Source organism: Epinephelus lanceolatus, chromosome 7 (genome assembly GCF_041903045.1).
Source record: "Epinephelus lanceolatus isolate andai-2023 chromosome 7, ASM4190304v1, whole genome shotgun sequence".
Taxonomy (NCBI): Eukaryota; Metazoa; Chordata; class Actinopteri; order Perciformes; family Serranidae; genus Epinephelus; species Epinephelus lanceolatus.
The window spans coordinates 32,994,003-33,480,246 of NC_135740.1; the positions used below are offsets into that span (position 1 = coordinate 32,994,003).

The 486,244-nt window shown below is 40.9% G+C and overlaps 4 protein-coding genes across 4 annotated transcripts; 1 reads left to right on the top strand and 3 right to left on the bottom strand.

Moving 5' to 3' along the window:
- The first annotated feature begins 16,678 nt into the window (after positions 1 to 16,678).
- On the top strand, positions 16,679 to 292,944 carry LOC117261436 (ecto-NOX disulfide-thiol exchanger 2-like). Its single transcript, XM_033633837.2, has 14 exons — positions 16,679 to 16,900; positions 90,911 to 91,057; positions 167,895 to 168,026; positions 202,785 to 202,940; positions 218,209 to 218,415; positions 226,382 to 226,615; positions 234,821 to 235,033; positions 246,483 to 246,589; positions 251,754 to 251,874; positions 259,023 to 259,210; positions 270,926 to 271,066; positions 281,225 to 281,330; positions 286,157 to 286,242; positions 292,290 to 292,944. Exons 1-14 carry the CDS (start codon positions 16,879 to 16,881, stop codon positions 292,419 to 292,421), a joined length of 1,992 nt encoding a protein of 663 aa, XP_033489728.2. The 5' UTR covers positions 16,679 to 16,878; the 3' UTR covers positions 292,422 to 292,944.
- On the bottom strand, positions 102,147 to 106,316 carry LOC117261437 (E3 ubiquitin-protein ligase TRIM21-like). The gene is made up of 2 exons (XM_033633839.2): positions 106,235 to 106,316; positions 102,147 to 106,109 (listed from the first exon to the last, which is right to left on the bottom strand). The coding sequence occupies exon 2, from the start codon at positions 106,105 to 106,107 to the stop codon at positions 104,467 to 104,469; it is 1,641 nt and encodes a 546-aa protein (XP_033489730.1). The 5' UTR covers positions 106,108 to 106,109; positions 106,235 to 106,316; the 3' UTR covers positions 102,147 to 104,466.
- A 2,914-nt stretch (positions 292,945 to 295,858) lies between the features above and the next one.
- Positions 295,859 to 333,442, bottom strand: LOC117261309 (solute carrier family 4 member 11-like). Its single transcript, XM_033633681.2, has 20 exons — positions 333,271 to 333,442; positions 317,211 to 317,261; positions 316,365 to 316,451; positions 315,228 to 315,271; positions 314,011 to 314,230; positions 313,821 to 313,902; positions 313,442 to 313,565; positions 312,848 to 313,057; positions 310,030 to 310,114; positions 309,490 to 309,615; positions 309,282 to 309,395; positions 307,372 to 307,504; positions 306,998 to 307,071; positions 304,213 to 304,492; positions 301,879 to 301,985; positions 301,404 to 301,569; positions 301,059 to 301,232; positions 298,808 to 299,003; positions 296,944 to 297,113; positions 295,859 to 296,620 (listed from the first exon to the last, which is right to left on the bottom strand). The coding sequence occupies exons 1-20, from the start codon at positions 333,329 to 333,331 to the stop codon at positions 296,554 to 296,556; spliced, it is 2,571 nt and encodes an 856-aa protein (XP_033489572.2). The 5' UTR covers positions 333,332 to 333,442; the 3' UTR covers positions 295,859 to 296,553.
- Positions 333,443 to 372,509: 39,067 nt separating this feature from the next.
- Positions 372,510 to 450,012, bottom strand: gfra4b (GDNF family receptor alpha 4b). The gene is made up of 8 exons (XM_033632631.2): positions 449,590 to 450,012; positions 391,510 to 391,785; positions 391,225 to 391,305; positions 387,125 to 387,470; positions 386,246 to 386,355; positions 385,275 to 385,409; positions 377,487 to 377,653; positions 372,510 to 373,776 (listed from the first exon to the last, which is right to left on the bottom strand). Exons 1-8 carry the CDS (start codon positions 449,630 to 449,632, stop codon positions 373,633 to 373,635), a joined length of 1,302 nt encoding a protein of 433 aa, XP_033488522.1. The 5' UTR covers positions 449,633 to 450,012; the 3' UTR covers positions 372,510 to 373,632.
- Between the last annotated feature and the right edge of the window lie 36,232 nt (positions 450,013 to 486,244).

The following is a 486,244-nucleotide window of genomic DNA, read 5'->3' on the forward strand; positions in this document are numbered from 1 at the left end:
AAAGTGCCAGAAATCATTTGAAAAACTCAAGAGCAATGTCTCTTTCCAGAAATAATGACCTGGTACTCAAGATAATCCACAGACCTTGTTGGGAGCCTTTCCATGTAGGAACTATTTTCTTTCTACAAAACTACACCCACCAACTGTATCACCGCACAGAAGGAAGCGTGCAAGTACTCAAAGACAAGAGGGACTTTCGTGCTGGATGTAAACATTGATGCTGTTCAGTTTAGTTGTGCTAGGCGAGCTAGCAGTAGATGCACGCTTTCCTCTGTGCTATGATACGAGAGGGGTGTAGTAAACAGGAAGGCCATGGGTCATGATTCCTGGAAAGAGACATTGCTGTTGAGTTTTTCAAATGTATTTTTTGGAGCTTTGAGCACCACAAGCTGAGTGTCATCTAGTTCCATTATATTCGAGAGATTGCAGAGATGTCTATTTGTTATCTTGAAAGCCCAGTTCAGACAAATGATTAGCGACGAGATGAAACCATTTAGAATATTGCAAACAAAAGTTGCAGTGGTGTGAACTGGCCGGTCTGAGCTTGACTCAAGCTGGCTGATGGTGTCACCTGCAACTCAGCTGGTCAAACTGCTGGCGACTGATTTTAGAACGTAAAGCATGTCACCTGTTTCCGTCCTCACTTTGTGCCTGTGTCAGATGGTGAGTTGCTGCTGCTGTATATGCTTTTGCCCCCTCCCCTACACACATTGTCAATGACCGATCAATGGTGCAGCTTTCTTATATTATTGTGGCGTATTTATTATGAATACAGTCCAACTGATGCTTGCTTTGTTTATGTTCTTCACCGTTTCATCCTTGCTACAAATGCAACTGTAGCCAGTATCTCACTATCACTATCCTCATTCATATTTTAGAAGCTACAAATTATATTCAGCCACAAAATAAGCCTGAAAAGCTGCAAACAGAGCGGAGGCACAGATAGTTGTTGCATAGAGATGATACACCATCTCATCTAGTTGCATTGGTGTGAACCAGCAGGTTTTTAGAATGTTGCAGAACTGCCCATTGCAGCTAGTTGCATGTTTCAACTTGTCTCGTCGCAACTCTTTGGTCTGAGCTGAGCTTCATGCTCTGCAACTCACACCACAACAATCTAGATTAATAAATAAAGCTTCCGGTAAGAGGAAAAATATGTATTTTTGATTTTGGGGTCAACTATCCCTTTAAATCTGATCAAACCACACCACTCTGCTGCTAAAGTTTTTGAGTGTTAAAGTCCTTTTGAATCATAACTAATGATGTTTTTCCTTCAAATTTAAAGCCGCCCTACAATCAGACAGGTTGTAAGCAAGATGGCTGATTAGCCAGATGGCTAAAACCACTTTATTTGGAGAATGAAACTAAAGAAAGAGCACCTGAAGTGTCGCTTATAACCTTTCATTGCAATGGAAACAAAAGAAGTAAATGTTCAAAGATAGTTCAGAGAGTCAAGTTAAGTTAATTTAACTTGTACAGCCCCAAATCCTTCAAATCCCAAATTAGCCTCAGAGGGCTTTCCAATCTGTACAACACCCACATGGAGTGCTCACGTCGCTGCAAGATAGATTCATTGCTGCATTTCTTTCTCCCTTTTTCGGGGGAGGGATATTTTCGTTACTGCAGATAATGACGGTGGGGAGATGAAAGACACCGAGGGGAAAAAAGAGAGAAATGGGGAATGGCATGCTACAAAAGGTCCCCGGCCAGGCAGGAGACGGAGATGCTGTGTCTCACGGTCAGTACCTCGACCCTTAAGCCACCTGGACGACCTGCAATGATGCCTCTTCATTAAGGTGGTGCGCTTTAGCCGTCAGTACTCCATTCGCCTTTGTTGCATGCACTACTACACCTGAAAGCTGTGCCGTCACTTGCTGCGACTGCTGCTGCTGCTGCTGCTGCTGCTGTTCATTTCAAAAGCCTCTTCTCCACCCCAGCATCCACCTCTAGCCTCTGGTGCTACAAGTCGTCTCGTCACTTCCAACTCCCCACTGTGCTGAACTCCTGTGTTTCCTAGTGGGGGGTGATGAAGTCAGTCTAGATGCCAAATATCAACGTTTACATAACCTACATTTATATAACAACACCATCAAAGTTACACCAAACAATAGAAAGTTCAGAATGCTGTGGTTAACTTGTGTTTATGTTTCGGAAAAGATCATGTTGTAGCTTTAAATACTCAGTTTTGGTGCCACAATGGCATGATATCCTCATGCAACAGTTTGTACAAATTAGCGCCCTACAAATGGCATCTTCACATTACATTCTTAATGTAAAGTTACATTCTTAAAGGGAAACTACACCCATTTTCAAAATTCAAGCATGTTATTCCTATGGTCTAAGGCTGTCCAATAATAATAGTAATAAACATAAACAACTCTCTCCCAAATCCAGTAGCTAGGCTGCTAAAATTGAAATTTGTGATGTCATCTGGTATAAACTCTGGAGCTGCTTCATAAACAATGAATGTTAGAAAGATGCTAGATGACACTAAGAGTACTCAGGGGACTGTTCTGAGTATATGGGTACATTTTCTCTTTCATAACTGAGAAAACTACAATAGAATTTGGGTATAAAAAATAAAACAAACATCCTGTGCATCCACAAAATCAGGCTCCCATTCACTGACTTAAATACTTGATGACATCACAAGTTTGAAACTTACTTCTCTGGTTTCTGGTTTTGAGAAAGAGCAGCTCGTGTTCACAAATATTGATTAAACTTTCCTAGGCCGTGGAAATAACATAGTGTGTTTCCCTTTAACGTAAAGTTACATAGGTTTCTGAAAAGAAACATGATGACAAGTAACACGGAACACGAAAACCACTCTCCTAGGGGAGAGTCATGCTTGTTTGACCAAACCTGCCTCCTTATGCAGACTTTTGCTCTTTATACTTCTTCCTATTTCACTCCCATCAGTGCACTGTTGATGTAATTGCAGCCTTCGCGATTACATGGGTTATAAACATACTACTGGCTCATGATTATGTGTGTTTAATACACAAAATTGTGGTGCGTTACTTTTCCGTAGGTATTTCGATCAGGAGTGACCCTTTTTTTTATATTAAAACAGATATTTATTAGAATGTGCACGTAAGAATGAAAAATGTGAAAAGTCTTTGGCGATTAGACCCTATCGAGATGGTATGATTTAAGGAGGGTGATGAATCCAAAGTCGAATAGGGAACCCCCTCGGGGTCTAGACTCTGGTGGTAGTGGAGGTGGTGAACATGCGATGAGAAGAAGATGACGATGATCTGGATGAGTAGAGGAATGAGCCTTTGTTGAGCTTGTCCAAGACTCTGGATACAATGGCTGGAGCTGAAGGGGGTGGAGGAGGGTGCGAAGATTCTGCCTAAAATGACGGCTGACAGCAGCAGAGCAGAGAACAGATTTTAATTTTGCAGTGGCATCCTGACTGGCTGAAAGAGATCGTGGCAAATTTCATTGGACAAAACAATGAACACCCACAGTCGGTATACAAACAGTGCTGTGCATGAGAACAGAATGCCACTGGAAATGCAGCAATGTATGTACTGCAACAGTGGTCTGCAGCTCAGCAGCCGTTCCACCTAGGATGCCATCTACCATCCCCTCCTCCAGCTGATGACAAAGTCAGCCCATATACATGTAATCAGAACTACGTGTCATTAAAAACATTTGATATGTATGAAATGTTTGCAGAAACATACGATGCCAACATTAAAGCCACAGTGTGTAGGAATTTCTCCCATCTAACGTTGAAATCATATATTGCATTCAAACAGATGGCGCACTCTAGCGCCTCACTGTTTCAAACACGTATTGCAACAACTGTAGCCGCTGTGTACCAAAAAGCTATGATAACACTGATGAAACCATGTCATCCGATACTACATGGAGTATTCATTCAGGCTCCTACACAGACACGCGACATGAGTTGACAAACCCCCTCCTCACCATGCTGGCTGTGTTTACAACGTAGGACTGTTGGGGCGGATGTAAATTGAAACAAACCAATCACGTCTTGTCCTTTGACAACTGACAAGTGGCTCAACCTCACACACCTCATCCCTCTCCTCGCATTACTGCGCTGCTAACAGCTGTTAGTGGCCAGCGGCACTACTGCCGCATAACAAAGTCCCACTCTTTGAGCATAATGCAGGATCATGTATTATGCAGCATCACGGGAGACAGAATCCTCGTCGCCAAGAAAGTGCAAAAGGGAATCAAAAAGGCAGCGTGACCGGCGAATTAAAAAAACAAGGGTCAGCATTGGAATTGCCTTTCCCAGGTGGAGAGAGCTGCTGAAGGAGAAAGGTAATACAATCACAGGCCAGCGCTAACAGCGGCTAACAGCTAACAGCGGCGCAGTGATGCGAGGAGAGGGATGAGGCTGTTAGCGACTGGCCGCTAACAGCGGCTAATAGCCAACAGTGGCGCTGGCCTGTGATTGCATTACCATTCTCCCTCAGCAGCTCTCTCTACCTGGGAAAGGCTACCCTGATGTGGGCCTTCGTTTTTTTAATTCGCCGGTCACGCTGCCTTTTCTATTCCCTTTTGCGCTTTCTTGGCGACAAGGATTCCGTCTCCCGTGATGCTGCATATGCATGATCCTGCATTATGCTCAAAGAGTGGGACTTTGTTTCAAATTTGCCAGGGTAGTAGCGAAGCGCCTCTTGCTCCTCTCCCTCAGCTCCTCAGTCACGCAGCGCTGGCCTGGCTCTCAAAAAAAAACGCAGAAGGCAGCGCTGTATGTCCCTTGCTGGTGGGTGTATTCTCAAGATGGCGAAACGTAATGGAACCCCACAGACGACTTACCCGCACAATGTACAAACAAATCCGAAATTCTCCTTTTGCAAGAATAAGTCAGATTATTGGTGGAGATAATAGTACACCAGTGATGACATATTTATGAATGCAGACATCAATTTTTGCCAATAAACAACTGAAAATGTTACACAATGTCCCTTTAACTTAACTGCGACTGGGCTGTGTTCCTTGTGTTCTCGTCAAAATAAGTTCAGCTAACCTTGCTGTTTCGTTTCAAACCTGTCTGATCTTCCCACAGTTATTGTTTCTTCCCCTCTCTGACTTCTTTTTAGTGTAGGTGCAGATCTCAGCAATAGAAGTGGAGAGCGTAATGTCACTGCCAAATTGGCAAAAGTAAGACCCTAAGTTGTAATGAACAGGAATTACCCTTTAAACATAAGTACCCTCGCCTGATCTCTTTAGCTAACACGGCCTTTTGTTTTTTTCCCAGCCTTATCCTTAGCACAGTAAACACTGGATCTGTCAGCCTTGTGTTAATGTTGTCTAAGGGCCAATGTATGTGATGCTTATCTGCACAGATGGTGCATTCAGTGCCAGATATCATGACCAGCTAGCTGCACAACACAGCTGCCAAAATGCATTAGAGTGCCCATTCACTGTCACGGACCTGTTGTGTTGTGGAACAGGATCCTTGTGGCATTTTAATGGGAATTTGGGCACCCTTGTGATGAAAACAAATAATTGAGCCTGCCCTCGTTGCTATATTGATGATGTTTTACGTCCAAGTGACCTCCACACTCTGAGTGATCGTTTGAGGCCCTTGCCGCTGACAGGGATTTGACGATAGAGAGAGGTTAAGAGCTGTTATTATGTGCCCTGCATGAAATCCTTGCATCAATATTCATGCTGTGGGGAAACCCTCTAGAGAGCGGCTGGCCTCCGTGTGGATTTAATCCAATTTACCGAATGCTGCCACTGACAAAACGCCAATCTCCTTCTTCCCCCTGCAAGAAAATAAGTGACCTTAAGACAAGGTTCCTGGAACATAAAACACCTCAGCCATACTTTCTCTTTCTTGTTATCACTTCTTTCACTACTCCTCCAGTACATTGCATCCCTCAAACTGGTAAATTGGCCGACCCGTTCACTGGGACAATGTGGTGCTCGGTTAATGAGGTGTGGCTCTGACGGGCTGGAGAATCGCCTCAACCTTCCCCGTCCAAATGATCACTCGCTAATCACTAATGAACAGGAAGGTACGGAGAGGAGTCAGAGAACAGATGATGGGAAATAATGAGAATTAATGATGATATGGCATGAAGGGCAGACAGCACAAAGAGACAAAAAACACAGACAGTGGGCGATAAAAAGGGAAAGGGTGAACAAGAGGACCACACAGGAACCCTATAAATATAAAAAACCTTCAGTGGGCCAGATTCTTTAAAACCTCTCATGTGATCAGAAAGAGCATAACAGTACATCACAGTACATTATTTACTTTGCAAGGCGCTATGTGTGCCATCATACATTTCCTGCTAAAAGCAGAAGCACAGAACGTACAACAGAAGACAAATCCCGAGTGTATTTTCCACTCAAAAAAGGATGTGAAGAGGATGTGAAGACCCTGCGAAGAGAGTGGAACCCAACTGTGATTTAAGGCTCACACTGTCTGTGGAAGTACAATAAATGTCTTTATTTGATTGACACAGCATTGAAAGAGAATATCCACACATACAAGATCTTTAACTATTTTATTATATATTTCCATTTTCAAAATCAGGGCATTCTTTATGATGAAATGGTTGGCACAATGGCGAGAGCACACCAGGAGTGCCTGATAAAGAAAGCTGTTTAAAGGAACAGTGTGTAGGATTTAGTGGCATCTAGTGGTGAGGACTGCACATTGCAACCAGCTGAAATTTCTCCCCATAGGATTCCTTCAGTGCTCATTGTTCAGGAGGTTTTTACCAGGAGCTGAATCATCTGCAGAGATCTCTTCCGCTGAAGTGAAATGTCCGCATTTTACCGCACTTCCAGACTCTCAGACTTTGCATGCGTGTTCCCAGGAAGTCTGGAAGTGCTGTCCAAATCCACAATTCATCCAGTCCAACAAGGGACCTCAAGCAGACTTTCTGCAGACTTCCGCTTGGAGTGCAGACTTCACTGATCTAATAACCAACAATTCATTGCAATACAGATGTGACGTTGTGTTTTTTTCAATCGCCAAAAAAAAAAACACGTATGAACTTGTAAAACATTATAAATAGTTAGGGCTATTGAAATGCTTCTTGAATTGGGCAGGCCAGAAATAATATTCAACCACATCATGATATAGAAAAATGTGTGAGTTTAGGCTGTAGAGGGACTGAAAATGCATTTAATTATTGTGTGGCCTTTCAGGCTGTGCAGTGGAACAGGCTAAAATTTGGCCGAAAAACACAAAAGAATGTCTTTTAATGTCAGTAATACCCAATTTATTGGGTTATAGTCCTGTCCTATTTACAAACATTTCTGTTTTTGAACATGTGTAGCCTATTGTATAGAGATGTATTAATACATTTTTGTTTAGTCACAAAAAAGGCTATACAAGGGATTTAGATCTTGTTATCTGCAGGAACAGATGAGTCGGCACTATTCATCATCTCATATGACATATATATGAATATGACAGCGGTGATAGTTGAATGTTTCCATGGCAACAAGTAACTAGAGCTGTCTATAAGCTGCTTGCAGTCTTTACCCTCGCAGACTTTTGTCACACTATATACAACTGAAATCCACAATGACTCAGTCTGCAGGTCCAGAGGGTGGACATTTGGATTCAGCCTTCCTCTCCAAAACAAACTGACCAGGGTATTTAAACTGGTTAAAACACTGAATAAATAAGTTTCACGTTACAAATCAGTGTTTCTCCAATGTTGCTGGGCTCGTCACAGATGGACCGCCAGCCCAGCACCTGCTAATGTGTGCTCACCTTTTTTCTCTAATAACTTAACTAACATCAACTAACCCATGGCGACAACCCAATCCACAGCACAACCAGCCATAATAGATCAAGCTGGAGAAAAAAAAGAGATTATGATGGGGAAAAACAGAAAAAAATAAAAGAAGAAAAAATAGTAATTGTAATAAAAATAACAATAAAAATGATAATAAAATAAAATAATAAACATAAAGGGTCTATGACCCAGTGGGTGTGCACATAAGATCTTTCACTTTGGCAGTAAAGAAAACTCAGGCACAGATGGTTCATTGTTTGGCATTATGCGTTCTTGCGACTGAAATCTCCATATACAGTATATTATATCCAATAAGGACTGTAGCCAGTGATTCTGGGAAAGAGAATGAGGAGGCTGCCAGTGGAGTGCTAACACTGTTTTTGCTGCTGTCAGGCCAACAACAAGTGCAAGCTCCTGATAAAATAAAGGATCTAAAGAGGAGGTATCATTTAGTGGGAGCAGCTTTGGACAACATGGTTAATATTAAGTAAATCGGTTAAGGTTGCAGATAGCATTTTCAAAAAATATATTACCCCCTGGGCAATTCCAGTACATGTGCAGAAAAGACCTTGGATCATAATTAGGACAGAGCTTGCAAATAGGGGAGGATATGAGCTTCATTAGAGCTGTGTTTTCTGACCCTGCTCATCACGGAGGGGCTGCTTACCACTGTGGCCAAAGTGAAAATGCCAAAATGTGAAAACACGAATGGCCCTATCTACAGCCAGTGTTTTGTTAGTCTGTTCTAAGGTCTAACATCGACGGCTCCACTGTGCTCTTGTCCCCCCATGTCCATAACCTTGGTGGCATCTTCAATCAAACTCTCTCTTTCTTTCACCTCAGGAACATCGCCCACCTTCGTCCATCCCTCTCCTCTCTCATTCATGCATTCATCACTTCCACACTGGACTACTGCAACAGTCTGCTGTACGGTTTGTCAGCCAAAACACATTTAATAAAACTACAGTATATCCAGAGCTCAGCTGCTCGTGTTCTCTCACACTCCCGCACCCATGACCACATCACCCCTGTCCTTCATAACCTCCACTGGCTCCCATCCCCAGCGCATTTACTTCAAACTCCTCATCAGCACTTACAAAGCTCTCCACAACCTTTTTTTTTTGATTGCTGTTGTTATTCTCTGTAAAGCATCTTTGAGTATCCTGAAAAGCACTATATAAATCCTATGTATTATTAGTATTATTATATTTCTGCCACTATATCCTCCTAAATCCTACACACTGGACCGTTAACAGTGTAGCTATGGGTTAGATGTCTGTGGATTGCTCCTGCGTAACATAATAAGTAACCTTTAATAATCAATGTTCCCTTAATTAAAAATTTAGATTTGATTTCAGGAATCTGTAAATTGTGCCCTCAGGTTGGAGAGCGGGGTCAAACTTATGCCTCTCAGATTGAAGAAATGGCCACTGTGACGTTTTCTGTGATGGTAAAGATTTTTCCTCATTTCTGAGGGAAGTGGAAATGTTCTGGCGGGAATTACTTTGATTTATTACTCCCCCCACTTTAAAGCCAACCGCTTCACTTTGCCGTGAAGGACCGTGGTGTTGTTAACGCACAGTGCTATCTATAAAAGCCACATAGGGTCTCCTGCATCTGTTAGGTATTATGTCAAATTAGCATTTGATTAAATGAATTTTCTGACTAAGCAAGCCATGGAGAGCAAACCATAGTCTGGAAATTGAAGAAATGCAAACATCATCCCCCAAGGAGATGCAAATAGAATAAGAAAGCACACACTGGCTTTTATTCATTTCTATTGGGTGACAGAGGTAATTGAATTCAGTCTAGAACCCATTAAGATTATTTATGACTGCCTTTCTTCAGAGAAAACACGAGCGGTGAAAGAGAGCCCTGTTTGGCTGTACATTTCTGCATGACCACTAAAGGCCAAAGCAGCCAACGCATGAAGCACATCTTGCTCACCCAGTGGAGGATTTTAAATCTTTTCCTTCTTGTTTAGTATAAAAATAGATTGTCTTCAAAGCACCATACAGAAAAAAACAAGGCTCTGATCTGCTTTGAGCCTGCATTCAACTATGCGTTCCTGTCAAGCCAGCCAAATCCCACCTGGCCTTGCTCAGTGACATCAGCATCGAATGATCAATACCGCTGTTTAAATTTGGCACATTTAACACTTTTGCAGCACACTGGGACCTAATTGAGCTCTTGCTAACATCACAGCACAGAGTATTCTTAGCTTCATTTGAATATTCCACAAAGTCATGCAAACAATAAAACTGACAGTGGTGAAAAAGTAGTATGTATTTGTTACCGAAATGCTGAAGTTAACCACAAATTTGAGGTTCCTTTTCATGTGACTTTATATTCAACTCATCTATAGTTCAGAGGTAAATGTCATAGTCTTTCCTCTAATACATCTATATAACAGTTACATTTACAACCTACATTAAAAATTAAAATTAATCTAACATACAATATTTATGATGTACTTAAAATATATGATGCACCATTATATACTTAACTACCCAAAAGTGTATAAAATACTCAAATGTAGCTTCACCTCTGCAAATTAAATCAGTAAAATGACATATCACATGATTTCATTAGTAATATAATAATCCAATATAATGCATAACAGGTTGTGCACTGTTTGTACGTACAGTATACCTTAGAGAAGTAAAGCACCACGTTTGTGTAAATCTGACTGAAGTGCTGATAGGACTAAAGAAGGAAGTGGACTATATGTATATATATGGACTATAATGACCAAAAGTCTGTGTAAGAGGGAGGGTTGAGGTGGTGGATGTGTCACAGGACTTTCCCCCAGGAGACTTTAAGTTATTTTAAGGCACAGCGTCACCATGTTGCTTTTCCTGAACCACAACTACTTAACTTTTCGTGAAGCAGATAGCAATAAATATGTAATGTAATTTGAGGGACACAAATGTGTTAGAGATAATTAACTTGTGTGCACAAAGTAACTTGTTCCCACAAGACAATAATTTGTTTCCACAGGACAATAATTTGTTCCCACAAGATAAATAACTTGTGTGCACAGGGTAACTTGTTCCCTCAAGACAAAAATGTGTTCCTACAGGTTAACTAACTTGTGTGCACAAAATTAACTTATTCCCACATGATAACAATTTGTTCCCACAAGTAAATTAACTTGTGTGCATAAGATAACTTGTTCCCACAAGACAATAATTTGTTTCCACAGGACAAAAATTTGTTCCCTCAAGACAATAATTTGTTCCCACAAGATAATTAATTTGTTCCCACAAGACAAAAATGTGTTCCTACAGGTTAATTAACTTTTGTGCATAAAATGTACTTGTTCCCACATGATAACAATTTGTTCCCATAAGTAAATTAACTTGTGTGCATAAGATAACCTATTCCCACAAGACAATAATTTGTTTCCACAGCAAAAAGTTGTTCCCTCAAGACAATAATTTGTTCCCACAGGACAATAATTTGTTCCCACAAGACAATAATTTGTTCCCACAGGACAATAATTTGTTCCCACAAGATAATTAACTTGTGTACACAGGATAACTTGTTCCCACAAGACAAAAATTTGTTCTCACAAGTTGATTAACATGTGCACACAAGATAACTTGTTCCCACAAAATAAAAATCTTTTCCCACAAGTTCATTAATGTGTGCGCACAAGATTACTTGTTCACACAAGACAATGATTTGTTTCCACAGTACAATAATTTGTTTCCGCAACAAACTTAACTTAACAGTAAATGTTCCCACATTACAATAATTTGTTCTCATAAGTTAATTACCTTGTGTGCAAGATAACTAGTTCCCACAAGATAATAATCTGTTCCCACAAGTTAAAGCCGCTACAAGGAACTTTTAACTGGATATGCAAAAGTCTCTTGTTTCTTCTGATGTCTGTGTGTGACCTACAACAGCAAGTGAGACCATCGGTGTGAAGATAAGCTATTTCTATATAGTGTATATCCATACCTTTAGGAAACTGCGTCCGGGTCCGTCCCAGGTCGCTTCCAGGATGAAACGATTTACGGCACTCAGACGGCACACGTCATCTTACCTAGCTGCTTACATTTATAGTGACTCACATAAATAGTAGCTATTCCTCCTCCTCGACCCGACGTCTGCGGGGAGTTAAAATAGCAGCAGTCATCAGGTAAAAGATTTGTGAAAGCACTGGACTCACCAACAGTCAGCCACGTCTCAGTCACACAGAGAAAATCCAATCCTCGGGAAGTCAGAAAATCCTTCAGGATAAACGTTTTGTTCGCTAGCAATCTAGCATTTACCAGCCCAATCCTGGCAGGAGCCGGCGGGTCCACGGCTTTAGCTGTCCGGGGAGCCACACACAGAGGCCGCAGGTTACGCAGATTCACCACGCGCCAGGGGGACGAGGAGAGCAGGGGCCACGGGGCTGGAACACCTCATCCGGGCCTACGACAGGTACCAGCCAGGTGTCGACAGGGTCCAGTGAGTGCCGAGAAATAAAGAGGCAAGGCACCGCTCCATACTCAGTCCAAGAAGCCGTGGAAGTGCTCGCCAAACAGGCCTTCAGCCTTACCAGCCGACCGCTGCGTTTACCCCGGCGGCGGTGGAGCTTACGCCGGAGAGGTGGAGCTGGGGCACGGCAGAGGTGAGCTGGGATCCCCGATAGGAGCAGGGGCAAAGTTTTCCTGTCTTGTTGTTTCATTCATCCCCAAAACAAACACATGCGTGAGCCAGATAAGCGTCTTTACGACAATACGCGCTAGAGCTCATGGGAAATGTAGGCTTCATTCTGGCAAAACACTATCGCTTTTGTCCACAGGGTCGCCAAAATCAACTCAAAATTAAAGTTCCTTGTAGGGGCTTTAATTAACTTGTGCTCACAAAATAATAATTAGTTCCCACATAATAATAAGTTGTTTCCAGTTGTTTGGATGACTAGTTGTGCACACAAAATAAAAATATCACTTTTCAGGACTTTAGGGCCCCCAAAGGTTTTAAATCTTTAATATTTTCTCCATACATTAAAAATTCAGGAATAAATAAGAAGAAAACATTTTTAGTTATTTAACAGTCATAAACTCAGCTATTCTGCTTCATCCCATTACTCACAGTGAGAAAATTTATAAAACATAAACTAAATTACCTCTGCCTTGGGGTTTCCTTGGAAGAGCTGACGGAAGTGGCTGGGGAGAGGTCTATCTGGGTTTCTTTGCTGAGGCTGCTGCCCCCGCGACCCTGACCCGGATAAGCGGAGGAAGGCGAACGAATCGAATCGAACCTCTGTGTAGATTTCTAAATAAATGCCCTTACCTTTAATATGCATATGTAATTTCTTGCTAATTTCAAGTGCTCTTAAAGCTACAGGAGATTCTGAGCCAACAAGGTCTGCTAGCTGATGTACACATTACAAATTTATAAGTATGAAAGGTCAAACAAGTTATAACACCATGTAGAAAAATACCAGTTGAGCTCAAAACCACTATTCTTATTTTATTTTCCCCTTTGTGCACTACATATGGCAAAAAAAACTATTTTAAGCTACACTGTCCCCAGGCATATGATAAATTACTTGTTGTTTACATAATATACTAAGTTAGAGCACTCTTCGACTTTTAATGTATTCATACAGCAGTGTTTTTACTTTAATATATTTCATTTGCAGCATTGCTGTGACATATAATCAGACTAGCTCTAAACATGTCATTTCCATATCCAGAAAATGGAAGTGCAGATTGAGAAATCAGTATTAATGCTCTGTGAACAGCCTATGCCTCATTTATTTCTGCAATTATGTCAAAGTTGTTTTAAAATCAATGCTGAGAACACTTTGCCGGGCATGATGAATGCACCGTGTGCCTAATCCTTCTACACTTTAGGATATGTCTGGTGTTATGTTTATCTCTAACCTTTTTTTCTAGTTCCAGGGTGAAGGGACAGTAATTCAAAATCGTTTTTCAAGGAGACAATGATGTCAGCTGCTAAATGCAGAATATCACCTTGGAACAAAACACCATTTCAGACAGGGTAAAAAGAAAACAGTGGGTCATCTGTTGCCCAAGCATTTATCTAACTTTCCACTTTGAAAGGCTTTCAAATGATTTCACCCACCCTGCAGGGCTGTAAATGGTGTGTAATTTGGCACAGTATCAACCAATGCAACCACTCCACTGCCGTCAGACATACAACAATCACCCCCGCCAAAAGATCTTTGATAGGAGAATAGTTGTCAAACTAAATTGCTGTTCCTTTCTTGCTGCTGTTTTGGTGATGGAAGAATCCACAAAAGCTCCTCCTGTGACAAAACTGAAGGCGCAGAATGGCCACAAGCAAACATACAGTACACGAAATGGGCCGCTGAGGGCAGATGATGTTAAGCCGACTTGGAAGGAGATAACACACTTGGTTAACATGTGTTGCTCAGGTGCTTGGAGAACAGTTTCCCAGTGCAGCAAACGGCTCAGTGATATTAGGCAAAGAGCCAACCAGACGTTGGTGGTAGAGCACAGGGACAGTTTGGGTGCAGGAGGAGCACTTCCACCAGCCAGAATCTGACTTCAGTGGGGGATGTAACCACCTTCACAGTGCACATGTTAATCGTGTAAAAGGAAAATGTGGTTCGCTCGTGTTCTGCTCTGTTCCTGCATGAATTTCTCCTCAACTAAGCTAAGAATCTAAAAAATAAGATGCCGAAATACCACATGGACACAAGAAGGGAGCATGTATGAATAAACACAATTCACCTGAGGACTGCTGTTATTATGACCCCCATTCTACATGCACAGTCACAAAAATAGATGCCTGCATCTCCTCCAATTTTGGTCTGAACTAGGTTAAGGAGTGCTAATGAGGACACAGAAAAACAACTGTGACACATTCCATAATGTCCTCAGACACATATAACAAATAATTTGATTTTTCATAAAACTAAGCAACTGATGTATTTTGTCCTATATTTATATCAGATTTTTAAGGCATTCTGTGATGTCATTTTATTCTATCTTTATTTTTTGATGACTTAGGTAGATGTGAAGTAGGCCCTCTTCTTAAGTTTTAGGGAGTATGATTTATTTATTGGTTGGGATATATTCATAACTATGTTCTTGTTAGTGTATAAAGACATGAAACTAAGGATCATTGTGTTTTCATTACCTTACAGTGAGACATTTATACCTAAATATGGAGCAGGATCACTTCCATGGAGACCGCCATGCCACCATAGTTCACCTACACACTTGGCACTCAGGCAAAGTTTCAGCTGGTTGCAATCTGCAGCCTCACCACTAGATGTCACTAAATCTCACACAATGGACCTTTAAAGATACAGTGTGTGAGATTTATGGGGATTTAGTGATATCTAGCAGTGAAGATTGCAGTTTACAACCAACTAAAACATGTCCTAGTTAGATTTCCTTCAGTGTTCATTGTTCAGGAGGATTTTTTCAGAGGCCATATTATCCTCAGAGGTCTCCTCCTCTTCAGAACAAATGGACCCAGTAATTTAAACAGGTAAACACACTAAATAAAGCAGGTTCACATTACAAATCATTTTTTCAACTCATCAGTTTTGACTGCTATCCCAGCACCAGATAATGTGTGCTAACCTTTTTTCTATGATAACTTAATGTGTATTCACCCTATTTCTGATCCAGACATTCAGCAGGTTTTTACCAGGAGCCAAATTAAACGCAGAGGTTTCCTCCTCTCAAAAACAAAAAGATTTAGTGATTTAAAATGGTCAAAACACTAGTGAAGCAGTTTCATCTTAAAAAAATCAGTGTTTTTCCGACAGTGCTCATTGTGGAGGGACAGTTAAATCTGGTGTCTGATGCATAAATGTTTGGTTTGTCCCTTTGGGGCTACGAAACATGACAATGCGACGTGGTAATCTCAAAGAACAAGGATTGTAGGTATAAACGGTTCATTTTAAGGCAACCAAAACACAGCTCTTCTTATTTTCAGGCTACTACACACAAGAGAAAACATACTTATTATATTATATTCCATTTCTGCCAATGTATCTCCTTCTATCCTACACACTGTATCTTTAAGGGATACTCTATTGTAAATAGCCATGGTGTCAAAATTGTAACGCAAATCCTCTTATAAGCTTTTTCAGAAGCTTTCAAGCACATTCTCTGTGACAACCGAGCATGCTCAATCATGAGGGAGACTGTTAAGTGTGTCTGAAAGCTCTGGAAAAATCCATTAAGTGGTCCTTGAGCTGAAACTTATATTGTCAAACTACCTTGTCCAAGATCACGAATGAACTATGCTCATACACACTGATACCTGCTGAAGATGCTGTGTGAACAATAATGAAGAATTTGGATTTGTATATTGTTTTCATAAGTGTGATTTTAGCCTTAAGCACAGCCAGGTCCATGTCCCATATGTAAGGGACATTTAAAATTTTGGCCTTACAATATCAGTGTCAAATTCTGTTAATTATGTGTTTTTTTCACTGCTGCTGTGACCAGTTTTGGTCTGGTGTTCACAGGCAGGTGATGCTGCCCGTTTTCCGGCGGTTCCATCAATCCCTCTCTTCAACTTTAGTCACTGTATTCATAAAAGCCTATCATGTGTGAAGAACTGCACTCTGCAAGTCACTTCACTCCATGGTACATTGCACCCATGGGGGTATGACATTTACACCTACTACAGTGTGTAACACGGGTAAGTGAAGTGCACGTGCCTTCAAATTAAAAGCACAGTCTCTTAAAGAGGAAGAAAAGTCAGCAAATATTCGAGCAAACTTCACATGCAAGCACCTTTTCAAGAATAATGTTTATTGTAATTATCAGCAGATATTTTCTGTCATTTGACGCGTAAAAATCAAATTTAATGTGTCGCAGTCTGAAAAAACAGAGCACACAGGCGTCGCCGTTGGATTTATTTTGAAAATCACAACCGGAAATACTACTAACGGTTCTGCTAGCTTGATTAGCATAGCGCGTGCTGGCTGTGAGGCAGGTGGTAATCGTTCACCGTTGGCTGGCAGACAAACGGTACCGACTAGGAGCACCGTCTTTTCTCTTCTACCGCAGCGTAACGGCCGAGAAACTCCACGACTTCACGGATTAATACCGGACTGAGAGACTTTGTCCTCGGTGGGACTGTTACATCTCCCTATCTGCGACAGAGGACAATGTTTCTCCTGCAGTACACCGGTAGGCTGCTCTAACTAACCTCACAGCATCACACACTAATTATATTAACGGAAGGTGTGTTAAAAGTGTGTCAGCACCCGGTAAATACACACTTTATACAGACTAAGTCATATTTAATGGTATTATTCTAACGTATTGATGTTTATTTGTTCATGGGGAACCCAACAGTTTATTTTGGAAAGGTTGTATTTCAGCTAACGTCTATATTTTGTATTTCTTGACATTTATTGTTGTCAAAATGGGCATTATCAGTTGGTGCACTGTTTGCTCAAGTTAGCTCAGTTTTGGTACTTTGCCTTATGTTTCTTTCGGTAAAAGATATCTTATTCTTGCCTTATTTACAATATATGTGGGTTTTTCTCCAGTGAAGGCTATGTTTAAACATTCTCAATGAATTGTAAAAGTTTCCTTCCTTCTAAAACTTTATTACAGGATTAGTTTACTCTCACCGCAACATAATTCATCTTGCTCATTTGACTTTATAATGTGCTTTATCCCTTTTCACATCCTGAGAACGATGGAGCAACTTTGGGGAAAGTGTGAACTAAGTGTTGAGAAGTCATTTGATTTGGTTTGGATAGGGATAAACTTTATCACACTCTCCAGCCACAAATCTGATAGGCGTGCATATAGCTGAGGGAGCCCAGACTTTCCCCTGTTTTCTGTTTTGGACAGTACCAAACTGATTTTCTGTAACTTGGTAATAATGGGTGCTGAGAAAATGTTTCTGTCTGGGGAGGAAAACTGTTGTTCCCCAGAGCAGGCTTTGGAAACCACTGGGCCCCGTTCTTCATGCATGGATAATAGAGTTATCCGGATGAGAGTGTTGGTGATTTGATACGAGTCAGGATTTTTTGATCCTTCAAAGATGTCTTAATTTATGTTTCTCAACTGTCGTCATAGCAACAATTCATTCAGACCAAACCTGCAAAAGCTTCTTGACAGTTAGCTGGGTCATGACCCAGACGGTTTGCTGTTAACCACATACATGAAGGTAACTTTGAAATGCTTATGGCTCGCTTTCTGAGAATCATAATGAATAGTGTTGATTATCACAATTGACTTTTCACTAGGCCCCGCCCTTTTGTGATGGTCCAACAAGCTGTCGGAGTAAGAATGGAGCCCACACTGTTACTAACTGCACTCGCTGAAGAAATATTATCATATTATTTTAAAGATGAAACAGTGATTCCAGAGAAAAGCAGACAGAGGGGTGTACAGTCTGTGTTTGAAGGATATCCAGGATGTCAAACTGACTCAGCAGCAACAACAGGTTAAAAAGACAAAGATAGTTAGAAGCTAAAGCCGAACTATAGGCTACAGATCACAGTGTAAAAGTGAACCACCACATCATTGACCAGTCTGCGTCCAGGGGTGGGACTTAGCGAAGGGCCAGTTACATTATCATAATGAAAACTTCACCATATAATAGAATAAAATAATAATTAATAAAAAACAAATTAGCTCAAAGTTTGTAAACAAAAAAAGAACCAAACCAAACCAAATTTAGTTTGAGGAACTGCAAGCAAAAAGCCATGAACTAAACTAAAAGATTCCAACTTAAAAAAAAGGCCAAAGGAACTAGAATGTATGGCATTTAACTGGACATTAAAATAGGGATTTTGCATATGTACACCAGGATTTTTTTCACTTGCTGAGTTGGCCAAGTGGGTCACTGCTCGCCCTCAGTCAGTTTTTACTTGCCCCTGTACAAAAAGTTTTATTTAGCAGCAGTTGCTCTCAAACTTGCGGCAAACTGTGAATTACATAGTTGGGTTTCACCCGTATCCTCTAATGCCACCCAACTGAACTTCTGCTTCCAGGATAATTAAATATATTAAATAATTGTGCTTTAGCCTATAAACTTTGCCTATAGCTGCCTCCATTTTCGGGCAGCAGTATCTCAGTCCATAGGGACTTGGCCTGGGAACTGGAGGGCTGCTGGTTCAAGTCTCCATACGGACCAAGTATGGAGCATGGACTGGTAGCTTGAGAGGTGCTAGTTTGCCTTCTAGGCACAGCTGAGGTGCCATTGATCAAGGCACTGAACCCTCAATTGCTCAGGGTGCTCTGTCTAAGGCAGCCCCTTGCTCTGACAACTCTAGTTAATGCAAGTATAGGTCCTGTTTATTTGTGATCTGTGTGTATATGACAACAGGGTGAAAAACATAGAATTTCCCCTCAGGGATTTATATAGTATATCTTCTTCATCTGCTTCTGCTTCTTCTTCTTCACGAATGCTGATCGGTACTGTGCATGTGCCACTCTCAACAGACATGAGAGTAAAGCAAGACTGCTTACCCATTCTCTAATTCCATCATCAGCTCCAGGAAAACAATGTGTTTAATTTACCAACCCAACATGGCATTTTACCTGCCCCGGGCAATTGGGCAATCCTTATTGTTTTGCCCTGAACACTAAAATATTTTAAATGGTTAATTGCAAAAGTCACTTTCTTGGAAACTGTTTATGCAATTAGAGCTGCTTTTGTGATGTTAGTAAGGTTTCATTGTCATAACAGGCTTATGATTTCTACTTAAAAGTGCTTTGCTAGTCCATGGGAAGAACCTCACCAATCATTTACCAAAATCACTCATAGACTAAAACAGTAGAAACATTATGGAGCACAATGACACCAGGAAGCGTGTATGAACATACATAAAATGAGATTATGAATTAATCGAATGCCTCAGTGCATGCTGGGATGGTTCTGAGCACACATACCTCATGTAATGGCATGCACTCATGATTTTGCCTTCACTGTATTTCAAAATAAGAGCGCACTGTTACCAAAGATGACAGCATTTACAATTGATTTACAAAATCAATGCTAAAACTGCTTTCAAAGAACCAATTTAGTTGCATGAGAATAAACAGGATTAGTTTAGCTAACAGCACAAGCACATTAGCCTGATTTAGTTAAGCTACATTTAAAGAACAGGACCCTCAACTCAGCCTTTATATGCCTGCTGGATTAAAGCCATTTAGGGTTTTACTGCCGCTGACTTTATATTTTCCCTGCATTTATTTCCTAATTTCATTGAATTAAGGGAAGTAAAACAGTTTACTGAGTCACTGAGCAATTGGGGATCATACAATCCAAAAACCTCCCACCAACAGGCTTACAGTGCTCAGCTTTATTCAAACACTTTGTTCACCATTTTAGCTGCCGCCAGTTTATATTGCTGTGATTTATTTACTCCGGGACTCTTACAGCCAGTCTAATGATGGATAAGTGCTCATAATTTGATGATTATTTCCCCCAGTAACTAGCCACCCAAGTGTTGAGAATATGAAAGCAAACCCAAACCTTTTTTGAGGGAGAAGCTATGTACACACAGCTGTGCAGTTTAGTCACTCATAGTGCTGACCTGTTGTAAACACTTAACGTCCGTGGGCTCAATACTGTATTTAGCAGACAAATGTTTCATTATGACTAGGAGTTCTGCTCAGTCTGTGAAAGCATAGTGTCTGTTGTGGCTACAGGGAAGCTTTGTCAAGTCAGGGATGTCTCACCTTTGCCTTGGAGACGTCAAGTTTTATTAGAAAGGAGCGTGTAACAAAAATATGGTAATGTATGATCCACTGTCAGTACTAGGGACTAAAAGTCAGGATGTCTCTGCTTCTGCTGCATTGATTTGGAGCATTATTTTTTTATGTGTCACTCACAAGTCATCCGACTTTTTAGAGGCGCAACACTACATTGGTGCAATACCTGTTCAGTTGTTTAGAAAAAGGAAAGATGCCCAACACAAGTTCAAAAAGCCCAAGTTAACACCCTGTGTTGTCCCACAAGATATTCACTATAATATCAAATAAAAGGAACAAGTGTACAGGTCTGAGAAGCAGTGATTTACTTGGGCATCTTTCAAAACTTGTTGTCTATTAATTTTCTGTAGATTGACTACAAAATTAAATTAGCTTAATTTAAAATTTTACATAAATGCAGAATACATCAACGCTATGTTGCTATTAATTTCCACCCAGGCATCAGGTCACATCAGGAAAAAGCAGTTATGTGATAACTGATGTATTATGTTAATGTTTCCTGACTCCTCTAGCGATATAACAAAGTCTTCCCCATTCTCAAGAATGTGATGGGCGACATCCTTGCATCCATCACTATAAGTGGAGGCTGAGTGGCCTCAGGAGCAACCATGGTTGAGTTAAGGTCTATCATTCCCTGTGACAGCCATTTACCTCCACCCTGCACCGATCCTCTCACTGATCAATGAGCAGGACATTGTTGGATTGCCTTCAGGAGGGAGGGGCTGTCAGAAGAGGGTTGACAGAAATACACAGAAATAGAAGAGCGAGAGATTGAAAGAGAGGGAGAAACTAGTGGATATCTGCTTTGTTTTGCTTTTGTAGTGGCCCCGGGATAATGGTGCTAGTATAGCTAAATTAAAGCAAAACTGAATGTGGAGTGAGATATTGTAGAGTGTGAAGAGATTTGTCAGCTTTGGAAAAATCTCCCTTTTAAATGAGGAAACGTAAGCTCAGTTTTGCTAACAATTCAGCAGTAAGTGTGCGTCTAGTAAAAAATGGCTATGGGGAAAAGAGGCAGCATAATGAAATGTGAAAATATGAGTCAGAGATAAAGGAAGCTCCCGTTCTGTGAGTACCGCTGGCAATATCACTGTTTGGGAATGGAGGATTCAGGAGGGTATGTTGCTGAAAGGCAGAGATGCTCAGCTCTAGTAAACTGGTTATGGATCATTCAGCAGCGCCTGGAAGGCCCAGAAAGACAAACGCTGCGCTCTGAATCGCATACTTTTTCTTTTACTTTCAGTATGTACAGCAGCTGCTCTTACAGAGTATGTATTGTTGCATTGAGTATGCATACAATGTGGACATACTACTTTGTGATAACATTGCACCTTGTACTGTGACCCGCTTGCAGTCTGTAGCGCGAGCTGCACCTATGTGGGACTCAGTCAGTGTGACATGTCTTCTACTGCAAAGAGCATTGTGGGTTGGAATGGCCAGAAAAGCATGCAGGCTTGCATTAAGCAAAATGCAACTGGATGCAGTAGGATGTTCTAGTATTTTTGGCATACTACATTTGAGATGATATGTACTGGGACATACTATCTTCTTCTGGCATACTAAATAGTGTTGTAGTATGGGTTTTGGAACGCACCTATGGAGTCTCCTGGCTGTTTAAAGGGGACCTGTTATGCTCATTCTCAGGTTTATTCTTGTATTTTTGATTTCTGCTAAAACACGTTATTTTAATATTTAAAAACGTAACACTTTATTTTTCTTATGCTTTAAGAGCTGGTACAGCTTTATCTCTGTCTGAAATGCTAATTGTAGTGGAGTATAGCAGCACTTTCTATTGTGAAAAATGACATGTTCAAGCAGGAATATGATCCAAAATCGGGGAGAAATGAAAAACATTAGCAACCAACATTGAAGGTTTCCCTAATGTTAGCATGTAGCTACATGTAGCAATGTACTTGCAGCCAGGGAATAACTGTTATGGAGTATCGATAGGGGCTTTTTCTACTGTGATAAAAGCTTTTGAATCCAAATCTTCACAGCCAGACATGTTCCAGCAAGAAAATGATATGAAATCAGGGAGAAATGAACAATGGCCACCAGGTTTACATGTTTCCCAGATGTTAGATTGTAGCAGTGTATGTAAGCACTAGCAGTTGCGTGCCTGGAGTAGATGACCATATTAAGAAATCCATCACAAGCTGATGTCATCTGGTCTCAAAAGTAGAAAAAAGTCCCCAAAGACGTTGGAAACAGAGGATTCAGAATAGTCTGAAGCCTGAGGTTTTGCTCACAGTGATTATTTTTTGCATACATTTACCTCATTATTTGAAATTTTAGCCACGTTTAATACGAACATCTGACATTGTAACATTATAAATATGACAGGACGTAAGGAAAAGCATAATAGGGCGGCTTTAACTCCTCAGCTGGGTTTCTCTAGCTTTGGTCTTGATGTCTTTCTCTGGTCCAGTCTTTGAGGAGTTTGCCAGCGCTGTTATCAAGAGCCAGAGGGTGAAGCTAAATAAATTATGCTTTCAAATTGTGTGCTTTGGACCGTATGACTTTCTCGTCTCCAATGAGTTTCTTTAACACACAGATAAGCCACGCCTTGGTATAGCTGTCGCTATCTGTATATGAATATTGCAGCAGAACTGTGCTCTGAGCCATTTTTTTAGCTTCAACATAGCAGAGCTGGCATAAAGATGTGTACCCAAGAGAAACTTAGTGGTAGTCATTTTTTTGAATGGCTAAAAGTGCTGGTGACTGAAGATTCCTCAGTGTAAACAGAGGTCAAAGAAACGCTCACGCTCTCAGTCCTCACACAATCTGAGTCAACTGAATTTCAGCTGACCAAAAGAACTGAAATCAGGCAGAAAGCTGTCAGTTCTGTAGGCCGTTACTCAAGATATCTGCATGTTCTCTGTCTAATATCACAGTTCTCTCCTTTCATAGTCACGGTCATGGTGAAATAGAATGAGAAAATGACTGCTTTTATTGAGTCCTCACACCTTACTTCACACATGATGGGACTGTTCAAATCTCTGCCCTGATTTTCCGTGAAATGAATTATTTGAATGTCTGCTATATGGTCAGTATACGGCTATTGCTTTTCTGTTCATTTCCAGCACTTTAAGTGTGATAGAAAGTAACTCACTTCAACTTTCTTTTACTGTGTTGGCGTGAACTCTTAGTGGGTTTCGCCCTCAAGGCAGAGGGTAATTATTTAAAGCAGAATCCGAGGAATATCTCAGAACTAAAAAGACTTATGAAGAGGGCAGAGCCTTCATCAAATTATGTTCTCGGGGATACATTTTCATAATGCATTTCATACATGTGAAGGCAGCATTGATAAATGCAGTTTGAACCCTTTTTGTACCTAATTAAAGACATCTCTTTTGAGCAGGCAACCTGACAAGGAGCTTAAGTGAATCCCTAAACAGCTCCTCTTGTCTTGTTAAATCTTAGTTTCGGAAAAGGCAACGACAGAAACCTTATTGTGACATTGTCCTCATTTAAATGTGCCTTCCTGCAAAAGCAGGTGAAAGAAAAACATGTTTATTATCGTTGAGGCAGCAAGGCATGTTCATGGCTTGTTTGGCACTAAATGAGTTTGTAATTTTCACTCTGCCACTCTTGTATTTGAGCACTTCATGCACATCTGATGCACTGTTGTGTTACACCCACAAAAGCAATTGTTTGGAAAATTGTTTTTCTTTTTCCTGCTCTTTTTTTTAAAAAAAAAAAAAAAAAAAAAAATTATCAGGGCGGTGTAAAAAATGTCCTTGTTACAGTGAGAGAGACACTTTTACATCAGAATTTTGGTGTATAATGGTGCTTTTCCACAATTACTGCCACTGCAGTGGACAGCTGTGCTATTGAGCACTGTCATTGTGCATTCACACTGCTGGCAACTTTGTTGATGGGTTGCTCTTTCCTGGCTGACTGTGGGCGGTTTGAGAGGCTTTGATTGCATCTATGTAGTGGTCTCATGTTGCTACAAAGTTTCTAACAAGTACTGTACATCATATAGTTTCCTTCAGTTTCATTTTACCCTCCTTGGTACATTGGGGGTGATATAGATAATTGTGCTAATTAGATTGGAAACAAACTGAAATGCTCAATTATTGATGGAGGCAAGTTGGCAACTGTTCCCTAGTCATTGTTTTTAACACCTGTATTCTTGCAGTCTAGAAATAACAGGCTAGCAGAAAGCTTTGAAGGGCTGTAATCAACTTCATAAAAAAAATCACCACAGAAGGGAAGCAAGGAAGCACAGACATCTGCTGATTGCAGCTATGTGCAAAAAGGTTAGCTGTGGATAAGATTTCTGGGCTAACATGCTGAGTTTGGCCAGCTTTCTGAGCTCAGTCTACCCATAGAAAGGAAATGCAACTACCACCATTACAAAGTCTCGATGTTGAGCTAATTATAATCAATGAATGGAGCTTTTCTACTTTGTTTGTAACTAGTTCAGCAGGTGGAAGCCTTGTTTTCTTTCCTTTCTGAAGCCTTTTTAAGGATGGCAATGAAAAAGAATAACACTTTTATACTTCACCAATTGTCACACTCTCCCAGCGAAAATTAGATGCAAATATGGAGACACTAAAGTTAATGGAGGTAATATATTATGCTGCGGCAATTGCTGTTGTGAAGTGTGATTTGACAGTCCTTTGGAGCATCAGTAAATGGTAGAATAGTCTCTGTTTGTACAAGCTGGGAATTCTTCAGCTCCCAAGAATTTTGAAACGCCCTATTTTATAGACTGGTTAAGTTATTCATCAAACGACTGAATAAGTAAGGGTAAATAATGAAAGCAATAATGAAAAGTGAAATATTCAGATGAATTGCTCTGAGGGGCAACAAAATATAACAACAGTTGTTGCTATCCCAGTTCATTATATCTTATATAATTAGAGAAACACTACATGGATGGAATTGTAAATCTTAAATTTAATTCCCTCTGTTGATTTTAATGCTTTCCTGTACTTTCTGATTACATTAAGCAGCCAGTAAAATACAACCCCCTCTACAGTACATTGTAATGCAAGTAACAACAGCCTTGTAATAAATCCTAATAAATGCTTCCTTTGTAAAACATAGTCATTTTTAATTGATGTCCACCGTGTTTCTCAGAGATGTTGGGTCTTATATCTCTATGTACAGGCATTTTAATGCCGTACCACACTGCATCATGCTAAAAGGTGCATACAGTATTTCATACACTTCTTTTACATATACGGCAGAGAATATATATTATAAAGCTATTATATGATGCAGTTTAGCACAGTATTTTATCATCAAGAACTTTTCAGCTCTTCTTAATCCATAAACACAGAGCCGATACAGAGAATTTGATGAAATTACAAAGTTTCAAGGAAAAATTGCAAATCTCCATCTGTTAACTTGATTTTTTTGATGGTTACAACATCCTTCCGAGATCCAAACTTTTGCAGTATGCATTTTTAATTTATCTTGCTATTTGGGATCAGTAGGATAATAAGTTGATAAGTATAAAAAATTAAACATTGTCAATGATAATAAAGTCCCAGTGTCTTCAAAGGAGACGACAATAAAGTCCCAATGTCCTCACGTAAGATTTCCTTGTTGTTTCACCATTCTTCTTGCCTAGTTTCATAATACCTAGTCACTGTCCACATCTTTCCTTCAAATAATTTAAAATTGGGACATCATCTTCCTCTATAAAACAAAACAAAAAAAACTACATCTATGAAAATGGCAGAAGAAATATTTGCACAAAAACAACAATGAAGGCTGGATTAGATTGACACAGCTGCATAGGTTGTAAAGTTACATTATGGAAAGCAAATGACAAATGTGAACTGCTTTTTGTAACTGCCACTGCGGCTTCTGTGTCGACTCAAAGTGATATTGTCAGGGAGTCACTCATGACTGATTGGTTAAGGCAAAACAAAACAACACCCTCTTCCCAAACAGAAATTGCCAAACATGAGCACCATATCAGTCAGAGTAATGGAGTGAAACAAAATGGCAATTCGGCCTGAAGCCCCGTTTCACCAAATCTGCAACATGCGAGCTGTGATTTGCAACATGAGATCATTTTGTTCCCTCTCACTTTGACACATCTCACTCGTCAAAACAAACACCATACTTGCAACACATGCATTACCATGCGAGATCTCTGTAGGACTCACAAATGTAGCTGCAACTTGTGAGTAACAATCGCTTGTGGAACGTGTCACTTCCACCATTTGGGATCTGTGAGCAGGCTGTGCTCGTAAATTGCTTTTGTGATACCAGCTCCTGGTTATTATGCTGCAAGTCTCGCTTAATTTTTCAGTGAATGAATGTTGTGGTTGCTTTATTTTTCTCCCATGTCTGTGTTTGAATATCCTTTTGTGTCTGTCAGATTGTTCCTGTTGGCTGGCCTTGTCTTCCAGGTGAGACATTCAGCACATAAGTGGGATTTTTAGCAGTACCAGAATCGGTTCAGTTGAAGAGCAGTGTGAAAGGATTGTGTGGTTGTAAGTGTCAGCAGAATCAGCAAAAACTTGGCAGCCTAGAGGTGTTTTTGGATCAGCTCTGGTGCTCTACGGGGCTCCACCACCTGATTGATGGAGCTGTTTGTTCCTAATCACTTCAGAGATAGAGTACCATGCAAGGAACGTTGAAATTGGAACTAAGGACTCTGCAGCAGCAGGTGCAGGAGCTACACCAGAGTTTGGGCAATAACTTCACATTGTCTCATTGCTTCCCCACTCATGCTGTTTCTCCCCGTGGCTTGCTTTTATTAGGTAATGGCTGTTGTTTTAGCCTGCCAGTAATGTTCAGATGTCTGTGTTTGCCAGAAACTTCATGTGGGACCGTCTGATTGTTCAGCTTTGTGATCTTTTGGAGGTTCCCAAAGCTGAACAATCAGTATTATGTGGGGACTTATCTAATTCAGCAGACAAGTCAGTTTTAGTGAGGCTGGTATCAGTGCAGTTGCAGAGTTTGTGTGGTGACTCAACATATGGAAGCTTTGCCCATCCAGAATCGTTGTGTATGCAAACAGTCCCTATTAAGTTTGAAAGGGTCAGACTCAAAACAGTGAGAGAAGACAGAATACAAAGGGCTAATTTATGATAAGAAAAAAGAAAGGAAATGATCATGAGATAAGGGAAAGGTGGAAATAGAAAAATGAGAAGCAGGGACAGGAGTAGGTGGAAGAAGCTGGATTACACTGTTCACCAGGGAGCAGCGTGATTACACCTCTGTAGATTTTTCATCCCTGTTCTCACATATCACCCTGAGAGAGAAGTTCCTACTCTGCTACATCAATATCAGGATTCACCACAGCCTGTCAGTATAAGCCTCTGTGTGGTAGAAGGACAGACCGAGCCAGAGATGGACCGATAGAACTAAACGCCAGGCCTCCTGTTGACTCTGCTGTTTTTAAAAATGCAAGAAGCTGAACTGAAAGAGAGTTTTAGATGCAGGACATCCCCTCACTCCCCCGGTTTCTCCATCTTGTTAAATTGAGGAGGTGCGGTGAAAACTGTTGCGGTCACAGTGGAGCACCAAGACTATAAGAAATATTACCGTGACCATCGCCTTCACTGCACAGTGGCCTCTTTCAAGGGACAAAGTGATGCTGAGATTTTGCTGTGATTCTGGCATTTTTCTCCTTCCAGCAATGCCAGGATAAACAATTGGAAATAACACAACACAGGCTATGATGGATTACTGTAAGGATGAAGCACACTGTGTCAGATAGTGCCTGTGTCCACTGCTGCTGTACAGTGGATGGAGTCCACTGTGTATGTGGGGCCATATGGGAAATAGCAGTTCTTTAAACTGTGAATTCAAGTTGCTCAAATTTTCTTGGCACTATTGTTGAGTATAGCTGAACAAATACTGGATTTTTGAGGTTGATACTGACTTAGATATTCAAGACAACAATATTTTGGACTTTTTTTTTTTTAAATATATGCATAGAATAACAAACACTTTGACAAAGATCCTTGTCAGTACTCTACAAACCAAAGAATGACAACACTATTTCTAAAGTACCTCAAACATATCTTCTGTATTTCTGTTCTGCAATTTCAACACATAATAATATTTCTGTGTTAAGCTAATATTGAGCTGATTTATGCATCGTACTTTGGTGTTAATTTATTTTTTCAAACCCAAAAGACACTTTAGTTTGGTAAGGTCGGTTTGTTCGTAGAGATGGGCGCTCTGGCCCTAAAACAATATCACGATATCTCAGGGTATTTTTGCGACAACGATATTCTTGACAATATGACAAATGAGTAAACAACCTGCCTTTGCCTTCAAATATTCAGTAAAAACTAAACAAATATTATGTCTCATTTCTTAAGTTTGTGAACAACAACAGTAACTCAGAGTGAGATTCAGATTCTGAATACAATATTAACAGTACAGCAAAATATAATCTACCACAAATTACACATTTGAACAGCTTCCAAAAACAAAGAAATGTACCCTGGGATCTACATAAATCAACAGGTGATTTCCTTCTTTTAGCAAAATCCTAAATGATTGAGTTGTTTTTTTCCCCACCTGGACCTTTATGCGCTGCCATTTCTCCTCTAATCATCACGCTGTAACCTGTAACAGGCTGTTATGATACAATAACTATCGCACATTCACATATGTGTAGCATTTTGTTGATCCACGAGCGTCACGTAGGTTTACATTAACAAAGGTTTATGACAAAATCACTTGACGACACGCACAGCAAGAGAGGAGAGGGAGAGATGCTGTGCTGCTGCCAGAGGAGCCGCTGAATGAGTTCCCTCTGAGCGGTTAGTCGCTAAAAGAGTCTGAGAAGTCCGGGGCTGTTTATAAAACATTCAGGACGCCACAGTTTATTCCACACTACTGAAGCTGCTTCTCTTTTTGGAACCACCGTAGAGTCGGTAATAATTTTGCTTTCAGCCATGCTTGTTGCCGTGGGTAACAGTCAGGACGTTGACATGCAGCTTGAGAGAATCGAATTATTGGCTTAGTCTGACAGAAACCGGACTTTTAAATGCATGTAAACAGCTCAGTCCGACTGAAATTGGACTATCCGTAGCTCGAATAACACACCTAGATAATTGTTGCTGCATGTATCCACTTAGTCCGACTGGAATTCGGTGTTCTGCGCATGCACTACTTTTTCTTTCGCGGGAAGAAGGAGATGATATAGCGATGCAGTGACAAACATTAAAACAAACAAACAAACAAACAAACACCATGGCGACCGAGAAACAGAAGACGCACTTCTGGGCGGACGAAGAAACTACATCCATCTCCGCCATCTCATCTTCATTCGTCGTTAGCTTCCTCTTTGGGTCAGCCATAACTAGTCCAATATGCACTATATTAAAAGGGACACAGTGCTGCCTATTGAGGCGGAGTCAGCCGTACTTGGTCAGAAATTCAATTTTCTCTTCTGCGTGTATACTCAGACAAGACGAGAAGTCCGACTTGACTGATTAGCAGAGCTATGAGCTTTGCTCGACTACTGCGTGCATGTAAACGTACTGAGTGTGACATCAATATGTCCGCTAGTCAAAATCACGAGTATTAGGATATGAAATTTTCATATCATATTAAAAATTATACTGGTATTATCATGAACAAGGTGATATGGCACACCCCTATTTTTTGGCATCCTGTTCTCTCAGCACCTTGTCTGGAACAGAGGTTGGATTTGGTGAAAATCAACGTGGGCTTCATTTCTGTTAGTGTGCATTGCTGTCTTCCACAGTGTTGTTTTGGTGCTACTACTGGGGGTTACTAGGGTTGGGTACCGAAACTCGGTACTCTTTGTATTTGGTACCGATTCACGTAGGTACTACCGAGTACCGATTCACTTAAAATGAATCGGTGCCAAATTTCGGTACCTGAGGTGGAGGCGGAGTGAGAGCGCATGACTCGCACCTCAGACTCAGCAACAATGGCGACAAAAAAAAATATGCAGACAAAAGTTAACGTGCAGCACTGTTCCTAAATGTTCTCAATAAAATGTTGAAACTGAGAAGTTTAGACTTTAAAAAAAGTACCAAAATAAGATACCGTTTGGTACCGGTACCGAATTCCAGATACAGGTACCAGTACCGTATCGGTTCAATTATGAACAGTACCCAACCCTAGGGGATACCAGTCAGAAATTTTCAGTTCTTATTCATAAGGCCCCTCATCTTTTGTATTCATTCTTTTAATCTGAAAATACTTTTTTAGTAGATTTTTCTATTATGTTACTTACATATTACACAAGATGTTTGTTTTAGACTAATGAAGGTTTATGGAACAGAATGTAGTGATGCAATATTTCCAAATACCCATATGTGTATGAAAAAATATTGTTTACCAGTAAGTTGACTAAAAATCAATCCGCTCCTCTGTCATTCTGTTTGATAGATTTACAGATGATGTTGTTTGTACAACATGTCTTTTTCTGAAGACATTGATGTGTTGAAGATGTTCCCTGTAGAGACAATGGTGGAACACTGAGGCTGTGGTTCAGTGGTTTGGCCCAGGAAAAAGCAGCTTCCACTGAGATTGCTTGTCTGAAAAGCAGCCATGTCTCCAACATAATAGACATAGGATGCCTTGAGGGGTGTTGATGGCAGCTTGAGGATGAACAGGGATATGAACACTTGCATAACACAAAAAATAGCTCGAACATTGAAAAACAAACCGTAATGCCGAAGGAGAGCACAGACTTTTGAACCAAACATGTTATCAATGGTGTGGCTAAAGCCCTCTGGGTGCTGGGTGATTCTTGTCCTTGGAGGCAGTCTGGCATTGATTGAAGAACATCCTTGTACGCTTCGCAGAATGAGAGTGGAATTCTTATTTTCCTCCTGGAAGTCAAATAACCATGGAAGGCTTGTTTGTGAAATCAAAGCTACGCCAGATTGATTTATTCTAAAATGACTGAAAGATGAAGGAACCTCACGGCGGTTTGGTAATTTTCCATTTACCTGTGGGGACTTTTCTGGGAATCATTTATTGGAATTTTCGCTCTGTTTGCTGTAAACATCCTCGCTCAAACAGACCCCAACTATGCAGACCCTTTCATAAACACAGGAGAAGCATTATCTAATATGTCATATAGAGCCGGGATGAAGGATACACTGTGTGAGCTCAAAAGAAGCCCTGTACCTGAGTGTTTACCGCACTGAGTTTGGCCGGAGTCAGTCTCCTGCTGTTTGGATAACTTTGTGGATTACTGTGCGTTTCAGCACATCTTACTGACCAAAATTTGTTCTGTTACTTTTTTTAAAGTTGTCTTGTGGAATGGATTGTGGTCAGCATTTACAAGGAAGTGATACATCACTGGTGTAACATTTCAAGAGTAAAGCAAAACAGCTTTCATTGGAGTTGTTAATGCATTGCTCTGTCTATTTCTGACCAGTTAAATGCACCTGTAAGTCAGCAGTATACATCAGTCACTCGGGTGTTTTCTTTCATGACAATATTCCTCTTCTCCGTGTGACTATTTTCACTTTTTGTTATTTCTAATGTGCTTGCTCTCCTGGTAAATCATCACAGAATTAGTTGTTTTTCAACTGTTTGCTCATGTGGCGGCGTTTATTTGTACTTAAGTATTTGCTCCCGTCTGTATCTCTGTTTATGATCATTCTTTCGCACAGATTTTGTTGTATCAAGGATATCACAAAGTACACACAAAACCTATTATTTCTAAGTGCGGTTTGGTACGCATGTTGCAGTCTGTTACCCTCAAGTCTCTACTACTCAGACAGGGTTTCCCCCAGGAAATTGGTTGCGGCTGTTAGTGGTGACAGCCACTGATGATACATCATCCCTTAAACTGTCTTCCACTCCATGCAGACTCAGTTGGAGAAAACACATATCTGATCTGTGATTATAAAACTAAGGTCAGTGTTGTGTCTGACCTGCAGTGCAGTGGTGAGCTTTTTTCCTCATGTATCAGCACCTTGAGACTTTTTGAAACATATTTTGCTACTCTTTCGATTTATTTTTTTAAATTTTTTTATTTGTTCCACATACCTAAATGAAGGAACGTGTACAGGCTTTAGGGTTGTCAAAAGTATCAATACTCTGAAAAGTATCGAACAATACTAATTTACAAAAGTATCGATACTAACAGTGCACGCCACCTCAGCGCCTGTTGGGTGCGCGCGACGGGTCCGATGCACACGCGCTGTGCAGGCAGTGTCTGGCAGGCACAGAGCCCTTGCTGCAACCCGGCTTGTTGTCGTCGCTGTGCATGCATGCACACATTTCTGTTGCTGTAATATGGCCAGCGCAGCTGTAGGAGGATCAGAGCAGCCAGTTTTGGTCAAAAATGATAAAGGAAAAAGTGCTCTTTGGAAATATTTAGTGAAGTGAACACAGCACGCTGCAGACGGCAGGTACAGCCCCTCCCCTCACTAGCAGCTGAGCAGCTGGTGTCGCCAGCATCAAACTACAATATAACTTCTAACGTTAATGTGGGAGCTAAGCAGAAAACTTTATCAGTCATGCCCGTCTGTAACATTAATAGACACTGTTAGTTTAACAGGACAACACAATTATGTGTGTCTGAAAAGTTATGTTAACTGTAAAGTTTCAAGTTTCAAGTTAGTCACAGATTGAAGCTGAAAAAATGTTTGGTTTCTCCCATAACCCCTGGTTCTCTGATCACATAGTGAGGTAGAAACAGGAGCATCCTGAGTCTAAACTATCAAGTCTATTTGATCAGCAACGAAAATATGGTGCCAATTCACCAGAAGCACAGAAAATAAACAGGGCTGTAGATAAATACATTTGTATGGACAGATCTTGTTTCTGGTTGTTATTTATTTATTTATTTATCATTGATGTTACTGTTCTGATCTTTATTTAAAAAATGACATGCCTCTTAATTTTTTGCTGCTGTATCAAAAACGGTATCGAGTATTGAATATTTTCCTGGGTATCGATATCGAGTTTGAAATTTTAGTATCATGACAACCCTAACAGGCTTACATGAAAACCATATCCAGAAGGCACAGAAGTGGTAACAGTCAAATTTGTCAATACATTTTAAATACTAGAATTAAGAAAAATTTCACCATGTAAGTATACAGTTAAAATGTAAAGATAAGGTAATTGTTTATACTGAGAGCATGAACAACAGTTCCTTATAGTGATCACTGTTTTTGCAAATCAACTTATTTTGACAGCAGAGCATTTCACAGTCTTTTTTCTGGTTCAGACACATTGACACAGGAGAATTCAATAAATAAACATTTTTATCCCATAAAAACTCCAGAAAATGACCATATACACCTATACAATTTCTTTAGTTTACTGCACTGCACACCACCCCCACTCTGGTGAGAGCTCACTAGCCTTAGCGGCGCCATTGCCACTTGTAATGCAGTCGTGACTCACAGCGTTGCTGTGGAAACATTGCGCCCACCCTTCGGTATTCCCCCCCCAGCCCGCCCTGGTGAGTAAGCTGCTCAATTTAGAGACGTAATGTTGATAATGTTATCACGGTAAGCTCTGTTACCACCGTTAGTAGTGTCAGCAGGGCTAGTGGTGCCAACATTGTAAATAATACTGAAGGTGTTCTGCAGCTCAAAACAAAGCGGTTTACTCATCAGGGCAACTTGGGGGGAGACTGGAAGGTGGGTACAGTGTTTCTGCAGCAATGTGTTTCGCCACAGGAACTGCATTAACTGCTGTAATGGCAGAATAAGCAGCACCACTAGCAGAGCGGCCAAGAAACTAGCGGAGATGGAGTTTTGGCAGTGGGCATATTTCCACATGTTAATACAGCTGGCTAGCTGTCAGCAAAGCCAACAGATAATAAAATGAAAGGCAAGACAGTTATAGTCTAATTGGGTAATGCTTTGATATGCAGCGCTAAACCATGTTGTGTCAAAGGGGTGCCACACTAAATGGAAAGGCCTTTTATATTTTAGGTCGTTTTTGTTTCTTCTTAAAAACTGACATAAAAATTGAAATTACCAGCACTAACATCCCTAATTATAATGTAAATTTATTTAGTACATCTTTTGCAGTTTATTTGTCTTTATTCTTTAATGTAATTATTAGGTGGATGGAGAAATATTTGCTGTTTTGAGTTTTTAGCTGGCAATTATTTTCTGGGAGCTTATTTTGGAGTATCATCAAAAATTGTAACGTCAAACATTTCCTTCCCTGTACCTCCAAAAGTGTTTCTCTTTGATACTATTTTTAAAAGTCTGCCAAATGAAATAATAACATAAAGGTTGAAGCAACAACAATCCAGTGAAAGACATCAGCTCCTATGGTTCCTGTCAGGGCTCATTTATTTACCTCTCATGCTTATGTGAGTCCTTGCAGCCTTCTCGCCATGTGAATTCTCATCTACATTCACATCCCTCCTCTGCCTGTGGCTCTGCATCCAAACACCTTCCCGGTGGGGTTTGCTGTCTGCGTTTCACTGCACCCCTCATTGATTTAGCCTCGTCTGTGAGCTGAGGAGACCTCCACCTGGGTCAGCCCAATCTGAAACCCTCTTTAGGCTGCAGGCTGCAGGTCTCAAACAGTTCAGATGCCCCCTCTGATTATTTTCTGAGCCTGAGGAAATAAAAACAGTGTGATAAAATAAAATTACTCTTCTACTGTATGTGGAGAAACTGTCAATATTTTCCTCAGTGCACTTGGCCTTTTGGCAAGACCTTCACAAGCACAGCTGGAAGTAAGATGGAGAAAACAGCAACATTGAAGCCCTGACGTCATTTGGCCTTGTTACTAAAAAGACACACTGCTCCTTATATGAGACCAGGATTTAATTAGATGAATGATAACTGATTGAAATAGAGCTAAAAATAAGCTATTCAACATTTTCCAGAGGCAGGAAAAGAGCTAACAGACAATGACACACACACACACACAGTAGGATCCTGTCCTTTCCTTCCTTCTGTCCCACCTCCCCTCCCTCCTACACTCAGTCCCCTTTTTCTGTTTATTTCACCACACTGAGCATTTTACATCAAACTGGCCTGACCATGGCCTCCTGCAGGTGACAGATGCCCATGGGATCTGAGTCATCATCGCTGCATTCCTGCATATTATTTCACCAGCCCCTTTGATGGGTGTGCTCTCCACCTCTCAGTGTCTTTTAGTGAGACAATGTGTGCTAAGTTACTAGAATACCAGAATACACTTTGCTCCTTAATTTTCACTGTATCTGTGAAAGTCTCTCCAAACAGACCTTGGAGTCCTTGCTCCCTAAGGAGCATCACAGCTGTGGTGGACAGCTCCCACTGTGCTGCAGCTCCGGTGGAGATAATCTCCCTGTCAGCAGCCTGTCTCTTTCCCAGATGTCAACTGATGCCAACTGTTGTGTACCTTCGGTTTGCACTCCCACAGTGCTGTCAGCAAATGCTCATCTAACCATTTTCTGTGCCACTGATTTTAGTAAACTATCACATACCAAACTCCTCTGCATACATTTCTGCACCTCAGTGTTAGAGCCATGAATGCATGAAGCTGTGAAAGTGTTTAATGACCTCATAATATAGGTCCCATGTGCTGCAGTTTTAACATGTATAAATTCCCACATTCATTTTTAAAAAAATGTATAATTAAAGAGAAGAGTCCATAAATGAAAAGATGAGCACCTCTGCACTTTCTACAGCCATGCTTGAGGCTCTGCGAGGCTGTCCTGAGGCACAGTGGTGTTTGGGGCTAAACGTCGGCATGCTAACATACTCACAATGATAATGCTAACATGCTGATGCAGAGACTGATAAGTACCAAGCACAAACTACAGCTAATATTTGGCTGATGGGAATGTTTTTAGTTTAGCAGGTATGTAGTCACAAACCTAATGATGGTGCCGAGTGGAAAGTCCGAGGATCTCCATAGTATGTTAGCGTCATGGTGGCACAAGAAGAAAGGACAAGGGATCTCCAATGTCATTAGCCTCCATTAGGGCTGGGGTGACTCACTGACGTCATCAACTATGGAAAAATGTTGATTTGCAAAACGTGCATTGGCACATGGCAGTGTAGTAAGTTGTACCTGATCAAAGCATGAATTCATCCTGAGAGCAAGTTGTCGCCACAGGCTTCTGCACCACCACTATCGTTACACTGTATTAGGGATGCGCTGAAATTAAAATTTGTGGCCAAAGCCGAAGCTGAATAATATTAAACGCTTGGCCGAATACCGAGTACTGAATACCGAATATTGTTGTTTAGTTTTTCATTAGTTTTTGCAGATGAACCCCCTCCAGATTAGTGTTGTCACGGTACCAAAATTGGATTCCACTGTACGATACCAATGAAAATATCATGGTTCTGAGTAGTATCACGATACCACAGCGAAAATGAGGCAGATGTGCCTTTTGTCATTTATGAAAAGTTAAATCACTTTTCTATTATAGGCTACATCAGTGATATTTCAATGGAATTAAATTACTTATTGACTTATTCATACTTCAAAAACAGCATCAATGAGTGATGAACATAGGGGGGATCAAAATAAAATGAATAAATAAAATAAGAATCAACCAGCCACCCTCCTCCCCTTCATAAGTAAAGAACAGTCCCTAAAGTGCGGTGAGGTTTGTGGGCCGTGAACGGCTCGTTTCTCCTCTGACACGTCACATACCTGTGTTCGGCTGGCTCGGCTGTTCAGGTACTTCTGGGCAGTCCACACACCAAGAAGAGGATATTATTGGAGCCGACTTATCCGTCACCGGTAAGCTGATGGCCGCCGTATTTGACAGAAATACATTAGCCTACTGTCTGTGTCTGTGACCCCCGTTCAACCCACAATCGGTGGGATTCGCCTTTCGTTTCTGCTGCTGGTTGAAATCTGTAGGCTGCTCGCACAGCGTGCTGAATGATTTGCTAAACCTTAATTTCTGGCTGTTTAATATTTTCTGTTTACTTTAGCAGCCATGCACAAGTAAGAAAATGGTTTAATTGAACATTATGGATGTTCTCTGAATCATTTCATTTATTTTCCTTGCGCCACACTGATACAAAAATACATTTGCCAGTGATTATCTTAACTGCATATTACTCTAGTGGTGACATTAATCCATGTCATGACCATTTTAACCTTTAAGTCAAGCACTTCAGAGAAGATAGCCCACTGATTATTCAGTTCAGGGAAAGGGCTGCTATTATATACGGTGTTTAAATTAATTTAGATGTCACAGCAGTCCTTTTGAGTTTGAGGGCCAGTATTTTTCTGATCAGGCATCTGATATTAATGTATATTAATTATATATTAATATCATAACACAGCAGTGATGTGAAAATTAAACTATTTTTAAAATATGCCCCTATTATGATTGTTTTAGGAGATGATTCAATGACATTATTTCAGTGTTAATGAGACAGAATTTTAGTATTTATTTGTGGGTAAATTAATCATTAGATTAATCAAGGAAAAAAGCTGATAGGTGCAGCCCTAGGAGCCATCCTCTGGGGACCATGAGTGTGTCTGCAAATTTTGTGCCAATCCATCAAGTCACTGTTGAGCTATTTCACAGGATAACTAAGCTTTCACCTGCTGGTGGCGCTGCAGTAAAATTCAGGAGATCACCAAAGCCAGTGGGGTTCAGCCTCTGGGCACCTTGAATGTCTTTACAAAATTTCATAGCATTCAGTTTCACAGCATTCATTATGTCTGGATAACTGTACTGCTAACATGGCAAGTAATGGGTACAAAGTGGTTTGTTCTAATCGAATGCCGTTAAATGTTACTGAACAATAGCTTCTATATTTCCTGGTTGTCATATCAGAATGGCAATTGATGGAGTAATGGGCTTTACCTTAAAGGTGATGATGCTTTTAAGTCATTTACTTTGACTGTTCCGGATGCTGTGAATGCTGCATCTTTGTTGACAGATGCCAGCAGCAACTGACTTACATCATGGCACTGAACACACCCATTACAGGGAAGAAGCTAATTGGGTTCACAAATCATCTGACAGCTCCAGGTTTATAGTGGCATTGGGCTTTATGGGTAATATTTCAGGGACTGTTGGGCAGTTTATCAGAGGTAGTTTTGCAGGTAGTGAGGAACTGGCACAGGAGAGAGCACCAGGGGAGCATCGGCATTTCTTTCTTTCTTTTGTGTAGCTTTCACTGAGCAAAAACCACTGGTGAGCAATGAGTCACTGTGATACCACTCAGCCCTGCATCATTGACTGGAGTGATACATGCTTTTGAAGGCAATTAAACCTTTGACTTATTGTCTGAAATGAAGACCAGGCTAAGTAAGTTCTGATGAGTTTTTACCAAATCCTCTTGAAGTAAAGTACATTCAAAAACTGCATTAATTCATTTATTTGTTTAGATCAAATTACAAATATGCCACACAGTCTCATAGGTCATTTTCCCTCTTCTCGTTGTACTGCAACAGCAAGCTCTAGCCACTGACAAGGACTGAGCTGGGAGGATGAAAGACCTCAAGAGGAATGTCATCCACAGAGTTTTTGTACTTCATAAAAGCTGAGGCCATCTGAAGTGAATGGAGAGGTCAGAGCAAATGGCCTGGCACAGTATGAGATGACCCCTTTCTCACTCCATCTTTGTCTTGTGCTCCTTATAATGGCAGAGTGAGCGGGCTTCTCTTGCTGCCAGAGAGACACTGGTATTGCATCTCCTGGTTCACAGAAGAAGAAAATGTGAGAAGTAGCCAGAGTCCAGCTGCCTCTTTTCAGATTTTGCCCCTTTTGCTTATGTCTTCCTGTGCTGCTGACATCGCTGCAAACAAGATCTACCAAGGTGGGGATGAATGAGGATTAATTGTTTTCTGTAGGTACAGAGGGTAATACCAGCAGTATGCTTTATCTGGCTCTGAATTAGATTCCATATGCTGGGAGAAATCTGAGCCTTTTCTCCTGTTGAGTTGGCTGTTCATCTGCGCTCTGGACTGAAAAGAGCATCTTAACCCAGATCTCACGCCATCCAATTTGCTCAATAAAATCTGCAAACATCCAAATGAAGTATCAGATAGATGGTGCCTCAGTCTGCCAAGGTGTCAGTCTGACCTATCGTTCAAGAACATCTTTTGCTATCTAAAGAGTCTTGTTATGCAGCTAGGTTAAATGAAAACGTATAGCAGTTTCAGCTCAAGATATCTGTGTGCTTGAATGTGGCGAGGCCTTGAGGACACTGCTTTGCTTACTTGGTCAACTTTTCTACTGTGTTTTCCCTTTTTCAATTTCTGCTTGTCCTTGCGGTGAAGATTGGTTTGTGACAGTTCCAAGATAAATGGCTTATGCCCCCTGGAACATATTTTATTTTGCTATGTCCAGTATATCATGCCAATAAATCAACAGTATGTGTGTAACCTCCCCGACGGTTGCCAGCACAGCTTGAGGTGTGCCAGATTTGGTCAACAGCTGAATGATGAATTCCCTTTCTGAAGGCCAGAGGAATATGTGGGTGTTGCCGGGCTGATTTATTAAAGGCAAAACAGATTGTGAGTGGAGGAGTTTCGATACTGATGGGGACGAGAATGATATCTGCTGTTGCCACTGGCAGATATGGAGGGGGTGATGTCACTGTAGGTGTGCATGGGATTGTCTGATTGGGTGAACTGTCGAAGCCGATGCAAATACAGCAGGATCCAAACGGCAACCAAATCGCTCCCCGCAGAGGGATTTACACTGCCAGCAAAAGCATTTCGCCTCCATAAACAGAGTCAAACAATCTCCTCATCCATACTAATCTCCACATACTTAGTTCTCTTTATCAGTTTTATAACAGCATTGAACACAAGCTTAAATCCCATTTCCCAGTGATGACTATTTATGTATCCTTGCCAACAGTAATTCAGTTCCTCATGTTAAAATCAGAGCAGAGGATTCATATACTTAATTGCATATAAACTTAATATATAGTACAAACATAATTGGATGATTTGGACGCTCTGCTGTGGCCCTGACACATTTTTGCTCGGTCAATAAAATATTTAAAGCTGCAGATTGTTTCAGTTCAGCTTGATCATGTAGCGCTGTCCCTTGCATTCACATCAAAGCACTCATTAGTGAAACTCTACTTTTATCTCTGCACGACATCTGCTACATGGGAATATCTTTAGGGCTCCCACATATACAAGGTACAGCAAAGACATCCATCTGCACTCATAGTTCTATAGTATGGCTGTGACTAGAGAACCCACAACAGATTGTTGCAATGCTTGGCAGCACCGACGCTTGAATGTGTATGGTTTTATTCTATAAATGTGAAAAAAACAAAACAATGTTGCGCAAGCTCTGCAAAGTTTGTTTTTCTGAGATAAATGGACCTAAATGAAATTTGTTTGCAAATTTTCACAAAGTGTTGGATGATAATGTGAAAACAAAGAGCCCCTTTTTCTGTGTGTGACAGAGAAAGAAAGAGGGAGGGAAAGACGGAGAATGTGAACGATCAAGCCTAATTGTCAGTGGGAGAAGACGCAGCCCTGCTCACCAATTCACACACATTTTCACTCTCAACTTAATATCGCAGCTTTGGATTGAAGCCTCACATCTGTTACTCCCTATGGTACATCAGTATTCATACAGCTACTTACATTCAATAAGCTTAGTGTTCACATACACAGACACAGACACACGTCCACCGTCCTGCAGATGACCTTCAGCTTGCCATATGCTTGTGTGTACACTGTAATGGCTGTATTGGAAAGCATACTGCTGAGATTGTGACAGCTTCACATCAATCAACTACAGTAGGAATTCATGTTTGTGTTTTCTTGTTTTGATAACTTGAATGTAGTGGACCCTCTCTTCATCTTTTGGCCTGCTTAATGCAGTGAGGAGGAAGAGGAAGAAAGAGGAGGTGGAGGATGAGTAAAGGATGTAGCATATTTGGTAGGAGTGGGGGTAATAATCGATTTTTAGATGCGTCACAATACGGATGTGGGCGATTCGGCATCGATTCACAAATGTCAATTATTGATTATCTACATTTTTATTAATAATGTGATGTTGAAGGAATGAGAGAGGCGGAACTCAACTGTGAGGGCAGTGCAGCACCCAGACAGTCTACAGTTTTATCATTGAATGGTAGTGCACTGAATTGTAATCAAATCAAATTGTTAGGTGCCTGGAGATTCCCACTCGTAGTACTTGGTTGTGAACTCCACCGTATGCTCACACACTGACTGTAAACTCCCACATAGCAATCTGGCCAATTGCTGGCAGTGTCAGAGAGCTTCTGGTTGTCCTTGCTTGTCCTGTGGGTGCTTTTTTGTTTTTATTGTCAAGAGTTAGGTGAGAAGACAGACAGACAGATAGAGGCTAGCTGTTTACACCTAGTTATAGTCTTTGTGCTAAGATAAGCTAACTTACTTACTTACTGATGGTGGTAGCTTTATATTGTACAGAGAGAAGACTGATGTCATCCAACTCAAAGAAAGTGAAGAAGTGTATTTTCCAAAATGTCAAACAGCAGATTGTACCAAGTGGCAACCTCGAGACTAAGAAAATTAATCCAGTGCAGAAGTGCCAAAAACTGCAGTTCTTTGAACAGACGATTGTATCGGCCCCAAAACAATAAATCTCCATAGACCTGCATGTTAAAATGCCCAACTTTACAGCAGAAGTAAACATGTGTACACCCTGGTACAAAAAAGGTTTTGGTCTATCTACCGTATTTTAGCATTCATGACAACTTTATGGGGGGTGATTTTTTTTTTATCACCCACCTGTTTACATTTTATTAAGGTTCAAAGTTACGCATATTTAAGAATGGGGTCGCTGGAGTGACAGGCTGTCTGCTGATAGTGCCCTCGGCTTCTCGGTCAGATCCACCCCTCACTCCTCCACAGCTCCACCCTCTGGCCCAAATATAGTCACTTCTGGCTCCAAAAAAAACAAGATAGCGATGGCCAAAATGCTGAAGTCCAGTCTTCAAAACAGCAGTCCACAAACCAATGGGTAACGTCACTGAAGCTAAGTCCATTATTGTTGCAGTCTATGGATTCTACACATGCCATTAGATTTCAGGAGCTTTTTTCCATGACCAAGTCATTAGTGGTTTTTTTTGTAACTTTTAATGAATAAGAAACACAGGTGAGTTTTCAGAAGCTAGAAAATGGGATTTATGAGTTAAAACTCAGGTCATTTGAACCTAATACATGTTACTTTTAAGCCACCCAATCTAAGCATGTAACATCTTGTCCACTTTGTTCATTTATCAACCCCATCCATTCATCTGTCCATCCGTCCGTCCGTCCATCCATCCGTCCATTTTCATCCCACTATCTGGAATCAAGTCATGGGGGCAGCAGGCTGAGCATAGTATTCTACACGCCCCTCTCCCCAGCGACTTTTTCCAGCTCCCCTCCAGGTGTCCTGAGGCATTCCTAGTCCAGATGAGACATAAAATCCCTCCAGCGTGTCTTGGTCTACCCTGGGGCTTCCTACCAGTTGGACATGCCCTTAAAACCTCTAAAGGGAGGCACCTAAAGGCATCCTGATCACATCCCCAAACCACCTCAACTTTCAGTGCAAAGGGGCAGTGGCTCTACTCTGAGCTCCCTCCAGATGTCTGAGCCCAGCCACTCTACGAAGGAAACTGATTGCAGCCACTTGTATTTGTGATCTGTTGACCATAGGTGAGAGTCATAGCATAAATGGACCTGTAAATCAAAAGCTTTGCCTTTAACCTTTATGGCAAAAGAATATTTATAGTATATAAACCTGATCTATACATAACTTTGCATGGAAAAAATGAAACCAGAAAGGTACAGAGCTCTAAAAGGTGGGAACTATTGAACCAGTACATAATAAGGAGGACTGCCTCCAGAGAAGCAGTGTTTAGAGACCAGCAGAACCACAGTGATTTATTACATCACTGATTTAAAAAAAATGCTTGCTGTGTTTCCAGGTCATTTGCCCACTTCGGCTGTAAAAGAGGTGCCTTTAACAAATAGCACGTTGCTTACATTGATTGTAGGTATCAATAATGGAGAATATTTACCGTTTCTTTTTAAATGCGCTGGAATTATTTCATAGAATTTCTGACAGAGATTGATGCAATACACTGTTTTGCACCCGCATTACCTTTCTCGCTGCCCCGAGGAGTGACGAGATGACTTTGAAGATCTTTTCACAGCCTCAATGTGATGACACACCATCATATCAATAGAAAGGAGCCTACTGTGCCTTAATGCTGTGGCAATGTGCCTTAAAGGCAGCAATAACCCTTTTCATTTACACTTGTGTACACTATCTAGAGACTTCTCTCTGCAGTCCGGTTTAGCATGGCTGCATACTTACTGTGTTTTATTAATATGTATTAATAACTATGTGCTTTTTCTCGACAGAGGAACGTGAATGTGAGTCATTGACTAAGGCTGCATAGTTTTGCCAAATTGGAAACCAGCCATCATATTTTGGATGCCAGAGTTGAGTGAATTGTTTACAGCTATATCAGTTGTAAATATCTGAAATTGTGGTATTTCAATAATTCAAGTGATTAAGAATGGTTTATGCAGGCATAACACAGATTTTTTTTCTCCCAACCATGTCCACACACATAAACAATTCATACAACATCACATTGAGTATAAACAGATGGCTCTACTTTGCTAGCTTTGCAAATGTCAGCAGGTAAAGCACTAAGAGTAATCCTAAATTTGCTGATTTTTAAGACTTTAAATTTACCTTTGGATTATAAAGTCACTGATGGTTTCTTTGGCTCTGGGTGATCCACCAGGTTTATTGTTTGCAGCAGTCTCCAGAGCAGTCACACCTCTCAGGTTATGTGGTTTTCAAGTTAGCTCTTGCTTTACAGCAGGCACACCCACTGTCTAGACTTCAGATCCGTTCAGACAGCTTCTCTGGGGGGAATCCTTTTTTTCGTTTCGGCACTTTGGTCAACAAAGTGTTGGCTTAACTTGTCAGAATAATATTTAAAAAAAAGGCTGTGCTCAGTTGTATTAACTGCAGTTAACTCCTCAAACTGGTAGATTTTGGACATGTTTCGACAACAACAATAATTAAATATAGGAATAAACGACTGAAGAAGTTTGGCCATGTTGGAGCTTCTTGAGGAATGCCTATCTAATTAAAAAGTCAGACCTCCAGGCGGTAGATTCTGGCACATGGCTTGTTGTTTTCTCTCATCTTATCTCTCTGTAAGACCAGATAATTAATGGTGGTGTGGCAGGGGAGCCCACAGCCATTAATAGAATGGATTCAGCTTGTTTACCCAACTTACTCCTTGTCCTGTACTTTCTTAATGAGGATGTGGGCAAGGGCAAGCCATCACTGTAGTCATCAGACATTTGGGGCTGTGGCACCCGTCAGGAGCTCCTTGTAGACAATCACAGCTCTCTAGGGAGGAGTAATGATCATGAACTAAATATGATGGCATGCAAGAAGTATCTCTGTGGGCCAGAAGCTTTGGAATAATGACAGAAATATTCTCCATTAGGATTAGCTTTGATACGGTACTATAATTACATTCTTTTTATTGTTTTGTTTCAGCCACAGTTAAATGAAAAATAATGCATCAAGGAAAAATAGTATCATTTAAAAATATTTGTATCATTGTAGAGAAGCACACAAAGATTTGACAGTGTTTTCCATCAAATTAAAACATCAGGGTGTCATCGGTTTACTCAGTCAGATTGATGTATCTATTCATTCAGTGCTCATTTGTTGACAAGTGGCGAGTTTGTTTCCAGACTGCCATCGACTCCTCCAGTCGGACATGTAGCCTGAAGGTAAACAGACCAGTGCTGAAGCAAGAGATGTGCCCAGGGCAGACTTGCTCCTGTGGGGAGTTAGCTGTTCAAATCCCTCCGCAGAGCAACTAGCTGACAAAAGCCTTTGTAGAGATGAGCTGTCAGACGCTTAGACTGTCTTACATTAACCCTACACACCTATGAAAGACAGGAGACTGCACAGACCTTTGAAACTAAACAGTATGAGGAAGAGAATGGGGGCATTGTTTTACTTTTAGATGTGGTGTATAAACCACTGTTTGCTCATTACAAGTGAATTACAGCTATATCAGAGCATAATAAGTGGGTGGTTATAGCCTCAATGTTGGGGAGGTGGGCTTTCTGTCTGAATCTGTGACCAACTGGGAAAATATATGTGGAGAAAAAATCATCCCTCCTTCCCACCTCAGTGGTCACCACTAAGATAGCCTAGGGGAAGGTGATTTTGCCTGTTTCTCTGGTGGAGTTGCTCATTTTGCAGCAATAGCAGAGAGTAATTGCTCTGGGCAAATCCCAGGTGTGAATGCCTATTATTACACTTTAGAGCTATAACTAACCTCAGGTGCGAACCAACGAGTTTGTGAAAAAGTAGCTTTAAAACATTAAAAATGTAAAAACACAAGCTGCTTTTTGCATTTAGGGCTTAATTATCTCCTAATGATTCTTCCATTCACATACTCATAAATACAGCTCCATGATAAGTAATGTCCTCAATGCATTTCCAAAGAATGGCTTTTGAAGGTCAACCCCATTAAGAATTTAATTATTTTAAATGTTCCATCGTTGTAAAAAAAAAATATATATATATATATATGTGTATATATATATATATATATATATATATATATATATATATATATATGCCCTTCAATTTTTACAACAGTGGTTTAATTAGTTCACAAGGTTTTCAGTTTTGAGATGTGGCAAACCACAGCATTTAAACTCTCAACACCTTTGGCTCATTGATCCAACGCACTATGAAATGTGTTGACATGGACAAGAGTATCCTGATTTTGTGTATGAGCATGTAAACATTATATTCTGAATTAGGGTTGGCACAGTATCGAATGTTGTATGCGAATTAGGGATAGACCGATATGGATTTTTTTAGGGCCGATGCCGATACCGATTTTTTTCCATCACCCTTAGCCGATGACCGATTATGGACTGCCGATTTTCTTGAGCCGATATTTGGGGCCGATACTGCTTTTGCTCCCTCAATTTACATCAAAAAAATGACACAATGATAACAAATATTACAGGTCTCAAGTTTAAAATAAGAAACATTTATTGAACAGTAAAAAATACTAAAACAAGATGGAAAGTTGAGGTAGAACAGGTAGAATATTATTATTATTATTATACATTCAAATAAAAAAGTTCAGTTCAGTGCTCTTAAATCTTCCAGTAATGTCTTTATAAAATAAACAAATATTTAAGCTGAAGCATAAATAAAACAACAACTACTGTACACAGTAGGATTCGCTGCATGTGCGCTGCAGGGTCTTCCGGCAACACAGAGCTGCCCGTGGATGCCTGTCTGCAAATCATGCCAGGGAAAAATAAATCTGCGAACCCACACGCGTATTGGCCGATGCCGATACAAGTAAAAAACTCAAATATCGGCCCGATATATCGGCCGGCCGATGTATCGGTCTATCCTTAATGCGAATCATCAGACAGAGACCCCTCAGTCTACTGAGATTCTTTTTTTTCCAAATGTTGTCAGTCAGTATGCAAAGCACTTCTGGAGACATTTCGGCCTCTTCACTTTGACTCTGCTCTCTGGCACAGGCAGCTGCAGACCCAGGGTGAGTCTGAGTGAGACTGAGGTAGCTGCCCAGAGGAAGGGAGGCTTTGACCAGTCAGGCTCTGTGATAACATTATCTTCTGCCCTCTGTTTAGAAGTGTTGAATTTACAGCTCACAGCAACAGTCTCGGGCTTTTGTTTGATATCTAGTGTTGGCAGAAAGTTTTGTAGTACAATTCCGATCAGCTGTTAGCGCGCAGTAGCTCAGGGTAGGGTTGGGCAATGAATCGGAAATTAATCGAAACCGACATTCAGAACCTCTAACCGACGTAATCTTGCCCATTTCTGTGATTTTGTTTTTTTTTACATTCTGTTAATACCTTCCCCAATGTGTGTGTTCATGTACTGTCCCCTTAACAACGTAATGCTGCATGTGTAGTCACGTGACTCCGCCCCGTCCAGTCTACGACCTGGAAGCAGCATGGAGAATTCAAACACAGAGTCAACTGAGCAACTTGAGCAGCTGGTACAAAGAGAAATTCTGTGTCCGACGTCTAGACAAACTTGGCTCGTGTGAAGATGATACCGAACAAAAAGAAATCAAATGTGAACACTGTGGAAAAATTGTTTCAGCGACCAGTCTATTTCAGCACTCGGAGCACAATCACGTTACTGAATATGAACAGTGCACGGCTTAAGAAAAGGAAGAGACTGACAAGCAAAAAAATATTCAATAGTTGAGCATAACTACAGTACAAACCTTGTCAGTAAACTATGAGGGCAACAAACAAAACAACGGTTCAGGAATTATAATAGAGGTAAAATGTTCAAATTGATTTTGATGTTGATTTGAGGTCATATCCCCAAGCCCTAGCTCAGGGGGCTAAATTGACTTGTTTACTACAGTCTATTACGTGAATGTCACTGTCACCCTGAATGTCCCGCTGAGCCCCGTTCAAATTCTAAAAGGAACAAAAGTCAAATATCCATAGTGAATAGTCAAATTTTATTCACCTTACATTTAAGTCTTAGTTGGGAACAGCCCTAAACAATGTTAACTTGAAAATTCAAATTCATCTTTTAACTTCGTTTTGCATTTTGTCTCTGTCTTTGGCAAATGAACTACACTCAAAATACGAGTGTAGGGAGGTGGAGACACAGTCTGTAACCATAACTGTACAGTAGTGTACAAAAAGAGCAATCACACTTAATGGATAGGGAAAAGGAAACCAGATGGTGTTGGGAGATGGAGACAAAGAGAAAACAGAAAGAAACAGGAATTATTTCAGAGGGGCTGGATTATTTTTTACAGTATAATCACATGTATTAATAACATGATATCAGTGTTTTATTTTTGAGTCTAATCTTTATATTCAGTATTGGTATATAGAGACACCCCATGAATGTGACCGCAGCTGGAATAGCATGTCCATGTACCTTTCTATCAGGCTCAGCTAGAAGCAAATACTGAGCTTCCAGGATGTAGACAGTTTTCTGGCTTAGCAGGCTAAATCAGATGGTGACTGTAGAAGAGATTGTTGAAGAAAAACCTAATTTTGTCAATTAGTACTTTGTGTATTTGGCAGCTTAGCCTCTGTAAACATTAAACCATACAAAATTGACCTAACATCCAGAATATTTCATAACTTTTCTGCTGTTTCATCTGATTTTCTGTGTCTTGGGGACATAAAGAGCCAGCAATGCAGCCTAAACTGCTCCTTCTGAATCTGAATATTTTTGAAGGAAAATCTGTAACAACCAAAAATGAGAGGAACCTTTAAGTAATGGACACCCTGGGTCTCAGCAGCAGGATATTCTGAGCTGTGCATAGTCAGGTGGTGTTCAGATCTTAAGCTAACTGGCACAAATATAGAGTCAGACTCTTTATCCCTGCTTTGTTGTAGCCTGTGCCTAGCAGCAGATTCTTATTAGTCCTGTCTTTAATTGGCTGAGACATTTGCCTCTTTTTCACCCATTCTAAATGTGTTATGTTGGCGCTGGTCAGAGGACCTCGTACTAAGCTGCCTCTGGCGTTGGCTTGATTTGACTGGCTCATCAAGGGAGGAGCGGGGTTGGAGAGAAGAAGAGTCTGTAAGGCAAGTGGGCTCAAACCTGACAAGCCTTCATGCAATCTCCTTATTTAGATGGCTTTTTGTCACTGTTAATTATCTTGCTTTCTTGCTGCAGTGCTACTGCAAAATAAAGAAGCAGGGGTTTGATGCCAACTGCTGCTCTATTCTTTGCTCACGACAGCCTGAAGGGCCCAGAGCACTTTTTTCCCCAACTGTAGTCACTCAAATGAACAGTTTCAGAGAAAACCAGGTCAATGTACTATGACTGCCTCTAAGGAGCTGAAACAACAAGATGCTATTTTTCCTCTCAGCCCAGTGTTAAGAAAACACATCTAAGGATTTTACAAATTTAGACATATGAAACATTTTGCTTTTGCTTTATGCAGTAACAGTACAATAAACTTCACAACCCTTGCTGTGTCACTATGGGGAGCGTTGCATATGGGCTCCTTTGCTTCTGTGTTCAGTGTTTCCTTTCACGTTGACGATATTAACTAGATGAAAATGAATAGTCAAGCTGGTGAAAACCACTGGTTCATTAGCCCATGCCATGAATCATTTAGCTCCCAGTGTCTTCATTTCATTTGTTTTAAATTGTTTTTTTCTCCTACTGTTAACAAATTTGTTATGCCACCCACGTCACATTATGGTGGTGGAGTACTAGCATTGCACCAGAACAAGAAAAACACATTGTAACACCATTCAGTTGAACAATCCTGACACGAGATAAGACTATAAATACACTATATCACAGAGGACATGTTGTTGTCCTCCACATAGGAGTGTGAAAAGTGGGGATCAGGTGGCAGGTGTCACAGGAACAGTGAATACTTTTGAATTTAAGATTGGAAGATGAATCTCAGACTGTTTGGATTGTCCCCTCTGCTGTTTTTTTACCGCCTCAATTTTTTGTTCTCTTTGGTGTTTCTTGAGTCCACATCTGGTTCTGTCTCATGAGGCATGCAGCTCTAAGGTGGATGGAGGCTGTGGTTTATAACAGCCATAAAATGGCACAGAGGGCACCAGTGGAGGGCTTTCCCATGAATCACTGCTACATTAATTTGCATTGACCATCATAACTCTTACAGAGCCATTTCGGAGCTTTGCTACAGGGAATGAGCTGGAAGGTACTTTATATTACAGTTCAGAAGATCAATTCCCCGTTGATGTTCTCCAAAGAACTCTCCACAAATACAAATCTGTGACTCTGGCTTTTCCCTGGAATTCACATATATATATATTTTCTTTTCAAGGGTGTTGTCATTTTTTTTTCTTTTATCAATATATTCATACAGTTATTTCAGTCCTTTTCAAATAATCATCTTGCATGATTCACGTGTCCCTGGGTGATCTTTTCTGACTGAAAAGAGGTTAAGCTGCTTAAGCTCTCTTTTTATATCAACACTCTTCTATTATTATAGTTTGGATAAGATGAGAAATAGGCCTCAAGTAATCTCGGGAATAATTAAAACTCTACAGCTCAGATTTCCTGGATTGAAGCAGTGTGACTTTCAAGATGCCAAGTGAAGGATATATTCATTAACATATTACTGTAAATTATGTCTTAATGGCACATTTTATTGTTGGGAAGAAATGCCTCTGTCTCTGTTGTGATGATTGGATCCAAAGACTGGTGGTTTTCATTTAGTTCAGTGTAAAAGTTCCTCCCCTTGCTCAGGACAATGTCACTGAAAATCCCCTCTTGTAAATCAGAAGGGTTTTATCCAGAAAACAATTGTTATGTGTTGTAGAAGTTAGGATTAATCATGAGACAAATAGAAATGCGGTGATCCGATTTGCTGGATTGATACAGGTGCCGATACTGACCTGGTTAAAGGAAACTGCACTAGTTTTTACAGATCTGTTTACAGGGAGCTGCATGTGAGAAGAAAAAGTTGTACAAAGCCTTCTGTGGCTTGTTGGTTGAGAGGGAAGTCTGAAAATGAATATATCTTGGGTTGTGGAGTGATAAAGTAATCTTACAAGACTTCTGTACCCTGCTCCTCATCTCTGCTTGAGGCTAAAGGCTACATTAGCCACTACGAGCATATCACACCTAAATCTCTGACTGAACTGTTGCCAGATTAATTGTATTGTGGGTCATTGTGTGTTTCCACTGCATCAATTTTGATCCCTTTAAAAAAAAAAAAAAAAAAGTCCATTACAAGTCTGATAATATGATAGTAGTGCACACCACACTAGATGCAGTTTGTTTTTGGTCATTTTCATAATCTTCCATATTTTCAGTATCACTTGCATTAATTAAGGATGGCTGCATTCATCGTCTGTTTTCAGAGCTTGCAGTAGGGCAAGCATATCTTGGTATTTTCAGGCTGAATGGCAATACACGATATATATCTCAGTATTTTCTATGAAATGGGCCACATGTTCAGCTGCAAGTCAAAGCCACATTTGAGACGTCACAAGCAGTTTTATAAAAATAGTCTGTAATCAAAATAATATTCAAAGACAGGGATTTTTTCCCCTGCTGCACAACATGTAAATAAAAAATGATATAAAATAAATAGCATGGCTGTACATAACTTTTTCACACAGCACTGGAGCTACAGAGGTTTAAAGGGGCAATAAGCGAAATTGATCATTTCTAGATTGAAGGAATTAAAAAATTGCTATGTGAAGAACTAGAGGTGTAATTTCATCTGGAGTATAGCACGACCCCACACACCCTCTCTCTGTGTTGATCTCCAGCCCATTGTTTACAAGCCAGTCCGGCTGCGCGTTCATGTATGCTCACGGTGAAGAGTTGGAACGTTAGCATAGCAGCCGACTAGTGCTAAGGCTAACGTCCCCACGCCAGAGCTCGCCGGAGCCGAGAAGCAGGTTCCCGGAACGTTAGTATAGCAGCCGACTAGTGCAGGCTAACGTCCCCACGCCAGAGCTCGCCGGAGCCGAGAAGCAGGCTCCCGGAACATTAGCATAGCAGCCGGCTAACGATAACGTCCCCACGCTTCTCGGCTCCGATTCACTGAGCCTGGCGGAGAGCGTGAGCCCGGCACCCGGCTCAGTTGGAGCATTAGCGTGGCAGCTGAGTAAGTGCTAATGCTAACAGGAAAGCAGGGAAATAGCTAAACACAGCAGAGACCGAGAGTGAGTGAAAGACATCGCTAACTGCTCAACTAAGTCGGCTGTTTAGGTTTTATTTCCTCGCCCCTGTGGTGAGTGAATCTGCCTACAGTGAAAGCGGGGGCTAACCGGTCCTTCCTCCTCGGGTGGGGGGGGGGGGTTGTTGGAGAGCAGAGGCAGAGGGAGAAGTGGCTCATGACACACTTTGTTTTGCTCTACAGGCAGTGCACAACAGCGAACCTAGCGGTGAAACGATTTCGCTTATTGCCCCTTTAAAGGTTTGCAGTATAGGACACAAAACTATTACATGAGTATAAAAGTACTAAGACAGCCTAAATCCATTGTAGTTTGAAACAAGAAAATGTTTTGTGAGGGCGGCTAAAAAGTTATTTCCCATGGCCTTTCAAATGAATTTATTACTGGAAAATGATGATTTATCTTATTTATGCATTTACAGCATCAACAGAGAGGCCGAGAGAAGGAAGGAGCCAGAGACACTTTGTCTGTGTTATATACGTCTTGTATATGAAGTGTCTGCGTTGTTGCTCCTTTTTTTTAACATATCTGTGGCCTGCATCTAAGGGTTGTCTCACTGTCACACAATAGACTACAGCTACCAAGAAGAACGGCGACATGCTATGATCCACCTCAAACACAGACTAGCTAACAAATGCTTACCTGACACAGTCAAGCAGCTCTATCTCCCACACATACAGCGCAGCGCTGTCATTCATCTCACAGACTGATTTAGCGTAGCATGTGCAACATATAGACCAATGATGCACTGAAGACTAATTAACAGACAGATTAAACAGAGTAAAAGCTTTGAGCCTCTCTTAGTGTTGCCAGAGAACTTGTGAGTAAGTGAGCGGGGTGGAGCTGTGTGGAGAGAGATACACACTGCCATGGCTTTTTGGAACAGCAACATTATTTAACGCATCTTGACCCTATATCAATATAAACAGTATTGTCTAAATCTATATCTTGCTTGAAAATATATTGATACATCGTACATTGATGTTATATCGCTAGTTGAAAATCATTGAAAAAGGTGCTGATGACATCACTATCGCTCCTTTACTGTTTATCCCAATCAGTGTCTCAGTCAGAAACAAAGACAGAAAAGGCCATTTGTGGGAGCAGATTGGCTGGATAAGCCGATGTGTTGTGCTGTGTTTGTTAGCTGTGTCGTCAACTTAGCTACCTAGCAAACGTTAATGTAAAAAAAGGTTGTCATAGAAACAAAACCCACACTCAGCCTTCTTCAAAAAAGCACTCAGTGCAGGGATGAAGCGCTCCCCAGTGCACTGCTAGCACTGTCCTGCCAGAGAGAAATACTACATGAACACACATACCCTCATCCAGTCATGGCTGCTAACTCCCTGAGCCCCTTGCCTCATGTTATCTTACATTAAAATAATTGGCTGATGTCAGAACCAATATCAGAAGAGAAAAAGAGGAATGGGTGCATCTCTATTTATGAATAACTTAGTTATGATGTGAAACAGATATACAAATGTTTTTCCTCATGAACACCTCAATAGTTTTCAGTCTAATTTGAATCTATCTAGATGTGTTCATCCCTTGCTTAATATACAGACTAAATATAATGTGTACCTCATGAAGCCTTTAAAAATCCTGCTTAAATGTTTGTTTACATTAATTTGTCACTGCAAGTCTGCAAACACCATCACATTCACTCATTATATACAATCTCTCTTATTTTAGATAAAAGTAGAGTCAAATTTAATTTTTCCATACAGTGCAGTACTTGTGTTTGAGTTGCTATCATGTTTTTTTTGTAGTTTGTAAAGTTGCCAAATGTTTCATATTTAGTATTTGAGGCCTGAATGTCACTGCATGTCTCTGGGGAAACACATACATCTGTTGTCTGTGATTTTTCCATTACCCTCTGCAGTTTTAGTGTCAAGAGGTCAAATCAACTATATAGGAGGTGTGCCAGTATTGTAGACAGCATGAAGGGTCTTCTTTGGGTCAGCACACAAAAATAGCCCGTTATTTTCCAGCTGCTGTCGGACAGGTGGGTTTCAAAGACGGCTGTGAGGTATTTAGAAGGCTGAACATGTCTGCATGTCAGCGGGGTCAGCCCCTCCATAATAAAAAGTCCTTGCTAATCTCTTTGCAATGTCTCCGCAAATCAGTAGTGTTGCACTGATGTACATTATCCCAGTTCCACAGCATGTAAGCCTTTGAAACCTTGTTTAATGTGGACCTGTTGGGCTGCTTTCTGCATTATTGAATAGAATCTAATAGATTTCTGCAAGGTTTTTTGCCACTGTCTACAATTTATACAAACTATATCCTTGAGCTAAAATATTAAACTGAATATCACTTGAGTGAAATAACCCAGTTCAGCCTGTTTGAAGCACTCTGTTGTGTCTAAAGAATCGAATTATGCAGGTGTGAAATGTCAGACTAGCCTTGATGACAGCTATTATCATTTCAGTCACTTCAATCACAGGGTGTGAACCCCATAGTGGAGTTTGGAGATACGGAAGGTGCAAAATATTGGTGTTGCGAGGTCCTTTGTAATGTTAGCTAAATTAGCTCTGACTGGCTTGGTTGCCTTTTCCTCAGCCGTTAAATTGTAATCTATGGACAGGCTGATTATCCCTCTCCTTTACTGCAGTAATGGTGTCTCTGACCGGGTCATTTCCTGTCTTGAAAGGTTGATTCTTTTCTTGCCATCCTGCGAATGTGGCCATCAATTCAAATGCCATTTGTCTGGCTTGTGCTGAAATTGTAATAGATTTCCACGGTGAGGTCTCTTTTAAGCTTTTGCCCTTGTTATCCATCTTTATCCTCTTTCCTAAAAGCAAGAAGTAGTGCAAACAGCCAAGAATTCAAGCTTTAGTGAGCTACCATACTGCATCCGAGCCATACATTTCTGTTGGCGGGTCAAAATGACAACAGGGGGAAATGGGGGATAGCGGAGAAAGCACCCACTTCACTGTGGAGTAGAAGATTGGGAACTGGTGAAGCCAAAAGGTGTTGAGAATCCAAATTCATCATCTGTTTGTTTGCGAGAAGTGTTCAGTGGAGCGACACAGGCAGCCTGTGTTGGTTTTTGGACCCCATTTAAGGCCAAAAAGTAGACTGAGGATTACTTCTGCCTGTTGTCAGAGCAAGCACTCTGAGACTGATTGATGCAGTGTGTCGTCTGTCCCCATAACTGTGGCCTCCACTGCCCAACTGACATACTGTAGGTCCTTTGTGATAAGTGTTTGCAGTGTTAAGAATCGATCCTAGAAAATCTGAGTACAAAGTGGACGACTTATTCAGCAAGGAGGCAATGTGTTTGTCCTGCAGCAGTTCTGATTCACTGTCCAGCACGCCACTTGGTTTACTTCTCTTTGTTACAAAGCTACTTTAAAAATGATTCAGCGCACCTTCTGTTCTTGCTGTCATGAAGTGACTCACTGCTTTGCTTCAGCATGTATTCTTGAAAACTCAGGACATCTGAATAAATCAAATAAATGATTGTTCTTAGTCTGTCCGCACGTGACAAGTGGACCAAGCTGCACTCACAGCATGTTTGGTTACATCATCATATAACTTCTAAACAACTTCAGACATCTAAATTTGTCCCATCAACAGTTCAACAATCCAAGATATTTAATTAACAATCATATAAAAGGGAGAAAAGCAGAAAATCCTTACACTTGAGAAACTGTAACTGTAAATGTGTTTTAATCAATTATTTTTTCTGATTTAAATAACGATTTTCTTGCTCCAAATGTAATTCACAATTGATTTGTTTTCTTTTATTGTACTTTTTTTCTAAGTCATAAAACAATAAGTTGTTATCAGAATGTAATGTCAAGTGGTGGTGTAAAATAATAACACCCCTGAATTTGAAATGTCATAGCGTCCCTGTTTGCCGAACGGAAAGCTCATGGACTCATAGAGAATGACAAGCAGCCATCTGGCTATCCTTCTCCCCAAGCTTATTCACTAACTGCATACTGGAATAGCTTTAAAGGAGAAAGGCTCTCCTTTTGAAAGAAGGCTTTTGGCACTAAAACTCTCCCTTGTGTAATCGCTCAGAGGTTATAATTCATTTGGATTCAGATTTCATCATACGTAATCATCACACTCGTATGGAAAAAAAAAAAAAAGAAGTTAAGCTTATTGTGCTTCCTGACTGATTGAAGAGAAATGCCATAAAGGGTCCAGAGAGGGAGAGATGCTAAAGAGGGGGATTAGGACTCAGTTAAAGGAAAACTCAGACAACAACAGCAAATGTGCTGGTGGCATGCTACAGGGTGGGCCAGTCAAGCTCACAGGAATGGTGCTGGACTGTGACAGTGTTGGCAAAGCAGCTGCTGTCCAAATTTAAAGTCATGTTATGCGTTCTGGCCCAGGAAGACTTTTTGTCATACAAAAGCATTCTGAAAAAAAGGCTGCTGTAAAACAAACAACAGCATCACACATTATTACAGACACAATGGTGTATTAGGGCCATTGTAGGTAGAGAAACTGTGGAGCCGGGGAAGGGGGAAGAAAAAGCTCTATTTATAAGAAAAAAAAAACTTGAATATTCTGTAAGATTAAAGGGTTAAATTTACAAGAAAAAACTCACATATTTTCTACCAGAAAGTCAGGTGACATAGTATGAAGAGTGACACAGTCCCAGACCTGGGTGAAGCCCAGGTGAGTCAATGTTGGCTTAATGTTTTTGGATGTACTATTTGTCATTTTTAGGATGTTTAAAGCTGCTGAATGTGCACGGTGTACATAAACTTTAGCATGATAGCTGAATATCATAGGCTCATATGTGTTAACACCATATTTCAACGTTCCAACATCCAGTCAATGGCCAGGTGACGTCATGAACGGCAGCACAACTTTCATTCTGGGACTATTTTCGAACCACACAGGATGTCCTGATTGGACATTTAAACAGAAGTCCTGTGTTTTACCCAGTTTATGCACACATTGTACATTCAGTCCCTTTACATGGTAGAAAAACTGAAAATAAGTCAACTAAGTCTATAAATAATAATCAAACATTGACTCACACGGGACATAAACACTGGTCTCTCTGGTGAAAGTCCTATGCTTGACGCATTCATCCACCACAACCTCCCTCGTTTCGACTTGGTCACTCTTTATACTATGTCACCTGACTTTCTGACAGCAAATCTGTGAGTTTTTCCCTTTTGTATCAATACTTTATGATTTTAATCTCAGAAATTCTTAGGGATGCACCGAAATGAAAATTTGTGGCCGAAGCCGAAGCTGAATAATATTAAACGCTTGGCCGAATACTGAGTACCGAATACCGAATATCATTGTTTAGTTTTTCATTAGTTTTTGCGGATGAACCCGCTCCAGATTAGTGTTGTCACGGTACCAAAATTGGGACCCAATGTACGATACCAGTGAAAATATCATGGTTCTGAGTAGTATCACGATACCACAGCGAAAATGAGGAAGATGTGCCTTTTGTCATTTATAAAAAGATAAATCACTTTTCTATAATACATCAATGATATTTCAATGGAATAAATTACTTATTGACTTATTCATACTTCAAAAACAGCATCAATAATTGATTAACATGGGGGATCAAAATAAAATGAATAAATAAAATAAGAATCAACCAGCCACCCTTCTCCCCTGACGGTCCCTTCATAAATAAAGAACAGTCCCTAAAGTGCGGTGAGGTTTGTGGGCCGTGAACGGCTCATTTCTCCTCTGACACATCACATACCTGTGTTCGGCTGGCTCGGCTGTTCAGGTACTTCTGGGCAGTCACGACGCCAAGAAGAGGATATTATTGGAGCCGACTTCTCCGTCGCCGGTAAGCCAATGGCTGCCGTATTTGACAGGAATATATTACTGTCTGTGTCTGTGACCCCCGTTCAACCCACAATCGGTGAGATTCGCTGCTCGCACAGCGTGCTGAATGTTTTAAGCCTATTTTGCTCGCTCAAAACTATTTTTAGTCACAAATGCGAGTGCTGTGACGGACGGATCGCCACACTGCTGACATTTTACTTCGCGCGTCATGGCACGCTGTTTGATTGCATTATCAAAACACGCAGCTATTATTCGGCCTTGCTTTAAACTTATTCCACCATATACTGAATGTGTGTTTTTTTGCAATATTCGGCCGAATATATTCAGTTACCGAATATTCAGTGCATCCCTAGAAATTCTGATTGTTTTCTCAGAATCTTACCACCTTACCCTGGTTTCATATTTCTTTCTTTTTTTTTTTCTTATCTATAATGGCCCTAATATTTCTTTTGTTGAGTTATTCCAAACTGACTCATTAGGTCTAATACCAATAATAAATAGTCAGTAATAGGGCTGATTTAACATATACAATGGCTTATCACAGATATATCAGTAATGGTGTGTATGTCAGACATTTCAGGACACACATGCCAAAGATAAACTGCAGTTACATGACTTGTTCACCAGAGAGTTCTTACAGATTTATTTTTCAATTGTAAAATGTCCCAGTTATTGCATATCTTGGTCACAAATCGTTGTTTATCAATCACTTGTTGTGAGAGACACATTACATTAAATTTGTGACGAATTGTTTGTTTTTCATGCATGTCCCCACAAATGTGAATGAGGAATTTAAAAACCAGAGAAAATTCTTGATGAATTGGAATCAATGGGCACCACATTAAACAGCCAAACTATATCAAACCTTCCATTTACAAATTCTCACACAACTCATGCAGTGTAAACCAAGTCTCAATTATCCAGTTGTATGCTCAGTACTTCCTGAACTTCCTGAATTCACTCTGAAACCCTAGTATTTAAAACCTCTGCAAAATAGTCTCAAGCATGGACGAATAGCCGCCCAGGCAACCACTCACCACTACTTATATTCAGAAGTTTTTATAAGTAAGGTCTTAGTAATAATGCTTGTGTTATGAAAGTACTGATCATATGACTGCATAAATTAGACATGGAGTTGTGTTAGACTTTGTAAATGGATGTTTTGTTAACATTTTACTGTTGGTAAACGCTTCCCCCCTTTAACTTGCAACTTATCAGAAATCTTTGTTGTTTTTGGATTCTCCGTTCACTGTGGAGCATGTGTGAAAAACAAAGTTCTCTTCTTGCATTCAACTTAACATGGGCTGAGTAATTAATATGCAAATCATTTTGTGGGTGTAGTATTCTTTAAATAACTAAATAAGGGGACATTTAGCTAAAGTGTTTTTTATATATTAAAGGTTTATTAGAGCTGAAACAATTGAACGAGTAATCAGCCCATTGACAGAAAATTAATCTGAGCAATTCTGATAATGAATTCATTATGTAAGTAGTTTTGTTACTAAAAATGTTTAAGTTTAATTCTTCTTAACTGGATATTTTTGGGTTTTGACAAAACAAGAAATTCAATGTTAGCTTGAGCTAATCAGCAGATGAATCTAATGAAATTGAGCTTAAGTTGCAGCCCTAGTGTTCATGTTAAAAAAATATACAGTATCTGCCAATTTATAGTAATTACATAGTTTAAAATCTCAAATGTCAGTATCTGTATTGGCCTCAAAAATTTAGCCCCACTCAAGCTGTAGTGCTCAGAGTGCTTTCTAAAATGATTGCTCTATTCCAGTATTAAGATATTGGACCTTGATTGACGTGAAAGTCTTATGAGGCGAACAGAAAAATACGAATGATGTCAATCAAGTAAGATTTAAACATCAGCCCAGTCAGCCCTGAGAAGAGACTTAATCAGTCCAAACACCTGTGTCAGTGTGTTGTAGGTGTGGAGAGACTCTACAGTAATATAAAGGGATTTCTTTGGTTCTATTGCTAGTGTATTTAAAATGATGGATATCTTAGTGGCACTGAATGGAAATACTTTTCCACTGCTGAAGTGACTGAGAAATTGTCAGCCCAGGAATTTGTATTACATTGATATTGATGTCTTTTAGATGTTGGAAATGGCATAGATGCTAAGTGGCTGATGTGACAGAAATGGATGCAGCAGAAAACAGTGGACACAGCAAAAGAGGAAGGAAAAAAGGAAAACGCAGAGCTTGTGTTACATGTATGGTGGGTAATATGACACGCATGGTAATTCTAGCATTTTGTGCTAGCTAAGTGGATATTTGACATCTTTGGTTGACATTTTTTGCTTTGCTGAATGCTGAATTAGAGACTATTTTGAGTGAGGCCAGCATTTTAAAAAGCTTGGAGCATATTTTGAAAGCACTGGCTTTTAAAAAGAAGAGACAGACTGCGTGCTTCACTCAGAAATAGACTTTCCACTCTAATGTGTTTTTCTATGCTAAACTGCCAGGACACCTGTTGTTCAATTAAGCCTGAGTCAATAGGAGTCTGGCAGCTTTCCATCATAAAGTCCATCATGACTTCTGTCTCTGTCTGTTCTCTGCTGGCACTGTTGTTATTTGTTGGATAGAGACTGAAAAGATTGAGTGTCCCAAAGCAAACAGTGAAGAAGCATTATTCCAGCAGCAGTGTTTTCCCCCAGAGAGCATCCAATGAAGATAAATCTGATTAGAAATTTGAATATTCACACATTAACTTCTTGATTAGGAATCCTATTAAAATGAATATCTTAGAATTACAAATTAACCCCATTACTGTCAATTATCACACTCATGTATTACTCATTTGAAGTAGAAAAAAGTCCATTCAAATCATTCACCAGGCAGTGCTTTAATACATTTCTATTAATTTTCTGAATTTGACAGTGGTATTAAAAGAGACTGGACATCTCTCCTTTGAGAAGAAGAGTAAAAATTATTTAATACTCTGTATGAATAAGTCAAAGGACAAGAAACCACTTTGAAGAAGAAAACTGAAGGGTTACAGAACAGGGATCTAGCAGAGTAAATTTAAAATGAATGAAGAAAATTTAAGTCACATTTGAGTAAAACTTGGATACAAATATTTAAAAATGGCAACAAATTTGGAAAGATTGTGTCAGTGTCCCAGCAGTCCTTTAAATGTCTTAAAGGACTACTATAAATAGAGACCTTTTTAAAATTTCTACATTTACTAATATTCAATAGAACACTACATTAAGGGCTAATTGTTAATTATTGTGTATGGGAAATTTCATGACCATACCTCATGACTTTATCTAAATCATTCTGTAAGTCCTCTTCAACAAGCCACCTTACTTAGGGTGGTTTCACGCCTGCCCTGTTTGGTTCAGTTCAATCAAACTCAAATTTGTTTGCCCCCTAAGTGCGTTTTTTTTTTTTTTTTTTTGGGCAGGTGTGAACACAGCAATCGCACTCGGGTGCGCACCAAAACAACCGGACCGGTTGCAAACGAACTCTGGTGCGGTTCATTTGTGGTGAGAATGTATTCTGACCTTGATCCGAACCAACTGCAGTCGCATTCGGCGCATCCAATGCATCAAAACATTGTTTTCTAGTTGGAGCCGTGCCTCGTTTTCAAACTGTATGGTTTGACTAAAATGAACAATGACAGCAATATAGTCCACGATGAGCAGCGCTAAAATCAACCTGCGTAGTTGTCCCTCCATTGTGACATTAGAAAGTGTCACATTTATCTTGCAAGTATACTCTTCTTCAACATTTTCTTTACTTCTTGGATTTTTTTCTGCATGGAAATTCTGACCAATCAAGAGCAGCTTTATCACACAAGGCATTTTATCTTGTCCGCTTGTAAATACTGCCGTGAGAACATGAACCACCTCTAGGCAATTATGCAACTTTGTAACAAAATTAGTCCCTGATTCAGACCAAAGCAAGACAACTCTAAGTCTGAAAGCATCCTTACTTATTAGAGGTCGACCGATATGGCCTTTAGGCCGATTATGCCGACATTGAGAGAGAGCAGGGCGGCCGATGGCCGATATCACTTTTTTCTCCCCCATCTGATAAAATACAATATTTTGTCGTTATGGGGCTCCTGTCCCTCGCCTCAAGCCCAGGCTTCACCTGCTCTCTGCCTCCTGAATTGTACTTTTGGATCTAGGACTGAATATGATAACACATGACACAATACTGTTTAACCTAAATGTTAACATTTATTGAATGTTATTGTAATTGACTAAATGAAAGAAACAGTGTTTTAGTGCACTTATTAACAGCAGCATCACTGAGAAAACAGTTACAGAAATTACTGTATAAACTTGGTTAAAAAAAAAAACTCACCCTCTTTCTCTCTCCTCTCTCTCTCCCACCCTCTCTCTCTCCCCATCTCCCTCCCACCCTCTCTCTCTCCCTCTCTCTCTCCCCCTCTCCCTCCCACCTTCTCTCTCTCCCCCTCTCTCCCTCCTACCCTCTTTCTCTCCCCCTCTCCCTCCCACTCTCTTTCTCTCCCCCTCTCTCCCTCCCACCCTCTCTCTCTCCCCCTCTCTCCCTCCCACCCTCTTTCTCTCCCCCTCTCCCTCCCACCCTCTCTCTCCCCCTCTCTCCCTCCCACCCTCTTTCTCTCCCCCTCTCCCTCCCACCCTCTCTCTCCCCTCTCCCTCTCACCCTCTCTCCCCCTCTCCCTCTCACCCTCTCTCTCCCCCTCTCTCCCCCACCCTCTCTCTCTCCCCCTCTCCCTCTCACCCTCTCTCCCCCTCTCTCTCCCACCCTCTCTCTCTCCCCCATCTCCCTCCCACTCTATTTCTCTCCCCCCCCTCCCTCCCACTCTCTTTCTCTCCCCCTCTCTCCCTCCCACTCTCTTTCTCTCCCCCTCTCTCCCTCCCACCCTCTCTCTCTCTCCCCCTCTCTCCCTCCCACCCTCTTTCTCTCCCCCTCTCTCCCTCTCTCTCTCCCCCTCTCTCCCTCCCACCCTCTCTCTCTCCCCTTCTCTCCCTTCCACCCTTTCTCTCCCCCTCCTATGACGTCAGTGTTAAGGGCACGTTCAAGAACACCAACACTGTGCAACAGTTTTAGACTGTTTTAAGGTTTCTCTTCTGGTCATCGGCCTCGTGAGCCCAGGGATCGGCCTTAGCCGATTACCTCAAAATGGCGTTAGATCGGCCTGATTAATCGGTCGACCTCTATTACTTTTACTAGGATCGGACTGCATGACCCCATTTACACTTACACTAAGTAAATTCATGTATCCTTGGAGAATCAGGTATCATAAAGCCTAAATGTAAATGCATTCAAGCTTGCCAGATGTTGTAATTCAGGGTGTAATCTAGCCAGATGTTGAAAATGTGAAGATACACCCATCTTTCATTTTTACCCCTCCCAAGTGTCATTAAGCTGTATATGAAAATAGTCCCTCACAGGGTCTGTTTGGTTATAATGGCAGCTGAAGTTACACTTAATTGAGTCGTACTGAGCTCACATGTAGCACTCAACTTTGTCTTTGTCAGAAGCGTTCTCACCCATTGGAAATACTCTGTTTGGTTTAGGCAGGGTGGTGTCTGGGTAAGGCATGCAGGAGGTGGGACATGATGGGGATTACTCGCAGTCATGTGGCTGTTTCATAATTTATAACAACAAAGTCTCTTGCCGTTACTTGACTTTGTGTGATAATTTTGACTTCTACCCTTACTGAAGGAAGTTCCCAAATCTCGTCATCTCTCCAGCTGGACATTTCCATTGCTGTCTTTGTGTAAAAGACCCTTCTTTTTCAACCTTGGATGTTTGTTTTCTTCAGCTGTCGTGCGTCCCCTATGTTAGAAATGTCATCAACATGCCCAATCACTTGCTGTGAATGCTCCAGATAATTACCTGCTCTATTCACACATGGGCTTAATCGCACATTGCATTGGCTTTGCACCGGGGAGCTGGCAGGGTAAAGTCCACTTAATGTCCAGTCCAAATGATTCAGACATTTGCATTCTCACATACAGCTCCTCTGGGTAATGTCAGTGTTGCAGTCAGTTTTGGGATCTAGCTAACATGATATATGTATATGTACTGAGCTAACTGTAAACAAAAGTGACTTAAATTGCACCTGGAATTTATCTTTACAGTCCATGTCTGCTAGGTCAGGACATTACTGGGCTGAATATAGTCTGAATTTTGTGTTACATGTGCACATTCACATGCCTCAGACTGACCCCCCTGTCCTTTGGAGCCAGTCTTCTGGTCATAACTCCTCTGTTCCTCCAATCCTCTCATTAACAAACCCTCTTGAACACAAAAACCACATTGACTTCAATGAGACGTCCCCTCCAACAGACTGCAAACGGCTTCACCCGCTATTAAACCAACAGCTGAGCTTTTTAACGGCCATTATCATAACAGCATCTGTGTAACGCTGACATGACATGCTGTAATAATGATACAGTGCTTGTCCATATAGCCAAGGTCCCCTTGTACCTCAGACTAATCGACACTATCATGGCCAGAGAGGTATGACCATATTCTTTATTATAGGATAAAAACAGGAGAGAGGGAAGGGGGTGAAATTCTGTTTCAGACCACAGGCTTAGACTTTACGGGACCTTTGGGACACTCAGAGCTGCACATGGCTCTGAGAGGGTTCAGCCTTTGATTTTATTACCCCCTACCACAAGCTGCACTTACATTAATTAAACCAGGCTTTTTGGCCACATTCAAAGGGCAGATGTCTGCGCACAGTTCCACACATCTACAGCCTCACACACATTTCATGACATCTACTGATTTTAACATGACCTTATCTGCTGCCGTGTTATCTTTGAGGACACATCCACAAGCATGCGTGCAAAATGCAGCTGAGTGTTGGGCGTTTGACAGTAGGAAACAGATTACATGGCAAACCAAAGATTTATTAGTATAGTTTAATGGAAAAGAGATGAGTGGATGGCGGATTTAAATAAATTAACCTTCAGTGGATTCCCAGAGGCCCAGGGGAATGACAGAAGGGGCTGAGAAGGAATTTTCTCCTTGTCACTGATGTAATGAATACTGATGACATGATTCGGGCCTGAATGCACTCTGTTCCTGTTCAACCTTAAAGTAAACATGAGCTTGTGTGAATGGACAGACTACAAATAAAATGAACTTTGATATTTTCAGGATGGTATCAGGCACGTTGAACCGCATCATCCACATTTGTGTCATTTGTGTGTGTGAGTCTGTGTATACATACATCATTTTCTGTGATAAAAGCAGAGCATGGGGCAAAGTTGTTCACAGTGAGGTGTTATCGGAGTGGACTCATTGTGAATTCACAACAAAAGCTGGTTAAAATAGGCACAGCGTGTCCGGAGCATAAGAATGAAGTAAGACATTTGAAAACCTGCATGCGGTAATGTAAAATATCAAACAGAAAGTGACCTTATAAATGTAAAATGTCAGTGGGGATGTGGTGCCCCTCGTGTGAGTAGCCAGAAATATTTTTTTATCCGGGTAACACTGAAAGTTGAAATTATACACTTTGAATAGGACACACAGTGATGTGTTGTAAAAGAGGCCTCATTTTTTAATATTGTTCTCTCAGCTGGGATTACATCGAGCCAAGTTCTAAAACTTTTCATTAGCAGTCCTCAACTTTTCATTAGCAGTCCTCATTTTTATTTAAGGTATACTATGTAGGAATTGTTGGTTACTGTATGTCCTCTCCTCCCCCCACTGCTTATAAGCTACTACTGTATAAATGTTACATTTGTTGTACTGAAAAAGCCAATGCTTATCAAGTTAACTAAGCAAACTGACAGCACCTACCTGTCCAGCAGAAAACAGTCTCTACACTCTACATCGCCTTCCATCATCCAGCAAAAGTGAAAGTGGAAGCAAACCCCAGAGTCACTCTTGTTTGGAAACAACCTTTGCCTGCTTGATGTTTTGGCTCACCACATTTTTGTTTTTTCAGTGCTGTGCTTGCAGTTTTTGTAGCTTCCTTTTGGATGTGTACAGTTTACAGGCACCTGGTTGTTACCTTTTTATAAGATCCCGTCCTCACCTGCACAATGTAATTGGCTTGGGCAGCAAACTAACAACATAAGGGTGCTTATAGTTCGCTTCCTTTAGTCCAGACCAAGGTAAAAAATTATGCATTTTTGCATTTAGTTCTGGTTTGGATTTTTTTAAAAATGGACCAAGAAAGGCAAACATTAAGTTATACAGACTGACAGGAAACTCAATGATTGGACATTTTGGTGATTGCCATCCTGCATCATCAGGACCAATGTGAGGAAATCAAATTCTGGTGACTAACAGAAGTTTATGCAGCTCCTTTATGCCTCTTTTATTCTGGTGTCAGAAATCTCATGAACAAATAACTGATAATAAGCATTTCAGTCAGTAGAGACTCATTTTTATGGTTAAAAGAATATTTATTAGTTATGGTATGCTTTAAGGAGGGTGATGAATCCGTCGTCGAATAGGGAATCCCCCAGGGGTCTAGACGCTGGTGGTGGTAGAGGTGGTGAAGACGAGATGAAAAGAAGATTTGGAGAAGACTGATGATAAGTGCTGATGATCTGGATGAGGTTGGAGGTGGTGGAGGAGGGCGCGATGATTCTGCCTAAAATGCCGGCTGACAGCAGCAGAGGAGCGATCAGATTTAAAATTTTGCGATAGCATCCTGATTGGCTGATAGAGATTGTGTCATAGTTGGATTGGATAACTAGAAGAGTGAACACCCATAGTCAGCTGATTAGAGGAAGCAGTGGGAGTGGGAGGCAGAGAATTGTAAATGGATGAGCACAAAGAAAGTCTTCCTGATTGAACTTACGCTGAGCTTCATTATTGGTAATATTAGACTGCAAATAAACCGAATGTTATTAAGGCTCATTACTATGGGATTCCTGCCATACACGTACAGATGGATTCAATAGTGGTTTAGCTTTTGAAATCTTGCTCAAATGACAATCATAAAATCCTGTGGTTGGTTCTTTGCTTTCATGCCACAAAAAAACCCAAACAGAGTGCGCTTTTAAGTGGTTTGTTAGTCCCCAAGATTTGATTGATAGCTTTTATGCCATCCCAGATGAACCAGACACTTGACTAAACTCTCCAGGGTTCAGTTAAAATGGATCACACAGCTCAGGTGTGAAATCACCCAAGAAAAAATAGGCAGAGGGCAGGGTCTCTGCAGATAAACCGTCACACACTTCTAGTGGGTCATTAGTGATGCTTGAGAAGGAGTACTGTTGTATGGGTCAATACATTTTTTAAAAAAAAATCCTCCATACTCAACCTTTAACCTTCCATAGTTGTTTATGAAAGATTTATTAGAATTTGCTTGCAGTGCTAGATTGAACCATAAGGCATCTATCTCCAGTATTTACATCTTTTGGTTGGAAAGATAATGCCTCCTTCCTGTCCGTTTTGTGTTCAATATCTCCACAGCACAGAACATTGAGTAGGCTCTGTGTTATATTATCAATAAAAACAGTAGCCTTTCGGCATTTTCTAGATCTCCCTCCCCTCTTTACTTCTGCTAAAGCTGTACAAATGAGGCAGTTTCACACCAGCAATCTCATTCACACAGCATCCGGCCTCTTTGTACAAGAATGTTAACAAACAGTCTGCACAAAGTGCAGTTTATAGAAGAGCTGGCCGAGTGGTTTCACTGTTTCCTTTAAGCCTATTTTCACAGAAAGGTGTCGATTTGATAAGTCGTCACTACTGGCACAGAAGATGTGCGGCTGTTTCACTGTTGCATGCAGAAGTAAATGTGGCTGAGTGTGATACAGACGCCACAAAGAGAGCGTGTAGGCGTGTGTTTGTGTTTATGTATGCCCGTGTGCACATGTGTGGCTGAGTTTGCTTGGTTGCATTCTCAAGTGTGTGTATGTCCTTGTGCACGAGAGTGAATGTGTGTGTAATGTCTCCCGCAGCCTCACTGTGTGTGTGTGTGTGTGTGTGTGTGTGTGTGTGTGTGTATAACATAGAGCTGACAGCTGGCGCAGCTGAGATCTTCAGTTTTTCTGCATTCAGATCTCTGTGGAAAGAGTCACACTGAACAACAGCAGCTGGTACAATTGCCAACAGATACCTGTCACCACGGGTTACGGTGTCACCATGGATACCCTGTTCTGCATAGTTGATTCTTCAAGCTTTAATGCACCGTGCACACTTTTCAGCATGGTATTGTATTCAGCAAACCGTAATGATTATTGGAAAAATTTGTCAATAGAAATTTTCCTATAAAACGGATTAAATCATGCTTCAGCTGAAAACCTTTAAGGGCCAGTTGAGTCATGATGGTGTCCTGGGGTTTAGCATGCTGGCCATGCGGTGGCAACATCCCAGTTTGGGTTTGGCCAGGGACCTTTGTCGCCTGACAACCCTCTATTTTACTTTACATTTGATTTTCACCTCTATAATGTCCTCAGTTTTTTTTTTTTTTTTTTAAAGATATTTTTTGGGGCATTTTTTAGCCTTTAATTGATAGGACAGACAAGTGTGAGAGGGGGAGAGAGAGAGAGGGAGTGACATGCAGCAAAGGGCCACAAGCTGGAGTCAAACCCGGGCTGCTGCGGCAACAGCCTTGTACACGGGGCGCCTGCTCTACCACTAAGCCACCGAGGCCCCCGTGTCCTCAGTTTAATAAAGGTGTGCGAGTGTAAATAACTGACACTGAAAATGCTTCTTTCAGCTCTCACTTGATAACTTTTGACAAAAAGTTTGCAAATAGGTGCCGTGGAAATTTAAAGCTGCATGAATTTAATTTTTGGGGGGTGTTGGTGGCTTAGTGGATAGAGCAGGCGCCCCATGTACAAGGCTGTTGCCGCAATGACCTGGGTTCGACACCAGCCTGTGGCCCTTTGCTGCATGTCACTCCCCCTCTCTCTCCCCCCTTCACACTTGACTGTCCTATCAATTAAAGGCAAAAATGCCCTAAAAATTATCTTTAAAATAAATAAAAAAAAAAATTAATTTTTGGGCCACTTGGGGGCAGCATAAATAAGCTTTAAACATAATACTGATATACTATCACCTTTCGAAGTCCCCCTGAAATGTGTAATATATATTTTCCCAGGTTTAAGTCTGTGTCTCTGTCTTAAATGATCATTTATCTCTTGATATACACCAAATTTATGTCAAATATTAGTATCAGAGAATATTTAATCTAAATCCCTGTCTTTTCTCTTTGTGCAAAATCAGATAAAACAACCTCAAATGTTTGATGACTCGTTCTGCACCCAGTGACGTTTACAAAAGTTCATCCAAACAAATGAGATTGGGCAACTAGCTAGCCAACCTGGTCATGTAGAGCCTTTTAGGGCCGATGTCACAATGACATCATTTGTATAGCTGGAGGCAAAACACGACTCTCCACCACAGTGCTGTAGGTAACATAGAAGTCTTAAAATGTTGTCTTGTTGTGTGATTGGGAGCCAGAATAGAAGGAGTCATGGCTCAAAACTTTTATCAATGGGTAAAACCTTGTTTCCATTTTGTTTCATCTCCAAAATGATGGGAAATTCCTCCTGAATAACAGGAATGGAGGTGTGTGTGGAGCCCACAGTGCACACACACAGACTAAAGATGCTCTAACTTCCATATCACTGGGACTTTAGGAAGTTATGGGTAACATATTAGCAGCTGCTTATTGACAACATTGCCATTTATTTGGAGTTTCAAGTTTCTGTCAATTTGATGGATATTAAGAATACAATACATACACCACAATACAGTATTCACTCTGCTATAAGCTCTGACTCCTGTGGGGAATATCTGGTTCTTTGGTTGCTAAATGCTCCACTGTGTTCGCCAGATAGTCCCTTACTTTATCTGCCAGCTGCTTGGTGGTGGGCAGGGAGTGTACAGTGGGTTTTATCAGACTTTTTTGCTGTAGCTGTCTGTTACTGCTGGAATCGCTGCTGATGAGCATAGTGACAGTAAGATAGTAGACCATAAACCTGACAGAAGAGTTTGATTATTGATGATAGTGTGTCGGTTTGTCACTACATCAACCCTTTCACATTAAACATAGGCACTGAGTCCAATTCTAATGTAAAATTATTGATTGTAGCAGCTTTAAGTTTTAAAACAAGTTTCACTTTGACTGCTGTGGCCTGAGTAGGTTTCAGAAGAACTCTTTTTGCCTTTTCCCTGACTAACAGGGAGCAGTATGTTTAAATTAGTTGAGTATGTCGAGCCAATGGGTTATTGGCACAGTCTATATAAGCAGCAGTGTTGAAGGTCAGAAATTGCCTGAAAAGCTAAAAAGTACTAATCAAGTCAGCTCATTCCACCAGATCATAAATGCTACTTTCTTTTCCATAGTTCTGGGTATAAATCTCTCCTTCAAGTAAGGAAAAGAAAAACATTAGGCAGATTTATCATAAGTACTTTTTAACTTTTACACTTTTCACTGTACTTAGCTGTAACTCAAGTTTCCTTCCTGTTTATTTGTGGGTATTTATGTCTATGTTTGGTAAACATACATGACTTCATATCTTCACCAGAGGCAGATGTTGTGTGGGACGAGTGAGAAACTACTGATAAATATTCTTTCACATGTCCTCATTGTTCGTGGCAAGCAGTAAGTAGCTGGCTGTGCTGCGATCGAACGGATGAAGGCTGTCCATCTGCTTGTGATCTTACATCTGGAGCTGAAACGTCTGATAGATTCATCCGAGGTGTTTTTTTTAGACGTCGCACCTTGGCTGTCTGAGGGTCTGTGAGAACATAAACTCATGAGGCAATAAAGAAACTCTTTTCTTTTCTCCAAGAGCTGCCACATCATTGCAAATGTGCAGTTCCTTTTGTGTCAGGTGGTTTCTGTGTTTTTAAAGGTGAGGGACAATCTCTAGGAAGAGGTGAGAGGTAATAACAAGGTGTTTGTTTTTGTTTACTCCTTGCCACTGTATAAATTTGCTACCTTATTGTTTCTGCTGCTAAAAATACTTAGGCACCAAGTGAAAAGCCAGGCTAATATCCTTGTGGGGATGTTCCACATGCTCAGTATGCCAAACCTGCTTTTGCTAAGCCGAATCAGTCAGGCACCTTGTTTATTCATCTGTTGGGGTCATCTGTCACTCAGCAGAGGCAGCCAGGCATCTGCGACCTTCTCGTCGAGCTGGACAGCCCAGGCTATGAATAGAGCTGTGACACGTTCCAGTGTTTGACTTATCTATCGTTGCTCTTCTCACCTACAGACTCTCAGAGGTCTTGTGACTGAGATTCATGGACAAACTCCCAGATATGGGAACATGGCTGCTGCTGGCGGCAGGAAGCTAATCTTAGAGCTATCACAACTGGTGATGCAACCAGAAATGTGTCACTTGAACATGACCAATAGCAGCCAACCTGGAAATGGGTTATCAACCAGTAGATTAATGTAAGTGGTTGCATTGCACCACGGACGCTCCGCTGTGACCGAGTGTGACTTACGGCCTCTGTGACAGATATAATTTTTGTAAAAAGCTTGACTGTCATTGGCTCTGTCACACTCCGCAGTGAATGTCTTTCTTCAGTGGGCAGGAAGCAGCTAATTCAAGTGATGACAGAAAGGTCATGGATGGTTGAGTTTCCTCTCTGCCCCTCCATAAAAAGGTTATGACCCCTCAAAGGAACTTATTGCAAATAGTAGCCTTTGGATAATTTAGCGATTAAAGGTGACCTGAAAGGTGTTAATTTATTGCCCTTTTTCTAATACAGGGCAGCACTCAAATATTATGTCCCAGTGGTTAAGAGGGTCTAAAGGGTATATTCTATTATATCACTTTGTGAAATGCAAATTTGCACCTCTATCTCTAAAGATGTGTAAAGAAAAAAAATCCCCAGTGCGATTTTTAAATGATATCATTATTTAAAGGAACAGTGTATAAGATTTAGGAGGATTTAGTTTCATCTAGCACTGTATATACCAGATTTCAACCAGCTAAAACTTCACAGGTTAGAATTCTTTCAGCGTTCATTTTTCAGAAGGTTTTTATTGGGAGGCGAATTATCCAAGGAAGTTTCCACTCTGAAATGGAATGGACCAGGTGATTAAAACCGCTAAAAACACTGTATGCAGCAGCTTAATGATACAAATTAGTGTTTTCTCTACACTGTTTGGCACATCACAGATGGGCCGCTAAACCAGCACCTGCTAATGTTTGCTCAGCTTTATTCTCTGATAACTTGAGATCCAGACAAGTGGGAGGTTTTTACCGGAATTACCCTCAAAGGTCTCTTCCTCTCCAAAACAATCTGCCCCATTGATTTAAACTGATACAACTATTGAATAAAACAGTTAAAAAGTGAAAAAATGTTGTGTTTTCACGACACTCTTGTCTCAAAGGGGCTGCGAACTATGGTGGCTGACATGAAAACGGGAATGGCCCTATCTAGAGCTGTTTGGTTTGTGCGTTCTGGGTTGCTGTAGAAGCATGGAACTCTATAGGTAACGACCCGCTTCGTTTGTAGTTAAATGGCTCATTTTAAGGTAATGAAAAAAAAATTCTTATTTTAAGTCAATTATACACCAAAGAAAAAACACTTAATATTGTATTCCACTGCTGCCAATGTACCTCCTAAACAGTGGACCTTTTAGTGTTGAAAATATGTTGTATCTGCACCGGCAACTCTATTGTTTCCATCAAAGCACTTGAGAAGAAGAAGCACTAAGAGTCCTCCTTGTGTAGCATGAAGAGACTACAACTGCAACCCTGTGTTACGGAATGACAGAAGATGAACCTTGAACCTTGAACCACTACTTCAATGTCAGCAAGTTGACTGGAGTCAGTAATGGGTTCTGTTTCAAAGTACTTTTCATAATAGTGAAACATAAGTACAGGCTGGTGGATAATAGGCAAGGACATGGTGCCTGCATTCAGTTTGGCAACAATAGAAATCACTTACTGGAATATAAAGGCCAAATACAAGCCATAACCTTATAAACACAAATTACCCTGTTGAGAATAAAAGTATTTGAAGAAAGCTCACTTGATTTAGCCACTGACAGAATGTGCCTACTACTGAGCATTATTCAATATTTTCTTCACATAAATGGCGTAAAGTGAAGGTTTGAAGCTTTGAAGCAAATATGTATTGACAGCTCTTTTCCTTTCCCTGCACCCCCCCTGATATGTGCTTGTATGGGTAAACATATAATTATCTTTGGGCCTATATTACCATCAGAATGTATGTAGTGATTGAATGGGGTTCGAGTGGCTTCATGATGTATATTTATGAGGATTGGGGCTGCATAAAGCATGTTCGCTCTCATATTTTCTAACACCAGTGCAGAGTTCATGCATTCATTTAAATTCTTCCACTGTCCTTGATATTTTTCATTGTCACAGCAGTCAAATCCTTTGAGCTGCATGGGCAAATAAGCACAGAGTTTCTATGTGAAGTTATGTAGAAAAACAAATCAAATTCACTCAATGACGTAAATATTTTATGTCTTTGAATGGACCTTTATCTGCCTCAGATGAATGAACACACGGTAATCTACGTGTGTTTTTTCATGGCTGGCTGGTCTTCATCTCACCACCATCCCTCTCTCCCCTTCTCTCTTGGACACAGTCTTCCAGATGCACGAGTTCACCTGCTAATGTGTGCCAATTTTCTGCTGTTAAACTCGCTCATATGTTCATAACAAGATTCAACAATCTATGTACTTAAACAGATAATTTACTTCAAAAGAAAACAGACAAATGATGCAGCAGAGAACATGTCGCAGTGTAGAATTATAAATCATTTTAACAAGAAGAGAAGACAGAAAACCTGGTGTAGTAGTGTAATGAACTGACATGGCTTTCTTCAACATGTTCCAGAAATGACTTGATTTGTTGTTTCCTCAACAAACAACATTCAGTTGCCAGTTTGGGGAAAACTACAGAGTGGAACAAACCACTCCAAACATGCTCACAGAGAATGGACCCTGAAATGATTGTTGAGTCCCAAATTAGTCATTAAAGTGATAAAATATTCATGTTTTGGTTTGTTGATTTTTCTGTGATGTGATCACAATCCTTCAATTCTAAAGGTTTTGTGGTGGAAATGTAGTCCATACGTGATTAATTTCATAATTTTGTTTATTAAGTGTTGAAAAATAGTGAAATATAGGGCTCTAGTGGATTTTGCAAATTTGGCCCACCGTGCACCTGGCACAGCTACACCTCTTTCCCACCTCCGTCCCTCCTACCTGCGCAAGTCAGAAAGAGGGAGGAGAGAAGGCGTGGAGTGGGTTTTACACACATCACACCAATCAAATGAGCCCCTCTCCTTGCCCTTAAATGTGCGCGCGAAGGTGTAATGAGAGTTTACTCAATTCACCATGGCAGAAGAGAGCAGCAGCGTCAGACGGCCAAACTTCTCCCAGGAGGAAACTGATGTTTTGGTCCGTGAGGTGTCTCTCGTGCGCGCGCGCTCTCTCTCTCTCTTTCTCTCTCGCAGTCTCACTCTGTTTCTTTTCTTTTGACTTTTCTAAGATGACAGATGCTGAATATATACTCCCTATCTGATGCTGTGGCTGTTTGTGGTTGGCTGAGAGGGATGTGAACTCATTAGTTTGCAGCTGTGTTAATCAAATCATGTTGGGTTTCCATTACGCGTGCCAAATGCCAAACATGCAAAACGGTCCCAAATGGTGCCAATCCCCTTTGATCTGACATCAGATGTGACGGGACATATATACAGTACAGGCCAAAAGTTTGGACACACCTTCTCATTCAATGCATTTTCTTTATTTTCATGACTATTTACATTGTAGATTCTCACTGAAGGCATCAAAACTATGAATGAACACATGTGGAGTTATGTACTTAACAAAAAAAGGTGAAATAACTGAAAACATGTTTTATATTCTAGTTTCTTCAAAATAGCCACCCTTTGCTCTGATTACTGCTTTGCACACTCTTGGCATTCTCTCCATGAGCTTCAAGAGGTAGTCACCTGAAATGGTTTCCACTTCACAGGTGTGCCTTATCAGGGTTAATTAGTGGAATTTCTTGCTTTATCAATGGGGTTGGGACCATCAGTTGTGTTGTGCAGAAGTCAGGTTAATACACAGCCGACAGCCCTATTGGACAACTGTTAAAATTCATATTATGGCAAGAACCAATCAGCTAACTAAAGAAAAACGAGTGGCCATCATTACTTTAAGAAATGAAGGTCAGTCAGTCCGGAAAATTGCAAAAACTTTAAATGTGTCCCCAAGTGGAGTCGCAAAAACCATCAAGCGCTACAACGAAACTGGCACACATGAGGACCGACCCAGGAAAGGAAGACCAAGAGTCACCTCTGCTTCTGAGGATAAGTTCATCCGAGTCACCAGCCTCAGAAATCGCAGGTTAACAGCAGCTCAGATCAGAGACCAGATGAATGCCACACAGAGTTCTAGCAGCAGACCCATCTCTAGAACAACTGTTAAGAGGAGACTGCGCAAATCAGGCCTTCATGGTCAAATAGCTGCTAGGAAACCACTGCTAAGGAGAGGCAACAAGCAGAAGAGATTTGTTTGGGCCAAGAAACACAAGGAATGGACATTAGACCAGTGGAAATCTGTGCTTTGGTCTGATGAGTCCAAATTTGAGATCTTTGGTTCCAACCGCCGTGTCTTTGTGAGACGCGGAAAAGGTGAACGGATGGATTCCACATGCCTGGTTCCCACTGTGAAGCATGGAGGAGGAGGTGTGATGGTGTGGGGGTGTTTTGCTGGTGACACTGTTGGGGATTTATTCAAAATTGAAGGCACACTGAACCAGCATGGCTACCACAGCATCCTGCAGCGACATGCCATCCCATCCGGTTTGCGTTTAGTTGGATGATCATTTATTTTTCAACAGGACAATGACCCCAAACACACCTCCAGGCTGTGTAAGGGCTATTTGACCAAGAAGGAGAGTGATGGAGTGCTGCGGCAGATGACCTGGCCTCCACAGTCAGTGTTTTTTTTGGGGTATTTATTTTATTGTTAATGTGCCTGCCATTCTGGAAACCTGCCTGTGAGGTTTTGGTGACGTGTGCGCGCTGTCCGCCGGTCAGCCAAACTTCAGCTTACACCGGCTGCGCTCCCCCTGCGCTGACAGTAGACATGGTTTCAGCTGGCGAGCTTTTAGTGCACCTTCGGCGAAGCCTTTTGGCACGAAACTGTCACTGCGCCAAGCTGGATCTGTCGACACCTCCCCCTGCTGCGCCGCCACACCCATCTCAACACACCTCGGTCTGCCAAACTACCAAACTGAGCGCGCCTCGGGTTGCGCTGCTCAAAACTAGCTCTGCGCGGGGTTCGCCACCCTGCGCTGTGCCGGGAAACTAGAGCCCATAGCCTTGATAATTCCCCATAGCTTGAAGGGACATATTCAAATTGTTTATTTTGCCAGCAGTGCAAAGGCGACCCACATTTTTTCAATTGTAAATTGAGAACAGCAGTTTATACTCACAGTTAAGAACCTGGTAGGAGTAAATGTTTTGCATGTTGTGTGTAGCAGTGAGAGGCGGTTGGCATTAGAGGCAGCACCTCCAAGCTGGTAGCCATGGTACTCTGCCACGAAATACTCTGCCACGAAACCCTGGACTGGTTGCTTCAGGTCTGGAGTGAGTTGCTGCCCTGCATGAAGGAGTTTCTTGGAGTCTTGTTCATGAGTGAGAGTAAGATGTGCAAGATGAACAAGACTATTCAGGACTGACATGGTCTAAAGATCCAGATGTACAGGTCTATCTACGTTCCAACTTCCTCTAATTGTCAACTGATTGAAGTTCTTGCCGGTAGAACTACCCCATCCTTTATCTCATCACATTGTTTTCCTCCCACCCCACCTCCGTGCATCCCTGAACACACTCATTCAATTGTTCAATTACTGTGTGGTGTAGAAACAAAATTAGACACACTCAACATCTTGCAAATGATTCATATAAAATGGTGAAAGTCTCACAGAATGTTGTCAAAACTGTCAAAATCAAAACCATAATATTTTGTCTTGTTGTTTAAATTAGAATTAAATTTTAACTGAGTTCATGGACAACAGTTTAACAGCGTACAAGTCTCTGTGTTTGAATTGTCAAAACATTGGGCACATAAAAAAACAAAAACAATTTTCTAAGAGTGAAGTTGTTGAGTATTTGGGCACGCTACACTGTGTAAGAGTGAATTTATTGGATGTGTTTTCCAGTGGAAATTGCCCTAAATTATGCAAAAGCACATTTTTCCAAATTAAAGACTGTAGTATAACCAACAGGACACCATGATGTGTGAAGTGATTTTGGGAACACTGTACTGTCTAAGAGTGTGAGAGATATTTTTGTAGTATCTCTTTTTGGTGTTGCACTTTGCAGATGGTTTCCGCACACTCATCTCACAGCTGGCTGTTGTGTAGTGCTGTACAGAACAATGTTATTGTCCAGCTTGGAGGACGCGTCATACCGATGAACATCAGGTTGTAGCTAGTTGTCTGCCCTATCATGGCTGGAAAGGGGCATTGCTTGTGTTTTAGTAATGTTTTGCTTATCAGTTGTTGATCCAGGAAGTTCAACTTCATGAATATCTTTCCAACGATACCGAACTGATTTAGGCAGGTAGCTGCTGTCTCTTCCTTCTGGTACATCTATGTGCATTCAGTCTTTAGTGGTATGGAGTATCAGACCATACCATCCTACTTTGACCCCTGGTAGTGACCCAAGAAACAATATTGTGGATACAGATGACCAAAATGAGTTTCCCTGGAGGGGTGGCTTGGCTTTCCCTTTCACCATGTCATCACAGCAAGCAAGCGTCTGACTTTCGTGCCACATAGCATAACATCACAGACTCTCTTAAACCATTAAAAATGGAACTCTGTCACATCATGTAAACAAACTATCTAGCAGCTGTTGTCTTAGAGTGACAACTGAAAAGATGGGTGAGTAAGTATTTCGTTACTATTCATATTCACAACAGTACTATCAGGGGTAACTTACAGATATCATTGTTGTAGCTGCAGTACTCCCTGTCAATCTTCATCCAGCCAGATAGGGCCTTATTTAGAATTTTGTAGTGAAGGAGGTATCATATATATCATATATCAGACAACTCCTCATAACCTCTTGAAACATCCATTCCTTGTCCATTGCAGCGCTTTTAACACAAGCAATAGGAATAAATAGAAACCGGACATCTGACAATAGTTTTACTCAAAATGATGTTCTACACCATGCTCCGTCGCACTGTGCCAGTTAGGACAGTCCAATAGAAAACAATACACTCAAACTGACTTAGCTGCTGATGCTCCCTTGCATCACACCCAGTTAAGACATGGTGTTAGAGATTTTGCTTTAAAGCTCAGACATTGGACAGAAGTTTATTTCGATGCTTCCTCACATTGACAAAAGTTGGGGTGGATTGGGCATCTGATAAGGATTCCTCCTGGATACCTCCCTTTAGAGGTTTTCCAGACACGTCCAACTGGGCAGAGGCCCCAGGCCAGACCCAGAGCATGCTGGAGGGATAACATATCCCATCTGGTCTTGGAATGCCTTGGGGTCCCCCAGGAGAGGCTGGGTAGAGAGAAAGATGTCTGGGCTACCCTTCTGATCTCACCATGACCCTGACCTCTATGAGTTCTCAAAATTAAATGGATGCTAACTCAAATGGTTATCAAAATAGTTGCTGAATAATGTTCCATAGATAAACGAATTGATAAATCAACTACATGTTTCAGTTTTAGTCCTAATGGTTATATCATATTCCATTAGAAACATTCTAGGTGTATATAAATTCACAGCCTTTACTAAAATCCACAGAGAGGTAGTCAAAGGGGACGTAGGGATTTTACCATGCATTTTACTCTGCCAGTGTTATTAACATTTATTTGGTTTATTTAACTATTTACAAAGATCAGAGCCACTGAAAGGTAAACACATTGCCAAATGTATTTAAGCTCTATCTCCTCAAACATGTTTTACCTCCCCTGCTGTTTTTTCGCCACATTAGCATAGTAGCTCTACAGATGGAAGTGTCGTTTGGTCTGCCGCTTTGGTTCAGATTGAAATATCTTAGACTCACAAGTCAGTCTTTAGATGCTTTGCTTAACTAAAGACTGATGACTTTCTCCCTGATTTTGTGTTTAGATGGGCGGATACAATTTCAGAGTTTAAAAAAACTCCCTACGTTGCAGAACCAATAGTAAATCCACAGGGCGGTCCTTTGGTGGCTCGCTGAACTCTTGTGCTCATAAACATACTCTGACTAGAAACACGTGTAGCAGTACAAAATGGCTCAAGTCGCTGTAAGTCCTTCATTTCCACAATCTTGTGGACTGAGCACACGTTTGATAAAACGGAGTTAAATCTCTCGGCATCCATTTTCAAGCTCTCTGTGTGTTTGTGTCCTTGCGGACAAGAAAAGGGGGAGCGCACATTTCCAGGAGGGCGTGTCCTTTTCAAAAATGCAAGAGGTGTTGCTTTGTTGCCGGCCGTTTTCGCCGGTGTGTTAAACACACTTTAGAAAGGTGTGTCCCCAGACTATCAGAAGCTGGAGATCTCTGATTGTCTGGTGGCGAGACTAAGAAATATCTTAACAACTTTGAGATGGATTGCAATTTGTGCAATATACATTCGTGGTCCCTAGAAGATGAACCCTAATGACTTTTGATGATCCCCTTTAGCACCACCTTGAGGTTCGCACTTGTGCTTTTGAGTGAAATGCCTCAACAACTATTGGATGGGTTGCCATTAAATATGAGACATGATTGATCCATGTCCCAATCAGGATGAACTGTAACAACTTTGGCGATTCACAGATGTTCTATCTAGGGGCATCATCAGGTCAAATTCATAATTTAATTTGACAAAGACAAGGTACAGCTGCTGATGTACTCCATATGTTTTAAATTGATTTTTTAAATTGCATACTGTTGTTTGTAGTCTGGCATTGACACATCTTGCTGATAAAAGGGGGGGTATCATATTCAGCAGACATTATCCTGTGTTGTCCATGGATCTCCTCCCATTAGCCAGTTTAGATCTGTTACTGTTATGAGGCGATTTTTTTAATGATTGGTGGTTCAAGTGGTTTTCTTTCCTGGTCCTCTCTCTCTCTCTCTCTCTCTCTCTCTCTCTCTCTCTCTCTCTGTATTGAGTTCTGTGTGCCTCCCTCCTGTAAATGCTTGTCTGCTGCTGCTGCTTGCATGCAGAAATATAGTGCAGATAGAGTTGGAGCAAGGATTTCAGTGTCAAGATGTACAAAGCTGATATGGACTCATGGATGTAATTTCTTGCTGAATATATTCCATTCAGTCTTGTCAGAGTCGTGTTTCATATTTTCAGGTTTTATTCAGTATGCTGAAATGTTCATTACATATTCTCAGACTTTCATTTAATATTGATTTTTTTCCTGTATATTATAATTTTTCTCTCAAATTTCCATAATGCACTACAACCACCACTCCACCCAGCTAAGTTTTGGCAAGGTGCTGGAAACATCAGTAAGTCCAAACTGGTAGAAAAAAATTCCACACTCTTGCAGAGCTGAAAATGAGCCAGTTTCTACTGTTTTCCTACAATTTTACATTAAACATTCCATTTTATTAAAAAAAATCATTATGAGCATCCTAGTATGCTACTGGTCTAAGGTACATACTATATTGTCACTAGTTTTTAATCCTGTCCACAGGAACCTTTGATACACGTAATTTTGCTCTCAGCCTTGGTTTTTTGCCACTCTAGAAAAGTTGGTAATTATATTAGATTTCTATTTTTATTTGAATTTAGTAACTTTAGAGTAAAGTGGTTTATCTAATCTGCATTAACAGTGAGTGGCAGTGAACCAAAATAGTAAAATTGCAGGCTGGAAAGTTGATTCTTAAGTCGATTTACAATTCTCTGTGGGTTTGGAACTGTCAGCATCCTCCTTCAAATGATATTACATTTCAGATTTCATCTTTTGTTATTACAAAAGTATTAATTAGAGCAGCTCTAAAGCTGGAGTGGGCAGAAATCTAGGAAAGGCAGAGCCCCTCCCAGCAGACAATACAGGCATACACACACACGTTTCATACAGTTGCCCAGTGTTTCACATACATTGATTTATTTAATCTTATTTTATTGTAGAGATGAGCGCTGCACATTTGCTCAGCCCCTACTTACCATGCTCCATGCTCTCATTTCCTGGTTGTTAGACCACAAATGAGACAAGAAGTAGCTAGCAAGCCACCCCACAGTTTCTCTGCCTTGCTCCTTGCCACTGTGGACTGCCTCATAGGGAGGATAGCAGACAGCAGCAGCTCCGAGACGGACCTTTCGTCTGTGGCTCTAGCAGCTCAGATTCAGCCATCTCAAACTCCCTAATGCAAGGTGTCATGGCAAGCTGGTGGACTGCGGAGCATGTGTAATGGCAGCAACAAAAAGTTTGTTAATCTGGCAAGAAGTCTGAGCTGTTCTGGTCCCTAGAGCTGGGTTGGCGCTGGCTAGATTATTGCTGCTGCGGCCACTGGCTGGAGGTCCTTCTCCAGGGCTGCTGCCTGCTCTTTGCTAGGTGAAGTGGTCTTTAGCAGCAGGCATTGAGGTGAAACACAAGCTTTGATTCGAGCCTCTAGCTAACGTTAGCTACATGAAAGTGAACTTGAAGCTGCAACTGTATGCCTTCGTGCCCGTTTGCAGAAGGCTAAACTATTAGCAATATGTTCTCTCCACCTCTGAAAAGCTTTATTGATATGGATAAATGTTTTTATGCCTTTATGCTGTGATAGCCATGGCCGGAGCATTATGTTTTCAGGTTGTCCATCCATCCGAGCGTATGTATGTACATTCGTCTCATTGTCATGAATGTGATATCTCAAGAACACCACCAGGCAAGTTTTTTTTAAAAATGGCACAAACGTTCATCTGGACTTGATAATGAACTGATTAGATTTTGTTGGTCAAAGGTCACTGTGACCTTGCATCCGTCTCATTCTTGTAAACGCAGTATCTTAAGAACACCGAGAGGGAATTTCTACAAATATGTTGCAAATGTCCACATGGATTCAAAAATTAACTCATTAAAATTTGGTGGTTGAACGTCAAGGTCACTGTGACCTATCGAAACATGTTTTTGGCCATAACGTAGCTTAACTTAGCAACTTAGAATGAAATAATAAAGTAATGACATTTTATATCCAGAAAGTTAAAAGTCAGTACCACAGTGACATCATAATATTCTGCAAAAACACTTTTCTGGCCATCACTCATCATGACTCAGGAGCAGAAGGGGACATTTGGTCACATACTGATTTAGTGACACTAATATTGGGTGCCAACTTTGAGAGTATTGAGAGTACTCTGAAAATAGAGCTTCTGTGTTGGTGGGGAGAGGATGTGTGTGAAGCGTCCATGTTTAGCTTGACAGGTTTGTGGAGGCATACGAAGGCAAGGCGGTAATTCAGCTTTTGTGTTTATTGTCAGACTCTCTTGTAGACTTTCTTTTTGGTAAATCTGTCATAATTTCTCAGGTTGCTATGCATTGTGGGCAGTTTTTTCACAACTTTCTCTGCAGGAGTCTCCAACATTAGAACAGCTTTTTGCCGAAATGACCTGTGATTTCTCTTGTCACAGGCTAGATTTTCTAAAGCCCAAGAACAGAGCCAAGAGGAGGTGCAGAAGTCTAGTAATCTCTCTGTCCTCTTGGATTACAATATACTCAAGGTTTATTATGGGATTTTATTTTTTTTAATGCATTGACACCAAAATAAAACTGCCCTCCCCAGCTTCACAGGCACATCTCACATGCGAAAAATAAAATGTGCATGAGGTATGTTTCCATTATCGGAGGTGGAGGCTTTCTGAATGTAAAATGTGTGAGAGCTATATCAGAGGGTACATTAAAGAAAATGGAATGAGTCTTTACACTGCTGCATAAATTATTCATCAAATGTGCTATTTCACAATTTTCAACACAGAATCAGGAACTCCATACTGTTTATGGGGCAGTGAGGAATTTCACTCAGGACTTGTAGTCGGCAGTATGATTTCATGCATCGCACTGTATGTGGTATAAAAATAAATAGTGGACAGAACCACTACTACTGAAAATTGCTAATAGCTGGAGATACTTATGCATAAATGCATCCGTCGGGTCTGGCTATACACCACCTTAACCTCATCTTGCCCCCTTTTAGAGTGTTTGTGCTTCCTTCCAGAATATGTCTGCCCACCTCCAGTGATAGTGGCACTGCCTTGCAGTGTAGGCAATTCAGGTTAAGGCCTTTGGAGGAAAAAATGCACATATCCATCTGCCTGGACACAGATGGAGAGAGGAGATACAGATTATAGCTCAATAAAAACACATCCACACAATGCACCAAAATCTGCACAAACATGGACTACATCTAAAAAACAACACATTTCCAGAGGTTGTTTAGAGTGGCGAGGGGTTGCTTTTTGATGTAAGACACGTCAGGGTGGGGCTACATGTTTCCAGGCCCAGAAATTTTAGCAGCACCCCCATGTGCATACCTACTCTCTCTTCCTCTGTCTGAATCATAAACTCGGATCTTTTGGCCCTCATGTTCCTTTATTTATGCCTTTGAATGTCTGGGATAAAATGCTGACAAAGATCAGTTTGTAGACTGACAGCGGTAATATCAAATCAGCAACAGAAGATTAACTGACACTTTGCTCGGTCTGTCATGTGGCACCAGAGAGAAAGAGAGAAGTCCCAGACAGATGGATGTTGATGGGCTGCAGACATCTCAGGAAAGAGAGACTGATGCAGTCAGTGAAAGGGTGTGCGTAGGTGTGTTTGATGTAACCCCAGACAGTTGCGTTACACAGACAGCAGAGAGGTGGAGGACTTTTTGGGGAGAAATACCGGCGCAGGCTCAACCAGGCGTGAATACCTGCATTAGTATTCACATGTACTGTCAGAGGAAGGTTTTGATAAGGATTCTGTTTTCCAAAAAGGAAAGCAACAGAGTTAATTTGAGGAACTGTGTTTACAAAGGGGACTGAGGGTAAACAGACTCCAGATACAGCACCGCTGCTCTCAGGTGATGGTTGCAACAGAAATACCTGCAAAGATGATTTCATTGTACTTTGATTTGTTCATTTTCTAATGATCACTGTCATCATACGCTAAATGTGAAGTCAAGTGACGCAGCTGTGATGATGTTTATGCGAATCAGGTGGCACGCTGCAATTTTGGTAATCATATTGGCATGAAATTGCGCCTGTGTTTCTGTCTGCTGAGATTACGTCTTATCTCAAAGGCAAAAAAGTGTTTTTTTTTGTTTTTTTCATGGCTGTAATTAGAGGAGGCGCAAACATGGATGTGTTCAATTCACTCAGATCCCTTTTCTTGATTATTTTTCTTATCTTACCTTGATAGAAGTCACTTAAAGTCTATCAACAGAAAAATAATCAGCAGCAACATAGAATATCAATTACAGGGGAACCACCAATTTTACACAAGTCAGTTTACAGGTGTTGAGGAGTGCTACTGCATATGTAAAAAAGATGTCTAAAGGCTTTCCAGAGTGAGCTGCATGAAATCTGATTGATTGATTGGTTGATTGATTGATCGGGTCTGGAGACTACAAGTTTGAAAATGAGAAAACCCTGGGTCTGTTGACAAAGAGAAAAAGTAGTGAGGTTATCAGAAGTCTGTAACCCGCTCCTTATCTCTGCTTGAGGCTCAAGGCTACATTATCGTCGACTTGCACATCATACCTAAATCTCTAATTGAACTGTCAGTGATTGAGTTGTATTGTCGGTAATGTAGGCATCCAGTTTTGACATTGAAGAAAAATGCATGGAATAAAAAACATGATATCTCTGGTTGGATAATTCTGGATAATTCTATGGGTATTAATATAAAACCAACATGCATGTAAATACACCCAACATGGGTAACTGAATGTAACCCTTTTAATCACTTTAGTATAGAAAAAGAACAACGACTACAAACATGAAACAGTAAAACCACATTTTCATAAAGCTACGAAGTTGTTGCCCATACGCAACTACATTATGGTCTTCTAAAATAACAGAATTTTTACATAAACTTTACCATTATATGCAGAAAACTTGGGGACCCTACTCCCAGACACAGACGTGAACACTTTCTCTTAGGAGAAGCCGGGCTGGACTCAGCATTTAGCCCATTAAGAAACTGTCTGTTGCTTTTAAAAGTGGACGAGCAGAGCTGAGTGGCCAGTATTGAACCTTGCTCCCACTCCACCTGGAATACTAAACTATTCATCTCACTAAAAGTGTATACATTTCCAGACTTCTTTCTTGATAACCCTGCACTATAACAACAATGTGTTCGTGCCTTTTAATCGCCTACATTGCAAAATAAATGTGTAGCTGTTGTCTTTTTGCTCCCCCGCTGAAAAATATGACTTCACTGTAACTATTAGCTCTAACAGGCAAACATATTGTTGTTGACTAATGCTTCTAATATCAGAGTTTGAACTCTTGGTCCTTTAAGTTGCTGTAATTCCAATACATTTGAGGTATTCCCCGTTTGTTAATGCCTTTGTGCTATACAGGTATAAAGAAAAGTTTTATGACTGTTTCTGAAACCATTAAATAGATAGATAGATAGATAGATATGGACTTGCATAAAAACGTACCATATATGCACAGAGACGGAGGAAAAGCCCACAGAAACGCAGCGAAACACAGAGACAAACAGTCCTTGTCTTACAGTGAATGGGGAAGAGGCTCAGCTGAATGAAGGCAGCTATTAAAATCCCTTGTAAACACATTATGGGCCTGGTCTTGTCAATATACAGAATGAGACATAACAGTGATATAGAGGGTGAGGCGCATCCATAAATGCATGAAGCCAATCTCATGTCAGCATCTGCTGGCATCTTTCCGTGAATTCTGATGTGCAGTAGTTACACTGAAGAAAACGGGAAGGAGAGGACTGAACAAAGCACAAGTAAACTTATTAAATACAAAGAAAAAAAGATGCCTCAGGCTAATTGTCAGAACAAAAGAAATATCAAAGTTTGAACAGTGTACATTAGCAGAGCATTTTTGTTCATAATTGGACGAATACAAACGCATACAATATGAGTTGATGATGAACTGTAATCTAAATTACAGGGAAAATGTTGCCACATTTGCAGCAAATGTGGCTCATCACTATTCTTACCAGGGACTACAAAAGAGGAAGTATTTAAACTTCTGCACAGGAAACGAAGAGGAAACTCAAAGATTTACTAATTAAATACAATGAAATGAAGGTACATGTAGTCTATGGTCTTAAAGTGTGGGAAGGAAAAAAAAAATCAAATTTCACCATGTATGTTAGAGACATAGATAAAACTGAGCTGTATCAATTCTAGTTAGTATCCCAATATATTTTCACAATTTCTACCAAAATAAAACATTTTTTAAAACAATTTTCAATTGGATTTTGTGTCCAGATGCCTTCAAGTGTTTTGTTTTCTGCTGCAAGATGATACGGGCACTGGATACCAGATGAAGCTCTCAATATGCCTTTGTATAAAATTACCCTCCAGACCCGTTTTGAAGCTTTTAAAAATACTGTGCTATGATAAACATTTTGTTTTACATGGTTCTCCCAAATGAAAAGTAAAAAATAAACCTAAACACAGCTACTGTTTTCCCACTGAGAAATTCTAAATCTGACCTCTGCCCGGCACACCACTGCTGCCCTTTTGCTTTCTGTTTGTGCAACACTGGCACAGTGCTAAAATGAAGTGTGGACAAAGGTTTGGTTATGGGAGATAAGTGCTAGTATCAGTGAAAGAGCAGTGTGACTGTGCATCAAGATGGTTAGTGTTAGCATTAGACGAAACATTGGAGAGATTGAGCCATCCATGTTTGTGCCTCAGTCAGACCCAGACTCAGATGAGGAGTCTGTTGTGCACCAAAAACGATGACTAGCAAAGGTATCAGAATGGTAAGTGTAGTTAGCATCTTTAATTTTTCATGCTTTTTTCAGATTTTTATATTACCTCTACTCAGAGGTAGAGCTGGTCGTCCACCAATCGGAAGATCGGCAGTATCCTTGGGCAAGATACTGAACCCCAAATTGCTCCCGATGGCTGTTCCAACGGTGTGTGAACGGCTACTGAGAAGCAGGTGGCACCATGTATGGTAGCCTCAACCACCAGTCAGATTGTTTGTGGGTGAATGTGACGTAGTAGAAAAATGCTTTTAGTGTTCGGAAGACTAGAAAGGTGCTATGCAAGTAGAGTCCATTTACCACTTTACCATATAAGTCCACTCTGTGCTGGAGATTTCAGGTTTCTTTGTGTGGTGTCCAAGTCTGCCGCCCTGTCTGTGTGTTTCCTTCTTTTCAATGTTTATTAGACAGTGATTGGCTTTTGAATTTGTGACGTACCCTCTCCAGCTTGCCTGGTGTATGTTTACATCTCTTCAAACCTTGCACAGACACAAGTCAGTGTAGTGAAATTTAGACATTTTAGGGAACATAAACATAACAAAACAAATTTTGAAACAAAGGGATCTTTAAAGAAAGTGAAGAGAAAATCGGTAAGGAAACAGTCTTCTGATCATTTGATAGAGTCGCTCTAATCACGTAACTTAAAAAATAAAAGGTCAATGAAACATTAACGCTCCCCATATGTACTTTTCAAACAAGATTTTCCCATGGGATTGATGTCAGCGTCAAAAGGAAGCTCAGAGATCAAATTTGAATGTGTAATTTTGACCCTACACTGCAGCTCCACCATCACATCAGTTATGCTAATTACTTGATGAAAAATGCAAATAAACATCATCCGTCAAATAATTTGTCATATCATTATGTCTGTGATCTGTGAGGGACAAAAATGATATCAGTCTCTCTCTAACACAAGCACAAAGTTAACTGCAAAGGACAACAAACTCACAAACAACAAAAAAGTATGTTTGGAGGTAAACAGGACAGTGTCTGTGTTTGATACCTTAAATTGCACCTCATTCCCTTTGTGAGCGATCAATAAAGCTGACAGAGAGATGAGGATTCACTCGCCATCATCCAGGGCTGTTTTATTCCATTTAAAAACAGAGACATGCACAAACAGGTGTCATTTAGGAGCTGATATGTATTTCACATTAGTATGGACCTGGTGTCTTCCAGCCCTCCTCAGAATAACCGTATAAACAGGCATACATGCACGTATAATTTTCTTATTAGAGGAACAATAGCTGATGTTTTAGACTGCGTTGCTTGTCATTCCACGGCGTTTGGAAATAACTTCTCCATTGTTGTTGTAACCATTACTCAAGGATGACTTATTTCTCTATCCTGTGTCAGACTATTGAGTCTGTTAAAGGAACAGAATAATAAGAAAATGAGCAGGTGAAAATTAAAGTATTTATAGAAGAGAATATGGGCTCAAAACCATTAGGCAGATTTGGTTGATTTGCATTAAAGCCCAGGCTCTTTTATATTTTGATGAGTCATATTATGTGCCTGTCTGTGTGTGTGTGTGTGTGTGTGTGTGTCTGTGTGTGTGTCTGTGTGTGTCTGTGTCTGCCCACATTAATAACACATTTGAGGTAAGATCTAGAAAGTCAGGCCAGCATCTCAGCATAGATATTTTATTAGGATTCACAGCCACTTCTTTTTTTCTCATTATATTCTGTCTGTCTGTCATGTTTTTAAGAACTTTTGTTTTTGACATTACTGCTAGAGAAATGTCAATGCTGTCTAATAACTTGGGCTTTTAATCAGATATCTTCACACAGTATTTCAGACGTTAACTGTCCTCATTTTTAATTTTGTAACATCATTTTAAAAGATAATGGGGAGCAAAGGTCGCCATGAAAAATGTGTTTTGTAATGTGTGTTGCGTAGACATCCAGCATACCATTGCAAAAATACTTCAGAGTTCTGTGGTTCAGCTAAGAGTCTTGAAAAGTGTGTCATGGTAGTTTTTTCATGAGACAGTCAATGGTATCTTGCATGGGTGGGACAAAGTTGTTGTTTTGCAAATTACAAGTATGTCATAAGTTGCTGTGGAGACCCACATCAAGAATGACAAGTTCCAAGTCAAGTCTCAAGTCTTAAATTTGAGTTTTGAGTCCTAAACAAGTCATAATGCACTCTTCACCAAATCTAATGATATTTTAACAACAGAGTAAAAATATATCAATTTTTTTAAACAAGTGTGTTCATTGGCTTTTTAATATACTACAAATTTTACATCAAAAACAACAACAGAAAACAAATAGGGTATAAAATAGAACATTACCCGTAAGGCATCAACTGCTATGACAGGGCAACACAGTGAGTACTTTTGCAAGGTTCAAAATAGATAATCAAAAATGCTGCCTATACAAGTATTGACAGTCTAAAGGAAAGAAAGGGGAAAAATAAATGCACATAACTATGGTGCATTCAAGAGATTAAGACAGGTAGACTTCTGAAACCTTCTCCCCCTCTAGAAACGTCATAAAACGTCCCTGTATCTTATCAAATGTAGAATATTTACCATTAATTGTAAAAGTAAGTTTTTCTAGGGCAACAGAGTGTGACTTTCCAGTAAGCCAGGTTTGTAAACTTGGTCTCATAGTGGATTTCCAGAATCTGGCTATGGCGTGTTTGGCTTGTAGAATAATATGTTAACACGGATGCTTTTTAAAATATGCACTTACTTGTTGAAACAAGTTTGTTGGAAATCGTTGCGTCTCTGTCTGTGATTTTCGACCTGCAAGTTTTCCATACTGCGTTTTATTTTTTACTATATATAAAGATGAACGACGCATCTCCGCATACCCCACTGCAGAGAAGTGAATCTAAAATATCCCCAACAAGGCCGCTACCATTTTGCTCTGGTGACTTCATTTGGAGCTAGAGTCTGCTCAGTAGTGATCTCCACGGTATCATCTTTCCTGCCCATACACCTATCCAAACAGTCACAAGCAGCACCACTAAATGCTAACCCACTGATTGGCTCACACAGTTGTCAGTCATGTTGTAAAATCCATTTTTTACAGCATTAAATTACTAAATAAGACTAAACTTATTTTAAAAACGAACAGTTGAACATACAGCAGCATGATCTTTGGAGACAATTTATTTGATGTGTACTTTGAGTTTTTGTTTGGTCCACGACCCATCCATTAACATAAAGAGGGTGGCTTTATGACCTATACACTCAACATCTATTGCACGTCTTTCCATACTGGAAGAGGGATCCCTCCTTAGTTGCTCTTCCTGAGGTCTCTCCCACCCCCCAGTTCGGGGTTCAGTATCTTGCCCAAGGATACTTCAATATGCGGATTGGAGGAGCCGGTCAAACCGCCGATCTCCCGACTGGTGGATGACCCGCTCTACCTCCTGAGACACAGCCGCCCGCAAGCTATTGGGCTTTATAAATAAAACTGAACTGACTACTACAACCAGCCACCAGCGGCTGATCAAGATGTTTCGGCTTCAGTTTTGGGGAGCTGTCATGATGTTCATTTTTATTTACAGTGTATGATTTTTTTGTAGACCACCGCATAGTTTTTGCACACGGATGAAATTATCTTTGCTAACATTTTTCCAACTGGCGCTTCGTAACCTCATATTCCCTCATAGTTCTCTCCTGTAGCTTGACTATATGCTGTTGGATTGGTTTCAAACAAAGCTGATTTGGGGAAATAAGTGTCGAATTGCTGGGAATAAATTGCGTTAATGTAGGTGATTCAGGAAATAAAGGTAAATTAATTGATTTGTGGCACATATATTAAATAACATACTTTTTAATCTTTGGGCTTGGGGTAAGGTATCAAGCCAAGTCATTGGTTTTAAAGTCCAAGTTGAGTTGAAAGTCTCATTTGATTTTGTCAAGAACAGTCTAAAGTCATCAAATCTGTGACAGTCCAAGTCATGTGACTTGAGTCTAAACCTCCATTACATTCAATCTAGTAACATGGTTTCATAGCCTGTTTCAGTAAAACGAACAATCAGCATGTCAGAAGGTCAGATGTTGAAAGGCAAAAATTGCAGCATACGGAACATTTCATGACTCAGTGACATTGATTAGAAAGCTCTGTCAGATCCCTGCAGATATGCTCAAATAATGGTTATTTTCTACTACTAGGAAGCAAAATCTTTTCACCTTTAACATGCCTTTAAGATACAGATCACTGTGTTTGACAACAGCTGATTGTACACTGCTGTGTCATCTCATCTAATGTGTTTTCTGTTGTCATGTTTTAGGGCTCAACGCTCTGCCCTTTGACCCAACATCCAACAACGACCCTCTCCACTTCAACAGCTCCAATGGGCCGCTCATGTCAGAGTGTCCTTCTCTGGAAAACACTGCTGAAAACAGCAAGAAAAGGAAAAGGACCAGCCTGCCTCCAGGTACTGACAGTGCTACCTCTCTATAGTAACATCATGACACAAAAGAATAAAGAAACCTGTCCTTTCTGGCTTTTCAGTAATGCCCCAATAGTATTATGTGTTGTGCTACACAGACCCTACCTGGAATTACACTGTCCCACTTTGTCTGGTTGTGTGTTTCCTGATGGAATGTAATTTAAATGCTACCAGCATCAAATAACTGCTGGTGAGAGATAAACTTTAATCCTGTTATTTTGAGACAGTCTGAAAGAGGTAGCCTTGTTTGGTCTTTGCTGTTTTTGATTAGTTCGTTGTAGCCTGCGGTGCTGCTTGTCTGGACCGTTTGGAGGTCACCCGGCTAAAACCAGGAAGCTGCACTTCGGAGATTTCACGTCCGCCTGCCTCTCACCATGCCAACAGACCCGCCAATCAAAACCTCACATGCCCCCAGCTCTCACACATATACTGACCTGCTATGCCCAAAATACTGTGGCAATGTCTTTATGTGTGCATGCATGCACTGTAATCTCTGCCTGTGTGTGTGTGCAAAAGCTCACCCAATGAGCCTAATTTTAATCAGGGCTAGTGTGTTGTCTAATTAAAGGAGGGCTTTCTAATTAATTGCATTATGAGCAGTAGAAAGAAGAGGGCCCTTAAGACAGAGAGGTGTTGCTCCATGTTTTCATCTGTCGGGGTGACACTAATTGGTCTGGATTTACAATCTGGCAGAGATACACAGGGGCTCCAAATTAACTAATATCAGCACTTGCAGGGCACAGCTTACTCACTGGTGGTGCTCATCGTCAAACATGGCCCGTGGAACCTCGCACTAGCCGGCTAAATGGCTCATTTTTCTCCTGCCAAATACAGTCGCCAACAATTCCATCAAAGATCTGTGTGTGCTTTGTGCTGTTATAGATTTAATTCCCAGAGGTAGTGATAAGGTAGTCCACCTGGAAAGAATCTGCACACGACCCATCTTTCTTTAAGTCTCCCCGCTGGCTAGTGTTACCAATTATATAAGGTAAATAATATTTCTCCCCTGTCAACAACGGGACTGACCCTCCGAGGGCCATTCCTTTAAAGCTTGAACAAACAAAGGTTTAGGCAGCTGAGATTGCCTTTCAGTGCAAAATTATACCTTGTCTCTCCATAATGATGGAGATAGAAAAGAGCTGATGAATATATCTATTATATTGCTGAACATGTCCAGGGTGTGTCCAGGGTGTACCGTGCCTCTCACCAAGTGCATGCTGGGATTTGCCTTCTTGCACACACAAGCAGTAAGCAACTTTAAAACAAAGATGATGGATAAACATTAAAGACAGTTTTCACATTACTTAAGATTGGTTAATATGGATAAATCCTGTATAATATCATAATATTGATTTATATATGTGTGGTGTGGATACATTGTTAATGGATATAATAACCAAAGGGAAATATCTGTTTCTGGCTAATCCAGAAATTTAGTTACTTAACATGCTAAGTCAAGTACATTGTACTTATATAGTGTAGCCCAATATCACAGGTTGCAAAATTAACCCTGCTGGCTTCATAGTCTGTATAGCATACAACACCCTCTTCAGTGTTCTTCAGGCCAAGGACTCCTTAGCTCAAAGAGAGACGGAGCAGGGACCCCCTTCTACATATATTGTATAAAACTGAGGTGCACTTGAGATAATTCTCTGAATATTTTCCAGTCTTCTTTTGATTGCAGTTTGCCTTAGTTGCTAAGCAGATGTAGCGAGGCTAGGTGTGTTAGCTTTACGCTGTCCACTCTGGCAGGGGGTTTCTGAGGCGGACGGTGTGTCAAGAGTCTCTTGCTTGAAAAGTTACAAAATTATCCATAGTGGCTCACAAAAATGTCCGTACATTTGGAATAATAATGCAGTTAATTGACCAGTATATTTCAACCAAACTAGTTCCTTCCCATTATGAATAGGTGCCACGGAGTGAAGAAAAAAAAAGTGAAGCATGGTGATTTAGCATTAGCTAGCCGATTGCATTAGGTGGGTAACAGATAGCTTGTTATTAATGTTGTATACTGTAAATTAAATAGGTTTTATGAATAGGTCAGTTTTTCGTCATTAATAATATGTTGGATTAATGTCAATGTGTATTTTCAGACACCTTTTAATGAAATTTGGTGACCCCCTGCAGTAATTCAGAGGCACCATTAGGGGCCCACCCTTTAAGAAACAGGCCTCAGGCCCTTGCTTTAGGGCTGTCATATTCTACAGGTTAGAAAGAGAGGATGGAGAAGGCAACAATGGAGAAGTTGTGAGAAACTGGAGGGAAAACAAAAGTGCAGTAGTCTTATAAATTATTAGGTGGTCTATACTTAATTAATAAAAAATTTAAAAAGTATCTGTAAAAACAGAACACAAGCTTGCAGGTAGTCGATGTAATATGTGATTTTGCTACGTTTTTCTTCCATTATGTGTTGTGCAACATCCTTTGTCGATGACACATCCTTGATTACGGTGGTTCTGTGCAAAACTGGTGGAAATTCAAGCTGGTTTTCTGAAAAGCCCTGAGGTTCCAGGAATCCTGAATGGAATTCAAGAATTGAGGTTAAATGGAAATATGTCAGTGTTTGTGTCTTTTTGTTGCAAGCTAATTTAGTCATTGGGTTGAATCAGCTGAATCTATAAGAGTCTGAGGAGGGCTCATCTAAAGCAGAAGAGTTGTGTTATTGTGCTGCTGCAGTGGAAAGTCAAACATGGTAAAATGCAGAGGATTTTGCAAACAACAGACAGGTTTTCACACAGATATGTGAACAGTGTTACAGAGGGCAGATTTGGAGTCATGGGTTCCATCTAGGGCTGCGTGACATGAGAAGTGTCCTCAGCTCTGCCTTTCTGCTGCTTTCAGTATCGTGTGAAAATACAACAACGTGCTTGATGAATATTAAGAGTAAAGGAAATTATTTCCAACATTCTTCTATTGAACAAAGTGAACATTAAACTGAACACAAAAGGCATTTTTTTAAGGTATTTTAAAGTGCAGTGTTCATAAAAAAAAAGGATATACTGTGCAGCCCTAGTTCCATCAATATGATTGGAATCATCAGTGGGGTTTTGGCAGGTTCCCAGGAAGGGCAGGGCATGTCTGGGAGAACCTGGCAGTGCATTCTGGAGTTGTGTTTTTAGAACAAAGCAGTGAACATATGCGCAAAGCACAAAGCAAACATGACAATCACATGTACTTGAATGACATTTCCCTCCACGCCTGGATAAGTTGCACCAGGTAGTTTGAATAACTCCTATCAACTAGTCTCTTTTTAATCTAATTTTGTGACCTGTAAATCTACACCTGCTGCAGAGGTGTACAAACTTTGGCATCCCTCAGTCAAACGTGGCCGTTCTGCAGCTCCTGTTTGTCTTTTACCACTTTTTGTGTAGGACTCAAAATCATGTTTTTCAGATGCGAGGCTACTATCTTCCATCCAGGTGCTGCTGTTGTCATTTTGTCACACTCTGATAATACAACCAATGGTGCCTTAACATGAGTAAACTCAGCTTCTTCTCAGTTTTTATCATTTTTGTCTTCTTGTTTCAATGTCCTCTCCTTTCCACATCCTGTCCCTGCTTTGTTCAGGAAACTGAATTTGGAGGAGACGTACACCTGCCGCAACGAACCCAGTGAAAATAAATAAAAGAAAAGGTGCAGCAGGCATGTTCAGAAAAGCGACCTTTGTGACAACAGCCTCAATGGGCATAAAAAGCAGAGTCCCAGAGTTACAGTACGGCATGACTCATCAAAATTTGTGTATAGAGGAAAACAGATGAGCTTAGCATGGTTTTCACATTTATTTATTTTTTCCTTTTTTATAGACACCATCTTGTTATTCATCAACTACAGTGTCCTCTGGAAGACTTCACTAAAGCACTGTCACTGTACTGACTTTCCTCAAAACCACAAACAGACAGCTGGATATAAATGAAGTCCATTTTGTATATAGTGTGGCTTCAATGAAAAGATGTGTGTGTGTGTGTGTGTGTGTGTGTGTGTGTGTGTGTGTGTGTGTGTGTGTGTGTGTGTGTGTGTGGTCTGCTCAGATTAAAGCCTGTCAGAAAGCCTTAAGATCAAAGCCTTTGTGGAGCTCAAATCTGATCTGTCACTGGAAAAGCCACCCAGCTTTTTTCCCCTTCCATCTTAGAGATAGAGAGCAAAGTCACTTATCCATTATTTTTCTCTCTGTCAGTTCGTCAAGTTATGAACAATGTTATAATACACTATTATAATGAAGGTGCCATTAAAGCAGGATAAGTGCACAACTATCATGATCACTCCTCTCGCTGCAGTTCCTCGCAGCTTCTAGGAAAACCAACAGGAAACCTTACAGGGAAATGGATTTCATGTCCATTTAATGTAAAGCACTTACAGTTGACCTATATTAGAGTGTGCTATATATATTCAAGACTGTCTTGCCTCCAAAAATGGAAAATAAGGATGATTACCAAACAAAACAACCCTCCTACCACACACATTGATTTTCAGTAATTGTGCAATCATGCTTTACTCTTCAAGCCTGCGTTCATAGCAAAGCTGCTGGTTGACTTGGATGCACAATTGTACATTTCTTAAACATCTAATGTTAATTTTTTATACAGTATGTCAAAATCTAGATTTTAAATGTGTGAGGGTAGACTCGAGCGTGAGATGGGTCAGCGGTTTGGTGCAGCATCTGCAGTGATGAGGGCTTTGAGCCAGAAGGCAAAGCTTTCGATTTACTGGTCCATCTACGTCCCAACCCTCACCTATGGTCATGAGCTCTGGGTAGTGACCGAAAGAATGAGGTTGTGGATACAAGCGGCCGAAATGAATTTCCTCTGTGGGGTGGCTGGGCTCAGCCTTAGAGATAGGGTAAGGAGCTCAGACATCTGGAGAGAGCTCGGAGTAGAGCTGCTGCTCCTTTGCGTCAGAAGGGGTCAGTTGAGGTGGTTTGGGCATCTGATCAGGATGCCTCCTGGGCGCTTCCAGTTAGAGGTGTTACGGGCACATCCAATTGGTGGAAGGCATGGGGGAAGACCCAGAACACACTGGCCTGGGAGCACCTTGAGGTCCCCCAGGAGGAGCTGGAAAGCGTTGCTGGGGAGAGGGACGTCTGGGGTGCTTGACTCGGCCTGTTGCCCCAACGATTTGGCTTTGGATAAACAGTTGAAAATGGATGGATGTTACAAATCTGCAACTATCACTATATTTACTTCAATAACACTGATGACTCTAAGGATGGCAGCTAGATCTGGTTGGTTGGATCCACCACTTGACTGACATTACTTATATTGTACAGACATAAATGGTTCCCAGAGGATGCGTCCTAATGACTTTTGCAATCCTTTGACTTTTCCTAGAGCGCCACGTTAGTGACACATCTAAATTTATGACTGAATACCTTCATAACAAATGACAATCCTAGCAGCCTTAACTGTGCTAAACTATGTGTAGTGCTTATTAGCAAATGTTAGCATGTTAACACACTAGACTAAGATGGTGAACATGGATATACCTGGTAAACATCAACCTGTATTGTCATTGTGAGCATGTTAGCAAACTGAGTTTACTGTGCCTAATGATAGCCTCACAGAACTGCTAGCATGGTTGTAGACTCTTGTTTAGAAAGCCAGAATGAATATGAGAATATCAAGTCAGCCAGATCTCAGTTGGCATATTTATAACTGCATATTAATAAAAGTGATAAAAACAGAATCTACAAGGATGTGGCATGAGCTATGTTAATGTGGTGACACCTATGAGTGTTGTTTCAGTGGCATATAAATCTGTTTGGATGCCACTGCAGTTCTTCTTCTTATCCACTGCATGACACCCCTACTGCTCTTACAAATACCACCAAGCACTGGCAGGTGTCTCTTAAAACTGGTATAGCACTGGTGGATGCCGGTCCTTGTAGGCAAACTAGCCATATGTTGCTGCACTAGCCCTTAGCTAGTGCTGCCATGCAGCTGCAGGGTCACTACAGCAGCTTTCAAATTGAAATGCTCCCAGAAGTTTAATGGTTTCTGGTGTTTTTACTGGCAAATTCTGCCTTTCTAGCTTCTTCCTTTTTCTTTGCTCCATTTTCTACTTGGAAGGTCAATACACAGCATCAGGTCTTAGTGTGACAGTGATGAATGTACATGGCCTTGTTTGCTATATAATACTTCCATGAGTGAAATAAGGCTCTGAAGCAAAGAATTTAAATTAAGGATTTTTATTATTTGAATAACTTCACTTTCTTGAGTATTTCAGACCTGAACTGTTACCATGACCACATGCTGTTGCACAGCATGTAGTGCCTGTGTAGAAAACATGTGTTTAAAGCTAATGATAGCCCAGTAACAAGTAAATTCTATAGAGCAATGTTGCATCAGGCTAATGACTATGGCCCAGTCATGGCAGATCAATGATTACAGATGATTAGTGTTTCCCTGCGCCGGCTATGAGTCCACTCTCTATCTGTTGTAGCTGCTCGCTAACTTGAAGTCACTCCCTGAAGGACTGGCAGCTAAATGATGGAGGTCTGCAACAGCTGGAGCCGTGGATTTACTGGCTTAGAGGGTGTGATTCTGTCTGGCTCCGGGTCGTCTCCAGCTTCAGTCAGGTCCTCTAGCCCCCTGAGGACGACTGATGGAGCACCGACTCATTAGCAGCCATGTGGATTTAGTCTCGTTAAGGGACTCTAATGGATAGATTTATCTCGTTACATTTGGCACTTCATTAGATACACATAGTGAAGGACAAAGGCATGTGGTCCTGTCGAAACACACACACACACACACACACACACACACCACATGATATTCTTGTATTTTTCTCATACTGTTATTCATTAAGGCGGTGTAATTACCCAGACCGGTGTACTCAGAGACTGTATTTATGATCTAACACATTGACAAAAAACAAACATCCTGTTGAAAAATAATACAGCTCTGCAGTTTATCCATATTCTCCATCCTGAGATGTTCCAGAATTCTCCGCTCCTCCACACCACTGGGTGTTAAGTTGTCATTTGATATAAATGCTGTTTTGCAGGTATTGTTTCTACCATGATCACCATATTTCTTATCATTTTAGCACCAATGTTTGCTAATTAGCACCAACAACAAAGCATATTGTCATTAGTTTTGTAGGTATTTCGTCATAAACCAGGACAAATGGAAACTTCTGAGGGGACCATTAATGTCTGTCTCCAATTTTATGCCCTTTCCAGTCGATAGCTGTAAAGACATCGAACTCAAAAGCCCAAATGTTAACCTCGTGGTCACACAAGATAAAAGGTCAGATGATCACCAAAGTCACCATGATATACCCTCTGGGAACCAAAGATATCTGCACCAAACTTCATGACAGTCCATCTGAAAGTTGTTTCAGTGTTTTAGTTTTGACCAAGTGGTGGATTGATCAACTGTCACTGATATTCATAGAGCCAGCTATTATTGAGTTATTATTATTGAGTTAACCTGTCTGCATATGTAAGGGATTAATTTTAAGGCTGAAAAAATCAAACCTATTGGTGGTGATTAACAGACTGTTGTAAAGACCACCGTAATGAGATCACGAGTCCCACCCTCCTTAGTTCCCAAGTTGGACAAGCTTGACAAAAAGAAAGCTGCTGTTATCAGGTAGTTTCTTGGCATCAGGCAGTATAGCTTCAAGAGGCAAACCCAAGGACTATGTGATGGAAGGATGTTATGAACAAGGTAAAAAGACACATATTGAATCTTCCGACCGACCGAGGATGATAAGACTCTCAGTCAACATTGCTCAGATCATGAAAGTAGTTTGTATTTATTCTGACTCCAGACCATGGTGCTGACCTAACGTTGGTCCCTTTTTATGCAGCCTTATAGAGGTAATATAAACAGAGAAACGTTAGCCTGGATCTGGCTCATAATAAGTCATGTCATGTCAAAAATATAACAGCAACCTATCTGTCCTTCTCCAGATAACGTTACCACAGAACTAAGGAGGAAGCAAACCTGGCTGACTTTGGTGATCTCGCTTCAGGCGAACTTCTCTTGATGCAGCTATCTGTTAGCTACCTAGTTTGCTAGCATTTTGCTAACACTAGCTAACTTGTGACTATATACAATATAATGTGTACAGAAAGTTTGTGACAGTACCCGGCCACATCTTTTAACCATCTTCAAATTTTGGTTTTCTTTTACAACACAGACAAGCTTGGCTCATAGCATATCTATGTTTAACTGGAAAAGGGACAGTTGACCAAAGTCCTGCTCTGTTCCAACCTTGTGCAACTCTTATTGGAGTACAGAGCGAAAAGGTGCAGGACTTAGGAAGGGTCAGTAGGTTGATATCCCAACCATGTAACACCAATTGTTATTAAATTTATAGTACTGAGTAAGAAAATATTTTTCAAATGTGTAATGAAGGTAGTGTAACACATTATCATCTTTTCAGTCTCAAATTCCATAGATGGTTCATCTATAGAGAAGTTAGATACAACACTTTCCATTATTCACTCTTGCACTTTTCCCTCTTTTCACAGTGCATAACAAAGACTGCCTCAGGGTCCCTGTACAAACTGCTTGAATTATCCATTTTTTCATTGGTATCAGCATTTCACAGCAGTCCACGATGGTCTTCTCTTTGCAGTTCTGTTGTGATTTAACAAAAGAAAGTGAGCGGTTACACAGCTGCTGGTGTGTTGGAGGAGCATGAGTTCACCCATTGACTGGATCAATAGCAGTTACATGCGATGTGCTCTTGGTTAGCTTCGCAAATCAACACCTGTCTTATTGCACCAGAAGCAATACAGTGCACTCTCCAGGACTGTGCTTTTAATTTGAAACTCTTGCTTGACAGAAGCCTCAGACTGCTGTCTTTGTTGAGAAGCCTCTTTTATAATGAGCCTGTTTCTATGACAGTGTTCGACTGGAGCACATTTGAAATACAGTAGAGCTACTATGTTGAAACCACAACTGAGGCTGTTACTGCAGATAATTCAGCCTGGGATGATTAAGCAGCAAAATTATACTTTCAGACATGTGTTCTAAAGAAGAAAAAATGTTAAAAAAAGTGTGTTTCTAGCATTAGCCTTTCTAAGAGCCACCATAATAACGATTTTGAGGAAGGCTGAGTGAACTGTAAATAAAGGTAGGTGTCTTTATAGCTGCTTGGTCACTGGTCAACAATATTAAGGTAAAGTAAACATGGATTATTGCTGGAAGAACAACTTCTGGTCTGACTGATTTATTAGTGGTGAAAGTTAACTCCTGTAAGTATTTACTCAAGAAGTGTTGCAGTTACAATTGTCCAGTTTTATGGTACTTATACTTGAGTTTTTCAATCTAATGCTACTTGATACTTTAACACCACACCACCACAGTGTTCCTATGAAATATGGAAAAGTTTAGCATTTGATTTTAATAGCTTCCAGGTCTGGTTAAATATGAAAAAAGTAAATATGAAATAGTATTTGTGTCTCCAGACTATTACCCCTACTTTTCTAAAAAATAAATTGATCATACAAGCAGCCTATTTTTCATACTGTAGCATTTGGAACAGACAGCCAGCACAGCTAAAATGTTTACCACTGTGTGAGACTGTGTAACAGATAAGCTTGATGTTGTTGAATATAAGGCAAGAAGTATGGTGTGTGACTGAACCAAGCAGCATCCTCCGAGCCTGAAAAATGGAGCTAACACGGAAGTGATGCATCACTAAGGGCGAGCCACTTTGAGTGTCAGGCTGTCTGCCGATAGTGTCTTTGGCTTCTCAGTCAGATCCACCCCTCACTCCTCTACAGCGCCAGCCTCTCGCCCAAATACGGTCACTTCTGGCTCCAAAAACCAAGATGGTAATGGCCAATATGGCAAACTCAAGAGTCCAAAACGGGAGTACACAAACCAATGGGTGATATCACGGTAGCCACATTAATTATTTATCCAGTTTATGGACTAGACGCAAACTCCTACTGAACATTTGTAGGCCTAAGCTATGCGGTGATGTAGTTATTAGAAAAGTACTGACTAATTTCTCTAGATTAAGAAACCTTTTATGGCTGCGTTCATCATTGTTTCCATGGACACAGTGAATAGACAAGGCTGTGCAGATGCTGTGAAAGTTAAATTAACTTTTTGAAATTGATTTTTTGGTTATCATTTATAAAACAGACTAAAAAATATGGAGAGAACAACAATAATAGTATACTATTTATGCAATATATGATTATGTAAAATAATATGAGTACAGGTAGCATCAGTTCGTCGTCGGTTTGAGATATTTGACAGTGGAACGTTTCTGCGTAGAAGTGGGGACTGAGCCGCCACAGTGGGTAAATGCAAGTTTTCCGAGCCTGGCTATTTGTAATCAGATATCAAATATGGTCAAAAAAAATATACTGACAAGTCTGAAAATTTGAGTCTGGAAAAGTTTGGAAATTTGAAATGGAAACAGTGTAGGACCCCTACAGATGGATTATTGTGTGAACAGCCTTTTTAGGGTGTAGCTGGTGGAGATGAAATTACTATCAACTACACTGTACTTTATACTCTGAGATGATCCATTTCTGCCTGAGTTCGTTTAGTACTGTAAATATACTTCTGTAAATTGTGGATGCTCTTTTTTTTTACATTTTCACATGGTAGTATTTCTACTTTTAATAAAGTAAAAGGTCAAAACAACTTTTCCATCACTGACCATTAACAGCAACACAAAGCTGCCGTACATGACGTAAACACAAACCGTCTATTCATAAACACCCGCCATATTCTATTCCCATTCTGCAGATAGCCTGTTTTTACCTGAGATATGTTTTGCACTTATAAGCTTCAAATCATTAAAAGCTCATTCCCCTGTTTGTGAAAAGGCAGAATTAACATTATTTTTCAAACCACGCTGGGGAGGAAACATAATGGACTATTTTGTGAGTGGTGGCTACAAAATTGCTAAGTGTATGTTATGGGAATCTCAGGCTGTCAAGAGAGTCTGTAATTTGTGTTTATGTTCCTCAAAGTGACAGATGCACTTTAATTGCATATTGAAGTAATTCAGCATTCAGTGTCTTTTTCTATTGGCAGGATTTGTTAGATTGTTGTGGATGTTTATCAAGTGTGCGGTCCAGATGAATAAATCAAGGAGATTACTGTTTGTCACTTCCTAAATAAGCTTTATTATTTTTACTGTCACTGCATTTCAGTCAAAAATCACATAGTAAACACCAGATATTTTCAAGTAAATCCAACACAGTTACCATACAGGATACAGACCAGGGCTGCATTTTCAAATCAAATAATGTGGTGAATGATTTGTACGTATTCAAAAGACCAGACAATCAAAGTGACATCTTCACAAATCACTTGTTCAACCAACAGTCCAAAAGTCAAATATATAGAACTCCCATTGATATATGAAAGAGAACAGCAGCAAAACGTTAGTGCGGAGATGGAACCCCTACTTTTGGCCGTTTTCCTTACATGACGTCAACAACCTTAAACTCTATTTTTTGTGAACCCCCAACCAGATTACATGGTCCGCTTTGATTTGACATTGTTATTTACCTCCCTTACTTATTACTAAATGCACAATCATTGAAGGGAAACTGGTGTTTGTTGTTTTTAGACATTATTGAGATGCAATACCAGGTTTTTATCCAAGAACTCCACACACTCATTTTCCCAGTGTGGGGTCTCTCAGCTCTGGCATCCTAATAGTGCAACATTCAGCGGGCCAATCTGACCGCCTCTAATCTGCCCCCGAAAGCTCTTCAGCTACTTTATGTGTAGATGAGATTATAACAACCTCATTTAAGAGACACATGCTCAAGAGACTAGCATCATGACAAAAATAAAAGCAAAACAAAACAGAAAAACAAGACTTGCACATAAAATGACATTGTGTCCTCTATCGGGACATCGTAATTCGTCTGTGAAAATCAAAACCGTGGTGACTTCACACATACGACAAATCATACACACACAAGTGACTCTGAAACTATTACAGATCAGTGTTAAATTAAGGTTTAGTAAGGTTTAGGCCCAAAATAACTTGGCAAAGCTTGGTTAGGAGACCTTAGTTGTCTTGGTTATAGTAATAAACACATGATTAAAGAGTAACTTAACCCCCAAATCACTTTTTCAGCTGAAAACCAATGTATAAGGGTAACAATACAAGGGTGTAACAATACACACATTTGTATCGAACCATTGGGTACGAGGCTTTGGTTCGGTACACATTACAAACCGAACAACTCCCTAAACTATCCTATTACATTTGGAAAATAAAATAAACATCTTAAATTGTGTGAAACATATTCTCAGTGTAGCTGCGCTCACTGCAGGAAGTTGTGACTGGTTGTGTCTTAGCCCCCACGGTTTAGAGACATTTATACAATTTCCAGGGTAGAGGCATTTCAACCAAAACTGAACCAAAACCTGAGTTTTAGTTACTCTTTAAGGTGTATGAACAATCATAGTTAAATTGCTTTGGCACTGCGGAGGCACTTGCTGACACAACTGGTGCTGTCGTTCTCATACACACAACTCTAAAAACAGAAACAGAATTAAATGCTACCCACTGACAAACAAACAGACTTTAACTGGCTTTGCTCAATAAACAGTTGGTTAAAGCTCTCATAATCACACTGATTTGCTGCATTTGAACTTGGAAAGCAGGTCTGGCTGATTTTAATTAGAGGACATGGCATTATGTACCAGTCAGGCTCCAGTGTTGTGACGGATCCATTCAATAACTACACATTTAACTCAATAACATTAATTGGCGCAGAAAAGTAATTGTCATCTAGAGCCACATTAAAAGAACGGATTAATAGGAGTCCTTGATTTCTTTTAATATTTTCTGAATGGTTTTAATAGGAAAGAGAAAGTGCTGATTTATTTTCCATTGCTGGTGTTGTAGTGGGGGTCACCTTGGGATATGCTGTCTGTATCCCATAAAGGTCTATTTTTTTTAAACACAATGATAATTCAACCAGTTAAAGGTACCATTCATCATATCATAAGTAAACAGTCTTTATGTGTGGCACTCCAAGCAGCGCTAAACAAGTGCAATAAAATATTTGTAAATGTCACCCATCTTTGGTATGTTGGCAGGCAGGAGCAGCTTTGGAGTATCAAAATTAATGGCCAAGTCATAAAGATTTCTTTTTGTAACCCAGGGAGATGTATGACTGTGTCACTCTGTGCATGTGTGTGTGAGTGTGTGTGTGGTGAATGTCCTGATGGCTGTACGTGGATTCAGTTGGAGATCTACAGCCGTCTGTGTGACAGGCGACACAGAGTGACACACGGCGCTGACACTGATGGATGGGAGTAACAGAATGACACGCTGGAGTTTCACAGATAAACACCTTTCAGTGCTCCACCATTGTGATCTCTCTCCAAGTCCCTCGCCCTCGCCCTGTCTCCTTTTCTTTGAGAGACACAGAAAAACAAAACAGGAACTCAGCTGTTGTGTTTGACAGGAGTGACGATCAAGGGGGCTGAATTTTTGCCGCCGTCGTTGGCACAGGGGCTGAAGAACGGAAAGACCTTCTCGGTGAAGGTGCATCCAGTGAAGGAGAAGATGCAAGCCCTGGTGTCCACGTCATAGAAGGACACTTGACCTGCCTCATAATCAACAAACACCCCGATCTTTTGAGGCATCTCCCGCACATAGAGGTTAATGGCAGGGCCGGCATTGGCTGTAAGCTCATTTCCTTTTCTCAGCCAAATAGTCCAGTATCCATTCTTGGGGCTCAGTCTTATATCGCCCTTTCTGTTGATGGACTGGTTTGCGACTCCCAAATCCCAGCTTGTTTTGTCTTTAACCTGGACCTCATAGTAGAACTTTCCACAGGAGAAACCCTCCTTCGCGAGGACGTTAAGGACATTTTCAAACCTCTCAGGCGTGTTTGGGGGATTCCTCTTCCTGTCCTCGTGCGTGACTTGTTTCCCATCCGGAGAAACACTGAGCTGAGGGTTTGCTGTGTCAGGATCCAGAGTCACATCCACTGCATGTTGCTGCATTTCTTTCAAGTCAGGATCACACAGCGACCTTATTTCTTTCCGCACTGTTGTCTCCAATGTGGCCAAAGCTTCCTGCACAGTGAACTCGTCACTGTTAAAGGTCACATTAGACCAGTCCTTAACCTGGGGCGGAGTGATTGTCAGAGCCAGGAAACTCTCGAGGAACGTGAAGGCATCGTTGCTGAGTGACACCTGATTAAGCTGCGCTCTTTTCTGTTTTATTTGCACAATTTCTCCCTCCAGTTCTTCAACAAAGCCTTTTGTGTCTCTCTCAATTTTTTTTTGCTTCATCTCAATCACCTCTGTGAGCTCAGCTTGGCTTCTCCTGATGTAGTCCACCACAGCAGTCATCACATGCGCGTTGTACAACTGCACCGTTGCTGCATTCTTTCTGCTGGCCTCCACTGAGAGTTGAATGTCATGAATTTTCTGCTGACGCACCTGGATCATCTCATCTGTGCGTTTCTTCTCCATTCCCAGCTGGGTCTTCCTCAATTGAGCCTCCTCATCCAAACTCACCGTTTTATGGCTTTTATGTTCACGTCTTTCACAGGACTCGCATAGAAGCATTTGATCCACCCTGCAAAATGACTCAAAAGACTCGTGATGCTTCTCGCACATCCTGCTCTCCAGGTTGTCAGCCGGGTGGATGAGCTTGTGTTTCGTCATGGCTGGAATTCTCCGATGACGCTCCAGGTGTGCATCACAATAAGAGGAGAAACACACTAAGCAGGACTTGACGGCTGGGAGTTTGGCCCCTGTGCACATGTCACAGAGCACCTCTCCATTTCCTTCTTCCTCGGGGGTACCGCAAGATTTGTCTTGAACAGCTGCCTTGAACTTTGCAGCAATCTCAGCAATGAAAGTGTTAACCCGAAGCATAGGCCTACTGAGGAAATTCTCGTTACATATTGGACACCGAAATACAGTGGCGTTATTGCCCCAGTGTTCTGTGATGCAGTCCAGACAGAAGTTGTGCCCACAGGGAATTGAAGCCGGTTTATTGAACACATCCAGACAGATGGAACACAGAAAATTCTCCTCAGCCATTAGACTACAAGCAGCAGCAGCAGCCATGTCTGGAAAATATCATGTGAAATAATGACAGAATTAAAGCATTTAAGTTACTGCTGTCTGCTTTTTATATCACTGAAATAAACTAGTTAACAATAGAAACTGCAATCATGAGAAATGACAACTTTACCTGGTGTGTGCAGGTTTTTCTAACTCTTTCAGATCTGTAACGGGAGTAAAAGCATGCGTCTCTTGCTCCTTTTAGTTTCTCTTTCAGCAGTGACATCACAGTGCCCTCCCATTTCCTCATCTAACTGGAGAGGAAGTTAACCCATTACAGGCTGCAGCTCACTCATGACCCAGTGTTTTTTTTTGTCTTCCTGACCCACTAAAGCTTGGTAAGAGATATGAAATGTGTCCCCAAACTTGACTTCAAAGGCTCTCATACGTCCATATGTACAGTGATATCTTCCTTTCTTTCAGGTGTGCATTATTTATATATTTCTTTGCACTCAGTTACTTGCTTGTTGATGTATTCACAATGTTGGTGCTTCAGAAATCCCTTTGATGTGCAGTATTACGCACAAATGAAATGAAAGCTCCAAGACAGCACAACATGCTAAATTCTAAATGGGTTTGCGAGCACGCATGTGTGTGTGCATTTGCATTACATGAGAGTGCTTAGCGATGGCATCTGCATAATAAACTGTAAATACCCTCGTCCTGTGCACTCTCCTCCGAGGAAACAAGGCTTTGAGCACAATAGCTTCCCTGCACCCTTGAAGGGCTTTGTCGCTGTATAATCCATGTAGGTTTGCGGAGAGGTTTCCGTGCATTAGCAACATTCACGTATGATTGAATGTATCTCCATCGCTGCATATGGGTTTATCCACACACTGCGCTTTGCAAGGATGTAGGCGTGAGCATATGAAAATGACGGTTATGGTTGATAAAATTAAAAAAAGATGTGAGTGATACATTACACTTAACCTTTCAGTGACACAAATTAATTAGCCCCCATGCAGTTTGGTTTGTCAGTTACACTGGATATGTGTCTGTTCAAATATGTGTACGGGGGCGTATGCTGTATGCATCATATCTCAGCTCCATTATTCAACAGTCTTGTATTTGCTGGAGTCTTTACTGTGTAAATGTGTAGAGCTGCTGCAGCCTCACCAGCTGCTAATGAATTCACTGACTGACAATATCAAGACATAATGTAAAGGGAAAGGGACTTTGAAAATCCAATCTTTCCACACTAAGATATATATTTGCTCAGTATTTTGAATTATATATGTATACAATTCATGCACTCAGGAAAAAAAGAACGAAGCTCCTCAGTGTAACGTTCTCGTCTGAAAATGACAGGCCACCTCTGATCAGAGCTCTCTTGAGCCATATCTTATCCGCGCCTCACCTCAATGTCTTGGCTACCATAAAACATTCAAACGACATTTGGATCAGATGGGGATTCCCTTTGATCCTGGTCTGTGTGGAGCTCCAGGACCAGAGCCTTTCTTCTCCTCCGCAGGATCCACTGATAGGTTCATGGAGGGATGAGAGGGATGTCGGGGCTTTTCCCCTCCCATCTCGTTTTTTCTTCTCTCCTCTCCCGTCTTTCAACCAGAGCTTTCTCCCCCCTCTTCATCTCTGTTCTGTGACCCATTCGGCTCTCACTTGTAGCCGCTCCTCTCTCCTCTCACCTTGAATACATGAATAAGAGATTAAAGGAGCTCAAAGTGCTAGAGGACACAGACCTCCCTCTATTAGAATTGAATGCCTCCTGCTAGGTGTCTGCTCGGTTTTAAACTGAGTGTAATGCTGCAGTAAAGCCTGGTGTTTATAGCACATCCTGTAGCCCATGAGACACACTGTGGTGGTACTTTGTCACAAAATAACATCGTCCACAAAACAAAATCATTGTTATTAATATCATTATTATAAACTACATTGCCAAAAGTATGTGGACACCTTGTCTTTATACTGAAGTTCTCCTTGACTAATGGTGCCCTGTGCAGTTTTATAGTAAACAAACAAAAGTTGTGTTCACATTAAGTGTGAATCACTAAAAATCACTGAGGTCTATCAAACATGTGGAGTGCTTTTTCTTCCTCATTAAATATTTGTAGTTTGATTTTTAATGTATTTTAAAGGGACAGTTGGGGTCTTTCGAAGTCTGGTTCTATGAGGTACTTATCCAGAGATAGTGTATTACTGTACAGTACAGTACAGTAATACACTATCTCTGGTTCTATGAGGTACTTATCCGGAGATAGTGTATTACTGTACTGTACTGTACAGTACAGTAATACACTATCTCTGGTTCTATGAGGTACTTATCCAGAGATAGTGTATTACTGTACTGTACCCAATCTCCCACCATTTGGAGAAGCAGACAGGGGCACAGCCACGGAAGCTGACCGATGTACCGCTGCGGAGGGGTCAGCAACAAAACAGTTTCTGGCGAACTTCCACTCAGCAACATTTCCAGACTCCACCCATCACCGTCCCAGTCCAGCAGTGAGGTATTGTTCCACACATGCAGTACTCTCCGGCCTCCCACCAAAACTCATTAACAGACTCTGCTGCCCAGATCATCACCCGCACCAGATCATCTCACCACATCACCCCCATTCTCATCCAACTATACTGGCTCCCTGTTCAGTACCAGATTGATTACAGAGCCCTCCACAACCTAGCCCCCACCTATCTCTCTGACCTCCTCCAGGAGTACACCCCCTCCTGCTCCCTCCACTCTTCCTCTGCTGGTCTCTTAACCATTCACATCTCACATCTCAGCATGATGGGTGCCAGGGCTTTCAGCTGCACTGCCCCCAGGCTCCGGAAATCCCTACATCCACACATTGGACAGTCCAACAGCATAACATCCTTCAAATCCCGTCTCAAAACCCACCTCTGCAACCCCCCTCAAAACCACCAAACTCCATTGACAAAAGCCGTAATTTCTGGTCTACTGCTGCCTTGATCGGTTAGTCTGATTGTGTTATTGTGTGACTTTGGTGAATCTGAACTAACCCTTTCAAACGCCAAAGTTACACAATAACACAAACTAACTAACTGATGGAAGCAGCAGTAGACCAGCAGCTCCTGTGTTCAGTGAGCTAAAATTACTGTTTTTTCAATGTAGTCTGGTTTTGAAGAGAACAATGTAACAGCTTTGGTTCGCTGTTGGAAATCGCTGTCTGACAGTAAGAAAAAACAGTGGATATATTTTAGGTGGCTAAAATACATTTTGCTGCTGCCCCACCTCCACAGCAGTACATTGCTTAGCTTATTTGGCGATACCCCTGTCTTCATCTTCAAACTGGAAGCCTGCTGACCAACATCTACAGTATGTAATACACCGACTATGGGTAAGTACCTCATAGCCTACATCCACACTTCAAAGGATCTGAGCTGTCCCTGAAAATCCACTATTGTTTACATTCATGTTTACTTGCCAGTTGATTTCTTTTTCTTTACCTTTGCTGGCACATTGCTACATATCTTTGCGTGTTACTACAAACTGTTAATCTGTGGAATGGAATGAAACCAGCGATAGGACCGTGCATTGCGTCATCTGTGTGCATGCATGAGCACCCTCATGCATGAGCATCCTCATGTATGTGCATGAGATAAACAAAGCAAGGACCCACTCATAAAAAACAGCTGCGCAGGTTTTAATACTCCACAGGGAACCTTTAAGGAAAATTGACCTCAAGTATATTTTGATACAAGACTCACATGCCGTATGTTCATTCAAAAGATTAATTGATTCCTTTCCATTCTGCTTTTGAAAGCGATAATTTTGAAGAGGGTCTCTGCTGTATTAGGTCCTTATCCTATGCAAAATTGCAATCAGAAATTTTGTTGAAGCTGGTACTCAGCAGTCAGCAAAGTTGTGTAGGTATCTCTACATACAGGAAATCATGTGTCCGATAATTGTCAGTGTTTTCTTGCATTCAACTGCCAGGCATATCCTTCCACCATAGATCAGCAAGGAAACGCTGTTGGTGGAAACACAAGGTGGGGACTTTGCACTTAATGTCTTTAACTTTAGAAAATGTCTAAATTCACAGTGGCGTTTTGCATGACAGAAGAAAGACTGTAGATTTTTGTCTTCCATCTCTTACAGTGCAGTTGGGCATCAAAAGTATAGCCACACAGCCAGTAGGACAGCAGGAATGATTAAAGCAATCAATAACTCTTTCAAAGCACATGCAGCTAGTCTTGTATCATGACATTCAGCCTAAAACATTCCAAAAACCAAAGGTATTCAGTTTACTGCTGTGTAAGTTAAGGAGAAACAGAAAATTCTCACATTTAAGAAGCAGGAACCAGAGAGTTTGACAGTTTGCTTGAAAAATGACTTCAACCGTATATTAATAATTAAAATGGTTCCAGATTATTTTTTGTCTATCGACTGGTGGATTTATAGTTAAAGCTGGGGTACAGGACTTTTACATATAAATGAACATTGATTATATCAAAGACCTTTCCAGATGAGTTCACACAGTGCTGAATAAGCCTATCACCCCCAGGTAAAGCTCTCTGTATTTTACAGTATACCAGAATTGTGGTGTCTGTGCCAACTTTTTCTGTGCTGGTGCACCAGGAGTGATGAGTTTTACTTCAACAAGCCAGAGCTGAGGGCAGCAGGAAGTGGGGAGAGGCCACGTGTCAGAGCAGCAGCAAAGAGTATACGTAGTTGAAGCAACTCTTCAAATACCGATGCTTGCCCCGATCACACAGAAAGCGTTTTAGCAGCTGGAGGTGGCTTTTTATAATTGTTTTTTTATGAGAATGAAGCTTTTTGCTTGCATTTTTTGTGTTGTGATGCACCTCGCGTTTCTGCAGTCGAAGTGCCTGCCGTTTTTGCCGGAGTGCTCTGAACTCGAGTTGAAAAAACTTAAACTAAGAGCGGAAAAGTACGCCGCATCATCTAAGCTTTTTTCCCCATTGTTCAATTGGATGATTTGAGAGGTGGGCCTTCAGTGGTGGTCATGACAACAAGTTTACAGTTGATATACAATGGAAGACAATGATAGACAGCAGGTTGTCAAACTGCTCCCGGGTCATCCTAAAGTATGCCTAGAAATGACCATAATGGAGGCAAAGCTCCTGGACCAACTGGTGGTACTCCCTGTAATCCACCCTCTTTTTTTAGGGTCTCATGTACCCACACAGATCTCCGTTTCCCTGTGCCCAGTAAACTATTTTCTGACAGTCTGAGTGGATCAAACATACTCTGGACTTTCACTCAGAGACTGCTGTTCATTGTACCGTGTAAAATCAAAAGTCAGTGGAATTGATTTAATACAGTGCAGTGTGCTGGTAGCCTGTGTACGCTTATGACTTATGACACGTGACCTAAGTGACTTATGTCACGTGGCATCACAATATGTTTGTAAGAAACGCACTTGTTTAACCTAACCACATACTTTTTTTGCCTAAACCGAAGGAAGTTTTTACCCCACGTTCTCAGTTTATTTTGAAAAGAGACTGCAAGCATTTAACGAGTGAAAACTGTACATTTCCTGTGAAAACAGAGGTTTATTTTGAAAAGACATGATGCATGTAATGAGTGTGAATTGTGTCCAAAAATGACGCTGGAAGGGTACCTGAAGCATCATAGTTTGACATGTAGATCAATTGACCAAGCCGCAGTATTTGTATTGAATTACTCTCACTGCCAGAGGGAGGAAATGATTCCAGTTTTAAGACTTGACGTGCTTTCAACCTTATGGCAACAGTTTTCAGCAGACCCTTTACTGTTTCAACATAACAACACCCTCTGTCCACAAGGTGACGTGCATTAAGAACTGGTTTTCCCAGTTTGTTCTGAAAGAACTTGACTACCCTCCACAGAAATTACGTTTTATAATTTGTTGTGGTTATACTTCAGTTTTTTACCAGCTGCTCATAAAAAGTATCAGTTAATATTTAACTATTAGCAATACAGCTGTCATGTGTGGAAGCATTTCATCAGCAGAGATGGAAAAATCGTGCATTTCAACGGATTATGTGTTAGTTCTTAAATTTTTGAGTGACAGACCTAATTAGCAACAGTGATGCCCAATCCAAGAGCAGTAGATCTCACACATTAAAATTCATCATCAGAATAACATCACTCTTCATCTGACAGAAGTTATTTAAAAATGCACACAACCAGGAGGGTAGAAATATAACCTGCCAGATTTTGTCTGTGGGCTGTATGTATGGCAGCCATGCTCTACAGCGTTGTGAGGGAGAAAGAGGAGACTCACTCACCTCCATCATTCTAGTTTGTTTACTACTTGGTCAGAGCAGAGGGTTGTGTTATTGCCAACCCCCAGACACAACAGTTCTGGAGGGAAGATAAATAATTAGTCATGAGATGAGTTTCTCTCTTCATCCATCAGCCTGAGGAACATGGCTGCCATAGGAGAACTGAAGCCAAATGAGAGTCCTCTCCCTCCAGTGTTTTTGTTCCCCAGACACACAGCTTTAGATTTCCCTCCTTGATAGGGCGACTTTGAAACGCTCAAAAGCTTGCGAGGACGACTCCATCTTTGTCAGGGTTTTTGCGGATTAAAAGCAGTCTCTTTTTGTGCGGCTCTTGTTAAAAGCAGAGCTTTTAGCATCGGCAAGAGGGAGCAGAGACACTACTTCACCTTTTTATTGGAAATTGCCTCGCAAAGTAGAAACACTGAACCTGAGTTGCAAGTCAATTCAAAGTACATCTTGTTTGAGGCAATTCATACCATTAAAATTTCCAACTGTAACACTACATCTTTTCTCCACCCAGATCGTTTCTCATCTTCTTCTCCAGTAATTTGGCAGAGTGGGAAGGATTTTTAGGCTTTATAAAGTCTTATGAGGAGGAATGGATTAATGTGGGACACCAGCAGTTGAGAAGTTATTTGAAGTTCATTAAGTGACACATTGAAACCAAAATAGAAAATGAATACTGAATTCCTGAGTGACACCTCAGGAAAAAAGTCGGTAGAGGAATATATTTGGAGTCTGGGGAATGTTTTTAATATGTCAAAGTGTGAGGAAACGCTTTGAGAGCTGAATGTTTTGTGAATTGTATCAGTGCTGCTCTCCTGCATAGAAATCAAACCGGACATTTTCTTGAACCTTGAGTGGTGCCTGGAGATTTAAAGAATCAGAAAGCTTATTTCCGAATGTAAAGGCTGTTGAGCTATTTTATCTACGTTCTTATTCATTAAGCGTGTGGCGACTGTTGGATTTATACCACTATCTGAGATGGCCTCCAAACACCAGAGGAGTTAGTTTCTCTGATAGGCTGCTTCAACTCTTGAATTATTCATTTGTGCTATTTGCCAGACTCAGTGTCCGTGACTGAAAATTCGACGAGGATTGAATGATTGAAGACTCAATGAGGTAAAATATTTTTTGATGTTTCAGAGGTCAACAACTCCTGTGAGTTTGCTGGTTCTGGAGCATTAAAAGGTACAAAAAGAAAAGATTTTTGCTTCCATCATTTTAGTTAAATGGCTGAACATTTTAGCACAAGCATAAACTCTGAAATCTTTTCTATACAATGCATGTAATGTGAATGTTGCTTTCTGTGATGGGAGCACCTGTTTGACTCCTCCAGAGGACATTGCGGTATAAGAAACTATAAACTATTCATGAAACCAAACCCAGTTTTTGATACTTTCAATCCTCACAGGCTTGACAAGCAGCATCAGTTTTCTTATATGCCTCTGTGCTGGCCAAATCCTTGGCCGGAGGCATTATGTTTTCAGGTTGTTTGTCCGTCCTCCCATCCTGGTGAACACGATATCTAAAGAATGCCTCAAGGGAATTTCTTCAAATCCATATTTGAAGAAATTCCCTTGAGGCATTCTTTAGGTATGTCCACTTCGACTCAACGCTCAACTGATTACTTTGGTGGTGATAGGTCAAAGGTCAGGGTCACTGAGACCTTGTCTGTCTCATTCTCATTAACGCAATATCTCAAGAATGCCTTGAAGAGTTTGGCACAAAGATCGACTTGGACTCAAGGATGTACTGTTCAAATTTTGGTGGTCAAGGGCCAAAGGTCAAGGTCAGTGTGTCCATGTCAGTTTTATTTTTTTGAATGCAATATCTCAGAAATACCTTAAGGGAATGTCTTCAAATTTGACCTGATTACTTGGTCAAAGGTCAGGGTCACTGTGACCTTGTTGGTCTTTTTCTTGTGAACATGATAGCTCAAGAACACCTTTAGGGAATTTTGAGTTTGGCACAGAGATTAGATTGGACTTGGGGATGTACTGTTCAGATTTTGGTGGTCAAAGGTCAAGGTCACTGTGACATCGTCTGTCTCATTCTTGTGAACGTGATATCTCAAGAACGCCTTCAAGGAATTTATTTGAATTTGGCACAAAGATTGACTTGGACTCCAGGATGTACTAATCAGAGTTTGGTGGTCAAAGGTCAAGGTCACTGTGACCTTGTCTGTCTCATTTTCTGAATACAAAATCTCAAAAACATCTTGAGGAATGTTTCAGATTTGGTACAAATGTTCACTTGGACTCAATGACTCAATTTTGGTGGTCATAGGCCAAGGGTCAGGGCCACTGTGACCTTGCTTGTCTTATTCTTGTGAATGCGATATCTAAAGAGTGCCTTGAGGGAATTTTTTTTTAGTTTGGCACAAAGATTGAATTGGACTCAGGAGTGTACTGTTCAGATTCAATAACAGACTGATTGGATTTCAGTGGTAAGGGGTCAAGGTCAGTGTGACCTTGCAGCTCTCTCATTCTCTTTAATGCAGTATTTCAATAACACCTTAAAAGAATTTCTTTAAATTTGACACCATCGTCCATTTGGACTGAAGAATAAACTGATTCAGATTTGGTGGTTAAGGGTCAAAGGTCAAGGTCAGTGTGACGTCACACACAAACACACCTGTTTTTCGCCATAACTCAAAAATTCATATACTAATTATGACAAAACTTCACACAAATATCTAGTAGGATAAAAAGGTCAAGATCATTGTGACATCATAATATTCTGCAAAAACACACTTCTGGTCATTATTTAAGGTCATATCTCAGGAACAGAAAGGAAAATATGGTCAGATTGGATTTTTCCCTTTAAAAATGATGGTTGAAATAGAAAGTACTAGTTTTTGCTTTTCTGTCTCATTCTCGTCATTTCTCATGTTTTTACCTTAGCTGGCTTCTACTTCATTTCCCATTTCAAACCATTGCTCCTCTCCTCATTTTGTCGCACTCACCTCTGAAACCCTCTCGTCCTCTCCTTTTTTGAGTCACTCACCCCAACCTCAGCCACATTTAATGACTCGGAGCTGCAGCCTTTCCTTGGCTGTCACTGAGGGGCTTTTAACAAGGTCCTGCACTCCTTTGCTCTTTCCTCCTCATTCTACCATGCTGACACCACTTTCCCCTCTTTCCCCCTGTAATTTTGCCGTTCTCTGAGGGTAAAGAGTGCAGGTGCTGGACTAAAGTAGGAGTAGAAATGGGAAGTGGTTAGTGCCTTTTTGCCTGTTATTAAATAGGAGCCTGCATGTTTCTCAGCCACCATAAGGCCTTGGTTAAAGCAGATTTTTCTGGATTGTATTTGTCTTAAGAAACAGACATGTATTGAATGAGAGTGTAATACATTAGTTAATGCCTTAGTCTCTCAAATACCATGTGCGTGATTCACAACTAGTTGATTAACAATTAAGTTCTTTGGCAGAAAATTCATCTGCATCAATATTAATAACCAATTAATTGTTTGAGTCATTCTTTAAGCAAAGGTAACAAAAATTAAAAGGTCCCAGCATCTTAAATGTTTTCTTTTGTAGATTTTTTTTAATTACATTTCTTCTTTATTTTCATAGTGAGCGATAGAAAGCACGGGTAGGAAAGATATGGGGGATGGCATGTGGCAAAAGGCCTGGGCCCGACTCAGTTCGGGGGCTGCTGCAGTAAGAACTGGACCTCAATGGTACACATTTTACATGGTCATCTACCGTGGCACCCCGAAAATATTTGTTGATTTTCCTTGATAGTGCCTTAAATGTCTTTGGGTTTTCAACCATTTCAAATGTTTCTGTACATTTGAACATGTTGCCTTACATTCTCAAAAACTAAAACAGGTATTTTTAGCTGCGCCCGGCTGCTCTGTAGGCCCAGACACACCAACATCACAGACACAGACATCAAAGAACAAGGGGAGACCAAGGCCGACTGTTGCATCGCGTCACGTTGAGTCTGTCTCTGCCAAGAAGTTGCACATGAACACACCACAAAGACTACAGCGGACAGCCAATGAGCATATATGTTCTGCGCCTGCAGGAGAGGAAATAACCCTCCACACCAGCAGGTGGTGGCACCCTGTATTTGTCTTTTATTCATCTCTCTGACCGACAGGCAAGGAGGGTAAAAAGAAGGAAAGTCATGGCATCATATTGCATCATATCAGTGGGGTGCAACACATGCACGGTGAACTCTGGTCTGCAGTTGCCAAAAAGCTCAGTAGTTGGATGATTGATTCATTTCACTGAGGTGTCCACAGTTGGGCATGGGTTTAAGTATTTTTTCATGAAAAATAAATATATGGGTGGTTAATACGATTCTGCAATTATTGAAAAAAAAGTCCGTTTTTTGGTCAACAAGATTGGGTTTTTGGTTGGTCAATCGACAAAGATTTCCTCACCCTTTGGAGGCCACATTTTTAGCCCTAGGAGGCTGAAATTTAATACGACAGTTGCAGCTATTGTGACTTTTTAAGAAATATTTTGTTACATTTTATAAATTAAACAATTAATCTAGTAATTGAGATAATGAGCAGCAGATTTATCGTGAGTGAAAATAATCAGTTGCAGCAGTAGTGTGCTTTATGGGTTGAATGTATATGACTGAGGTATTTCGCAGTTAACACAGGCAGGAATGAGTGCATGTGTTTGTGTGTGTTTATAGATGAAGGGAGATCTGATGTCCTTGGGCTTATATTTGTATTCATAATGAACAAGGAAATTAAAGCCAACTAAATCACCTCAGGCTCCGTGCATTTCAATTATAGACAGTATAAAAGAGTTATTGATCCATAGCAGAGGAGACACACAGAGAGGCAGAGAGATTTTTAAATACTCATCAGTCGTCACACTCCTATAAGGTTTGGTAAATCTGTTCTTTAATAGATTTTTTTAGGAGGAGGCAAAGCCAGCGAGCGTCTGCAGACAAGTTAAACAGTTCAAAGTATTGGTGTGTTAGTCTGAAATACATTCCTCTGTGCATTCCTCTGTGCAGTTGCTCTAGTAATCTATATCGTCCTACAGTGTTCTCCTGGAAAGCCCCAGTGGTTTCTGGCTTTCCATCATTTTTAAGCTGCAGTAAAGAGCAGGGGGGTGGCTGCTCAGATTCATTCAATGTTCCGCCTGATCATGATTAATGTGAAAAAGGCCCAGTTCACACCCTAAACCACAGAGCTTCCCCATATCACTCCTTCCCACCACCTTTAGCTGTACTCTCAAATGGTTTAGCAGTGGGATCTGATGTGTTCAGCCAGCCATGTGGCGCAGAAGCTCCAGAGGTCAACCAGCCATCTCCCAGATGTCCTATATGACCCTCTAGTTTCATGGATATATCACCCAACGGGCCTACCAAGCACAGGCTCAGGGGCCAAAAGGGTCAGGGGCTAGGTCCTCAGTTTGAAATGACTGTGAAAACAATATTTCTTGTTCACAATTAACAACTACGAAGAGACACCAAAGAACTAGAGACACAACTACAAAGAGATGCAACACGTCTACAAAGAAATGCGAAATGACTAGAGAGACTCTAAAGCTCCGTTTCCACCGAGCAGTACAATACGGTTCAGTTTGGTACGCTTTTTTCCGTTTCCACTGTGAAAAGTTGTAGATGGTACCAATGTAACCGTCTTTACAGTCCCCATTTTTGATCCCCCTTCTGTCAGGGTACCTAGCACACAGATCTGGTACTAAAAGGTGGAGCTGTGAACATTGCAGTCCGTTGATTGGTCAATGGAGGACGGTCACTCTGCTCAGAGCTGAGTTGTGGCTGGTTTTGAAGCTCATGTAACTACTGTTCATACTGTGGAGAATTTATTAGTAAACTGTAACTATAAAATGAAAGGATGTTTTGCTGCCTCTTGCAGCAGCTGAAGTCAGAGAATAAAATCTAACTCAGTGGGCCAACTGCTGGCAACTTTTAAGGTCAACACACTTTAAATTTCACTGCGACAACTTTGACCATTCCATTAGCTTTTATATGACTTACACTTTTTGTAAAGAGTGGATCTTCAAGTGGTTATATATGACCAGATTATGTAAACTGCATGTATCCCAATCCTCATTCAGAGGGAAAAAAGCATCATGGAGCATAGTTCCTGTGGGCTGCAGCAACACTAAACCCCCGAGCTTGCCTGAGAAGGACTGAATGCACAAACTCGCTATTTTTAAATATCCCATGGAGAGAGACTCTCACTGCAGCCTGTTTTATTTTGTTCTGAAAATATCGGCGTGCAGCAAACGAGGTGCAGACTGATAAAGGAGGAAATACAGTGAGTGCCGCACACAACAGTGAGTGATGACAACCCCGCTCCAAGTACTGTTTGCGGTGGAAACACTAGGGTCTAGGTGCCATGTCTAAAGGGCTACTTTTGGTTCAAAAGATACCATACCGAAAGTGTTTGATGGAAACAGGGCTTAAATGACCACAAAATGATGCAGAATGGCTACAGAGACTCAACACGCCTACAATGAATTGCAGAACAACCAAACATATGCAACACAACTACAAAGACAAACAAAAGAACTACAAAAAGACACTAAATAACCACAGACACAAAATGGCTGCGGAGAGACTGAAAACAACCAGATGCTACGGAACTCTATCGAGCAAAAAGCAATTCCTGTCACTACAGAGCCATTTATGAAGCCATGGCCAAGCAGATGGTGGAGAACGCCTTCAACTGTTCTTTTTTTAAGATGGACAGAGATAAGATAGATATTAATACCAGACATACATGTAATGAGGTTAAATCATATCTAAATTCTGGATATGAGACCCACTTGAAAGCAAGGTGTAAAAGAGGTCAAAGAGGCAAAAATAACCAGGAAGACTCAAACCAATGACAGTGAGGCACAAAACAACCACAAAGAGACACAGAATGACTGAAATGAGAAACAGAAAACACAGCTGCAGCTGTTTGTAGTCATTTTGTGTCTCTTTCAATCTGGATGTCTTGCTCTTATACAGAAGGGGTGGGGGGGTCTTTTACATGTCTGTGCCCAAGGGCCCATTGTCTCATAATCCATCCATGTCTAGTTCCTTCTTTTATTGTTTCTTTCTCAGTTTCTTTGTGTCCCTCTCTTTTTTCTTTCTATATACTATCTTGCCTCTGTGCCATCTGTCTCCCCGCTGTGTCTCCTGTAACGCCACAGACAGTCTTTGTGAAAAATGGGGGAGATCACAGAGGATTTCTATCTATCTGACCCCAGCGTGCCCTTCATCTTCCTCTCACAGCTTGATCTATCACACACAAGTGCTTTTTATTGTTGTTTGGCAGCCAGCTCTTGGCCCATGGCTGCACTTGTCTCTCTCCGCCCCTCTCATTATTACTGTGAGCCTTACTCTGTTGGGGAAAAGCCAACATATTTGCATTTCCTCTACGCTGTTTTTTGTCGTCTGTGAAATCACGCTCTACCTCAAAGCCTGTATTCTTTCTGACATTGTGATAAGGCAGCTCTGTGATCAGGTAAAGGTTATTCATAAAGAAAATGTCATGAAAGATACTGTTCAAGACACTGCACTCTTCTACCTACTCTCTTAAAATATTTATTGTCAGCTTTTAAATGGCCTCCACCAAACAAAATTGCAATACCTTACAGAGGCAACATTTCAATGCTGGTGGATTTAATTTAAAGACACTCCGCCTATTCGTTGATGCTTATTTTGTCTCTTTCCATCACCATCTCTCCTTGACCCCTGACAACAACAGATATCCACTGTGCTGAGAAAATGTAATCATCTGCTTGACAAACTTCTCAATGTGACAGGATTAAATTCCTGCAAAACAAAAAGTGCAGCACCTCCTTCCTTTCACTCTGTGATGCTCTCTGATATTTTGCCAAACAAAACACAACTTTAATGTTTCTTTTTGACTGCTCCGTCATCCATACTGAACATAGCCCTGTCTATACCTTGTATCAACATGCTTGTTGGGTGATCCAATAGCAAATGCTAATAAATACAAGTGTAAACAACCACCAAGGTGAATTGTGATCTGATCCCTCAAACTACTTGAGGAGGTGGTCTGGGACGCATTTGACCACACATCTTTTGGAGTGTAAACACTAATGCTTTCTGACAAGGACTAATACTGGTTCACACAGGCTACAAGTCAATTTCAATAGAAGCCAGTGACATGAAGCTACAAACTGACACCTGAGACTTATTGCTGCGGATGGGCATGACGAGCTACAAATCAAAGTTCAGCTGGTTCAACCTTTTTCAGCACTCCAGTTATGTGGTGAAGCGTCAAGCAATCTTATGTGTTTTTTTTGTAGTTATAGTATTGAGTTATTTAGGATACTTAGCTGATGCTATGCTGGCTTTCTGCACAGTGTGGTGCACATGAGGATGACATGAGGCGGCAAAATGTGATGTTAAAATGGGGCACAGACATGATCAAAAGCACAGATATTTGCCCACATTAAATGACAACTTTAGATGACGTTCGGTCGAGTTGTTTTGCGGCAAGTACTGTAGCAGACACATTTAGCCTATGATGATGTAACTACATTTACTAACGCTTAACCCTCGTAAACCCCAAATATATAAAGAAGTGAGCACGTTTTTTTGTCAACTTTCAGGGGTTGTTGTAGGTTTCTGATGCAGAAATAAAAGTTGTTTTTTTTTTGTTTTTTTTTACGTTTTACCCCAGTTTTTCCAAGTTTTTAGGAACATGTTGTAAAAATGCAATGTTGGGCCTAGTTAAGAGCAAAATTTCTGTATTTGTATTCACATTGTCTGAACAATATACAGAACAACTAAAGTTTAATTTGCAGTGTTGAGCGCTTTTTTAGCACCGTAACACCATATATCATAATGGATATGGTTGGAATATGGATATCGCATATCATTTCCTCTTTGTCCCAGTGTTAATTTTCAGTGTCCCAAAGACAGTGTTTTCTTCTTTGAAAAGCAAAGATGAACATTACACTTGTTGAAATCCTCCAGTGATGTTTGGGGAAATGGCATCAGTGGTGATATCCGGACGTGGAAAGTCTGTATTGGACCAATAGAATTCTTTTCAGCAAGCAATACCTGTCATGGGGTACAGTGTGTGTGTGTTTAGTTGGAGCTAAATATCCACATAATCACAAGCTGTCAGTGGGTTGGATGTTTTCTTTGTCCATTTTACTGCCATCTTCATCTGCCTCTTCACCAGTGTCATCTGACTCCATCTCAAAATCACTCTCTCCATTTTGGATGGCATCATTAACATCCTGCACACTGTGTAGAAGACTTTGCAGGTGGAATGGAAACGTAAAAATAATAATAACAATATATAATACAAATGAGTATTATATTGTAGTAGATAACCTGAAGAAATAGATAGGGTGGTAGGCCAAGTGGTAAGGGTGGAGAGCTAAGTATTTTCCAGGCTAAATAATTTTAATGCAAATTAATCCTAATCCTATTTACACATATCACTGAATGCACACAGTACTGTCTGACTAGCCCATGATGCTTTCTACTTATCATACAAGGAGGAACACATGCATCCCCCCACAACACTTCCCGCCTCACATTCAGGAACACTTCTCACCTTTCCCTGAACAATGCAACAAGCATCCCCCAAATCATTCAGAATCTGTTTGTACCTAATGCAAGACGCTCTTTGGGCAAACAAACAAAGCCGAGGAAAAACCCAGGATCAGTTAGATATATTTGTTTAAGTGATGAGAATCAGATACAGTTTCTAATGCTATTACTGATAAAGGTTCAACAAGTACAATCAGAAATCATGTATTAATGTATTAATGTCTGATCTACACTTAAAATTTTAACAGAGAAATACATGTAGAACTCAGAGTGAATCATTTTTCCATATGTGAACATGTGAGAAGTGCAATAAACACATGTAATGTGTAAAGTGCACATGCAATTTTGACTACCACCCTGACCCAGTGTTTAAAATTGCAACACAGACATAACAAGCTGGAAATCAAATTTGATAAATATTTTCACAGTAACTTAATATCAACATGATCTAGACATTGGAATAATTACACACACAAATTTTTTTAAATATTTTACTTACTTGAATCTCGACAAATCCAGCCCAATAAAACAAAAAGACGAGCTTTAACAAAAGTTGGCAGATTGTCTGAGTCCATGGCCACGTGATCGGACCTATAAACGCATTTACTATCCAACTGCACTGCCGGGATAAACAGTAGTTCCTTCTGACTATGTAAATGTGTTTTTCATTTTGAAACCTTCATAGATTTTTTTAGGGTAATTAAAAGTGATGTTGTTATTTTGCAACAGTGGGCCTTACAGGGTTGAGCAACACCTCAACAGCAAATCGGTGATAATGTGGTTTGTCACGCTTAGTATTGTAGCTTGTAGTTTGAATACAGCATAAGTTATCAATGCAGGAGGTCGCAGTTGATAATGCTCTAAATCTTGTGCAGTTTATGGCGAGTTGGATAAAGTGTTGCTTGACCATCCATCGTTTTGCCTTTTGGAAGGACATGTTGAATTCGGCTGACAAGGTTATCTCCAACTGCTAATGTGACAAGCAAGAATGCTAGCAAGCAGCTAGCACGAGTATAGTTGTAATAGCCCTGCACAGGGCCGTTTGACCCTCTAGTGTCAGTGACATGGGCAGTAACGAAATCTGAACACAAGTGTGTGTGTGTGTTCAGCTCTCCACTTGTGTTCGAATCACTTAAGTACATAATACCAGGTCTTAACAGGTCCATAATGTAACAAAACTGTTCTCTCATAAGTATATTTGCACCTTTAAATAACTACATGTCACTTTTTTTTCAGGACTTTGTTTGTTTTGGAGACAAACCAAAATAATCTTAATTGCAGTAGATCACACGGATAAAAGCCAGTGATGTTATCTCAGTTAGCACCTAAAGTATCTGCTAAATCTGACTTCATTCACTTAGTAAAATTTAATCTTAGAGGAGAACAACGAGAGATTTTTAATTTGGCCTTGAAACCCTCAGTAGTGAGCATACTAATTACAGTCAGCTGCTGCACATTGTCCTGCATACAGCAGACAGAAAATGGTCAAAGTGTACAGTAGCTAATATCTCGGGCAACTTGGCAATGACAACGAGTCTTGTCTCTTTGAAGTGTCAGTTCATATATATTATGAGGGCCGCAGGGTATTGTAGCGTCGCGATGTTTGTATCAACACAGCAGTCACTTTGTTAACAGCCTTTTAACATTCCCTTGCTACAGCTTATGGGTTTCCTTTCCCCTCAGGTCTTTGTATAATAAGGAAGGGTTGTTCATTTAATTTGAACTCACTACAGCAAATGATTAGACAGTTAACTCTTGAAGGCAGGTGCGCTGGTTCAGTATTGATTGGGGCTGAACAGGCTATCATCAGAAAGGCAGACGACTTTCTATTTTAAGTATATCACATGGAGAGCTGAGGTGAACATGTTGTGGCTTGATGACCAACCCTATCATTTAGAAATCAAAGATGTATACTAGTAATTTGACACAGAAAGTACAATATTAACATAATGAGAAAACATAAATTTACCTACTCCTTGTTGACATTTCATTTGCTTTCCTATGGTGTCCAATAAACAGGGTGTCTGCAGGTCTTTAAAAGTCTTAAAATGTCCTAAAAGTCTATAAATAGAGGGCCTTAAAAGTAATTAAATCCTCTTAATTTTGAACTTGTGAGGTCTTAATTGCCACAAATATTTTATATAATTTCAGTAATCCATCTATTAATGTCTTTTCGTCAAAATGAGTCGAGCTTTTCTGCATAAAAGTCCACATTTCTGATGTTATCAATCTTTAAACCTACCACTGAACATACTGTCTTTTACTCAGGATGTTCTCATACACTGTTCATATGTATACCTACGAAAAGAAATGCATCAGAATTCGTATAACCCACGTTATCAGGAGCCAGTTCATTTGTTCAGAACCCACATAATCAGGAAGGTTGCGATCATGTGACAAATGGGCTGACAGGAAAAAATGAAAGGTGTATTATAAGGAGCAAAAGTCTGTGTAAGGACGTGGGTTGGGGAGGTGGATGGGTCAAACAACACATGACTTTTCCTAGGAGACCGGTGTTGGTCCTCAAGAGACCAGCGTTCATGTCCCATGTAAAACCAAGTGAACTCTGAGCTATTTAAGCTGTGCTATGACCATGTTTCTTTTCCTAAACCTAACCTACATAACTTTACTTGCCTGAACCAAACATACGTTACTTTATTTGCCTAAATGTAACCTACATAACTTTATGTTAAGTTGTTAAGTACAAAATGTGACACTGTGATTGTTGTTGTGGGGGGTGCTTTACTGTTGTTTTCACTGCCCAAAGTTCTAAAGCCCCCTAAGTCAGAAAAATGTCCCCTTGGTCCAAAAGGCCATTTCTCTGACAGCCCTTTATCCCCAAAACAAATGCCCATTCCTCCAAAGTCCCGTTTTTCTGAGGAAAATACACACTCCCTGCAGTTAGCTACAGTCTCTTGGCGACATTTGATCCTGTGTGTTTTTACCAACCCTTCACAGTATTTCCCAGTGCCGATTAAGCAACCAAACCCAGTTGTTTTTACCGACCTTTTGCGGCATTTGAGCCACAAAATCTGGGTGTTTTTCACAGGCTCATCCCTGCTTTTCCTCCGACTTTTGTGCTACCAAACATGTTTCAAGCCAAAACCAAGTGGTTCTTGTGCCTAAAGCTAACAGCACCTTCCCCACAGTGTTGTTGACACATGTAACAAATCTATATTTTACAGAAACATGAAAACAGTTTGTTCTTTCGATCAGGTTGTCTAACTGCAGGTAGTGTGTATTTTTCAAGAAACAGGACTTTTGGGCAGTAGGTGTTTGTTTTCAGAATAAGGGACTATTGCAGAAGTTAATTAGATATCATACAAACTGTTGTATGAGAATTAGTTGTTTTACTTCATACTTGCACTTACCTGTTGGCAAAATGGAGATTAATCTTTCTCACCCTAGTAACCATATTCCTGCATAAAGCCTACCTCTGCACAGGCTCAACATGTAAAATACTTACCTTTATACAATGCTTGAATAAAAAAAAAAGTTTTTTCCAAACATCAGTGTTGAATCTGCTCAAAACAGCATCTTAACAAGATCTTAAAAAGCATTAACTTTTTATGGATATGTGTGGTTACCCTCAGCACTCGATCAATTGAACAGTGACATGAGGAACAAAACAGTACACTTGTAGTTTTTTAACAGTCAACCAAAACCATGATCTTTCTCTTTTGTTCTCTAAAGCCACCCACACAGGAGTCAGGATGTGAACCCCAGCTGTAATGAGGCACTCTCAAAGTGTAGCAGGCAAAACAAATTAGTGGTGTGTAAACATAATTTCTAGGAGACTGGTTGAGAGTACAGTGATGCAGAAAATGTACAGATTAAGCCCAAAATTTCCTCCAGATTGGCTGTTCACTCAGTTTTAGGGGGCGTCACAACGCCTGATTAATTACCCAGACAATCAACAATCTGGCTGTTGGATGATAAGACGGATCCCTGGCATGTTAGAAACAGTGGCTGGTTGTTTTACAGTTTGGGCAGGTTCATGGTCCAGTTTGCCACATGGCTGCTTGTTTTAATATTAGAGTAGATTTTTACATGTTGCAGCTGCTGCAGTCTTGACTGAGACTGTGATACAGAGAAACTGACAGATCTCAGCTGTCTGTGGCTCCATGCTTGCTGTTTCTTTCTTTCTTTACACTGTAGAATTGCACAAAATAATACAGCCTCTCTCTTTTTGTCAACATGTTAGGACACAGTCATCTTGTATTGAATTGGTCAACGGACAAATCTGCTGTGTTTTTAATTTGCAGAAAGGATTATTGAAATGTGCAGCTTTGATTTGACTTGACTGATTGTAATTTTGAGTATGTACAACAAAACAACAATAAATGAATCAAGAAACGAATTTAATGAATACATTCTTATACACAAGAAAAATTATGAGAGCAATAAAGATTAATAAAGATGTACGGTAGTGACACATGGGTGGACCCACCGCCCGTTCGTCCAATGGGTCAGGCAGGTAAGCTTGTTAGGAAATATCACGGACATCAGTATGTCCATTGTGAGACCTTGTCCTGGCATAGGTGGAGTGTTATTACATTCATAATGTCACTCCCCCCGGTTGCTTTTCCTCGAGCAAATGCAGCTTCAAGTAATGTCTGACCCTTTGATTTCACCATTCTACTGGCACTACTGCTGGCCTTGAATTCGACCATCATAATCGTGTATTTCAACATATGTTTTCTGCTGAGCTGATGTGTTACCATCACTGGCAATAACAGCCAGTGATGACCTGACAAACCAACGTTATGTCGGATTTTTTAAAAGCCAAAAAAACTTAGAAACAGCAGACACAGCTCTCTCGTTCACAGGTTCTTTCGGTGCATCTACATGCTCTCCGTCCTTATCACTTTTCTGTTCTTGTTTTTGCCCCCTCTTAAACTGTGGTTGTTAGCTGTTAACAGACTGTTGTGCTAACTGGCTAGCTGGCAAGCTAAGGGCTACGCAGCATGCCTTCGCAATTTAATTCTTTAAATGTACAGTTAGGCCTGTTGAAGAGAGTTAGTGTGGGTTATTGTTCATTTTCCTCTTAAGTTATAACTATAAGTAATCAGGGTTATGCAGCTGATAGGGCTCCCCTCTCCCATTCGACACAGTGTCTTACTGCCGCAGCGCTTTTCACTACTTACTATAGCAACTGTTTCAACTAAGCGGCGGTATGACTGTATATGAAAGATTCATATCACATGGAAAATGAATACAGGTGTACTGGATGAGCTGGTATAGCGCCCAGCACCACAAAGCAGCATTCTGAGTACATTATTAATAACGCACAGAAACATTGTGCAATAGTCCACCTTCCACCTTCGCTTCCCATCTCTCCGTCTCTCTCTCAAACACACACAGCAAGCAGCTTTATCATCAGCACTGCTGCCCTCAGGGTTCCCTCATTCAGTTTTTGACCATGACAATCTGTGTGAATCTGACATATTTATATCTCTCTAGTCATAATGTCTGCTAAAAATATTTCCCTCTGAGAATATTAGGCCTAATATATCCTTACAGAAAGCAAGCGTCTCTCTGTCCATATTGAATCCATTAAATATGCACTTCTGTTACACCATGTAAACAAACCACTGTACCTATCACCTGTGTGCCCATTTAAATAAATAGGATATCTGCTGTGCACTCAAGCTCATACTTAAGATGTAACCACTTGAAAGATGGATGAGTGCTTGCTTTCTTCCTACCCTTGTACTCTTTTTAAAGTCTAAAAAACTGTGACCTGCGCTTCACTAACGTACAGTATCTGTCCATCTTAATGGAAACTTAGGGATATTTTTTCTGTCTCGTTTTACTCACTGTTCCTGTAAGTCAGGGTTCAGCAGTTAGGTTGAACCATGAGATAGTTTTTTCAATATGTTTTCAATCTATTTTGCTAATTCCTTCATATTCACTTTGATAACATTTATCTATAAAAATGTAAAAATGGCAAAAAATAACTCATAAACATTGTAAAGGAGTGTTTGATCATCGAGAAATGTTTGACTCTGTGTCTCAGAAGAAGGTTTAATTTGTGCGTTGACATGTAGTCGACCTGAGAGGCATCAGTGCCCTTCACACACAGTATGTTTTATGATGAGAGGCTCCTGCCTGTCTGGAAGATAAGAGGTCGACCTTGTTGATGCTCCTGAGTAACACACACACTTTGTCTAACTTGTCGGGACGTGATGATACAAGGAGTTGAATGACGGGGGACAGACATGCTGAAATGATTGTTAAGTAATTTAAGTTTTTGGTGTGTTTCTGTCCATGTTTTTCGTCATCAGACATGAACATACTGTATGTTCTGTTTCCTATGGTGAGACTATGAGACTGCTTCACATATGGAATGAAAAAACAGGCAATGTAAACCTCTAAAGGCAAGACTTCAGCTTTCCTCAGGGGTCCTAATGGTTTGGTCAGAGGGCCAGATTTGGCCCACGGGCCGCTGTTTACCTCTCACTGCTTTGAGTCTGACTGTGATATTCTTGTCTTTAATCTTCTGACATCTTTCCATCAACGTCTTCCCTCTCTTGTCTCTGCCACACTGCTTTCAGAGCTCCAGTCAATGCACCAGAAGAAGAAAGGTCAGCCATCAAAACAATAACAATGACCTTGATTCTGATGGGTTTAATGGATAAAGCATCTGACCATAGCTACACACCTCATGACTCTTACTTCTGCTCGTCCATGGTATACCGCGCTGTGTTGACTGATGATAATTGACTGGAAAGATGGATGGACTGGTATTCTCTGATGGGCCAGCTTAAGGTTAAGCTCACGTTGTATTTAATGTTTTTTTCATCTCGTAGAAGCTTCTGTGTGCAGGTCAGGTTGTCGAGTTTCTCCATCATGTTTGATGACACATGACAGTCCGTGACATGCCTGTCTCTGCTGATGAACACTTATGTGTGACCATGTGTGCTACTGTTGCCTTCGGGGACCATAAAGTGCCACTCACTTTTTCTGTCCAACCTTGGTTTGGCAATGTAGCGTGCAAGAGAAATTGGCACCTTGGACAGCTGCTTTAAAATGATCTTAGAGTTTTAAAGTGAAGACAGAAATTAGCAATCCTCTGCCTTTTAAAAAGTAAAATTAGAGCAACCCAGAAGTAATCACTCACAATGCTGGGCATAGCTGCAATGGGAGTTTGAGTTCAAATGGCAGCACCACAGGGATTTAAAGGGTGTTGGTCTTGTGCTTGAAAGGGGGTAATCCAGGGGACAGCACTGCTTGGAATTCTTTTTTAGGAAATCTTGTCAGCAACCAGAAAAACACTAAGTCCAGCTGAAATCACATTTAGTTTTCCCTTTTTGCGGTCAAAAATAATGTCATGTCTTTTTAAAATGTGTTGGTAATATTTTTTATGATTTAAAAGAAGTTCAAAAGGTCTTTGGGAAATTGCTACTTTTTGTCTCAACCTGCCAAAAGGGTGTGTTGGTGTCTGTGGTTGATTGACAGGAGCTGGCAGGCTGAGCTGCGGCACTGGCGGCAGCAAAGTGAGAGACAAAATAAACAAAGTTGCTCTGTTGCTACGAGCCATTGCATTGGTTATTACCAGTGGTTTTGAAGAGTAAGGACCACACCGGAATTTAAAAGGACTGACAGGATGAGCACAACGTTCGAGAAGTGCTTGACCTTTGAGGGGTAGAAAATCAAGTAGCAGAATACCTTAGAAAATAGTCCCTTAAAAAGACCATGAAATTCCACTGAACCAAATAACTGTCTTATATTTTGACCAAGGTTTTCTTCATCAAGTCATTATAATGTAATTGCTCAGAATCAGATATTGCTTAGCTTTTTCTTTCGTCTTGTCATGTGTCACTGTCACCATTATGGAGAAACTTGTTCGCTTCTTCGTCCACATTGGATATAGAATGTAGATCAAAACAGGAATTTTTAGAGTTTGAGACCATCAACATCTCTATGGCTGTTACACAAGATGTGTAACAGCGCCCCCTATCTTATGATAGTAAAAACATAGATTGACGGAATATCTTGTCAATGGCAGGGTAGCGTTGTGTCATAAATGACGGCATATGTATGCATGGCTTAACATAACTTCACTTAACTTAACGGCTGTGGCTCAGAGGCGGTTCGATTCCCGGCTCCTCCAGCCTACATGTCGATGTGAGCTAGATACTGAACCCCATATTGCACCTGATGGCTGTTCCATCGGTGTGTGAGTGTGAAATCTGAGCAGCAGGTGTAACCTTGTATGGTAACCTTGGCCACCAATGTATGAATGTGTGTGAGAACGGGTGAATGTGACTCGTAGTGCAAACATGCTTTGAGTGGTCGGATGTCTAGAAAGGTGCTATACAAGTACAGGTCCATTTACCATTTACCATTTCAGTTGGGCAGCGTTTCACCGTGATTGGTTTTGGTCTCTCTCACTGGCATCGTTTCCTTGAGCTACTTTCAGATGGTTGTGGGTGAAGGTAGAGTGGGTCATCCACCAATTGTAAGATCGGCGGTCCGATCTCTGGCTCCTCCATTCCGCATGTCTAAGTATCTTTGGTCAAGATACTGAACCCCCCAAAAAAACTTAGTAGCAGGTGTTACCTTGTATAGTAGTGTGTGAACAGGTGAATGTGACTCTGTAGTTTAAAAGCACTATAAGTGGCTGGAGACTAGCAAGGCTTAACAAGTGCAATTTAATTCACCATTTTTTGTTTTAAAGATAATTTTTATAATGTGTACCACCATAGCTCTGATTACTTTCAAATGTTCTGTTGAGGATTTTACACAGTAATGCCTAAAAAGAGTGTGATGTAATTGATGAACACAGTTCAGTACAGTAAACCTTTAATCACATCATTTGTTTACGCTTAATAAATATGTATTCGAAAATGGATTATTTACTTCGAGTAAAGTCCTTGAAAATGAAAAGCAAAAATAGAGTGTCAAAACAAACTGCACATACATCACTCTGCAGAGTGAAGCTCAAACATCCAGTTAATTAACAATGAGAAAAACACATTTTTGACTGCAGATAAACAAGAACATTCAGTCAAGATAAGCTGTCAAAATAAAAATAAATCGATAAAGTAAGTTTAAAGGTTCATTCATTTAATTCTACATCAAAAGTAAGCTCATTCCTTTGTTAGCTCGGCTTTAGATGAGTGCGTCAGAACCAACAGCAGCATCAGGAGAGGGGAGAGGGAGATGGATGATTGGTTCTTGTCAGATAACATCTTTTGTGGCCTGGTAGACCACACTTTGTGGACTGTTGACCATTGCTGTAGCAGACAACAACAAATGATACTTAATTTCAGTTGGACTTCAAACCAAATCTTTTTTGAAGGAGCACATCATATTATTTTGTAAGTTTTCTTCACACACACTCTCACACACAAAACAACAGCTATAATTGAACATTGTTAAAATGTGAGGTTTTATGCTGATTCTCCAGTCTCTTTATCTCTGTTTATATTTCTCTTTCGCACATATAATTATAGACACAGCTGCTAACTATCAAACTTGGATAATGAGTAAATCTTGTGCTTCCTTTAATTATCAAGTCTCATGAAGGTTCAGTAATATTCACAGCTTTTTTTCTAGGTTTATTTAAACAGATTTTCACTTTTGAAGGCGTCTCCATCTCCAATCTCTCGAGTCACAACATCACATCATCTGCCATTACTGTGACAATAGATTTAGAGTTGTTTGGATGGAGGGGCGTGGCTATCTAAGAGCTCTGGGTGTTTCAGTTTCAGCTGTTGACATTTTCTCGCAGTAATTGGGTGCTGATTGCTGAAGCAATGATCACACCAAACTGAAACAGACAAAATTAGAGCCTCTAAATGTTTTTATTTTTTAATTTTTATTTATTTAATGCCTCCGTGCCAGTGACAGGCTGGAGGCATTATGTTATTTGGGCTTTTGTCCAATTGTCCCATTCTTGTAAACGCGATATCTAAAGAACTCCACAAGGTAATTTTTTCGTCCACTTGGACTCAACATTGAACTGATTTGATTTGGTGGTCAAAGATCAAGGTCACTGTGACCATGAGTCTGTCTCATTCTCATGAACACAGTATCTCAAGAAGACCTTGAGGGAGTTTACTCAAATTTGGCACAAACGTCCACTTGAACTCAAGAATGACCTGATTAAACTAGTGGTGATCAAAGGTCATTATGACCTCACAAAACATATTTTTGGTCATAACTCAAGAGTACATATGTAATTGTGACAAAATGTTACACAAATGTCTGACAGTATATAACAATGAAGTGATGACATTTTATATTCAAAAGGTCAAAGGTCAACTTCACTGTGGTATCATTATGTTCTGCAAAGCACTTTTCTGGCCATTACTCAGTGTCATATTTTAGGAAGAGGAGGAGAGACATTTGATGAGATACTGAGCCTATACTTTAGACTGCGCACATGGCCTACGCCGTTGTGAGCATTTATATTTGTGCGATAGTGTGTCTGCTGCAGTTACATCTCTAAAACACTAGTTGGCTATGGGGTTTCTGTGAAGTGCTGTAAAGTTTACCTGATTCAAAACACATATAAAACACACATTAAACATGGCTTAATAGTGACAGTTTCAAACCCAAGTACACAAATCAGCTTCACTATAACTCACAGCATTCACAGACATATTTTCCCCACACATACAACATGCTAATGTTTCTAGCACAAGCCTATGGCATTTTACATTGTATAAATTAGCCTAGTGGCTAGCGGAATTTTCCTCTAGTCATTTGAAGCCAGGGACAACAGCAACATTTAACAAAGGTAATGTTACAAAATTCGGCTCTATTACAACTCACAAGGTTCACAGACAAAACAGCTGTCTTATACTAAACACATTTTCCAAACAAATATAACATGCTAACATTATTAGCACAAGCCTGTGGCATTTTACATTCTATAAATTAGCCTTGCAGCAAGTGGAGATTTCCTCTGCTCCTATGCATCGAGAATAAATCACACACTTAGACTTAAAATGCTATTTTGTGGAGGCTTTATTGTCTTCACAATTTATTGTTTCTTATCTGTGAAATTAAAGTAAATAAAAGCTTCGTTGTCACTGAGGGAAATGGTTTCAGTTTACAAGAGTAGACAAGAGGTCAGCATTGCCGTGACGTGTAGTTACATTTCTGGAGAACTGCATGTCAGGCTGTGGTGTAGGGTACGTTGACGCAGAGCCTACGCAGTAGGTACAGCATTGATTCGACGCAGAAGTATAAATCCAGCATTAGGTGTCCACTTTGAAACTGTGCTGATTGTGTAGACATACTGTGCTGCCGGGGGGGAGATGTGTGTGAAGCATCTACAGTATGTTTTAATGTAACTGCCACTTAACTGGTGTGCGGGGGTATGTTTCTTTTTTGTTTGTTTTTTTCCAAAGCATTTGGGGTATAAATTATGAAAAAGTCTCATAATAGAAAGAGACTGTATCTGTCTCTGTTTCATTATGTTATGATATATTTTGGCCCTTGGTGCACTGGGCTGTTTCCCAGGGAATCACCCCTTCACCATGAGCTATTTGGGTTCCCTCCGTCTTGCTGCTTACTGTGTTTCAGTGATGAATTTAAAGATTTGAAAGATATTTTCACTGACAAAACAGCTCTAAATTTCATGTGTTTTGTCTAAAACCTCTGCAAAGGTTTTTGTTTCTTTCATAATAACACAGTTTCTGTCTCTATTATCTGTCTCGCTGTAATCTCCTCTGCTACACAAAGGAACTTTGCACTGAGGCAGACTTTGTGAAATCTCATTGGTTGCGGGAGGTGACCCGATAATGAGTTAATTGGTCCTGTGAAAGGGCTACAATTTCTTTTATTGGTAAATGGATCGCAGCAGAGCCATTAGGTGGGAGACAGATCCATTACATGGCTACACCCTCTGCAGTCCACGGTGCCAAACTGATGGAGGTGTCAGTAAAATGCATAGATCTTTGTTTTTCATGCTTCATGTGACCGGTGGGAGATGAAGTTCTATGACTACTGATTTTACTCCCCACCCACTGCGTATTAACACATATGTAGGAGCCCCTGGAACGCCAGCTCCTCTATGGGGCTCCAGTGGACTCTAATGTTGTGGTGAATCAATATCTCAGGCAGGATCCCATTTCTCTTCTCTGTTTTTTGTCTCTCCCTGCGAACTCCTGGGAACTGGAAAACCCGGAGATAGACACCACATCTGTGGTGAATGGATCAAATAGACATTCAGGCTGTAGCGTTGCCATGTTTCCTTGTAAAGTTGCACAGTGAAACATGATGAACACCAAAGTCAAAGTAACTTCTCCCAAGGTCTTGCACATGCTTTCGACATCAATCAGCATTGTTACCTTCAAGTCTGACATTAAAAGATGGGGAATACTCCAGCTGATTTCACTTCTCCAAGGTATCTTACCTCCACTGACAACTGATAAAAGATGATTTATATTGCTCTCACCTTTGATGAAGCAATATCACACCAAATTGATTGAGGCTTTTCACAAGGCGTTTTTTGACTTTGACTATGCAGAGTGTGACATTGTGGCTATCCCAGCTCTAATGAGAAGGATCTCTTTGGGGGGGTTCATGTGTTGTGCTTACAGTTAAAGTGTTATGATGTCCAAACTGAAAAAATGTTCGAGCCAGTCAGTAATATAGTCCTGTCCTCACCTTGATCATGTTATACATTGTGAGCCCAATGATAAAACTTACTGAGTTCACTTTCCTAACTTTATAGAGGTGGTAGATTCATTGTATTTCCTCATGAACACTGAGGCAGAATTGCTGTTTGCTGACACCGTGTCTTGAACCTTGTTCTTCCATCTGTAGGACAGTGTTTCTACTCGCTAAGCCACCCTGCTGACAAAGGGTTAGAGTTACAAGAATAGAAGAGTGAATCACCGCACAAAAACAAAAATTGCTGGTTCTACAGAAGTTTAATTGAACATGTCTGAACTTTTGTTTTCTAGCCTGCCTTAACTTGTCAGCTCGGTCCGCTCTTTCAGTTTGTCTGCAGGAGAACTAAGAGACACAAGGTCTTCCTCGCCACATTTAGACTCGCGCAAGAGCATATCAGCAACCACTGAACCATAAATGTGCATGCTCATTCATATCAGGTTTCTCACCCTTGAAGGGAAAGTTTCTGGCCTTTCTGCACCGTGGTGTCTAAGCTTTGTAGCATCTGTGTGTTTCTTGTCGGCTGATATTAGCTGTGTGCTGTCATCTGTGTTTATTTTTATGTTCATACTTTATTGCCATACATCACTCAGCAAACACTGCAGGCCAGATGCCCTAATGTCAAGCATATGTGCAAAGGAAGAAGTGATGGATAACTGCTTGAAAATCAGACAATTAGTGTTTTGACATTCGCTCATAAAAAAACTTTATGGGTGTGTGTGCAGTGGAGGATTGAGAGGCCACAACTGTGAGTGTGAATTTAAACATTCTGTGGTGTCATTAAGTGAAATGATTTTATTAGTTTTTCTACATGAGCTGCTGTAAAGTGTCATTTAGATTTGGTAATACACATACTGTAGGTTTTTAACATACAATTATTATGTATATAAAATAATGGCAAGTGACTCTAAATATTTGCATCTACTGTACATTAAAAAACCTGTATTAGACACCCTGCCAGATATTACCTATCTGTGCGGTTTTTGTTCTGTTTATGTTGTTTGACTTTCACATTTAGTCTTAAAGGCAACATTTCTGTGTTTAAGGACTCTAAGTGTTTGTCCGTGTTGCACCCAATTACAAATTGCATATACTATACTCAAGCACTTTGGATTCTAAGTGAAACAGCGACTGAGGTTAAAGTGCCAACTCTCAGCTTTAATTCAATCAGGAGAGACTCATTCTGACTTAAATATTTATTAGCATGTACATAGAAGTATGAGAAATTTGAGTAGTCTTCGGCCATTAGAGCCCAGCATGATGCCATACAATTTAAGGGGGTTGATGAAGCCGTTGTAGAACAGCAAACCCCCCTATAGATCTGAGACCAGTGGTTTCCAAGTGGTGGGTTGCGGTCCAGAAGTGGATTCGGGTCCATTCTAAATGGACCTCAAGTGACTCACAAACATGTCAAGTTTGTGAAAAACACACTTATTTTTAAGTACAGTGAATTTACGGTACATAGTTTATATTTTAAAGTGCCATTGCCTGCTATAGATAGAATGAATAAGGAACAGCTACTTGACAGAGAAAGTAAAGTAGCTTGACGACATGGCCGACTTCTACTGACCAGCTGGGTACCAGTGATATAGACAATGGTGGTGGTCAGAGTGTGGATACCCGGTCCGAGCTGTCGGGTTCCAACGGTCAGACCAGTTTTGGATAACAAATCAGAAATTTTGCTCGGGTTTGGTTGGGGTTCGGCCCACTTGACATGCTGCTGTGTTGTGCTATGGCCTATTCAAGTACTGGAATTTGTTGTTTACGTGACAAGGCCTGAATGCAACACGATCTTCTTGCAAGTCTTGCTCGTTACATGCATCGTCTCTTTTCAAAATACATTCTGCTTTCAGAGGAAATGCAGTTTCTGTTCGTTAAATGCATGCAGTCTTTTTCAAAATAAGTGTACAATATTGGCAAATAACTTAGTAAAGGATAAGGGAATAGAAGGGGTTAAAGAAGTCCTTTGTCTAGACTCTGTTTTTTTTTAAGTTTAAGGTTTTTTTTAAGTTTAAGTTTAATTTCCCCTTATTTACTTTACTTTATAATTTGGTTCAATAAAAAACACTTAAAAAAAAAAACAACTTAATTTTTAGGTCTGCTTCCTAGGGTTTAAGTAACAAAAGGACATAGCTAGGTTTAAAGAAAAACATCATGGTTTGGCTTAAAATAAGGACACGTGTTATTAACGTAATGTAACGTAGGTGACATATGTCATGAAACACATATCACTAGCATAGTATGCTACACATACTAGCACACTATGTCGTTAATAAAACAACTCAATTGACTTTTGGTTAGCCCTGTGATAGTCTGGTGACCTGTCCAGGGTGTACCCTGCCTCTCGTCCAGTGTCAGTTGGGATAGGCTCCAGCCCCCCGCAACCCCCAAGAGGATAAGCAGTTATGGAAAAAGAATGAATGAATGACTTTTGGTGTCACAGTGGACACAAACAGCTGGATCCTGGGTGAAAGTCCGAAGGTTGTTTGACCTGTCAACCTCCATACCCACCCACCAAGTGTGGACTTTCTTGCTGTTTATACTATGCTAGTTGCCCAGAGTGTCAACAAATGTTGCGCTAAAGTCCGCCAAAGTGTGCCTCTGTGTCTAACGCTGCAAGCCACTGACAAAGCGTTGGTGATTGACAAGTTAGGAGTGAGAACAGGTTGTGGAGGAGGGCGCAATGATACAGCTAAATTGTCAGCTGACAGCTGCAGAAAGGGGAAAAAGGTTTCAAGTTTTACAGCAGCAACATCATTGGCTGATAGAGACTGAAGAGCTAACACCCATAATCAGCTGATTGTAAGAAGCGGGGGGAGTGAGATAGGAAGAGTGAATTGTGAATGAATGAAGCATAAAGATCTTCCTGATTGAATGTACGTTGAGCTTCTTTAAAAGATAGTTGTCATGCACATCCTCTCCAACTTAAGGGTGCCAGTGGTAACTGCATGATTGGAATGTTCAACTATTCCTTGGGCTGAGAGTATTTGCTTTTTGCTTTGTGCAAAAGAAAATAGCAGAAGAGTTGAATTGGGTGTGACATTTGCTTTTCTTGGCTCTAAACATGAATAAAGGAACGTTAAAGCAAGATAATCTTACTTGGCTAACACACTAGGTGTCTAAAAGTCAACTCTTTTATAAAATAGGATAGTAAAGAAAACCCCCTTTACAAATGTCTAGAAGATCATCCTCTCAATGATGTCAAAGACTACCATCAGGAGAGGAATAGTCCAGCATAACCTTAGAGTTTCCCCCACTGGTTTACAAAACAAGTACTGCATGAAGTGTGGAGGACTGGAACAAAGTTTTACAGACAGATGAGACACATATCAACCTGTACCAGAGTGATGCAAACACAAAAGTGCAGAAACAAAAGGAAGTGATCCACGAAAAAACAAGGCAGGCACCTGCACCTGTTAGGAGGAGGTGGTGATTTGGTATGGCTGTGTGTGACTTGTTTTCAGTTGCTGAAGACCAGACTAAAAAGCAAGAAGCCCCCACCACCAGCAAAATCTGTTGTGTAGACATTTACATACACTTCTCTAGGTTAAAACTGCACTGTTTTTACCCAATATGGGTGCAAACATCCTGAAATTGAAACTAAAAATAGGCACTAAACCATCAGCAACACAACCAAAACAATTACCACTGTCCTAATATATTCCGACTGCGCTGTATTTTATATTATGTTGACCATTTTCCAAGCCGCCTTTTTTTACATTGATGGATGAAGTTTTTATGCAGCCATTGGTTTCAGTTCAAAGTTAAACTGCAGAGACTTGAAACTACTTCAGATATGTAATTCATCACAGTCAAAGTTCTATTATTGGGTGGTGGTAATGCATTTCACAACATTTATAGTATTATCTCAGTTGTTGTGTGGGAGGCTCCATGGATCCATGATTCGAATCAGCTGCTAAAGGCCACGTGACTTATGTTGAAAAATATTACCTGGAAGATGAAAATGAAAAAGCAGCAATGTCAAAGTCAAACTTGGTCACTTCTTAACTTCTCACATTCAAAAGATTGATGTTTTGCAGCCAACTCTCACATTTTAAATGTCAGAGCTTCCCAGCTGCACCTGAACACACCAACCCCAAAGACAAATCATGATTAACTTCAACTCCATCCAGCAATAAAGCAGTTTTAACCAGTGGTAGAAAGGAACAAAGTGTATTCACATGAGTTCTGTAATTAAGATTTGTCAGCTTCACAGCCATGATGAGAATCTCCCGTTCCACCACATCCCAAAGGTGCTCTATTGGACTGAGATCTGGTGACTGTGGAGGCCATTGGAGTACAGTGAACTCATTGTCATGTTCAAGAAACCAGTTTGAGATGATCTGAGCTTTGTGACATGGTGTGTTATCCTGCTGGAAGTAGCCATCAGAAGATGGGGACACTGTGGCCATAAAGGGATGGACGCGGTCAGCAACAATACTCAGTTTGGCTGTGGTGTTTAAACCATGCTCAGTTGGTACTAAGGGGCCCAAAGTGTGCCAAGAAAATATCCCCCACACCATTACACCACCAGCAGCAGCCTGAACCGTTGATACAAGGCAGGATGGATCCATGCTTTCATGTTGTTTCCACCACATTCTGACCCTACCATCTGAATGTGGCAGCAGAAATCCAGACTCATCAGACCAGGCAATGTTTTTCCGTTTCTTTACACAAATCTATCCTTTATATCACATGTCAAATCATTTATTTAATTTAGTGCACCCCTTTTGAGTGTTACCACTTGACTGAATGACCATTATCAGTGGTGGTCAGCCTCATAGGCACAGGTTAGAGGGGGAGTGTTCCACCTATTAACTGATTCCGAAGGGTGTTGTGAGCCAATGCTGTAAAACCGTTGCAGTTTCGTTAGAACTACATGGTTAGATTTAGGAAAGCATCATGGTTTAAGAAATGTGACACAACCTGATTTCACCTGATGTAATGTAACCTAACTTCATCTGACTTCCTCCTTTGCTCCACTAAAGGTCACCGCCAACCAAGAAAAGGGCCATACTACCTCAAATCTATGACCCCGATTACAACTGATAACAACCAGTTAATAGGCTGATAATGGCCTTCTGAACCTACTAGTAGCAGGCCCCTTTTAACCTTTATCTATGAGGCTGATGATCACACAATCACAGCCGGCCACTTAAACTACAAGACAATGGAAGGTCTTGGTCTCTGTGCATATCTGCACAGCGCTTTAACAGAAATGATAATATATATCTTGAGAATTGATTCTACATTTCTGATGACTGTTAACACAGTGAATTCAGCCACACTGTGTACAGAAATTACTTTTTATTTGCTCAGTCTTGTGTGTGATTAAACTGTTGAATGCTTTTTTTTTTTTTTTTTTTTTTTAAAAAAGTATGTTTTATTAAGGAAGAATTACAAATCGTTGAATGGATTTAATGAAACTGGCTCCCTTTCTTTTGCAAGGCAAATGTTCTTAAAAGGCATCCACATGGAAATCATTCAGTGAAAACATCAGTGATGAAGAAATTAACGTATGTTCATAGGTCTAACAGATTCTAAGGATATCCTTAATCATGCAGCCTATATGTGACATGAGTCACTGATGAGCTGCATGTCATTTTGACACGTCATTTGTGACATGTGTCAAAGATGTTTCCAAATGATAACTTTGCTTATGTGTGATCTATATGTGTGTATGAAGATATTTGGGTGCTTTTTTCTTCTCTCACTTTCTCTCTCTGTGGTCATAGGTCCTGTATTGCCCAATTAAAATCTGTGATATTTAGAGAATTACATTTGGGGCAGTTTCAAAGCTGTCAGAAGTTAAGAGGCTGTCGAAATTATCTGCCCATTTACGTTCTTCAGACATTTATCCAGTAATTGCTTTGGGGGAAAAAAAAAAATCCTGATGCAGTATCTAAAATACCAACAAGTTTTCAAATAGTTTTCACAGATGCCTAATAAGCCTTGAGAGTCTTGCACCTAAACTGCACCACTTCGGCTAGTTAAGCTTGGCATGATTATAAGGCTGCAGATGTCTGGAAAGATATGAGAAGTTATTTCAAAAGGACGTGTCAATAAAGGCCTCTCCTTAGTTTGCCTTGGAAAATCTCCTCAATCTCCAACTGGTCCAGAGCTCTGTAATCAGTATTTTAACAAAAACTTAAAGTAGATCACACATTACACCAGACTGATTTTACAGTTTCACTCCTGTTATACAAGGCATTACATCATCAGGCACCTCTCTGTTTAAATGAACTGTGTCGTCAAGGCTGAGTCGGTGTAAACATTTTCTAACTGGTTTGATATGAAGCCAAACATCGGACGTGACCGGTAAACTGAATTTCACCAGTTGTCACACTTGAGTGTGACTCAGAGTGGAACACAGTGATACCATGTCCAAACAGCAAAACAAGCATCTGACTATCACACCACGTTGTGTAAACATCAGAACTCTCTGTCCACATTGAAATGATTAAACGCACACTTCTGTTACATCATGTTAACGAAGCACGTAAATGTCAACTTGAGATCAGACTGGAGACGTAACCACTTTAGAGATGGAAGAGTACTTGCTGTCTACTTACATTTGTACTGTTTAAACAGAAAACACAGGCAGGTTATTAGTGATGGTCTCTCTGGTGGTCTCCCTACACCCAGCTGCCACCTTTTTTAGCATGTAAATCAGTGGTTCCAAACTGATGGGTCATGGTCCAGCATTGGGTTGCGGTTCCATTCTGAATGGACCTTAAGTAACTTGCAAATGTGTCTTTATTTTGAAGTACAGTGAATTTCCGCAACAGAGCTTTTATTTAGTGCCATTTCTTGCTGTAGAGTGAGTGACTAAAGGACAGCTACTTGACAGAGACAGTGAACTAGCTTGACAACATAGCAAAACTCAAGAATGACTAAGGAGAAATCTGGACCCCCTGGCTGGACCAGTTGGGAACCAGTGATATAGATAACTCATTTTTTGTGAATCAGTCATTTCTCATCTGTTGCTGTGCTGTCAAAGGGAGCAACGGGAATAAATAGAAAATAGAAACAGGGCATCTGACAAAAGTTCAGCCCAAAATGGAGCACCAAGTCGCTCACAGCCAGTTTGGACACCTCTTTCCTCAGCTTCAAATACAAAATGTTGTCATATTGGTGAAGTTTTGGTTTTCTTAAAAGACTAACTTTGCCATGTCTCCTCTTCTCACCCCAAAAAACACATAAACTGTCTAGCAGCTGTCTAGTAAACACATCGTGCGCCACTTGTACCGCCTCCCACCTCTACTGAAGTTTTATTTCCTGTTGCTGGCTTCAGCTGGCAGTAAACTGAGCACAGGCATAATCATGTTGTCATGTTGCTTACTACTACTGCTCTTCCTGAGTTTTCTACCATTTTTTCCCTGTTAAAAGAGTTTTTGGTGGAGTTTTTCCTTATCTGTGTGAGGGTCTAATGACACAGGGATGTCATGTGCTGTAACACCCTCTGAGGCAAATTGTGATTTGTGATATTGGGCTTTATAACTAATAGAAATTGGATTCAGTGTGGTGATGCTGTCAGAACAGGTTGCAGGCTACTTTTTAATTTGGCAAAACGTGTGGCCAGGTTCACACTACATGATATCAGCCTGCTTATTAGTGTTGTATGGTGTCGGCTCGGATCATGAACGACAATGAGTGTTGTATGCGATAATCCATCATTTTATTTTGTGTAGTGTGTCATAGTAGACAACAACTGACACCACGTCTAGGATGCCTCATGACACTCTAACTTAAAGTCTAACATGTTTGATTTTCTTTTTGTTGTTCACGACTTCTCACCACAGTTACTTTGATCAATAGAAACACAGTGATTTGCTGCCATGGACGACTGTATGTCAACAAACCCCAGCCTTTTTGATATTTCCTCTAGGGATTACCACACAGAGTAAAAAGGGAAAAATTATGGTGTGAAACAGCAGAGGCACTTAAGCAATCCGGTGAGTACTGCCGTTAGCATCAAGCTAGCAAAGAATGTTATTTCTTCATAATGGAGGATATAAAGGAATAAAATTTAAAAATAGTGGCTTTTACTCACCACAACTGCAGAGGCTACCAGCTTCATTTGAAACAGACTACATTTAAAACGGGCAGCTATTTATTATTCCCTCTGTATTTTTATATTTCTACTTTTGATCTGCTCTTGTTTGCTTTCTTAAAGTTGATACATTGCGCCGTCATGCAAACTCAACACTTCCTGTGCCCGTTTCAAATTAAAAGCCCCTTATAATTTCGGCTGAGAAAATCCCTTCATTTTCTAAAAAGGCTTTTATTGTGAAACATTTGCAGGCACTAGTTGTGGAGAATTCAGTGACTTGCATGTTTGCGTAAGGTACTTCAAATGTAGCTGCTGCCACCTGGTGGCACTATTTATGTTACTACAATAACATTTCGGCTGGGGCATGAACAGACACAGTGAAGTAATAGTAAAAGTAATAAAAATAGAACAAGAATAACCACATGACATCACACACGTCATAAAAGATGACCAGGGATGATTGGTGTGGACCATCGTGTGACTCCACAATCGCCTAATCTGACATAGTGGCTGTCGGAATGGACAAAAATGTTGTGTAGTGTGAACCCGGCATTATGAATGAATCACTGGTTTGCATACGAGTAAACTGGTTCAATCTCATACACCAGACTGGACCAGTAAAACCAGAAATCAACCCAGCTGTAGTCCTCACTGTAATTTTGCTGCTGTTGCTCCTCAACTTTAAAACAGCCTCATATAAAGCAAACCAAATCAGTGCACAGATTTAAATTGCATTTGATTTTGTAACTTTATGGGTTGTACACTTATTCCTCCTTGTTTTTAACATGGTTTTCTCTGGCTCATCAATTTCCCATTTCACCTCCTCTCATTTCTGTAAAGCTGTTTTTGTGTTTTGAAAAGTGCTCAACAAATGAAGTTTGCTTGCTCAGTTCAGTGATTAAAGTATTCTAGTAAAGCTGTGTTGTTTAATTAAAGGTAATTTTGAGGAGGGAGTGCGGAGAGAGAGAGTAAATGCTGCTCAGTCCCTGTATCACCATTTGTTCTGGAATGAACTATTAACAGTCATTCATCTTAATGACAGCTGGGAGTTGGTATTTAGTGATGAAGTAGTCTCACCGATAGACAGATGGATGGAGGGAAGAGCATTAATGTTAAATCTGGCCCTGATCTTATGGCACATTTGGCTCTCCCTGCAGCGGCGTGCTGTAGGTTTACAGCTGAAGACGGTGCATCAATTATCCATGGACCTAACGGGGTAAAAAATCATCTTGCAAGCAATAATAACATGCACTTCAGAAAGCACTAATGATGCAGAACTTGGAGGTGCACTGCCAAATCAACGCCACTGCGTGTGCGTAGCGTGTGCGTAGCGTGTGCGTAGCGTGTGATTTTGCTACATGCCGAACATGTATGTAACGCACCGTGTACTCACACACATATTTATTTTCTCCTCAGAGACTTCCTGCTGTTTATTTTCAGACACGAGAGTGAGGGTGCCGTAATTGCTAGTCCTTAAAAGCACTGGCCTTTTCTGAATCAAAATAACATATGACTTTGAAGAGAAGTCTTCAAAGGGAAGCTGGGGAGTGTGTGAGAGTGTGAGACAGTGAGGGGGGGGAAACAAAGACAGAGGGTATAGATAAATATCTCTGCCCATATGCCTACATCTCAGCCACTGCTGCTCTCCCCAGACACCCACTTAGAAAGAGGAGAGGGCCTTTACCAGTCAATGTGGAGCCTTTTGATTAATTTAAGGCCATTGTGTGGCACATCAAAGTTCAGACATATTTTAAAATGAGGTGTAAGCAGCTGGAGTATCCCAATTGACTCTTCCATTAAATAGCTCTAAACTAGGCTGAAGAGACATTTGAAATAATGTCTGCCTCCTTCTTTGGAACATGGAAATCAATGTGAATCCATTGATCTGACGGAGGTAATGAGGTAATGCTTCTCTGCTCATATCTCACACATACAGTTTTCCCGCGTCGCATTAAATCCTTTTGAGTCTCGGAAGACACATCACTGGAGCCTTAAAAAGTTTGGGAATACTCTCCTTTCAGTTCTTATTTCTTAAGGATTGTTTGAAACACGAAAGCGCTGAAACATAAGTGAGACTCGTCCTCGGAGGAAAATGTGTTCACGTTTTAACTTCTTTTCATTGTAAAATCCAGAATGTGTCACAAAAGGGGCTTTGACCATTCTTCCTACCTGTTCTGCTGTTATGTTATGTCTCCCACGTAACCCAGAATCAACAGCCTATTCAGTCTTTTTGCCTTTTTGTTTTCCCCTCTGAAGAATTGTATTTGTCTAAGCGACAAGGCGGCGGCGCAGTATTTTCCTCTGTTGCTCGTCTCTGGGGCATTGTTTTGACTGACAGCCCTCTATGGCAGATTTTTTTGACAGCTGTTGTTCTTTTGACTTTATCTTTATTGTGCCTGTTAGAAGTTTGTTTTGCCCCTTTCGCGCTTTTTTTTCCTGCCATAAGGGGTTTTCTTTGTCTGCTCGCATCCATTTGGTCTTCATGACTGACTGGCTGTTGAGCAAGGAGGGCTGAATGTCATCGTCCGGCGCGCATCACACCGCTCTGATGAATCCTCAAGTCATATTCTGACTCACTGTATTATAGATGAGCCTGATGAATCGCATTAGGGGAAACTTTAAGCTGCCGTCTTTAATTAACTTATAACTTCTCCGCACAGTTTGAGATTTGGGGCGCACGTGGTTAAACTTACATGATTTAATGTGTATTTTGTTTTATTAATCTCAAATATGAGCCACGCTTCCTGCTGCCATTTGGCTTCTGAATATTTCAGCCTGATTATGAAAGCACAACAGGAACTTTTTCCAATTACTTTTTCTAGAGGAGGCCTTTCTAGTCAATGCTATAGTAATTACCTGTGTGCCTATCATTGTTCATCCAATATCCTCTCATACTGAGCTGTGACATATTTAATAGGTATAGTAAAACCAATTTTTATTGCTCTCTTGCAGGATTAGATTAGTATTTGATGTACCGTATGCTTGGAGTCCGTTCTCGAGAGATGAAGGAGTCTTTTATTGACTGTAAATAAATCCATTTTCTCTTGTCCATCATCTTTACATTGGGAAAATGAAAGGAAAACAAAGGGAGAGCCCACCCAGGGGGTTCGAGTCAAGTCAGACAAACTAAGTCAGGTATAAAATAAGGATGTGTGTGTGTGTTGGCGTGCCTATGGATGCCTGATTTAATGATAGAGTCTATGGAGAAAAGACGGTGTACTACTGTATATTGAGGTGATTTGTAACCAGTAACACCAGTTTGTTGCTCACAGAAACACACACAATCAGTGCTAGAGACTGACCGAGCCACCAAGGCTAGTCAGCAGGAACAGCTCATAATCCAAGTTGGTCTAAGGGGAGCAGGAGGACACGAGGGGAAATGAGGGCTTGAGCGACAGGAGCAGGAAGCGGTTTCCTTGGCTAACCAGCTTCCTCCTCCTGTTCCTGCGGCTGCTGTTGCTGCTGGGTGTCGTGCTTCTGTCAGGATGGATGCTGACCAGCTCCGGGACCTCAGAGCTCCTCCACTTAATTACCAAACACCTCTGTGACCCGATAATCACGTACAAGCTTGTGAATACACCGCTGTGTGCAGACGTGTACTTGACTGCCTCTGCTGCACTCAGCGGCGATAATGAGAGTATTTAAAGCGTTTACTGGTCAGCTGTGATTCAGCCAATGAAGACACCCCTGGAAGGCAGCCGAGGTACAAACCTGATGGACAGGTGTGCGGAGTAAATTGCTCTGCGTTATCAGTGCATGCATAATATAAAAAATGAAATAAATTATAAGCACTCCATCTGCTATTAACTTCTCCCCACTGTGTAATTGCACCCTGTTGTGCTCAACCCATGTCTTGATTGTGAAGAGGGCTAAGCACCTCTCTTAACACCCTCACCTCAGTCTCCCCTCCATGATTCAAATAGATTTAATTCGTGGAATTATGAAGGGTTTACAGCCGCACACCTGCATTCACCTGCTCAGCTGGTTTCAAATAAGAACTTAAATGTTCGTCCGCTCAGCTGTGAAATCTATTGAAATATAAGTGTAGTCTTGCCACTGCAACCACAGCTGACAGTTTCACAATAGTTTAAAGCCCAGTTCAGACCAAAGATTGACGCAGAGACAAAACTGTCTCGCAACGTTGGCCGTCTGAGCTTGACTCAAGCTGGCTGATGGTGTCAACTGCAACTCAGCTGGTCAAGTCTGTTTCTACAGCCAGTCAGCTTGAAGTGAAGTCCGCTGGTCAAGTCAAAATGACCACAGATGGTGCAGTCGCCTGCTGCGGCAGGTGCTCTGTCCCCAGTCGAGCCCTCTGTTTCCATCCTCACAGTGTGCCGTTGTCAGACTGCTGCTGTTGCTGTATGTGCGTATGCTCCGCCCACGCACACACACATTCCTCATTGACTAACTAATTGGCAGTGCTAACTTGTATTATTAAGGCGTATTTAGTAAGAATACAGTCCATCTGATGCTCGTTTTGTTTCTGTTCTTTACCGTTGCATCGCTCCTACAAGTGCACCTGTAGCTAGTATCTCACTATCACTATCCTCATTCATATGTTAAGAAGCTACAAATAATATTCAGCCACAAAATACGCCTGAAAAGCTAAAAATCAGAACAGAAGTACAGAGAGTTGTTGCATAGAGATGATACAACGTCTCATCGAGTTGCATTGGTGTGAACCGACAAGGTTGTAGAACCTTGCAGAACGCTGCATTGCAAGTAGTTGCCTGTTTTAGGTTTTTTTGTTGCAAACCATCTTCTGGTTGTAGATGATTACGATAAAATTCTGGTTTACAGGCTGAGCGTCCTCTCTGACTGACAGATGATAAAGAGTTGCTCACTGGCAGAATACATGGTCAGTAATGTGTCAGCTTTGGAGGTTGTTCGGATCAGCGGACCCATCTGTCTCGTCGCCAATCTTTGGTCTGAACTGGGCTTTACGGACCATGTTAATGTCTTCTATTCTGTCAGATTGGTGATCAAGCAAAACACAACATTCTAAGTAACTGTTGGGCTAACTGTTGTGGAGCTCAGACCAAAGATTAATGACGTGACAAAACAGTTTTAGAACGTTGCAGAGAAACGTTGCAGGAGTGTGAACCGACCAGTGTCAGCTTGACGCAAGCTGGCTGACGGTCTTGCCTGCAACTCAGCTTGTCAAGTCGCCAGCGGCTAGTTTTACAATATAGGCAGATTATCTGTTTCAACTGCCAATCAGCTTGTATAAAAGTCATCTGGAAAAGTCAGTTACATACAGTAGATGGCGTGTTCGCCTGCTGTGGCATTCTCATTTACATTCCTGCTGCTGTTGACATGTACAGTATGTTGTCCTCACAGTGTGACGATGGTGGATGGTGGGTCACTACTATGTGTGCATCACACACACATACACAGGAAAAAGACGTACTCATACAGTTGTTACTCACTCCCATTAAAGCTGTGAGTTAGAACAGAAGTACAGACACCGTCTTGTGTAGTAGCATTAGTGTTAACTGGCAAGTTTTTAGAATGTTGCTAACCAGCACATTGCAAGTAGCAGCAAGTTTCAGCTTGTCTCGTCGCAAGCCCTCGGTCTCAACTTTTACTTATGTGGACTTTAATCTTAACTTTAATTGTAAATCTTTTACTGTGTGTAATAGAGTAATCATCATGCCGTTCTTCCTGTGAGGATTTGATGTTGATCTTTCACCACTGATAATTTCTTCCCGACATGAAGCACAATGTAACTAATCTGACAGCTAACTAATCTATACTATACTGTACAAATTCATTTTTTCAATACCTTTTGATCAAACTCTTGTTCATCTCATCTCTCTCTTATTTGTCATCACTATGATTGAGTTTGTTTTTCATTACTGTTTTCACAAAGTCAGAGTTGCTTGTATGCAGTGGTGGAATGTAACCAAGAACATTTACCAAAGCATTGTACTTAATTACATCTTGCAGTACTTGAAATTTACTTGAGTATTTCCATTTTATACTGCTTTACTTCTGCTCCACTATATCTCAAAGCTAAATACTGTACTTTTTATTGTGCTACATCTATCTGACACCTTTAGTTGCTATAAATTTGTAGATCTAAATTAATAATTTTTAAAAACATTTTAAATCAACTAATATAGTGTGGTTTTTATGAGAGGTTAATAATAATAATAATAATAATAGTAAGCTAGCACTATATTTAAAAATTTTCAATAAAAGAAAACATCAAATTTCTCAACAAATTCTGGATATTGACATGAAACGCACAATTGCAGACTCCAGATTTTCATAAGGAATTGTCAAACTCCATTGCAAAGATTCAGTCAGATGAAGGAGATATGATGTTGATAGATTTATTTGAGTAATTAATACAATTATTTGATTCTGGTTCTGGTAGCTTCCCTCCTCTACCTTATTGTGTCTTGTAACCAGTAATCCTATAGATGGGTGGGCAGGGTGGTCGGGATGGAATCAGGGTTTCTGATTTCAAGTTGTCAATATATGTGATGAATGATATATGTGGTGTTTTTTATAGACAGGGGTGGTGGTTTAATGAAAATTAAATATACATGTTTTGCATCTTTGTTGTGGGATAAAGACATTAAAAAAATCAATAAAGCTTTTTTAAAAAAAAAAAAAAAAAAAAGGCTCCACCATTGGTAGCTGTAACATTAAGGTGAAGATCACATTAATGCATCACTAATTATAATCCTTATATATAATTAAAAAACTGGCCAGTCTGCACAGTGAGTACAGATTGATGCTACTACAGCATCCGTCTAGAGAAGCACAAGATAACAGTGGTTTGTTTTTACTTACTTTAATTATTTAATTCAACCAGGAAAGTTTGCCTGGACGTACCCACACTTTATTACTTCACGTTCCTGCTGCACACTTTCACACTGAGCAGCCAAGTCTTACACTTCTGGTCCCAAAGCAGCTCCACTGCAGCAGCTGCTGATAAAGTTCCTTCACTAAAGCCTAATCGATGGTATTTGAGGGAGGTGAGAGTGCTCGTCGTTTGGTCTGTCCTCCCACACTTTTCTCCATCGACTTGAAAATTCAAAGAAGTGGCTTTCAGTCACAAGTCCACTTCTCTAATCTTTCGGCTCCTGCTGCTTCAGACATGCTTTATGTCAGCCGTAACAAATTCTCCATGTAGCATGTTATCCCCCTCGCTGCAGCACTGTCCACACGCAGCCCTGTGTGTTCCTGCGAGTCACAGAGCAGGCTGTGTTGTCTGAGTGGACACTGACTCAAGCTGGCGTCCTGGAACACAACAAATTACTTCTGACAGTGAAAAATATGGAAAACGAAACACTAAATAACCTGAAAATATTCCCAGAACACATCTGCTTACAGGTTCCTGAATTACTCTTTTATAAGTTTTCTTCTTATTTACTTTGTTTGTTAAAACAAAAGACATCTATGTCTGCGGCGTATTCACAATTTAAGGCAGTCGTAGGTGGTGTCTCCAGACTCTTCGTTTCTCTTGCTTAATTCCTGGCGGTATTAAAAAACTTAGTGAGATGCTACTGTACTTGCCTGAGTGGTATAACTCATCAAAGACAAAACAGAGATGGAATATAGCAGACTTACCTGTTCCCCAGTGTTCATGTTGCCTGAAGTTGTGTTTTGCCTTATCTAAGCTGGTGAGGAAGTAAAGTGAAAATAAACCCCGTAAGCCATGGCAATTGTATTCTCACAAGGCGGTGTCTGTTATCATCCTCTTCTCTGTTTTTAATAATAGTGTGTTGATTCTGCAGGAAATTCAGAGGTGGAAAGTGAGTCACCGCTGCCGTTTAGCTACATGTGATATATCTGTATGTGTGTACTGTATGTTGGGAGATCCAGTGTGGTATTTCTGCTGCTTATGAGTACTTTTGCAAACCATCCTCTGGTTGTAGATGATTAAGATAAAATTCTGGTTTACAGGCTGAGCGTCCACCTTGACTGACAGGAAGCTGATAAGGAGTTGCTCACTGGCAGAATACATGGTCAGTAATGTGTCAGCTGTGGAGGTTGTTCAGATCAGCGGACCCATCTGTATTTCCCTGCTTTTGATTATTCATCAGTAAACATTCTGCCCCTGCCTGTCGATGCCACTGCCTCGGTAATGGATGCTTTTATTAAGGTTGATTAGATTAATTGTAGAGGATGAAGACACATTTGCTGGCAGCAGACCCTCAAGGGTAGAAGGAGAAATGATCAATCAATCGTGTCCATCTCAAACCTCATAATGCACTGCTGATTGTTTGAAGTGCAGAGCTGGAGGAGATTTATATTGATGTAAGAGAGCTCAGGCTTTTCTCTCCCTGGCTCTATTATCTATCTCTCTCTCTCTCACACACACAGGCACTCACACACACACAAACATCCAGGGAATCTAAGTATCTGCGCCCTCTCTGCCTCCTCAGGCCAATGAAAAAGTCCTGCTTCAGTGTCTGAACGAATGCTGCTCCCTGACAACACAAAACAAGAAGAGATTTGTGTTCCGCTCATCTAAAAATGACCTCTGATATAAAAAAAGGTTGTTTACAACCACAAAAGTGTACGCCTTAGGAAGTTTTTAACAATACACTGCAAAAACAGAATACTCTCCCTTTGTATGTCTGACTTTAATAACCCTCATTCAGATAGACATACATTGTAATAAAGTGGAACAAGAACCAGGACTTGCATAAGACAGCAGACAGCAGTGTTTTAGTTTAAATATTTTTCTCTTCTTTCGACATTTTGAATTTGTAAGACATCACGCAACTGTTGTGATACCAGATGCAATCCCTGTTTCATATATGTGCAAGTCCGGTGATACCTGCACTCCACATTGCAACGACACCACTAGTTATCCATCTTCATTTACAGGTAGAAAATAGTTGGGCTGAGTGGGTTTTTTGGCTCCAAGATCCTGAGATAGCTTCTATGAAAATCGCTGTCTTCATGCTCTTTGGCTGCTTCTTTTGCTCGTGTTTATTTTCTCGTGCTTATGCAGAGCCAAGCTCTTTATATAAAGATAAATAACACAAGCAACACTAATCATTTGACCCCCGCTGGTTTCATTGTGCTGTAAGTAACAGATCAAAGCAGAGGAGGAGGGAAGTTATAAAATATTAACAATGTTGTGTCTGTGTTTGTGCAGTTGTGCACCGGGGAAAAGGCTGAGTGTTTGATTGACAAGCACATGGAATGATGTGTAAAAGCAGCTGTGCGTGAAAGTGTGTGTGTCTTTGTTCATTAAATGTTCTATGCATCTGTTTAATCATAGTGGACTACGTTTGAGGAAAATTTAAAGGGACAGTTCACCACAAAATCAAAATTCATATTCTCACTCCGACCTCGTCACACATCGCTGCCTGGTCATTGACTTTCCACGTCAATATGTGACATGCAAGGTAGCCTGGGTGCATCGGTTGTTGATGTCCTTTGGACGTTATGTCAGCTTCATCCTGTTCCAGTAATGAGTAGTGTAACTAATTACTAATGAAATTTCAGTAATAATATCAGAGTTACTCCAAAACCAAACATCTTGTTACAACGTTACTTTTGTTATCACAACATTACTGACTTGAAATACAATAAACACATCAGCGGACTCATTTGAGTCATCGTCCACTGCACAGGCACGTCATAAAGCAGCAGGCTAGTTGGAAACACTTACCTTAGTGGCTGGAAATATTCCGATAACTTTGGTTTTGTCGTGAGGAAAGATGGCAAGAACACTGCTGCTGCAGGTAGTCTTACTAAAACTCTTTCCACTGTGAAAAACACGTCTTCAAACCTCCAGTCTGAGACACCTTGACTACTATGACCAACAGCACAACAACATGAAGCTCCAGGAAATACACCTCACCAAAGATGAGCCCTCCTCAACCACAGAGATCGGCTGTAGCTCTGCACCTGCTAAAGAACCAAAACTGGATTTTAACAAATAACTGTTGGCAGGGAGTAATAAGTAAAGTAATATTACTTTTGAGAAGACTAACGAGTAATGAGTAATATATTACATTTTGAGTGTAAGGAGCCCAACACCATGCCTGTTACATGCCTTGTGTCTTTTCAAAATACGCTTCTGTTTCACAGGAAATGTGCAGTTTGCATACAGTCTCTTTCAAAATACAGGTACTACGTTGGTACAACACCATGAGTCCTTCCTTTAACACCAAACCCACATGGTTACGTTTAGCCAAAAAAAAAGCACGTGGTTAGGTTTAGAGACGAAGTACAGGGTTTGGCTTCACATTCATACAGAGAGTGAACACTGGCCTCCCAGGTGAAAGTCGGTGGTTGTTGAACCCATCCACCACATACTCAGACTTTTTGCCCCCTTAACTTACGTTGTTGTCTGGGCCGCATTTCCCCTTGACACTGTCAGGCACTGTTACACACTGAAGCACTGGTATGCAATGACTTTGGATTGAGACCGAGTAGAATATACATATGTTTCCTCTCACCTATAGTGCTATTTATCAGTCTAGATTGTTGTGTGAGTTGTCGAGTGTTGGAGATATCTGCTGTAGAGATGTCTGCCTTCTCTCCAATATAATTGAACTAGATGACACTCGGCTTGTGGTGCTCAAAGCGCCCCCAAAAAAAATACATTTGAAAAGACTGAACAGCAATGTTTCCCCGAGGATTTTTTCCAGCAGTGGTGCTGAAGTGCATGACTTTTATTTTGCACTGCCTGAGGATATCTAGCGCGTCCACTGACACAAGAAGGGCTTTAGACACATATTTGTACACAGCTGTGGATGATGACTTACATTTAATAAAATGCTTCCCATGCTGTTACAATCCACCCTGTGTGTGGGGGCAGATGTAACATTTGAAATCTGGTGTTTCAATCAATATTCTGACTCTAATATTGCTTGTAAAAACAATTCACGACTGTAAATAAGTAGAGCACAGATACAAGTTATTTATATGAAAATTTTGTCCAGATAGTTCAAGAGGTTTGTAAGTAATAAAATCAAAACAAAAAATTGTTATGACTACACCCTCCCCCACTAATCAGCCCTGTCACAGAGACAAATCAACTCAAGTCCAGAGAGATGCAGATGAGAAAGAGCTGGTAAACATGAAGACATTGCAGGTGAGCTGAACAACAGGTTATCAGTAAATCAGGGATGTTACAGTGAATGTTCAGTGTGAACTACAGTTCGTCACAACTACCAGACCAGTGAAGCTATTTCAAGGCCCAGTCACATCAAGCCGACGTCAGAGAACTAGCAGTGACTAAGGCCCCCTGCTGTGTCAAGTGACGTCACTCTGTGTCTCAGCCAAATATGTTGCACATGAGCAAACTACAGAGGCACGTACGTTCTGGGCCTGCTTGAGAGGAAAGAACTCTCCACATAGGCAGACGGCGGTAGTTTCTAATCCTCATTCAAAAAGGGGAACTAGAAGACCGTCTTGACGCTAGTTAGCACATTAACAACACAATCCAATGTTGAAAGAACAGAGCATACTGTTACCTCTCTCGGTGCTAGGTACTGGCTCCCAACCATAGTTGGGAACATGCAACTTATCATGAAATTAGCTTGGCTCATTATTAGTGGGTAACTGGCTTCTAGCAGTCCAGACCATTCTGCAGAAAATAAGGATGGCGAGGCATTCAGGTGCCATTCACCCCTTCTCTTGAGGTTTAACAGTAGCCCTGAGCTTATCTAGACACTTAAATCTACTGCTGTCATCACTCTTTGCTGCATGCGCCTTCACCATGACACCCTGAGAGAACTGCTTCCCTCTACATACACACTGAAACACATGTCACACCCTCACAGGTTACCCACAAGACCACCGCCCTTAAAATGGAAAAAGGGTGGACTGGTAACAACACTTAACATGCGCCAGTGAACAATAACACAAACCATCATGAAACATTACTGTAATCTTACCTTATGTAACAGGTTTGTTTTGGTCTCACTCCCTCTTGACTTCAGCTCTTTGTTTACGTTCCTCACTTTTGTTTCCCTTCTTGTGTGCTGAGCTGAACTGCCAATCGGAGTGATTTCATGCACCGATGGACTCCACTGGTGCCAACAGTGGAAAAAAAAGTATACACAGAAAAAAAGGTGGACGAGGGGCAACGTTGCTGGACACACCACACTGACAAGGTCGGCAGGCGCTCACCAGTGGCCCAACTTTGACCAACAATTGACTTTTTATGTCTTCTGATCAGCTCTTCTGATCGGCCTCTATACTATTCAAAAAGACTATCAGCCGATATGCATGTGTTCTGTTTATAATCTTTGCTCATCCCCGATTTAGCTGCTTAAAGTAGAGATAGTGCGGTAACTGTGTACGGGGAAATTTTCTTAGCAGCAGCGCTAATGCTAAATGCACAAAGGGGAAACAGTGCAACAGCAATGTCTCCAGAAATCATGACCTGATTACACAAGATAATCCACAGACCTTATTGTGAGCAGTTTCATGAGCTAACTTTTTTCTTTCTACCAAACTAAACCTGCCAACCATATCGCTTTGCAGAGGGAAGTGTGCATCTACTGCTAGCTCATGTAGCACCTCAGCGGTCATCCAAAGAGGACACTGTTAAGATTTACATCTTGCACTGTGGATAGAAAGAAGATAGTTCCAATGCGAAACGGCTTACAACAAGGTCGTTGGATTATTCTGAGTGACCAGGTCATGATTTCTGAAAAAAGAGACATTGCTGTCGAGTTTTTCAAAATAATCTTTTTGGAGTTTTAAGCTCCCCAAGCCAAGTGCCATCTAGTTCCATTATATCCAAGAGAAGGCAGACATCTCCATGGCCGATATCTCACTATATATAGTGAGATATCGGTATAATCGATATCAACAACAACAACAATCTAGACTGATAAATAGCACTACAGGTAAGAGGAAAAATATGGATTTTTGAATTTTGGGTGAACTGCCCATCACAAAATGTTTATTTTCACATTTTATGATAAATGTCCCGGCCTGTGTTACAAAACGGTTTCATGAGATAATACATGTTCCCTCTTTTACTACAGTCTTTTTTTTTTCCACGCGGACACACTCTGGCTCCAGTTAAATTTATGATAGATTGCTCTCGGTTGGGATGATCCAAGTTTTGTGCTGATGTAGTTTCACTCGCCTGGTTGTGCTGATGTTGTCTGTAGGTGAGGAGGATGTGTAGAGACACACACACAAACACACACACACATGCACACACGCTCAATAAGGTCAAAAAGCCATCCACTACTAGAAGGCAGTTTTGCAATCCATGCATTTTATTGTGCCTGCTGCGTGTTTTCATGATTAAGGATGCAGTTGTGCGAAGAGCCCATGAGGTTTCTCTTTCCATGTAAATGATCAGACGTCACCTTACATACATCATACCTCAACTGGCTAATGCTACATTAAGTGCTAACCCCCCTCAACCCCCCTAAATTGTGCAGCTTTTCCCTCCCAAATCATAATGGATATGGGCTGTTTATTTTCTGCATTTTCTTTATTTAATGAGCTTATTCAGGGGATAATGCAGTTTTTTGTGTAAATTCAAAGAGATAGCCATGACAGATATTGCCTGTTATTTTGTATTTGTTATACCTCTGTCATCAGCTTCCTCTTTTCTTTCTCTCTTCCTATCTCAGTCCAACTTCGCCTTCTTTTCCGCCTCCCGCTTTTACGATAGTGGTTTGCTATTGAAAGCTTGCTTATTGTGAACGAAATGGTCCCCGGCTTCTCTCTCGGCTGGGAGGTTTACAGCCAAGAGGCCTTAAAATGGCTTCATTTCCCATCAGCCCGCCCCCCCCCCCCCCCCGAGGGAGCGTTTAGTGCAGCTAAAGGCCAATCAGGAGAGTCCAGGAGATCAGTAAAGCCTCGGACTGAAATCAATCCTCAGAGTTCACGAGCTCATGACTCTGGGGCACACGGGGAATCAACTTCCCATCGACAAATTCATTTCAACCAGACAGAGTCCCTTCAGTAGGACCAAAAGCCTGTCAGTATCAATCGTTAAAAAATAAGATGCATGACATAATAATCTTGTTGACACCTTCTTGAAGCTGTGATCCTGCTTTCATTTACACATGCCAATCACAAGAGAAGCTGACAGATTTTTAACTGCTGAATTGTGAGTTCTCTCAGCTGTGAGCATGCAGATGTAAGATAAAATGAAAAAAGGAATACTGTTTCTGAAGGTTCCCACCTGTTGCTTAAACTATATGTTAAATAATTAATGTACCATCCACTGGCTGCTGGCTACTACAGTGCAAAGAAAAATGTCAGTGGATTGAAAGCAGCTGGCTGCGGGGTTCAGACCAAATTGACAGAAAGTACTGTATAACAGAGGGTACACTCTAAAATGGAAATTAAATTTTATGATCAGAGGCAGAGAAATCAAATGTAATATACTGCGGGAAATTCCTTTACCACCTCGGGCAAACCACAAATTGACTTATTAGACACCAGAAAACAGTGTGAAGAGAATCATTTGTATTTCTCAGTGAATTTATGCACTTATTTTATTAGCAAACCAATATTTACTGTGTAATGTTGACAGTAGGCTGAAATAGTGCTGACTCAGAACACAGGCGACTAGACTCAGCTCATGAGTTGACATTTTACAATATCTGACAAAGCAGGAAATGTAAGTCATCAAAAAGCACAAAGAAAATGACAAGCGCTGAAGAATTTGTCTCTGCCTAATTAAATTTGCAGTGTAATTTGGCACTACAGGCACAAGGATAGCTCCTCATTCATCATTAGATAGGTGATAATATGCTCCGAGTACAGTATGTCTATATTAATGTGTAATTGTAGAGATGAACTATTGTGTCACAGAAAAGAAAACGTTCCTCAGGCAGGAAAAGGAAGGAAACAAGTTTTATTGAAAGCCCTCACTGAGTCGGGTATGTTGGGTTAAAAGGTCGACTGGTTTCGACCTTGCACTGTCTTCATCAGGGTGGAATGAAAGACTGACTGAACATTTGGCCTCTAGAGTTTTGGGAGCTTAAAGTTTGTTTTGCAGGTTTTTTCTCCCCAGGCTTTTGATACTTAAGGAAAAAGTAAAGCATGGCGTCAGTTACATTTGAGACTCTCGGCAAATCCTTGTCTAACTCCACTGATTTAGCATCGCACCTCGACAACAACAACATCAGACTCAGGCTTGACAGTTTAAAAATATCAAAAAAAGTATCAAGATTGATTCAGCAGAACTGGAGATATTGTCTTTTTTTATTCCACACATTTGTCTTACTTGTCAAAACCCAGTGCTGAGATTACCCGCAGTACAAGTCGACCTCCAACTGTTGGCTCAGAGAGTCAGGTGTGTTCTTCTAGTAGCCATGAACGGCTAGCCTCCAGCAGAGTTAAGGATCTGTCTACAGAGATCTGGTAATGTGGCGTGGCCCAGCAATTAAAGTGCTGCGTGCTTTAAAATTAATTGGTCCCATTCAGCAACTACTTCTGTCGATGTCCTCCCATTCGGCATCACACCAACTTTGGCCTTGCATAACCTCCTTGCCGAACCCAAAGTGCTACAACCATTCGATCTGCAGAACAGTAGAGACACCTGACGAGTACTGTGTTCCCCCCAGAGGACCGCTTCGCTCTCAGCTGCTTGGTTTAGCGTCTGCTGCATGCTCTCTTCCTGCTTTGCCTTGCCTCAATAAAAGTCAGCCCAATTGGTTCCCCCCACACCTGTCGCTCATCAGGTAGTCTCGCTCACCAGACCTTTCTCAAGAAAAGAAAGGTCTGGCTGGGCCGACTATCACTTGGAGACTGGAGAAAGAAACGCCCCGGCTGCTTGTACTTCTTTCATCCAATCACAATCGTTCTGGGCGGTGCCACAGCAACGGTGCGCTTGGAAAAATATTGCCGGGGGGAAACAGGTTTTGGTGTAATACGCCCACAAAAATATCACCTACAGGACGCGAACCATGGCAGAAAAATGGCTACATCCCCGCAAGATCAAACACTGCAAAAGTTAGTAAAGGACGTGTTGAAAACCGTTGAAAACTTCTACACAACCGGAGGTGGTAGGGCGGGACTTCAGCGGGTGGCTCGTTCCGCCCAATGAGAGGCTGATCTCTGCAGCAAACTTCCGCCCACTCAGACTACTCATCAGGTAATTAGGTCATATGCCTCGGGCTGTGGGTGCGTCTTTGAGGGTCATGACAGTTACTCAAGTTACTACTCCGCTCCAAACTGGAAGTCTTCCATCCTAACCAGCGCCGCCTCAAGTGACCAAGTGATCAACACCACTCTCATGTCTATATGGTAAGTACAAAGCTACAGCCAGCAGATGATTAGCCTAGCCAGGCATAAAAGAGCAAGAACAGTGGAGACAAATTCACCCACCAGCACTTGTAAATGTTATCAATTAACACATTATATCATATTTTCACATAAGGAACTGACGCAGTGACAGATGAGACGGAGCTCGACAGGTAACCAGCAGACACAGATTGGCAGTTTTAGTAATTAATGAATGCAGGGTTAATCAGTCGGTTATTATGTCTCTTGACAAGGAAGCGTTTTTTTCTGAAAACCTCAGACTGCCTCTGTAACTGTAAATGATCCAGTGATGCTGTCGTTGCCATGATCAGATTTTATAGGAAAAACAAGCAGATGTTGATGATAGACATGTTGCATACGTGTGCAGTATTAACCGATCTGGAAAGAAATTTGGCTGAAATGACATTTTGCAGATTTTTTTCTACATGATTGTTTTGTTGATATGTTTATTGTATGTTGATTGATTTGTGTTTATTCCAAAATATTTAACCTATAGAAAAGCATGGCATATAAGTAGCTGGACAAACATTCATGAATGGAAGTCAAAAGATGCCTGTTAAGCGCTACGCAAGTGTTACTGGCTTGAACTTGTTACCTTATACCTTATCTGTCAGCCTGGTCAGTATCTTGTCCTTTGAGGCCCACATCAATAATGCATACTTTCATCTAGGAAATATTAATCGTCTTCACCCATCACTTACACCTCAGAGTCGCTGCTATCCTCATTCACTCTTTGGTTACAACCAATATTGATTATTGCAGTTCTGTCCTCTTTGGTCTTCCTCTCACGTGTCTTCATAAACTCCAGTTGGTCCAGAATCCAGCCGCCCGTATCATTACTAGAACCCCCTCCTCTCACTATTTTCCAGCAGCTTCACTGGCTTCCTGTTAAATATGGCATTGATTTCAAGATCCTGCTCCTCACCTTTGAGGCCGTTCATAATCAAGCCCCTTCCTACCTGTCTGACCTCCTTCATATCTACACACCCTCCTGTAGGCTTAGATCCTCCTCTGCAATCCAACTCACATCAACATCTGCCTGCTTGACTACCATAGGTTTTAGAGCCGTCAGCCGTCTTTTTTAACTGTGGTGTGCTTGAGTGCTGTGAAAGGTGCCTATAAATAAGATGCATTGTTAGTATTATTATTATTATTGTTATCATTATTATTATTATTATTATTATTATTATCCTTACCTTTGTTGGTTGGATTGGTTAAGTTTAGTCAAAAGGAGTAAGACTGGTTAGGGGTAAAGGGTAAAGCCAATCAAAAGAAGAGTTTGGCAGAGTAGGGTGGGTCATGCCTTTGCTATCCTAGGACACACATGCATAGGACAGGGGAGCAGTGGATGAAGATACACAGCCTCTTTCATTACCTAATTCAAAACCAATTAGTGTTTTATTCATGTACAAGGCTGCTTAACTGTCATGCAGCCGCCCACCACTAGTAGGTGCTACAAAGCCGTCAGACAGCAGTCCTTCTCCCCACGGTAATGCTCGAGTAGACTCGAGTTTTAAAACAGCATGGTGGGAAACTGGAAAGATGTCCTCTCGCAAAACCAGCACGGTTTGGCAGTAGAGCTTAGACCGAGCCCAAAAAATCCAGCCCGACCCCACCCGAGCCCGTGCATGTTCTGTCTGAGCCTGGCCCAGCCCGTCCCTTTAACTGTAATTACGAGCCCGAGCCCAGTTTAAACCTGACATTTTTTTAAGGATAGGAACGTGGACATTAAAGGCTGACTTACGTCTTTCTTTCCATGGCAAGTCTTCGTCATGTGCCGCTTGAGTGTCGAGGTCCCCGTCTTTTTGCTGTCATGTACCAGCATCGCGCTGCACTTGGTTCACTCGACGAAGCCGACACACACGTTGTCACCGTCGACAACTCACATGTGACTGTAAAACAACATGTAAGCTTCTGTAAAAGTAACATTTTAAAAATTCAACACATATTGTATGCATTTAAACAGTGCAAATTCTTATGTCAATACAGAACATTTCTCCTTACTGCAATGCCATTAGTGCATTGGATGACACGTCTGATGACATTTCAAATGACATCGCATGTGCGACGACTTCCGGTCGGCTGGAAAATGCAGAAAAACGCAAAAAAATCGCCCCCGCAAATATTGCGGACTTTCATTGAATTTGCGTTAATTATTGCGTTTGCGATTTTCTGGAGGGACTGATTAGTTGGTTCCATAACCTAGGTCTGTTATGAGGAACCCAACCCGTCCGAGCCCGAGGATAGTGGCGGGAAACTACAGCGGGCTTGGGCAGAGAATCTAAACTCTATTTGGCAGTACTTTGATCTAGAAAATTAATTCAGCAGCAATTAATCTTTTTTGAGATGTTATATTATTTGTTAACTTTAAGTGAGTTGTTGTCAGATAATGTGCAGGGTTTACATTCAAACTGCACGATGCAACATGCCTTTCATTTCAGCTGAAATTTGATTATAATTTAGATGTTGTTTTATTAACTTTAAAGTGAATTGCTAACATTTCTGTCAGTGCAAGGTTCAAGTGCCCCGCATTTCAGAGGCAATTCATTTATTTTAGATGTTATTTTAGTGGTTAACGTTTGACTGAGTTGCTGTCATTATGCAAAGTGTTTTGTACTTCAGAGGCATTTAAAATCTGACACGGTTGTTGAAGATTGTGATGAAAGGCTTCAAAGGGCTCCTACTACACACAATATTTTTGCAACAGTGTTTCAAATACTAATATAAATTTTGACTGTTTTCTGAGTGTTTCCCTTTTTTAGACTAGTTGACAAGTCTTTCAAATTTTCGTTTAGTCAACAAGGAAATTAGTCGCCAGGAACATCCCTAGTTCTAGGGCCTCTCTGCCTTACCTGGGACCTATTCAGAAAGCCTCTTCCACGCGCCTACGTGGAAAGCCTAAGGCGGAGAGAGCACACCTCTCTGCCCTTCCATGCGCCTTCATGGAAAGCCTAAGGCAGAGAGAGCAGCAGCAAAGACCCCCCGGGAACAGAACATCAATGACAAACAGAAATGACATTGATAAGTCAGACACATGAACAGGATACTCCAAACCCAATCATACACGGGCTCATTCATGTTCACGTCAATGCACTCAGTGACTTCTTCAGTGTCTGAAAATTCATTGTGTTGAACAGCATGGTGCCACATGTTGAAATAGCCTTTGGACAAACCAAAGTCAACCAGTGGCGACCAGCTGAGACTGATCAGATGAGAGCGGTCCCAGATGCCTCTCATTAATGCATTTTGACTCATTATCAAACTTTGCCTTAACCTTGACCCAATCTCCTCTTGAATCACCAGCTTAAAAGTACGGGGCTTTCAACTGTGACTCTGTTAATGAGACACACAGCTTCATCGAGCCAAGGTGTCTCTTTGGGGTGAATTGGTTTTGCACATTACTGGGACTATCAATTGCTTCCGACAGATGATGTGAGCGGGATATGAACATGATGAAATGAAAAGCAAATATCTGACAGTTCAAATAACATCAGATAGATGCAGATAAAGTGTTTTAGAGATGACTCTGCTGGTTTTATATTAAATTGTTTGCAGTATCATAAAGTTTAGATGCGGGTTTGTTGTCTCTGCTTGATTTTGTTTTATTGAGCTGCACATGCTTCTGGTGCAGTGTGTGAAATTGTATCTGCTTTGTTGTTTTATAGATACAAAACCGCTGCTGTTCTTCATCAATAGTTGGCTGATCAGCTAAGGAATCTCATGAAAACACAGTAATTGCACCAAAAAAAATACAGTCCCCAAATCTTAAGACAACCAGACATTAATCCACTTAGTTTGAATGTGAGAAGGATTATAAACTTTTTATAGAAAAATAAGTGTGTGTCAGCGGTATCGACATCATGTTTGAGTCAAACAAATGACTCATCAATGAGGTCAATTTGAACATGATGAAATTAGGAAATTATAGTGCCAACATGCGAGGAAGGATTGCACACAGATGGAGAGAGTGGACCACATTTCATTTAGGAAGGAGAGCTTCTAATTTTCTGAGAGCGCACACACAACGGTAAATGTACTTGTGTTGATTTGTTGTTGATTTGTACATCAGGGTGCAGAGATGATCGACATGACGCTGGTGTAAATACACTTAGTAAATAACTAACCACAAGTTTGGCAAATGATCATAAATTGAGCTGCAAAAATAACAGGGGACTTTACCATGGATCAGCACTCTGCTTTTAAACATCATCACTCAAGACAAGCCATCATCAGTTTAAGACACACCTTCAAGGAGATAGCCCTGTTGTAATGGAAATGCAAATCCCTGCTGTGCTGGGCTGACGGCCCAAACCAAACCAAGCCAAGCCAAGCCAAGCCAGCCCATGACTGTTAAAAAGGGGTACAAGAGTGGGCCCATGCCATAGCTAACACAGTCATCCTCAGCCTCCAGCAGTTAAATGGCAAACTAATCATCAGTTGGATCATAATGAGCAGTTAGATGTCCTGAGAAATAAAGGAATTATTCACATTGTTAGACCTGGCCTTTAGAAATCTAGATCTCGGTCTGGAGGGTAGGAATTAAATTCTCCCTGCAGAGGTTGAAGCTACTGTTTCCTCGGTCAAGAATAAACTTTCACACTTGACCAAGGACAAATCTGTTTGTACAAAGATGTCAAAAACATGGCATTGTATATGATTTATATAACTACTATTGTGTTTTGTATCCAGTAGCTCAATATGAAGAATTAAATGAGGGATAAACAGTCAAATAGTTCAGATTATATACTGTGGCGTTGCCAGTGAAGTTCTGCAGCTAATTGCTTGTTTGATTGCTACTACAAACCAAAAGTGCACAGTCATCTTGCTAAGACATTATTCATGACTTCAGATTGCTGTCAACTAGTTACTTTACAATCACTCAGCCTTACTGTCGTGCAATTAAAACAAATGTTGTTACTGGCAACATTTGTTAAGCATTTGTTGCCATTATTGGCATGTGTACGTGACGGCTCATCCAGCTCTGAGCACCTTTTTGCTGACAAATGGTACAAACCTCGTAAAGATTGATTCATCAGTTTTCATCTAATGGGTAACTGATGCTTTTCCTTACTTTGTATTCCAAAGTAGCAGCCCCCACAAACACACACCACACTACGCTCTGACTAACTCTGAGCTGGCACGCAATCTCGTTTGTTAAAAAAGATGTAAAAAAAGTGGAGAGTTTGCCGATGGCAGAGGGAAGATAACAGCGTCACGGGGTGAGAAATAGTAGTCAGGAAGCTATTTCTGGGCACATTCCCAACTGGGCCAATATCTGACCTCTTTTCCAATCCAAAATCAGCGTTTCACTGCCAGCAGGACAGCAGGCAGTCTGTTGTTATACCCTGCATTAGTTTCATATAGACTCTTATCACTCCTTGTGTTGCAAACCTGCGTTTCAACAACCATGGATGTGTAGTAAACCTTTATGTTTCACCACTTCACTCCTCCAACTGTATTATCCCCTCTCTGAGTGTGCCGCCACCCAGGCAGCAGGACAGCTAATAGGGTTGTAAGCAGTTAACAGGCCTGTGAAGCTCCTGTCGGGAACATTAACATAGCAACACCTCAACAATGAGTGTGTTATCAGGCCTCGCCATGGCAACATACTGACAACTTTTAATTCGTGGGTCTGAGCGGGGACGCTGTTGTTGGGTTAGTGGAATTTTTAGACGGATATTAATTAGCAGAATGAAAGGCAATGTAAAATACATATGACGAGCACATTGCAGATGGTTTCCTCTTTGTCAAAGTCGCTTTACGAAACGCAAAGCTACCAGCCTTAAACGTTAATTAAAAGATAAATGGTTATGGTTGAAATGTCAAAATGGCATCATATTTACTTTCATGTGGAAACATCTTGCTGTTTGTAAACATCTCGCCGGCATATTTTTAGAGAAGCAGCACAAGAAGCGTCTCTGTGTTCTGCCAGCACAGGACTGAAATTGCTTACCCGAATGAGTTGGTATAACAACCGCAGACATGAACAAGCGAGGGACCGCACACATACACACACACTGAGAGTACAAGTGAAGCAGGCGTTGGGGAAAAACTTTTCTTGAGGTGTAAAATCCCAGTGCTGTTCAGTGCTGGTTTGTTTTCCTACAGTTAAACTAAGTGGCAGGGAAGAGGAGGACAGGCTTGTGGCTCAGCCAGCAGCGGCACGCCACTCTGTAATTTACAGGTCTGCCAGCAAGAGCTCAACCAGCAAGAATTGTAAGAGTACTTAAAGCTGTGAAATGAACTCCAGATCGGGAGAATGAGCCGCCGGTGGATGTACGATGTGTTCCTGTTGACTTTACTGCAGGGTCTTTATCTATGGGGATCTGAATGTGTTTGCTTTTCTATGCAAGACTTAGGGCTTGGCAGAGAACCACCAGCCTGAGGTTTTGTGTGGCAGATGATACTGTATGTGCGTTTGTACTGGTAGGTTTGAGAGTTGTCAGTGTTTGTATGCCGCAGAAATAATGTGTGCATTTGCACTTTGCTCTGAGGCGATGTTATATGTATACTGTCTTTGTGTTTTGTGCATCAAGTTGAACTTTGGTCAGGTCTTGTATTTATTACATTTCTAAGATTTGCACTGCTGTGAAGGTTCAACTCAGGAATGGATAATGTTGAGTGTGAGGAATGAAACACATTTATCAATCTGAAGTGAAGTGTCTGACAAGTGAGCAGCATTTTTGTGTTATCAAAGTTGAAGTTGGAGTTTGTCACACCAAAGAAAGATATGTTATTAATAACCTAGCCAAATCTGAATGATTAAAAAATTAAATTGCCAAGAATATAAAATTGTGAGCAGCAGTGTTCTCTGCTCTGAAATGCTGGAAGCCTGTCTGCTGAAGGCCAGACTTTCTTAGTCCATGCTGACATATCGCAGCAACAGGGCAAAGCAGTCGACAGAGCGTCAGTGTGTGACAAAGTAGCGTTTTTGTTTTTTCTTTTTCCTGGTGTCTGGACTTTTATTTAAGCTTGCACTTTTGTAAAATGTTTAAAGATGTAAAATGTTGTTTAAAAACCTCAGCACACTCCAAGAAATTATTCACAGGGTAAGTGGATAACTCTTAAAATAAGTTTTTCAGCATGAAAAATTAAGTTTGTCACATAAACATGTTTTAGTCAGTTGACAATTTATTTTAAGAAGCTGGACAAAATCAAAAATATTTTTGACATTTTTGAGTAGGTTGGAATTCATATAGATAAGTTGGAATATCTTGAATAAAATAATTTAGCCACTAAATGTTAGCACAACTTTTGGATACATATTAGGTTGGTTCAACTTAATCAAACTTTTTGAGCTCAAAGAAAATCATGTTGCTTATACTAAACTAATTGATCAGATTATAAAAGACTCATAGGACTGACTCAATAATGCAAGAATTAGAATTTACTTTAAAAAAAATGCATTCAAGTAGTACCTTATTTTTTTAAGTTGATTAAGTGGGTTATGTTTTTTAGAGTGCATTAACGGATTTCATTTTTTCTTTAAACAATATTTATTTAAAAAAAAAAACACTTAGGAAAACATTTGCTGTTTGCCCAAAACGTTCTGTAGCTGTCACATAAAAATAATGGGAAAAAAACAAGTCTGCATAGCTTCTGCAAACAGTCGATTGTAATCTGGTCAAATGCATGTTGCAAGCTTGTGACGATTGTCAAGTCAAAACTTAATTGCTCAGATGTTTGATGTTTCATCTTGTTGACAAACACAGACGATGGTAAAAGATGGTAGGTGCCAGTGGGTAGGTTGGTACTTACTCAGCTGGGATGTTTTCTCTGCAGATGGGTCATCTCCTGTCTTGGCCTCCTTGGTTTCTTGGCTGGGTTTGCCAAGTCAAGTTATGGCGGTAGCGTCTCAAGTGGGGCTGTTGGTTCTGACCACCTTTGCCACCCTGAGTATCAAATATTTAATTTAAAATAAGCTGGAAGGTAAAGCTTTCAATTTACTGGTCCATCTACATCCAAAGTCGTAGGGTGGCTGGGCTCAGCCTTAGAGATAGGGTAAGGAGTTCAGACTTCCGGAGGGAGCTCAGAGTAGAGCTGCTGCTCCTTTGTGTGGTTCGGGCAGCTGATCAGGATGCCTCCTGGGTGCCTCCTGTTAGAGGTGTTTCGGGCACGTCCAATTGGTAGGAAGCCCCGGGGTAGACCCAGAACACACCGGAGGGATTACATATCTCGTCTAGCCTGGAAATGCCTTGGGGTCCCCCAGGAGGAGCTGGAACTAGTGCCACCTTTATTCATAATATTGGCACCCCTGGTAAATGCAAAAAAGAAGAGGAAAAAGTGGTGTGACATCCAATCAAATGTTCAAATTGAATGCAAATACTCAAAACTACCCTGTTTGGAGTTATACATATTGTATCAGCTAACGTGTTTATTCACCACGGGCAAGTATATTTTAACTCCAAGACATGTCACATCAGACAATATTTAGGATCTACTCTTAACCAGCTCAAATTTAACAGTGTTTCTAAGTTACAGGTTGTATTCTTAAGTATATGAGTAGGAGTGAAAGTTAAGAGTTTTTACTTTAACTTTAATTTAGTCCAACATTTCACTTTTAGGTAATTACTTGCTCTGTTTTTCAGTTGCAGTAGCTGGATGCTGTTCTGAACACTTCATAAACTGAATATAGAACAGCACAGGGTGTCTGTGTGCTCGTCTTTGTGTCTGTACATGTGTGCAAAAGCATTTTCATTCAGCTGGAACATTTTGAACAGAGGTCATAGGTCGCTGAAACAGGAAGCGCCAAGAGGCCAGGCTGTTGAACCTCTGTGCGGTAGTTTCAAACAACTTCATGAAGAGGAATATATTGTACATGACAGTGTTGTAAAAGTCAATATAGAGTCAGACTGAAAGCTGGGTCACTGTGGCCTCTCGTCTCCTCTCTCCTGTGACAGAATTGAAATAAGGGGGGAGATCACAAAGCACTCATGTCAATAAGGTATAAGATTTTGTCATAAAAGAAAGCCAAAGATCTGACACCTTAAATGTAATCCCCGTTTTGACCCTGGACTTTCCCTCAACCCGTCTAAATCAGTGCACATCTTTCTTCTTCTTTTCTTTTTTTTTGAATCATTTGAAAAGGGAATTTTAAATCTCACTCTCTCATTCCTCTTGTGTGTGTTTCTCTCCAGATGCAAACCATAACCTCACCATGGCTTCTAACTCCATGACGATGCCCATGTCAGACCCCAGCGCCTGGGCAACAGCCATGAGCAACCTGGGGATGCCTCCGATAAGCATGACTGGACAACAGCTCTTGCCAGGTACCACAGAAACAGGTCACAGTGAATATATTGATGGGGGAATTTCTGTCCCACAGCTCATAAAAAATGAATTTGTTAGATTTGTGTTGACACTTTTTGTGGTTAGGAGATAAACTGTAAGTAAGGTATAGCTGCATACAGAGGTGGGAGAAACAGCCGCCTAAAAGTTACCTTTTTTGGTTGCTGCCTTGAATCACAGACAGGCTGGGAAGAATGTGTGTAGGAGGACATATGAGTAACAATGTTTCCTCCCCCTCCGCTGCCCTCAAAGTGCCCTTGAGCAAGTCAGTGAGCATTAGCACCGGAGCAGTTGTACTCATCGCACTGGGCAGCTCCCCATGCGTCAGTGTTTGAATGTCTGGAGTTTCCCCTCCTCTGCATCTACTCCCCCAGGCAGTAATAATTAAGGATGTGCTGTTAGCTCATTTTCCTGCTTAAGTAAAGGTTTTAAAATGCCAAATGTGTCTGGAGGATGACGACGTGTGTGTTTTTATACCTGTGTGGGGCGGTAAGTCATCCTTGTCTGACTGTACAAAGTCCAGCTGGAGCTCAGGATGTTTACAGTACTTGTGGTAACACCTTTAAGGAGTTCCCTTGCTGATCAAGCTCTCGGAGGAGTTAGTAATCCTTACCCAGCCCCCATGGGGTTGACTCGGTTCATCCTGTTTGGCTGAGCAAGGAAGTTTTAGTGTAGGTGAAGGATTGTTTTGCATTTTTATGCCTCCGCTCTGGCAACAGCCATGACCGGAGGTATTGTGTTTTTGGGTTCTCCATCCATCTGTCTGTAAAAACTTCCGTCCATCTCATTCTTGTGAATACAGTATCAGGAGCGCCTTGGATTTGGCACAATGTCCGCTGGGACACAAGGATGGATTGATTCGTAATTGTTGGTCAAAGGTCACTGTGACGTCACAAAACATGGTTTGACATAACTGAAGAATTCATACACTTATTACGAGAAAAAAAAAAACATACCAACCAGCCTCAATCGTGTGAAAATTGGAAGACATTGTTCTGAAGCTCAAAGAGGTCGGGAGTTGGAGTAGGGGCACATATGTTCAGCAATGTACTGGGGTTGATGAAATTTTATATCTTAACACTTTCACCGCCAGAGTATTATTTTTAAGTTGCCAGCCACTGCCAGCATTTGTGAACACATTCACTCATCTGTCAGGACCTACAGAATAATTTGTTCAATGAATATGTGAACAGTATATACATGAAACTAAAGAGGAGGCCCTCTATTTTTAAACACAAAGAAACATTTTATTCATTCTTATTCCAACCCTTTTATTGTCAACACTTGAATTTGTGCATTTTCATAAAAATCAAAGAAAAAAAAACATTTCAGACAAAAAAAATATATTTTTGTCAAAGAATGCCATTTTCAAAAACAAAATGCATTTCACATTTACATTTTTTTTTCTCATTTCCTTTTGTCAATTTGAATTGTATAAATGAAAATAATAATAATAGTAATTATGAAAATAATATTCTCTTTGATAGCGTAACAGGTTGCCACGTTCAGTGTCAGTACTGTTGTCTCCCACTCCTCTGTCATCGTCTTGTCCATGTGTTGCTGACACCGTCATGGAGATCCTGTTTCGTCCCACCAAACTCGTTTGCTTCTTCGTCCAAATCAGATTCAGAATGTTGATCAAAACAGGAATTATCGGAGTCTGAGTCCATCAACACGCTTGCGCAACCGTAAACTTTTCAGTCAGTGCCAGCATTTTCATGCGGTTTACAAGCTGCAACATCTTCTTCCGGATTCCAGCAGATCTTCTTCTTCTTTTGTTTTTGGACACGGCAGTGCTGTTTTATTTCACAAGATGTGTAACAGCGCCCCCTATCTTATAACAGTGAGAACATGGATTGCCGGAATATCTTGTCAACGGTAGGGAAGCGTTTTGTCATAAATGACGGGAAATCTTGTCAAAGGCGGGGATAGTATATAAGGTCAAAGGTCAACTTCACTGTGACATCATATATGTTCTGCAAGAATTTTTTTTTTTTTTTGCCGTTATTCAACGCTATAACTCTGGAACAGATTGGAAGACATTTGGTCGGATACTGAATTGGTGACACTAATCTTGGTTGACACTGTGATGATTGTATAGATCTTCATGCTGCTGGGTTGAAGATGTGTGTCAAGCATTAGAGTTTTAGAATTTAGAGGCATTATCTACTGTCATGGCAGCAAATGTCTCCGGACAGACATGGATGTTAATTGCAACTTAACTGGTTGGCAGAGGGAAACAGCTGCAAGGAGGTAATTCTAGTTGGAAATTATTTGATTTCTTGCCCAGCATGTGACGAGAAGGTCGACACTACTCCCATGTCTGTACAAATGAAGCTCCTGCTTCAGTGGCTGGTTAGACACTGACAAGACTTATTCATCTAACCAAAGAAATAATCTTGGGCATAAAACCACAAATTGTCTTTTTACTCTTTGGTTTTTCATTAGATTAAACAAAGGAATAAAAACATGTTGCGTGGCTAGCATTGGAGGCACTTGTAGGCAGATTTTGTTACCTTGGTCAGAGCCAGGCTAGCTGTTTCCTTCTGTTTCCAGTCTTAATGTTAAGCTAAGCTAACCAGCTGCTGGCTGGAGCTTCATATTTTTCAGAAAGATAGGAGAGTGGTATCAATCTTCCAATCTAACCTAATGCAAGAAAGAAAATATTGATACTTCCCAACATGTCAGACCGCTCCAATAAAAGAGACGTCAGCCTGTGTGCATAGAAATGAGAGTTAAGATGTCCAACTACTGCCGGCTTTGGTCAGACCACACGGGGTCAGCCGCTAAAAAGGTGCCAGCGTGTGTGTGTGTGTGTGTGTGCCGGGATATCAAACGCGCCAAGTTTACAACAGAGGGGTTTAGGAGAAGATAATGTTTCTGCATGCTGATCCCTTCTTTATAACCTAGCTCACTTTAAGTCAAGATATATAAACACGTCAACATCCCTATAATCCCTCTAAGGCCTGGTTTCCTTAAACTACAGTTCACGCCCCCATCTGAGGCATGAGCACACTCCTTTTCTTGTAAAGTGTGACTCAGTGGATACAGCTGTGCCCTGAAAACACAAATACACAGTTAAAGTGTAATAATAAAAACTCAATCAACAATAAAGAAGTTATTTGTACAAATACCATAAAGTTCAGTACACAAGATGGTGGTTTATGTTCTTCTCTATAGACTGTATCTCTAGGAAGAGGCGAGCATAAACAGCTCACTTTATTGAAATAAGAATACAGTTCCCCAGTTTAATAACATGCTGCAGTGTTGTGCCTGCTATTAAAAAATTATCAGCCTCATCTCCAAAGTGATCTGTGTTTTAAAGGCAGTTTCAGACTAACAGCAGGCAATACATACAAGTGAAGCGGGTGTTGATTGGTACACCACATTAAAAAAGCGCTGAATTCCCTCTAATGAGGCGTTTGCACAGCATTTAATTTAGTGGAGCTGGTATTTTCTGTCAGTCAGGAATAGTATTTCATGAGAAAAATACTTGTGTGAGCAGTTTCTCTCTCAAATGGCTTTCATAAATACACTTTTAACTCATCTACATTGATTTGCAAAGTGTCACAAGGAGGGTTGCATTTATTCTGAACTATATTTAAAAGTAATAATTTAAAAGGAAAATCATTAAATCGGAATAATAAGAGACTCTGAATTCACTAAAAGATCAACACTCCTCATTACAAGGTCTCATTACTATACTGTAATAACTTTACACAGTACGTCATGTACCAGGAGTCAATAGTTGCCACAGGACAAGAGCAGCAGCCCTCAGAGCTCACCCTGGAGGAAAGAGCTTTGAACCCCAGACTAAAGTGCTAATTATTCATTTCACGTAGCTGTGAGGATCTGTGAGAGTTCGCAAGATGTAAATTGAGTCATCCGTTCAGATAATGCAGACATTTGTGCATCAGGGCTGACCTGGGCGCTGCATACCAACTCAGTGGTGAGAAAAGCAAGGCAGAGACGAAAACCCTGGCTGTTTAAGGCCGAAATTTCGCGTCATGATTCTACCTTGCCGTCTTTATAAGGAGGTACAAACAGCACCAAATCTCATCTGTGTGAAAGACAGCCAGCAGGGCAGGACCATGGACGGGACAGGCATGACGTTTTGACGACAAGTTATGTGTGTGACCCACAGCCGGGAGATTTAAAAAGCAGTTAGCAGCCTTAGCAGCTGACTTAAAGAAGAGGCACAGCAGCCAAAAATGTCTTCAAACTGGGGACACAATGAGGTATGGGAACTCCTTACCCTCCAAGCAGTGGACGAAATCAACCATTAAACAGCTGAACACTGAGTTATTGTTATTTCCATGTAATGCCATTGTTATTGTTTATATAGCGCTGGTGCTTTGTATGTAGACCTATTGTGCGTGGGACAGATGTGAAGCTCTGGCATCCCTGCACTAAAATGATCAACTTCTCCTCCATATTTCTCACAGTCTGATACTTACAGAAGAAGGGAAAGATATCGGTCGGCTGTGATTGATTGATTGTAATGCACCTGCTGCGTTCCAAAGATGAACTCAGTTTATCTCAGGGCACAGCTGTAGCACCCTGGAAAATGAGCACTTGTGAATGTGTGCGTGAATTTGAGGGTTCAAAAAACGGGCGTGTGCACAGCCACTGATTCTGCCATTGTTTGGCCTTGTATAAAACTAGCAAAGGTGGTGTAATAAAGGGACTTTGTAGTGGCCCTTTCACGTAACCTCTGCGTAAAAAGGGCTTTAGACGCCTGAGGAAATTCCAGGTATCCCCTCAAATACGGAGGAATTTCTACTCCTGCACCATAGAGAGCTTCCTGACAGGGAACCTTATGGCCTGGTGCAAAAACACCACTAACGACAGGACCACAAGGCCCTGCAAAGAGTGGTTCATTCAGCTGAACATACTCTATCCTGCCTGATGGATGTTTACACCAAGTGCTGCACGAATAAGGCCAAGGGAATTATTAAAGATCCCAACCAGCCGGATAACTGCCTCTTCTTCCTGCTGAGGTCGGGAAGAGGGTACCAGTTAGACCAGACCAGCACTGAGAGGCTCAGGATGTGGTTCTACCCTCAGGCAACAAGGAAGACCCGGCCTCAGACCCCCCCTGACAGTACTGACAGGATGACATTTCACTGAGATTGTATTTACATGATTGCATGTGACAAATGAACAAATTGATTTTTAAGTCTACCTGCAGCCATGAAATTGATCAACTCACCATCTGTGTGTGAGAGAACTTCCGATTGTGTGGACACCAGGTGAACAGAATCACGTCCACTGCCAGTGTCTGCAGCCGTGTTCGTCTTGGATTATACTGGGTTGTCAGACGCTTTAAGAACACCCACACTGAAGGCTTTTCTGTAAACATACATTATATTGTTGTTAATCATCATGCTAATACAGTCAGTTCCATAATTATTTGGACAATGATACAGTTGTCGTCATTTTGGCTCTGTACACCACCACAATGGGTTTTAAATGAAACAATGAATACCTGCTTAAAGTGCAGACTCTCAGCTTTCATTTAAGGCTTTTTTCAAAAATGTAGTATGAACCGTGTAGGAATGACAACCATTTCTTCACACAGTCCCCCGACTTTAAGGGCTCATAAGTATTTGGACAAACTAACATAATCATCAGTTAAACAGTCAGTTTTAATACTTGGTTGCAAATCCTTTACAGTCAATGACTGCCTGAAGTGTTGGACACATAGGCATCATCAGATGCTGGGTTTCTTCCCTGGTGATGCTCTGCCAGCCCTTTACTGCAGCCGTCTGCACTTCCTGCTTGTGTTTTGGATGTTTTGCCCTCAGTTTTGGCTTCAGCAAGAGAAACGCATGCTCAATTGGATTCAGGTCAGATGATATGACTTGGCCATTGCAGAACATTCCACTTCTTTGCCTTAAAAATGTCTTTGGTTGCTTTTGCAGTATGCTTCAGGTCATTGTCCATCTGCACTGTGAAGCATCGTCCAATGAGTTTTGAAGCATTTGGTTGAATCTGAGCAGATAATGTAGCCCCAAACACTTCAGCTTTCATCCTGCTGATCAGAGCCAAAATGACGACAACTGTATCATTGTCCAAATAATTATGGACCTGACTGTATTTGGCCCTTTTCCTGACACACTGGCTTCATCTATCTCTCGAGGTAATGGCGTCAGACAAAAGGTGACTTTTACATTAATGCTCCTCACCACTTCATTCAGACGTGACAGCAAATTTGCAGAAAGAGATAATGCTTGCGTGATATTTGGAACCTGCTGTGTGAGAGGAAGGGAGAGCAGTAGTGAGTTAAAGATGTTACAGTGGCGAGGAAGCAGGCTGTGTCTTGCTCTCTCGCGGGCAGCATCACTAATGGATTTTAAAACTTATTTTGCCATTGAAGCTTTAATAAATTAACATCCTGAGCACAGGGGACGCTCGCCCCCTGCTTCGTGTAATGAATCCACTGATACATTTCTGTATCAGCTCCATCATTTAACTTTGTTAAAGACCGAATTCTGCTGCCTCTTTTATAATATCTGACAGTACACAGGCATTGAGTGACGGGACATGAGTGGGGATTCTTGTTTAATTCCTGTTAGCTGACATGCTGTATGTAAAGTGTTTAGCGTGATAGGCTTTTCATTTATTCTATCATGATTGTGGAAGAAGAGAAGAATCTCCTCAACACTCTTTCACTGCAGTTTATTAAATTGTTTTTGGGCATAACAGATCAAGACTGAGATTTTGGTAGTTGGTATTATGTAAAGTGTTGAGTGTTGATGATAGAAACTATATCCCAGCACAGGTGTTATGGTGGTTTGTGTTGGCCGGTGGGATTGATCCAATTAAAATGGAAACATGGAGCTGACTCTGGGAGATGTAGTTACATATGACACCATGACAATGTAAGCAATACTCACATGCACACCATAGACCAGTGGTTCCCAACTGGTGGGTCACAGGTTCATTTTTAATGGACTGCGAGTGACTTGCAAACGTGTCAAGTTTGTACAGTGAATTTTTAGCACAGAGCTTTTATTTTGAAGTGCTGTTTCTTGCTGGTGGGTGAGTGACTAACAGTGGTGGTCTCGTTGCTCTAAAAATGTAATATATTACTCATTATTCGTTACTCTTTTCAAAAGTAATAATATTACTTAACTTACTGCTCCCTGCCAAAAGTGATTTGTTACACTGCTGGTTATGTGTGCCTCTGTGTGAATGTCTGGGTAATCGCCGTTGAGTGTAGCTAAGGCTAGATTGCTTCTATTTACCTGGGGACTTCCTGTTGCCTGTGACCGGTTCACAAGGCTCTGATCGAAAGATGGAGAGTCACTCATGGAGCAACATTTCATCCACTACTTATCCACCCACAAGCTTCATCATTTCTTTGTCGCCTGTAGCTGTCCACGATGGCATCCTTTTAGTAACACCTGGGGCTTCAAGCAGCAAACATGATGAGTAGGGATGAGTTAATATTGGCAGAAAAGTGTAGCAGCAGTATCGAGGTCCCACCCATAGACCTGTCTGACCCACTCGCAAGCACCCTGACTGACTGACACACAACATACCATTTTTGGTAAGAATTTATTTGACGTGTATTTTGACTTTTTAATTTTGGCCCTTGTTCCATCCACTAACATGGCGAGGGCGGGGTTTGTAACCATGGGAAGGCGATCAGTATGGTTTGGCTTCACTTTTGGGGGGCTGTCATGTCGTCCATCTTTATTAGACAGTCATTGATGCACACAGACAAACATGTACAGAACAGTGGCTCTGTCCAAAAGGTTGACTAGAGACAACTTCCTGTTTGGGTCAAAAGCTCTGACTTCATATAACGATGATACATTACATGCGAAATTGCCAAATAACCAACTCTCAAACCTCTCTGCAAATATTTCCAGCTGAAATTATAGTCCTGTATGATTCATGTTCACAGATTCCTTTCAGAGTTAGACAGATTCTGCCTCCATGTTGCAGATAATGAGGGGAAAGGTTACGAGAGAACGCTACTCAAAGAGATTTTAACTCGTGGATTCAGTGTAGAAGCTGCCTCCCTGCTGCGACATGTCTTTTTTCCATTATAAACAAATGTAACCAATTGGAGAGCTGTGTCATTGATATGTCCTTAAGAGCGCACACACACCATCTTATTCAAATAAATTGGGCTCAGCCAACACACAGACTTATAACACTTCATTAACATTACTTTCAGAACACTGGATAAATATTTTAGAGCCGAGAGCTTTAAGATTAATGAAGCATTGACGCGTGTGCCCATCTGTTGATTATTTTCCAATGTCGTTACAACCTCGAATAGCACTTCATTTTTAAGTAGTCTGAGTTGAGAACATTATATTCAGTCTTAGCAATTCTGCTTTCCATTTATAACATGAGTATAGGCTCCACTGTTTCACCCTCCATCTGTGAGTAGTCGTTTCTCTCTACTTCATTGAGTTTATTTTTGCCTTTTTTGTGGTACTTGTCACCTGCTTTTCAGTCACATATGTGTATATGATTGACTATATTTAAGGTAAATAGGTGAGGAAGTTGCCACCCTTTACTATTTCACTATTTCATTTGTGGTATTTACCGCTCTCACACTCACAACAGCCTCCGCCAGCTCTCCTTTCAAGAGCATCATAAACATTACCGTCAGAGTGGGGAGCTGCCCGTGATGGAGATGGAGGGAAACACTCTTGCCCACGCGTCGAGAGGGAGAGGTGTGTGGAGGCATTCGATCTGTGCGGCAAACAGTGGATAAGGCCTAAGTCGTGGTAATATATCTTCATTAAAGTCCTTTTGCTGAAGCAGTTTCTGAAGGGTGGCGTAGAGAGGACTGAAGGGAGGAGAAAGAGATGGAGAGGGAGGAGGGTCGGGTGAAGAGGACAGCTGTGGCTCCCCTCATGGATCATCTGGAAAAGCAGCTGGTGCTTCCCTACCTTTGCCTCCTCCTTCCTGCTCTCTCCTTCCCTTTTCCACCTCCCTCTCTCCCTCGCCGGCCCAAATTACCCAACATCTTCATTAATGTCTCATTACAGCTGAGTCAGCCGCTGTAACCCACAGCCACATTAGAGCACACGCTACTCATGCAGGTTTTGAGAGAGCTGAGAGCTTTCACAGCTTTGGCCTTCGCTCAGTCGCACTGAAAACCTCAAACAGCACATGCAATAAACTGGGTTGTGCTGCACACGGAGTACAATCAATTCAAGGAATTAACAAAATGGCACTACAGTACCTCAAGTTTAATCCTCACATTCAGATCACTTATATTAAGGACATGAATTAAGCTCTTCTTTAAACACCTTCAGTTGAAACAGAAGCATCATCTTTTGTGCTATCACTCATTTTGCGAGAGCATTTTTAGATGATACACATCTCCGTTCAGGACAAAACCCATTATATAATCTCCATGCTCATAAGGAAATCAGCGAGGTACTTCTGTCTCAGAGGAGCGCAGTGTTATCCATCTGCAGACAGACGCACGGACACTTTGTCAGACAGGATGAAATCATTCTGTTTGAAGTACTCCTACCACTTCTTTTTCTTTTTACTCCCCTCCTACCATCTCTGTCTCTTTCCCTTTAACCATTTATGAAGCGGAAATCTCAGGTCAATCAAAGTCGACTGCTAAGTGCAGTCTGAGTTATGACTGTGCGTCCACAATGCCTGCTCTGCCTGCACTTAAACAGGCAGCTGAAAGGAGGCCTCCGAGCAGTAAACCTGACCTCTGCCCAGCTCTATCTATAATCCATAGGTCCAGCAGACTTCTGCGGGAGATGCACGGTCATATTTCCAGTCTGTTAGCTCTGAACCTCCTGAACCTTTTGAGCCACTCTGAACAGACTCCGCACACGCAAATGCTTGCCCCTGAGCCTCCACCACACACACACACACACACACACACACACCCCCACACACACAAGACAGAGAGCATAACTTGATGCAGGATATAAAAGATCCACACACTGAGTCCCACGTTGTGTTTCATGGTCTTAGAACTAATCCTGATGGACTGACCATCGACTCCCCATCATGACTGAAAGAATCCTGCTCTGTGTTTAAACTAGAGGAAGGTCGCCAGGTCTCCGTCACTTTCCAGCTGAACAGTATGTGTGATTTATGTGAAGGTTGTTCATGATGTACAAACATTTGGCAAAAATAGGCCTGTTTGCTGTCATATTTGGATTTAGGTGAGAAGATGAATATCAGCCTCATGTCTGGGTGCTCAGTGCAGAGAGATGTTCCAGGACAAGTTTAGCTCAGCTTTGCTTGCAGACTTGAAGCCAAACAAGTTACAAGGGGAAAAGTACAGCTCCAGAATTATCTTGTCGACATGTTGTCTCTTGTTAGCTAGTGAGCTAGCCATCATTACACCAGAGATACAAGTCCTCAGGCACCCATCTAACCGCAGACTGGATATACAGATAAACAACATGACAGCTCCCCCAAAGTGAAGCCAAAACATTTTGATCGCCCACTGGTGGCTGGCTGCAGGACAGATCATAAACCCAGACCCCTCCATGTTAGCGAATAGGACATGGACAAAAACATGAGATGAAGCTGCTTGACCCTGTGAATGGAACGTTTCCATTTAAAAAACGCCCAGATGGAGCTGTTGATAGAGCACGGTCCTCTGCAATTTCTGCAGTAAGGAATTTTTGTACCATCAGAGTACTTCAAGCCTGACATATCACCTCAAAGCACAGCCTTTAGCAGTGAGCCTGGAGGTCCGAGCTAGCACAGCCTCTGATGCTAATGTTAGCAGCCAGACTTGTCAAGCCACACCCAACCAGGTGCTGAGATGCAAACTAAGTCTACCTGTGACCGACAAATTAAGTCTCTTGCCAAAATGGACTACAGACCAGTTTTGGTGGTAGAGGACAGGGGGGACAATTGTGTCCAAAATCCAGCAGCTTTACTACGACACATCTGGCGAAAGTCACTTGAATTGAAATTTTTTAAATACTGTCACAGCAAAAGTTGATGGAATGAATCACAGCTCAATATCAATGGCGCTGCTTATGATTGGTTGGATGGGTACAGTATATAGGCGGGAAGTCTATACTGGCAGAGATTGCTATTGTGCAGACTCTGGCTCCAAATGATGTCACCAGCGCAAGATGGCAGTGGCCGTATCCAAGATATTTTTGCTTCATTTTTGTACAGTGAGGGACACGTTGTGCATCTTTATATACAGTCTATGATCTGAACCTGAAGTGCTTAAAAAACCTGATCCGAAAGAGAATCAACATCAGAGACCTGGGCCCAGATCCTAGTACACATGACCATTAGTTTGAACACTGTGCACCGTACCCATTTACCATATGCAAATATGTGCCGGAGTCCACTTTGGAAGGTGGTCTTGAATATGGTTTATCAACATCAGCTGAAGCAAAACACTGAGGTGAACCGCTATAGAGTGGACTGGAGTTTTTGACCAGTTATTAAATGCTCTCAATTTAATAATGATGCCTCTATGTAAGACGGCAGTGCAGCCCACTGAGGACAGACCTAGATCTGGCTTCGCTGCCACCTTCAACTTGCAGTCAGAGCTCCGGCGGGCTTACGTGCCATCTGTGGCACCCTTTTCTACACTAAAGCTCAACAAAAATGTCACTCAGATAATGACGCAAGTATAATCAGAAACTAAACAGTGGTGGGGGAGGGCAACCGTCCTTGGGGAAGGTATGAATCAATCGTACCTAAGTGACAAACTGAATAGCCCAGACCCAAAGTGTGGGCGACCTGAACGGACTAAAGCAGAAAGAGGAGACCAACACTGGCAATAGTGTGATGCTTCACCAATTCTATTCAACAGCCACTGTTGAAAAGAGCAGGAATACATCCTCTGATGAGTGTGACGCTGCACATTCACACAAAGACCACAGATCCATGGCAATACAGCAGAATTGTTCCTGACCCACTTAGACTAAATATAATTTCGACAAGGCCCGACTCAGACACATGGTTGGGTCTTGGTTTCTAGGAACCAAATGGGGCCGTAAATACCTTCAGTCGACAATAGTCCTCCGAGGAGACAGATCAGCCAATACTGGCTTATTGCAGATATATCTGTATTTAGTGATGCGCGTCACTAATGTCCGACTGTAAGGAATGCCTTCACATTCATATATTGTCTGGACTGGCTCCCTCAGATGTTACTGCTGCTGCTAGAAAGCACGAGTTTATTTTGTGCATGGGCATATGACCGTGGTTAGTGTGCAACACAGTTATCTTTTCCAAGCTGCAGTTTATAAACACTGTTGCTGTTAGCGTTTATTAAACTCAATAAATAGTTCATTTCACTCTCACTTTTGTCAGACATGAAGAGACTGGCAAACACAGACAGACAGTAAGAGATGCACTACTGAGCGAGCACATCAACTTAATGTTACTGTTTTTCTCCGACATTAAACTTGGAGAGGAGAGGACACAAGTTTACCTGATTACTGTTCTCGCAAGTTTTTCTTTTTTGTTCTCTTTGTCACCAGAAAGATCTGCTTCATTCTGTCACTGTTGTAAACACTGACACCTGCTTTGACACAAAGGGGAGGTGGGGCCCTTGTATAGTGAATGTAAAGGGCAGCTGGACTCTGCCTGGTTATTCGCAGCTCAACAAAAATCATGTCACCAGTGAACCATCAGACCCCAATCCTAACCCTTCAAATTGACATTAAAAAAAAAAAAAAACGACATTAGCCGAAAAGCAAGTTGTTTCATCCCTGTTATCAAAAAATTTAAAGGCCCTGAACATGCACGGAGGTGTTTTCTCTGAAGCCCTGTTTCCCCTTAGCAGTTCGGTACGCTACAGTTCAGTTCGGTACACTTTTTTCCGTTTCCACTGTGAAAAGTTGTGTATGGTACCAAAGGAACCGTTCCGCACTGTCCCCATTTTTGGGTCCCCCCTCTGTTGGGGTACCTAACACACAGATCTAGTACTAAAAGGTAGAGCTGTGAACACTGCAGTCTGTTGATTGGTCAATAGTGGAAGGTCACTCTGCTCAGGGCTGAGTTGTGGCTGGTTTTGAGGCTCATGTAACCACTGTTCATACTGTGGAGAGTTTTATTATTAGACTGTAACTATAAAATGAAAGGATGTTTTGCTGCCTCTCACAGCAGCTGTAGTCGGAGTAAAAAATAACTTACTTCACTGGGCCGACAGCCTAGCCTGGTTCCAGACCATAGACCCCGCCCACTCAACTGAGTAGGCTTGCATTACTGGTCTGGCATACTTCAATGAATTTGCAGTTTATCTGGTCCAAACGATGGACGTACCAGTGAACGCCGGGGGCCTAGCGATTAGCCAATCAGCGCCACGCTGATGTCAAGCTGTACGCCGGTGGGTAACTGGTGAGGATAGCAACAATGGCGACCGCTACAGATCCTACAGACCACATTAACGATGCTATCGAGGTATTTCGCCAGTACTCGCGTTAATGGAGGACCAAATTAAGGAAGCTGCTAAACTGGATTTAACGGCGATGCAGCTGGGGGTGCACGACAACGGAGACATTTTAAACGGGCAATGCTCGCTTGTTTTCGGCACCCCCGAGGCATGGATACTAATGACGTCAGATTCTGGGTGAGTCATTGATCTCTACTGATTGGTTAGGGAAAAATCAAATTCCCTCCCCCTTGTAAATCGCCTTCAATGGAAGCCATGTCAGACTGAAGGTTCTGGGAGCTTCAGTCTGACACTCAGGCTACTGACAGCCAGCAACATTTAAGGTGGAACGTTAACTTGTAATGTCACTCAATGCATGAGGTGATGACGTGAATCCATCAACACACCTTAAATTTCACTTTAACAACTTTGACCATCACTTTAGTTTTTATATGACATACACTTTTAGTAGTGAGTGAATCTTCAAACGTTTACAGTACAGGCCAAAAGTTTGGACACACCTTCTCATTCAATGCGTTTTCTTTATTTTCATGACTATTTACATTGTAGATTCTCACTGAAGGCATCAAAACTATGAATGAACACATGTGGAGTTATGTACTTAACAAAAAAAGGTGAAATAACTGAAAACATGTTTTATATTCTAGTTTCTTCAAAATAGCCACCCTTTGCTCTGATTACTGCTTTGCACACTCTTGGCATTCTCTCCATGAGCTTCAAGAGGTAGTCACCTGAAATGGTTTTCCAACGGTCTTGAAGGAGTTCCCAGAGGTGTTTAGCACTTGTTGGCCCCTTTGCCTTCACTCTGCGGTCCAGCTCACCCCAAACCATCTGGATTGGGTTCAGGTCCGGTGACTGTGGAGGCCAGGTCATCTGCCGCAGCACTCCATCACTCTCCTTCTTGGTCAAATAGCTCTTACACAGCCTGGAGGTGTGTTTGGGGTCATTGTCCTGTTGAAAAATAAATGATCGTCCAACTAAACGCAAACCTGATGGGATGGCATGTCGCTGCAGGATGCTGTGGTAGCCATGCTGGTTCAGTGTGCCTTCAATTTTGAATAAATCCCCAACAGTGTCACCAGCAAAACACCCCCACACCATCACACCTCCTCCTCCATGCTTCACAGTGGGAACCAGGCATGTGGAATCCATCCGTTCACCTTTTCTGCGTCTCACAAAGACACGGCGGTTGGAACCAAAGATCTCAAATTTGGACTCATCAGACCAAAGCAGAGATTTCCACTGGTCTAATGTCCATTCCTTGTGTTTCTTGGCCCAAACAAATCTCTTCTGCTTGTTGCCTCTCCTTAGCAGTGGTTTCCTAGCAGCTATTTGACCATGAAGGCCTGATTGGCGCAGTCTCCTCTTAACAGTTGTTCTAGAGATGGGTCTGCTGCTAGAACTCTGTGTGGCATTCATCTGGTCTCTGATCTGAGCTGCTGTTAACTTGCCATTTCTGAGGCTGGTGACTCGGATGAACTTATCCTCAGAAGCAGAGGTGACTCTTGGTCTTCCTTTCCTGGGTCGGTCCTCATGTGTGCCAGTTTCGTTGTAGCGCTTGATGGTTTTTGCGACTCCACTTGGGGACACATTTAAAGTTTTTGCAATTTTCCGGACTGACTGACCTTCATTTCTTAAAGTAATGATGGCCACTCGTTTTTCTTTAGTTAGCTGATTGGTTCTTGCCATAATATGAATTTTAACAGTTGTCCAATAGGGCTGTCGGCTGTGTATTACCCTGACTTGTGCACAACACAACTGATGGTCCCAACCCCATTGATAAAGCAAGAAATTCCACTAATTAACCCTGATAAGGCACACCTGTGAAGTGGAAACCATTTCAGGTGACTACCTCTTGAAGCTCATCGAGAGAATGCCAAAAGTGTGCAAAGCAGTAATCAGAGCAAAGGGTGGCTATTTTGAAGAAACTAGAATATAAAACATGTTTTCAGTTATTTCACCTTTTTTTGTTAAGTACATAACTCCACATGTGTTCATTCATAGTTTTGATGCCTTCAGTGAGAATCTACAATGTAAATAGTCATGAAAATAAAGAAAATGCATTGAATGAGAAGGTGTGTCCAAACTTTTGGCCTGTACTGTATATATATTAATTTCAGCCAGGTTATGTGAACTGCATATATTCTAATCCTCACTTGGAGAAAAAAAAAAAGCATGGCGGATCGTTGTTCCTGTGGGCTACGGCAACACAAAACCTTAGAGCTTGCCATTGAAGGACAAAATACACAAACCTGCTATTTTTAAATATCCCATGGAGAGAGACTTATTTTGTTCTGAAGATGTCTGTGTGCAAGCCCATTATGTGGACGAAAGAAAAGGTGCAGACTGCTATCTGTGTTACCGGTATGGAAAGAAATATAGTGAGTGTTAGACGGAGCAGTGAGTGACAACAACCCCGCCCACATGAAAGGGTGCTAGGATCTAGGTACCATGTCTAAAGTGTTACTTTTGGTTCCAAATGTACCATACCCAAAGTGTTTGGTGGCAACGGGGCTTTGTTCTGGCTGGTCAGACCTCTGCACAGAAGAGTTGTGCTGGAATTATGTCAAGTCACCTGGCTCCATTTCGTCCCACTGTGGCAGGTACTAGAAAGCTTACATTACAGCGAGGGAGGCACCAATCAAGCAAAGTCTGTACACGCCCACACAGTCCTGAGAAAACCTCTAATCAGGCACAATAATTAACATCTGTGTGGGTGTACCATGGCTGTGCAGGGCTTTTATACCCAGCAGCACTGACAGGACTTTCAGTAAGCTGCAAGCTGTGCAATATGTCTCCTCTGTTTTTATATATGTTCATTAGCCAATGTGCATATGACAGCTTTTTAGTTGTTGAAAGCCTGGCCAGACTAAACAAATATTGGACTTACCGTATCTATACTAAACGGTCAGAGATGATATTGATATTGATTAGTTGATAAGAAAACAAACGAGTATTTCCCAAAATGTCACAGTTCTCCCTTGATTTAAGAGTCCCTGCATTTTGTCCTCTATGATTTAATCAGAGCTGTCCAGACAGCTGCACCAACAGACTGTGAAGCACTTTGTCAATTCTGCTTTTAGATAAGTGCTATATAAATATAGCCGATTATTGTTATTAAAGTATCACTGGTGTGGACAGATACAGTAATATGACAGACTGAATAAAGAGTGCCTTCTGCAAAAGTGTCATGACTTTGTCAGCATGGAAAAGTGCCGTAATTTGATTTAATTCTATGTTATCTGCCATTTTGTATGAGTCATTTGTCATTGTGTAACATAGCCATCTTATTTTTGGAATTAAACTGTTTTCCTTTCAACGTGGCAGCAGGAGGCAGGTCTGGGATCAGTCTGTGTCAGTTTGATTGTTTGTTTGTTTGTCTGTTACGCCAGTCATCTGTATTTGATCAAAACTTTTTGTCAGGGGCATAACAACTAAAGGTCGAAACAAGGCAATATATTTCTCATTGGCGCAGAAAAACAAAAGGCAAACTGCAATTTTACCTGTTGTGCCAGTTAGGCAAAATTCTCCAAAAGTACCTGAGCAGCTGTCATTGTGTGAGACCATTACACACAGCTGATATATCATTAATTTCTCACATATACCTGTAAACTACCTTTGGCAGTGACATCTCAGTTTATCACTACTAAATGTGAGAAAGATAATCAGGGCTTAAATCATAGCGAACTTTACAAAGTGCTACATATTTAATAGTAATATAAAGCAAAACATTAACATGGGAGAATAAAAGGACACCTACAATGAAAGATCACACAATATAATTCAAATAAATCAGGTTCATGTGTATGTAATGGCATACACAGTGTTTGTACACCTTTAGAAAGCTGAGATAGTTAAAGGGAACCAATCAGTTCCTACTAACCAGTTGAATATTGCAATAATAGGCTAATGTGTGGTTATCACGAAATCCCACGGCACACCTGGATTAGTATCACAGACGTGGCACACCATTTGAGAGACACTGGTCTACTGTCACAGCTACAACTTTGTGTTCAGTCCTGTGCCTCTGGTAGTCCACCAAAAGCGCATATGTTTTGCTGATATTTCACTTTAGGTGATAATCATTTCATCATATAACAGCTCTCCACCAGTCCTCTGTAAAAATAGTCTCCAAGTGATGACAGCATTTTTCTCACTGGAAATTATTCACTGGAATCATACACGTCAGTATAGTGATAACTTTTATTTCACCAGAAAATACACTTGATACCTTTTATTAAAGTCTTCACTACATATATACAATCAATTAAATTATCATTATCATTATTATTATTATTATTATTATTATTTTTAATACTTTATTTATAGTTTTTCAAGTTTAAACCACATACAAAACACACAGATGAAAATAAACAAAACAAACAAAACAAGCTGCCAGCCCACAGAAATGTATACAAAAATACAAATATGCATGTCTGTTTACATACTGATTCAAGAGTCCTGAAGTGGATTATACAGTCCGAGACAGAGTCCAGAGAACCGAGACCAAGTGAGGTCAAGGAGACTAGTAGCTTGACTGTTCAAAGCACGGTGCAGTCAATACAGTACAAAGTAATACAGTCCAGTATAGTTAGTTCTGAGGATGCTGCCTATCCCTTCGAATATACTCAATAAAGGGACCCCAAACATCAAGGAACTTGTGATGAGTGTCTGACAGAGTATATCGAATTTCTTCCAAATATATACAAGAAACCATATCATTCAACCATTTTTTGAAACAAGGAGAGGAAACTGATTTCCACTCTCTCAGAATAACCCATTTTGCTACAACCATACCAAACATGAGGGCTTGTGGAAGTGATAAGGGAAGAGTGAGAGAGAAGTTGGAGCAGCCCAGTATTATCAATTAAATTATTTAATCACGATTAATCACACGATTGTCCATAGTTAACTTGGAATTAATCACAATTTAATCGCAACCACTTTTTATTTTTTATCTGTTCTAAATGTACCTTAAAGGGATATTTGTCAAGCTTTTGATACTCTTATCAACATGGGAGGGCACATCATTGCTGACTATATGCAAATGTATGTTTATTAATATTGCAACAATACAAAACAATGATAAATACTGTCCTGAATATTCTCCAGAATAACCTCAAGGGTACTGCATCCATCCATTTTCGTAACCGCTTATCCTCTTGGGGGTCGCGGGGGGCTGGAGCCTATCCCAGCTGACATTAGCAGGGGTTAAAGTTCTCCAGCACAGCGGGCGCGGGCTGAAGTGCTCTGCAGTGCCAGCATTTCACTCGCATTTGCCCCTAAAAATATATATATGTGCAAACCGGGAAAATGATTTAGGCGCACAGTGTGCGAGTAAACACAACCTACTAGGGCATTAACGACTTTGATTTTTTTCAGGTCGAATTATCTGTCAATAAAGTCGAAGTTCAGTTGACAAGTCATTTGATGACGTCATCACATTGACACGGCGGAGGAAAGTGAAATATCTTCACACATGTGATGTGTGTCTGTCAAGGCCCGAACATACTCGAGCGGAACGTACGCGGAACGGACTCTGCGGAGGTCCACGCGGACTCAAAGCGGATGTCTGCAAGCCCTGTGCGCGCAAAGCTCAGATTTTAGTGACTGCTCGGCATGTATTTTTCACATCGCGGGGATTTTTCACGGACATTTTTACAGGAAACTACAACACGGAAGCGCACCCGACTCTGAAAACCCGAATGACTGCGGACATTCCTCGCGGAGTGTGCTCCGCGTATAGTCAAGAATAAACTATCAGCGTAAGCCAATCAGAGGCAGCGATTGCATTCCATACACAAGCACACAGAGAGAGAGAGAGAGAGAGGGAAAAAACACACGACTTGTCGACTCCTCCCGGGGAGTGTCGAGCTGGAGTACCCAGAGAAAACCCACACTGACACAGGGAGGACATGCAAACTCGGCACAGAAAGACTCCCTCCTGGGATTGAACCAGGAACCCTCTTGCTCTGAGGCGACAGTGCTAACCACTGCACCACCGTGATAAGTAATGTAACATTACTTGTAAATGCGAATAACTTTGGTCTTGTTGAGAGAATCCTGTGACAGAGCTTCGAAAATGAACTTACCATTCAGAAGACGCTTTACTTCATTCATTTGTGCTCACGGAGGTTCGTTTCTGCTTTCCATCCTTAACATTACTGCTGCATCATTTCCTGATTTCCCAAACTACAGGGTGGGCCAAGGGTCATAATTACAAAAGGTAAGTGCATTACTGGCGCATCAAGAAAACTAGTGCCATTAAAAGGAATTTGCGTTAACTAACAGCCTCACATATACAATGAAAGTCTGGACAGACATGGATGTAAACTTCAGCTTGACTCGTTGGCAGAGGCATACAAACATGAGACGGTATTTTAAGTTTTGCTTGGATTATAGTTTATTCAATTATTAGATTATAGTTTATTCGTGTTGATTGGCACATTTAGTTTCAACTTAATCCCTTCCTCATTTTATGTTTATAAAATTATAGAATTACAGCTGAAAAAAACAGTAAGCCAGCAAACTTTTTACTACAGTTACCATATTAGATTTATACAATGACTACCATTCTTTCCTGTCTTGTTAAAAACATATATAAAGAAGTTTTAGGTTATGTGAGACAACCCAGGCAACCCAGTCCAGGCACTGTTTTGTCAGCACAGATGAATGTTATTGAATTCAGTCAGGTAAACTTGTATTCAATTTGAGTTGTGTTGACCATAAAGATGAGAAGTCTATTGATCTCTATATGATAGATACTTATGGTCAAGGCTGGTGAATGGAGGTTGTGTATGTTAGCGTGGTGTTATTATTGGGATATTGAATGGAGGTTGTTATTTCACTGAGTCATGCACCCACACTGTGATGACAGCAGAGTGCCGTGGAATAGCCAGAAAAATGGTTCTCCTCCATCTCTCCCTTCTCTGTCAAATATGATTACGTCTGTCTCTCTGTTTCGGTGTGTGTGTGTCTCTCCCTCTCTCTGTCTTCCTATCTCTCTCTTCCTCTCTGACCTTACAACCTTACAAGCTACCACTTATTATCACAAACACACAGACACTCTCATCTCTAAATCTGGCAGGATTTATTCACTCTGGCAGCCATGTCTAAGACACTTTATCTCAGGGATATAATTTAGCTTTTTTCAAGAGTTTTCAAGAGACTTAAGGACTCATAACTCATATTGTCCTCTGAAGAAAGATTAAGGCAGTTTTTTGTGCTGATTACAACCATGTATTCCTCTGTCCTCTGGTCAACCTTGCCAACAATTTATAGTCTTAGCCATCGACGAGGCAGAGTACATACCACAAATATGACTTCTCAAGTTAAGTTGTCTGAAAGATTTATTTCTTGTTTGCTTAATATTGACAACTACTTTTTAGATTTGTGTCAGTGCTTCAAAAGGCCGAGCTAAAGTCTGCTAATGTTGAACTTCTGCAGTGAAATATTATTGCTCTCATGCTCAGTTCCTCTTTGTTCTTCTGTTTAAATGATTATGTGATGATAAGGTGGTCCTAATTTTGCTTATTGGAGGCTCGTTGTTTTTCTCTACAATAGTTTTTGATCAACCTGCTGGTGGCGCTGGATTTAAAGTCAGCACTAAAGTCAGCAGCAGTTCCTGTAATTTGAATCCTGAGTCACTTCCTTGTACTTTAAAGTTCCCCTTTAGACACGTTTTATGATTAATTTTTTGTTGCATGAAGATGGCTAGCGTTAGCATTAGAGGAAACATCAGAGAGATTCAGCCATACATGTTTGAGCTTCAGGCTGTGTCCAAAATTATTCACTCATTCAATAATCCGGAGTCCTATGTAGAGCATCATATAGTGATCTCATCTGCAACATGAACAAACAGCTAACAGCAGGCAGAGTACCATTGCTATGACATGGAGGACCCTCCACGGATATGCCTTTCCAGACCATCACTGACCTCCTCCCAAAGCGGTCATGCTGGATGATGTTACAGGCAGCATAACATTCACCACGGCGTCTCCAGACTCTTTCCCGCCTGTCACGTGTTAAGTGTGAACCTGCTCTTTCCTGTGAAGAGAACGGAGCGCCAGTGGCAAACCTGCCAATTCTGGTTTTCTCTGGCGAATGCCAATCGAGCTCCACTCTGGTCCTGCTTGAGGACGTCAGGCCCTCATGCCAACCTCGTGGAGGCTGTTTCTGACAGTGTGGTCAGAAACATGCACACTAGTAACCTTCTGGAGGTCATTTTGTAGGGCTCTGGCAGTGCTCCTCCTGTTCCTCCTCACACAAAGGAGCAGATACCGGTCCTGCTGCTGGGTTGTTGCCCTCCTACGGCCCTGTCCAGCTCTCCTCGTGTAACAGATGGTCTCCTTGTATCTCCTCTGTGCTTTTGAATCTGTGCTGGGAGACACAGCAAGCCTTCTTGCAACCACACATATGGATGTGCCATCCTGGAGGAGCTGGACTACCTGTACAGTCTGATTGGGCTGCAGGTACCGCCTCATGCTACCAGTAGTGACAAGGACACTAGCAGAACACAAAACTAGAGGACAATCAATCAGGAACGATAAGGAGAGAGCAACTGTCTGTGGACACCACATGTAAAACCATTACCTTATGGGGGGTTGTCTTGCTTTTGCCTCTCCATTGCACCTGTTGTCACTTTGATTTGCACCAAAGTAGGTGTTGTCTTAATTTTTTTAATAGTGTAGTTACATGACTGAAGCTATATCATGTAACTCTGTGATGAAAGAAAAAAATTATAGCCGTGAGGAGAGCAAGAGCATGTAAAAGCTCACGCAACGGGTTACAGACGTGTAATTTGATGATGGTTAAAATGTCCAGAACAGTGAGGAGCACAAATTACAGAGGAGCACAGTGAATATTTCATCCTTCTTCCTGTAACGTTAATTTAATGTTAAACTGAAACTGCTGGAGCTGGAGCTCTGCCAGCAGGGGTTGCTAGTAGCAACAGAATGTTGAACTGAAACTAAGTGCCGCTGGCACGACAGTGTAATGTGAATGAATTAAACTGTCAGCTAATTAGTGATTATTTACCCTGGATGTATATTTTTATTTTTTAACAAGGGAGTGTGTTAAACAATATGCTTGCTGCCAGCTTTAAACCTAAACCATATTTGATTTCATGCCTCATAACACTTATTTTCTTGGTGCCTTTTGTTTTCTTATGCAGCCCCATTCATAGGTATCACAGCTGTAATTAGTTATGCTCTATCAGTAATAATCCAGTGTTCCAGCCTTCTTTATTTTTTTTTAACTTTTAACTCTTTTAACTTAAATTCTACAGAACATCAAAAAGGCCTTGACATTTTTTGTGTGGCTTTCTGAAGACTGTAGCTACACTTTTATGTCGTGCTTTTCACAATAACCCTGTTAACTCATAGGGCCAAGCACTGTCACTTTACACAAAAGTACAAGATGTATTGACCAGAGGTGTGGACTTGAGTCACATAACTTGGACTTCAATTCAATTAAATTTAATAGAACTGTATTTATCCTGAGGGAAATTCTTGTGCTTCAAATTGCAGTAACAGTAAGTACAGTAACCACAATTTAATGTTCACAACAAGTAACAACCAGAACAAGTGGGTTTCCCGCATCAGGGTCATTTGCTTGGCCCAGTTTTAGAAACAACAGAGTAAATATCTGGCAAAATATACAAATAGACAAGATAGAAGTGTATTCAATGAGCAAAAGCATAAGAGGCAATAGGAGTAAGATAAGTTCGAGAGGTACTAAAAGTGAACTAAAATGGTGGAAAAAAACAGATTGCACCTTTGAGACTTGAAGTACAAAGTTATGACTTCAGACTCGAGCACCAATGACTCGTGACTTCACTTGGACTTGAGCCTTTTGATTTGGAAATACTTGATACCTTGCCCGAAGCATACTTATAAAAGTATTATTAGTTAAAAGTATTATTAGTTAAAAAGTGTGCCACAAATCAATTAATTTCTTGAATCAGCTAACATTAGTGCTTTTCATTCCCAGCGAGTCGACACTAAAGGTGCTTTCAGACCTAGAGTTGTCTTGCTTTGGTCTGAATCAGGGACTAATTTTGTTACAAAGTTGCATAATTGCCTAGAGTTGGTTCGTGTTCTCTCGGCAGCATTTACAAGTGGAGCAGATCAAATGCCTTGCACGAGAAAGCTGCTCTTGATTGGTCAAGTGCACTTGCAAGATAAATGAAACACTTTCTAATGTCACAATGGAGGGACAACTACGCAGGTTGATTTTAGCGCTGCTCATCGTGGACTATATTGCTGTCATTGTTCATTTTAGTCAAACCATACAGTTTGAAAACGAGGCGCGGCTCCAACTAGAAAACAATGTTTTGATGCATTGGATGTGCTGAATGTGCATATTAAGGCAGTACGGGAGGAGGTGCACATTAATAATCCTCCAGGACTGTAACATGCTCATGTTTAACCCAAACAATGGGTAATGAAGTTGGTTCGGATTGAGGTCACCATAAACGAACCACACCAGAGTTTGTTTGTAACCGGACCGAGACCACCTCTTCAAGAAGGTCTAGGTCCAGTTGTTTTGGTGCACACCTAAATGCGATTTCTGTGTTCACACCTGCCCAAACGAACAGTACTTAGGGGGCAAATTAACTCGAGTTGGACTAAACCAAACCAAAAAGGGCAGACGTGAAAGCACCCTTAAATACCCCAGATCCATTTTGTTCAAACCAATCCGACAGTTTCCAATCAAGTTGCAGGGGAAAACCATAAAGAAGGGACAAAATGATACCAAAAATAATTTTGTTTGCGTACAAACACTATGCAGTGGTCAATTAAATACGGATCGCAGTATACAAAACGAAAATAACCGACGGAAATTCAACAACTTCCAACAAACTAGTTTTAACAAATAAATACAACATTTAAGAAGTATTCATGATTTTTCTAAGTTTGATTTAATTTGTTGATAAGATTGCATTACATTTGGTAAACAGCATTACGACTTGTTTAGGATTCAATACTCAAGGTTAAGGACTTGGGACATGATTCAGGGCTTGCCTCTTGACTTTGGACATCAGTGCAAAGACTTGAGACTTGCTTAAGACCTGCAAAACAATGACTCAGTACTGCCTCTGGTACTGACTCTAGATCTGAAATGCAGTGCTTACTTGCCTTATTACACTGGGAGTCAGCTGGAGGAGATGTGCTTTTCATACTTACATATCTGATGCTGCAAGTCTGTAACCACCAGCCGCCTCTTAGTAAATAGTAATGAATAGTCAATGTATCTCCGCATTAGTATTCACTATGAAATGGCAATTCAGTTAACTTCCAGCACTCCAGGACAAGAACAAGGGCATTTATGATAGGCTCTGCTCATAGGAATAGATATTTCTATTACAAGAAATTGATTGGCTGGCTTGGACTGATTAGAAGTGTTATTGAATAGAGGCCACAAGATAGCTGCTAATGAGACTATAAGGAGAATATGTGGATGAATTTACTCTCCTACAGTTTCACACACAAACACACACTCATACACACTGCCATCACACAGAGCATTTTTACTCACAAACACACACGACTCAGATCGACAACTCACTTGACACTGAGTTTTTAGCCTCTTTGAATGAACAAAAGGGCTCACAGGAGGAGGCGAGTGTCCCGCAGTTGTCTCTGCTGCGTTCCCTTGACACACACCAGTTATTCATGACCATATACACACAGAAGCACACATTTTCTGTGATTTGATCTACTGAAGCAATCAGCAAGAGACGGCTTAAACTGGCGATTAATATCCTACACGGTAGAGTCAGGGGAAAAATGAACAGTGCAAAAAATTAATGATGGAAATTGTGGTTCATAAAAATTTCACAGAGTTTAACAGGTGCAGTCTATGCAGATCACATGAAGAATTCCTTGTGGTTAATAGAAATTGATGGGTTTTCACGAGATATCAGGCAGAGATTAGGAAGGAAATTGAGATGCAGATGGGGGGACAGTTGGCAGGGTGAGTAAAAGGCCAAGTTCCAGGAGGCTCAGGCTTGTCTCTTCATCAGAAAATATTACCCATATTACCCAGCATGCCTCACAGCGGCTGTCCGTGTCCCCCCGACCGCCACCTATCGCTGACTCTGCTGAGAGGGGAACATTTACTGTGGAAATCACAGTTTGAGGAGGAGGAAAGAGGAGGGGAGGTTGTGTCAAGGCGGAAAAGAGAGTACAGCAGTGATAGCCAGGAGCTTATTGTAGTCAAATTTATATATTTTTTAATTTATTCTCATGTCTGTGCCTCTCCCACACAGGCAGACTGAAATGCATTTACATTTATGCAAACCACCAGGAAAGATTTTACATTCGAAACAAAGCGCTGAGATCAGGTTGTACTGTACTGTAAATGCTTTAGAGCAGCAGCATGTACAGTAATGAAGGAGCACAGAGAAATGGATTAAAAAAAAAAATCCAGAGTCAAACAGTGAGCGAGAGAAAAAGAGATCAGAGATAAACAGACACAGAGACTGGCGGCCTTGTGTGGGCGGTCGGTGAACTAGAAGGTTTCTCTTGATGTTTTTGTTTAAGGGTTCTTTCATGATCTCTGGGTCTTGGAGGAGTTTCTCACTACAGACCCCCTTTTGCACTGAAACCACTCAAACACTGGGTCATCGCACCGTTAGTGATGAAACATAAAACATGGCTTCCGGGCTGAAGCGCCATTGTTGCCATAGCGATGTGAGAGCAGCAGCAGCAGCTGAAAATCCCCTGGAAGAAGAGACAGTAAATAACATCTCATCACGCGCGTCTGTGCTGCTGCTCCCTGCACGTACACATGCTCTTACAGGACTTCTAAGCACACGCTGATGGTGTGCTTGTGTGTGGAATGATGGATGTAGAGAAACAGGACTGTTGTGTCAGGTGAGTGTTGTAAAATGGACTCAATCACCATGGTAATGATGACAAAGTGAGAGTACTTACACTTGTCATTAAGGAGTGATCACTTATTGAAAAGTCATGTGATTGTTTTTCCAAAGTGGACGGTTGCTCAGGCTGTGTCTGGTGGGTAAATCATTAGTTGTGCATGTGTTTGGTGATAAACCGAAGCACTGGAGAGATTAAAATTTTTACCTAATGATGGCACTAGATGTAAAGTTAATGGATTACCAAAGGCCTGACATCCTGAGGGGACATGACTGTTTGTTGAGACGGTTTACTTAAAGGAATAGTTCACCCTTAAAATGACCATTTGTATATTAATTACTCACCCCATGTTTCATTGAATTCATAACAAAATGTTTTTCACACGTGCCTCCAGGGTGAATGAAGAATCCAAAAACAGAGAAAATTCTCGTTGAATTGAAATAAAAAAGGGTCCACGTTTAACAACTGCAAAACTATATGAAAATATGTAATCTATGTTTACAAACTCTCGTGCAGATGTTATGGGTAGCACTCTTTGGTATTAAAGGTTCTGATCTTATGTTAACCAGCTCCCAACATAATGTGATATTATTTGTAAGCCTAATAGCACATAGATTGACATTATAAAATTGGAAGCAAACACAGGCTCCTGCCCATTCTACCCTCATGACAGATGTGATGCACCTCCTGCATTTGGAAAAGACTGAATTCTCATTAAGAGGGTGTGAAGACAAATTCTACCAAATCTGGCAACCCTTTATAGACCACTTCAAGAAAGATGCACTAAGTCTTTCCCCTAACTAGCCCAGTTTAAATGACACAAAACATGGCCAATCTGACATTTTTCTGAATAAATTTATGTAAAAAAAAAAAAAAAAAAAAAAAAATCTGTAAAAATTATATTTTGTTTTGTTTATAACTTCTTTGCCATACTTCTGTCTTTTTCTGTACATGTGTGACAACTCATGTATGTCTTTCTCTCATATACTACTGCCACCGTTTGTTTAACTTTGAAAACCCCAAGTTGGGAAAAACAAAAATGTGCAGCACAATTGAAGTCTCATTTCTCTAGTCATATGTTCAGTGCTTTTAGCATATGCATTTTGGCCCAAGAGTTCTGCTGTCATTTTCCCACGCTTGTTGCTTTTTGGCCAGTGAACAAGCTTGGATTTCAATTGAATGCATGAGCAGAGTTCACACACACGCGTTTGCCCAGGCATGCTACTTGTCCCTGCCAGAGGCTTTTTATGCCAAAGTGTTATAAATTTTAGATGCAAGTTTTCCCTCACAAACTCAAGGTAATACAGGTTGAGTAATTGATATATAAATGATCATTTTGGGGGTGAAATATTCCTATGAAACCACAAAAATTTCAACCTCATGGTGCTATGTGAAGAGTGAGGGGATTACCAAAGTCATTAGACTTCATCATCTGGGAACCATAAAAGTCTGCACAGTCTGCAAGTCACATAGTTGTTGAGATATTTCAGTGGTGGACCAACCACCACTGACATCCCGAGAGCTACCTCTAGCATAGCTAGAAAAACAGATGCTGCTTTAATTTCTTGAAAATGTGGCAAAGTAGTCACAAACTTTTACCACTTTGGTGCTCCTTTGAATCAAGAAACTCACAGTGTGTGGGTTCCTGGTTCAAACCCAGGGTGGAAGGTTGGAGCCCCGAGGTGGGAGAGCCCCTCTGTGCGGAGTTTGCATGTTCTCCCTGTGTCAGCGTGGGTTTTCTCCGGGTACTCCAGTTTCCTCCCACAGTCCAAAGACATGCAGGCCAGGTTTATTTGTGATTTTAAATAGTCCGTAGTTGTGAATGTTGGATGAATGGTTGTCTGTCTCTATATGTCAGCCCTGAGATACTCTAGTGACCTGTCCAGGGTGTACCGAGCCTCTCGCCCAATGTCAGCTGGGATAGGCTCCAGCCCCCTGCGACCGCTAGCAGGATAAGTGGTTATGGAAAATAAATGAAAAAATGAAGAGTTGCGTTACAGTTTATTTTGCATTGTTTTGCAGTTGGTTGGTTTGTAACCCTGGGTTATAGCAGCAGTCAGATTGCGAGATTTGGATCATGAAATTCAGCCTCAGAAATTTGACTCAAATTTGGTTGCCCAAAGCTCTAAATTAGCATCAGTGGATATGTCTCACAATCTCACTTTTCAACGTTGGACAGCAAAATCACACAGTATAAAGGTTCCTCAAGAAAGTGAGACATTTTCTATTTGTGGGAAAAATTGAGAGTCAATCCTGAAACGTCTCAGGGCTGAAAAACTACTGCGCATGGAGAAATGTGTATTCCTTTATCTCCCATTATGGACTTTGATTGTATGATTTGACAGCGTGATTGCTGAGTGTTGGTGCAAAAGAAAGAACCTCCTTCGATCTTTGATTTTGATGGACTTAGACTAAAACATGACGTTTAGCTTGATGATCGGTATTGCTCCATCTTTTTTTCTGTCTGTTGAACTCCACAGCTACTCTGCTGGAATTGTGTGTGAGATGTGTAACAAGAAGTCCCTGTGTTTTATTTTGTCTTCAGAAACAAGAAAAATAACACCAACTACCAAAATATGCCCAGAAATCCAATCTGCTTCACCACCACTTGTAATTTAACGCTTTTAGATTGAATTCAGGCACATTTTTCCTGATAATACTTGTACTGAGTCTTATTTCAGTTCTGTTTATAATTATCACTGACACATCGGTGAACTTTTGTAATTTTGTTTTGGATCAGGGGTTAAACAAATATGTGATGTTCTTCAAGATATGCCCAAACAAATATTCACCACAAACACACACTGGCTTCATTTGAGGTGAGTCGGCCATGCTGCTAATCAGATTAGTTCTTAATCTAAATACAAACTTAATTTGTCCTCAATCAACATTTAAGATGTGAATGCAACAGGACAAATAAACAGCCTTTCCTGCTGGATTTTTTTTCTTGTGTACAGGAATATCAGCTCGGAGTCTGATAGGATTACGGTGGCAAAGCAAGTGGAGCAAAACAGATAAACAAAGTAACAATACAGAAATGTGCAGGCGTAGAAGGAAAGCACATCCACACAGAGTAACTCAGCCCTGAGCAGTCAGATCGTGTCTGTTGAAAGTAGTGAGCTGACCTGAGTTCAGAGTGCTAGAAGCAGGTGAAGCCAGGATGTAACCCCGGAGACGACTTTTTGACTGATCTCTATGTTTTCCTGGGTCAGATGGAGCCTTATTTAATCCTTTGTACAGAAAGTACAAAAAGTAAGAGGAAACCACACACACTGACACAGACAGGATCACATTCTGACAGAAAAATATAGAAATGATAATCATTTATATGAAGATCTTACATACATAGACACAGCACGCAGGTGAATAAGTGCATACACACGACAGGTGTTCATGCTCAGTTTATAAATGCTGCTCATATCTCACATTTTCAGAAGACTGGTCATATCCATTCAGGATGTAAGCCGTGTCCCTCACCAGTATGAACTGTCAGTGATGGTGAAAAGTCATGCGTGTACAGAGTAACAATAGCGTCCATTTTCTCTCCCACTCTTCTCCCACTTGGTTCCAACATGTTTTGAGACAAAAGGTGCCTTTGACTTTTGACTGAATGGATGCTTTTCTTTAACTTTTTTTCTGTTGCTGTGTCCTCAGTGCCAAACTGCAAATATTAACAATTAATACAACAGTGTCAGTTTGATGACATAAGATTGACTCCTTGTCATGGTAGTCAGATCTGAGTGAGCAGACAGGTCTGATTTTAACACTTCAGGAGCCAGATTGGAACTAAAAAGGAGGCCATGCAACAGAAATCTATTTGGCTGTTTGTACTGATTAGAAATCATCAAATCACAGTCCATCCATCCATCCATCCGTCCGTCTGTCCGTCCGTCCATCCATCCATCCATTTCCATCTGCTTATCCAGGGCAGGGTCCTGGGGGCAGCAGGCTAAGCAAAGCGCCCCAGACATCCCTCTCCCCAGCAATGCTTTCCAGCTCCTCATGGGGTACCTCAAGGCATTCCCAGGCCAGTGTGTTCTGGGTCTGCCCTGGGGCCTCCTACTTGTGGCACGTGCCCAGAACATCTCCAACGGGAGGGGCCCTGGAGGCATCCTGATCAGATGCCCGAACCACCTCAACTGACCCCTTGCAGTGCGAAGAAGCAGCGGCTCTACTCCAAGCTCCCTCCGGATGCCCAACATTCCTTACCCTATCGCTAAGGATGAGCTATGACACCCCATGGAGGAAACTCATTTCAGCCGTTTGTATCCGCGATCTCATTATTTCGGTCACTACCCAGAGCTCATGACTATAGCTGAGGGTTGGGACGTAGATGGACCAGTAAATCCAAAGCTTCACCTTCCGGCTCAGCTCCCTCTTCACCACGATGGTCCAGCACAGCGTCCGCATCACTACAGACGCTGCGCCAAACTGCCGATCCATCTCACACTCCATTCTATCCTCTTTCGTTATGATACTTGAACTGCCTTGCTTGAGGCAGTAACTCACTCCCTTCCCAACCCGGAAGGGGCAATCCACCGGTTTCCGTCATAGAACCATGGCCTCAGATTTCAAGGGGCTGAATCTTATTCTGATAGTTTCACACTCGGCTGAAACTGCCCCAGTGCATGCTGGACATCACGGTGTGATGAAGCCAACAGAACCACATCATCTGCAAAAAGCAGAGATTCAATTCTGAGATCGACAAACCGGACCTCTTCCTCCCCCAGCTGCACCTCAAGATCCTGTCCATGAATATAACAAACAGGATCAGTAACAAGGGACAACCCTGGCAGAGGCCAACTCCCACCGAGAACATGTTTGACCTTACGCCGAGTATGCAGACGCAGCTCTCACGTTGGTCATACAGGGACCGGATGGCTTGTAGCAGCGAGTGTGAAAGATAATCCGTCAGAGAAAAATTTCAACCTGTGTGTGAATTGAGGAGGCGCAGATGAAGTTTCCCTTAATATACAGAACATGTGCATTTGCCCCCCACCAGTACGGAAGACATGAAAGAAGCAGAGCACTTTGATTTTGGCAAATAAAAAGACATATACACCATAAATTGATGCAGAAAAGGCACAAATTTGTGCATAAAATTCACCAGAATGCAGAAAACTGTTTGATGCTGAAAACTTTCTGGTAAAGACCGCCAGACCTCACAAGTGTGTTGTCCCCCTTCCATGTTCAAATAAAACCTACTCCCTTGCAAACACCACTATAAACTCTCACAATCCCAGTCTTAACCTCATTTTAATTAGAATAGAGAAGGGTAATGGAAAAGATGTGGAGAGTGCCGCAGAGCATCACTGAGGGCAGAGGAGTGTGATGCATGCAGCCTTGTTTCTGCTCGCTCCTCAGATGCTCTCAGCTCCGGTGCCAAATGTTAGCAAAGTCGGCTAAACAGATGCTGGCACCGCTTCCTCTATTGACATCCAGTGTGTTTGCCACTTCGGCTCACAGAGATTTCAGTAGCCACGCGGAGGAGGCTGAACTGTGATCAGGACACATGCTCTCTATCTCTGATATTTTCACTTCATGGCTGATGGTCAACAGACCTTATAACCATGAGACGTGGAAAGCCATCCAGGTATTTCAGACTGTAGTGTAATAAGAATAAGTAATATAGTACTTTTCCAAATCCTTGGTAAGGGCAACATATGAAACATGTCTCTGAGTCTAAACGCAGTAGAGATATAATGAGGATATTTTTACAGCATTTCATTTAGGTTTTCTTAGTCAAAGAAAGCATCTGCTAAGCCTGCCTGCATGGCCCTGATGTTAGTGCAACAATATTAATGTTAACATAACATACCATGAGGGCTGCCCCCGACTAAGAATATTCCTAGTTGACCTATAGTCATCATTTAGGGCCATTAGTTTACGATAGTAGTTTAACTATTAAATCATATATTTTAGGCGGGGCAACACAATGGTTTGAGTTTAAGGTGTGAGAAAGAATAGTATCAGTAACATTGTTAACACTGTGCTACATTACAGAGAAATACAAAACCGTACTAATGAACCTTCATTAATATAGGCCTATATTTTATCTACAAGTGCACGTCACACACTGAGCGAGCCGCCTGTTAATGACGCTGTGGGCTAATGGGCATGTAGCTACTGACATGTTTCAGATGATACGTCATGTTTGTAGTCGACCAATGAAGATGAGTTTACATATCACCTTGGGTTCGTCCTTCACCTTCTCAAAATGATCCCACACTTTGGATTTCCTGCCCGACATGTTATTAACTAGCCTGTGTGATAACCGCAGCTACCAGCCCTGGAAATTAGGGGCCGTACACATGCTGCATCTTTAACCACCTGGAAGATGCAAATGCGTGTGTAGGCCTATCGTCTGTGGGACAGATGTAAAGCTCTGGGTAGCCCTGCACTAACATGATCAATTTAATGTATTTATCAGACTGAATATTTACAGAAGGGAAAGATATCTGTCAGCTGTGATTGGTTTGTAATGTGACTCCTGACTGACTGCTGAGTGTGGCCACTTTCTGTGTCTGTCCTTTCAAATTAAATTCCCACATGGTCCAGTCATATAGGTTTTGATTTACTTTGACAAGGCGCAGCACCTAATAGAGTTTCACTTTTTTTTTCTGTGACTAAGCGACCAATGAAATCTTGCCAACTCATGACCTTTCTAGACAACTAACATTTGGTCAACTATCAGGAGGCAGCCCCAATTTTAACTTCCCCAGTAATAAGCTGGTGTCTTAGAGCCAACTCATTTTGATGGGGTACAGCGCTGCCATTCGTGTTCATCAATGCTGGACATTTTCCAACCATGCCGCAGTGTGTACATTATTGAATTTTGTCCGCTTCAAGGCAACCATTAGTTTTTTTTTCATTTCAGTATCGTTTTGTAAATCAGCTTTATTGAGCTTTAAATGATCTATTAGAGTAAAGTGCAGTACATTAAATACATCATGTTTTCTTTCTTCCTCAGTTACCTCACTGTTACTGCAGTGTAACATGCAGACTGTGGAAAAGTTTAACTCATGTTTATCCTTGTACTGATTAAACACTGAGAGGCAGCTGCCAAACAAATCAAACTCCGAAAACAGACAACAACAAAACATATTGTGTTATTGTGAAAAGGATACATTTCATAACAATGCTGCCATACCTCAGCAAGCTATTGTTTTGTTTCTCAACAAATACAGAATACAATTAGCGACATCCGTGACCGCCCTAGACGGATACAGAGATACTGTTTTAATGGAAAACACTACATCCTGGTTCACCGTAATAATAATTGGATCAGATTTTATGGCTCTGTTTCTCTTTTACTGCTTCACTTATCTCTCTCCCTCCACATTATCCATCTTCCTCCATCCTCCACTTTACCAGAAGAAGTCATTCATCGCTCTGCCAACCAAACAGTGTTTTCATTATCACCTGCCTCCTCTCCCTCTGTCACCTGGCTAAAGACGGATGTCGCGGTCATCAACAGGAGACAGAGAAAGCCAGCCGAGTGTCGTCGCTCTTCATCTTTTGGTGTTTAGTTCAGCAGCATCATGTCGCTGATAACTTTTTCCACCCCTCCCACTCCTCTGCTGCATAATCGAACTAGATCTCTCTTTCTCTGTTGACTCCTCCCGGAAAAGTAAACCTCCTTCGCCTCCTCTTCAGCGAACATTGCATCAGTGTTTTGTTGTTCTTTCATTTCGGTTTTGTCTCAGTCAAGTTTTTTGTCACTCATGGGGATGGAGACTTGGCATGCACAGCATTGCAAACGCACACATGCACACAATGGAAATTTTTCTGCTGCTGTCTGCTGCAGGTGCGGTGGAGACTCAAGGGAGAGGGCAATGTATTTCCATATCAAAAAAAAAGGCAGGATGTGTGTGTTTGTGTGTGGCCAGGTGCAGTCTAAATCAGTACCTGTGAATAAAGTGTTTTTTTCCCTGAAATTTCTTTGTGATGTTACAGGTCATCATTCAAAAACTAAAGAGGAGGAGATAGGGAGCAAGCGAGAATATAATAGTTTATGATTATGTGTGTGTGTGTATGTGTGTGTGTGTGTGTGTGTGTGTGTGTGTGTGTGTGAAAGTTGGATAGTGAGAGATTTCAAGAGAGGAAGTACAGACACCAGCAGAGAGAACGCCAAAAAGACAAGAGACTAAGTAAAAATAGTTTATATATTCATGTTCCGTGTCAGATGATTAATTCATGAGTGCCTGATATATTCAGTTATTTATAAACTGCTTGTGTGTCACCACTGTTGACAGAAGTGTTGCTCTGTGTTCATGGAGGAAGTACACAATGTAAAATAGAACATGAAACAGCCAGCATGTGCTCAAATGATGTCACTGTAAAGGTTAGCAGTGACTGACGAGCAGTTCACACACAAAAGCTAATTTCTTAATATGTGTGTCACTGCTTCCCCGAACAGCTGCTCCTCTTTTACTTGTTATGTATTCTCATCCATGTTTCTCTCCCGAATCCAGATTTTGACCCCGGTCTCGGGCTGATGACTGGCATTACCCCCATAAATCCCATGATGCCCAGCCTGGGCCTGGCACCCCCGCCCCTCTCCCAGGATGCACCAGTTGTCAAGGAGATCATCCACTGCAAGAGCTGCACACTGTTTCCTCCCAACCCCAGTAAGTCTCACACTACAGTAAGTCATCGCAGCTGTTGTAACGGGTATAACAGTCTGTCCTTAATAAATCTTAAATTGTCTTCAGTTAGATATGTCATTCCTATGGTCCAAGACAGTCCAGCATTGTAAGTAAACGTTCAAAGCTCCAGACTTTGAACGCTATGACAGGGCTGTTCATTTACAAATTCAACAGGGCCGGATTTTAAAACCAGAAAATGTCGACATGACATTTTCAACAGCAAGCGACCTATTGAAAACTTTTTTTTAGCTTTTGAAATGAAAAAAGATCTTTTTAATCAAATATCGGACTGAGGAGAATCACAATGAAGAAACAGAATAAACAACACAAGCTACGAGTCACCACTCAAACACAGGTAAGTATTCGAGTAACACACACACAGCCTCTCTGCTGCTGTATCGCCTGCTGGTTCCGACTGTTCCAACCAGTCGTCACGGCAAGGAGGGGGAGGGCAGAACCTATCATGAGACACAAAGGGAAAAAGCAAGAAACAACAGAAAAGAAGGGGAAGCCCACCCTTCACCCTTAAATGCAAATGGCCCTATCAAGTGCAAGTGTTTAGGTTTGTCCATTCCAGGCTGTTGTAGAAACATGGCAGTACAACATGGCGATCTCCGTAGACGAGGACCTGTTATATGTAGATATAAACGACTCACTCTAAGGTAATGAAAACACAATTCTTGTTTTCAGGTGATTTATTATCAATCATACTAATTGTACTAATAATTATACACTAAATAAAGTATACTTATTACATTATGTTCCACTCCATGATTGAAATTTAACAGACGTCTTTGGCACTTGGACACCAGAGGGAGATGTTTTGTGACCGAGGGACATCTGAGCAGCAGCAGGATAAATCCCCCATAGAGTCCAGACACTGATGTTGGCGGCTGCTGACTCTGTGGCTGCTGAGGCAGATGAGCCTGATGATTTGGTAAAGACTAGATGGTGATGGGGAGCAGTAGGGTGATAGGCTGACAGAGAAGGTGTGTCACCGTGCTATTGGTTGATTGTGAATCAGCTGATAACTCAATTGACCTACCCAGACAATAACACCCAGTGAGCATACGTGCAAGGAGTGAATGGCAGGGTGAGACAGAAACTCATAGTCTAAGCATGACAAGTGTTGTCTTCCTGACTGAACTTTTGCTAGAGCTTCATCTGTTGGCAAAATGTAGAATAACCTCACTCTAATAATCATATTCCTACATAAAAGCTACCTCTGCACAGGGTCACATATATACTAACCTTCAGACCTACCTGCAATGCTTGCATAAGAAAAAGATGATTTGTCCAAAAGTCGGTCTTAAAGTCGGTTAAAATGATCTTCAAAGGTCTTAAAAAGCTTAAATTTTAGTGTCTGGACCCTGTTTAAGGTTGGCAGACACACTGTGAGCTGACCCGTCATCAGTGAGCCTGCGTATGTTTTATTTATCGATGCAGCAGTGTGCATTATCCATGACTTATCTCTGTCCCTGCAGTCTGGCACCTATGCACCAGCCAGATATTATGTGACAACGCAGAGGCAGCGAGTCTTCCTCCTTAACGTCACCTTTAATACCTCTTAGCACCTCTAGCCAGCAGAGCGTAGCTGATTTGCATTCACGTTTCATCAGGAAGGGTGGGAAGAGGGGGAGGTGGGGATTAAAGTAGGTGTAAAGGTGTGTGTATGCATGCGGGTGTGCACTTGTGTGATGTCTGTGAATGTATAATTGGAGGAGTGACCTCTGTGAGCACATAACACAGTGCTGCTGTCTTCAATATGCCAGGCCAAAGAGGTGATGGACTCTGTCCTCCTCTCAGCTCAACTCACCCTTATCGCTGTATCTCGTCTTAATCTCTCTTCACCTGCTCACTCTACTGTACCATATATACATATGTAGCCCGCTGCCTCGCTATCATACACTGCATCTCCTCTCCTCCCACCACGCAGTTAAGGGGTCAAATCTACTTAATTACCTGATCACCTCTGAGTCTTCCAACTACTACTTCCAGTTCAAAAGGTCTCTGTCAGGCTCTGACTGTTACATATGTATATATACCAACACACATGCTCCTCTGCACACACACGCCTGGACAAGTACACATTTGGACTTTTTATACTACAAAGTGTTAGTACATCAGGAGCTGAAAAATGAATCCTTGATCCGTGACAAAATGGGGTATGAAAATAAGGACAAAGGGGCAAAAAGTCTCTGCTCTCATAATTAAATTGTTAAATTGTCATCATTACTTATAGCTACAGTACTATCCCCTGTGGGCCATTATAGGTGATTCATGGTAATTGGCTTAATCTTTCTGTGGTGTGCTGAAGGAATAAAAGGAGAATTTTTCTTTCTCTACCAGGAGAAAATGTTGGCAGCACGTGTTGACCATACGAAACGGCAGGTCAACTGAAGTTAAACGGCCAATATTACATAAAACTGAGCAACAGAGGAGTGGAATAGGGAGTGAACACCATTCCTGTTCTCAGTGGTGGTTCTGGGATGGCTCCCAAAGGGGCCATTGCCTTTGTGACAACAAGTCCAGTCCCCCCTTATAGCCTTTCATAAAATGCCCCTGCGATTTATGCCAAGATGCAGCACAAATGTATTATTTCATATTTCAGTAGCAAAGCATCTGAATAGGATTAGATGATATAACAATATATGCTGTTAGATGATTTCCCTATACCATTTTATACTGAGGTTCTATTGCCTTTAATACCTCTGGTTTTATGGGGCCATTGAGGGTAATGTTACAAAAGCATTTTCAGGACAGCTTGATGACAACATGGGGGTTATAGGATTTTGCATTAATGTGATGGAGTCCCTTGATTTGTCAAGTATCTCATTTACATTCCCATCTGGTTATTATCTATCTGGAAACTTGATACGATATGATTTTTTTCTCTCCAAATAGTTACCTTTATGTTTAAATTCAATGAGAGAACCCTTCTTAACAGTTTCAGGTCAGAGTCACTCCTCCCAACTCTCACTCATTTCTGTAAACCAAGGATGTTTTACATTTGTATGTTGCATGTGTAGCAGATATTTTGAGACTCTAGGTTTCTATACCCTTCAGTTTTCAATTTGTTGATGTGACAGTGCTGTGGTTGGTTAAAGGCAAAAAAAGCCACCTGGTTAGGGTTGGAAAAACATGTTTTGGCTTAAAATACCACATTTAGTCACAAAAAAAAGTTTGGGAATGTTCCAACATGTTGCCAAAGAATACCTGGTTTTGTTGCTACACGGCTGCACATGTCCCAAACTCTCATTAAAAATAACTGTTTTTGTTGTTATAAAATACCAGCTCTTCTCACTTAAAAATACCCACTTTGGTTGCTACAAACACGACTGGAAATTTCCCGACTTGTTAAATAATAACATCTTTTGTTACTACAAACATGGCTGAACATGTCCCAGCAACTGATTTAGTAGCTACAAACAAGGCTGGAAATGTTTTGACATGTCAACAAATCCCCACTTTTATCGCTACAAACATGGCTGGACATGTCCCAAACTCTTGTTAAAAAATACCTATTTTTGTTGCCACAAACACAGCTGGAAATGTTCCGACGTGTTGTCAACAAATACCCACTTTTGTCAGTACAAACACGGCTGAATATGTCCCGAACTCCTATTAAAAAATACACACTTTTCTCATTTAGAAGTACCCGCTTTTGTCGCTAATAACTAGGAACATGGAAATGTTCCAACAATTTATTAAAAAAATACCTGCTTTAGGAGGTCTCAATCAATGGCCTGCTGCTGTCTGCTGCTTGGCAACCATCTGCCGAGGTGTCATGTCATCCACCATCCCCTCCTCCTCTTGATGAGAAACTCAGCTCAAACATGTAATATGAACTACGTCATACGAATGAGAAGAACAGTTGTAACATATCCATGGTTTTCAGAAACATAAAGCCAACATTTTCATGATTTGATTTAAGAGCCACAGCTGGAACTTTCTTTCTCATTTGGCTGAAATTACATTCTCCCTAAGTCCCACAGAGCATAGTTTAAAATGACATTAATTTCTGGTTTAAATTCTTGTTTTTTATTTGTTGTATTATTTAATAATTTTGGTTATTTGTATGCCATCTGTTTGATATTAACCTGGGCGAATAAACAAAACTAAATTGTTTCTCAATGAATATTAAGTTGCCATATCAAGATATGTTATTGCTGCAGAATAAACAGCAAAATAAAACATTTCTTTCACACTTGCATTCTGCACATAATTAAACGTGATCCCAGTGTTTATTTCCTGCAGGAGGAACTTTCTCTCTGTCTGGAGGCTTTTTCAAGGCTGTCTCTCACGTCAGATGGAGAACACACCAATTTCAACCTAGACTATCAGCGAGAGCGTCTTTCTACAACCAGCTCGGGAGTCTGCCTTTGATACCAAGTGTGTTTGAGTTCAGTGTTCACCCTGAGTATAAAGCATCACTCTCATGTTTTAATGCAGACAGAAAAATTTATCACACGCGGTAAATTAATTAATGAATACTTTCTCTGCACCTTTAGGCCTTTACCCAAGCTTTGTGAGCAGAGATGAGCACATGGATGAAAAACAGTGTACCTCAGACAGAGTTCATTCTGCTCCTGAGGCTGAACAAGGAGTCTGACTGTAAACCGCTCGGCATTACAACACAAAAACCTGCCATAAACACTCACTGTATGACCCAAGGTTACATTCTTCGCTGTGTGAGCACTTTAACATTTTCTTTCCCTTTTGTCTTCACCCAGGCACAAAATCGAAGTCCTTAAGAGCCGTGTTAGTCAAAGATATTCTTTAATTCAAGCCTTTACTTCACCCTCCGAGTCGTTTTATTGTGTGTATGACAAAAGACGTACAATAAACAGCCAAGAGGCTAAAGAGAGATTAAAAAAAAAGAAGAGTCTTTAAGAGGGATTCATATGCAGCTCAGCGGGTACAGATGGCACGTACACTGCTAAGGTTAAGGACTCAATCTCCTATGGGCCCTCTCTCACACAAAATTTAAGCACTCATGTTACTTGTAAAGCACTTTGGATAAAAGCATCCACCCAATGGCGTGTTACGACGTAAAGTGGGGTACGCATTAAGCTTCTTGAACGAAATCTCTCACTTTAACCCTTCCTTCCATCTTCCCCACAGCATCATCGTCGTATATCTCTGCAATATTTCCTGCCAGATTTATTCTCTGTCACCTTTCTGTCTCCCTCTATTCATCCCCTTCCCTTTATGTCACCTTTGAGGGATGAAGAGTGCCACAGACGAGAGTGGGTCGAAAAGTTAGTCTTCAGAGGAAGCCAATTTACTCCCAACATGAAAGAGAAGCACTTTCCTCCCCTCTTTGAAAGACGCCGCTGTTGCCTTCCACAATAGACCAAGAGGGTGTCAAAACTGTCCTTTGAAACCAATAAGAAGACATTCCTCAGTCGCAGACATTTTTGTAAAGAGAAAGAAGAGAATGTGTCATCTAAATAACAGCATTTCGGGGTAGGAATTTTAACACAGCAATTTATTTGAACAGATGGGGAGACGTTCACCCAGAGCTGAGTGGAGCCATTGAGGAGATTTCTCTGCTCGCTGGTAGGTTTCCGGCTGTAATTGAAGCCTCTGGGGTTCTTCTGAGGGGGTCACAGCATGATAAAGCTCCACCACGGGGCACGACGCAGGGGGTCACAATAGATAGCTGACATGCGCCTTTCTTTAAATTTATTTTTTAAAAGAAGTATCAGAGGGTGTTTGTATTCGGTGTGTGTGTGGAGAGCGAAAAAATATGGAGGGAATGGAAAACATGGGCAGAAATGTTGCTTTGGACAGTGTTCTTTTTCTCTCTGCGTGCCGTGTGTGAAGTTAGAGGATGATTGTGAGTCAGTGCTCTATTTCCCAAGGTATTTGTTATGTGTCCAGCAGGCGATAGCAGTGAGTGTGTGTGTGTGTGTGTGTGTGTGTGTGTGTGTGTGTGTGTGTGTGTGTGTGTGTGTGTGTGTGTGATGGGGATAGAGGGCAGCAGGTTGCATATGGTGGCTATCACAGGAAGCAGGACCCCCCAGCTACTCCACTTTGGACACTACATGCAGCTTCCTCCTCATTGACCTTTAACTGAACAGCACTGTTCCTCTGCCTCTCTGTATCGAGCTTTAGTCATATCTGCATCTTTGTCTTTATGTTTCTGCTGCATTTTTAACTTAGATATTCATGACTACTTTTGTCTTTTATCTTGTTTAATTTGTAATTATCTGCTTTTATAATGCGGGTGCATCAATCTTAAGATTCTTCTATGTTTGTATCTTTTTAAAATTAGTTACTAAATTATTCTGAAAATGAGAAATTGTAATGAAAATTTCAAATTTTGTTAAATTCTTATTTTCCTCTTTGCTTTTATAATAAGCCTTGTAAAGAATTATGCAAATTAAGAGCTAAATTCACCATTATTGAAGAGTTGGCGATAGAGTTGGGTACCAAATTCTGTACTTTTACGGCTACAGACAGAATTCCGTTCATACTACCAAGTAGGGCCAGGAGATATAATGACGATGTACGATATACCAATAGCCCACCCACACTCAAGCGGGAAGCAGTGGCATCTTGTCTATCGCAGCAAACCCCCGACAACCCTGCCCCCCGAAACAAGTGTGTATGTTGTGAGACTCTCCTCACCTCTGTCTGCAGGAGACCAGAGAGAAAGGTGTTTTTAAAAGAGTCTTTGTGTTCAGCTCTCAGTACTTTTGTAGCTTCTAACTGAATCTCTGTGGTTTGGAGTTTAGTTTCTCTTCTGCATCCCGATTTTACTTTAGATATCTGATTTATTTTACTGTTTCATGTTCGCCATCAGCTGTATTAGAACTTGTGTGAAGTTGCTGCTCGAAAACTCAACATTTCCTTATTTTGCTGCTTCACAATAAGAGTTTTTACATAACAAAATAACGGGGGACTTTTATTGTGAAGAATCTATAGGAAATGAAATGTGTTTATCACTGAATTAGCAGCACTTCAGTCTAATGATACAGCAGGGAGGAAGAGTAAAAGCAGAATCAGCCACAGTGAGATGTTTATTGTTTATTATAGATCCCCATTAGTCACTGCCTCCACCTCTGCAAACAGCTCACCTCCAACAGGTAAACCTCTTTTACCTGCCCTGCTGTGGAAAAACACATGCAGCAAAAATAACAGGGGACTTTAGCCCTGGATTAGCTTTCAACTTGCTACCAAACATGTAGCCCACTTAGCAGAAAATGCTGATATATCGGCATATATATATCTGATGGATGTACAGGAACAACGACAGCATTGCTTTCATTATCTTAATGTTTGCCCTTTGCTTTGCTCGGTCTGTCAGGTTCAAATGTACTGATGCTTTGTTGGCATGTTGGTGTCATCACTGTCATTAACACATTGTGATCACACTTTGCGCCTTTAAGTGCCATTGTGCCGATTTCACACATCAGCGTCTGTTTACAGGTCTTCATTACTGCATGTGAACAAAGTTACATAAAGACTTGACAGTAAAGACTGTTTGTAAGTATAATTGTAAAGAGCACATTCCCTCAATAACCAGCTTCTCCAGTAGGCCTAGTTTATGTTTTCATACAGGGTTAAGACCTTTTCTTATCACAGACAAAGACAAACAAAGACAAAGATTTGATCAAACTTTGTCTTCTTCATGACTCCCGTACAAACAGACACAAACCCATTTTTGTCTCTGGCCCTTTAATGCTGAAGACCTAAATTTCATTCACTGCTACAGGGAATTACTCTGTGAGTGTCTTTAATGGTCATCAGTTCCTCCGGCTCTTCTTTTTCCAACACTTTTTCATCGATGTCAGGCTTGTCTGTCTGTAATTACCCTCAAGTAAAAGACCAAAGATGCCCTTCAGAACCCTCCTGTCTACGTGCCTACATTTCTAAAAAGTCCCCAGTATGGATTTCATCCTCCTTTCAAAGCCAAACATTTGGTAATGCAGTCACATCTCTAGTGTGTCTGGAAAAAAAGTGTTGATTTTGAAGGGAGGCTTTTATGAAGCAAGGATGTCAGCTAAATGTCAGATTGTTACCTTGTTGTCCTTTTGTATTGTCCTCCTCGCAAATTGTAATTTAATGCTGAATTGTGCAATGAAGCGCAGCATGTTTTAGCTGAGGAGGGAAACTATCACCTTGGTGCTGTCCTATAGTTGATACACACACACTGTGTGTGTGTGTGTGTGTGTGTGTTTTCTAGCTTTAAGTGTGTAAGTGAGGGAGCAGCCGTGAGTATGTGCATGTTCCAGTTTTAATGCCATCATCATCGCCAAGGTCAGGGGACGAAGGCATTTGGGCCATGTGCCAGAGCAAGCTGTGACATGAGGAGGACAAAGCCATAAAGTACCTTTGATGTGTTTTACCATAACTTTGCTACAGGCTCTCCAGCACTAAAGCTACAGGACTGGATAACGGCTCCTCTTGGGCCCATAATTTAAAATTTCATGTCCAACCGTTTGAGTACTGAATGAAAAATACACTGTATTTTTTTCCTAATTTAGGAGATGATTGATGGGAAGTCGTATGATTTTAGGCCACAGCTTTATAGCCATGGGAAAGTGGTTTCAGTCGCTCAAAGTGTACATGAATGAGTCCTACATTTCAGCTCTGCTTGAGGTACTTTTCACATAACTGCTGAGTCCAATTTGTTCTGTGTGTCAGTCAGCAAATGTCACTAAACTTTTATGACGGCTGCTGTAAGAATAGGATATTATTTTGGGTGTTATATTTTGAGAACGACATACTCTGTATTTGAACATTTACATAAGGAACATTTTTAGCTTTAACTTTCACAGCTGTAGTTCAGTTCACGTAGCCAGACTGTAATACTAAAACCTTTTCAAAATATGTATTATATTTTAAGCTCACATTACATTAATAGCTCTAGTATCTATTTCTTACCCAGAATATGGCTGGGTGACATGGCAAAAAAATTTCATATTTGTTGATATCTATAATTATCAGGATAACTGTCAAATCATTATGTCTTTCAAGTTTAAAGGCTGAGTTTTGCTTCTACACACACACACACACACACACACACACACACACACACACATTAAAATCTGATGTACATTTAAAGCAAATATGGTCAAAATAATGTCAATAAATGTCAAATATAAATAGACAAAGACATCGTACTTCTGGTCAGCAGCATGTCAAACCGCTTTGTAGAGACGGTTCACAGTAAAACATTTTCTAGGTGTTTTAGCTGCCAGTAAACAAAAAAAAAAATAGACAAAAGAATAATGTTAAAGGTCTAGTGTGAAGGAGTTAGGGGGATGAATTGGCAGACATGGAATAGAATATAAGAAGTATGTTTTCTTTAGTGTATAATCATCTACATAGGTAGCAGGTCCTCATCTATGGAAATCCCCATTTTGCACCGCCATGTTTGTACAGTAGCCGAAAGCGGACAAACGAAACACTGGCTTTAGACAGGGCCCACACGTTTTTGCGTTGACTGCAGTAGTTAGCAGCCCCTCCGCAACTAGTACTTTGTTCAGTGTTAAGACCTCTGGGATTTACTGGGCTCCCTATAAAAACCTCCTGAACATCTGTATCCTAAGTTAGCAGCGATAAAAGGTGAGCACATATTAACAGGTGCTTGGCTAGTGGCCTGTCTCCAACATGCTAAACAGTATCGGAGAGAGGAGAGGCTCCCGGTAAGAACTTCCATGACACCAACTGAAAAAATTCTAACTGGGAGTTTTAGCTCGTTGCAATCTACAATCTTCACCACTAGATGCCGCTAAATCCCCCTAAATCCTACCCACTGTTCCTTTAACTGCAGTCAGTATTTTCTATACAAATTTTAAACAGATATTATTTAATTTCTGCAGTTTTTCGGTCACAACAATAACAAAAGGTCAACTCAAATGATGTCGTAAAGTAACGTTAGCGTAGGATCATTCATTGTCAAGTCATTCTGCTGTGACTCGGACAAAAATTATGTTCAAAAATGAGGAGATGTATTAATGCTTTATTCACATTTCGTTTAGTCGCATTATGTCATATCACTCTAACAAAATAGCAGTGAGTCGGTCATGTTAACTCGCTAACTTACCGTTAGCATTAGACTAGCAGACTACCCCAACAGCGGTTATGTGACAGATTCAATCGCTGGGCAGCCCAGCGCTGTTATCCATCCATGACCATGTTGAGTTATTGTAACGTTACAACCTTTATTCAACGCCTTACCTTAGTGGCTGGTCTCCTCGTTCTCTACTACTACTTCTTTTTTCCTTCTTCTTCTTCTTCTGGTTCATGGCAGGTGACAGGTGTATGGGTGGTTTAATTATATTGAAAGATTCTTATTATATTTCTATCGAGAAAAATTATATCGAGGTCATTATCATGCCACATGCTAACCCAGAAATGCGCTCTGTTGACAGTTTTCTTTATGTACACCTAGCTGACACTAACACAGCCTAATACAACAACCCTGCAATCATTTCAATTTTCAGGAAGATTATGATTGACTTTGTTGATGGTTGATTCAACTTTGTGATCATTTCTCAGGTTGTAGTTTCTGCTGCTGTTGAATTGTACTGTGTCACATACTGAGTGGTGTAAGTAATATTCTGTCCATCATATTTATATCAGTGAGGGCACACTCAATATGCCAACCGTAGTGACACCAAACTTGAGTTATGCTCTATACCATCTCTTCTAGGTTAGATGAGAGTGCTAACATTAAAGCCCAGATGGCTTAGCATCAATCAGTTTCCCAGTTTCCCTTGTGCAGACTTAACCAGTCACTCATATCATCCATGGAAAGCCTCATCTTTCTGAGATTAGATCAGTCAACATTTATCTTTGTTCAGTGTGTAATGTCCTTCATGCTTCAAACAATCGACACAAAAGGATCAACCTCTCTGCGGACAGAAGGATTTGATTTTCATGCTAGGGATGGCATGACATGATTATCTCTGTAATGTTACAGTGATTCAAGCATATTGTTTCATGTTATTGCTTTCCATCATGGTATGGCTATAGAGAAATCTTTCCCCAGCTGTACATCTCATTATAACCGTTTGAGAGGTAGGCTTCACTCAACACACACATCACTAAACCCCCAATTGGTGATAATAGTGAGCAGGGATTTGGCTGTGTTGATAATATGACTTCTTCTCTGGGGCGGCCCTGACCTGCTGACCTGCTTCACCCTACTGGAAAAGGCGCAGCTATATTACCTAGGAATTTGGACAGGTGTTCATGTCAAGTTGTACATTACAGATTTAGCACCAGCAGGGTGCAGGTGATTAGGGAGCTTGCCAGGTTTATAGTTAGTGCAGATTTGGAGTCCACTTGCTCAGTTAATATGTTCAGCTAGGGAAATCTTAACATCATCATCGGACTGATAGCCTAGTTTACAACATTAGGGCTGTTTCCCTCCCCTGCCAACCTACTCACAAGTTGTCTCTACCTCAATATGTGAATTACAAAAATCTTCCACTGGCGGGTATAAAGTGTCTCACAAAGCACCTGAAATGACTGAGGCAATTGTAATTTAATCTCCCCACCATCGTATGATGAGGTCAACAAAATGTTCTACTAGTAATGTTCTTGACCCTCTGCTTGTCTCTCTTTTTATTTCCCCTGTTGGCCAAATTACTTGCAGTCATGGAATAATTATCACTGCAACACTGATGACACTTAGCCATTCCCAAGTTACTAGATTAGAGTCCTGCTTGTCTGCTGTGAAAGACTGGATGTCACGTAATGTCCTGCTGATAAATTCTGATAAAACTAAGAAGCCCAGAATCTTGATGTTACATTTGATTTAGTCCGACTCACAGGATGTAGCCTGTGGCTGTAAACCAGCCACTGACTGACTATACTAGACTGGTATTCTCCATCCTTTTTGCTATCTGAGTGTCACCGTTTCCGAAACCCCTTCACACACTGAAAATGGCAAGTTGTGACAAAGTTTTGGATCATGCTGTAAGGCATGCCTGCGTTGTTCTTTTGGTGAATTGTTGTAATGATCTACATCAGTGGTTCCCAATTGGTGGGTCGCGGTCCAAAAGTGGGTTGGGGGTCCATTCTGAATGGGCCGCAAGTGACTCGAAAGTGTGTCAAGTTTGTAAAAAACACACTTTATTTTCAAGTACAGTGAATTTCCAGCACAGAGCTTGTATTTTTAAGTACTGTTTGCGGCTGTGGAGTGAGTGACAGCTAACTGTAGAGACAGCAAACTAGCTCGATGACATGGGCAAACGCAAGTATAACGCTGAATATATTGAAAAGCCCAGATTCCATCTCGCAGGACTCCCATGCCCGATGTTGTTCTGTTTTCTGACACGACCAGTCAGAGTTTATTTGCCACATCTTTTTTCCAAGGCAGGGGCATACAACAGTGACACTGGCTTTACCAATTTACCAACTTTTTCTGACTTCATACAAGCTTCAGTGGTATCGTTGTAATAGTGTTCTGCAAGGGCCACACACAGCCAGTAAATCGTCTGGGGTTTTAACAGATCCATTGAGCTCCTCCAGAGCTAAAATATAGTCAGGGTTCACCTCTAGGGCATCGATTATCAAATTATGTTTGTCTTTTCTTAACAGTAAAGGTTGAAACACACACTTGACACATTTGTGACATCAATGTTTTCTTTTCTTTTGTATTGCTGTCAGGCCTGCCAGCTGCTGGTACTAAAAGTCTTCAGATCGTTAAGAACGCTTCAGCTAGAACTTGAGCTAAAACTAGAAAATTTGACCGCATTATGCCACTTTTACCTCCTCTTTATTGGTTCACTGTGCCCGTGTCAGATCAGACTCTAAGATGTTTCTGATGACTTACAAAATTCCTAGGAAAAAAGGTTGTGTGACTGTTTTGTGTTTGTCAGCACTTGGAAGTTGCTTGACGAATCCACATCCTTCATATATCTTTTGATCAATAACTAATATTGTTGTCCAAACTGTAATTTTACTATTTCAATTTATTCTGTACAGTCATCATCTAGTGTTTCTTCCTGGTTTCTTCCACTTTTTTCCTCCTTAAGAGGATTCATTGGGTTGAGTTTTTTTTCCTCATCTGAATGGAGATCTAAGGACAGAGTGTGTTGTATCCTGCACAGACTGTAAAGCCCCTTGCGGCAAATGTGCGATTTGTGATATTGGGCTATGTAAATAAAATTGACTTGACTTTCTCCGGTAACCTTTCAGTATGATTTTATAGGTTTCTCACAGCAGATTTCTCTGCCTCAAAGCATGTCATTATAAGGTGGGAAAAGATGTGGAACTAAATAAGCACTACAAATGTCAAGAAGAAACACTTTCAGGGGAAGAATTTTCATCATCCAGTTTTCATTTGTATAATGTGGCTTAAATATAGTCATTTTAAAGCACTCAGTTTGATGGCATGTTACAGTGTTATATGCATATGATGGACTTGACTGAGGGAGAGGAGATGTATCCATGATTACCTTTCCCTCATATAAAAACCTTTTATATGTTTCATTAGACTTGCGTCACTCTTGAATACAGCTATACAGCGTTTATATTGAACTTGAAAAGGCAACATAAATCTAAAAATTCATGAGCGCTTGCTGCAAAATTTTTGCCACTGAAGCCTTTTAAATTTCAGATGAGTGCAAGTACTGACAGCAGCTAGAGTAAACTGTGTATGAACAATGGACGTTGTGGGAATTAGAGCTCTATTTGTTGGTAACCTGAAATGATTAAAAGTGTCGACATGGCCAGTGCTGGGTAAGTTTCTTTCAGAACATGTTACATATTGCTACTTACTTTTATTTGAAAGTTGTAATTTAGATTACAATATTACTGTGTGTGGAGTTATGCATTACTGATTACATTTCTTTTGCGTTAACTTTCATCAAAATAACCTCAGAAATACGATTAGGCATTATGAAATGGAAGAGAGTTGTGTTGGTTTATAGCGGGTAATCAAAGCACAGAAGCTCAAGTTTATTACAGTTCATTATACAGCCTAATGAAGGCTCTCCTCCGATATGCAGATCTGGCCCATTCATGCATTCAAATGCAGTGGTTGCCACTTTGCATTAAAATCCCCCCCTTATACTAACAATAGTGTGTTGATATCAAACAATTAATAGATTTTATGAGATAGGGATGAAGATTTGTAGGTATGAAACACAATAGACAAATGCTGAGGTTAGCACAACAAGCAGGTTTGCATGCGAGTTCATCACTATGACAAACGCAAATGAAACACTAGAGCTGGAAGACCCAACTGCAGGTTGTCAGTCAGCTAACAGCAGCAGAGAAAGAGTTGTATGACAAGGACAGTGTGTCTGTGTTTCCCCATCGCGAAAAAAAACCTACTATGCTTTCTACGGCATCACCCAGATGTGCCTATCACCAGGACGGGGACAAACCAAACCAGAACCCAACTCTTTATCTCCTCTAATGTCAAGCAGACTTCAATGCAATTGCAGAACAGGATACGCTGTACATGTGGTAGATATGTGGGTCCAAACCCATATTCGGCGGTATCACCCAGATGCACCCTTCTGTAATGTAGCCTATAATGACACGACAAGACACGATTTTTTTTTTTTTTTTTGGTGGCACACTGGCAGAGGTGGTGCAATTTGGATGGATGAAGAATGAAAACTATAAACACTTAAGTTCAAGTGGTACCATGTTACTTTACATAGTAATTATATCACCCAAAATCCTACTAGTAACATGTTATATAACTTTGTCACTGTTAATAGTAATATGTTTCTGTTTTGAGGTAATGCATTACCCTGAACACTGGGTATGGACTACTGTGACAACAGGACAACAATACTGTTGATCTGTTTAACAGCATTTTTTTTACTTCAAATCATGGAAATCAGGATGCTACCTCTCTTTTCTCTTTCTGTTGAGTGCATTGAAAATGCCAAACTGACCAAGATTGTATTTGAATGAATTCATGAAGAGCATGTCTCAACCTACAGCAGATTTATGAGGGCAGATTGTCGACCTCAGAAAATGAATGACTTTTTGGAAAGCAATGCAAAGCAAACCCAGCCAACTCTGCTGGACTGAAGTTGGAAAGTGGTCTGAATCCGTATGGCTTTACTCAAAATAACCCTGAAATATTCTGATATCATTCATGATTAAAACTTTTCGTAAAACTGAGTGACAATCAACTAACTTTAATCTGGATTTTCGGGGGATTTCCTGGAGCTGAATTTTTCCTGCACAGCTTTGGGACTTACAGCTGTGCCTTCAATTGAAATAATTTTGTCTCTCTTCTTTCCTTCTCCATGTTTGACAGACCTTCCGCCTCCGGCCACAAGGGAACGCCCTCCAGGGTGTAAGACGGTATTTGTCGGGGGTCTGCCTGAGAATGCCACTGAGCAGCTCATCGTGGAGGTCTTTGGACAGTGTGGGGATATTGCCGCCATCAGAAAGAGCAAGAAAAACTTCTGCCACATCCGATTTGCAGAGGAGTTCACTGTGGACAAGGCTCTCCTTCTCTCTGGTAAGATACCTTACTTTTTTTAAGTACTCATGTAAAATATTCCATCCTGTGTGATGTCTTTTTATTTGAGAAGGAACGCTTTATGTTCAGCAAACCTTCTGTTACATACAGTACAGGCCAAAAGTTTGGACACACCTTCTCATTCAATGCGTTTTCTTTATTTTCATGACTATTTACATTGTAGATTCTCACTGAAGGCATCAAAACTATGAATGAACACATGTGGAGTTATGTACTTAACAAAAAAAGGTGAAATAACTGAAAACATGTTTGATATTCTAGTTTCTTCAAAATAGCCACCCTTTGCTCTGATTACTGCTTTGCACACTCTTGGCATTCTCTCGATGAGCTTCAAGAGGTAGTCACCTGAAATGGTTTTCCAACAGTCTTGAAGGAGTTCCCAGAGGTGTTTAGCACTTGTTGGCCCCTTTGCCTTCACTCTGCGGTCCAGCTCACCCCAAACCATCTGGATTGGGTTCAGGTCCGGTGACTGTGGAGGCCAGGTCATCTGCCGCAGCACTCCATCACTCTCCTTCTTGGTCAAATAGCCCTTACACAGCCTGGAGGTGTGTTTGGGGTCATTGTCCTGTTGAAAAATAAATGATCGTCCAACTAAACGCAAACCGGATGGGATGGCATGTCGCTGCAGGATGCTGTGGTAGCCATGCTGGTTCAGCGTGCCTTCAATTTTGAATAAATCCCCAACAGTGTCACCAGCAAAACACCCCCACACCATCACACCTCCTCCTCCATGCTTCACAGTGGGAACCAGGCATGTGGAATCCATCCGTTCACCTTTTCTGCGTCTCACAAAGACACGGTGGTTGGAACCAAAGATCTCAAATTTGGACTCATCAGACCAAAGCACAGATTTCCACTGGTCTAATGTCCATTCCTTGTGTTTCTTGGCCCAAACAAATCTCTTCTGCTTGTTGCCTCTCCTTAGCAGTGGTTTCCTAGCAGCTATTTGACCATGAAGGCCTGATTGGCGCAGTCTCCTCTTAACAGTTGTTCTAGAGATGGGTCTGCTGCTAGAACTCTATGTGGCATTCATCTGGTCTCTGATCTGAGCTGCTGTTAACTTGCAATTTCTGAGGCTGGTGACTCAGATGAACTTATCCTCAGAAGCAGAGGTGACTCTTGGTCTTCCTTTCCTGGGTCAGTCCTCATGTGTGCCAGTTTCGTTGTAGCGCTTGATGGTTTTTGCGACTCCACTTGGGGACACATTTAAAGTTTTTGCAATTTTCCAGACTGACTGACCTTCATTTCTTAAAGTAATGATGGCCACTCGTTTTTCTTTAGTTAGCTGATTGGTTCTTGCCATAATATGAATTTTAACAGTTGTCCAATAGGGCTGTCGGCTGTGTATTAACCTGACTTCTGCACAACACATCTGATGGTCCCAACCCCATTGATAAAGCAAGAAATTCCACTAATTAACCCTGATAAGGCACACCTGTGAAGTGGAAACCATTTCAGGTGACTACCTCTTGAAGCTCATGGAGAGAATGCCAAGAGTGTGCAAAGCAGTAATCAGAGCAAAGGGTGGCTATTTTGAAGAAACTAGAATATAAAACGTGTTTTCAGTTATTTCACCTTTTTTTGTTAAGTACATAACTCCACATGTGTTCATTCATAGTTTTGATGCCTTCAGTGAGAATCTACAATGTAAATAGTCATGAAAATAAAGAAAACGCATTGAATGAGAAGGTGTGTCCAAACTTTTGGCCTGTACTGTATACAGTTTGTTATTTTATGTCACAGCCTCACTGCTGTGCAACAGAAACTCCAGCAAACCTCAACCTTGTTTTTAGGTATTGGTTTACGTTAGGCTTAAAGGTCAGAGGATAACAGCTTTCTTTCGTACTGGCCTGGACAATATTGAATCTGTAGAGACTGCTTGTATTGTCAGTCCACTGCTATCATTGCCGCAGCACTGCTTCACCTCAGGTGGAGGAAGAATGATGAGCTGTTAACCTTTACTCTGATGGAAATGAAAGGGCTGATATCCATCATTCAGCACTACAATTCTCCAGCCTCACACATGCACCCGGTACCATCTGACAGATGGATAAATAGATGGAGGGGATGGATGGACAGGTAGATGGAAAGTTTGCCGCATTCCATACAAATAGTTTGGAAGTGAACAGTGGATATGAAGGAACAAGAGTGTCGTGCGGGTTTGGAAGCCAGATTAAGACGAAATTAATGGACTCCTGCTACTTTATCAGTTGCAGTCCTTTGTGAATATTCACACATTTATTATTGGTGCTTCTCTAACTTAGCTGTATTTCCTACATCTGTGTATAGCTTGTATAATTTTTTGAATATACAGCTGCAGTTTTGTCTTCCTCTTTTGTTCAGTGTTACCTCGTGTGTTTTATGGTCCTTACACGTCCTGCACTTGGTGCGTAAATCCGTCATTGTGTAAATGGAGTAAATTAGCTGCAATTTAACAGGTCAAAAATTCTCCTGCACCCTTTATCACAAAAGTAAAAGACCATGGCGGATTAATGAAGACTTGTGAACAGATGTACACTTGATTTTGGGAAACTAAAAAAGAAGGAAGGGTCATTATGTCATTATCTGACAACATTACAATTGTGTATTTGTACCAGATTTTGGTGCCACTTCTATAGAAGTAAATGGGGCAGACGTGGCAAGTCTCACTATTACTCACTGAAACATGCTTCCACAAATAAAAGAGCACACATTACGTGATGTTTGCTGATGTCTCGATCTAAATGTGCATGTTTGTTTTCCTAGTTATTGGTCTCCAAACAGATTCATGGCTCTGTCCTGCGGCTGCATGTAGCGCAACTCACGTCATGATACATGACCAAACAGGGCCTGTCATATTGTGACTGACTGGACTGCATTTATAACCACATCAATTTATTAATGACTCTGATTATATCATACCAGACTCAATATGGCCTGTCAAAGTTAGGTAAACATTCTTAAGTGAAACTAGTATTTCAAGAACTTCGTAAGGGAAACAAAACATATTTTTGGCTGAAGAATCATTACAGTAATTATGACAAAACTTTTACACAAATGTCTAACAGGATAAAATTATTAAGTGCTGACCTTTTATAACCAAAGGTCAAAGGTCAACTTCACTGTGACATCATAATATTCTGCAAAAATACTTTCTTGCCATTATTCAACATCATTTCTCAGTACCAGAAGAGGAGACATTTAGCCAGATACTGAATGGGTGACACTAATCTTGAAACTGTGCTGCTTGTAAAGATCATCTGTGCTGCTGTATGGAAGATGTGTATGAGGCATCCATGTTTTCACAGACCTTTGCCTTGGCCAGTGAGTCAAAAGGTAATTTGGGACACTGATAAAGACTGGTGATGGGTTACAGTGAGACTTGTCAAGTTCGCCCCATTAACTTCAACAGAAGTGGCACCAAAGTCCGTCATCAGTGCAAAATTCGAATGCTGTCATTGATGTAATGACCTTTCCTGTTTTTTTAGTTTTCTTGGCTCAAGTAGGGAACATCTGGGAGGGTAAAATTGAAAAGAAGTGCAGGGTTTATAGTTAATGTTAGGTGTTAATGGCCAAACCTGCTGTAGACTGTTGGATTAAACCCGTCGTTACCATCCCTGCAGCACCCCCTCGATGAATCATACGTGATCAGGCTTTATTACGCTTTAATATTCCCCACAGTAACTGTTTTCTTCCATTTACTTTGTGATGCAGAGCAATGGCATGCTACGCACATACTTATAGAACTTGAGTTACATCACGGTAACCTCTAATTCACCTTGTCTCATTACAGAACAGGAAACTCTTTTTGTGTTGTCGCTATGTTTACATTCTTTTATTTCCTGTGATGGGGAGTGGGGTTTGCGATGAGCAGAAGGGTTCACAGTGGAGATGCCTTTGCTAGATGTGTGTTACTGAGAAGGAGCCCTTTTTTCAACTTACTGAAAGGTGTTTTTACTGTAAACAATCCACCGGCATCAGAAACTTAAAAGTGGCATTTGTGTGACAGCTCACAAAGAGCCGTTCTGTCACTCAACTTTTTTCCACCTGTCTATATAATTAGAGTCACAACAGTCACCCTCTACCTGGAGGGAACCCATTTACCAACAAAACTTTGGAGGATAGAGGTATTACACCTCTTCAAGATAATTCAATAAACTACCTTTTGTTCTACTTCAGAGTGAGGTCAGCTTGTAAACTGTGACGGGGCAATAAACAGGGATTCAGTTTGGTACTTTGAGAAATCCAAATCATCCATCCATCTATCCATTTTCATCCGCTTATCCGGGACCAGCAGGCTAAGCAAAGCACCCCAGATGTCCCTCTTCCCAGCAACATTTTCCAACTCCTCCTGGGGGACCCCAAGACATTCCCAGGCCAGACGAGTTATGTAATCCCTCCAGCTTGTTCTGGGTCTTCCCCGGGCCTCCTACCAGTGGGACGTGCCTCGAAACACCTCCGATGGGAGGCGTCCAGGAGGCATCCTGATCAGATGCCCAAACCACCTCAACGGACCCCTTTCGACGCGAAGGAGCAGCAGCTCGACACCCCACGGAGGAAACTCATTTCGGCCGCTTGTATCCACAATCTCATTCTTTTGGTCACTACTCAGAGCTCCTGACCATCCAAATCATCAGTATATACATTTCAGTACAACAGTGGACCCTGCTGCACATTTCCTAAATGTTTATTACCACCTTTCCATTACAGACAAAACATTAGTCTGTAAGTCTGGCTGGCAGGCCTGACTGCAGCTATCAGTATCATAGTCCTGCATTGGAAACTCCCTTATGATATCTCAAGTATTCATTGGCTTCGGAGCTTTTTGGACATTTCTTACCTGGAAGTAGCAAGACGCAGTGATGCATGACGAAACACTTTTTTCATGTGACACACTTGATATCTTACTTAAAGGATCTTCTGTCTAAATAAGGATGCTCTGTGTTATTGCTTCACATCATGTTGGTTAGTGAAAGAGACAGAAGAGGGCCATCGACAATCTGTTGTAAAGTCTTTGTTTATGTTGCAATAAAATACATGCGATAAAAAAGTACTAAGAGCCATAAAAGCTTGGGATAAGCACACATTTGCTCAAGCTGAGACTTGCTTAGATGTGTATTCAGCTCAGTTTGCCAGACCGATTTCTACACCTTATACAATTTGCTCTATTTCAATCTGAATACACCATTATACTTAACAATCATTGTTTCTTTGCTACAGATGGAGGCCATGACATGAGGCCATGACATTGTTATATGTCAATATGTCATAAGTATGTCAATATTTATGTAACTTGGCCAAGGTTATCGTGAGACAGTATCTTTACCACCAGGAAGTCTATCTCGGTTTCTCAGTTACTGCTTGAGCTCTATGCTCCCTGACTCATAGTATCACCTGCTCTCATCGTCACCCTTATGGGGTAACACCACCGGACAAATTAATTTGTTCACATTTAAGACCCCTCAACCTTCGAGGTGCTGCTTTCACTGCTCCTTGAGAAGAGGAGGTGTCTCTGTTCATCATGTGACACAGGCTTATGATTTTTTTTTTTTTTTTTTTTTATCTCCTTCCAGCAGCTTCTCCTGCACAGACGCCTTAAATCTCTCGATGTGAATGGCTGGCCGTATATTCCCTCCTCACAAAGCTCATTTAAAAGACCAGCCACTGCAATAATACCCTCTGCATTATTTAATGTGCGTGTGAGTCTGTGTGTGATTTCATCTACCTCTTCCCTACAGTAAGACTGGAGCTATAAGTCCATATATTAGCCAGATGACAGACCTGTGTAGCTTTCTCATAAATACTACTTTCAGTAACACTCGGGCCTCTTCTCCCAAAACACAGTCACACACACACACACATGCACATTGCTACAGCAGCCTTGGCACACTGAAGTCTCCCTTTATGAAAGATTGAAGCAACCCGAGAGCCTTCAGCAGGGAGAGCAGACTTGAGAAACAACTCAAAACTCACACTCATATCTCTCTACTGCTCGCACCGACGCCCAACTTTATCTCCACTTTTCTCCGATGAGAGTGTGGGTTCATGTGTAGTCGGAGGAAAGGCTGGCCCAGGGCTTTCTAAGGCTACATCCACAATAAAAGGTTTTCATTTTAAAACAGTGTTTCAAAACAAAATCATATTAGTGTGGATGTTGCTTTAGGCTGATGACAAAAGATGTCGCCTTGGGGCCCTAACGCACCAAACCAAATGTCAGCTGTCAATATCGGGCTGTCCGTTAGCATCTGTCTCCATAGTTTGGGCAGTGTGTCCCACACCATTGCCACAAGTTGGCCCATGTCTGTTCTTTTTTGGCCAATGCAGCATGTGGACTCGATGCTGGAGACAGCAGGGCTCCGTTCAGCTTCCTGCACGAGAAGAGAAATGGAAGAGAGGAAAGAAAACAAATGACCAAAGTTGAGAGGGTGTGTTAAGGGGTAGCTTTTTGGTCGAGACACAAGCGACGCAGCAGTCTGCTGTCATTGTCACTAGTTCTTTGACATCAATGTTGTGTGTCTGGGCCATTAGGCTACATCCACACTAATACGTTTTTGTTTTAAAACACATAACTATGCTATAGCCAGCATTTTGAAACTCCTAAAACGCAAACCTTTGAAAACACTGATGACTCTTTTAAGCTTGAAAACTCCAGGGTTGCATTTTAGTCTGGACGGGATGAGACTTTGAAAACAATGATGTAGACATCTATGTCCACTTCCTGATTGGATCTTATCATGTCGAGACAAAACATTGTAGCTAGGTTTTTAATGATGTATTCTTCATGTGTGCGTACTCCTTTTCCATGGCCATAGCTCCCTCCTGTCATAGATAATGCACCTGGTGGCACAGTTAGCACTGTCACCTCACAGCAAGAGGGTTCCTGGTTTGATCCTGTGTGTGGGAGACATGCAGGTTAATTGGTGACTCTAAATTGTCCGTAGGTGTGAATGTGAGTGTGAATGGTTGTCTGTCTCTATGTGTCAGCCCTGCGATAGTCTGGTGACCTGTCCAGGGTGTACCCTGCCTCTCGCCCAATGTCAGCTGGGATAGGCTCCAGCCCCCCCGCGACCCTCAAGAGGATAAGCGGTTAGAAAATGGATGGATGGACGGTTACGCTGTGGCATGGCAACTTAAAGTAGATGCAATTAAGGCATCTTAGCTGAAAAAACAGTACCATCAGCTCCCAGCTTGGTGTTTCTTGAGGAGCGCTTGGCATCTTCAGCTGGGGAAAAAAAAATGCTGTGGTGGACATGTAGCCTTAGTATGGATGGCGATTATTTCTGAAATGGTGCTAAAACACTTGTGTGTAGGGAGATTGTTTTCATTTTAAAACACTGTTTTAAAGTGAAAACGTGTTAGTGTGGATGTGGCCCTGAGCTTGTTTCCCAGTTTGTCAGTTCACACTGTTCTGTAAACGGCCCAGTCTCTCACAGATCATTCAGACCAATCAATTAACAAAATGAGTGTGATTGCTCTCCATGCCCACACACAGGCACTGGAATGAGCTTTGAGTGTCAGGTGGATGGCAGTGGGGCAATCCTGGGCTACTGCTGTACTTAGTGTCTCACGCTTGTGTACATACAGAATTAAAAGCTCAAGTGACTTGCTCGGCTTTTTGGCTTTTGTCTGTCTAGTACACACAGACACACAGTGAGAACAAAGAGGATGTGTAGATCACCTTGTTCCTTCGTATCTGAAAGAAAATGAGGACAACCTGATCAATTTAGCCTTGTCAGATACCTGTGTGAGTGTGCATGTTTGTGTGTCCCTTTTGTCTTCCTATGTGTTTATATCTGCCTATTTGTGCTTGTTATTCTGCTTGTGCTTATCTCTGTCTTTTTACTGTACATCAGAATCAGAGTAGGTGTTTATAGAAATGGATATTTCACCCTGTTGCGACTCTCACCCAATCAAAAAAATGCCTCAGTTATCTTTCATTTCCTGTGTTTTCTCTCTGTCTCTACAGGTTACCGTATTCGTTTGGGCTCCAGCACAGACAAAAAAGACTCCGGTCGGCTCCACGTGGACTTCGCTCAGGCCAGAGACGACCTCTATGAGTGGGAGTGTCGGCAGCGCATGTTGGCCAGAGAGGAGAGGCACCGGCGCAAGATGGAGGCGGATCGCCTCCGGCCGCCCTCCCCTCCTCCCATCGTCCACTACTCAGAGCACGAGTGCAGTGAGCTTGGAGATAAGATCAAAGGTTTGTAGACAAACATTAAACCTGCAGACAACCTGAGTGCACTCAGAGTATGCCGCCACAGTGTATGCAGCCAGTAAGAGTTTGCAGCTTCAGTGGCCAACTGAACAGAAACATGGAACAGCTCTAACCATTTCACATTAGGCCTAAGACTAACAAGCCTAAATTTGCCATTGTCATTAGCCATGCTAGCGCCATGCCTTTAAGATGGCAATGTCAGTCGGTTGGTCCATAAACCCTCCTCCTGCAGCTCTCTCTTATGTGCTCAAAGCCACACTCACCAGATGACCACAGGCGTATGCACACAGTAACCTGGTGTTTCCAAGAAATTGATTTATTTAACCCTGTTTCATTGTAGAGTTGCCCTGCTCTCATTTTCTGTTTATTAGACCATAAATGAGACAAGAATTAGCAATCTAGCCACACTCGGGAGAAACACCTTCAGTCAGCGGCTGTGGCAGCTCAAATTTAGCCAGCACCCCCCCCACCCCCCCACTTCCAGAGCTGCTGCCAGTTCTCCCGTGATGAGGTGGTCTGCAGCAGCGGGGAGTGAGGTGAAGGACACACCTCTGCTGCATAAAAAGCGACAGCTAAAGGCTAAACTATTAGCAACATTTTTTTCTTCACATCTGAAACACTTCTGCAATATTGACAAGTGTATTATTGCATTTATTCTCTGGCTCTATTTTTGATTTTTTCTTGTATGGGTTGCTTTGTTGAACAGCCAATAGGAATGCCCTCTATCTGAAATGACCTGTGATTGGCCAAAGTTACCCGACATGGGCTACATTTTCTACAGACAAAAACAGAGACAAGAGGAGGTGCAGAAGTCCATTTTTCTCTCAGTCCACTTCAATTACAACATGCTCAACATTTATTATGTGATTTGTGCCCAATGACGCCACAATAAAACTGCCTACCCCAGCCTTAACATGTCAAACATCACATGTGCTTGACATTAGCACATTAGCATGCAAATATTAGCATTTAGCATTAACATTCCAGCAGTTTCTGATTCTGATTCTAAACACAACCCATCTCTTTTCTGTGTGTCGATACAGCATTGTGTGTTGGGCTCAGAGCGCTGCTACAACATGAATAACCTGCACTCAATACTGTGCCTGATGAACACACCCTGTGTAGACAGAACATGCTGCTTTTACTGCGCCTCCTGCGTAGAAACAGTGTTTATCTTGTTGCTTGATGACTTAAACGATCAAGGGATTATCAAAATTGTTGCTGATTAACTTTCTGTTGATTCACTTACCAAATAATCACCTAAACCTTTCAGCTAAAATTAAAATAACACGTTCAAAATGTAACCTGACTCAGAGCATTCAAATGTGGACGACCATGCAGGGACGAAAATATGTTTAAATTGAATCTAAATTTATTTAGAGCCAGCAGCGACTGTAATCTAAACACACTTGACATTTCATTAAGTGTTCCTCAGTGTCTGCAGACTTTTTCTCATTTGAGTGTCGTATACTTCTGCTTCCTACCGAGAATTTAAAGTGACTCGATACTTGTTAATCATATTCCTTGACTGTGAGGAGTTGTGCTATAATTTGAAATATTTAAATGCTCTGTGTGGTTGAGTATAGTTCCCATCAGTGTTCAGAGCACATATAAGAAGAGGGTGGGCTGAAGGGGCCTCTGGGATGTGAGAAAATCTTGTTGAGCCATTTAAATTCTTAATGTAATCAAACCTCCATGGCAAGAGATTCCTTGTTGATCCCCAGTGACATTCTTGTCCTTTCTCTCTTTACTGTAACATTAAAGCAAGGAAGGCGCTCACTCTGAAATAGCTGAAGAGATCCACTAGATCTGGAGTGGAAGGTAGATGCCTTCAATTTTTATTCATGTCCTCTAACTGGCTACTTAACAACCACCATTGTCAGAACTGTGGAGGAAAGGTCAATGTTTTTCATTTTCTAGTGATTACACTGACTTTGATTTGATTGCTCAATTCACACATATTTTGGAGTCAGTTTGAATAAAGAAATGAAAGCATGGCAGAACAAAATTAATTGGGAAAAGTTAGTGGATGAGTTCCCAGGAAAATAATATTTTTGCAACACCATTTACTGTGATGTTTTACAGATTTAGATTTTTTTTTCTTGCAGCTGTTCACAGGGATTCTTTTGGTTGTTTACTCAATGACACTCTGCAGTATAGTATCTCTTTGTCTGGTAGAATTGTTATGGTCGGGATAGTTGTCTGCAAATTCAAAGTTACTATCCCATCTGTTCTTTGTCAGAATAGCTTTGACTTATGGATGGATAGAAAAACACAGCCAAACAAAGAGGCCAGAAGTTTTCTAATGGGGTATTTATTTCTGATAAACCAAGTAATAAATTCTTGTATTTCAATTTGTGTATTTATGCTTGGGTAATGCCTCAGCTGAAGACCCATTAAATGAGAATCTGAATCCATCTGGCCTCTGGCCATTGTCAGTGATCGAATACCACTAATATTCCTCCAGATTGTCTATTAATAATGCCGCTGCAGGGAGCCATGTATTATGAGACCCGTGTCTGCCTATAAACAAACAGGAACACCTCAGGGATTCATGAGATAACACCTTGATTCAATATCTGTTGCTGTGATAGATCATCATTCATGCAAGCAGTGTGATGGACCCCACTGTGTGCCTGTGTGTGTGTGTGTGTGTGTGTGTGTGTGTGTGTGTGTGCCTTTGAGAGAGACAGAGAGAAATTGAGAGCATCTGCAGAACACAGCTTAAATAAATATAAACCTCCCCAGCTGCTCGATCTGTAAAGATGCTAAGTAATGTTTATGTGTGTGTGTGCATGATGCATGTGTTTTGCACACTGACGTCTACATGTGGGAGCGTGTTCCCTCCTGTGCTCCTCCGACTCGTAAGCAGCCCAACGAGGCCATAGAGGACAGGACAACCACGGTGGAATAATAACAAAAGAAATCAATAAAGTCTCCTGACATCATCTGATTATTCACCAGACAAAGCAGGAGTACTGTTAAACAACCCGAGCTTTGTAAACAGTAGCTATATAACACCATACTCACCTTTTCTGTAGACACTTGGCGAGGGTTGTTTACCGGAGATATTTATAGGAAAGACAGGAGTTGATTGATTTTACCCTGACACTGTTCTTCTTATTTAACCTCCTGCTCTTTTATGCTCAGCGTATAGATATGATAATTTGTCTCCTCGATCATTTATGTAATCCATTCGCTTCCTTTCATGGCAATAAGTTCTTGAAGTTATTTTCATCTCATAATCTTCATGTCCTCATTCTTTCTCCGGAGCCACTTGTGTGTGTACGACCTGGAGACAAACCAGCAAACAACTCCAATAGATGTTGCTATGACAGCTACGACAAACATTAAAGTAATGTACACACATTAATTACATTGAACTTCAGCCATTGAGATGATTTTTGTCACTTGTCCTCCTTTGTGAAACACTTTTCTTGTGCGTACGTTGTGAAATATTTTCCTTATTTTAGCTGATGTTGAACTTGTTGCCTCCTGCATGTTGCTGATCATCAAATGGTTCCAGAGTAAATCTGCAGAGGCAGCTTTTCTTTGCTCCTGATGACCCAAACTCTTTCCTTCTGTCACCTTTTTGGCCAGGCAAAACTTTAGTTGGCAGAGGCTGCTCTGTTATTGTACTGCTGTGTTATCGATTTTGGCCACATTTCTTTTTCTCCTTTCCTCCTCCCCCTTTTATTTAACTTTCTACGTTCCTCCTATCTTGTGCAAGTGTCTGAGAGTAACCTTACTTGACCCTCTGTCATTTAATGTAAAGTCCCATGCCAAAAAAATCTTGGTGTAATCTTTGATTCTGGTGTAAAATTTAATAAACAAAAACTCAGTTGTCAGCACTAGCTTCTGCCATCTTAGGTTACTTGCAAAATTAAATTTGTTCCTGCCAGTGAGAGATTTGAAGACCTGGGGCACCCACTAGCTCATCTGGTAGCGCAGGTGCCCCTTGTTCAAAGGCTGTGTCTTTGCCGCAGTGGCCACAGGCTCTAACCCATGGCCCTTTGCTGCATGTCATCTCTCCCCTGTTCACACTATAGCTGTTCCACTGAATAAAGACTAGAATATACTATACCCCAAAAAATATTTTAAAAAAGATTGGGGAAACTTAAAGGGATAGTGCACCCAAAAATGAAAATTCAGCCATTATCTACTCACCCATATGCCGAGGGAGGCCCTGGTGAAGTTTTAGATCAATTATGTGTTTTTTTTTTGTGGACGTTTTAATCTGGGGCGCCGTCAGCCTGCATTAGGTGGAGTTGTGCTGCTACCCACTCTCCCCTGGGATCTCCACAAGTGTTGTGAGGACTCTAAAACTTCACCTGAGCCTCCCTCGGCATATGGGTGGGTAGATAATGGCTGAATTATCATTTTTGGGTGCACTATCCCTTTAAGTCCACGCTTTTATTCCCCCTACCCTCGATTATTGAAATTCCCTCTATGTAGGAATCAGTCGGTCAGCCCTATCTGACCTGCAGCTTGTTCAGCATGCAGCAACACTTCTCACTGCTACCAGGAAGAGAGAACATATCTCCCTTTACTGGTCTCTCTTGACTGGTTACCAGTGAAGTACAGATTAAGGTAGAAATTCTTTTGCTTGCCCTTAAAATACTGCATGGACTAGCACCAGGTTACATCTCTTAACCACTCGTCCCCCTTCCACCTCCTGACCCCACAGATCTGGTGACCAATAACTACGCTCCATTCCATGCACTCAGATAAAAAACAATGGTGTTGGAGCCACAATAACATTCTTTGTATTTGTTTTGGTTCATGTTTAACTAATAGTGACTACATGTAAATAGATGCAGTTTTGTTGTTTGTACACGGGGTGGTGCATGTTGTTTATGAAATAGCGATGATGTGAAGGTGATGAAGGAGACTCCGCTGACACCGTCTTGCTTGTATATAGAAAGGTTTATTACAAGAAGTCCAGCATCAAATAGAGCACCTAGGATTACCTGAGAGAGGGTCGAAGCCAATATGAACTGCTCTGAATAACAGCTCCAACTACCCTGCATATATAGGTTGGTTGTTTTTGTGAAATGTGAGACAAAATGAAACAGATGACAGAGAGACACCCTAGATGGACTTCACCAATCCTTGACCTGGGCCATAAATACCCTCTTGACCTGGGCCATAAATACCTTCTTGACCCTGGGCCCCTAACTGGGCCCCTAACTGATCATCAGACCCAGGACGTCACGTACCATGTAGAACTTCAGATACTACATGCACTAGAGCAGGAAAACAGAGGTAATGTAGGTAAGGTGCAGGTGATGAGCAGCAGGTGTGTCACGGCCGGGGTAAGCAGTTTTTTGACCATGTGAAGTGTGGCTGCATGAAGAAACTGGAATTGATGAATAGAAACTTGGACACTTAACTGTTGAATGGACACTAACCTGTGACTGACTCTGAAACTGTTGAGTGGAAACCTACCTGAGATGAATTACGCAGTGTTTCCCATTAATTAACGAAACTATGGCGGCCCGCCATAGTTTAATTTGACCCGCCATAGTTTCTAAATAAAAGATTTAGGCTGCCGAAAGTATTGACTTCTCATGATATAAATAATATCTTGAACGCCATAGCGTTTTGTGCCGATGTGCTCAGGCTGTCAGATCCAGTGCTCGACAGTGCGAGCGTTTCACTCGACTAAAAATACGTGTGTGCGAACTGTAAAAAATATTTAGGGGCACATGTGCGCATAAAAAAAAATCAGCTAAAGCAGCCTATATTTTTGTCAATAAAAATATATGATAATCTAACCGCAAATGTTGGAGGAACTCCAGCCGCCTTCCCTCTTCCCTCTTCCCCGTGTGACACGGTTATGGGCGGTTTTCCAAGCCACTGTCGGCACAATGAATATAAGTCCCTGGGACTTATATTCATCCTGGGCTGGGTGGAAATAAGTCAAAGGGCTCTAGTTTCCCGGCGCAGCGCAGGGTGGCGAACCCCACGCAGAGCTAGTTTCGAGCAGCGCAACCCGAGGCGCGCTCAGTTTGGTAGTTTGGCAGACCGAGGTGCGCTGAGATGGGTGTGGCGGCGCAGCAGGGGGAGGTGTCGACAGATCCAGCTTGGCACAGTGACAGTTTCGTGCCAAAAGGCTTCACTGAAGGTGCGCTAAAAGCTCACCATCTGAAACCAGGTCTACTGTCAGCACAGGGGGAGCGCAGCCGGTGTAAGCCGAAGTTTGGCTGACCGGCGGACAGTGCGCACACGTCACCAAAACCTCACAGGCAGGTTTCCAGAATATCAGGCACATTAACGATGCAATAAATACCCAAAAAAACACTATTCAATGCAACTATCTGCAATCAGCACATAAATGTATCTCTATATCGACTGTCCCGTCACATCTGATGTCAGATCAAAGGGGATTGGCACCGTTTGGCACACGTAATGGAAACCCAACCTGATTTGATTAAACAGCTGCAAACTAATGAGTTCACATCCCTCTCAGCCAACCACAAACAGCCACAGCATCAGATAGGGAGTATATATTCAGCATCTGTCATCTTAGAAAAGTCAAAAGAAAAGAAACAGAGTGAGACTGTGAGAGAGAAAGAGAGAGCGCGCGCACACGAGAGAAACGCAACATTGATTTACAATTGTGGTGACCTCCTCCCAGGCTACCTTTGCATCATCAGCCCGTGGAGGTCTGCTCGCAGTTCTGTATATTCCGACACTGCGAGCTTGGACCTCCCGGACCAAAACATCAGGTTCCTCCTGGGAGAAGTTTGGCCGTCTGACGCTGCTGCTCTCTTCTGCAATGGCGAATTGAGTAAACTCTCATTACACCTTCGTGCGGCGCATTTAAGGGCGAGGAGAGGGGCTCATTTGATTGGTGTGATGTGTGTAAAACCCACTCCACGCCTTCTCTCCTCCCTCTTTCTGACTTGTGCAGGTAGGAGGGACGGAGGTGGGACAGACGAGTAGCTGCGCCAGGCGCACGGTGTGCCAAACTTGCTAAATCCGCCTGGCCACACCCAGTTGGCTAAGCGCAGGTGCGCTGCGCCCCCGCCTCGCCCGGTCTGCGAAACTAGAGCCCAAAGTGTGGAGAAGAGGGACCGGGAAAAGCGGCGGACCTTCGGGGAGGCCTGCCCCGTTCTCTGAGCATGTGAAAATAAATGGGTCACTGCACTCAAAGAAACCTGATAAATTGGATGTTGGTTTATAGTTGTTGTCCAGAACACACGTCAGAAAAGTTCTCCCCATTTACCCCTCAGAACCTTGTAATGTTCTTTGCTGAAAGATGAAAGATGAACACAAAGGTGTTCAGGCATTTTCAGTTGTCGGCCCTAAAATGTGTATAGAACAAAATAATGAAGCGATGACATTTTAATATTCAAAAGGTTAAAGGTCAGCTTCACTGTGACATCATAATGTTCTATTAACAACATTTTTCTAGGGGCTATTAGGCCATCACTCAACGTCATATCAGGAACAGGAAGTGAGACATTTGGTCAGATACTGAAATGGTGACACTAATCTTGGGTGTGCTGATCATATAGATTTCCTGTGCTGCAGGGGGGAAGATGTGTGTGAAGCACCCATATTTTTATGAATATGGATGAATACTATAAGTGCAGGTTGACTGGTTCGTAGAGTTAGACAACCATGAGGCCATAATTCTAGTTTTAAAATGTGCTCTTTAAATAAACCTGACTTGCCTTGACTTTCTTATGTAGTCTCCTTTCTCCTTGACTTCTGCCCAGACTTTTTATTTATTTATTTTTATATAACCTTTTTTAACCAGAAGTAAAAGACTTACTGAGATTAGAAAGCTCTTTCCAAGAGTGTCCTGACAAGACAGGCAGCATCACAAGTAACACAGTTGCAGACATATAACAAACGTATAACAATTTAAAAAGAAAACAATGAATAAATTACAGACTTACAAGACATCAAAAAAAATTCTTCAAACATAAAAACATCTACAGACAGGTGTGTCCTCGTCCAAGTCATTCAGAATAATTTACAATGAGTCCAATGAGACCAGCTCCCAAATATTAATATTCTGTAGCAACTGTTTAAGGTATAGGTGGACAAGTCACACCATCTAACCCGTACATGCAGAGAGCAGTGTATGCTGCTGATAGTAAATATACTGAGGCACATTTTCTCTTTATCTCACCACGCTCATATTGACCCAGACTTCATCTCCTCCCTTCTCCTTAGATGACAACAGGTTTCCCGAGGCGGTGCATGTGCTGTTGACCTGGCTGGAAAGAGGTGAAGTCAACCGCAGGAACGCCAACAACTTCTACTCCATGATCCAGTCGTCCAACAGCCACATCCGCCGGCTGCTGAGCGAGAAGAGTCAGCACGAGAAGGAGGTGGAAGAGGCCAAAGACAAGTTCAAGACGGCGATGGTTACCATACTCGCTCAGTGTGAGTCCTCTCAGCACAGTCACACAGGGCATGTATATGTAGTTTAAGATGTCACTGGGTCAGTAGCTTCATGTGAGTTTACCGTACAACTCACCTACCATAGAGCATGTATTAGTTTGCCTTTTTTAAAAACATTTTTTTAAATGCAGTTTACATGCAAAGGGCAATGCGACCCATAATCACATTTCCTTCAGCCCCTCCCATGCACATTTACCAGCAAGCGATTCATGTCACATCACCAGCAGCAACATTTACTAACAACACACAAGTCACATCAGTGAAAGTGTCTTTGCAAAAAGCATCATCTTTTAGTTTACAAAGCATAGCATCACAACTTTTTAAATTTGGTTGGTTAACAGCTTCACAGCTGTATTTAATGATCAGCAAGAAACCAGTCATCTGACTGACCCATGACTACAGGCAGTTCCAATAATCATGCTGTGATTAAAATTTTAAAAAGCAAATACTTTTCCACTATTTGAAGGTCATCGGATCACAGAAAGACCCTCATTTGTTTGCCTCGACAAAAGATGCAATTATTGCCACACTGTAGCACCACCACACTAACAAAACAGATCAAAATAAAAAAGATCACACTGAAATTACTGGTGACACACTTTACATTCATGAGCAAGCCTTTGAAATTTTATTTGAGCAGGCCGAGCCATTTGGGGACCAAATAAAAGGATCTTTGATTTTAACTAATGAAGCTTTTATGTCTCGCTTCACAGTTCATGCTTGTGTAAAAGGGGAAACTCAGGACAAGTGTCATAAAAGCTTTGACCACCATGTGTGATAAACTGTAACTCTAGTACACTTAACAGTTATCACACTGAATGTCTGTACAATCTCCTGTCAGATATCACAGAATTACATTATAGTCAGGGGGGACATATTCACCAACAACTGTTCAAGGTTTTCATTAATGTTAGACTTTACTGCATCTCCAGTGAACAACACTTGGTGGCTATGAACACCATTTAACGTTTGTGCTCTGTATTCAGAGATGTTTTGTTCCTATTTGCCTCATGATGAAGGACAAATTATGTCTTCACATGGAAAATTGGCCACCAGTCACAGAAACAGGATATTACCCAGGAGCTCACAGGTTAAGGAGCGTGCAGGCTCTTTGAGTGCGTCCCTCTCAATCACACATACATGAACTCGGTAAACAATTTCTCGTATGTCACAGCCCCCCGGAGAATAGCGCACCATCCAGAAGAATTTACCATTCGGTTATTGCTATACTTGGGTAACAGGTGCAATCGACCACGCTGCGCTGCAGTAATTCCCATGACACTCTGCAGTCTGACGTTTTATCACAGGTCACCGCTCTGTACACGGCATATCAAATGCTCAAATACCCAGAGAGAAATACCTCTAACCCACACATTTTCACACATACACTTACCAACATACTCTCTTTCACTCAGTCTCTCTCACACACACACACACACACACACACACACACACACAGAAAGCGAGCAGTACTTTGCATTAATGATAAACACAGCATAAAAACATGTATAAATTGTGGTTAAATTGTTTCAGGTTAAATTGTGCTAGTAAAGACTGACTAAGACAAAAATAAACTTGAGGCAGATGATGTCTTCTGATGGCAGATGTAAAATTAAGCACACAAGAGTGGGCTGTAATGACTTAAGCCACACTTTCATTACTGCTATGTCTGCTGCTGCTGTCTCCAGCCAAAGCAAAGGTGTACTGGCTGTTTATGACCAAAACACATAGACATAAGAAGAAACTAGAGACGTGCACTCAGTAGAGTTCAGATCTACGCCAGATGGCTGCTCGAGCTGATCGCGGCCACTCCAGATAATTCTTGTAATTTCAGCAGGCTCGCCGGAGCGCATTTCAGAAGCATCCCAGAATCTGATAAAATACATGCCTCATCTTTTTTTGATGGAGCCGCCGCGTGTTGCACAGAGCAGATGGAGTTTTCCCGCTAATAGGCACTGTATTTGAAATATAGATACAATATAATTATGGGGATGGATGTATTTTTAATGACTGAGACACAGCCAGAAATCTTTGATTCATGTTGTTCATGGCTGGACTTTTGATGGTATTAACTTTGTCTGCAGGATACAGCACAACAGAGTCGGAAATAACAATAAACACAATTAAAACAGACAAAAGAAAGAAAATATTCAGATACATACACTACTTACTTATTATAGAAGTGGAAATATCAAAGAAAAATGACCAAAGTAACACAATCTCCCAGTCTACAGCATTGAGCCGACAAAATAATCCACCTCCCCTTAGTCAAGATGGCGACAAGGATAACAAAACGAGGAGGTAATTCATCTTGTATTGCAGCGTATTGCGCCGAACTTTATTGGATTATAACATATGGGGTATGGAATTATTCTGCAGATGCTCAGGTTCAAAATTAGGCCAAACTTTTCTATGGATGTCAGTTTGTGAGTCATGACGAAGGCCAAGGCCATTTGGCCTGCAACAGACGGCAAGGCTTGTTGTTTTTGAGCTGAGCAGATTTCTGGAAAGCCTGCTGCCCCTACGGGCCTCTTAAGAGAAGTGAGGAGTCACCAGTCATTCAGTTTACAGGGATAAGATAATCTGGTGTTTCCTCTTATTCTGAAAAGTACAATATTTCTTCTTAGCCTTGTACATGACTATGAAAACGAATATTCCACTAATATTCCCGTTTACATGCAGCTGTGCATTCTCAGATCAAGGTGCCATAACATGTCCTTTATCATGTCAAAATATAAATGAAGAACAGCTGGAGCCGCTTGTCCGTTTGCCTCTTTGCATCAAAATAGGCTTTTTTCAAAACTACCTACCGGTGGCGGACTTGTTCGACCAAACACAGTCTCCCTCTTTCATTCCGTCAGCCACCTTCTTGTAAAGGTTGGTGTTGCAATATTTGGGCATATCCAAAAACCTGTTGATATCCAAGTCTTTCATAATGTTTAACAGTAGGTGTGTTTCTCTATCAGACCAGAAATGTGCACTTTTCTTTTAGGCCTGCATCTCTGCCCCAGCCTTGCAAACATTTGGCGAGTTGGTTTGTGTACAATCCATTCATGACAACACACAGAGCCCTGGTAAACAGGCAAGAGGCAGTGTGAGATGCATATTCTGAATGCACTGTATACATGTCCACATAATGGTATTAAAAGCCGATAATATTTGCATGTCCTACATGTCTTCCTTGGAAAATGCTAAATTTGGAGAAAGGCCTATTTCAGAAATATACTTTACACATGACCGTATCAAATTCAGAATCTTAAGCAATGATGGTATAAACCAGTCAATAGAACAGGTTTTCCAACATTTGTGAATCACCACAATGACGAGAGGTCCTAGAGCATACAGTCATCTAAGGTAGTGGTTCCCATCTGGTCCAGCCACAGGGTCCAGATTTCTCCTTAGTCATTGGTTCAAGGTCCACACAGTTTGATACATTAAGCATCATGCTTGTGTTTGGCCATCTAGTTTGCTGTCTCTGTCAAGTAGCTGTCGGTTAGTCACTCACTCTACAGCAGAAAACAGCACCTCATAATATCAAATTGGATGGAACTAACTGTTGTAGAATATAGGTATAAAGCATTCATTTTTATTCAATGAGATACAGTTTATGATAAATTACTGTGTTACGTATATTGTATGGACAGATCTTTGGGGATATATGGTTCGGTCTTCTACCTTTTATCTCTTGCATTCATTCAGATTTTTTTATTTTACGCAGCCCTTCTGAACACTCAACGCTATGTTCCCTTTTTCCATTTTGTCTGATGCATTACAATATCTTCAACATGTGTTACATGACAAAAGGCACAATAAACTATGAATGGTGAGCTGAACAGCAGAAAACAACAACAGAGAGGATCTGTCCTCTGAGATCCTTGATGCATATTTATTAGCTGGCTTGTACTGCATACATTGTGCTGGTTTCAAAAGGGCAGATTGAAGTTGGTAACAACCTCCCAGGACTTTCTCTTTCTTTGCTTCTGTCTCATTGCATGTCTCTATTTCTCTCTGTCAGTCACCTTCACTCTCTTCCTTTCTGTGTTCCTCCCTCATTAAAGGCCATCCACATCCAACACAATAATCCATACAAACACTTATTTATATTCATGAGTTTGTCTTTCGCTCGCCGTAGTTCCCACCCATACAAATGCCAACACCGAGATTGGTCCCCCATGAGGCGGTTTTATACCCCACACCTGTGAAGAAAAGACACATCCGTATTTACCGGGCTCTGCTTTTGTCAGAGGTGGCTATTGAAGGATATGATATTATAGACATTCTCAATGCTGTCACCTTGAAGAGAATTACCTTTATTGAAAAGCTCTTGACATTGTTGAGCCTGTTTTGATTGTTTTAAGTAGTCTGTTTACTGAATGCTGTAGCAACAAAACATGTGATCCAATGTCATTTTTCATCTGCTACCAAAATGTGACATAGGTGGGACAAGAGATCATTCAAAGACAAAAAAAACAGAGTCCACACACTAGACGAAGCTCCCATAAAGAACGGAATTACCACAGAGGTGGCATTTCCAATTTCATGCTCTTCATCGGAAAGACATTGTCTCATCATTGTCAACTCGGTGGTAATTTAATTAAGTATTTATGGAAGCCCCGTTTCCACCAAACACTTTCGGTATGGTACCTTTGGAACCAAAAGTAACCCTTCAGACATGGTACTTAGACCCTAGTGTTTCCACTGCAAACAGTACTCTTAAATGTGGGCGGGGTTGTTGTCACTCACTGCTCCGACCAGCACTTACTGTATTTCCTCATTACCGATGACACAGATGGAAGTCTGCACCTCACAGCTCCACCTTTAGTACCAGATCCGGTGCTAGGTACCCTGACAGAGGACTAACACTACACAATGTTTCCATTGGTACCATACACATCTTTTCACAGTGGAAACGGAAAAAATGCATACCAAACTGAACCATACCGCACTGCTCAGTGAAAACGGGGCTTTAGTCTAGAGTGCAGACTCTATTTTCTGTCTAAGTTGGATTTCCACCATAATTTGGTTAGCTGACAACATTTCCTGCCCCAAAACAGAACAAGCAAGCATTATTCATCAAAGGAGTCCTGTGTATTGGCACCACCATTAGGCTGTCCAGAACCTGCCACTGCCTTGAAGGCACTCCCCCATTTGACAAAGTGCTGATTTCCTATTCCCCACCTGTTTCTGCTAACTGGTCAGGGAATACGAGACCTCATGGCTGTGTCCCTGTTAGCAGGGAAAATGAAAAACCTGACCAGGAGTATTGCTACTACCACAGTCTGTGTCGTGGCCCTAACCACAGCTAGTTTCTGACATTTCTTGCTAGGCTCGACTGCCTTCCATCAAAAACATAGGGGAGGTCTCCTGGGTGCTTCTCTCTCACCAGAGGGATTGTTTCACCACTCAGTGCTTCAGGAGAGGAAGAGGAAAAAGCCCGGTTAAAGCATCCTCTTCTTCTGTTGTCTGAGCTTTACACCCATCCCTCTGCCATGGAAGACAGGTTGTTCTGCTTTGGATTTGACCTGTATGCCCTCTTTCTGACTGCAGCCAAGGCAGAACTCACCAGTGGGGTTGGGCACTACTTCTGTATAAACAGTTGGGTAATCTGCAATTTGTTCATTTTGTTGCAGTTGGATTTTTGTTTTTTCTGCCAATGTTTTGGACACTTAAAGTTCTAAAAGGAAATCATTTTAATTGATGTCTCCTCCAGCCGACATGTTTTCTGTCCTCTTACAACTAGCCAAGAGTCATACTGAAGTAGTTTTGTCAATTCTGAGTCATAAAATGAACCATTTTCCCTCCCTGTGTGTCTCTTCACATCCAGGCTTCTTCTAGGCAGTGTACACAACAACAAAGATTAAAATCTAACTTGCCAACTGATTGATCTGCCCTTCTTTATAAAAAATATCTTCAAAAAAATCCATTTTAAATTTATTTACTTTATTTAACCCATAGTTAACCAGGTCCTGTTGAGGCCAATGATCTCTTTTACAAGGGAGACCTGGCCTAGACAGCAGCACACAAAACCTTACGGCCAAACAACCACACAATAGAAAACATAGAAGATATACAGTAGCATGTAGAAATATTAGAACACCTACGCACAATGACAAGACCCAACAGACTCATTCATCCTTGTACTTATGGCAGTTTTAAAGCCAGGAAGAGGGACCAGTTCACCTAGTTTCAAATCCTTTTGAAGGTTATTCCAAGTGAATTAAAGGTCCAGAGTGTAGTCCACAGTGTCCGCCATGTTGCACCACCATTTTTGTACAGTAACCCAGAACAGATACACCAAACACGAGCCCTTTTTAGATAGGAATTGTGCAAATTTGCAGGAAAGCCCAATCAGTCTTTTTTCAGCATTGGCAGTATAAAAACAAAATCGGTGAGTGCGGCAAAATGCCGCCTACCTACTTTTGTTTATACAGAGTGCGCCTTTTTCGGGGCAATGGGGGGCGTGAGCAAGTAACACAACCTGTAGCTCAGCGTGTGATGTAAACAGTGACGTGGGAGGGAAGCTGCGGCTAGTCAGGTGGCGATTCTCTCGTAAATCGGCCCGTTCTTCACTGTCCCCGTCATCTGACGGTTAATGGCTTCTTCGTTTGCGAGGGCAAGGAAGGCGCGCAATTCCTTGTCTCCCCAGTTGCCCATCTTTACAGTGTCTGTCAGGTTAGTGTTTCCCTCTTGCTACTATCTGCTCGCTAATTCCTGCTATCAGCTGTTTCCTGTTTATCCACCGCCAGTGGCTTGCACGTGTGGCGTCATCAACAGCTCCTCCCGTTGCGGAAGGCCGCCTCGGTCTGTTTAAACTAAAAGGGTTCCGCCCATATGACGACCCTACGAGGCGGAAAATTGGGCGCCTCAGATCAACTCGCCACTCCGCCTCAGTGTGTATAAACGCTCGCAGCTGGCCGGCAAAACGGCACAACATTTGCGGAAAATCTGGCAGTGTAAAAGGGGCTACTGGCTCTAGATGGGGCCATTTGCGCTTTCACATCAGCCACCGTAGTAAGCAGCTTCCTCCGGTATGAGCTGAACAGTGATAGAAAAACATAGATCTTTGACATTAAACTGATTTTTTCAGTGTTTTTACCAGTTTAAATCACCTGGCGCGTTGATTCTGGAGAGAAAGAGGCCTCTGTGGCTAATTTGGCTCCCACTAAAAACTTTCTGAATGTCTAAGTCTTAAGTTATGAGAGAAAGCTGAGCACACATTATCAGGTACTGGGCTAGCGAAATAGCGTTGGAGAAACACTGATTTATAACATGAAACTGCTTTATACAGTGTTTTTACTATGTAATCACCAGGTCCATTTGTTTCTGAGAGTTAGAGACTTCTAAGGATAATTCAGCTCCTGGTAAAAACCTCCTGAACAATGAACACTGGAGGAATCCTAACCAGGAGTTCACATGGCCACCACAAAGTTTTAGCTGGTTGCAATCTGCAATCCTCACAGCTAGATGCACCTAAATCCTACACACTGCTCCTTTAAAGTATATAAGACTTTATTTCGGTCAGACCTCAATTTATATTGTGTTCACTAGCTTGTTTGATTAATAATACACATTTTTAATTATGAAGCACATTTAAACACACAGAACATTCATACTGCCAGTGATTGACAAAGACACAAAGCAGTAGGTTGCTCTTGTCCACCATTCCCCAAGAAGTTGCCTCCTGATCTGCTGTATGGAGGGTTACTACTCCTGTTTTTAGTCTGTTGAGAGGTGAAGCTTCAATCATGTGTCCCATTGTTTGCTCCTCTCCACAAACACACAGTGGGTTTGTGCTGCTCCCCTATCTGTGATCACTGGCCAAGCAGGGGCTGTGGCTGTTCCTGAATCTGCTGAGGGTTGATTTTGTCTTGCTGGGAGGTTGTTGCCAGGGACCTGTTGAATGCGGTCTGACACCAGATGGTTGTTTAAGGTGTCCTCAGACTGCCATTCCTTTTCCCAGGCAGATTGGGTGGAAAAGTCGACTTGTGGGGTCTATCGACCAATGAAACTAAAGTAATCTGAAAATAAATGTAATATTAGTACTAACACCTAATACACACACACACACTTAGATACACACATTTTCCAAGGTTTTACTGTAGTGTCTTATATAACAGCCTCTATATTCGCTCATAATATAACCATGTTCACCTTGGAGGGAAATGACAATGTCAATACACCATAATGTAGCCCTGAGCTGATGCAGTCTTAACCCTGAACATATTAATAGTAGGCAGGATGTATGATGTAATGGTGGTAAGATGAGTGGAGTTCTACAGCAAGCTTGTAGTTTCATAATGTTATTGCATTGAGTGATGGAGGGATTCGTTTTAGATGACATGCTGACTTCACCGTCCTCAGCTGTAGTGGAAGACTATCAAATCATTTTCATGTTTTCATGTTCTGTAACTCATGGGTGGATTATGAAACAATGGGCCCCTGGGCACAGATATACAAAAGGCCCCACTACCTTTGCTACAGAGGAGCAAGACACAAAGATGTTGTTGTTTTGCGTCTCTGTTGCTGTGATGCAACTTCTTGTAGTTTTGTGTCTCTGTGGTCATTTTTTTGTCTCTTTGCAGTTCCTTTGCATCTCTATGTGGTCTTTTTGTGTCTCTTTTGATCTTTTTCTGTCTCTTTGCAGCTCCTGTGCATCTCTGTGTGGTCTTTTTGTCTCTCTTTGCGGTCACTTTATGTCTCTCTTTTGATCATTTTCTGTCTCTGCATCTCTGTGTGGTCTTTTTGTCTCTCTTTGCGGTCACTTTATGTCTTTTTGCGGTCATTTTGTGTCTCTTTGCAGTTCCTTTGCATCTCTGTGTGGTCTTTTTGTGTCTCTTTGTTGTCATTTTATGTCTCTTGTGGCCGTTTTGTGTCTCTTTGCAGTTGCTTTGCATCTCTGTGTGTTTTTTTGTGTCTCTTTGTTGTTATTTAATGTCTCTTTTAATCATTTTGTGTCTGTTTGCAGTTTCTTTGCATGTCTGTGTATTCTTTTTGTGTCTTTTTGTTGTCATTTTATGTCTCTTTTAATCATTTTGTGTCTCTTTGCATCTTGTTGTGGTCTTTTTGTGTGTCTTTGCGGTCACTTTGTGTCTCTTTTATTCGTTTTCTGTCTCTTTGCAGTTCCTTTGCATCTCTTTGTGGTCTTTTTGTGTCTCTTTGTGTTAATTTTATGTCTCTCCCTGGTCGGTGCATGATAATTTGGGTGAGATTGTACAGGTGAAGGTTAGGGTGGGCCTGACACTTTGGGTCTGTGCCTGGTAGGCCCATTCAGTAGTCCATCAATGCTGTAACTTGATGACACCATAAGTGAAAACATTAGCAGCATCTATCGGCCCCTAAACAGCATTTTACATTTTGCATCAGTGTAAATTTGCAGACTTAAATATAGCCTCCAAAATACTACGATGGAAGGGAGGCAGCCAGTCAGCAAAAAACGTTTAAAAAAAGAGAGAGACAGAGTTTATCTTGGCATCTCATGAATGCTGAAGTATTTATGATTCTAAATTAATGCCTGCTGGCCTGGACTGAAATCCCAAAAGTCATTTACTACAGGTGAGTAGATTAAAGATTGATGACAGAGTGACTCGACATCAGTTCGCTGCCAAATAGCAGAATATTTACAAAAAGAAAATATCTTTTTTTTCCATCTGCTCTTATTGCTTTGTTGGTTGGGTTTCTTTAAAAAGGTTTTTAGGCTGAAAACACTGTTTGCATCGAAGATATGAGGATAATTTGCATAATTGCAATAGATCTGTGAAATAACTGCTGTGACTGAAATAATAAGAAAGGAACTCACTGTATATATGTAGCTATTTTTTTTGATTTGCTTTTGTCTGCTGCAGGTCTCACTAGATAATCAGGCACCAGACATGAGATAAACTTTCAAAGACTTTCATTATTCATATATATTTTTGTCTTAAATGTCATCACTATTTTTGTCAGTCTAATCTGAGCTGCATGTTTTCTTGTCACTCCTCTGTAAACTTCATTATAATGAAGCACATTCAACAAAGTGCATCTGAGCAAACAACAATCGATGTAAGCTGTGTGTTGCCTTATTGTATGACAAACAAAACCAGTCACAAACACTCAAAGGCACATCTGCCTCTGAGAGTATTGTTACAGAACAAGATGACAGAGACTTCATTTTAACGTTTGGCTGGTAAACATTTTGAGCATTATGTCCTATATCTCAAATGACTCCCAAAATTAGACCCAGATTTCCTATAAACTCTTTTGCTTTGTGTCACACTGAGGACGTTGCTGCTTTGGCTAAAAGTTTTCTTCTTCGCCTCGGGGAAGACAATAAACATGATGGAAGTGTTTTGTTGTTTTTTCATTTGCTTTTGAGTCAACCTACCATCTGCTAGTGCCAAAAACTCTGTAAGCTTTCATGCAATTTGCACACAAAGAACAACATCCTATTTCCAATTTTAGTCCCTCCTCACGCCATAGAACTGCAAATTTAGATGGATTTAAAGTGTAAACCGCAGTTCAGGGGCCAGTAGATGCTGCTAATGCTTTCATTGATGCTTCATCAAGTTACAGTACATAATATTTAGAAATTAACCTGAAAATGCAACACTTAGCGTTTAAAACAACAAATACCAGGCAGCGGTTTATTATCCAAAACATTCTCTTCCAATAAAATAGTTTCATTTTCAAGTAGCCAGTTTTTGCTCTCAGTATTTTTTTCCTAAGAAATGAGGGATCTCTCATGGGCCCTACTATTACAACCAGCCTCATGAGAAAACAACCATTTCTGTGTCTGCGATAATTGCACCATTTTAAGATAAGTGCTGTGTAGAATTCTGTTGGACAGAGTATTAATTATTGGTGTGCGCAGGCTAGAAGGTAAAGAGTATTAGAAATCTTTATGTCAGTAGATGGTACAGGGCATAGGATCACAACACAGTGAAACATGTTGTTTGCTTCTCCTCTTCTTGCATTAATACCTCACTCTGCTATAAATTATATAATATCATTAAACTTTAAAGAAACCACAGAATCCCGCACATGGTTTCTTCACAGTCAAGACTTTTTGATCCTACGCATCTGTCAAGAAGACTTCTTACGGTATGCGAACCATGCTGAAATAATATCATCAAAAGCACATACACCTGACCTGATCAAGACAAGATGAGGAAAAATATATATAGTGTAGGACTGAAAGAGTTTACGACACTTTTTATGATGCTTCAAATCAGTTTAAAATGCACTGAAATGAGTTCCAGTGGGACTCTGTGTCATGCTGTGTGTCTTTATATGTGTTAACAATGACAAGCACATTTGACACAGGTTTGAAACATATAATACTATAGACATGATTCTTTTCCCCAGCTGACTTCATTGTTTCACTCCTGCCATTTTCCCTCTTTGTTCCTCCTTCTTTTGTCCTTCCCTACATCTACACATTTCTTCCTCATTCCAGTTGAACAGATTGTGTCTGTATTCCACGCTGCTTCCAAACAAAAGGCATGGGACCATTTCTCCAAAGCTCAGCGGAAGAACCTGGATGTATGGCGCACGCAGGCTGAGGTTGGTACTTCAATAGTCCTTCATTTTTTATTGCTGCGTCTAAAAGCACATATGGCATAGTGGTGCAGTGGTTAGTATTTGCGCCTCGCAGCAAGCGGGTTTGAACTCTTGAGTGGGCAAACCCTTCTGTGTGGAGTTTGCATGTTCTCCCTGTGTCAGCGAGGGTTTTCTTCAAGGTACTCTGGCTTCTTCCCACAGTCCGAAGACATGCATGTTAAATGGTGCCTCTAATAGGCCTCATATGGCATGGGAATAGGGAATATGCATGTTAACGACTGTGAAAATTAAACCACATCTAACTGCAGCAGAGTCGAGATAATATAATGAATAATCAGTGTGAATGGAAAGGCCCATGATCAGATGTAAATATCCAGATAAAATATCTGAATACAGATCAGGGGCGTAAATGGGTTTCTAACGTCACAGGCTTCTGAATGAGGTTTTGGTCTTGTTGTTTTGATGCCTTTCTGCTGCTCTAAACTGTGTCACCAGTCTCGCTGCCTGCTGTCATTTATGGACCGACAGGAAAATAACTGCATTTTTGCATGTTTTGTTTGGGCCGGAAATTGAGGTGATCCATCTCATCATTTTTTCAGAAACTGACAGGGCTTTGCTTTTTTCATTATTATTTGATGTCAGACAAATGCCACATTAATTATGGTGAAGACTTGTGTTTAATGGAGTCTGTGTTGTTTTTAATAGAGAGTGCCGCATTAGGCGTAGATCTAATTGGTGAAGTTTTGATCTGCTGAGAGTCTCTTAATGCCTGGGTGTAGAAAGTGTTGGGTTAGGGCTGTAGTCAACACACACAGACACACACAGTTTCGTGCACTCACAGAAACACTGCGTACAAAGTGTTACATCCGCGCACGGAAAACACACGTCATTGCAAATCAAGCTTTGTCACAGCATGTTGCTGAAACATTTTCTCTGCTGAATGTCAATGAGGCCTTATTCTTTGTGAATATTCATGTACAGTATCAAAAGAGAATAGCGTTGATTCTGCTCCATCCCCTGCAGAACTATGAAAATGCTAATACGTTTCCAGAAATAGATCTATGACATTAACAAGCATTCAGAACCACTGCTGGGAGCTGTCCATATTAGAGTGTTGATACATTAATCACACTTTACACTTTAACCCACGAATATTGATTTGCTGTTAGGCGGAGCACCGTGCCTCTACACACTGTTGTCAACTCCCCAGTGTAATGACAGTAGCCTTTGCATCAGAGGTTTTAGCGTGCAGGGTGAGTGTATGTTCAGATCCCAGTGTTTGCCACCGCTGCTGTTGAAAAGCCTCCCGTGTTCAACATGAGTATAAATCAGGTCCTGAATTATTCTAGGTGCCTCAGTCAGGCTGGGTGTTGTTTCCATCACTGTATCTGTAATAAGACAAACTGCCTCACCATCTGTACGCCACACAGACTGCAGCAAGTGTAAAGCTATAACTCCATCACAGCACGATTTATACTTAATGGTTTTGTTTCCTAAATGAAGCAAATCAAAATCCAATAAGCCACTGTTTATTTCTCCTCTTTACTTCCCTTGCTCTATCTTCGTAAACATATCCATCCTTTAAAGCATGCTGTTTTCTTTTAATCAAAAAGTACCTCTACTGAGATAACTGCTTTTATTCTCTATATCAAACATCTATGCTTTTAGAGGCAAATTGAGTTTCTGAATAAAGTACATTTAAAGTTTTTGTAAGGCACTGTTGTGATTATCATTAACACTTTCCAAAGATTAAGAAAAAATGTAAAAGAGTATCCATTATAACTTCAACTTTAGCAAAACAGTAATTTGGGTCATTTTTGTCCATCTTTGATGTCACCATTTTGATCCTGACTGAAATATCTCAACTACTGGATCAATTTCCATGAAACTTTGTACACACATTCATGATCCCTTTACTTTTTGTCTATAATACTAGTCTGACTCACCGGATGTAGACTGTGACTCTAAGCCTGCCATTGGGCGGCTGATTTAGGTCGGCATTCTCCCTCCCCTCTGCTATCTGTGTGTTACCATTTCCAAATCTCCTTCACTAAGGGAAAACAACAACCTCTGAGCTAACAACTTACATGCTGAAAATTGACTAAAATTCGGCTCAAGCAATAAAACACGCCTTGTTGTTTCGGTGAATGGCTTTGAATGTCTCAATTAATAAAACAAGTTGTGAGCGCACCCATGAAAAGCCCAGACTCCATATCTGTCACAGTGTGCACTTCCGATATGCCATACATGCCATTCTCTCAGTTAACCCAGTAAATTTCCATTAACCCCGCCTCTCCACACAGCTACCTGCCAGCCTATCACCTGTCCACACATCTCCCACTCCTGCCACTCTACCACACCCACCTCATCAAGCCAGCTCCACTCACGTGTGGCTCATTATTCCCTGCCCCTATATAGACTCCAGCTTCACAAGCTCTTGTTGCCATATTGATCCTGTGCAAGACTGTCCAGCATTTATTCCTGGACTGCTTTCTTGTTGCCAACCTCGCCTTCCTCTGACTCATCTGCTTCGCCTGCTCCCCAGTAAACAACTCAGCCTTCTGTCCTTGACCAAGAGCTCTGCTTCCACATTCCTGGTTTCTGTTCGCCTGTTCCACATGGCTGTGTGGAGAGACTAACAGTTAGCTTCCCTTTGTGAGTTTACCTGTTCTGTTGTCTGTGATTACGTGCTTGTGCTTTTAATCAATCACATATCGCCACCCTATTGCATCCCTGTATGCACCACAATGCACAGAAAGCAGGAATAGAGTCAGCTAACTGTGCTAAATAACACAGTACAACAGCTAGAAACAAAAGCAAATGATTGGTCGATGCTTTACCATATTATTTGAGTGCTGAAAGAAGTTGAGGTCAGGTTAACTTTGATTTGCAGTGCGTTGCGACCATCCACAGCGACAAGTGTCAGCAGTCAATTTCTAATGTCATGTCACCAGTGTTGCACTGCTGTGCTATACCTGGCTCATGAAACCTCATCAACTAAGGTTAGCAGGCCCCTAACTTAGTACCTCTCCCTACGTGTTACATTAGACTTGAGAAATGTGCCTGGACTTCCCTAGGTGAGTGTGACCTGGAGGGGGGGGGGGGGGGGTTTGTGTGGTTGACTCACCACAAGGGCCACTGCTCTTGCGCCTCACGACCAGCTTGCTCGGACTGGACAAGTCTGCTGGACACCCCTCGGGTGCCATTCTGTTGGGCTCACCATTCTTCATGGTTGTTCAGAGTGAATATGTATTTACATGGATTATTCATGGTGGCATGTCAAACGGTTTCTCAGTGTCTTTCGTCTACAGAATGTCTTGCCTTCGGTGTCTCCCTTGTGGCGTGCTCGCTTAGCTTAAAGGCCTCCCCAGCTCTCCCTCCAGACTAACGGCGGCAAATGAGTCATTACCACCAACCCAGAAGTGTTACGTCAGTGCTGACCCTGACTCCTTCCACCTACCTAAACCACACCCACAAGACATTCATCAAACTACCATGACTTGTAGCCTGTTGCTGAGTTGCTCATGTGAAGACAGCATAAGTGAGACCATCCTCCCAATAAAAAACAGCACCAGCCAGCAGATCCCCAGAAACAACATGCGTTAAAGTTAAAGTTCAGTTTCAAATGACATCGCTCTCTAATGGTTGGAGGAACTATGACTCTTTTCCATCTGAAGCAAAGGAGTAAGTAGTGTAACGTTGTGATGGGCCACAGATGGAGGAGGTCAGTGTGGATGGTCGGCACAGCCAAATGTCGGATTTTAAAAGTGGCAGATCGCTGTTTGTTTCTTTTTTCTTACCAGCAGTAAATGTTGGCTTCTCATGGCGGTTATAGTCTTATTTGAAAGCTTATTATTGTAACCATGACAACAAAGCCCCCCCCCTTTTTGTCAACCAAAAGAGTAAATCTGTCTCTAAAGGTTTTGTTACAAATATTTGCCTTGTTTTAAATGTCACAGTCACTTTTTAGAGTATGTATCAGTTTTTAAAATGAATGATCTTATTTTGAAAACAACATCTGTGACTTTAGTGAGAGGCCTGATGTATTGAAAACCACAGAGAATCAGTCTTAGTATTATATTAGGACACAGGCTTTTGCTGCGGAGAATCATCTGCACAGACACAATGTCACGTCCATGTTTGCTCTCACAAAGGTGAAGCCTGTTGTGTCACTTAAGGGACACCGTTTTTTTTTTTTGTCCCCATTGACATGTCACAGGAAATTGAAGTGGAGTGGACAAATTGAAAAGAGGATGGTTGAGGGAAACAGATGTAGAGAGGTAACCACCGTTGCAGTTATGTTGTGTTTTTTGTGTTGTTATTCTGCCCTTGAGTTTGATGAGAAAATGTCTGAATGTAAGGTTTTTTTCAGCAGTCGCACGTAACAAAAGGTTGTTTTTTTAATCATGTTTCATCCACGACTGCTTTGAAACATTCAAGGATGGCATTTTAGGGGGTTCTTGGCATTAACAGCAAGACGTCAGATTCATGAGGGATTACAGTGCTCTTTGATCTTTAGTTCTTTAACATGCTCAATAGCCTGTTTTAATCCTGTCTTTTATCTGTTCTATACTTTCACACTGCATTAACCAGGGAAGAGAGGCCATGTGCCCTCCCATGTGATAATAGAACAGATGCATGCTCATTGTGCGTGTGTGTGCTTACTAGGTAATAATAGTAAGGTAGGAGGTTGACAGGACAATATAATCTCTCTGCAGGTCAAGCTGTACCAAGCTAACCGTGTCCAAAGTGAAGGTCAAACTATTTTCACATTATTCCAAATTATTTTATCATGATCATCCGAGTGAACACCGCAGGTGCTCATATTTTTCACTCCTCAGGAGCTCAAATGTGAGTTTCAGGGGTGACATGTTACCCTGTCACCACCTCCCACCTCTGACAAATACAGCATCTGCTTGTACGGGTGTTGCGTGGTGTCATTCTCTCCAGACAGCCCAGATGTGTGTCTATATTTAAAGGCTACATGTTTGAATGTCTGGGCCCTGTTAACCTTGAGCTGAAACCCTGAAGACACTGAACAGATGGCTCTCTGTGTGTGTTTTTGCATTGGTTTGCACATTTTATGTGGTCTGACATTGTTTTAGAGAAAGTATGCAGTCGATCCAAAATGCAGATATTTACCTGCTTCTGTTTTTGTGTTTTGCAGAACATTAGAAGTATGCACAATGAGCAGCTGATGGGCATCAGAGGAGAAGAGGAGATGGAGATGTCTGACGAAGACATAGAGGACTCCTCCGCTACCAACAGCAAAGACTCTGAGGACTCAGGTAAAAATATCTGGGCTGAATGAGGTGCGCACAAAGGATACTGACAAATATTATCCTACCATACTGTACATGCCCATCAGTGTTTTGTATGTAAATTTCCAATTTGATACTCAAAGTTGCTGCAGAAACACCACTTTCAGTGTAATATCTTTTTACACAGCATGTTGTGTTAGCAAATATCGAACACTGCCCTGGTGGATATCCAGCATAATGTTAATTTGGGACACTACTCCTCATTTTTAAATGTTATAACATCACAAATAAAAAGCTGAGCTGGGACCACACCCCTCGTCAGAAAGGGAAGAAGTACTCAGATCTTGTACTTTTACTAAGAGTAGCAATGCCACATTGTGGGAGTACTCTGTTACAGTTAAAAGTCCTGCATTCAAAATGTTAAATAAGTAAAAGCACAAAAGTATTAGCATCAAAATATACTTAAATAACCAAAAAGTTAAAGTACTCATTACACAGAATATCCCATTTCAGAATAATTATATTACATGATTAGATTATTATGATTATTAATATTGAGGCAACATCAGAGGGGGCCAAGTACATCAAGTACAGGATTGCATCCCAGCCGCAGCAATCCAAGGGCTCGCCTTCTTTATCCAAAACCACCGAGTGGCTCTCTCTGCGGCTTCAGTAATGGTTCGAATGGCCCTCCTCATTGCAGCTGTGGCTACTCCTAGCCCTGCTAGCACTTTACAGATTGAGCGCCCAGCAAATCCCCAGCAACCCACTTCAGTTGGCTCACTGAGAGCCCGCCAGCCTCGGCTTCTGCAGTGCTCCAGCAGCTCTTGGTATTAAGCAAGTAAATAAAGCTGTCCAATAAATGTAGTGTAGTAAAAAAAGTAGAATATTTCCCTCTGAATTGTGGTGGAATAGATGTATAAAGCAGCAGAAAATGGTACAAGTACCTCAAACTTAATTGTACTTAGGTGCTCTCCACCACTGTTCACCATTATCCCACATTGTCAGTAGCTCCTTCATTTATTTGATTGTGCATTGAGTTGTGTGACAGTGGAGGCCATTAAACTCACACTCGAAAATCCAGCACTTCAAGTTTGCATGATTTTAATGTGTGAAAGTATAAACGTAAAACCAAATTGCAATCAGTATATTCTCATTGGTTTGGAAACAGCTTGTGTTTTTCATAAACTGCCTCTTGTCAGTTTAGTGATGATAAAATTAATGGTTATAACACAGAATGCATTTGGCCACTGTTGGATACATTGTCCAAACATTAAATCAACCTCAGCTGCTTTTCAAGTTTAAACGTTGGGTAAATTTAAAAGCAAGGGCTGTTGTGGGCAGAAATGATGTCACGGCCTTGCTGGAGCACAGTATTGATCTCCTGCACTTTTTCATTATATCCATGAAAGGAATTCATGGAAATGTACAGTATGAAATCCCTAAGTACAGTCATTATAAACAAGGTGGGGTCAATCAAATTGGTTACACAAAAATTGCATTTCAACTATTTGTCACAAAGGAGCCCCTTAAAACCACAAAAAAAAGTCATTGAACCTTGAATCACACACAAACACAGAGCACATCTGTGCCTGCATCACCTCTGAAAAGACCCTGTAATCTGATATTAGAAACAGGCAGCACAATAAGAGATAAATAAGCTGTGCAGAACAGGAAATAGAGCTAATCTCCTGAAATCTCTCCTCTGAAGTAAAGTTGCGCCCTTTAGGCTTCATATTGGGAGATGCTTTGTTATTATTACTGTGGTGAATATGAAGAAATGCACTGATAAATCTGATATGCAACCAAAAAACAAACCTGTGATATTACACAGGGAATAACACTAGCATTGCTGAAGCTTCCAACACATCGTATTAGGGACATACTTTGTGGAATCTGATAAATTGTGTAGCTGGGTACACAATGTGCACATAGACACATAGATGCTGAGAAAGAAACCCTAATATATAGCTGAGGGTTCTCTGTCACTGCACACAGATTAATAAGAGAATAAACTGTTGATCTTCTCCCAGCGTGGTGCATATGTGTGCGTGCATGCCTACAGGCACATATGTTAGTGTTCATAACATTCAGAGCAAACACAGGGGATGTTGGACAGAATCTGGTCAAACTCTTGGCTCTCATTGGGCAGCAAGTTCATACAACTTGATAATCAATATTCCCCTCACCCTTTCTCTGCCTCACTGAGTCCTGCTGGGAGAAAACACACATTAGCACACAAGCTGGGGTTTCCATGTCCATCTGAATATTAGCATGTGTTGTTAATTTAATCATGTTTCCATACACAGCTTGAGAGGAATAAAAACAGATTCCTTTCACAGTATTTCTCGACACACGAAACATACATACAATGTGTGTTAATCACACAGGTGAAATTGAACACAATGGGATATACCATCTTATCTATATCATTATTTCAGCGCTGTTCTGAATGAAATATTAGACATCTGATTATTGGGTGTCCTTTAGATTTGGCTGACAGTCAGTGCATTGGGCTCACACTGAAAATAATTTGATTAACACTTTAACTTACACTCACACTTATTAAGAAAAACAGCAATGGAAATGTATTTCTTTGCATTTTTTATTTCCTCGTGGCTATAACAACAAAAATCAATGTTTATTTTTTTAACAGATCCAGTTGTTTTTGAATATAGGCCTCTACCAAACAGTTGAGATGGCCCGTAATGGTAATGATAAAATGAAAATTAAAAATCATGTTCAGTTATAATGCTTGTAATAAGTTAGCATACCAACACATATCAACTTGTGACCATGGAATCAGTAGTATTACCAGTACTAGTTATATTTCCAGTGGTTAATATTATAGATATTTACCATTACAATGGTTTGAAAACATCTCAAAATAAAAAAAATCAAACTAATATGTTTTATAACATTAAATTTATTGTATGAACAACAGTAAATATTCATCCTTTTTTTTATTTCATAAAAATTGTGAATTTATTATTTTAGCATCACTACCTTTATTATAAAAGTTCAATTCAGCTGTTTGATATAGTAAAACAAACAGTAAAAACCATACTTTTTCAATATTTTTTTCACCATATATACAATGTTTAACATTAAATGTGTCATTTAACAACAATAAATGATTGGAAGATTTCTTTTTTTCCTGGCAAATATTCAGTTTAAATTAATAATTAATAATAATAATTAGCTTAGCTTCACTTCACTACCTTTACCATAAAAAGACAAATCAATTAGTAGAGCATGTTTTTAAAAAATAATTTGTCCCTTATTAGACTTTTACCTTTTATATAAACTTACATAAATCTGTTCGATAATATGTCAAATTAACATGCCTACCATTGAAAACCCCACCACACAGAGTTCTTATGTCTGGAGGGCCTTATTTTTGTTACTAACTTCGTGGAGGAGGTGAACTGAAAAGGCTTACTATTTTAAGACACAGCGACATCTAGAGGATTTTTTTTAGCATGACATACCTAAACCGAATGGTAGAGATAGCTCAATCAGATTCAATTAAATTCAACACAATTTTCACAGGGACTGTGAATCATGCTCTTACATCCCTCTGTATATAATTTGAAGGAATGAGCTGCAGTATGGACCTGTTGTAGATTTTACAGTTTAGATTATTGCAATGCTGGAAAGAAAGAGCCTCATTTACACAACCTTAGACAACAATATTTTCGTATCACTTTTGTTCAGGTGGAAATTGCCCTCAAAATAAAATGATGATGAAGTTCATGAAACAGTCATTTATCTGTTAATTAATAAGTAACTGCACATCTTTTGATGAATTTTGATTTACACCCTGGCAAACCCACAAGTGTTCTGCTGATGTAAGAGTTGTGTGAAAACAGAAACTGAGAGGAGGTGGAAAACCCTTACCATAAAACAAAGCATGTTAAAGACATTACTGATACTGCCCAAGAGAAAAACATACTGTACTGTGGGAGAGCAAACAGGCAGTTTGACTTAAGTAAGGTAAAAAAAACAGAGGATTGAACTAAGTGTATTTTGTGTGCTACAGATGCTACAGTTGGACATCAGGGCACCGTCAAGCTCTCGAGCTACCTGATATGGATAACTAGATTATGGGAAGGACTGTGTTATCACAAGGCAGTTAATTTGATTTAAGCAGCAGATGGAAAGCTCAGACTGTAACTGATGTAATAGTGGTGTTTCTGTAACTGTAGCTCTGGACAAAAGCTTTGAACAGCAGTACACTCCATCAGAACTCAAGGAAACTATAAAAGAAGGAAAGGTCATGATGTCAGTGTCAGCGTTTGAATATTGCATTGGAGCCGGACTTTGGTGTCAGTTCTATTGAAGTCAGCGAGGTGGGCATGGCAAATCATATCTTTGTTGTTTCACCTTTGACTGAAAAATCCTTCAACCAGATTCAAAAAACACATGTTACGTGATGCTAACTGATGTTTCTTATCTAACTCATTTCCCTTGGTATTGGTCACCAAACAGATCATGGTTCTTTCCAGCAGCTCTATCTCAAGCCTCTGTTGGATCCAAGATAGATAAATGCTACCTACTGTTAGTGGGTACATGTATTTGGTTTTCAGTAACTAACCAAACTTTAAATTGTTAATGATATGTAATAATATTTAGCAGGTCTTATGTTAGATAATCTTTCCTGTTATCACCAGGTGGAGCTAATTGCCAAAATCTTGTAAATCTGGACCATCATCACTCACTGGTACTTGTTACTTTGTTTGCTAATGAACTAAGTTAGCATTTGCACTTTATTTAGCTAACGTCAGCTGGCATATATCTCTGTTGAGTCACCCTACATGCCCTATGCATTTTTAATTTTTCCCCGCTATTTGGGATCAGTAGGACCCGATAAGTATAAAAATGAAACATTATTGACGATAATAAAGTCCCAATGTCTCCCAACGAGTGCTTCCTAATTAACAGCGTCTTAGCATGTTACTGTTGCTGACATTGGTCATTTTTTTGTCATATCAAGCTACAAACATTATTAATCATAAATAAGTTTTAATCATAAAATGTGATCAGGTTTTGAACCTTGTCCACTTTTGTCTCAGGATGCCATCTTGTTTTTACATGAATTAGTGTATTGTGCTCTTACTACCACTAGATGGCACACAAAAGTGTCCACAAATGAGGACAATAGGGCTGAGCTAACTTGAGTGAAGTATAAGGTCAAGTAAATGTGATGTCCTCAGGGTCTCAGGAGGATATATAGATTCCTTGTCAGAACTGCTTTGTTGGCGGTCAAACAGCTTCAGAAAGGCACATTATCCCCATACTTAAATAATATCACATGTCCCAACTGTCTTTGACAGCTGGATTTTTACCCTGCCTACAACTGTGGTCATTCAAGTGGGGTATAAACCAAGCAGTAAGCTCCGGAGCTAAAAAACTGAGCACAAGTGACAAAAACTGCAGTTCCTCAGATGGCCACTTCTTCCACACAAAACCAAGTCGATCCCCATATACCGCCATGTTCATATGCCCAGTGTTCACAGCCAGATCCAAAACACATTTTGGTCTCTTTAGCTAATGCCAACATTAATGACAACTGTAAGGGTGGGTGAATTTTTATACAACTCGGCCAATTACATTTTATTAAGGCTTAAATTATGCGTAATTAAGGGCGGGTCAGCTATAAGTGACAGGCTGTTTGCAAGGTGTCGCTACAGTCTGTGAGTCAGATCCACCTCTCGCTCCTCCACAGCTCCTCCCTCTTGTCTAAATGTGGTCACTTATGGCTCCAAAAAACCAAGATGGTGACGGCCAAAATACCAAACTCAAGGCTTCAGAACGGGAGTTCACAAACCAGTGGGTGACATCAGGGTGACTACTTCCATTGTTTTACATAGTCTTTGATATAAACCCTTCGAACATTGTTGGACAACACATCAAACACAAACCTCCTTCTGAGCATATCCCAGACCTAATATGCACAATTTCTATGTGTTTCCACCAGCACACAGATGCATGATGGTCAGTCTGTTTGCTCCTGAGGGCTCCAAGGCTTCATCAGGAGTGTTATAACTCCAGAGCTATGAGACAATAGTTATTTAATCTCCATTCAGTCAGTGGGAAAGGTCACCAGTGCAACATGCATCTTGAAATAGATATTACAAGATTGCCTGAAGCAGGCATGATCATTAATGATTTTGTAGCTGTAAATCATTGAGAGTACATTCTTCCGATTTAACAGTGACTGTTAGATACAGCATCTCAACCATGACATTAATTAAATGTCATGTACACATTGTATGAGCCGACCCTTTGCCTATTGTGGGATACTATTTCAGAGTTGGCAACAAATTAGACTTTCAAGCCTCTATTTGTGAGTGTATCGAAAAATCTACGTTTGTGCATTTATTAATACATTAGCAGTGGATTTCAGATCAAAATCAATTAATCAGCTTTGTTCTACTTTCAGTCACCGAGGTCATCAGGAATTAAATTTCTTCAGGAAAGTTAATGGGAGAAAAAAAAAGAACAGGAAAAAGGAGAATCCTATTGAAGTCAAAAGCCTATTTAGAGATAAAAGGCACTTTTTGCCATTTTTCAAAAGGGATTGTATTTTAGTGCTGCATGGGAACATAATTTCTAAAACGCTCTCATAGTCTGCATTTGGTTCACAAATGCAAAAGAAGGAGAATGATTCTTTGTCTAAGTCTCTGGGGGGGTTCTCTGCACTTTTCCTGTTATTGAGATTAAACAGAATTAATATTGCGGCTGCGTTTTGAAAAATTTCATGGTATTTTCAATGCTTCTGTACGAGGTAAAGGAAAAAAGGCTTAGAATGTTATTTACAGTTTAGAGTCAGTGGATATGTGTGTGCACTGTATAAGGCTGAGAGGTGCTTTAATTTGGGTGTTACCAGTGGACTACTTGTGAAAAAAATCTTACATTTGACAGAAGTCAAGTATGTTCTTCACTAAAGGTTACTGACATTCATGGATATGTTACTAGAGGTTGTAATTTCAAGAATCGGTTACAGAATCAACAGAAATATGTTTGTGTTTCTTGTTGACACCTGAAATGGAAACCTTCAAATAGAGAACAATAGAGTTTGACATTAGACAGAAACTAGACCAATTAAATTCTTTCCTAGACAGTCTAATAATATGTCATTATGTATGTTTGTGTACTTTATGAATCTGTAGGTGTTTCCCAAGCAGAAGCCTTAAAGGAGGAGAACGACTCCCTGCGCTGTCAGCTGGACGCCTATAGGAACGAGGTGGAGCTCCTCAAACAAGAACAGGGCAAGAACCAACCAATCAGCAGTGAGGAGGACAGCACACACTCTCAGCAGCTCAGCTTCCTGCAGCAGGCTCTGCAAGGCATGCAGAAGGTAATGTGTAGCACAAAAACTAGAGGTACACCAATTGATCAACGGTGACCAGAACCGGGAAATTCCAGTCGGCCAGTTAGTCTTAAATATAGTCGATCCTGTGCCGATCAAATTTACTGTGTGCACCGCCCAGTGGTTCACGTCGCAAATAGCAGCACAGGGGTGGCAATAGCTCAGTCCACAGGGACTTGGGTCCGGAGGGTCGCTGGCTCAAGCCCCTGTCCAGACCAAATATGGAGTGTGGATTGGTAGCTGGAGAGATGCCAGCTTGCCTCCTGGGCACTGCCGAGGTGCCCTTGAGCAAGGCATGGCACCTGTCCACGGGCATTCCCCTTGCTCTGACATTTCTCCATTTAATGCATGTATAGGTCCTGTTTGTGCGTTGTTCTTTAAAGTTGTAATTCATTCCCATGCATGCTACACATGGTTTGAAATCTACTGTGTTACCATAACTAACAGACTGGGGTATACCACCCAAATCTGTGTTAATCACAAAGTTGTTAGGTAACACAGAAGTGTAGCATAGCAAAGCTATTGCTAACTGTTTCATTTAACTAGATGGACGATACTAAAACAATTTGCTTTTTAGTCCTGGAGGTATAACTCAATAAAAACACAAATATGAGTGGCCTACCCTACTCTGCAGGTTAGCTGATTAATTAAGATAACTAGCAGACTACTGGGAGAGTTGATAATGAGCTCCAAACGTTCACATAGAAAAGCTAATGCTAAGTGTTTCATGTAATTGAATGGAAAATGCTAAAAAGATAACGCCATATTACGGGAGGTAGAGTTGGAGTTGCTTGGTCTAACCTAGTTTGCTAGTTAACCAGATTTTTGTGGATGCTTAATGAGACACTCATTGTTGATATCATATATGCATTTATAACTATTCCTAGTCAAGTGCCTAGTGGCTTTATATCAGTGGTTCCCAACTGGTCCATCCACGGGGTCAGATATGTCCTTTGTCATTAATTCAAGGTCCCCACAGTTTGATATATTCAGTGTCATACTTGTCATTGGCTATGTCTTTAAGTAGCTGTCCATGAGTCACTCACTCTACAACAGGAAACACTCCAAAATTCACTGTACTTAACAAATTAAGTGTTTTTTACAAAGTTGACATGCTTGCGAGTCACTTGCGGTCCATTCAGAATGGACCCAGGACCCAGTTTTGGACCACGACTAACCAGTTGGGAACCTGCTTTAAAGAATAGTTCCAAATATTCTTTAAAGCAGGTTCCCAACTGGTTAGTCGTGGTCCAAAGAATAGTTCCAAATATGTTTGTCAGTGTTGTCAATTATAGTTATTAGAAAGAAAGAAAGAAAGAAAATAAAAAATTTGGCAGGTCAGACTTTGAAAAAATAGGAAATTGGAATGGCCAAGAAAATTGCAATCGGTGCATCACTAATAGAAACACACTAAAGACGCCTCGTACATCAGGAAGGAAGTTCATTAAATACAACAAGTCCAGCTTTGTCAGCTTCTACCTATGCCAATCCTCAATGCCTATGTGCAGTTTCACATAGATTGACCACGTCAGTGAGTAGAAAAACGTTGGACAGACAGAATGACTGACTGACAGAATGACACACTGACAGTTTCCGTGATTATGTACAGCATACCATACCATGACTTAGTCATACCAAAAATTAGAAAAAAAAAAACAACCAAACATTGGTCCACAGGGGGAGCCACAGTGATCGGACGCATTTTAGCCATTTTTAAGCATTTTTCTGTTGTTATAGCGCCACCCAGTTGCCAATTAGAGTTAAATTTCTCCAGTCACCTTGAGGCGTCCTGTTCTACATATCTACCAAGTTTAGTAAAAATCAATGTGGCGGTTAGGCCTAGATAAGACATTAGCTCTCTAGCGCCCCCCATTTTGTTTGATGGGGTCAATAATGGAGGGGTCCCCTCAGATTATGTGTGGTCATATGCCTACAAAGTTGCGTGGTGATTGGTGAAACCCTTGACATGTTATACACCTTTATGTGATGAGCCACGCCCTCCGCAATATTCATTGCCTTATAGAAGCTCAGTTTTAGTAAGTTTTGCCAAGAGGGAACTTTAGATATTGGTCCCTAGATTATGTTCACCGAGTTTCATGTAGATCGGTCAAACTTCCTAGGAGAGATCAATTTTTTTTTTTTTTTAAAGATATGTTTTTGGGCATTTTTGCCTTTAATGGATAGGACATCCAAGTGTGGAGGGGGGAGAGAGAGAGAGAGAGAGAGAGAGAGAGAGAGAGGGGATAACATGCAGCAAAGGGCCACAGGCTGGACTCGAACCCGGGCCACTGCGACAACAGCCTTGTACATGGGGTGCCTGCTCTATTCACCAAGCCATCGACGCCCCAGAAGAGATTGATTTTAAGTGTTTTTCAAAAAATTCAAAATGGCAGAAAATCTATATAACTGGAAGTTATGGGTTTTTGAGGCAGATGTGTTCCTCATGAGGAGAGGCATCTCTGTGCAAAGTTTCATGTCTCTACGACATACGGGGCATGAGATATGCCCATTCAAAGTTTGTCATTTCAATTGGTTGCTATAGCGCCCCCCTTTGGCCAATTGATGTAATATTGCTTCATTCGCATTCTCCCATGACCCTCTACCACTGTGCCAAATTTCACATGGATTGACCAAGTCAGTGAGGAGAAAAACATGGAACAGACACACAGACACACCCACAGACAGAGTTTTCATCATTATATAGTAAGATAAAGAATGCAAAGGACATAGAGATTGTTCAACAGTAAAAGATTTCAGTCTGCTGTGATAAAACTGCACTTTTCTGAAGATGGACTGGATTGGAAAAGGAAACAGATTTTCTGTCTATTTATCACATTACATCATCTCAGCAGATGTTTCCTGTGATTCAGGTTCAGACCATAAACAGATGACTTCAGTCGCTTGTTTTGACACATGCAATAAGTTTAAAAATAAGCAGTATATTGTTGAGTAATAACAAACCAAATATAATAAATATCAGCATCTAAAACAAAATCAATGCATTCATAACCTCTCCGCTGCAAAAAATATCCCCCTGAACAAGACATTTAATATTGTGTTTGAGTCTCTTTTCCTCTAAAGAAAGCAGTAAATGCCACTCGTTCCCTGTGTAGCCTTTCCTGTTTTGAGACTTTTCTCTCTGCTAGAATAATAAGAGATCACTCGACTGTCACACTTGATTGTAAAGCACTCTTGAAACAAGCGGCTTTGCATGGAAAACAGGTGAAATTGTCCTGCCTCAATCATTCGCGGAAATTATTCACTTATCCAGAGAAGAAGAAGCAAAACAAAAGCCCAATTTCAGTCACACAGGAGGTACCTTGACAGGGTTTGACAACAGAACTCAGACATTTTCTGTGACGCTCCAACCAGCTTGAGTGAAATGTTTATTGCTGTTGAAGGAGCTTCAGTCTGGGCATTCCTCTTTAGCATACTGCAAAGTCATAGAAAGTGCAGGGACTTTTTTTAGTGTTCATTTTGGCTTATTATAGCTGATAGTGATCAGTGATTGAATCAAGGATCAGATCAGAGTGTACTTCACGGCTCAGAGACATTACAGGTTATCTTCAGGGCTATGACGCTGTAAAATGACGTGAATGTACAGAAACAAGTTGAGACAATTGTTTTCGGAGAAATCACTGTTTATCAGCGCAATGTTGTAATCGTCACTGCACTGTAAACCTAAAATTAAAGTGGTTCACATTGAGAATAAATGACCTCTTGAAGCTGTCTGTTGAGCAGTGGGAGGGATAAACAGTATTTGTTCTGGAAAAGTCTTTTTTTTTTTTCAAAGTTTATATCAGATTAATCTAAAAAAAATTCAAGATGAGACAGAAAATATTACCTTTGCAGGCAGTTCTATGTGGAAATCCCTTTAAGTCAATATTGAATAACAAAATATGTGTAAGAAATAAACCCCAAACCTTCATCTCTGGCGAGCTTGGTGAACTTATTTTGTTTTATCTCCATGGTAGCGGATATATGAGTGAGAGGGTCAAGGTTCAGGGCGTAACGTTGTGAGGAAGTAGTATGTCCCGATTTTGTGCAACAGTTTGTACTTTTTAAGGACAGCTTCAGTACCTACTAAAAGTAAAAAGAAAAAGTATGTGATTCAGAATGCACCCTTTGTGTTTTTGCAAGGAGCCTCTCAGGCAGGTGGAGCGAGTCGTTTGCACCTGATGTGGCTGTGTCCAGGTGTATTTTTAGGTACTGCACACTCACACAGGTGTTTCACTTATTCTGATTAGATCTCTGCACAGGTTGATGTAGGGCTGAGGTATGCTGGGAAATATGTGAGCGTACTAAACTCCATGTACCAATTAAAATGATAAATACGTTAATTGTCGACGCCCTAACAGATGCAACAAACTAATAAGAGAGACAACAGTCTGTACACGCCCACACAGGCCTGAGAAGCTCAGCTCTGATCAGGTGGATGAAGTGAAAACACTTGTGTGGGTAGACGGTGGTTTTGTAGGAGCTTTATAGCTGGCCGTGTTGTAATTCTGACAGTTTAGGATTTAAGATGAGTTCAAACCCACGTTGTCTAAAACGTGTCATGCAGGCTCTGAAACATGATTGCTTGAATGCCAGTGACGAGTTGCTGCTTTTCTTCATTTTATATTAACTGATAGAATCGTAACCTTGCAAACTGTTTGTCTTCTTTTTCGTCAAGTATGTAGTGTATTGATTTTTTTTTGAGACTGTTAATGAGTATTTTTCACTCATGCATGTGGAGACAAAATGATTAATTGATTAACTGAGAAAATAATAATCATTAGCTGCGACCCAAGCGTTGATGCATGCTTCTGTAGGTGCTTTTTCTTTAAATGTATAATATAAAATAAATTATATATATTATGTCTTGCAACATTTCATACACTAGCTCCCACAACACTAACATACACACCCTTTGCTTTATATTTACATTTAATTGTATTTATTTTCTTTAGTATAAGACACGATAATGCTTAATAAATATGTAAATAAATGTTTAATGTACTTAATTAATACAGTTAATTGTTATATTAATCTTTACAGTGCAGTTTGATGAATCACATTTTGCTACACTTTATCAGTAAATCATCATATTTACATTCACACATCACGTCACCTGATTTTTCAATTATATTTTGAGTTTTCTTACTGCAGTTGATTTAAGGAAAAGTACATATGGCACCTTTAAAGGGTGAGTTCTGTATTTTTCAACATGGACCCTTTTCCCCATGTTTTTGTGTCTAAGTGACTAAAGGGAAAACAGTTTTTGAAAATGGTCCAGCTGTTAGTGAGACCGCTGCAGACAGCAGCCACAAACAGGCTGCAATCTAACGACTTGTAGCACATTTGCACCGTCATTTTATGTCCACAAAAAGTGCTTGATTTTGCCTCTGACAGGCTCAGAACTTTATTCTAGGTGCCCGACAGTTTATGGAAAGGATCCCTACAGAGATAGACCTTTTCTTAAAGAGTAAGATCCTTTTTGTTTAAGGTGAAATCACTATCACAAACCCCACCAGATTTCATTTAAATGAACAGAAATTTTAGCGTGTAGAGAGCCAGCATGTTTTCACATTCAACTGGGTGAATTAAGGGTGCTTTCACACCTTGAACTCAAGTTAATTTGCCCCCTGTGTGTGGTTTATTTACGCAGGTGTGAACACAGCAATCGCACTCGGTGCGCACCAAAACAACTGGACCGAGACCTTCTTGAAGAGGTGGTCTCTGTTGAACTCTGGTGCGGTTCGTTTGTGGTGAGAACGTGTTCCGACCTGGATCTGAACCAACTGCAGTCAGATGACACATTGTTTGGGTTAAACATGAACATGTTACAGTCCTGGAGGATTATTAATGTGCACCTCCTCCTGTACTGCCTTAATATGCACATTCAGCACATCCAATGCATCAAAACATTGTTTTCTAGTTGGAGCCGCGCCTCGTTTTCAAACTGTATGGTTTGACTCAAATGAACAATGACAGCAATATAGTCCACGATGAGCAGCGCTAAAATCAACCTGCGTAGTTGTCCCTCCATTGTGACATTAGAAAGTGTCACATTTATCTTGCAAGTGTACTCTTCTTCAACGTCTTGTTTACTTCCTGGATTTTTCCCACATGGAATTTCTGACCAATCAAGAGCAGCTTTCTCACACAAGGCATTTGACCTGGTCCGCTTGTAAATGCTGCCGTGAGAACACGAACCATCACTGGGCAATTATGCAACTTTATAACAAAGTTAGTCCCTGATTCAGACTAAAGCAAGACAACTCTAGGTCTGAAAACACCGTAGGAGTTTATTTCAACCAAACCAAGTTGGTGATTGTCGCAACAGTGGAAGAACAAACCAAAATGATTTCTGGGAGTTTTAATTTGTTTCTATCGATTTTGAATGAAGTGTATTTTATGATTATATAAGCACTATTTATTTATAAGGAATCTGGTGGCTTTAGTGATAGCTGTTTCGGGGCACTTGACGGTGCGAACGTGCCCTGATAGTTACAATACAGCCTGATTTGCCGCTGTTGTCTGCAGTGGTCTCGCTTAATACTAGATCAGTTTCAAAAAGTGCTGTACCCATCAGTCAGTTAGACACAAAAGCATGGTAAAAAAAAAAGGGTCCAGGTTGAAAAAAAACTCACCCACCCAGTTTTTACAGTAATGCTTATTTTACAGACACATCTAATCTGATCCAGTGTGTGCTAGCTGCAGGCTTGTGTGTGTGAAGGGGTCAAGATGTGAGGTGTTGTTGCTTGATTGAACAATAGAGTTTGGCATTTAGACAGAAATTGCACCCTTTAAATGGCTAAAATGAAGGGGAAAAAACACTAAGTCTTTGTGTTCTTAGGACCAGCATTTAGAATCACAGCTTTAGGCTATATTTAACAGAATATTACCCTCAGGAACATTTAGTAATCCACTTGAAAAAAGAAAACACTTCCTCAGGCGGCAATCCACTTTTACTGATCACCTGCTGTGTTGTCAAATAGCCCCAGCCTGCAGTTACTCTTCCTTAAACGAAGAGGTGTCATGGAAAATATTGTTTTCAAGACCGAGGAGCTTTTCTCCACTTCCATTTCATTTGACAAAGTGCATTGTAATCACCTTTATGAAATGTGTCTCCAGCACGTATATGAAAACATCAGTAGATAATTTGAACACTTTGCTTTTTTCCCCTCCGGTCTGAAATTTGGTTGTTTTCTCTGGCCTTCAACTATCTATTATCAGGAGATATGTTTACCCTGTAGGAGAGAATTGATGTTCGCCTTGAAGCTTAGAATACATTTTTATTGTCTGCTGGAGCCTTTATTACACATGACAAAATATACACATCAGTGATGTTTACTGCTGTGTAATGACGAGCTGAGGAAGGCTTACACCCAAAACATACTCCTGTGATGAAAAGCATTTCTCTCTTAACCCCTTAAGCTGCAAAATATCAGCATTAACCACATTTTTCCTCCATCTAAATGATGCCCAAAGTTGAAATGTAAGCATTTTCTTGGATTATTTTTCCCTATGAAAGGCTGACTGTTATTTTTTCAGTGCTGCACATTCCCACATCCACGTTCATACACATCAGGGAGCTGCACTGTGCAACCACAATCTCTTGTTTATCATGTGGAGATTTGCCTCTGGTGCTTGCCAATAGTCTATTCAGCACCAAGACTAAATTATAACAAATTATGCACCAGTTCTGCAGTCAGTGTCTGGAGTCAAGCCTCTAAATTAATGTTCTGCTTTTGGGCGTACATCTAATCATGTGTTAAGTAAATAGCCTCTTCTGACCAGGTTTACACCACGCTTCAATTGACGCTTTTTTAAATTCACTCTGTGTCTCATCTGTGTTAGAGAAATGTTAATGTAAACACAATACAATGTTTGTTTGTTCTGACCTCACTCAGACGCAGTCAGGTGTTACTGCAATGTACACAGAGGATTGACCTTCTCCACATTTAAGACTAGACTTAAGACTTTCCTCTAAATAAAGCTTATTAGTTAGGGCTGGCTCAGGCTTGCCCTGTACCAGCCCCTAGTTAGGCTGACTTAGGCCTAGTCTGCCGGAGGACCCCCCTATAATACACCGGGCACCTTCTCTCCTTCTCTCTCTCTCTCTCGTATTCTATTACTGCATCTTGCTAACTCGGCCATTCTGGATGTCACTAACTCGGCTTCTTCTCCGGAGCCTCTGTGCTCCACTGTCTCTCAGATTAACTCATACCGCAGCGGTGCCTGGACAGCGTGACGTGTGTGGTTGTGCTGCTGCCGTGGTCCTGCCAGATGCCTCCTGCTGCTGCTGCCATCATTAGTCATTAGTCATACTTCTACTGTTATTATACACATATGACTATTGTCACACATGTATACTATCAGATATTAATACATACTTTCAACATATTGTACCACAGTAGCCAGAACTATAACTATAATATTATTACTTTCAATAATGTTGTTGTAAGCTACTGTCATTACCTGCATCTCTCTCTCTCTCTCTCTCTCTCTCTCTCTCTCTCTCTCTCTCTCTCTCTCTCTCTGTCTCATTGTGTCATACAGATTACTGTTAATTTATTATGCTGATCTGTTCTGTACGACATCTATTGCACGTCTGTCCGTCCTGGAAGAGGGATCCCTCCTCAGTTGCTCTTCCTGAGGTTTCTACCGTTTTTTTTTTCCCGTTAAAGGGTTTTTTTTGGGGAGTTTTTCCTTATCCGCTGCGAGGGTCATAAGGACAGAGGGATGTCGTATGCTGTAAAGCCCTGTGAGGCAAATTGTGATTTGTGATATTGGGCTTTATAAATAAAATTGATTGATTGACCTTATAGAGAGAATATCCTCCTGTAAGATATAAGGTCTCATTTACATCTGATGCCAAAGAAACAATCTGTTTAAATCTCAATATGTCATGTGGATTATGGCCTTATATTTACATCATGTTTACATAACTGTTAGGTGTTACCTGCCCTCTGTTTGCATCATGGTAGGAGATTTCATAAGTAGTTGGCGTCAACAACATCAGATGTCGGCTCCTGTTTTCAGCTCATAATACCTTCTGCACAGATTACATTTACACCTGTCTGAGATTCAGGCAACGCTATTATTATGTTCTAATTACAACACGTGCTGTTACATTAACATGCAAAATTTAATATGTTCCTCAGATGTTAATACCAGGCTTCAAATTGTTTCCATGTGGTTAATTTTATATTTCAGGTGTCTGCTTGTTAGCAGTTGTAACAAGCTGTTAACACAGCATCTTATCATGTACAGCAATTTTGTCAGTATATGTTAGTCATATGAAATTGTTGGTTCTGATAATATGAGAAATTCCTTTGACGCAGAAAGGACTTTTTTTTAAAAAATACAGGTGCTTTGTCACAACCCTCAGCATCTGACAGCAGCTCACCCGGGCACCCTGTAGTGTATCTATCTGACACACAGCTGAAACATGAGTGGTTAATGTTGTGAAACTGTCATGGTTAGGTTCATGCAACAAAACGAAATGAAAAAAAGATAACGTTTAGGATTAAAACAGGCACATAATGTGACGTAAATATGTAACATAGGTAATGTCAGTGCACGATGACCATACGTAAATTACACAATGCTACGTTTAACCAACTGCAGTCTCCTCAGTGAAAGCCTGGTTTTGTTTGACCTATCCACCTCCTGCTTCTCGCCCTACACAGACTTTCTCACTATGATTACGAGATTTGTGCTATTTTCCAGCGACCTCTTTACTTACACTCACCAGCCACTTTATTAGGTACACCTTGCTAGTACCAGGTTGGACCCCTTTTGCCTTCAGAACTGCCTTAATTGTCATTCCGTTACACCACATTCCAAAGGTGCTCTATTGGATTGAGATCTGGTGACTGTGGAGGCCATTGGAGTACAGTGAACTCATCGTCATGTTCAAGAAACCGATGCAAGGCAGGATGGATCCATGCTTTCATGATGTTGACACCAAATTCTGACCCTACCATGTGAATGTCACAGCAGAAATCCAGACTCATCAGACCAGGCAACGTTTTCCAATCTTCTATTGTCCAGTTTTGGTGAGCCTGTGTGAATTGCAGCCTCAGTTTCCTGTTGTTAGCTGACAGGAGTGGCACCTGGTGTGGTCTTCTGCTGCTGTAGCCCATCTGCTTCAAGGTTGGACGTGTTGTTGGTTCAGAGATGGTCTTATGCAGACCTTGGTTGTAACCAGCGGTTATTTGACTTCCTGTTGTCTTTCTATCATCTTGAACCAGTCTGGCCATTCTCCTCTGACCTCTGGCATCAACAAGGTATTTTCACCCAGAGAACTGCTGCTCACTGGATATTTTCTCTTTGTCGGACCATCCTCTGTAAACCCTAGAGATGGTTGTGTGTGAAAATCCCAGTACATCAGCAGTTTCTAAAATACTCTCCAGCTTCACTTCAGCAGGTCGTCTTGACCATGTCTAAATGCTTAAATGCATTGAGTTGCTGCCACATGATTGGCTAATTAGCGATGTATACTGCAATGGGAGACTTTACAAAGAATGGATTGTGGCCATGAATCACGTGTGACTTGCAACTGCCATTTGCCCCGTCTCAAGGTCCGATTCACAATAGATACTACGCTAATGATATTACAGCGCAAACACATCAGTTTTTGCAACTCCAATTTGCCTGTTTTTTCATCTGAGTGCAATTGTTGGGGCATAATGGGGGCATATGGGGCATAAATGTTGCCTTTGCGGCCAGAGCACAGTAGGTAGTACAAAGGCAGAGAAAGAAAGAACTGACTTTCAGAGCAGGAGCTACAGGTCCTGACCGTCAAGATGAAGAGGTATTCCTTAAAACTTCAGGCAAAGAATTTAAACCTGACAAAGAGAAACCTTGTGTGGGTCAGTGCTGTGTGTGACAGCCCTCATAAATGTGCTTCAGTTACCACCAACTCTGTTAAGACACTAATATTTAACTGTTACTGTGTTGCTATCACTGCTGATCTCTGTGAATCATACTGATTTTGCAGTGAGACTCATTTGCATAGAAAATTTTGCGCCAAATGTCAGCATATTACCTTATTTAAATACATGCAGATAGCACTGGAGCACCGAGATGAGTTTTACTCAGCAGCTCAGTTAGGGGTGTATTTCACTCAATCTCTGCGGGAGCTTTGAGAATTACACAATTTCCTTTTGTCTTATTTGTGCAGGTTTGGCGGCCACAAAAGCTGCACGGTTGTTTTATGAATTCACCCACAAAAGTGTGCACCAAAACTAAAACACAATGCGGGCAGAAAACAGACCATAATAATGCATAATGTAAAAAATATTACGGCGTAATTGGGTCATTCATTATCCAGACAGCATATGCAGACAACAGATTTTGAATGCTCTGTATGAATGAGGTCCCAGATATGCAGAGGAGCTCATTATGTGCAGGTCTCTCCCTTTCTCGAGACCAGTGCTCAGTTTTCACCTCACTTGACACACACGCTGCACAGCACCACCGTAACTGATGAATTGTTCAGCATCACATTAAAAGAAGAAGCTGATGAGGGAGTCCTTATTTTGAATTTCTCCCAATAGGATTTTTGTCTTTTGATTCTCCCAAGTTAAGGTTGGGACCCTGCATCAGATAATCTCAGAGTCTGGAAAGAAGATCAGCACTGGTTAAAAATGGCTAACATGAACACTGATGCTAACCACTCTTCTTCTTCTTCTTCTTCTGTATGTTTAGCAACTGCTGAGAATGAGGGACGAGTTGAAAGAGCGAGAAGCAGAGCTCGAGAAGAGTATAGAAGACAAACAGCAGCTGAAGAACCAAATCCATGACCTCAAGTCGGGGCTGCACAACCTGCAGATATCAAACACGTCACAGGTCAGAAGAAAACACACAAACATATACTAGATCAACTGTTGTGTTCATGTGTGTCTGTAAATGGTAATATTAAATCTTAAAAGAAACAGGTCTCATTTGTGGTCTAGTTAGAAAGAAATTACTTCATAATGAGTTTCAGTGCATGACGAATATTGCATATTGGGAAAATTATTTATCACACCACTGGCTTCATTTTACTGAAGATTGTTGTGCATTTTAAGTGGTGTCTAATGATTTGTCCCAGAACAGTGGATGAAAGATGGAAGTTTCCCCTAAAGGCACAGATAAGCAGAAGTAATCAACATCTTTGGTATTAACCATGACTGCAAATAGAAAATAGAAAAAGGCAGATCATCTGAAGAATTTTGAAAGACCAGGTCACTATAATTTAACCAATAATTTAAGATTAAGGCCTGAAAATAAGAGAGCCATGCCTCAGGGTTCATATATATGCACATGTGAAGTAACCAGGTTACTTCACATGTGCATATATATGAACATGTGAAGTAACCAGGTTGCTACAGTGCGTATAGTAAGCTGCTCTCTGTGAGGCCTTTTTTTCAAACTTTATTCAAGAGCGTAGTTTTTCGATTTAAGGGCATAACTCATTGATTTCATGTGAAGATTTTGTAATGCTTTCCCTTAAAACCCTGCCCCTGCACTCAGATAGCCTCTGCTTGCACATAGATTTGCTCTGCTTCAGCTCACACTAAATGCTTTTCATTCATATACCTTGTTGCTTGCACAGATTTCCTGTGCTCCAGCTTCCACCCTTCTCCTCGTACTCACGTAACTACTGTGCAATTGTGGAACGTCTGCTCTCAGATTTTTTGTGCAATAACCCTGTCACAATTTGCCAACCAAGAGAATGCTGCTTGCTTAATAGGCTTAACTGGGTTCACCAGGTTAATTGCGACACCTGATATTCTGTTGGTTTGGGGGATTTTGACAGGATTATCATACAAAAATCTGAAACCCGATGTTTTAAAAGTGCACAGAAGCAGTGTGAGTGTGCGGAAAAGGTCCAAAGCTGGAGCGCAGAAAATCAAATAGCAATATTTTTAAATGAAAGCTTACCGTTTGAGCAGAGGCAGAGCAAATCTAAGGGCATGCAAGGGCTATTTAAGTGCGAGAGCAGGGTTTCAGTGGAAAACATTACAAAATCTGAATCTGAAATCAAGAAGTTGTGCTCTTAAATTGAAAGACCAAACCCTTGAATTAAGGGTGCTTTCACACCTGCCCTGTTTGGTTTGGTTCAATCATACTCAAATTCGTTTGCCCCTTAAGTGCAGTTTGTTTGGGCGGATGTGAACACAGCAATCGCACTCAGGTACACACCAAAACAACCGGACCGAGACCACCTCTTCAAGAAGGTCTTGGTCCAGTGCGGTTCATTTGTGGTGAGAACGTGTTCTGACCGCAATCCAAACCCTCTGCAGTCGCATTATGCATTGGGTTATACAAGCACATCCAATGCATCAAAACATTGTTTTCTAGTTGGAGCCGCGCCTCGTTTTCAAACTGTGTGGTTTGACTAAAATGAACAATGACAGCAATATAGTCCACGATGAGCAGCGCTAAAATCAACCTGCGTAGTTGTCCCTCCATTGTGACATTAGAAAGTGTCACATTTATCTAACAAGTGTACTCTTCTTCAATGTTTTGTTTACTTCCTGGATTTTTCCCGCATGGAAATTCTGACCAATCAAGAGCAGCTTTCTCGCACAAGGCATTTGACCTGGACCGCTTGTAAACGCTGCCATAAGAACACAAACCATCTCTGGGCAATTATGCAGCTTTGTAACAAAATTAGTCCCGGATTCAGACCAAAGGAGACAACTCTAGGTCTGAAAGCATCCTAAAATAGACAAAAGTCCCATAGTTCTGAAACCTGGTTACTTAAGTGCATGTAAACACAATACATGAGATATATTAGATAAAATTACAAAGAGTGACTCATGATTACATGCTGCATCACTTCTTGTGAATCCCTTGTGTATGTGAAGGCAATTTAAATCTTTGTTTGGAATGGCGGACCCCGCCACTAACAATGAAAACTAGCACAGACCGTTTCAAATTTGACAACATAAAGGTTCCGAAGGGGTCCGAGTGTATGTCCTGTTGGAATGTGTAAATGACAGGAAGTAAACAGGACCCAAAGCAGTTGCCATAGCAACAGGATACCAATGAAACGCTCTCTAGAGAGGTAATTTTAGAATTTAAATACATTGAGTTGCTATTAATGGAAAAATGCAGATTGAATTAGTTACAAAATGGGGTTTCATTTCATGTATATCTTAAGGGTTATAAATTAACATGCCTGAAATATTAAACGGGAATTACACTCAATTTAAAAAGTCTTAATGTTTAAAGATAAATTTCCACTGGTTATATTTTGCACTTTGAGATTACTCTCCCAGTTTCTCAGACTCAAATCAAGATACAGCCTGTGACTGTTCCCCGTGTGGCAGCAGGGGTTTGAGGGCACATGAAATCCTTGAATGAACTTTTACACCCAAATGAGATTTATTTACAGTATGTAGCTCTGAAGCAGAAAATGTTTGCATATCTTTGGAAAATTACCCCGGGTGCATTCATTTCCATCACTGCCATGTCTTCCATTTCATTCTTGTGACACTGAATGTTGATGTTACATCATAAAATAGAAGATTGATTTTTTTACAGAGCAGCAGGTAACTGAATGGGGAAATAAAGAGTGTGTCATCTCCTTTGTTCACCATCAAGGTGCCCTTGAGTAGGGGACAGAAGTGATGAACACTTGTAATGAGGCTGTTTCTAGGCTGACAGGAGAAGTCTCTGATAATACAGAGCGACTCAACTGTACTGTTTGTAAGCCTGGGAAGCACTTTGTTGCTGTGTACGAACTGTCCTTGAAATTTAGCACAGACTGAGGCTGTAAAGGGACCAAACTGTCCTGAACAGTACAGTAAAAAAAAAAAAAAAAACTAAAATTCTCTTCTTTTCTAGCCCACATTTTTCAAAACACTACAGAGATGTTTTATTGTAGATCACCTGTTGACATACAACAAAGATCTTATTGGAGTGCAGGTGTGCTCCACCGCCTCTTATGTCTTTATTTCTGGCTGGCCTATTTCGGCTCAGCATGGTTACAGGAAAGAAGGCGAACATGAGATTGAGCTTCAAGTTTAATCAGCTATGTAACTGGATAATGATAATGCTGAAATGGTACTGTCAAGTGGTGCCTGATGGCTTTCTGTCTGCTCTCCGGTCGACTTTTTGATCCACAGAGCTGCTCAAGTTTGTTTTCTGTGAGCTGATGGAAGGTCACTCAGTTACAAATATTCAAACTATGTGAATTAGCTTTACTCTTCTCTACATGCCCTGCCCTCTCAGGCTTCACTTAGACAGGTGTATATACAATAAGGTGCTGTAATACCCAATAAAGGATCAAGGAACCTGCCACTTGGCTCTCCAGTGACCAAAATGTTCCTCTAGAGGAGCAGAGTCTCTAAACTGGGAGGGACAGGTTCATGGCTTTTTACATTCCACTGAATCTTAACCAGGTGGAGCAGGGGTAAGCACTGTCGCCGCAAAGCAAGAAGTTTTGGAGTTCAAACCCACTGGCTAACTTGGGCCCTTGCATGTTCTCCTAGTGTAGCCCTCTGGGTTCCATGGCGTCGTCCAACAGTCCAAAAACATGCAGATTAGGTTAACTGGGGTCTCGAAATTACTGCAGATTCGCATGTGAGCATTAATTGTTTTCTGTCTCAATGTTTCAGCCTTGTTACAATATGGTGACCTGTTCATGGCCCTTTGTAACCCTGTAAAGGATAAACAATTATAGATAATTGATGGATGAGTGTTTGCCAGGTTGAGAGGGATTAATCTGTCATTATCGTAGATAAACAAGCGCTTCCTATCCACTACTGTATTTCCCCTTTTTATGCCTCAGCGCCGGTGATAGCTGTAGCCGGAGGCATTATGTTTTACGGATTGTCCGTCCATCTGTCCCATTCTTCTGAACGTGGTATCTCAAGAACGCCTCGAGTGAATTTCTTCATGCTTGACACAAACATCCACTTGGACTCAAGAATAAACTGATTAGAATTTGGTGATCAAAGTCCAAGGTCACTGTGACCTTACAAAACATATTTTTTGCCAAGTATTCCCACGCTAATTATGACAAAACTTCACACAAATGTCACACAATAACAAGATAAAATGATGAAGTGATGACATTTTATATCCAAAAGGTCAAAGGCCAGCTTCACCTGACATCATAATGTTCTGCATGAAACACTTTACTAGCCATTACTCTGCATCATATCTCAAGAACAGAGGGAGAGACATTTGGTCAGATACTGAATTGGTGGCACTAATCTTGAAACTGTGCTGGCTGTAAAGATCTTCTGTGCTGCTGGGGGAAGATGTTTGACATGTGTGAAGCATTCATGTTGTCACAGACATGGATATAAACTGTTAGAGAAACGTGACTGGTGCACGGAAGCATACAGCCAGGGGCTGGTAATTCTAGTTTTCATTATTTAAGCAATATTTCAGTGATGCATTGTTGCCTCACAGCAAGAGGATTCCTGGTTCGATCTCCAGGGTGCAGAGTTTGCATATTCTCCCTGTGTCAGCGTGGGTTTTCTCTGGATACTCTGGCTTCCTCCCACAGTCCAAAGACATGCAGGTTAGCTTAATTGGTGACCCTAAATTGACCTTAGGTGTGAGTGTGAATGGTTGTCTGCCTCTATGTGCGATAGTCTGTTGATTTGTCCAGGGTGTACCCTGCCTGTCAGCAGCCCCCCAGCAACCCCTAACAAAATAAGTTGTTACAGAAAATGATTGAATGAATTTTTGTAATGCTTTAATTCACCAATCCATAATTTTCTAATATTTTGTTTTTGAAAAGAACTATTCTTTTGATGCTAAAAACGTCAGCTGAACATTCAAGATTATGAAATTTGTCTGTTCAACATGCTGCATATTAACAAACTTCCCACTATCAAATTGATAATAAATGGATGGTTACTTAGGTTATTATGTTTTTCTTTTTTTTTAAAGGATTATTTTCCCAATTAGCACCATACACCATAGCATGACAGTCCTCTAGCTGGTAGTGCAGCTGATAGCGGGGGTCAGAGTCCATCCATCTGCCACCCCCTGCTATAAATCCCCACCCTCCCTCAGTCAGAGAAGAGCTCTTCTCTCCTGCTCTTACTTATCCAAACACAAACCCTAACTACTGACTGTAAGGAGCTAAACTTTATTGAAATAAATACATTGTTTATTTGTTTCTGAGCTGCATCTCTTCCTCCATTGTCATCGCTTTAGAACCAGGTCATGAGGACAGTTATTTCCAGGAAACTTCCAGGACATCATTCAGAAGCCGTAGCAGTATTTTTATTACTTGTCAGGGTATGTATATGTTTCCATGTAGGTTTGACTGCTGATGGGTAATAGAGGAGGAGAGGTGACCAGGTCTCTCTGCAGGGACAATATAGTTTTGGTTTAGCTTCTCGAGTTCTTCCACGGCTCTGCTGGTGAGAATTTATTTCCACTTCCTGTACATGCATCTCTTCCTGTTCTCTGGAGGATTATCTCTGTGTATAAGCTGAGCTATATAGTAGCAGAAACACTTCATCATCTGAACCACAGTGAGAACATTGTCCTCAGGTGACGTTAAGAAAATGGCCTCATGTTCGACTCTTTCTGGAGTATCACATTTAGACAATAGTACACCAACACCACTGCCCTCCCTCTGGACTTAAGCTGCGCTCACATTATTGCAAACAACAGCATTTGCGTGCAGCATTGTTCTGTGTGTGGTGTGTTTTATTTTTTCCTGATACCCTGTGGTGATACGCAGCAAGCTGGGTGCCAAACACTGCACCAAAAGTTCATATTCATTAAAGTGTTTACCCATGTTTGACTGACCTTTGTGAGCAGCTGTGAAAAAATTGACAAAAAGTCAGTTCAGCAGAAGGAAGAGGATGTTAGGTTATGAAAGTTGTATGTAGCTGGCAACAGAGTTAATGCACCATATTTTAAGCTACAGATGATTTACTCTAACTGACCTCCAACATTAATGCAGACATCTTCATACACTCTGATTTTATTTTATTTTTGTTCCCATTCTTGTGTATTGAAGAGAAGTACAGACGGAGGTAGAAAACCCTGAGAGAGGGAGGTGCATATAGGAGATGTGAAAGAGTCTCAGCTGGCAGAGACAGCAAGGTTTGGGGAAAACCAGCAGTGTTTCAACTTTCCAAGAGCCCTTTTCAGTGCGAGACTGACAAGTAGCAACATGAGCAGTGTCGGTCAGCAGAGACGAGAAGAACATGTTGTGCTTCATCTGGAGCTTGTCGAGTCGCAGCTTCATCACGCTCCCCTACCTCTCGTTTCCCAGCAAGAAAAGGAACCTTGACTACACGTGTAGAGCGCACACACACTCACTCCTTCACCATACAGCATCGCCTCCACCATAACATCCACACCTGGATCAGTCCCTAAACATAGCACAAGCCATGTATGGCCACAGAAAACGCTCCTATTTTCCCCTTAGATGTGTATCTGAGAGCACAGAAGTGTTTGCATCGTCCTGATCTGTGTAAGCCATACCAGGGATGATGATTTGAAAGAAGTGTTTGCTCTTAGTATGACTCCAACAATTGTCTTTCCTGACATGTGCAGATTTATTCACAGAAACCTCTTGCTCATGTAACTCAATCATGTGGTGGAGAATAATTTTATTCAACACTCCCTTTTCTTGGTTTGAATGCCCTGAGAGGCGAGTGAGAGAAAAAAATCTGGTGATTCATTTTCTAAGTCTGATCCAAAATTTTCCTCTCCTGTGTTTTTTATTTTCAGAACAGGTGGAAAAAAAGAGTTTTGCCAAGATAATCTTTCTTAGTTACTTCAAAAAAAATCAACTGTGAAATGGGAGGGGGAAGAAAACTTACGGCAGGTGAACATTTTTATTCATTTAAGGGGTCAGTTGAGGTGGTTTGGGCATCTGATCAGGATGCCTCCTGGGCGCCTCCTGTTAGAGGTGTTCCGGGCACGTCCGACTGGTAGGAGGCCCTGGGACAGACCCAGAACACACTGGTGGAACTATATCTCCTCTGTTCTGGGAATGCCTTGGGGTTCTTCAGGAGGAGCTGGAAAGCTTTGCTGGGATCAGGGAGGTCTAGGGTGCTTTGCTTGGCCTGCTGCCCCCGTGACCCGAGTGTAATGCTGCATAACTTGCCAACACTCAGTATATAACCCTTGTGTTTAGAGTGTATTGAGAAATAAAAACTCGCCTGAAAGAAAACATGAATGCTTTTAGTCCTATTAAGGTCATGGGGTTGTTCTACACTTCAGCCTCTTGTGGCCGAAATGAGTATTACAACCACAAAAGAATTTACCTGCCAAAAAATTTGTTTAACCTGTTTTCACAGAATAAATAAAATTAAGGGACTTAGAAACATTATCCTGGCAGATCTTTTTTTTTACCTGTTCTTAAAGGGATACTAGCGGATTTTCAACCAGCTTTGTGTCATAACAACTTACTCGTCTTCATCCCCTATGGGGCAGTGAGCACTTTCCATTGCATTCGGTTCTTAGCAGTATGTTGCGCCTCTCGCCATGACAGGTTCCGGGTTGTCTGTTGCCTGGTGGTGTCCATCTTAAGGCGACTCTTGTGATCCGGCCCTGTTCCATTCTTAGCACGTGGCCATCTCAAAAGTCTGTGTGTGATTTATTTGGTGATACTGTAGCTACTTGTTTTCTTGTACAGTTGAAGGTTCGAGATTTTGTTTGGCCTTCTTCCTGTACTTCTCCCTGTGCTGTTACCTTTGTTGTGGTGGAGAGGCTTACGCGATTCTAAGACCCTGAGAGCTACGCTGGGGGCGGGGTCCACAGCCCCTGGTAGGTTCAACCTTACCAGGTTGATCTCAGGAGAGGAGCCAGATGAAAGTCAGCACACAGGCCCTCCCGGCCTGGAGGTTGGGAGTGGCGCTAACAACGCCACCCCATCAAAAACACAGTTATAGAAACCACAATGATAACAATGTTGATAGTGTGTGTAAATGACCTGTGGTAAACTTCCCTCCATCTTACCAGCTCTCCCTCCCCATCTCTTAACTCAAATTTTTAGATTTTCGCTGGCTCTATGCTCTTGGATTCTGTCATGACATTTTCTATTTCTCACCTAAAATGTCTTCAGAAGCATATTTTCTTGCACTGTTTGGCTATGATATGAGAATCTGTGAATGAGAATCTTTCTACCTATTGAGCAAAAGTGAACACCACAGCCCTTTTACTGTTTTTTTTCTGGTCATGAGGTACCAGTTTTGAAAGTTTAGTGTTCTTCTACTGCATAGACAGTCTAACTTTGTCTGTGCAAAATTTAGGCTGCCTTGACAAAAGTTTTCCAGCAGTGAAATACTACTTTAAGTCATAAACACAGGAGAGAAAATTAATTTCAATCAGACGTAGAAAATGGATCACAAGATTTTTTTTCTTACTTGCCTCTTAGGGCTTCTATATATAGGCATACAGTAGCTGGAGAAATACATTAACATACACTCACTAAGGCATACTGTACATTGTACCAGCACATTTTACGGGGGCATCAGCTCATCTCACACAGTCTGACAGTTCAGTTCAGTGTTTACATTGAATGGCAGATTACATATTCATTCACCATGTGCATTCACACTGGATCATAGCTGTCAGCGCCGCTTTATTTCCCTAATACTGTGTATCTGCTTAATAATGCAGTTGCCATATCTGTCCTATAGTCTCCTGAATCCGCTCTCAAGATGTCAGCTTTCATCATACACCTGTCAGCACTGTTGTCATGTTATCACCGCCTTCAGCCATGAAAGAGAAGCTGCTTTAATCATTTTAAACAGTGTGTCATCTGAGAGAGCGTGTTTCTATTCAAATGTATTTAGAAGGTATTCTTACCTTTGATTAAATACATCAGGGACTTTACAGGCAGCACAACAGAGCAAGCAACCAGTAATTTAGTTGCTATAACTGGACGTGCAGCCGTATACTCTTATGGACTATTTGACCTTTTTTTTCTTGTTGACTTTGTCTCTGAAATTTGAAGAGAAAAGGTCCCTGTGAAAGTAGGCTTTATTCATGCTGCTGATGCCGCTCATGTTTATGTGAATGTGTCAGCGCGTGTGAGAGGGGATGGAGAGTGAGGTTCGGTGTGTCTGATTGCATTAGTGGGTGACTTGTTTCTCATTGACGTTTCCTCTCATTTTTCTAATTGACTCTAGCTGGAGACGTTAAAGCAAGATGACAGAGGGAGCGAACAGAGTGCTAATCAAGTCAGTGAAAGTGGGAAGAAAAATCCGAGCTCTCAGTGCTCCACTCAAAATATTTGTCTTCTCCTCTTATTTTTATTTATTTCACCTCCTCCCCTCCCCGTTCACTCCTCCACCGACAGGATACATCAATACAGGCCAGTCTTCACAAGGACCGTATTTGTCACTGACTAAATCACCTAGACGCAACTGGGTTAGAGAATGAAGGACCAGCACACAGAGCACATACAGAGTAAATGTGCACACACAAACACATACTTGCACTCTCACATTAGACAGGAACTTGAAGACAAGCCGTCCTGATTAGGCTAGACTCTGGAGAGGAAGCCACCTTCCGTTGCCACGATCCTTATTTTAGAAGCTTCAATCATGCGAGTCTTTTTCTGACACACACACACACACACACACACACACACACACACACACTTAAATTTTCTCCTCTACCCTCACTTCTGTGTATCTGGCTCACAGTAAACAACAGCTTGATCATTAGCATCGTTAGCACTTTCTCTCTTGTGTTGTTTTGGCCCCTTTGTCAGAACTTGGGCTGCTGGCTTCATTCTTCTGCTCCTTCATCTTGTGCTCATTGTCTTGTCCTTCTTTTTTTATGTAGATTATTTTGTGTTTATTTTCTATTTTTGCATTTCCCTTACAGTGCAAAACTCTTTGTGAGCTTATTAAAATACTTTCTGTGCCATTTTCTTTGCCAAGTAAATTGATGTATACCCTCAAATGTGAGGCTGTTGCTGCCCGGAGCCCTGTGTAGATTTTTTCAGTGGCGTCAGTGTTTAATTGAAGTGCTGTGTTGGTCTTTTAACAGTGTTGTGTGATCTCTGTATGTCCTCAGGATGTAACAGCATCATCAGTGGTGTCCTGCAGCCAGGACAAGGAAGGTCTCCCAGAGAAGAATCGTGCCAGTCCTGTTCAATCTGAGAGGGATGCACTGCTAGTCGGTAAGCTGTCTAACTGTCCATCTCCATGGCAACACTACATTTACAATACAGCGATTCAATTTTCTCATGGTAGTTAAAATGTTAAACCCTGCATGGACATTTATCTTAAAGGGACAATTCACCCTAAAGTCAAAAATACAAGTTTTTCCTCATACCTGTAGTGCTATTTATCAATTTGGGTGTGAGTTGCTGAGTGTTGGAGATATCGACCATAGAGATGTCAGCCTTCTCTCTAATGTAATGGAACTAGATGGCACTCGGCTTGTGGTGCTCAAAGCGCCAGAAAGTACATTTGAAAACTCATTCAATAAATAGTTAACAATATAAAGGTTATCTGCTGATCATCAACATGTTCATGTTTTCATTTCAAGCATGTTAGCATGCTGAGGTTAGCATTTAGCTCAAAGCACCACAATATTAAAACAGTACAGTGTCATAAGCCCTTTTTACACAGACCCAAACAACAGCAGCATAATGCCGCTTCAGTGTGTGATTATACACTGTATCGCAGCTTTGCGGAATCAAAAGAGGCTTGATGGGCATGACATGTAACACAACAGCATCTGCCTCTAGTGTGACATAAAACATACATGTCAGCAGCCCCTTCTAAACAACAATGGCATTAACGGATCAATAACAATCATTTACCGTCCATGTTATTTTGTGGCTGATTTTGTCCTCTGCTCGGAGAGTAAGGAGCTCACAAATCTTGTCTTCCCAATTTGCTGACATTTACAGCTGCTGTTCTTCTTTGAATAAACCGCTAAGTGCTATTAGCTTCTTTTTATATCTCCCGGTGGTGGGTCGCATGCATGACATGTCGTCAAAACATCATATCCATGCTGCCCATGATCCCATCTTGCATATTGTTGTCCTGTTTATACAGAGACTGTTTCAGTGCTGGTACTACCTCCCATGGTAGCTTGAAGGCGAGTCCACTCTTTCCCCCCATTCTGCAATTGTACCTTGGGTACAGAACAAGATGGCGGCATGATAGCGTGATATTCCTGCCTTAAACAAGCAGTGTAAGAGGGGCAAAAGAGCTGCAAACCTGACCTACAAGATGTGTGTGACAGTATATTAGGTCTTATGTTTCATCTTCTTGAATTCATCTTTGGGTATTTTATTGTTTCCTGTATGATGATGGCATTCTGACATTATTAATTGTTCTTTAATACTTGAATTAGCGTTAAATTGAGCTAAAAAACAATGGGAACATCTTCTAATATAAAGAGTTCCAACCCCATTGCCAACAATTACGGCCTCAGAAATGATGCTCTCAGCAGAAACTTAACATTATTAGTTTCACAAAGGGAGTACAGACTACATAGCTGTTCAAACATGTTTTTTCTCTTTTCCTATTGTCCATCAGTTGTACAACATAACCACAACATGCAGTGCCAATGCCACCTCTACAGCAGATGGGTTTCTCTGATTTGCTTCAGTCGCTTTGACGTAATAACTATGCATAATTACACAGCCATTAGAGCGAGAGCGGAGGAAGATATGAAGAGAGAAAAAGACCACTTTACTCATTAGATTACATAACACAATGTGACTTCATGATAATGCGAACTATGGCCAACATCTATCTCCCTCATGTGTAATAAACTACATTATTTATAGAAGTAAACAAAGCCTCGTCCTATTTTGCTGCTTGTTTTCCGGCATGCTGAGTTTTCACATGTTAATTGTCAAGGACATCCGTTGGCTCAAAGCATGAAAGATGAAACTTGCTGCGTCTTGTTAGGGAGTGAAAAGAAAATGCAATTGTGCTTGAGTTTACCAAATAATAGCACTCTCTGTATCAGTCTGTTTGGTTCTACTGTTCCTCTGGCGCCAGGAATACCTGCTCTACTGTCTCATAGCAGCTAGTTAGGCAGTCAGTGGTGCTTGTCCTCTGCTCATGCCCACTCTGGCTGTTTGCTGAGGCAGAGTTTGGCCATAGTTAAAGAACCTGGCACCTTCTTATGTCAGAATCACTCCTCTTGACGTCTTGTTTGATGCTGAGTTGAAGTGAACACCGGCGGGTAAAAAAAGGGACACTCAGCTCCTAAAGGAAAATGTTTCCTCAGGAAACAAAGGGTTGAATCTCTTTGCCTTTTCTCTCCCTCCACACAGTGAATGTAGATGAACATGGTTGTGTAATCTTTGAACTATTCCCTTCCTGGAAAATGGGAAGCAGAACTATAAAGATAAAAGTATTTTTGTTTATTGTTGAGCTGTAAAGGCCTTTCTAGAGTGGGTTGTGTTTTTCCATAAGAAAGAAGCACTTAGTGTGCTTCTGAAAACGCCATTAAAACTGTCTGTCAAAGAATAATTCTGCTTTATCACAACTCGGGTTTTACTGTTTTGTAGGTCATCATTTTTGCATAATTACATCATTTTTCCCACCAAGTTAAGGGTCAAAGCTTGGATTTAAGAAATACTGAGGTCAGAAGCCCAAATTCTCCCAGCTGAACCCCAACCTGAGAACCAAACCCAACCAAATGCTATAAAATGTTCTTAGTATTAAAAGAAAATACAAAATATGACAATTTATTTATTTGTTTAACTGTTCAGTTACATTTGATTTCCCTACTTCATAGTTTAAACACTCCTTTAAAGGCTCTGAAGTCTTTTGTACTCTGCCAGGTAGTGAGGAAATATCCCTTTCATTTCAATTTATCTAGTTTTTGGCAGAAAACATTAAAAATTTAAAGCCCGCCTCTACTCAGAAGTGTGTTTTTCCTCTATTTTCTGTCCCCTAAAATGTCTGACCTTCACTACACTGAACTGTATCCGTGTAAAGTTTGTTACTAGAGAGGTATTTCACATGTCTTTGCTGCAGGAGGTGATGTCCGTGCACTTCCCTATAAACTGAGATTGAAACGTGCACTGGGCAGCTAGAATGGGAATGTAACTAATGCGAAAGCCAATCAGGTCATGAGGAAAATGATTTGATTCGGCTAAAAGCTGAATAATGATGATATAACTTTGTAAGATATTGTAAGCTATTTTTGTCTGTGCTGCCATTTTACTCATCACTCCCTGTCAAAGCCCCAGTGACATATGATTTTTGACTTAAGAACATCATCAGTGCGCAAGATAACCACTTCAGATGTACCTTTTTTGGCATTCAGCAGTACTGGTAATTCGTGTGTTATTTAGTCAGTTACCACAATAAAACAAAGAGCATAAAAAAGTTTTTTCTTTATTACTCTGTCTTAGTCATTTTCTAAATCATATCAAGGGTTATTTTTGTGTTTATAAGACAGAGATACTTGAACCAAAACATACATGATTTGTTCATAGATCTCGTCAGTTATGTACTATGTTAGCCAAAACTGCAGCAGTAAGACACAAGTTGTAATAAATCAGGAACTATCCCTCAAGTTTGTCTTGTTATTCCTTATAGAAAGTCTAGCTCTCCTATAGCACACATGTGCCTGTGGAGCAGATGCTCACACATATTGTGTCCTTAAACACATGGAGTGGTACTAGAGAAAGATGTAGAGAAACCTACACGCTGCTCACCTTCAATCCTCTGTATTGAGTCACATTTTAAACAATGCAAACAAAGCCCATACATTCCTGCAAACAGTGTCAGCCAACTGAATGTCAGGATCAGAGTTATCACGACTAAATTATCTTTTGAACTTCTAAATGATTAGGTTATCTTTTTTAAAACCATTTCTAAATGATGTAAAATCTACTACAACATGAAATCTTACTTATGAATATATATTTTACCCTTTTAACTCACCTGATACAGAAACAGATTGTTGACAGTGATAGAATAAACACTTGTATACACCTACAAATGCAACAGTGCCTTGCTTATAAATCTTAACAATGACGGTGAACAGTCTGACCCAACAGTGGGACCATGAGGTCTCAGGCAGGTAGCTTTAATACAGACAGGATTAGCCAGAAACTTTCAACCATACACACACAAAATGCTAACAACATAAAGTATTTCAAATTACTAACAACATGTGTTTACATGTTTACCGAGCTTTGTGGATGATAACTACCTTAAACAGGGCGAATAGGATGGGAAAGAGTTGAAGAGAAACCCATACGTTGTTCTCGCCGTCACTAATCTGTATTGAGTGAGGAAGAAGAGTGCGATACCCCTACTGGAGCTCAAAGCTCTAATGAACCTACACAGACAAAGATCTTCACCACCTATCTGTCTTCCTTTCTTTGTGTCACTGGCTGCATATCCCTAACAGTGACCGAAAATGAAATCATATGTCCTGAATAAAATACTGTAATAACTGAGGCGAGAAAGAAATTAGCTTTTCTCCAAATTAAATATTTCTGTTTGAAAATGAGTGTTTCTCGTCTGTCATACACACATTGAGGTCAGATCATCTGGAGGCCCACCACCCGAATCTCAGCTGGTGTCTTCTATCGGCCTCATGGCGCTCTAACGATGAGCTGAGGTGCGGGATTATCTCTCTCCTGGCCCTATCAGAGAGCGGAGAGCAGATGGTTTGGTTCGAGTTTGTGGAGAGTTTCAGTAGCACGCGGCTTTGATGAGAGATAACGGCATCAAAGCCGTCATCAAACACTCCCTCTAATCTGGAGCCACAATATACAAGAGGCTCTTAACAGTACTGGGAGTCTGACAAAAGCCACTCGATGCATCCTCGCTTGTTTATCAGTCAGGCTAGAGGAGGGAGAATAATGCAAACTGATTTCTTGAGTATCCTACCATGATTTAAAGTTATGTTTGAGAGGCGACACAAACTGAAAGGCTGGAGCTTTGTGACAGGTTATGTGTCACCATTTTGACATTTTAATTAACATGTCTGCGTGACCTATTTGTTCTACCTCAGGGATCATTTCGACGTTCCTGCATGTCCACCCGTTTGGAGCCAGCATTGAGTACATCTGTTCCTACCTGCAGCGTTTGGACACCAAGGTAACACACACACACACACACACACACACACACATACATACTGTATCCTAGACATAGTGACACAGATTAAATTTCCCTGCAGGGCTGACATATGGGTCTGCTGTATGCCAGGGTCCTGCTGTGCCATTTTAGTCTCCTGGCACGCAAACAAGCCTGAAGTGCCGGCGAGAGCCATCAGTTACTCTGAGATTTTTTAACCGTTTATGTATCTCAGCAAAGAGGCACAGGCACATCACTTTACAGCTGCACTGCTTCACACTCATGCACCTGTCCCTACCAGTGTGTAAACAAATAGGCTACTGGCTAAAAACACAGAGGTGTACTTAGGTTTAAATTGAATACTCACAAGTTTAACGAAGCTTCCCCTTTCATCATTTTTCACCATGTCAGTCATGGAGTGTGTAATAAATCTTGACTGATGTTCCACAGGTGTTATTTTTACCTCATGATGTGAGACTGAGGTGCTGACATTTGGGACCATATCAAAAAGACATACAAATGGCTAAAGTGGCTTTTTGTTAATAGCTTTCTCATTTCTAAAATAAATTTCAAACATTTTTATTTATTTTTTTTTAATCTAGACTTCCTCACACTGCAGGCACAATCTCCTTTTTTAAAAACCCAGTCACCAGAAAAAAATGTTGGCATTGTAAGTTGCACATGTAGCAAGTATGTTGAAACTTTCTGTTTTAACAATGCTGTGGTTAATGTACGATTAGGTTCAGGCACTAAAACTACTTGGTTATGGTTAGGAAAAGATCATGATTTGGCTTCAAATTCTCGGATTCAGGGGCTCAGCCCCACTAGAAGAGCAGCAATGTTTCCGTAAAAATCAATCTCTTTTTGTGACACTATCTCTGCTGATAAAACAGCAACAGGTCTCCCCAAAAACACCCACATTTGGAGCCTAAAAAGCTGCTGGGAACATGGCAATGACTGGTTAAATCACAGCTTGTTTGTTTGTTGGTCTTAAACCTTGGTCTGCAGCTTGGCTGGTGATACAGTATCCCCAACTCATGATGATAAAGTCAGCTAAAATACAACATTACTTTAAAAATGTAGATATATTCCATTTCAAATGTTCAAAGGTAACATATTCATGGTTTATAGTAGTGGTTCATGGTGCAAAAGTGGGTCGCGGGCTCATTCTTAATGGGCCGCAAGTTACTTGCAATTGTGTCAAGTTTATGAAAAACACACTTTATTTTAAGGACAATGAATTTATGGCACAGAGCTTTTATTTTATAGTGCTGTTTCCTGCTGTAGAGTGAGTGACTAACGGACAGCTACTTGACAGAGATGTCAGATTAGCTGGACAACATGTCCAAATGCAAGTATGATGCTGAATGTATTAAACTGTGTGGACCTTGAACTAATGACTAAGGAGAAATCTGAACCCCAGGGTTGGACCAGTTGGGAACCACTGGTTTACAGAAACATGCAATGCCAACATTTCCTTCTAGTGACTGAGCTGTTTTTAAATACGTGACACTAAAGGGCTCTGTGAGTTTTTATGGCCTGTTTTTTGTCAATAGTGTTTTTTTCTATGGACTCTTCAGACCAACATTCATCTGAACCCATTCGGCCTTGAGCTTGTCAAGGAAATTATGCAAAATGCTGCAATTCTGACTGTATTCTGTGTTTTTTCACTAAACACCTGTTTTATTTGCTCTACTGATTTCCACCCAAAACATTAATAGTTACACTGTTTCTCAGTTTAGACTCTTCTTCTTTTTTGAAGGTAAAATCGAAATACAAATGATGTATCATTCTGAGATTAATTTATTTACATGGTTAAAATATTATGTTTGTTGGCAGCTGAACTTACTGACATATGTATGGGGCAGTAGAAAACAGTAGAATAGACAATTTCTAATATCAGGTGTAAACACACTAACCTGATCTCGTTCCCAGGGCGTCAAATACAGCAGTTTGGTCAGAGGCTGTTGACTTCCAATTCTGACTCACAAGGCACCCTTTGGCGTCTGTATGAGACATACCAGGCTTTCCAACAAACTTAAATGGCAATGACGTAGTATCAAGAATAAGAAAGTCTGAGTACTGTGGGAGGAAGGGGTGTGGGATGAGTAATACAAACACAGGACTTTCACCTAGGAGACCACAGTGACTTTTGTGACAATTGAGTTGAGTTGAGTTGCACATAGACTTACTCATTAACTTACTTACATAAGAGGAGTTAGTAACAAACGTAGTTATCTAAGTTTTGGTGATGCGACCTACATTCCTATGAACATGGAATTTTATTTTGAGAAGACACTATGCATATGATGAGTGGAAATTGTTATGCCGTTTCTGAGTGTCCAAAATTGATGCTAAGGAGGTACCAAGGGTGTCATAGTTTGAAGCGTTGGGGCCGCTGACCGTGCTGCTGTATTTGATGAGTTGGAAATGAGAATGTCTTTACCACATTCACTGCAGGTGTAATCAGAATACAGTTACAAACACAGGTATTTTTGTGATATGAACAGATAGAAGCTTTGTGTTAGTTACACAGTCACAGCAGGAGCTGCCTGAAGTGGGCAGCTGAGTAAACCCACAGCTGTTGATGCAGCAGGTTTATCCCACCACGGTTTTTCTCCTGATGCAGGACGAAGCACCGCTGACCTTCCCGATGGTCAAAATCTTGTTTGTCTCAACCTTTTAGGCCTCAGCTGCTCCTGCCTTATTAAAAGCAAGAACCTCAATATATAGAATTTTTTGTCTTTGCTCCGTTAGAGCCTCTCTGTTTCTGTCTGTTGCCGTTATCACTTTCTAATTTTATCACACATCCCCACTTGCACAACTTATTGATGAATATATTCATGTTCTGCGTCCGTCTGCTGCTGCCTGCCGCTGCCAGTTTAGGCTGTTAGTCAGCCTGATTTCTGTGAACAAGTCGACACGTTTGAGCTGATTCCTGGTTTATAACCGAGCTGAGCTTCGTCGTCACCATCCTTCCAAGACTGTTCTTGATTTCCAAATGTGCTCTCATTATCTCCTGCCGTTCAACTCGCTGCATCTGACTGGCACCTTTATGACGAGAGCATCCAGTTGATATAATGTTAAAGTGTTTTTGTTTCTCTTGATTTAACACTAATAAAGGTTATTGGTTTCTCACCAGGCGCTCATCCAACAACGCGTAATATTAAAAACAGTCAGTGTCATTCTGTTGGATCTGATTGCTCTCCTGCCATCTTATAGCTTTCACAAACAAATTAAAGGAATGTAAAATACAAGGACTGGTAAAGGCTTGCTCAGTCTATAATAGAGTGTAGTGGTCTGTCTGTTATTTAACTGATTAACAGATGAACTGATTAAAATGTAGTCTTCACAATGTCAGAATATAGTGGAGAATGCCCATGGCTATTTCTCAGAGCCCAAGGAAATGTTTTCATGTTGCTTATTTTGTTCAAACAGCAGTCCACAACTCTATTATATTTTATTTACAATCATATAAAACAGAGAAAACCAGAAAATCCTCACATTGAAACATCTGTAAACAACAAGTGTTTGTTATTTTTGTTTGATAACTGCATTCACGGCAGGTGAAAATCTTGTTTGAGGCTGAATTTCTCACCATCCTGCAGTTGAGAGGTGTACTTCAGGGTGTGTCAGTACACTATGACATCACTGTTGGGTGTGGTTACAGGTGCAACACGCTTAAAACTTAAAAACAATCAAACACTCAAATTCAGCCTGGTGTTAAATTACTTTTTCGGACGACCATCTCAACACTTCAGTTTGGAAAATTAGCATATATCTTAAAAATGTTGGGGAGAAGAACATGTCAGTCTTCATTAATGGTTTAACAATTTGGGGAATATGCTTATTAAAGAGAGTTAGATGAGAAAATCGATGCTGATGGGCGCCCCGTGAAACTGCTTTGAATATCACCCTTGCCAAACGCATTAAAGAACTCTACACCCTCTGTTCCTCTCCTTAGAGGCAGGACATTGGATTTTGATGCTCCTCTACCTCCTTCATGTATCTTTAGCCTGCTCCACTGGACAAAAACCCCACCAAAACCAACAAATTTCTGTCTTTTGTATTTAATGGGAAAGGTTACAATTGGCATTCACTCCCAGGACAAATGATTCTGCAGTAGTCACGAGAGTTTAACGGCTCCAGCTCTGATCGGCTTCGATTAGCAGTGATTGAAATTCAATAACCAGGTAGACCCACTAATTTTAGCTTCTTAGCCAGTGCAGTGAATTGACCGGCTGCCACTAAACAATGTCCGTCTCCACCCAAGCAGCACTCGAACATCATTCAAAACTTAGTCTTAACCAAGTTTGAAAGAAAGAGATTAAAAAAAGAAGTAACCACCGTAACATTCTCACTAGCCTTCATGCTGCTGTTCACTAACCTGTTTTGTGGCCCATCTGTTCAAATAAACACAAGAAGTTTGTGCTCTAGATAAAGGATCAGTGCTCAGTGAATAACCTCCTAAGCGCTGTGATAAGCTATTATGGCAAGGCTTAATTATACAGACCATTGAGCAGTGATAACTAACATGTCTTTGGGGTCATCAGGTGGGAACCTCCTTTCACCAGTGTTTCGTCTAGTTGGTCCCATGACACCTCCAGGAGGCTAGACAGTGATCTCTGGCGTCCCAGAGACACTCCCCTAATGCCAGGTCTCACTGCTCCCCGCACCAACCCAACAACCTCCTTTACCTTACTTACACATGGCGTTCTCAGCCCACACAGCACTGCCACCTTCAACGAACCCAGGCTCTGTTTATGCGAGCTCCAGGTAGCGACAGTGCTGATACTACCTTTCCTAGCACACCTTACATTACGCATGACTTTCTCAGCCCAAACAGCACTGCCACCTTCAACAAACCCAAGCTCCGTACATGCTAGCTCCAGGTAGCGACAGTGCTGACACTACCTTTCCTAGCGCATTCACCATACCCTATTTCACATGCTACATATTAACTCCAATATAAGCTAAAGGTTTTTTTTTAAAGTTTTTTTGATTTTTAACTAGCTCTGTCATCACAGTGTGTGCAGATAAATGGTGTTTGGCTTCCCCTGTGCTGCCAGGCCTGCAGCTCCCTGCTTATCCTCTAGTGTAAGTCTGCCAAATTTCTTGGCAAATGAACAGGAAGCTCAGAGTGTTTGGCTGCAAGAGGTGGAGGGACAGCAGGGTATATAGTTATTGGGTACATCCATGGGTGCTTAAGCTAGCTTGCAGCAGTCTCTCTTAATGGGACTGGCTAGCAATACCCTGGCAACCACTCATTAGCCTGCCATCCTCATCTTGAAGTGGGCGTGGTTTCATATAAAGTGGGTTGGAAAAATGCAGCCAGGCTAGCACTTTCCCCCTGTTATTGATCTTCACATTTTTCTCACAGGCATGAGTGATATCGATCCTCTGAAGTGTATCTCCCAACATGTCACACTGTTGCTTTAAGTGTGTGTATGAGTTGTATGTCAGTTTTGTATGTGTTTTGCATGCTTTGTACATGATTGTGTTGCGTGTTGGAGATTTTGTTGAAGCCTGTTTGCCTGTGTATCTGTTGTTTCAACACTAACTCTGCACATCAAGCAGTCCACAGAGTTTTGTCAATACCACTGACTAGACTCTCCAACAACATGCCCAATCCTCTCTGCTTATCTACCGGCTCCACACGCACACAGCTCCATTGTCTGTAATGATACACCAGTGCTATCTCCATGATGGACCTTAATGCATCCTGGCATCAACACAGAGCTCCACCAACCTAGTTATTAATGCAAGACACTATGGGTCGTCCACAGGAGCTCATACAGTGGATTTCTGTCTCTCACCTCAACCTGTCTCAGCCTGCCTGGATGGTGTGAGCCAACGTGAATCCTGTCATGTATCTCATACTGTCTTCATGCTTGGCCTATTTATCTGGTTCAAGAGAAGGTGTGAGAAATGAGTGTGAGCATGATGAAAATTAAGAGCAGAGGTGTGAATAGTGGAGGTGTGAGGATGTGTGAGATTGTCTGTGCTCATTCGTGTGGAAAAAGTAGTATTGTGTGACATCTTACTCTTCCCATTATGTGTTTCCACAGATCAACACCAGTGAGGTGGAAGCTCTTCTCTCTCGGCTGCCCTGCACCTTCAGACAGGAGCTGACCGGCGTCGGAGCCAGTCTGGAGAAACGCTGGAACTTCTGCGGCTTCCAGGGCATCAAGAGCACTTAGACTCTGCTGGTGACGCTTCTGAGACGCACAAGAGACGACAGGTAGCCAAGGCAACACAGGTACACGGAGGACACGCACAGCTGACGGAGGCACTGGACTCCATTTGCGAAGACAAGAGTGCAAATTCACCACAAATCTCAGATCAGGAAGGGGAGTTCTGTGTAGGCAGCAGAGAGATAAATATACAGGTTTTTTTTGTGATGGCAAATTAATTGGCAGCATCTCTATGGTGACCAAGAGGTGGATGTATTTCTATGGTGACAGTCTCATCATCTCTCACTCTCTCTGGGTTTTTTTGGGATTCAACTAAACGTCCAAATCTCAGCAGAGTCATGGCATTAGTTGTATTTTTATACTCGAGCCCACATTTGGCTTAGCGTACTGTCAGACCTGGACTAAAAGGGCTACACAGGAAGGTCATCAGGGTCGACTTTCAACCTCAGAAACCCTCTGGCTTCCTTTTTTTGCCTCTTCTCAATTTTGTACAATGATGTGAAATAAATTCTTATAGTTCCTTCTTCTATTAAAGGTGCACAGAGGATGCATTTTTAGTCATTTACACATCTCAGTGTTGAATTATGCTCCTACTTGATGCCACATGAGTCAGTTCTGAAATGGACAATGAACATTAGAGTGTAATCAGGCCCCGAATGGGACCCTAAAATGCTGCAAATGTTATAATGAAGAGCGCAGACATGTTCTGATCACACCAGTGATCTTCTTATCATTATAAATGGAGACAAGGATACATGTTGGCTATTCACACGGTGCCTTCCAGGTCTGGTTAATTTTACAAAGACAGACTGTTTTCTTTGCGCAATTTAATTCCAAATTATTGAATGTGAATGAGAGCACGCTCTTCTCTTTGGCTGCATCCACAATTACAGTTCCAGCCACGGATGATAATTGTGTTCACTGCTTCGTTGTAGAATAATGTGAAAAGGAGCTTCCTTTTGTTTGTCGGAGGGCTCAAACAAACAATTGGGTGTTTTTTTTCCCCCTGCAGGCACTCAGCGCAGACGATTAGCACATGCCTGGGAAACATTCATGATGAAACAGTTGATGCATTAATGGTGGAATAACAATTTTGAGCACATCAAAGGCGGTAAGATGCATTAGAAATGACAGCGACAGGTGGTTTGTTGGCTTCAAGGAGCGGCTTTACAGGAAGAAACAGATGAAACATACTAATGGCAAAACATAGATGTAGATTTCAGGGATGGAGGCAGTGGACACGTCTCCTAGAACATGTGCATTTGTCCCTCCAATTACAAGCTTTTACAAAACCCAAAACCAGTGAAGTTGGCACGTTGTGTAAACCGTAAATGAAAACAGATAAAACAGAATACAATGATTTGCAAATCCTTTTCAACCTATATTCAATTGAATACACTGCAAAGACAAGTTACTTAATGTTCGAACAGGTAAACTTTGTAATTTTTTGCAAATATTAGCTCATTTGGAATTTGATGCCTGCAACATGTTTCAAAAAAGCTGGCACAAGTGGCAAAAAAGACTGAGAAAGTTGAGGAATGCTCATCAAACACTTATTTGGAACATCCCACAGATGAACGGGCTAATTGGGAACAGGTGGGTGCCATGATTGGGTATAAAAGCAGCTTCCCTGAAATGCTCAGTCATTCACAAACAAGGATGGGGCGAGGGTCACCACTTAGTGAACAAATGCGTGAGCTGATTGTCGAACAGTTTAAGAACAACATTCCTCAACGAGCTATTGCAAGAAATTTAGGGATTTCATCATCTACGGTCCGTAATATCGTCAAAAGGTTCAGAGAATCTGGAGAAATCACTGCACGTAAGCGACAAGGCCGAAAACCAACATTGAATGCCCGTGACCTTCGATCCCTCAGGCGGTACTGCATCAAAAACCGACATCAGTGTGTAAAGGACATCACCACATGGGCTCAGGAACACTTCAGAAAACCACTGTCAGTAACTACAGTTCGTCTCTACATCTGCAAGTGCAAGTTAAAACTCTACAATGCAAAGCGAAAGCCATTCATCAACAGCACCCAGAAACGCCGCCGGCTTCGCTGGGCCCGAGCTCATCTAAGATGGACTGATGCAAAGTGGAAAAGTGTTCTGTGGTCTGACGAGTCCACATTTCAAATTGTTTTTGGAAACTGTGGATGTCGTGTCCTCCGGACCAAAGAGGAAAAAAACCATCTGGACTGTTATAGGCGCAAAGTTCAAAAGCCAGCATCTGTGATGGTATGGGGGTGTATTAGTGCCCAAGGCATGGGCAACTTACACATATGTGAAGGCACCATTAATGCTGAAAGGTACATACAGGTTTTGGAGCAACATATGTTGCCATCCAAGCAACGTCTTTTTCATGGACGCCCCTGCTTATTTCAGCAAGACAATGCCAAGCCACATTCTGCACGTGTTACAACAGCATGGCTCCATAGTAAAAGAGTGCGGGTACTAGACTGGCCTGCCTGTAGTCCAGACCTGTCTCCCATTGAAAATGTGTGGTGTATTATGAAGCGTAAAATACGACAACGGAGACCCCGGACTGTTGAACAACTTAAGCTGTACATCAAGCAAGAATGGGAAAGAGTTCCACCTGAAAAGCTTCAAAAATTGGTCTCCTCAGTTCCCAAACGTTTACTGAGTGTCGTTAAAAGGAAAGGCGATGTAACACAGTGGTAAAAAGGCCCCTGTGCCAACTTTTTTGCAATGTGTTGCTGCCTTTAAATTCTAAGTTAATGATTATTTGCAAAAAAAAAATAAAGTTTCTCAGTTTGAACATTAAACATCTTGTCTTTGCAGTGTATTCAATTGAATATAAGTTGAAAAGGATTTGCAAATCATTGTATTCTGTTTTTATCTACGATTTACATAACGTGCCAACTTCACTGGTTTTGGGTTTTGTATTTTGACAAAATTAAATACACTTACACCATACATTGATGCATTAAGGGCACAAATTGGTGCATAAAAATCACCAGAATGCAATAAATCAAGTGTTTAATGCTCAAAATTTTCTGGCAGAGGACCCCAAACTCCCCGTTTCATATGTCCCCCCTTAATGTTGAAACAAAACCTACGTCACTACAGCAAAACATCTAAATGTGGTATGTTTTGAGATCTCTACCCACGTCATTACCCCAGTTTCTTACACTAGTTGATATTAATCTGCCTCATTTTTTCTGCAATGTACTGGTGAGTTCACATCTATCATCCACCATCCTGAAGATGAGCTTCTACTGCCATCTTTTGGAGGAACTTAACAGTGAGAGCGTTGCAACTGTCAGTCTCCCTCGGCTCAATAAAGGATGCTGATGCTGTGTGTGATGGTATTTGAGAAGCTGCTCTCCTGTTACCTACTGTATCAGTGACTGGTGGTGCATGTTAAGTGTGTCTGCCTTCAATATTGAGGCGGTGCAGCATGATGAAAAATGTCAGTTCACTTCTTTTACAGGGCTTTATTATTTGTGTAACAACAGTTTGATTAAATACAAACATTACATTGCACAGATAAAATTAGCTTTATACTAACATACATCATCTTATGCGTCTCCTCACAAATAAAAATAGCCGTTTTTAACATCTAAACAACCGGAACACGTATCTTGAGATAACTCGCTTCAGTGTGGCTGATTAAAACTTTATTGGTGTGAGGTGACACTTCGCTCTGCGTGTTTTCACCAGTGAGAAATCCTGTCTCACTTTGTGAAATGATCATGGAGAACACTGAAATCCCCTCTGTCACATCACATTTATACACAAATAGACCAAGCAGCTCTTTATTAAACAACATGACGCCTAAATTAAAGGAAATTATTACGTTGTTTTTTTTTATAATACAATAACGTCTGACTCCATCAGTTACCAGCTCAGTGCGGATGTGTGTGTTAGTGGGAAAATACAACAGTAGAAAGATGCAGGAATGTTAGATATTAAACTCTCAGCTACTCTGATGGTAAATGTGTGATGAACAATGAGAGTGAGGGGTGTAAATCGTCGTCCAGTCGCCAGCCCAAGTGCTCGCATCCAAATCCTGCAGTCCAAATGCATTTAGTTATCAACACAATCATCAAGTTCTCAGTCTCTTTCCCTTCCAGCTGGAGAAAGTGAATCCTGTCATAGCATCTGCTCTGTTGCTCTACATGTGCTGGGAGTCCATGATGTCCAGATACTTGGCGTCGATCATTCGGGGAAGCAGGCTGATCCTGAGAGAAAACACAGAGATATTGTACAGTAAATGTATACATCCCTCACACACAAACATTAAGTCTGACATTTTTTTGCACTACAAAAGTCTTCAAACTCCACACCCCCCCAGGTTCTAAAGCTAAAAATGTGCAAGCTGATGACATCACTTTTCCTTCCTCCACAGAATGATGACTAGTAAACTGATCTTCCTGTGTTAAATCAGTGGCATTCTCCTGTAAAACAGCTCAGCATGAATCTTAATGTTGACTGTGCAGACGTTGTAGCACTGTGTTGGTTTCCATGGTCCCACTCTGCCCCCTGTTGGCCTGGGTCGACTCACCTGACAGGCACCAGCAGGATCATCAGAAGGGGGAAGACCATCTTCATGTAGGGCAGAGGATACATCCCAAACGCACACAGGATGATCAGCTGGATCATCTGCACCGCTGTGAAGTAGTGGACCTTCCTCTGAGGCACGCGGCGGATGTAGTGTGTGGGAGGATAAGAGGTCTAGACAGAGAGAGAATCATGTGGGTAAAATGCTGTTTTAAATCACATTTCACTGCATATTTTGTTGTGCTAAAGTAAAAGTGGAGCAACTCATACACATTACAGTTGAAAGGGCAACATTTGCAGCTGTTGTTGCAGCATTAATGACAAATTTAGTGGAAAACAGTTTGCCAAATTTCCTCTGTGTGCATGTTCAAGGCGTACTATGCAGGATTGTTAGTGGCTGTTTCAAAGGTAAAACCCAGTGACAGACCCACTCTTGTTTGGTATGTCACCTTGCAATATTTGTGTATTTTTAGAGCAGTGTCTTTTCTATGCCTGCTGCTTACAGTCTGGCAACTTTTTATAAAGCCCCGACCTTACCTGAACACTGTGAGGCTACACACCCATAAACGTCCCGAACACAGAAAACAAAAAGATAAAGGCAGAGGGCAGAGTCTCTGCAGAAAAATACACAGTCACAAACTTCTATTGCAGGGATAGGCAACCTGCAGCCATTTTAGATCCTCTCCATTGTCTCCCTGTGGCTTTGACATGAAATTATATGGAAAGGTTTTCATTTCGTTTCGTTCAGGTTTTCATTTGTCATTGTTGTAGGCCTAAAGTGATTATTGCATTCTCTAACTGTAAAAATATGTAGCCTATACATTAGATTAATAAATGTTTGAACATTTCATGAGCTAAAACGTGCGTCATACGTCTACGACCTGCTGCCTTTTCCTCTAAGATTTGTTGAAGTTCAGTAGCTGTGGTTAGCCTGGAGCCTCTCCAGCTCGTCTAGCTATGAATTCAAAATCCAAAGAAGGAAAAATCTTGAAGGGAAACAGAGGATTTAATAGTATGTGGACAGATTTGTTTGCCTTCACCACCAATGCCACAAAGTTAAAGTACTAAATAATTCTAACTAGCCAGCTGCAGAGTGGCCACCTTGTAGTAAATCATATTAATGAATGCTCAGAAAGACCTGTTCCTTATGTTGACAGGTTTATGTCAACTTAATAGGCTGTTACCTTTATTAAAATATGTTTTATGGCTCCAGAAACTTCATTTTGGCCAATAGTGGTTCTTTAAATAGTAAAGGTTGCTGACCCCTGTTCTAGTGGGTCATAAGTGATGATTGAGAGGCATTACTTCTGTATGAGGAAAATCCTGCATAGTATATCTTTCATCTTGCTTTTTGCTTAAATTAATTCTGTTCTGTACGGCAGCATATTGCTGCTATGTTATTATGACATTTTCTCAATATTACAATATATACATGTCAAATTATTCTTGTGTTTATGACACATTTTTCTTTTTATAACAGCTTCTTATATTATGAAGCTTTCTAGTTACTTCACAAACTACGCATGTCTCTTTAAAACAAGAGATATTGTTTTGTCATAGCAACGCACAGACTCAGAGCATGATAAGTTGGTATGTTGAGTATTAAATTATCATGTGGACGTGTCTTGTTATAGTAACATAGCCTCCTATTTCTGCTCCTCCACTTTCTTGTTTAAACAAGAAACTGAGCAGCAAAGTTGCCGTAACTTCAACCCCAAACTTCCTCTGCCCACTGACTATCTGGATAAAGCAGTTTGAACCACCTCCCCCTGGGTGCCATTCAAGGCTGCCACTGTGTGAAGTATAATGAATAAACAGGAAAAAACAAACAGATCAACCAATCAACCCACAGCATCCTTCCTGCTCACCTGTTCCTTCAGCAGCAGGCACATGCGGTCCACCATCTGGTTCCCATCAAGCGAAGTGGCTGCGATGTAGAGGAAGAGGCCATAGAGGACGGGCTTGGGGATCCACTGCAGAGGGATGGGCAGCATGAAAGCTGACAGGCCGATCAGGATGTTGGCTGCTAGTGAGGTCAGACGTGTCTCCTTCACACTGACAATACTGATTGACACAAGGGCACAGAAAAGCACTTTAGATATCCCGAAATACACCTCTTATCTGACATATGGACGTGTGCACGTATTTATCTTAATTAACAGCTGTGTGTGACCCCTTATCACGTAGTATGGCCTTTGTGTGGACACAGGTGTCAACCAAACTGTTTTAAGGGGCCCCACACAGGTGATAGTATCCAGTATTTCACAAGAAATGAACAAAAATTAAATTTTGTGAAAGAGAAGGGAATGTTTTCAGGGTTACTGCACAGAGAAAAATTTCGTCCTGCCTCTCAACACAATTCTTTTGAGTGTCAAAATGGCAAACACTATTTTCTAACAAGCGTTGCAGTTTAGAGGATTTCTATGATTTGTAACTGTGATTTCATCATTACACCGATGTGGTGTCACTGTATATTTATCAACACAGTGCACCAGGAAACACACTGCCAAAACTGCCAAAGAGAATAAAAAGAGCTGTCTGTTTTGGACTCAGGAGCCAGCCTGGTGCGCCACAGGGTTCCTGCTGGTAACGTCTTTGCCACCACAACAACAAAAAAATCACTAAAGAAAACAAAACTCCATCTCCCTGCCAATCGTCGATAGATTCATGTCGTCATTTGGAGTTTATAAATGCTGTGGCAAATGGTTGTCAGACTCATCTTTTCACTTTGTGAATGCTGCTACACGCCTCTATATGTGTCTTAACGCTGTCTTGTACTGAGACCACAATATTTACACTGGTGAAATGTAAGGAAATAAAGAAGTAGTAGTTCAATCAACTTTCTTCCCACTTGCCACATCCCACTTTTCTCCCTCTCAGCATTTAATATCCAGGATAATGGTTGTAATTCTTGTAACCATATATTTGTAAGAAGCTTGTAAAGTGTTTCCTTGAATCAGCTGAAGGCACGACACATAATCAACGTGTGTGCAAATCGTCAGGATAATAAAGCCCCTTTGCTAACACCCACTAACATCTGTCTTTTTAATGTAATGGGAGAGGTTACAACCAGCATTCACACCCGGTCAAATGACTCTGCCGTAGTCACAGGTTGTTATCGGCTCCGGCTCTGATTGGCATCGATGGAAACATAACACCCAGGTGAAAGCACTTAGTTTAGCTCCTTTACCAGCGAGATGCAATGATGCGCTACCACAAAATACCGTTCGTCTCCGCCTAAGCAGCACTCAAACATTACTCCAAATTAGTCTGCACTGACTTTGAAAGAGAGACTGAGATACAAGAGATATTTAAAAATAAATTACCACAGTAACATTTTCACAGGCCTCTATGCTGCTGCTGTTAACTGACCTGTTCTCCAACGCAGTGACGTCGAACATGACACACCAAAAGCAAAAAGAACCCACATATACAGAAAGATATACTCCTCTGCTGCAGAGCTGTGTACACAGCTCTGGTCTACTGGCAATGATAAAGGAGTCTATCGCCTCTTTTCAGCAGGTTTCCCATGTGTACAAATCTGCGTACATGCACTAATTTGGGTGGAAAAGCAGCATACGACTGACCTATTTTAATCCCCCCTTTAATCATGTTATTACCCATTCTTCAGTTGTATCTTTGGTCCCTTTGAGGGTCCCTTACCCTCAGGTTGGGAGCCACTGCCATCTAGGATGTATTGACCAGCTTTTTATTCAGCTAAAATCACCTCAGATACCTCAGATGTCTTAATGGAAAATTCAAATATTAGAATAACAAGGTCATTTCCAATCTACTTGCAGTATATGAGCATAAACAGTGATTGTTGAATTTGATCAGAGGGTCAAGTTTATTTATTTATTTTTAAATTAAATTCCTGTATTTTTTGTTGACAATAATTTTAGTCCTACTGTATTAAAATACTAAAATGAACTTTTATTATTTTTAGTTAATTTAATATTTCTTTTTGACCAAATCACTTGAAGGTCCACTTCAGTATTTAACAGTTAGCATCATGAACTATTCAAACAGACATTGAAAGGGTTCAGAGCAGCTGGTGTTTCAGTCTGGATGTCTTTCAAAGCACAGCTTGGTTTTTGTCCTTGTTTTAACTTCACTCACGTCGTGTAGAGGTGTCCATTCTCTACGTGCTGTTCCACTTTGGCCAGCTGACGGGCGTGCAGGGAGGAATGTGGGAAGGCTGCGTGCATCCATGGCAACCCCAGACAGGACATGAGGATGTTGATGAAGCCAGTCAGCATTAAGTCCCAGTGGAACGCTGTGCCTTTTAGCAACCTGGTACAGACGTTCACACACACACAAGTGTCAAGTGGTTTGTCAATGACAGACTGCAGCACTACAATATAACCTACATATATATATATGACAGAAAATACAATATAACCTCTGTGAGATGTTAGATTTCTTGTCACGGCTCAGGAATTAAACACAAAATCAGGGTCTTACTTGTGTTCTGGTACATGTGTGAGTGAGATGACGATGTTCTGGTCGATGAAGATGAGCAACGCGAGGAGGAACCCCAGCCCAACCGCGCTCAGTGTGTTCATTCCTGACAGCTTATCAAACGGAGGGAAGTTGAAGATGGGGCCATCGTGGACACTGAACATAGGAACTAATAGGAGCATAAGTTGAATGTCTCAAGCAGATTTGCATAGTAAAAATGACGACACTGATAATGAAAGAGAAGCTTTGGTGAACTTCTCTGCTAGGCTTTATAAGTAGCGTTCAACCCAGCGTCTTTGACCCCCATCGATTCAGAAGGCACGCTGGGTTAAAAGCTGCCTGAAAGCAAATATTTTCCTTTTTATCTCCTCCAATGTTGGATTTATGAACAGTGAAAGGTGTTCTGTGCCAAGGTTGTGACTTAAAGTCTCCAGGGTACTCTTCTATCACTTCTTTTATTTGAGAGATCTGTACTCACGCTCTATGTCGAGGAAGAGGTAGGAGCCAATGAAGGAGAATATCACCACAGAGATCGGCAGAGCGCAGTCAGACACAACCTCTCTGATTTTGTCATTCAGGTACGGGCTGCGGGGTAAAAGGAGCAACGTGAATTTAACATTGTGCAACTCTGATGTGATAAATTCTGTAAGGTTTACGACTGTATTTACAGTAGTTTCACTCATAGCTTGAAAAATTATCTGTGTCAAGTGGTGAAAGTTTGAGAAAGGAAAGAGCAATGCCATCCCAGGAGTCAGACATGGAAATACACACATTTATCTGCCACATATATTTCACTTTAATACCTAACGGGTGAAAATTATTGCTGATGATTTGTAACGTTCTGCTCTACTCTTGGGATGTAAACCTTTTTTCAGGTCCTCCCAACTTCATACTGCCAGCCACTACAGAAACTAATTTACTCAACTGATATAATAAGTACAGGTTTAATAATGATCCATGAATGCCACTCCATATTTAAAGTAGCCAGATCCTTTATCAAGTGAAAGTAGCAATTCAACGATGTAAAATGTACCCTTGCACATATTTTAGTCCTGCATTCAAAATTGTATTTTAATTATAGAGTTATATTGATGAATGTTATGCAATTGGATTATTATGATCCATCAACATATAAGCAGCATTCAATGTTAGGTAGTTTACTTCACTGTATTACAATGTGCAAATGATCAATTATATAGGTGTGAGTATTAAGTAGCAGAAAAGTATCTCAGAACTGTATTGAAAAGGCAAGTTCAGTATTTTTGAACCTGAATCCTTTTGTCTCATGTTTTTGTGTCTAAGTGACTGATGGGAACAACAATTTCTTAAGCGCATTTTAAGAGCACTGCAGACACCACTTATTAAAACAGGCTGCAATGTAACCATTGGTGGCATGTCTGCACTGTCAATTTACGTCCATTAAAAGTGTTTGTTTTTACCACTGACAGGCTCAGATTGTTGTTTCAAGTGTCTGACAACATTATGGAAAAGATCCCTACAGAGGTAGACCTTTTTGTTTAACCAGAAACAACCACGAAATCAAGCCTGGTCTTACTCAGAAGTCGACGGAAGCCGGCGCTTGGGCAGTGACTTGCGGTGTCGGAAACCAACAAAATAAAAAGGCGTCCTTTAACGTCAGCATCATACGCAGCCAGTTGCTGTTATAGTTTAACACTGACTTTCACCCCAGAGAGCAGTGTTCGCGTCCCATAAGGTTACAAAGATAAACTGTTCCTTTTTTCTAAACCTAACCTGTGCTTTTGTTGCCTAAACCCAACCGTGTGTGTTTGTTGTTGAAGGAAAAGATCAATTAACGGTGTTGTTCTGATGTAGTATGTTTATTTTGAAAGAAACTGTATGTAAACATTAAATTTCCTGTGACAACAGAAGTTTTTCCTGAAAGAAGACAATGCATTTAACAGGAAGAACTTGACACGTGTCCTAGAACGTCAACAACCGACACACCCAGTGTACCTTGCATGTTGTATGTGGACGTGGAAAGTCCATGACCAAACGTCAATATGTGACGAATGAGAATGTGTTGCGAAATCACCATCACCAGACCCACCAAACAGTCATTTTAGCATGCGTACAGTCAGCTTATTTTCACATCTAACTGGGTCAATTAAGGGTAAATTTCAACCAAACCAGAGTTGGTGATTGATGGAACAATGGCGAGACGAACAGAGACAATTTTTGTGGGTTTAATTTGTTTCTGTCGACTTTAAATGAGGTATGTTCTACAGTGATAAAATTACTGTTTATTTAGATGGAGTCTGGTAGGTTTGGTGATCTGGGGGGGGGGGGGGTATCTCTGTAGGGATCCTTTCCATAATGTTATCAGACGATCTGAGCCTTTCAGTGGCAAAAACAAACCCTTATAGTGGACGTAAATTGATGATGCGAACATACCCTTATGTGTTTACATTTCAACCCTCAGTTTCAGTGTCGCAGTTGCCGTCTGCAGCCCTCCTGCCCAATACTGAACTAGCTTCAAAAATTGTTCCAATTAGTCACGTAATGCAGAAACACAGGACAAATACTGGCTGAAAAATACTGAACATACCCTATAAGTACAGTACTTAAGTAAATGTACTTTCTTACTGATTACACTACAAATGGAAATACTGTGCTTTAAGTCCACTACATTCATCTGACAGCTACAGTCTACATTTAAATCCAGGATTTTCACTTGAAACAGCTTAATTTTACATTGTTGTATTGCAGGGTGTAATTCAAAGTATGAAAGTGTCACTACTTCCTGATATTATTTGTATGTAATTTAACTAAATAGGGCAGTGAGTGAACGTACCTCCTCTTGATGAGGTAGAGGGCGTAGCCAAGCCACAGAGTCCCCAACATGAGCAGCAGACAAAGGATGGGCCTCTCTCTCGTGGTCACCACCAGAGACTCAGGCAGGAAGACTGACACGTGTCCCTCCGCGTGCTCCATCAGCGACATGGTCTCATTTTGATGCCTGAGCATGTTTCCCGTCTGGTTGTTTGCTTTCTCTAGAAGCTCAGCAATCTGCTGAAGCACCACCGTGCTGTTTGTGGTCGCCAGTATGGGCCCGTGGTAGAAGTATTGAAAAACTAGGAAGTGTGGGGGAAAGGAGAAGGGAAAAAAGGAAGTTTCTTGTTAAAGTGAGAGATTTTTCGCATTTTCACCAGACCTTTTTCACACATTTGCAATACTTTTATGTACAAATACACCTGTTGTTGCAGCATAAATGATGAACCATAGACTAAAAATAATGGATGTAGCTACTGTGATGTCACCCATTGTTTTGTGGAGTCTCATTTTGAATCCCAGCATTTCAGTCATCACCATATTGGTTTTGTGGAGATGTGATTTGTGTGAGAGTCTAGCACCGTGGAGGAACATGGGGGGGATCTGACTGAAAAGCCGAGGACGCTATCAGCAGACAGCCTGTCACTCAGAGCGACCTGCCCCTAATTATGCATGACTTAAAATGTAAACAGTTATGTTAAAATTTACCACACATAAGGTTGTCATTAAAGGGGAAATAGGCTATAGAGACCAAAACCTTTTTTGTACCAGGCTGTAAACATGTTTATTTCAGCTGTAAAGTTGGAAATTTTAACATTGCAGTCTATGGGGATTGACTGGCTCCTGGTGCTAGCCTCAAGCAGCCATTCAAAGAACTGCAACTTCCACGTCGGCTTCATGTTTTAGACCCGGAGGTTGCAGCTGGTGACAAACTCAGTGGGGTAAAGAGTGCCTATTTCACCTTTCTGCATGTTAATATTACTGTTTGCTATGTTTAATCCTGGCTTGTAGAAAGCACAGTGTAACTGTTACCATGCTCTTGTTTTTACCATATCTCTTCCATGTTGTCCTTAACAATAAGTTATTTGTATATCATGAAATGAGGATCCATTTTTTGTCACATGTCAAGGTAAGTGGATACACTGTTATAACAAGAATGGGGATGTCAGTTTAGGTTAATTTTGCGTTCGATAACCTGACACCCATTAACAGATAACGAATCAGTTAATTTAAAAAAAAAAAAAAAAGCAAAATGATTGTAATAAAAGAGGCACTTTCCTTATGATCCAGTGCTCCACTGACCTAGTTAGCTTTAGCGTAGCATTTCAAAGCGCTATGCATTTAGAGGTGAAGAAATTTTAATGTTTTATGATGTAAATGTCTTGCCTTTTATTTTATTTTATTGACATTATTTGACAGACAGCCAACTAGCCACACTATGATTTGGAAACATAATACCCACTGCCCAACTGCTGGTCTTCACTGAAAAGCTAATGTTAGCCTTGGCCACTGAACGTTAGCTAGCTAGTGGTGGCCCTCATTAAAGCTGGTAACGCCATTCCAGCAACCGAACGGCGTTGCTGCAAAAACATCATGGCCACCATTCTGCCTCCCCCATATAGCCCAGTGAGTAAGCAGCTTCATTTTAAGCCACAAACCCCCTTTATATTTAGTGTTGTTAACTCCTGTATGTTAGCACCACTAGCTGTGTTGACACTGCTAACTGCGCTAACAGAGCTAACAGTGATAACATAAAGGGGGTTTGCAGTTCAAACTTGCACAGCTTACTCACCAGAGTGACCCAGGGAGAGACCGGCAAGTGGGTAAAATGTTTCCACAGCAATGCTGTTCAGATGGGACAGCATCACTAGCAGTAATGACAGAATAAGCGGTGCAGCTAGCTAACATTGGCTACCATCAGACTTGGGTGGTAAGCAGTGCAGTAAACTGAAGCTTAGCAAGTTAACCTCTAGACCGACATATGTAACTATCAAAATATTCTCAGCAGTTAACCTTTGACATCCCCAAACAAAAAACCTTTTTGTAAATACCTGGTTTATTATAACATGGGAGGGTTTTGTATGAAAATAGTACTTGTTAGCCTAAAATTAAACACTGAGAAAATATTGTTCCGACATGCTGCCATACAAACTAGAAGACACACTCAACAAGACAAGTCCTATATTCATTCTTAGATACACATTTAACATTTTTTGTCATGTCCTAAAATAGTCTGTTATGAATCTCAGCAACAACATAAAAATAGAATAAGTATAAGAAATAAAATACGTCTATTTCACACTACACTTAGAATCTTTGTTCATACATGTTGCACAGTCTTATTGATATAATCCCCCTTTCATGTAGGAATCATCAGAATATTTCCAGACATTCAGGCATAATCAAGCAGTGCGCTGTATTCAAGCTGTTTTTATGTAGTTTAGTAGAAACTACCCTGAGGCTTGAAGATGAGAGAAGAAAGCTCTAAAGAATCCATCATATGCTCATCCATTTATTTCCTGTCTTGTGACAAACCCTTGTGAAAAAGATAAACAGACGCTGCATGAAAGAATACATTATATTTATATTATGGGTTTGTTTCTCCACAGCACACAGGGGGCCCATTTGATTTCATGCTTGCTTTTCCTCTAAAGACTCCATGATGAATATGTATATTTGCTGGGCTACATTACCTACAACAAACGATATGAGGGATGTTTAAACATCCCCTGCAGTGTGCAGAGATAGCTCTGCTGCAGAGACATTTTAAAACATGTTTAGGGTAGTCTGACCTTGGCTCGACTTACTTTTGACGGTGCCTTTCACTGCATCCCCGACAAATGCTATGGAGATGAACAAAGCAATGACTTCTTCTGTTGAGCTGGGAGATGAAACATGGGGAAAAAAAGCATGGTGTGATCATTCATGTTGTTTCCAAATAGTATTTTTATACACAGACACAGTCATAACAGTCTGTTCAAGGCAGAATGTTTGCCCGGATAGTGAGCGTGCACGTTAAACAAAATTAATAATTATGGCTGAAAACAGGAAGTCAAAACAGATCCTCTCTTATCAGTGACCTCACCTCAGTGCATGGCCACACCGTTAGTCACATATATTACACGTACAGGGCTTCTGTCTGTGGTATGTCAGAGTAACAAATGTGGTGTTTTGTATTCACCGTTTGAAGAGCTTCATAAACAGGCTGACGTTGAATAGGCCTCCGAGGATGAGGAACAGACTGTTCCATAAACCGATGCAGGCGTAGAAAGCATCAAAGTCCAGGTCGTAGTCGTCACAGATTCCCCTGATTACTAAAACACACACATAAAGACACAAACATACATTTTATTGCATTATTATAAACATTTTCTCTTCTTTTTTAACAGATTTTGTAAAGGCACTCTGCAGTCACAAACCATATTATTTAAAGGGACAGGTCATCCAAAAATCAAAAGTACTCATTTTCCCTCTTACCTGTAGTACTGTTTATCAATCTAGATTGTTTTGGTGTGAGTAGCTGAGTGTTGCAGATATCGGCAGTAGAGATGTCTGCCTTCTCTCCAATATAATGGAATTAGATGGCACTCGGCTTGTGGTGCTCAAAGCACCAGAAAAATACATCTGAAGACTAAACATCATGTCGCTTTACAGTAACCATGACCCAGTGACCCCAGATAATCCACAGACCTTGTTGTGAGCCGCTTCATGTAGGAACTGGGTTTGTTTTTTTTCCAAACTTGTTCTCATGCACTGTGTATGTATACCTACAAAAAGTAATGCACCTATGTAACCCTCCTAATCCTGGCCCAGTAACCCACATAATAGTGAGGGCTGTAATCATGTGACAAATGGGCTGAGTAAAGAAGGAAGTAGCAGAAAAAGAGCAAAAGTCTGCATACGGAGGCAGGCTGGGGTGGTGAATGGGTCAAACAAACACACAGTTTTTCCCCAGGAGACTGGTGTTTGTGTCCTGTGTGAAAAAAGGTGAACATTACGTTTCTTTAAGGTACGTTGTCACGGTATGTTAAGTACGTAATGTCACGACACCCAACCATGTTTCTTTTTCTGAACCTAACCTACATAACTTTAGGTTAAGTACACAACTTTAAGCAAGATGTAACAACACCCAACTACGATTCCTTTCCTTAACCTTACGTAACCTAACCAGTAGGGGCATTAAATCATGGGGTGCTATTTCGTTAGATATCACATTAACCATTATATGAGGATATGATGCAGAACTACACTTGTCAACTGTATCACCACACAGAAAGAAGTGTGCATCTACAAATGGACGAGAGGCTCATGCTCATGACAGCGCAATATGTGAACATTAATGGTGTCCTCCTTGGCTGAGCTGTAACGTTAGCTAGCTCAGTGGTGATAGGTAGAAGGTGACACGGGAGTGGATTTTCAGTCCCAATAATATGAGCTAGCAGTAGATGCACTCTTCCTTCTGCGCTTCCAACTTTAGTGTGGTAAATGTGGTTCAGTATAAAAAACATAGTTCCTACATGAAACTGCTCACAAAAGGTCTGTGGATTATCTTGAGTAACCGGGTCATGATTTTTTGAAAGAGACATTGTTTTTTTAACCACAAATTAGTGCCATCTAGTCCTATTCCATTCAAGAAAAGACAGGCATCTCTACAGCCGATGTCTCTCACACTTACACCAAAACAATCCAGACTGATAAACAGCTCTACAGGTAAGAGGGAAAATATGTATCTTTGATTTCTGGGTGAACTGTCCTGTGTCAGTTCTCAGTTCTGTCTCCTGTAAACAGTCAGTTATCCATTTCCAAGTAGTGGGAAAGGGAGTTTCCCAAGCTGATCTTAAAGATCCCATAAACGTTGAAAGATGAGTATTTAGCATGAGACAATCCAAAGAGTTCAACTGTAGAAGTATAAGAACAGAGGTCATGTCTGGTAACGGCTGCTGGCTTAGTTGATTGAAGCTGAAGCTCAGCATCAAGCTTGTTATGCGTTACCTGCATGTAGTATACTTTTGAAGTGCTCTACAGATCAATTCACCTCCTAGCAAAGTACAAAAATGTGGTTTCTAATCTCCTTGTTTAAACAATACACACCGCTTATGAAGATGGCCAGAGGTGCAGTGGTCAGTGGAATGACAAGAGGTGAGCCAGCAAACAAAGAATAGATCACTCCTCCGATGCTCTGACCGACAATGGTCTTCTGAACATCTGCCAAAAAAGAAAAACAGTATTTTTTTAGTGCTTCAGATTAAATACATCATTGGATGTTGCAGATCAAGACAACAATGTTCAAAGTTTGTACCTATCTCTCCTCGTGTGCTTTCATCATTCAGTGAGCCGAAGGCGATGGCGGGCAACAGAATGGCAATGTAGAGGAAAATAGCAGTAGTAGTGTACTTCAGCAGACAGCGGTCCTTCCCAGTTATACCTAAAGGATTATTGAAAGGGTGATAAAACAGCTAAATCCTTGCATTCCTTGAGAATCTTTTATGAAATAATGGTTCATGATTTACAACAGTAGCAATTAAAAGGTCTGGATGAAACATTCAGGGCATTAATATGGCAGCAAACCACTACTGGTTGTGTAAAGAGATAGTGGAGTAATGGCGTCCTGAGCTGAGAATGAAGACACACCCCCTGTATGTGGTATAGTTTGAGCTTCTCTGTAGTTTTTTGTGGTAAACCAGTCCTGCTGCATGTGCATGTGTATGTCTGCTAGCCACTGGCTCAGCTACCTCAATGTTAACAACTCATATGCCCTGAATTTTGCATATTGGCCCTTTAAGTTGTATAGATACTATGTTCCCACTTAGGAAACAGTTTAATACAGAAATGTAAATACCATCTGTGAAGTCTGAGGGGTAGAGAGGGAGTCTGCGACGGAGGTCATCGTAAACACCTTTACCGACCTTGAAGAAGTCTTTGCACTGTGAAGAAAAAGACAGAATTTGGTCACTTAGACTGGACACGTCAGTCAACTATAGTTAATGCAGGAAACAGTTATTAGTCACATGCTGTAACTGTTTACTAGTCAGAGAGCCATCTAATGGGACCACAGGATAAAAGACTGCGCACTGAAAGATAAAAGGGCTGCTTTTGCTGGGGCGTGCTGCTTCGGGTACAGGTGAGAACATAAAATAAGTTTAACACCAATTACTTTGAGGACTTAATAGATGCAAAAACACAGCACAGTGGTTTATAATACTGTGAAGAAGGATTTCATAACTCTGTAAAGTTATAAGTCAGCATCAAGTTATCCTTGTAAACAGTAAAAAAAAAACACCAAGTAATCTACCAGGAATGTCAGTGGTGGAAAGTAACTAAGCACATTTACTCAAGTACTGTTCTTATGCATAAGTTTGAGGTAATTTCTTTTCATGACACTTTATACTTATACTCCATTATATTTCACAGGAAAATGTACTTTTTACCCCACTACATTTTCTGACAGCTATATTTAAAAGTTTCTTTACAGATTTGTGCCCAAAAACATGAAAATGTACAAATGCAGCTGAAACTGTTGATGGACAGAAAAGTAATTATCAACTGTTTGGTAATATATAAAAGTATAACAGTCACACTGGGCATTTTTCTACATTTAATACTGGATACATTTTCCTGATAATAGTTGCAAACTCTCGAGGTGCCACTGTGGGGAGAAAGGGATCCGGTTTGAAGACCTCAGAATTGCAATTCTAGTTTTTGCAGATGATGTGGTTCTGTTGGCTTCATCACACCGTGACCTCCAGCATGCACTGGGGAGGTTTGTAGCAGAGTGTGAAGTGGTCAGGATGAGAGTTGGCACCTCCAAATCTGAGGCCATGGTTCTCTGCCAGGAAACGGTGGATTGTCCCCTCCGGGTTGGGAGAGAGAGTTACTGCCTCAAGTGAGGGAGTTCAAGTATCTTGGGGTCTTGTTCTCGAGTGAGGGTAGAATGGAGCATTGGATGGATCGGCGGTTTGGTGCGGCTTCTGCAGTGATGTGCACGCTGCATGGTGAAGAGGGAGCTGAGCTGGAAGGCAAAGCTTTCGAATTACTGGTCCATTTACGTCCCAACCCTCACCTGTGGTCATGAGCTGTGGGTAGTAAAAGAATGGACTGCGGATACAAGTGGCCAAAATGAGTTTCCTCCGTGGGGTGGCTGGGCTCGGCATTAGAGATAGGGTAAGGAGCTTGGACATCGGGCGGGAGCTTGGAGTAGAGCCGCTGCTCCTTCACCTTGAAAGGGGTCAGTTGAGGTGGTCCAGGCATCTGATCAGGATGCCTCCTGAGCGCCTCCTATTGTAGGTGTTTCAGACATGTCAAACTGGTAGGAGGCCAGGGGGCAGACCCAGAACACACTGGAGGGATTACATATCTCGTCTGGCGTGGGAACGCCTTGGGGTCCCCCAGGAGGAGCTGGAAAGCGTTGCTGGCATACTGTGCTCGACCTGCTGCCCCATGATCTGGCTCTGGATAAGCGGATGAAAATGAATGGATGGATGGGTGGGATAGTTGCAAACCTTAACGTATGCAACATTTTCAACGCAGGACTTTTTTACAGTGTGATATTAGTACTTTACTTATGTAAAGGATTTGAATACTTTCTCCACCACTGAGGAATGTGCGCTTGCATGTGTATGTTTGGCCAGCAGAGTGTTGAGGGAGCTACTACCCTTACTGTGCTGACGCATTCGTCCCTTTGAAATAATTGGATGACCTCTCCACCACCCATGATGCTAATGGTGGTCTGAATATGACCTTACATCGAATTTTACCTCTGACTGACTTTTGCGAGGGAAAGAAGATGGTCAAATATTTCATAAACACAGGACATTTATTTGTAAATACCTTAACTTTCATACATTTGCTAGCTGGATGATCGGTCCTTTGAATGAGTGTGAAAAATAGATTTTTAGAAACCTTTGTAGGAACGTAGCTGACGTCCAGTATAAAATTGAACATACTGACACACCTGAGTGTCTGTCACTGTTTGTTTTATATAATAGAACTTTGTTAACACAGAACGGGTGGAAAGTTTGTTTAGCAGCAGTGAACCTTCATTTAAATGCTGTTTTGAAAGCGTTGAGGACATCAGGTGCAGACACAACCTGTTGTTAACTTCAGTCTTTTACAACACAACTGCATGCTTTCTCTCTAGGCAGCGTTTGGGTGTTCCCTCTTCTCCGCCCTCCTGCTGGGTGCACACATGTCCTCTTAATTTAAACACTGGACATAATGAAGTACTTTATCATTACATGGAGCAGCACACATTCTGCTGCCAGACCCATGGCAGACTTGGCAGCTTTCTGGGTTTGTTGCCCAGCTGCTTCTCGTTCCTCGGGCCTGGCTGATAGAGTGTGGAAACAGGATAATCACATAATCTGGCTCAACTACTTTACTTTACTGCATCACATCTTTATATGCCCGGATGGAGCGGGAAAACACGAGGGTGGTCTCCACATGTGGAGAGACCAAACAGTCGGTAGAGAATATAAATGTTGGTTTTACAACAACTCCTTGTTAGAGTTATGTTTCCATATATTCACTTTTAAGGTTTGTGCTTTTTGTTGTTCTGGAGTTATACTTAATTCATATTGGTCACATGGCCACTTCTTTTTGTTTTAATTATTTCTCTGTGCACTGAGTACAGAGTCAGTGTGTTTGCTCTTCTTTCACACCTTAAGTGCTTTCCCTTTACGTGGATCTGAGTCCTCCACTTCCTCCACGACCGGCTTCTCAGTGACGATGGAGAGCTGCTGTCGCTGGTAGACCAGCTCCTGTTTGAACTCCTCCTGGGTCTTGGCCTCCAGAAGCTTCTGTCTGAAGGAAATGTCAGAGAACATCGTGGCAAATGTTCTACCGAGCTCAATGGCCGTCTTGGTGCTTTTCTGAAACGGATGATGAGAAAGTTAAACAGAACATAGCCTAGAGAGACTGACAAACTATATCACTGTTTGTTTTCTGGTGACCTTTCTCAGCGTTTCCACTGAACCTTGTTGTATTTTTTAATGAAACTGGGAGTATTCATCGACACATCCCTGCATTTCCCAGCAGCGTTTGAGCAACTGAATCTAACCCTAACCCATCACTGATTTTCCAGCTGCTTTTTTTGTGTTTTAAGCCAAACATGATCCATAACCAGGTGTTTTTTTGGGGTGGAAACCAGCATACATTCACATTTAAGTCACTAAGAGTGGTGAATTTCTGGCAATTTGTCCATAATATAAGTATATAATATAGTTTCAGTTGAGGAACTGAGACATGGTCTTTACCGTTCGAGGGGGGGCCAGGATGAGGATGACATAACGAGCCTCGCAGCAGTTGACGCCCCAGTTCTGTGGCCTCTCCAGGCGAGCGATGCAAATGTGACGTCGCTGCAGGCTCCTCACACTGGAGCTGAATTGATAGAAAAATATTTTTGGATCAGTGGTGTTTAGATGACTGATCGTGCAGCTGTCTGTATTGGCAGGTGTACATTAGATTGCCCTATGAAAGGCAAAACAAACTGACTTCCAGTGGAAGGATATTTTTGTTGTTGTCCCTGCACGGTTGAATGAACTCAACAACTATCCACAACATAGTGAGCTGGAGGCTGGAGGAATTAGTCAAAATAGCACCTGTTCACGTAAATATTATTGTAGATGAACTCACAGAATACAGAGCCAGGACTGCTGGTAACGAATGCCAGTGGAAGTAGCAGTGACACCCTGGATGGTCTCTGACAGAAGGTGAACTGTGGGAGCAGAAAACATTGCACTGAGCAGCCAAACAAAAGCTTTATCCTTGAAAAGTCAAGCAGCAAACACTTCAACTCAGAGTGCTTCTAATGTGTTTTGCTCACCATTAAACTCCTTCCCGCCAGCGTCAGTGAACAGCGAGTTCATGACCTCGTTCACATCGCAGTTCTCGTGGCCCTCGTCCACCACGTTAGTTAACATTCGCTTCAGGACCTCGTCCAGAGTGGCAGCTTTCTCATCCAAAAGGATGCTCGCCTGGGCCAGGAAGCTGTCCAGGTCTCTGTGGGCGCGCACTTCCTCCTGGAAGTTCATTGGCTTCACATACTATTGTGAGCCAAGAACAAGGGAAATTCAATTGATAGAGTAATAATGTCACAGTGAAAACAAGTGAAAGGTTTATTGTCTGATTTTGCTGACTGCATATTGCCTGACAGACAATAGATCCACACAGTTCCTGCCAGCTTTCACACTGCTCTCAGATATAGCTCAGTTCTCAGTTTAAAACAGCTCAGTCATCAGAATACAGTGTTGGCATTGCACATTCCTACAAACCATGTACATGTTACATTTGTACATTTCATACCGTACATATCATATCAACAGTTCTAAAGTGACGTAGTTCAGATTACATGTATAGGAGCTCAGTTTCTCCTAATGAGGAGGAGGTGATAGTGGAGACCTGGGAGAGACCGTTGCCTTGCAGCAGACCACTGTTCATGACAAGTGATGTTTCCAGTCGCGTTTCTGGCTACCATACCATGAATTTTCAGCCAAAACACCATGTTTCCTAACCCTAACCATGTGTTTTTTGTGCTTCAACCAAACAGCAACCTGGAGGGCTGACAAGTGAAACCAATGTAAATGTGCAGAAACCTGCAGTTCATCGACTGGCCACTTGGGGCCCATAGATTCCCATGTGAAAATACCCAACTCCCCAGCTTAACAGACCATTTCTGAAAGCTAACCACATGTTAACCAGTGTTGTCACAACATAAAACTGAAAATGAAAAGTAAAGTTCCAACATTTAATGTACATAAGAAACATACAAATTTAATTTACGAAAAGAACAAATGTTACACATCGGTGGTTTGCAGGAATGTACAGTTCCAACATTTATTCTGGGAATTGGGTTGTTGAAAACATCAAGCGTGAGCTGGGTAGAGATTTGGGAATTTTACCTTTAAAATAGGACAGTTGGAGAAAAAAACTGGGCTGTGTGTTCAGAGGTAAATGTGTGTAAAAGAAACTGTAAAATGCTGCCCTCTTGTAACTATTTGGCAGCAATGATTATAACAGAGAAAGCCAAGAAACAAATCTTACTTTTCTTGTCGTGTTCAGAAGCCCAAACCCAGGACATTCAGGATCTGCAAATAAAAGCCACAGAGAAATTTAAACGTGAACACACTGTCTCAACCTCCGAGCCCTTATCTCTGCTCTGATCCCCACTGCCCACTGGAAATGCCTAAAACATCTCCCTAGTATTAATAGTTAAAGGAATATTTCACCCCCATAAAGACCATTTGTATATCAGTTACTCACCCATGTTACGTGGAATGACTGAAGAACACTTTGTTTTACTCACCTGCCTCCATGGTGAACAAAAAACTGAGAAGATTCTTGATGAATTGAAGTCATAGGAAACCATATTTAACAACCGCAATACTATAACACAACACCTGTTCACACAACTCATGCAGTATAATCCAAATTTCATTTCTCCAACTGTATGCTCAGTACTTTCCTGTGCTATTTTAAACACTTCTCCATATGAGTAATGTGCCTGGGCAAGCGCCTGGTGTGCACTCTGCTTGTGCATTTCATTATATACAGCTCAAAAAGCACACACTTGCCCAGCCAGTCACTCATCTGTGCTTGACACTGTTTATGTGGAAATATTTTGAATAGTAAGGTTTTAGTGAAAATGCATGTATTTGAAGAGTGCTGAGCATATGACTGGATAAATGAGACTTGGAATATACTGCATGAGTTGTATGGAAGTTTGTAAACTGATGTTTCGTTATAGTTTTACCATTGTTAAACATGGACCCCTAGGAAGAATCTTTTAAGTTTTTGGATTCTTCGTTCACCGTGGAGGCATTCACAAATTTATCATAACACAAGGTGAGTAACTGATATATAAATGATGATTTTGTGGGTGAAGTATTCCTTTAATAGGAAGCACTGGCTGCCAGTTTCTTGTCCATGAACTTCGTTTCAGTTATTATGACTCGGGGAATCCGAGCTGGCACATATGATTTCTAATTGCAGAGGCTGAAAATTATTCTCAGGCAATGAAAGTCACAGGAGGAGGATACAGCGTAACGGCACAGTGCTGAAATGAGCTATTAACCTGTCTTGTTGAGTAATGAAGGCATTTGTTTTCCCTCTTATTTATATTCTTAGAACAAATAACAACACAGAGTAAACATGCAGCTTTTTATACACACACACACACACCTGGAACACTGATCTGGATCTCATTGTCGTAGATGTGATTCTTGACGGGTGAGTCTTGCCCACAGTCCTGTTCCCCATCCTGCAGCTCTGAGGATAAAACAGAAGAGGTCACAGTCGAGTAACAACCAAGTTATTTCTATACTATAACTGTTTTTGCTGCAGCACTTTGTTCATATTCACTTCACAGTTCAGTAACAATAAAGGCCATTTCATAGATGAATGTAATATTGAGATAAAACTGTTCTTTGTATCAAGGTTAAGATGCAGTGCCAGCCACATGACAGTGTCTCCAGTGAGGGACAATTTATTTTTCCCTCCCACCATCTCTGCCATCTGTTGACAAGCACACACCAAGATGGAGAGAGAGAGAGACCCAATAAAAACTCCCCCTTAAACCAGACATGCAGCAATATAACAATAGCAGCCCCTCGTAAATTCCCTAATTGTATAGATGATAAATATGGCATCTCGATCGCAACTTTTTATGAGGGGAGGAAGAAACAGCCGCAGAATTAGAGAATTAACCTTAACCCTTCACGAGCAGAGCTTTGAGATATGATTATTCCCGCTTCCCGTCATTGACTCAGAGATCATCTGCCTCGTTATTTACCCATTAATTAACCTCTCAACACACCAGCGAAGGGACTGGCTGTGCTCACCAGCATGTGAAATGGGTCATCAGTCAGCAGCGAGAGGCATTGGCATTAGCATAAATGTTGAAATAAATTTACATGTGAAAATTTGTATTTTCCCTCATATCTGTGCTTGCAAAGCAGATCATATCATAAAAGAGTAGAACCCATGCTGTGAAAAACAATCAGAGTATGTATTACTGCAGCTACTCACCCATTTCCTGGAAAACATATCCATTCTTGGACCTCCCGGTGGATGGAGCGTCTGCAGGAGAAACAAAAATGTTATTAACACCAGTGCTTCCCAACCTTTTTCCTTTAGGGACCCCTTTTCTATCACTGAGTAAACTGACAACCCACTGATGAACTGACAGTGAAAGTGAATGAACGTGGACACAATAACTGCAGGAAGTTTGTGTAAAATGTGATATTTAGATTAGTTTTGAGCAGATTATTTCCTGTGCATATTAAATCAGAGATCAGTTTTCCTGATATTTTTAGGGAACTTTTTATATGTTTTTTTTTTCTATAAGATGACTTATAAGATGCAGGACAAGTCTGTTTAGCAGAGAGTGAAGGCTCTGTGAGTGTAGCATGTGTTCAGGTCTTTAGGTCCCCTTATCCTGTGAGATTTTTAACATAAAGTTTATATCTTTAATAATAATCTAACCTTTACAGCATAGCTAACAATTTTATCTGGATTTAATTTTTCTCCACAGAAGCGAATGAAATGGTGAGATATGATATTGTCTGGTGACCCCCTGTGAAGCTTTGGCGATCCCAACAGGGGGTCCGCACCCCCAGGTTGGGAACCAGTGATTTGCACTAGTGGTTCTCAAACTTTTTGAAGTAGTTCCTGCTGACTAGTGCAAAATATTTTTGGCAGAAACACACAGTGAACAAACCTGAACCTGACTGTGTTTGGTCGGTGACAGTGAACCAAAGCTGAAAGACGTTAAAAGCTCCAAAGGGCTGGGTGATGATATCTGTGGGTTCATCGCTATGAGCTATTGTAAAAAAACATGGCGGCATGGTGGTGCAGTGGTTAGCATTGTCCCCTTACAGCAAGAGGATTTCTGATTCGAATCTGTGGGGGAGCCCCTCTGTGCGGATTTTGCATGTTCTCCCCGTCAGTGTGTTTTCTCTGGGTACTCCAGCTTCCTCCCACAGTCCAAAGACATGCAGGTTAATTGGTGACTCTAAATTGGCCGTAGGTGTGAATGTGAGTGTGAATGGTTGTTTGTCTCTATGTGTCAGTGACCAACTATTTAAAGTGGGTAAAATCTAATTTTATTGCAGAGCTGTGCCCAACGGCAGTATTGACAGAGTCGAGCCGTTTTGTGTCGGTGTGAGATTGTTGGATTATTGGGAGTGGAACTGTTTAGTGGGTCAGTGTTGGACGTTAGCTGCTGCTGTATTAGCTTGTGTTGCAGCTGATCGCTGATGATCCCCCCCAGCGCAACCCAGTCTCACTCCGAAGTCGTTGAAATCCGACGCTTGGGCAGTGACTTGCAGTGGTAGACACTGAAGAAAAAAAGCCGTCCTTTAACATCGGCATGATACGCGGCCGGTCGCCGGCATTCAACACAGCTGGACAAGAACAAAAGTTAAGGTGGCGAAAGTCCAAGTATGGTGGATGGGAGGGGTGGTAGATGGGTCCAACAAACACCGACTATCACCTGGGAGAGCAGTGTTCGCATCCTGTAACAATATAAAGCCAAACCCTGTTCTTTTTTCCTAAACCCAACCATGTGCATTAGTTGTTGGAGGAAATAAAAAAATGTCAATTTGCGCTGTTGTACTGACATAGTGTGTTTCTTGTGTCTGACCTGTGTGCAACAGCAGCTGTCACTTCACAAGTGACAAGAACAGTGTGCGTTCGCCAGCAGACGTCAACCTTTTCATCTGCTCCCATCGCACACACAACAGAGAAATTAAAATATCTAAGCTTGTTGAATCATTATTGCCTGCGTGACTCACGGCTGGTCCGACCTCGAAGACCTTTGAAATAGCGTGACACATTACATGATACAACACTAAGGAGACAGAAAGTGGATGTCAGTTTTGGAGATGTTAAAGAGGGCAGTGAAAATCAGCACATGCTGAGAAACTGAAAAGATACCTGTTCGCTCTCAGAAAAAATCTGACACCAGCTGTGTCTGATGTTTGTATAGGCGATCATGTATCTGCAGACACTGCTGTAGCTGTACAGATGAGCTTTTCTTTGCTTGAGGCAGAGATTGGCTCCGGGGGGCTCCTGAGCAAGGCTATATCTCAAAGCAGATTAGACAGAACATTCCCAGGCCTCCTCCACTTCACAGGAGTCTGCGCAGACAACAGGGTGCCTAACAGCTTATGCAACGAGCTGTTTGTAGCAGAGGATGATTTAGTCTGCCTGATTGAGACCTTTACTGTCTCGTCTCATAAAGATAAAGGTCAAGTTTACTGTAAATGCTCTCAACTGTATCTTATCAGCATGATCAGCAGAACACACTGAATGTTAACAGTAACTTTCTCATCAGACATAAATGACATTTGTGCTTCAGACTGTCAGGTCAGCCAGTGTGGGAGATTTCGCCAGTTTGTTTTCTCTATCAGTCACTGTTTGATCAGTACAGACTGCTTCAGTGAAAGTTTATCAGAGAAGGTATTTTGCAATGTTCTGCAGGCCTGTGGGTTTCCTGTGCAGTGTGGTGACAACACTGACACATGTAAGTCATGCCGCTAAGAAAGGACCGCAGAGGAGATACACACACACCAATATAACTAGGCTAGAAAGCCACAAAAAGGTTCACAGGCTGAGATTAATACAAAATAAAGTCTATTTCTTTTAGACATCTGTGCACAAAAAGAGGCTCACAGGGCACCTTAGCAACAAGCATACCTATTTTAAGCCAAATTTAGTCCTTGACTCATCAGGACTGAAATATTTGCTGCTGCTGTTACTCACTCTTTATCATTTTTTGTACTTTGAGAACTTTTTTGCACAGATCTCAGCCTGTGAACCTTTTCTGTGGCTTTGTAGCCCAGTTACAATGGTGCATATATCTCCTTTGCCGTCCTTTCTTGTTTGTCTATTGTACTGATGCAACCAATCCACCTTTTTTTGTTGCGCCAAGTAGGAGGAGTTTCACAGCAGCCCTAAGTCAAGCCTTTGACATTGACACCCCACCCAAAAGTAGTCTGCTGACCTTGTTTGTGAACTGCTGCACACTATTGTTTAGGTGTTTTTGCAAAAAAATATATTTATTTTATGCTGTATCACATATATAAAGGAAGAACATTTTCCAAGGTCTAATCTTGTGTTCCTGTGTTTATCGATATCTCCTGGTATATATTTCTAAAAGCTACGCTTGTACGCTTCCTCCAACCAGTCAAGTCTCAGTTTAAACTCATAATATTTGGTGAAAACTTTGAAAGAATCTAATAAAGAGTATTCAGTGTATTTTTAGGCAGAATGGAAGTTATCACTGTCTTGACATGTATGATTCAAGTGAATGATTTCCAGTGAGAAACATGCTGTCTTCACTCAGAGACCATGTTTACAGAGGACTGATAGAGAGTCAACTGAGGCTCAATGTCAATGAGCTTGTGGAGGACCACCAGAAAAACAGGAAGTTGTAGCGATGACAATTGGCAGTGCTTCAGATGTTGATGTTGCTGCAAAGGAGCAACAAATTCTGAAAGTTGTACAGACTGTACTGTAGCCAGGTTGAAGATTAGTGTCATCAGTTCAGTATCCAGCCAAATGTCTCCCCTTCTGTTATGATTTTTACTGATGGCCAGAAAAACATAATGATGTCACAGTAAAGTAAATCTTCGACCTTTTAGTTACACAATCATCACTTCATTTTTATCCTATCAGACATTCTTGTGAAATTTTGTCATAATTTGCAAATGAGTCCTTGAGTCACAGCCAAAAACATGTTTTGTGAGGTCACACTGATCTTGACCTTTGACCATGGACATCTAATCAAGACTGTCCTCCAAAATATGACCACACAGGTCAGTTTTAAGTCTCATTTGTCACATCTACAGACTTGGATGGAGCCTTCTGTCCATACTCTGCGTTCATTTCATCAGTATTTGTGCACATTTTCTGAAAGCTTACAAATATGGGCAAAGCAAGTAAGCAGTTCAAGCAAGACAAGACTTTCCGGCACGACCAAGACATTTCAAAAAGGGCGGAACAGAAAGAATCTGTCTACAGTGCTGCCTCTGTTAGAAAGTACATTATTACAACCTCCTCCACTGTCGCCAAGTTGGTTGTTGGCACAAAGTGGCTTTTAGGTTTGAAATGAACGCATCTATTTTCGTACATTAAGAGAATGTAAATGAGCTGCTTATAAGCAGAAATGGTCATCAATATTTACACGACAACCTCTAGTGGCCGTACTAATTATTACAGGAGCAAAGCAGGAAGTCAAGTGATGTATTATAAAGAGCGACAAAGTCTGTTCAGGGTGAGAGGGAGGGGAAGTGGACAGGTCAAACAAGCAGGACTTTGATTAACGAGACCAGTGTTCATGTCCTGTGTGAAACCAAAAGTCAGCATTGTGTGATCGTGACACCACCCATAGGTTTGTGAACTCCCATTCTGAAGCCTAGAGTTTGGCATTTTGTGCGTCTCCATCTTGTTTTTCGGAGCCAAAAGTAAGCATATTTGGATGAGAGAATAGAGTTGTGGAGGAGTGAGGGGTAGATCCGACTGACTGAGTGTAGCTACACCTCACAGACCGTCTGTCACTCAAGTAGCCCCACCCTAAATGGGTGAGTTATGTAAGAATTCACCCTCCGTACAGTTATCATGAATGTTGAAATTAGCTATAAAGACCAACACCATGTTTTGTACCGGGCTGTAAACATGTTTATTTGTCCTATGAAGGCATTCGGGGTCTGTGGGGATTGATTTGTTTCTGGGCCATTCGAAGAGCTGCAGTTTTGACACTTCAGCATTGGCTTCATTTTTCAGCCCTGGAGGCTGCCACATGATTCTGTCGTCCACTGGTGGGTGTGCTAAATTAGGAATGCTCCCATGGGTCCTATTAGGGGGTAGGAACATATGATCTATGTGGCTGTATGGGCTGGAGGACTTGTTGATCTATTCTGAACCTCTTTCTCTTCTTTCTCAAGGGATTTCTTTTCCATCATTTATTGAGCAGATTGACAGCCCCTGACTAAGTGACATTTTATGGATATTTTATATTTTGTTGAAAGCATAACAATAACAGAAGAGAGCAACTGATAAACTGTACAATAAACCCAAACAGTGAACACAATAACAGCAAGAAGTTTGTGTAAAACGACAGATCTGGATGAGTTTTGAGCAGAGTATTGCACCGGTGATGAGTTTCCTGATATTTTTTAGGGACTTTTTATATGATTGCCAGTATCACATATATTTTAATTTCTATTCTTAACAGTCTTACACACTATATAGGCTTCTTTTTTTGACGAATGAAGTGTTTTCTGACACTTGGCCAATGTTCTTTGGCTCTTTGGTTTCTTCAACAGATGGAGAGGCTGTTTAGCAGAGAGTGAAGGCTCTGTGAATATAGTTTGTGTTCAGGTCGTCACTGTGACTTGATCCTGTGAGAATTTTATAGTTTATACCTTGAGTAATAATATAAACTTAACAAAATAACTACCTCATTCAGTTTGCATTCAGTGCTTTTAAGTTTTTTTACACCCCTCAAAACAACACATTCTCACTCCGACCTCACCACATATTGATGTTTGGTCATTGCCTTTCTACGACCAGATACAATGTAAAAGGTACCCTGGATGTGTTGGTTGGTAACGTTCTCGGACACCGTGTTGAGTTCTGCCTGTTGCATTGTCTTCTTTCAAAATACACTTCCATTTTCACAGGAAATTTACTGTTTACATACAGTCCCTTTCAAAATACCTCTTACGGCAAAATTTCCACCAGATGCGTGTTGGTTGCGTCTCCGCTCCGGCACGGCAGCGGAGCCGATAGGATTCCATTCTAGTCAATGTGTGTGTTTCCACCAGCTGCGGCTGTGCTGCGTTCCGGCTCCGTCTCAGCTCCGGCACTCCGGAGCCCTCCGCAACAGATACGCAGGACTTCTATTTTTGCCGGACGCCGGAGCACAACGCAGCACTTCAGCACAGAGCAGATCGTGCGGGGCAGGAAGTCGTGCACAGAAACACAATAAAACATCCGGTTAATTTTCAAAATAAAATACATAGTGTTCACAGCGGATCATATTTCCCTGCACTACACCTTAAAAACTACATAATGGGCAGAGGCAGGCCTGAAGTCAACAGATCAGAGGTTTTCAGACATCATTTCACCCCCTGAACACCATGGACGAGGAGATATTAATCATGGCAGTGCACCGAGATGTCTTCCGGCGGAGCTGCACCGCACCGCACAGCAAACGCAGCCAGTGGGTATTGACAGACGGCGGAGCACGCAGCGGATAACCAGCGCTGCCGTTCCACAATGGACACGCATCCAGTGGAAATCCGGCGTAATACACCCTATGCCAGTAAAACACAGCAAAAAGCACGTGGTTAGGTTTAGGAAAAAATAACAGGGTTTGGCTTTAGAAACTTACAGGACACAACCACCGCTCTCCTGGGTTAAAGTCCGTGTTTGTTTGACCCATTTACCACCCCTTCTGCCCACCCTTCTCACGCCAGATTTCGACGCCTTTGGAATGAGACCGGGTTGCTTTAAGTCAGCAACCCTCCCTTGAAGCTTTGGCGTCACCTACTGGGGGTCAAGACCCACAGGTTGGCAACCAGTGATCAAATCAGTCCCTCCTTGAGTCCAAGTGTTTGTGCCAGATGTAATGAAATTCCCTGCAGGTGTCTCACAGTACTTAAACTGTGACAAACTAAACCACCACTCTGTTACTGTTGGTGATTCAGTGTCTGTAATTCCTCTATCTCACTGGACAAACAAGGCTGACTTAAAGCCTAAGGCGTATGTTATTAATCCCTGCCACGCTGCTATCTGTGTGCAGAGGATGTCCTTGAGCAATAGGAAACAGAAGAATCCTTGTTGGGTCTCTGGAAACAAGAGCTGAGAGTTTTGTGGTGAACTGTGCAAGGTCAAACCATCAAAGCAGACGCGACACATGTTTGTAAGTCAGCAGCGCCACTGCAGCTTTGATTGTTAAATAAGACGTGTTTCAATTCTGTGCTTTGTGTTAAATATAGTTTCCTGTGCTGTGTTAGGAAATGTGTAAATTTCTACTGTTTACGCTTAATCAGCTTTATCAGCGCTGGGTTTGACCACAGTTGGTGCAGGCAGCTGTACCATAAAGACTGTGTACACTGTAGGTCACAATGTACACATTCATATATTGAACTAAAGTAAATAACAGGAAGGAGGAACTAGAGCTCATTCCACTTCAACACCTCAAAGTCTGACGATAAGGACTACCTGATGTTTGGTTATCCAGCACAGTGGATATGACCACCGGACCAACAGTAATCAGTCACACAAGTTGTATTTCACTTCAGCTAAAGTACACATCTGAAGCTTTTCCCTTCGCACTTAAACATCAGAGACGTTTGTGTGACATGCGGCATTAATCCTCTGCCAGACTTTGGTGTTAAATATAGCCAGTTTTTCTAATGACACTCAGTTTTTGGTGGATGACATTAAACCTGCGTAACGACTGTAAGCCTGAAGATAATAGTAACAGAGGACTGGGATGCTGCAGGTTTGATACAACCTCGGTAATAATCCTAATTGTGTCTTATTATCATCAGCTTCAACCAGAGAATGCTTCAAATAAGAGTGGAGAGGCCAGGTTAGAATATTAGACATTTTTCTGCAAGATAATCTCCTTAATCCTCAACCTAAGAAAGTTCAAGTAGGACTTTTTAACCCATTAATGGCACTGAAGAGAAAACACATTCACATTTTTTCCTGGTAATTATTTAATTTAATTTAATTTAAATTTTTATTTTTTATTTATTTAGTTTTTTTTTATTTTTGTATTACTTTATTTATTTATTTATGTTAATTCATTTTATTTTATTTAAGTGTGCAAGTAAGGGTTGAATAGCTTCTTCCTGTCTGTTCTATACATAGGTGTACATTTTGGGGGGGGATATAGGGCACACCCCCGCCTTCAGTATTTACAACATGTGCATTTATCCCCCTAATTTAAACGTGAAAATAACACAGCACTTTTGTTTTGCCAAAATTAAAGACCTACACACCATAAATTGGTGCAGTAAAGGCACAAACTGGTACCAAAATTCATCAGAAAGCAGGAAATTAAGTGTTTGACGCCCCAAAACCCTCCGTTTAAAACATCCCCGTAAAGAAACTTGAACTTGAGCTTGTGGAGCCGCAATGACTTCTCTTAATTATTGATTAATCTGCAAATTATCTTCTCAATTAATTGGTTAATAACTATATAAAGTGTCATAAAATATAGAAAATTCCTATCTAGTTTTGTCCAATGAACAGCCCCTAACCAAAACATTACAATTTTGCAATCATGTAAGACAAAGAAAAGCAGCAAATCATCACACTGGAGACGCTTGATGCATCAGTGTTCAAGAATAACATAATACTCATAAGCCATAATCATGCCAAATTATTGTCTCTAAGCTCCAGTGTGTTGAACAGCCAGTGTTACAGCTGTATTTTGCAAGTGTTTTGATAAAAGAAGAAGTGCAGTGTGGTAATCGTGATCATAGAGTACATGACACCACAACAGTGTAACGTTATAGACTCTCACACTCAAAACAACACCAGAAAGTTTGACCATATGCATATTTTTCAATCAATTTGATGCACTTTTCTGGAACGATTCCCCTCACAGATGGGAGTGCAGCAAGAGATGCTAAAAATATTTGCAGGTCTGCTGTAAAAACCTTCCATGACAGACAAGTGTGCCTTTTATTGCCATATTGTAAATATTGACTCACATCCTTTTGACTTTCTGCCTCTCCTGGCAATAAAAGCATCTTACTCATATTCTGCGGTTTTAATATCAAGACTATGAAGACATAAAAAAAAGAATTAAATAGCAGGCAGAGAAGCAGGCAAATAAAAGATAATAGAAGTGTTATGACATTATTAAACTTGTAAAGATGAAACTCTGCGCTGTAGATGCTGTCAGAACTTTTTAAACACTGTTTACCAGATGCTATCAGCACACATGCACACACATACTGTAGAGAGGGTTTCTCCACGTGTCTGACACACTTGGCTCAGGTTGCACCATGAGAGACCTTCTCACCCCACTCCACCCCTTTAAAACTTACCAGATGGCACAAAATGGAGGACCTTTCTAGCTTCCATGTTCTCCAGGGTTTTTTTTGTTTTATTTGTAGGTGAGCTGCTTTCCAAAGGTCAACCCATCATCCTCCTCTCTGCTCCCCAAACACCCTGCGCTCACTGGTGATCTCCTCTCAATATCTTTCACACACACACATACACACACACATGCTGAGGTGAAGCCTCCTCCCTGCCCCTCCTCCAGCAGCACATGGGTTTGAGAGAGGAAGTGGGAGGGCAGGAAGAGAGAGCAGGAAGGGTGAGAAGCGTGCTGGGGGTTTTTTTCTGCTGGGTCCTTGTGCCTATGACCTGTAGTGTAGATAGCTTAAAATAAATAAATAAGTATATAGAGTTTAATGTTTTGATATTTAAGATATTCATCTCTTATTCTCTTATAACCCTCCTGTTGTATGTCAAATATACTGTTAACAACTAGAATCACTGCATCGTGGTGTATTCCTTCGCCCGCCAGTCAGGTTGCACACGTTACACATGTGCTCAGTGTATTTTTCTGGCCAAATGGAAGTCATCATGTGTGATTCCAGTTAGCTATTTCCTGTCTTCACTCAGAGACTACTTTTGCAGAAGAGGACAGAGGACTGATAGAGAGCTTCGTCACATGTCGCAGCAACAATCACCTATGATTAATATCAGCAAAAACACTGAGCTCATGTTTGACTCGCAGAGAAACAGGAAGTTGTAGCAATGAAAGTACACAGTGTTTCAAATATAGATGATGCTGCAGAGAAGCTACAAACACATGCTTCACACACATCTTCAACCCAGTGGCACAGTCAGTTGTGGTCGACCTATCCCTGGTTTGAAGAGGCAGGCAGGAGTACTAACACAGATCTAAGTAAAGTATTGCTGTGGGCGGGGGCAGCAGCAAAACAGGTTTTAGCCAGCTAGCAAAAGTCCAACCTAAAAAAGTCAATATGAGTTTGTGTAGATTATATTAAGAACATTTTCACTGCTTTACCTGAACATCAGAAATCAGTTTCCAATGGGAACTGTAGCCGTTACATCGCTCTCTTTAAAGCAACAATAACATTTAGCATTGCTAAACAGAGGGGGTTGCTGGTTTATCTCTTCTATGATCTGTTCGCTCTGCCACTTTTTTTCTCCAAGTGAAGAAACAAATTATTTGCAGTTTACATAATCTGGTCAAAATTCATATATTTAACACTTGAAGATCCAGTCATCACTAAAGTGTATGTCATTCAAGAGAGACAGTTAAAAATGGAATGGTCAGAGTGTCATATTGAAATTTAAGGTGTTTTGATAGACATCATCTTATGCAACATGCAAGAAAAGAAAATGAAAACGTTCCACCTTAAAAGTTACCAGCAGTCGACACAGTGAATTAAATTGTGTTTTCTCTGTCTGTAGCCCCTTTTACACTGCCAGATTTTCGGCAAATGTTGGGCCGTTTTGCAGGTAAGCTACGAGTGTTTAGACACACAGAGCCGGATTGGCGAGTTGATCCAAGGTGCCCAATTTTCATATTGCAGTCATAGTCATATTGGTGGAACCTTTTTGGTTTTAAAGGGGAGGGGCTGTTGATGACTTGTGGGAGGAGCTGTTGATGATGCCTCATGTGCGACCCATTGGTGGTGGATAAACAGGAAACAGCTGATAGCAGGAATTAGCAAGCAGCTATAGTAGCAAGAAGGAAACGCAAATCTGACAGACACTGTAAAGATGAGCAACTGGGGAGACAAGGAATTGTGCGCCCTCCTTGCCCTCGCAAACGAAGAGGCCATTAACTGTCAGATGACGGGGATGGTGAAGAACGGGCCGATTTACAAGAGAATCGCCTCAGGACTGACCAGCTGCGGCTTCCCTCCCACATCACTGTTTACGTCACATGCTGAGCTACACGTTTTGTTACTTGCTCACGCCCCCCATTGCCCCGCAAAAAGGCACATTCTGTATAAACAAAAGTAGGTAGCCGCACTCCCCGATTTTGTTTTTATACTGCCAATGCTGAAAAAAGACTGATTGGGCTTTCCTGCAAATTTGCACAATTCCTATCTAAAAAGGGCTTGTGTGTGCTGTAAGAGGCAGAAAATCATCCTTTTGTTTTATAGGTATAGTTCACCAATGTATAAAAAACTTGCGAAGGTATGAACAGGGGTCCCATAACCTTCAAAACCAGCCACAACTCACTACTGAACAAGAGTGACGGTTCTCTGTTGACCAGTCAACAGACTGCAGTGTTCACAGCTCCACTTTTAAGTATCAGATCAGTGTGCTGGGTATCCCAACAGAGGGGTGAAGAAAATTGGTAACACCAGGATGATAGAAGGCTTAATATGTAGAATTACTGGCACTGTGTGCTCGACGCAACTAAATAAGAGTTTGTTCTTTTTACACGAGGGCAAAATAAACAGTAATATGCACATAATAAAGAATTAATAATCAGTTAAATGATCAGGTCAGTTACTATGTGCTCTCTATGATTCATTAAGTAAGAGGTCAGTACACAGGTTTAAAGACATCTTCGAAAAGTATTTTCCCTACCATAATATGAAGCAGTCTGTTCATCAGTATCTTATAATTATCCACCATATAATTCTTGATTCAGAGTTACTCAGGAACTACGTAGCCATTCATTAACTGACTGTTACTTCCTGATTTGCTCTTGATTTATTCATTCAAATCTAGTGTGGAAACTTTTTAAGTGTTTCCCTAATTATAGTTTTGTCCCCGAAGTAATTTTCAAGTCAAATATTTTGAAATATTTTCCCAGCTGAGTGCAATCAAATACAGTGGCCGGACAATGGGAACACACATAAAGAATAACATGATACATAAGGGAATCATATTATTTATTTTAGACAACAGGAGTGACAAACAGCAGGTTGAGCATCTGTCTTGAGAAGTCTTTTAGGACTAGATCTGACTGAGTAAAGCTGAACTGACGGAGGCCACGTGACATAAAGATCACTTGTTTACGCAGACTGTGATGTTGTTTTTTGGATGGAGAGGAATGTTCAGCTCAGCCTGAAGGAACAAACTCCACTTTGACCGAGGCACATGCACCAGGAATAGTAATGCTGTGGTTTTATCTGACAATTTGGGAGACAAATTTAGTCGCCACATTTGAATGTTAATATGAGCGACGGAATAGAAAACAAAATGACCTCCACAGGAGTTAGAGACTGTCTGCATTCAAAACAAATGCTCCTTGTATAAGCTGGTGACTTTCTCCTTGTGGATTCTTTCCATTGAATTCCTAATTGCATGATGTAATTACTCTCATTATACCTGCTTGTTATTTTTCTACAAGTTACAAGCCTTGTAAAAGTTTACAGGCTCCTTTTAATTGACATCAAAGGCAGTTACAGAGCACACCTTAGGTGCTCTGTAAATTTAATTCATACAGGGCAGCTTGGATTTTGATGGGTGGATGCAGAAAGAATAAACGACATCTCCACATAGGAAAAGTTCTGACATGCTGATTATAGGGGGGACAGATTTGGGTCACGGCGTCAGCTGGCATCTTACAAGACAATCACTATTTGGCCTCAGGCAGCAAAAGGCAAACAAACAAATACAAGTGCAGGTGTGACTTTCCCTGTGATTGCCATGAGATGGCAGCAAAGCCTATTGTTCAAAAACAGCCTGAACCGCCAGAATCTGACTCTGCTGAGGATTTAACAAGAACAGTGTATTTTCTATGTTCACTTTAAAGGTCACACACCTCCAAGCTCGGCTTTTCTTGCTGAAGGAGGCAAATTAAAGGCTTGACAGTGAAACTCGACATAACTGAAATAGTTCTCACTCTTAAGGGCACCTGGTTCATCACAGTGTTGCTTTTCTATTTTATCTCCTGCGTGGATGAGTGCAGATGCTTAAGAGCTGATGGAGACATAGAGTCATGGAAATTATTGCTCATTTTAGATGAAAAAATCAGGGTCATAGCAGACACTGAGACACACTGAGACACAGAGGACATGAGATCATGTCCTCTGTGTCCTTCAAATTTTGGTGGAACTGGCATATTAAAGGAATACTTCAACTGCAACATGACCATTTGTACATTGGCTACTCACCAGGTGTTGCTTTGAATTGAGAAAACTTTGTTTTTCTCAACCTGGTCTCACCCCCAAGCCTCGAAATTCAACCCTTTAGCAGTGAAAAAAGCTGTACTTTAATGTCAGCATGATATGTAGCCGGTCGCTGTTATAGTTCAACAGCGCTTGGCACCGTCAGGGGGAAACATGGTGGGACAAGAACGAATAGTAAGGTGGCAAAAGTCTGAGTAGGGTGGGTGGACAGGTCCAACAAACACCGACCTTCACCCAGGAGAGCAGTATTCGCGTCCTGTAAGATTATAAAGCCAAACCCTCTTCTTTTTTCCTAAACCCGACCACGAGCGTTAGTTTTAAAAGGACAACAAATGTCAAATCACGTCGTTGTGCTGTTGTTCCGCATTTATTTGAAAGAGACGAGGTCCGAGTGAGAATGTGTTGTTTTTCACAGTGAACAAAGAATCCAAAAGAGAGGAACACTTTTCATGAACTGAAGCCACAGGGGACCACACTTAACAACAGCAAAACTATATTTAAACAGCCATTTACCATCTCCTACACAACTCGTGCAGTATGATCCAAGTCTCATTTATCCAGTTGTATGCTCAGTAATTCCCACACACATACATTTTGTCTAAAACCGTACTATTTAAAACACTTTTTGTCTATGAGTAGCTTGCCCGAGCATGAACAGTGGTGACATTCGGTGCAGTGGGCACGTCTTTCTCATGAAAAACATTAAAAAAATAAGCAAATAGCCTTTTTACTATATATGATACATCATAATTTCCTCTCATATCTATTTTATAGTGCTGTGAAAACATCAACACATTTCTCCTTCAAACTGCTGGATTTATTCAAGTTTACTCACAAAAACCTACATTTTACAGGATTGCATTGAACACATCATGAGAATGTTATAATATACCTTCTCTCAGTACTCATTTTTACTGAATAGAGCTTGATTATTTCACAGTGTAAGTAAATGCAACCTAATGATAACCAGCTCTCCTCCTGCTGATTTCCAAACATGGATTTGTTGGCCTTTTTCTTGTTCTTTTTCTCCACAGACACTCCTCTCAGTGGTGTAGCATTAGTTGAACGGGCACCAAAGAGCTTTTGTTGTTTTGACACAATAACGATACAGCGTGTTTCGGGGTTCACGTTCACGGACCCTGTTTACTTAAATTCATAAAAAATGTTTGCATTTTTTGGATTCTCTGTTCATTATGTCGTCTGAGTCGTCTGCATACATTATCCTCAGACAGCTGATCCTCAGCTCCCCCCTCTCAAACATAAAAACATGTACACACAGTATGTATTGTGGACTTTCATCACTGCTGTAACTACGAGTCAAACAGTGACCACAACATCACTAACAAAGAGGCCGGAAATGTAATGAAATGCTGCATTAATAAACTAATGTTTTGCGGTCAAGGGGTTCATTTCAAGTGCGCAGCGAGTCTGGCTCCATCTACAGTGAAACATTAATCAAACTCCAGGAACACCTGAGGAGCAACACATACACACACACACACACACACACACACACACACACACACACAAGAACACCTGAGGGGCATCATCAGAGAAACATAAACCACAAGCATGATGTTATATCCTTGGATATAAATGCTAAAAAAGAAAAGCATATGCCTGAGCAAATACTCAATTTAAATGTGTAGAAAGGTCTGTGATGAAAACAGGCTTCATAATTCAGTAATGAGCGCCATATAAGAGCTACTGAATGATAATGTTTTACTGGCTGAGACCTATAAATGTGTAACTGGGAAAGCTTACAGTGATCATTTCTGCAGTCAAACATTAAATATTTTCACATGTGCAGAGAGACTGAGCAGAGAGATTATTATTCATACTGGAGCCAGGAGAAATTCACCATCAACCCAGTCCGTCATAACTATTTGAATTCATCCTGTCTTCAGTAAAACATTAGATGCAGCCTCAAATCTGAATCAGTAACTGTGGAAATATTGTTATGATCGCTCAGTTTGACTCAACTCACCTCTGTTTGCATTTCTCTGACAGATAGTGATTGTATCTTAAAAAATGGATAAAAAGATTAAATACACAACACAGAAGTGATGCAACAGTTAGACTTTAAGTCCAGCGTGAACACTTTTCTGTGCAGATTCTGTTCATGACTGAATTTAAATCGATCTGCTGCTCATCACGTTCACACTGCGACCTTTGTGCATGAAGGTCATCGCATTTAAAACCAACAGCGTTCACTGCATATCATCCTAATCGAGTGTAATGACAAATGCATGCAGATAAATACACATTTTATATAACAAACACATTATTTCATCATGCATGTCTAATATGTTATTTACCAGTAATTATACTTGGATCAAATAATATTCTGTAAATAAATTCATAAGATTTAAAAGTGGCATAAGATCAAAGACCAGTGCACAAGACAAGGCAGTAAGTAATAGCTGCTATATCTGCAGTTACTTTTAATCCGTTATTTTCTCGACTAATGGATTAGTTGTTAAGTTTATAAAATGTCAGAAAATGGTCAAAAATGTGTCGATCAGTGTTTTCCAAGCCCAAGATGACATCCTCAAATTTCTAGTTTTGTCCACGACCCAAAGATTTTCAGTTTAATGTTATAGAGGAGTAAAAAACACAGAAAATATTCACATTTAAAAGCTAAAATCAGAAAATTTTAAATTATTTTTATCCTTATAAAAATACTTAAACCAATTAATCGATTATCAAATTAGTTGGTGTTTAATATAATAGTTGACAACTGATGAATAAATCAGTAAATAGTTGCAGTTTTGTAGAGTGTATATCCTCTGTACATTTGGTGAATAAAATGAATCTAAGTTTATTTGTGAAAACTTTTCTTGTAATTGCACAAAAGAACAAACACTAACAGTCTCAGACATTGTTTTGACCCAGGTCTGACTATGGTTCAGTTTCATGATCCTTACCTTCAGAAAAACGATTCACACTGACTCCCGACATCTCCTCTGCCTCCTTTTTGCTCTTCATCAATCTTGGATTCTTACAGTGCAGCCAAATATCTGTGATGCTTTGAATATGGCGATGAAAACTCTATACAGAGCTGTGACTGGAAAATGTGTTTCCTGTGCGAGAGTTGCGGCATGAGTGACTGTGCAGGCAGGCCCTCAGGTAGATGGGAATAGGTCACGACCAATGAATAACACCTTAATGTCCTCCCTGCCAATCACAGCCAAGCTAACTTTATGTGCAAAAGGTAATGTGGAGGGTGAAGGTGGGCTTTGAGGACAAAGCGAGAAGGGGGAGGACAACAGATGGGGGAGGAAGGTGTGAGGAAGCTACTTTTAACCCCTGCTGGGACTCTTTGATATTTAATGCAAGTGTCCTGCCAGACCTTTATCACTTTACTGTTATGCTAAACCTTGAATGCATCCATTGTGTTTACCCGTACGATTCATGGCAGTATTCATGCTGTTTTAACGGCTCAATCTAAAGAGGCATGTAGTAGCTCTACTGAAAGGCACTGAATTGTGGTGTTTCACATGAGCAGTATGTGTACACTCATAAAGAATACTGTTGTGCCACATGTTGCACAAGCTGTCCACGTGAAGTCATTCATGCAGGAGAAGAATGTGTTGTGCTGCAAAGAACTAGTTTCTATGACGTGTTGTCTAACTTCAATAGGAAGTCAAAAGTGTTTGTAGCTGTTCAGACTGGCTGCACTCACGGCTGTCACAGAATGGGACAAGACTCACATGATTTAAAAGTGCTGTATGCAACTCTGGAGAAAGACAGTGGGTGGTGAAGTCTCATTTCCAAGTCCTCCATTGACAGTTTGCCTCGGTGATTCAGTCTGACGACCAATCCAAACTCCAACCAGCTATCTTTCTCCAGAGATACATACAGCACCTTTACATGTGAGCATAAATGTGTACATTTTCAGACGGTACCTCCTGGATGACTGTCATAGTGTTGCACTGAATTGTCACATCAAAGGTGACAGAGATAGCTGTGAAAGTAATGAAACAAAGAGATCTTCAGGGAGAAGTTCAGTCCCTGCTAATTTTCTCACTTCCGTACATCTGCTTGATCACAAGTTTCTGAAAGTTGCAGAAACTGTCAGGTTTTATTCAAATGTGGGGAAAGTGTAAAAAGAGGAGGTTTAGGACAACACTTGTTATTTAATGTGCAGCACAGAGCAACAAATGATATTATGTTTTCACAGGTTGATAGAAGTCTTCGTTTTGATTTAATTCAGTGGTTCTCAAACTTTTTTTTTTTAATATTTTCTCAGCTAATTAACCTGCAAAGACATTTTTGATAGGAAAACATGGCTGTATAAAGAGTTAGCATACAGAACTGTCCCATTGAATCATTTTTTTTTGTCATCATGCAGCAACACTAAGGCCCTGTTTAGACGACAGCGATTTCTCTAAAAACGGAAAAGTCTGTCCTTTGTGTTATAAAAACTTCTGCGTTTATATGTCGACGTTATTGAAACGATCCCCGTTCACATGGAGCTGCAAAATCTACTGGAAACGCTGTAGTATGCACGCCAGGCCAATGGGTGGCAGTGTAAAATTTGCAAAGCAACACCAAGGCATGATGCCATGCGCCTGCGCTGAAGCACCTTCCTCTACAACGCAGTGGTTACAAACCAAAACAAAGAAGACACAATGGCGAAAGCACGCACAGATAACTTTGTCTGGATGGACGACAAGGTGGAGTTGCTACAGTAACAGATCAACACTTTACTTCAAATCAACAGGGTGAGCAGCACAAACAGAGCTCGGCATTGTTGTTGTGACGGTCGGCATGCCTAGTGACTGGAACCATAATGCGCATGTGCGAAAAGTCTCCGTTTTCAGAGGAACTGCATATAGCAAGTTTACATGACAATGGAGACGCTGCCATTTCCAAAAAATTGCACTCTGGAACCCGTTTTCAAATTGTTATGTTTTCAAGCACCCAAAACGCCGCTGTCGTGTAAACGATCGGCCAAAACACAACTAAAGTTTACCGTTTTCAGTTGAAATCGTTGTCGCATAAACGGGGCCTAAGGTGGTACTGTAGTGTAAATGAACTCAAACAGTGGCCAAAACCTGCTGTTCTTTGAACGGCCGCTTGAGGCTGGCTCCAGAAGCCACTCAATCCCCACAGACCCCCATGTTAAAATGCCTGGGACAGGAATGATTTTGGTCTCTATAGCTAATTTCTCCCTTCATACAGGGTGTGAATTTTCATATAAATCACCTGTTTACATTTTAATAAGGCATAAAGTTACGCATAATCAAGGACAGGATGCTTTGAGTCTGCTGATAGTGTCCTCAGCTTCTCAGTCAGATCCACCCCTCGCTCCTCCACAGCTCCACCCTCTCACCCAAATATGGTCACTTCTGAACCCTGAAAAGTCAGATGGCTACGGCCAATGTGCCAAACTCAAGGCTTCAAAATGTGAGTCCACAAACCAATGAGTGACGTCCATTTTTTTAGTCTATGATTGAACAGTCTTTTTGATATTGATAATTACTTTAGGAATTATGCATGGCATTCAAACTGACATTAAAGGTCCAGTTTGTACAATTTAGGGGGATATACTGGCAGAAATGGAATGTAATATATAAATCTAAAAGTATGTTTTCTTTAGTGTATAATCACCTGCAAATAAGATTAATTGTGTTTTCATTATCTTATAAGGAGCCATTTATATCTGCAAAGGGAGAGGGTCCTTGTCGAAGGAGTCCGTCATGTTACACCAGCATGTTTCTACAGTAGCCTAGAATGTACAAACCAAACACTGGCTCTAGATAGGCCCATTTGAGTTTTTGTCATCTTTAACAGCCCCTTCACGATGAGCAACCTTGAAAAAACACATTTTATGAGTCTGCTTTAATCAGTTTTTCAGTTCAAGACCTCTGTAGATAATTTGTTCCAGATGAAAAACTTTTTGAAGTTATCAGAGAAAAAGATGAACATACATTAGCAGGTGCTGGGCTAATGGTCCATCTGCGATGAGCCGAACAGCATAGGAAAAACACTGTACATGAAACTACTTTATTCAGTGTTTCTACTGGTTTTAATCACCTGATCCGTTTGTTTTGGAGAGCAAGACAGCTCTGCGGATCATGCAGCTCACAGTAAAAACCTCCTGAACAATGAACACTGAAGGAAATCTGTCCTGGAGAAGTTTCAGCTGGTTGCAGTCTGCAGTCCTCGCCACTAGATGCCACTAAATCCCCCTTAATCTTACACACTGCTCCAAATCTCACTTATCCTCTGTAGTACTCTACACTTACTGCCAATTAAGAAACACTGGGTTCATCCCAATATCCCTCCTCGACTCCTCTATCCTCTTTCCTCGATCACTTGACCCGGAAATTGAAGGACGTCTCAGTTCGTTCATTGCACTCGGAGTGGTCAAGGAGTCGAGGAGAGAGGAGGCTTTCAGAGGAGAGGAAAGCGAGGATACACACAAACTCCATTAAAAGTTTCTATAGCTGTTAATAAAGCCTCCTGATAGTTGATCCACCTATAATCAGCTGCTGCTTTCATCACAAACTGAAACCTTTCAGAAGAAAAGACGTCTCATTTCTCTAAAGACATGTTTTCTCATTTCTTCTCTCCTGGCATTTCATCCTTGCATCTCAACTCTGTGTCTTAGGAGCTAAGATGTGAAGGAGAGACACGAGTGAGGGAAACATGGATGCGAGATCAGGTATTGGGATGAACCCACTGACTTAACAGAGCTTCCTATGTAAATTTGGTGGAGTGCCCCTTTAAGCCATCTTTTAACTCATCTTGAATTAAAAGTTTTTGTCTCAATGAATGTGTTCACATGGACACAAATAACCAGTTTATGATCATGTTTTTGGAGTATCTTGTTTATGTGTTTGAGCATTTACACAACATATTTTGTTCACGAGAACCCCAAATATACTATCTGGAGTACTTCAAAAGAAACCAAGATGTATACAGGGAATATGAATGACCCGATTTCTCTGTGCTCATGTAAACACCATAACCTGAATATGATTATAACAGAGATAAGCCTCATAAACAGGTCATTCATGTCCATGTAATTGCGCACTATCAGCTGTTTTGTTGTGTTGTTATGTCTGTGATTCTGCTCAGCTGAGAGGTACCACTGGAGGTGAGTCGTGACTGACAGACACAGCAGAAGCTTATATGATAAAGAAGAACTCTGTACGTTTGTCACGTGTGTCACATTTTACTGTACATAAATAGTTGAAACATAGTCATGCGTCTTCTAGCGGAGGTTGATTTTGAAATAAAGATGTCACAGTCTTTAGAGGGCTCATATGATACAACCTCAGTAACAAGAACATGGGAAACATTTTAAAACGAGACTTGTGTACGTAATGGTTGAGAAATGTGTTAGACGATGCAAACAGAAGTCCATTCATTCCTATGGGAATCTCTGTGATATCCAATGTGGCAGCGGAAATCCTCCCCTCTGTAATATTTTGGTCCAGGATTTGCCTTGAGTACGCTGAAGAAATTGAACTTTTGCGGTGGATTTCAGAGAGACCATATGACAGTGTGCTAGCTTAGGTAACAGGCTGCTAACTAGCTAACAGGCTATTTTCTTCAATTCAGTTGCCTGTGTTGATTTTCAGGTGAGTTTGTTTGAAAATAACTTTTTTATCTTGTTTCAACACACTGTGAATCTGAGTAATGTTATTCTACTAAAATATGGTTATATATTATATACAGGCAGATCGTCATTATGACTCATTCAGCCGTTCATATGTGTTAATGTTCCAAGTGAATATTCCAAACTACTGGATGGTGAAAAACTGACAAAATTAACCTCTCTCCGGGGCCTCGGTGGCTTAGTGGTAGAGCAGGCGCCCCATGTACAAGGCTGTTGCCACAGCGGCCAGGGTTCAATTCCAGTCTGTGGCCCTTTGCTGCACGTCACTCCCTCTCTCTCTCTCTCTCCCTCCTTCACACTTCACTTTCCTATCAATTAAAGGCAAAAAATGCAAAAAAAAACATAGCCTCTCTCCCATGGCTACAGGTAGTTTCTGTCAGGTTTAGTGTTGTGTCGTTCACCAACAAATCGTTCAAAAGAACGAATCTGTTGAGTGAACGTACTGAACTGAATCACTTCCGGAACTGATTCGTTCATTTCTCAGTTCAGTTGAGCTCAGCACCCAGCGTGCAGGTCGGGAGTGGAACTGCCGATTCGGTCCGTACAAACAATGAATCACTCGTGAGTCATGAGGCAGCCATGTTGCAGGGAGGGACTGCTTAATCACTCAGTGAACAACCTAACCCTGATCCCTGAGTGGCTCAAATAATTTCTTCTCAGCAATACACTGTCATAGGGACCGTTTTCTCCAAGCTAACGGCTAATGTAGCCAGTAGTCAAGCCACATGAACACAATCACACGTAAAGTGAAGAGCCTGGTTTCTATTCACTCTGAATTTTGTCTGGATTCTGGTTCCGGTCTAGAGAGCGGATCCGGAGCTTTTATTGCTTTTATTTTGACGGAAAGGTGCATCCATTGAATTCCGGATCCTGTCTCACTCACCCTGGTTCTGGTTCCTTACCAAAACGGCCACTAACGGCCCCAGACTACATCTCCCCATTGTTTTAACAAACTTAGTTTCCAGATAAACAAACTTAAAACGTTAGGCTGGCCAGTAATGAGACTCACCAATGCAGGGCAGATGCAGCAGTAGCTCAGCCATGTATCAGTTCAGTGAGACTACGCAGTACACAGTCAGGGCTCCTTCCGCCAAGCACTAAACGATTCGGTGAACAAATCTTTTGAACAAATCTTTTTTAATGAACTGATTCTAGTGATTCAGTAACATCTAAAGAACTGCTTTGCCCATCACTAATCAGGTTTCTATCCATCTGTAAAGAAATGCACTTCCTTGCATTGGACACTAGAGGCATCATCCGCATATATATGGATCTACAGACACCAGTCACGTACGGAAGTGGAAACAAGGCATTACACAGTAGGTGACACAATGAAAGATCACTTTCTTTACATTTCACTTATGAATGTGTACACAAGATAGAATATAATTAGCTCAACTTAAACACCACTTTTCTGTCCATTGAGGTAACATCTGTACCTGTGTATAACAAAGCGGCAGTAGATGAGATAATCACATCACACAGATGTTTTCTCCATATGCAGTGTTCTCAGGGATTTACAGCAATCATCTACCTTCACATGTAATCTGTCACTTATTGTGTCGGTTTCCTCAGTTAGTTTCATCAGAGTGTATTCCCATTGCACAATACTTCTTTTCCACTCAGCCTAAAACCCTCTGCCAAAGGGGGACATGTGTAAGAAGTATTTTCAGATGCAAATTTGTTCCAATCATCACCTTTTTTTTTTTTTTCTTTTTTTTTGTTTTACCTGATTCTCATATTCATCGCCAAAGAGTTTTCCTTTCTCTCACCTCGCAGTGTGGGAACACAGGTTTCTTTGAGCGCCAACAGAATAAACTAACACTTAAAATTAAAAATCTTTTTAGTGATTGCTTGAAGTTATTAATTTAAACAAAAAAGGGTCAACACTATTCAAACAGCACCTGGAGAAATCTGTCTCACCAAGTTAGCTAATTGCTCTCCTGCTGTTCATATCCCAGTGCATATAAGTAATTATTAAAATTGTTTTGAATGCAAACAGCAACAATAACAACAACACTGATAAAGTGACGAGATGTTCTTCTTGGCTGAGCACCCCCGGGTGTAAGTGAAAACAAAAAACACCTCTCAAACAGACGCCACACAGACTCTTTTTCAGAAAGCATTTACACTAACCACACCAGAGTTAGACTTTCCACACATCGGCTAATATGTAGAGGGAATCAAAGAGCCTGGCTCAGCTGAGTGTTAGATTGAAACCTTAGAATGATGCAGAATAAAAGGCTGTTTCAATCAACTTAACCAAGAAGTGGCAGGGTGGGAATATAAATTGGGTCAGTATGGCAAATACTGAAGTGCCTGACATTGTCACAGACAAGTAAAACGAATGTGTCCTATGCCACTGAAAAGACCTTTAGCAAACTCGACAGCCTTTGAATAACATGATTAACAGCCTACAGCCATACATGCAGCTCTGGAAGGCTGTACTTAGGCACAGTAGTGCTTTGAGCTAAACGCTAACGCCAGCATGCTGACATGCTCACAATGACAATGCTAACACTTGCTATAGAGTCATTCATTCATGCTCCATAACCACTGGAGCCTATCCCAGCTGACATCGGGTAAGAGGTGGGGTACATTCTGCGTGGGTCACCAGACTAACACAGGGCTGACACATAGACACAGACAACCATTCACATTCACATTCACACCTAAGGCCAATTTAGAGTCACCGATTAACCTGCATGTCTTTGGACTGTGGGAGAAAGCTGGAGTACCCAAACAAAAGGAGAACATGCAAACTCCACACAGAAGGGCCCCAGCCTGGCCGGTGATTTTGAACCCAGAACTGGAAGGTGAGGATGCTAACCACTGAAGCAACATGCCGCCCCATGCTGGTGATAGGCAGTTGTACTGTTTCCCATCTTTACCATCTTAGTTTAACATGTTAACACTTGCTAATTAGCACTAGACACAAAGTACAGCCGAGGATCATGGGATTGTCATTGGTTGCAGGTAAACGAAAGTGTTGGACACATTAGAGATTTCACCTGATAATGGTGCTAAACTTAAGTTATTTCAAGTCATCCTGAGGGACACGTGAATGTCCACCCAACTTTATGACATCAAATCCTGGATAGCTGCAAACTTTCTTCGGCTCAATGAGAGTAAAACTGAAGTTATTTTATTTGGACCACAAATTAAGTTTCATGCAGCTGCGCATCATTCTCCAAACTCAGATCAATTCTCTGTATGTCTGACCTGGAGAAAGTCATCCACGACTTCATTTCCTCCTGCCTCGACTACTGCAATTCATTATATTGTGGTATTACTCAGTCTTGTTTATCCCGTCTTCAATGAGTCCAAAATGAAGCAGCAAGAGTTTTAACAAGGTCAAAAAGGAGGGAGCACATCACACCCATTCTTGCCTCCCTACACTGGCTGCCTGTTAGCTAAAGAATACATTTTAAGATTCTGATCTTTGTCTACAAAGTGTTAAAAAGCCTCGCCCCCTCTTACATTAGAGGTCCTCTCCCCAAATTGCACTGTGAGAGAAGTGAGATCATCTGATCAAAGACTTCTGTCTCTCCCAAGATCTAGGAGTAAGTGTTACAGGGACAGGGCTTACTCTATCGCTGCCCTGAAACTCTGGAATTCTCTTCCTCCCACCATCTGATTCTCCCCCAAGAATGGTCGTGTAACACACTTTTGTTCTGTCACCTTTAATTGCGCGCAGTGTGACTGTCTTTGTTGGTGTGACTGTCATACTGTGACGACAGAATAAAAAACACTATACTATGGGTGCGATAATAGCAGAAGTGATATGTCATCAATTATCACTCAGATTTTTGTGTTTCTCTCTTGTCGTTTGCTTCTGTTCTTTTTCTCTGTGTGTGCTGTAAGAGCACATTGGATCACCTTTATTTGTGTTTAAAGTGCTATATAAATAAAGTTGACTTGTTGTCAAGACATTTCTCTCAAAAGAACAACTGTGAACCTCATGGTGGCCCTAGAGGAAAAGTGAGGGAATCACCAAAGTCAGTGCGATTCATCCTCTGAGGATCATGAATCTACCTGTGCACCATTGATGAGCCATAACTCTAGTTTGGCCAGAACAGCGGAGGGGACAAAAAGCAGAAAGGTGCATATCACATGATGCATGATTACAATATACATACATGCAGTTACACACTTGTAACATAACTATTTTATTAAGCTCCTGCACTCTGACCTCATCACTTTGGTCACTGTCATTTTATATTGTATTGTCACTTTACTTTTTATGTATTCAATTTCAATTCAATTTTATTTATAAAGCCCAATATCACAAATTACAATTTGCCTCAGAGCGTTTTACAGCATACAACATCCCTCTGTCTTTGGACCCTTACAACAGATAAGTAAAAACACCGCCCAAAATATATACTAAACAGTTTACACCTCTGTATATACACATTTATTTATACTTTGTGTCATGCATATCAGTTTTACCACATCCCTTTATACATTCTGTTTCTACATTGCAACTACTGCTTACTAAATTTTTATGTCACTCCTCCCCTGTCACCGGACGTCACTGTGATGTCAGAAAGAGGGTGGACTCTTACGTTGGACAGACCTAAAATTTTTGTTGACATGAAAATTGGGTTGACATTATTTCAAATCTATAATGATGTTAGAATTTCATGTTGTGTAGATTTGAACATCATTACATGTTGCAGACGTCTCCTTACCTTACAACTAAATGTTGTTTTCCTGCATCAAGATAGCATTGGCATTAGACACTTGGATTTTGCTTACTGAACAACACAACCTAAAACAGGGTGACTCTAAATTGTTCGTAGGTGTGAATGTGAGTGTAAATGGTTGTCTTTGATAGTCTACTGACCTGTCCAGGGTGTACCCCACCTCTCATCCAGTGTCAGCTGTGATGGGCTCCAGCCCTCCTGCCACCCCCAACAGGGTAATCGATTCCAGAAAATGAATGAACAACTTAAAACCAACAAAGTATCAGTCATCTGTTGTCAGTGTTCTACCGTTAAATTGACATTGGCATAGATGTTGTCCTGACATTGAATTTTGGTCATCTGGGGTCACAACCTAAATTCAACCAAATAACATCGTCTGACAACATTAGTGACCAGCTGGGTTTATTTTATATTCTGTTTATCTTACATCTTAACCATATGTTTTGACTTGCATTGCTTTATGTCTTAAAGTCTCTTTTTGTTTCTACTTGTGTGATTTTCTTTTTTATACATATGTAATTGCATTGTTGGAGGGAGCCTGAGTCAAAAGATTTTCAGTGGCCCGACTGCTCCTGTAACTAAATGACTGCTCTTGTAAACTCTGAACTTTGATTTATTGTCCTATAACATAAAAGAAAGGCTGAGAACACTGTCTATACATTGTCAATCAATCATTTATTTTTCACATGAAGTCAGAGAAGGTAAAACTCCAGTGAAATGCAGTCATGTCAGTTCCTTCAACTTTTGCACTGTAATTTTGCCTCTTCTTATATTGTAGGCTGCTGCTTCATATTTGTCCATGGCTCCAGATGAGCTGTAGTGCATGTGCCGATAGCATCCTGGGATGGTTCTGGTAATTATCGCTGGTTGTCTGAGTAATTCTGAAAATGTGCTTCCTGATAGTTACCTCCGTTCACTTCGTTACTTCATTATATTTCAGTCAGGAGAGACAGATGAATGAATTAAAGATAATGTTTAACACAGAATATGAGTGTGCAGATTAACTAATCATTCATGTTGATTAAAATTTAACAGAAGTCTTTGGCGCTTGGAAACCAGAGGCAGATTTTTTGGTGATTGTGGGACATTTGAGCGGCAGCAAGATAAATCCCCCCATGGAGGTCTGGACATTGATGCAGGTGGTGGTGGCTGATGACTCTGGGGCTGATGGCTGATGAGCAGACCCAAACAGAATCTGCAAATTTTGTAGTTGTTTTCAGCGGTGATCCAAAATGAAAATCTGCGGAATTCTGCAGTTGTTGTGTTTTTTGCTCGCAACGTGATAGAAAATATTCATTTATCTTAACAATTGTTTTTGAACAAAAATAACCTCACACAATATATCAAAACCTAAAATTACCTCAAGCTGGCTAAAATAACTACTGCATAAATTAAAGTAGAAACTTTGAATCAGAAATTTGATTTAATCATGAATACTACAAGAAATAATTTAAACATTTGTTGGAAAAGTTAATCAGAAGGCTCAATATGGAGCAGAGAGAACAAAAGTAATTTGCCAGTCTATATATAGTAGATCTTATTCTTGACATTTCTTCTCACTACACCACTAACTTTGATTTTAATGCTAACTAAATACAACACACCATTGTCACACATGCACAAGGTGGTTGAGGAGACAGTGGTAACATTATGAGTTTTACAAGCAGCCTCTATATCCCTAAAATCTGCTGATGACGCCGATGAGGCTGATGAATCCAAGAAGACTAGGTGGTGGGTGTGCATTGCTGCATCATGAAAGAACTACAGGCAGTAAAACAACCATATTTAGAACGATAAGCAGTAAGATGATAGGCTAATGGAGAAAGTGTGCCACTCTGCTATCGGCTGATCGTGAATCAGCCGATGACTCAATTGATAGCCCTTGACAATGACAGTTAGAGACAGAGAGTGAGCATGCATGCAAGGAGTGAATGTCAGGGTGAGTAAGAGAAATTACAGCCTGAGCATGAAAAGTCTTCCTGACTGAACTTTCGCCAGAGCTTCATTTGTCTAATGTGTGGAGAGCAGATTAGGGTGTGTTGATGCCTGTGAATGCATGAAATACAGGCATGGAATATGCATTAATAGTAGACAACCTGTGTAATGGATTGTAACATACTGTAGCAGTTGATATATAATGTATGTTGACATGACAGTTACATCACATACTTTTAAGAAATTAAAATGACCATACAATGTCATAAGGGAATTTTAAAAGGACTGTACAACAGTTTTAGCACTAACAAAGACCATTTTGTGCAGATTCCATGCCTCCTGCAGCCTCATACAGTCAGGTCTGGACATTTCATGACTCATTCTGAACATACAGTAGAGGCCAAAAGTTTGGACACACCTTCTCATTCAATGCGTTTTCTTTATTTTCATGACTATTTACATTGTAGATTCTCACTGAAGGCATCAAAACTATGAATGAACACATGTGGAGTTATGTACTTAACAAAAAAAGGTGAAATAACTGAAAACATGTTTTATATTCTAGTTTCTTCAAAATAGCCACCCTTTGCTCTGATTACTGCTTTGCACACTCTTGGCATTCTCTCCATGAGCTTCAAGAGGTAGTCACCTGAAATGGTTTCCACTTCACAGGTGTGCCTTATCAGGGTTAATTAGTGGAATTTCTTGCTTTATCAATGGGGTTGGGACCATCAGTTGTGTTGTGCAGAAGTCAGGTTAATACACAGCCGACAGCCCTATTGGACAACTGTTAAAATTCATATTATGGCAAGAACCAATCAGCTAACTAAAGAAAAACGAGTGGCCATCATTACTTTAAGAAATGAAGGTCAGTCAGTCCGGAAAATTGCAAAAACTTTAAATGTGTCCCCAAGTGGAGTCGCAAAAACCATCAAGCGCTACAACCAAACTGGCACACATGAGGACCGACCCAGGAAAGGAAGACCAAGAGTCACCTCTGCTTCTGAGGATAAGTTCATCCGAGTCACCAGCCTCAGAAATCGCAAGTTAACAGCAGCTCAGATCAGAGACCAGATGAATGCCACACAGAGTTCTAGCAGCAGACCCATCTCTAGAACAACTGTTAAGAGGAGACTGCGCCAATCAGGCCTTCATGGTCAAATAGCTGCTAGGAAACCACTGCTAAGGAGAGGCAACAAGCAGAAGAGATTTGTTTGGGCCAAGAAACACAAGGAATGGACATTAGACCAGTGGAAATCTGTGCTTTGGTCTGATGAGTCCAAATTTGAGATCTTTGGTTCCAACCGCCGTGTCTTTGTGAGACGCAGAAAAGGTGAACGGATGGATTCCACATGCCTGGTTCCCACTGTGAAGCATGGAGGAGGAGGTGTGATGGTGTGGGGGTGTTTTGCTGGTGACACTGTTGGGGATTTATTCAAAATTGAAGGCACACTGAACCAGCATGGCTACCACAGCATCCTGCAGCGACATGCCATCCCATCCGGTTTGCGTTTAGTTGGACGATCATTTATTTTTCAACAGGACAATGACCCCAAACACACCTCCAGGCTGTGTAAGGGCTATTTGACCAAGAAGGAGAGTGATGGAGTGCTGCGGCAGATGACCTGGCCTCCACAGTCACCGGACCTGAACCCAATCGAGATGGTTTGGGGTGAGCTGGACCGCAGAGTGAAGGCAAAGGGGCCAACAAGTGCTAAACACCTCTGGGAACTCCTTCAAGACTGTTGGAAAACCATTTCAGGTGACTACCTCTTGAAGCTCATGGAGAGAATGCCAAAAGTGTGCAAAGCAGTAATCAGAGCAAAGGGTGGCTATTTTGAAGAAACTAGAATATAAAACATGTTTTCAGTTATTTCACCTTTTTTTGTTAAGTACATAACTCCACATGTGTTCATTCATAGTTTTGATGCCTTCAGTGAGAATCTACAATGTAAATAGTCATGAAAATAAAGAAAACGCATTGAATGAGAAGGTGTGTCCAAACTTTTGGCCTGTACTGTACGTGTCAAGCCAATCTCCTCCCATGTTGTCAGAGCATGTCTCCTCTCCTGATCTATGTGCAGGAATCTAACCAGACAGCCGTACCTGATGAGATACTCAGTGGGACAGATATTCATTCAGTCTATCTGTGGGGACTGACATGACCTGACATCGTACGATTTGGTCTGTCACATGATAACAAGTGCATTTTTAAGTCATAACAGTTCACTTTGAGTTCACTTGTGCAGTGCCACCTATTTAATTAGCAGTGATACAGATTTGAGGTTTCACACAATGTTCCAAAAACACACAGTTGCTTAATGTTTTAGTGAAAACACTAGGAATTGCCAGAAAGGATTTTATCTGAGTGGTTTTGTTACAGTACCAAGATCCTCCAACATTTGTATGTGGGGCCCATGTGGGTAGTAAATGGGCTGAAAAATGGACCCTTTATTGGATTGTCCACGTGCTCCATATTGGCCCCATGCCAACTGCCCATATGGGTGGGTTTGCCCAAGTGGGCCCCACATGGGTCATGCTTGGGCTACCTGGGTACAGAGTGGATATGGGTCCAGAATAGGCATCTTATCTGGGGCCCGCTTGGGTAAACCCACCCATGTGGACAAATGTCATGGAGCCAACAAGTAACCTGTAAACACATGGGCCCCACATACAAATGTTGGCTGGGTATTTATTTCTTTATAGGCGAGACCAAAGATATCACCAGATCCTCCCATATGTGGAATTCTGCATATTTAGGAGGCCATTGATACCAGTGGTGTAGTGGTAGTTGATGAGGTGGGTGTAGGTAGATGGGTAGGTTACCAAGAAGGAAGTGGGTATACTCTCTCATATATTCCAGTTGCTTTTTGGCTGATAGGTAGGTGTGCTATAAATGGCCAGAAGAAGAGATGGTTATGCCCCATATACCTGCATACATTCTGGGTGTACTTTGGGTCGCTGTAAGATTAGATTTAGACAGCAAACCCTTAAAAAATGATAAACTCTTGTTAAATCAACACTGCAGTACTGTATTGAATCACTTCAGTGTTTTAATTCAGCCCTTGACATAAAAACAAAAAATAGATAAGATAAAATCTGACTCCATGGATGTTACTACTCTGCATATTCAATTCTAGACATTGTGCCTTAGAAATATTTACAGGAAGGAAAAAACTGGGGATAGGAGGATGGGTGGGGGCTGGGAGTGAAGGGCTGTTGTATCATATAAGGTATTACTGTAATCGCCTCAGGGTCATGTCTACTTTTGTTTGTTTTGCACACTAATGTTTTGTGGCGCTGTTTTTTTTTTTCCTTTTTAAAACCTTAATAAAAATATCTTGCAATACAAAAAAACAATTTATTTGTGTTTCAGTATTTCACAGCATTTAAAAGAATGTCTTTCCATAGAATAGTAAGTCTGTATCTGATTGTTCTAGGACATACAGTGAGTTATTTGTGTATGCTACAAACTGTCTCTCTGTCCCCTAATGTTTGTTGTACACCAGCAATATATGACATAAAACAATAAAGGCAGTGTATTTCTCAATGGTCTTGTTATTATTTATGCCAAACTTCTTTTATTTCATGGTTCCCAATGATGGCAGTGTCAGCAGCCAGAGTCAGGCCAGCTGATTTGGGCCAATTCTGGGACGTCATTTATGCCAAATCTCAGCCGAGTTGGGCAAGTGGACGTGGCCCGTCTAATTTCATCCGGCATGACAAATTTGGGCTGATGCTGGGCCAGGTCATCTTTTATAACGGCCCAGTGGTGACAGTGTCAGCAGCCGGAATCAGGCCAGCTGATTTGACCCGATTCTGGGGCAACATTCATGCCGAATCTAAGCTGAGTTGGGCAACTGGTTGCGGCCCAGCTAATTTCATCCAACATGCTGAGTTCAGGCTGATTCTGGACCAGGTTATTCTGGCTACCTGGGTTTGGAGGTTGTGTGATTCTTACTGCATGAATGCATTGGATTTTAATAGACAATGTATTGTCAATTAAAATTTTCAATAATTTCCACTTAGAGCATATTTTCAACTTCAAAGCAGCAGAAATCGTAATTTTCCATTCAGAACTAAGGACATTGATATCAATATGTGACCTTTAATTATTAATCAAGCTTCAAAATTGGAATTAATTTCAGTTCTCAAATTATATCGAAAATATTCTTAATATTAATTACAGTAATTATCAGTTATTTAATACCAAAATAATTTTCGTTGCTCTGTTAATAAATTGTCCAGTACATTAGCAGATAATGTTGTTGGTGTATATCTTCCGGTCACTGGGTGGCAGCACTGAGGTCAATCAGACCACTACGTGAGAAACGAGTGAGAAAGGAAGCAATTACCAGTAACGTTATTCGCCATCTTGGATTTTTGACAGGTTGTATTGAGTTTAATGAGTTTTACCTGCACACAACAGGAATAAGCCATGTTTTTGTCACTTTACAGACGACTGACATCGGCGTGAATTATTTAAACTGTTATCCTCAGGCGGTTCCGTAGGCCTATTATTCAACATTGGTCCTGCAGGCAACTTTTATTAGCACCAACTTTGTGTTTTGGGTGCTTTATTCGGATATTAATCAGGGTCGTGATGTTAGTATGATGCTCAAATATTCCGGATAGATGGACTTCAAATTGTGCGGCATAATGTTTATTTTTTCAGCCGTTAAAATGCTCGGTCAAGTTTAACTGCTGTTCAGAAGCTAGCAGCAGTTAGCTAACAAGCTACTGTCATCGTTAGCGCTGCTGCTAACACAGGTGGAAGATGATTAATCTCTGACAGCTGGAGGAAATGAGCCGTGATGACTCCATGCAGACAGACAGAAGTTGCAGGACATTGAAGGGAAACTACAATCAACTACTTTCAGGCCAGCAACGAAATTATTCACCAGGATGGATGTTGCCGCTGCCGTTGACTGTAAACTGTTGTCATGGCAACATGGAGATTTCACATTAGTGACAGTTTCAACAAGAACTCTATTTGGCCCCAAATACTGGCCTGGACACTGATGGACTTCAAGGACATGATTGCTCAGTTTGCAGACAAAGTCCAGAAGATGCTTTCCTCAAAGTAAGACCCATATTTTATTAAATATCTGCAGTGTGATGTGGTTGTTTGCTCTTTGTGGCGCAGTTTTTGTTTGACCTGTTGCAGGGCACCTGTTGCTTATTGCTCTCATATTTCTGTCCTGCAGTCACCTCTCATAACAGTCACTGCCATGCTTTGCTGTTCACTGGTTTCTGTGACTGCTGTCTGACAGTATGTTGATTTGTTTGAGTGCTACCCAGAGGAAAAAAAAAATGCTTGCCTCATCAGAAATAAATCAGTTTTTTATTTGGAGATTACTAAATTCTGATCTGTTTCTCCTAAGCCTCCGAGAAATAAGGAGCAAAATGATAAATTAGGAGGGGTTATTTTGCTGTGCTTATAGGCTTCTCAGAGGTTTTCTTAACTCTGAACACTGATAAAATACTCAGAGTTAGGACTTGAATTTGATCACTGAGACAATTTCTGATATTGTGCAGGCTAATTTATAAGCCAGTCAAGTTTTCTTACTGTTATCCCCAGAGCTAATTATTTCAGACAAATAAAGATTACTGCAGTGAGAGAGGAAAAAGAGCATTTTAAGATCTTAAATGAGGATCAGGCTGAGACAAGCTAAATTGAAGAAGCATGAGAAAACGGACAAAATCTGATGTTGTACTGAGCTCAGTTATGTCTTAGAGAAACAGGCTTGACAAAGAAGAAATCTTATTTTGATTGTACCTTTCCTCTGTGTATGAGTGGAGTTGCTGAGGTAGCTAATGTTGGCTCCAGTGGTACAGCAACGTGATACAAATATATACATACATACATGTATACATTTGTATTGTTAGCTATTTGAGTGAGTTTAAACCCAGTACTTACATTTAAAAGTGTAATCTTCTGCCGCCACTGCTGCCAGTAGTGTGTCAGACGCCGGCGCGCAATGTATTTTGGGATAGGCTGAACCACGAAGGATTCATCCGTTGCATCCTCCAAATGGGAAAAGAAGGCTGCATTTCTCATTTGAAGGAGCCTTCGAAATGGGACAGCCTTGGTTGTGCCAATGTGATGCAGTCGGTCTTCAAATGCAGCCTTCGAAGGCTGTAGCCCCTGGATAGAGACACAACTATAGACTGGCTTAGATCACCTTCATTATACAGTTTAGCATGGCCTGACTTTTTCCACAGCTGACATTTTGACTTGTCAGAAGTAGAAAAAGTACAGGTGAAATTGATAACGTAAATGCTCAGTTCCAGTAAGTGTTCATTCATCAGAAGAATGCAGCCATCATTAATGTCATTAAATACACCTATTATGACATGTCAAAAAATGTCTGCTATGTAAAAGGATTTTTGTTAACACAGGTTTTTCTGCAGTGGTTTGACTAATACCATACACTGGCTTTTGTTCACTAAATCTAAAAAACATACAGTAGTGCTTCAGTAGTACATTAAGTAAGTCTCAGTGTGGGTAACTGTAATATATATTTTCTATAACTGGAATTAAATCAATGGCAAATATTATGGTAAATCATTATGTACAGTGAACATTAGAATCCATGGTGCCCAGGGGGTTGAAGAGAACTAATAATGGTAGTCAGGGCAGTTGCACCTGACTGACCTGAATGCGATCGTCATGTTCACAGCAGCTAAATGGCATGCTGAGACCTTTAGGGCATGTACACTTTTCTGTTGAAGCTCCTCACTGACAAGGGAGATTAAGTGGCTGGTAATGTGTCTTTATTAGAGGAGACACATGGATGTCCACCAGAGTTAGCAGTGCCAGGAGCAGGAGACAAAGATGGATAATTATAAACTGTAGATAACTGTAACTAATTGATTTAATGATATACATTAGAGTGTGTTTTTACTGTTACTGCACACTATATATCATCTGTTTTTGCAACAAAGTTATTTTAATTAAAGAGGGTGTATTATTTAAATATGTCCACCAAACCCTCTCTGATAAAACAGCCAACATTTCATACAGTGAAGCAGCCAGGCCTATTACTGTGCCCACCACTGGCCACACGCCTGTGAGGCACAGCTGTGGGTGCCACAGTGGACAGATTGAGTACAAACTGTGCTCATTGCAGCTAAACATAACATGATCTTTGGACTTTTTGGGTTGATTTGTGCCCTTAAAGTAACTTGCAGCTCTTGAAAGTAGCTTTCTGAAATGTGACCACTGTATAGTATGGAGTTAATGAAAGTGCAATGTTTATGTGGAGAGTCACTGTAATAGCTTCCTCTGAAGGAGGAAACACAGTTGTTACAGGATGGCCTTATTTTCCCTTTTCTAAACCACAGCTGAAGTGTTCGTTGTGAAGATCAAATCACACCTCAGTGAAAAACTAAATCCATGTCCCAGAATGAATCCGGAGGCAGCTCTTGCATCAAGCTGATCTTTTGTTTGTTTTGTCCCGTGACAATGTGATATCACAAACAGTTTATACTCTTGGCAACAACTGTCAGCTCTGATCCAAAGTTGTGCGGATATGTTTGATAGTGTCAGTCTGCGGAGACTCTGTAATAGCAACACCGAGGGGAAAAAAACAAAGAGGACAGGTAGTCAGGACTCAGGAGGAGTAGCCGGAGCTGTGGAGACTAAACATAGTCAGTTTATTGTCTGTCATTAAAGCTGGGGAAGGCAGAGATCTAGAGAAGGCAAAAAATATGGCAGATTTCGAAAACATATCCTCCTCCTGCAGCTCTACCTGCTCTGTCCTAAGCCCCTCCCACCAGACAACCACAGGCATATGCACGTGCTTTACACAGTAACCTGATATTTCAAATACATTGATTTATTTAATCTTATTTTATTGTAGAGCTGAGTGCAACACATTCGCTCAGCCCCTTCTTGCCCCACTGTCTTTCTCTCAGACCAAAAATGAGACAAGAATTAGCTAGCTAGCCACCCCATGGTCCCTCCGCTTCACTCCCCTCCACTGTGGACTGCTTCACAGTTGGCGGCTGTTTGAATTTTGCTATCACAAACCTCCCAGTGCTGGGTGTCACAGCAGGCTGGTTGTCAGCAGTCGCACTGGGTCTAACCTGTAATGGCAGCAACAGAAAGTTTGCTGACCCAGTGGGAAGTCGGGACTGTTCAGTCCCCTGTAGCTGGGGTTCGCACTGGCTAGTCTGTCTGCTTTCCTCCCAGCTAGGTGGTCTGTGGCGGTGGGGAGTGAGGTGAAGGACACACTGTGATTGAAGGCACTAGATAATGTTACATAGCCGCAGCCTTGAGCCTTAGGGCACGTCTTGAGCCGCCTGGATAACGCAAGGTCGTGCACTGGGCACTACTCTTGTGCTTACTCTGTGCCAACTTTCAAGGGCACAGAGGCAGGTTGCGTCTGAGGTTGCTAAGCAACCATAACCAGCACCATATCATAGCCTGATATCATACCAGAAATCCTGAGTGCAGAGCTGATCTTCCAGGCACTGTTTTGTAAGAGTGTATTGTCAGTGGGACAGATATAAAGCTCTGGGCAGCCCTGTACCAAAATAATCAGTGTCCCTCGTCACATGACGTGGTGTGAGCTGCTGTTTACCGAAAGTTGAACTTGGTTTATCTTAGGGTGCTGCCATTGCACCCTGAAAAATAGGTTCTCAGGAAGGCGTGCGCACTGCAAAAGCGTTGCTCTGGCGTTTGAGCACACCTGCTGTATGTCTACATTGAAAACAATGAATTTGAGGGTGCGAAAAACGCAGGAGGTTGACGGCCCCTTAGGCTAGCAGGTTAGCAGGTGGCTAAACTATTAGCAACATTTTCTCTCCATCTCTGAAATGCTTCTCTGATATTGACAAGAGCCAGTAGGTGGTGCAGAGGTCTAGCTTTCTTTCAGACCACTTGAATTACAATATGCCCAGTTATGAATATGAAAATTATCTCTGTATGTTTCTGATCTATTCCCTGTTTGTTGGTCTGTTTTCATAAGAATATTATAACATTTTAAACTTTTTAAACTCACATTTTATCACTGTGTATGGTATTGGCTTTTATTACTTCTTTTCTTCACCTGAATGCTTGTAAAAGTGCATTCTCACATATATTTCATGACACCATATTTCACTTTTTCTTATCCATGTGCCAGTGCCTTTCTCATAACCATAAAGGACAGTTCACTGGTAGAGTCTCATTGTGCCCCGTCCATGTGTGTTTGTGGTTATATTTAGATCAATGGGTATCTGATTGTGATGCCGACCCACTTGCACTGGGAGTCCTGCTGGTTAGTTGTTAGAATGCTGTGCTCATGATCTTCACATCAATAAGATTAGTTAATTAAATACAAACATGTTTCCAAGAGCTGAAACTGGGATCTAAGAGAAGCGAGCATGTATTGTTTTATTCTATATTATTTTGGCATAAGCTTGTACATAATAATGACTAATTAAAGCTGATCACATGGAGCATCAGCAGGGGTTTGAAATGTGTCGCCTCAGCATTTCAGTTTAAAGGCAAAATGCATTTTGTTTGCTGTTTGGTTCATGTTGGATTTGGGCTTTCTGATAAGGAAGGGTGTTATGAAGAGGTCACTGGTGCTTTGGGAGTTAATGAGCAACAATTAGGTAATCAGTGACCCTGGATTCAGTTGACCTTGCCAGAGATGTTGGCGTGCTGTCTCCAGCAGTCTAGTTTCAACAGGATAATAGACCACAGCAAGACTGAGACATGATCTGTTAGCTTCACAAAAATGGGAACATAATGACACAGATAGGTGACATATTTTCTGGTTGAGCAGGCCTGAGGCAGCAAGGCATCACTAATAAGGTGACAGGGAGAACTTGGATCAAGGTAGTTTGGCTGTGCGACTGACTATACTGTGGCACAGAAAGGTGGAGGAAAAAGTTCCTGCCAGCTTTGTAACGTGGGAGTCTTTAGTCTACAGTGTACAAAGGAAAATACATCAGCTGCTCTCTTTTTGTTTTTTTGTCAATAGCTTCACATTTAGGACTTATTTTCCCAGCTGAATTATTTTGCAGTAAAAGACAAAGCTTGTAAGGAAACTAAGACTACTGAATTATGTGAAAGCAAGTCAATAAGTTTAACTGAATCTTACTTATTGTTATTAAATTAATTCTGTTTGCTTAATTATTTAGTCTATAAAACTTTACTGATTACTGAGAAATACCACAATGCAAAAATCCAAGGTACTATCATCAAATTGATTTATAATTTCTCTCACAATACCTTTTTTTTGTTTGTTTTTTTTTTTGATGAAATATTGTCCCACAAATAATTGCGATAAACAGTATTATTGTCATCAGATTTTTTTGCCCCTGATATAATGATAATAGAGCAGGATAATAATGCAGGCGTACCCTTTCAAAGAGCAATGAACTTTTAATTCGACCAGAGGTGACAGTAAAATGTGTCTCAGCATCGTTTTCTTTTGGTAGGGGTGGGTGATATGGCCCTAAAATAATATTACAATATTTCAGGATATTTTTGCAATAACAATATTCTTGACAATATGACAAATTATTAATTTTTTTAAATATATTTTCTTATTAATTTAAGAAAATAGAATTGCAACAAAATTGTGATATAGTTAGTTTTACAGTTTGCCTTCAAATATCCAGTAAAAACTAACCGCTGTAACCTGTGACAGGCTGTTATGCTGTAACCACGATAACCATCGCACATTCACATAGATGTAGTTTTTTGTCAAGCTGCAAGCGTCACCTAGGTTTACATTACCAAAGGTTTATGACAAAATCACTTGACGACACCGACTGCCGTGTGCGCACGACAAGAGAGGAGAGGAAGAGACACTGTGCTGCTGCCAGAGGAGCCGCTGAATGAGTTCCCTCTGAGCGGTTAGTTGCTAAAAGAGTCTGAGAAGTCCGGGGCTGTTTATAAAACATTCAGGACGCCACAGTTTATTCCACACTACTGAAGCTGCGCCTCTCTTTGGGAACCACAGCGGAGTCAGTAACAATTTCGCTTTGTTGTTGCCATGGGTAACGGTATGACGTCAATATGTTAACAAGTCGAAATATCACGAGTATCACAATATGAATTTTTCACATCATATTAAAAATTATACTGGTATTATTGTGAAAGAGATGATATGGCAGACCCCTAGTAGGGTCAACCCTGCTGTAATTCTGGCATCATGTTGGCTTTAATGTTGGTGACATTCTTGTGTAAACAAACATGTAAACACAAGAGGTGGTATTGTAAGATATATGGACATGATTTCCATCATTTCTGCTGACCTTTAAATCAATAAAGTAATTATCCATGACAGGCCTAATTTACCTACACTTGTGTGTTTATAAATGCAGTTAAAACAGTTTACATTCCCACAGTATCAAGTTTAAAATAGATATAATCAAAAAATGTGTCAAGAAAACAATATTTTCTCCTCACCTCTCATTGCATAATTGCCATGTGTTACACAATGCGGCATGTCACCCTGATGCCACTGAGCTGTTGCCCTCTCCAACTCTTCTTTACATATTTTCATCTTTAAAAAGAGCCCTCATCTCCCTCCTTTGCCTTTTAGGTGTTCATTTCATTCTGTTTGCAGTCTGACAAATGCTAAAGGATGTATTAGGATAAATGACATTTGCATTTGCCATTTTCTAATGGCATTCGTCCTCGGTCTGTATGAAACTTGACATTTCTTTATAAGTATGTTTGAGCACCTGTGTAGACTCTCAGTATGTGTCCCTTGGGGTTGCCATGACTGCAGAGAGCCTCAGTTTCCGCAGCTCTGAATATCAGACTTATCATGTCAGTGCAAAATACACATTGGATCACTCTCAGTGCACTAAGAGTAACAGTCAGTGATGGCAACACTGGTTTAGCTGTATTGTCAGCAGCAATTGTAAAGTATGAGCAAGTCTTTGTGTTTCAAAATCTGGAGAAATGCTGCACTGCTCATCCAGAGCATTAGGGGGCAGTATAACCCCAGTTCAAAGTCTCTCAAACTGCCTGTGTCTCAGAAGAGCCATACAACCCCTTTATGTTTTTTCTCTTCACTTTTCATGATGGCAAAAATGAGTGCAAATGAGGTTGTAGCCTTCATACTGTTAAATGGTTGTGGCCAGAAGTGGTGAAGGTTTTGCTAAGGACATAATGACTAGTAAGTGTGTTTGATTGTGTCAGGTCCTCCCCTGCTTGCCATACATTGTATTTTGATTGCTAATTGCTCCCCTCACATTGGTTTTCATTTCTCACATACCTCCAACTGAAGGTGCTTTTGCTATGGTTACTTTTAAAAAAGAAAAAATACCATGCTGCTTCTCATATGGACAGAGTTGTGCTTTTCCTTTATCGCTTTTCTTCATCATATTTTAAAAAATTAACTGAACATTTCCTGAAAGAAATTAACTACACCTTTACTTAGACTGAAAAATAAGGATTAATTAAATGAATCATTAGTTTCAACCCTGATATTGATATGCCAGCATATGTGCTTTGTTTTTCACGTTTTGAATCTTAAACTACGTAAGTAATGGGGCTGCCCCCTAATAGTCGACCAAACATTAGACAACCAGAAAGGTCATTAGTTGGCAAGATTTCATTGGCTGCTTAGTTGCAGAAAAAAAATCTCAGCCAACAGATATCTTTCCCTTCTTCTGTAAATATTCAGTCTGATAAATACAGAAAAGTTGATCATGTTAGTGCAGGGCTACCCAGAGCTTTACATCTGTCCCACAGACGATAGACCTACACACTTATAAACAGCACCCGGAAGAAGATCAGCTCTGCACTCAGGATTTCAGGTAAACAGGTTATACGATGCTTGTTAAGATTGCATAGCAACCTCAGACGCAACCTGCCACCGCACTCTTTAAAGCTGGCACAAAAAAGGTACAAGAGGAGCTCCCAGCACCTGACCTTGCGTTTTCCAGGTGGTCAAAGATCCGGCATGAGTACAGTCCCTAATTTCCAGGGCTGGTACCTGTGGTTATTCCACAGGCTAGTTAATAACATGTCGGGCAGGAAATCCAAAGTGTGGGATCATTTTGATAAGGTGAAGGACGAACCCAAGGTGATATGTAAACTCATCTTTATTCGTTGACAAGAAACATGACGTATCATCCGCAACATGGAAGTAGCTACATGCCCATTAGCCACTTAGCACAATCATTACTGCTTTGCCGACAGCGTCATTAACAGGCGGCTCGCTTAGTGTGTGACGTGCACTTGTGTACAGTGCAGCACAGTGTTAACAATGTTACTGATACTATTCTTTCTCACACCTTCAACTCAAACCATTGTGTTGCCCCGCACAAAATATATAATTCAATAATTAAATTAATGTCGTAAAGATGTGGGCGACTAGCTGACTAATGGCCCTAAGTGACAACTGTTGGTCGACTAGGAAAATTCCTAGTCGGGGGCAGCCCTAGTGAGGAAAAAACTTAAAAATGAATGTAACAGCATCTCAAAAGTTTTGTACATGAAAGCCTGTAATGACATTCAGTCTTTGTGTTGTTTTGGGCAAAGACGAAGAACGCAAAGGTGGTTTTATTAAGGCTGACTGGATAAGGTGATATGCCACCAATAGGCAGGTGTTGGCTCGACTTACATCTGGAACTAAAACTGTGGAAAAGTTGTTCAGCAGTTGGTGGATGTCTGCAGGAAAGGGAGAGACAGAAAGAGAACATGCCAACCTCTAGCCCATATCTTTGCCCATGCAGAGACTTCTCTTCAGGGCAAATTGCTGCTTGTTCTACACTGAACGGCTTTACTACAATGATAGTGACTGAGTGAGGGCATGGCTGCTATCAGAGGTGGATATGAACTGACATCCCCATACACTCAACCCACCAGCCTGTTGCCTTCAGAATGTCTTATTTAGCAGTAGAGCAGAAACCAGACAGAAATGCTCCGAAAGATTACTGTCAGCAAATCTGTGCAAGGTCAGAATTTGAATCATCAGGAATGTGGGTTTTTTTGTTGGTACATTTGAATCCTGTGTGTGTGCAGCTGTAGACTTATGCATAATCATGTGGCAGCATGGTGTTTCAACAAGTGTGGCTCTGTGACGTCTAACAATCTGCCGGATGATTAATCACATCCCAGACCCTTTTGTACAAACTTTGAAAGAGCTTTAATTGATGTTAGCCTGGGACCTAGCTTTGAGAGCAATTTGCCTTATTGTCCTGTTTTTTTTTTTTTTTTTTGTATTGTCTTTTACCACCAGGTCATCCAGTTAATTGCACCAGAGTCTCTGCTTCTGTTGCCTCTGCTTTCTTTCAAACTGAAAACACAGTACCCTCCAATTAAACCCCACAGGGATAGAAATAACCATGGGTGAAGAGTTTCATTCAATTATTGCACTTCAACTTCTAATTATAGGACCTTCTACATTTTCTCCATTGCAGTTTCAAGCAGAGAAAATGTGAACGCACCTGCCAAATGTGCATGGGCGCTATTCGTGAATATATTAAGCTCGAACAAGAAGCAGTCAGAAGAACCACAACAGTGTTACCTGTTGTGGTTTTCTTTGCCTTAGCTGCAAGGTTAATATCAACCAGTCCACTACCAATCATGGAGTGGTAGACAGGTTATTTCACCAAGAAGAGCAAGGTTAAAGCTGTGATTCCCAGCAGATTAAATACTATTAAGGGATACTTTGATGATTTTTAACCAGCTTTGTATCAAAACAGTGTGGGTAGTATGTGTATATAAACTATGGTAAACTTTGCTCCATCTTGCCACCACCCAGATCTCCCTGCTCATCCCAGCTCAGATCCGCCGTATGGCATCTGTTGGATCTTGCCCCATTTGGCAGATTTTCACTGGCTCTAGAGCTTTTACTCTAACCACAGTTTGTACCTTTGGATTAGGACACAAGGAGTATAGAAGGAGATCGAGTAAGTGACGCCTCCTCTGTCTTTCAAATGCATACCAAAGTCATCTGACTGATCAGTTATGAACTAAAATTCTGTGACTGTATTGTCCGTCTCTCACCTCAGATGTTTTCAGGAACACATTTAGCCCACTGTTTGGCTGTATGCACAAAGGTTTGTGAACAGGAACTGGTTGCATACTGTACTTACACCTTTTTCCCTATCAAACACTGAAAGACTGAAATACAACTGCGCACCTTCTGAATTCAAGTTTTTGTCTTTTATCAAACTAAACTAGCTCAACTGCCTTGTTAACCAATCATAGACACTTTATTCAAACCAGACAGGAACAAAATAAAACTCACCATCTTAGTTAATCTCGTTAGTCATCTAGTTAGTTAGTCCACTGTCCCAACAATCACCAACTCTGGTTTGGTCGAAATAAACCCTTAAATCACCGAGCTGTGAAAATGTGCTTTTTTTCCTCTGCTGTCTCTCTGTCATTGTGTGCCCACTGTTTATAGTCCTGTAATGTTATCCCCTAAACTGGTAAGACCATCCTGATGACATAAGCTCAACATTATGTTACGCTGTCTATATCAGTGTGGACTTGACTTAAAACACTTTTGAGAAATTAAAATCCAATCGGCGAAATGAGGATGTGCACCATAGTACCGTAAGCAGCCAGTCAGGGACTGCGTTGTAAGTCATTGCCGAAGAATAATGGCAGTTCCTGAAGCAACAAGCACTTGCTCTAATGTTAGGAGAGTAAACACAGCAATGAGTGAAGTTATAGCAGAAATAGAGTCAATAACAACAGTTTACCAAAAACAAGAGTATGCACTCATGAAGTTTTTCGGAGGAAAGACGTTTTTGCTGTCCTTCTGACTGGTTATGGTAAAAGCTTGATTTATGAACTGGCTCTGTTGGTGATGAAGATGTTCCCTGGTGTTTTGTTAAGCTGACTGACTGAAGTAGTTTGTCTGTCATGGCGAGTACTGCTGCCCACTGACAGTGTTTGGGGTGGCACCGAATGTGTAGCTCATGTCACCAGGCTAATTATTCCCACCGGTTACAACGAGCTGCTGTATGTCGGCTCAGCTGCCCGCTCCACTCAGGCCCCCAAGAAGTATGCTGGGCTTTGAAGCCAGTTTCGTAGTGGCCAATTGCACTGTCACGTGATGCCTTGTGGCCCAAAAAGACTTTTCCCCCATTGACTTACATGGCAAAAGAGTTGTCTGTTAATCAGCGGATTTTTTTTTTTTTTTTGAGCATCACAACCTCTGAGAAATGACCTTCAGGATTTGATTCATTCAGTCCAATAACAGTAGTTGCATGATTGTGTCATTTTATCCCCATTCGAGTTAACGGAGCACTAAACTGGAAGTTGCCGCCTCAGCAGGCAAAAGTCTCCTGTGCGCCTGCTCTATGGGTCGCACAGTGTGTAGGCAGTGCTGATCATCCCCGGATCATCTATTTTATACACAGCAGTTGAATCATTTTGGCTTCATGCGCCACTGAGCAACTCTCATAGGTATGAATGAGGGCCCACCCCTACACTGTATCCAGGTTATCGTTATACATTCATGCTTTCACCAGTGCAGACTGACCTCTGGTGGCACGAAATGTGAACTGCACATATATATATTTATCCTCAATACAGCTTCTCAGTGTGAGTTTAAAGGATAACTTTGGTATTTTTCAGCCTGGGCCCTATTTTCCCATGTATCTGGGCTGTGTGTGACGTCACCTCACGAGAGCTTTGCTTGTTGCCAGAAGAAAACAGAGGAGCCATGCTGTGCGCCGCTCAGAGTGGCGCTGGTTGTCCTGGAGCAGTGCTCATTTCTCCCAAGATGACTACTGCCAGCCAAAGAAGAGAAGACATCCAATCCCGAAACACCTCTTCCTCAAGAAAACGGCTGTCCCACGAGTAGAGAGAGCTACAGACACAGTGGACGTAATGTTATATAAACAATGTTCGAAACGCTTAGTATGCTATTTACATAAATAGCACTGGCGATCTGAACTAGTCAGTGGCGAAAAAAAGCACTTTTAATGCGCAAACTTATACAGGATGCATTTGCCCCCGTTACCGTTTTAGCTCGTTTCGCGGCTGCCGGCTGCATCCGCCTCCCTCAATACTGAACTAATTTTAAAATGAGTTGTACCTATGAATCATACGCACACATACACATGGGGAAATAGGGCCCAGGTTGAAAAATACCAAGGTTATCCTTTAATAGAGAGATGAGCATCTGGATTTCTAAGTAAACTGGTATGCCTGGTAAGCCTAGTGCTGATCAAATATGAACCAAGATCCTGTTACATTGTTGCCTATTTCTCATTATAACTGTTTCCAGAAACATATATTAGCTTCCCGTTTAACTGTTATACAAAATTGTTCGTTACCAGCAGGCTGCCATATCGTTGCGGATCGGACATTCGCATTATGTCACTCACAAGTGGGAGAGTTTATTGGTCCAGTGTGGCGCAATGCATTCTCTTAGTTGTAGGTTTTCTGCCTCTTGAACAAAAGTGAATGCCATAGCCCTTTCTGTCTGTTTTCTCTGGTCATGTAGCACCAGTTTCAAAAGTATTTATGCCTGTCTGCTGAATAGACGGCCTAGTTTTATGAAAAGACCACCTTTCCTGCGGTAAAATAGTTTTATTAGTCCACTTAAATCACAAAGGGAAAGATAGACATGAAGTAGAACACATGTAAAAAGAAAAAATACCTTTTCTCAGTATAATTGAGGCATGGGATGAGTATTGTGTGCTGTAACTTAACAGAAGGTCGATGAGTTTCTGATCTTTTGTACGCTGAATTTCTGTACTTGAGGTCAGCAGCTGCACACTGTGCAACACTGACTCACTGTCAGCCATGTGGGAGAAGGCAGAAGCCGCTTAATGACTAAGATGTAAAATATAAACCTCAAAGTTTCCACTCACCACAGTGTACCTTAATTTGTATTGCATATATGAATCAGTGATTCTTTTGGGGTTTATTTACTTATGTCTTTTAGTTATCTGAAGATTGTTAACATGCACAGGAGTAATTCACTTTACTTCCTTAATGCAGAGTGAAGTGGCTATACATTCAGTCTTTACACATTTGAAAATGTAGTTCTTACATAATAATTCCCTTTTGTAAAACAGCTGTCCTGTAGAGATTATAGGGCGGCAGTGACTTCATGGTGGTGGGACATGATTTAAGCCAAGGGATGATTGGGGACGGCATTTTTGAAATGTCAAAAGGGGTGAGAAGAGCAAAACTGCCAGCTGGCTTATCTGTAGTTTGTCCTTGTATTGTGGTATCACACTATCGGGGGTATAGATTTCATTTCATGAGGGAGATGGGGGGTAGGGTACTTCCCACTGCTGCTTTGGGGGAAACAATAGAGAAAATCATAGATGCAGTGCGCCTTTTGTTTGAGCTGTAACTGCACATTCGGATAAAAGTGGAACTATATTTTATTCAGTGTACAGCAGAATAAGTGAGGAGGCTTTACTGGAGGTGAGGTGAGGTCAGTGTAAATCCAAACACCACTTGATATTTTGAGATGTTTGTCTACAGTACAGGTATACGCCTGCAGCATATATGTTATTATGTTCCGTCAAAATATTATTGACAACCTGCCGTTCTCCTCATGTTAGTTTCAGGCTGTTATCAAGAAGTACAAAATCTCAAATCTTCCCATCCTTGAAGAAAGGAACTGACTTTGGATACTTTATTTTGTAAGTATTTTAGGACAATCACATTGTCAATAGACACTTCTGTAAGACCTTGAATTATGTTCAGTGATGGTGTTTTTTAGCGTCAATGCCAACTTTAAAAAAATATATGTATATTTCTGCAATATCTGCAAATGGCAACTATGGCATGATTTAAAGCTGCTCTAATCAGTATTTTCTATATTAACAATTAGGGCTTGGTAATATATCGATATTAAATTAATATTGTGATATGACACAAGATACCCTCTTAGATTTTGGATATTGTAATATCATCAAGTGTTGCCTTTTTCTGGTTTTAAAGGCTGCATTACATTAAAGTGATAACACATTCAGAACATGCCTTACTGTTGTAGTTGTTCTATTGTTTTCCTTTACCAGGTTGATCATTATATCCTGATTACGATGATTATTTATTAAAAATCTTATTGTGTGAATATTTTATGAAAGCATCAATAATTAACCCTACATTATTGTTGCAATATCAATATTGAGGTATTTGGTCCAAAATATTGTGATATATGAGTTTCCCTTTTAACAATAGATCAAATTATTGTTTGTAATGTGAAAGGTGAGCTCTCCCAGGGTATGATCGCCCAACTCTGCCATTTCCCTCAGCTCTACGCAGCATTTTAGTGTCTTTCAAACCCATGGTTTGGTTTTACGGCCTGCAGCTTTACCGCTTTGGTTCATTCTCACCCTGCTCAAACTTATTTTCAGCAAAATAGCTCTGATAAACCCTCTGGATGTTGCCTCAGCACCAGACAAAAAAACAGACAAAGTCACCAACCTGCTGGTGAACTGGAGGAGCTAAAGGCCGAGATATGTTCCTCATCAGTGAGTGGAGACCAAAACAGAGCTAGAAGTAGAGAGAAAGGTGGACATAAAATCCTTTGGTGGTCAGAAACAGGACTTGAGTCATGGCACTGTATACAAAGAGCCTGTTTACACCTGGTAACATGCGTTGTGGTGATCTGTACACAAGTGAATGGCCAAGAGACTTTGATGTTCTCACTTGTGTCTATCCTGTGTCTCCAGATCACTACATGTTCACTGTTACTACTGCGTATGTCACTTGTGCTCAAGAGTCAAAGGGCCCGGTGGACAGTCGTTATCTCTACACTTTTGCTAGCTGCTTGCTAGTCACATTAGCAGTTGTCTAGGTACAGCTGGAGATACTGCTGCCATCAGAATTCAGCATGTCTCCTTCCATAGGACAAAATGATGAACACTTTTTCCAACTTGTCATAAAATGGGCAAGTTATAGAGCGCTGTCACCAAACCAACCACCACATCCTGCATTGATGATATAGTCTTTGTTCGGGATGTGTTAGTGTTGACACTACAAAAGTTAGGCCTCATTTATACCGCAAGCGATGTTTACTGTTTACTCGCGTTTTCATTTCAGCGAGCATGTTAACAGGTTAGAGCATTCACACCGCGTACGTTCTGTGTGCTGCTCGAGTCGCGCTGCTTTTGCGAGCAAGCTCGAAAATAGAAGAGACGCAAAGCAAATGGTAGCTGTATTCAACAAAAAATCGACATCTACGGTGGCCGAGAGAGGTTACAACACACGCAAACTCGTGTTAAGTAGTAATACAAAGCAGACAAAGACTACTTAACCATTTGTATTGCTAAATATTAATTCTCCAAGCGTTGGAATAATCACTGGCACGTGAACCTGTCCAACCTGGGCTTTTGGTCCAAACTCACTTCTTCTTCTTTGGGGTTTATTGGAGATTTGCAAACACGGTGCACTACCGCCACCAACTGTTCAGGTGTAGTTTGTATTTTGACATGACAGAAGCAGCCGCTGCGTGACGCGTCTGTTCGGTTTTGGTGTGAATACACTTGTGCTGCCGCTACGCTTGTGGACCACTTCGTACAACACATCACTTGCGGTGTAAATGAGGCCTTATGTGGTCAAATGCGTCCCAGATCATGGTGTGCTTGCAAGTGGTTTGAGTGATTGGATCAGAATGCATCTTGATGGTCATTTACATGTGTCACCTGAGACGCAAGTTAATACCAGGTGTAAACAGGCTCAATATTTGAATGAGCTCAGTACTGTGGCAGTAATTGTGGAAGTGCCTCTGGGGGAGGGGAATTTGCCCCAAAAATGGCTCCCACAGGGAGAATTCAAGCACCGAGTGATCTAGTGAGCTCCCATGAGGCCTCAGTTGGGGTCCACGGAGTGCAAAGGCCAGTGAAGGATTTGTGAAATAGTGGGGAGTCATTACTGTCCAGCTGCTCCACTGCTGATGCTGTCCTGCTCAGGGACATTAAGGCGTTTTCTACAGTGCAGCTGCTGGCAACTGTAACAAGAATTCATACACCATTAGACTTCTGTCTAGGTGCTCACATGCATTTGTACACCCGTAAACACAAAACACATGCACATCTGTATGTTACTGTAGGTACACTGAGTCTTCCTCCTGTCTGAAAACAAACAGCACAATGAGAGACAAAAAAAACCCCCACCTTTACAAGACAAATTTGTGCCTGTGCGTTCATGCAAACACACACAAAGACACAGATATGCATGGACACACACAGATTACAGACACAAAAACAGATGTCTGCAGACATACGCCTACATGCTTCACACACATACGCATGAACACACAGACTTGCTTACAAACACAGATGTGAGCAGACAAACATGAACGTACTCGTACATCTGGAGGAGTGTGTCTGCAACAAAACTCTGTTTTCAACTCATGGAGACACTTGTCAGAGATTGAAAGGCACACCGTTTGGCTCTACATTATGTGCCTCAGCATTGTACAAATAGAGGAATCCATTTATGGAGCAGAAGGAAGACGGCGAGGAGTTTTATGATTATATCAAACAAGACAGAATCTCCAGACATAATTAAACATCACCCCAAGAGAAGTTTATGTAAAACACACAAACCTCTCAGTTTAAATCAAGATATCAGTTTTTAGTTGGAAGGATTATAAATGTCAGACTGTAGTATAATAATGACTTAGTTTGCATTAGATTTGTCTCACTGTGAGGACTGGACAGCAGCAGGATCTGACTCGTGCAGAGAAACCACAGTGATGCCCTTCAGACAGATTATTAATACTGGGTTACACTGATTAAAAACCATACTGAGTAAACAAGCCCCTTTCTGGGGATTACAGCCTCCAAGACACAGGCATAATATGCAGATGCAATTTTGAGTCATTTCACACATGTTTTTTCTTCCAACAGTTATAATCTGCTGCATGTTTCTTTTGTTATTCAAATTAATTTTGTTCTCTTTGCCAAGGTCTAAATAGGCTGAAGCTAATTCCAGCTGTCATTGGCACCATTGTTTATGTGTATGCTGAAGCAGATATGGTTCTAAAAACATAATTCAGTCATGCTGTGTTTTCATTTTTATAGGGAATGTCACAATCCTCTACATGACAAATATTAAAATTGACACTCTAATGAGAGGTCTTGCAACAGCATCAATTTGTTTTGCTTCAGCAGAACACTTGGAGTGAACAGTTCAAACCCTCCTGTCGCTCTGCCATTTAATAATCATCATTAGTCATTTCCCGAGTACATCTTTGATTTACAGCTCATACAGTATTCTTAGAGTGAGCGTCGAATGGGTTTTGTTTGTGATTGCAGTGAGTTTTAATCACGCTTTTCATTGGGAGTGAAATCCCGACGCAGCTACTAACAAGTCATTATGTTGGAGAGGAAAGCAGTGAGACAATCAAGTTGACATATGTCACGAGCCCTGCCCGCACTGTGTTGCAGTGTTTACAGCAATTAGTGAGAGGAATCAATTTCAGCTCTTCATTGCAAATACAGGAGATGGCAAAAACACAGGAACCGCAAGGCGTCTGAAGATACGAGTGGTTTAAAGTTTGTTGATATGTTGCAGGTGAAATGATCCAGTGGTAAATGGCAAAAGGGTTTCAACACCCTTGAGCAACATTTGATTGTTGCTATTGATCGGTGTTGGATACAGAGCCATCATTGGGTAGAAACTGCCGTGAATGGCAGGGCAAGGGCGACGGGGGTGAATGCATCCAAGCGACAGTCTCTCACACGTGAAAGTTATATTAGAAGGGAATGAAGCAAAGAAAAATATGTGAACAGCATAATATTTCTTCTTTTTTGTGTGCGTCAGGATATTTTACCTGCCCAATTCATAAGCCAGTCCCTCCATCCAGTGCTGATAACCTAAATTAGCAGGGAGCCGTCTGTGCTTCAAAGCTACATCAGTTGTTTTACCTCAGACAAGGTCATGGACAAACCTAAACACTAAACCATATGAATCTGAAACAGAGTCCTGGAAATCCCATGATAAATATTTGAAATCCTACACCTTGTAATATCAGTTCATACCAGCATCATACCATGAAATACCCAGTGAGTGGTGGAGTTAACAAATATTAACCCAGTGGATTAAAACATGCTTAAACACACTTAAACTGGTATTTATAAAGGAAGAGTGTGCGATGAGAATGTCACATCACACATGTCAGACCAGGCATGCACATGGTGTTATCTGAGATAGCTGTGAAATGATGAGGAGGAGATTGAATATAAGTTGAGTGACGGGTAACATTGTTTTTGATGGTTTCAATGATTGTGTTATTTTTGCAGCATTTCACAAGATGTCAATCAGAGGTGTGTTTATAAATGTTTTTAAAATTATTTATGAATGATGAATTTCATCATTCTTTTTATTTACCTTTGAGCTGTCATCTCCATGTTAATGATCATTTCATTTTAGTCTGAATTGTGGCGCAGTTTGTAAAATTGGTTATTAACATGAGGTCCATGAATGAATCATTGATTACCCTTCTAACGTTTAGGGGTGGGAATTGATAAGATTTCATTAATACCAATGTCATTATTGAGTCTGCTTATCTGTCCACTTTCTCACTTTGTCTTTGTCAAAGAAAAAGTGCTAAGCCTGCCTGCTTGTATATGTCATTATAACAGGATATTTAGCCTCAGAAACAGACGTGCTGCTCAGTTGGGGAGCAGTGGCTCATGCATAGAGACTCAAATACATGACATTCCTGGAATTCAAGCCCAAGTTGTGTGTTTTCATCTGTACTTGAAATTATGATTACACAGACAATGCAAGCAGAACTGTTATTAAGGAAATGAAGCCATGCTTTGGACCCTTTCCTCCTCTTTCCAGCAGCGTAGATGGATGAGTTTTGATGTCATTGTTTTGCAATCCACAACTGTCAGAAAAATGTGACGGCACTGATAAAAGGAATTGATAACCTCAGGGGCATACTGGATGGACTAGATAATTTGGAACCGGCTCTCAACTGAAGACGATTACAATCCCTACTGACATTTAATAATAATGATGATTGAAATTTTTACTGTGACTGTCACTGACAGGTCTAATGAGGGGTGACGTGGGCACAAGTGTCAACATGCAAACGGCTCTTTCAGGGCATTTCTATATTCATGTGTGGCTACCTGTGGGAGTGGAACTGAAGCCTGTGCATGTGCGATAGGTGCCACAGTGATTGAGATTTATGAACCCTGTATTTGTGTCAGGAGTACCAAACTGTCACTCTTCATTAACATTCTCATCAATTTAAAAGCTTAAATTGTTTTCTTTTCATTCATACTTCCTCATTTGACTCATTCATATTTTTACTCTATTTTCATTTAGTGACCTTTCAGATATAAATTAATAAAACTCAAATAGAACCGGTTTGTGATTTAGGGTGTAATCATGTGTAATCATCACCAACAAGCTGTATGTACATAGGAGGGCATTGTTAGCACAGATGAGATGTGACAAATACAGGACAACTGGACATCATGTTATGCAATGAATGAGGTTGTGAATTTGACATTCATCAAACATGAATGTTAAACCATATTCCTTCTTGTGCATATTTTACGAGCTCCGTGAAGTTTTCTTTGGGGGATTTTTTTAATCTTGGTGTGTACTGTGGTTATAATTGGAGTGACAAGATCTGAGGGGAGTGGAGCTCCAGTTTGACAAATTGTTTCATGGGTCATCAGAGATAAGAGATGATACTCAACTATGTTTGTTTTTTCCAGAACGCTGCACACTGAAAATGAAAATGCATCACTCATGGAGTGATGAGCTGGGGATAAATCAGCTGAGCAGATCATATTCTGAGCATCCAGATTCATCACAGCAATCTGTTTCTCATCTGCACTTGTAGGATAATGAGCAGAGTTCCTCCCCGCGGTGCTCTTGTTTTGGAAGTCACTGCTCCGACTGATTTCAGTGTCAGTGCCCTTGGAGTAATACCACCAGGATGGAAACAAAGTGTTGCATTCTTGACTTACTTTTGATTGAGAGCTTTGTCGACCCATTCCCCACCTTTCCCCACATGCTGAGTAAGGGCTTTCTCCTGGAGTCATAACTCTGAGCCTCAGACATCTTGGATTCACCTGGCTAATTTTTCTCCTTGAGCAGATCTGGATAACTTTTACATCACAGTCTTCTCCTGAGTTTCATTATCTGCTTTCATTGAAAAGTGCTGTGACCTCTAAAATGACATCGGTACTCCTACGCATACATTAAAAGAAAAAATGTGTTGACAAATGTACATTAACATGGAGAGGCATGGACACTTTGATGTAAATTACTTGTTCAGCATCAAACACTGCTACAAAATGACTTTAAAGCAGATGCAATTAGTTGATTAGTAAACTGACACAAATTTATTTTTGTAAGAGTTTTGAATATTGATGAATCATTTCAATGGTTTAACCAAAACAAAAAGGCAGCTATCTGTTTCCAGTAACTTAATAGCTGCTTTTCTGTGTTTTATATAGTTTTAAATTGAGTATTTTGGGATTTTAAGCTGTTGTTTGGATAAAACAGGGGTCAGCAACCTCCACTTAAAAAAAAATTGACAAAAAATAATTTCAAAAAATCTGACTGGAGCAGCAAATCATAGTTAACCTTGATAATCAAGCAACAACCTCCGGGGTTGAGAAATGAAGCCAACGTGTCAAAGTGCCAAAAACTGCAGTTCCTCTAATGGTCACTTGAGGGTGGCTCCAGGAGTGAGTTAGTCCTCATCCCCATTTCAAAATGCCAAACTTTACAGCAGAAATAAACATGCTTACGGCCTGGTACAAAGATCCATTTCAGTCTTAATAGCAAATAACAACATTCATGACAACTGTACAGAGGTAAATTTTTATTTAACTCACCGGTTGACATTTTACAATGGCTTAAAGATGCGCATATCTAAGGGCGGGGCTGCTTGAGTGACAGGCTGTCTGTGAGGCATCGCTACAGTCAAATCCATCCCTTGTTCCTCCACAGCTCCACACTGTCATCCAAATATGGTCACATCTGGCTCCAAAAATCAAAGATGGCGACAACCAAAATGCCGAACTTGAAGGTAACACAACCTATTGAGTCTGAATTGTCCTATCAACATTAGTAATAGATCTAAATGAGCATTAATGATTTGTTTTATTACAAGGTGGCTGCTCTGCAGTTGGCTGTTCATGATTATTTGGTTCTTTGCCGCATTGTCAGTGAATTCAAAGAAATCTTTCTATGTGCTATTAAATTCTCTATTTTTCTTCAAGATCTTTACTTTTTTGGATTTGGAATCCATAGCTAGCCTTGCCAGGGAAACTCAAGACGAGCCACCACTATTGAAGTTTGGTAAAATTTAAAGGGAAAGGTGCCAGGTCGAAGAAGTTCATTTTAGTTGATGAAATGTTAAAATATTTGTTTTATTCGGTGTGTAGCCTACACATTTTTAGAATTGGAGAATGTAAGAATTTATTAAGGCCTACAACAATAATAAATGAAAATTAAAATTATTCATTTCCATATAATTTTTTGTCACAGCCACAGGGAGCCACTGGAGAGGGGCTGAAGTGCTGCATGTGGCTCTGGAGCTGCAGGTTGCCTGCCCCTGGGATAAAGCAAGACATTTTAAAATGTCACCCAGGTTTCTCACAACTTGTAATGGGCATTTGTTAACCATCAAGTCAAGTCATTTTTATTTATATAGTACCAAATGACAACAAAAGTTACCTCAGGCAACTAACATTTGGACTTTTCATACACTAAATGATTATTTAATTAAGCAATAATGAAAAAAATGAGTAGTTGCAACTCTTGCTGTTGTAAAAACAGAACATGGCAATCAGCACATTGATTTAAGTTTTCACATAATGCAACAAAATAGGGAATTGTGTGAACCCAAACTGCAGGACTATCAGTTAAATAGCTGAAAAATGATTAAATGCGCCAGAGAGACGCACAACATGCCAAAAACAGATCAACTACTCTACATCACTTCTCACACACTGAAAAAAACCAACAAGCTCATGTCAAGCATGTACAGTTTGATTAAAGCTGTAATAATTGGTGTGTAATATGTCCAACCTTTGTAGCAATGTTTGCAGAGGTTTTATTTTTTAGTCTCATTAGCAGCGTAGTAATAAATGTAATGTAGTTACGGCTTAGAATAGAATTTAAGTTGCCATTGTTGATATTTTCCATTGGTTCACCTGCAGTGGTTTTTCCTCCTCTCACCTGACACACGGTCATGAATCGATCCTTCACAGCACAGTTAATTTCCACCTCACGTTAAACAACACTAACAAGAAGATAATTAGATCATCCTGTGTTACAATCAGGGTTTAATTACGCGCACTGTTGTGACTGGAGTACTGTTGATTGTCTGTTTCCAGCAAACTAAAGGCAAAACGTAAGCAATGAAACAGTGGAGGGTTACAGTTGATCGTCAGCAGAAATCAGCTACTTGAAGTCATCACTTTAGCTTCTAAGTATACACGGACAGTTCTTACTTGCACACTCATGGTGCTTCTTCTGGCCTCTGATTCTTATATTCCCCTGCTTAAGACTTTGGCAGCGAGCTACCGCTGCCTGTCTGTATGTGCTTCAGAATAAAGCAGTGCCAAAAATAGTTCAAGTTTTCAGATAAGGGATGCATTGAAAATTGAGTATGCTTGAAAGCTGTAAGGTTTGAAATTTGTTGCTGTCGGACAGAGAGGACTTTATATGAGTTCCAGAAAAGCAAGATATAAGTTCAGTAGCTCTGGAGTGAAGCAGCTCATGAGTTTTCAGTGAGACAGATCAGTTTGAGAGAAGATGTTGTATCACAAGTGGATGGATTATACTGTAAATCCTGTGTTATCCTCACTTCAAATAATACACTCCGGAGTGCTTGTGGATGTCATGAGTTAGTTTAGGTAAACACGTATCAGTGTGTTGCCTCCGTCTCCCCAGACAAGTTACTTCGACACCAAATGAACCATTTGTAATAAAAAGAAAAAAACAGCTGAATGATGCAGTTGTGTAAACATAATGATTTGAGAACTTTTATTTGCAGCACCTCTGGTCCTGTTCAGAATTCACTGGCACGTTCCCAGAACACAAAATACTGAATCATTCATAACTGTCTGATCTAAAACAGGCTCTGCACTGGCGTTGGCGACGCTCAGTAAGTCAAACCATTCACTTCCCTCTCTGGCACAAACACTCAGAGCCCCTGTATAGCGATGTTCACGGACACAATGAGAAATAAAAGGCTCACAAACACAAAGTACAGCAGCTACAGGTAAAGAGTTACTGCCCTTCGGATTATTTCCTTTCAAGTCCAAGACCTTGTCTTTGCTGATAGAGACGTAGGACTGTTTCTATGAGCAGCTTTTGTAGCTTTCTGTGTGAGATAGTTTGATAAAGGGCAAAAGTCTTTACGGAGAAGACGATTATTACATCAAGGTTTATCTTCTGTTGTCTTGTCTGCCACATGTTTTCTGGATAGTGCTGCTGGACATGTAAGAATCATGGCTGGATGTCTGAGCAAAATAGAGCCCAGTTGTCTCTTTGTCTCTCCACTATTCCAGTATTGATCAGAAATAATGGCTCTCTTTCAGTCACTTGAGGAGAGTGGTATGAAAGCCCCATATACCCCAGCAGCTTTCCAATCACTTTGTGTGCTGAGAACAGAGCAGACACAAAGTTTATTGGTTTACTCCAACCATTTTCCCCTACGATATTTCAAATACAAGCTTCTGTTGATAATACAAATCTTCACAGGTACTGACATACGTCATGTCTTTGTATTATACATATCTGCAATATATTTTCATAATAACTCTTGAAAATGAATACAGTTGGATAGCTGAGAGCTGCGTTGGTCCACAAAAGCGATACTCTGACTTCATTTCGGCTTGATTTGATCGCAACAACAATGTACAAATGTACAGACTGGCTTCGGTCTGCAGAGGTCTCCCACAGTCTGAGTGAGAACACCGGCAGGTGGAAGTGGACCACTTAGACACAAAAATAGAAAAACACAATCGCTGTACATATTTAGAGGGAGGAGTAACGCCACACGGTCCATTTTCCTCTGAACTACCCATCTGCTTGGTACTAGGAGGGTCCTCGGCACGCTCCTCTGCAGTCTTTAGTGTCCATTGTTGAGCAGATGAAGGAGCAGCAACAGAAGGCTGAAGGCAGCTTGAAGCATTAAGCTGGGAGGTGAAGCGGAGTTTGGGAGGCTGTTGGATGGCAGGGTGGCCTGGCCCACCAGTAGTTCATTTCCCAGGGCCTGAGAAGAGACAGAGACATCAGTTTATGGCCACCCTTTTTTTTTTTTTGGACAGTGCAATTGTGATGATCTGTAAATGTAACAGTGTGTTACAAACAGCCCTTTGATTTTTAGGTGTTCATCCTTACTAATTGTGAAAAGCAGATGGGTAATAATTAGGGCTGCCCCCTAAGAGTCGACCAAAGGTTAGTTGACCAGAAAGGTCATTACTCGGCAAGATTCCAAAGCAAAACAAATCAAAAACAACAAACGTGAAATAAATCGAAATAAATCAAAAACCTATATGACTGGACCATGTGGGAATTTAATTTGAAAGGACAAAGTGTGGGATCATTTTGAGAAGCCAACCACATTGGACCCTGAAGAATCATTGCTTTCTATTTTTCCCACCATGGAAGATGCACATAGGTGATCTTTAAAGTGCCTTGGATAAACCTCACTGTTCCCACTAATATTTACCTATGTAATTATATTTTTATGAATAAAAGTGAACCACAGGGACCATTCATTGTCACTTGGCAACGAAGCTGGGCCCTCTGTTTTACCTTCCCAGTCTGTATAAAGAGGGTGTGTGGATACACAGCATACATATGTGCACAGAGGATAATGTTGCACCCACAGGCATGAATAATTCAGAATAATACTCCTGACCTCAGGGTTAGAGATTTCCTGAAAGGGAATATAACATAATTCTTCATTTTTTCCCCCATGTTACAGTTGTGTGGGGAAAATGCCATTCGATGCAATGGGCCAACATCATGGAACAGGTAATGGGAGCTGTCAAACTAGATGAGAGAGGGCAAAAAACTTGGAGGTGCTAATCTTTCTGTTAGGACATTGTGAGGCATCCCCATTCAATTCTCTTTTTGTTCCAGACTTTGCATGTTGGGTTGGGTTATTAACTGGCTGAGAAGTAATGTAGCATGATCTCAGGATAGCTTATATTACTGTGGTCCTGCCAAACACTGCATATGAATTTTCATAGTTAGCCTGAAAAACACCATCATCAGCTTGCCATTATTTTACCTCCTTTGTATCCTGCAGTTAGGGTTGGGTTGGTGGACGATGCTATCACCCTTCGCCAGTGGCAGTCGGTCATTGAGCACTTAGCCCAACATTGGCATTTAAAAGTGCCCCCACCCCCTCGTCCCTCTGTGTTTCCATACCAACACCAGGATGTGGATTTGCGGTGGTGCTAATAGCACTTATTGCATGCTTAAATAGTAACAATTCTAATTTGGCTGCCAGATGGGCAAAGTCTGTTGCTGCCACAGTGAAGATTTTCCACCATCAGCGTCTCTGATCAATGTCTGCTCACATCTGCTGGGCTGACTGACTTTTTTTTAATAAGTCACTGCTATGTGTTTGGGCAGATGTGTCAAAACGTGACAAAGCAGCATCCTGAGTAAGTTATTGATAACTTCACAGAAACATAAGGGTGCCCAGTAGCTCAGTGGGTACAGAGGCTATGTCCATGCCACAGCGGCCATGGATTCAATTCTAGCCCATGGCCCTTTGCTGCATGTCATCCCCTCTCTCTCTCTCTCTCTCCGCCTTTCACACTTCAGCTGTCCCAAATAAAGGCGAAAAAGCCTCAAAAATAAAATAAATAAATAAAATAATGAACATTGCATGCAATAGTTCACCATCTCCTCCCATTTTGTCTGTCATTCTCTCTCTCAAATGCACACACATGCTTTGGCGCTCAGTCCTTGTGTTTCTGTCCTTGTCTCAGTCGGAGATACTGGATAAAGGAGATACCCCACCGTAGGCTTATCCAATGTTAAGAAAACGGTTACTCTTCCTGTCTCCTAAGTGGGCGTGGTTAGCTCTCCCTCCAATCAGAGCCTGTTCTCCCTCAACCCCCCCCCCCCCCCCATTTTTTATTTATTACTAGTGGTAAATAACTGTTTGTAAGCTAACTGCGATTTTACCGCCTGTCTATCAAGATCACGAGATCTCGCGAGAACTTGTTTTCTGAGACGGACAGGACTCAAACAAAGTTAACTTTCTCTTGATCTGTACGGATGAAAAATGCAGCTTTAGTGTCAGAATGTTGGTAAGATGTGTGGCTTGTGGAAAATGAACCCAGTATTTACTTTAGTGACTATAGGGCAAAAGAATTGACCATAAATTGTGATCACGTTCATTTTCCTCATTGATGACAATACATTCAGAGCTGCCGCAAGTCTCCTACGGGGGCGTGGCGCTGACGTCACTGAATCAGGAAGTGAGCTGAGTGGGGTATCTCGCTTTATCCAATATCTCTGTCTCAGTCCTCAGTCTTGACATTTGACCCTTTGCTAAGCCCCGCCCCTAAGAATGGTGTTTGGCTTCCCCCAGTGCCACCGCCAGCGGTCGTACCTCCGCCGCCGGACTGTTGGGGAGCTCCGGGGAAAGTCAAACACCGTTCTTCTGTGCACACTGCAATATCAGCAAAGTTTCCCTGCTTCCCTTCACTGGTTCCTGTACAGCAGGGTCAGGCTTTGTTTCACTGTTATAATCATTAAAAAGCAAAAGCAGCATGTGTATACATTCAGTAGGCTATATCTTCAGTAGCTAGCTAGCTAACCCTACACTTCTCAGGGTTTGAAAAGGTAACAAGTGTCATTAATTCACATACCCAAGGCACAATGTTTAGCTTGAAATCAACAACCGATTGTATTAGAGTCAGTGGAGCACAGCTGTTTTGTTGTTGGACCCTGGTCTGAGCTGGCCCAATGCTACAATATGATTAATCAGCCTGCGTCCGGGGGCGGGACTTAGCGAAGGGTCAATTGCCCAACTATGACCCATAAAGCTGGCTAACACCCCCAACCCCACCACCACCACCACCACCACCACCATTACCATCCCCCAAAAAATTATGTCACTGTCCATTGAGATGTTTCACTGTGTATAGAGTGTGCCAGTAAACCCGGAACTCTGTTAGCGCTTTTAGCACTTTAGGTTCTCTCGTCTAAAAGTCAATACGTTTTTTAAATGGGATTTCGGTAAAATGCCTCAAATAAGGTCTGTGGTTAACAAAAGATTAAGTGAGTTTCAGGTTTTGTTCTACGACATAAAACACGTCAGTAAATGCCCTACTTGTGAATTTTGAAGCTTTTACGTGTCGTAAAAAAAGGCGGTTGCTAACAAGTTGCTCAATAAGACTACAAACCCTGTCGGGGACATTAAACGTCATCACCCCCGAACAGGCGAGAGTGCTGGCAGTCCGCCATTACAGCTTCTTATTTAGCTTAAACAGTCCGATTTCCCCATTATACAATGTTTTAAAATAAAGCGGCCGAAATCAGTTGAAAGCTTAGTGGCGGTGACGTCAAGAGTCATGCGACTGTGGAGTAGTCATGTAGTCCGTTAAAGCCTAACGTTAGCTTTTTACTTCTGGCGATCGCATTTAAGCTTCAAATGCGGTATGAAAGGTGTTCATATGTGAAGATTATCTCACTGAACAAAACCTGTAAGTATCATAAACTTGTGTTAGCCACAGAGCTTATTTTCTGACATAATCGAAAACGCAATGCAAAAATCACATTCACTTTCTCTTCTGGGAACCAGCGCGATGCTAAACTTCCGGGTTTTGATGTCAGCCCTGGCACACTCTATATCATTATGTCAGTTTGGAAAAGGAGAGTAATTAAATCTATTAGTGTATCATTAAAAAGTCCACACAGTAGCTTTGATATTTAAAATGAATTGAAACATCACACCTGTGTTGGTATTATTGTATCCAGAATGTTCCTCATAGTTTCAATAGTTTCTGGTGGAGAAGCAGTGCTCCTGTTTTCACTGCTGCTGTGGCTGGGACTAGGTGTACTGGACTGGCTGACAGTTGGCTGCTGGTCTGATTCACTTCCAAACATCACAAGCGCATTCCCTGAAATGGTAGACATAGCAGTTAAAAAAAGAAAACAGTTATCAGGCTTCAGCAGCAGCAGCATTGTCTCGATATGGTCGAGTTTCACTCATGTCTTATTCAATCACGTCAGATGCCTGCGGTTCTGAATCGTAACTTCTTCATGAGAGGGTTTGCTGGGCCAGAGCTAGTTTGGCTTTGGTCAGCAGAGGCAAGGGAGAGAGAGAAAAAAGAAAACACAAAATGCTCAGTATTCTCTTCAAGTATCCAAACTGCACCTGCCTCTCCACATCGACCTCATTAACTCATAGACCGTTTGCTCCGGCCAAACAACTCTGAGACCTCTCTCTGTATCTTTTCTCGGCCGGGGGCCCGAAGAAAGACTGGCCAAAGATTCACCTCACCGCACACACCAAGCAAAGATACTCACTGTGTGTACAAGTTCAATGATAGATAGATAGATAGATAGATAGATAGATATTCACAGAGGTCAATAATAAGGACCATTAATTATTCACACTCCGGAGCAGAGATCACAAGACAAATGAGAAGAAGGTGTTAGGATGAGAATTAGCATTAGGAAACATGACAGAAGAAAAGAAGACAAAATACATTACAAGACACCCATGTAGGCTGCCTGGATTAAGGCTGATGTAGCATGAAATGATCTCATGTGCTGACCTCTATACAATATAATGGACTTACATGTGCTTTTTCTACTGTTCCTAAATTTTCCAGCTCACCATCATCAATCTGCATTTATGATCCATACAACCTGACACACAGTGCTGCTTTAATTTTTCTATATGGTCCTCTTTGATACATATGTTGATTTCAGTTGTGTAAAATTATCCACCATCTCATCCTTGCAGCTGTCGCCATCATTCAGGTGTCAGAACATTTCCTTCGTGGCTGTAACAGCTGAAAAATTGGGTGTTTGATACATTAAACCTTGAATGCATAGAACTGGGAACATAGTACACCCTATTTAAAACTAAGGCTGTCACGGTGAAGGAGTTTCCCCTGCCGTGATTAATGGTCACTCAACAGTAGAGAATATGAAGTTGACATCACACTATGTTAATTGTATTGAACGGGGACGCCATCTTAATAGGGCGTGCTGTGTTACCTGTGGGGGGGTCAAGAAAAGGTATTTGGACAAACTAACCATGAGAAACAACAGATCCATTTGACTTGGCAGCACAGGCTTGATTACCCTGACGCAACCCTGATGCACTTCCTCAACTCACAAACACAGACATTGTAAACCTATCTTATTTTTGGACTTGAGTGCATACACTTTGGTGATGGAGATAACAGAGTGCCTCTCTTAAAAATGGCGCCCCCATCCCAGACAGCACCTTTGCATTCTCACCGCCATTTTTTTTGTTGCTTTTGCAAATTACTGCATTTATCATGACTTATAAGCTGTATGCTATCATTAGGTATATTGTTGCTTTAAATTACAGAGATGACACTGTTTTAAAACAGATTAATTGATTTGTCTATTGCTAAATACAGAACACAGTAGGCCAGGGAAGTGCAGTAAGGGGCCGTATACATGCTGCGTTTTCTGCGCCTTCAGATTCATTGTTTACAATGAGGACGTGTGCCAGGTGCGTTCAAACGCCACAGCAACATCGTTGCGGCACACACATGTTCCTGAGCATGTGTTTTTAAGGGTGTGACGGCTGCACCCTGAGACAGTTCAACTTTTAGAACGCAGCAGCGCACTGCATGTCATGTGACAAGGGGCAACCAATCACAGCCGTCAGATATCTTTCCCTTCCATAAATTTCAGTCTGTGGTAAATATGGAGGAGAAGTTAGTCACCATGGACCATGGGCAATATCTTTGGCTTTTTACGAAGATCAACTCTACACTCATGATTTCTGCTAAGTAGGCTATGATCAAGTGCTGGTTATGATTGCTTAGCAAACTGAGAAGCAACCTGCCTCTGCGCTCTTGAAAGTTGGCACAGAGTACGCATAAGAGAAGTGCCCAGTGCCTGACCTCATGTTTTCCAGGCAGCAAAGATGTGGTATGTATACGTCCCCTAATGGGTGCTGTGTTTTGTTAGCTTAGGTGCTTTGGTTGCATCTGGTTGCTGTGATACAGAATATCTGCAGAATTAAAATTGACAGCAAAAGGTAGAGTATTTGCTCTCGATGGATGGAAGGCTGAAGCATTGTTGTTCAGCAATGTGATGGTTGATCTTTGCAGTATTAGTCCTGCCCCTCCTCCACTATAATTGGATGGCTGGGTAAAAAGTGACAGTGACAAGCACAACGCTCTACCCAAAGCTGAGTACTTTTCAACCTTCGGCAACTGGGTAAAAAAACCTCAGCGTAGAATAGAAGCTCGCCTCATCATGCTGCTGGTAATTGTAGCATGAGTAAATACGGGACGCTCCCATGAAAAGTTGCTGGCCATCCCTTGCAGCTGGTTTGTCAATAGTGTGGTATTGCATTACATGTATTATGATAGCCCAATTTAAAGCACTCATGGTATTTGATTCAAAGTAATCGCTAGAGATGTACCGATACCACTTTTTCCTTCCCGACACCGGCACCGATTCCGATCCCTGAACCTTAAGTATCTGCCGATACCAAGTACCGATCCGATACCAGCGCGTAAAATAACAATGGATGGGCTATGAATTGTTGTATGTCTCAACTCCTAAAACTCTATGTAAAATATTAAGAAATAAATACATAATGAATGAGTGAATGCCATAAAACTTTTTTATTATTATTATTATCCAGTGTTGACACAGATCAATAGACAGGTTAAATTGCAGCCACACAATTTGGTAAAAAAAGGCATTTTAAAGGCTACAGTAGAATGTAGGGCTTGTATCAACAAATACAAAAATTTTCACCAGATGACGTAAAGTAAGAAAATTAACAAATAGTGGCAGGGCTTTTACTCACCACAACTGCAGAGGCTACCAGCTTCATTTGAAACAGACTACATTATAAAAGGGCTGTTATTTATTAATCCCTCTGTGTCTTTATATTTTTACTTTTTAGCCGCTCCTGTTGCCTTGATAAAGTTAATGCATTGTGCCGTCATTTCAAACTCAACACTTCCTGAACTTGTTTCAAATTAAAAGCCCCTTATAATCTCAGCTGAGAGAATCCCTCCATTTTCTAAATAGGCTTTTATTGTGAAACATTTGTAGTAACTTGTGGAGAAATCAGCGACTTTTGTGTTTACGTACGGTACTTCAAATGTAGCTCGTGCCATCTGCTGGCGCTTTTTAGGTGACTACAACAACATTTCGGCTGGCACGTGAACAGACACAGTGACTCAAATAATAGTAAAAGTAATAAAAATTGGACAAGAATAACCTGATGACATCACACACGTCGTGAAAGACGACCTGGGATAATTGGTGTGGACCATTGTGTGGTGTGTCATGTCTGTCGCCAATTCACGGCGCGATTATATGACCGCCAATTCACGGCACGATTTTATGACCGCCAATTCACGGCACGATTTTATGATCCCACAATCGTGTAATGTGACATAGTGACTTTCAGAACAGGCAGAAAAGTCGTGTGCTGTGTACCAGGCATAAATCCTCCTTTACCGTCTCTCCCTCTTGCATGTCGCTCATTTTCAGTGTGTGGCTGCAGCGTGTGCATGAGAGGGGGAGGGGCTGCTTAGGACAGAGAGAGAGAGGCGAGCGGAGCAACGAGTGGAGCTTCAGAGCTGCTTTTCTGAAGCAAAACAAAAGTTTACATGTTCTAAAAAAAGAGAATACATCGGATGTCTTGCGATGTGACTATCGCACATGCGCACATCGTGATGGCAATGTTAAAACACTAGCGTGCGTATGCGTAATGACGTGAGGCATTACGTGGTATCGGACTGGTCATAGGCTGTACTCGCTGATGCCCAATGCCACATTTTAGACAGTATCGGAGGCATTTCCAATACTGGTATCGGTATCGGTACTACTCTAGTAATAAACAGTTTCCTGAAGAAAGTTTTTCATTAGTTCTCTAACTTTTTCCATCAATTGTGAAACAAAAAGAAAGTACATCAGCTGTTTGGAGGAGATTCAATAAATATACGATTACCTAACAATCACAGGGACAGCTTATTTATAATTCACTAAGAAGTGACTGTCTGAACACCCAGGTGGAATTACCAAGGAAACAGCATGAAGGGGATGATTAATAACAAGAGAAGATGAAGTGAGTGAGGAAATGGGAGAGAAATAGAGAGACGCACTGAGAGACTGAGAGAGTGATAGAGGGAGCATACTCTTAAATCTACGAAAAGCACAGGATCTGTGATATAAATACATCTCACTCGGCTGCTGTTTGAGCATGCTGGGAAACATCTGTCTCACTGAATCCCAGCGGCTCTGTCCTGTCGCCGTCTTCCATCTCAGAACTTATTTACTTTGCTTTTCATAACAAGTCTGTTTTTACGTCCCTTGTTGCAGGTTATCAGTGCAAATTGTTTTGATTACGGAACGCCGTTTTTATTTCATATCATCGTGAAATTACTGAAACTCTACCAGCAGTGAAGTGATATGCAACCATAGAAATACAAATAAGCATGAGAGGTATTTGTGGAACAGTGATTGTATCAGCTCTACAGTGACTTTTCTTTATATACCTGTTTTTTATAGTCCATCATCCTGCTATATTCACACTGAGACTGAATGTGTCCATATGCTTACTTTTTCATCTCATGTGATAAAGATCTGAGTCTTCCTATGCAGCAGAAATCAAAAAAGCTGCTTGAAGTCTAATTTTTCCAACCTGGATGACTATAAATGGTGCAAAATTGGGCTTAAATGAACACTTTTTACAATTTGTGGCAGGAAATGGTCACATAACCCCCTGTAAAACTGCAACTTATCCTATATTACACTTTGGTTTTATATTGGTTGAACATATGAGACATATCCTGTTACAATCCAACTGCAGAAAAAGTATTAGCACTGTACGTTTCTGAAAACCACAGATACATTACATTATTTTGTAGAATATCGAAATTTTGTTTCTCAACAATGCTGTGGTGAAGATGTGGTTAATTTTCAGCACAAAAATCACTTGCTTATGGTTGGTAAAGGATCATGTTTTGGCTTGAAACACCCTCGTGTGGTGGCACAAAAACAGTTGGAAAAGCAGGGATTGGTTGGTGAGGACGTTGGTGAAACGTGGTGGCAGATGTTTTAATCATGGCAGGCTGCCACAAATATGAATTTGTGGAAAACCCTGGCAGTGGTCTGCAGCTTGGCAGGTGTCTCACACAATCGACCGCCCCTTTTGCGATCGTACTTTGTGCCCTCTCTGCATTCTGAGGCTTTTACGGGTCTGTGAACGCTTCTCAGCAGCTGTTTGTTGAGTTGCTGAGTCACGGGATGGAGAAATGAGAAACAAACTAATCATCACGCTCAAGACTTCCTCTTGATCAGTTAGTGGTTGGATCGATCGGAGCTGACCAGATTGATGGATTTGAAGAGCAGCTGCAGCAGAGGCGAGTGAAAGCAAACTTGTGCCGGTCGGACCCTGCGCTGGTCCCAGGGGTGTGCGGTTTTCATGGGAACGAAACCAGTTTAATCTGAAATAGACAGTATTACAACTATATGAATTAATGAACAGTTGGGTTTTGCTTTTAGTGCACTTAGCACTCTGCTGCTCCGTTATTGCCCAGTGTACAAACATAGCACCCCTGTAGCTAGCCTGGCGTTGCCAGAACCAATTCACAAAACGCGAATTGGTCTGGACACGGAGTGTACATTTCCTCTATTCCCGAGGGGCAGTATCAACGGCTGTCACTCAAAGTGTCCCTTCACACAATTGGAAAGACAGAAAACCAATCAGAGTAAACGAAACATGCGACATAGGCTAGCACAACGCCACTGTAAACAGACCAGCAAGCTGCAGCGGAGATGAGCTGTGATGATGTCTGGGAAAGAGTGTTGCCGTCTTTGCGGATTTCCTCCTCACTATGGACTCCGAGTTGCATGGCTGTGATTTCCAGTTTGGTCGCTTCCCTGACCTGCTCCTCCATGAGAGCAACTAGCGGAGAAACAACAATAGCTACTGGGTTTTCACTGAGTCCCATCTTTTTCCCACTCAGCGGAGCCAGTTGGTAAATTAAACTTTTTTCAAACCCCGTTGGAACGACGGCAAACACATCCTTTTTTTCGCAACAGTAACCTGGCATTCTTGACCATAAACACCAGGAGGACCAAAGATCTGGACGCAGATAAAATCATTGATGCCTTTGCCAGCAATCACAATAACAGATGCATCGTTCTTCTGTAAAGACGTCTAGTGGTGAGTAACAATATATTAGCCTGCCACAGGCGCAGTACAGGGATTATTTTTTATTATACTCTGGCATAGTCGATAGTGTTGTTGTGTTACGTTAGTGTGGGCTGTTTCAGGGCCAAGGACAGTGTCCGTGATCAGCCACACCTTGGCCCTGAAACGGCTTACGGTTGTCTGTTTAGGACAGTGAGCTGTCGTTCTTTTGTATTGCTCAGTGTGTGTGTATTATGGCCTGTGAAAATATGCTCTCTCTCTCTCTCTCTCTCTCTCTCTCTCTCTCTCTCTCTCTCTCTCAGGTGCTGCTATATCCAGGGTTGCCTCGATGACTGTGGAGCCCCAGCAGAATTAAAATAAAGACGTGTTGTTCAAAGATGGTTGTTGTTGGTTGTCCCTCTAATTCCACAACGTGCATGATTTTTTGTTGATTTGGATATCCACAACTCCTTAGCACCTCCAATTAATAGTCAAGCTCCCCCCCAGCACCTCAGTAAAAATTGGCTGCCGCCGCCGCTGTTTAAAAATAAATGCATGTATGGTAAACCCTGGTATTAAATGTGCAAATGTAACACATTTGTGGTTTGCAGACACGTACAATGCCAACAATTTCTTCTGACAACTGGGATGCGTGGTAAATAGTGAGCTTAAGGAGTGCTGGTAGGTCCATTTTGTTACTTTTGGACAGAGCCAGGTTTGCTGTTTACTCGTTTCTAGTCTTCGTGCTAAGCTAACTGGATGCTGGCTGTAACGTTAATTGGAATCAGTCTTCTCTGACTATCAACAAGAAAGCAAATAGGCATATTTTGTGTTGCTTTAAGCGTTTAACACACATATGCAACATGCACATGCAGGTTGTATTTGAATTGAAACTGGAAAGAATAACTGTTGGTGTGACAGACAGTTATGGTCTGAGAAAGCTGTCAAATAATAAATTAGTGCAATTCTGATGTTAGACACACTGTTCATGGTTGCTGTCTGATGATGCAGCTTGTGTCCTTGGGGCTGTATAGAAACTGTATTTTACAGTACACTCTGAAACATTTGGTATCTCACTGCTGTTGTTGGCCTAGTTTTCCTGTCAAGAGACTTGGTTGTTTTGAATTGTCAGTGACTGAGTCTTAACCAGAAACAGAACTAAATCTATCTTTAAAAAAAAAAAACCATGAAGATGCCTGGAAGAAAAACACAGCAGCTCTCTTCCTGAAACTGCACAGCACCAGTTAAACAGGACACTAAAATAGCACTATGCTTTTACCCCCCATATACCTCTATACAAACATAACCCCTACCCCAAAAACCTGTGTTGGTACATTCCAATACATTGTGGATAGAGTGACACTCACGGAGACAGATGTTGTCAGTGAAGTATTCCAGGAAACGATCACAGTCTTCTCTCCGGCTCCCACTGGCTGAGCAGGAGCACCATGGAGCCACGCTGGATGTGGAGTTGTCGACATAGTTGGGAGTTATTGTGCTTCCTGCAGAGAGACAACACCAGGGCTCAATCAGTATTAAATATTCATTCACCTTTTGAGTTGTTACACTGTATTCATAGTGCTTCATTATCTGAAACATTAATGGACGCTACATTTTCCATACCCTGACCTGATGCAGTGGGCTGATAATACTCTAGTATTGTTGTTTAGACTGGCTGTGCACTGGCTCGTATGATATAATAGAGAGATTCTGACGGATACTCCAATTTTCTCTTTTTTAGGTCATAGAAGTCTCCGGCATTGAGATTTCTTTTTTGTGCCTGTGTTTTTTTTCCCTTCAACATAGTGGAGGTGCGATTTCAAGTGCTTTAATAAATACAAGACAGGAATGAAAATACCAAGTGTGTGTTTGTGCTGAGGGGCACCATTTGAGGTTCTTGAAATGCATTAGGTTAGGTCCTCTCTCCAATGTACGTTGAAAAGAAGAGGCTGTTCTTTTTTTATTTTACGGACTGTTATAAAACAAATTAAACACACCTTGCTTTGTGTGAAGAGCCTCTGTTTTTCAGTAATGAGAGATTTATATGCCTCGGCTTCTTAAAAACGTGTTGAACTTTTGTCTTTTGGTTCAGAATCAGAAGTTTAATTTTATTCTCCCACTCACTCTTAACCTGTTTGGTATTTATTAAATATCCCTGCAGCTAGCTTTGGCTCATTCTTGCCTCTTTGCTGCTGCACATTTTCCCCTTTTCTTCTCAAACAGCATATGGTATATATCTCCCTTCACATCTCTTTCCTCCTCCACCTGTTCATTTCATTTTTCTCTTTCCTTTATGTGTTTCGTCTCTGTGTGTATTACCGCTCAGGTGCGCACCTACCTATGAGCCCTGTGTAGGCGAGGAGACAGGCTCCGTAGTTCCCTTGCTTGCAGCCACTGGCAGACATTTCAGAGGGTTCGCAATCATACTGGAACTGTGCCAGGCGAGACCTAGAAAAACAGCCGGCACTGGTCAGCAAGAATATGATAGCACCCTGTGTTGTTTTATGTAAAAAGAAGTTTGCTGATTCTTTTTTTAATACATTCTTTCTACTATAACTTTCATTTAATTAAGAGTTTCCCCTGTGACATAAAGAAATATTGTTGAAAGTGGTGAAGACTGAAAGCATTGGACTGTAATGTGAAAGTGATAGAAAGAGTAATATATTTCATCCCCCAGACCTGGGATCATTAGTAAAGCCCTCTGAGTGTAATGGGGCTGTGAAAAATAATGGCCATGACCAGAGATAGCAATGAGCGATAACTCTGATCCATCTGGCTCTTTATCTGTGCTAAATATTTAATGTGTTATTCCAACGGGCTCTCTGGGGTGTTCTAACCAATGGTGGTAGAAAGCTTTAGGGTAAAACAGCAGGCCATTTTGTTGATTGAATGGCTGTTTATTTGGTTTCAAAGACCCATGATACTGTGCAGCACAGGCCCAAATATGTATGGTGAGTACGTCTAAAATCTATATCCAAGGAGTGCTTGAATAAACAGGGAATGATGAAACATTGGCTCCGCTGATTTTGGATACCTTGAGAAAAGAGTTAGATTATTAAGCGAAACAAAACTGGGGATTATGATCATATTATAGCAATATCTTATGGTATCCATATGAGACCACGGCTAAGTGAGATACAGCTTTAATATCTGCTATAGACACGAGACTGACATTGAAATAAATGGGAGCCAATTAAAGCCTCCATTTAGCTCTAACCTGCACACATAGTCAGCATTGCAGATCCTCATCTGTGTGATGCAGTTGGGTTTTTCCACGCTTTCATAAGAGCAGCTGGGTACAATGGTCTGCCTTCGACGCTCTGCACACGCTGTGTCCGTACAGGGGCAGAAGAGCAGTTCGTGTGTGTAGTCGGCGGGGACGCGGTCAAAGAACCTGCGCAGAGCCTTATTGCATTTAGGCCGATTGCACAGGCCCGACTTGGCCGTGGGTTTGATGCAAGCTGAGACATATTCCGTGCGGAGCTTCTGGCACAAGTCGTCCACGTTGCAAGCCTTGGCCGCATCCAGGCAGCGATTTACAGTTGTCATGCCAACATCTGAGTCTGTGGATAGAAGTAAGGTCAAAGAGAAGATTTCAGTGGGAAAATAATACCAGCAGAGCAAAAAGGTTTTGTGTTTATATGAACAAGAGCATATGTGACCTGTGGAATGCACTCAGTTTGTTTATTCAACATGGCGAGATGTAATCTCCTGTTGTTAGAGGTTCAGAAGTTGAGATGGGTAGTTTGAAATTAAAGATCATTTTCAAGGTGGAAGTGACTGTGAATAAACAATAGAGGTTCATTTCCTGAGGACCAGAATAACAGAATGAGTATTAGGAAAGGAGTCTGGCCTCTTTTCTTTTGTTATGAAAAGAGAACATTTTCTCTCGTGAAAATAAGGACACAAGTATAACTCAGTGGTCATTAATGTGGGGGCATAAATCATAAGTTTCATTACCAAACAATATTATATCAATTCTTTGGGCAACGATACGATAATTGCTGATATCACAATGTCTGCCACGATATGATTTCAGTTCAATTCAGGGGCCTGTTATCATTATAAGACGATAGTAATAAATATCCTTACTGTCATTTTCTAGGCCTCTTACTATTATCTTCCTGGTGCTAAGCTGCTAGCACTGTTTGAATGTTTAGGAGGGAGGTTTGCTTGGATGGAAATGGTGACACAGATTTGCCATGGGGATTTCAACATACAGGCTGTGAAGTTTTCACTTTGCATTGAAATTATTACGTTGGTCATTGAATTGATGAATCGATCCAGATGAATGTATTGTTACACCCCTACTTTCTTGCATTGTTTTAAAGCAAGCACAAGAACCACCCAGCCAACATTTGTACATGAGGCCCATGTGGTTCGTAACTGAGCAGGAAAAATGAGCCCTATTTGGAATTGTCCAAGGGTTCCTTAATGGCACCATACCAATTGCCCACATGGGTGGTTTTACTCAAGTGAGCCCAAGAAAAGATACCCCTTTTGAGCCCATACTGACTTGGTACCCAGGTAGCTATAGCATAACTCATGTGCGACCCACTTGGGTAAACCCACCCATGTGGGCAACTGGCATGGGGCCATTATGAAACTCATGGACGATCCCATAGAGGGCCCATTTTTCTGCTCAGTTACGAACCACATGGGCCTCACGAACAAATGTTGACGGGGCAGGTCCATGCCTCTCCATCCTACTGACTGAAATGATCATGATAGCTGGCATATTGCATCACCACACTCTGAACTTCCATTGTGCCTTTTTCTTTTTCAAAAGTACAAGCTGCACTGTGGCATTCAGCTACGTGACGTCTGTCCACTGTCTGTTGCCTCTCCTTCATCCTCATATCTGTAAGATGTGAGTCACTGCCATGTTACTATGGCTATTCTTCCATTTCTTATTTTGATGTTACTATGTATAAGCACCCAGACAATCAAAGGTTTTATGTGAAATACTGCAGATGCACAAACAGACATAATTTGCTTTTATCAAACCTTTTTACATTTTAGGGGTCTTCAATGTGAAAGGCTTTTAATACTGACACTTAAATGTGTGTGACTGCGGCACAATGTCACCAGTCATTGATTATTTGGGCTATTTTATATTGGATGTCACAGATGGGTCTTTTTGTGCCTTAATGATAGAATCGTCCACTAACATCACTGACAACTGTGTTGTTATTGAGAGCGCTGTACTTCTAGCGATTCAGTCACAGACACAGAACAAGAGAAAGTAAAACAACCGCTAATTTAAATAAGATTCAGAAAATGCATTAAATGAAATTATATCTTGGTATATCTTTTTAGAATCAGATCTGAAGACAAGTGTAACTTGAATGAGTCACGAAAGTGTTATGTGATCTGCAGAGAAAACATCAAGACAACTTCCTGTCCTTTACTGCTTCAGTCAATAAAGCTGGCCTGAATTTATGAATGGTCATGTTTGGTGTGAGAGTGAATCCTGGTCCTTGGTGTGGCAACTTCTGAATGGAGCTTTTGTCCACATGTTGCCTGGGAAATAAGCGACCAGCTGACCCTTTTGAGCTGTTTAGGGTTCAGGGATGAGTCATCAGGTTTGTTCAGTGTTTTTACAGGTTTTTGTAACACTGACGGATGTTCTACTTAAATTGGTAGATGGATATGTCATCTGCGACTGCGTGTGCCTTTGACTCATGCAAACAAACTTTGTGATATGAGTCACTTTAATTTAGACTTATTCTGCTTTTTTACCCACTGGTTAGATGGAGGGAAGATTACCACAGTTTATTTACACCCATATTGTTATGATACAAAGCTGGTTGAAAATCAGCAAAGAATCCCTTTAAGGGAATTTCCTCAAATTTGGCACAAATGTCCAACTCAACGATAAACTGATTGGAATTTGGTAGTCAAAGATCAACGCCAGTGTGACCTTGCGTCTGTCTCATTCTCATGAATGTGATATCTCAAGAAGGCCTTGAGGGAATTTCCTCAAATTTGGCACAAACACCCATTTGCACTCAAGGATGTACTGATTAGAATTTGGTTGCCAAAAGTCAAATTTTGCTGTGACCTCACAATATGTGCTTTTGGATAAAACTCAAAAATCCATTTATTTATACTGACAGCATCGTCAACCATCATGGCTACATATGACTCTGGACAGACATGGATGTAAACTGTAATTGCAACTTGACTGGTTTGCAGAGGCATAAAACAGTAAACAGGCAGTAAATTCTAGTTTTCTACTTTCAAAACAAGCTGATGTCAGATCGTGACAGAATGTTTTTATACAGTCATCTGCTCCATGCACGCGACTGCAAGTGTTCACATAACGTTGCCTACACTGCTACATGTAGCTACATGCTAACATCAGGGAAACATGTAATCTTGGTTTCCCATGTTGTTCAGATCATATTCCTGCTAGAACATGTCTGGATGTGAAGAATTTAGTTTCAAAGCTTTTATTGATGATTTTTTAGAGCAGAAAGTGCTGCTATACTGTGTTATCGTCATTCCTTGGCTGTCAGTGACGGTGAAGAAAAGCAGAGCTATTGAAGACTTGAAACCCTTGATTACCAAAGACTGGCATCTTTTTGGAGGGGGCCTTAAAGAGACGAGTGCTAGATGAGAGCATTTCAGACCGAGGGTGAATACAAGTGTTCAAGCACACAGTATGAAGAAAATAAAGGTATTTTTGAACATTAAAGCATGTAAACAAGTTCTAATAGAAACCCAAAATACAAGTATGAGCCTGAAAATCAGCACAACAGGTCCCCTTTAACCTCAACTAATGTCTTTTTACTTGCTTAAGTGTAACCTTTAGTAAACCTTTTACATGATGAACATTTACAAAAGGCATATTTTCTTTATGTTGTCCTCAAATGCTGGGTTTGTATTTTTTTATATCTTCTAGATTTAATCTGCTTTTCAGAGTTTGGACTTGTTTTAATCAGTTCTATGAGTTTGCATTGTTGTATGAGCCCGAGGCTACAAGAGAAAATGCAAGATTTGGTATATTCTATTATCACAACTTAGTAGTAAAGAAAATGCCTGCTTTAGTATTCATTGACAGTCATGCAAATGAATAAGGATGCCATCCAACAACCTGAAGACAATAATATCATTTTGGATGCTGGGATTGTGTTCAGGCAAATGGTAATACTTGTGTAACTGTGTCTTAAGAACAGAAGGGACCTCTATTTGCCTTGGGCATGCTTCCAGGGGAAATTCAGTTGAGTCATGTATTAGTGCTGGAACAAAACATCTTCAAAGGGTAAAATTGTATAAAATAAGGTGAAACTTAATGAAGGTCAGTGAACTTGCCAGCTGTAATAGAGGCCAAGCGGACGTAGTCATAATCTCTTTGCACCGTCTCGTAGGGATAACTCTCCACCAGGTTGAGTCCTGAAGTAATAAGAAGACATAGGTAGGAACATTGGCTTTAATCTTGTAATACCATAATGTATTTAAACTGTATAAAACATAAAATATTCTCTTGTGTTCATTTCCATTTAATTTATACACAGATTAAAGTCTACCTATAATTCATTTGTTATCTGTATTGTTTTTAACAAACTTGTTCTCCAGTTGTAATCAGTAAGCACTGACCGTGTATGATAGACTGATGAAGGCTCCAGTAGATGCTCAGGCAGTTCTTCTCCTTCTTCATGCCTCGTTTACACTGGCAGCCATGTAAGGGGCTGGACAGCAGGGCGGACACAGCGTTGGCACACTGGCTCCTGGCACCGGGGCCCAGCTTCACGCTGCCATTGCCCGCCACACACTGACGCAAAGTCCGCAGGCGTGGACTACAGGTCTCATCACTTGAGCACGAGTCTCCAGCCATCAAGCAGTCTCTGCCGGCCAGGATTACCTCTAACAGAGCTGTGAGAGAAAATCAGAGCACAACAGAGAGCGGAGAGATGAGGGGATTTGAGATGGCAGTTAAGGCGTCGGGTTATGAGATGAGACGGAAAATAAAGAATACAGGAGAAGATGAAGTCAGACACAAATGTCAGGAATACAAAAGCAGGAAAGTAAAGAACACTCTAAAGGAAGAAATGTGAACAGTTGTAAGGTGATATTGAAGTTAAAGTTAAATCAACAGGTGGCTCATTGTGTAAGTCTGAGAATGTGAGAAGGCACAGACAGGGCTACATGTAACCAAAAATCTATCAAGTGCGATGCAACTACACATTTTCATTGGTCCCACCAGTGTGCATGATATTTTGGTCTCTGTGTATATGTCGCGTTATTTTTCCCTACTTGAAGATCTGTCCCTATTCCCCCTCTGATTGGCTCTCACCTTTTTTTTTTTTGTTTTTTTTTGGCTGAATTTCTTTGTCAGGCCTGGGATAGAAGGCAGCGTATTCTGTTTCTGGACTGAGCAGTAAAATAACGTACTTTTGATTGTTACATCATTGTAATGGTGTCTTGGACACGAATGAGGGTTGGGCACATGCAAGTGTGCATGACGTAAAATAAAAAAATCCATTAATCAATCAGTCAGTGCTTTCAATACTAATTTTCTGCTGTACCAGCTGCGCTCTTTCACTTTGTCTTTTTGTTAATGTTTACTCCAGTCAGTCTGCTGTTCTTTGCTACTAAGAAAAGTCATCCTTGTCATGTTAAAGCCTTGTTATATTTATCTTTTAATTAAAATGTTTTAATTGGTATTCCCTTGTATTTAGTTTTCCCCATACTATCAAAAATTGTATCAAATATTAATATTTTTCAAGGTGTTGTGTCAAGTTTGAAACACTGAACTGAACTACTTAAGTTTGTGTTTAGTGCTAATTAGCAAAATTAGCATGCTAAACTAAAATGGTGATGAACAGTAAATAGCTGCATTTGTATAGCATTTTTATCCAAAGTTCTTTACAAGTTCTTTTTTCATCATTTACTCATTCAGCCATTCAAAGACGACCAAGCAAGGTGCTAGCCTGACCATTAGGAGTTATTTGTAGGGCTGTAGTCAACCAAAGAAAATCTTGGTCGACTAAAGTCGCACATAATCTTCAACTAATCGATTAGTCGTGGGGAAAAAAAAAATCTGCACGTTATTTTTACTTCTGCGTTGGTGTGTCTGTGTGCAGTTACACCTCCAAAACGCTAGTCGGCGATGGAGGACTGGTTTAGTTCAAATCAAACTTTATTTATATAGTTGATTCAAAACACACATTAAATGTGGCTTAATAGAGACAATTCCAAACACAAGGACGCAAATTGGCTTCACTATAAATCGCAGAACTGACAGACAAACACTTGTCTTTATCTGGACGCATTTCCCTCACCAATACAACATGCTAACGTTATTAGCACAAGTCTATGGCGTTTTACATTGTATAAATTAGCCTAGCGTCTAGCGATCTTTTCCTCTTCTCATATAAAACCAGGGACAACAGCAACATGTAACAAAGGTAACGGCACACATTTTGGCTCCATTACAACTCACAACATTCATCGACAAAACAACTGTCTTAGACTAAACACGTTTTCCAAGCAATTACAACATGCTAACGTTATTAGTGCCAGCCTATGGTGTTTTACATTGTATAAATTAGCCTAGCGACGAGCAGAGATTCCCTCTGCTCATATGAAGCCAGGATAAATCCCTAAGTATAAATCCTGAAGGATAAATCACACACAAGACTATTTTAGTGGAGGCTTTACTGTCTTCACAATTTGTTTCTTATCCGTGAAATACAAGTAAATACAAGCTCTCAAGTGTTTTGAAAACACCCCCATTTTCACAGGTAACTTAGCCTTTCCCCCTGCCACAGGAAATAATGGATTAATCCTGAAAAGCTGTTGATGTAGCACTTTTCTCCTTGAGAAAGTAACACTGCGATTATTCGACCAATGAGAATTTGGACGAACGAGAGCATAGCGACCAAATAATCAACTACTCGACCAGGAGACTACAGCCCTAGTAATTTGGGGTTCAGGGAGTAATTTGGGGTTCAGTCAAGGACACTTTGACATCGAGCCCAGACCTGTGCTTTGGCCTCAGACATGACACTCAAGGATCAGTCAATGAATTCCATAAAGTATGGCAACCATTCCTGGACTATTATAATAATATCTACACTTCATGAATGTTATTTAATGCCTATGTGTGCCTATTATAGTATGGAAGTGTAATATTGTCTCCTAATAAAAAGACACTAGGGTGGGGATCGAGTGATAAGTGGACGACCCTCTCCACCTCCTGAGCCCCAGCTGCCCCAGCTATCGGCAGGTAAAGTGGAATAAAGAAAAACCCTTCAAACCAATTTGAAATTCATACCAAATATTTTACAATAAAAGGAGAAGAAAGTGAATTTTGATCACTGAAAGCCTGTGAAATGAATAAATAGTTCTCTCTGTTTGCCTCCCAAAACACAAAAACAGGCATTTATGAAGCAGATCAGCTCTTTTGTCTGTGGTGCATTATTTCTACCACACAGTTTGCATTTATCTTCTTATCAAGATGTTAAAAAAATGGAAACTGCTCCCTTATCCTCAAGATTTAAAAAAAATAAAGTTTATGAAAACAGTTTTGTAAGAGCTGTTATCTATTGTTGTTATCTGTCACATGACCCCTATAAAGATGATAATAACTTTGCTTGTATTCAATACAGTGATAACATACTTTGTGACTATCCATTATCAACTGGGCCTGCAGGCTGCATTACCTGGACATATTCTTATGAAGCCCTTACAAAGTTTAAGTTATGTAACCTTGTATTTTTAATACACACTGAATATGTGTGAATTATAACCGTTACTGTGTGAAAGATCTTGAGTGGCAGACTTATACAAATGCTAAACTGTGCTCTCATTGATTCACTGACTTACCTTGTCCTGAGTAGCTTTGACTGCCTCAGCTCTGCGGTATGAGTCAAGTCTATTCAGCCAGCCAGAGGACATGAATAATAGGTGTGTGTCATGTACAGAATATACAGAGAACATTAACAAGTGAAAGAACCATACATATTCATCTGTTGCTGCGGTGAAAAGCCCAAGCAGTACCATGTCTGTTTATTGAACTTCGTCTAAGTGCGCCAACATAACAGCTGGTGAGATGGAAGCTCTTGGTTTTCTTTTGCATCGCTGGGCTCGGATGGCAAGATAGCTACTTTGGATGAGCGTGTGGGATGAAGAGAAACAGTGAAATTCATCTTAAGTTGTTTCTGTGCTAGCAGAAGAGGTAGTTCTAACGTTGTTGTTGGTAAAATCATGAGGGAAGAGATATGGAACTGCATTAGGTCTGTATCATATGGTGTATAATGGCTCTTTGTTCTTATACTGTGTAAACAGTTGACACTTGGACACATTAATTTGAAATTTAAATGTAACTCCTGTACCTTTTATACCCTGCTGTGTATCTTTATTTTGAGTCAAGCTGTATTCGCTGGCTTGATTATATTCACAGGCGTTAGAGAAAAACGCTCCACATAGCCAGGTGTTTAGACAGGTGTTGGCATCCTGAGTCCCATCCTTGGTTAAGTTTATCAATCAAACAGTCATTTCAGTCAGGAACACTTTTGTCAAAGAAAACTGTATTTCCATTTGCAGTATCTTACTTGGCAGTATGGCTCTGTTCTGAGGCCTCTCTGCCTTTTCTAGGCCTACGCAGAAAGCCTAAGGTAGAGAGAGCACACCTCTCTGCCCTTCCATGCGCCTACATGGAAAACCTAAGGCAGAGAGAGCACACCTCTCTGCCCTACCATGCGCCTAAGTAGAAAGCCTAAGGCGGAGAGAGTACACCTCTCCGCCCTTCTGCGTGCCTACGTGAAAAACCTTAAGGCAGAGAGAGCACACCTCTCTGCCCTTCCACACACAAATGAGGAAAGCCTGAGGCAGTGAGAGCAAACCTCCCTGCCCTTCCATGTGCCTACATGGAAAGCCTAAGGCAGGGAGAGCAGCAGCAAAGACCCCTTGGGAACAGAACAGAGCAGCATCAATGACACTGATAAGTCAGACACAGCATGAAAAGGAGGAGCTGGGGTGGAGGCAAGTTGCAAAGCGGCTCCCAGAGGAAGCAGCAACAGTAGGCAGGGCTACTTGGGCTGTTTGAGATCAGCTGATGTAGCTGGATGTGAGCCAAGCTTGACATCGTGTCCTGCCTGAAGTAACGCTATGCTCAGTTTTTCACATGAAGCGATCCAAGGTACAACCCTGAAATGCAATCCCGTCAGCTCCTATAGCTTGTGTCATTTATTATAGATTTATATTTATTGTAGGCTGCTGCAGTGGAATTCTGGAATGTGCTCCAGACTCCGTTTCACGTCTCTTGCATCACCGAGGCATGTGTCCTAGCTTGTTTACATATCTTGACAGGAGTCCAAAAAATCAGGCCCGACCCTCCACAAACACACAGTTTCTGTCAAAACCAGACTCGAGCCTGACTGACAGCAGCAGTTTTGGGCCCTAGCTTGATTAACCCTATGGGCCCTAGGCGTTTTTGGGGTATTTTTACTGCCTTTACTTTTAAGCTCATATCACAGTCATTATAAAGGCTAGATACACATGCAATATCTTGTTGTTGTTTTTTTTCAGGTCAATCAGGGCTAACCAGATTTGCCATCATTTCATGTCCTTCTGTGTGCCTGTATTTTATATTAATTTTTATATCAATGAAAACAAAACAAATCTGTGTTACTAAATTCTTAAATTTTTACATGTATCTCACCATAACAAGTTGGAAGAAGACATATTCTGCCATATATGAAGAGGGGAGACTCTCTGGAATCTGGCAATATAAGAACCATGATGGTGGGACATTCTGTCACTTCACAGCTGTCCAAAACATGTGGTTTGTGCCAGGCGGAAAATGATTGCCAGTATTTTTTCATTATTGCAAGAAATTCCATTGACTCATTCACAAGTCAAAAATGTTTTTTATCTGAAGGAAACATGCAATATTTACTTATTTACAATTACTTACTTACTTACAATTTATTTATTTCTAAGATCATAGAAAAATAGTCAACCAAGTGTAATGATGTCCTCCAAGATAATATTTGCCACTTTGTTTGCAGTAAACAAAGTTTGTTGTTGTTTTTCAGTTTCAGTTATATATTGGGGGGGCATTTTGGGCATTGGGGGGGGGCACATGTCCCCCTCAATGTATATGGTGACTACGGCCCTGTCATGCATGCATAATTAGGCTGCAGTTGTCTGGGTGCGCAAAGGTGAAGTGGCTGGTCTTGTCATACAAAGTTTGATGGAGTGTCAACTGGACAATATGGAGATATTTGCATCTTGAAAGCTGGACTACAAATGTGGATAGACAGGGAGAAACACACGCAAGCCTAAGACATGGTAAGATACGATATTCCTCACTATATGAAGTGACTGATAATAAGATCTGTATAATGGATTTTGAAGAAATTCGTCAGGTTTTTATTTTGTAGACAATAAATCTGGATTTATAGCATGATGGGATGACAGCACAATGATGTGTGTGGTATCATTGGAAAACTCTGCTCCTGCACTTTCATGTGATATGTGTGGCATTTCTGTGCGAGGCTGCATTCGCGAGTAATCCATCCAAAAGTAATGTGTGTGCAAAGCTATATGAAAGCTCTGTTATTCATGATTTTAGTGTAAATTTATCATTTTTTTTCGCTATAAAAACATTGGACTACCGACAAGTGCTTGGTCTTGTCGGAAAGCTACAATTTCGCTGTTTCACGTGATATGCGTGGCTTCTCGCTATGATGTACGGTCGCGGAGAAAATCAATACAGAAGAACAGGTGTGAATTTGGATGCACAATGCGTCGTTTGGGCCCATAGGGTTAAAGGTCAGGTCGGTTCAAGCAGTGAATCAGAGCTCTAATTTTGATGATCGCTCCTTCCCCACCTCTGAACGATGTACAGCAGTGATCCAGAGCAAGAACAAGGCAGCACCTCCGTTCTTACTGTCACACCACTCTTTATTTCCCACAAAGCACATGCCCTCTCCCTGTCTCTTTTGCCAAAGTCCTCTAATTTGTCAGATTGGCATGCAGAAAAAGAGTTTCCTGGTTGAGCGGCGCTGCCCAGGGTTTAGCCAAGCTATGGTGAAACAAAGGACATTGCAGTTCCTGATACTCAGTTGGAAACTGATGCGGCACAGAGGTCACCCGGTTTATTATCCAACGCCTGTACAATGGCTGGCAGGCTGCTAACTCGGCTGTGCCCATCTCCATATTTTCCTCGATGTCTACTAATGTTTACATTTGAAAACCACAAATCATGGCCAGCAAGCAGACATTGGCAGGAGGAGAGGTTAAAGACTGATGAGATGATGTCCTCTGTGCGACAAGCAACCCATAGCCATGTGCCGCAACCGCCCAATGCCAGCTACAAAATGGACCACTACTAAATTTAGCACAACTGAGCTGACAGAGGCAACTGAAAAAGCCTTTGCCTGCGCCACCAGGTTTGACAAAATATTGTGATTTCTTCTGAGTTTTCACAAGCATGTCTCGTGATTCGGACCACTGCTGACTTTTTCTGTATTAAACCAAATCATGAAGTTGTCTGATGGATGAATAAAAACAGTCTATTGCAACCAGCTGGGAGCCAGGCCATTAACAGTACACACAGTAATATGCAGCAATAGGAGCTCTTACAAAAACACAATTATACGCATCAAGATGTTGACCCCAGGTGTAAAAGTATAGACAGTTAGCAGTGAAACATTTGTATGGGAGAAGTTTTTGTCATAGAGCTCATAAACCACTTAAAATACAGACATTTGCTGGAGTTAATTGCGGTGGAGGTGGTGAATTTTTGAAAAGAGCTGCCACTCTTCTTTTGAGCCTTTCTTCTCTTTTTGCACTCTGCAATTTTTTTCTGACTGAAAAAGGTACAATGACTTCTTGAAAGAAAGGTGGTTTTGCTTGTAGCCCTACTCTCAAAAGTGTTTGTTTTACACCTTATCTGTATGTGTGTGTGTCCAACTAAGTCAGAAAAATGTATGTTGCTATTGCTAGATGTATGTGTTTCTTTTGGATTTGTGTTCTCAGGTTATTCTAAAAACATATTCCAAAGCATGACCTGCAATAAGCCAAGAGAATCCCATTATTCAAACACTGTAAAGTCACACCACCTTTGTTTTCTCTTGTAATGTCTTTTACCCCATCTGCCTAAATCAAAAAATATTCAATTTCATGCTGCTTTCATCTGCTCACACTGCTACTGTTTTGATCTCCAAAACACACACACACACACACACACACACACACACACACTCAAAAAGAAAGAAAGTAATAAAACCATTTTGTCAACACTGTTCAATCAATTACATGCACCTTTAAAGCTGCATCTTTCTCCAAACCACACAGATGAATTGACACATCAGGATTTATTGAGGCTCTCATCCTCTATTCAACACGTCAGCTAAGTACATCCCATACAGACGTGTGAATACTGGGGGAAAAAAAAATCAGACCAGTGCCAGTGTCCGACCAAGGCCAGATGGTCAGTTGCAAATTCAAGGCAGAGATCCCAGGCCCTTCCTGCTATGTGTGGCAGTTTGTGCTGCCTGGGCAGAAGCTGGAATAGACGCCATACATCATGAATGCAAATGAGCCGCTTGATTTGACATTTCCAATAAGCCCGTCTCAATGTACCAGTGGGTTTAGCCAATTAACCATGTCAGTAATCAATGTGTTCTGAGGCTCAGTTAAGTCCTCAGTTTCCCTGCCACATAAATCACAGGCAGATTAGCTGATCAGTTACCCTCGCGCACCGGCTTAATGGTCCACTTCAGGAGAGATAAAATGGAAAATGAAACTTAATGAAGTCAGCTGGAATGTAACTCCTATATACCTACAAAGCAGTGAGGCTGAGGAGGAAAATGATAATGTGTTGGTGCACTTAATGAGAATCACCTTTGCCTCAATGCCTTAAGATTTGTAAATTATATTGATTGTTGAATTTAAAGCTAGATGGAGGCAGATGGAGGCTGGACAAAATGGGTTTGACAACATGACAAAGCTATTTTGTTTATGGTTTTTGGCAGCTACTTCTGCATACTTCAGCTTGAATTCTTGAACTTTCAAATGCTGAGATAATTTCAGACATTATTACAATAAGTTTTCTCATTCATATCTTTTTATATTAGAAGAAAAACTGTTTGGCTATAAAACTGCAACAATAAATCGGCCGATATTTGTTCGAAATAGTTTTATCGGTGGTCTCTATATAGGCTGATCAGAAGAATAAGACACTGAGAAGAAGACACAAAACATGCGAGACATTTTTTATGGATCGCTAAAATGCAAACGAAATATTAATTGGCTGGTCGGCGAATGTGAATAAGAAGACGATGTGACGATGTATACGATAAACAGAAGACTTCAAATAGACACAGAGATCGGTGGCCAGTATCAGTGGATACTGCCCCCTGCAATCAGTGATCAGTCCCAAAAATCCTGATGGAGCACTGTTGGCAGCCCCCCTATTAGCAAACAGTTGCTTATTTACACATTCATCAGTTACAGAGTTCATACCAGCAATAGGTTTTGCTGCCCAGCTAATAAAAAGACCAGAAGTCACTGTACAAAATACATCAGGTAAGGTAACGTTACATTTGTACGTCAACACAGTTGGACTGAGCAATGTAACAACTATGTGCAAGATATCGATGTATTTTCAAACAAGATATAGATTTAGACAGATAGATTTAGACCTATATCGATATAGTTTATATCGATATAGGGTTCAGTTACGTTATATAACTCTCTCTTTTCTCTTACACTCTCCACACAGCTCCACCCTATAAAAAAGATTTAAATAATTTTCCAGCACTAGATTCATTTGAAAGGCCATGGAAAACATTTTTTAACTCCCCCACAAAGATTTTAGTTGTTTCAAACTACAATGGATTTTGGTCTACTTGATACTTTTATACTCGTGATAGTTTTGAGCCCTGTGCTGCAAACCGTTAAACCTCTGTAGCTCCAGTGCTATGTCAAAAGTTAATGTACAGCCCTGCCATTTATTTTAATATAATTTTATAAGATATATTACCCTGGAAATCCAGAGTTCTCGCGAGAGCACAATTTGAATTTGCTCAGTGAGTCACTAGGGCAATCAGTAATGATGCTCATTACCCATGCCGTTGGAGCCGGGCTGCACCAATCACATCGGTGTATCTGATATAGGCGGGCCAGAGGCGAGCTAACAGCGCTGCGACGACGAAGTCCGGAATCAGTCAGTAAACATTGCAAGATGGCTACGGATGAGCACCAGTTGTTTGAAACGGCTTTGGTCGCTACAATGAACGAGGTAGACTTGGCTTTTTTTCTAGATCTGGGTCTGGATTTACAGGCTAGAGATATATATCATGTATCACCATTCAGCCTGAGAATACTGAGATAGGAATTTTTGTCCGTATCGCCCAGCCCTAGAACATAGCTAAGTTAGCTAGCTGTATAGGTGATCATGTCAGACAATAGATGCAGTTCACTGAGCAGGTGGCACGACAACCAAACTACGACAAACTACGACTTTGCTGACTTGAAAAATGATCTTAAATTTTGTAGGCAAACATCGGATGTTATTCAATGAATAATTCAAATAGGATAAAAACAATTATTTGTCTCTTACCGCTGTCTACTGCACACATTTTGTCTGAAATAAGGTCTCATGGGGGACCCTAGAATGGACTTCACCTCTCCATTTGCTTTAAAATCTACACCTGTCTAGTTTTTTTGTATTCCTTTAAAATATAAACTCAAGCCAAAAGAGATTTTTAAGAGGACATTCAGGCTGGTAAATGTGCTTCAGAATTTGTAGTCACTCATCAGAAGTCATTATGAATGTTAAATGTAAAGGGTTAGAAGTGGCGCATTTTAATAAAATCCAAGAGAATATTAAATTTGGTCTTATTCTTTATTGATCTCTGGCTGGTCACATAAGGCTCATTAACTATAACACTTTCCCTTTGAGAGAAAAGTGAAGTTCATCATATTGTGAAAGTAGTTTAGGTCCTTACATGTCCTATATACACTGTTTGCTCTATCAGTGCAGCCTGGTCTCACTCCCAGGGCATCAAAATGCGTCACAATGTCCCCAGCGTCACTATAACAACACCGGGGATGCCCTATAGCGTCTGTACCAACTCCATCTGCATCATTAGAATAACACCAGGGGCTTCTGCCATCAAAATATGTTGAGTAGGAATGGTTGATCATATTCAGTATTTAAGTTACAGGCATAGGTGAATTTAAGTCATTCTTCACGTGTATCAATCATCTTTGCAGAGAGGTCGCCTGTATTTTTCTGTTATGAACTGTTACTGTCTGATACTCTGCATAAGAAAACATTATTTGCCTTTATGGGACAAAATTAGCAATTTCAGACATCAAAGCAGAGTAGATTAAATTTGGCAAAATGAGACTGCAAAACATCCATCTACATTCAAAATAAAGCAATGTCAGCTCCACTCATACTTGGATATGTTAGACATCAAACAAATAGAGCATGAAGACCCAGAAAAGCGCTGTAATTTAACATCAAAGTATTGGGAAGAGAAGCATTCACATTTTGTTGGGTAATGTTTGGTAACTTATGTGTGGTACACATAACATTTTTTAAAAATCATCCATTCATGATCCTTTTCCAACAGTGGCTATTTTTTAACTTTTACTGAGAGAAAATGTTTTCCATATAAATTATGTACTGAGAACTCAGGAGACAACAACTCTTGTTACATGAGCAGAAACTCTGAGCTGCAGTCATAAATGTGTGCATCAATTCTGTCGGGAGTGAATGCATGTGCAGCTGTTTTCTGTCAGAAAAGACTTCTTGACATCTTGATCAGTGTGTGATATACAATACCCAAGGCACAAGGCAGGAAATACCATCAAAAGCAAGTAATAAGAAACTGGAACACAAGATGCTTTGGTGATGGAGGGACGACCAATAGCAGATAGGAGAAAACAGCTCATAGCAGCAGAGCCATGATGTGTCTGAGGTGAGAGTTTTCTTCATAAAGACCGTGATTGATGATTGTAAAACTCAGGATATAGTGATCACCCCATGACATGCATGAATTAGATCCTCTGTTAATCTATGACTGCTTGAATCAGGCAGGGAGTTTTGGTATCTACGTGATTCCAGGGGCTAGCTTTAAAAGTGTTTTCAGCAGGAGAATTATCTTCTGACAATTGTTTGTATGATGTTCATTGTGGTACACAACAGTGGGACAGAGCAGGACTGCATTCACACTTTGCAGTTTAAGCAAGTTTAAAATGTTTGCTGTGAGAAGTTTATTTTCATAGCAACTGTAGTTAATTTCTTCATTGTGCCACAAAGGCAAAAACGAAAATGTTGATCATAGATATTGGCCATTTTGGCATTTTGTAACATGACACAAATGATACGATATGATTAGATGCGATGCAATATGACATTATCCTCACTTTACACAGATATTCATTTTGCGTCCTCAGACAGCTCAGCTCAAGAAGTTTACCCACAATTTAGACACAATTTATACATATTGGCCATCGGGCTCAATCACGTATTCTGTAACATGACATGAAGAGTTATAAGAAGATGTGATATTATACGATAGGATATGATACGATACTTGATTGTCAGATTATACTTACGATACATAATTGATACATATTGGCCATAGGGCTAAATCATGTATTCTGTAACATGACACGCAGAGTTACGATACGATGTGATACGATATGATACTTTATTGTCAGATTATACTTTCGATACATAATTGATACATATTGGCCATGGAGCTAAATCATGTATTCTGCATGACACGAAGAGTTAAGATATGATACAACTTAATTGTCAGTTTACACTGAAATTCATTTTGTGTCCTCAGACAGCTCCACTCAAGAAGTTCACCCACAATTTAGTCATACAATTATACAAACAACACATATCCATGAAAAGCCAAACATTCATGACCATTAAACACATTACATAATATCCTCAGATTCAGATCTTAATTAGCGGCACTGATTTTGGTTCAGCAACAGGATAAACTGATGTATAAATTAATTTTTCAGCCTGTTTTGTTTAAATGTAGCGACTCTGAATTGCCTATTGTAGGGCAGAAGTTGGTTTTCTCTGTTTAGCACATGCGAGGGGTCAGCAGAAATACTGTTAGCAAGTTTGAGTGTGCTCATTTTTTGGGTTGCCTGAAAAATGTGCCACAGGTTGGCCAGTAATATCAGGGCAGATTTGGAGTTGATTCAAAAATTTTAGTTTTAAGTTTAGCAGATAGGCAGCTGAGCCAGGTTGTACTACAGTACGGTATGACACTAGCTCCAAAAGATCTAAGTCTCAGAAACAGTCTCATACTGCCTTTTTGCTGTCGATTATGGCGTGTTGGGTTTCACCGTGGGCAGGGCTGAGCCTCTGCTCTTACATACACAGAAACAGGAGCGGAGAACTTGAGATGGCTGCATTCCGTGTCATTATAAAGACAATGACACAAAGTTATTGCCTGGCATGTCTCTGATGACTGGCATTTCAAGTTTATTAGTCCACAAATGATTTCAAGCTAATGCAAAGGTGGAAGGAGTACAGATCTTTAAGGGTGCTTTCACACCTGCCCTGTTTAGTTCGGTTCAATTAAACTCAAGTTCATTTTGCCCCTAAGTGCGGTTTGTTTGGGCAGGTGTGAACACAGCAATTGCACTCTGCAGTGCACCAAAACACCCGGACCAAGACCTTCTTGAAGAGGTGGTCTCGGTTTGGTTACAAATGAGCTCTGGTGCGGTTTGTTTGTGGTGAGAACGTGTTCTGACCTCGACCTGCAGTCACATGACACATTGTTTGGGTTAAACATGAGCATGTTACAGTCCTGGAGGATTATTAATGTGCACCTCCTCCTGTACTGCCTTAATATGCACATTCAGCACATCCAATGCATCAAAACATTGTTTTCTAGTTGGAGCCGCACCTCGTTTTCAAACTGTATGGTTTGACTAAAATGAACAATGACAGCAATATAGTCCACGATGATCAGCGCTAAAATCAACCTGCGTAGTTGTCCCTCCATTGTGACATTAGAAAGTGTCACATTTATCTTTCAAGTGTACTCTTCTTCAGCATTTTGTTTACTTCCTGGATTTTTCCCACATGGAAATTCAAACCAATCAAGAGCAACTTTCTCTTGCAGGCATTTGATCTGGTCCGCTTGTAAATGCTGCCGTGAGAACACAATCCAACTCTAGGCAATTATGCAATTTAGTCACAACATTAGTCCCTGATTTAGACCAAAGCAAGACAACTCTAGGTCTGAAAGCATCCTTAGTAAAAGTGGTAATAGCTGTGTGTTGTACTCTGTTGACTAGTTGCAGTGTGACGCTTCTTGCTGGTGCCAGAGGCGGCACTTGACAAGCATTATGTGACACATCATTGCACAGCTCATTTGAGTATAGTGGAAGAAAACAGGAAAAACAGCATTCTGAGGGTCCCATTCATTGTCTATGGAGCAGCTCCAGAACTTAGTTTAGACTTACTTCTTAGGTTTCTGCCTTTGAGAGAGAGTAGCTCAAGTTCACAATTATTGATTTAACTTTGCAAGACCATGACAGTAACACATTGGAATTCTCACTTTAGGTTTTGTTCCCCTTTAAGGATTCAATTCAAAGGTAAAACTGCGTACGGACAATACCACAGAATCACATTCACACATACACACAATCCTATTTGATTGAGAGGTCTGTTAAAGCACTGAAACCTTGTACTTCTCTAAGTGACGTCTCACATCTCCAAGATAGCATCAGCTCCTGAATAGAAACCATTTAGTTCCCCGATAACCATCTCCCCTCCTCCACCAACACCACCACCTCCGTCTATAATCGATGCTTTCCCTCAGAGGAGCTTCGAAGAGGAGATGGTCCTCCAGTTTGTAGGAAGCTGAACCTAGACTCCCCCTGTTTTCCCCATCTCCAAGCACAACACTGCATAAGTGAATAAGTGACATTTCAGTGAATAACAAATATACATAATCTCAGCCGGTACCAAGCATTACCATGCACTTAACTCCCCAAAACAAACAGTACTGCATGTGTCTGTTACTCTAAATCCACTGTAATGAAGTGATAATAAACCCCAATGTCACAGCTTTAATTCCCTTAGCTGCCTCTTGTTAATTATGCTACATGATGTGTTTACGTCTCTCCACCCGGGCTCTTACATTGACAGATATGCTTATTGTTAATCACTCTCCATTAATAGAGCCAGTAGCCTGCTGTTGACATGCTCTCAGCATGTAGCATCATGGGCATCTTTCTCTCTGTCGTGTGTTTGTTTTACTCTTGAATTCAACATTGTTCCGGTAATGCAGGGGCTGCTGTGTGAAGGGAGCGAATTGTAAACAAAAGATTATATCTGAACGCAACGAAGATGGTGGTTGTTATTCATGACTCGAATCGCTGCTTGGAGTGAGCAGCCATGTCAGTCTGATCCAAGAGCTAGATGCTGTAAGACTGACTGGCACTTGTGGCATTAAAGTTTGTTTGGCTCTTCGAAGTATGGGCTGAGTGGTAACAGCTAGAGTCTCTGTGTGTGTGTGGGTGTGTGTGTGTGTGTCTGTGTGTCTGTGTGTTCTCATTGTACTATCCTATTGAGAGCCAGTTTGAGCTCTAGTCTGTAAATTAGTAGGGAGGTTAAGGAGGTCAGACTTTTAAGGAGTATTAGGTAATTTATGACATTAATCAACCTCTGTCAGCAACAGCTTTGACAGGAGTCGGGCAGTGGTGCTCAGTAAAAGGGTAAGAATGAAAGTTTAAAAAAAATGCAGGAGACGTTTAGTGAATATAAACTCTCTCAGCAGAATCTCTGTTTCTTAAACAAGGAGATCAGGGGGGCACTAGAGCAGTGTTTCCCAACTGGTGGGTCACAGTCTAAAAGTGGGTTGCAAGTCCATTCTGAATGGACCACAAGTGACTCACAAGTCAAGTTTGTAAAAAAAAAAAAAAAAAAAAAAACACTTTATTTTTAAGTACTATTTTGAAGTGTCATTTTCTGCTATAGAGTGAGTAACTAACAGAGAGCTACCTATCAGAGACCGCAAACTAGCTTGACAACATGGCCAAACGCAAGTTTTACACTGAATGTATCAATCAAAATCAGAATCAGAAATACTAATTGATCCCAGAGGGGAAATTGTAAAACAAGTACAAAGAAAGCTAGTTTGTAAATAATAAGGAAGTGTATGCACCTTGAACTAATGACTAAGGAGAAATCTGGACCCTGTGGCTGGACCAGTTGGGAACCACTGACCTTGAGTTGTTACAGTTCATCCTGAGAGGGAACAGAGTGTCCGTACCAAATTGCCATCAATCCAATAGTTGTAGAACCTCATGGTGGCACAAGATTAAATGTCAGTAGGATACATCATTTGGGAACCATCAAAATTTCTTCACAAACTTTTGTGACAGTCAGTGAAAAAATGTACCTGCTGTTAGCGCTAGATGAAGTCAGGGGATCACTATAGTCATGAGGATTCATCCTCTGAGTAACATGAATGCCTGCACAAAAATTCATGACTATTCATCCAAGAGTCCTCACATACCCAGCCGATGCTCGGGTGGTTGGTCAATGTCGGGCCGTCAGTGTGCTGTCCATCTGTCGACCTAGTTTTTGCAGTATGTCCTGCATCGTTGGCACTAGTCGGCCCTCGTCTGCTTTTGCGGCTGATTCAGTGTCAGAGACAGCAGAACCTGTCTGTTAATGAAACCAGTTTGATTGGCAGTTTAACTCAAGAAGAGAAATGGAAGTGAGGAAAGTAAACAAATGACTAAAGTTAAGAGGGCATAACATCAAAACAAAGTTGTTTTATTAAGTAAGATTATGTTTTTTTAGCCATTAAGCTATTTACCAGAAATGATTCATATTTTTTGTGTGATTTTTTTTTTTTTTTTTTGTGTGTGTTTGTCAGCACACACTAAATATCATTTGTGCTGTCAACATCAGGTTGTGATGTAATTCTGCTAAATGGCTGTCTTGCATCTGGAATCCATCCTGTCAGTCTTCGAGTTTCCCTTTTTGAATACAGACTACTGCCACCTGCTGGTATGGAGAGTTTTTTTCCACACAGGTGCAGGACATACGCGCTAGTTGGCTTGTGTTCAAGTGCAACTTTTTGTCCGAGACAAGTAATATGAGGTGACACAACAGTCTCCACTAGTTCTCTGATGTCCATTTGGTGTGTCTGGGCTTTGAGATATTTCCATGTGGACAAAAATGGTGGGCTGACCCACCTAAAGAGCCAGGATGTTAGAACATGCAGTGACAATATGCAAATCCTGTGCACACTTCAGATATACAGAGCTCTTCCTGGTACATCTGCATACATACAGTTTTTTTATAGCAGGCTGACTGTGATCAGGAAGTGTGAATCAAAATTGGAAATGAATAAAGTGAGAGATGGAGTCTAATATACAATATTATTCTTTTTAGTTTGTCTGACCTGTACTACAGTATGTTATTGCCAAAGGCAAATTTCTAAACTTTAAATTGCTTTTGTGCGCTCAACTTTATTGCTTTTATTGTCTTATTCTTGGTTACATTATTTTATTTCCTTGCGTTAGTGAAGGACTTTGTAAACACATTTCAACAGGAGTGCTATAAAATTATATCATTATCACCAAATCATCATCACTGCCTATTTAATGTTTGATGATGATGGTTGTCTAATGATTTACAGGTGCATGTTTAATAAATTAATGGGAGTGTGTGTGCTGTAAATAGCCATAGCCACGCGTAATCGTCACAGGATCACTGATCACTGCTGCGGGACGAAACTGTGGTTCTCATTTGCATTTTTCTTTTCACTGAATGATCTATAGGCAGGTGGAAGATACAGATGTACGTGTGCATAAAGATGCTATCTGTTAACACATGCCATCAATCTCAATCAGAAATATGCATGTTATTTGCCTGTATGCTGATGTTGTCTTGAACCTGCAACAAGTTTAAATGCATCTGGCTCCTGGTCGGCCCAGCACTGCTCACAAGGAAACAATAGAAGGACCAGCTCTTGCCAAAACCAATGGCCAGGCAAAAACATCAAGTTTCGATGATGGACACCTGAAAAACAGATGTTGCACCGGAGTAAACACTGAAATTGAACCTAACTTGAAAAGAGGCTGCCTGAAAATCTCAGCCATCACTTCATTGTTTGCCTCTCTCTGTTATTGTTACTGAAGTGAAACTCCTCCGACGTGTGTGTTCTGCAAAAGCCTTAACCGTTCCTTCTCAGGTGGTTTCTAAAAGCTTTCCCAACCACCTGAGGCTTGTATCACTGGCAGGCTGAAATAGTCTTAAAGCCCTGGGCCAAGTGCCAAAATTCAGTCCGGCACACACCACCACCCACCTGCTGACACATAGAAACACACATATGAGTGACTACAAATCCACAGCTTGATTTGTTCATGTTGAGCCTTAAGAAAGACTGCAGGACAAATACTCTGTTGGAACAGGCTCACTCTACTGGCAACACATAATTAGTGGCAGACAGTTTAGAAAATCTCAACAGAGACAATGAGAAAAATATTTCTCCCCGCCGAGGAGCACACAAGAGACAGGCAGACACATTAAAACAAAGTTGCTGTTTATTTTTTATATTATTATTATATATTACACTGTCTGCATTCAGGCCTTCCATGGTATACAAGAATACAGCAACACTAAACTGGCTAAACCTAAAAAAAACACTTTGGTTTGTTTTTGTAAAGATATCGGTCCACACTGAAACACCAAATAACAAGAAACCAGCCACATTTTCTTCTTCTTGTTCTTATTCTTACAGTTGCCACACAACAAAGGTCTGTCCAATACAGCCAAACTCCAAATTCATTTTCTGTAACCACTTATCTTGTCAGGGGCGCAGGGCCTCTCACACTGGTTGACACTGGGTGAGAGGCAGGGTACACCCTGGACAGATCACCAGACTATCACAGGGCTGACACATAGAGACAGACAACCATTCACACTCACATTTACGCCTACGGCCAAATTAGAGTCACCAATTAACCTGAGTGTCTTTGGACTGGAGAAAACTCACTCTGACCCGGGGAGAACATGCAAACTCTCCACCACCCTGGAGAGTTTGCCACACTTTAATTTTCTGTCTACCAGTGATATATGCACCTAAAGCCCCGGGGTTGTGTGGTTCAGATAAAGTTGTTAGAAAGTGTCATGGGATTCAGGTGGGCAGGTCATTAAGTGACAAAGCAGCGTTCTAAGTAAGTTGTTAATAACTTACAGAAACGTTGTGAAGTAATCCAACTTCCACCTTCGCTTCCCTCCGTCTCTCTCTTGCCGCTCTCACACAACTAGCAGTTTTATCGTTAGCGCAGCTGCACTTTCTATTTGAAGTCCCAAATATTTAAATCTCTCAGGACATAATATCTGGTAAAAATATTTCCCTCTGAGAATATGTAGGTCTAACATTGTGCCCTAAAGAGCAAGCAAGCGCCTCTCTGTCCACACTGAACCCATTAAACATGCACTCCTGTTATGTATTATGTATGTTAACAAACCACTGTACTGATCAGCTGTGCTCTCACGCACATAAACCACCATACTGATCAGCTGTGCTCTCATGTACACAAATTGAGGTTATCAGCTGTGCTCTCGAGATCACAGGCTTAAGATGAAACCACTTAAAAGATACATTTGAACTTTTTAAAGCTATAGTGCGTAACTTCTGTTGCCTCCCAGCAGATAATGAGTTATTACAACTAATAAGCCGGCGGCACTTCCATGTACACAGAGTAACACTCGCCAGTCGCCACACACCGTGTAAACAGAGTAACACTCGTATCACACCATGTACACAATGCTACACAATGTGGCGAACACCAGGCTGCTAACATTACATTACATTCGTAGCACCATTTCCAAGAAAATAATAAAGTACTAGGTCCAGTACATGTAACAGCAACACATACTACTCATAATATAATTATAAACCAAGTCACTTACTTATCCAACAGCAGCAAGGCAACATCCGTGTCTGCCCTCAGCCCAATTCCTTCCTTCAGGGCTCTCCACCGAGGAAAAGCGACGCCAATACAAATCCTTGTTTGCCTTCTCCATCTGTCACTTTCCTTCTTTGCTAATAGACCTTCAGCCGAACGTCCAGGCTTTTCTTTGTGGTAGGATCCACTTCTAAACCGTGTCTCGGCCGCTTCTCCACCATGTTGCTTTCTCTTTCTACCTGCGCTCTACCTCTTGCTATGACACTCTCCGCTCTTCCTCCCCCTCCCTTCTTCTTGTAAGGAAGCATTTCCTGTGCGCCAGCGCGGGAATGTCGCCGGTTGACACGCAAACTAAAAATTATATATATTGAAAAATACCGCAAGATGTTAGAGGAGCTGATCGGCTTAATCAGCATTGTGTCATCTCCTCTAGTAGTGGCTTGGGTGAAACGGACGTTAACGGACCTGTAGAAGTTACGCACTATAGCTTTAAACAAAAAACACATTTCATATTATGATATTTACTAAATGACAAACAATATAGCCAACAGCAAATAGGTTGTTAATAGTGCTGTTCGTTACCAAAAAATTGTGCCTCCGGTTTATGGGTTTGCCATTTGGGGTTCAGGTGATTGATTAACGCATATATTTGCGGGCTGGGTGGGGCCAGGCTGGAATTGGTTTTAAAAACCCTGATCTGGGCATCACTAGTGTCCACCTACTAATCATTTGAACAAACTGAGACAACAATCATTATTTACTGAGGAAATAAATAGGGAGTGTTGCCCTGGGTTAAGGCACTGTATAGCTGTAAAAAATCAGGTTCTCTTCAACGATGGGGCAAAGAGTCACTTAAAGAAAACCAACGACTGGCCAGCTCACTTAGTGACACCCTAATGAAGACTCTTTAGTCGAAATGCGTTGGTTTATCCATGTATTAATGAAGGGTTTTTACAGTCAGAGTACCCTGGATGCATTTTTGGACTGCGTGCCTGTACCATGGACTTTTACACTGAGAGGGCCAGCCAGTCATCATTTTTTATCTTTATATCACTATTTATTGATGGCAATTTTTTTTCGGACAAAATTATCATAAATACAGATTACCATTTTTTATTGCGTTATTGGCTGTAATTAATTTTAAAATGGGCGAGAAGAAGGAGGCATCCTGCAGCTCATCAGTATACCACCAGTATTCTGAATTTTGCAGGAGACAATTGAAAAACCATATAAGTGGATATCAAATAGAAACAAGATTGTTTTGTGTTTTGCTGAAATATATTAGTATTGGAGATATTAGTACACTTCAAGTAGTCCATTTACAGATTTTCATACTTTGCTGATTCACTAGAGAGATGATGTTCCAGTCTTAATTGAAGATGGGGCTTCTAACGTTATATGGGAGGAGGAGATGCAACTTGTCACTGAGAAAGGAAATTATAAAAGCTTTTCATTTGATATGCAGAAGTTTCAGACAGTCAGAGGAATAAATGTAATTCATTTTCCAGATCTGACTAAAATAAAGGCTGTGATTATTTAAGGGCGAGACCGAAGGAGTGAAGTTCTGTGTGTGTGTGTGTGTGTGTGTGTGTGTTTGCCAATTTGTATGTCGGTGTGAAGGCTTGTCAAGTTCAGTCTCAATGTCACACAACAAAGACCGCTTTATCTCCACTTGGAAATTGTGACATTACGAGTGCATCGACAATTGGTATGTAATGGTTGCAATTAACTTATCAGCATATCGTCCTTTGCTTGCAGAGGGGGGAGAGCGTGACACATCATGTTTTTCTCTCTGTGTGAAAGTGCTGGCTGTCTGCAGCACTGACCAGGACTCATGCCAGCCAAACGGGGCATACAAATGACGGGTCTTCTCAGATATAGGGTGAGGAACCCAGTGAGAATACTGAATCTGATTCATTTAAAAAAAAATGTGTCTGTCACACTGCAAGATGGTTGCCAACCATATTTTGCTTATGTAATAAGATCAGAAAGCCTCATAAACAGACACCAACCTTGTTAACATTGCTCTTACTTATCTCACCAGTCTCTAGATTTTCACTGTGACGTCTCCTGGAACACCTATTCTCTGAGCGGGAATCAAACCCAGAGCCTTTGATTATGAGATAGTCATGCTAAGCACTGAGCCAACATGTCCCCAAGCAAAATCCTGCACAGGTTCACATTATCTTGAGGAAAAGTTTAATTGCCCCAAAGCTAAAGTTTGTATATTACATATACATATGTTACATAGTGCTAAAATTAAGGAAGAAATTTTATGTTTAGGAAAGTGGAAGGTGAGGAAGGAGTCAGCCTGCAGTTCACATGGCAGTGAATGAGAGTTTGACAGTGCTCTACCTATCACTTAAGGTTTAGATCTCAAGAACTCTATCTCCCGTGGGTAAGATGTTTACTTTATGAGAGGTTTGTTGCTGTATTTTTAGTTGTTCTATGTGCTCATAGAGTTAACAGTGGGCCTGAGAGTGGTTTAGAAAATGTTTCTGATCTATAAAAACCACTGCTTCACACTCCCATGACACAGTGATGATGTCTCAAACAGGCCGTCACTTTTGATTGTAACGGCTCCAACACTTTAAAAGAAATCACAAGACAAAGTACAACTTTGGAAGTTCAACATCTTGTGAAAGTTTTTAAGTTTGAACAGAGTCTGTGACCCAATGTATGTGAGAGCATTTGAATTTCAAAGCTGAGTAGGTTTGGACTGAGTTGAATCACTCCCTTTTTAATATTTGTTGGAATATGCTTGACAAGCCACAAGGAGAAGTACACATCTTCCAAAGAAACTTAAAGGAATACTTTACCCCCAAATGACCATTTGTATATTAACTACTCTACATGTGTTACATCGAATTTGTGAAGAAAACTAAATTCTTAAAGACTTAAAGCTAGTAAAACTATATCTAAACATCATTTACAAACTCTCACACAACTCGTGAAGTATAATCCATGTCTTATGTATCCAGTCTCTGGGAGACTGGCCTTCAGAGAACTGAATGGAAAGTTGCACTTATGCTTTCTTAAAAGCCAGAATCCAGACGCCAGGCGAAATCAATAATTTTGCCTCACTGAACACATGATCAGTAGTATGTTTGGGATATTGTGTGACTTTGATGTTTGAAAGGGTTAGCTCAAATTCACCAAAGTCACACAGTAGCACAACAAACTACCAATAAAGGCAGTGGTAGACCAGCAGCTCCTGTGTTCAGTGAGGTAAAATTACTGCTTTTGTCAGTGGAGTCTGGTTTTGAAGACAGCATAGGTAAGTTTCACTTTCAGTTCAGTCTCCTGTTGGAAAGGACTGTCTGCATAGACCCTTTTAGGGCCGATGTCACAATGACGTCATTTCATTAGCTGGAGGCAAAATACAACTCACCACCACAGGGCTATAGAGTCTTAAAATGTCATCTTGTTGTGTTATTGGGAGCCAGATTTGAAGGAGTCATGGCTCAAAACTTAAATTTTATCATAGACCAACCACCACTGCCCGTCAACAAAAACGAAGACAACTATGATTAAATGTGATAAGACGAAAAGACTGAACGGAGGCAATCGTCAAAAATGCTCACATGTGCAGCGCACATTTCATATCAGGTTAGTGAAAAAGTATTTACTGTTGTAGGGATGAATAACGTTATGTGTATTGAGATTTATCATGTTCACCTCATCAGAAACTGGGGAGGTATGAAGAGAAATATTGGATTAGGATTGGATTTCTCTATAATGTTAACTTTTAGCGCTTTAGCCTACGTTAGCTTCAATAGCAAATCAAATTGGAGGAAACCTTTTAAGAGTCGTCCTCCTTCGTAAGATTGGCATAATAATTTACCACAAAGCTGTCCATCCCACCTTCGGCAGTTCAATCAAATCATCCATCCATTGAGTGAGAGCATACAGGTCGGACAGTCTGGTCCCGCTGGTCAGTGTTTATTTTTTCAAGTAACACTTGTGGTCCTGGAGAGAGAATGACCTGACATGGTGCATTCGTAAGTTCAGTCTGACGCTCTACACTACAATGAGAGCCCTGTTGGTAAAAAAAAAACGGAGCACTGTATTTCTACTTGAATTAACAGTTAAGTTAATTGCACATTCACTCCACTCGGCACTCTGCTGCTCCATCTCCCTAGACAGAGTGCCCAGAGGGCACTCTTTCACTCTGAGACTGTGGTGTTCTGGATAACCAAGCGGTACATTCCAACAGTGCTCCGAATTTATGAAAAGTCCAGTTTGTGCCAGAGTGCGCTTCGGCACTCAGAATGAGTATTTGTGAATGCACCACTCAAATCATCCTCCACTGTCTAAAATAAGCCAACGGAACTTGACAGCTAGGGCTAGCTAATGTCTGTGGAGAACTGTTTTGCCTTGCCCACCAAAAAACATCATAGTTCATAGAACTGGATAAATGAGACTTGAGACTTATACTGCACGAGTTGTGTAAGTGTTTTGAAACAGTTGTTTTGACATGGTTTGCTGTTGTTAAACACAATCTGCTTTTAGCTCGTCAAGAATTTTCTTTTCTTTAATGTATGAATGAGTAGTGCAAAGCATGTAAGACTTGTTCAGATGCCAAATAAATGTATCAATAACAAAATGGCCGAACAGAGGAACAATAGTGTGAGTGCTGGCCTTCTCCCAGCTCTCACACATAGAGAGGAAAATATTTACGAACAGTAGCAGTGCTGCCTTAACAAAGTGATTAAGTGTTAACCTTCTGTCGGGTCTGATGTTGTGGCAAGGCCATAATACCTGCCAGCTGTGGCTGTCACTCAAGAGTCATTACAGGGGTGGGGAGGGGCTACACATTCCAACACGATGATTGATGGGCACTTTTACTGATGAGACTCTGTAACAGCAGAGTCCTCTGTGTTACTCAGACTCCCAGCATGCCTCCAGTCCTTGAGACCCGTCTGTTGTGTTGTAATACAGCAGAAGTAGACACAATGAGAGGAGCGCACACATGAATCTTGAGATAGGGCTTTTCAGCTGATTGTCTCCACTTGCCTCCGCTGCGATAAACAGTTGCTGCATGGCGATTTCCATAGTGTGTTGTTTTTTTAATGTAATAAATCTAAGGGCTTTTGCTGTGTTCTTCGATTTTATGGGTGCAGATGCACACTACACCGGTGATGTGAAACAATTGTCACGTCTGTTTTAGCTGTAAATTATCTGAATGCGTTGCATGGCCTTTATAAAGCAGCACTGCCTTACACCTCAGTTTGATCTTGCGTCTCTATTTGCCTTCATGATCTGTAATTGGTGTCTTCTGACATACAGTAATAACACTTTTTACCGGAATACAAGTGCACACAAATTATTATTCACCCAGAGAGCCAACATTAAGATGACAGAAAGTGAAATGTGGGTCAGCATGACCAGATGTTAACCTATTAAGGTAGACTCTGGAGCAGAGGACTCTGTCAATCACGCACAACCCCGTGGGACTACAGCCGTGATCTGCAGCAGCTCAGTTACATGACGTGTTTGTGATTCACTGTTTTAAAGCCTCAGATGGAAGGTCACAAAGAGATGAGAGGCACCAAAAGGCATGGCCTAGAGATCAAAAGGAACATAAGCCCTCAGTCAACACAGGCTTAAGTATAAAGTCACAACGAGTCTGACACCGGCCGCTGCTAAACAAGCATTTCCCTGTAAACTCCTCTTTAACTAGTGCCTCAGTGTGTCGAGACGGAGCCGTTTGTCAGAGCGGGGCTTCGGTATATGATTGCAAAGGATATGTGAAAGTCATTCCTTAAGGATCTGAAACCTGGCTACCTATTTGTCAACTTCACAGCTGTCACTCATGCTTAAATCGCTGTTGGTGATAAATGAAATTTACAGTCAGGTGCTGAAGTGTTGAGCAGTCTTAAAAAAAAAAAAAAAAACTCTCAGGATAGGATCACAGTGAAGCCTTTACATCTTCCTCTCCTCATGAGCATGTCACAGGAATGATTCATTACGTACCATGTTGCCTTTCATGGCTGTAAGGAAGCTCTGTTAATCCATCTGATACTTATTTGATTATTTATGTGCATTTTAATTGCACAATGTTTGCAACAATTTTGGTATTATTGATGCTCTGGTCTGCTGTTCTTATTCAACCATATATATAAAAAGTGAAATATAAAATTTCATATGTTAGGGATGTTAGTATTGGTCATTTTTGCCATTAGCCGCTAACTTACTGGTTAATTTTAAGGAGGGGGCAAAAAAAGAAATGCGAAATGACATGAAATTTAACAGGCCTCTCCCTTTAGTCTAGCAATTGACTGACTCAGTGGACTTTAGCACACCGCACTTTAAGCGCTTGCCGTTTGGAGATGGTGCAACTCTCAAGTTTTTTGTTGTAAATGCTTTGCCTTTTATTTGATTTTATTTTCTGTTGGCTTTGCTGATGGACAGACAGCTAGCTGTGTTAGCATTAGGAAACTAACAGTGTGTCTCAAATTGCATACTTCTGTACTAAATACTTATATTACTATATAAGTAACTATATTTTGAGTACACAAGTGGGCTAAGTGCATTCACACTGCATAGTACAGGGAAAATGCAGTGTACTACTGGCGCAATCAAAACAGTCCAATAGTTGAGTGTGGAATGATGGACAGTTCTCAACCTTAAAGGGAAATTTCGGTTTATTTCAACCCATCTCCTATCATCCTAAATTTGTTTCAAGTGACTAGTGACATAGAAATAATAGTTAGCATGTTAGCCATTAGCCTAGATACAGCCGTAACGTCAGACCTGTTAAAACGTAAGTGATCGGGCATACTTCAAGTGCAAAGTTAGTCCACTGAACAAGCCTTTTTTCCACAAAGACTGCCTCATATCGTTAGGATAAATGTCAGAGAACATATAGAAAACGACATGTAAATGTGTTGTCTTATCTTACCGGTGTGGTGCCATGTTTGTTTACCATCTAGCTCTGCTTTCCAAAGCGCAGCCGAAATATATCTCGCCAGCTCTAGATAAAGCCCAACTGGATAATACTCCAGGTGGAGGTGTCTCGTCCTCGGTCACATCCAGAACTTGAAAATAAGGCTGCAACCGGTCCCATTCCTTGCAACAGAGGCATTCCTCTTCTGTGGGCACTGGCGCACAGCATTCACAAGTACACCACCAATCTCCAGAGCTACGCAGCCTTGCAGCAGCCATTCCTCCCCTCTCGTCCTCTACCTGTTGCGCCTCTCTCTCTCCTCCTCCTTCGTTCTTCAATTTCACGAAGCTCTTTGTCAGTGTATTCTGGCTCAAATAAATAGGGGCGGCCATCAAACTCTGCAAAATCAAATTCCTCCTCCACAAAGTCGAAGTCTGGCAAAAAGTCAGCCATTATTCTATAAATCTTTCATAGAATAAATGAATGAACTTTTCAGGCTACTGTCAGGTTCTGCCTTCCAGCTGTTGCTGCTTGTTCAGGCACGCTATGAGATCGCTGCTTGTTCTCGCGATATTTCGGCCACGCTTTGGAAAGCAGAGCTAGAGGGATAAACAAACAGTGGCAGCACACCGGTAAGGTAAGACAACACGTTTACATGTCGTTTTCTATATGTTCTTTGACATTTATCCTAGCGATATGAGGCGGTCTTTGTGGGAAAAAAGCTTGTTCAGTGGACTAACTATGCACTTGAAGTATGCCCGTTCACTTACGTTTTAACAGGTCTGACGCTACGGCTGTGTCTAGGCTAACGGCTAACATGCTAACTATTATTTCTATGTCACAAGTCACTTGAAACAAATTTAGGACGATAGGAGACGGGTTGAAATAAACTGAAATTTCCCTTTAATGGTTGTCATTTTTGTGACATAGCGATCTTCTCTGGAAGACAACAAGGAGCCTGAGCTGGCTACACTGAACACCATCACAAATACAGACATTAGTTATACACGTTTGTTGCACTAAGTACCATACTATTGTTGAATAGAAGCTGTCAGTAGTGTTTGTTGTGTCTATAATGATTTGGTACCGCAAATAATAATGTGATTGCTATCGTTAGCTCGCTAGCTAACCAGCTAGCTGACTTGCTCCTAGCTACAGCAGCACATTTTTATTAGCCTTGACATTATGGTGTAAGTTTGGTTTATGTGTGGGCAGAGATAGCAGTCAAATGTTGGCGATACTGTTTGCAATTCAACGTTTAAAAAGAAGATGAACAAAAAGAAGGGGCGTTTAAAAAAGGCATTGTCACTTCCACTAAGTGCAAAAGGCCGTGCGCGATTTGAGACACTACCCTGTTGAAATTAGTGCACAACGCAAGAAGTACGCCGTGTACATAGTGTACTATATTGAAGTGTACCAACAGAAGTATGCGATTTGAGTCACACTCATAGTGCACTGCCCACCCTCTGGGTGCTAATGTTAGCCATAGCCACTCTGCAATGCACACCACCTGGGTGAAGTGGGAGCTAGCTAGTGGCACCACTCGTCCGCTGCTAACTGATGCTGCTGGTTGCTGCAGAAATGTAGTGGCCCCCTTCAGACTCCCTCCAGGTAGCATAAGTGTAAGCAGCTTCAATTTAAAGCCACAGAACCTTTTGGCGTTGTTAGGTATGTTAGCACCACTAGCCGTACTGACACTTTTAACGGTGCTAACCATGTTAGCATTGTTAAAGGGGTATGTGACTCAAAATTGAGCGCCTTACTCACCAGGGCAACCTCGGGTAGACCATAGGGTGGGCAAAATGTTTCCACACCCATGCTGTCGAGTTAAGAGGTGTTACTTGTGCTTATCAGCGAATAAGTTGCACTACTAGTTAGCTCCTAGCAGACCCAGGTGTTTCAAAGTGCAGTAAACTGAAGAGTATCAAAATTAACATGTAGACCAACTTGTGTGGCCGGTCAAAATTATTGTCACCAAATAAGCGATTAATGGTTAACCGTTGACATCCATAGATTATACCTCTTATGTAATGGTGAACATTGTAACAGTAACTCCTTCAGCTTCATCCTCAGTTTGCTGTTTGTTGTAAACAGAAACACTGAGTCTCACTGAAACATCTATCCATTATTCAGACAAAAACCCATTAGACATTTCTGTCACAGTTTGTAGAACAAAAACCAATGCTGTGCAGGAAATGATTACAATTTTATTTTTCAGTCACTTCAATTTAACTTCCACTGGCAAATAAACCATAACAATGTCCTAATTAATTTCAGCTCTGAAATTCATAGTTACTCAGTCAAACACACTGCCTGGATTAGAGCTCGCAGGGCCAAACGTGACTGAAGCTAAAGTATAATTGAATAAGAGACTTCATTAACCATGTTTGCTGTGGTTCTCTGAAGGTAATGGTAAAGAATCTAAAAACTGTTCAAAGACAGACTAACAGGCATCAAAAAAAGACTAACAAGCTGTGTATTTCTAGAACGGCAAAATTAATGCGACAACCTCTGTGCAAACCAAAAATATGACAAGTACATGACGGGTGCTGTAATCCCAGCATCATCCCAGTTGCTTTGATCTGACGCTGATTTTTTTTTAAGTTTTGCCAACATAATGGTTGACTGGTGTCCAAATTTTACAGTACTGCTTTTATGCATTTGCCGATTGCCACAAAGGCTTTAAAATACACACAGACACGTCTAACGCAGCTCCAACATTTAAAAGAAAAAAGGTTTGAAAAAAGATTTTTCAACATGACACATTACACTGTTTATACAGTGTCTTTACTGTGTTTTTGTGGAGTTGTTCTCCTGTCTTTTCTCACCCTATTTCGACAGACACAGGCATCAGTGATAGAGGTGTAACAGTACACAGAAGTCACAGTTTGTTTTAGGAGTCACAGTTCAGAGTGAGTTCAATACAGAGGAAAATAAATCCAAATGCATAAAGATCTATTTTCTTTTCAACACTTATGTATTTCACTGTATAAACTCTGAACAAGTATTTCCCAGGTTATAAAACCGAAAAGCATGTCTATGCTGTAAAATTGAAAATACAAGTTTTTACATCAGGAGGAGTGCTACAGTTAGTCCCACCGTGGCTATATGCCAATGTAAATGTCTTCAGTAATTGTTTTTTCCTGTTCTGCTTTTGTGTCTAAGGCTGCTTGAAACAGCGGGGATCTGTTTTTCCTTGTCCTGGTTTTTGGTGTATCTGGGTGATGCCGTCGAATGTGTGTTGGCGTATTGGATGCGTTTCCATTCACATACTTACAACAGTGGAGCAACACCGACACACTGTCCTTGTCTTAAACACAACTCTTTTTCCAGTGCTGTTGTAACTGACTGCGAATCAGCAGGGGGGTCTTCCAACTCTGACGTTTCATTAGCGCTTGCCATAGTGTGAATGACTCGCACGCCAATTAGCTTGTTGTGCTAACTTCCGCACATGGTGCTAATGATGTAGGCCTTCAGCTAAAAGTTTGTGGGCAGAGCGCTTCTGAACTTTGGTTCTACATTATGTGCATCAGTCAGCAATGCGTTTATTCTGCGTGCACCGAACCGTGCTCAGTAGGGCTGTCAACGAATATTCTAAATTCGAATTTGAAAAAAAAAAGCCCTAACCCTAACCCTAACCCTTCGAATGTGAAAATTGATATTTGATTGTGGAGAAAAAAAAAAAAACACCACCGCAGCTGTCCTCTTTGCGAGTGGGCGTTGGCATCAGATGCGCATTTCTCTACGCTGGTCGACAAGCGGTTCTGCTCCCAGCTGTTGTCTCCGTCACCTGGCTTGACACATTTGCTCGCGGCTCACGCAGAAAATAGACCAGACGCCGAAACGGTCACTGCAGGGCGCGAGCCGGTCACGGTCCGGCGCTTCGAGGCTATTCGCAGCGCTTCCGCGGGCGGTGTGGCCACGGGTCAGAGAGGGGGGGCGAGCGAGAGGTCCAGGGTCGTTTATAACGTAATGTTATAGATAATTATTTTATGTGTTTTAATGTGTAGGTATGTAAATGTTTTCAAAGACGTTTGTGTGGAAATAAAAATACCTACAAGTAGTTGTTTCCTTGTATTAATACATATACAAGTATGTTTCTTTGTATTAGTTTGCACTCTTGTGGACATAATGCGATAAAAAAAAAAATTCGAATGGTTTGAACCTATGAGTTATTTTTAGAAGGAATATTCGAACGTCATTTTTGAGCAATTTTGACAGCCCTACTGCTCAGTATGAATACACCAGTCCTAATCAGTCATCTATCTTAATAATAGAGTTCCAAGGTTGGAGGAGTGATTTGGGGCTCTCATGGTTCCAGAGGTAAAAAAAAAAACCATACCCTTTCACTTTCTCCAGACAATTAGCAGACTCACAGTTGGAGGACTTCAAGTCTTGGATATGAAACTCTGGGTTGAATTATTAGCACAAAAACAAACTGTGGTAATGTGTAACTCCCAATGTGCATTTCAGTAAGAAACACCCAATCAGACCTTAAATTTCTACAGTATATTGTGTGCTGCTAACAGTGGGCTAAAGTTAGAAAACTGAGAAAACTAACACAACATGCAACGTACATTAGTTCAGTGTGGGATTCTGGATCAGTTTTTATTTATTCTGCAATCGTGGTGCCGAGTTTTGTTTCCAACTGCAACAAAGAAGCATTTAGAATTAGAGTGCTTTCACACCTGCCCTGTTTGGTTCAGTTCAATGGAACTCAAGTTCGTTTGCCCTCTAAGAGGCATTTGGGCAGGTGTGAACACAGCAATCACACGTGGGTGTGCACCAAAACAACCAGACTGAGACCTTCTTTAAGAGCAGCTTTCTCGCAGAAGGCATTTAATCTAGTCCACTTGTAAATGCTGCCGTGAGAACATGAACTAACTCTAGGCAATTATGCACCTTTGTAATACCCTGGAAATCCAGAGTTCTCGCGAGAGCACAATTTGAATTTGCTCAGCAAGTCACTCTGGCAATCAGTAATGATGCTCATTACCCATGCCGTTGGAGCCGAGCTGCACCAATCACATCGGTGTATCTGATATAGGCGGGCCAGAGGCGAGCTAAACAGATGACGACAGCGCTGCGTCGACGAAGTCCAAAATCAGTCAGTAAACATTGCAAGATGGCTACGGATGAACACCAGTTGTTTGAAACGGCTTCGGCCGCTACAATGAACGAGTTACACTTGGCTTTTTCTCTAAAAGAGGAACAGAAGATGGCGCTCAAATCTTTCCTTTGCAAGAAGGACGTTTTTGCTGTTTTGCCGACCAGATACAGCAAGCATCTAATCTACCAGTTAGCTCCGCTGGTAGCGCTCTGGATACGTCACCCCGTGTATTGTTCTGATTGGTCGTAGTGTTATCCAATTGCGTGCAGTGATATTTACAAATGCATGCTTGGTGCCGCCCCTCGAGTTGGGCCATTTTCATTACTCATAGCCAGACCCTAAATCTTTCTAGATTTGGGTCTGGATTTCCCGGCTACCTTTTTAACAAAATTAGTCCCTGATTCAGACCAAAGCAAGACATCTCTAGGTCTGAAAGCACCCTTAAAAATATGCCCTATGATTCTCACCTCCGACTTGCTTCACCTCTATGATGATAATAGTTGAGGCTCATTAAGAGACATCTATCATATCTCTGAAACAAAGCTGAAATATCTCAGATAAAGCCTATAGGACAGTTACATTATGCAGGACGCTACTATGTTTCAATGTTGAGTAGCATTGGAGGTATCATTAGAAGGAAATTTCTGAATAGAAATGCAGAGTGGGAAAAGAAACGCCTAAAACCTGCAGACCAAGGTTAGACGTGAGCTGGATGCTGCTTTGGGGAACTGGCTTTTCCTTTTAGGAAGGAAATTCATTTAATGATATCAAGTTTTAAATGTCATTTAAGCAACTGCTGGAGAAAAAAAAAGAGAAAGAAGAACAAGAGAGCTGGAGAAAACATGTAAGTGTGGGCGAAAGCGAGAGGGAGCATGCATATGACGAGAGAGGAGAAACAGAAATTGGTAATTATTGGATGTATTTCATTGTAATTTATGGTTTGGTACCAAAGTGTATGGAGACTGGAGTCTCTGCTGACAGTGACAATGGGAGATTAACTTGTGGCAGCTGTTTTATATGAGTTGGTCCAACGCTCATTGAGTAGACCCACATCTTGTGTGTCTCCTATATGAATCCTTAATAAATGTAGATAACAATGATGGAAAAGGAAAAGAAGAAAGGTAGAGGTTTGACCTCTTTATTATTTACAATAAATTTCAGTTGCTATTGTACCTGTGCAGCCTGTGTACCTATTCACCAGCAGTAGGTTACATGGTTCGATTTTATTGTGTGCTGCATTGCCATTTGTATGATAATCACATAGATTGCTTTCCTTACTTTCCTTTGTCCCTGAATACCAAGACTGTCAAGGCTAGCTCATACTGAATGCAACGTATGTCACCCCCCAGCTGCCCGTTCAAGGATCCTGGTGTGTTAATCTGTTTGAAAATGAATGTATATAGGTACATTAATGTGATTAACCTGCTTGGTATAAAACAGACTTCCCCACTGATTGTCTAGACTCAAGGAAGGCCAAACCTAAATGTCTAAACATAAATACGTATTCACAGGAGAAATGAAGCCCATAAGACGACCTGAGAATAGTAATTAGGAGTTTTTCCAAATTTATAATATTCAAATTTGAAAATGTCAAGCTAAATTTGGTGGTGTGATTTCTGGAAAGGTTGTTCTTTAACAAATTCAGTACATGAGACATAAAATAATATGTCCAAATTGTTTCATCAAGAGACGTACACATGCACTGTGGATAAGCTTCTGATTACAATTACTCAGAGAAGTCCAGTGTGTAATCCGTCTTCTTGTCCCACTGCATAACCTTTGCAACAGCATTCAAGAGATACTTAGAGCGGGACGTTAATCCTGAAACGACCTTTGTTTTCGTAGACTAGGCTTGAATAGACTCGTGGCCTTGTAATGACGTGAAGAAAACAACATCAGCTTTTACATGACCTTTTGTTTTGCACAACATCACCATATGTTGTTCCCCTAACCCCAAACAGGTGTTCCTCCCAGGTTCGAAGGGCATGTATAAAAGTACTGAGGCAGGTAATCTTAGGCAGCAGCTTGTTCTGCAAAACCCTCCGTACGGACTCCCTCCTCCTCCTCCTCCTCCTCTCCCTCACCTCCCCTCGACCTGGCTCAAAAGCCCCCTTCCTGTTCCATAGGCCAAACGTGTGATGCTGTAAGAGTTATCAAGCTGAGTCTCATTATGATGCAGACCACGAGAACTGCGGGGCTATGGATCAACATCCCAAAAGCAATAACGATGCTGCCAAAAACTCAGCTTCTCTACCTTCTGGCGGGAATTTTTTGCACCATTAATGAGCACGTCATTTGGCCAAAGACACGTCCATCACAGCCTCAGACCCTTAATAATGTCAGATCTTTCTCAGCTGGCAAGCAACAGCTCCTATATTTCTACACTTGGTTTATTAGGCCACCAGACAGTATGCATAGACCTACTATAACAGTGGTTCTTAAAGTTTTTAAAAAAAAAATAATATAGAAAAAAATGCCTTCATAAAGAGGTTCAATACAGCGTTTTGCCATCAAACCAATATTTTGTCATTATGCAGTGACACTAAAGCCCAGTTTAGACAGAAGATTCATGAGACGAGCTGAGACAGGCAACTACTTGCAATGCGCCATTCTGCAACGTTCTAAAAACCTGCTGGTTCACACCAATGCAGCTCGATGAGACTGTGTATCATCTCTATGCAACAACTCTCTGTGCTTCTGTTCCGATTTCCAGCTTTTTCAGGCTTATTTTGCGGCTGGATATAATTTGTAGCTTCTTAAAATATGAACGAGGATAGTGATAGTGAGATACTGGCTACAGTTGCATTTGCACCGGCACACAGTGAAGACGGAAACAGAGGGCTCGATGGTGGACGGAGCACCTGCCGCAGCAAGCGAACACACCATCTGTGGTCATTTTGACTTGACCAGCAGACTTCACTACAAGCCGATTGGCTGTAAAAACAGGTGAAATGCTTTACGTTCTAAGACCAGCCGCCAGCGATGTAACCAGCTGAGTTGCAAGTGACATCATCAGCCAGCTTGAGTCAAGCTCAGACCGCCCAGTTCACACCGCTGCAACTTTTCTCTGCAACGTTCTAAAATGATTTTGTCTTGTTGCAAATCTTTGGTCTGAACTGGGCATTAGACAACACTGCAGTTGAACTGAAATGCATCTTTTTGATAAGTTTCACTTACAATTTAGTGAAATAGTTACTTTAGGAATTATGCAAAACTGATCTTTTTGAAAATAACATTTGTGACTCAGAACAAAAGTACCTCCAGGTGTAGGAGAGGGACGAGCAGAACACAACTTGCAGATAAACTCCCACATGCTGTCTAACTTGCAAAAATAATGAATTCAATGCAACTCTTCAGTAACTAGACCTTCATCAGGCCTACTTTTGCAAGTTAGACAGTGTGCGGGAGTTTTTCTGCAAATTGAAATTAACAAAAATCCCACGTATTCCCAAGTGCCACCCAGAGGTACTTAAGATTACTGCAGATGGGGAACATTGTACTGTAACATGGCTCATTGCTCCTGAAACTGAAGCCTCATTCAGTGTAGATTACATCTTTATAAAGTTTTGTTTCTTTACTCTTACAGCAGAATTTTAATCTTGACTATTGTGTCAATAAAGTTAGTTAGCATTAGTGCAAAGTGCTACTTTGTACTAGAACAAATCAATCTACATTTCAAGAATTAAAACAGAAGATCAGCTGGTGTATCTGTTTACAGTGCAGCCAAACAAATTAGCATTGCTTTGATAAAGAAGTCAGTCAATAATGGGTGTTTTTCATGAGCAACCACAATCTAATTGCATGTTGCATGCATGGTAAGAGTTGTTTTCCACACAACAACAAGGCACAGTTAAAAGTTGGTTAACTTGCTAAAGCTCTCTGTGGGTGCTTCTTCTTGTTTCATCACTCACATGTGAAAATTAAAACTCATCCACTGCCAAGCAAGAAGATAAAAATTGCTGTTGTAGACACCAAAATAAAAGAATGAAAGAACAAACATGGTGACAAATGTATTGTGTTTCCTATGATAAAAGCCACTCCCTGTTGTGCCAGTTGAATGTTTTGAATGTTAAGCAGTAGCGTTAGCACGGTCATTGGCAGTAACTTCATACAGCTCTGATACGGCGTGAAGAAGGTGAACAGTGAGGCTGATTTCAATAAGATAAAAAATTATGTTAGCTGACAGTCAAGCATTGTTTCCTGTGAACCTCAGTTTTAGTCCGGCACATGAATGGTGGACTCTGCCACTGACAATAAAGACTATTATATTAAGAAGTAATTACTGCATGCATACCATAAATACCAAAATGGGGTTTGATTTCATGAAAATCTTCCGAATACACTTTCCTTCTCTATTATGCTAACCACTATGAAGATATATTTATCATGACAGTACCACAGAAAATAACATCAAACCCACTGCAGCTTTCTACGCAGGGACTTCCCTCTGCTTATCTCACAGCAGTGTTGAATCCCCCAGGATGTGTGTGGCAGAGAGTCAATGGACCTAATATGGAGTGATTCTTCTCCAGAGGCATATCCATGGGAATGTAGCTCGGGTTTCACAGTTATCACTCACAGAGAGCTGTCAAACGCTTAGTGGCATTCTCTTGATCCAATTAATTAGGACCTAACAAGGCATGGAAAGGGAAGGGATTCGGATCTACTGGGTGGTGACAGAGTCAAAGGCCTCTATACGAGCGAGGCCAACATCTCGTCACACACTGGCCATTAATGAGACATGTGAAGAACTGCCCTGTCGAAGAAAGTTGTGGGTGTAGAACATGCTTACTTAAGTTTCCAGCCACATATTAACATATTAGTAAAGTCTATCAGTCTCACTCATAATACAGAGTTGCGCATGTTGAGATGAGAAGCTTCAGTTCTCACAAATGTTGAAAAAACTAAACAATCTTGACAACTGAACAAAGATTTAATAACTTTGTGAGATACTGCATCACTGAGCTCAAAGTGTGATGAGAATCCTCTGTGCACACAATTTGTAATTTGTTGGCTGCGTCATTCGCTGTGTCTGAAATAATTAATCAAACAGTGGTGAACGGAGGTGGCATCCTCTGCTGCATGGAGCAGATGTTGTAAATTCACTGCAGCTCACACAGACAGGTGCCCTCCAGCCGGTTCCTGTCTGCTGCCTTGGTAATGGCGTGTTTCCTTTCCTTGAACACAGGAGGAATGGAGCAGCACTCATTCCAACCTCTATCATCTCCACATTACAAGGTTATACAGCAGAGCAAGCTTACTAATCACCTCAGGAGGGGGCTTCGTGGAACAAAATGTATGGGACACAAGTATGTGTTCAACAGCCAGATCAAAGCAAAGAGAGAGTCAAACTCTCTGCTGTCATTTTCACTGATCAGATGAATAAGGGCTTATTTATATTCAATGTTAGATACAGAGACGGAGATGGGTGGAGCCCTCTGTCCGTACATTGTTTATTTCTTCCATATTTGTGCATGTTTTCTGAAAGCTTATGGATACGGACGAAACAGAGCAGCACCACCAGATATTGTGGAGGCAGTGTAGTGTAGTTCAAGTGAGGTACGACAGTAGAAGACAACAAATAAATTTGAATAATGGCGGAACATAGAAGAATCGGTAATGTAGTGAAATTAATTCTTTGTCCACATGGCCAGATATGGTATGGGGCACATACCACCACCGTCTAAAATGCTGCTATTATGTAAAGGAAATATAAAGCAGCCTTGAGCTGTCTGCACAACATGTCTTTGTACCTAAACAACAGAATAGTTTGTTTGCCAGTGACCATTCCAAAAGGACATATGGCTGTTGATGTTAACCAATGCCAGGTGCTATTTATAGTTGTGAAACATACGTAAGCAGGTAATAGGTTTGGGGGGTGTCAAGGGGTATTTCGACATCTTCAAAGTATGTTTTTTAATACTGTCAAAAATACAGACGCCCCTCTTTCTATTAAAATGATTCAGAGATGCTGTATTGAAGCGATGTAATACACAGCCCACGCCACCAGAGGTCAGTCTCTACTGGTGAAACAGGCAACTGAGCTGAGAAAGATAGCAACTGCAAGTGGTGGGGATAACATTATAGGACTTTTAAAGAAAAATCCTCTGCCACTGTTTGGGAGTATTGCCAGATATATATAACTTTATCCTAAGGTGACTTCTTCCAATGACAACAGCAGTTTATTAGCCACATGATTTTATTCAACACATCATCTCTATTCAGCCCACTACTGTATCAGTAGTTCCCAACTGGTCTAGCCATGGAGTCCAGATTTCTTCATTAGCTCAATGTCCACAGAGTTAAATAAAGTTAGCCTCATATTTGCGTTTGTCCATGTTGTCTAGTTTGCTGTCTCTGTTAAGTAACTGTCTGTTAGTCACTGTACAGCAGGAAACAGCACATCAAAGTATAAGCTCTATGCCAGAAATTCACTGTACTACAAAATAAACTGTGTTTTTTACAAACTTGACACATTCGCGAGTTACTAGTGGTCCAATCAGAATGGACTCGCAAGCCACTTTTGGACTGCGACCCACCAGTTTCAAACCACTGGACTACACAATAGCCATGTTTCCATCAGCCTGTTTAGATGCGCATCTAGAAGTATCGCATCAGAAAATTATGATGGAAACGCCAAAATTCGAATTAAAATCCCCTGATTCGCACAAACTAAAATACGCTCGCTTTAGCTGGGTTTTGGTTGATTCGAAAAAATATTGATTCGCAAAACGGGGGATGGAAACAGTGATGTTCGAATTAAGTCTGACGTAGCGCACCTCTCTCCATGGTGATGTCCACACCGCCAGAAAACGTAGAAGAAGAAGAATGCAAGACTTGTTTTGTTTACAGTTCTGCGGAAAACTTGCGCGAGTTGATAGTTTTCACCAAAGTCCGTACATTTAATGGAAACACACAGGATTCGTATTTCTTTTAATGCGCATTTCCTAATGATTCGAATCACTTTTGGATGGAAACATGGCTAATGACATACATGCTACAATGACTTATTTTACCTGTAGCTCAGCTTTTAGGTTTTTGTTTTTTCTTTCACCGCAGTAAAATGAAATGTACTGTCTAATACCTAACCAGGAGACATACATAACGTTACATACATTACGTGATGTACATAGGTTAAGTTAAAATAAGTCAACACTGACCTTCACTTTCACACGGGACACAAACAGCAGCCTCCTGGTTGAAAGTCTTGTATTTTTTTGACTCATCCGTCCACCCCGACCTCTTCATGTGGACCTTGTCTCTTTCTGTGCTATGTCACCTGACTTCCTCCTTTCCTCCCGTCATAATTTCCACGGCCATTAGAAGTCACCACCTAACAATTAAGGCAAATACTGTATGGGTCGTAATAAAGCTGCTCGCACAGATGACCTATATGTCCGTGTTTTTTGGGGAGGGCGGCTGTTTTTGCAAGTAGAGACATTCTAGTTAACAGTCAATCCAACGAGACTTAACTGTACAGTAACTGTATGAAAATCAAAAAATCTCCATATGAAGCCAGCTTGCAACAAACCCACACATTGTACTGCTTTATTTCTGCTACATAAACCTTAAAGGCCAATTGAAGTGTAGGGCCACATGAGTCTTACACGTATAGACAGGTTCAAACACTGTCAGACTTGAGCTTGTTAAAGTCAACACTTCAGATTTTAGGTGTTAGTTTGCTTCTGGGTGACTACACTCAAAGCTTCTACTGTACTTGAGTCATTTAGGTCAGGGATTGCTCTCCTTTTCATGTCATCTACCCCTTTCACTAATCTTATGTAGGACTGTGATGCACAGAGATGAAACTAATAGTGTTGCACTCGGACAGTAGTCACCAGTCCATCTGTCCATGTTCTGTGTGCTTCTTGCAAGCGGAGAAGCACTGTAGCGCTGTACAGGAGCTCTGTATAGGTATCTGCAGTCATCACGGGGCTCATACATACAGTACCAGCATGCGGCTTTGCATTCATACCCGGGGGAAATTTAGTTCCAGTACACTTGTTCAGTATGGTTTTTTGGATTGTGTTAACATGCAAACTCCATACAGAAAGGACTCAGACCAGGATTTGAACCTAGGGCTTTCTTGCTAGTGCGAATCAATAACCCAGTGTACCACATATTTGGAACAATGAATAGAAGAATAAATAGAAAAAAGCTTTGCGCACAGCATGCACTGCAGAGCTGGTGATGCAGGCAACTGCAGAAAGGACATGTAGTCAGACAAAATAAACCACAAGAGTGTGTGGTAGAAACCACAAATACTGAAGCACTGAGAAAAACATGTTGCTCTTATCAGTTTTAATAAAAGGTCCTTAAATTGTATATTTTTTTGGTGCGGTCACTACCACAAATATTTGTGGTTTAAATTTTTTTTCTTGCTTTGCAAAATGTGCAATTCTTTGCATATTTTTATCACCTCAGGGAGCTTCAACATAATTTCCATTGAGATGAGAGCTGGTGTTTCTTCTCCTGGAAATCTGTACGGCAGTAATGAAGGCACCACTAGGGGATGTAGTGTGAGTGACATGGTTCAGAGTGAGGACACATGGCCTGAGAGGTTCCATGGATTGCTGCGAGGTTACACTATTTCTGTTTCTAATACTATTTCTCGGTGTAGACAATAATTCAATTCATATCGTGCAAGCAAGCATTTCCAGTCAGTCCTTTTTATTGTGGCTACAATGAAGCCACAAACTGATTTCACTGATTTGATTAACTGAAGAGCTCCTCCTAGGCATAAAGATGCCGAATTAATTTCAGTGAAAAACTGCTTGGTGCCATAGCTCTGCTGGTATATGGTCCAGTCTGGAAACGCTGATAAGAAACTATTCCATTTGCTGGCTGAAATGCAGTGTAATTCACTTGCCTGTGCATGTAAACAAACAATGAAACTGTAATTAAATACTATATACTAAGTTCGGGGCTACACTTATTTTAATCAAATAATAGCAATCATACAGCACGTAGTACATATGCGCAGCTACAGATATTAAAAAGCTCAGTTAGTGAGCTCATTCATCCTGCCTGTCATAAGACCTGTGTTGGGACCACAATGATACAAGGCTGCTGCATCCATCATGTGCAAGCATCGTTGTCTAAGCTCCTTTTTCTGGCTTTAAGGTTGGTTTATTAAGTTTGCTCACACTTTAAGTTTTTGGCTCACAGTGCTTTAGACTTTGACACATTTGAAAACTTATAGGGCAACATAAAGCCCCAAATGGAAGGAGCCTGTTTTAGCAGCCTGGGGCAGCTTTTTGTTACTGTTTTAAATGAAAGTAAAGTGTTTTACTCGTTGCCTTTGCGTTGCTGAGCACCTTGCCTTTTTCCACTCTATTTACCTGGCGTTTTTCGCAGGAACGCCCTGAACGCTGCAGCTGAAAAATCTTTAACTACAGTGTTAAGGTAATGTTAGCTCACTTTCATTGTCATCCTTCTAGGCAAGCTGCAAGACATATCTGAACAAACTGTAGCCTCAACTACAACTGTAATTAGGGCCAGACTATTTACAGCAGATTGTCAAATTACCCCCGACTCATCCTTAAATAAACCTTAAACTGACCGCCATCCAGGCAAAGCTCCTGGACCAGCTGGTAGTACTTTCTGTGATTTCTCCAGTGGTAGACAAAGTACACAGCTCTATTACTTGAGTCAATGTATAGACACATATGTTCAAATATTGCTCCAACACAAGTGAAAGTTGGTGAGTCAAATAATTACTTAAGTTAACATACTGGAGTACTTGCTTGAGTTTTGATTTTTTTTCTTTATTCTTACGCATTGTTGCACACACACACACGCACACACACACACACACACACACACACACAAAACACCGGGTCCTACGTGAATCCACAGCTCAAGTGAAAACACAGAGTAAAAATATTTCCAACAGTGTACGATAGTGCAGGCAAATCCAGTCATTTGGCCAAACATATCCCAAAAACAGTTACCACTGTCAGCAAAACATTCATTAGAATTATGCAAATGTTTACACACCTTGACATGCTTTCTCAGGTTGGATGGCAAAATCTTGTAGACCATGATGAAATTTGTGTCTCAAACATGGACTTGAGGTTTGGCCATGGGTGAGCTGGGTGGGAATCTTCATCTCTATCTGCTGCTGTAGCTATAGTAACACAGCATAACCAAATACAACCGCCTATGGGGCTGATGTGTTGCAGAGAGAGTTTATGGCTATTGCAAATTTTCAACTCTCGTCCCTAGTTGCGCTTTTACATCAAAACATAAACCGCAATCCAGACACTACAATACATATGCCACAGTATATATACCACAATACATAGATCACAACATATCCCACAGTGTATCTACTACAATACACATACCACAGTAAACTAATACACTTACACTACTACCAATTAAAAGTCTGAGCACATTTAGCTAATAGTGGGTACAGCTCTGCTTTGCTTTCAACCAGCACTTGACCTTTACTCAAGTAAAATACAAATACTCAAAAACTGTAGTAAGTACAGTTCTTACGTAAATGTACTTCGTTACTGTCCACCATGGATTTCTCCTCTTTCTGAGGGTCTTTTGTACCCACACAGATTTCTGTGTCCAGTGCCCAAGTGTCCTCTGCCTGTCCATTTTTATGCAGATTTTAAGGTACAGATCTGTGAGTTTACTTCACAGTGAAATAGTGGTTAAGCTGAGGACTGATTCTGTAGTTGCCTGGCAGATTGCAAAACGTGTGCCTCACATTTTGCAACCTGCAAAACGCACTCTCTCTGATCAGGTCAATGTTTATGGCAAGAATAAGTTAAGTAAGAGACATGAAATAATACAAGAACTTTTAATGTGTTTATATAAGCACTGGAAGAACTGGAACGCTGTCCAAAAAGGCTAACCCCGGTATGATGCGGCAGCTTTTTACCGCAGGAAAATTGGAAAAGGGAAAAGGAAATGAATATCAGCAGCTGTCATCTGTATTTGTAGAGAAAATAACGTAGGACAGATGACTGGTTCATCAGAAAGTCACTTCAGTGTCTGCACCCTGTGGTTATTAATGCCAGCAAGTCAAAGAGGAAACAGAAAACTCACTATATTAATCAAAAAGAAGTTCAACATTGACTGAAGGTTATTATATCTGAATAATAGAGAGCACCGTTATTTACACATTTAAAAAAAAAGTACACATGTGCTCGTCTTTTCGTTTTTAAGAGGATTACGTCTCTGACCCTCACCGAGGTCTAGAAAACTGTTGTGTTGTTTCCATCTTATTGCTGATGTATTTGTCCCTCGAAAACAAAAAAAGGAAGTAAAATAACTTATGCCCACTCAGTGGCTGTATTGTAGGCCTGGTGTGCAGTGAAAATACTAATTTCACACTCAGCTAACTAGAGGTGGGAGACTGGAAAATATGTCCTTGGACCTTTGTCGCATGTACTCTTCCAAAATTTGCTTCCATCTATCTTCATGAAACTTCACTCACCCCAAATAGATTTAGCAGTGTCCCAGAAATACAACAAGAAGGCAGGAAGTGGAGCTTAAGCCCTCCATTTGAAATTGTGTCACAATGGGGCTGTGCCTACTTGTCTGGAACAGTCTTGCTCTACGGATAACCACCGACAGACTCTGAGTTAATGAGCCTCTGTTTGGCCCTTAGAGGCCACTGTACGTCTATAACCTCAGAGCCATTTTCTGAATTTCCTAACAGGTCTAATGGAGAGGGAGACGCTGCTTTTAGTCTGATCAGCAGCCCTACTTATGCAAGTACTGTGTCATTTTCACCTTCTAGCTCTAAACTTGATCAACGGCAGTTTTAAAACCAATGTGTTATGCAGATTAAGGGAAACCCATTCCATGAATATATCACTGTCACTGGAGTCAAGATAATGACCACTGGTGCTTTTTCCTTCATCTGAGGGACAGTTATAGAGTCAGTTTATAGCTCAGCCCTGTTTCATAGAGATCTAATAGAGGACATCTTCTTATATTTAGCAGAGGATCAGACCTGAGATCTCCAACGCTGACCAGAAACATGATAACTGAGAGTAATGTTGTGACAGCCAGAGGAAAGGGGAAAGGGGGTTGGGTGAAAGCAGATACTGCATGTAATTGATAATATATAGTATAGCATGTCCATCACAGATGGTTAATTGACTTAATCCCAAAACATCCCCAAGAAACCGAACAGCATCATCTTTCTGTTTGCAGTGTGTTTTATTCTCACTAAACCCACAACATTTCCTCCAGTAATGCAACTAGTGGACAAAGGGAAACTATCTGCTTGCTCAGCAGTTCACAGAAAACACTTAAATCAAACAACACAAAATGTACTGTTGGGAAGATCAATTTACAGCCACAAAGTGTCAAGTTTCCCTCCAAAAACAAGGCATCTCACCATGAGCCCGATTGTTCCTCCAGCTTTAACCACAGTGGGGCTTTTCTTGCCAAAACCTTTGTCAGTGGTTGCTGTTGCATTGGCTCAGACCTAATCTAACAAAGTAACAAGAAGTGTTTTGCTGTAAACCAGCTACTGTGTCTGAGTGTTTGAACACATTTAGAGGGAAATAAAAGGAGAGTTTTAATCTGGCAGCTTGGACCACTGTAAGGTGCTGCTTGTACACAACATTTATATTATATTAAACCATGTACACGATCTTGTAAACCCTAATATGCCATTTAATATATTCACAGTGGTATACATTATCATTACTAATTACTGGCATGGGTGCACTGTGAATATTTGCAGAATCTTTAACACCAAGCATCCATCTTACACACTGTGTTGACAGGTATTTGGAGGTGCTATGGCATATGTGACGTTGTGGGTTCGGAGAGAGACTGTAAGTTTGAAAATGATCTGGTGATGTGGAGTTAGAAAGAAGTGAGGTAGATCAGCTGCTACTAGCATAAAAAATCTAGCCAAACTGTTGGCGGTCGAGTCGCATTGTGGGTGATACAGTATATGTATCAGGTTTTGACAGGCAAGAAGAATAAGTTGAATAGAAAAACTGGTTCTGTTGGATCAATGTGTCCATCGTAAATCCCACAATTTTATAGATGTACAGTGCAAAGTCAATGCAGTACTCTTTTAATAGTTAGCATAGTACATATCTGCAAATTGAGGATATGTTATATTATCATATCAGTGTTTAGTATATTAGCTGACTTTGTCATCTGACAGTAGAGTTAATGGACTGCACTTACACTACATGTCACATTCACCCATACACACACACATTCATATACTGGTGGCTGAGGCTGCCATACAACCGGTGCTACCTACTACTCAGTAACAATTCACACACCAATGGAACAGCCATCGGGAGCAATTTGGGGTTCAGTATCTTGCCCAAGGATACTTGGACATGTGAAATGGAGAAGCCAGGGTTCAAACTGCGGATCTTCCAATTACTGGATGACCCACTCTACTTCTGAGCCACAGCCGCCCCCTGAGGTTTTGGTTTATGGTGTGTCATGTGGACGAGATGCCTGCCAAGCTGCAGACCACTTTTCAAGACCAACAAATAACAAAATCAGTTGTTTTGTGACCCGTCACTTTCCACTGAGGGTAGTGCCACAAAAAGCGCTTGTTTTTGACCAAGACATCATTGTGTTTCCAGATTGTGCCACCAAAACTGGGTATTTTAAGCCAAAATATGTTTTCCTAACCATAACCAAATGGTTTTTGTGCCCAAACATAACCACACATTACCCTGGCATTGCTGAAATGTACAAAGTTTTGACGTATTTGCTTAATAACATACAAATGCAGTGTACCTGTGGTTTACAGAAACATGCAAGTGTTACCCCTACCATTATACAATCTGACCCCCCTACCCCACCAGGCCGACGAGTAATCATTGATTTTATTGTTTTCAGGTAAATATGTAGTTATTAAGAAATGAATGCTTAAGGTTAAAAAAGTCCCTTAATCATCTATAGTTCAAATATCCAAACGTTTCTAAATGTTATGGTGTTATTTCTGCGTCTTTTCATAGTTGTATATCTTTCAAAGACACTATAGGCACTATTTGCTTCAGCTGCAAAGTTACTGCAGTTTATTTAAGTTCACACATAGTGCACATAGTAATTTGATTTGCAATTGCAGCAGCTTTAAGTACCTAATAACATTTCTGTATACTGGGGAATGATGTTCTCGTAATTAAAGTCAGAAACAAATACAGATACATAACTAACTAGTAAATTATGTGAAAATATGGGATAAAATGGCTTAAGCAGTGGAGCTTAAAGAGCTGATTTTTCAAAAATATTTGCCATGATAAAGACAGCTGGACATGCGAATGGAAATGCAATAATAGGAATGGATCGACAATAAGGTTTTTACAGCTTCTACCATCTATTGTAACTCCAAATTAAGCTCTGTCCTATTTTTATTGGCAAACTAAGCTCCTAAGCCTCTTACAACATGAAATATAAATGTAAGATAGACAGGAGTCGTATTCTGTGTCTGCCCATTACTAGTTGTTGGCCATTTTGTCATTGTGCCTTCAATCACATAAATCTCAAAGTGTAAACACATTCAGTAATGAGTTAACAGTGATATAACTGGAGGCACTCGACTACAATAATGGATTAGGGCTTTAAACTCAGACTCATTTATTTTTCACCCACATTCATCACGCCCAATCAATGTTACGTCTTTGGCTTTAACCCTCCCCCAGCAGCCGTCTCTGCTCGCCTCAGTCTCTTAGACTGTGAGCAGCTTTTACTCCAAACTTAATGTACTGTTTGAAGTTATTATAGTTTAATAGTATAGGCAGATGATTATGTGAGGAATTGAATACTGTCACCATTAAAGGCCAGAGCCATCAGACTGACTGACATCAGATGAATGGCAATGTGCCAGCTCAACAGCAGATTTTAAAACCTCACTAATTAAACACAAAGGCATTTTTAAGGACTCTGACAATGGCTGGAGAACAGACTCAGCCCACAGGAAAAGTGTAACAGCCATTCTGTCTCTAAAGCTTTTAACCCCCAGCTCTGCCAGCGAGTGAATGTTACTCAGATATATTGATAGGGTTCAGATGGAAAATTCATATCCTTTATAGAGTTTTATTTCCTGTAGACCATGAGGCTCATGAGATGCAACACTGACTCTTGAGGAATAATACTCAGTTATTTTAAAAGATCAGTAAATGTATCATTAGTACTGATGCATTAAGTCATTACTGCAGCTATTATTTATGCTAAAATCCATAGTATTTCTCCTTTGTTTCCTCCCCCATTCTTACTACATTACATAATAGTAATTAAGGCAAATGTTCACACTTTAAATCCCTTTTTATATTGAAGCACAAACTCAAGATTAACCCAGTTATTAAAGCTGGTTTAATATCCTCTAGGCAGTTATGTTAAGTGATATTAGCTCACTGCAGATATACCTGTATCTGCATATATGGTGGCCGAGACAATACAAGGACTGTCAGTGCAGAAATGCCAAAGACATGTGTGAGGTCTTTTAGAAACAGTGCATATTAAACAATCTGTCCTCCAGTGAGCACTTCAATTTCCAACTGTCCCACTTAGTACATACTGTACCTTCGTCCTAATTCTTTAACTATCAAATTTAAGGGAAGCTTTTCAAAAATGTTGGTTTATAGCATGTGCTTATGAAAAAAAAAAAAAAAGAGAATCGAAGTATCTCAAATCTCTTGTATTGGTCACTCTATAACAGTTACAGTACCTGGCTCTATGATCTAGCTCCCAGTTTGGGTTAAATTTGAGTCTGTAACTATTATTTATTCTATGGATCCTTTAGTTCCCTAACAGAAGGACTGCACAAATGAAATTCCCAATACTTAATGAAGACATAATCATCCATACACAGAAATGTATTACACACAGCTGGCTAGAAAAATTAAGTTTATTTCCACATTTAGATATAAAGAACAGAGACAAAGTAATATAAGAACCCCCCCTTCTACTTTCACAAAGGCACTAATGTTCAGTTTTCTTTTAAACCATTTTTTAGAAGTGTTGAGTCAACTTTAAGGTAAGTTTGCAAGATGCAGTTTGTGATGCTGTTGAATGTACTACGCAAGGACAGTTTTTGCTACGGGCAATGTGGGCGACCGCCCAGGGCGCAATCTATGTGAGGGCGCATGAGCGCCCTCCAAAAAAAAAAACAAAAAAAAAAAACGCCAGTTTTCTAGACTACCGCTCATTTCCACGTCAAGTTAGTGGAGTGGGCGCTGGGGCGCCCCTATTATCACCTTTCAACCAGCAGCAGCAGAAAGGAAAAGGCGAATCCTGGTGGTTGTGGGTTGAACGGGGGTCAGACAGGAATACGGCGGACGCTCATAGTGCTCTGCGGCGCAAGATAACGGCTTACCGGCAACAGAGAAGTCCGACTCCAGGTCCAGTAATTTCCTCTTTCGTTGGTGTCATGACTGCCCAGTAGTACCTGGACAACCGAGCTGTGGCGGCACACAGGTATGTGGCGTGTCAGCGGAGAAATGAGCCGTTCACATTTCTCTCTTTGTGGCAGGTAACGGTCCACAAACCTCACCGCACTTTAGGAACTGTTCTGTACTTATGGAGGGACTGTTCTTTACTTGTCAGGGGAGGAGGGTGGCTGGTTGATTTTTATTTTTTTTTATTTTTATCCCCCCTATGTTAATCACTTATTGATGCTGTTTTTGAAGTATGAATAAGTCAATAAGTAATTTATTCCTTTGAAATATCAGTGATGTATTATAGAAAAGTGATGTGGCGTAAAACTAGCCAGGACCGCCTCTGGTACTACATCATACTGCAAACCTGTCTCCTGGAAATTACATTTCATTATCATATATAGATATGTAGAACAGGACGCCTCAAGGTGACTGGAGAAATTTAACTATTTGGCAACTGGGTGGCGCTGTAACAACAGAAAAATGCTTAAAAATGGCTAAAATGCGATCGATCGCTGTGGCTCCCCCTGTGGCCGAATGTTGTTTTTTTCTAATTTTTGGTATGACTAAGTCATGGTATGGTATGCTGTACGTAATCACGGAAACTGTCAGTGTGTCATTCAGTCAGTCAGTCATTCTACCAGTGCACCCCACTTTTAAGTCAATACAACATATAAACACTTTAACTATCTGCCGTTCAGCGTGCTATCTCAACTACTAATGTACAGTTTTAGCCCACTAACTATCCCACTATTGGCAATGGTACTACTGTACTTTCAATAAAGTGATCTTACTATCAAATTCACAAAACTCTGTCTGAATACATTGCTCTTCTTAATGGGTTCAGCTGACTATTTAATCTGCAATTTCCTATGACCTGTATCCCAAACACACACCATGTGAAACTGTACGTGGGCAACTGTGCACTCAGTAGGTATGGACTAGTTATTATTTATTCTCAGACAAGAACATTTAATCTTAGTCATAGTCTTTGATAGTCTTGTGACTCCAACTCATTCTCATCTAACATTTGTCACTAGCATTACAGTCCTGCTGAAACTGGGACAGTCAAAAAGTCAAGCTCCTGGAATAGTTTCAAAATTTGCTAAGATGACCCCCAAAAAGTCGAGGGCCAGAAATGCCAAAGGAAACTGGCATATCACAAATCTACAATGAGCTTGGCAAACCAACTGCATACTGTAACTAACAGCTTAGCTGTCTTGACTCTTCTTTGAGTTAATGAAACGCATCCAAACCCCTGTATGTGGTTAATTTGAGGCAACAGAAGCACATTGGTCAAGGTTCGGGAAAGACTGTGATAAAAATAATGCTGTAATCACTAAAAGTGGATAGTGTATTATAAGATACATTAAAAACAAATGAAATATGTTGTCAGTGAACATGTTGCTGCTTCGTCCAGTATCGACATTTTTGCGACTTGCCAGGTACTTTAATTATCAATATTACCTCTTTATGCCAACAAAAAAACGTAATTCCCCTTCATTAGATTTTCCTCAAAAACATATTTGCAGTGTCAAATCAGTTGTATATGAACATAATTCTTAGGACACAGGGCTGCATAGAGGCGTTTAATATATTTAGTTCATCCTCATTGATATAAACTGCCAACTGAGAGTAGCTCGATCAAGTTTATTTTTCATATTTGTTGATTTGACTGCTTGTGCCTTTTAAATTTACAATTACAGGGAGAATATACCTTTTTTCTTACCACTCAGTAAAACACTCTCTAGGCTATGTTAGAAATTAATTGGAGAATGTGCAGACAGTACCAATCGAGTTCTGCATTTTCTCCAGCCTGATAATCACACTGCTTTGCCATTTTGTTTCACTTCATTTGTTTAAATCCGTGAACACCTCAGAGATGTGGGTGGCGATGGAGAGTCTGGAGCCAGGCTGAATTTTCCCTACAATCAGTACCAAATTATATAGTGTGTTTCCAGGACACAGCTCCTTGGGAACAGGTATTAAACGTTGTCTCTTTCTCTCCTGGCACATATTTGGAAACCACGAAATGCCCTGAAATCATGATATGTCACCCTCTTCTACATAAACCTCACAAACACACTTAAAAATGGCTGTAGAATGTCAGTTTTTGCATTATCGCCATAAAATGACATCAGTTTGTGCACAGTAACAAGTATATTGATTCTCCAATGCTAACACTGCAATGATCACCACTTCTAGATAAGCAGTGTGTAAGATTTAGGTTGATTTAGTGGCGTCTAACAGTGAGGACTGCAGATTTCAATCAGCTGAAAGTTTGAATTCCTTCAGTGTTTATTGTTCAGGAGGTTTTAAGCAGGAGCCAAATTATCCGCTGAAGTCTCTTCCTCTCCGAAACAATCAGACCTGGTGATTAAAACCGTTAAAAAAAAAAAAACACTGAATAAAGCCGTTTCACGTTACAAATCAATGTTTTTTCTACACTGTTTGGCATGTTGCAACCAGCCGCTGCTATGCGGGCTCACCTTATTTCTCTGATAACTTACTGTGTGCTCACCTTATTTCTGATCCAAACATTCAGGAGGTTTTTACCGTGAGCAGATTTATCTGCAGAGCTCTCCAAAGCAACAGACCGGTGATTTAAATAGGTAAAAACACTGAATAATGCAGTTTTGCGTAACAAATCAATGTTTTTTCTACACTGTTTGGCATGTCACAGACAGGCTGTTAGCCCAGCGCCTGCTCATATGTGCTCACTTTTTTTCCTCCGATAACTTAAGATCCAGACGTTCGGGAGGTCTTGTGGGAGGCAAATCATCTGCAGGTCTCTTCCTCTCCAGAACAAACAGACGAGGTGATTTAGACCAGTAAAAACACTGAATAAGGCCCTGATCACACAGAAAGTGTTTTAGCAGCTGGCACCTTTTTTGTTTTTGTTTTCAACGAGAATTAAGCTTTTTGCTTGCATTTTTTGCGCTGCCATGTGCCTCGCATTTTTGGGCTCTAGGCGCCTGCTGTTTTTTATAGAGCGCTCTGAACTCCTTGAGTTAAAAAAACTTCAAAGCGGAAAAACACCCCACATCATCTCTTTTTCGTCATCTTTTTTCCCATTGTCCAATCGGATGATTTGAGAGGCAAGCCTCACAACAACAATTTTACTGTTCGTAAACAGTGGAGGTGAAACTGGTGGCAGCGGGTCCTGGATACCCAGAGCTATATGGCCCGACAATTGACAGCAGGTTGTCAAACTGCCCCAGAGTCATCGTAAAATATGCCTGGAAACAGCCATCACGGAGGCGAAGCTCCTGGACCAACTGGTGGTACTCCCCGTGATCCACCCTCTTTCTTGGGGTCTGATGTACCCACACAGATCTCTGTTTCCCTGTGCCCAACAAACTATTTGCTGACAGCCTCTCACCCTCAACCAGAGCTACAGCAAGTACCCTCTGTCTGTCCATTTTAGGAACTCGATACTAATTACTGTTAAATAAGCAAACGTTTTATTCTCACTATTCAAAGAAAAAAGGCAGTGCAGCGTGCCTTGCATTTTGCAACCTGCAAAACACTTTCTGTGTGATTGGGCCTAAAGCAGTTTCACGAAACAAAAAGATCTTGGAGGGCCTGGTAACCACAGTGGCTGCCACATGAGCACAAATGGCCCATATCCAGAGTAAGTGTTTTATTTGTCCATTCTGGGCAACTGTAGAAACATGTTGGTGCATCATAGTGAACTCTGTAGACATGGACCTCCTTCTTACGTAGATATAAGCAGCTCATTCTACAGTAATGAAAACACAACTCTTATTTTCAGGTGATTACACACTAAAGAAGACATACTTACTATATTCGTTCCATTTTTGCCAATATATCTCAATCCTGCTCACTGGACTTTTAAGCACACACAATTATCACACAAGGATCATCTGGTTTAGCAGTGATGTGTAAGGAACTGAACAAAGTATTAACCCTGACAACAGGGAGTCTGAAGGTTTAAACACATCTTGTGTCATACATGGGTGATTGTAAGTGGTATTAACGTCTTGGTGCAACTCCTATAGTCAAGGTTACACTATCTCCTCTCACCAGTAATACCAACATTTTACTGGGACTGGAATGACTGACCTATCTGTCCCACATGAAGGAAGCAGCATGTGACGGGCTGTATGTCGTACTGCCTGCTTCAAATGAGATTCATGACAAATCCCCTACAAGAGGCCAGCCAATATGCTAGGTAATAGCATGCTTGGCAGTACTTATCTGTCTCCATTAAAGACACAGGTCATATCCTGCAATGTCAAAACCATTAAATCAAAAAATATAGCATGATAGTAGGCTGAAGCTGGGCGCTGTTGCAGCTCTGATTGAGGAAGTAGGTTAAAAGTACAAGAAGTCTGAAGATGAAGTTAAAAGCTATGACAGGACTCAATCAGCAAAATTTTAATCATTAAAGCTGTGGCTGGTTTTTCACTGCAACCAGTCCCAGTTTAAGTACCACTACAGATCACTACATGTGCTTTCAGTTTAACCCATTCATATTAAATGCAATCATCTTGCGCTACAATTGGGACTTGATATAAAATGGTCGTGACATGACTGTGACATCCTTTTTACCATTTTGAGTTAATACTGCAGGAAATTGCTTATTTAACATTAAAAAAGACTTACACTGCACAACTGTGCTTAATTCTATATAATTTAGAGTCTCTAGGTGGATGTGTCAAAGTGAGGCCCGTTGCACATTTATCATGCAGATAAGATCAAAGCTTGGACAGTCAACTACTTGCCTGGGATTCATTCTTATTACTCATAACAGTGGAGGCAACAGTGATTCAGTTTGAACTCCTCTGAATGCACAAGCTGACCCGCTGCTTGATTAATGTCTTCTTCAGGACCTGAACATCATCACTGCTCAAAGTTCGCGTCTCAGCTCAGACCAACACGCCAGTGAATCAGATCGGAGTCCTGCATAGGTTTGATTTTCAAAACTGGAACCGCAACCTGCAATACCGCACCCACCTCATCACCGGCACATATCAACAATTAGTTCCACAACTTGACCTAACCCGCTGAAACAAAATTTGCAGCCCGTCCAGAAAGCACAAATGGTGCAAATAGTAACCACGCATTGTTCAAATAATTTGATTAGGTTGGAGCCTATCCCAGCTGACAGTGGGCGAGAGGCGGGGTACACCCTGGTCAGGTCAGCAGACTATCACAGGGCTGACACATAGAGACAGACAACCATTCACACTCACATTCACACCTACGGACAATTTAGAGTCACCAATTAACCTGCATGTCTTTGGACTGTGGGAGGAAGCTGGAATACCCAAGGATTAACATGAAAACATATTACTTTTTCTCATTTTATTTCTGATCCAGTTATTATCCAACACCCGTGATTCAACCCACATGTTTGTATTTTTCGCCCAGAACCAATCCCAGAAATAAAGCGAAGACAGAGTACCACATTTCAACTTTTTTTGCCGGTCTGATTCAGACTCTTGCAGGACTCTGAATCGGATACCTGAAGCTTTGTAAGTTCTCATGTGAGACACAGTGGCACGGGTCTTCAGAGATGGTGCTCAAGCTACAAGCATGCACACAGGTATTTATGCTCAATGTGTTGTTTGTTAGGACATGCTCCAAAATGCCAGGGGGCATAGAATCACAGTATTTTGTGAATAAGCAAGAACTCAATGAGTGTTACTGGAAGAACGTTACCGGGAAAGTAGGCTGTCTGACATACCGCAAAAAAAAAAAAAAGAAAAATTACAATTATTAGTGTTTTGTTTCTTTTGGTCGCCACTCTTTCCATGAGACTGTGTTTTAGCCATCTGTCACATTCTTCCACAACCTGTGGCAAAAGCCTCCTTTTTTCCCGCTGTGGTGGACTGTTTCTTTCCAATAAGTTAAGGCCAGTCGTCTGACCCTGTGGTCTCTCAGTGAAGAGCAGTCATAGAGAGGTTCACACAGGCAAACCTTCTCGGCCAGTCTTCCCTTGAAGGCGTCCATGTTGACTTGAAAAGGGCATCAGAGGCAGCTGGCACACGAAAAGGGTGATTACGTAATTGTCTGGAATGCCGGGACACTACGGCGAGCACAAACCATGCTTAATGAGCAAGGTTTAATAAACCAAGCTTGGTGTAGAAATACTGGTTGATTTACACTGATGGGTTTTGATTATTATTTTGTCCTCATGATCGTTAGAGCTGCAATTAAATTTTTTTGTGGTTTGTTTTTGATTAATCTGTCACTTTTTTTGATGATTTATCAGTTAGGCCAAAGAAAGATGGAGATATACTGTTTAAAACTGAGTTGGAGTGGAGATAATTCTTTGAATATTTCTAGTCTTCTCTTGTTTGCCTGTAGCTGCCAAGTCAGCATTAGTTGTAGCCTTGGCTATGTGTATTAGCCTCACCCTCTGCACTTTAGCCTGTGGTTTCTGCGGTGTACGATAGGTCAGAGTCTCTCGCTCGAAAAGTTAGAAAATGATCCATTGTGACTCACAAGAATGTTGACATACCAGTAGGGCTGGGCGGTATGGCCTAAAAACAATATCACGGTATTATTTTGGGGGGATGCGGTGACGGTATGATATCGCGGTATCGTCTTCTCTCTTTTTTTACACCTTAAATAAAACTATTTAGAAAGCCATACAAGTCTAGGATAGAAACTATTTATTGTCAGAAGTAAAACAGTTGCTAATCCATCTATTATTGTGTATAAAACGTTATATAATATGTTTAAACGGCAGTAGCTCAGTCCATAGGGACTTGGGTTGGGAACCGGAGGGTCGTCTGTTCAAGTCCCCTTCTGGACCAAAATATGGAGCGTGGACTGGTAGCTGGAGAGGTGCCAGTTCACCTCCTGGGCACTGCTGAGGTGCCCCTGAGCAAGGCACCGAACCCCCCAACTGCTCGGAGCGCCTGTCATGGGCAACCCACTCTGACATCTCTCCACTTAGTGCATGTATAGGTCCAGTTTGTTCATGTGTGTGTTCGGACCTGTGTGTAATTGACAACAGAGTGAAAAATTGAATTTCCCCTTGGGGATTAATAAAGTATATAAGATTTAAAAAATAAATAAATAAATAAATAAATTTAAACGTAAGAGGGAGGGCCGGCGGCTCCCGGGCCCCTTTCTCCCGTGGGCCTGGGTTTGGGGCAGTCAGCCAGGCTACCTCCATCACGTAGCGAGGGAGGTGCATGAGGCCGGCCGGCCGGCCCCGTTCTGCCGCCATAGCCGGAGTACTGCGGTATGATGGTAACCACAAAAGCAGTACCGCGCCTCATGTTTACTGCAGTAAGTTACCATCACCGCGAATACTGCCCAGCCCTACATACCAGTAATAATAAAGTTTATTGGCTAGTAGGGGTGTGACGGTCCATCGATCTGGGTTGATATATCGATTCAATGATCAGCAATCCAATCACATCAATGCAAAGTGAAAACATTGATCTGTATTGTCATCTTTAGGATATGCGTTGATTTTGAAAGTCTGTGTCACCGTCAAACGGCAGCCAAGAGAAAGATGATGAGGATAATGTTATTAATTCGAGAATAAATCAGCTTAGTGGAAATATTTGGGATTTTGGAGAAAATACGGGTCAACAGACAGAGCACAAGGTGTATGTCAATGCTGTTACGAGATAAAACACAATGTTTCTGCCTGGACGGCATCTCATTCTGCTAACTTCTCACCAACGTTCGGCTGAAAAAACGTGCATGCAGGCTGAAATTCAAACATGCTGTTCTGTCAGGAGATGTAGTGAGTCAAACCAACGGTGAGTAAGAAAAATAATAAAGTTACATATAATTGTTTAAGGTCTGGGTAGAGGGGAGAAAGTCTGCTAGCCACTAGGCTAATTTATGCAGTGTAAACATGCTAAAGCTAATAATGGTGACCAGCAATAAACAACTGTTCTGTCTCTGAACCTTGAGAGTTATTACTGAGCTGAATTTGACACTTCTGTTAAATGATGTTGTTGTTAATCCATGTTTTATGGCTGTTGGCTTACAACCTTCAGGGCTTTAAGCCAGATGGCTCTTAAGTTTTAAGAAAAAGATGATGGTTTGGGTAAAAATGAAAAGATGTTTTTCAAAACGGTCTCTCTGGCAGAAAGCGCTGAAGGTTAAATTATCCCATGTGCTGTTTAATTTATGTTAGTGAACTTTACTGTTTCAAAAGAAAGGGGTGGCAATTTCTTTTGAAGTGATTGTGTGAAATAGGCAGGTAATATCGTCTCATATCGATCGCAGGCTCCCTGCAGGCATCGAATCAAATATGCCAAATATTGTATCACTGTCCAAAGAATCGATACAATATCGTATCGTGATGAAACTGGTGATTTACACCCCTGTTGGCCAGTATGTGAAAAAAGGTGGTGCACAGTGATATAGCATTAGCTAGTTCACATGATTGCACAAGGATTAAGGGGTAACAGTTACCCTATCATTAATGTTGGGTTTTATTAATAGACCAATTTATCTATTACTAAGTTATAATGAAATGCTCATTCTAAGCTAATGAAAACACAGTTATCTTTAGATTCAGGTGATTATAGATTAATGAGTATATAGTTAGGTATATTATTTCTTCTGTCAGTATTTCCTCCTAAACCCTACACACTGCACCTTTAACTGTTTTTGGATACTAACAAAAATAGAACCCAAGATTTACTGGCATTTCTTCTGAAAATTGAACATAGTCTGGCTCTGTGTTTGAAAAGTAAATGGTGGGCACAAATAACTACACAGAAAATGTTTCACTGTTGCAGAATGATTTTCGCCCAACAAAGACAGGCAACAAAAGCCAAGAAGTCCAACAATTCTGAGCCCTAATGGCCACTACTCCCAGCAGAGAAATACAGCTCCTGGTGTTTGCTGTAAGAGCTCTTTCTGGAAAGCTGCTGTGATTCTGAGATCCTTCTGTGTTGGCCTGCAGGTATCTGGAGCAGTTAGGGGAGCTGGGTAATGTGTGAGCCTGGTTTTCTGTCCACATTAAGTCTGGGAAGTCACAGAATATGGCCAGAAAGCCACATAAATAGGTTGAGTCATCCAAACAGTTTGTGACCTTTTTGCAGTTTGGTGTTGGCTAATTGATTTGAGCAGATGGCTAAAACCGGCTAGAATCAGCATCCTTACAAAAAAAATGTATTTGTAGAATAAAATTCAGTTCATTAGTAATTAATCCCGAGTACAGCCATACTTTTTCATTACATACATTTAAATATGAGGGTTTGCAAAAACAAGTAGAGGCATATGGCTGCAGAGCTCAACTGTCCCTGTTTGTTTCTAATCAGCCATTACCAGCCGAATAAATGTGTGACCGTCAAACGTCATTACAGAGAGAAAAGCTGATTCAAAAAGCAAACTGCATTCTTTTCCCATTCAGTATTTCTTCCTGGCATCTCCATTCATTTCTCTAATGAAGACCTCCAAAGAGGATATTAATAATGAATAAAGGGGTGAAATATAATGCATCTTTCTCCCCTTTGTGAAGCAGGAAAGCTGGTGCCAATTAAAAAGAGAATAATCATCTCGGGTGCCATGGTCATCAGTGGGTATAATTATATTAGTTACAGTCAGCACTGTGGCAGCAGGATTGAGATTGACACATTTTGTGGAGGGTGACAAAGAGACACTGTGAGCCAACAACATGCAGCTCTCCTCTCTCAGGACTGTGGATTGTTGCCACAAAAATCAATATTCCAGCTTTGCTCAATTACATGGAGAGCAGGTAGCCCAGTGACACTGCAATGACTGATGTACTGCTGGGGATGGTCACTTTCAGAGGATCTGCCAGATTAAAGCAACTCTGGTGTTAAACTTTTAATGCATATAGGAGATCCAATTTGGTGTAAAGCCACTGAATACTATGCAAACATGATGCAAACATATATAATTAATATAAATGTGGACATGGGACATACTGTAGGCTTCTGCAGGGAGTAAATACGCACAACTAAGCCAGAAATATAATCCACACACTGACCCATGGGGAAAAGGAGCGTTCTTGTGCAAATTTAATATGCGCACACACTGAAACACACGTTCAGACGCACACGTGCACACGTTTAAGCACGTGCGCGTATGCGTAACGCTCCTTTTTTTGCATAACACACACAATGCTGTACAACCCTGCTGATCTCTGACAATAAAGTCATGCACTTAAATTATTATTAAGTAATTAAATTGTCACACATTTACGTTATGAATTAAAATACGCAGCAGGCAGCCAAAAAATTAAAGGAAGGCACGAGCGACAAACTCCTATTTGATTAATTTGAGTCAACTCGTAATGGAGCAGGTTTCCCTCCCCAGCTGGAGACACATCAGTCCAACATTTGGTATATATATTTTTAATGACAATCTTTACTTACCTAAAGTTATGAGATGAAACAGATAAACTCCCCACAGATCCATCTCTTTGTGAAACGAGAATCTCAGATAACGCGTCGGACCTACACGTACAGCTGCCTGATTACACGACAAGAAGAGGATATCCTGTTCTGCATGCGGAGATCATTATTGTCACAAATGTCTTGGAAATGTAAAAAAAAAAAATCCTCAAATCGTCTTTTCTTAAAGCTTGTTGTTGCTGTGTTTTTATTTTTCTTAGAATCCCATCAGTTTCTTCCAAGACGCTGTCACTGTCGCGCTTTTGCGCAAAGCCACAGCCATGCGTAATAATGCGAGTGAAAGTTGTCCTGTGCGCTGTACGGTCCGGTATTGTGAGGGAGAGAGCCTTCTGTTGCGCGTCGAGGTGGTCGCACAAGTCCTTGAGTCCGCTGCTGAAGAGATGCTGACTGCTGCCGGGAAGAAGCACAGCCAAGAGGGGGGGAGAGAGTGAGAAGTGTTTGTGCAGGAAAAGGGCATTAAACAGTCTGATTACACGGTCAGGGCTTCTGTGGCGTTAATAAAGTGTGACATAAGGTTAATTCAGCAACAGAAACACTGTTACAATATTCCTACAGGGACCCATAGTGTGGCTGTGTGTAGTTTATAATGATCTTAACCTGCTTTGTGGTATTTTTTATGATGATAGTGCTCCACATAGTATCTCCATATCATCTGAGTATTGTATCTCATTAATTTATTTTAGTATCACTAAAAAATTGTTTATTAGCTTAAAATATTTTCATTTTATACTGTACTTGATTTTTATGACAGTCTTGTGCTGGCTTGCCTTTCAGTAAATTGAGTCATTTAGCCGCTCATCATCAGCTCAAGGTCTAGCACTTGTCATTCAGTTTGCTTACATAATATAAATTATGAGTTTTTGTAGCAGAGAATTAATAAAAAGGCAGCAAGGGCAGTTAAAGGGAAGCGAGGTGGCAGTTTGAAGCAGAGTTGGAGTGCTGAAAACTGTATTTTATCTTATTTTATTTCAGGGTGCAGGGTGCATACATTCAGGGTAACTCTGGTGCAGGCTGGTTTTATTTATTTACAGTGTTGGGAGGGTTACTTTTAAAATGTAGTCCACATCAGATGTTGTATTTCATATATTTTCATGCCAAAGACACAAGACAGTTTCCTGGCTGTGCATCTCTTTTGCCATAGTCATGCAGCAGGTGCATTGCATGCACTTTTTTAAAAATCTGTTTATGGTAAATTTATGCCTAATATGTATTTTGCACTGTGTCCTAACAGCTAGCAAGTGTTGCTCTCCATCCATTCTAACGCCTCGTTTCCACTTACGTATGTGACTGGTGTCTGTAGATCCGTAAATATACAGATGATGCCTCTAGTGTCCAACGCAAGGAAGTGCATTTCTTTACAGATGGAAAGAAACCTGACAGAAACTACCAGTAGCCATGGGGGAGAGGCTAATTTTGTCCATTTTTCACCATCCAGTAGTTTGGAATATGCACTTTGAACATTACCGGGAAAAATCAGGACCTGCCATGTATGTGTTTTGTAAAATATTTCATTAAAAAGGTGTATGAGCAGCTGAATGAGTCATAATGATGTTCTGACCGTACTGTATGACCATATTTTAGCAGAATTATATTCCTCAGATTCACGGTACCTTGAAACTAGTTAAACAAGTCATTTTTACACAAAACTCACCTGAAAATCAACGCAGGCAACTGAACTGAAGAAAATAGCCTGTTAGCCAGTTAGCAGCCTGTTAGCTAAGCTAGCACATTGTCATACGGTCTCTCCAAAATCCACCGCAAAAGTTGAGGTTTTTTTTAACATACTCGAAGCAAATTCTGGACCGACATGTTACAGAGGGGAGGAGTCTTGCTAGCACATTGAATATCATTTAAATTCCCATAGGAATAAATGGACTTCCGGTTGCCTTGTCTGTGTATACATAGGTACGTGGAAACGAGGCGTAAATCCATTAAATATGCATTTCTGTTACATCATGTAAACAAACCACATAGGCTACCCATCCACTGCGTGCTGGACTGGAGATGTAGCCACTTAAAAATGGACAAGTACTTGCTGTGTTTCTAGGATTATACATTTTAAACAGAAAACACCTGTTTTATATTGTAATGTTTACTGGAAAGGACAACCAATTTAGCCAACAGCAAGTAGGTTGTTATCAGTGATGGTCGTTTTCCAGAACCTTTCGGCTCCCTGGCGATCATCCGTCCAGACAGCTGCCACCTTACTGGTTTTTGTAGTTAAATGAGGAGGTGTTGTGTGGATAACTCTTCATTTCAACTTCATGAATCAACTATTCTTTGTCCATTGTGGGGCTTTCAAAGCAAGCAACAGCAATAAATAGAAACAGGGTGTCCCACAAAAATGGCAGCATTGTTTCACTCACAGCCAGGAACATTTAATAAAAAAAACAATGCAGTCAAACTGATGCTGGCTCGCATCATATTCCATTGGGATAAAGCAAATAAAGTAATTCCTTCAATCATCTTTCTCAAAGACTAACTGTACTCAGAATACCACCAATTTAACCTTTCCAACATTTAGGTTTTTTTTAAACACCCAACACCATTCCGTTTCTCCTCGACCCCTTTTATTTATTCCTCCGTGGTGAAATGTCACTATTTTGACTGAGGCCAGTCACGATCAAAAGTGCTACAAGCCTTAATCCGAGACCTACGTATTCACGATCAATGCTTTAGCCTTTATCCTCTCTAAAGGTTGTGACTTTGTGCTGATAGAGTGCTCCCAGAAAATCAAACAAAAGATTAATATCAATACAAGAAATAGCAGAACTCTCCGAGGAGGCAGATTTGGGGCACTCTCAACCAGAAACCTTTTTCATTTTCGGTTTCCTGTGCACAAAGTTTGAGAGCTCATAGTCCAAATTTGTGTCGACAGCATACCTCTAATGGGTTATGCAATAAAATACAGACAGACAGTGCGTCCTTTCCTGTAGATTCCTTCCTAAGTCAGGGAGCTTTAGCCAGTGAGCTGCCTAAATTGACCACATTTACTCTCAGCAGCTCTTAAATGAAAAAAATGACCACATTTGTTGTGTTTACAGCAGGAAAAGACTCTTGGGAACATCAGCCTCTGTGTAGGTGAAAGTTTGTAAATACATTCTGTGTAAAAAGTAGATTGTTGTGTCCTCGGCTGCTTAAGGTTTTTCTTTTGTTCCATACAAAAGCAAAAACTCTTGGCCCCCACGGAGAGGTGGATCCAGTTCCTGGTCACCAGCGACTACTGATTTTCAGAGCTGTTCACTGTTTTGAAACAGACAGTTATTGATTCTTCAGTGTTCAGAATTCAACTTTCGCACCATCTGTTCATTTTATGGTTCAGAAGCTTCTTTTTGTTGGAAGAAAACATCGGTGGGTCAGGATGTGCATTTAGAGTTTGTTGACTCACCCCTTTAGTGCGTCTCCAAAACGGCAACAACAAATGGAGTTTCCAGATGATCCATGCAAACAAAGCTGGCAAGAAGCAGATAACAGGGGGTCACCATGTTGGATCAGCCATACCAGTGTGTGTGTGTGTGTGTGTGTGTGTGCTTTACTGCATGTGTGCATGTGTGTCTGTGAAGCAACAACAGGGGTCCAAAAGGATGATCCAGCTGTGTAGGAAAGACAGAATGAAGACCTCTGAAGAGCCATTCCAGCCTGCTGGTGTTATCTTTACTGCCATTCATGGCTGTTCTACTATACTGCTTTGCTGGACTTACAGGAGCTGGCAACATTTCCAGAGCTTTAGCTGTTTGAAGTTTTTATTTTATTTTATTTTATTTTTTTGCTGAGGCCTCAAATCGGAAAGACTGTAACTGTAAAATGTCTTTACGCCTCAACGATTGTAATTTTAACTCCCTAACAAGCTTGCAATGAGAATATTTGGAACAATACATTACCATCTCTATTGGGAGTTAGAGTGCTTAAACGTGGGGAAGATGGGCTCCGAGAATGCTTTATGAATCTTTAAAGAGCAACTCTGTGCCATAGGGAGCTTCGGGTAAAGTACATATTTGCAATGTGCATGTGCATTTGTAATTCAAATCAACATTAAATTTTGCAAGAATGGGAAAAGCCCCGTCAACGGTTTAGAGAGAATTAGAGAGAAAATGTTTATTTCCTTCTGAACCGTTAAAGTCTTTGGCTCCCTCCCAGTGGATTGTGGGTGCGGAGGGGTTTGTCTTTCTTACCCTCAAATTAACAAACAAACTAACGTGATCTGAATCACCTCAGCTGTGTTTTGTTCGGCAGAAATGTGGCTCTGACGTTTTTCTTGAGCCAAAGCCCTGCTCATAAAACTTGCTTATTTTGTCCTAAGGATATAACTGTCACTAGGTTGGGTATGTCTTACCTCTCTCACAATCTCTGAATATGGAGATTAGGTCCTGATTTAACATGGGAGATGGACAGCAGTCACTTCTTGCTTCAGGCAGAGGTGCATTGATTTCCTATCTTGGTGAGCCGGAGCAGTATGGACACGACATTAATGAGGGATTAGTTATTGTACCCATAATCATTGCTGTGTCAAAGCGCCAGAACTGAGTGATGAAGAGGGACTTTGTAAATATTTGTTGGAGCCATTTAACAGCAGCACTCGCTGCCAAATGCAGACTTCTAACTTCTGCATGACGGACCAAAGAATAGTGGCCTCATTTCCCTTTGCTTCAAAGTAGAGTTTTCCTATTTGATGCATGCCTATTTTTTGTCAGTTTGGTGGATTCTTTATTTTGTTCCTTTGGCATAGCCTCACAGGTGTTTTCATTTATTTTGCCTGATTAGACCTCTTTCAGTTTTAAGTTGCACGGAGCCAGGCGGGGATTTACATGAGGTCAACAAATGCCCTGTACCCTTTGTTTTTCCAGACATTATGACCCAGCGTGGTAGGAAAGACACAGGTGCAACTTATAACATTAACAATGGCTCTGTTCCATTAAAGTGTCTCAGTGAGCCATGCCAGTAATCTAGTTTGCCCAATCTTCAGGACTCTGAAAGCACACTATTGCAGTGTTCCCACTGAATTAGACTGTATGTGTGGCGGTAGCTGATTAGGGTGTGAAAGAAGGGAGATGAAGGTGGAGGGGAGAAGGGGTTCACCATATCAACCCTTTTGTTGCTGTCCTTACACAGGTTAGACCCAGTGCTTGATTGCTGGGTGTGCGGTTTCCATAGAAACACAGCTGGTTTCATGTAAAGTAGGTTGGAAAAACAATGGACAGTGGTTGTCCAATTCTTAAATTCAATCTGATGCTCCACAATAAAATGATAGTGCTGTTGTTCAGAGTGTTCTATTTGTACATGAATTAATGAACAAACACATTTCACTTCCACTGCTCCTGGCGCTCAGCAGCTCTGCTTTCTGTGCCCAGAGTACGCTGTGGCATTCAAATAATGGTGCTCTGAATAACCACATAGTACATTTCAACCGTGCTCCAAATTAATGCTTGCCGTGACTGTGATCACACCTAGAGTGAGAGACGCAGCTCCAAAAATAGAAAATCAGTGAAATTTAAAATTTAAAAAAAAAATCAATATGTCTCGGTGAATTTTGATATCATGGCGGGCTGCCACTATTAAGCAAATGTGTGGGAAAACTTATGTTATTAAAGGAGCTGTATAGACCGAATCAATATTTCTAAAAGATACAGACAGACAGCAAGCAGAGGGGTCATTTTTTGGATTGGTCAAAAATCTCACTGCAGCATTCTGAATTAACTGTAATTTTCCTAAAGAATTTTTAGGAAGACCAGTAAAAAGAGAGTTGCAGAGAGAGTTGCAGTAATCTAAATGACTTGTGGTAAAAGCACATATCAGCATTTCAGCATCACTGTGAGTTAAAAGTGGTTGAATTTTGTCAATTGTCATCAGATGTAAAAGGATGTTTTTGCAACCATGTTAAAATGACTAATGAAGTTAAGATCAGAGTCTAAAATCACTCCCAGATTTTAAATTACGTTTTAATCTGTTTGGACAGGTTTGCCAACACCGACTTTAGTCTCTGTCTCCCTGCCTTTGGACCTACGAGTAGAATTTCTGTTTTCTGTTCATTTGTTTCTAAAAAAATTTTACTCATCCAAATGCTGATGTCAGTTGAGTGGTTAAAAAGAGCATTTAAAGAACTGGGGTTAGGAAACAAAGATACAACAGAGATGTTGATGAGAGGGAGCATGTAGAAAGAAAAAAGAATAGGACCTAAAATCCTTCCTTGAGGAACACCATAGTCAATGTCAAATGTCTGAGACAAAAATCACCAAAACTAACAAAAAAACATTTCTTCCAAAAAAGTTTAAGCAAAACAAGTCAAGCACTTTGCCAGGGAGACTGCCCATTTCTCAAATCAGTTGATCATAATGCCATGATCAATCATATCAAAAGCAGAACTTAAATCTAACAAAAATTGTTAGATTGTTTGAATCTGTTTAAAATCTAAGGTCATTTACTACTTTAATAAAGCAGTAAATAGCAAGGTCTCTGATGTCCAGATCAGTCCAGATAAACTTGGTTCTGCCACTCTCTGTTGTGACCGGGGCTTTATAATGTTGTATGGCCTTAAAAACATGTCAATTATGCATTCTGTACACACCTACACACCCCTTCAAGGAGGTCTAATCACATAAAATGAGTGAAAACACCTGTATGGGTGTGTCTCTTTAAATACTGAGTTTGCCTTTAATTGATATTCTTCCTAAGAGCTACCAGTTAGTTTTTTAATTAGTTGTCTTAATTGTTTCTCTCCTTTATTTATTGCCATAATTTGAGATATCAGAGCCTTGCTGTCCTTCTTTCAAAAGAAGACGTTCACTGCCATTCATTCTTGTGCAGTATGGTAAACAAGTTTCACAGACTTGAACATTTCCCAGGCTGGATAATCCATCACAGTAAACATAAAGCCTTAATTTTAATGTTGCTTCACTTCCCAAGTTGAGAAATGTTGGCGTGCGTTATGTTACACTCGCACAGTAACTACTGTCAATCATCTGACAGTCACAGGAGGAAATGGAAAGACTGCAGCAAGAAGTAATCCCTGAAAAGCTTATAGATTATATACTCTTATCCATGTCATCATATTTGAGACATCTGTGTCGGCCATGACAGAAAAACAAGTAAATAACTCTTCTTTTAAGAAAGAAAGAAAGGTGGGTTAGATGAGTAGACGAGACTTCATGTTGCAGTGAGTAATAATGAGTCTGGTGACATGTGCTTCAGGACTTCATTCTACACCTCCAGATATTCACACAGTTGACTAAGAAGCAGGCCATACATACTGCTCCCAGGACAGTGACGTCATGTCTATAGATGATTGTGAACAGAGTGGTTGCTGTTCTGTGTGAACCCCTGGGACACTTCCTCTTTCTCTTTTCTTCTTGGCTCAGTGCAGGCCAATATGGAACAGAGTTTAAACAACTTACAAGAAGTTATTTTCCACACCAGAAGTGTCATTGTCTTGAATATTTGAAGGGGCTTAATACAGTTTAATAAAGCTTTAATTCCTGCAGGCCAGCCAATATTGGGTGGCAGCGGAGTGTCTTTTTAAACGTCAGGGGAGAAAATCTACCTTGTCATCTCCTGTGTTTGACGAAGAGGGACTCCAGTATTTGTCAAACGTGCGGGAGAGCTTGGGCGCATGCAGTCACGGCGATCTGAGAAGGGTGTTTCACAGCCAGTGGCATGCCAAATAGAGCAGTGCTCAAACGGTGCCAGACTGCATGGCGGGCACTCGCACAGACGGTGACTCCGTTACCTCTCACTACAACAGATGGTGTGTCTCATGCATACTGTGTGGAAGGTTATGTTACTACTCTGCGGATGCCTAGTTGTGTCTTAAACCTAATTTGGACCACACAGGCGCAGACACAAACAGACACACAGGCATGTATGCATGAAAAGACACAAACATGGAGAGGGAAGAGAGGGCGCTACTGAATTAATCAAGCAGCAAGTGTTGAAAAGATGATTGTAATAGTTTTATAATAGTAAGCACAGTGAAGATTGGCACCATATGCTGCAACACCAACGCAGTCACAAAGGTGTGGGTGTGTTGTTGTTTTTTTTTCCCAATCCTTCATTCCTGAATATAGGACACATGCATCTGCTCCTGGTTTGCTTCACTGCAGTGTATTCTCCTTTTTAAAACACCTTCCCTTCTCTTTCACCTCAGGGTTCAGCTATTATCACTCGTGTAATTAAAGATTAGTAGAGACTTAGAAAAAGAGCAGAAAGATCAGGTTACGGTGGCTGTGACAGATGTTAAATTCATGACATTTTTTCCCAGCAGAGGCTATTTATCTCTGTGGTAGGTTTAAGGGGGTGATAAGGTTATCCGTGAACATGTATCACTGATTTCCTGACACTCCTGGTGGCCAAAAACAATCAGATGGCACCTGGATAAACAGCTCTATGTTTTAAGATCCATAACTCATCCTCATTGAATTTGTGAATGTGAGTGCACACACCACAAATATGTGTGGGTGAGTGGATGAGTGTGTGCAGATTTCTTTGCGTGTGTGTTTATAAATGGCTACTTGGTCTTTTTCTCTGACACTTAGATGAGAATTTATGCTGTTCATCGCACATGTCTTTTTAAGCACCGAGCAGATGTTCGTGGGAAGTGATGCTGCAATTGAAAACCAGTTTGAAGCGCATTCTGCTCAGAGTTTAGATACTTGAAACTTTTAGAACATGGGACTCTGAATGCTCACATCACGATCATTTGTTTAACTGTTGGGATGCTCAGCAGCAAAATGCCTCGGTAAGTCAAATAAACTGATCCTATAAAAGTTTGTAAAAGGAAAAATGGCTGACATGTGAAATACTTGTTGCATGTTGCAATGCTCCATATTTCTTTAGTGATTACGATGCACAGAGAGAGCAGAGCTGATCACTCGGAAGCCCCTAAGGTATTACAGGTCACACAAAGATAAAGACCTGTGGGAATACAACAGAGCACTACTGGACCCCTTTAGACTGATAGTAGGAAGTGTCTGAACCCATCAAGACATTTTCTTGTGAGTTCAATAGTCTCATGTTGCCGTGGTCAGTCAAACCAATTGCCAGAATAAATGGTGATGATGTACGTTTCTGAAAAAAACATGGATATGTAACATCTGTATGTTTTATATGTAGCAACATTGCTATGTTTAATGTGTGGCTATGTTTAGGCACAAACATCCCTTGGTTAGGGTTAGAAAAAGGTCATGTTTTGGCTTAAAATACCTGTTTTTTTTTTGCCAAAACCACAGCTGGAAATGCCCTGATGCCTCGCTAAAAAACACCTAGTTTTGGTGCCAAAGCCACTGCTGAAATGCCCATATGTCACGCTAAAAAACAACTGGTTTTGGTGCCACAGTTGTGGCTGGAAATGCAGCAATATCCCACTAAAAAATACCTGATTTTGTCACCACAACCACTGCCGGAAATGCCCTGATGCCTCGCTAAAAAAACACCCAGTTTTGGTGCCACAGTTGCAGCTGGAAATGCAGCAGTGTCTCCCTAAAAATAATTGGTTTTGTCACCACAGCCACAGCTGGAAATGCAGCAATGTCTCGCCCAGTTTTGTCACCGCAGCTACTGCTGGAAATGCTCCAATGTCATGCTAAAAACACATGGTTTTGGTGCCACTATTGCAGCTGGAAATGCAGCAATAGCTCGCTTAAAACAACACCTGATTATGTCACCACAGTGACTGCTGGAAATGCCCTGATGTCTCGCAAAAACACAACCGGTTTTGTTGCCACAGTTGTGGCTCAAAATGCAGCAAGGTCTCCCTACAAAAAAAATGGTTTTGTCACCACAGCCACTGCTGGAAACGCCCTGATGTCTTGCTAAAAAACACCCTGTTTTGGTGCCACAATTGCAGCTGGAAATGTAGCAATGTCTTGCTAAAAATCACTGGGTTTTGTCACTACATCCACTGCTGGAAATTCCCCAATATCCCGCTAAAAAAACAACAACCCGGTTTTGGTGCAGCTGGAAGTGCACTGTGTCTTGCCATAAGTCACCCGGTTTTGTCACCACAGCCCTGATGTCTCACTAAAAAACAACCGATTTTGGTGCCACAGATGTGGCTTGAAATGCAGCAATATCCCACTAAAACCACCTGATTTTGTCACCACAACCTCTGCTGGAAATTCCCGGTTATCTCTCTAAAAAACTCCTGGTTTTGTTGTTTGTTGGTCTCAAACAGTGGTTCACTGGTGTCTGCTGCCTGGCAGCTGTCTCAATTAGATTTCACACCATCCACCATCCCTCCACCTCATGTTTTCAAAGTCGGCTCATACACATGTAATCTGAACTATGTCACTGTAGAAATGTTGATATGATACATATGAAACATACAACTGTTAGGCTGCATTTCTGTGTTTTGTGGAAATGTACAATGCCAACATGTCTTTCTGCTGATTGGGTTGAGTCAGTTGCAGCTTGTCAGTCTGGTACAAGTGAGACAATGTAATACAGTCCAGTAAATTCAGATGGAGTAACAGTTGTGTTGAAAGGTTTATCAGATGCCAAAATGCTCCATAGCTTTCTATGATCCTATGAAACAGGATTTTACAGCTCTGTATTGTTATCATGATGGCAACTAACTATTAGATCTTTCATCACATTTGCTGATAGGCTCCTTTTAAATGAATGAGAGTGCTACTTTTTTTCCATGCAGGTCTCAGATTTGCTCAAGAATGTGGTCTTAGGGTTAATTAAGTAACTATGTTAAGGTAATTACAGCAGATTGGTTAACACAAGACTGAGGGTCGAAAAGCTAACAGCCTCGAGAGACCGGGCTGATCATTACACTTAACCAGACTAAAGTGGTTTGAGCTGACTGACCAACTTCACCTCCTTAACCAACGCCTACCCTGACTGCATCACTCCAACAGCATGTAAATCTGTAAGAGCTTAGAAAATATAGACTTATAAAAATAGGCATTTCAGGTTGCGTGAAAGTAAAGGAGCTGGAGTGAAAGCCTACAGAGCTGTGCTGGCAGCAGTGAAAATGAAGTATTTCTGTTGTGGGAGATAGACAGCTCCAAAACCTGAGTGATATGAAGACAGCCGGTTCTGCCTTTAAAGGTCTGTGTTGTTATGAAAACTCCACAAAGAGCAGTTTCCAGTCAACATGCAGCTTTAATAATGTATTCTGGTATGACAGTGAGAGATGGAGCTCATTTGAGGCACATGTCTTTGTTATGAACCGTGTTTTAAGACTGACCTGACCTGGACAAGAGTTCATTGATGTGGTCCATGCTGGCTACGTGTGCAGGTCTCCTGGGAAAAAAACAATTAGCCAAATTAGAGGGCCAAATCTGGTGAGGGTAAAGGTCAAAAGGGGAGCCACTGCTGTTTTCTATGCTGCTTGTAAAGCAAACAGCTCAGCAGCAGTGTTATTTCTATGAGCCTAAAGTGGAAACCTATTACTTTGGCTGTTATCTCGCATATGAACATTAATGTTTTCACTTTATTTTGCTGTTGTCAGAGACCTACACCAGGACATATATTAATGTATACAAAAGTGCAAAAAAAAAAAAGCATGTGTTTCTGTTTCTGTTATAGTTCCACATGATTTCCATAATGTATTCAATCTCAAACTCTTTGAAGTCATCATCACTTTCATTTCTCCTCAAACAAGCTGAAGTAGCAATTTACCTTGTGTCTTTATTTAATAGGCTGCAGAGTGAGTGGTTGAAGTCGGGGCGCCTGTCTTCTGCAAGAAAATGAATTTGCAATTTGTAATGAGCCTCGCTTCCACCCAAGTAGTTATTCATGAAATTAGCTGTTTGGCAGTGTGGACGGATGCGACTGTTGAAATTCACACGGTGGTTTGCAAGCTGTCCTCATGCTGTTGTTGTTGTTGTGTTTTTTTCCTCCTGTTGGTATGATAATGCTGCTTGTCGATTCCTATTAACAGGGAATTAAGCAGCTGCTTGTTTCGAGTTGAGGAGGAGTTGTGACGGTATTTAGTGTGAGTTAAGATCACCGAGAGGCTGATTATTTGATGGTCTCCATATGTGATGATTAATTTCAGTAGTTTAAGCCATATGTAGGATGTATGTTATGGCAGCTTCTGTGACAGGTGGTAATTCACTCATTTGGCCCCAAGGCAAAGAGACATGATCCTTCTGCTCATGCACTATTCAGCCCTATAGGTTTTTCACAGTGCCTGGCATTGCTTATGCTGGCCTGAGGTTTCCATGAATATTGCAGTGTACTATGCTCTATGGTAAACTCCATGTTGTGTGCAGTGTATGGCGTTACTTCATGAATCAGAGACGAAGGAAGAGAAAGAGAGATACCTCACATTCAATGTGGATCAGATTAGGGAATCACCAATCACTTCTTCCTGGGTCAACTCAACATATTGACCATGCTGAGCACCAATCATATATATTTTTTGCTGATTCAAAGCAAGTTATTCAGCTTATTAAGCTTTAAGTTCTGCATGTTTCATCTGATGCATAAAAGTGGAACACATGTCATTGAATTAAACATTAGTTTTATCATTCTTTACGTAATTTTGCATAAATTTGCAGTGTTTTGATATTAATATTGGAAATACATTCTTATTTATTCAGCCATATCCCACAGCTCTAGATTAGGTTTACTGCAGTCTTTAGAAATGCTGAGTGACTTTAAAGTGGCAGTATAAATGATAGAGTTTCTGATTACATAAGGTTAATTTCTTATATTTATATCATCAACTGTGAACAGTAAAATTCGGCATGTTAATTTCACCCGCAGCACGGACATTCATTATAAGTTGCACACATCTTAGACACTCTAAACTAATACAGCCTCTCAATAAATGACCTGACAACAATAGAAGAAGTGCCATGATTTTAACTTTACTGTGTTCACTGCGGTGCTCTCATAAGCTGTCATTGTAAAACCTCTCACATAATGCGCAGCAAGCATTATAAATAATAAGGCAATCTTCTGTAGGTGTCATCCCCCCCTGCTTTAATAAATAACTGCTCCAACTACTGGTCCCCAGATCTCACAGAGCCCGCACTTCACAGTTAAGCTGGAAATAACTGCAATATAACACGCTTTACTGTTTGTCTCTTCACAAAGGATATTTAGATCTTTTTCCACTGTGATTAGGATTTATTAAACAGAGCCATGCGTACAGTACGCACAACTTTATAAATCTTATGAATGCAATGTGTTTGCATGTGTCTTTGTTTTTGTAAGTACACAGTTTTCGATGTGAATGTAGAGTTTAATATACAGTACAGGCCAAAAGTTTGGACACACCTTCTCATTCAATGCTTTTTCTTTATTTTCATGACTATTTACATTGTAGATTCTCACTGAAGGCATCAAAACTATGAATGAACACATGTGGAGTTATGTACTTAACAAAAAAAGGTGAAATAACTGAAAACATGTTTTATATTCTAGTTTCTTCAAAATAGCCACCCTTTGCTCTGATTACTGCTTTGCACACTCTTGGCATTCTCTCGATGAGCTTCAAGAGGTAGTCACCTGAAATGGTTTTCCAACAGTCTTGAAGGAGTTCCCAGAGGTGTTTAGCACTTGTTGGCCCCTTTGCCTTCACTCTGCGGTCCAGCTCACCCCAAACCATCTCGATTGGGTTCAGGTCCGGTGACTGTGGAGGCCAGGTCATCTGCCGCAGCACTCCATCACTCTCCTTCTTGGTCAAATAGCCCTTACACAGCCTGGAGGTGTGTTTGGGGTCATTGTCCTGTTGAAAAATAAATGATCGTCCAACTAAACGCAAACCGGATGGGATGGCATGTCGCTGCAGGATGCTGTGGTAGCCATGCTGGTTCAGTGTGCCTTCAATTTTGAATAAATCCCCAACAGTGTCACCAGCAGAACACCCCCACACCATCACACCTCCTCCGCAATGTTTCACAGTGGGAACCAGGCATGTGGAATCCATCCGTTCACCTTTTCTGCGTCTCACAAAGACACGGCGGTTGGAACCAAAGATCTCAAATTTGGACTCATCAGACCAAAGCACAGATTTCCACTGGTCTAATGTCCATTCCTTGTGTTTCTTGGCCCAAACAAATCTCTTCTGCTTGTTGCCTCTCCTTAGCAGTGGTTTCCTAGCAGCTATTTGACCATGAAGGCCTGATTGGCGCAGTCTCCTCTTAACAGTTGTTCTAGAGATGGGTCTGCTGCTAGAACTCTGTGTGGCATTCATCTGGTCTCTGATCTGAGCTGCTGTTAACTTGCGATTTCTGAGGCTGGTGACTCGGATGAACTTCTCCTCAGAAGCAGAGGTGACTCTTGGTCTTCCTTTCCTGGGTCGGTCCTCATGTGTGCCAGTTTGGTTGTAGCGCTTGATGGTTTTTGCGACTCCACTTGGGGACACATTTAAAGTTTTTGCAATTTTCCGGACTGACTGACCTTCATTTCTTAAAGTAATGATGGCCACTCGTTTTTCTTTAGTTAGCTGATTGGTTCTTGCCATAATATGAATTTTAACAGTTGTCCAATAGGGCTGTCGGCTGTGTATTAACCTGACTTCTGCACAACACAACTGATGGTCCCAACCCCATTGATAAAGCAAGAAATTCCACTAATTAACCCTGATAAGGCACACCTGTGAAGTGGAAACCATTTCAGGTGACTACCTCTTGAAGCTCATGGAGAGAATGCCAAGAGTGTGCAAAGCAGTAATCAGAGCAAAGGGTGGCTATTTTGAAGAAACTAGAATATAAAACATGTTTTCAGTTATTTCACCTTTTTTTGTTAAGTACATAACTCCACATGTGTTCATTCATAGTTTTGATGCCTTCAGTGAGAATCTACAATGTAAATAGTCATGAAAATAAAGAAAACGCATTGAATGAGAAGGTGTGTCCAAACTTTTGGCCTGTACTGTATCTGGCCCCTGCTGTGTGGAGCAGCAGTTTGAAAAGCTTTAATCAGCTAAGTGTACAGGAAGGTTGAGTCACAGTGACGTACTAAGGAAGTCCAACAGCCACATGCAAAATAATCTTGGATGACGCCTCTTTAAAGTAATGATGTAATGATTTTTTTGTCCATTTTGATTACTGGATATCTGGTTAGTTAAATGTCAAAGCACAGTGACAGCTGCAGGGACAGGAAATGGCTTTTATGTTAATTAGAGTATTTCACCCAATATGGTAATTATGTCATAGCTGGTCCTTAGAGAATTGAAGTTACACGTTTGTTTGTAAACTGTAAAAGCCCAGTAGTTATTGTGGTTGCAGCTGCATAAAAAACAAATGTAAGGGAACTTTATCAAAAATGTTATGAGTTGTTAAAAACAAACAAACAAAAAAAAACATATGATTTGATTTGATAGAAAAGTGATTTCAAATATATTATAATCTAATTACCTAAAACTTCAATTAATAGCCTGGGCTATTATTTGCTTAAATAACTTAATCAATGAATATAATTGGGACAGGCGTCTATATGGAGCAGGCTTTTAATTCCTTTCACTCAAACTTGTTGCTCAGCAAAGATCGAGGTACAATCAAATTGTTTATTTAAACCAGCATGAATATTACTTGTATAAAAATTAAGCTTTTAGTTCTTTTGATCTGAGGACTTACAGGCTAAAGGAATATGAATAACTTACAGGGTAATCGAGGAAGCGGCACATAATTTGAGGTAGCCAACAACATGGTTTTATACATCTGAAGAACTTCTTAAAAAAAACGAACTGCTACGCAGCCAAGTTTGCAGGTTGCAAAACGCAAGGCACGCTGCACTGCCTTTTTTTTTTTTTTTTTTTTTTTAAATTGAATGCCATGAGTGGAAAAAAAGTTTGCTGTGCCTTTTTATTGTTGCCAGGCAACCACAGACTCACCTCCCTATTCTAACCTTCCCATACGATCAATCTACTGTTGATTCAATTTTTTTTATTTTAGTTATTTGACGGTAATTAGTATCTAGATCCTAAAATGTTGAGGCAGAGGGTACTTGCTGTAGCTCTGGTTGAGGGTTAGAGGCCGTCAGCAAATAGTTTCCAGAGCACAGGGAAACAGAGATCTGTGTGGGTACATGAGACCCTAAAAAAGAGGGTGGATCATGGTGAGTACCACCAGTTGGTCCAGGAGCTTCTCCTCGATGATGGCTGTTTCCAGGCATATTTAAGGATGACTCGGGGGCAGTTTGACAACCTGTTGTCTGGATACCCAGCAACCGCTACCACCAGTTTCTCCTCTATTGTTTACCAACTGTAAACTTGTCATCGTGACCACCTCAGAAGTCCGAATCATCCGATTGAACAATGGGGAAAAAAGATGATGAAAAATGTGATGAGGTCGGGTGCGTTCTTCCGCTTTCAGTTGAACTCTTTCAACTCAAGGAGTACAGAGCACTCAAAAACGACGGTGCTTAGAGTACAGAAATGCGCATTGCAACACACAAGCCACAAGCAATAAGCTTCATTCTCATTAAAAACAATTACAAAAAGGCGCCTCCAGCTGCTAAAACACTTTAAGTGTGATCAGGGCCCTACAGTACATAAACTCCCAAATATCAGTATTGATCAGGGTATTATTAGTAGTCCAACTGTATGACAGCAAGCAATATAAACATATTTAAAAATGTTCCTTTGCACCATGAGCCTTGAGTTATCCTTAAATAAACTTACACAAAATAGATGGCTACCAGTTCTGGAAGCTGCATCCTTAATTAAGAATGTGAGTAAATACTTGTGTGGTGTGTGTTGAAGGTACTCAGGGAGCATCCATGGGGAAATCATAATGTGGGAATCCTAATATGAGAGATAATGACATTGTCCAGTGAAGATAAATGAAGGATTGGACAGGGTGTCAAAGCAGTGAGTTTTATTTATTGGCTAAACCTTAATAACATTTAACTCTTTGTAATGCACTACCCTGTAGGATTCTTTGTGATGCCCTACCCTGTAGGATTTGACTCTGTAATGGTTCCACGTGTGTTAGGATTAGAAAAGAGTTTAACTTTAAGAAAACTGTATGTTTCTGAGCCAGAGAAAGAACAAAATCATACATTTCCAGACCGTCTTTTCAACTTCACCTCAGTGAACGACAGAGATGCTCGACAGAAGTGGTAATAAAGTGGAGGCACAATCAAAGCTGATTGAGATAATTATATAATTAATAGCAATTAGCTTTGGTGATAATTGGTCTCATTATGCTGTTGAGAATCAAAGAAGATTGGTGACTGTACCCAGTAAAAATACATAATACGTGAGAAAATCACTGTTATTTCTTTTATAAACATGAAACTGCCGCCAAGTTTCATAAGCAAATTATATAAAAGCAACATTTGATAACATAACATGTTGTGGGGGGGGGATTTGATGCCTTTTACCACATGGTTTTATTCTATGTGGTCATTAGCTTGTTTGACGTTGTTTTATTAAATCTCATGTTGTAATTGGTTTAATTTCCCTGAACACAGCTCTGTCTATTTCCACATACGGTGTGTAATTCTCTGGTGATTTGCTCATCTCAGATTCACATTGATGTTAGTCAGGGAAATACAACCAGGGGAAATCAGTACAAACTCCCAGTTAAACTCAGAGAACCACAGCGTTTTGTTTGATCTGAACTTGGATCTGTTTCCCTGCTGTGTGAGACACGAGTCAGAGGATGTAAGGGCGAGCTGCTCGGTCTAGATTTGTTTTCTCACTGAGGGTCATAAAATGTGAATACTCTGGCATCACTATCTCGAGAAATGCATCCACTGCTCACGATAAGACCAGGTAATCTGAGCTCTGTGCATTAGTTTATTGTACAATCGTCCTGCGATACATTGCGCAAATAGCATGAAGAATTATTCAGGTCCATGGGAAATGTGCCTCCGCGTCCTCTAGGGAGCGAGAGTGAATGGGAAGATTCAGGATCCGCTCGGCTGGAGAGGGATTACATCCCACAGAGTCTCGTGGGGAGACAGACACAGATGCTGCATTGATCCTGCTGATAAACACTGAATGGCTGGATGCTCGAGTAAGTGTCAGGTTCCCAAAAACGGAAACGCCAAGACAGCCCAGAATGAAGTTTGGAGCAGAGCATGGAAGACTCGCAACTCCACAATATGTGAAATTAGCAGAACTAATGTGTGCCATTTGCCAATCATTTACATAATGTTCCTGTTGCAGTGTAATTGATGGAGACATGTTCCAAATGAGTTACAGACCCGACATAATGTCCTGCTCAGTGTGTCGTCTCGTGTCTTGTTCTATGATATCAGGTGGACATTTCCATTTATTGCAAATTTTGGTAAACATTTTGATAATTTTTATTTCATTGGTAAATTTATGTGATTTTTGTATTACATGTTTGGGAAAACATTTGCAAACAAATTATTAAAGCAGCAATAATCAGTATTTCTATCATAACAATGTGCACAAGGTCACTTGAAGTGAAACATCTGCACCAACTAGGTAACACACGAAAACACAAAAAAAAGTGATGCACATAGCTAGGACATGCTTTTTGTTGTTGTTTGTAGATCATGATGTTATTTAGGTTATCTGTCAGCTGTGCAGCAAAACTACCTAAAATTGAAGGTTTGGTTGTTGTTTTTACTTATTTTTAAATTGTGATTGCATGATTGAGTTGTTATTGCAGATATTTGCTATAAAGTAAAAGGCCAACGCTAGGTTATTATCATAATATCTCAATCAAGCAATCATAATGAAAAGTCTTAAATTGTCTTAAATTCAGATTAGATGGGTCTTACGTATTTTCAGTCACATTACCATGACAATGTCTCCAGCTTGACAGACCCAATGACTGTTTACAATTACTGGACAGACCAAAGAATTGAGGTTGAATGATGAGATTTTATTTTCTTTTTACATTTAACACATTAAACTTAAACTCATCCAGTTGTTGTAATTTTTCCTTACTGTTCATTTTGAGCTGACATCAGAGTGTTTACTTGGAAAGAGTATTTGTGTATTTCCAATGCAGGTTTGGTCTTACATTTGATATAAGGTGGCATTAAAAAGCTCTTTAAAGATCTTAAATTTAAGTTGGTTATATCTGAAGACACCCTGTTGTAGCGCTGCTTCTAAATGCTGCACAGTTGTTGTCAAACTGTTGTTTCCATGTGATGTTTCATAAATTCTGTGCACGTGTTGTCAGATTGGTGATACTTCTTCATTTGCTTGTGTCGTGTCTATTTGCATGTTTTGTTGATTTCCAGTGCGTTGAGCTCTCAGGGCCACCGTAATGAAGTGGAAATTCATTAACCAAGCTCATTATTGATTATCAGCCATTTACTTATGCAACATTCATTCAGTCTGTAAAATGACAACAAAGAATAAAAATAAAAATTTCTTTAAGAAGTAATTTCCTGTTTTAAGAAAAAAAGCAACCAAATCACTAAACTAGATAAACGTCTCTAAATCGAGAAACAAAATCTTAAACAGTCACTTGAGAAGATGGTGCTGTGAAATAAGAACAGAATCTGAAAAAGGACATTTTTTCAAATAGAAACTGCTAGAAATAAATCTTAAAAAAATCGAGCAGCAGTAAACGCTTATGTAATGAGCTGGAACCATCAAACATTGGCATTTCTCCTTGATAAATGACTCAAATGATTAATTTCTTGTTGATACTTATCAATTAATCAATTGTGTCAGCACTTAAAAATTAAAAAACATTTTTTTCTTTAATTCTGTTTAGGTTTAACCCTGGTTATATCAGTCAGGACAGTCACACCATAAATTGTGTAAATGATATCAGCACTTGCCTTGAGGCAGCACTATAAAAGACAAAAGCCACCTATATGACACAGTGAGGGACCTTCACAGTGGTCACCCAGTGGAACAGGACCCTCCTGACCACACAGAAGAGGACCCTTTATGGACAAGACAGGATGCTTCACAGCAGAGGAAACAAAACGATCTCCCCCTGAATGCTCTCTGATTTGTGCAGTGTGAAATGACTCCTGTTTGTATGAACAGGAGCGGTGGCCACCCATCAGGTAGGGGCTGTGGAGAGGGGTCCAAGAGGCCCTCATGAATTGAGGGTGCATTGTAGAGTCTCGGGGGAGGTCCGCTGATTGCCTGCAGCACTACTAATTGATTTAGTGCAAGGTCGGAGCCTGAGTGACAGAGGGTAAAGGGAGGAATTTCCTGTTTCTGCATCTATAATTCAGTGGCTTCCTGTATGTGTGAGAGAGAGAAATTGTGTGCGCTTGTATGGAAAAAATGGAGTATACACATTTGTTAATTCACATATGCCTGATATGAATATCTGCCCTATACTGTACAGTATACAGTAGGGGTGTAACGATTCATTTTTACAACGATTCAATTCATATCATTTTCCATGGTTCCGATTCGATTCAAGAACGATATTTGGCTCATCTAGAACGATACGATTCGATTCGATTCAAGAGCTAGAAATCGATTCAGTAACTTTTTTTGTTTTGCCAAAAACTGAACCAGTGTGACTGTGAAATACATACCTGAATACTGTGGACAGTGCAGGGGAGTTTTTTCTTGAAAGAGAATCAGGGGTTAATTAATTTTGGATATAAATAAGTAAACACAACGATTAATGACAAAACATTCACCTTTTATTAAATACTATAATTATCACAAGTTCAGAACCTGCTGATCAAAAGACAAAAAAGTGTGATCAACATTCCTCCAGGCTGACTTACAACTGAACAGTAGGTTTCCCTGCTACTTCTCTTGTGATTTTCAATCAGTATAAGAGGAGTACAATAATACACAAAAATAAAGTGCAACCTATTAGGTTGAATGGACAGTAGGTTTCCCTGCTACTTCTGTCATTTTACTCAGTATAAAAGGAGTACAATAATATACAAAAATAAAGTGCAACCTTACCTATCAGGTTGAATGGGCAGTAGTTTTCCCTGCTTCTTCTCTGTCATTTTACTCAGTCAGTACACATTCAACAGACAGCCACCGACTTGTCCAGAACACCTCCTTTTTTGCAGAAACCAAAGTGTTTCCACACACTCGACTTCAAATTCGGCTTGAATATCTCCAGCTTGTCCGCCTCCTCTTTGCTGTTAGCCATGCTTCGTTTTGTTTTGAGTCGGCACTACCGGCACATGCCGATGACGTCACACTCAGGGAGAGTGAAGCGAATCGAGCAACTTTACGATTAGAAGTGCTAAAAATACATGTATATAACGTTGTCGTGCTTAAATACAACGCACAAATGCTTAGTAATCGATATAATCGATTTTTGACCTTGTAAATCGATTTCACAGCGATATCGTCATCAGTGAGGGACAACTTGCCAAGGCTTTATCGATGCAGTTAGATTGTAGGAAAATAAATCGATGCATCGATGTAATCGATGAATCTTTACACCCCTAGTATACAGTATGTGATATGAGACTTTAAACTAGATGTTATTTGACTCTACTGATCATATAGATATGGTACAATATTTTTATACAGTTAAAACATCAATGTTAAAGGCCCACTGTGTAGGATTTAGTGGGATATATTGGCAGAAATGGAATATGATACTCTATGTTTTCATCAGTGTATAATCACCTGGGGAGAAATTTCAGTTGGTTGCAATGTTGCAACCTCACAGCTAGATGTCACTAAATCCTACACACTAGAACTTAAAATTTGGAAAGGTCATATTTTAACATTTGTGACTTGTGGAGAGATAGAAGCTTTACATTTCAACCATGATCGTTAATCTGTTGCTTTTAGCTGAATAGCATTTATCCAATAGTCTGCTTTTAGCTGACTATTTCAACTTTTTATGCATTAGTTTTACCTATTTTGACTGTTTATCCTTCATTTTTACCCATTTTGACAGTTGTATATATTACTTTTAACTAACGTTTTGACTGTTCATCTTTAGCTATTTCGACAGTTTTCCATCACTTTTACCTTACTCTTTCTGCTGTTTATGAATTACTTTAAGCTAAATATTTTGACTGTTTCCATAATATTTTTAGCTAACTATTCTGACTGTTTATCCATTACTTTTAGCTAACTATTTTTGACTGTTTATCTATTATGCTTAGCTAACTATTACAACTTTTTTTTATCCAATAGCATACTTTTAGCTAACTATTTTGACTGTTTATCCAAATTTTTTGGTAAATTTTTTGACTGTTTATCTTTTCCTTTCACAGTTTCAACTGTTTCATCATCACTTTTAGCTAACTATCTTGACTGTTTATCCATTATTTTTTACATATTTCAACTGTTTATCCATGACTTTTAGCTAGTTTGACTGTTTCTCTATTACATTCAGCTATTACGATTCTCGATCCATTTCTTTTAACTAACTGTTTTGACTGTTTATCCATCACTTTTAGCAATTTTGAATATTTATCTTTTAGCCTTTTGGACTGTGTATCCAGTACTTTTAGCTAACATAAACTTTTTTTTACTGTTTATTCAATACTTTTAGCTAACTTTTTTCGACTGTTTATCTTTTCCTTTAGCTACTTTACAGTTTTTTCATTACCTTACCTTACTCTTTTTGCTGTTTATCAATTACATTTAGCTAACTATTTCGACTGTTTACCCATTACTTTTTGCTATTTCAGCTGTTTTACTTTTAGCTAACTATTTCAATTGTTCATCCATTACCTTTACCTTTTTTGACTGTCCATTACTTTTGGCTATTTCAACTGTTTGCTCTCCATTGCTCTCAGCTAACTATTTCGTCCATTTCCCCATCACCTTTAGCTATTTGTTAATCAATACTAGCTAACTATTTCAATCATTTATTCACCACTTTTTGCTTTCTTGCCTATTTATACCCGACAAACTATTTTTAAACATTTATCTGATGCTGATACATTTAGCTAACTGTTTAGAAATCTGTGCTTGCTTGCTAACTGTTTTTGAATGTTTTAAATCGGAGCATGATGTTTAAGTGTTACAGCTTTTTGTTTTTTGTTTTTTTTTTCAAGTACGCTTCAGTCTTTCCATATACCCTGGCAAATGCAGAAACCCTGGACTATAAGTACCCTTAGTTGGGAATTCCTGCTGTAAATGTAAATATGTTGCCCTGTATATTGCTTGCTCATCCATGATGGTGGGTGATGCTGTGTTTATGTTTGCTGGTCTGTTAACTGGGGTTGTGCTTTAAGGTATACAAGCTGTCCAAACCAGCAGTCTGCCAACACGCCCCGCTGAGCTGTCCCTTTGAAGGTCTGGTGGATTTCCCTCTGGTGTCTCAAGACTCTTCAACCAGCCACATAAACAGACCGCCAGCTTCATGAGAGAGGCCTTTGTTTTTGTTCTCCTCCACAATGCCCGAGCCTTCCCATTACAATTGGACAAACACTGCAGTGTTGCAAAATCTGTGATTCAGTTCTTGCAGTCAGTAGATGAAGATGGACAATCATCTGAGACGTGGAGCGAGGCTATTTTCATTCAAGACTTTTTAATAACTTAAAAGTGTTTTCACAAATCCCAGAAGAAATTAAGTTTAAGCAGAAATTACTCATATTAACCTAAAACCCATTTCAGAGTGCATATTAGAGTTCTTTTTTGTAACGGCAGAAAGTGGTCCCTCTTTTACTTAGTATGTGAAACAATTTCATTTTGGCAGCACCTTGCTTGAGGCTACAATGACCCTTAACTCCCAAGTATTTGAAATAACCCCAAGTCACCACTTTCATAACTTGTGGACTCTGCCATGCTGAAGTAGGAGAGAAAAGAGATGGAGCAGTTTATTTGCTCTCTGAAACAGAGAAGGTGTATTCCATATCCACATGCAAAACTTTCACAGAGAAAAAGAGAGACTGGATCAGCCCAGGATTCCAAACAGCCCAAAGCAACATGAGCATCTCTCACTCAACCGCACAAAGTATCTCCCCTCCCTCCTGAAAGAAAAATTACTTCCCATCACATTAAAGAGAAACATCTGTCACTTCAGGGGCCTTCATCCCATGTCACACTAAACAGGTTTATGTTAACAAAATGCTAAGTGTCTCCTGAGGAACCTCGGCAGAATTACGGTATTGGGTATGGGATTTGTTGGGTGGATCCCCTACCACAGAGGTTCAGGCCTTAATCACATTCCCAGCTTGTGCTTGGATCCAACTTTCCGTCTTGGAGGATTTTGCACCTCTAAGCTCAATCATGAAACTTTTTGGAATGCTTCAGTTTCAGACAACAGGGGCCTTCAGAGGCCCATCCATATGGAGACCGAGGCATTCACTGCATCGTAGAGGTACCTGATGCATCAATTCATCTGGGCTGGACTTGTCTGTGGAGGATTGTGTGTATCAAACTAAATACTGAGTCGTCTGGGAAATTGTGGGTAGTTTGTGGCACACGAATGTTCTTGTTGTGTGCTGTGAAAACGTTCCCATTTGAATGTTTTATCTGTTCATTTTGTGAACAGACGTTAGATGTAATAGGAAGCCAGTGCTAGATAATGTGCTTATTGTTTGTTTCAGCCACGGTGTTGCTTAGTAATTAGATGATGTCCTGAGGTGATATTGATGACTAACAATATCTTCTCCAATAAAAGAGGCCCCGCCTGTAGCACAAGGCTTAGGATGTGCAATAAAGTCAGATGATTATTTATTTACCTATAATATGTGATAACAAACTACACTGAAAATAATCAAAAGGTTAACCTTTGTATTCTAAATGTTTTTTGTCTGTGTCAGTACAGGTCTTTATTAATCAGTTGCATTAGTAAGAAATTACTAATGTGGATATAGCACTGCGTGTATAAAGAAAATGCTCACTGGGGTATCTCACGCTGAAAGCATAATGAGGGAGCCCTGTGAAACCAAGGCTCCTATGTGGTCTTTTTATGTGTAATCAATCGAAATTGTGAGGAACTCAAATAACTACACAAAGCATTATGGGCTCCCCCCCACTCTCCATGCTGGTCAAAGCATGTCCTGAGGGTTTATGGTGATGAAGGAGAGGAAGAGGGGGCTCACTTTCACACGCAGGCCATTTCATTTGGGACGGAGCAGTGAAATTTGCAGATGAAGGATCATTTTCTTTTAAGTCCAAATACGGAGACCATAAATCTTGAAAGGAGGACCTCACAAAAAGCTCCTGCAGGCATTTTCATCAGAGATTTACTGAAAGACAAAATTCTCACAGGGCCCACAAAACAGGGGCCGATGTGGTGATCAATATGTGAAACCCAAAAGGATAACATTTCCAGTCAACATTTTCAGATTCTGCATCTTTTGCTGATGACTGATGAGCTGATATAATTAGACAATTAATTGATTAGTAAATGGACTGAAGAGTTAATTTTCAGCTATTTATTATAACAGATTATTCGTTTATTTGATTTTTTTCAAGGAAACATGCCAAACATATTTTCTGCTTCTCAAATTCGATGATTTTATGTTTTTTCTGTTTTTTATGGTCATAAACTGAACATATTTTTGTTTGGGACTGTTGGATGAACAAAACAAAATATTTTAATTTAAATGTGTCATGTCAGAATCTGGAAGAATATTAGCAAGAACATTTTTCACAATTTTCTGACACTTTATTCACCTTATTTTTCATGGAAACACGGAGGCAAAACAGAACGCAGCCAGCTTCCGGTTTTTTGTGCGACACTTCCGGTCCAGCACTCTTGACCACTGTGTAAATGGGAATCGCCTTGTTGTTTACCTTGCTGAGTTTAGCTATATATATATATATATATATATATATATACAGTACAGGCCAAAAGTTTGGACACACCTTCTCATTCAATGCATTTTCTTTATTTTCATGACTATTTACATTGTAGATTCTCACTGAAGGCATCAAAACTATGAATGAACACATGTGGAGTTATGTACTTAACAAAAAAAGGTGAAATAACTGAAAACATGTTTTATATTCTAGTTTCTTCAAAATAGCCACCCTTTGCTCTGATTACTGCTTTGCACACTCTTGGCATTCTCTCCATGAGCTTCAAGAGGTAGTCACCTGAAATGGTTTTCCAACAGTCTTGAAGGAGTTCCCAGAGGTGTTTAGCACTTGTCGGCCCCTTTGCCTTCACTCTGCGGTCCAGCTCACCCCAAACCATCTGGATTGGGTTCAGGTCCGGTGACTGTGGAGGCCAGGTCATCTGCCGCAGCACTCCATCACTCTCCTTCTTGGTCAAATAGCCCTTACACAGCCTGGAGGTGTGTTTGGGGTCATTGTCCTGTTGAAAAATAAATGATCGTCCGACTAAACGCAAACCGGATGGGATGGCATGTCGCTGCAGGATGCTGTGGTAGCCATGCTGGTTCAGTGTGCCTTCAATTTTGAATAAATCCCCAACAGTGTCACCAGCAAAACACCCCCACACCATCACACCTCCTCCTCCATGCTTCACAGTGGGAACCAGGCATGTGAAATCCATCCGTTCACCTTTTCTGCGTCTCACAAAGACACGGCGGTTGGAACCAAAGATCTCAAATTTGGACTCATCAGACCAAAGCACAGATTTCCACTGGTCTAATGTCCATTCCTTGTGTTTCTTGGCCCAAACAAATCTCTTCTGCTTGTTGCCTCTCCTTAGCAGTGGTTTCCTAGCAGCTATTTGACCATGAAGGCCTGATTTGTGCAGTCTCCTCTTAACAGTTGTTCTACAGATGGGTCTGCTGCTACAACTCTGTGTGGCATTCATCTGGTCTCTGATCTGAGCTGCTGTTAACTTGCGATTTCTGAGGCTGGTGACTCGGATGAACTTCTCCTCAGAAGCAGAGGTGACTCTTGGTCTTCCTTTCCTGGGTCGGTCCTCATGTGTGCCAGTTACGTTGTAGCGCTTGATGGTTTTTGCGACTCCACTTGGGGACACATTTAAAGTTTTTGCAATTTTCCGGACTGACTGACCTTCATTTCTTAAAGTAATGATGGCCACTCGTTTTTCTTTAGTTAGCTGATTGGTTCTTGCCATAATATGAATTTTAACAGTTGTCCAATAGGGCTGTCGGCTGTGTATTAACCTGACTTCTGCACAACACAACTGATGGTCCCAACCCCATTGATAAAGCAAGAAATTCCACTAATTAACCCTGATAAGGCACACCTGTGAAGTGGAAACCATTTCAGGTGACTACCTCTTGAAGCTCATGGAGAGAATGCCAAGAGTGTGCAAAGCAGTAATCAGAGCAAAGGGTGGCTATTTTGAAGAAACTAGAATATAAAACATGTTTTCAGTTATTTCACCTTTTTTGTTAAGTACATAACTCCACATGTGTTCATTCATAGTTTTGATGCCTTCAGTGAGAATCTACAATGTAAATAGTCATGAAAATAAAGAAAACGCATTGAATGAGAAGGTGTGTCCAAACTTTTGGCCTGTACTGTATATATATATATATCATATTTTTCACGTCACTGTATCACCGTTTAGACTAATCTGATGTTTGTAAAGTCTATAAACACAATGATTGAACAAACATTACTATTTCTGTGTGCACGTTTAGTAATTAACATGGTTACTGTAGATTTGCAGGGCTAACCATTAGCTGTTTGCCGTTAGCTGTTAGCGGTGTCTGTAATAACTCAATAAACGGTTCGTGAAAAAATATTTTTTCCCGTGGATGTCTTAGTTACAACATGATTGAGCTAACTGGAGTAGTTATGTCGTATCCGACAATGGGAGGCTTTTAACAGATGACGTCCTGATGTTAGCTGTTACCTGTTAGCTGTCCCTGTCAGCTGCAGCCACTGATGCTTTCTAGACATCGTGATTTCCCAAAACTGAATAAATACCACACATAGCAACACAAAACTGCTTTGCTGGCTCACTCATGTTGTAACGGCTGGATGGTTGATGCGTACATGCTGATTCGGGTGCTATCAGAGCCGATCCGCGCATCACTATGGTTTAATAATCAACTCAGTCAATAAAAACAACCCGTCCTGTGTTAGGAGTGTATGTCACTGACAGAAAGAAAAGGAAAAAAATATAGAAAAGCAGTGTACACCTCACATATTTATTTCTCACAGTTGCGCACACGTTTGGCTGGCATGCAGAAGCACCGTCTGTGTGTCTGTGTGTCGAGGGTGCGAGCCGCAGCTTCAGCTGCTCAGGTGGAGAGGCTGTGGAGCCCGGTGTGTTTTTTCGCTGATTCGGGTCTGCAGGTTCTCTGCTGGTACACTGGAGACGGGGATCAAGCAGTTTGTCTCACTCGGGATAGATTGTGCTTTTTTGGTTCATAGTTTTTGATTGACGTGCGATTTATTCACGTTTAGAGGGAATAAATTTCCATTATAACGGAAACGTGGGCACAATTATCTATATAAAATACACAGACTAACTAACTAACTAACTAACTGATTGACTAACATAAACAACTGAAAATTGAAAAAATTAGCATGCATTGTTAGCTCCGGTAAGGGAAAGCATGAGGGAAAGCGGCTGACCGGAAGTCACGCACAAAAAAACAGAAGTTGATCACTATTTACTTCCGTGTTTGAAAATAAGGTGGATAGACTTAATTGACAATCCTTTTAAGCCACGTTTTCACCAAACACTTTCGATATGGTACCTTTGGAACCAAAAGTAACCCTTCAGACATGGTACTGACCCTAGGTCCACTTAGCGCTTCCGCCATAAACAGTGCTCTTAAATGTGGGTGGGGTTGTTGTCACTCACTGCTCCATCCAGTACTCACTGTATTTACTCATTATAGGTGACACAAATGGAAATCTGTACCTCGGCTTTCGTCCACAGAACAAGGCTGCACGTCAACATTTTTAGAACAAAATAGAACAGGCTGCAGTGAGAGTCTCTCTCCATGGGATATTTAGAAATAGCGGGTTAGTGCATTTAGTCCTTCTAAGGCAAGCTCAGGGGTTTAGTGTTGCCGGAGCCCACAGGAGCTACGCCTCTAGATGCTTTTCGTTTCTTTCCTCAGAGTGAGGATTAGAACATATGCTGTTCACATAATCCGGTCAAAATTAATACATTTAAACACTTGAAGATCCACTCATTACTAAAAGTATATGTCATGATAGTCAAAGTTGTTAGTTGATTCATGTTGTCAACTCATGCACTGACTAACATTACAAGTTAACGTACCACCTTCGCAGCTGCTGCGAGAGGCAGCAAAACATCCTTTCATTTTGTAGTTACAGTTTACCAATAAAACTCTCCACAGTATGAACAGTGGTTACATGAGCCTCAAAACCAGCAACAGCTCGGCCCTGAGCAAGTGTGACCATCGGCTGTTGACCAATCAACAGACTGCAGTGTTCACAGCTCCACCTTTTAGTACCAGATCTGTGTGCTAGGTACCCCAACAGAGGGGGGACCAAAAATACCATCTACAACTTTTCACAGTGGAAACGGAAATAACGAACACCTGCTTCACTGCATATTATAGTCATGGTCCTATGTTTTGTCTTTCTTCTCTGTTTAGTCTTTGTTCTCAGTTTCTCAGCCAATCTAAAAAAATAATTATTTAATCAAGAAAAATACACTGGTAAATTAATTATATCAATTTGATAATTATAAGTTGTTAGCTGCTGCCGTCATTCTGACTGCACAACAGTAACACCTAAAAGATTTGAAAATGTGGTAAAATCTGGTTAAATGAATTCATTATGTCTCTGTTTATTGCATCAGTTAAAGCAGGCGTCATTGTCAGCCACCGTTTAAAAAAATAAATAAATAATAACTTTTATCCACTCAGACGTTTTTTAATCAACACCCAAAACTTCCTCAAACTTTTCTCAGTGCCACTCCACACCAAGACGTGTTAATTAAAGAATGCTTTTTTAGTCCTCAGGTACTCAGTGATACATAAAACACTAGTAGTTTCAGGATCTATGGTGTGGTGTCAAACTGATGTCACTGCAGGTTGAAGAGACACTTTTAAATCAGATACTGTAAACTCTCTCTCTTTAGCAAATTGTGATTGAAACTTTTTCTTTTTGCTGATTGATGTTGCCCAAATACTTAAAACTTAAAAAGTCTCTTTGAAATATAAAGAACTGTTTTTGATATTTTCACGTGTCCACTTATGAATGCAGCAGCGTTCGTCTCATAAAACTAAATGAAAAAAAAAAGACTGGCTGAATAACAGAATTGTCTCATTTCATTCATGTCTTTTTTGTATGAAAAGATTCCTGTTGTAATTGGTTCATGAATGTGACCTTTTGCATGAGGAACAGTCCATCAACCAGCTGCCCACAGGGTGTGAAAGCAGCTCTTGATATTGAAACGTGTCTTATCTAGCAAAGCTATCTTGCTAGCATGCTCATGATTCTGACTAGCAAGAATAAGGTTCACGTAATTGGATATAGTTGCTTCTTTTGCATCCCAGACTTTAAAATGCCACAGCCAAAAGAAAGCATTAGCCTCATCCTGCAAGGATGTGTTGAATGTCCTGCAAGAGATGTGAAAATGAGATAGCAAGAGATAAAGCTGAATAGCCAAAGTGTTTCAAATGCCTCATTTGCACTACATGAGTCAGACCATGTTTGGTCTCAGCGGGAATGTCTGGCTTGACCTTAGAGAAAGAATTCATCTAGGCATTCGCAGTTGATCACAGTTGACCTCCCTCACATATAGTACAATGGCCTTATTTTAATTGTCCCAGCTGCAAACTGGGAGGTTTGCAAAAATGAAATGTACACATGTCCTGGAGGTCTCAAACCACCGCTGAGGGGGAGAAAGGAAAGAACAAAAATTTAACCACCCATGCAAGAATGAAAAACCCTCAGCTCCTTAGTGGTGCTTAGAAAGACTTTCAAAACAAGAATTCAGACACAGAATACTTGCACTGATTAGCTCAGTATTCCCAGAGTCAGTAGCCCCTTTTACACAGAGATCGCACTATAGAGCCACTATGAAGTCCCTTCCTTATGCCCCCTTTACATTTTTACACAGAACCTAATAACAGCAGCATCATAACTCTCCAGTGTGTGATTTTTCACTGCATCGCAGCTTTGCAGAATCAAGAGAAGTGTGATGGGTGTGACATGTAACACATCAGCATCAGCCTCTAGTGTGACATATGCATCAGCATCAGCAGTGCTTTCTAAACAACAGCAATCATTTACCATCACTGTAATATGGCGGCTGATCACGTCTTCTGTTGGAGAGGAGTCATTGTTTTCCAGATTTGTGGACATTTACGGCAGCTGTTCTTCTTCTTTGAGTTAGCCACTAATTGCTAACAACTACTTTTTAAATCTTCTGCACTGGGTTGTGCCGCTTGAAACTGACGAGGCGCGTATCCGTGTGCCGAAGAAGCGCATGTCCGCGCGCTTACTGGCGGGCACGTCCTGAAGACCTGTGTGAATTTTCCACAGGAGATATTCTTACTTTTTTTGTCTATTCAAGAAATTAGCCACAAATGCTATACACCAGGAAATATTATTTTATTTATCTATGTTTTTATTTGTGTATGATTTTGTACTTATTTATTTTGATACTGTACCTGAAGTTATATGAGTAAAAAGGAAACGGTTTCTTATCCTGTGTCACTGTTTTTGTTTGTTTCTTTGAGATGATTATTGAAAAGTTGGTTGTATCTTGGTTAAAATGCTCTATTAAAGGAAAGATAAAAAATATTGCAATATCTTGTGTGCTGTAAAGTGGTTTGGAAAAAAATGAAATCGGAATTGGCCATCCAAACACTCTGCAAATTGGAAATCAGTAGGCCTGTCGGCCCAAAAAATTGTAATCGGTGCAAGTCTACTAATAATTTATGTTGGAAATGTCAGACAGAAACAGGAACATTTGTTACACCCGCAAACGTAATAACAGCCCACAAACGTAATAAACCACAAATGTAATACAAATCTACAGCTTTGAGTGTAATAATCCCTCAAATGTAATAAATTTCCCACAAACGTAATAGCTGCTGCCTACTACAAACGTAACACACAATTTTCCGCAAATGTAATAACTGTTACATTACATTTGCAGGAAATGTCTACATATGTGGGAAGGTGAAAATCTAAACTGTAATAACTTCCCACAAATGTAATATGAGACTGAATAATGATCTTTGTGGTTGTTGTTTGTTTACTTATACACCTGCCAATAGTGATGAGTGTGTTGACAAGCAACCCGCAGGTTGGGTGGGGCGGGTCAGAAAGTGACAGAGCAGCATTCTGAGTAAGTTAGAAATAACTTACAGAAACACACACATACACACACACACACACTGGTCATTCCTTGTCAGTTCACAGAATTACTCTGTGGCAGCAAATATGTTGTTTAATTGGATTTATTTTATTTTCTTCTGCCTCCTGTTAATACGGATTTAATGGGAAATTTATTACATTTGCGAGATTATTACATTCAAAGCTGCAGATTTGTATTACGTTTGTGGTTTATTACGTTTGTGGGCTGTTATTACGTTTGCGGGTGTAAAAACATTTCACTATGAAATATGGGAATGTAAACGAGCACATGTTAGCTAGGGTCAGCAATGAAGTTAAAAGCTTAAAGAGGTCACGGGCAGGCTGTTTTGTTTGTAGTGTGTTTGTTGAACTGTAATGATGTGGTGTTTAGTTGTACCATTGTTGCTGCTAAATTACTATTAAGAAGAATGTGTAGCTACCAGGTGTCTGTTCATATGTTAAATTCCAATAACAGTTCTGTGGGTTTGTTCAAATGTGGCTGAATAGATGAATGAAAAATGTGAATTGTGGAAAAAAAGAGATATTTCACAGGATAAGTGAAGCCTTGGTCCAACTGGAGTCAGCGATTGATCAAAATCATAAGGCTTCTGTGAACCGAATTTCCCAGCCATCCATATTTGAGGAAACATTTCAGTCTGGACCAAATTGGTGGACCGTCCAACTGATAGACCAGCACTGCCATCCTTGGAGCCACTAGCATGGCCAAAAACACACCAGTCTGTAGAGTTTTTCCGTTTTCGGAAAGACTCAAATTCTTGCCTTAGACACAAAAATGAAGTAACTAATTGTGTCAGTGTAGAGGGCTTTTCTTTGGTTTTCTTTGCAAGGATGTGTTGATACAAAAGGCAGAATCTGTTCACCAAACCTCTAAAGGTATCAAAAGAAGAGGCATAGTTTTCTTGAGTCCTCTGTCAGATAGTCACGAACATGGCTTTAGTGTTACTGTAGATCCTGTTATAACATTTGTGATGCTAAAGCCTCGGTTTGGATGATTCACAGCTCAGTTCTTCATGTTCCATTCCACTGGCTCGGGCCACACGGCAAGATTTATATGACGCCGTTGAGGTCTTAAACATTTCTCCCTGAAGATGAATGTGATGTTATTGGGCAGCCCACAACGTTCCTGTTCGGTACTGTTGACAATTTGTACCATTTTGATTTTTACAGAGGAAATGATTTTAGCAGAAGTGGACCACAGAGAACTCAAACATTGATCAAAAACAGCAGGTCACTCAGCAGCCATGTTTGTGTTCTCAAACTGTATTTCTCTCTCATGTTTATTTTCATGCAGGGTGAGCTAAAGTGCAATAGCCTTACATCAGGTCGGCTAATTTCACATGAAGCAGTCATTCATCATGTTAGTTCTGGAGTAGCCCTCCAAGGTAGCAGTGGTATCCATTGTGGTAACTGATCTGGACAGCGCTAATGTTGGTTGGAGATTGTTTCCATATGGGGCCTGTTTTCAAGCAGTCATTTTGCTTGGGTCTAGAAACCAGCTTCCATTTCATAGTTTGCCAACGTTGAGTGTGCAATGTGAAAAATAAAACAACTTTCTCACTCGTAGTCATAACAACACCGTCCACCTTTCACCTTGGCAGATAAATCAAAAGCAGGTCGCTGGAAATTCTTAAGAGACGAAAATCAGTATGTTAGAGTGAAACTACCTGATTAATTATTTCTACCACCAGTTAGTACATCATGTAGAATTGATTATGATAAAATGCAAAGCTTGTTAATTTGAGGACAGCTTTTCAAAAACAAAAGGACTTTCAGAAAGCAACCGATCTAAAACATGAGGGTTACAATTACCCTGAAAAACATCTATGAAAATCTGTAGAGCTGAAAGAATTAATAAAGTAGTTCATTGACATTAAAATGATAATGGTTTATCAGTTAACAAAGATAGGACCAAATAATTGTTTTGCAAGTCAGAAGTAAGTCTCAAGTCTTTGCATTCAAGTTTCCTCAAGTCCCAAGTAGGGCTGCAACGATTAGTCGACTAATCGATGACTAATCGGTGACTATTAGTCTAGTAGTCGACTAATCGGTTTGAGTCATTTTTCATGGAAAAGTACGATAAAAGTACCCCAAAATACTCTTCTTGCAGCTTCTTATGTTCAAATATTGGCAGCTTTACACACTCTCCCATGATGGTGAACTAAACCCCTTTGGTGTGAGTACGAAACAAGACATTAGATGACATGATTTTGGCGTTTGGGAGATACAGACTGACATTTTTCAACATTTTAACACATTTTTCAATAAAATGATTAGTCAACTAATAATAATAAAAGAAATAATCGACAGAGTAGTCGACAATGAAAATAATCATTAGTTGCAGCCCTAGTCTCAAGTCCTAAACTTTGAGTTTCGAGTACTACACTAGTCAGAATGTGCTCTTCACCAAATGTAATGCTGTTTTAACAACACAGTAATAATACATGAAACTTAGAAAAATTATAAATGCTTTTTCAGTTTTGTGTGTGTTTGATAAAACACGTTCAAGTGTGACTGAACTTGAATCATAATAAAAAAGTAGTGCTGACTGTGCACTTTTTACAGCTTAAAGTACTGTTAACTAGTACCACAACAGAATGAACTTTGTATGTTTGTATGCATAATGCAAATGTAAATGTTGTAAAATAGAGCACTGTAATGTCATATGTGACATTGCCAACCCTTACATACATTTTAATCTTTGGACTTGAGGAAAGTTATTAGGTATTTTCAAGTCAGAGGGTCCAAGTGAAGTCACAAGCCATTGTTGTTTGAGTGTGCGTTCACACCTGCCCTGTTTGGTTCATTTCAATCGAACTCAAGTTCGTTTGCCCGCTAAGTGCAGGCGTGAACACAGTAATTGCACTCGGGTGCGCACCAAAACAACTGGACGGAGACCTTCTTGAAGAAGTGGTCTCGGTCTGGTTACAAACAAACTCTGGTGGAGTTCGTTTGTGACGAGAACATGTTCCGACCTTAATCCGAACCAACTAAAGTGACGCATTTATCTTGCAAGTGTACTCTTCTTCAGTGTTTTGTTTACTTCCTGGATTTTTCCCGCATGGAAATTCTGACCAATCAAGAGCAGCTTTCTCACACAAGGCATTTTATCTGGTCTGCCTGTAAATGCTGCCATGAGAACATGAACCAACTCTAGGCAGTTGTGCAACTTTGTCACAAAATTAGTCCCTGATTCGGACCAAAGCAAGACAACTCTAGGTCTGAAAGCACCCGTGAAGTCCAAGTCAAGTTAAGTTTTTTTTATTTTTTTATTTTTTTTTTGAGTTTTCAAGTGGAGTCTATAGTCATCAGATTCGTGACTTGGGTTAGACTTAAGTACAAGAAATGTGACTTGAGTCTAACATCTGTCAATTAGGATTAGGACTGTTGGTTGGACACAAGACACAAAACATCATCTTGGGCTCTGGAAAATTGTCACAGGTATTTTTGACTTTTTTTTTTTTTTTTTTTACAGTTCATAGATTAAAAGGTGAATCAAAAAAGTTGATCCATGATTAAGATTGATGTTCATTGCAGACCTAAAATGTAGATCTTAACCGACGACATCAGCTGTAAGAAGGTCACAGTTTGTTAGTCTGTCATTATCCTTTAAATCAAACCACATGTTGTGAGCCCTGACTAAAAAAATCAGAATCATTATATTTAACTGTATAGATTTTTTGAGCCAAATTGCACAAACATCTCAGGCTGAGGGTTTAACAAAACCTTTAATAAAGCCATTCATAGTCAAGCCTCACAAGTACCATCTGCATAATGTGACAATGACAGTAATATGCCAGTTTTAGATCATTGTAGTCTTTGAAATGTATATGAAGTGTTTTGTACTCGGTTTGTCAGAATAAAGGACTCTTTCTCTGCATAGTAATTAATGCCCCCCCCCCCCCCCCCCCCCCCCCACTTCCCTTTTCCTTTCCTCAAACACTTGCCTCATTTCCCGCCCCCTCATTCCTCAAATGAGCCTCTATCTAGCCCACTTCTCTAAGGGCGGACTCTTTGACCCCTCCGCTTTCCCCACTTGAAACAGGCCTTGCTGCGTGATATGGAGGCCTATATATGTGCCCGCCTGAGCTTGACCCCTGCAGTGAGCTGCCACACCGAAGTCCACGTTTCAAAGTTACAAAGCTCCTGCAGCGATTCTGGCATGGCTTCAGAGGATGACAGCTAACGGTGGGGGAGCTTCAACTGGAGGATGTGTCCAGAGGTCCAGCCTCCCGCCATGCTGGGTCCCAGGTGTGCATCCTTTCATGGACATAATGTGTTTTTTCTTCCATTTCTCTTTTGTGCATCCTGGGTGAATTAGCATGTGATGCAAATGCAGCAATGAGTGGAGTGGAGTAAACTGAGAAGGTTAATGGTGAAATGTCAACCACAGACGGCTGGAGGCACTGGGGAAAAGTGGATTATTATACTTAACTTTGCAAAGACACTACTACTGAAGACCAGGTGTTCTCAAAGTTTTGATGACTGAGTGCCAAATTTAGATAGCCAGCATATAATTGAGGAGAAGTTTCCACATAAAACAAAACATCTTTTTGATCTTCCACATTAAATCACTGACTTTAGCAAACACCACCAGCAGTTATGACA

Coding starts and splice junctions, on each gene's coding strand:
- LOC117261437 (XM_033633839.2), bottom strand. CDS start 106,107: ATGGCTGCTGCTGCTGCTTGTAGTCTAATGGCTGAGGAGAATTTTCTG.
- LOC117261436 (XM_033633837.2), top strand. CDS start 16,879: ATGTTTCTCCTGCAGTACACCG. Junction 91,058..167,894: donor AAGGACCAGCCTGCCTCCAG/GTACTGACAGTG, acceptor GTTTCTCTCCAG/ATGCAAACCATAACCTCACC. Junction 251,875..259,022: donor CAAAGACTCTGAGGACTCAG/GTAAAAATATCT, acceptor ATGAATCTGTAG/GTGTTTCCCAAGCAGAAGCC.
- gfra4b (XM_033632631.2), bottom strand. CDS start 449,632: ATGGATCTGTGGGGAGTTTATCTGTTTCATCTCATAACTTTAG. Junction 391,786..449,589: donor GTTTCATCTCATAACTTTAG/GTAAGTAAAGAT, acceptor TTTCTCTCACAG/CTCTGTTAGAGGTAATCCTG. Junction 377,654..385,274: donor CACTGACAACATCTGTCTCC/GTGAGTGTCACT, acceptor CTACCATTTCAG/GGAATGCGCTTGTGATGTTT.
- LOC117261309 (XM_033633681.2), bottom strand. CDS start 333,331: ATGAAGAGCAAAAAGGAGGCAGAGGAGATGTCGGGAGTCAGTGTGAAT. Junction 304,493..306,997: donor AGTGAAAGGCACCGTCAAAA/GTAAGTCGAGCC, acceptor CACACTTCCTAG/TTTTTCAATACTTCTACCAC. Junction 301,570..301,878: donor CCTCTTCCTCGACATAGAGC/GTGAGTACAGAT, acceptor TGCTCCTATTAG/TTCCTATGTTCAGTGTCCAC.